Here is a 576,716-nt window from a genome sequence, read left to right as displayed (position 1 = left end):
ATGTACTAGGAATTTTTTTTTTAAATGACACGTTCTTCAGTACCTCTATTTACTTAGGTGAAAGCTAATAAAAGAATTTTTGGGTGCTACCCCCCCCCCCCCCTCCATGGATTGGGATTTCGAAGATTGAAAAATGTTCTTTTTCTGCTTGTCAAGATTTCGGGTAAGTCAGCCACCTCTTTAAATCAAAGTACTGAAGTACTGAAAGCCGCGGGCTCTTTTGGTGTGTCTTTATGCATATTGTGTAGTAAAGACTGAAAATCTCTCTCTCTCTCTCTCTCATGCTTTTAATGTCGGCAAAGCATCAGAGAGCGACCAAATTTTGTAAGCGGCTATAAACAAAAAATATGTGTGTCTAGTAGAAGTAAAAAAGTTCAACAGTTGCTGCCTTGAATTTTGTAACAAGCATTATATATTCAATCCCCGTTTCTTCATCGCGCAGCAAAGTAGTTCATGGAAATTCATGCGCATTGTATGTGTCCAAAATGCATAGTAATGTTTTAAAAACACGTTATTAATAAGAAAACTATAAAAGATAGACAATTCATTAGAAATAAAAAAAAAAGAAACAAAATGCCAACACTTTTGACAAAACGTGGCTCTTTGTGTAACTATTTGGTATAGCGGAAGCTTTACCTTGACGCTGTTTGGTTTTTTGTTTATTTGTGCTATTTATAGTAACATTGGCGATTTGCCTGCCTATAGCCAGGACTCTGCTTTCAGCAGAGCCCGGCTAAAAATGATGGTACATACGTGCCTGTAGTCAAACCGTCTTCGTGCAGTTGGAAATGTTTCTTTTTCAAGTTCTCAAAGTGCTATCAAGCAATTTTAACCAAAAGAACTTTTAAAAAAACTCAAAATTGGTTTTACATGTTTTTAAATAAATCAATAAGCGGATTTTCGCCATTTCATATACGCACATTGGCATGTTCTTGAATGAAATATTGTTGGTGAAACTGAGTTGCTTTATGCAATCCAACAACTTGTATATATACTCTGGATAACAAAATAGTGTGTTTACGGTACCCATCCAAGTGGTCATTTCTTCCAGATCCTCATCTTTTTAGCTCACCTGAGTCAAAGGCTCAAGTGAGCTTTTCTGATCATATTTTGTCCGTTGTCTGTCGTTGTCGGCGTTGTCGTCGTCGTTGTAAACTTTTCACATTTTCATTTTCTTCTCCAGAACCACTGGGCAGATTTCAACCAAATTTGGCACAAAGCACCACTAGGTGAAGGGGATTCAAGTTTGTTCAAATGAAGGGCCACGCCCTTTCTAAAGGGGAGATAATTGAGAATTATTTTTAAAAATGTGGTATTTTTCAAAAATCTTCTTCTCAAAAACTACTCTGCCTGAAAAGCTTAAACTTTAAGTGGAAGCATCCTCAGGTAGTGTAGATTCAAGTTTGTTCAAATCATAGTTCCTGGGGGTAGGGAGGGGCCACAAGAGGGGGATCAAGTTTTACATAGGAATATATAGAGAAAATCTTTAAAAATCTTCTTCTCAAAAACTATTTGGCCAGAAAAGCCCAATTTTAAGTGCAAGCATCCCCAGGTAGTGTAGATTCAAGTTTGTTCAAATCATAGTTCCTGGGGGTAGGGAGGGGCCACAGTACGGGGATCAAGTTTTACATAGGAATATATATAGAAAATCTTTAAAAATCTTCTTCTCAAAAACTATTAGGTCAGGAAAGCCCAAATTAAAATGGAAGCTTTCTCAGGTAGTGTAGATTCAAGTTTGTTCAAATCATGGTCCCCGGGGGTAGGGTGGGGCCACAATAGGGGGATCATGTTTTACATAGGAATATATAGAGAAAATCTTTAAAACTCTTCTTCTCAAAAACTATTAGGCCAGAAAAGCTCAAATTAAAATGGATGCATCCTCAGGTAGTGTATATTCATGTCTGTTCAAATCATGGTCCCTGGGGGTAGGGTGGGGCCACAATAGGGGTATCAAGTTTTACATAGGAATATAAAGAGAAAATCTTTAAAACTCTTCTTCTCAAAAACTATTAGGCCAGTAAAGCTCAAATTTGAGTGGAAGCATCCTCAGATAGTGTACATTTATGTCTGATCAAATCATGGTCCCAGGGGGTAGGGTGGGGCCACAATTTGGGGATAAATTTTTATACAGATATATATCTTATACAGGAGAAAATCTTTAAAAATCTTCTTCTCAAAAACTATTTGGCCAGAAAAGCTCAAATTGGCGTGTAACCATCCTCAGATAATGTAGATTCAAGTTTGTTCAAATCATGGTCCCTGGGGGTAGGGCGGGGCTACAATGGGGGATACATTTTTATATATAGAGAAAATCTTTTAAAATCTTCTCAAAACTATTAGGCCAGGAAAGCCCAAATTTGAGTGGAAGCACACTTAGATCGTATAGATTCAAGTTTGTTTAAATAATAGTCCAAATGTAGGGTGAGGCCACAATGGGGGATGAATTTTTACACAGGAATATGTAAGGTAAAATCTTTAAAAATCTTCTTTTTAAAGACTATTTGGCCAGAAAAGCTTAAACTTGTGTTGAGGCATCCTTGGGTAGTGTAAATTCAAGTTTGCAAAACCACAGTCCCTAGTGGTAGGGCGGGGCCGTGATGGCGGTTTGAATTTGTACATAGGAATATATAGAGACAATCTTTAAAAATATTCTGGGAAAGTTTTCAGTCCTTAACTTAGTACTTAGTGTGAAAGCACAAGTTATGCAGATTTAAGTTTGATGAAACCATGATTCCATTGAGAAAAGTGGGGCCACGAAATGGGGGGGGGGGTATATAGGAATAGAGAAAAATCTTCTTACAGGTACAACAACAAAAGGGGCTTGGTATTTACCAAAAAAAGAAAAAGAGGTGGATAAAAATTGGCAGATTTTCAATTTTTTTAGCAAGATCTACTGTACTTAGTTGTCAAGATATTTTGATACTGTAATGCTAATTTGATCAGAATTAAGGCAATTGTTGCTCAGGTGAGCGATGTGGCCCCTGGCCCTCTTGTTTAGGAATGCTTTTGTCATCACCGTGAATCTGGATGCCGAAGGATGTGTCCTAAAGGGCATTTTATAACTGAATATTTTACGAGACAAACCTTTACGGGCGAGGCAAACATATACATACGGTAATACTTGAACAGTCCACATGATGATAATAAACAGTGTGTTGATATTATGTCAAACTATGCATATCGAATTTTATAAAATATAGGGATTCAAAATATCGTACATTATAATGACCCCTCCGATATTTTCAGGTTAATTTTTTTTATCACCAATATCGTCTTCACAGAGCGGAAAAACCACAGAGGCCAAGCCCGTTTTAACATTAATTTCAATGTAACCATAAATAAAGAAAGGGGTCGGTGAATTGGTAAAAGATAAAACTACTGCGGACTTCCTGGAACATTATCCATGAATGTGTACTTACAAGACTTACTGTTTTAGATCTCGGCGTCCTAAAGAAACACAGTCGCCTATCCACACCGATTACAATATTTGATGTTCGAACGGGTGCAGGCATACCGAAAATGTCCCCAGAATGCGCAAACCATGCCCCAACGTGATTACCATGATTACAGTCAAGAAAGCGTCACAGTAACCAGTATGTTCCACAAGAATCAAACCCATTTGATTTCTAGTGTCAAGACGTTATTGAAAGCGCCAAAGGCAACGTTTGGCATTTACACATTGACACTTGGAGGGTTCTGTATTTTCTTTTGACTGTTCTTTTCAAGAAGATGGGGGAATAAGATGGCGCAAATGCCCATTCGGTTTAGTAGTGAAATACAATTTTAAATTTATTTTCCCCCAATTAAATCTATTCAAATATTTTATAATACAACTTTGCAAAAGCAAAATTTCTAACTATAGTCAGTTTTTAATATATTTAACAAAAAATAAGGAAAAAAAATATTGTCGGAAATTTTGGTGGTATCGAACCCGTAACATAAAAACCCTAGATATATACGGTTAGCTTATGCCAGGTACTCTAACATCTGAGCCATTTCAGACACAACAAAGGCGGCTTTTTAAATAGTATGTGTGACTAAGGTCACGAATTACCGGACTTGTATTATTTTTTCAATACGTTCAGTTGTTATATTTTTAAAGTATAGTGGGTCATCTCTCCACGTTTTTGTTGATTGAAATCGGTTTGTTTTCCATTAGACCTTAATTAGACTATGAGAAAAATATGGAGCACAGACCCACTCTATAAAAGAAAATGCCTTAAAGTTCTAAAAAATGACAGTATTTGCAGGTTTTGATACGTATACGCCTGTTTGAGTCAACATATTCCAAGTATTGAACATACCTACAGGTTACAAACCAATGATTCGTTAAATATATATTGTTTTAAATGATTTAAAAAAAACTCATCAGATTTGTTGATACTTTAATTTTTTAGTAGCCTGTCCGACCGCGTATGGGCATTTTACACGCCTTATCCACCCATCTTCTTTCTAATTTTACAGTAAGCTTTAATAAAGTCAAACTAAAAATGGCACATGCTAAAGTACTAGTTGTTGTTCTTTCTACATAAATACTCATTGACCTAATTTATTCCTCAGAAATGATTCAAATCCATTACAGAGGTCGGTAAGCGATACACTTGAACTTGTAGCAATCTTGTAGTGGTTCATCAACCAATCAACTGTCATTCTTAGCAATACGAATGGTTCATCAACCAATCAACTATACCAGTCTTATCAATAGAAATGGTTCATCAACCAATCAACTACCAGTCTTATCAATAGAAATGGTTCAACAACCAATCAACTACCAGTCTTATCAATAGAAATGGTTCATCAACCAATCAACTATTAGTCTTACCAATAGAAATGGTTCATTAACCAATCAATTATCAGTCAGTTAATCATAACTTCACTTCAGTAAGTGTAGTTTTAGTAAATTCTCTCACAGCAAAGTATCAGTTCACTGGGGTTAGCAAAACCAATCGAAAAAGAGTGACTGGGGTTTTGGATACCCTGTCCCGAGTTATTGCTTCCACCAATTTTCGCTTGATATTTCGATAATTATAAATACCTTTGTGCTCAAACTATGTTCATCCATTTATATGAAAAAATGTCCACATTATCTGTGTTTCAGACTGGTCCTTGATATACATGTATATTGAATGCCATAATTCGAATACACGTGCTATATTGTTTCGCGACCGATTAAACAAGCGAACGTAGGACACTATTAACTTTAGAAAAACGCATTAACTACTTAGTCTAATGTTTGCATGCATTGAAAATATGACAAGAATAATAAGATAATATTAATAACTGCAGTCGTGTCAATGTCTTTGCACAAAAAGTAATCATACAAAAGGCGAATTCATTGATTTGTAGTGGATCTACCGGCAGTCCATACACGTAACAGCGGGAGCATGTTTGAATAGCGTTACTGGAGCATATAGACGAAATGTACATTTTCACAGACAGAGTGTGAACTGTAAGGATACGTGTTCGAAAAACAAAAAACACAGAAAAATAAATTTCCAGGGCATTAAAACCAAACTGTCACAATGTACATGCATGTGTCACATCTTTAAAAATCCATGGTTTGGCTAATTCTTATTACGTAGTTACCTTATGTCGCGTGACGTCACTGCCATCAATGAATGCATTGTACAAATATGAAAAAGCCCATCTTTGCAATGCTTTGTTAACTAGCATATATTTTATATCAATACATAGGTACTTGAAGCACGGCTTTCACGGATCGATAGCAACAGATGGTAGTGCTTCGCCGTAAGAAGCTGATCGTACGCTATTCAGGTAAGGTTTTTTTTTTCAAACTTACGTTTTTTATGTTTTTATGAGAATATATACGAAACTACATCTGATATTTCCATATCTAAGGCTAGGCAATTCAGTTTCATCGTGTACTACTACCTTAACACTGTCAGAGCGGTTGCTCGCCTATAACAGCGATTGGACTACATGTTTTCATTGTTTGAACAAAACCGATTTGAACGAATTGGATAATCCAATGCTAATCCATGGTTCGAGAAAACCGATCGCTATTTAATGCCGCTCCTCGTAACTGTTTCTGCACAAGGTAAGGTATTTGGAGTGAATATTGGCACTGTATTAAGATGCAATTATAATCTTGATCTGTTTATGTTTGTGCATATATGTATTTCAAAGTCGAAAGTACATGACAATTTTACCGGTCTCTAGACGAAAAGCTAATGTATATTTTCACCATAATATAATCATTTTAATAGTTGAAGTGCAATAAACATTCTCGAGGTACATTTGTAAAATTTTCATTGGATTAATGGATTTTGAAAAGAATTAAAGCCTGTCCTCTTAATATTATTCTCAAATACAAATTCCAAATTAAACATTAATTGGAAGAGGAAACAAAAAAATGAAGAAATAAGGACGTGAAATAATTTTTAGTGCAGATATACTTATTATGCATATTTGAACGAGATACAGTACAGCCTTTACATGACAATTGCGCATAAGCTCAGGAATGTTCACTAAATATACTCCTGTGTCTATATTTCAAAATCGGGTATTTATCTCGTAATTTTTTCTGTCTTGCAATGTTGTTGATTTAATTCAGTAAATATCCTTTGTTTTAACGTCATAAGACATAAATATCTCAATCTGTCGTTGTTAATAAAAATAAAAACAAAAAATTATCTGGTGACCAACTTAGGTCGAGCCCCCCCCCCCCCCCCCCCCCTCGTCCGAAATTAATAAGTTGGAGTACGAAATCAGTTGACTTCAATGTAATACCGGTACTAGTATTTCATTTATGAAAGTTAGAATCTCAATGTAAGTAGGTATTTCAGTAAGTTTCTCTCAAAAATGTTTATCATGTTAAAAAAATGTTACATATGATAAGAAGAGTTATCGCTAAAACATAAAATCCAAAATAATTCTCTCCAAGTCAGACGCACGCAGTTTAGATTTTGTACGATATTAATATATGAGACCAATATCCAAAGCATTCTTTGATGTTTGTTGTTTATATAATCTAATTTGATTTTTTTTTAATTAACAAGACAATTCTGAGTATGAGATATTTGCGATATATGTAAAATAAAATCGTCTTTACGTTACGATGAAAGTAATACCAATGCATTGCATGATCTGATCTTATTTTATATAAACAGCACAATGCAATCATCCGGTTTTATTTCTCCCGCCATGCAGAATTTTTTTACCTGCAAAGTTTTGTTCAATGCAATTTGGTTTATATATATAATACTACTCGGCCACTGCAAGTACATATTGCTTTAGAAACAGTTATGGTAACTTCAAGGACCACGATGTAGGTCAAAACAGCATTGAATAATTCATAATGTAAGGGTTCTAAAAATAAATGAAATTACATGTACCGCAGTAGTCTTGATTGTTAGATCTCTCTCTCCAATTTTTTGTTGTTGCTGCACATGTATTCTCCTCGCGAGTTCGGCAATATCTCCCGTGGGTTCTAAGTTCTGAACAGGCTACAGCAATAATTCGGGGAAGCTAATTAAATTTTCTTGGCGTGTAAACAATCAATTTACAGAATTAAAATAATGTCGAGAGCTCATGGGGATATCTGAACGAAACATAACATGTTGAACACGCACACCTAGGAAAAAAATGCACATAAAATTCTAATAAATTCTCCATTGCTTTGTTTTCTAAGGATCACTGCTGTGTGGTAGCCTCATGATGCAGGAATCACATTCATTCAGTTAATAATTGACGATGGGAGACCTGCTTCAAGATGATGTACTATAATCACCTTTCGGTGCATCAGCAAGATTAACCGTCAAAAAAAAAAATTGGAGGGAAAAGGAACAGTTAAATGTTTTGACAATGAAGGTACCACATTCTCTTTCCGTATGGCAAAGGATTTAATTTCTCCGTGGATCAATAACAGGTACTTTAACAGAAGAGATTTTTTTTCTCCGTCACTGTTTCTAGATAAATCAATCGCCAATTGTTAAAATGCATCGCCCCATAATCAGAAATCGGCATATTTATTTGCAGAAAATAATGTAGCATGGCGGCAATGTTAGCAAAGGACTTTGCGGCGATATTTTTCATCGTTCTTTTTGGAGGATTATTCATTTTTATTTGTATCATTTCCGCAATTAAAGCAGTCAGGTAGGACAATTTTCTATAGAATCGTATCTTAATTGAGGTCTTCTATGTCTCATTCTTTTCTTTATAAAAGCAAAACCTAACGATTCTAGATATGTGTTTCAGAGATCGGAGAAAGATCAAGAAATTCATAAAGGCCAAAGAGGAAGCATTGCGGGCCGTCAGACTAAAACGACAAGCCTATATTAACATGGGCCAGATCGACGAATCGCCAAAACACGTCGTTTCCGACAAAAATAAAGAAAACGTGTCCTTCCAATATAAAGAAACCGAATCGCAAAAAAGTAACAACGAAAAGAGTCCTTGTGGTCCTACTTCTATAAATAACAGCAGGTCACCGCCAAAGTACGAAAAGACATCAACAAATCTTAACAATGAGGGAAATTCACCACAAAATTCCGTATATTCAATCGACACATCGTTACGTCATATTGCTTCCATGGAAAGTCTTACAGATGGCGTCATGAAGTCCTTTGAGGACCGCCACGGACCTACAATACAAAAAAACAATAAGAGTTCGGTGTCGGACAATTTACAACGATCCCCTCCGCGGAGTGTGTCTAGTTCCTCTCCAGGAAGTGCAAACATGACGCTACCGGAAGATTACGTCAACGCGACAAAAACGTTACGTCGTTACTCATATCAAGTGGCGTGCAGAGAACCGAATATTGAAAAGGCCGCGCCGCAATTTGCAAAGTCAGACGTCATTATAAAAACCTACAGGAACAACAATGTTGCTTTTGAAAACGTTGCGTATAATTGTGATAGGAATCCGTGATTCTAATTATTGTTACTTTTTCTACAAAAATGCACACCTTAATTAATTGAAATGTAGTTTCATCACAAATAGACCTGAGGCCAATTAACAACAACACCAAGGTCTTTTTTCACAATATATTTATATGCACCTATTGTTATGAATTCATTTTCACATAATGTAACAGGCAGTATCCAAGACTGTTAAGTCTGGTTGGAAGGACAGAACAATGAAATATTCACACTGTTAGCTCTATAACAAGCACCTGTCTACAGCTTCCTTTGCCATGAATGTCTAAGTGCTCCGTCTCATTTATAACCTTGCCATAACAAAATTGTTTTATACACATTATGGTATATATAACAAACAACTTTTTCTATTATAAATTACACATAAAACTCCACTATGTCAGTATTTAGTCTTTGGAGAAGGCAAAGCCTGCCAGTTTGGGGTTGACCTTCCTTGTGGGAATTTCTTCCTCTTCTCGTTTTCTCTTCTTATTATCTCCTTCTTTTGATTTCTGAATCCAGATCTGAAACACAAGAGAGGCGTAAACCACCCGTTAAATGCCGTCTTTACCAGCAGTAGAAACAGTAAGCAATATCCCTTGTAACAAGACACAGAGTTAATGATCTGTTGATGTCATTGCCTATGACACAATTATCAGAATCTAGCATAGATTTGTGTTGCAGGTTTGTGTAAATAGGCTTTGAATTGAAGTTTCTCCTCCATTCTTTGCCGTTTCTCAGTTTTCAATAAAAAATATTATAATTTGATTGTCCATCTGCTTTTTGACAGAGAAAAACTAAACTGGATTAACAACAGGTATTTTAGCTTCTCTTTTATGTTAATGGATCAGAGTGAAATGGCTGAATGGGAAGACTGGATCAAAAACACAGTCTATCACAGAGATAAATGAAAGAGAAAAACAACAATGGAATCAAACAGTGTGAATTTAACAAGTTATTTTATAATATAATTTATTTACATAGCACTTCTGATATAATACACTAATTTGTATATCACTATTATAGTCAATGCCAATGCCTGCATTTAATGATAATCCCAATGATTATTTAGAATCACACAAAATAAGGAAGGTTCAAAATGATCAACCTCCCCAATCCCCACCACCACAAAAGAGGAGAGAAATTGATGTTACCCCCCCCCCCCCTTTCCTTAAAAAAAAAACCCTGAGGGCCCATGTGCCACATGAGCAAAAGTATCTATGTATCTCGAGTTGTTCTTTGAAAGGTGCAATAATTACAATTAACAAAAGGGGTGTACTTTGACGATTTGGAGTTAGATAACTTGTGTTATAATTATACTCGGACGTAAAATTCATTGCAGAACAAGTGGCTATGAGAAATAACCCTGCACACACCATTATCTACAAACTATACAGGGAGGTGAGAATGAGTACAAAATTCTATATAAATAACTGTAATCTCCATCTCTCGGTGGATTCTGTGAAACACTGAATAAACATTCTTCACACCTCATTTATATAATGTGCATACAGCAATTTATGTATTGACAATATTGATGGCTAGCTTGCATCTTTCAATGATTGAGTTAGACAAATAATGTGTAACACACTGTCGTGTCATGAAATATGGGTTCATTGACCAAGTTTGTACTTGACATATACATATCTCCTTTCAATTTAGCGCTTATACTAGATAAATGATAAAAAAAAACCCAAGCTAACAAAATTGACTGTTTTTCAAGATACAAATAGCAAAACTAGTGATTGCTTCTCATTAACATTCAACTTAAGGTGGTATGGGACATCTGTCGATATTAATGTGGATTAAAGTACATCATAATTAAAATACTTTCACCGGTTTGGAATTTTCAAATTTTACAATATTTAACCAAAAACTAGTTTTTAATATTTGGAAAAGTAAAAATTGTAAAACCCCCAGCGGGATTCGAAATAATGACCTACAGATTTGTAGTCAACCCTCTAATCCACTGCGCTACGCTATTAGGTGCCAATATTGGAAAAGAAACTACTTACACGTATATGATTACACTTCATTTTCATGTTTATTTCGATAAACAATATGTCACAACATGGAAGTGTCCAACACCACCTTAATTTGTTGTATATCACTGAGCATAATTTTCTGAATCAGTAGAATTAAGTCATTGCCACATCTATTAGTGTGAAGTTATGGACAACTCAAAATAGACGCTTCAAAGAGCAAGGGCTCTCTGCCAATTGATTTTATTTTTCTGTATCATAATATCATTGAATAAACCATAGCTTTATAACCGACTGCTGGTGGCTCTTAATCTCTATCATTAAAACAGCATTAGAGCTCTCATTATTGCAACTGATGGAATGATAGCTCTTAAGTATGTCCGACTGAATATCAACCATTATTTGGTGATTACTTCTTTCAGGATAAATTCCGCCCATACCAATATCACTAGACATTAATTACATTACAGAACTCTACTTAATGGCTAAACAATTCAATTGACAAGGGAATGACATTAATAGAGAATTGCCAGATGAGATAATGTATTTGCTGGTAATCTAATCACCATCAATATTGTTGATCCACTGCTCATCAGGTACTTTAAAACACCCAACCCATGGTAATCAAACAATATCTTTTGATAAGCAAATGAACTCCATTCTACCTAAATTTTGAATGCCAGTAAATGCAAATTACACTTCATAAACAGCGATTCATTTTGACAAGCAGTCTTTGTAAAATATGCACAGATTTTGCTCACGATACATGATTTCATTATATGTGCATCCAAAGGATGCAATAAATTTAGAAATGCACATACACATTTATTTGTTTTCATTTTTTAGCTAAGAAATTTTGATTTCAGAATGTCATTCCTTTCTAAACCTATTAACTAGATGCTCAAAGTGAAATCTCATTGATCAACACATAGTGCATTAACCAATGAGATTTGGTGATACCGGTATACTGTTGATAGGGAAATATTTGCCCCTGTTATATTTTAGCCCCTTAAAGCTCGTTGTCAACAGTGAAATTAAGACTGGGCAAATTCCAATGTCTCAAATTATCTCTCATAATCCACATCTGTGTTTGGGTGAAATCAAGATGGGGCGAAACTATTTGCAAGTATAGAGGGGTAAAATGTATATGGGCAAAAAAAACCCCTCTGTATACAGTATGACAATGCGGAAAAAATTTGTTGTTGATCAGGATGCCACCGAAAAAATTATAATATTACTCTCAAACCAGGTTATATTGACAAAGTTTATGCGAAAGGAGACAAATGGCAGTGAATCTGACATTAATAATAACAAGGATGTTCATGCAGAAAGGGTTACTGATCCAGAACCTGAAATAAATGAGTCGCGATAAAGAAATAAAGAAAGCTTGGAAAATTCACAAGTTCTAGAAAATATCTCGCAATGTATTCCAGGCTAAGATTGGAGAATGAAAGCGTTGGGGATGAATTGTTCTTTGTGAAATATTTTTGGACATGACACTTTTTCCCTTTCGTAAAAAACAAATACAAACTCTACCACCTACACCTTCAATGGCAAAACCCTTGATCTCTAAAACTACAACATTTTTTCTCTGGTTGATCTTTACTTCAATGCATTAAACATCTGTCCTAAAATTTCCTTGACAAAACATCAGGAGTACGTTTCTTATCATTAGACATATACAGGTAACTCTCGATAGCTCGAAGTCCATGGGACCGAGGAAAAACTTCGAGGTTTCAAGAGTTCGAGTTTTCAAGAGTTCGGAATTTTCCAGGTTGACCGACGGGTTTTAAAATTAGTCTTACCGGATGTTATGATTCAGCCATTTATTTAGTGCTAACCTTACGCACGTGCTTAAGCAACGTTTTCTTTTCAGTAAAATATACAGAAATGGATGTTTTTCTTTAAAACTGAATAAAACAACTATTAAATAAATTCATAATGATTATCTATTTTATGCATCATATTAAGACCAGATTGCTCAGTACTACTGTACTGCAAGACGATCGACATGTCATAAATGTGATAACTGAGTACCACCCATTGTTCCCACTGTACAGGTCCTGCACCAGCTGTAAGAACTTGTTCAGCAATAATCATTATAATGACAATGATGCTGCTAAACATAATTTTTACAGTTTTATAATTTTTAAATTTGACCATGGCTCAATATCATCGTTTCGTCTCAATTAATGGGCAATCATCAAACAATTATCACCTTGCAGGACAAGTGTCGCCTAAATAAACAACCCGCGACACGGGTCCAGCGTCTAACGCCTGGAGCAATTTAAATGACCAGGTAGGTGTTAATTAGGTATAGCGCTTGGAGATACAAGGCGACTTCGATGTATCGAGAGTAAAAAACTATATATTATGAATAACGGGACTTCAGTTTGACTTCGAGGGATCAAGGGTTTCGAGAGATCAAGAGTTCGAGAAATCAAGAGTAAATTAGCTAAGTTATATAGGGAAAAAAATCGGGACCCTAGACTCACTTCGAGCGATCAAGAACTTCGAGGGATCGAAGTTCGAGCCAACGAGAGTTACCTGTACATATTAAACAGTTTGTTTTTCATTTTTGTATCAAAGAGCAAAACACTTAAATTAAGCAAAAGCCCTTCAAAATCCAATCCATGAGTCAGAAAGAGATCTTAGAAGTTAAGAGTTGACACAGGTTAATAACCTGACATAAAACTCACAACATCCAACACTGCATCTTTTCTCTCAATATCCTACAGTATCACACAAATTCTTCTCAATATTCATCAATAAACCTTATTAGACACCGACCTGTCGTTCTTCCTTTGGAATTTTTCGGAATCGTTCCGCAGCGGTTTGTACCAAACTTTCTTCGTCTGCTTCTGGCAATTCCTCCATTAGCTGAGACTTTGTCTCTTCAAACCACAGGTCAAAAGCACTTTTAGATCTGTAAAATACCTAATCTTAAAGACATATGACACAAAAGTAAAGCATTATTACCTACTGGTAAATGGAATTCTCATCAAAATAGTTTACCTCTCTTTATATCAAATTTGTTATGATTTAAAGTGGAGAAAATTGTTGCATATTTTTTTGATTTCAAAATTAACGTAAATTGTAATTACTTTTTCTGTCTAATACAGATTTTCAATCCTAGTTTTCTTTTTAAGTTTAAATAATATTTATTTCTGTTCAATCCAAACTATTTACTTTTTCTGTGATTCTTCCTGTTTGTCTTCCTCATTTGTTGACTTTACAGAAGTTATCTTTCCTTGGCTCTGAGGAGTCTGAAATAGAAAAATTATACATGAACATGATCATGAACATGATCATGAAAACAAAAAACCCATTACCAAATAATCAAAATTATATATGATAAAAGATATTTGTTTATTTTTGTTTATTCTAGGTAAAATAAAGAGTAATTAATTGGAAAACACTTTCTATGTTAATTTGAAAGCTTCCTCATACATGTAAGAGGTAAGGGGGTTTATCAGAGGATACTCACTCTCTTTACAGCCTTGACAGGTCTCGTATTTTTCAGCATGACCTGTCCTGGACTCGTCTGTTTCTTTTTTGACATGCCGTCAAACACCTGAGTTCCTTTTGTTGGTTCTGGTTTCTGGGGTGTTAAAACCTGGAAACAATGTTGAAAACAATAATAAAACCCTATAAAATACACTGCATATTCTCCTTGTTTTTGCTGAACTTAATATTAAAGAAACTGAATGAAAAGAAGACTTGTGACTGAGGTTGTGGACAAACCTTGAATGGATTAGACCTCCCTGAAGACCCATAAGATTGGGATAACACCTCATTTTTGCTCTTGGCTTTCAAATTCAACAAAGGCCCTACAAAGAAATGCAAGCATTTTATTTATTGAAAAACTTGAAAACTCAACATTAATCATGTTTATCCACATATACTTTATAGCAGGTTGCCTTGGTAGAAGGGGTAAAATATGTGGAAGTGAATAAATATTGGCAAAAATATCTATAAACCACACGTTTGGGGTTTACATAAGGATAACATTTTCATTTCTCAGAATTTTTTAAATGTTGACAGATCATACTCCAGACATATCTTTTATATACTGTAGACCCTTATCAAGCGCAAAGAATTAACATCCATGGAAAATCATGTCAAGTTAATATAAGATTGAATTAAAGTTTGGTATTCATGATTCTACATTCTTTCAATTTGATACAAAACCACAGAATTGCAGAAATACATACATGTACTTCCGTAAGATAGGGATTCTACAGTATACATTGAATATAAATTCTAAAACTGTAGATCTGAATGCGAACATTACCACCAGCACTGTTTGTTTCTGCATTTTCCTGGTCAACCTCCACATCTTCTTCTTCCATCTCTTCATTTTCCTGAACATGATTTTGGTGATTGTGAACTCTGTACAATCAAGATAATATACACTTATAAATACATGTAATACACCAGAACACATTACATGTATATATGGGAACAAAATAAGCCTGTGTTGTGCAAGTGAAGCAATCATTTTAGCACCACATGTAAACATTATATTTGGTGCACTGATCAAAATTCCAGATATCAGTTTAAAACATTAACTTTAGACATAAAACACTAAAACAGCTATGACAAAGAGAACTCCAGCATTCGATAAGTTCAACTTCTCTACTAAAGATTTGAAACAAGGCAAAAAGAGAACCATGTGTACATTACATACAAGGCTATTGGTATTGAATAATCTGACGAGTTTCTACATTTCTATAAAATTCATACTTAAGATCAAGAATTTACTGTTGTTTTTTTATGACAGAATATAAAATGACTAAGCTGATTCGGACAGGATAAAAATCCCTGAATAGAAGATATTTGGATTAAAAATGAAACAATATTAAAAGTTCCCTTAATCTTCCCAACCTTGCAGTGCTTTTAAATAAAGCAACCCCTATTCAAATTAAATAATCCTCCGACATAGAAAATATATGTTTTATGAAAATCCATATTGAATTTAACTTCCAAAGCAAACTGATGATCTTGACCTTTGAACCCTATGAACCACTTCTTCCTCTTCCTCCTCCACCTCCTCTGCTTGTTCAGCGGACTTCCTCTGAACCACCTCACTGATCCTCTCGGCCAGCTGCATGTATTTCAGGCGACAGGCATATTTAATGGCTAGCTGCAGAGTGTGTGGCTCTGACATCATCTCACAAACCTCTAAAGCCCGAAACTCTCTATCTGATCTAGCAGATAACTGAAATAGAAATAATATTTATAAATGATAGAACTACCAAAAGGTGCCAAAAAGCAGGGAAATAAGTTATTCATTCTTTGCAGTTAAACCAGCGATAAATGTATGGTTCAATGATAAGTAATAGTAATCCTGTTAAAATGGAAGCTTACAGCAAATAGTTTCATCAGGGCTTCTTGTGAGGGCTTAGCAAGTTCGCTAGCTATTGAAGTGTCATATTCATAACCAATGGTATTCCAGAACTGTAAATGGCTGCTTAGCAACTGTGTTCTGTGAAATACTTCCTACAAAGAAAAATATGATTTTTTTCTTTTCAAAAAGAGTGTAATCTTGAGCACAAAATATATTCCAGATTTTTCCTCCTTCAAAATAAAATCCAACAAAAGTACATAAATTGCAATTAAATAGAAAATTGAACAAGGGCACCGCTAAGCGGAGCATCCCTTGCGACATGAAAAATTGTGTGGGGGATGCATTATTTAGGAATATTCATCTATGAATATGTAAATGAGGAGACCAAATTCTACTAACCCTCCATTACTACAAAAAGGTTTTTTTTTTTACCTATACTAGATCTAAATCCAAAAAATATCAAGTTGTTGATTTGAACTGATTACTCTCACTTTGGTTTCACAGAAGTGAAGCGGAAGTAGTTATTGTCAAGTCTTACATAAAATTTCTGTTTCAAATTGTGTTATTTTAACGATATATTAAAAAGTATTCAACTAATTGACTCGAAAATTAACAGGGTTTGTCCTTTTACCATGCCAAATAAGTGTACGAAGTTTGATAAATATTCCTGCAAGAGTTTTCTTTTAAACTTGTTTCCACGCTGAAGACACATATACATACACGCACAGCAGCGATGCTATATCCCTTTCGCAACAAGTTGCACGAGGGAATAATTAAGATAGGATCATGAAGAAGTCCATACCTCATACTGACTCTTTTCAGTGTTCATTTGACAAAGGGGAACCTGGAAGGGAAGGATTCCCACAGCTGGTCGGGGGAGGACCGGAGGAAAGCGGGCCCCCTTACAAGGTATACACCTACAATACACAGTGTTAGTCAACTTGCCCTCATCTACTAATTCTACTTAAGTACAAGAAGTAAAACAAAGAGCAAAATGTTCGAGTGATGTTCTGTACAAAGGAACAAAAGTTATGCAGTATTGTTATGTTCCATAAATTGCAATTTTTTTTTATATTTGCTTGAAAATTGAAGGAACGTTTTTGAAAAAGCCGTGGGAGTCATAAAATTACCTCCAAAACTTAAAAATAAGGCAACAGGTTGCATGCTAAATTCTTAAAGTGTAATTCTTCATTCAAGTCCTTACCGAAGTTGTTGGGGATTTTCGTGTACACTAACAATCCAGTAATTATCGGATTTTCCTTTTGTCTGTAAATAGAACAGAAAGCATGTATTTGTATATGGACATAGATATAACTGCACTGTACAATAAATATATCTTCATTTTTTTCAGCATTCGTATGAAACTTACATGTGATTTGGTATTTGCTACTTGCACCCAGCTCATCCCAAATCTTCTATTACACATTCTCACTATTCCAGATGAATCCATGTAAAAAGGTGTGCCTTCAGCAGAAAATCTATAAAAAGACAATAAAATCATGCTAATTTACACTGAAGACAGCAACTGAACCTCCATGTGTTTACCTTGAGTTACACTTACCCCATCCAAGCAAGTGAGCTCTTGTGGGACAGGGGGAGTGGCTGGTGGTTTATCTGGGTGGCTCCCTCTACTGTCATCAGATGTACTCCAAGACACTGGTCTCCCGGCAAACCTTGACAAAGATTACAACATGAGCACTACACAGCTAGATTCCATACCCATTGACTTATACGTACATATTTTTTTACAGCAGTCTGTCACAATATGAAAATCATATTGTTCAGTCAAACTATTCTTTGTCAAAATTAAGAACTTGGGAGACAAAGCACTTGACCACTAACTGTAAGATCCTTATTAAGAATACAGCAAGGAATTACATATAATAACAATTGTTTTTGGTAAATCCTGGTTTTTCTCCAAAATTGCATCTTAGTCTCTTTTTCAATTAATGTACACAAGCTAAAAATTTTATCCTTAAAAATAATACAGTTCTTGCTGATTTGACTGAGAAATTTAAGTAGAAAGTGCCAAGGATCCTAAAGAAGAAATTGCACAAGACAATCTACAAGTCATTACAACACTGAAATGTTTACCCATTCCTCTGTGGTAGGCAATGAGCAGCTGGTTTGTGTGAGCTGAGAGGCACACCACAGGACCTGGTATGGAGAAAATATCCCTCTGGATGCCTCCCAGAGAAAAGATTCTGATTAGTCTCCCTGAGGTGGCTACTGCAATCCAGTCCTCGCCGATTGCCAGAGCCTTTCATTATGGAGTACAAGAGAAGAAATCAAAATCAGTGATAACTACACAAAACTGATTCAAGTAATAGCTTAAACAAGAGGCCCATGGGGCCACATCGCTCACCTGAGCAACAATGGGCGTTCAAAAGATATTGTGCCATATGGTCCCTCGGTAGAAAAACAAAAAATAAATATTGTAAAGTATTCGAATTTTACACTTTTTTGTATACATGTAATCTTTGACATTGTACCTTCATGAAATACTATTTTTTACCAGAATAAGAAATTTCTACGCAAGATATAAAACTAAACATTTGGTAGAGGTATACTGTTAAGTTGTTAACTTCCAAATCCCTATATTTTCGTTCTGCCCCCCCCCCCCCCTCCCCACTTTGTAAAGCGATCAAAATATATGAGAGCATATAGGTACATTTTTTTCATCAACTACTCAGTACTTACTAGTTATTGTATTAAAAAAAAATAATAGTTATTGTTTTTTATTTTAAAAACCCTACATGTATAGATGTGAAGAAGAAAATTGTACCTCAATGTGCTCAATTCATCAAATTAAAAACATTCAAAAATTTTATTTGTCTTCTCCATTATAATTAAATGACTGTTACTTACTTCGCGTACAAACCAGGATAATTTTCCGCTGTGATATTCTTAGGAATAGCGATAATTACTTTATCCCCGCAACATAAATGTGTCAGAGATATGGAAACTGTTTTAAAGATGTCGTTTTTATTTACTCGTGTCTGAAAAACTATCAAAATTGATTTAGATTTCACATTATTTATTGTATAAAGAGAGGGCCCCAGAGAGTAGATATATACAGAATACTAGTATCATTCTTTTATTTTGTTTGTACAAGTATTTAACATACTCTAATTCATAGAGATTTTCTAATGTTCAACCAAAATTTCAGCGTCAATTGTAGAATTATAAGCAAGATACAGAGCTCACAGTTCGCCTAGGTTTGATTCATATTTTGTTCACATGAGTTTATTACATTCAGCTTATGATTTTTAACTTGGTATTTCCTATTCAGCATTTAAAATGGAAAAAAAGAATGGCCTAAGATTTTATATTCTCTTATTCACTCAAGACCAGTTCACTGGTATTTGAGGTTCAAAATCAGTTTATACAAATGTACAAAAACACAGTGAAGGATCACATGTACAGTAAGAGTAATAATGACGAAAAAATGTTAAGTTTACAATACAATAAGATGTTAAAGTTGGTTTCTGAACGAACAGACTTTGAAAATTTTCTTAATAAATATTGACAATTTTTTTACATTTTTAATCTTTAGTTTTTAAGATCTGTGTACAAACATAGAATTGTGAGCAAATCTCTGTATCTTGCTTATAATTTGAAGCTTAACACTCAAATATGGTTAGTAAATAGAAATTGAAAACAATTAAACACAAGAAACATTCACTATAACAAATAAAGAACACAATTTATTTTTTCGAAATGAATCATATATATACATGTATATACCTACATATTTCCGTCAGCAATGCCAAACTTTATTTAAACTGAATAAACTCGAGAAAATGCCGAGCATCGCAACAAAAGCTATTGCATTAATCTACCATTACGCAAAAGATAATGCCGATCGAATTACCGATAGAATGAATTGTATTTCATTATTTTTTGATACATCAGATTTTGCTTAACTTGCGCAGGTAAACAGTTAACTGTTTGTTTTACCAAAGTCTCTGTTTGATTTGATACGTAAAAATCATGAAATAATACAGACGATAGTTCCCAGGTTACAAGCAGAAATAATGAAAACGAAACGAAAATCGGAACAAGCTAACACGAACGTCATGTGTGAAACCTGTCAACGCATTGAAATATTTAGCCTCAATTTACTTCACAAAATCGGCAACAATATATTTTGCATGTTTCAAAAATTTCCCTTCATACGCGAACTGTTGCACAACAAGCGAATTCATCATAGTCAGATCGACCCTCTTTCGTATAATGTCATGGCTGTTTTAAACAAAGAACCTCGTTTTAGAAGTATGGAATACGAGTCTAGGTAAAATGGGTTTGCAACCCCGGGCCGTGGCAAAATAAAAGCCAAGGCAGATCGACAATCGTCAATTCCAAATACGCATTATTTTGCAGCAATATTTACAGCGAATACAAATATACTAGTCCATCAAATATCCTGAAATTGTAATGAGATTGGCAGATTAATAACTGCCAATCTTTGTTTTGCCCAGACCAAGTCTTGCCTACCCATTTTACCGGATGCCGGATTACCGGAAGCCGAACCGGAAGCTAATAAACTGATTAAAACACGCATTTCCTTTATTATTATTTTCGTAATAACTCAGATTTGAAACAGAATTAGCACTTAATTTTTGCAATTTATATTTTCCTTCCCATAAGGATAATTTATGCTAAACTACGTTGAATTGGAATCAGAAGTTCTTGAGAAGAAGATTTTTAAAAATGCACCCCCCTTTTTCTACAGTTTCAAGGTTTTCTCCGCTTTGAATACAGATCGGACTTTTATTTTTGCAATTTATATTCGCCCTCACATAAGGATGCTTTGTGCCAAATTTGGTTGAATTTGGATAAGCGGATTTAGAGAAGAAGTTCAAAATGTAAAAAGTTTACAGACGGACAGACAGACAGACGGACAGACAGATGGACAGACGGACGACGGAGAAAATGTGATCAGAATAGCTCACTTGAGCTTTCAGCTCAGGTGAGCTAAAAATCATTATTAAGTTCACATTTGAGACATTTTTAAATGAACTTAAATGTACAACCTGATATGTTTTTACTTCTTATAGTAAAATTAAACAGAGAGTACCATTACCATGTTAGAGAGCTTTATCAATGACATAAAAAGGTTTGACCAAGCCAACTCTCTGACAAACAGGTTTTTGTTATTTACTGATGTTCTGTTTTAAAGAATTTTACATATTTAGTACATATTTGGATATACATTCCAAATATTAATCTACTAAGCAAGTCATAATACTACATGAACAGCTTCTTTGCTTACCTCTATTGCTTCTCCATCATCCATGGGAATGGTCCACTCCTTAGAATTATCCCAAGATCCAAAATGCATGCAGGTCAACTTACTAAAACATTACATTACAGATCTGTATATATGCATCCATACCAATTTATGGTCTGAACAAAGGGCTATAGATATGGTATAAAGTAATATTTCTCTAGACAACAAACTCATTCAATCTGAATTCATCAAATGTAGTATACAATATACCCTGCTTCCACATAATGAATAAGAATTTTTTTTTTTTTAATCTAAGTAATGATAATACCCGAAAGGTTTTCAAAATGACGACTTTTCTTTTTATACATGTACATAATTTTATGTACTATAATTGATGGCTTCAAAGAATATGTTCTCATAAGTACAGACATGATATTAAATGTATAATAATAGTACAGACACTAACTGACGCCTTGAAAAGAATCTGCTTTCCATAGTACAGATAATGAACATGTACTGTCAAACCTCGTTATATTGAACTAGATGGGACTGGTTAAAAATTTCGAGATATCCTAGTATTCGAGATATCAAGGGTAAAATACTTAAAGTTTAAAGTGTTTTGGACCTAAAAATCACTTCGACAGATCCATTGTATTCAAGATATCGGTGTTCGAGATACCGAAGTTCAACTGTACTATAATTGATGACTTAGGAGTACAGACACTGAGCAGACCTTGGGTCAGAGTCCTCCCCCGGGCTGGCTAGGACCACAGCTTCTGTCGAGACGTCCCCCATAGTGTAACCCGCTGAGTTTGTTAAGTGCATGGCATGGTGTATAGCGGTGTTGTGGAACTCGATATCTATTGACTCCTCTTCCTCTGTGTTAAACTGCTTTATAATTCCAACAGCATTCCACATCTACGGGAAGGAAAAATATCATCAATGAGACAATTCTATGATAATTAAAATGTAAGATTTGTGAAATTAATAAAATAAAAAGGAAAAAAATTGTAAATACAAATATCGCGCTACCTAAATTTTACCAAGTATATTCTTAAACTTTAAAAAAAAACTTACCAATTAGTAAAATAACCACCACATAGTTTAACACTTTTACAGAGGTACATGTAGACAAAAATTTTCCAAAGTCTACCAAGGTAAAACATTTTGAATTGGAAGCAATGAAAGTATTTATCTCCATAGTTTATTAATATATACATTGTAAGATATTACAAATTTTCAACCACCGAATCATTACAATGTACAGGTACAACATAAACCATTTGCTTATAAACTCTAGAGTATCTTAAAACACTGACCATGAATCTGCTAGAGAGGTGTTTGGGGGTGGATCCTGGCTGGAAGGCCCCTTGAGGGGGTGTTGGTACAAACCCCGGTCTCTCAATGATTCTGGTCTGTACTGGGATGACCGGAGGAGCCTCACCATCCTCTGATGCCAAGTCATCTACAACAAAACCAGTCTTACATGCAGCAGTTTAGTGTAAGAGTGTGTGTTTTAGAATAATAGACTGATACCATACAACAAATGCTTATGGAGCAGGGATGTGGTTTGCAGAGGAGAAAAGGGAAGACATCACATCAGCTTTAAGTCTGCACTAATCTCAAGAATTACCATTTTAACTTTAAAATCCACTAAAATCCTCATTTCCACATCCCAAAAAAATCACATCCAAATGGGAATAACACTCATGAAAAAATCAAAGCGAATTTCTGAATGATTTACCATCAAGGGGCTTTAAGACACTGGCTGGTGTTGAGTCATTGCTGTCTTCATCAAAAATCTGCTCTTTACTCGGCTCATCAGAGGCTTGAACTAATTCTGCATCATCATCGTCATCCTCAAAAATCCCCAGAGTCTCTTTTACTCTTTGTTCCTTTGCAGGCTATAGAAAAATGAAAGTCTATCAATTTCTTGAGAGATGCTGTGTTTAACATAGAGAGTAATAACTAGTCAGTCAGGTTTTAACCCTTATTGAAGCTGTTCAAGTAGTACCTGGTTTCCTCCTATAAGATTTATTTCACTCAAAAGTCCAAGCTGTCCCTAAAAGAAAACAAAAAAACCTTGAAAATATATAAGATGCTTGAGTTGTCTCCCATTCATTATGTACAAACCTAAAATCAAGGGATTAAAAACTTATCTTACCTCTCTATCACAAAATGCTATTTCTGTCTGGTTGCTAGGATTCCAAGATAGTGACATGATGGACAATCCACTCTCATGTTTAAACCTAAAGTAAAATAACAAGTTTCAGTGGATGTTTTCAATGATGGTTAATATATACATTTGTACATAGGACCTAGAAGTAGCATTAGAGATTAAATTTGAACAAAAATCGTCTACAACCCAGTCAATCAAGCATGCATCACCTGAAAATGTTTCTTTGATGGGTTTTTATAAACATTAATAAATACATACAAAAATAATACATTTCAACCACCAGCCCAACTTGCTTTAAATTTCTCCTCATTTTCCTTCTGTTATCTGCTGTACATAAGCTTGTCAAGCAGTTGTATCATACCTATCCACACAGGTTTTGGTTTTGAGGTCAAAGATGAGAATATGGCCGTCATAACATCCTGCCGCCAGGTGTGTTCCGTCAGTTGAGAGATCCAGGACAGAGTACACCTACATATACAGTCACCATAATTACAGATATTTTATCAAAGGTTAAGAGGCATTCAGCAAAACTTTCAAAGTGATATACATGTACATATAAGGTGATTGGCAATGGGAGGAATTTCATTTTCTTTCAAAGATTATTCGGTCAAGAGGTCAGGTAGAATAACAGATGAGTGAGAAAAAACTGAATGTTTTAGTCACATACTCCAGAAAACTGACTGTCTTGTATTGATCCAGTTGTTGACCAGGAATTTCTGTCGTAGATCTGGATCTCATTCTCCAAAGGAACATACAGGAACTAAAATTTAACAAAACAATATTTGCAATTCAATGTATGTGCCATTATACACACACTTAAAAAACAACCATCAGAGTGAGAAATAAAGTTAAACACAGATGTGAATCTATTTTGTCTTATTAGTATTATTTTTACCTGCCCATTCTTTTCCCAACATAGCCTACACAATCCTTTGGTCAAACTGTTTAAAAGATCAAAAACACATTGCATTACAATTTCAATATAACATGCATATAGCATATTAGCACACATGTTCAGAGAACTCAAATATTGGTGTTACTGAATTCAAATTTTACCTAATGTCACCCACTTTGGGAAGGATTTGGAACTTTTTCACTTTCTCCTTATTCTCAACTCTCCATATCACCACACTTCCATCACAACTAGAGGATGCCTTGAAAATTAATATACAGAAGGGGAAAATAAGATTTTATGTTATCAAATATGAGCATATAAAATGCTGGGTTACCTGTTTAGAAATAAATTATCTGCATGTGCACATAAATTGTACAAAACCTTAACTCTGAAAGCTTAAAAGAAATTATTCACAGGTTTTAATCAAAATGGTTAAGCCCAGACATTTTTTGGCATTCAACACAGTACACTAACCAGAAATTCTTCTTTAGGGTCTAAGGCTACACTTAATACAGGGGCCTCATGTCCTTCAAACTTCTTGGTGTCCCCAGAGGAAATGTCAACAAGTTTTATTGTGAAGTCACTGGAACAAACAATATCTACATTATGTATATTAAATTGCAAAATGCACTCCTTTTAACAAGACAATCTCCAATAAAAGAAGGGTTTTTGCAGTCCAAAAATTCTGATTAGACAGTAATACAACTTAACATTACTTTCAATTAGTGTGATATGGTTATATGGAAGATGTTAATCTGGTGAACTTGTTTCATTACAACATAACTCAAAATGATATCACTCCAAAGGATATATCATATTTAAAATTTAAAAGCATTTCTGTGTTGTACTATATTTATTTTTATTGCATTTTTCAATAGACCAAGTGAATGAATAAAGCAGGTGTCCACACCTAGATCCAGCTACTAATGTCGTTCCCATCTGGTTGATGCAGATATGGTTGGCAGGGGCAGTAAATCTTGCCAGAATCCCATCAGGAGAGCCCCCTGGGAAAGTATATGCCTGCACAGTGTTTGCATCAGTAGCGATGTAAAATCTGTCATTCTGTGAAAAAAAATACGATGGAAGTCTTTGACATCAATTCATCATCTCTGTAATCAAGTCATTTTATGGAACGCCCCCTTTAGCTTATCAGGTTTTAATACATCATTATACATGGCTAAAAAATGTGATGTCAATGGGGATTTTGTATTGCAACAGACCCGAATGATAATGATAAGAAATTGTGCGAGGTATTCTGAGTGGCTTCGTAATGGAGAAAAGATGTCAACATTCCCAATTAAAAATTACCTTAAGAAATCTACTTATCTAGCGCCAGCGCTCAAACCAGTGTGTTGAGTCTGACATCACATACTCCCATTAAATTATTTCTCCAATCAAAGATCATCATTCAAAGTTTTCCTCTGGCATGGATGACCCTAACATGCTCAATCACTTGGAGATGTTTTAACTTAAGTAAAAAATAATTTTTTGAAATTTGTTTAATACCTTGTATGCAACACAGAATGCCTTATCACCAGTTCCATGGGATATAGCATCATCATCCTCCGCCCCTTCCCATATTCTGACATCTCCATCTGAGCCACAGGTCAAGATATATCTGATAAGCAACAAAAAAAAATAAAATACATTTACGACTAATTTTGTACTAACAGAATAATATCAAATGAACAGATGAATGAAAATTTTAGCATGCACATTCCATTTCAACAAACAGCCTAAATCAGGATTCCGTAATTGGTGCATTATACCACGACTGACCAAACTACTTACTTTCCTTTATCGTCATAGCACAAACTTGTTAATCCTTCGCTGTGAGCGTATCGCAACGGCGAACAGGACGGCATTATCAAGTTTACCTCCTTGTTTGATAAGCGCGCCAAAAATGTCTTTCTGTATGGCGATCCCGATCATATTTCTTAAAAAATAAGATATTTGTGTAATTCAATATTGGTGTTATGTAAGTTATGTCTTAGTAAGGGTATGTTCAGTTTGAAAAGTAATACAACATAGATTGACTTTTTTAGGAGTGAAAACATGATTGTTAAAAATACTCATGGGTTGATTTTTTGCTGGCAACGAATAGACCATACACCTACATTATTAGAATATGACATCACACCCTCCACTCCTCTTCACTTCCTGCGACAATGCCTATGCCTTGATCAGAGCGAATATGTCTAATGGTATGTTTTTTATGTTTTGGTCTATATTTTGCCTGTTTTTTATTATTTTTTTCCACTTATCAAAGATAAATTGAACTGTGTAAGACCGAGAACTGCATCATTTGCACTATTTATCACTGTTCTGACAGCATGTTTCTTTGTTTATATTTTACCTAATTGATGATATTTCAGTTATTTGGTCAACTTTCTCTTCAGAATAAAACTTATGCAGACTATGTTAATGATTATCGATCCCTTCATATGCGTAACAAATTTAATATTGCATAGCCACTCTTTAAAATTTACTACTTGACACTTAAATAATTTGGTATATACACAGTTTAACAGGTTGGGACCAATCTCCCAAATGGGATATAATAGCCCGTTTGGAATATAATAACCCAAATGGGATATAAATTTAAAGTGCCAAAATTTTTTTTTATTTTTAAATTTTTGACATAAATCCGCATTAAATGGGAATCAAATGCAACAACTTTTGGCTATTAATAAGAAGTTTTTCTATATGTCTATAGTTTGTAAGATTGATCCCCAAGAAGTTTTTGATATACTGAGGGATCAATATCCATAATAGTACAGCTACAGAAAAAGTTGTTTACCAAAAGTTGTTGTATTTCATCTATTCTAATGCGTAGTTATATCAAAATTTTTTATTTTTTGCACTTTAAATTTATATCCCATTTGGGCTATTATAGCCCAAACGGGCTATTATATCCCATTTGGGAGATTGGTCCCAACCTGTTTAATGCTGGTTCAACCTGTTTATAATGCTTTGACTAAAAAAATTTCAAACTCGATATTTATTTTACATATTCATTTTGTGCGAATTCCTTGATACCATAACATTTTGTCAATTAACAGTTGATTGGTGGAAATAATCATTTGTTCAATGACAGCTCACAAACAACTCATTGACAATAAATTTAACTTGAAGTCACAGATCGTTAAGAATTAAGAGACGTTGTATTTGGCCATACACATTTAAACCAAGTAAACCTTAGAAATGATAGTTTCAATCTATTTTTACACAATGTCTGAGCTACATAGCAGCATCCTTTCATGAAATGTCTGTAGTATATCAAGTCTTCTTAGCTCAGATGTTAGAGTGCTGGCATGGTATTCCAGAGGCCCTGTGTTCAAGTTCTGGTTGAGTCTTGACTTTTTCCCCACCTATTACATTTGGCACCATATGTTCAAAACCCACATGCTCTGTTATTTCCAAGGAAATGCAACACATGCCTTGTAGCATTTCCTTAACTTGCATTTTTCTACATAAAAATTTGAGAATTTTACCAAGTGTAGGAGTATGTCACCTGGTCTCTTCCTTACTGTATAGGGGTACTTGATTCCCCAATCCTGCCATTTTCTACTAAATCATGAGAACATAAAGCGCTGAACTTTTGTATTGATTACATTTAGTATACAGCTTTAAAGAAAAAAAAATGCAAGATTTTAGAATCAATGAGAGGAGTTTGCCTGGATATTAATTTCCTGCATTTTATTAGGAATCAACAGTATCAGGTCTTAGTTACCCAGTGGTTAGGTGCTGGCACAGATTGCAAGAGGCCTTGGGTTTGAATCCTGGCTAGCTGAGACTTGAATTTTCACCACCTGTTACGTTTGCAAATTCAATGTTTTTCAGATACAGGCAAATCTATAAATATTTAATAGTTATAATTTTTTTTTAATAACCTAAACCATGTGAATGTTAGGCGGAGATTCAGTAAACAATTTTTAATTTTAACGGAAACAGGTAGTAGTTTTATTTTTGTCAACACAGCAAAGAGCAATTCATCAAATGAGCACAGAAAATAGACCTCTGAATGAAGTATCAATGTTCATTCAAAAGCATTGAAAGTTTTTAAGGTTTTGAAATAAAAAAAAAATGTCTTGGAATAGCATTCCTTCAAGTTATCTCCCTTTTGGACCTCCTTGTCAACTTCGATATATGGAGTTCATGGTTTAAGAAGTAAACGTGACTTTTTGGGTGCAGTTGCTAGATAATATCTATTTCATTATTTTGATGGCAAAATGAGAGGCAGCTGTTGATTTTAATTGATTCATTTATATTTCAGATGAGGGCTTTGCTGGAAATAGTGCAGAAAAATTACTGCCAAGCAATGCTTCCTCCAGTGAGAATACAAGGAGGAGAGTCCCGATCAATCTCGGAGGACATCGGCTTCATAGGTCCTCTGTACGGCCTTTCTTCTGTTGTGGAAGTCAGCTCTCCTTAAACAGCATTAGCGATTTCATTCAGACATCAGATCAGTCAGACTGTGACGATGGGTCAGATCTTATGGCAAATTTATCTTTATCCAAAAAAACACAAAACAGACGCAAAAAACCCAATGAAGGACGCAAGAAATTTTGGACTTTGAAGCTCAGAGGAAAGTTGCATGTACCAAAAAGGTCAAATTACAATACAAATGAGAATGATTCTACGGGGAGCATTGTGTGCACATCATTCAGAAAGTCATCAGATGAAAGTGAAAGTGGCATTGAACAGACTAGTGCAGGTGCTTCTGCACAACCACAGGAAGTGTTTGTAACTCTACGCCCCATTAATTTTGATGAACTTTACCCAACAGAAGACATTGATCAGAGAAGAATTCAACAGCGAGCTCGAGAAATGGAGGAGGGCATTGATGTACAAAATGCTTGTATTCTGATACCTCAATCAGCCGATTCATCCTCAGATGAGGAATATGACTGCCCCCAGCCTTTAACCCAGAGAAATAGTTTCTCTTCCTTTGCGGAAACCTGGCAATATGGTTCCTTCTCAATGTTGCCTACACATTCCAGCATTCTCTCCCCCTCAGTCCGCCCACATTCCCAAGTCGACTACATCCATTGTCTAGTGCCAGACATTGTAAGCATAACCAACTGTAGCTATTACTGGGGAGTCATGGATCGCTACCAGGCCGAGAAGCTCCTAGATAAAAAGCCAGAGGGAACCTTTTTGTTGAGAGACAGTGCACAAGAGGAGTACCTGTTTTCAGTCAGCTTCCGGCGATATGGGCGATCTTTGCACGCAAGAATTGAGCAGTGGAACCACAAATTCAGCTTTGATTCCCATGACCCAGGTGTTTTTGCATCAGAAACAGTTTGTGGTCTAATAGAACATTATAAAGATGCCAGCGTTTGCATGTTTTTTGAGCCATTGCTTACCACTCCCTTGCATCGTACAGATCCCTTTAGTCTTCAGCACATGTGCAGATCAATTATTTGTGATCGTATAACATACGACGACATTAACGTGCTGCCCCTTCCACGGCAGTTGAGAGATTACATGAGATATTATCATTACAGGCAAAAGATACGCACACGCAGATATGACATGGCTTAAAGCGTTAAACTGTGTGAATGATTCTAGAGGCATTAGACTTTGACTCAAAGTGGACTTGGATCATAATATTCAGACTGGTGCATTATTTGTTGGATCATGTTCATATTTGAAAAATGGACACCAACAGTAAAAGTAGAATATATTTTGTCTAATGACATATTTATTACTATCTCCCTTGTTTTTAAGGGCTTTATATAGTGTATACTGGTATTGTACTTGTTGGTACTGTTGCTGTTTCACAGCAAATTTTTCAAAAAATTTTATAAGGATTTTTTACCTTATGGATGAAGGGTAATACTGTACTTTCTGTTTTAAATTTCCTCAAATCATGACATATTTACATGGAAATCAGGAATTTACTCTGTGTATTGTAATTGGTTCCTGTTACCCCATGTGAACTAATGTTATATATATATTTATTTTTAAAACCATACCGTTTTGGGATTTTAAAGCGAACTTTTTCTAAAAGTGAAAAATCTGGCTCTTAATGGCCCAAAAAACTTAAATTTACTCACTTTTCATCACGTTCTCATATTTACCAATGCCACAAACCACAGACAAATTTGCAATCTTTCCCTATTGGGGTATGGATGCACCAGAAGAAAATATCTTATAGTTTAATCAAAGCATGTCCATTGTGAGTAAAGCATAGTTGGAGATTGATGTTATAATTAAATTTTAGTTTAATGTCAATAACCATTCTGCGGTCTAAGCATACTGCATGTAGAATTCAAAGAATGTTTCAACAACCCCAACAATATCCAGCTCTCACCAACATTTGGAGTTTACAAGGTTACAGATAGAGGAGAGCAATGTGGTCTCTGGGTCATGCATTGAGACAATGTTCTTATACATGAGGAATGTGTAAAAGTAAGAATGTGATAAAAAGTGAGCTGATTTTGGTTTTTTGTCCCCAGGGCACAGTTGTAACTTGTATTTTTTGACCTGTTGCATTTTTGTTAACATTTTAAGACTGAAATCATAATCGACATTGATGTACAACCAAAAAGGGTCTGTTTAATATTGCAAACTTTGTTGTCTATTGATATTTTGCGTGGGAATAAGTCAATTATATGGCCAAGTACCTGTACTACCAAGTGCTGTAACATATAACAATTCAATAGTTTGTGTAAATATTAACTATTGTAGCCATGTAACTGTTTTAAGGAAGTACTTGTACATATAATCTTTTGCACATTTCCTTGTTCTTAAAAACGTATTTGCTGAGGTATTGAAAATAGACTTTACCCACAGCAAAGAAATTCTCAAGATGTACTGAATATATTGTAGTAATTTCACAATTTAGTCTTTTAATTCTGACCAAAATTTTAAAGAAAGTCATGACAAGTATCAAATTTAAATTCAGAACAACATTGTGCACAAGCTCCAGTGGATTCTTCTCAGAAATATAAGAAATCACTGCATGTACTGAATTGGACGTTCTAAATACCACTACAGCAAATCACCCAGTGTAAAAAAACATTCATGAAATATGATTTTGACACACTACCTGTCCATTATTTTTTCTCCAATTACTGAGGTCCAGCTCTTGATATAGTTTGATGAAGTTTAAGTCGATAGATAATTACATATGTAACATATAAATGACTTAAATCAAACAAATGTTGTTACATCATGTTTCACCTAACTTTGTCAATTTGCCCTGCAATCACGCAACACATTTGTCCCAATTGTTGGATGTTTCATTTACATTTGGTCTTTGGACATTTGAACAAAACATTCCTCCTCCTCCTCCAGCAATTAAATGTATTTTGATTTTGTGTAAATAAGAAAACAGTATGTTAGCAACAGCTTAGAATGAGCAAGGATTGTGTTGAAAAGTTAGTAGTGATTTGATTTGACTCATTGTGTAACATTCAAGTAAATGCTAGCCGAGTCCTCCCCTAGTAAAACCTGCATTGATAGTGCAATAACACACCGTTTACCGAGCTGTTTGATGCTTTATTGGTTGTATTTGTGCCATTATGAATAAACTAGCTTCAGTCATTTATTATTGTTTTTGTTTTGTTTTGCTATTTTGTGTTGGACTAACCAGAGAAAACATTCTGTGCATGTATTTAAAAAAAAAAAAAATACATGTATTATCGAAATCTTTGTTTATTTTAACAAAACAGTTGAACTTCGAACACTGATATCTCGAATACAATGGATATGTCGAAGTGAGTTGTAAGTCTCAACCACTTATACTTTTAGTAATTTACCCTTGATATCTCGAAGTTTTTAACTAGTCCCATCTAGTTCGAGATAACGAGGTCTGACTGTACTTGGATATACCAGTTCAGTATAAAGGAAAACACTCAGCCCTTTTGCCCTCGTTGTTGGCAGGCAAATTTAAGACTGGGTGAATTCCCATGCCTCATATTATCACTCTTAAAACACAACAGCGTCTGGGCGAATTCAACACAGGGCGAAACTGTTTGCAAGTGTTGAAGGGCGAAAATGTATTTTGACTTGGTGGGTTTTTCATAGATGGGAGCTCCTTGAATTTAAACAGAAAAATCATCATTTATTTCCTTCTTCTGATTTTTGTAAATTACAGTTACCAAGTATCAAAAATTAAAGACTGATGTGAAATATACTGACAATTTTATTAACTGACATCCAGTTCTACACAAAACAAGATATGCCATATTGATAATACCAGTACATGTTGAAGTAACCTTCATGACGTATGACCTGACAATCAATCATGAATATCTATTTCTCTTGGCTATTCTGACCATGAAGTTTATTCTAAAGTTGGTAAGCTGATGGTTCTCATGGAATTGGTCAAACAACATGGCCTAGGAGCAAATATACTTAAGAGGGCTTAATGTTATACAAGTTTTACTATCCGATTGACATTTGCATAGTAAAAATACTTAATGCTAATCTTAACGGACAAATAGTTCCATATCAAACAAGGTTTTTCCAACATTCATATTGTAGTTTTGTAATCTAACATACACTCTCTAATGTATACAGGAGTGAAAGGGAATCTTTTCACTGATAACCATCACACATGTAACTGGACTTCATTTTCTTCTGGTAAAATTGAAAAGTTAACCTTAATCTTGTATTATCTTTGCAGACTCAGAAACCTTAATTTATCAAAGTCCTTGGGTTATGTAAAGTTTCTGCACTGTGGAATCCAATTTCAACTTTTTTCTGCACCTCTCTTCAGTTTTGCTCGCTTATTTGATTTTCCCTTGTCCTTTGATATGTATTTCCTACAGAACAAATAATCAAACAATTGATATTTCAGAAAAAAAATAATATATCGGCTACACAAATACATACCAGTAAACACTGCATGTTAGGATATACCCCTGATACTAATCTCAAAGTTTCACAATAATTTTACCATATTCTATTAAGAGAGTAATTGAAATGGTATTTAATACTAACAGAAACATAAAAACAAACCTTTTCTTGTTGAGTTTATCAATGTCATACTGAGAGACGGTTGAGATTCGATCTCGCTTTGGAACTCTCTTAGCAGCTCTCCTTATTTTTCTTGAAAATAAAACAAAATGAAAATAAAAACAAAACAGAAAAAAGTTATGTAAACACATTGTTACTTTGAGTAAATATAAGACAAAAATGTTTATAGAAGATAATTTAAGACAGCTATCATTTTTCAATGATTTATTATTATATCTTCTTTATGGGAGTGTCACTTTATTTTTTAATTTAGACCTTTTTATCAATGGATTGACTAATTTGGCTCTAGAGAAGGAGTCAAACATAAAAAAGTTTACAGACAAATGGATGAAAAAAAATGGGTATTACTGTAAATTCCTAATTAAACATGAGGAATTATTATCCGCGTAAAATCGCGAGAAGCCCGTCTCACAAATTTTATAACTCACTTTTAATTTTCAGACATATGTAAACCACATGAAAATATGATAAAATTTCAGCATTCGCGATTTTATGTTCTCGCGCTTTGATGGAAAACCGTTAAATCGACGAATTAAGAACTCGCGTAAAATAAGGAATCTACAGTATCAGGAAAGTTCACTAGAGCATATAACTTGTTTGAGCGTTTCATATCTAGCATGTTATGAGGTATGAGAAATTTTGTGGATGGATGCCTTACAATGGTTGTTATAAGGAAGAACCTTGAACTTATGGCTAAAAACCTTTGGTTTAGGTGAGCTAAGTATACCGTGTGTGCTATTTAGGAATAATATGTTTGGATGTACTTTATGCTATCTTACTTGTTTGGACGTTTCATATCTAACATGTAATTAGGGACGGGACATCCCGCATTCACCATCACTCGAGCAATGCTGAAATAGAGAATAAAAGTAATCATTAAAAAAATTTGATTGTGTTAGTGCGGATAGCTAAATGTTCTTAATAAATTACCTATTTGAGTGAAAAATGAAGGAATAACAAGTTTCCTGTACAAATGCAAGTCCATCTTAGTTAATGACTAAGAACAGATGCACTTCAGGGATTTTATAGTCTACCACCATGGAGTGTACATATGTCTATATGAACAATGCTGGCACACTGTTATAAGTGCATATATACCCCACCACATCATATACTAAAAACCAACTTTTATTAGCAACTATTTTATTTCGCGATATACCGACACTAGAAATACAAGAGGCCCAGGGGCCACATCGCTCACCTGAGCAACAATTGCCTTAATTCTGATCAAATTAGCATTACAGTATCAAAATATCTTGACAACTGAGTACAGTAGATCTTGCTAAAAAATAATTGAAAATCTGCCAATTTTTATCCACCTCTTATTTTTTGGTAAATACCAAGCCCCTTTTGTTGTTGTACCTCTAAGATTTTTCTCTATTCCTATATACCCCCCCCCCTCCATTTCGTGGCCCCACTATTCTCTAGGGAATCATGGTTTCATCAAACTTAAATCTACCTTTAATCTCATAACCTGTGCTTTCATACTGAGTTTTGGACCAAAAACTTTCCCAGAATATTTTTAAAGATTTTCTCTATATATTCCTATGTAAAAATTCAAACCGCCATCACGGTCCCGCCCTACCACTAGGGACTGTGATTTTGCAAACTTGAATTTACACTACCCGAGGATGCCTCTACACAAGTTTAAGCTTTTCTGGCCAAATAGTCTTTAAAAAGAAGATTTTGAAAGATTTTCTCTATATATTCCTAAGTAAAATTTCATCCCCCATTGTGGCCATTGTGGCCTCACCCTACCCTTAGACTATTATTTAAACAAACTTGAAAGTATATGATCTGGGGATGCCTCCACTCAAATTTGGGCTTTCCTGGCCGAATACTTTTGAGGAGAAGACTTTTAAAGATTTTCTCTATGTATAAAAATGTATCCCCCATTGTGGCCCCGCCCTACCCCCAGGGACCATGATTTGAACAAACTTGAATCTACATTATCTGAGGATGGTTACACGCCAATTTGAGATTTCTTGGCCAAATAGTTATTAAAAGAAATTTTTTAAAAGATTTTCTTTATATACTCTTATGTAAAACTTGATCCCCCAATTGTGGCCCCACCCTACCCCCGGGGACTATGATTTGAAGAAATGTGAATCTACACTACCTGAGGATGCTTTCATTTTAATTTGAGCTTATCTGGCCTAATAGATTTTTTAGAATAAGATTTTTAAAGATTTTCTCTATATATTCCTATGTAAAACTTGATCCCCCAATTGTGGCCCCACCCTACCCCCGGGGATCATGATTTGAACAGACTTAAATCTACACTACCTGAGGATGCTTCCATTTTAATTTGAGCTTATCTGGCCAAAAAGATTTTGAGAAGAGGATTTTTAAAGATTTTCTCTATATATTCCTATTTAAAACACGATCCCCCTATTAAGGCCCCACCCTACCCCCGGGGACCATGATTTAAACAATCTTGAATCTACACTACCTGAGGATGCTTCCACTCAAAGTTGAGCTTTCCTGGCCTAATAGTTTTTGAGGAGAAGATTTTTAAAGATTTTCTCTATATATTCCTATGTAAAACTTGATCCCCCAATTGTGGCCCCATCCTACCCCCAGGGACCATGATTTGAACAAACTTAAATCTTCACTTCCTGAGCATGCTTCCAATTTAATTTGAGCTTTTCTGGCCTAATAGTTTTTGAGAAGATGATTCTTAAAGATTTTCTCTATATATTCCTATGTAAAACTTGATCCCCCAATTGTGGCCCCACCCTACCCCCGGGGACCATGATTTGAACAATTTTACACTTCCTGAGGATGCTTCCATTTAAATTTGAGCTATTCTGGCCAAATAGTTTTTGAGAAGAAGATTTTTAAAGATTTTCTCCATATATTCCTATGTACAACTTGATCACCCAATTGTGGCCCCCCCTTCCCCCCGGAACCATGATTTGAACAAATTTGAATCTACACTACCTTAGGATGCTCCCATTTTAATTTGAGGTTTTTTGGCCAAATAGTTTTAGAGAAGAAGATTTTTAAAGATTTTCTCTATATATTCCTATGTAAAACTTGATCCCCCTCTTGTGGCCCCTCCCTACTCCCAGGGACCATGATTTGAACAAATGTGAATCTACACTACCTGAGGATGCCTCCACACAAGTTTAAGCTTTTCCGGCTGAATAGTTTTTGAGAAGAAGATTTTTGAAAAATACCAACAAATTTTTAATAATTCTCAATTATCTCCCCTTTTAAAAGGGCGTGGCACTTCATTTGAACAAACTTGAATCCCCTTCACCTAGTGGTGCTTTGTGCCAAATTTGGTTGAAATCTGTCCAGTGGTTCTTGAGAAGAAGATGAAAATGTGAAAAGTTAACAACAACGACGACGACAACGACAGACAACGGACAAATTGTGATCAGAAAAGCTCACTTGAGCCTTTGGCTCAGGTGAGCTAAAAATGGTTCGTGACAATTAATTTTTTGGAATCAGTCCTTTTATTCATCATGTCTGTTCTTATTATAGCCATATGACAATGAATGGTTTGTAGTGAGAAATATTATTGACGAGGAGGCTCTCACAAACTTTGCGATCATTTCTCGCACGCAAATAAAAATTTGTTTACAGTATTTGATTAACAAAGATGAATCAATACACCACCTCCTGAGGTACATGGAGTCATTCTCCGTGAAGAATGTGATGGCTCTCCCCGACCGCCCAGCTCTTCCAGTACGACCTGAAGCCAGGAAAAACAAAACCAGAGGGTTAATGATAAAATAATGGTAGGTATGCAGGTGAATGCTTTCACAATACAGTTCATCACAACTGCACTGTCTGGTTCGGAAAAGTAAACACTAGATAGATACTAAGTACCATTAAATTTTAAAACATATATTATTTCAAATCTTTTAAATCAGATGTTGAAGATTAATTTAAAACAGGACAGATAAAAGGGTCATAAAAGGTATTTATAAGTACCTATTTATTTGTTGTAGGCCCACCAAAAAAAACAATATACTATTCATTCTTTTCCCTTTATTTATTCCAATATATATCATTTGTGACATCCGTAACTTTGAATTCTATTCAGGATGTGTACTCTAAGTCTTTCCGTAAAAATTTATTGTTTAACACTATACTGTGTATCACGTCAAAGAAGTCACAGGATTTTCTACAACAAATTTTAATAACAGTTACCTATTCTGTGAATGTAACTGATGGCACTGTTGGGGAAATCATAATTAATGACCAGATTAACTCCAATGAAGTCCATTCCTCTTCCCATCAACTCCGTACAGATTAATATCCAAGTCTTCCCTGAGCGGAAATTTTTGACAGCATTATCTCTCTACAATTAAATTAAATTTATTCTTCTCTGAAAAATCATTAGTGTGATAATGTTTGTATAAAAATTCTTACTGTCATGTCTCTTTTGATTCCTAATAAGACCAATATACATGTACCATAAAAGTCCCTGAAATTTTGCAGATGCGAGGGGATTAATTTACCTGCTCTTGTGTCTGATCACTGTGAATAACATCCACATTCATTCCGTCGTAAATCAGCTCATGGAAAAGTTCTCTCGCTCTTTCCTTGGACTGAACAAATATTAGGACAGGAGGCTGAACTCCCTGCAAAAAAAATTCACCTGATTGAATTGAAGCCAATAATCAACTTTTGTCAACATTTGTTTACTTCTATCTGTTTAGTATCAATCTGCATACATGTATTTGCAAACACTTTTTACTATTTTAAATGTGAACTATGTTGAAGGAACTAGTTACTCAACAATTTGGTTTACCTTTGCTATGATGTCACGAACTGCCAGTAATTTTCCTGATTCTGTTCCCACAAACTTTAGTTCCTGCTCTATTGTTGTTGTAGCAGAATTCCTAAAAACAGGCACAATAATACATGAGCTGTTTGGTACACTTCATTGTGTATAATGTAAGCTACCGGTATATACATGTATGGAAACATCAAGAAAAAATTTAAATTTTCTTATGGTGTCTAATTTGTCTAATTGTTTTATAGTCTCTTTGTCAGTTGGATTAACATTGAACAAGGAATTTAAAAAAAACAGCAACATTGGTTTTACAAACCCAATAAATGGGTACCGGCACATGTATATATGGTAGAGCAAAGAAAAAAAATTAGTTCATCAGCAGAGTAGGCTGTGAACAAGAGCACCTACTTGGCTCCTATGTACACTTGTAACACATTATCCAAGTTCAGTTTACACCATTCTTCTACTTCCACGGCGAAGGTCGCACTAAACATGGCTCGTTTGACATTATTGCTGTTACAGGCTTGATAAACCTTGGCCAACTGTAACACAAGTATAGAGTTGTTTATAAATGATCAACTGTAACATATGTATCATGTCATGACAATTTTTAAAAACTAATAAAACTTTGCAGTAAATTCTTTATGCATAAAATCTTAATGGCAAAATGTACCTGATCTCTGAAGCCAGTTTTCCCGTCTTCGAACAATTTATCTGATTCATCAATTACCAGCCATTCCACCCTGAAATAACAGTGATAATACATGCCCTTATTGTAAAATACATACAATGCGTAAAAAGGCTTAAAAAAAGTTGTTTTTGTCTACAATTTATAAGTCTTCTATCAATCTAAATGTAATACTTTCTAGTAAATATTAGAAGATAAGTAAAATAATGAGTTATTCAGGAACACTCAATAAGTGTAACATGGTGGGTACTTACTGACTGAGGTTGATAAGGGGAGGATCCTCTTGTAACATATACACCAGTCTATTGGGGGTAGAAACCAACACATCTGTAAGTAGGACACTTCATTTGTATATGTGCCATACAACAATAAAAGGGCCACTATGTTTACATTAAAAGCAAAAATGGTACATGCATTACCATTTTGTCAGACAGCTACATACATGTAAATGTCACTGAATGATTCACAAGAAAAAATTAGACACATGCATGATAGTTTAGCCTATGAATACCTACCATATTTTTTCTCCAGTCTTTTTTCTGTTGTTGACTTACTAATGTAATGAGCTTTAAGTCCTACACCTTCTGATAATCTTAAAAACTCTCTGTATATCTGTTAATCATATAAAAAATTCCAGAAATATGTCATAAGCATTTTCGAAAAATTCATAAACCTGATAAAACTCCCAAAATTTAATGCATGTTATTTGAAATTAAAAATAAACCATTGATGTAGTTAAATGTATTTAGATTTAAGTCGTTGGGTATATTTCTCTTTTACAATTCTAGCTGTGTTATGATTATCTATGTATAGAATGAAGGGATAGGATAAACTAGGTAAGTGTCGACCTGTTTGGCTAACTCGCGGGTCGGAGCCAGTATCAGAGCTCGGTAGCCTTTCTTTTTGTGCTCCTTCAAGTGATGCATGATGGGAAGGAGAAAAGCTGCCGTTTTTCCTGATCCTGTGGGTGCACAAGCCAATATTTCTCTCCTCTGAGAATTAGAAAAAATTGTAGAAATCAATTCACAATAAAGAAAAATTAAAATTTATTTCTTGATGTTACAAATAAAGTGTACACTGTATGTAACCATAGTTCATGAAACTTCTGTTCATTATTCAGCAAACTGATGTCCTGCTACTGGTTTATATTTTGCTTATCATATATTTACAAAACAATAAAGATAAAAAGCCCATGAAAAGAAAACAATAAGGTAAGGATCATTATTGACCTGAAAATTTCTTGCCCTTTTTTAAATGTTGCCATATTAGATTACAGTTACTGCAGCAGTAACAAACAGTTGATTAACACCAGTGATGTAACAGACTACCTGGTAATACATGCACTACAGATATGATTACTTAAATATACTTACATCCATCATTGCTGGAATAGCTTGTATTTGGATGGGAGTTGGTTGAGTGTATCCAATGGAAGCAATGTTTTTGATGATCTGAGGATTAAGTCCATAAGTAGCGGCTAACTGTTCAAAGCTCGTACAAGGATTTGGCGGATCTTGCCCAAAACAATGAATTCTGTTTTTATTTCTTATGTGGTTTATCTGGAAACAAAACAAAACTAAAAATAAAAACTTACTTCACATACATGTGTAACATTTTTTCTCATATTTGCAAAAAAAAAAAAATCCCATAATTTTAATCTTTCCTCTCTCTTAAAAGATGTCAAATATGGCATGACTGTCAAATATGCTATGACTTATACATCATATACCTTTTCTTGTTTCATCTGAGCAAAGCTCTGTTTAGATTTCTTTGTGCGTTGTTTTTCTCCTTTTTTCTTAAGCCCCTGTAAAACAGTCAGGTCTCCCTCTTCTGTATGCTTTTCATGATTTACGTCTGGTGCTTCTTGCACTTCATTGTCTGATAAAAAAACCAATGTTTGGAATATGCAAATTTGTAAATTTCAATTACTGTATAAATTCATCAGATGACCAATGTCACAAATTTTTGAGTTTGCATGTGTTTCTTATGTGGGGAACGTCACTTTACTCTAAATAAACACCGAAGAAAGCGATTTACTCTACCAGATTCTTGCTGTTCGTGACCAGCATCTAATCTTGCTTTCTTTGTAGCAGACTTCGACACAGAAGCAGCTGGTAGTAGCTGAAATGCCAGAACATTGATTATTTATTTGGTCAACAGAGAAATTTTTAAGGTGTACTCACTGCTCGGGAATAAATTCACAGAGCAAAAATTATTATTGTGTGCTTTTCTTACATTTAGGACATTTGCATCACTCTTAAATCGTTTAAAATCAAATTTTGTTCCCACTCCCAATTTTCGAAACAAATCAAATCCATCCATGCTGCCGGAAGTTTACAAGTAAGAAAATACTGAACCCGATGGAAATTAATTCCTCGCTATAATCTTGATTTGTGGTGAAGATTATAACATAAGTTTATTTCCACAAAAATCAATATTTTTACATTATTTATCTGAGTTAGTAAAATTAACGCTGATTCACGGGATATTATTTATAAAACATTACATACATTCGTTTCGTTATAACAAGATAGCAAATATTCTGAATTTCACTTTCACTTTCAATTTCATCCAACATGACAGAGGTACACGTGTTGCATCAATCTGATGGTTCTGAAGACAGTGCGTCGGCCACAAGTGGCTCTGAACAAGGTAGGAATAACATGAAAGAAGTCTCATTTTTAAATACACCTCAATGCTCAGAAAAAGTTATCTGACATGAACGTACAGTAATTATTACTGTGAACGTGTTGACCATTTGACATTTTATCACTGTTTACAAATAGGACTAACATGTAATACTAATTTTTACTACATAAGCATTCAGTGTTATGTAGAGAATAGAAGGAAATTTTGTTAAGAGCTATCTGATTATTCATTCGTTGGTAGGTTTGGTCTTTTGAGCATTGCTGTTTCTTTGTCTAATTCACTTTATAACATGAATGTAATCTATTTTCCATCAGAGATGAAATAAATACTTTAGTTTGTACAAGTACCATAGTGTTACACGTGTTCTTGATATAATCAAGCCTTTGTCAATTATTGTTACAGTAATTGTGTTACTTAGTGGCAATAAATGTATTTGTAATATTTTACACACACATAAAAAAAAGATAAATAAATAATTAAAAACATATTTTCCTGTTTCAATAAGTCAAAGACTCAAATAAAGTCTCATTTAGTTGTTAATTGTTTTATTATTTCAACAAAAATTATGGTTGTCTTTCATGACTTGCAGAATTCAGTGATGATGAGATCTCAAGTGTAAAAACAAAATCAGAAGTTGATCATGAAGAGGAGGCGGATGATGACAATGATGTTGATGACAGTGATGATAATGACGATGATGATGATGATGACGATGATGATGATGATGATGATGAAGGAAACATACTTTCTCAGCTTGATGAAAGACTTAGTGACTCTGAAACCCATACAGATTCAAAAGCTGGACTTGCTGATGCCATGGCTAAAATTCTTAAAAAGCAAATTCCAGCACACCAACAGATAATTCTAGCCAAAGGAACTACTGATAAAGAGTTAGCAAAGAAAAGACAAAATATAGATGAAGACTCTAGAGAAACCCAAGTATCTCAACAAAAGGTGAAAATTTTCATTGAAAATTATATTTCAGAACATTTATCTTCTTTTTTAAGGTGGTATGGGATACCTCCATGTTGTGACGTATTGTTTATCGAAATAAACAATAAAATTAAGTGTAATTATAGAAGTAGGTTCTTTTCCAATACTCTCACTTAACAGTGAGAACTTAACTTAACTTAGCGCAGTGGGTTAGAGGGTATGCTATGAATCTGTTAGTCATGAGTTCAAATCCCACTGGGGTTTTACAATTTTTACTTTTCCAAATATCTTTAAAAGCTACTTTTGGTTAAATATTTAAAAAAATTTAAATTCTAAAATAGTGAAAGTGTTTTAATTATAATGTACTTTAATCCACATTAATATTGACAGATGTTCCATACAACCTTAAGTTGCAGAGATTAAATATGTTACAGTGATTCTTTTTTTTTATATCAGAAAAGACTATGGGAAGAAATGGGTCGCACTAAACCAAACCCACTAGAAAAGGAGAGGGAAAGGAAACTACAGAGAATAGCACAAAGGTTTGATTGTTGTGATGTTGTAATGACATATTTATTTACTGTAAGGCCATCCTTAAAAGATTGTTTGAAATTGGCACCTGGAGGTTTCTAGACCCAAGAGGGAGGGGGGAATTTTTTGTATTGCATTCTTTTTATTTTTTGCTAATAAAATGTTCCAGTGGGTGTTTTGCAATGAGGAGGGAGGCAATTCCAAACAAACAATAATTTTGTTTTATTATTTTGGCCTAATGTGGTATACTATCATTTTATCTCTGTATTCCTTGGTTGTTTTTCTAAATATGTTTATGGATTTCCTATTTTGTTAGGAATAAATGACCAAATTTCCAAATAAAAGTAAAAAATGATGGTTAAAATATTCATCGGAAAATGTGTTTCTCTGTATGATTGCAAACCCAATATTTAAGGGGCACTTAAATTACCAGTACAGTAATAAAATTGATTAAAACAGAATATCTGAAAACTAATGGTAAACTAGGTAGTGTTTTTTTTGTGTAATACATGTACCGGGTACTCATTACCAACGCAGGTTTGGATATTGTACATTTCAAATTTTGATTTATAATATTTATATAGGGGAGTTGTACAACTCTTTAATGCAGTCCGTAAACAACAGAAAGTGTTGGATGAAAAGATTAAAGAAGTAGGATCCTCAGAACTGAAAAGAGAGAAAGTGGAAAAATCAATGACAAAGGACAAATTCCTGGATATACTGAAGAGTGCCGACAGCAAACCAGAGAAGGTGAAATATACAGATGTCTGTTGTGTTTATTATGATTATATAGAGGCTACTGATGAATATTTACTGAAGATATCTTTTAATTTGCTAAAGAATTACATTTTAGATTCTAAATTTTGTATCTGAAAAAGAGTTATGTCCCTTGAATCTCATTTTGCTCTCGAATAATAATCAAACTGATTTTAATATATGATTTTAATATATGCATCAAATCCAGTTTCACTTCATCTAATAAGTACAATAAGTGACCAATATTTATCATCATAAGAATACTTTAAGTAAGGGTATAGGTATTAATCTATAGATAATATATGTACATGTATTTACACAACTTATTCCTCAGCTGTTTGTAATTATTCAGTATCTAGCAGATACACATGTGCATTTGATAATTCCCCCATTGTCATGAATTTAATGGCATATCTCATTATTTGCTAAAAAATAATTGCAGATTGAAATCAAGAAAGAAGAGAAGTGGAGCGCCCTGAGAGAGGACTTTATGATGGGGGCCAAGATGAAAGACTGGGATAAAGAGAGTGATGAAGATGAGGCTGAAGACACATGACAGCAGGGTGTATCCACTCACAGGAAATAGCCTATTCACAGTCATCAGGACGAACATTCAATAATGTCATCATAAAGCGATTGCCATGCAGCTACAACTCATTACACTGAGTTTAATTTTCATGCAATCTTTTTCACATACTGGATTTTTTTTTTATGCCAGTTGATAAACATAGCTGGTTGATTAAAAAGAAGTTTGTAAATGAATTTCTTTCTTCTAGCTTTGTTCCTTTTTTGTGACAAACATGTAGATTATTTTTCTGGATCACCCTGTCTTTGAATCCTAGAACCACTGCTAGGAATAAATAAAATATACCATAACAAAGTGAGCAGAAATTTCAAAATCTCTCATCAGTACAAAATCAAAAAGAGAAATAAAGAAAACATCTAAGTTAGATTAATAATTTATTGTGGTTAACAGGTTTACATCTGGTATTTTAACTAGTGTATAATTGGATGCATAAAATTGATTCTCATGTTTATGCAATATGTTCAACAAATACTAGTGGTTGTAATTACTGTCTATAGCATAACATTTTGTACAATAAATCTTATTGACAATATTGAATGTGTCTGGACAATTTTCAGTTGTTGTACAGTTGTTTGATTACTAGTGACTAGGATAACTGTTCTCAACAGCAGTAACAAATTTCTGTTATTTCGTGAAATAACAGGATAAAACATATTATTCATAAAACTCAAAAAAGTCTTCATCGTCTTTGCCTGGGTCCTCCTCTTTCTTCTGGAGAATGTCTATTTCTGTATCTGTGTCAAGGTCGGACTGGAACTGAAGACCTGTAATGGAATATCATAATTATAGATTCTTTACTATATTTGAACACTAGATTGTGAAGAAGTGTTCCCAGTTATCAAGACTGTTTGTTAATACAGTACATGACATTTTTTGTTTTGACCATGAAAATTTACCTGGTCGTTTTGAGCCACTCTGGGAAAGGCCTGCAGATCTTGGTGTAGTCATGCCCGACTTGGTGGGTTTAGTACTGTAAACATATATCATTACTTTAAACTTTTTCATTTTTAATACATGTAAATTGTTATGCCAAGTAAATAATTTTGTATTGAAGTCTAATAACATGTCAGGGTTGCAAATGTATCATCACATGTACAACCAAATCATGAGGTTATTTAAACAAAGGACTTTGTTTTGCCTTGAACTGGAATGTCTCGACGTCATTGGATGAATAGCGTCACATGATTGCCTTATAAATTTCTTTACACGGCGAGCGTCAAAATTTATACCGCAATATGGCGGACGTAACGTTATTTAAGCTGATTTTTTACACAAATGTTCAACCATACCTTTGATTTTTAAGCCCCAAAATATTTAGAGTGACCCCCCCTTTGCCCGTGACGTAATATTATGATCCTACAATATGGCATCCAAGTTTGCACAGACGACTGACGAAAAGGTAAAAAATTAGAGAATTAAGCTATGAATTTTGATATTATGTATTATCTTCTGTTTGTTTACATATCAAACTTTAGGTCCTCGACAAAACAAAACACTTATTAGGTTTGTTACTGACTGTGTTAAGAAATTTGTGGGATCGGTAAAGTCCATAGACAGCTCGGTTCGCCTCGCCTTCTATGGACTTTACCAACCCCACAAAGGACTATATATGATAAGGGCCTAAAATGGCCCCCTAAAATGAACATCATCATTTTACTGTAAATCTTTGTTTTCTTTGTACAGATATATATGTGATGTTTATACATTATGTTCATTTTGATTCAAGTGCCCACAATTTAGAAATATGGTATCATGAAGACAGTCTTTCCCCGCCATTTTTGCATTTTTAGCATAAAACAGCTTGTTTTCAAGCAGTTTTTCTTTCAAAAAACATAGAGCGCACGCTTGAACAAACAACATATTTTAATCAGAGATGTAACTAGCCAAGACTAATAACTGACAAAAAAATTATCCTTGTTCAAGCATGCGCTCTATATTTCCCATTCGTTTAAAGGTAAGAAAAATGTCAATTTTTGACTGATTTTGATTGAATTATAGAAATAGCGTCACTTCTAACGTCATATACTGCAAGTGAGTGTAAATAAATAAAATAAATAGGTGAAAAATATATTTTATATCAACTCCTCTAAAAAATAACATAACATTTTAATATTCCCGAAACACTTTAAAAATGGCGAATTGTGGGGGCAAAATTCAACTCATATCATATATAGTTCTTTCTGTATACACAGTCAGTAACAAACCTAATAAGTAATAATATATGGTTTGAGCCTAAAATGGCCCCTAAAATGAACATCGTCATTTTACTATTGTTGTTTTTTGCTCTCTTTGTACATATATACATATATTTCGCATTTTTAGCATAAAACAGCTTATTTTGAAGCAGTTTCTCTTTAAGAAAACATTGAACGATTGCTTGAACAACTAAAATATTTTCCCCAAAGATGTATCTATCGAATACTTATAAGTAACAAAAAGTTTGCTCTTGTTCAAAATGTCGCTCTATATTTCCCACTCAAAAAAAAAAGATTAGAAAAACATCATTTTTTCACCGATTTTGATTGAATTATAAAGAGTCACTTCTGACGTCATATACTGCAAATGAGTGAAAAAAAAATCAAATAAATAGGCCAAAAAATATATTTTATATCAACTATTCTTAAAATTAACACAACAATTTAATGTACCTAAAACACTTTAAAAATTGCGAATTATGGGGGCCAAATTTGACCAATATCATATATAGTTCTTTGTTGAAATAAATATGATTTAAAAATCAAAATCAATCTGCAGGTAAATGGTATTACATGTACCTGGTTACACCTGTAGGAACATAGAGAGGAGTGGCCACAGTGGAGCTCTCATCAGACAAAACATCCTGTTCCATCATTTTACCTGTACCAGTGGGAATAGTTGTTGCAATTCTAAAAAAACAAAAAATTTAGACATAATATTTAGGCAATATATCTTGCACTGTGGTTATAACAAACAAACACATTTTTTTTTTTACATTTTTATTAATAAAGAATGACAACATTAACCAGAGACATAAATAAATGTCTCTGCATAAACTAATTGATCATACATGCATTAGAAAATCCACGAAATTACATTCTCGTGAATCTGTAAAAACTAAAATTGGCCCCAAGAAATTTAATGATTCCACAGTTGATGATGTTGTTTTGTTGATATTAGGTTAATGATAAAAGTTGTAGAAATGCAGTGCTATGTAATATACACAGAGCTTACTGGTCTCTTGGGGATAGTGCAGACGCAAACTGTTTCTCAACATCGTCATCTGTATCTTCTTCCTCGTCTGCCATTGGTCGCTGTTGGATGGGGAGAGAACCAGACAACATGTTCTTGTAGGCGTCAGTAGCTGTTTCAAAATAAAAAGCAGTCAAGTATTAAAGTGTGAATATAAATTCACATATCTCTAAGTTCTTGTAATACATTATATATCTGAAGGTGTGGAATATTTTATTTGCAAATCATTTGAGTAAAAAAATTCTGTTATCATACATGTACCATAATTATATTACATGTTTTGCAACCATTTCCAACAATAAATAAAATTCAGAGCATTGAAGCACTAAATTGTACTAAAATAGTGGGCAATATGCTTGAAAATATTGTATGGAATCTACATTTTGTGTTGGACAATCTATCTTGATTTTACCTACAACTTTTTACATTAAAAACACAACAAAACATCAGATATGAAATATTTGAATTACAACTTTAATTAAATGAAAATCAATAGTTAAATAGAACTGCTAAAAGTGTGTCGATGTTCATGAACATGAAACTGTGAAAAAATGTGAAAATGTCAATTTTGATGAAATTACTTGTGACTGGTTTCAAATCTGGAAATCTTCCCTTTGTACTTGTAGAAAACCATTTACTTAAGACTGATATTTATCTCAACTTAAAATGGTATTAAATATGAATATATGTTGATATTTTTGCAAAGCACTGATATGTCTGAATGCATTAGTTGTTAGTTTACTTAATATGCAATGACAAGAGAAGTAACTCTTGTTTATGTTTTACTTATCTCCCCCTAAGGGAGCTCTTCATCCTGTAAAGTTACTTTTAGTGAAGGAGTTGAATAAAGCACATGGTCTAACAATGGTAGCAGAGCGTGGTTGAAAGAAAATTGGTGATTCCTAGTGTTAGAAACAGTGTAAGCGAGGTGTGACAATTAATTACTTGTTATTCAGAGTTTGATAAATGTGAAAAACAGTGGTGTTAGTGGACTGAGAAAATGTCAACAAAAATCAACCCCCCTTTGTACAATCCTAAAATCAAAAGTTATGAACTCTTCAAGCAAGAACTTTTAGCATGGAAAGAGGTCACTGAGCTAGATAAAAAGAAACAAGGTGTTGCTATAGCATTGTCTCTTCCTGAAAATGATGAGTCCCAGATAAGAGAAAAAGTGTTTGATCAGCTGAATTTGGAGGATCTCAAAAAAGAGACAGGTTTGAAAACATTGATAGAATTTTTGGACAAACATTTGGCCAAAGATGATTTAGCAGATAGCTTAGAGAAATTTGAAGACTTTGAAGATTTTAAAAGATCTGATGGACAATCTGTCAATGAATACATTTCCATTTTTGATGCTAAATACAGAAAAATTGAGAAGAAAAATATGAAATTACCTCCAGAGATTTTAGCATTCAAATTACTCAAAAGATCACAAATTAGCAAAGAAGAAAGAATGATTGTTTTGACAGGAATGAATTTTGAAAATAAAGAAACTCTGTATGAGGAAGCTAAGAAATCCCTTAAAAAATTCAAAGGTGAAACTTGTGAAGGACATTCTTCTTCTACACCAATGTCCATTAAACTTGAGCCAGCATTCCTTGCAGAGAACGAAGAAGCGCTGATGGCAGCTGGATATGCTAGAATGAGGAACAACAAATTTTATCGAGGAGGGGGAAGAAGTGAGCAGATGCGGGGCAGAGGATTTCAAAGTGGCCAAAGTCGAGGCTTTTATCGAGGTCAGCATGGGGGACAATCACGTGCAGGCAGTTCAGCAGTTAAAAAGAGTATGAATCCATCAGGACCAGATGGAAATGTGTTGACATGCAAGTCTTGCGGGTCATATAGACATCTGATGGCAGCATGTCCTCATAGTTGGGAAAATATGGCAAAAGTAAATGCATGTTCAACTGAAGAAGAAGAATTCGTACTGTTTACAGGTTACCAACCAAAGGAAATAAGACACCTGGGGATGGAAGCTAGAAATTGTGCAGTCCTAGACAGTGCCTGCAGTAGTACTGTGTGTGGTAGTGCATGGATCAACACATACATCGATTCACTCAATGATTTGGACAAAAATAGAGTTAAGAAAACTGAAGGCAGAAAAATGTTTAAGTTTGGAGGGGGGACTCGTCTGAAATCTGAAGGAGAATTTGCAATTCCAGCTCGTATAGCAGGGAAAGATGTGACCATAATAACTGATGTTGTTGATTCAGACATTCCGTTGCTGTTGTCAAGAACGGCTATGAAAACTGCTGGTGTGAAGTTGAACTTAGAGGATGACACAGCGGAGATTTTAGGGAAAACAATGAACCTTAATGTGACCTCTTCTGGACACTATTGTATTCCCATAGATAAAGCAGAAATGATACCTGTTGAGGAAGTTTGCTCAGTCAGGATTGATGATGTAGACCCAAAAAAGAGATACTCAACTCTGTTAAAACTGCACCGACAGTTTGCGCACCCACCAAAGAAACGACTAGTATCCCTCTTACAGGATGCAGGTGCTTGGCGAGACAACTTTGACGAGGATCTTGAAAAAATAGAAGAGAGATGTGATGTGTGCAAGACCTATGCAAGAACCCCTTCACGGCCTGTTGTGTCATTTCCAATGGCGACTTACTTTAATGAGAAGGTGGCCATGGATCTGAAGTACTGGAGAGGAAAGTGGATCTTACATTTGATTGACATGTGGTCCAGATACACAATTTCCATTTTTATCCAGAGGAAAAAGACAACTGATGTCATTGATAAAATCATGTCTCACTGGATAGGGATATTTGGTGTTATGGGTGCAATTATGACAGATAATGGAGGAGAATTTAACTCTGACGAAATGCGAGAAGTGGCATCAATTTTGAACGTCAAAGTGTGCACATCCGCAGGTGAAAGCCCATTTCAGAACGGCTTGTGTGAACGAGTGCACTCCGTAACGGATATGATGCTAACAAAATTGGAACAGGACTACAAAGATGTAAATGAGCAGAGCTTGTTGTGCTGGGCTAACATGGCAAGGAATGTATTACAGATGTGGAACGGCTTTAGTAGCCACCAGCTTGTGTTTGGATGGAACCCCAATCTACCCAACATTATGACAGACAAGTTACCAGCTTTAGAAGGCCGTACAGTGAGTGAGACTTTTGCTAAACATCTGAATTTACTGCACAGCACCAGACGAGCATACATAGAGGCAGAAGCTGATGAGAGAATCAGACGGGCATTACTGAACAAAGTGAGGGCAGCTGAACAATGTTATGAGAATGGAGATTTGGTGTACTACAAGCGTGAGGGTAGAGACAGATGGCTTGGACCTGGTAGAGTTGTGTTTCAGGATGGAAAAGTTGTTTTTGTTCGCCATGGGGGAGTTTTTGTTCGAGTGTCCCCTAACAGATTACAAAAAGCAACTGCAGGCTGTACTCAAGTAGAAGAGAAGATATCAGACACTGAAACTACAGGCACAAATAAAGAAAGAACACCACACCAAGGAAAAGCAAGTGAAAAGCAACTTAAAAAGTGTACAGTTTCTGAATACCTGTCAGAGAACAAAGAGGAACAGAAGTTACCTTTACCTCCTCAACGCAGTTTTGCACTAAAAACAAATGACAACATTCAGTATAAGATGGGATCGGAGGATGAAAATTGGATAAAGGCAACAATTCTTGGCAGAGCAGGCAAAGCTTCTGGTAATAACAGAAATTGGTATAATGTAAAAGATGTTGAGAGTGAAGAACAAAAGAGCATAGACCTAAGTAGGCTCCCTTGGGAAAGAATCAGCGATGAATGTGTTAATTCTACAACATGTGAAAATACAAGCTGTGACAATATATCCCTAGCTAAACAAAATGAACTAGAGAAGCTCAAAAACTTTGACACATACACTGAAGTTCTGGATGAAGGACAAAATAGACTATCTACAAGATGGGTTATCACTTCAAAAGAAGAACAAGTAAGAGCAAGACTTGTAGCACGTGGATTTGAGGAGGAATTTGATATTCCAAGAGACAGTCCGACAGTTGGAAAAGGGGGTCTTAAGATATTTTTGACAATAACAGCAAGTAAATTCTGGGATGTCAAAACCACAGACATTAAGTCAGCTTTTTTACAAGGAAAAAAACTTGATAGAGATGTTTATCTTCAACCTCCAAAGGAAAGTATCACTCCTGTAGGAATGATATGGAAGTTAAAACACTGTCTTTATGGACTGAAAGATGGTGCTAGACAGTTTTACTTAAGTGTTAAAGAAGAACTTGATAAACTCGGCTTTGAACAGTGTAGCGTAGACCCGGCTCTCTTCTGCTATAGAAAGGATGGAAGGCTTCATGGAATCATCTGCTCTCATGTTGATGATTTTCTCCATGCTGGGGACGAAATCTTTGAGGGGCAGATTTGCAGGTTTCGAGAGAGGTTTTCAGCAGGAAAAATTGCTGAATGCCAATTTCCATATATTGGATTCTACGTTAAGCAAACTCAAGAAGGGATAGAACTGGATCACACTAGTTACATGGAGAAGTTACAAAGTATAGAGATTGATCCCCTGAGAGCATATCAGAAGGAAAGTCAGCTAAGCACTGAAGAACAGACTGCATACAGACAGATCATAGGGCAGATCAATTGGGCAGTGCAGGGGTCAAGACCAGACCTTGCATTTGAAATGATTGACATGAGCACTAAGCTGAGAAGTGGAACCATGGCAGACTTAATTAGAGCAACGAAAACCATAAATAGGCTTAAAGACTTCAAAAGTATTCTGAGATTTCCAGCTTTAGATCTCACTTCAGTGAAGATAATGACATTTACCGATGCATCTCTAGGAAACCTGAATGATGGAGTGGGAAGTACTCAAGGAGTCATTATCTGGATTATGGATAGACAAGGGAAATGCTGTCCCCTTTTCTGGCAGGCTAAAAAGATAAGAAGAGTTGTCCGCTCCACGCTAGCAGCAGAGGCGCTTAGTCTACAAGAAGGACTGGAGGCAAGTTTTTACTATCGACACATGTTAGAGGAAATTTTAGGAGTCCCCAGCAAATCCATTGAAATTTATGCATTTATAGACAATAAGAGTGTGATAGAATCTGTGCATTCGACAAAACTGGTGGAGGACAGGAGACTTCGTATTGATATCGCTGCATTGACTGAAGCAGTTACTCAAGGAGATGTGAGGAAAATTCAGTGGTGTTCTGGACAAAAACAGCTCGCAAATTGCCTAACAAAAGCAGGAGCAAATGGTTTATGTGTTTTGAAGATTCTTCAGACAGGACGGATGTTGCCAGACTTTGTGTTTTAAATGGACAGAATTACTGTTATTCTTAAACCAGACACATTCTAATTAATTCTGAACTTTTGTCATTTTTAGTTTTGTTTACCTGTACATTATGCTCAAAAAAGAAAAAAAGTATAATTAATGTTAGTTTACTTAATATGCAATGACAAGAGAAGTAACTCTTGTTTATGTTTTACTTATCTCCCCCTAAGGGAGCTCTTCATCCTGTAAAGTTACTTTTAGTGAAGGAGTTGAATAAAGCACATGGTCTAACATTAGTTTTGCATTACTCAGAGCCACAACACACTTCAATTCATCTGAAACTGTACAGCTTTTTACATGTATCTCCACACACAATGATAATGATTTCTATGATGGATGCCGTCTCTGACGTGTACAAGAAATCTCCCACATCATGTGTTCTACTCACCTCTCTTCCCTTTAAATGGTACTGTATAATCATACATAAAACACATTCTGTTACACGAACCAATACCTTAACTCCAAATCTCTGAATTAAGTGGTAAGTACCAATTACTATAGATTTACTCCACTACCCCTCTTAAATTGTTACAAAAATCTCTTAAAACAAACACATATAATTAAACTACAAATCTCTGAACTAAGTGTTTAGTACTTATTACTATAAATTTACTCCACTATCCCCTCTAAAATTGTTACAAAAATCTCTTAAAACGAACAAATGTGTTTGATTATTTTTTTCTATTCCATAACCATATTTGTTTTTATAAACATTAACGACTGTTGATGGAACATTTCCTGGTAGTGAATGCCACAGATGACAAACATTCAACGTACCATTGAGGGGAATCTTTGAGCTTGTTACACTCTGGGTGATGACACTAGTATCATCATCACTGTTGTAGGTTTGAGACCTGTCAATCAAACTCCCTGGGAACTTCAGCGGAGGAACTGCCGAGAGAACAGACGTATATAGCAGCTGAGAAATAAGACATTAAGAAAATGTCAAAATGATTTTCCAGTTTCATCATACATGTTAATTTCAAATTTAATACAGAAAAAATATCTGCTAGCCTGGCTGATATTACTTGTAACACACACATACATGTAGCTAAGTACAGTGATACATGTACTAGTATATATACAAATATATTCACACTTCCTTATATACAAATATATTCACTCTTTCTGTATGCACATTTAAAGCCAATCTATCAAAAATAGCCATTTTAGTTGATGTACAAAATGAGACAAAGAAAGATTGATCTTGAATAGACTTGATGCTTAATTATTTTGGGGGTGAAAATCCTGTTAAATCAAAAAAGTAACTTTTGTGTGCAAAAAAAATGGTTGTGAAGGTAAAATGCAAAATTAACAAGTGAACTTGAAAAACCTCTGTATTTCACTGAATTCATATTTTAAAAAGTGAAGAATTATCCACCATACTGCAAATCATTCACCGGTATGTGTGCATTCATCTTTTCCATTTTTAACAATTTGAACACTCCCAGTCAACACTGACTTAATATCCCAAACATCATGTAATGCTGTCATTATAATGAAGTAATGCTGATGATGTGACATTATTAAGACACACACACTGTATATACCTGTTACTTTACCATCAGGCCCTACATGTATCTCAGCTGAAAATCACAGTCATTTATTATTCATTTAGCACAAAGAAATTTCATTTCATTTATGATTAACCTATGATTTCAAAATGATGGAAATTTAAATTCCTTCCATCAAGTGCAAGATGTGTGTAAAATAATGTTCTGTCTAACAAACTGAACACAGTACAATTAATTTTAATGTACTCTCATTTGGAATTTAAAATTTCTGCATATAAAGACTCAATCAAAAAACAAATATTAACTTCCTTCTTACCCCCTGAGATATTTCTGCTGGTTAAACTGTCCATCCCTTCCCTCGGGGTCCCTGCATCAATCTGGCTCTTTAAAAGCTTCATCAGCAGCTCAAACGCCTTTAAAAAAATGACAAAAAACAATTTATCAATCAAAAACACTTAACAGTCTCTAATAAAAGGATTCACTGTTTAAAAATATTCTATTAATTAAACAGTCTCCAAGAAAAAGAATCACCTTTTCATCAAATATGTTCTATGTATACAATTTAATACAATTCAATACATGTGTACTAATATATATCATATAGTGTTTCTTTTTTTAAAACAAAAGTTGTGCAAGGGTAATACATGTACTGACTAATGTGAAAATAAATGGAACAACCAGAAGAGATATTTGTAAAACACTTATGCCCCCCTCCCTTGGAAACATCTGCAAAGAACATGAACAGAAACTGCAAATAATTATTAAAATTTTCTAAGTCCAAGGGGCATAACTACATTTATGTCAAAATATGCTTGATTATACCCAAAAAATGCTTGATTGTACCCAAAATCAAACTTGATCTAGATATTATTATGATATACCTGTATACCACATTTCATTTCAATATGTACATCCACTGCGAAGAAAATGAACAGAAACTGCAAATAATTGGAATTTTTCTTGGAATGTCCAAGGGGCATAACTCTGTCTAAAATTGCTCAATCGTACCCAAAATCGAACTTGACCTAGATATTATCTTGATAAACCCGTATACCAAATTTCATTTCAATATGTGCATCCACTGCGAAGAAAATGAACGGAAACTGTTGGTGGACCAACAGACAGCAGCAAAGCAATATGCCCTCCCTTCTTCAAAGGGGGGCATAAAGATATCTAAAATCATCTTAACATAAACATGCAATAAAACAAACTTAAGAGCATTAGAGTTTTTGGATAGTACAACATAGAAATCAAATTTTTGTTATCAATACCTTGTCTTGATATGGTGATTTGTCTGAAACCATGCAAGGCACAAACACAGCAGCCACTTCATTTGGGGTCATGACCTTACATGTGACCAACTGTACTAGGTGTTCAAACAAGCTGTCCCAGAGAGGTTGAGCATCATCTCGTAGCATCACCCTGTAATTAAATGCCACTGGAATTACATGCAAGCCACTTTCAGTTATATCAAATGAACATAACTATTGATGTACATGTACCACAAAAAAAGTTATAAAAGTATTTGTTATAGGTTTTTTCCTACACGTAATGAATTATTGACTACCTGTACTTGTTTCAATTTTGGTACCTGATTTGAGTTTGACTAATGGTGTCAATATTCCCTGTCAGAATGGAGTCAGGCAGCAGACATGGAGTCCTCAGGCTTCTTATAACCAGGGTCACCTGCTCCAATATCACCATGGAAACCAACTCACTGTCCAATCCAGACAGGTTAGCTCCACTGTTAGCTCTCCTGGTGTGAAAAAAGAAAAAATCCATCAAACTCTATTTAAATGTTACCATATAGATTTTTGATGTGATGCCTTCATTGGTTTATCTATGTATGCTCTCTCTCTCTCTCTTTAATAGCTTTCTACATGATGCAATTTTTTATAAGCTCAAATTTTTTATTTTAATGAGATATGTGCTCTTGCTGGATTTTTCATTTTTGTCAAAGAACATTTCTACATTGTGCTTTGATTATAACTTAGTTTATTGTATTTTTATATTGTTTACTTACTGTATTATGGTTTGCCTGTCTGTAGGGGAAGCTGGGTGAGATCTGTAATATCCTTCTAAGGAAAGTGCATGCTGGAAGTCTGACTGGACAAACTTTAACAATTTGATCAATCCATGCACTGTTAACTCTGGAGAGGGAGAACGCCTAGAGAAGTAATTGTTTATTGATAATGTTTACCTCTTTACATGACACTGGAAACTCCCAATTTTATGGGCTTCCTACAGATAAATTTGCACAAACTACTAATACAGCAGGTATTATCTATCCTGTAACACTCCAGTGTAGTATGATACAACATGATCTTTTTTAACATTTGAAAAATCATATTACTATCATCCTAATAAGCTACCTTTCTCCTTTAGGTAGAACTGAAGCTTTAATTGGTGGTGCTGGCTCCTCATCAGGTGAACTTTGGTCTGATATGTTGTCTGGTTCCACCTGCTGGGCGGGTGGTGGGTGGTGCAAATCATGCAGGGGAATATTGTCCTCTGACCCAAAATCGCTTTCATCATCTTGTCCTGGATCCATGCCACCAGATGAATAAGAAATCCCTATACAATAACGGTACAAACCTCACTAAATCCACACAATAAAATGTCACGCTTTTTTAAAGAATGCATAGTTGTTAAGAAGGATTTTTCATATGTTTCATGTGTTGTTATTTTATACTTTTTCATTTAATTAGTAATTAAGACGCCGAACTGTACCTCCAGGGGACTCAGTGTCTCTAGGCTCCAGTGGTCTCCCTTGAATGCCCTTCACAGTCACACTCTGTATGGGCTGTGACATCATTTCCTCCATCTCTTCCACGCTAACATCAGCGACTGGTACCTGGTGAGTTGAGTTTTGAGATGACCGGAACATTTGTGGGGAGGGTTCTGGTTGTTGTGTAGACTGTGGGGGAGGTGGAACACCAGACCCTGAAGGGGCGGTACGAGATAGTGTCGGGGATTGAGATTTCCTGCTGCCTTGCTGTTCTCTCTGCCTGTCAACAGCCTCTTGTCTTCTTTCCATTGATTCAATGCGTTTGGCTTCTGTTTTTTCTGCCCTGTTCACATCTTTGAGGTTCGCGTAATCAGATGCTTCCTAAAACACAAACACATTCTCCCCAAAGATTCTTTTATAACCAAGGAGAACATTGACATCAAAGCAGAATTTTCTGTACTTGTCTCATAACATATTTCTCTTTCCTTTTTATATTGTATGGTGCAAACTATTTACCTTTCTTCCTGGCCCAGCCTTTGAGGGTGACATAGATGGTGCAGTCCTCTCCATGTAGTATGACCGATGCGACACTGCAGGTTCTTCCTCCATTTCTGGTTCCTCATAAACCTCTCTTGAGAACTACACAATTAAATCATGATAATAAACAATATTAGCTGAAGATAATAAAATTAATGAAAATGCCTAAATGTCAAATACATGTTTTAATTTTTTTTTCAATAATTCATGCAAATAACCTATATTCTCATGGTATGTTTATACAGAACAAACCTGCTGATGGGGAACATTGTGAGGGATTAACCCCTCTCCTAGTTTTCCTGTAACTCGCTCTTTCCACTGGGGGTAATTCCTCTCTATGTAGTCCTCATACTGTTTCTGGAACAACAGTATGACACTGATTAAATGCAACTTACAAAGTACAGAGGAAACTTTCAAACTAAAAATTTCAAACTAAGACTCTTGGCTACCGGTAATCAAGTTTTGTATACTGTAATTTCCTAATTAAACGCGAGGAATTAATATCAATGAAAAATCACGAGAAGCCCGTCTCGCGAAATTTAAAGTCTTGCTTTTAATTTCCGGAATTATGTAAAGTACCTGAGACTCTAATAAAATTTCCGCATTCGCAATTTTATGTTCTCGCGATTTAATGGAAAATTATGGAATCGCGGAATTAAGTACTTGCGTAACATAAGGAATCTACAGTATATGTATATCTTAGACTCTTTACAAAACCTATTATTTTAAAGTTTTTAAATGTAAAGACATATATGCATTGGAAAAATATGAGCACAAGTATTGTATACAAGTGCAAAATATATGATTATATCATTTCGTTGTCTACAACAGGGTTATTCAAACTAACCTTGAGTAATCGAAGTCTTTCTGTTTTATTTGACACTGCAGTTAGGTGGGAGTCAATACGGGAGAAATCCCGCAAGATATTTTGATTTCTTTGCTGACTTCTTCTCTCATCCTCACATATTCTCTTCCAGTAAGCCTGAAGCTTAGTTGCTCTCAATTTTGCTCTGCAAATGTTGATAAAAATTAATTCTAATAATGTTTACTAAGTAAAATTTCCAAATTATTCATACCAAATAAAAATAAAATATTTTGATGATTGTGATTTTAAAAAAATATAAGAATATATGAATAATTTGAGAAACAGTGAACGAAGAAATGCTCCTTTAAAAGTGAAAAAAAAATTACATACCAATTAATTTCTATGATTTTTATTTAAGAAGATAAGAGTATTATTAAAATCTATATCTTTATAATGCACTTTTTTTAAAAATCTATAGATTTTGAAAAGGATTGCTAAAATAATAAGTACATAAACCCTCAATATTCACTCATAGTTTCTGATAAATCAAAATGCACTCTTTGGAATAAAGCAAAAGAGCATGAGCACAGATATAATCCATGACACCATTGTACTCATTTCCATTCCCAATAGCAGAACACTGGAAACTAGAAACTTTCACCTGTCAGGTACTGATAAATGAGAATAAAGTGTCTATATTTTATGGTATGTAATGTGCAAGGAAAATATGAGATTGAGAAGAGAAACCTCTATGGAATGAAAATGTAATAAATGCATGAACTTGTTTGAGTGCAAATACAATTTTAGTCAAAGTTCCCAAGTGAATTACAAAGTATAATTCTCGGTGTCTTGTGCCATTAGCACACACAAAAATTACTTCGCTGATATCTGGTTTGGTTTGGTACAAGATGTCCCCTGCATTTTAATAATTCTTCGACTGTGATAGCAAGTAGAAAGTTATCAATCTACCTGTTTAAGCAAATAATATCTTATAAAACCAAATTGTACATATTATGAAAATAATATAGTGACTACAGTCTGACATATGTTTAAAAATTTATATTGATAGTTCTATGCTGCATGCATGCAGTTTAATATAATGTTAAAACTAAATAAAAAAATAATGAGTATCAAATATTTTCATCAACTTCATACAATAATTTCCCATTAGCTAGGGGACAGAATTACAGAACTTATTACTTACAGTCTGTCGTCTTTCTTGCAGAAAAATTGAAGTTGACGATCCAATTGCTCTCTTTTTCTTTCTCTGTAATAATTTTTTTCATAATCACTTTTCTAAAATTGAATCACACTGGACATTTTATGGGACCCAAAAAAAATACTCTTATTTGTAGAAATTTTTTTTATTGATGCTTTCACAAGCCAGATATAAATTACAACACGAATATCAGCATTTACAATATAATGAATTGAATCTAACAAAAAATTAATTTAGAAAATTGTCTGCATGAAATAAAAAATCGTGTGTGAACAAGCACGACATTGGCGGTCAATCAAATACATTCTCGAATTTAAGAAGCAAGAAGGAAAATGAGTGAACTCATATTCATTCGAAAACCTAAATCATTGAATTTTATCAAGATGCAAATAAGCTCTTACTGTTCGTGAATGATATCCTGCAATTCTTTTTGTCTCTCGTAGTAATCAACATTCGAGGAGGCCATTGCCAAACAAATGACCACCGTTCCCGCCTTCTCCAAACAAAAGATTGACAATAGTAAAATAAGTAAGTTGTTCCCAGATTTTTCGTTTTTATCTAAAGATAGCTTGAATACAATATTTAAATGCTATCAATTTTGTGTGTAAACAAAATATTTTTTAATAGAAATAATAAGTATATTTTCTAGTGCATTTAACTTTTGACAGAAGATTTTTCTAAAAAATGGATTCAATATCAATTAAGGGTGCTATAGCTGTTAGAGGTGTACTATCAATGATCAAGTTGAAAATATATTATGTAATTTTGATAATTCTTGTTTCTGTGAATAGAAAAATTGATAAAGGTATATTGGACAACTTTCCACAATATGAGACATATTGTCTATCACAACCCACCCAGCTATCGATCCCACTTCTTTTTTGGTAATATTTATGTAAATTATATACCCCGTCATGCATCATGACAAAAAAAACTTGAAGATGAACCATGCAGACACTGTAAGTGGTCATTCTGGGGTGATTATAATACTCCAGTTAAACAGTATCCTAAATACTGTTAAGATATGAAAATCCAAATCTCTCTTTCCATGCATCATGACCATTTGATGTATACACAGGACATATTATTGTAATTATCAAAACATATCTATTAATAAATTTGTGCACTCTATCATAAAAAGTAATCAGGTGACTGTCATGGCCCATGGGACTCTGTCTTTATAACTCATTATCTAATTTATCTCCCTGTAAAACAATGCATTAAGACCTGTTATATTATCTATGCTGCAAACACTAGATGTATGGATGCTTTGTGGTTGAAATTCAAATGCAAAGGGTCAAAATGTATAGCAGAAACAAAGAAGTTTTATCTTTTGTCTTTGACTAAAATGGTCTCTCTCTCTCTCATTTGTATGTTGAAAACACTTTACTAGTCTAGCTGCTTTATGCAAAGTTTGGTTGAAATAAGCCACCAGAGAGAGAGAGAGAGAGAGAGAGAGAGAGAGAGAGAGGAGAGAGAGAGAGAGAGAGAGAGAGCGCTAAGCAGAAGAGTTCCTTGACTCCTCCAAATCTGCAATAGTATCAAATAATGACTGATGTGATGACTTTAAAGTTGATCAATAAAAGGGATGGTCATGCTAATGATCACAAAAAAAAATTGGCAATGCTACACACACTGGAAATGACAGGGTATGCATTTTTGATAAAGGGGCATAACTTTCATAAAATTATCATATCAAAACTTCTTGTAATTATGCACACCTGACACTTTTGTCTTTAACAACGGATTCTGGATTCAGATGGGCCAAAATTTCCAGAAAAATAATAAAATCAGAATTTCCTGGTATTATTATATGTAAGTCTACACATTATGTCTTAAGTACCTACAAATATAGATTAACGAAATTCCATCCAGTGGTTAAAGAGTACCGATACAGGTAGCTGTGCTTAGAAAAAAAAGAACTGACTAACTACCCGTAAAAGATGGGTCAAAAACATTATACCCCAGCCCATACTACCCATAGTCCTCTGCGTCTCCGCACACAGCGTTTGGTTTTAGTACAAACGAACTCTGGCAGAAGTTTGTACCACGACTTTGCAACTTGTTGGGTGAGGTAAATTGTAACCAATGAATAGAAAACAAATTACTCCATAATTATCAAAAACATTGCAATTTTTTCAAAATATTTATTATGTACATTTTCATTCATAAAATAAATAAATATATGCATACCATGTACACTAGAATATATTAAATAAAAAAAGCAGTACATCAGAATACAAATAAATAATGATATATATATTTATGTGCAAGATTTAATCAATCTATGATAATTTAACTTACAAGAGGGTATATCATAATTTACAAGCATACATGTAGTACAGTATACAGTCAAATTAATATATAGATTTTACATTAATTAATCATCTAACATATGAAAATACATGTACAATTGAAGATCTTAAAATCAAAGTCATAAAAAAGTTTTGAAAAAGCATGCAATACCTGATGATACACATTTTGTAGAATTGTAGAAAATTTTGTTCAGAATCAAAATAACTGAATGTCATATCAAATATCCTTGTCATTACAAGAAATCTTCAGGACATATCCATATTGAAATTATGATATTGAATCCTGATCATTACTGCTGAGATTCTCGTCAGAAACAAGGCCCCTTACATCCTCTCTCTGTTGGTCATAAGTGGGAGTCAGTGAAGCCGCTCTGCGACTTGGAGATACTGTAGCCAGGTCCCTGGGACATCATATCATCAAACTGAGAGGAGGAGAAATGTAATGGACAATTTGATAATTTAATTGTCTATTGACGTAGTAATTCACACCGGTATAATGTACATAGGGTTATTTTCACCAAGTGTTATTTTCAATGAATCCCACTTGTAAAAGATATAACTTCATTTCAAATTAACTCTGTTGGTTATAAAATTACTTTTTTAATAATAATACCCCGTTTCAAATTCCCCAGTGTCACGAAGAGCGAAATGGATGTAAATAAAATGCGAGAGAAGATTCCCCTGTTTAAAGGCATGTACATACCAGCTCACTGTCTAGAGTTCTTTTCCAGAAGAAATCATCATCATTAACAAAGTCATCGCCATCATCAAAGTTAGGGCTGGCCGAGGATGATGTAAACTCAAAATCGTAGGAATGGGCGGGATTATCATGTCCCCGTCTACCATACAACTGACGAGACATCTCCTGCAAAGGGCACATTGCCATATCAGAACTTTCATAATATTCTATGAATTGATGCACAAAATTTATTCTCTCTCTTAGCTTTTGAGTGAAAAAAACCATGAACCAAGATATTAAAATAATAAAAATCAGAGAAAGACTACAATAGTGCAGTTTCTTTACATGTTTGGTTAGGAGTATATACTAACAGTTCCAAATACACTGCCACTTGAGGTGTCCTCATCAGAGTAGCCCTCCCTGGTCCTCTGTCGCCTCTTTCCGAGGGGTGACCGCTCCCGGATGTAAGGCCTGGAGGCCTGTATACATCTCAGACATAGGACCACCGTGAGGAACAGTAGGACCAGACCTATCACAATCACCAGCACCATGAACCACACCTCCTGATAAAACTCCTCCGAGGTCCCCGGGGTCCCACTGACACTGGACAGGGCACCTGTTCAAGACAAAATGTCCACTTGTTTATTTTACTTGGTACTATACAATATAGTTTGTTTATCATGGCAGTTAGATGTATTATTTATGAAGTATTACTAAAACATGAGAGGAGAAATGATGTATCAGATCAGTATCATATTATACAATTTCATGTGATATAATTCTATATTACAGAAACTAATATCATATAATTTTATTATACAATATCGTATGATACAATATTATAGAATATACAATATTGTATCATAGGATACAATATTATATTTTGCAATATCTTATGTAATAGTATCATGTGATAAAATAATAAATTAATAATACAATACAATATTATATCATAATATACAATGCTATACATAACAATATCATGATACAATATCATAACATAAAATATCAAAAAAATTGATACAATATCATATCATATCTTATTACTTTTTATAATATTACATATGATATTATATTGTATCATATTAAACAATAGTGTTTCATACTATACAATACTATATCATAGGAATCACGTTATATCATTTATCAACAAACACATCTATCTTTCGAGCAGGTTTGAGTGAGGTAGGAAATTTCTTTAGCATCCTTGATAATGGAGATCAGGCTCTGCATCTGAAGCAACCTCTGCGTTTCATTTATAATATAGTTAAATCAACTATGCAAGCTATTATCTATAAAACATGTGACCTGTTCCAAAAAAACTAAACCTCATCCAGCATCCGAAACCTATGGCTCAGATTCAGCATTCAAGCCTGTCAGGTGCATCAGTATACATAAGACGCATCTCCATGCAATTTGGTGAAGTTCAGACCAGTAATAACTAAGATATCATCATCAGAGGGCACTAGCAATTAAAACCTTAACCTGCTCCAGCATCCGCAACCTATGGCTCAGATTCAACATCCATGCCTGTCAGGTGTATCATAAGACACACCATCCATTCAAGTTTGGTGAAGTTAGGACCTGTAATAACTAAGATATACTTTTTAGCATCCTTGATAATGGAGATCAAGCTCTGCATCTGAAGCTTCCTCTGTGATTCATTCATATTACAGTTTAATCAACTATGCAAGTTTGAAATAGTACTATTATCTATTAAACATGTGACCTGTTCCAAAAAACTTAACCTCCTCCAGCATTCGAAACCTATGGCTCAGATTCAGCATTCAAGCCTGTCTGGTGCATCAGTATCATAAGACGCACCATCCATGGAAGTCTGGTGAAGTTAGGATAAGTAGTAACTAAGATATAATCATCAGAGGGCACCTGTTTCAAAAACTTTAACCAGCTCTAAAAACCTTAACCTCCTTCAGCATCTGTAACCTATAGCTCAGATTCAGCACCCAAGCCTGCCTGGTGCATCAGTATCATAAGACACACCATCCATGCAAGTTTGGTGAAGTACGGACCAGCAGTAACTTAGATATTGCTATCAAAAGGCACCTGCAACAAAAACTTTAACCTGCTCCAAAAACCTTAACCTCCTCCAGCATCCGAAACCTATAGCTCAGATTCAGCACTCAAGCCTGTCTGGTGCATCAGTATCATAAGACACACCATCCATGCAAGTTTGGTGAAGTACGGACCTGCAGTAACTTAGATATTGCTATCAAAGGGCACCTGCAACAAAAACTTTAACCTGGTCCAACAAACTTAGCCTCCTCCAGCATCTGAAATTTAGGACTCAGATTCAGCATCCAAGTACTTCAAGTCCATAAGTAGGTCCAGATGCATCATCCATGCAAGTTTGGTGAAGATAGGACAAGTATAATGCTTAGATACAGGACCTGCAACAAAAACTTTAACCAGGTCCGGACGCCGACGCCGACACCGACACCGACGCCGACGCCGAGGGTATAGCATAAGCTCCCCCTGACTTCATCTCGGTGAGCTAATAAAGATATCATGATTAATTCAAGAATAACCAGTTTAATATTGAACTTGCCTGATGAGTCTATCTCTATGGCAGGGGTTTCTGCTTGTCCCACCTCTGTTACTGCTGTCACAGTGAAGGAGACCTCTGTAAAAACTCATGGCCATTAATCCTTCATCACTTTTTGTGCATACATGTAAAAAGATACCAAAAATGATAAATTAACTACTATATCATTGAAATCTGGATGGATTACATGTAGTCACTGTCTTACTCTTTTTTGAAGTTTCTTCATCTAGCAAGCTGTTGAATGCAACTCCTCGGAAAGCCACACGGCCATTCACAACCAGAATGAATTCACGCAGTTTGCCATTCAGCTCAAAACTATTTGTCCAGTCAATGGAAATCTGGGATCCATTTCTAAAGTTTTGTGGATATCTAATGTACACTGGATCTGTGGATAGATGATGTACAGGATTCAAATATCTTATATTTCTATGATTACCGGTATTAAAAGTGATTTTGACAAATATTGATTTTGAATATCTATAACAATTCAATGCTTGTACAAGTAAATAGAAATCTTGGTTGATATATGCCTCTGAACATTAAGAAGATTTGTGAGTGCTCACTTGTTTGCAGTGTTTCTGCTCTGGTCCAAGCAGCGTTTTCCACACTTCCGGCACTGTTATAGGAGACCACCTGGAAATCGTAGGCGGCGTAGGGCTGAAGACCGCTCACAATCCTGTCCAATACCAGCCCCTCATACACACGCACCACATCACCCACAACACAGGTCTGTAGAAACGGCTGCCAGGTTAAAGGGCAACCCCCTCTCTGGTTCAGAACAAACCTGAAGTGTATGGATTTCAAAGTATTGTAAAATAAATAACTTTAAAATCGTATCAATACAGTATTAAATATATTGGTCGTTCCCTTTGACATTTTGTTTGCTATAAATACAATTTCAGACAATTTTTAACATAAAACATATTTTGACTTTTACAATGTATTGAACTGTACTGTATTTAAAGATTTCAAACTTTTTTAACCAAATAATTGCATTCTTTCTTTTTTTTTTACAACTACATGTAAACTATTTGTTTATTTCGTTAATCTGAGTTATCATGTTTAAAATTTTCAAGAATTCATTAAAAAATACCAGTAGTGAGATAATACAAAAAAAGCCTTAATGCTAAAGCATTACTTGATGATCTGTCCATTTGGTTCCCTGGGATAGTTCCAGGTCAGCTGGAGTGTGGAACTGTTGGCAAAGCTGACCTGCACCGGGCCCTGCCCCACAGGTCTAGCAGCCTCTGTTTGGACCAGGATCGTGGGGCTGTCTGTGCACCCTCCTTGTGTACAGACCCGACCCCTCAGGGAGTACAAGGTAAAGGGGAGGAGGGGTGAGGTCTGACCCACAGTCTGGGTCAGGGTGTTTCCACTACTTCTCTGTAAGCATTAGATTTAACATTAGGTTAACAACTGTTAATGTCTATGCATTAAACAACTTCAAACATTTGGGTTTTTTTAAAATCATAATATGAATATATGAGTTACTTATGAAATATCTTAAAAATTACACAAATTGAATTCTATAGAACCACTAAATGCATTTATGTAATATTGACTGGTTTTTTTTTTTTAGAAGAGTTGAATCATTCCTACCACAGTTTCATTGACCAGGACACTGTATGTGATGATAACTCCATTGGGCACAGCAGGGGGACTTAACTCCACTGTGATCATCTGGTGGGTTTTACTCTGTAATTATCCGTATTAAAAAATAACAATAAGAAAGATCTGCAAAAATTATCTGCATAAATCATCAATTATATAAATCAAATATTTTGTCAAACTAACCAGAACAACGGGTGCGCTGAATCCAGTGGGCGGAGCCTCCTTTGTGCTGACACTCATCCATTCACTTTCGGTCCCTCCCACACTGTTGATTGACATTACCATGTACTGATAACTGGTGAAGGGTACTGTATTATAGTCACTGGTCCTCGTCTTTGTGCCATTATAAACTGACATTCTGTCAGTGTATGACATACCTACAGGTCAAGAGACGAGAGTTTTTTTAATGAACAACATTTCCTTTCAAGAAATTATCAAAGATTAATATCAAAATAATGAGGAAAAGGAATAAAGAGAAATTAAGCCCTATCTATAGTTGACATATAAAAGACTTTAAATACCGGTACAATGTATTAAGGTTTAACCAACATATGTCGAACACCAATTTTATAGATTTCATTGTTGAGTGGATCCATGAAATCAAATGTTTATCAAAGTAAAATAAAAAGGCAAAAGTTTGTACTTGTAGAGCATTTGGCCATGAATTCATGCTCTGCAAAACTGTGCATTTAACCAAATTAATACACAAAAATTGATGCCCTTATAATGAGAAATGAAACCACAATAGAAATTACCTATAGTCTCTATCACAGCTTTCCTTCTGTATACTTTGTACTGTGTGATGACCCCATTTGGTTTCAGTGGAGGATCCCATGTGACCAGAACCCCAGCGTGTCCACCCTTGTCATCTGCCAGGGCCAGCAGTGAGGGGGAGGGTTGTTCCTCTGGGGTGGCCTCCAGGGTCCTAGCACTGACCCCCTCACTAAGCTCACAACCCCTGCTGGTACAGGCCTGCACCCGGAAAGAGTACTCTGTCCAGTAGGAGAGACCTGGCACAGTGTAACTAAGCAAAGATGACCCTCCTTTGTAAATTATTTGTTCATCTAAAAGAAGAGTGTAGTTCTGAATTTGTCCATTTGGTTTTGCTGGTGGGGCCCATGTTGCTTGTATTGAAGTGGAAGACAAAGGTTTTAGGACAGGTGGACTTAAACCAGCTGGTGAGGAGGAGTAGGTTGTAGCAATGGCTGGTGGGCTTTCAACACTCCCTTTCCTATTTCTGGCTATAATGACATATGAATAACTTGTTCCTGGGCTTAGGCCATAATCTGTAAATGTGGTCACCAGCTGCCCTGATATTGAAAGACTCTGTGTGTAAACTAAGGCTCCATCTCGTCTGACATCATAGGATGTGATGATGCCATGTGGATTCAGTGGAGCTCTCCACATCACCTCTATTGACTGGGAGCTTAGAACATTCAACGTGGGTTTCTGTAAGTCAGCAGGAATATCATCCAATGGTCGACTTTCCACCTCCCCACTCCGAGTACACCCACCACGAGTACAGGCAATCAGTGAGAATGAATATAACTTGTATGGCTTGAGACCAATCTGAGTGTGCTCAGTGCTTAGTCCTGAGTAGACCTCAGTCCCATCCATCAAGAGCTGGTACCTAGTGACCTGACCCCTATCTTGACTGAGTGGCACCCAAGAAACTTTAATGGCAATGGAACTAACAGCTTCTAGAATTGGTGGCTCCACAACAACAGGTGGAGATTCTACTGTCCTTATGATGGTGGAGGAGCTTGTTGTACATCCACCTGCAGTACAAACTGTCAAGGTGTACGCATAAAACGTATAGGGCAGCAAGTTTCTGTCTATATACTCAAACTTGTCATTGGTGTCAAAACTGAGGGGAACACTGTTGTTTCTCTGTAACTGGTAGCTCTGGATCACTCCATTAGCCTGAGATGGTGGACTCCAAGTTATCTTTAAACTGTCAATCACATTGGCGATGTAATCTACCACAGGGGCAGCCACTCCCTCGGGAGGAGCTTGTTCTGTAAAGACAGTTTGCCAAGGACTCTGGACTGAGCTGATGACATTTGTAGCCCTAACACTGTACTGATACTCTGTGTATGGACGAAGACCTGTGTCTGTGTAACTAAATGTAGATCCTAGAGTGTCATTTGTAGAATACACAACCACAGGATCTGAAAGTTCTCTTTTCACCAGTCTTGTCTGCTCCCTCCTCAGAACTTCATACATTAGGATGGCTCCATTTGGTTGAAGAGGTCTTGCCCAAGAAATCACTGCTAATGTAGCATTCACTTCTGTTGGTATGGGTGTTGGTTGATTTGTTGGTGGAGCCTCGGCAGTCTGGAAGTTCTGAAACCCAGCTTTTGTACAACCTGCACTTGTGCAAGCTTCAAGCTGAACTGTGTACATTGTAAATGGTTGAAGTCTCCTCATCTCAAATTCACGACTGATTCCCTGGTAGAGAGCTACTGAGGAACCAAGTTCATACAACCTGTACAAAGAAATAATCCCGTTTGGTTGGGCTGGTGGATCCCAGCGTAAAATCAAGGCGGTTCCTGATGATATTTTCTCAGCTTTAATTACAGGCATACCAACAGGAGAGGACTGGTCCGTCTGTACTATGACTGTGTCTGAAGAAGTGTTGCCAATGCTGTTGATCACTTGTAAATAGACTTCGTAATTTGAGTAGGGTTTCAGTCCACTGAGAAGTGTTGTGAAGATGCTTGGAGAAACAGACAAAAATTCCTCAGTATGATTTCCTGGACTCATTTTGATCTCTTTGTATACAATTCTGTACTCCTTGATAACTCCATTAGGACTTAAAGGAGGATCCCAGTTCATTATAAAACCAAAGGCACTTGTGGCACTGATGTTTGGTCGTTTAACACCTGCAGGTAGTGCTTCCAGGGTTCGAACCAGGGCCCATCCACTAGACACATCCCCTTCTTTGTTTCCAGCCACCACCCTGTACTGATACTGAGTGAAGGGCTTCAGGTCATTCCCTGCATGTCGGATATGGACAACATCACTTTCCACTCTGTTTATCAAGAATTCTATAGAAGAACCTTCCTCTCTGTAATAAATCAGATATTGAAGTAGAATACCATTAGGAAACAGAGGTGGTCCCCAGTCAATATCCACAATTTTGGGACCTTTTGCGGTCAAAATGGGTGGCAACATATCAGAAGGTGGAGCTTCCTTGGTCATCACTTCAGTACCCATTCCAATACCACAGGCATTAGGTTCACCCGCCAAGCAAGCGATCAGTCGAACGTCATATGTAAAATGAGGCTTCAGTCCTGACACTATGGTAGAAAAGTTCATTCCCACCCTCTTTTCTATCTCTGTTGGTTTTCCAGCATTTAGTATGACCCCATACTGGTCAATGGTTCCTGTTGAGGTGACAATGGGGTCCCACTCCATGTATATCTGGGAACTACTCTGTACCGTGACATTCTTCAGGACTGGGATATTATCGGGTATGTGGGTCGGCATGGATACCGATTTGACGGCACTGCTGGTGTTATCGGCACTGGTACCAACAATCACATAGTAAGTGTATTTGCTGCCAGGTACTAGCTCAGAGTCAGTTGTGGTCAATTCTTTACCAAAGTAGACATTCTTGGCTCCTCTTGAAGAAATTCTCATCAATGAATAGAACTTAAGGAGACCATTCATTTGTTCTGGAGGATTCCAGAAGATCAGAGCTGTGGTTGGTGTAAGAGCCACTATTCTGGGAGTAAATATACCTGTTGAGTATTAAAGAGAATTTTTTTTTCAGAAAGACCATTCACACTGACTATATGCTGAATGTGCAAATAAAACAAGATATCTGTGAGCCAATGCTCACTAGTGATACCCCCGCTCTGATGTGAATATGCAAAATAAGCAAAGTCGACATTTAACAGAAAGCTGGCATCCGATTGGTACAGAAATATATCCCACAGTATGGCATGCCTAAACAAATAGTGTGTTAAAATTTCAAGCATCTGCAATAAATAGCTGCTGAGAATTCTTTGAGGAAAATTTGTTTGAAAATTTAGGCTAAAATAAACAAAGTACTCATTTAACAGGAAGTTGATGTCTGATTAGTACAAAAATATATCCCACGATATGGCATGCCTTAACAAACACTGTGTAAAAATTTCAAGCATCTGTGATTTATTGCTGCTGAGAAATCTTTGACGGAAATTTGTTTGAAAATTTTGGCTAAAAATAAACATTGTTTGAAAATTTTGGCTAAAAATAAACAAAGTCATTAAACAGGAAGTTGACGTCCGATTGATACAAAAATATATCCCACAAAATGGCATGCCAAAACAAATAGTGTGTTAAAATTTCAAGCATCTGCGATAAATAGTTGCTGAGAAATCTTTGATGGAAATTTGTTTGAAAATTTTGGCTAAAAATAAACAAAGTACCGGTACTCATTTTACAGGAAGTTGACATCCAATTGGTACAAAAATACATCCCACGATATAGCCTGCCTATACAAATACTGTGTAAATATTTCAAGCATCTGCGATAAACAGTTGCTGAGAAATCTTTGACGGAAATTTGTTTGAAATTTTTTGCTAAAAATAAACAAAGTCATTATTTACCAGGAAGTTGACGTCTGATTGGTACAAAAATATATCCCACGATATGGCAGGCCTATACAAATACTGTGTAAAATTTTCAAGCATCTGCGATAAACAGTTGCTGAGAATTCTTTGACAAAAATTTGTTTGAAAATTTTTGCTAAAAATAAACAAAGTCGTCATTTAACAGGAAGTTGACGTCTGATTGGTACAAAAATACATTTGTATATCCCACGATATGGCATGCCTATACAAATATTGTGTAAACATTTCATGCATCTGCAATAAATAGTTGCTGAGAAATCTTTGACGAAAGTTTTTTTTTTAAATTTTGGTTAAAAAAATAAGCAAATTCATCATTTAACAGGAAGTTGACGTCCGATTGGTACAAAAATATATCCCATGATATGGCATGCCTTAACAAACACTATGTAAAAATTTCAAGCATCTGCGATAAATAGTTGCTGAGACAAATGCGACAGAAATTTTTGTTACGAACAGACAGACGGACGGACGGACAGACAGACACACAAGGGTAAAACAGTATACCCCCTCTCCTTCGGAGCGGGGGTATAATTATTTCATAGAAGCAGAGATCCAATGACTATAATGAATTTTTTTTCTTTAAAATAAGGTATTAAAATCAAGGAAACATCAATGCCCAGATTTAAACAAATAACTGTTAAAATTGTTATAATGCAGAAGTCTTCTCCGTTACGTCGCAGGCAACTAATTTTTATTTCCACACTCATCATAAGAATAAACAAGCAAATATAGTTTCTATATATTCTTCTCACCTTCGGGGGCAGCATCCTTAGTTTGAAACTGCACTACCTCGCTCCTAGAACAGCCAACTTGAGTACACACTTCAACATATACACTGTAGTTGGAGTATGGGTTTAATCCTGAAATTGAAACTCCAGTTTGTCAAATTTGAAATCATCCTAAATTCAAACTCTTTAACATTACTAAATCAATGTTTACAATGAGATTGTGATCAACTACATTTTAGATACAATAAGCATTCAAGTCTACAATACTGTAGATTCCTTATTTTACACCAGTACTTAATTCCGCGATTGAACTGTTTTGCATCAAATCACAAGAATATAAGATCGCAATTGCAGAAAGAATTTTTTTCACAGTTATATTTAGTTTACATGTTTGAAAAATAAAAGTAAGATTTTAAAACTTGCGAGACATGCTTCTCGTAGATACATGGATATAAATTCCTCGCATTTAATCAGGAATCTTCAGTATGCTGAACACTGCTGTTTCTACCTCTGACTGTTAGTGACAGTCCCTTGGTTTTATTCTTCTTTCCATCAGACATATGGAGGACATAATGGGTGATGATGCCATTAGGTTTGGTGGGAGGCATCCATGACACCTCTACACTTGTCGCCCTCACCAGAAGGATGAGTGGAGGGTCTAACTTCCCAGGAACACCCTCAGCTGTTGCCACAGTAACCTACGGAGTATCCATGAAGATCAATTCATACAAACATTTTTGGTTTCATGTTTTCGAATGGGGATGAAATTTTGAAACCAGGATGAATCTATTAAGAAAATTTTGGATATCTTGTATGTAATGTTCTGCTATCCAATATACCAGTATTTACGGTATGCTTAGCATAAACATTGAAAAAATAGACCAGTTCAAAGTAAATGTGGTACTGCATGATCTTTTGCAAGACGAGTTGACATAGTTTGGTAAAACATGACAAAACAGCAATTTTTAAATTATCATTAAATCATATTCAAACTTAAACTTCAACAAGCTATATTAATTTGCTGTAGAAAAGAGCTGTGTCATATTTAAGGTGGAAGAGTAAATAGTTAATGAATGAGGTCAGACTCACTCCTTGGCTCTGTGTGCAGCCAGCACTGTTACAGGCCCTCAGTGTGTAGACATAGGACTGGTAGGGGAGCACTGTCCTGTCATCTGTGTACTCATACTCCAACCCTCTGTACAGCTCCAGGCCATTCCGATGGAGGATGAACTCAGTTATCTCCCCTGTCCAAAAGCAATGCCAACAACTATTTTAAACACAAATTATCTCTGTGTACTGTGGACAAATTCAAATTTGTGGGGCCAATTTCATGTAACTTTCAATTCTTTAAGGTTCATCTGGATATAAACAAAATCTAGCTATTAAAATTGATCAGCCAATTCTTAAAGGTTCATCTGGATATAAACAAAATCTAGCTTTTAAAATTGATCAGCCACCAAGATTTCTTATATTTCTAGTCTATGAACATGTGGTAGAGAGACTGTTTAGCTCTCAGTTATAAATGTAGATGAAAACAACAAACCATTGGGTCTCTGGGGAATGCTCCAGGTGAGATAGATGATGTAGACCTGGGAGGGGTCTATGGTGGGTATGGGAGGGTTAACTCCCATGGGTACAGCTGTCAGGGTCCTGATGTTGACATACTTACTGCGGGATTCACCAGCACTGTTCACTACCTCTATACTGTACTCATACAGTGAATAGGGCTCAAGGTTCACATCTGTGCAGTATGGAGTCAAAGGGATGGAAGTAAATTAAAAAGAGGATTAGTACATGCACTAGTAAAATTTAAACTTGTTACTCTAGATATTGACAGTCTAATAATGATATATAGTTACTTTGTTACAAACAAAAATGATTTTACAGTAATTGCCAACATACAGTTAAACCTGGTTACAGAAAAACATGCTTGTAATGAATTTATGTTAACCGTGAACTCAGTTTGATTTTCTCATATCTTTTTACTAGATGTAATAAATATACAATGATTAAAGATTGGAATGCTTATCCTTGGCCACTCCAATCCCATCTTTTACTTTAATATGTACCCCCTATAGTGATTACGATAAAATTAAAATATGACCATTTACAATCAGGTTACCCTAGCAACTAACCTATGAAGGTGTCATTGAGTCCACTAAATACAACATCTTCACTTAGAACACAGTCACCAGATGGCACTGTTGTAGGTTCTGTGGTCACATAACTACCTCTCCAGGAACCACAAATCAGAGAATTTCTATCAAAGTCACACCGATCACAAAATGAACTGTTAGACTCCGAGATCCTGCAAGTCTTCCCAACACCACAACCTGAAATAAATGCATCCACACTTGCTATGTACATTCTCACAAAGCAATTGAAGAAACTTACATGAGCAGGTCTCTTTCTAAGATATTACACCCTGTTCCCAAATGAAAATACAGTAAAACACGGTTATAGCGAACATGCTTATAATAAATTGACGCTTACAGCGGAGTGATTTTCATTCCCTGAGACTTTAATACATGTTGTAAACTTGACAGATATAACAAATTAATTAGGCTTATATTGAAGAAAAATCGCCAGTCCTTGGCATTTTGTTCTAAGTGTGTTTTACTATACATACCATGTATATATTTTCACAATTTGACTGACAATTAAATTTGATCTTTATGAAACAGAGGACTGCGAACGATAGCATTGTCTAGCCGCCTAACTAAAAGTCATTTTTTGAAAGTTGTCTAATCAAAGTTATTCTTTTATTATAATGTTACCATTTATATATATTTTCATTAAATATAAATGATTTGGTCAAACAAAGAAAGATAACTTTGTATTTTGGGTTAAAATTGCTCATTTCATAATAGAAAATAACGGAAAACGGAAATGTTTTTTAAAACATCTTTCACCCCGTGAAACAAAAATTCCTTTTGAGGGAATTTTATTATTGTTATTTAGCATATTTTTACCAAAGCTATGGGAGGGTTTGTTGTTTCACGGGGGGGGAACATATGTCTACAGACCGAAATACATTCCAAAAAGAGAATTTTGCTTTGTAAATTTTAGAAAAATAATTAACAGATATGAATCCAAATGAAATTTTACTTTAATATATATCGTAAATATGTTATTATTAAGTTTTTATGCACATATTGGCCGCTAAAAAATATTTTCCTCACCTATAGAGACCAATTTCAATGAAATTTTTTTAAGACCCCGCGTTAGCAAAACTTTTGTTTAAAGATAATTAATTTGATTACAAATTTTATTTTGATATAAATTGATTAGGATTTGATTATACTTTTATGTAGAAAACTTAGTTTTTGAATATCTGACAGAAATTCCGAAATATTTGGATGTAATATGTAGGCGGGAAACGGGCGTTAGCATTCGCAGTTCTTTAATTTATTTATTGTACAGACTTTAGTGTTCTGTTTGCGTTTAAATGTGGCTTTTCTCAATCTAATTGGTATCTTTCTGCATTGAACTTCCCAATCACAAGTCAAGTTCACAAAATTGTCAGAAAAAGGCCTTAAATTACACTTCTTCTTTTTTTTTCTACAAATAAAGATACTGAGAAATATGTAGCATCTATACGCATACTATTGAAACAAGTGGTTAAAAATGTCAAACCTACCATCTTCCATGCTTGAATGATCAGCACATACATGAGTGTAGGGGTTGAATCCTTGATAGTTGCAACAGCCCAGTCCTTTAGAGATCTTGTTCAATCCACAGCATTCTTCGTTAGCTGAAGTCTTCTCTTGAACACTGTTGTACACAAAAACCTGTAAAGAATTACAAAGACTAAAACATAATAATATGTCAAGTTTCTAGGTTTTATAAACCATTAATTAGTTTTGTACTTGAGGTACAGAGCATTTAAATTAAAAATACTTTTCAGTTTTACACCTATTACTGAAAAAAAATCTGTATTAACGTGACTAGTTCAGGGATCAGACAAATCTGCCTACCTTATAGTAAAATATTAAGCAACTCAGATGCTTGCAAAGTTTTCAAACAGCACCAAAGTCCTGATATTGAGCTATGTTGCTGAATACCAGAATCCTTCCTTAAATCATTTGGGAATTACACTGTGTGTGCAATTTTGTTGCCGTTATATGGAAAGTCAAAATACATAGTGCAAATACTTCCAATTGTACATCATTCCTTACCTGTTGGTGTCCAGTGTCACTAGTACAACACAAACTTCTGTCTTCCATCACATAGTTCTGTCCACAGCACATCATCCCTGGCTGAACCTCATAGGCACTTCCTGTCACATGATCACCACAACAGATCACATGACCCTCATAGACTTGTCCCCCACAACAAGTTTGATTCAAAGAAGCTTGTAGTTCACCTTAAAATAAAATTGCAGTATGTTATAACCATCCGTCACTCAACAATGGTTAACAACTTGATGTCGGCAGCAACTAAAACAAATATGCCACCTAATGCAAGAGCACATTATTTGCAACATAGATGTTTCAAAATCCAAGAGTTCTGTCAGTTTTGGAAGATTAACATTCTGTTTTGAGGAGATATATTAGTGTTGTGGAAATAAAATAACTTAGAACGCATTAATGTAGTTTGTTTCTTTTTATTTCCAATTATTCATGGAAATTCCATACATATATATTATACCAGTTTATAATTCTAATGATCATATTAACGTTATTTAATATCATAGCTTGCTCTTTCTAACAATAATTAAAGGTCTGATACTAATCTAATAAAAATGTCACCAATATTTCCATTCTACCAATAACAGGAATAGTTATACCGTAGATTTCTTATTTTACGCGAGTATTTAATTCCACGATCATCTGAACCATTTTGCATCAAATTGTGAGAATATATAATCGCGAATGCAGAATATTTATCATAGTTACATTTAGTTTATATCTCTTATAAAAAAAGCAAGTTTTTAAAATCTGCGAGATGTGCTTCTCGTGATTTTACACAGATATTAATTCCTTGCCTTAAATTAGGAAGCTACAATATGTTATATTACACACCATCACAGCACATTTGGGTGCTATTATTGAGGTATGGAACGTCCCCACAGCAGGAATCACCCAGTCCCACACTGACCCGATCCTCTCTCTCATCCTCACAGCAAGTGTGGCGCGGCAGCACCTTGATATACCTGTAGAAATCAACCATTTCACATATTACCAGTAATGTTAATTAGGGATTTCTAAATAAATTACCATCATAAATGCAAATATAAATGCAATAAAGAAAATTTCAATGAGTTACAAAACAGTTCTGTAGCTTACTGGCAACTACATTATGTATTAGTAGTCATGTATGATTTGACATGTACATTAATTTTTGGTACCTTTTTCCACAACAGGTGTTGTTACTGACAGGTGAGTAGAACTGTCCCCCACAGCACACAGCATCAGGGGAAGGTTTGTACACATAGAACCTTCCACAACACTCAAAATCAGGCCGACTGCTGTGTATTACTCCATCACAGCATACCTTAGAACATAAATAATGGGTTTTTTGGACATTTTATTACAAAATTCAAAGGTACATGTACTAGAATAGGAGGAATAACCAAAAATAGACACAAACCCAAGACTCTTCAATCAGTTTTAAAACCAGTTTCACTACCAACTGAGCTAAAGGTTTAACCCATAAGCTAGTGCTAGTAAAAGCGTGGTAGTTTTGAGCTATCACACTATGATATGGTTTGCTTAACATTCTTACCTTTGGGCCACTGTAACAGACAGACCCACAGATTTTCTGGTGTACACTACACTCCAGGTATGAACACTTCGTGAGTTCTGGGTACACTGTACTGGGGGGACTGAAATTATTACATTATTACACAAATTATTACATCATAACACAAATTAGTCCATTGTGTAATTAATTTCTGTAAAATACAATTAATTCATATCATAATAATTATGCAAAGCCAATTTGCAATTGACTTCATTTACACAGAAAATCAGTAGGACTATCCAGGTGGAGCTGATATCAATTTGGAGCCAGAACATGCAGAAACAAGAGGCCAATAGGCTTTAACAGTCACCTGAGTAGCATATAACCCATACACAAACTTGTCAAGGAGTCTCATATATGCATTTAATTAGGTTACATTCTGGAGTAGAAAAATTATGAATTTGTAATGACGACCACCTCCCTGCCTGAAATCTTTCAAAAAGAACTATGAGACCTATAATTTTGGCAAAAAAACTTAAAGATCTGGTCTACAAAATCATGAATTCAGTTTTCCTTTCAGGTGTGAGGGAGAAAAGAAGATAATTTTTAAACATTATATGCATTAACACCTATACATCCATTTTGGCCCTGCCCTAGAGTCAAAACCCATACTCTAGGGGACATGAAATTTAAAATTTTAGTAGAGGACTTCCTGGTAAACATAATTATGAAGTCAGTTTTTCATTAAGATGTGTGGGAATAGAAGATTTTTAAACATTATATGCATTAACACTACTGTAAATTCCTAATCAAACGCGAGGAATTAATATCTGCGTAAAATCACGAGAAGCCCGTCTCGCGAATTTTAAAATCTCGCTTTTAATTTTCAAACATGTGTAAACTACATGAAACTATGATTAAAATTTCAACATTCGCAATTTTATGTTCTTGCGATTTAATGGAAAACCGTTGAATCATGGAATTAAATACTTGCGTAAAATAAGGAATCTACAGTATATTGCCATATTGCCCCCCCCCCCATATGCTGAACCCCCGACCCAGGGGCCATGAATTTCACAATTAAGGTAGAGGAGTTAGTGGACATCTTAACCATTTTTACTGTATGGCCATATTGGCCCCCGCCCTAGATCCTGAACCCCTGACCCAGGGGCCATGAATTTCTCAATTTAGGTAGGGAGCTTCATGGACATTATAACCAGGCATTTAGTTTTTAACAAACAAGATATCTGTGAGCCAATGCTCACTAGTGATACCCCCGCTCTGATGTGAATATGCAAAATAAGCAAAGTCGACATCTAACAGAAAGCTGGCATCCGATTGGTACAGAAATATATCCCACAATATGGCATGCCTATACAAATACTGTGTAAAAATTTCAAGCATCTGCGATAAACAATTGCTGAGAAATCTTTGACGAAAATTTGTTTGAAAATTTTGGCAAAAAATAAACAAAGTCATCATTTAACAGGAAGTTGACATCCGATTGATACAAAAATATATCCCACAATATGGCATGCCCAAACAAATAGTGTGTTAAACTTTCAAGCATCTGCGATAAATAGTTGCTGAGAATTCTTTGACGAAAATTTGTTTGAAAATTTTGGCTAAAAATAAACAAAGTCGTCATTTATCAGGAAGTTGACACCCGATTGGTACAGAAATATATCCCACGATATGGCATGCCTATACAAATATTGTGTAAAAATTTCAAGCATCTGCGATAAATAGTTGCTGAGAAATCTTTGACGAAAATTTGTTAGAAAATTTTGGTTAAAAAATAAGCAAAGTCGTCATTTAACAGGAAGTTGACGTCCGATTGATACAAAAATATATCCCACAATATGGCATGCCTAAGCAAATAGTGTGTTAAAATTTCAAGCATCTGCGATAAATAGTTGCTGAGAATTCTTTGACGAAAATTTGTTTGAAAATGTTGGCAAAAAATAAACAAAGTCGTCATTTAACAGGAAGTTGACGTCTGATTGGTACAAAAATACATCCCACGATATAGCATGCCTATACAAATACTGTGTAAAAATTTCAAGCATGTGCAACAAACAGTTGCTGAGAATTCTTTGACGGAAATTTGTTGAAAAATTTTTGCTAAAAATAAACAAATTTGTCATTTCACAGGAAGTTGACGTCTGATTGGTACAAAAATATATCCCACGATATGGCATGCCTATACAAATACTGTGTAAAAATTTCAAGCATCTGCAATAAACCGTTGCTGCGAAATCTTTGACAAAAATTTGTTTGAAAATTTTGGTTAAAAAATAAGCAAAGTCGTCATTTAACAGGAAGTTGACGTCCGATTGGTACAAAAATATATCCTACGATATGGCATGCCTTAACAAACACTGTGTTAAAATTTCAAGCATCTGCGATAAATAGTTGTTGAGATAAATGCGACAAAAAGTTTTGTTACGGACGGACAGATGGACGGACAGACAGACAGACACACAAGGGTAAAACAGTATACCCCCTCTCCTTCGGAGCGGGGGTATAATAAATATGGGAGTAAAGAAGAAGATTTTCTAAGATTTCATACATTTTTACTATGTGGCCATTTTGGCCCCACCCTAGAGCCTGAACCCCTGACCCAGGGGCCATGAATTTCATAATTTTGGTAGAGGGCTTCATGGACATCATAATCATGCATATAGTTTCTAACAAATATATATGGGAGTAGAGAAACAGTTTTTTTAAGATTAAATACATTTTTACTATATGGCCATATTGGTCCCACCCTAGAGCCTGAACCCCTGACACAGGGGTCATGAATTTCACAATTTTGGTAGAGGGCTTTATGGACATCATAACCATGCAACCAGTTTTTCCATCACATGTACGGTAGTAGAAAAGAAGATTTTTGAAAATTTGGGTTTTTTTTGCATATTTGGCCCCACCTGTGGCGCCCTGGGGATGGTAGAGCCATGAATTTCACAATTTAGATTTCTCTTACCATAGAGATGCCTCACACTAAAAATGGTAACAATTAGCCTTGTAGTTTTTAAGAAGAAGTCAAAAATGTAAAATTGTTAACGCGAGTTTACTCAGGTGACCTAAAAACTCTTATAATCAAAGGACAAAACAGTCTACATGAAGTGAATATGACAAGATTTGAACCAGCAACCATTTAATCACTGACTGATGACCATTGCCTCAGCTACAGTGAGACACTACTTGTACTTGTTAATTTAGTTACCTCATTGATAAAAAGAAGATGGTACAAATAATTATAGGAGATTGTTTGATACCAGTATTTGAAGTAAGAATTTAGTCTTTCAATGTTAATGAAAAAATGCAGACATAACTAATATAACTCTCAGATGCATTATACAGTAAAACACGCTTATAATGAAGTGCTCAGATGGGTGATTTTACTTCATTATAAGCGTCATTCGTTACATCCATCAAGTTTTCAACATATTAAATAGTCATGGGGAATGAAAATCACTTCGTTGTAAGCGTCAATTCATTATAAGCATGTTTGCTATAACCATGTTTTACTGTAAAGTTTCAAACAGATATTTTTTTACAACCGAAGCCTTACATTGACGAACAGGGAACTATGGTCTTCCTGAAAAGGTCATATCTTAGGATGATTCCATTAGGTTTTGTGGGCTCTATCCATGAGATGTTGACCACTGTTGGGGACAGAGGAACCACCTGAGGTGGTGCCACACCCTGTGGAGGGGATTCCCTGGTGGTGACCCGGATCTCTGGACTTGTGGTGCAGTCATAAGCTGTACAGACCTCCATCTGGAAACAAATGAGTTTCACAGCACTATCCGAATTTTAGAGGAACTTTTTGTTTGAAACATTATAGAAAATTGTTACTGTTGAACTTCAAAATCTTGAATACAGATATCTCAAATACAGTGGATACGTCGAAGTGATTGGTACGTCCCAACAACTTATTTTTCAAGTATTTCACCCTTGATATCTGGAATATCAGGATATCGCAAAGTTTTTAAACAGTCCCATCTAGTTCAAGATAACAAAGTTTGACTGTATACAGAATCCCTCTTAGATTTCTTTATGGACATTTGCTCCAGTATACACTAAATATCATCTTTATAACTCCATGATATTAATCAACTCTATCATCTAAAAAAAAATTCAAGGTGCTTTCAGCATTCAAGACTCTACATTATACATTCATACATGTCTACATTAAGGGGGAGAACATTTTTTAGTTTTTTTACCTGTACTCTGTATATTGTATAAGGAAGAAGCCCAGTCAGTATGTAGGAGCCAGCTTCATCTAGATTGGTACTGAATCTTCTGTCATTGAGGAAGATATAGTACCCTGTGATGTCGCCATTCGGGGTCTCTGGGGCAGACCACGAGACCTTTAAGATTGTGTCACTGATTACATACACCCTAGGTGAGGGCATTCCAATAGGAGCTAAAAATGGATTGTAAAAGTCTCCATTTCAATGCAAATGAGCTTCTGTCAAAAATGTGTTTAAATTTCTAAATCATAATAAATAGTCAACCAACTTTTATTTGTGACAACTTTACTTCCCTTTTAACCAGTGATTAACTTGTTAAAAAGTTCTGCAACTTTTTACGGTATGTGACCAAAGTGTCTTTATTGATATTTTATGCAATTTTAAAAAACACCAAGGGTGTACTCATTTCTAACCTCCAAAAAGTTCAGGGTACTGTATACAGGAAAATATTCGCCCCTGTTTTTATTTTTGCCCCTTTCGCCCTTGTTATCAGTGTGCCAATTTAAGACTGGGCGAATTCCAATGTCTCAAATCATCTCTCTTTTAACACAATTCGGTGGATTCAAGATGAAGCAAAACTGTGTGAAAGCGTAGAAAGGCGAGAATAACACAGGGCGAAAATAACCCTGTATACAGTATCTCCAGCGTCTACTTGTTATTTAAAAAGTACATGATAGAAATCTACTAGAGATTTCCGAACTGCAAATGAGTAAATTAAGATTACTCGTGCAGTTTCCGTTCGACCAAACGAATATACCCCAAATGTCTGGTTCGTGGTGAGAAATGATTGCAACAAAGAAGCTCTCAGAATTCTTAGTTTTCTTAAAATATATAAAAGTTGACTTGCAGTACCATAAAATAGTAATACAATCAATTTTCTTTCATATTACTGTAGATTCCTATTTAAACGCGAGGTTTTAATATCCGTGTGAAATCCCAGAGGAGCATCTAGCAAATTTTGAAATCTTACTTTTATTATTTTGACACATAAAAACTACATGAAACAATGATAAAAATTTGTCATTTGTGATTTTATGTTCTCATGATTTTGATGTAAAAAGGCTGAATTGTGGAATTAAGTACTTGTGTAAAATAAGGAATCTACAGTATAAATCAAATATATGTAACACTGACCTCCGTCCAGAGTCTGAGCAGACATTGGGTTACTGGTGATGAACTGTCCCCCATGGATTGTGATGGTCAGGTACACCGTGTATAGGGTGCTGGGGCGGAGATTCTTGACCAGGACACTGGTCGTCCAGGGGTCATATGTCTCTGTCACATTGTGACTGTCACTGAAAGCTTCAAGGGTGAACTCAGTCACATAGCCCTGGAGTTCTACCACATCTATACAGAAAGCAGAAAAAAATCTTACTTATACAATCTAGTCATACAGTCCTTTGCAAAAAATCAAGGACACATATTTAATATTACCTGGTAATCAAAAAATGCAAGATTTTTAACCATAAAAGAATGTTCAACAGTTCTAAGTTAATATATGTATCTCTTTAAGCACCTTTAGAAAATTCTCAGAGATTTTGATACATACCTGGTGTTTCCCATGAAACCTGCAGAGTGACATGGTCAATAGGTACAACATTGATGACCGCCGCCTGGCGAGGGAATCCCCCGTAGGTCGTGGCTTCCACCGAGTCTGAACTAGTCAGCTGACCTACACTGTTGTACACTGTTATTTTGTAAAGATAAGTGGTGAACAATGACAGACCCCTGTCCTCAAAATAATGGGAGGTCCCTGAGTAAATGCTCAGCCATGAAGGGTTTATAACTGTGTCTGCAATAGAATAAGTTATGGTATATTTTTTCATGATACTACATTGTATAAGTAATATTGAATAAATTACCGGTATATTCACTGTTTTAAGATAAATGGAGATAATAAACAAGACATATACTCATATATTATGTACAATAAACATACGAGTCTCTCTAGTTTGATGAGTAAATATAGTGTAATAAAAAACTGAATACCTTCTAGAGGTTGTCTAAGCATCTTTCTCATAAGCTCAAACTGAATGTTTTGGCCGTTAGCTCTCCTCGGGTTATCCCAAGTGACGGTGATTAGGTTTTGAGATATGGGGGTGGGGATGGGAGGGTCCATACCCTCAGGGACAGTTGCCCAAGTCTGGACAGGAACATGAGCACTTTCTGTACACCCTCCATCTACAAGAAAAAAATTAACTAACTCATGCTTTGACACTATAACTTAAGGCCAGAACTCAATCTTATAATGCCTAAATGAAATAATTCTGCATCTCTGTCATGCAAAGGTAATAATTAATCACGTACGGCAAATTAGTTTATCACAAGTTAAGTAATCACAAATAAGAAAGTAAAAGCTTCCAAAATTTCACTTCATTGCTGTCATTTTCAACTTTAAGATATAGACACAGGAATCTGAGTCCTCTTTGAATTGTTGTAGACCTTACCTGAGCACACAGTGAGAGACACCGAGTAGTTGGTATAGGGCAGCAATGTGTTCACGGTCACATTGAAGAGACTGACATCACGGATCTCTATCTGCTCCTGATTCAGGCGAATTACGTAATACTCCAGGACTCCATTGGCCCTCACGGGTTTAGTCCAGGTCACAGTTAAAGAGGTTGGGCTGTTGATAGTTACAACAGGGGTCATCACTCCTGTAGGCTCTAAAGCACAGAAAATACAATTAATTGCAGAGCTGCAAAAAGTTACATCAAAAACATGGACTGTTACAGTCAGACCAGTTCAATTACTGGCACTATAGAGCCCAACTGGCAAACCACCTGTCTATTGATTCAGGGGACCTGGGTTCAAATCAATGACTGGTGTGTTATTGTTTCTCCCATTCTGTTACAAGACAATCAATATGTTACAATGATGATTCAACATGAAGAAAATTGGGAGAAACAGAGAAAAGTATGATGCACGAGTCTTACTTGAGGATTTGGTGATGACGGTGCTCCAATGTGAACCTAAACTTCCTGCTCCATTTACAACTATAACTCTGTAGTCGTACACAGTAAAGGGGGACAACTCCGACATATCATCCACATACTGCTGCTTGGCCTCAGGAAGAACCTTTGTAACCATGGTGATGTTTGATGTGCCATTGATACGGCGCTCTATCTGGTAGTAAGCAATCAAACCGTTCGATTTCTCAGGCATGGACCAGTCTACTAGTATGGAGGTTGGGGTCAGGGATTGAAGTGCTGGGGCGGACATATTTTCAGGAACTTTGAAAATAAACCAAATCACAAAATTATTAATTTAAAAAATTGGAGCATTTAGTTTTGATCTGGTGGCTTGCTTATTTTTTTCTGAAATAAAATTTGAAATATAATACATCTAGTGTACAACCAATAATTCAAAAACCCTTATAAACATCAAGAATTTCACAAGATATTGCAGACATTTCAATATCTTAATTTTCTTTTTTTCAAATTCTTATAGGACACCCAAAATCATTTAATATACAAAATGTGTTCTACTGTACAGTAGTTTTACAACTATCTGATTGACTTTACCGTCTTCTAGTGTCCTGATGGTGGATGAACTGGCACTCTTTCGACATCCTCCTAACGTACAGGCCTCCACGTGAAACATGTAGGAGGAAAACGGGCTGAGGGAGTCCATCCTTCTGTTGGTTGTCTGGCCATTCAACTGAGACAGTATAAAACAACAAATAAAAAAAAATTATTTGCAAATTTTGTTTGTTAAACTAATTTTTCTGGTACATGTACATGTATACAATATATTTATTATTGTTATATTCAGTATTATATTCTCACTATTAACTGATCTATATAGACAAATAGTCAATACAGTAATTGTAATATTAGCTCGTCCGAAAAATGTTGACCGGTCAATATTTTTTTATTATTGACCAGCTAGGAATAATATCTAGAGAATATTCCCTCTTTTTCAATTAATCACTTCTGATTTGTTGATTCGTAAACGGTGATGTAAATAACTCTTGCGACTCCAAAGCAACGTGACGTCATAATAGACAGCCAGTCAAGGCAAGTAACAAAGGACGCGCAATGCGATGGTTTGCTTTCAGAACGGATATAAGGATTTGCGAATTACTGTGAAGTAAAATAAGGTACATTGTAGAACATCTGTATGTTAATTCTTTCGGTCGGCGGAATACCACCAGTGACCGTTTGATGCTGAGGATATTTGGAAATGAACTTTGCACAAAATTGAATTTGTGAATTCTTTGTTGAGCTGAAAAAATTACGACGATCTGTTTTCAACTACTTTCTTAAATTTTGGTTTGTTTCTTTATATAACAAGACAAATGTTGACCGTGTTTCAGGCAACATTGATTATATTAGCCCCCTTGGGATGAAAATATTGCCCTACACTTCTCGTCGTGCAATATTTCGTCCCTCGGGGGCTAATATAATCAATGTTGCCCTCAACCCCAGTCAATATTTGTATAATATAAATGTAATTTTTCTCAAACATTGTAAAACAGAGAGGTTGTTTAAGTATGACGACTATATTAAAAAGGTAATACTTAAAGTTTTAAAGTTTTGAAATAAATATTATAAATATGCATTACTTGACTTGTTATAATTAGGGTACATTTATTATACTTACCACAGCAGTGAGGAGGTTATTTTGATACACCCTGTACTCCATCACTACGCCATTAGGTACTAGTGGAGGCACCCACACTATATCCACATAGCGGGCTCCAATAGATGGAATCAATGGTGGGTCTATACCCCTTGGCTCTATTAGGATAGAAGTTTGCACATCAATATATGATGTTTGATATGTAGCATTTGGCTCAAGATTTAAAACATTAAGAAAACATTTTTGTTAATGGTTTAAATTTCTATGTGTTAGTTCTCATCAAATGTTGCATTTTTTGAATATTCAAGGTTTTCAAACTGTTAACTGATTTTGTTACCTCCATATCAAATTTTAACAATTGTATTGAAAAGCTTGAAAGTAATGAATATTTAAAAGCTTATTTACATATATAATTGGAAGTAAATATATGATTTCACCCGTTCTGTTTCAGCAGCTCTTGCATTCCTTGCATGTTAATTACTTCTCAGACTTAACCTCACAAAGTTTACGGTAAGTGGATTTCTTCCATGTCCTTTCACACTTAGGTTTTATTTACATGTATAATCAGCTGTTTTTTGTTGACTATATACTTACTGTCCTGCCTTGTAGTCTGTTTGCTCCAGCTTGACTTGGTTTCTCCATGCGTGTTTTTGGCAACAATTCTAAATTCATACTGCGAATAGGGCACTAAATTCTGTTTTGTGTGAATGAAAGTAGTTGTTGGTCCAAAAATGCTGAAAATACAATTCTGTAAATGTTATTTAAAAAAAAAAAGGCAAAAACTTTTTGAAAAGTTAATTTTTTTAAAGTGAACTTATTTAATGAAGTCATGAGAACCTGTGGATTTTTTTTTTTGCTATTTCATTTCGAAGTGAAGATACAATCATACGATATGATGAAACAAAACCTTACTCATAAATGGTGGTTCCATTCAGTAGGAGGTCTCTGAATTGGACAGTGTACTGAGGCTCTTCGACAGAGTTGGATCGTCCTACCGGCTTCCACATCACTTTCATGGAGGTGGGGGTCTCTGATACAAGATCAGGGGCAATAACTCCATCAGGAGCTGAAAAAGCAAAAATAGGAAGGGTCAATCATTTTTAATTATCAGATATCCATGCTGCCATGTTCATTTTTTTCCCCCCAAAATTAACTTGCTTCATAGTTTTGTAAACCAAATACTTCATTAAAAATCAATACTAGTTCTTGTGTAACAAATAATAAAGTATGGGCTGGTCTTAAAGCTGAACACCGCTCGTTTATAGGCATCGTCACACAGGTACCTGGTATATAAACCCTCTGATTTCATTACACCAGATTGCACACCTGAAACTCGTGGATGACTTGTAGTATTCCTTTTGTTGTCTTTGGATTATATGCATTTAATTTTAATTCTATGTGCATATTTTGTTTGTAAATAATGCATTGACCAATTTCATTGATAATAGTATTCTTCTGGCTTAAAAAAAGTGTGTAAAATTTGATAATTTTATCGCGACCGAGTAACATGACGAGGCAAGATGTATGTCCACACAGGTGAGACCTCTACAGTGAAATACTTGGAACTATTTAGAGGTCTGCGCTTCACATGCAAATGGGGGTTGTAGGGACAGCAGTGATGAAACAGAAATATGGCAATCAGTGCCTATTTACGAGCAGTGTTCAGCTTTAATTTGGCTGTAAACTTTTATAAATAAATCACGTAGACTGACATATTATGAACTTAAAGAAAAAGGGAATTAAATAAAACAAGACTGAGTAGATTAAAGAACATACTCCCTGGAGGCATGTCCATAGTGAGGATGTTACTGAGAATAAAGCCAGCAGTGTTTGAGGCATTGACCTGAATCACAAACTGTGACCGAGGAACCAGGGGGAATACCTCAATCCACTCTGAGGCATTGCGTCCATTGAACAAGGTCCTCCTCCCCTGGACCAAGGTGTAGTTGTCAGAATCTTCAAAGGAATAAAACGTTCAGTAAAACAATGCCATAAGGAGATATCTTACATGTTCTTGTATTGGGTGTGGAACTGGTCAAATCAAAAAGACCAATCACACTCATTGTTCACTTAATTACATCCATACACATTGTTAACATAATTATAAATATTTTGCTTAGATTTGATGTAAACTTTTAATTCGCTTTGGTAGTATATGTAGATATATCGTGAATGAATCCTTCATTATTTTTTCATGCTTTCTTATGTTCCAAACTCCGTACCTCTATCGGCATAGAATTCTCCTTCTGCATCGATATCATAAAATATGACCCCATTGGCTTCCTCAGGTGCATTCCAGTAAACTTTGACTGTCCTGGCATCGACAACCTCTGCATTCATCACAATATACCCAGTGGGTGGGGCTTCCATTGTCCGGCCCTTCACCATCCCACTGGAGCCACACCCCCTCACAGTACAGGCCGACACCCTGAGAGTTTGTAGGCTGTAAGGGGCCAGTTTCTCTATGGTATAGGATCTAGTCAATCCACTGTATATCTTCACTTCATTGTGGTACAGATGATATGATATTATATGTCCTTAACAAAAATGTATACAAGATTATGATTGACGGGTTTCATCTGAACTTACAAATCTAAATGGAATAGAATTTTGTAGATGGAATGGTAAATATTCTAGTCTGTTATCAGTTTTTACACTTCTTTACAGTACATTTATTTTAATATCTAAGAAAGCCATTACTAAATACTCTAGACTCTTCTTTTTTTTTTTTTTACCAAAATATGATGAGAATGTTTCATGCATCTTACCATTAGGCAATCCAGGTACATCCCAGGTGATAATGAGGGAGTGGGGGGAGGGGGAGGAGATCTGGGGGTCAGGGACCATCTCTGGGGCACTCTCCTCAGTGGTAATATTGGTTGGTTTACTCAATGTACACCCTCCTAGTGTACATGCCTACAAACACACGACAGCCTATCAGCATAATCCTTACATGTACAAGGCACATCAATTAACGTTACTGCAGAGCATATCAATACAGTAAAAAACAGTTATAGCAAACATGCTTATAATGAATTGACGCTTACAGTGAAGTGATTTTCATTCCCTGTGACTTTATTACATGTACATGTTGTAAACTTGATGGATATAACGAATTACGTTTATAACGAATGAAAATTTCCAGTCTCTTGAGACATTGTTATAAGCGTGTTTTACTGTTTAATCATTATGGTATTTATAAAAAAGAACATTGCTGATTTTACCAAGAACACTTGCGTGTACTGTAAATTTTTAAATAAATGCTAGGTAGTAATTACCTCGTAAAATCACAGGAAGCATGCTTTGCAGATTTTCAAATAATCTGTTTGGCACTTGTGTTTTGATGCAAAACATCAAATTGCAAAATTTATTACTCATCTGAAGAAGTAACCTACAGTATAAAACACCCCACTTACCCCCACCCTGATGAAATACTGGGTCCCTGCTTCGAGGTCCGGTATGACATAATCGGTGAAGAAGTCCGAGTTGTTATAAACCAGCTCCCCAATGCTGGAGACGTTTACAGAGACATACAGCAAGTACCGCTGTAAAACACCGTTCAACTGGGCGGGCTCTGACCAGCGGGCCTCACTGCGAGTGTTTCCTATACAGATATCACTCATAAGATTACGCTTTTAAATTATAGTTGTCACAAATAATTCAAATACAGTAAAACAGTTCTAGCAAACACACCTATCATGAATTCATGTTTACAGAAAAGTTTCAATTCCACTAGATCTGAATTATCCTAATCTTATCTGATACACAAATTATAATCAATCAAAATTGTTTGTCCCTGGCACTTTGTTCAGTAAAACGGTTATAGCGAACATGCTTAAAATGAATTAACGCTTACAGCGAAGTGATTTTCATTTCCCATGAATATATAACCTGTTGTAAATTTGACAAATATAACGAATTACGATTATAACAAAGCAAAATCACCCATCCCTGGTGCTTCGTTATAATTGTGTTTTACTGTAAAAGCATTCTACTTCCTTATTAAATCTTAAATTCAAGTTTTCTGAAAATTTTGTATCGCTCATAGTTCAAACAGAGAGAAAGAAGTTGAATGTCATACCAAGGACAACAAGTGTGGGGGCTTCCATAAATGTGGGGGGGAGCTGGGCCGTGCTGAGGGTGGTTGGTGGTCCATCGGTACAGCCCACACGGGTACAGGCCCGCACTATTATCTGGTACCCTGTGTATACCTGATAAATAGGAAGAATACATATGAATGTATACTGGTCATTGCTCAACGTTTTTAGCTCATCGAGACTGAGGCTGACAATGTTTTTTGAGGGGTGTCAAGTTCAACTGCTACCCTCCCAAACAGCTAGGCACTATTTATTTTATTTTACTGAATGTCTTAATTTTAAAGAAAAATTTACTGCTTTGACATAGGAATTACATGAATTTGGTAATTCATGAACAGAAAAGATTATACACTGCATCTAAACCAATCGGATTTCAATATTTAACATGAAAGTATAATAAAATGTTATATTATATTGTAAAATTTTTATATGATATGATATCGTATTAAACTTTTTGAACATCATGATATGATACATTATATAAATAGTGCCTGTTTGGGAGGGTAACAGTTGAAATTGACACCCTGTGAAAACCATTGTCAACCGACGCGAAGCGGAGGTTGACAATGGTTTTCGAGGGGTGTCAATTTCAACTGTTATCCTCCCAAACAGGCACTATTTATTTTGTTATACTGAATGTCTTTTTTAAAATTTTTAAGAAAATTTTACTGCTTTTATATAGGAATAACGTGAATTCTACAGCGAACCGTACGCGCATAATTTTCGCGCATGTAACATTTTTTAATGTTACCCGTTGCCAAGTGCGTTGCTAACGCTGAGGGTAATAGTAAATATTATTAGCTGCGTCTTAACCAATCAGATTTCAGTATTTAACATGAAAGTATAACAAATCATATTGTATCATTACATATTACAGTATTATATTGTATCATATGATATATTATACAATGCAATATTGTATAGTGTCATAAGATGCAATATTGTATAGTGTCATAGGATGCAATATTAATCCTATTTTATCTTAGTGTATTGATAAAATTTGTATCTTACTGTAACAATACTGTTTTTGGTATATGATATACAATATTGTGTCAAACCACACTACAATATCCATAAATATCCAAGATCATTCACTATGATTTTCATATGATATGATAAAGGTGGTCTCATAAAGGTGATGCCTCATAAAGGTAATTCCTCGTCTCGGTGAGCTTTGTAATCTATGAATACCTATGTTTTACTACTGAGACAGAGAGAAACTCTTAAAAAACTGATTGTTGGTAAAGCTTTACTTGAAGTCCTGTGATGTTGAAGGAATAGCCACCTCCAGTGTACACTTTCACTCCGTCTTTATACAGGAAGTAACCCGTCACAATGCCATTAGGCATGCCTGGAGCCTTCCACTTCACTAACAAGTGAGAGGTGCCTGCTTCTGCTGTTGGAGGAAACACATTGCCTGGTGCTAGAAAAAAAAAGTTGCAGAGCTTCAGGAAAGTTTTAAAATTTAACATAAAACTTTTTTCTTAATATCTTAGAAAATCTAGAGAATCTAGTATTTTGATAGAAGAAAAATACAATATTTATTTGAATGAATATGCCAGGGTGTAATTATTATTGTATACCTTCTTCAAAAGTAGTGACAGCCACTCCCTCGGAACTCTCACTGCACCCTCCCCCGGTACAGATGGCCACTTTCACAGTGTAGTTGGTATAGGGGATTGCTGTGGTTATTTTACCTGAAAGTAGATTTCAAGTAAGTTTTTTAGCGTAACAGATTTATTAAATTATCACAGAATTGCAAATAAATTACAATGATGGCAATTCTGAAAAAAGAAACAGTAGTCTCACCATTGTAGATGGAGGTATCTGTTAAGACGGTTTCTATGGGAGGCAACTCCAGCCTGTCCATGTTGTAAGCCCTCAGTATGTAACGAGAGAGAAGGCCGGCGGAGGACTTGGGTGGATACCAAGAGGCGGAGATCTCAAACCCACTCAGGACTGTTACACTGTATGGGGGCCTCACTCCTATTGGGGCTATCAAAATATGAACATATTTACATTTAAATTTTATTCACTTTTAGAGTGAATGGTTCAGTCACACCAACAGTATGAGAACACCAGATAAAAAGCCTTTGCATCAGTTATATAGTACTGATACTATAGTACAGTTACTGTAATAGATTTTTTATTGACATGTTTGAGTACCTCCTTCTTTAGTTTTGCCATATACCCAAGGGCTGAGTCCTGTTCCTGCATCATTACTGGCCAGCACTCTATACAAGTAGTCTGAAATCAAATCAAAAACTCTGACTGTCTGCAGAAACTAAGGATATGATTCTTTCCAGCATCAAAAACCATAGGAAAACATGTTTGAACAATAATCTTTCTCACCGGAGTAAGGCTGTAAATCCGTGTCCTCAAACTCTCTCTCAGTGCCATTATAAACATTTCCCACAATATCGTGTTTACAGTTGTCATCTGGCAGATTAAAGGGGGTACATCCATCCATGTTAACATTCTCCAACTTCCCAAGATGCTCAATCACGTTCAGTCGGAAATTGCGGTAGTAAGGGTATTGATGCATAGTGATGTCTATTTTTGAAATACATCCTCCAAAACCTGAGACACGAAAATAAAAATAAGTTTACTATTAGCTGAAGAAATGAGTACTGTAGACTTTACAAGTACTTAATTCTGTGATACCGCTGTTGCGAATGTGGAACTCTATATTATTAGCTCACCTGAACCGAAGGTTCAAGTGAGCTTTTCTGATCACCCGTTGTCCGTCGTCCGTCTGTCTGTCCGTCTGTCTGTCTGTCTGTCTGTCTGTCCGTCCGTCTGTCTGTAAACTTTTCACATTTTCAACTTCTTCTCAAAAACCACTGGGCCAAATTTAACCCAATTTGGTACAAAGCATCCTTATGGAAAGGGGATTATAAATTGTTAAAATAAAGGGCACAGCCCTTTTCAAAAGGGAGATAATTGCGAAACAGTAAGTATAGGGTGCATGTCTTTAAAAATCTTCTTCTCAAGAACCACTGCACCAGAAATGCCAATATTTACACAAAAGCTTGTATATATAGTGAAGATTCTAAATTGTAAAAATTGTGACCCTCAGACCAAAACTGGGGCCCCAGGCGGGGTTCAAAGTTTAACATAGAAATACATAGGAAAATGTTTAAAAAATCTTCTTCTCAAGAACCACTGCACCAGAAATGCCAATATTTACACAAAAGCTTGTATATATAGTGAAGATTCTAAATTGTTAAAATCGTGACCCTCGGACCAAAACTGGGGCCCCAGGCGGGGTTCAAAGTTTAACATAGAACTACATATGGAAAATGTTTAAAAAATCTTCTCCTCAAGAACCACTGCACCAGAAATGCCAATATTTACACAAAAACTTGTATATATAGTGAAGATTCTAAATTGTAAAAATCGTGACCCTCGGACCAAAACTGGGGCCCCAGGCGGGGTTCAAAGTTTAACATAGAAATACATAGGAAAATGTTTAAAAAATCTTCTTCTCAAGAACCACTGCACCAGAAATGCCAATATTTACACAAAAGCTTGTATATATTGTGAAGATTCTAAATTGTAAAAATCGTGACCCTTGGACCAAAACTGGGGCCCCAGGCGGGGTTCAAAGTTTAACATAGAAATACATAGGAAAATGTTTAAAAAATCTTCTTCTCAAGAACCACTGCACCAGAAATGCCAATATTTACACAAAAGCTTGAATGTATAATGAAGATTCTAAATTGTAAAAATCGTGACCCTCAGACCAAAACTGGGGCCCCAGGCGGGGTTCAAAATTTAACATAGAACTACATATGAAAAATGTTTAAAAATTTTCTTCTCAAGAACCACTTCACCAAAAATGCCAATACATACACAAAAGGTTGTATATATAGTGAAGATTGTAAAAATCGTGACCCCCGAACAAAAATTGGGGCCCCAGTAGGGGTTTAGATTTTAACATATATAGGAAAATGTTTTAAAATCTTCTTCTCAAGAACTATAGTGCAACTGTTTTGGATATTACTATGCATACATGTACATCCTTAAATAATGTAGATTCAAAAAATTGTAACTCCCGGACAATTGATGGGCACCAAGAGGGGTTCAAAATTTAAACATTTTAAAAAACATAAAGGAAAAGTTTCAAAATTTTCTTCTCAAGAACTACAATGTTTTAGTTTGTGGAATTTCTATGCATGCATCCTTCGCTTATGTAGATTCCTAATTGGTAAAATTGTGACCCCAGACCAATACTGGGGCCCCAAGATGGGGTCAAAGTTTATTATAGAAATATAAAGGTAACATGTTAAAAAATCTTCTTCTCGAGAACTACAATGCTTCAATTTGTGAGATTACTATCATGCATACAACCTTGGATAATGAAGGTTCGACAGTTTTAAAATAGTGACCCTTGGACTAATACTAGGGACCCAAGATGGGTTTAAAGTTAAATGTAGAAGTACCGGTATATATGGAAAATGTTTAAAAATCTTCTTTTCGAGAACTACAATGCATCAATTTGTCAGATAACTACGTAAGCACCCTCAAATAGTGTAGATTCGAAATTAAAAAAGCCGTGACCTCAATCTAATACTGGGGCCCCAAGAGGTGTTCAAAGTTTAAATTAGCATAGAAATATAGAGGGAAAATGTTGAAAAATCTTTTTCTAGGGAACTATAATGCTTCAGCTTGTGAGATAACTATGCAAGCATCCTTAAATAATGTAGATTCCAAATAATTAAAACTTTAGCACTAGACTAATACTGTGGCCCCAAGAGGGGTTCAAAGTTTAACATAGAAAAATATATTGAAAATGTTTTTAAAAAGTTTTTCTCGAGAACTATAATGCTACAGTTTGTGAGATTACTTTGCAAGGATCCTCAAATTGTGTAGATCTAATGTAGTGATCTTTCTTGATGTTCTGTATAGTCTGAGAGTTATTCCTCTTGAAGTGGAACTCCTTTCTTCTTTTTCAGGTTGTGTACGTGCAGTCCCACCGCAGTGCTACACATTTTAATTCCTATGTTACTATTTATGTTGTTAAAGCCAACCATAAACCTCGGACCATAACTGGGTCCCCAGAAAGGGGTTCAATGTTTAAAATAGAAAAAGCATATGCTACGAAATGTAATGTTACAAGGAACTGCTGTTCAGGTGAGCGATGTGGCCCATGGGCCTCTTGTATTAATCTCTAATAGCTCTCAACTCTCTTAAAATAAAAGCGAGATTTTAAAATCCATAAGGGGTGCTTCTTGAGATTTTACGCCGATATTAATTCCTCATGTTTAATTAGAAATCTACAGTAATGGCTAACCTTGTTACATTATTGTGTATAGTCCCAAATGCAACATTAGGAGACATGGTTTTGCCATTATGAGAGCGATATAAAAAAAATGATCTACTTTGGCAGTCAATATATAATAATATATAATTTCTGTATCAGTTAAACTAATAAATATCAGGCTGGGTTTTAAAAACTAATCTTGTCTTCATACAAACCATCTACAGGGAGATTGAGGTTGTGCCTTGTTATAAACTTTCTGGCATCTGACATTTCAGGAACTCCTCCCATATACTGTTCTCCAGATGTAGACACCCTCAAAAAATGTGAGGAATTCCCAGAAGTCTCTGTACCATGACCCACAACCTCAATGGAAGCCATTTGACCTTCCTTTTTTAGAACGACCCTGTACCAGTTCCCGTCACAAAGCAGAAGGTCAGGTCGCTGGAAGGTCACACTGCCTGTGGCAATTCCATTGGAGAATTCAAAATACAAGCTGTTGTGAATAAGTCCTACGTAGTAGTAGATTCCCTCTCCTCCGAAACCAAAGAAAAGCATTCCAGAGGCAAGGTCTGTTCTAAAGTTGAATTCTAGTTTTGTTTTATCATTCAGTTCCCATACTGAACTTGATATAGAAAGGTAACCTAAAATAAAGAGATGCCAGCCATTTGAAATGTATTTTTTATAGTGATTATTTGTTTAATGAGCATGCTTTGACCCAAGCTGATACTGAAAAGTCATGAAAGTGTATAAAATATTACTTTTTATAAACCAACCCCCTCATGATATCAAAAACAATGAATTTCCCCAAAACCTATATCGGTCTACCAGTTTAAATTTGTTTAAAAATAGGTCAGAGCAACTTAATAATGTAGATATTGTTAACATAAAATGGTGTTATACAAAATTCTTGACAATCTGCAATGAATTTTAATCAGAGGCAATAAATGTCTTACCTTGTCCCATAAAATGAATGCCAGACTCTAGATTGGTAGGACACCCCTCCCAGTTCAGAAAGGTCAGCTCATTGGCCTGAGCCTTGTCCCAGTCCAGTGTCTTCCACACCTCCTTAGGATACATTTGCTGCAGTATCTGGATGTCCTTGATACAACCTTGAAATGACTGTCTGGTCACTGTCATGCGGGGGTCAGTACTTGCATTTTCACGGCGAATGACGTAGTCGTGAGGGAGACCCCCGACATAGACCCCTGTACTGGGTCCAATAACTGTCCCTTGATGACCACCCCCCGTCGTACAGTGGCTAGTTTTTGTCCCTAAAATATCATAAAATTTTGTTTCATCTTTTTACATCTTTTGTGGCATAAGATTCTTAAAATTTGTAAGTTATGGGACAAATTCTTCTATTCATAGCAGTTTTATAGTTTGCAAATTTATTTTTATGAAAATTTCATAATTTGTATATTTCAAAGGTAGATACCAGTATCAATATTTTTAGGAAAATTCGATATTTATGAATTCTAATTAATGAACTGCTACCAAAATGATCATTGATATATCATCACAATGATTTAGTGAATTAAATTCAATCACATCAAACTTCGCATGCAGGTACATCTATTTGGTTCATGCAAACATGCACATACATGCATCAGATCCTATATGTTTTATGATATTCATTGATATTCACTTTTTGATTTCTTATCACACTGCCATATTTGCGTTTATAATTTTTCATTAACAGCTGACATGGCACACGTAGACTGCACAATAATTCTAAAGTTTGCAAGTAAGGATTATGTTGCATACATGTAAACTATAATGAAATATAGCAAGTGCAAGGGAATAGAAAGGATTATTCATTTTCTGGTAAGGTACAAGTCATCAGGACATTAAGCAATGAAAGTACTTCAAACAAACTTACCAGTACAGCTCCAACAAAGCATTCATTTTAAAGTTTGTATGGAATTTAGATTTGAAAGGTATTGCAGGAGAAAGAACAATGTGTATAAAAGCAGGAAGTTGAGCATTGCATTGCATTGCCTCTTCTCTCTCATTATCTTTCTTTCTCTCTATTACAAAACCCATGTATCCTCCATTCATCTCTCTCTCTCTCTTTCTCTCTCTCACATTCATTTCTTTCTCTCTCTTAAGCAGGGTAAAAACAACATCTTGGGTTTTTATCAAATTCAATATGCAGTGTACAATATACAATGTAGGAAATTAAGTAATAGGTAGATCAAATTCTTTGACAGTGGTATCTTGTATAAACTTGCATGTGGAATACGTGCATGTTAAGATGACCAGAGCTAACATACCATAAATGGAAATTAAGACATCCAAGAAATAAGAAAGAAAGAATCTCAATGAAGATCAAACCTTTCCAGAGAGAATCAATAGAGATGTAGGCTGTTCGTTCGTCACGCGTGGCAACCAACTCATGCCAGCGGTGGTCGCTGTACAGAAGACCCTCATCATTCGTGGGCGTTACCGTGGAAACACAATCTGTCACAAACAGTGCACCAATCAAAAACCACGTGAGCATTCTGGTCTAATTTAGAGAGATCTAGGTGGCAAATGTGGAAACTGGGAATGTCTTCCATATTTTACCATTTCATAGTTGATAAAACTGGTTAAGTCAACTATTGAAAAAGATGGAAGAACTATTTTCAAAGACTGAAAGAATCTAAATATATCCGAGAAAAAAATACTTTTCTTCACAGATCATGATTTCTTTTTCTCCTTTAATGAAAAAGGGTCTCTGTTAATGTTTCATGTTGACCATCAATTATATAATGACTCTTGATATTCATGTGATCACTGTTTTGACAAAAAAATGTCCCAGTTTTCACATGGAGTCCTTGCATACCAGTACATGCATTAGAGAGATACATACAATTTTTGTTTTTAATTGTTTACATGCTAAGAATGAATGGAATCAAAATAGGACCCAATTTCTCTTTTTTTTCTAAACATATCAACCCAACCTTTTAATGAGACTCCATTTATTCTTGCTAGACTAAAATCACACAATCAAACACTGCATCGAAAACTACATGCTGCCACAGCGTGCTTCACACTTCACCCTTGACCTGACCTTTGAACTGGTCTACCTCAATTCTTGCCAACTCATTATCTCGTAACACAATCAGACTATGCCACTGATCATCAGTATAAGAGCGGTCATTATCAGCAAATGAATCAACCTCCACAATGCTGGGACAATCTGTCACAACAGGAAGTTTGAGCTGAAACTCTCGTCATTCTACAGAACCTACTTCATGTACGGTACATTTATAAATAATCATATTTGTCATTATACATGATAATATTCCATAATTAACCAAATGACAATCTTTGTCTCGTTATTTTTAAAGTTTAGTTTCAAAAATGTAATTTTAGTTCCGTTTTTTTTACTGTGATGCTTATTTGTTATAGGTATTTTCTGCGAATTGAATTTTTCATGTTGAATCCAGAATAAGTACATTAATTTTCTTTTGTTGATAATATTCAGCATATGTTTTAAATACATTTTATGTACAGTATATTTATTACTATATTTTTACTAACAAACAATCTAAAATATAATGACTAGTACAGGAAAAATAATTCAGTTACTAACTGCATTATGTGGGTACAAAATCAGATAAAAGTTCTGTCACCCTTTTAGATACATGTATAACACTATAAAGTTATATAGTAACTACATTATAATGTAACACCCACCCTGAGGATCAAATAGAAACCATGGTCTGCCCGACTTGAACTGTAGAACCAGAAACTCCTCTTGTCGCCCAGCTGATGCAGCAAACAACAGCAGACCATTTCTCTGCCCTGTCTTAAACTTCAACCGAATCCCTGTCAAAAAAGAATTTTCACATTCATATACATGTATATGGTTCACAATACAAACCCTGTTGCGGACAAATTAAAAAGTTACATGTATTTTAGGATTAAATTGATTTGACCTTGAAAATGACCTTCATTGTTATATTGATCATACAATTTTGACCTTGACATTTACAACCAACAAACATTAGTGAAATGAAAACCTCAAGATTTTGACAAAAATGACAAAAAGAAAACTCTGCAATATATTCAAGTCCAAGAATAAAACTATTGTGACGTGTGACCCAATTGATACTTACCAGTATAGGCTACATTGGGGGGAATGATATCCGGTGGGAAAAGGTAGTACCCTCCCCCTGGGAATCTGGTGCCCTGCACCACCAAGGGTGGGTAATTGAGGGAGGGGACCGTCTTCTCCACTGAGTACAGGGGAGCTGGTCCATTGAGGCTGGCTGGCTCCTCCCAGGTCAAACGAATCATGCTGGAGTTCGCACTGAAGAACTTGGGCTTATACAAGCCAGCTGGGACTGAAATATATAGAAACTTAAATTCAAAAAGAATTTGCATTGCAGAATGTATTTTCATTTCAGAATTGCCCTCAACCCTTACACCCATATAAACAAACATTGAAAGAAAAGATTCTATTGCTTGATGTAAGTGTTGGTTTTTTTTTTAAGGATTGATTCATAAAAAAGGGATATATAAATGTGAAAAGACCATCTTCCTGAGTTGTTCCGTATGTCTGTGAAGAGTTGACACACCCCTCGGAGTTACAAACTCCCAGTTTGAATGTGTAGTTTTGGTACGGTTCTAGATCGCCTATCATGTGTGTACGCGATGCTCCACCAGAGACACTGACCAACTGGAAAAAAATAACATTTTAAATAATTGAACAAATAAATATAGTACCAAATAATGTATTTAGTTGTACAAGCTGTTTAAGTAAGATCTTTCTAATTCATTATTTTATCATGTTTCTTCAATATATCCAGGTATATTTTTCATGCCCTACAAGTTTGCAAAAATGTAGTTAATCTAGATCTTTTTTTTATTTAAGTAAGTTATTTTTGCAATTAATATAGTTTTATCTGTGGGCATGCAATCAATGAAATAATTTCTGAAGGTTTTTATTTCTGTGATATAATAATGATCATGAAAACTGTGAAAAATAAATCATGAAAATTATTAAAGTTAAAAGGTGCAACTATTATGCTTCCTTAAAATTCATACTTTCCACAGGTATGGAGGGGCATATGGGTTTGTGTTAAGGTCATTCTTGGCGTAGAAATAGACCCTGTAAGTGGTGATGATCCCCCGCGCCTGGTCATCAGTAGGAGGGCTCCACTGTAGCTCCAGCTGGGAGTGACTGACAGGATAGACTACAGGGCTGGGGGTGGAGAGGGGCGGGGCTTCTCCCGTTCTCTCTGACACCCAGGGGCTGGCCGTCTTTCCGATGTCATTCTCCGCCAGAACCTTTAGAAAATTCAAAATAGTTTTGATTTGTTTTTTATTATATCTAGCGGATGTTTTTGTTGACCATTTAACCAAACTCACAAAAATATGGGCTTGATAACTATATAGATATGTGTCATAAATAATATGCATTGTGTAGGCAGAAATGCTGCACAGCAATAATTAAATTATGTATTTAGCATTATAGCAGGCAGCTAAGAAAGTCAAGGAAGACACGACTTCTTGCAGCTGCTCCCTGGAGACACTACAAACGTTGCTGAACTGAATTTTATACCATATTTCATGGGTTTTTTTTGTGTGTCACAAAATCTGCGAAAATAGGAAAAATGTGTAGCATTTTTAATTTGCGTCAGTTATTTTTTGCCCTAGAAAAAGTTTCTTGTAGAAAATAATAATGAGTATAATGTCTGCATATTCAATAATTTGCAATTTAAAAGAGATTGCTAAAAAAGCGAAAATTGGATAATTGCACAAATTACCGGCTACACAGTATTACCTATTGCAAAAACTGTAAAATAAAGTTGGAACAGAAAGATAATAATTATACATCAATTATTCAACAAACTTCTAGACAGAATTTAGCCTTCTTTATCATTGGGCAATAGCTGATGCAAGCTCATAAAAAAATTGCAAAATGCTAGAATGATTCAATACAAAATTTTAACTGTAAACCAACTTTTATTTGTGACAACCTTATTTCACGATATAGCAGATTTAGAGAAAAACTGACCTGTGGCAAGAAATTTTTGCAACTAAGACCTTTTAGGTAATTAACAACATATTCAACATAGAACATTAAAAGACAAGTTCTTGTCAAGAGATATTTGCAATAATGGGGATTAAACAAAACATGCAATACTTTCTTGCTATTGAAAAAAGATTAAGGTTCTAAAAGTATGATTAAATGAGAAAAGTCACATTCTTTTGATAAAAAATGAGTGTTTAAATATCCCCATGTCTCTGTACCTGAAACTCATACACTGTGTAAGGTTCCAGACCCTGCACTAGAAATTCTGTATCTGGTGGGGGTAAGGCAGTTTCCTGTGGGGACAAAGTGGGGCGAGGATTATACTGCCCGCTTGGGTGGAAGATTCTCATCTGTGTTGGATTTCTAGTTCCATCTTTCTTTAGTGCACCTCTTATCCACAGCTCATAGAGTATAATAATTCCTTGTGAGAAAAGTAATCAAAAATATATAAAATTAATATGAATCAGCTAATTAAAAGTTCTTTATAGTAATTTACTAATATTAAATTCGGCTTGCAAAGACTTCTTTGTGAACTTGTGATAATAAATTGTGACCATTACCATTGCTCTGAGCAGGTGGTTTCCATGTGACATTTAATTTTGAGGAAGACACAGTGGTAACTGTGGGTGGTGCCATTCCTGTGGGGAGAGCAGACTTAGTGCTGAAGATGAGGGGCCAGCTGTCCAGGCACCCTCCTTCACTACAAGTCACCACATACACCGTGTAGTTCGTGAATGGAACGAGGTCTGTGATTTTTGTCTTATTATCAATCCCCGTCCAGTGTTGTTGCCGCACCGTGGGTTGACTAGGTTTCAGAGTCACCAGACTGAAGTTCGCAAGAGGTCCATTTAATTTTGCAGGAAAGATCCAGGCAAACCTGGCTGATGTCGACTGGATATCGCTAACAGTCACATAGACAATTCCCGTTGGTGGTCCTGGTAAGGTCATGAAGGTCACAGGAGAACTATGGGTAGATCCAAAGTCATTGTTGGCCTCCACAATGTAGGTGTATCTTGTGTATGGTGACAGCCCTGAGTCTTGATATGTCATGTCTATCAAAGACAGAAAGTTGAACATTGTTAATAGCAGATAGGGGGTTACTAACAAAAATCAGATTTTCGCTACTGTCTCAAGCATATTATATCATAGATGCAGACATGACCTGATCAAACATAGGCAAAGTATGCAGACCAAAATATCAAATATTCAAAGCTCATAGAAAATTCATTATTTAGAGGTAATGATACTGGTCATGCGTACATTTATGCCAGCTAAATGATAAGTTCTGAAGTTTTACTCACTTGAAGAGTTGTCAGTGAAAATGAGGGTTCCGTTTCTGAACAGTCTGTATTCTTTGATGACACCATTAGGGTAGTCTGGTTCCTTCCACTTCAGCCACAATTCAGTGGAGCTGTTCTGGCGGTGCTCGGGTGGTGGCTGTTGATCTGGTTCTAACATTCCAACACAAGAATATGAACAAAAAGCTAAGTAGACTAAGTCTTTATAGTCAACATATATAGATCAGCTGGATGTCAGAAAAGTTTGTGAAATGGTAGGTTTTGTTTTTCTTTCTAGACCGTATATACAGTACTTTTATGAGAAACTTTGTTAATACATAACAATCATTAACCTAAATTACTTAAAAATCAACATTTGGACTTGTTGTGACTGACCTTTACTGCATCCATAGGGGTTTTTGCTGCTGAGATAGCTGGCTCCCAGGATACACAGATCACACCTCCGACCTTCGACAAATAGTTTACAAAAACAGCTTCCTGTGAGGGGGTCACAGGTCAGGTTCATGCTCCCGGCCATCTCACAATCACAGGCAGTACACCTATCAAAAAATTCACAGTGCTAGATGCCAGTTCTATACATTTAATACATGTATCCTTAAAATTTGAATTATGACAGATATTCATTAGGGCAAAGAGCAAATGCTCAATTGAAGGTGGAATAACACATCATCAAAAAATGGCTAGCTGACCTCTGATCGAAATGACATTTCTTTTTATTTAAAGGATTTTATCTACGGCAATATGTAACTTACTCAATAGTCTAGTGGGTAAAGTGTCAGGCTTGTGATCTGTACATTCCAAGTTTGAATATTGCAGGGGCTTTTGTTGTTTCTTACCGATTTGAATTTTTTAGATATTCAATTTTTATCCCCAAACTGCAAATTTTCACTTATTTGACATGTATACAGTTTATTTATCATTACATCTTTCATAATCAAATAATTAACTGTTAATTTGCGTGACTTTTTTGAGGTGCATCTTTTTTTAATTTGAGTGACTTTTTCCAGGTGTGTTATTCCACCTTAAATCAATTTTAATTTGCTTTTGGCTTAATTTTCTATTTAAAATTGAGTAGTATCTACTGAGAAAAAAAAATGATTAAAATTTGAAGCAATTGTTTGGGTGACATAACCAAAAACATTCATGAAAATTTAGACACAATTCTTGGAGCACATACCCTTTATCTTGCTTATTGAAATTGAAGAATCCCTCCTGGCACTCGTCACAGTTTAGACCGGTGATCCCTGAGTTGCCCTTCTTGCACTGACACTGGCCGGTCAGCGTATCACACAGCGACAATGTCTCGGGCAGGGAGCCATAGAAGTTACATCCACAACTCTGACAACCCCCACCCGGCTCCAGTCGAGTGAAATATCCTGGTAAATAGAAACAGTGGAACTAACACCCTCTTGGGCAATCTTTAATTTAAAAACAAGAGATGTCTGTGAAACTTTTGAAACATTTATGCCCCCCCCCCCCTTTGAGGACTTGTGAAGAACATGAACAGGAACTGCAAATAATTGCAATTTTTCGAAGTCCAAGGGCATAACTCTGTCAAAACTTAATCAATCATACCTAAAATCGAACTCGACCTAGATGTTTTTTATGATAAATCTGCAATTCAAATTTCATTTCAGTAAGTGCAACCTCTACGAAGGAAATGAATGGAAACTGCAAATAATTGGAATTTTTTAAAGTCCAAGGGCATTATCTGTCAAAACGTGCTTGATCATATCCAAAATCGAACTTGTCTTAGATATTCATAAAATAAATCTGCATACCAAATTTCATTCTAGTAGGTGCAATTTCTCTAAAGAAAATTAACAGAAACTGCAAAGTTTGCAGAAACTGCAAATAATTGGAATTTTTCGCAGTCTAAGGGGCATAAGTCAGAACTTGCTTAATTGTACCCAAATTAAAACTTGACCTAGTCTTATGGATTATTCTTATTCTTATAATCTATATACTACATTTCATTTCAGTAGGTGTAACCTTTGTGGCGAAAATGAACAGAAACTGATGATGGACTAATGAAACCTACCGACCGACTGACAGACAGCAGCAAAGCAATATGCCCTCTCCTCCTCTTAAGAGGGCATAATTATTCTTGTATTGAAGATGAATCAAAATGACCTCGGTTCAGGTTCATAAACCGCATTTATGTATATATTTCACTGAGGTTATGTGCAACCATGATAACACCCAACAATTAGAGTTTCTGGTGATTCTTTTCAACAAAGCCGTAAACCAGACAAAAATTAAGATACATGTATTATTATGTGACCTTCACCTTCTTCTTCAATAATCTTGATTCCATGGGTCATGATACATTCTCAAGTTATTACCAACCTAGAATATTTTACTGATACATGTAATGTTTTTCATCAAAATGTCAGATTTACAGATTGTGCATGAGAGAGACCAAATATACCTTCCATCTAACTTTGTTTGCAAAGGGTATGATGTGAACATGTGAACATCTGAATATCAATATCAGTTCATTTGTATGGGCTACCATATAGGCACTTTTAAAGTCTTAAGTTTTGTGCAGTGCTTCTTAAAATTAACATCAGCAAGAAGATTTAGTTGGAAACTCTTTTTTGAAATTATTTCAAAATATCAGTCCTAAATCTTAACTTAACCCGACACATAAGTCACTGAAAGATTTTACTTTAAAGCAATCCAAGTGTACTCAAAATAGTACAAGTCCTTGTGTATGAAATTATAGCTGCAATAATGTAGCCCTCTCCCATTTGGGGGGGGAAACTCTGGGGGTAGGAGAGAGGTTGCCCTTTCCAGTAAACATCAGATATAAAAAATCGGAGAGGGCTATATACCGGTATGTTATTGCAGCTGATGAAATAAAAGAACTACTTCTTGATTTAAATTCTTCATTTTTTTTTACTTACCGGTATAAATTCACTGATAAGATTTATGAAAATCACCTAACTTCTAGCATACAAACAAGTTAAATGACCAGCAGGTCTTAGACGCCATACTGCCAGGCATTACAAAAATCAAAATCTTAGTGCAGTTGTACCTTGTGCACAGTTGTCACATCGTCGCCCCACTCTGTTGGCCAGACAGGAGCAGTCTCCAGTATTCTGGTCACATGATAAATCATCTGGATGACTGACATTACCTCCCTTGGTTCCTGAGGGATCACAGTTACAAGGCTCGCAGCCGTCGGTGTTGTTTATACTCAGTCCAAACGTATTCCCACTGCACTGGTTACAACTGGTCCCTACCACATTCTTCTTACACAAGCACTTTCCAGTCTTTCTGTCACACACTGCTGAACTATTGACTGTCCCTGCCAATTCACATATACATGACTGACATCCCAATGAGGCAGACATTCCGAACCCAAAACTGCCTTCCTTGCATTCATCACAGGCCAGCCCTTGTACGTTTTCCTTACACACACACTGTCCTGTTGTCTTGTCGCACACTGTCCCTTGAATTGTCCCCAGAGAGCTGCAGTTGCACTTTACACAGCCTTGGTCAAAGTTCTGGAAGCTATCAATACACTCATCACACCGGCGACCTGTGACCCGGTCCTTGCATTGACACTGACCGGACACAGGGTCACAAAACTGGGAGGTCGACCCCTGGGGGTTACACTCACAAGGAGAACACCCTAGGGGGTTGTCTGATGTTAGGTTGAAGTAACCATGCATACAGTCTGCACATTTGGCTCCTTTAAATTACAAACGATTTAATTCACAAATGTATTATATATTCATACATGAATCAAAGAAAGACTTTAACATATCGTAAGTCGTTTTAATTCCACAGTGTTAAAATTTCACAATTATCAAAAAGTACCAATCGCGATGGTTTTAATTTCACGCTTCAAAAAAACCAGTTGGTCAAAGTATAAGCATTAACACGTTTTAAAAAAACTTATAATATTTACGATGGGTTTAATTTAGAGGAAAAACGATAAATCGCGAACATAGTGAAATTAAAACCATCATGATTATTTGCCAATCAGTATTATGTATGCAAGAATTCATAAATTTTCTAACTAAAAACACAATTTTAATTCACATACTATCTTTGTCTTCATGTCAATCATTCAGATATTTACTTTAAATTAAATAATTTTAAATTTGATGTCACTGTTGTCATACCTCTAGTGTTCTGTTTGCAGTTACAGGTGCCTGTTTTGGAATCACACGACACATCTCCATTGACTGTGCCCTCAGTGACACAGGAACAGTTCTCACATCCATTGGGGTTGGATCCCAGAAGATTGTAAAAGCCGGACCGGCAAATGTTACACTGTCGCCCACCTGTGTTGGCCTTGCACTGACATTGACCTCCATCCTTATCAAGTTAAAATTTTCACAATGACTTCAACATATTTAATTCTGCTTTCTGTAAATCTTCATGTAATTTTTTCCCAATAAACTGCTCTCACAAACAAGTTAAGAAGTACTTTATGATTGAAACGACACCAAATTCACTAACCTTGACACAATCAAGGTCATCACCTTTGACCCCAGCCTCACTACATTGGCATGGGACACAGACATCAGGTTCATATTTACTCTTTCCTATTGGTCTGAAATACAAGGGAATGCAGGTCTCACAGAACTGACCAGCAGTAAAGTCCTGGCAGTTCTCACACACTCCCCCACCCCCAAGGTCATGGTCATCGGGAAATAGGTCAAGGCTGGCATTGTAGACACAGCTGCTGGAGTGGTTGTGACATTCACATGGCTTACAGTTATAGGAGTTGACCAGGTCACCGTCAAGGTAAGGCTTATTGTTGTACAGGGGCTGGCACTCTTCACACTACAGAATAAAAGGCAGGTGAGCAGTTGTGGCAGATAATGATGCCATTTTGCATGTGTGACCCACAAAATGCATACGAATTGGCAGGTATGAAAAAGCTACGATTATAGACAATATATCTTTCAGCTACTTTATTAGTAATTAAGTGTAAATGAATGAATCAAGAAGTCAAAGCAGTTGAGATTCAAAAACTGAGAACATGAATTTTGATCATTTGGATCAGACCTTCTTTCCTTGGGTGAAACTCTCTGGGAGACAGTTACATGTATAGGGCCTGGTGTGACTGTCACATGTGTAGGCGTGGCCATGACAGTTACACCTACAAAACAGAAAAAGTTGAAAATGATTAATTCTCCACATAGTGAATCTCACTAAAGAAGTGTCCGAATTACAACATCTGATACAAACACCAACCTTCCGTTGACAATGAACTCGTAGACTCCAAAGTACTCATGTCTGAGGCTGGTCACCAGTTGGTGGTCCTGCATTCTGATGCGAACTTTCGAGGCTCTCACAAACTCCTTCAGCTTTGGTGTTCCATAAAAGTCTTCCATCCCAGGCCTCAATACTGGTTCAGCAGCCAGCAGACTGAATGTGATATTTCCCTTTGAGTAATGGGTATTATCAGCATCTCTAAAATTGAAAGTTAAACTGCAAATTTATATAAGAAAACAACAGGTATTCTTCAAAGTGATTATAAAAAATAAAAACTCACAAAAGATAACTCATTGACATTCAGATGTCAACAGATTGATAGGTTCAAAAGAAGTCAAAAAAATTGTTTATGCTACAAGTCAAAGAACAAAGCTCCATCCATAATTTTTCCCATGCAATGCAACTTTATATATACTTTCCCCCTTTCAGAACAGGGCTAGGCTCATTTACAAAAAATACACTAAGATATACATGTATCTGGATGATAGAAAATTATTCAACTGGCCTTTTGAACCGCAGACAGTTGACAGAGTCCGGTTGGGGGAGTGGGCCATTGTCCGTCTGTCCATAGTAACTCTGACAGTCTGTAGCGTACATCTGCCATGCCTCCCAGCTCCCGTCAATCTCACGAGAAATCAGGACAGCCCGGGGAAGAGGACTGTAGAATTGAAGATTCAGGAAAAACACCTGAAAATATAGGGATGGACTAAAGAAATACGTCATGTGGGTAAAAGAAAATATTTTTCTATCATAATTTTCATAATACATAATGTATTCAAAACATATATTTTTAATTTCACTTTATCATGAAATAGCTAATGCAAAATTTATCTGTTAACTGCGATATACAAGCTAGTATGCAATTAACAGTTAGCAATTAGTGTTGATATTCTTGACAAATTATTGATCTTAATTAGTAATTATCTGGTAATTGATCAATTCAATAGATTCAGTTTTGATTAACCTTTTTTAGGAGCTGAGTGATAAATAATTATAGTTAATAACATGTTACTGACACTTTAACTGTATACATACAGTACAGTTAAAAATGTCAGTCAATATATGAGTTGGCTCCCCTTAGCTCCACCAGTACCGGTATGTATGCCCTGGAGGACCCCATTTAAGAATCACCTGAAAATCATCCTGCAGATCAATCGTGAGTTCGATGTTATTCTGAAATTGAGAGATCCAGTACGTGTTGCTGTCCCCGTCATTGACAAACTCGAGATTGTGAGCCTCTGAGTTGAGTCTGAGTACTGCGTCATTGTCAGCGTCGTCGACCCCATTAGCAATACAGTAGTGCTCCAGCTGAGGTTTGATGCGGGGGTGGGAGGCTTGACAACGACACTCAGTCTGAACTCTGACCCCCGGCAAGGTACCACTGTACAGTTCTTGAATCTCCCTGATAATGTTCAAAGAGTTATAATAGGTATACTATGCTATTTAAATAACATGGTTTGATGTGGAATTTAATACCCGGTATTTCAATTTTGTAGACTGTTTCTAAACAATAGGTTTGTTGACAAATGTAAGTAAACAATATCAGAAAGCGGCCTATAACATACCCTAATAAAATAAAGCTGTTAAAACATGTTTTATAGAAATCTCTTCGATTGGAATTTTAGAAAAAAAAAATAAGCCTCCATAGAAACTTTTAGGAAAACTTTTATTAAAGAAAGAAAAGAAAAAGAACTTGAAGTCGAGGGTTATAAATTACCTATTAGTCAATGTCTCAGCAAAAAACTTGAAATCTTGAAGTCGTCCAAGAAACTGGTTTGCTCCTGAAATTATCATAATTTCATATCATGTTTAATGTGTTTTCAGATGGATAATGCACAATGTACTGGTAATTACTTCGTTTATTCCATACAAAAAAATTTAGTTTATACTTATGAAAAAAAAAAGATTCAGACATGTTTATCAATGTGTAATATTACAGTTTTTGTTATCAATGTAAATGTTTAACCTGTGATACTTTGTCCAATTCTACTTTGACCTTGAGCACTGTCCTTGACCTGGCTGCCAAGGACAAAGGTCTCTACAGGTAAAAAGCCAGGCCGAACTCCATTAATGTAAAAACTCAAACTGGTCTTATACACCTGGAAAAATGTTTTAAAAACCATTTTTATCTATCAAAAAGTATATGAAATTTTGAAATAGTGTTAAAAAGTCTAGTGGTGCCCTAGTTATGCAATATTCATGATAACATGTTTATTTAAAAATCCTATTACTTGTGAATCTAACACTAGCCATCTTAAAACAGTTTCCAAGATTAAAAGATTTAAAGATTATTTCACCTGAATATCAATCTATCAAAATAAAACATTTAAATGTCATATGATAAAAAATGCAAAGTGAAAAATGGCAAGCATATAAAATCTAAAATTATTAAGAGTTTGCTGTGAAAACTGTACTCTGATCAGTATTCTTCTCAATTTAATGTTGAGTCTTGATAATGCCACTATATTTGTTTGAACAAACTCCCAACAGAACGATAACACCCATTATCTTTCGAGAATGAAATGGCATAACAAACACAACAATGCAAGAGAGGGAGAATGGAGATAGGTAAATAGCTGTAGTCTCCAACGAATGTTTTAAAAGCAACTAGAAGTATTTTCAAATTAGTTACAAAAAAATAATGTTATTCAGAAGAGATTGATCGCATTTCAATGATAAATGGAGTACCCACACATTATAAAAAGTTTTATCTATATAAACAATTGAAAAATTGATTGAATACTTGTATAGCCAAGTGGGTCCATGATTTCTGAGGTATTTTTTCGCTACAGGTAACTGAGGCAACAGGTGTTTGACCCCTGTAGACCAGGGTCAGCTGGGAATTAGCCAGGATAATTTCCAGAACCAGCTCTTCATTGTCTGCGACTTTCTGGAAGATTGTCCTAAAGGAAAACATATACAGCCATCAATATTTTGTTCCTATCTTAGGTTTGTCACTCTTTCAGCTACAAACAATCTCTTCTTTTGAATGGTGTATCTCTTTTTGCATGCAATCTGTAGTGGATGCAATTAGTTTGGTAACAATTTAAAATCTTCAGTTTCTGCATCATCAACTTTTAAATTCCATAGCTTTATTTCATCATTAAAATCAAACTGGGAAATACAGTTTCCTTGAAATGGTGGGTAAAAAAAATCAACAAAAGATCAACATAAATCTATAAGAATTTGTGAAAATAATTTTGAGTGAATTAATTATCTTTTATACTTTTACATTTACGGAGAAAGTCATTTTCCAACAAACAGTGACACAATCATAGATGATTGCATGGCACTATATAAAGTAGAGCTATCAAGTCTTTTAAATGGTAATTACAGCTGTGTGAACGTTAGAAGTTTTACACTGGTCAATATTTCAGATTTTCTGTTGAAAAAATAACAACAAAACAGCTAGAATCAATAAATGAGCTTAGGAGACTGATTCAGACACATTACAAACTGTTTAATATGTCAATATAAGATCCAGTTACCCGCCACTTTATACCCCTTAGACAGCTGTGTATATAATTCATTACAGGATACAACTGGACATCGTCATCCATACAAGTAAGTGAATTTTTCTATGGTAATTAACGGTATCATAATAGAGTATTGATCCAATTCAGTAATTTCTTTCTTTAAGGTTTTCATCTATTATTCATAGAACGGACATGCAATCAATATATTTCTGATGGTGAAGTTTTCAACAAGGTAAAGAATATGTTCTTAGAAACAAACTCAATGAATCACTGAGACTCTTCATCTAATTGTACATCTTTCATAGGCCTACTATGCTGACTGTTATATATAATTAAAATCTACACCACATCCTGAATAACAATGTGTCTCTAATTAATCACACACCAACCTACTGCTGGGTACAATAGGGTATAGGGGAAGTGGGCTGTGTGGTAAGTGAAGCAGTCCCACTTTTCTTTTTTTTCTGTTTTTTTTTTTTTTTTGGGGGGGGGGGGGCAAATCTTAGAGGTTTAATATCATACACATAGCCTTCATTTATATACACATTTTTGTGTAATAAATGGTGGACGTAGAGCAATGCCTGTCCACCTCTCTATAGATCATACCCCCACCCCCACCCTCACAACATTTTTCTTAGCTGAGGATATCAAGCGACTAACGTTATTACAAACAGCTGATTAATGTTTTAGGAAACTTGTAACAGTTATCATTTTTAGGTCTGCTACCAAACTTTGACGATTTAATAAAACGATAATACATACGATGCTCTACTTGATTGAACGAACTCTCATTTTGTCTTCTTTAGACATTTGCATTGTATATAGATTCAAAGCCAGTGCGTAAATCAGACAGGTAAAACTCCTTTCTCCTAACCACGTGATCTTTCAAGGCCGGAAACCAGGGACGTATATAGTAACTATACTTAGTATATTCGTCCCTGCGGAAACGAGGGGAACTTAAAAAAATAATGTTAGTAAAAACGACATGCCGTTGAACAAGTAGGTTATGTTTTTTTAATGCTAGAAGGTTTGATATATTGTAGTTAACCTGTAGACAGAATTTCGGACATGTAGCATCGTTTTTTGAAAGGGGGAGTCACTCTTCCAAAATAATTTTTTTTTTGGGGGGGGGGTGTTGTGTTAGCGTACTCTACATGTATTACCTGTACCCTCTACCGGGTATTACTTTTCTTCTTTATATGTACACATGGACGACTACCTTTACAATTTTGTTTAGAATATGTTCGCAATAATTTGGCTGCTAACCTTCCACGAATTGTAATCATTTGATCTAAAATTACTAAAAACATTTATATATATTACTTAACTTTAATAACGTATAATAAACACAGATAATTAATATAGTTATGAACATAAACTGTTGCGTTTACTTCGCTCCCAACGAACTGGGGAGCAGAGTGGACAGCAAATCCATGGCTAGCGAAGATGTACTAGCATTAGATTGATGATTGGTCGCAATGTGAATTGCCCTCTATGCATGTACCAACTTTTCTATACTTTGCGTTTGGACGATTATGCTTAATTATGAATTTAAAATAAACTAACAACCAACACATTTTATATTCACGCTGAAAAAGAATGTAATGTAAATCATAAATCCTACGATAACAAACCTATATGGATTATGGTTGCCAGTATCTTACGCCCCGAACAAACCCTTCGAAAACCCAGCCAACCGCGAAAATTAGCCCCGCGAATTTAATCAGATCTAAATTCGGTGATCAATGCAAAACTGTCACAGTATCTAGTACTCTTAAAACGGTATATCAATTTGACCAGATCACTTTTTTTTCTATTAGATCAAAAAGCATTCAATTGATTGAGGATGTAGGTCAAGTGGTAGAGACTATTTTTTTAGAACATGCTTTTGCCTGTGTACACATGACCTTTTATTATCTTACCCATTGTTGGACTCCTCTTGCCACACCCAAAAGCTTACAGTGAAACCTCCATCTGCCCCAACGCGCAACAAACTGGAGGGCGTCACATAACAAAGCTGACCAGTCTGTACAAAGAACGTGGAGAACTCCCCCAGGCGGCTGTTAGGGTGGACATTCACAGCATCTGTCACCACACAAGTCCCTAGTCCTGGGCTAGTGGCTATCAACAGATCCAGTTGGTCAGGGAGGGAAGTCCTGTTTGGACAAATCTGAACACAAAACAACTGCGTGCACTGCTGGACCGAGATGGGATAAATGCTGCTTTCACAGTAGGCGTTCCTGGTGGGGACCCCACAGGCGCTGTCCGAGGGGTTACTGACCACGGGACGGTTCTCCGCTAGGTTGTGGACTTCCGGGAAGGGACGCGTCACTTGAGCGGTTGTCGGTGACGTTTTCAGCAAGATCACCATGATGGACAACAATATAGCACCGGGGGATGTAAACTGTCGGTATACATGAGAAGTTTTAGCACGAAAATTGTGAGAAAATTTGGATGAAGAACGAAAGCCTGAAAATGAATTAAACTCTTCTTCATCGTAAAACAGTCGTTTCTGTTTCCATATTTGGCACTTTGGGGAAGGTTTTGTTCGAACTGAAATTCCAGAACTCAAAACTCTTGCTTCCATTATTGTCTTTTTGCACCGGAATCAAGTTTAACTTGAGTAAATCAACAAGAGAATGTTCCAATCAAACAATATGTACAAGACGGTCGAAGAACAACGGAGAAGCTGCTGTACATCGTGAAAAACAACTGGAGTCAGATCAACCTTATGCATAATTTAGAAGATTCCCCAATTAAGCCTCGTATAAGAAAGGTTCATACACCTATCTTTAATTAAATTATACCATAGCAATAAAATCCGGGAGCCATGGGCAATATAACACCATGGTCGGAAAAACCATGCATCGGGTGGATTGTGTCGGTAGAGTTTTCAATACAGCGGCCATGCCGTTAGACGGAGGGCGTGGAAAGGTCTAGGGTTTAGTGATATACAATAAATAAATTAAAAAAAAAAACCAAAAAACCAGGCAATTGTCATTCAATTCAAACCTACTTCTAACCTTATGGCATACCCTACTGTATTGCCCGTATTTTGAAGCGAAATCGTTGTTGCAAAAGTTTATTGGTTGCCCCCCAAAATTCAAAGAATAAATGACGATAAAGTAGTTTGTGACATCAAAACACGTTTTATGTTAAATTGGAGAATTAACAATTTATACACTGCACCTTTTTAATAGAATCTATTCCATACGAGAAGTAAATCTTACATGGAGTAACATTGAAACCTAGGTTTTATTGTATTTGCTGTGAGTTTTTTTTTTATTTCGATCAAATAAAATAAAATTTCCACCTCTTTTCACCGAAATGTAAATGTGTTCATTTTACACATAAGGCCGGTGCCTTTAAATATCTCGTGCAACATACAAATATTTTGAATTTTTAAAGATTCAGAAATATCTCATTCTATGTGTTGGTATGCAAAACAGACGACCCACGTTCATCGAAAAAAGTTGAATAGATACGAGTCAGAAGACATTTTCTGACGTCTTGGTTTCCATTGCGTCTATAATTGTCAAGTACCACAACACTACCCACCCCCACCCCCACCTTACACACCCAGCATACAGTTTACAGCTTATCCCGATCATCGTCAGAAATCTTAAAGTTGTACTGAACAGTGCATGGTCTTGCAGTCGTTAATTCCTTGTGAATAGTATATGAGTATCGCTTTGTATATCAATGAAATGTTTAATAAACAGTATGAAATGATCGTCGTTTAAATACCCCACCAATACTTAAATCCACCTTCATTTAAACGACAGTTTCGGTCTAGTTATTCACTTATTTATATATATCTAAGGCGAGTGTCAAAAACAGTCCAGTCTATTTCTGGCGTGCCGTGTGGGTCTGAAAATAATTTCATAAATACTGGGTTCTTTACTTTTAGGAAACCCTGTTATACGTGAAGGCCTATACTTAAAACTCGTTGGATTTCACCATGGAGACCAAAACCTTGCTAATTCTAATTACGGTGGTGGTCGTTTATGTGCTGATTGGTGGGGCCGTTTTATACGGTATCGAGCACACGAATGAGTTACAAACCCAGACAACTGCATCTGCCACATACTTCAACTTCACTGGAGGTAAGAATTTATTCCGAAGTATTTTTCTTCATTTTAGCGCCCAAATAACGGAGGGCCAAAATTATGAAATTTGTATGAAAAAGGATGTATAATTGTATACTTAATGATCAAGTTACATAATAACAAGGGACCAACATTTTGATGTGTTCTTCGTAATTATTTTAGCCATCGGTGGCTGCATGACAACATTTTGATTAATCTCCAATGTAACTGTAATACAGTTAGCTGTCAGTAGCTGTGACTATATTTTGACGTGTCTCCCCTGTAATTTTTCTAGTTATAAGTATCTTAAAACGCGTCTTCCCTGAATTACTCTAGCTGTCAGTATCTTATCACGTGTCTTCCCTGTTATTGTACTAGTTGTCAGTAGCTTCTTACGTGTCTTCAATGTAATAACTTTATAGTAGCTGTCGGTATCTTAACACGTGCCTTCCATGTTATAGCTGTCAGTATCTTAACACGTGTCTTCCCTGTAATTACTCTAGCTGTAAGCATCCTATCACGTGTCTTCCATGTAATTGTACTAGTTGTCAGTAGCTTATCATGTGTCTTATATGTAATTATTCTAGCTGTCGGTATCTTAACATGCGCCTTCCATGTAATAGCTCTCAGTATCTTCACACGTGTCTTTCCTGTAATTACTCTAGTTGTAAGTATCCTATCACGTGTCTTCCATGTAATTGTACTAGTTGTCAGTAGCTTATCACATGTCCTCCATGTAATTACTCTAGCTGACGGTATCTTAACACGCGCCTTCCATGTAATAGCTGTCAGTATCTTATCAGGGGTCTTCCCTGTAATTACCCTTGCTGTCAGTATCTGAACACGTGTCTTCCCTGTAATTACTCTAGTTGAAAGTATCTTAACACGTGTCTTCCATGTTATAGCTGTCAGTATCTTTACATGTGTCCTCCCTGTAATTGTTCTAACTGTAACCTATCCCGCGTGTTTTCCCTGTAATTACTCTAGCCGTCAGTATCTTAACACGTGTCTTCCCTGTAATTACCCTAACTGTCGGTCGCTTATCACGTGTCTTCCCTCTAATTTTCTAGCCGTCAGTAGCTGTGTGACCACGGACCAGGTGCGCCAGTTCGTGACGGCCGTTATCCAGGCGTACGATGACGGGGTGCTGGTCACGGACTCCCAGACATCAGCCTCGCAGTGGGACTACGCTAGCTCCACCTTCTTTGCGATGACTGCAGTCACTACCATAGGTCAGTATTACTAAAAAAAAGATGAAGAATGTGTATCGAACACCTTTGTCACATCAAATGACATATAAAGTTTATGTACGTTCATTTAAATTATTCGGAAAAATATTAGACTGTGTCAAAATTATTTTTAATGCAGCTCCTTTCCAGGAACTGCATCGTCTAAAGTGAGTACTCACTGAGTTACTAGCATATTGCTCTCAACACGTATATATACAGTTTTCACATATTGCTCCAAGTCAATAAATGGAGTCGTGCCATGTATATTTCTGTTCTGTCTCAGATCTGGAGTAAACCCATTTTCTTTAGAAATAGTCTGCACGAAATGTATCATTCTTTCTCAGAATTATCTGGAGTAAACTGTCTCTTTCAGGTTACGGTAATCAGGCTCCAGCCACTAGTGGCGGCAAAGCCTTCATCGTCATCTATGCTTTGCTGGGAATACCCATCATGGGTCTTGTGTTAGCGGGACTAGGTGAAAAACTGGACGGCTTGTTAAAGCCACTGAAAGACAAAGTCTTCATCAAGACAAACGAGAAAATAGATCAACTGGTCAAATCTTTGATATTGGTAGCTTTGATCCTTCTCGTTATGTCTTTGATCCCAGCCGGGATTTTTGCCGCCATTGAGGGCTGGTCGTACGGGGACGCCGTGTACTACACGATAATTACCATGACAACCATCGGGTTCGGAGACTTCGTTATTGGTAAGTTAGATCTTAATATTTTTCTTTGTGTGTTTACGTGTGTGGGTGTCCTTTTCATAAGTATAATGCTGGTGGTATAAAAAAATTGGCATGGATCAATAACTCGTACACGTACTTAATAAGAGTTTTATGATGATGAAATTCGAGTTGGTATTTATATAACCTTTAACGTCTTAAACAAATCAATGATATTTCTATGTACTCAAGAACTTTTTTCATTGTTTAGAAATTAAATTATGCGTAAAAGTTAAACATCGCAAACACTTTCAGCATATTCTTTTTTGTATGTATTTAGATTTGATGTTCTGGTTTTAAGGACGTTGTTCTATTCAAAATGGAAAAAGTATTACAGAGATGCGAATATTAAGAAAAATGACAATGCCGATACATTTGAAATTACCTTTGGTATTAAACAAAGTATTTAAAGATTAATAAAATAGTAGTTGTCCAGTTGTATTCGCCGATCTTCTTAACATAATGCTGCGTGATCGAAGAATTAAAAGACATAATTTGTACACTGAACGTCACAAAATACATACACCCCCATTTTTTGATAATTGTCAAATAATTATGATGCTCTTCAGATCCCTGGTATAATTATTTATCAAAGTGACACGACCAACTAGATAAGGCACCAAATTATAATAACAAATCCTATTCCCAAAGTCTTTTTTTTATTAATATTTGACGATTTCAAATACATTCTTGAAAAATTTAGCAGGAAAAATATTTGGATAGTTAGATGACATAGGTTTTTGTGTGGAGGTTTCTTTTGCTGATGTTGAGAATGTACAAAATAGTACTGTTGGATTAACTTTCCCAGTGCAAACATCTGCGCGTAAAAAGTAGATATAACTAAGAAAAGTGAAACATACACAAGAATATATCGAAGCGAACTGAAAGGTGATATATATTCAACTCACGGGTGACGTTTTTTTCCCCAGGTACATCTGACAACGACTACCGCGCCCTGTACAAGCTGCTGAGCAGTGTGTGGATCTTGCTAGGTCTGGCCAGTGTAGCCATGCTCCTGTCCAACATTACCGACCTGTACAAACGGATCGCACCCGAGTCAAAGACTGACGACGAAAAGAAAGACGAAAAAGAGAAAAACGAAAATAAGGTTTACAAGACATATAACTTCTGACTTACTATAGTTGTAAAAAGTCGGCAATTCCTTTGATTTTTTTGTACTGTTAATAGTATTACTAAATAAGTAAATCTATTTTTTTCTTATTTAATAGGAATCTTCAGAAAAAGAAAAACCCGCAGAAACGAAAGACCCAATAAAGGCCTAGCGTAAAAGACCATTAATAATCATTATTCCCAAAGGCAACGTAGATGCACTATGCAGATGCTGATAGGGTATAGTCACCAATTGTTTGAAAGTACTCAACTCAGTTCTCAATGGAAGTCCTTACTACCATAACAGACAAATGGATAACTAAGTTTAACGAACGACCTCGGGGCTCAAATCCTTAATGGACAAGATGAGGTGCATATGTTGATAAACCCTCAGATTTGAGGCTGAAACATAAGGACAGTTGGTGACTACGGAACATGATCTATGAACTACCCGTAAATTATCCCTCTGTGTGATTGAAGTGAAGTGAATCCTTAAACTCTTTCTTGTGACCATCAAGACATTGTAATTTGTGCCTTTATTTTATGTAATACAATTGACATCGTTTTGTACCGTTTTCGATGAATTTAATAAGTTGGTTATTGTGATACCGTTTTCTGGGATAAATGCGTCACGGTTTAAATTTTGAATTTACCGGGTAGCAGTAAGTACAAAATTTACAATAAATTGTATTTACTGCCACCCAGTAAATTCGCAACAAATTTTGTATTTACTGCCAACCGGTAAATTCAAAATTTACAACATGACAAAAGCACACAGATGCCAAATTATTAACCTTGTTAGTTGCAGTCACCATTTCAACTGGGAAACGATTCATAGTTTTGTTTAGACACTTCTTTGAAAGGGTTGTGACCCTTAGCATTGCGCTAGTTGTTTTAGGAATATGACTGAATATGTATTATATACATAATAGATAAAATAAATTAAAAAAATATTTTTGCTACCACTCTTTGTTAGTTTTTTAATGCTAGAAATATGCATGCGGAAAAGCAAGGGGAAAAAAAAGTATACTCAAAGCCAGACTAACAATGGTATTTAGTATTATTATACTTTCATGTTAAATACTGAAATCTGATTGGTTTAGACGCAGTTGGTAATCCGTTCTATTACCCTCGGCGTTAGCAACACACTTGGCAACGGGTAACGCAACAAATTGTTACATGCGCGTAAATTATGCGCGTACGGTTCGCCGTAGAATTCACTTTATTTTTGTATAAAAGCAATAAATTTTTCTTTAAAATTAAGACATTCAGTATTATATAAATAGTGCCTATTTGGGAGGGTAACAGTTGAAATTGACACCCCGAGAAAACCATTGTCAACCGACGCGAAGCGGAGGTTGACAATGGTTTTCTCGGGGTGTCAATTTCAACTGTTATACTCCCAAACAGGCACTATTTATTTTGTTATACTGAATGTCTTGATTTTTAAGAAAATTTCACTTTTATATATAGGAATAACGTGAATTCTACAGCGAACCGTACGCGCATAATTTTCGCGCATGTAACATTTTTTAATGTTACCCGTTGCTTAGTGCGTTGCTAACGCTGAGGGTAATAGAAAGAAATATGAACTGCGTCTAAACCAATCAGATTTCAGTATTTAACATGAAAGTATAACAAAATAAAATAAATAGTGCCTGTTTGCTTCGCGTCGGTTGACAATGGTTTTCTGGGGTTGTTACCCTCCAAAACAGGCACTATTTATATAATGTTAAGAGCGTTTATCTTTTTTCCTGCTGTGTGTCAGTGTGGCAAGTCTAGTCAAACATTATTCGGTAGTCATATTTAAATCTGTGAAAAGTTAAATTAAATAGCGTAATTTAACCTTTCACATATTTCTTATAGACAATTTAATTCTACATTTTAATATAGTTCTTTATAAAAAATGTTTTTTCATCATGTTGTTTATAGCAAACAACTAAAAAAAAAGATTTTTTTTTTCTATTTATCTACATCTCACGGTAACATACCGTATATCCGGGTTTTTTCTCGCGAAAATGGGAAAACTGTGAAAGATTTTTAATTTGCTTCAGTCATTTTTTGCGATTGAAAATTTTGTTATAGAAAATAATACAAGATATCATTTCTGCGTATTCAATAACATGCGATACAAAAGTGATCGCGAAAAAAGCGAAAATTAAACCATCGCGAAAATTACCGGATATACGGCATATGTTACATGTCTATGGTCATCATAGATAAATTTATGTTGTAATTATTGCAACAGAAAATAAAATACAGATAAGGTTACAGTAACTCTCAACGGAAAAATAATTCAAACGTAAGTGGTCTTCGTAAATTCAGACTTTTTCATCATACAACTGAGTCAAATTAAAAAAATAAACGAATATTGGTCAAACACTTAATATATTTTAGATCGTTTTATTTTTATTATAAAATCTTAAATTTGATCAATGAACGCACCAGTGCATCATAGTCAATTCATAAAACAAAATGACCATACCTGTGTATAGACAAAATTATAAAATATATAACAAATACAAGGCACTGAAATATATTACAATTTACAAAGTATGAAAAAATTGCATAGTTTATGCTGATTCAAGGCTTGCAGTGTTATTGTATGATTCCGTTACAGAACTTTACAGATTGCACATTCATGATCTTATGTATTCATCTGTTCCTTATGTACAGCGCACTTCTGAATAGCACTTACTAATCACATTGAGACATTTGCATGTTCATAAGGCAATTACTGTAGGACAATGAATAAAAACATTACATGATAATCACTAGTTTATGATTATTTCGTGTCTAGAAAGTAACTCCACTTATAACTAAGAGCCAAGCAAATAGGATTTAATAAAAAAAAAAAGAGAGTTAACATAAGAAAGATAACTCAATAGTGTCAATGAATTATATCACAGCTATTAACCTGTTAGTGGTCTAACATAGGTACTGAAATTAAAAGCAAAACACAAATCTTGCACAGGAATTGCATGTTTATGAATGTGAATATTATTTTTGTAAGTAGAAATGGCGCAGTGTTATGTAATAGTCACAACCATTTGACAAAAAAGAGGACATATCAAATTTGATTTAAAAAAAAAACTGTATAAGGTATAAAACATTCAGTTATTGACAGTATAAATATGCTTAAAATTAGGCAAAGAACATTGTATTGTACATTATCACACATCATCAGATTTGGGTTGGAATTTTTCAATGAGCTGTCTGACCCAGCCCTTCATGATGACAAGGTTATCAATGTCCGTACTGAGACTGTCCAGTCTCCCCAGAGACAGGGAGTGTTTCATCCCACTGGTCCTTTGACTGGACAGCTGGTCACTGAAGGGTGGTGCAGATCGCTCACGCTGGTAGTACCGGTCCGATGAAATATCCTCGAGACTAGCGTTCACATTGGATCTTGGAAGACTGAGACGCAGAGGTGCTTTACTACTGTCCTCACTCAGAAACCGCGATCTGAATGTCCGACCGGTGTGGAGAGATGAGGTACTGCCCTGCGAAGAATGGTCACTGGAGAGCACAAAAGAGTTCCTCTGAGAGCCGGCCCTGTCCTGACTGATTGAACGGTTCCTGAAGGGTGGTCTGGTAACTGGTGATTTTGTGCTGGATGTTCTTGCAGATGTCCTGTTGTCTTCAGTTTTGCTGTCAGCCTTTTCAGAACTTTGCGGTAGTGAGAACCAGCTGCCTGTTGATTTCCTATTTGAGTCATTTTCCAAGATGGGACTCTCTGTCATACTGCGAGAGGGGGTAGAGCTACGGCGAAAATCTCGCGCTGGGCTGATGGAGATGCTACGTCCAGGAGTCGAACTTCGTCGGAGATCTCTCTCGATACTATTTGGTCTAGAACAGCTTTGGCTCCTCATTGCCTGCTTTTCCAGGCTCTCCATTTTTTGCCTTATGATTAGTCCAGGTTCTCGATGTCGAACAGTCACTTTTTCTGCTGATTTTGATCTTTGTTGCTCTTCCAATTCCTTTACATACTGCTTGACTGGCTGTCTTTTTTTTCGGCCCTCTCTTTCAAAATCAATGTCAACTGAACTTCTGAAAGGAGGTTCTTTTTCATATTTTACTTCAGGTGACAGTTCTGTAGAGTCAATATCACAGAAAACGGCTGAATCACGAAACACTTCACTATCATTGAAAGCCATGGAGAGTCTTTTCTCATAAAAACTATCTGCTCGAGATATGGTAGGTCCTTTTGACTTGCTAGTTTCTTCCTCCTCACTCTGAATGGAATATGCTGAATCACACTGCTTTAAATTCACTGGTTCATCTTGTACGGTCTCTGCCCTTACAGAAACTGACACATTGTTAAAACTCTGAGATTCTGAACTCAAGGGATGGTTTGGCAATTCAGCATAAAGTGGTTCCTGATTGGCCATTCTAGATCCAATACTTTCACTACCTAGCTCTCCAGCATGCAAAACAGACTGAAGATCTGGAGGAGATTCTCTTCTGGAAGCATTAAACCAGGAATTTAATGACCATATACTAGACTTGTTTGCTTCACTATGAGCATCAGGAGCAGTGTTGTCATAGGAACCAGACCTACGGTTAACATTCTCTTTCACATTTGGTTTGGGCTGCCAGGAATCAATGATGCTCTCTGAGCTTTGATTGTCCGTTAAACTTTCAGAGCTTTCGTAAGATGATCCAGATATTGTGGATGCATAAGAAAACCGAACTGATAGATCGTTACGACTGTCTTCCATGTTCGGCACAGGAAACCTCTGCTGCGAGCACAGTGTGATGTTGGAATCAGATTTCTTCATGTAATCTTCCATCTCGGCGACAAGTTTCTCGTGGTCATTCATATTCATATTACAAGACTGAGGCCGTGCTCCATGAATCTTTGCCGTCTGAGCACAGGGTGTGGAATAGGAACGAGAAAGTTTAGAATGGGGCGGCTGTTCCACCTTTCTCACTATCACAGGAAGTGAAGACAGGAAAGATGCATCTTCCTCTAAAGGTGTATCGTGGGATACATCTCCTGACTGATCAAAGTAACTAGGTGTTCGTAAGTAACTACCTGGCCACATGTTACTACATGAACTAACAGTTTCTGGACCTGAAGTTGTATAAGCACCATAAATATATGATAAAGGATAAGGCTTTTCTTGTGAACCTAGAGCTGTGGGAAAAGAATGATTTGTCTCTCTAGAGGGGATAGTAGAGGAGTAACTTCTTTGAAATTTTTGAGATCCTTGAGAATTTGATTGCAGCTGACTGTAACTGTGTGAATAGTTCTCTTTATTTGCTGACCTGAAAGAGGGCGTGGTCGCACTTTCATTTAACACAGGATTTGGAACTCTTAGAGAATCATCGAATGATTTCGACCGGGCATGTGATTGGGATGCAAGATTTTCACTTTCTGGGTCAAGAGACCCCTCGTGATGAGAAACACCTCCCTTTGGAATTCCTGATAGAGGCAGAGAGTTTCTATTGGCATAAACTATCCAGTCAAAATTCCTTGATTCTTCATCTGCCTCAAAATCCACAGAGCGGGACCTTTGGTGTGATTTCTTCCTTAATGGAGAGCGCTTGAGTTTGTATTGTCCAACAGAAGAAGAACTTGAATTAAGGGGGTCCTCAGTCGCTGCTTTAGTGTTCACAACCCATGGATCCTCATTTTCCTTTTCACTTGAAATCTGTGGTTTTGGCTGAGACTGCAACATGCTGCTGACAGAGAGGGGTTTAGTTAGTGATATTGTCCTGGGGTAAAGCTTAGGCGATCTCTCCGGGGAATTTTCTGCTGCTTTTTTCAAAAACGAATCATGAAATGCAGTCACAGTTTTACTTTCCTGTCTTAAGCTTTGAGAATTTTCAAGGTTTTCTTTGGGTCTGGAGAAGTACTGCCTGACACCAATGACCTTTTTGGAGGGACTGCCAAAGTTGAAACTGTTGCTACTCAGTCTGCGAGTTAAATGGCTGTCGCTGCCCTGCACACTTGAACCGTTAATGGAGGGTGACTGAGGTTTAGCTAAGGCTGGCATGCTGCAGTATCTTTGGTCCACATTTGATTCACCAGAAGCAAACACTTCATCTTCAGTTGAAGAAGGGGGCAATTCCTCTTTGCATTGAACCAGTGAGGTTCCCGGTAAAGAGGAAGCGGAATGGCTAGCAACTTCGTTTTTGAGGACTGGATATAGTCGAGTGGCAAGGCGGAAACTTTGAGTCCTTTTGGAGGGTGATGTTTCTGTTGTCTTGTTAGAGTTGGTATCAGCCATTATGTCATCACTGGAGCCCACTGAAGTGAGCGGTTGTTTCCTGACAGCATTGCGAAAACTTGTGCTACGACTCACAGGGGAAGAAAATTCTCGTTTCAATTGCGTCTTTTTAACAGTATTAGCATTTTCCTCCTTGCTTTTTCTTCCAGTCTGAAAATATAAACATTAAATTTGATATAATTTCTAAATAAATCTGAGATATTCTTTAAATACATGTATACTGATATTTGAAAAATACATGTATTTCACTTCACTGTCAGGTACTTGTGTTAACATTTACATTGTAAAACTATGAGCTGATTGTTTGTTGAGAAAATATCCCCATATTTTAATTTCAACAGCCGTAGCATTGGTTTCAATCTTCAATAATTGACACCACGCTGAACTCTTCTATAATAAACCTGAACCTAGTAATGTGAACTTGTATATCCATCTGTACATTAAGAAGGCTGGGTGGTCAACTTTACCATCAGATCTGCCTTAACTTTTAAATACATGTATAATAATTTTAACCATAAACTATTATTTAGTAAATAAAGAATCATAACATTTTAGCTTTAAAATTTGAACTTTTTTTATTATCTTTTATACATGGCTCCTCGGCTAACTGAGGTAAATATAAATGACCACGATGATTCAGTTTTCTAAAACATGAAATTAAACTCCTCAGTCCGTACTATGAATATTTTAAAAGCAGAAATCAAACTGACCAAATTTACAGTACAGTAAAAGGAAGCGCCACAGACGGGCGATTTTGCTTCGTTTTAAGCGTAAATCGTTCTATCCTCAAATTTACAACATGCAATATAGTAACGGGGAATGAAAATCACTTCGCTGTAAGGGTCAATTTATTTTAAGCGTGTTCGCTATACTGTTTTTAACGGTTTAACTGTATTCTTTCTGAAAAACTGCTATAATAGTACATGTACTATACCTTGGTGGTCTCACTAGTTTCTGTCCCCTGCTGTTTACCCAGGGCTGGTGACGACCCAGGGAATTTCCTTCTCTCCGTGGGAGACTATGAATTTATAAATGAAATAAAATTACCAAAAAAATACGTAATGTACACTGTATCTCAAAACACAATTTCAGGACAGTTACAGCAAACAAACAGCCAAACAAGCTTACTTACAGTGAAGTCCCTAGATCTTTCAAATGTTATTAATTATAAACTGATCAAATATGACAAATTATGAAAATAGAGAATGAAATTTGCTGTTCCCTGGTACTTCATTAAAACTGTTAAATATTATTAGCTGTATATCCTTCACTACTCACGGTTCTAGGGCTTTCTGATTCATTGCGTTTATGGTTCCTTCTGGCTCGCTGTGGTTTTAAGATGTCTGACAGAATATTTCCCCCGGACTTCCTCCTCAGTTTTTGTCTCCTTTCCAGGTACTCTGGGGCATTCTGGTGGTGAAATTTCTTTGGTGTCCCAGAATCTACATTTTCTGCAAAAATAAAACAACAATACACATGTATATATACCGGTAGATGAATTACATTTTTGTGTATTCCAGTCAGACAATCAACAATTAAATTTAAGTCACATTATCCAGGCTTCATTTCACTTCTTTTGTACATGTACCGCATGTAGAATGTTTTATAGCCTTTCATTTTTTCAGCACATCTCTGAATTTTATCATGGAAGGCACACATACAAAAACATCTTTTTTTGAAATTTAAAAAGTTTTTAAAAATCCTTTATAGACAACCCTAAAATCATTTCCGACTCCTCATAATTAAGGAATTAGGAATCATTCTTTGAGTATTATGAGGTGATAATTTCAGTTGGGGCAAGCCCGAAGGGCTTTATGATAGATTTGACCACGCCCCAACCGAAATGACATGTATCACCTTATAATACTCAAAGAATGATTCCTTACTACTCATATTTATATTATTTCCAATTTGTACACTTAAAACATAAAAACAACACTATTGAAATCCACTATATTTTATGTAGTACATGCTAATTTACTACGCGGAGAAGCCAATAAGGTTTTTCGGTTACGCTATAAGACACGCCCATTTCGTGTCACTCACGATTCATGTAGTTATTGGGTTTTAGGGTTCAAAATTGATTTGTAATGTTGTCGCAGACAAAGACAGTTAAAAATGTAAATATAAAGTCTTACATACCCTCTTGTTTACTTTTGCCGAGCTGCATTACAAGACCTTTGACTTTTTCTGGAATTTTCTCCTTGTAACTCTCTAAGATCAAGCGTTTGATTTCTTGACACCATTTACGCTTTTGATCCAAATTTCTTGCCTGAGATATAAAATAGATATTAAGTTAGTACTTTGAAAAACCCATCATAATTATTATCCTTTTAAATTCTCTTTCATATTCAATACAGGTTGTCAACCTACAACTGTTGTAAAAGTGACTCGATCATTATAAGTAAATTTTGAAGATAACATACATTTATGTAATTAGTATGAACACAGAATAGCCACATCTCAGATGTAGCATTTCGCAGCATCACTGGCTAAATACTTTCTAAAGTTATATTTATTATGAACTCTGTTATAATGAATTTATGGATATATAGCAAATCGATTTTGAGTCCTGCAGAGGTGAGAAATTAACCATACCAATTTAACAAATTTTAATAAACATGTAAATCTTTCATTTTCCAATACAACTATTAAAGATCCAAAAGAAAGCAATTTGTTTAATGCCTCAATAATCAAAGATAACATAGTAAAAGAAAACAGATGATGTATATTGAATAAGAAGTGCATGTAATGTACTTGTAAATAAGAGGGTGTTCCCAAGACAGGATTGACCCCCACATCTTTAGAATGATTTTTTCTGCTTCAGACATTCTAACATTTAAATTCTTGGTTCAGACCTAACAAAAACTATTCATTGAAGCTGAATCAGCAATAGAACTGATTTAAACACATCAGAAGAAAGCAGCTAATTTCAACATCCAAATCATTTCGTTTTCATTTATTCAGTCTGCAGTTTAAATTTGATGGAAATTGGATAAAAAAAACACATTAAGCCCAAGCTGTTCACTGGCCTTTGAAATATCACAATTGATTTTGCTTTGAACAAGGAAAAAACACAGGACAAATCAATTACAGGTATACTACCTGTATATGTTTCATAAGTGCGGGCTGTGGAGTCATAACAAAGCAAATAGTATACGTAATCTACACGGAAAAACATATTTACCTGGAGAGTGTGTTGTCCTCTGGGGTTATCGAAGGGAATCACCTGGAAACTAAGAGGCTCCTTGGGGACGCTCTCAACCAACATTAGGTTAGAACACTGTTGAAAAAAAAACCATGCATGCATATTGACTAAAATACTACAGATACTTATCAAGTAATTAACAAAATATACAAAAAATCTTGTACAGCCAAAAAGCTTGATTGTCAATAAAAGATTCATTATGAAATAAACGTTTGTAGAAAATATGTAAACAATTGTTTTAAAATACCAACCAAGATGAAAATTTTGCAGCTAAGCATGGAATCTTCTTTCTTCTTTGCAATCACAACTCCTTTCTCAAACAAGAAGACCTGTCTGGATGTCTTTGCCCCATAAACATGGAAAGCTCCCTATAAAGACAATCAAAAATGAAGTCAGTAACATTATTCTCAATCCCTCCCTCTATTCACAACATGCATTCACACAGAACAAAATAAAAAAACACTCACATACCACAGAACAGAATGAAGGAACACACCACAAAACAAAAGTGGACACCATGAACCATAAAACAGAATGATGACACAAAAGAAACACACCACAGAACAGGATGAAGACATTTACACACACCACAGAACAGAATGTGGACATGCACACACACCATAGAACAAATTGAGGTCATTCAAACACCACAAAACAGATGTGGACACACACCACAGAACAGAATGAGGACTTAGACTACAGAAAGAATGAGAACATACACCACAAAACAGAATGAGGAAATACACGAAAGAGCAGAATAAAGACACTTAAAGCCATAGAAAGAATGAGGACTTACACCACAGAACAAAATGAGGAAATACACCACAGAACAGAATAAGGACATTTAGTGTCACAGAAACGAAATAGGACACACACCACAGAACAGAATAAGGACACTTAGTGTCACAGAAACAAAATAGGACACACACCACAGAACAGAATGAGGACATACACCACAGAACGGAAAAATGACACTTAGTGCCACAGAAAGAATGAGGATACACACCACAGAAAGAATGAGGACACACACCACAGAACAGAATGAGGACATACACCTCAGAACGGAAAAATGACACTTAGTGCCACAGAAAGAATGAGGATACACACCACAGAACAGAATGTGGATACAAACAACAGAACAGAATGAGGACTTAGACTACAGAAAGAATGAGGACATACACCACAGAGCAGAATGAGGACACAGAACAGAACAAGGACATACCACATAGCACAGAATAAGGACACTTAGTGCAACAGAAAGAATGAGGACACACACTACAGAGCAGAACGAGGAAATAGCACAGAACAGAATGAGGGACACACAACAGAAAGAATGAGGGACACACCACAGAACAGAATGAGGACATACACCACAGAACAGAATAAGGACACACAAACTACAACTGAATGAGGATCAATATATCAACCATACCACATAATGAGGCCACACACTTTATACCTAACATACACACACAAACACTCAATGTAATGAGGACTGACCTCTAAGACAAGTTCCCCCAGGGTGGTGAGATCCTCTCCCTCATACTCCTCCAGTGTACTCTGGATTTCTTGGACTCGGACTGCATGCTCGTGCTTGCGCTTCATTTCGTTGATGTGCTGAGCACGCCCAGTCATCTGGTCCAGGGCATGGACTACGACCTCGTACCCATCCTCCGCCTTGTCATAATTCTTCACTATGTTCTACAATGGAGCATTTAAAATATAAAATTTTATTGTACAATAAAAATATTTTTGGAATCCCTAGTTTATTCATGAATCTACAGTACAAGCTTTAATATACGAGTATTGTATGTATCAGACTATTATTTTCCAGGCAAAACAGCCAATACTAGTTCATGTGTATGTAGTGTATGCTTTTGATTATGAAAATATACATTACTACTTATATACACATATGGAAAAAGCACATCAGTGACTTCATAGTGATCTATGATAAAAAAAAAAAAAGAAGAAAAAAAAAGAACATTGACACTGGAGGATCACTTCAGGTAGGATCAAAAGGATTGAAAGAAGAAAAAAAGAAAGCCAATACAAAGACTACAAAACTGATGTCAACTCATACAAAGATATATATTTCTCTACAAGTCCTTCACCGATCAAATTGAATACAAGTCTTTCTTTGAAGTCAATTACCAAGCAAAAGAGTCAATAGTTGAAGCCCATGGTTCAAAGACTATACAAATCATTATATAAATAGTACACCTTGTCAAGGCTTGGGGTAATGTAATACTATATGTGAGGGCCATTGACTGCCCTAGCTGTTCCGAGTTTTAAATGAATGATCTCACAAAGTCACAAGACTTCATTCATAACTCAGATGTGACTGCCTTTAAATGGTCAAAAATAGAAATACTAGGTAGCACTGATTTATCTAATGCCTCTTTACAATGCTTTGAACCATAAAACTTTAAGATGACCAAAAACAAAATTTAAAGAATGATGGAACTCTATTTACTTTAAAATAGACAACATTCCCAGCAAAAAAAGGGGGTACGTGATTAAGGGAATGAAGCCTAAATTTTGTAGCCTTTTTTAATTCTAAATAATTAATTTTGTGTTAAAGTAGCAGCTATACAGGCTGCGATGGTAGTTTTACAATAAAACATTACTTGATACATGTATCACAACAGTAACAAATGAATACTTTAGACCAGCATGCAATGTATGAAGTATGATCTGGTCACAGTACACAGGTGTGAGACACTTGACACCTAGATACTAACATGCAACAGGAGGTGGTATTTGAGGATTCTCTGGACAGGTTTCAGCAGGTACGCCCCCAGAGGAAGGTTGTGATTCAGGAGTGATTGCAGGGTCTTAAAAATCTCCGACAAATCGGCATCTTTCATCACCCGGGTCAGAATCTCCACGGCACTGCAATAACAAGGAGAGTTGTAATGCAACAATAAGTTACCTTGTGTATGCACTGTAGATAAAATAGGAAGTATTTGGTTTCAGTATTTACATATCATCAAAAGCCATCAATTGGTTTATTTTCAATGCATGACTTAACCACAAAATGCAATTCAAACAAGGGTTAAATCTCACTTATGTCAAGAAAAGGAATTTTAAGCTTTCCCAAAAGGAATGCAAATTGCCCATTTAAAGAAAAAAAAACACCACTTCATAAACCTTTCCCTATGAATTCCATTTATGAAACATGAATTCCATTTTTGAAATTGTTCATATATGTACATAACAATTAGAGTACCTGGGGTAATTTGTGCAGTAGTTTGTGTACACGGAGAAGCCTTCATTGTTCCGCACAAAGCACTCGGCAATCTGTGCTGCATTGTCATCACATTCTTCTAACTCCACTAGAAATTGCCTGAATTGAAATTCACAAAAATCATCCAACCTTTAAATTAACTTTCAATTAAACTGCTATATTGCACTGTAAAAGTTGATAGATTTGAAATCTGATCAAGAGATGTATCTGTCTGAAGGCAGTAGCAACACTTCCATCTCTTTGTATGCCACATATGTTGCTGTACCAAGTAAATTCGTACCTACTAAATTCGTAGATTTGTAATAAATTCCCAAACAATCGATCTTTGTCATCTGCTGAAAGATGGAGATGTGTTGATCCTTTCAGATAATTCATGTATCCCTGAAATAATAAAGGGATTTTGAATTATATTGAGAGAGAGAGAGAGAGAGAGAGAGAAATAATAAGCTTATATAAGTTTATGATTAAACTGATTCATAATAAGTCTATTATGAACGACATTTCATAATGCTACTTATTCGGAGTGTAAATTTGCTCATTTTTCATAAAAAGGACCAAAATATGTAAGCTCTTCAGTGTGATGGGACTTAATTTACGATGTAGTTTCCGTTTTCAAGTCATTGCCCTGTAATTTAAGGATGAATTTCGCTTGAAATATTTAATAACATGATAGCTAAAGGGACATAGGAACTTTATACCTGTGAACATTTTTTTGTCAATTTTACAACCACTTGAAATTCCCGAATATTATGTTTCTTTCATGTGATAGACATTGTATGGTTACGACGTATTCCCATCAATTTATTGCATCTAAGAAATGTGACAACTTTTGTGTCCATGGTCACTCCTAATGGCTTTATAAACTAGTGTATACCTGTAAACCGGTACATTGTGTGCACTTTAAAATTACACCACTTTTTCCTTTAAATTTTACTATTTGCATTAACAGAAGACATGCATAAGGATAATGTGCTGATTGTCTCAGTCTGTCTGAGTACAGTAAAACATGGTTATAATGAGATGCCAGGGATGGGCGATTTTACTTTGTTATAAGCGTAATTCGTTATATCCGTAAAATTTACAACATATAATACAGTCATGGGGAATGAAAATCACTTTGCTGTAAGCGTCAATTCATTATAAGCGTGTTCGTTATAACTATGTTTTACTGTATATTTTTTGAAAACAAAATGATCAAGAAAATAATGGAAAATTTGATCATCTCAAAAAAAAATTGGGGGTCAGGCTGATGTGAAGTTCTTGACTGAACAATGAAATATGGATATGATATAATTGCTTACAATTACGATTCTCAGTTCACAAAAATCTCAATAACTTAAGCCATTGTTTACATAATATCTTAAGGCAGTTGTACTAACAGAACATACACATCTTGTTGTGCTTAACTTATCATAAATTAACTCAAAGCAAAATTGTTTTAATATGCATTTTCAAAAAGCCTGTCCTGTAATTAAGTTATGAAGGCATATGCATCCATTAGCTACTCCTTTATGAAAATAGTTACATGTTTTGTACCGCAGACCTTTTGACACACTGTAATTTTCTCCAATGTCTTTCGGTCTACTCATTGTAAACAATTTAAATTTGCGGTTAATTTCCATATGATGTACTTGATTGTCAAGACTGGGCCATCATTATGAGCCATCATACCTTGATTTGAAATATAATCGCACAACTAAGATGTGGGTGTGTTAGGGATTTCATAAACTCTGACAATTTAAAGTTTTTATCTGCGGAGAGTCACACCTTTAACATTAAAGAGACGATGCACCTTCACACTTAAAGAAAAACCGCACACCTGAAAACAAAGAGATCGACTTAGTTACAGCTGCTTTTCACCCTGCTAAACAATCACAGGAAACTGAATCATTTTTAAAGACCAGAGAACAATTCATTGAGCTGTAGGGGTGATCTGCTTGTGACACAATAGCTGATAAAAAGGTTGCAGATGTCAAAGCAGGAAGTTGGAAATATCATAGCACAAAGTCATAAGGAACATACATGTAAGCCTAAAGGACATAAAAAAAATAGCCCCCCATGTAAAAGTGTAATTAAAAGTTTCCAAAAACTTTGCACTTCTAAATATTTGTTTTTTAAAAAAACAACTAAAAGTACCATATATATATAGAGTTTCAAGATAAATTTCATGACTAGGTTCGATAACACACACGTAAATATAGGTATCGAGTTAAAGCCTCTTCAAGTCTCATATAACAGATTGCACTTTTCCTTTTTTAATTCGTATTTTATGAATTGACAGAGCCAACATCCCAGGTAAACTGAAAAATCTATCCACCTGTCTACATTACCACAGGTGCTGTTCCTTGTCTATCTTGCGTGTGTGACTATGAATGGGGTAAGAAATGAATTCTCAACATGGAACTGGCTAAGGTTTACCTACATTCCTGTGAAGGTGTAATCGCTCCATTCAAATTACCTTTTTTACCCTTATCTGAATGACCCGACCTTGGAAATGACAAAAACATTGGAATAAAAGCCAACTGGGCCACTAGGACATAAAAGTCATTTTTCTGCCAGAAATGCAATACACATACATTTTGATGTAATATATTCTCAAATACAAAATGTGCTTTACATGGATCCATAAGTAAAGACTATTGTCTATGATTGGCTTCGATAATTAGGAGTTTGTACCTGCTTTTCTATTAAGGTTAACATTGAAAGCACCTGGGGTATGTTTTATGGTAAATGTAGTGTATAAATGTACTGTGACAATCACACTATAGTACTACCATCCTGTCACTCTTTATAAAACATACTGATGGGATCACAATACCACATCTGTCGTCAACTTCATTGGTGCAACTTACTATTGAGCTGTTTACTTTGCGTAATTAAAAATAAACACTAGCCATTTCCGACCTCATCTTACAACATAAGTTTTCTTTTCATACAATTGATGTCAGAATTCTATACATTGTAATCCTGAGGTAAGGGATTCTGTAAATCAGAAAGGATTCAAAGGAATAAATGCTTCGTCACGTTTGATTTTTCTACTTTTTGTTATATACAATATCAATGTTTGCCAAGTGTAAAAACTGAGGGAAACAGCCAAACAGCAGATGTTTTAAACCTGAGTATAAAAACAAACTCAGAACATCACTTATTGTATAGGTGTGTTTATTATAGAAAGGTGGACGATGAAAGATGGAGACCAAGCTATATCAAATCTGAACATCTATCAGAGATAGGGTGTGACCTTCACAAATATGTTGTATTTAATAAAGTAACATCCTTTTACTATAACCAAGAACTACTAGCATCAGCACATTCCTCTATAAAGGACATTGGACATGTATATAACAACCTCTACCCCTAAAACAACAGTACATGCAATATTTCTTACATAAAAGAGATGTTACGGTGCATACAGTAAAACTTAATTATAGCAAAGTCCTAAGGACCAGTGGATAAACTCGGCTATTTATGGGAAAATAAATTATTCCAAACAACTTTGTACATTGGCATTTTTAAGTTTTAAAATTATAAATCAATTCTCTGTAAAAGGTGTAAAGTTTGTTATTTTTTCACCTCAACGGGACTGAAAATCAGTTCGCTAAATCTTTAAATGCATTATAGCCAAGTTCTTTATAGCTGTAAAAAATTGCCAGGATTTGTTAGGAATCTTGCCAGGGACTTCGTAATATTTTGCTATATTGGGGATTTCGTTACATCCATGTTCGTACTAAACAAGTTTTGTTGTATTAACAATTCAATAAAGTTTTGATATTACAGTGTAAAGCATCGGAAAAATCGGAAACCCACGGTCAGTCTTGCTTCTAAAACCTAAGAAAGTGAGACTGACCATGGGTTTCAAAGGATGAATGTGAAGATGTAACTGCTAAATGGAATTTCATGCATTGCTGTCAACAAGGGATTTATCAATGTAAAAGAAATTAAATCGGGATAAAAAAGATTCTCATAATTTGTAATAGCAAAGAATCTTTTTCAACTCATTGTTGGTTTTCTACCCTTTCACCAAGGCTCTGGGATAGAAAACTCAGATATCACTGGATCAAAATAATATACCATCAAAAATTATGAGAGATCATTTATATTATGTTGATGCAGTTTTATTCAACCAATCTAATAATAAATTATTCAATCAAAGAACTCCTTATCTACAAAGGATGAAGAGATGCCAATCCCATTAATGTGTGATCTTGATTTAATAATAATACATCTATATGTATAATAATCTCTGACAAACAAATGAACATTGTCAGGGCCATCTGAAAGTACATGTACATAGGAAGTCAAAGATGCATGCGTAAATTGTTGAGTTTACCTTCTACAATTAAGATTTTTTAGCCAAATATGAAAATTTTGTTTTGGCAGGACAAAATATCATGCTCCTGGCCTTTTATTACGTGTATCACCAGTATATAAGAAACAATAAAAAAAATATGAAAAAATATCAATATCAAGCACCTTACCAAGTGTTTTACTGAATCAATCTTCTTAAATACAGTGTATTAAGCTTCAGGAATCTTATGGTAATATCTAGATGTCACTTGAATGTTAAATTGATAACAAAGTAATGACCATAAACTCATTTACTTGACTGACCAGGTCAACTTAACGGTCAAAATATTTGTAGCTCTACAATAAGTTTTCTTTTATCAAATTCCTGAAGGATAAAGCGTTAAATAAATGGATAAAAAAGGGTATACCCAGCATACCTGAATAATCTCTTTGAGGCTGGAGACATAAGTTCTCTCTGTGTCCACAATTTCGGCGATGACCCGCTGAACCCTGGTGACGTATTTGGTCGGCGAGTCCAGCGGTTTGAGCTGAGCTGAAGACGGAGTACCAGTTTTCTGTGATGCGGATGGAAGCGGGGAACCAGAGTTCACTGAGACAAGGGATGAAGAGCCTGAAGACGAGATGCTTGGACAACTGAGTGACGATGGAAGTGTAAGGGAGTTGGGGGGTATTGAGACAGAGGACAAATTCTGGATATTCTGCACATCCGTGGCAGTTTTGGGAGTTTGAGGAGAAAAACTATCTTCAGACTTTGGTTCTTTCTCTGGGTCTACTAAAACTGTATGAGACTGGTTTGGGGATATCACAAGTTTACAAGATTCTGGTCCCTGCTCTAAGATTTTGTCTGATGACACATCACTCACAGAAATTCCTGGAATACTTTGAGCTGGCTTTTCTTTGATAATGGTCTGGTCCTGATTGTCATCATCAATATACAGAATAGGATCTACTGAGGATGGACTTGGGTCAGTAGAACAAAGGTTTGGTCTTTTAACCACATGATGTGAAATCGACGATGAAGATGACCCTGAGCCTTCACTCAAAGGTCGTTTCTTACAATCACTAAGGTCAAGGTCATTGTTCTCAGACAGTAAAACTTTACCTTGACCTTCAGCCTCCATAATGGAGTCTGAACCAGGTGTGTCACATTTATGCACTGTCACCGGAACTGCCAAGGGAAGTCCTTGACATGATGTATTTGAGTCCTGTGTTCCAATTTGGCTCTCCTCAGGGTTCCCATCTACTGAAGTGAGATTGTTTTCAGATGCTAAACTGTCAAAGATGGAGAGCAAGGAGGGGGCTAAATCCAAGGAGGAACCTGCAATAAAGAAAATTCCCGTTACACATCTGTACAGTCAGACAATTACAGGGGGGGAACCTATGACAGATGTCTTTGATTTAAGCAACTGTTATGTAGATGTTTTCAGCAGATAATTATTGTCATGTTCTTACAGAGTAAAACAAACCCTGTCCATTGAAGCCAGAAAAACCATGTAAAATATGATAATTCTTCACATAAAGAGTTGGCCCAACTGTTCTTCCTCCTGAGAACCTGCTTCCATTTACCATGAGAACTCACTCTACCTGGCATTCATGCACATTAAGACCCGATTATCATCTTTGTTTATCTTGTACCGATTTCTTATTCTTCATTTCACCAACTTCAGGCACTTGTGTGTAAAAGTCTTTTCCTAGCTATGAAATTCATGAATAAATGACTACATTAGTATAGGGAATCTAGACTTTCAAGGTCTGATTCCATTGTACTATACAGCCAATGTTGTAAATAAATTACCATTTCATTACAAGTACCATTACCTTAATTCCATGTACATTAAATTTACAGAAAATCATTCACCAAAAAAAAAATATTGCATGTTTTTGATGGTAGCTAGAAAAAAATCTGGATTTAATAGCGGTAATTTCTTATCAACATTGAGTAAATAGGAAAATCTTAGATGATTACTGAACTGAAAGACATGAACAAATTCCTGGGAGTCTGACACATTCTTGTCTATTACTTTCAGGGTGGTTCATCCAGCCCTGTCTATTAAACCCTCCCTCGGTTATTAATTGTGAACATTTGCGCTACCTCCCGATTCCAAATGTTTACTCCCTCAATCAACAAGGATGGCCCCCAAGAACAAGAATATCAATGAATTTATAAATAAATTCTCGGAGCACTCCGTTACATTTGGCAGATGACCACTATACAAACTTGGATAAGTCATTAGTCTTGTACATCCTTGAGAGGGCCTATTACAACACCACTACCCAAGAGATGTCTAGAGACGGCATCCACTCAGAAAACAAAATATTTGTATAAAGAGGTCAGGTTAATTATCTAATGCTCTGTGGTCAGAGTTCGAAGTGGGAGGGCAATTTTTTTCCCCTATGCAAAGATACCTGATGAACTTTCTCAAATACATTTTTTTCCGCAGTGGTGTTCACCAGATTAGGAAAATATACATAGACGCACACAGATCATTTATGTAAATATTTGTAAATTTAAAATAGTCTTGTGTTCTGTACTCCAGATATCCAGTTATATATATGAGTGCAATAAGGTCATTCTTTAAAGAAAAAAAAGAGGTCTTTGTTTAATCTGTCTTTGAGATTTTTGAGTTAAAGCCCAGGTTATGCATACAGCTGAAACTACTCTGGCATCGAAAAAACAAATGAAATGTGATAGACACTGACCTTCATAAGTGAGCTATAAAAACTAATAATCCCCGCCTTCTAAAAAACTGAGTAACTTTCTCTTCTTTCCTTATATACCCTGACGTTCCAAGTATTTCATATCTAATCTTCATACACAATTTCATGAATATTAAATGGGTCAGCCCAAGCGGAAATTTGACATAGGTCGCCAATCTCAGATGTCATAAAGTTACCTAGATCGGCCATTATAAATTAGTTTAACGTGTCCTGGTGTGAAAACAGTTATATGAATCCCTCCTACCTTCCCTTAGGTCAATAAATACCTGAAATTCTCTCCATCAACAAAAACAGTCAAGAAACTTTATAATAGAACGATTTAAGAAAGCAAAAAGCCAATGAATTGTTTAAAAGTAAAGTGACATTTTGGGGCCTTTCAGCAATTTGTGTCCCACAGAGCAGGGATGGGTAGGACTGCGAGGGTTTATGACAGCTATAATACGTACACTTCTGGTGGGCATGCTTGTACTCTGAAATTACTGGAAGTGGCATGCTGAAATTAACTGCATTTGCCTCCAGATAGAATGACACCGTTAAATATCATGAGTTATGTAATCATTGATTTAAACCGTGATATGAACATAATTTTTGACTTGATTTACACTTCTGCAGGTCTATTTTCATCAATTCGTAACTTGAAATCTTTTATATGATATGATTTGAGACGTAATTTACCCTTCAATTTCTATCTCAACAGAAAAAATAAAAATCATTTCTTTCAAACATGCACTACCAAGAAACCATTAACAAACAATTATATTAAACACATGCATGATCTTCCTCGATCTCTATCTTATTATTTCCAAATGCATGTTTCACTCAAAAACTAAAAGACAAACTGATAAAACCCAGAGATCGTCATTAACTCTCAGGAGAATTCAATGCTACGTGTATGTACAAAACAGATTTATACACACTCAATTTACCAAAAAATATAAAAGAGAAATTCTAGGTTACCAAAAAATTCCTCCCAGTGAAGAGAGTTCCTGACCAACTTTGACTGCCGTGCACAACTTGTCAAATTAGCAGGGGACGGAGCACAGTTCCCCTTCATCATTCTGATGACTGGCACACTAGTCTGTCTCCTCTCTGTGACCGGGGAGTTTGGGGTCTCCACTAATAACTCTCCTCGGCTTTGAACCTGAACCCTGGAGCAATATTCCATAGTCTCTTTGTTCACACATCAATCAATCTTCTCTACACTATTAATCCAGTGTCTTCTGAATCTGTCACTCATATTCCAAAAATTCTTTTTTTAAATTCCAAAATAGTAAAAAAAAAATTGAAAAAAATTTCCCGTATAAACACTCTTGACAAGCAATTGCTTCAGGCCCTGTCTGATAGTGTTTAAAATCTGATCATGTTCCTGTAATGATGGTGTATTAATCCACTCCCATTGCTGTGTTAGCTGCCTCCCTGATCTTTCTCTCTCTCTCTCTGTCTCTCCCCGTGCTCTGGTTGTGTGCTTTACATATACAATATCCAGGTAAGGCCACACTGCGTCTATTTTCACTTTACCACAGACGTGTCTGGTGATTCAACATTCAATGATTAATTTCCCACCTGATACAGAGTCTCTCACAATGGAAGACCGTTTTTTGTAGACTGTGTTAAAAGATAACACATTCAGGTCCTGCTAGAAGTGTGCCAGATTTGAAATGATAGAGCACAACAAACATGGATCGTCTCCTGCCCATGTTTTGACCCTAGGTAACCCTCGTGTTGTATGCAATACACCTCCTCTGTAAACAATGCTCAGTACTCTGACTATACAGGGGCTTGGCCTAATACCTTCCCACCTTGATCAATCTGAGTGCATGCATGTAGAATTGCAGCATAAAACCCTTCCAATGGGTCCAATTGATTTAAATGGAAGTGAATCCAAACAATTTTTTTTCAACATGGTTAAGTACTGGTACATGCATTTGTAATTGCCTTTGTGTGAAATTCATTATTAGGGATTGCAAAATTAAATGTTTAATACAGACAAAATTAAAAATGTGTGAAGGAATATCAATTGAAGTGACTATGATATTTAAAGTTGACCAAAAGAGAGAGAGAGAGAGAGAGAGAGAGAGAGAGAGAGAGAGAGAGAGAGAGAGAGAGAGAGAGAGAGTATATTGCTATATTGCAAGTAAAAAATATAGGTAATGCCGAGTGCAGTGAGATGGCCTCCAGTGATGAGCAATTTATAGCCCAGATGTGCAATAACTGTATATATAATGTAGCCAGCTCTGTGATTCCTATCGCATTGTAGGGCACAGGGGGAGGCTAAGCATTTCCTCAGACAGGGACCACAATTAGTCACAGTCTACTGGTGCCGTTTGATTTTCTCTGGGGGTTGGGGTGGATCACAGAGGAGTGGGCTCTTTGAACTCAGTCATGCCTGGATGAAGGAGTCTGTTTTCCTGCTGCAACTGCCAAAATGATTTCATTGATTCCGGAATTCACCTCCAAAAAAATTTCTCTGACATATTTCCTATCATTAATTCAACATTCGAGCTACTACTGCCATGTGGCTACCACATTAATAACCTGAGAAAAAATTTGTTCCTCCTCCCCGGATGTCAATGGGGAACTATGACTGAAGTCACTGACATAACTTATTTGTAGCCAGGTGCTCTATGGAAGCAGATCCTCAATTAGACTTTGAACTTCTCAGTCTGTGTGTATGGCATAATATTATCCTCATTTTACAGCAATGAAATGTTTATATTATTAGATCTCTGCAGGTATAACATTGGGGGAGTCCTGATAAGCTGGCATTCCCCAGCATGATTCATAAACACTGCACAAGCTGTTAAAAGATACACATCCAACAGGGAAAATTTGGCCTTGAAATACACATTTTCTTCTAATAATCTTATTTCTTGTCTTCAAAACAAATGAGTTAGCCAAGCATGACCAAATCAACCAAACAAGCCTAATAAATGAACCTGTTTACCTGCTGGTATATATCTCCATGGAGTGATTGCCTGAGAGGTGGCCATCTCATAATGAAAGTAAAAGAAATCCAAGTCTCAATACTATTGTCAACAGAACAGAAAACCTGAAAAAACAACTCCTTGTCTGATAGCCACTGCTGACCCCATGCCTTTCTTGTATTTTTTTTTTTTTACAGACTGTGGTATAATGCCCACCTCAGTCATACTGGAGAATATATCAAGGACCCCCAAGGTTTAAATTATTTCATCAGTGAATCAGAGCCATTTAGTTTATATTGACAGGTCTGGAGGCCTGGGGCCTTAATAATTTGTCTGATCACTTTAAGTACAACATTACCTGTGTCTGCTATGTAATGACACCTGGTTCGTCCCTGTCAATGCATAACACTGAGAGTCCCCTGCAACTTAATACACAGATGTTTATGTACATTCAGGAAGCTTATTACGCGCACTGTGTCTACAAGGGCAATTACTCCTGCATTGAAAACACACCTGTAAACACTAAACAGACTGGCTTTCAGAGTTGACATGTAAATACATTCTAATAAAAGTTACCTGATTGAAACAACTGAAATGAGAACTTGTTGACTTCCTAATAATCCTTTAAAGACCGTCCTGACTAACACAAAAAGTCTACTAATCTGGGACTCAAGATCGAGCAATGCACAGGTAGGCTTAGTCCCTGTCAATCACGAGCAGTGTCCATTTACGCTCCAACGACTTAATCACAATGTTATTTAAGAAAGTATTGAAGTGCAAATACGGAGCATAAATAGCACATATATACGTGAGATTTCACAGTTTAGCCGAGTCACTCAATCAGCTAGGCAGACTGAAACTCGTATGACAGTTTATGTGCTTGAATTTATCTCAAGTAAAATCAGGTAGAGATTCTCCTCTAATACAGGAAAAACATCCAAGAATGCATTTAATCTTCCATGATATTTTCTTTGCATTTATAGCTTCGGCAGCATCATGATAACAGGTAAGTAATACCTATCAGACGATTTCTGCATCAATCAATGGAGTCTGACTGTTAACACAAGGAAAATGAACACACAAAAACATGTAAATATCTGTAGTAGACTGGCCCACTTACATCTGAAGACAGCCCTTGTGGGTGACAGTTCCTCGTCGCTGTACCAGTGGCCATTGGTACATCCAGTTCCTGACAGAGTCTGAAAGTAAAAAAAAGCTGGCACGATATTCCACCTGTTGAATGCGTCTTGGAAATAAATTAAAATTGTCAAAACAAATCAAAGTCTATAAAACTCAGTAGCAAGAAGCATAACCCAAAAACGTTTGTTTCTCCTTTGATGGATTAAGATCTAGAATTATTACCTGATGTTTACAAATGAAAATTATGAATCATACTTTTGCTGCATATTTAATCACTTTATGGGTCATATATTCAAATTATGATATAGCGGTTTATCATCTACACCCAAATCAATTCTTGACACTTCCTAATTTGTAAAGAAATCCCAAAATAAATGTTTAAATGCTATTCAGACTTCTCAACCTTACCGCCGATTTGTTTGTCCATGTAAATCCTTTTCTCCGAATGGCTTGTCGCCGATCTTTCTTTGACTTATTATCCATATTTATTTACTATCACATTGCCTAACCATCAAAGTTGTATTTACATGTATTCCAGAACAACTTTTCTATACTGACTCTGTCACATTCATATGTTAATGGATAAAGAAAAACACGGTTTGTGACGTGCATCTTTGATCACAAAACTCACAAGACCTGTTTTGAAGCAATGTACACTCATCAAAAGTAAACACAGCATGTAATTTTAACCATCCAAGAGTTGATATCCTTCATTCACATGAATATTCAGGGTAAATACCGCATTAAAGTGCACAGCTTAAAAACCTCCTGTATTATAGAAATCTATGCTACGTTCATGTCATGTCGAACACTGATTTTTTTTATGTCCATGTTTTTTCTCACTCCTACGAAATGTGTTTTAAGAACGTCATCTCTCTCACATTCCAGTGGTCGTAATGACAAGAGCCTCTCGTTCATCGGACATGGTATGCTACTGACACATCACGCATATTGTTTTATAATAGAGAGTAACCAAGAAACCCATTTCCTGGTAAATATCTACCAGAAAACTGATTTCTACAAAAATCCTCAAGACACTGGAACTTGGCCTGATAAGCAGGCTCAGAATGAATAGCAGGACCTTAAGACCAAGAAGATATATTATAAGGCAAGACTGAAAATTCCTAGGGCACTCTACAACAACAATTAAAAGGGCATTAATTCCCATAAATTCCACATTTATTTAATGGATGCCTGGACACATATATCTCATTATAGGCCCCAATCTCCATACATGCAAGGTAAATAACACATCTTTGTAATACAATTCACACAACACTGGGCTAGATTTTTTATTACTCGATCATGTCCCATCAAATTCTACGACTTCCTTCTGCCCTTGATAGATGGTTATTCAATCACATACTTAACTGTACAGTCTCCTTGGGTTAGACTCCTCATTATTATTCAAGCCACAGAATATCAAATATCCCTTGTTATAATATGTGTATTGTATATGAAGGTAATTTAACACCTGGTTTACTGCTATATTTTCAAACTTTAACCTGAGATAGACACAAATAGTTGCTTTTTTCTGGTTTCTGTTAATGCAGGTGATTATTAGCTAAAACTATGCATCTGTGTCAATATCTCTATTGAAATTTGATTCAATTCTGAATCAGAATTTACAATTTACAATCTATAAAACAGCCTTTTGGGCTTTATTGGATTTGATCATCCAAAGCCGCATTTGATCACCTCATCATACTCAAAGAATGATTCCTAATTCCTAAAAGCTGTAAAGACAGTTTTGGTATAAGAACCCAATCCTCTCAGCTGAGAAAATCCTTGACATTATTGTACCGGTATTTGGCAAATTGAATATGAAAATAATTTTATTACCAACAGAAATATGTTTTACAAGAACATCATTTAATTTACTTCTTAGAATTGAAGTTATTCAGAAATACACTGATTAATAAATACATTGAAATACATCAGAAATACATTGAAGCATCTTGTTTTAGCCATCAATTCCTAGTTTTAAATTATCATTTTTTTTTTAAATAAATGCAAGCACTTAGAATTTTTAATTATGAAAATAGTAAAATCTGTCAATTTTTGCTATTTGAATATCAATGGATCAGATATTTGGTCAGAATTTGAGGGGGGGGGGGGGGTCACTGCCCTTGTCCATATATCCCTAGTTAAATATAATGCACATAGTACATTTGTATGATGCAAGTAACGCTATATAAAATAATACTGATATGAATAAAAATCAGTCTACCACACCCCTCCACCTCCCACACCAACCCCCGCCCCTTTCTAGTTTTTTTTTTTTTTTGCAGGTAAAATTTGTAGGTAAGGATGGTTGATAGTTCTGTAACAAATTGTTATTTTCAGAGGGGCCTTATCTTTATACATGTAGATTACTTAATTTCAAAACTTAAAGAATGTGTAAAATGATTACATTATTAAAAATATATAGATGAGATAGAAAGGGAATCTAAACAAAACATTTTTAAAAAATCATCCTTGCAGAAAAAAAATCTGAAAAGCGGAGGGGTGTGTAGGAACATCTACATGTATTAGTACATGTAGTAGCTGCATGCACTATCAATACATATTCTATTAATTCTAACAGTATAGATGATGAAACTCATTTTTTGATTGATCACCAAAGAAAAGAAATATTTCAGTTAATTAAAAGCAAAATTCCAAAAATTTTAGCTTTAGATAATGATCAAAAACTTTTTTGATTATTCAATATTGAAGACAAGGAAATTCTTAATAAATCTTGTGGGAAACTTTATAAATGATAACATGCTATAGTATTTCTTTTAAGTGAAATATTGTTGAAATTAACATTGTCATTTGTCTATAACTGTTATACTTAAATAAATTTTACATTCTTCATTGGCATGTCTTTCTCTTGTAATTATAATAATGTCATGCGTTTGTCTGTTAATCTGGACTCTGAATTAGAAATAAATGATCTGTATCTGTATGGCACCTTTATGTGTATGTATAATTACATTATATGACAACTAGAAGAACAAATACGTTCATCTACATGTAAGTAAGTAAATAAGTATATTAAGTAAATCATTTATTATAGTGACGTGAGCATTTCAATATTGAACATATACCATTGTATACATCAGCTGTACATATTGAAATATAACACATATATTGTCACACCCGGATCATCGGACCTATATGTCACTGTTTTAAATTTTAATACAAATATAAAGTCAAATGAAAGTTTACTTTGTCTCATCCTGAAAGCTTTAAATATGAATTGAGCACATTGTCAGGGAAAGTTACAGAGTAATGTTTTAAATAAATCCCTGTCATTAAAATTCCGTCATAAAAAAGTGCATTTTAAGAGAAAATTTTACATCATGTAACTAACGTCAACAGTTGTAAACCAACATCCAATTAAAGAAAAACTAAATATACATGCATATATACCAGCAAATTGTGTTCTGTCAACATCATTTTCGTCTTCTTCTTCCATAACCGGATATTTCTCCAGTTCACTAAAATCGGAATCGATCCTGTAATAAAATCTTCTTGATGGTTGTCGTTTGAGTTTCACATAATTATATGTGCTTAATTTGCCATTAGTATAGCTTTGTTGACTTGAATACCAATTTTTACATAATAATCTAATATGGTTTTTATGACAGACTGACTTAAATTTATGCTCCCCATAATCTGATAAGATTTAATTAATTTCTTTCCATTAAGAAGTTTGAACCAGAGATATAATTTGTGTCAGAAAAATGTGACTTGGATCAGTTCAATGATTTAACATATTCCCAACTTCTTACGTTTTATATTGCTCTTTATATTTCAGCTGGGCAAACTTATTATGATTTTGCATAATTCTTAGATACCACGTAAAATCAATTATTTGATGTAAAACTATGATTAACTGCAGCAAAAGCCTTTTCGTCTTCGTTGTAATGAACAACTTATTTTATGATTCAAACATGGGTTTTTAGTAGCCTAGATGGTTTTTTTTAATTGCAACACACAGAAATATATATATTAAAGATCACAAATTTTAATCATTTTTGTGTTCGGGAACAAATTACGAACAGCACTGTCCGACAAACGAGCCCCTGTGGCAATGACACTGAGCTTACTGATTTCATACTTTACATTAATTTGCCTATTTCTTCTATTAAAGATAATTTAAAATTCTCTGAATTTTAAAACTTTAATGTAACATATTGATAAATTACCTCTAATAGCACGGGAGTTGAGGTATTTTTGGAAAAGCCCAAACACTTCGACAATATGCAGGTGGGGTAGGCGCAAAGTATTATTTTCAGGGTATTTTATAAAAAATTTCGAATTCTACTGCTGAACATCCAAGTTTTTTCATCCAAAATCATTCCACGTGAATAGAAAATCTACATTTATAAAAGAAAACCATCTCACGTGTATGGAATGAGGTATATATTTGATCGAAAACCCGAAAACCCTATATGGCGTAGGGGCTGTGATCTTGTGGCGAAAGAGGTGGGGGTGGGGCTGTGACTCTTTTTTATTTTAGAAATTGTTGAACAAAAATCCATGTCAACCACTTAGAATATTTTCTTTATCAAAGTATATCATCTATCATAACTATTTTCAGTGTAAGAAAATATATTATAATTTCTAAAAACATTTGCAAAAATGACGATTCACTGTCACAATAACGTTACGTTATGGTCTCATTATTAACAGTATTTTGGCGTTACTATAGTTTTTACAAACACCATGCGCAACGTGCGAATGTGCTTAATACTTTCCGGATTATCTTGCGAGCAAGATTTAAGGTTAAATTAAAAATTAAATATCATTACCTTCTGAAAATAGATTGATAATAACATTGTTACAGTAGCACATTTATGCACAGTTGATGGGTAGGGGGCATATGTTGAATTATTAGGATTGTTTGTCTGTTCACTACACCATTTTCACCAGTCTTTTGAAACCTGCATCGACCGAATTAAGACAAACCTGCTTTCTCTTTATACTGTTCTGATTTAACCCAATTTTAAATAAATAAAAAACAAGTCCTTAAATGACAAGTGAACAAATTGTAACTACATGTTATGTGCTACATGCAATAATGAAGTTTTCTGTCAATTTTTTTCTTTTGCACGTCGATAAAAAAAAGGATTGTTGAATTCATCGTTAAAGGAAGTGGGCGCTTAAGATGTAGATTCGGTAGGAATCTGGGCGCACAAGGAAAGTAAAAATGTCGTCGATTAATTTTGCACATTTTTCGAATTATAACAGTTATTTGGGTTTTGTTGGGCGTGGAGTGGGTAGAAAAATGTTTGTAATGCAAAAGGTTTTATCATAATATGGGTCTAATATGGAATTCCATATACGACAGCCAACTGCCAGCTGTCAACTGCTTACTGCCAACTGCTTACTACTCACTGCCAACTGCTTACTGCCAATTGCTTTCTCTACCTCTTTATTTGGTTAAGCGCATGTGCATACATTTATTTGAAGATGGAGGGATTGGTAGATAGGTCTTTCAAAAAAGGGTCCAATCTATGCCACTTATTTTACGAGTAGGTATGGAATTCCATATACGACAGCCAACTGTCAGCTACCGACTGCTTGCTGCCTACTGCCAACTTGCTTTCTCCTGACTCCTGCCAGTTGCTTGTAGATGGTCTTGTCTCAGAAAAATTAATGTTTCTGAATATAATCCGATCTTGTAAAGAAACAGGTCGCGTGCTTTATGTGAACGTAATTTGTCTCAGTGTATCAGAAATGGGGAACTAGTAATTATAATATGAAAAAATCATCTAAGCTATGAATGATAGAGGTTCATTAAAACGTTGGTTTTTCTCACTGTTTTTGTTGTAATTTGAAATCCTGATTTGCATTGCTCTGTACGCGATATTTAGTATCCCCTTGCGCAACTTGCTGCAAAGAATCTGCGTTGGGAATGATGGAATATGACCGCCAATACCATCCATGGCTTTTAAAAAGTGTTTTGACCACATTGGTTTGAGCAGGTTAAATTAAAACTCTACAGTGTAGTGGTGTGGTGTGTGTTTAACATTTATTTTTACATAAATCATGTTACTACGTTAAACTTTAAAAAACCTAGGTTAAGTTCCATAGCCTCGTGTAACGTGCTTGGGAGCAGTAGATTTAGATGCAACATCGATTCTGAAGCAATTTCAGAAAACTCACTACATTACAAAATCATTTTCAGTTGCCTGAATATTTTCAAACATATGAAGAATGTTTAAGTCTACATCCTTTTTTATATCGCAACAACCAAACACTTCTGGTTGATACACAAAAAAGATGGACGATCCGATGGACAAAATGTGTTTTGATTTCTAATTACTACGTATATGATTATTCCATGTGTCCATCACTCTTTCAAGGTCATTCTAGATGACAGGACTGAAACAAAGTCATTCTAGATGACAGGACTGAAACAAAGTCTCAGTCTTTCTATATGGATAGCATCAGACAAATCAATATCTCCACTATCTCTTATGTCTCTCAAAAGTGTTAAACACGAGTTAATGTACGTTTCTTTAAGATATCCCCACCATCTTTCTATTCTTTTACTATTAAGGGGGGTGACTCCCTGTAAAAACACAGTTTTCCGCGAATTCAATGTTATTATCTTCACGAAGTAGTGAATGTACATCTGCCATTCAACAATTTTCTGTCCCTGCATCTGCTTATGGAATTCCATATACGACAGCCAATTGTCAGCTGTCAGCTGCCAACTGTCAGCTGCCAACTGTTTACTGCTTACTGCCTATTGCCACCTGCTTACTGCCAACTGGTCTTGTCTTAGAAATAAAGTCATAAGTGGACGACGGTTTAATTAATGTTTCTGACTACATTCCGATCTTGAAACAGGCCTGTCAGACTGCTGCTTTATGTTAACCATTTTGAACATGCATCTCTTTTTCAAGTTTGTTATCTCCGTTCGGAAAGCGTCGTTTCTTACATGATCATTGCGATAAATGTTATAGATATTCTTTACATTATGACGGCCAATCTGTGATTTCATATTGCAATGTAATTCAAACAGCCGATACCTCAGTATATCAGAAATGTGATAATTGATAATTAATAAAAACATCATATATAGTGGAATCATTTAAATTCGTAGGGGCCAATTTTCGTGGTTTGTGGGATTTTTTATCATTCGTGGGGATTTAATTCTTGGATGGGTCGTTTTCAGTTTCAATAAGAAAAGTAACTCTTTCAAAATTTGTTTTCGTCGAAAATGTAAATTCGTGGGAGGAGGGCTCCCACGAATTAAAAAACGAAAATTGAGCAACTGCAAATTCTAATAATTCCACAGATTGCTATATGATTGACAAAGGTCCATTAAAACGTTAGTTTTTCTCACTGTTTTTTTTGTAATGTGAAATTCTGATTTGCATTGCTTTGTACGCGATAATACGAATTTCGTATCCGATGATATTTTTGGCATACCGAAGTCAGGGGGAGCTTATGCTATACCCCCGGCGTCGGCCTCCGGACCTGGTTAAAGTTTTTGGTGCAGGTCCTGTATCTAAATTATCACTTGTCGTATCTTCACCACACCTGCATGAATGAATCATCTATACCTACTCATGGACTTGAAAGACCTGGATGCTGAATCTGGGCCATGAATTTCAGATGCTGGAGGAGGTTAAGGTTTTCAGAGCAGGTTCAAGTTTTAATTGGAGCAGGTGTCCTTTGATAGCCATTTCTAAGTTACTACTGGACCTAACTTCACAAAACGTGCATGGATGGAGCGTCTTATGATACTGATGCACTTGACAGGCTTGAATGCTGAATCTGAGCCATATGTTTCGGATGCGGAATAAGGATCTGGTTTTTGGAGCTGGTTAAAGTTTTGGAACAGGTGTCTTTTGATGACTACTATATACTATATCTTTGTTATTACTGGTCCTAACTTCACCAAACTTCAATGGATCCGATGTGCGTCTTGTGATACAGGTCTTCGCACTTGACAGGCTTGAATGGTGAATCTAAGCCATAGGTTTCAGATGCTGATTGAGGCAAAGATTTTTGGAGCAGGTGCCCTCTGATGATTATATCTTAGTTATTACTGGTTCTAACTTCACCAAACTTGCTCCTATAGATGATTATAGTACTGTACTGTTATGATACACTATTGTATGTTACAATATTGTAATGTATCATGTGATATGATATAGATGAAATGATATTATATTGTATCATATGTGATGTTAAACAATAATGTATAAAATGATACAATTTTGTATCATTTGATACAATATCACATTTTATAATTATATATTTCAGTATTACATTATTTCATATTATATATCATATGACCAAATATTGTACGATATCATAGGATGCAATATCGTATTTTATATTAATTAGTGTATTGCGAATCATTTTATCATACAATACTGTATAAAATTTACATATGATTATCATACAATTTTGTATCATGATATATGCTACAGTATCCAACATCCAAGATCATTATGTATGATTTTTTAAAATGAAAGTGATGCCTCATAAAAGTGATCGATGCCTCGTCTCGGTGAGCTTTATAATCTGTGGTAACCTATGTTTTATTTAATTGTCATTGAGAAAAAAACCCACAGCGACAATAGTTAACCCCTCCGTTTGCAGTAAATGAAACTAGAACTGTCCTAATGGGACTAATACCCCCGCAAAGCTAATTTCAAATGGGACAAATAATTGAATTGAATAATAAAAGGTTTGGAACACATACAAAAAAAAAATTTCTAGAATTGTAAAAAAAAAAAAATAAATTAGTTAACAAAGAAAAATTAAAATCAAAATTGTCAGAATTGATTTAAAGAAAAACCAACAAAATGACAATAACCCCTCCCTTTGCAGTGAATCGAAATAACGGTAGCCAAGCAATGCTCTTCTGTTGATAAAACTTTCAATATCTTTCTAATAAGAGTCTTGACAGATGCAATTAGTTGTTTCAAATTTTCCTCACTTTCTCCTATGGCACAATGGAACTCCATATCAGAAAATTGATCCCATAGGACTATGATTTTCTTTGATGAACTTGTTAAATTTAATAAACTCCCAAAACATTACCATAATTACCATACTATGTAAAAATATGTAAAAAAAGGAAATTTAATATTACAAATAATTTTAAAATTGCCAAAACACTACAATCATATCAGTAATTTTGAATTTCATTTAAATTAATGCCCAATAGGGTCACTTCATCAATTTACTTGACAAATAAATTTAAACAACCTCTAAAAATAGTTTAACTTCTTTATTAATAATGATATTATTTATTTCCTTATAATGATAGACCTTTTGGTTTACATGAAACAGTTTTAAAATAGCACCAAAACCATCACCCACTTTACAGATTATCAATTTCCCCTAAACACATGCTCCATCTGAACCATGGCTCAGATAATGGCTCCCGTGGGACAAATTAATTCAGCCACACTTGTCTTTGATGTTCTTATTAGCTCCTAAGAATTTATCATTGACAAACAAAAACTTTGCATTGTCAGTTGATAGAATACTTATAAAAAATAATTTTTGTTATTAATTAAGACATAAAGACAAAAAACCTCCATCTGGATATATTTATATAAATATATTTTAGAGTGTTTTCTATTAATTAATTCTGTAAAAATCTGTAAGGATTACCTCCCTTACTTTTCAACATTAGTGTACAATATATAGAATAAGGAAAATGAAAACTGTCATAAAATCATTAAATCTTGTCTGATCTTAAAAAAAATTGCAGGTGCACATCTTCAGATGGTGTTCAAAATATGTACAAATTTTCAAACTGTTCCATGAAGTAATAAATAATTCTATAGGGGGGACAAAGTTGCGTCTACAGACAGACGGACAGACGGACACAAGTTTAAACCAACTCATAACTCAGATAATGCCCCCCCCCCCCCCCCGTGAAAAATGAATTCAGCCACCCCAACATACTTGATGTTATTTTTAGCTCCTAAGAATTTAATATTGACAAAAAAAATTATCTTCTATTAGGAAAAATGTCAGTTTAATAATACATTGTGTTTAATCAAATGACTGGTTTAAGGTCGTGACAAACATTCAGGCCAAGAGCAACTTCTGTTCCGTGGTTTAATCTCTGAAGTCATTCCCTAAATGTTATACCACACACAGGTTGACAGAACCTCAAAACTGAATAGTTTTCACCCCTCTATATAAAATTCTATACTTCCACTCACTGTCCTACAAATGTAACTTGAAAATATATCACAAATGTATAATTATATAATATGTCTGCATACAATTGTATCTGGAATACAAATACATATTGGGGGCTGTATATAATGTGTCTGTATTAATACTAGCGTATTGCTTTGAGGGATTGTGTATTTATAGCTGTTTAATTCTGTACTTGCAAATAAACATCTGACCTTGCATATGCATACAACTTCGTACGAGTTATATCAGATGTACCTCCCATTGTAACTTACTATGCTTACTTAACAGTTCAATATTTATATATTTCACCCATTATTTGTTATAATAATGTTGTTTTATTGTTTTAATGCATATGCCGCCCCATCCCCTCGATTGGTGCTTGAATAAACATATATATACCCCCAAATTTGTTTTAAATGAAACTTTTAAAATAAAACTGTATAAACTGTCAAGAAACAATCTCAGCAAGTTCATACTATATAGGCTTTAGATGTCCATAGGAGCTAGGGCTTTGGGTAGTGTTGTCAAATAGCAATGTGATGTAGGCCTTTCTATTTCTTTGTTGGCCACTAGCCATGACTTTTTGAAATCAACAATTTAAGATCTGGCTGGCATTTGAGCAGAGACAACAATCTTTGTATACTTCAATTGAGCCAGCCTCATTTTTTAACTTGTCTTGATGCTATATCCTACCGAAACTCTACAGTCTTGTTAAAATGGTTCTATATATTTGTTACGAAATTTATTTCTCACATCCCAATACACATTCCCTATTGCAATAAAAGTCCACATACACCATATCAAGAAGTGAATTTCCGTTTAATACATCGTATGATGATCATTCGCTGTGTACTAAGATATTTTATTATTCATGTATTCTTTGTTTACAATTACCAATCAATGTCGAAATTATCGGCGAGAAATTATCCCGAGTTTCCTCGACGATTCATTTGGTCTTATTTATATTTCCATGCATCATTTAAACCCTTTCTTTTCAGTAATTCCTCAATCACAACTAGGTTTGTATAGCATGCGGTATGACGTCATAACGGCCGAGCCCGATGCCTTAAATAACGAGCTCAGCTGTTTGCACGGCAGTTGGTTTGATATGCCACGGCAGATCAGACGGTCAAGTCCACTTCTGGACAACAGCCATACATTAGAAATGACCGAGGAAATATCCCGTTGGGTAAATGCTGAGCTGATGGAATAATCTAATTTTATCAATCAATTCATTATATTTATATAAAGGGGGAGGATTATTATAGGAACGGGACTCCCGCACGATTAAGCGGGATTTAGAGCTATAATTTTAAAGGGATTTGGCTATTTGTAATATTTGTATTTTAATCCCATCAAGTTGGGAATTAATTTATGTTATATTTACACTCCCAGAGTCTTGGGACTATCCACATTTAATAAACTGAAATATCTATATTTTATTTGAATCCTGACTGAGTTTTCTTTGGTACCAATATACAGATTTGGGAGACCCACAAGTTGCGTTTCAGTAAAATATAATTTATAAGCGGGACAGTTTTAAAAACGCAACATATTCTTCATGTATAACAAATGAACGCAACATATTCTTCATGTATAACAAATGAAAACTTGAAATAAAAAAAACAATTTTATTATAAGAAAAAAAGTTGAACACACAATTTGCATAGGCATTGATCTGCATCACTTTGTTCATCTGACTATAAAAAGAAGAAATTATAATAAGATACATTTTTACATACCTTTCACTATAAACAGAATACCAAAGGATAAAAATTAAGAAAAAATATTAAATGCTTTTTTACATGTCAAAAAATGAAGAAAAAAAACTCCCATGATATTTTTCATGATATAAAACAACATTTCTAGACAAAAAATTACATATTGATAACGGACTATGAAATCTTGTTTGTTGTTCTTTGGCCACCATTCAAGGCTGGTCGTATCCAGCACTGTAGGGAGAAGGTGCGTAACCAACAGGATTCATCATGGTCGCTTGTTGCTGGGCAACCACTGTGGTCCCACCTGCAAAAGTAAAAATTCTTTTTATTTTATTGTGCTCTTTAAACATTACCTGGACTATTTATTGCAATAAATATGTGGATGGAGAAAAAACAAGTGAAAAGCTGTCAATGTGACAGCAAACCGGGTTTTCATGTATGTGAACTGTATCCATAATCCCTGTCAACCCATATCCACTGAAATGGTGTACCCTGTATGCAATATTTTGCCCAAAAATGACTAAGTTCAAAAGCTGGTATTTTTTTCCATAAATTATCCGAAATCAAAACCCTAGCAGTATGCACACCTCTGATATATGTACAATTGATCTGCAAAAGAACCACTTCCTACCTTGAAAACTGTAGGAGGAGTACGTTATTACTAAAACCGATTTGGTTTGACTTTACCGATCGCGTCGCGTTCAACTCTTTCAGCTACGTAAACAATACCCGCACCTTAACCACAATTTTTTTATTGGTGGATTCAGCTTACCGCTGATTGGCTGCTGGTTAACTAAGACTAAATTATGCACGGACAGAACAACAACATATCTGAGAATGAAAAATTCACATGGGTACTCGTGACTGTCGAAATTGGGCTATTTTTCGAAAGTGTATACTTGTGATAAAACAATACATACGGTACATAACATATATAGCTGTAGCTCTATGTATAAATTTTGGGTTAGAAAATATAAAGCTACAGTGCATACAATACTTACATGTACAAAAAAACTTTACGGCAATTTGCCGCATATAAAAATAACGCTATTTTTGAAAAAAATAATAATTCTTCATTTAGTTTACTACTGTTAATAATTGTATTTTACCTGCCTCAAACTTTCTCCTATTAAACAACCTTCTTCCGTACTCGGAAGGTGGATCAAGAACTGTATTTTTTATGTATGTAGACAAACCATTGTTCATGTATGGAGCTGGTGATCGGTGGTTCAGAGACAGGTAAAATAAAGAAATCTGCAGTAAATGGTTTGTGGATATTTTAGTGTATATATATATTACACCGAAAGTGATAGGGCAACAGAAGAGAAACGAATCGGACACTTGTCTAATGAAGACGCACATGTACAAACCCCCTTGCACTCTCCACTTCCGTCTCGTTCTTTCACACCATCGTTCAATTCTTTTATTGACTGTCGATTGCCGATCGAAAGGTGTAGAAATCGAGGAATTCATATCTATCACTTCGACTGGCAAGTTAGTAGGTAATACATGTGCATATTACACATTTACGGTATTTACATGAATTGAACGATTAGCACATGCAACTTCTAAATATTATATTTTTTATAACGCCGTACTCTGGACCGTAGCTTGAGTTGAGGCTATGGTTTAACGCCCGTTTACAGAGAACGAGAGAGAGAAAGTTTTGCACAGAATTTAAACATAGGGGATAGTCTATTTTGAATGAATAATATTGGGGGGAAATGAACTGTTCTGAGAAATCCTTCAGCTCTGGCATTGCATAAGCATGTACTGATAACTCCGCCTAACTCAACCAATCATAAAGTTTTCACAACGGCGGCGTGTATAATATATGCATGACGTAGCTGACAGAAATGATCGTGACGCTATAGGAAAAGTCAAACCAAATCGGTTTTGATAATATCTGTACAATGAGGGTACCCTATATGCAATATTTTGCCAAAAAATGACCAAGTTCAAAAGCTGGTATTTTTTTCATAAACTATCGGAAACCAAAATCCTCGCAATATGCACACCTCTGATATATGTACAATTGATCTGCAAAAGAACCACTTCTTATCTTGAAAACTGTAGGAGGGGTTATCCGTACAATGAGGGTACCCTATATGCAATATTTCGCCAAAAAATGAGTAAGTTCAAAAGCTGGTATTTTTTTCATAAATTATCGGAAATCAAATGAGGGTACCCTTTTGGCAGCCGCCCGCCCGCCATTTTCACCATTTTAATAACCGGATTTTTCCTTCGAAAAACCCGGTTAATAAAATCATTTCAAGAGGACTTTATTCCAGAAATGTTTTTCCGCCTTGTTCTTGGATAAAAAAAAGTTGTTTAAGGTGGCTCTATACACCCACAGTTTATTCCAATTTTCAATAGAAGACCACAAAACATATACTTATCAAATATTAAAATGATGATAGGGATACTATAGCTATTTTTAAAGAATTGTTTAATGTTTTTTCGTGTTTTTGTAAAATAGTTTTTAAAGAGACAGCTATTAACAAATTGAGAAAAAAAAATTGTCATATGATGGATATTTCCTTCGGACACATAAAAATAAAATATTACACTTCTTAACATTAAAAAATGTTATTATTGCAATTTTTTTTTGGTATTTCCCCAAAACATAACTTTTCATATTTTCTTACTTTGTTGACAAATCATCTGAAAAAGTTGCTTGATGTTATAAGAAAATGTATTTTAATAAATGTGACATAAAAAATTGAATGAAAATCATTGCAAATAAACACAAAAAATATTTTAAATTTTATTTGGTATGAAAGTTCCTCAGGTACGGGTTATCGTTCCTAAGTCCTAAGGCCCAAACACCTTGGGGACTTTTCATTTCTGAGTTGAAGAAAATTTCCTAAATATAATGTTGGAATGATAAATACATACATATTTCATTATATGGCTGTATAAGTGAATATACTAGTATTTGCTTTAATGCAGAACTAAGTCAAATAAACAAGCATTCTGAGAGTTTTGCATAAGCAATACACGTCCCCTACCGGTTTGTGGAAATTGTGAAAACAAAGCACTGTTATGCAGAACATTGAAACCGAACATTAATAAATTGGAATATAAAAAATCAATTTTCTCGAAAATATGTCAACCAGACGCTACAAAAGTGTAAACTTGATCTGTAGTTTGACATTTTGAAGCTGTTCAGCAAATTTCATATTATTCCTTAAACGCATAAAGAAACAAGAGGCCAATTGGCCTTAACGGTCACCTGAGTAGCATATATCCCATACACAAACTTGTCATGGAGTCTATGCATCTAATTAATTAATAGGTTTCATAGTGGAGTAGAAAAATCATAAATTTGTAATGACGACCACATTTCAAAAAGAACTGTGAAACTAAACTAAACTAAAAGATCTGGTCTACAAAATCATGAATTCAGTTTTCCTTTCAGGTGTGTGGGAGTAAAGAAGATAATTTTTTAACATTATATGCATTAACATCTATACATCCATTTTGGCCCTGCCCCAGAGTCAAAACCCATCTTTGAGGGGACATGAAAATTAAAATTTCAGTAGAGGACTTCCTGGTAAACATAATTATTAGTTAGTGTTTTTTTTTATACAGATGTGTGAGAATAGAGAAGAAGATTTTTAAACATTATATCCATTAACACTATATTGCCCCCCCCCCCCCCCTCCTCATGTCATGAACCCCTGACCCAGGGGCCATAAATTTCACAATTAGGTAAAGGAGATTGGGGATATCATAACCATGTATTCAGTTTTTTGCCCACATGTGTGGGAGTAGAGAAGAAGATTTTTTAAGATTTAAAACATTTTCACTATTTGGCCATATTGGCCCCACCCTAGAGCCTGAACACCTGACCCAGGGGTCATGAATTTCACAATTTAGGTAGAGGGCCTCATGGACATCCTAACCATGCATTTAGTTTTTAACAAATATATATGGGAGTACAGAAGAAGATTTTCTACGATTTAAAACATTTTTACTATTTGGTCCTATTGGCACCACCCTAGAGCCTGAACCCCTGACCCAGGGGTCATGAATTTCACAATTTTGATAGAGGGCCTCATGGACATCATAATCATGCATTTAGTTTTTAACAAATACCGGTATTTATGGGAGTAGAGAAGAAGATTATCTAAGATTTAATACATTTTTACTATATGACCATATTGGCCCCACCCTAGAGCCTGAACCCCTGACCAAGGGGTCATGAATTTCACAATTTAGGTTGAGGGATTTATGGACATTATAACATGCATTTAGTTTTTAACAAATATATATGATAGTAGAGAAGAAGATTTTCTAAGATTTAAAACATTTTTACTATTTGGCCATATTGGCTCCACCCTAGAGCCTGAACCCTTGACCTAGGGGTCATGAATTTCACAATTAAGGTAGAGGGCTTCATGGACATCATAATCATGCATCTAGTTTTCAAAAAATATATATAGAAGTAGAGAAGAAGATTTTCCAAGATTTAAAACATTTTTACTATATGGCCATATTGGCACCACCCTAGAGCCAGAACCCCTGACCCAGGGGCCATAAATTTCACAATTTTGGTAGAGGGCTTCATGGACATCATAACCATGCAACCAATTTTTTCCTCACATGCGTGGGAGTAGAGAAGAAGATTTTTGAAAATTTGGCTTTTTTTGCATATTTGGCCCCGCCCGTGGGACCCCAGGGGTGGTAGAGCCATGAATTTCACAATTTAGATTCTTCTTACCATAGAGATGCTTCACACCAAAAATGGTAACGATTGACCTGGTAGTTTTCAAGAAGAAGTTAAAATTGTAAAATTGTTAACGCACGACGCACAACGCACCACGACGGACGAAGACCAATTGCAATAGGTCACCTGAGTGACTCAGGTGACCTAAAAAAGTGTGGAAAACTTGAAGTGGGACAGACAGACGGACAGACGGACACAGAGGAAAGCTATAGTCCCCTCCGGTGAAAACCGGTAGGGGACTAATAAAGGGGGAAATTGACTAGATTAATAGGATTTACATGTATCCCAACCTGAGAGAAATTCAAAGCAACCCTCCCATCTCCTGAAGGTGTCGATATTAAATTGCATTAAAGTATATTATAACTGAAATATTTTCACCGGTTTAGAATTTTCTTTCACAGTATTCATCCAAAAAATACGTTTTAGAAAATTTTGTAAAGTTAAAAAATTTATTGTTCTCAACGGGAATCGAACTCATGACCTACAGGTTTGTAATGAATCCACTAACCCACTGCGCTACCGTGTAACATGTCAATGGTGGGAAAGAAACTCTTTAAAAAATTATACCGGTACTTGATTTTATTGTTTATTTCGATAAATAATACCACACAACGTGAAGCTGTCACATACAACATTACTTGTAAGTAATGAATTTTCCAATTATCAAATTAAATCTATTCTTTTAACAAATTTTTCAAAAGAGCGGTCCCCATATAATTCGCCTCAGTTTAAATCAGCCAGTACCGGAATTGCATGCTTCCAGATTTACTTTTTTGCGTACTGCGTCATCAAAAAGTGGTGTATAGAGCCACCTTAAGGTCCTTGCACACCCTCTACCCATTGGCATATATATGTTAAGTTTGACATCCTCTACCCATTGGCATATATATGTTAAGTTTGACACCAATTTGGCCAAAGAGAAAAGAAAACTGCTCTGGACAAATGAAATTAGACTTAGACAAACTGATCACTATAAGGTACTTGCAGAGCAGGGCTGTATTTTACTAAAGAATTTACAATTTAATTACGACCAAATTAATGAATGCTTATGAATACCAAGCTACCGTAATCAATATCTGAATTAAATGGCTGTAAAATTTAACTAAAGAAATTAAAATAAAAGTAAATAAATGTTTTAATATAAACAAAAATTGTCAAAGATCATTTCACTAGACTGAAAATATTCATGACTTTGTCGTAGTTTATTTGTAAAACGAAGCCCTAGGCCCTAAGTAACCAATTATATACAATACCATTAAAGAGTGTACACTTTAGAAGGTAACCTCTCTCCACCCCCTCCCCCCCCCACCCAATTTCAATATTACTAATCTTACTTGGCTGTCCGCCCTGGACAATGATGGTCTCCCTCCTTCTGCCACAGCAGGCTCGGCAACAGCAGATGCAGCATCCGATGCACAGAACCACTATCCCAATCGAAACAACAATAGGTACCCACCTAAATAGAATAGGCAATATCAATACATCACTATCCCAATAAATACAACAATAAGTATCCACCTACATAGAACAGGCAATATCAATACATCACTATCCCAATCAAAACAACAATAGGTACCCACCTAAATAGAATAGTCAATATCAATACATGTACCTCACTATCCCAATCAATACAACAATAGGTACCCACCTACATAGAACAGGCAATATCTATACATCATTATCATTATCCCAATCAATACAACAATAGGTACCCACCTAAATAGAACAAGCAATATTAATACATCCTTATCCCAATCAATACAACAATAGGTACCCACCTACATAGAACAGGCAATATCAATACATCATTATTACAATCAATACAACAATAGGTACCCACCTACATAGAATATGCAATATCAATACATCACTATCCAAATCAATACAACAATAGGTGCCCTCCTAAATAGAACAGGCAATATCAATACATAGCACTTTTGTCTAAAATATCCCTAGAATTTGAAATTGGTTTAACAAAGGATTGCCAGAAACAAATTTGTTATAGTAGAAAATAGTACTTATTGTAGTATTAGACTATTAGGTATGTTCATAAGACATGAATGACACTTTTTCAATATTCATAGATATAAAAATTCCTAAATGAGGCCAGTGACCTACTTTTGAGTCACCACTCACTTTCCCCTAAAATGAATCTGATTGAGTTTGATGGTCCTATAGGACTCACAATTCACAAGATATGATCAGTACACTATTAAAGTATGTATAGTTAAAAATAAAACAAGTGAAAAGCTGTCAATGTGATAGCAAACCAGGTTTTCTTTTATGTGAACTGTATCCATAATCCATGTCAACCTTGAATTGATAAACACTACCTACCGTATCCAGTGATATTGAGTACGGTACCCTATATGCAATATTTTGCCAAAAAATGACCAAGTTCAAAAGCTGGTATTTTTTCATACATTATCAGAAATCAAAATCCTAGCAATATGCACACCTCTGATATAGGTAGGTACAATTGATCTACAAAAGAACAACTTCCTATTATAAAAACTGTAGGAGTTATCCATACAACGAGGGCATCCCATATGCAATATTTTGCCAAAAAGTTCGTGAGCTGGTATTTTTTTCTTATATTATCAGAAATCAAAATCCTAGCAATATGCACACCTCTGATATATGTACAATTGATCTGCAAAAGAACAACTTCCTATCTTCAAAATTGTAGGAGGAGTTATCCGTAAAACGAGGGTATAACCATTTGGGCAGTTGTTCATCCACCTGCTTGCCATTTTTACCATTTAAATAACCGGATTTTTCCGTTTGAAAACCTGGTTAAAATGCAGCCAGTGACCTACTTCATATTTTATTGGATTTATTTAGCATAAATCCCCTAGCCAATGATGCATTAGCTGACCAAGACTGATGGTGCTTTAGCTAATAGACTAAAGGAAAGACCATAAAACTATCCATAAAAGACAACAATATAAAATAAACTTAATTCACAAGCAGGCCTGGTACTCAAAAGCTGTCTTCAATAAAAATTTACATTGTGTTTCAATCAAAGTTTACATTTACAATTGTACTGGAATAAATGTGGGCTTACACATAAACGTGGAACCAGTTAAAACAGAATGGGAGTCGGTCCTCCTCTGGAGCCTGCAGGATACTGCTAGCACAACAGTAAGTGTTTCCCAGGCTTATACAGCAGTAGTCAGAGCACCAAACGTCATCAGTGTCAGAAGTTAAGATGTTACGTATACGACAGCATTCTCCGCACTCCCCTAGTCCTGAACAAAAGACAAATGTTGTCTATAAATGTACATGCATAAACATCAATTCAATGTTTGCCCAATAATTTATTGATATAACATTTTTGAATAAGTTTTCCCCTTCTGTCACAAATGAGATAATTTTATTACTAAGCCCTGAAAATTGCTGAATCACACAGGAAATACAGTTTGAAATTTAGCTAAGTAAAAATAGACAGTTCCTCGAAAATAAAAATGTCAGGACAGTGTCTGCTATTTAGAGAAATTACTTAACTAATTGTTTAAATGAAAAATTATTTACTAATAATCTTATTGAAAGCACTGATCGACAAATATTGATTTGTAAGATATGAAGATGCATTAATAATTAAAATACACTTGTTTATGAAATAATTATGTTCTTAAACTGATTTTGATTTTTTAAAAATCTTAATTATATTTCAATTTCAATTTCTTTATTAACCAATTAAGGGCCCTCAAGGGGCAACATGAAGACTGTACATACAACATCCAATGTACAAATGTACATAAAACATTCAATAAACATATAGAAGAGGGAAAGAGCTGGATGATTGAAAGAGCTAGGACAGACATGAACATTAATTAGTGTGTGTGTGTGTGTGTGTGTGTGTGTGTGTGTGTGTGTGTGTATATATATATATATATATATACACTGTAGATTCCTTATTTTACGCGAGTACTTAATTCTGCGATTCAACGATTTACCATCAAATCGCGAGAACATAAAATCACGAATGCCGAAATTTTATCTTACTTTCATGCTGTTTACATGTGTCCCAAAATTAAAAGCAAGATTTTAAAATTCGCGAGACGGACTTCTCGCGATTTTACGCGGATATTAATTCTTCGCGTTTAATTAGGAATTTACAGTGTGTGTGTGTGTGTGTGTCTCTCTCTTTCTCTCTCTGTTTCCATACATTCAATACAGTGTCTTCTATATATTTATGTTAAACACTATACATAAATATGTCAAAATAAAAATGCACATACAAATTTGAAATAGTTTATCATACTACATAGAAATGCATATTATATTGTCTTCTTGGGCGAGTGTAATATCAGAATATTTGTCCTTCTGCCATCAGGACCAGGAGACAAAACACTCCAGGGCTTTCCTGTCACTTTGGGGCAAATATTCTGGTATGTCGCTCTCGAAGTGGTATCATATATATACATAATTTTCCCCTGCTTGACAGACGTACATCCAAATTTTTCATCTGTTTTAAAGTAGCAATTAAGGTTTATCATTATTCCAACAACTGGTTTAATATTTGGAAAAATCTACTTATTAATAATTGGTATCTTTTAAAAGTTACCTGTTTACAAAAAGATTGATTAATATTTGTTAACCTGTCTGATAATATCGATCATACTAAGAAATATGGTTGACCCTGCCAGTGTAAATAACCCCTTATCATTTCAGGCGTGCATTCTAAATTTTAATCTAATCTGGTTCTATATTGCATCAGAGGAGACATTTCTGTTTTTAAAACACTTTTAAGGTCATCTTTAAAAATTTAAGACATGTTCATTTGCCATCTCACTGTCCTGTGTTTAAATTTTCGATCTGAGGGTAAATTTTTTAATTTCATTTTCAAATTTAAGTAGCTCAAAAATAAATATACAGTGGCCTCCCGCTATAAGTTAACGAGATGCTGGAAACATAATTTCATTTCTCGTTATAACCGATACTCGTAATATCCGAGGTTGGCATTTCCGAAGCCGACACATGATCGTTAAATTTGTTCTTTACATTTCAAATAAAATATAATTTATTCAAACTTTGTTGAAAAGTTACATACTTACAGCGTATTCATGTAAATGACCATGGAATTACTACATCTACAATCTTAAACACATTTTTTTGTTATGCCTTTTATGTATTTAATGCAATTTTCCCTTTTTCTTAAACAGAAACACGCGAAAAGCTGTCAATGTAACAGCAAACCTGGTTTTCTTTTATGTGAACTGTATCCATAATCCATGTCAACCCTGAATTGATAAACACTACCTACCATATCAGGGGTTGAAATTTTTTTTTATGATGGTCAAGTCCAGGACTTAAAGAGTAAATTTTAGGCAAGTCCGAGGAAGAAATTCCCAAGTCCACATTGTCAAGATTGATAGATAAAATTATATCGACCTAAATATCACTAAAACTAATGTTATAATTTATTTTAATTTGTTGCAATGAATAAAAACTTTATGTTTGAAATTATGTTTTATTTTATTCATTTTATCATTGTATTAAAGCCATGGCCTATCGTCAGTGGCTTTCGGAATTCGCGAATTCTCTTCTTTTCATAAGTTTTGTCTGAGGAATTATTATTTTTATCACACCTCGAGTCACCCCCGGCTTCATGTTCCTCACAGGGTCTTTCATTTGTCGTTTCTTTGCGTATATTACTGCTCGTAAATCCAAAATTCAACAAACTTACTGTCGTTTGTCATAGGGGGGAAACATGAGAAAATGTGTAAAAGCAGGTCATACCGTAACGGAAAATAAAAAGACGGATTGTACTTTCAAAATGTTCGTAATGCTTATGTGTTCATTAATGCAAAAAAATAACACATTTTTAGACGGTGGCTATAAATAGCCACGGTCTATTGCTACGGTCCTGGCCGGAAGAGTATTTCTCACGGGGACCCTAGCGGATAAGGAACGATAACTCTGTTATGTATGCAGTGTTACAAAGCAATGTTTTATCTATGTGTCGATTTCAGTATGAGAATTAATTTTCATCTTATCAGATATTTTAAGCATTATAGCTGATCATTATTTTGTACATACAATTAAATAATGTATATATAAAATTGTGTTTTATTTTAAATGAGCCGTTACCCTGTCTGCTTACGCGGTATTGATAATTTATGCACCAACTGCCAGTTGTGACGTTTAACTCTGTATCAGGACTGCATAAACTATATCACTGCGATAATTGGCCAATAGATCTCACAATAATCGCTTCTTGTTTTTTCTATGATGTAAACAATTGTCAGAAACACGCTATTTAAACAGGTTTGCCATTTCATATTTCAGCAATTTTTCAACGCATGAATTTTAGTTGAGACAGAATATTTATTTTGTTGTAGCTTATTCCAAAGAATTCACAACAGATACTGACAATGAATATTACATAAATTACATTTTATTGAACTTCAACCGATCAATGGCACACTTTCTACTACAAGTGTGCATGTGTTTTCATACATACAAAAAATCTTGATACAAATGTGTTTAATTTTGGACTGACCTGTGATATACAATGTAACTTATTTTGTAACTCACTTAGTCTGTAGAAACATTATTTTTATTACAGGCACCTCAATATTCATCAGACAATATTTACTACTGATGTTGACGCTTTACTTGCTGCTGACTTTCTCTCAAACACGCTAATCGACGTCGGATTATAAAAATCACGTGCAAATCGAGTCGCCATTTACAATTTTACATGTATATAAAGAAACCACATTTTTCGATGTTTCAAAGATTTTCAGTTCAGATGTTTTGTAAGCAAATAAGGGATTGATGACATATGCTGTAAAACGTCTTATGGATTTCACGGCGTGTCAGCACGTGTATCTCTAATTTGCAGCAAACGCTAGCTTTTTGTGAGAAAAAAAGAATCGGTTCAACTCATGCGATATTCCATATACATTTATGGTACATTGTGAACGGTAATGTAAGATATATATAATAACTTTGTTAACTCAACAGTTTCTGTCGATTTTTTTTCACAATGAACTGAATAACTCAACTCGATGAGTGAAGTACAAATAGAGACTTTAATCCATATGCGCCCGTCCCTGCTAAATGTATTAGAGAATCTTTTCTTCGGTTTTGGGGGGATTTTTCACTAACAGATAACATTATTTACATATGTACATAAACATCTCCCCGTTTGTTCTCAAATGATTTTTAACTCGCGAATACAACTCTATTATGAGCTTTCTTTGACTTTTGTTTCCAAGTAATTATAGCATCATTTTGTCAACATGCGTTTACAAATAGGCGGGTTTGTTGCGACTCGCAATTGAAATACACACCGGTTAGAAAGTGTCATCACTCATCGCAATGCTACATCGGCTGTAGCGTATACATCCATGCTATATTTGCGATAAATAATGAAACATGAAGGCAGAAAAATGTGCTTCATAGATAACTGTAGTATTCTGCTGAGCTACAGAACTATAATAGCTTTCCGGAAATATTGCCGGGATTTCCGAACCCTAGATCTATTGTCTAGTACATGCAAAGAATGAAATCAAATTTATATACACAGCTGTACGGTCAGAAAAACGTGCGTTCAACTTGGATTTTGTTTGTTTGGTGTTTTTAAAAACCTTTTTTGAATAATTAATTAATCTTTGTTGTAAGTGTACTAGAAAAGTTTAAAGTAGCAAATAATTTATGCGTGTTAAAGTGTACTGAGAAGCGATAAAATATACATGTGACTTTCCCGAATTCATTCAAATGATTTGAATAAATCTATAGCTAAATACAATAAAACAAATGTACTTTAAAACGTTGATTAATGAAACTGCCGCGACCGAAAATTGTATGATATTTTTTTCAAATTTTTATTCACTTTCGTTGTGAGCAAATGGAAATAATCCACTAAAGTCGAAGATATAATATTGATTGACTCTTCTGTTTCATGATGACGTGCATACCAAAAGCAATACCAGTTTTATCAAACAGGTTCTTGTAAACCCATTCCGTTTTCTTTACACCTACATGTAAATGTATTAACTGACTATGAGGACAAAAGCAAGTGGGATGGTCCACAAGACTGCAACTTTTTCCCCGTGAAGAAATCGAGGGAAAATGCTGTCGAGAGGGACATTGAACATACTACATGTATGCCCAAATAGTTAGTAAAACCCTGATAAGTATTTTATCATACCAAAGCTTTAATTGTTCTCGTTACTTTGAGAAATCTATAATATATTTAAAGCACAATAGTCCAATCCACACTTTGTAAAAGCTGTTCCCCTTTGCGGGGTCAACCCAATGGTCAAAACGGAAAAAAAAATCAAAATTCCCCTTCTTTATACAATGAAATATTTGGGCGTACTGTGATGAAATCGCTTTGGATTTGATTTATTCATTCAATGTGTGGTGGCAACCCACATATTAAATGAGTCATTCTGGGGCAATCAAAATACATAGTATTACCGAAAACGGGTTTTTAATGTCAACTGATATAGATACAAACATATAAATACAAAATATAGATACAAACTTCATACTACAAAGGCTACTGTGATAAATCTATGGGTTTTCCCCAAAAGATGACAGCCAAGAGACACAGCATTTGTAAAGTGTGGATTGAGATCACAGCTACAATTTCCAAAGAATTATCATAGTAGGAAACTCACGACCAGCTGTGCGAGTAAGCGTTAAGTATTAGTACATGTACTGGCCGCGGTTTTCGACAACAATAATTATCATACATGTAATATGCCACTTTCAAACGACGCCACCGTCTAACAGTACTTTCAGTACTTTGATTATTAAATCCATGATGGAATTTGATTTATTTTTAATTTTACGAACTTTTTTTTTAATTTAAAAAAAGATAAGCAAGCCACAATGCCAAGTCCCTGGACTTCGGCGATTCTAAATGTCGAGTCCGGATCCGGAATTTGTTAGTCCGGGACTTTGGGCTTGAGGAATTTTGAACCCCTGCCATATTCAGTGAAATGGAGTACCCTATAGATATGCAATATTTTGCCAAAAAAATGACTAAGTTCAAAAGCTGGTATTTTTTTTGCAAATTATCACCCCCTGCGAATGTGCTTGGAATGTTTTCTTTATCGTTGCCAAGTATATAATAAATCCAGTGGTGCTTGAATGAAAGTTCATGACACTTCAACGAGATTTTTTCAGTTCCTGTGAAATTTTGAGCGGAAGTATATGTGTTCAGATAATATTCTCAATATACTTAAGTTCTGGTTGTTTTTCATATCATATCCTACTTTGATTTATGTTAAAACATGAAAATCTTTTAAGAAGTAATAATATATAAATAGTGCCTGTTTGGGAGGGTAACAGTTGAAATTGACACCCCGAGAAAACCATTGTCAACCGACGCGAAGCGGAGGTTGACAATGGTTTTCGAGGGGTGTCAATTTCAACTGTTATCCTTTCAAACAGGCACTATTTATTTTGTTATACTGAATGTCTTAATTTTTAAGAAAACTTTACTTTTATATAGGAATAACGCGAATTCTACAGCGAACCGTACGCACATAATTTTCGCGCATGTAACAATTTGTATTGTTATACTTTCATGTTAAATACTGAAATCTGATTGTTTAAGACACAGTTAATAATCCGTTCTATTACCCTCAGCGTTAGCAACAAACTTAGCAACGGGTAACATTAAAAATTGTTACATGCGCAAAAATTATGCGCCTACGGGTCGCTGTAGAATTCACGTTATTCCTATATAAAAGCAGTAAAATTTTCTTAAAAATTAAGACATTCAGTATAACAAAATAAATAGTGCCTGTTTGGGAGGATAACGGTTGAAACCCTCCCAAACAGGCACTATTTAGATAATGTTACCCGTTGCTAAGTGCGTTGCTAACGCTGAGGGCAATAGAACAAATTATGAACTGCGTCTTAACCAATCAGATTTCAGTATTTAACATGAAAGTATAACAATATGTTTTATTTCACCATCTATCAGTTATTTAAATTAAGCTGTGATATTCAGAACAGAGTTATCGTTCATGTTCAGCCATGTGTAAAGTGGTTGAAAATATAAACATTGGGTTGCTTAATAAAATCATAGCCATGTTTGATGCTTGTTGTGTGCAATGCCATGTTTTTAAAAAAAAATAATGGGTGTCTATTTCATACCTGTTAACCTTTCAAAGCTGCTATGTGGGAGAATCTCCCCCTTACCAACTTGGCTAAGGGGGAGATTTTGCGTAAACAACGTTTTTTCACGTTAAATGCAAACATATATTAAAAATACTGATAGATACCTAATTTTACCATTGTAATTAATGCATTTGCAATCATTTTAAATTTTATTATTTCTATGACTACCAGTGTGCAATTACAACTTGTGTTGCTGTACATGTTCAGAAAACTATTATTTTGTTTGCACGATACAATACAAGAAGTCAATAGTGCCACTTTTTATATTTAATAAAGTCTTCTTATTGTTCAGTATTGAACCATCACTGCATGCTGACATCTAGGGTAAACACAGAAAATTTATTTTGCCTATTCTGAATTTGCAGTGAAACCCAGTGAAGAAAATACCAGAAAATAATATTAATTAAAATTATTTTTTGCCTTATATGTAGGATAGATTTTTAATTCACAAAACAACATGTATTTCTCCAGTATCATTTAAAAATGATCTCTGTTGTAATGTCTATATAGCATCCCTGTAATTCATAGTGCCGGTACTATAAACTTTAAAAACTCTTGTGAAATGCTTTTACACTTTTTCCTCGAGCTTCACTTTATCGGTAGCTTGTATAAACACTCAGTGTTCCAAACTCACTTTGATTTTTACAGAATTAGTCACGACTCACTGCACGTGGCTTGGGTGCTTTACCTGTGCACCTGTTAAGTGACACCACTGGCTGTTATTGTTTTCTTTGGTGTTACAGAGTAAAATCAAGATGTTTTAAGCTTTCACTTACTTTTTTTTATAAGGCCTATGCATAACTAAACACGTTACTGATTAAAGTCAAAACCGGAAGTAATCGTAAAAAGTAAACTGGGCTATAACATGTCATACTATGATCACGGTAGACAGTACTTGGATGGATTTTGATATATTCAAGTTACACGGCTGCTTTTTGAGCTCAAAATCAGAGAAAAACCCGCAGTGGTTGTTGAAATTAGCATGTAAAGATTCAGAATTTGGGGGGGGGGGGGGGGGGGGGGGGGTATGGGGAAGACAAATACGATTGCGGGAGAAAATTGTCTCCCGCTCGGGAGATAGGTTGGATGCGGGAGATCTTAGATTTTTAGGCCGTTTTGCGGGAGTCTCTCGCGCAATGCGGGAGGGTTAACAGGTATGCTATTTTGCTCAAAAGCTTAGCATATCGAGCCATTTTCAAGGAACAGTCTGCATAAAAAAGTATAGTCTGTTTCACTATTGATGCAATTACTAGGTCAGGCACGGTTCGAGAATAAACCCTTAGGGGAGATCTCTACTAAGCATGTTAATTGTTGCAACACATTTATTTCCAGAACACATTTTATCCACCAATTAATGAAGATAAAGTTTAAAATCAATAAACCTCTAGATTTTATATTTGACTACAAGTACCTAGATTCTATGAAATACACTATAAACACGAGGCATGATTTTTACTGCGAAACTGAAAGGGTCAAATAAAAACATGTGGTCTAAAATTTAAATGACAATAACATTAGCAAGGGTGTATCAGAAATCAAAATCTTGGCAATATTCACACCTCTGATATATGTACAATTGATCTGCAAAAGAACAACTTCTTATCTTGAAAACTGTTGGAGGAGATATTCATACAATGAGGGTACCCTTTTGGTAGCCGCTCGCCCGCCCACCTGCCCGCCATTTCAATAACGGGGTTTTTCCGTTGGAAAACCCGGTTAAAAAAAGTCAAAGATAAGTGACATCAATATTTATACCTGTACTACTGTTTTAAAAAATGCAACCTTGGGCAAAGAGGTAGTAATTAAATCACACAAAATGCATTTCCATTGGTTAACTATCTGTACATGTACATGTCCTTGCATATTGTGATGGTGGTGTGGATAAGTATGATAACCTTAGCTTGATTGTGCTGATCTTTTTTATTTCAATTAAGAAATTGTTGTTTGGTCACAAATAAACAATTTTATATAGACCCAAACCTTAATCTCAAACTTTGATTGTAACTGCCCTGAAGAAGTACGTACCAATGACTGACGGATTGTGTTAACCCCCCCCCCCCCCCCCCCCACCTTTCCTCAAATCAAGCTTCGTAGTGATATTCTAACATAACATTTTATCTATAAAGCCTTATGATCGCACCCCTTATCCATTTCACAATCACAGTACTGCACAACATGTTAACCAGCCGTTTACAAATTATAACATTCTGCAGCTGTTCTGTGCGATTGCGCGTGGAATCATATTTGAGAAGTGGACAGGGCCGGGGGTGTTGGCTAACGTTATGCCTATCCACTAATTTCTCTACAGAGAATATATAATAAGTTATTACAGTTAAAAACAAAACAAAGACGCGCTTGTTTCAAATTCTGAATGATTAAAATTATGTAATCACAACTGATCCTCAAATAGAAAAAAAAATCAGAATTCAGCGCATGTCTGCATGTAGTGTAAAGGCAAGCTATACATCTCACAAACAAGCGAGTGCGCAAATTCATAATATTATGTAAAACGTTACTCACAGTCTGTGCAATATTTAAACATAAATTGACTTACCAAAGAATGAGACGATTGTGATAAAAAATATGAGCATTGTTGGAGAACTATCCATGTTTGGTTCCTCGTCAGTTGTTGGGTCTTTGTCTATAGGCCTAAGCTCCGCTTCGGAGACTTGCGCGAAATTCACAGCGAGGCTTATAAAAAAAAACCCGCCAGTATAACGAAACTACGTCAATTCTACGAACTGACCAAGGACATGGAATGTAACGTTAGAGACAATTTTCAGAAAGTGTTAAAATTTTCAAGATGCCATTGATGTACAAAGTATTAAGGATAAATAAGCCTAATAACCACACCTCAAGCCAATTTTAGGTTCAGAGTCCCTCGATTTTACTCTTACCAGCGATTCAGATGCCTGTAATAATGTTTTACGATGCGACCGTTGGGGCGAGCGCAGCATGTGATCAAATAATGAATAATGATAAATCAATAAAAATAAAAGTATCAACGTAACGTAAATGAATTTAAATGCAAAATAAAATATAAACATGCCTATTTTTTCTATAATTTTTCATTATTCATAATTTATAAGATTGTTTATTTATTTAAATAGAATTTATCTCAGATACAATGTTGTTGAATGATAAAGATTTTAACATAATGTTTATTGCAGTTTATTTCCTCTTTTCTTGCAGCAGACATTTTTCTTAAACTTACATATAAAAAATTGACTTATCGTAGAGCCCCCCCCCCCCCCCCCCCTGTTTAAAAAAAAATAATTTACCTATAAAAAAAAGTTTGCTGATCATATAAGAAAAACGGTTTTGGACCCCCCCCCCCCCCCGGAAGGCTGTAATAAATGTGAAAATAAAGATACCATTGAGCAGCTAAAGAGCTAAATGCATACTACGCACTCACCATTCCTCACCCGGATTAGAATTTCCCTAATTTTGAGAATTTCTTTTTCATTTTTGCTTGCGAATATTTTTTGAATGATGTTGCCGCGCCCCCTTTAAAAAACGTTCCTGGAAATTAATTACTGTAAATATATAGTGAATGAAATAAATGTGATCATTCATCCAAATGAGAGCAAGTTACAACTGTTTCCTATTTAAAAAAAAAAAGATGTCCCCATTCGTTAGCTTTGCAAGATTTTGAGAAGATTTTGGTATTTATATTTCAGCAGATTTACAATAACTACTTATAGAGTAATTTCCCCTTATTGTGACGTCAAAGTTCACGTCGGTCAAGTGTCGTCTGTCTCTTTGAAAAAAACCCTGGAAAAAAAACTAAGTGAAATATTTAAGAAATAAACAACGTTATTTAGTGAACATGGCGTTATGAATAGCAATTGCTCTGCTAGCATATTCCATGATGCGCGCTAGCGCATCATGGAAAATATGCCAGCAGAGCAGTTGCTATTCATAACGCCATGTACACTAAATAATCGTTGTTTATTACTTATACATCTGTATTTGCATTTTACCATTCGCAAATACCCTGTATTAGCCTAAACCTTGACTTTAAGCTATTGCATCAAAATTAATCATTCAGACTGTAATGTATCTTTTTAATTCACATAGATTTGTAAACAGAATCAATGATACATGTATGTTATAACAGTAATTCTTTTAAAATATTATTATAAGACAGGTTTTAATATTAAATACATCAATTTTATGGAGTTGGAGAAAATCACATCATGTATCGTATAGTGGTTTAATTAATTTACTTAAAAAGCATGATATGCTTGAAATTACACAATTTGTCTGTTTCTCAAAAGTTTTACTTTGATTCTCGCGAGAAGGAATCAAGTCCAGTGTAGTCTCGTTCAACTAGACGCTCGGCTGTCTCCGTAAATCTCCGACGAGCAGAGACTCTCTGCTCGTCGGAGATTTACGGAGACAGCCGAGCGTATGGTTGAACGAGACTAGACTAGTCTAGTGAGATCGTTCGACATTGATAAATTGCATTGTGGGTCAAAATTTACCGACGCCGAAAAATTCTGTGGAAATCCATTGTGACGTCACTCGAAGGAACGACAACTCTGTTAGTCTTATGTAATGGAATTATTTTATTTACAATGCATGATGTACATAGTCTTTTATCTTGTTCTCGTGAGAGTGTGAAATGGGAAACCATATTTACAGGGAATTACTGGGACGATTAAAACAAGGCATTACTGGTCCGATTTACTGATGCCAAAAAATCCGTTGAATGAATGTGCAACTAGTCCGAATTTTCTATTCACACACGCCTTCCGGTAGAGCTCGCTGCGCGCCGGCGAGCTTAACTCGTTATTATAAAAATAGTGCCTGTTTGGGAGGGTGACAGTTGAAATTGACACCCCGAGGAAACCATTGTCAACCGACGCGAAGCAGAGGTTGACAATGGTTTTCGAGGGGTGTCAATTTCAACAGAGACATAAATAACATTTATTTATGTCTCTGATTTCAACTGTTATCCTCCCAAACAGGCACTATTTATTTTATTATACTGAATGTCTTAATTTTAGAGAATTTTTATATTGCTTTTATGTAAGGAATAAGGAATCATTCTTTGAGTATTATGAGGTGATAATTTTGGTCGGGGCGTGATCAAATCCAATAAAGCCCGAAGGGCTTTATGATAGAATTGATCACGCCCCGACCGAAATTATCACCTCATAATATTCAAAGAATGATTTCTTATTACTTATATTTATATAATTTACATTTTCAAGTGTCTTTGCCTGTGATAACATTACGTATCGATTTTGTACTATAAAACCCATAACATCAAATTGGGGCGCCAGCGGGGTTTGCTTGTTTATATTTAATAATATTTAATCGTACAATGGCTTAAAATTATATAAATATAAGTAATAAGGAATCATTCTTTGAATATTATGAGGTGATAATTTCGGACGGGGCTTAAACAAATCTATCATAAAGCCCTTCGGGCTTTATTTGATTTGATCACGCCCCGACCGAAATACTCAAAGAATGATTCCTTAATTATTCCTTATATAATTTTAGGCCATCGTACGATTAAATATTTAAATATTAGGCAAACCCCGCTCACGCCTCAATTTGGCGTCATTTGTATTATGGGTTATATAGTACAAAATCGATACGTAGTGTTATCACAGGCAAAGACACTGGATATTGTAAATATATAGAAATTACGGGAATTCTACGGCGTATAATAAAAAACATTGTACACACAATATTACTTATTAGGTTTGTTACTGACTGTTTACAGAAATTTGTGGTGTCGGTAAAGTCCATAGAAGGCGAGGCAGAGCTTCTATGGATTTTACCGACACCACAAATTTCTGTAAACAGTCAGTTACAAATCTATAATAAGTGTTTTGTTTTGTCGAGGACCTGCAGTTTGATATGTAAACAAACAAAATATAATATACAACAATTAAATTCATAGCTTAATTCTATTATTTTTTACCTTAGCCTAATCGTCAGTCGTTTGTGCAAACATGGATGCTATTGTAGAATCATAATATTACGTCATGGGCAAAGGGGGGTCACTCTAAATATTTTGGGGCTTAAAAATTAAAGGCATGGTTGAACGTTTAGGTAAAAAATCTGCTCAAATAAAGTTACGTCCGCCATGTTGCCGTATAAATTTTGACGCTTGCCGTGTAAAGAAATATATTTACATTCTACTGTGTTTTTCCATTAAATTCCTCTAAATGCAACAAGTAGTTGCAAAGGTTAAAATGATGAGTTTTATTATGACGTCACAAACGTTGAACGCTGTAAACTGCAACGTCACAAGCGAAAATTAAAGTTCACGCTTGTGGCTGTTGCTGTGGCTCCTCCATTAATATTAACTTACCCTTAGGATAAGATAGGAATTTTAAGATATGAATCACATTTGCAGACAAGGCAAGAAGTTAAAAAATGTAAATATAAGCATTAAATCATGATTTTTTGAAGGCACTCTCATAACTGCAGCGGTGTGTGCATACAAATTTTTATAACGCGCATTACTCAATTTGTATGCACACACCGCTGCAGTTATGAGAGTGTATACTTCAAAAAATCATGAGTCAATGCTATATTATGTGACGGTCAGACCGATTCAAATACCGGCGCCAGATAGCTCAGTTGGTAGAGCACCTAACTAAAGATTCAGGGGGCCCGGGTTCGAATCCCGGTCTGGTCCGTCATTATTTTTCCCATCCCGTTACAATTATAAGGCAACCACGTGACGCGATCCAATGACGTCGCGACATTCTAGTCCGAGGCAAAACAAGAACAATTGTTCTTTAGGTAGCTCGCATGTTTACCTGCTTGTGAGAAAACCCACCTTGAAAATTTGTCCCCGTGATCCATAGGTTTCAGAGTTTTATTTCTAAAATTTAATTGAGATTCGTCTGCGCGGTAATAATGTTATCGTTTACTTTTTCAAATACATGCAGTGTCATTGATAAATTGAAGCAACACCATTTCAATGAAAATAAGTAGTAGAATGCACATCTTAGTCGAGAAACGCATTACAAAACTAACGTTATGCTCCAAAGTTTTAAACGATTCAGACGAAATTAATTATACTCAACACAATAACAGAGGAGATAATTATGAATCAATTCATAAAAAATAATCAGTATGTGTTCTCGGGCAACTTTAAAGATTTAAAAGATTTCTCAATACCTTATATTTATGGAGGGTAATCGTGTTCAAAAATCCAGACATGTAAACTTGCAAATCCGAATATGCAATCGTGTTGATGTATGAGCCCGAGTATGAATATGTGTAATTCTGATCTAAAACTCGGGCATAAACACTTAGTTCCTTCGCATGATGCACATTTTGCAACTTTCTTGTTTACATTAGCTGATTAAACCTTCAACTTCGCACACCTTCAATTCGTAGTTTCTGCATTTGTTACTCCAGGCTTGGCAATAGCACATCTGACATGATACAAATTGACAAATGTAAAGTCTACAAGTTTGTCAAATGACCTTATATGGAAACTGCCTTGCTGCGGGAATAGGCATGCCGTAATCGCCGGAATGCACGAAAAATAAATATAATAATCAGCTAAACTGTTGCAATAAGCTTTTAATGAACGACACCTTTTCTATCGAAAATACTGGTATTATTTTTAGAAAAAAAATTTGAGGTATGATTGAAACTGGACCAAACAGGTATGGCACGCCAAATTCACAAAAATGAGCTAAACATAAGTTCACAGCCGATAAACTAGGTTTATCGGCTGTTAACTTTAGTTTACGGATCCTAAACTATAGTTAACGATTCGTTAACTATAGTTTACATCTGTGAAACTATATTTCACGAATGTAAACTATAGTTTACGAATGATAATCATAGTTTATCTATCTGTAAAAAACGTAAACAATAGATTTTGCTGATGAATATAGATTCACATTTGTTTATTATAATTTACAATCGTAAACTATAGTTAAGAGTTGTTAATTATAGTTTCACAAATCGTGAAACTACATTTATCAGACAAATTCACAGAAATGAGCTAAACATAGTTTCACAGTCGATAAACTAGGTTTATCAACTGTTAACTATAGTTTACGGATCGAAAACTATAGTTAACGACGTTTTCCTATATTTCACGTCTGTAAACTATAGTTAACGCGATAATCTATGTTTCACATCTGTAAACTATAGTTAACACTGAAAACAATCATTTGCGATTGTTAAACATAGTTTATCTGATAAATATAGTTTCAGAATTGTGAAACTATGATTTATTAACAACTCTAAACTATAGTTAACGAATGCAAATTGTATTATTTAGACATTAGGGCGCCAAATTCACAAAAATGTGATAAACATAGTTTTACGTTTGTAAAGCATGGTATAAATGACAGTTAACTATAGTTTAGAACCGAAGACTATAATTAACGATTGTAAAACATAGTTTACCTGATAAATATAGTTTCACAATCGTGAAACTATATTTATCAACTTTAAACTATAGTTTACGAATGTAAAATATAGTTTACAGATGTGGATCTATATTTATCAGCAAAAGCTATTGTTAACGTGTATTACCAGACAGAAAATCATAGATTTGCATTCGCAAACTATAGTTTACAGATGTGAAATATAGATTAACGTTGGTAACTATAGTTTACGATCGTTAACAGTCGATAAACCTAGTTTATCGACTGTGAAACTACATGTATGTTTAGCTCATTTTTGTGAATTTGGCGTGCCATACTCGATTGGTGCATGCATAAACATATACATACCCCCAAATTTGTTCTAAATGAAACTTTTAAAATAAAACTGTATAAACTGTCAAAAAACAATTTCAGCAAATTAATTCATACTACATGTATATAGGCTTTAAATGTCCATAGGAGCTGGGACTTTGGATAGTGTTGTCAAATAGCAATGTGATGTAGGCCTTTCTATTTCTTTGTTGGCCACTAGCCATGACTTTTTGAAATCAACAAGATTTGGCTGGCATTTGATCAGAGACAACAATCTTTGTATACTTCAATTGAGCCAGCCTCATTTTTAACTTGTCTTGATGCAAGAAAAAGATAGTTATATCCAACCGAAAGTTATATCCAACCGAAACTCTACAGTCTTGTTAAAATGGTTCTATATACTGTAAATTCCTTATTTTACGCTAGTACTTAATTCCGCGATTCAACCGTTTTCCATCAAATGGCGAGAACAAACAAGAGGCCCATGGGCCACATCGCTCACCTGAGGAACAATAGGTATGATAAAATCAGCTCAATGGAGTCATAATACAAACTATCTGGACAATATACAATAATTCATGTAAATCCTGTATAAATAAAATCCATTTTCCCCTGGATATTCTTATGTTTATAATCATTAGTCCCTTTTCTAACAGGATGATTTTATAGTCATATCACGTGTTGAGTATTGCAGTTCTCAAAAAGATCCCTAACAATAGTTTATATATATATATATGGGATATAAACGTACAATAAACTCTCAATCTTATGTTTATAATCATTAGTCCCTTTTCTAACAGGATGATTTTATAGTCATATCATGTGTTGAGTATTGCAGTTCTCAAAAAGATCCCTAACAATAGTATATATATATGGGATATAAACGTACAGTAAACTCTCAATCTTCTCGTGAGGCCAAAGAATTGTCCTGGGGCCAAAGTCTTAACAATTATAAAGAATCATCTGGCTGATTAGTTTCTGAGAAGATTTTTAAAGATTTACCCTATAAATTCCTTTGTTAAACTTTGACCCCCCCCCCATTGTGGCCCCACCCTACCCCTGGGGATCATTATTTTCACAACTTTGAATCTACACTACCTGAGGATGCTTTCACACAAGTTCCAGCTTTCCTGGCTGATTAGTTTCTGAGAAGAAGATTTTTAAAGATGACTCTGTTTATTCCTATGTAAAACATCGACCTCCCATTGTGGCCCAAACCTACCCCCAGGGGTCATGCTTTGCACAAATTTGAATCTACACTAACTGAGGATGCCTCCACACAAGTTTTAGCTTTCCTGGCTAATTAGTTTCTGAGAAGAAGATTTTTAAAGATTTACTGTATATAATCATATGTTTAACTTCAATCCCCCATTGTGGCCCCAACCTACCCCCAGGGGTCATGATTTTCATAACTTTGAATCTTCACTACCTGAGGATGCTTCCACACAAGTTCCAGCTTTGCCTTCGAATTAGTTACTGAGAAGAAGATTTTTAAAGATTTACTGTATATATTCCTATGTTAAACTTCGATCCCCCATTGTGGCCCAACCCTACCCTCGGGGGTCATGATTTTTACAACTTTGAATTAACACTACCTGAGGATGCATCCACACAAGTGTCAGCTTTCCTGGCTGATTAGTTTCTGAGAAGAAGATTTTTAAAGATTAACTGTGTATATTCCTATGTAAAACGTCGATCTCCCATTGTGGCCCAAACCTACCCCTGGGGGTCATGATTTTCACAAATTTGAATCTTCACTACATAAGGATGCATCCACACAAGTGTCAGCTTTCCTGGCCAATTAGTTTCTGAGAAGAAGATTTTTAAAGATTTACTTTTTATATTCATATGTTAAACTTCGACCCTCCATTGTGGCCCCACCCTATCCCCAGGGGTCATGATTTTCACATCTTTGAATCTACCTACCTGAGGATGCTTCCACACAAGTTTCAGCTTTCCTGGCCGATTAGTTTCTGAGAAGAGGATTTCTAAAGATTTACTCTATATATTCATGTTAAACTTCGACCCCCCATTGTGGCCCCCATTCTCAGGTGAGCTAAAAAGGTTAAGTTTACAATTCAATAAGTTGGTTTCTGGAAGAACAGATTTTGAAAATTTTCGTTATAAATATTGACAATTTTTTTACTTTTTAAAGCGCCAAGCATAGCTCAGCCCTTTATTGTCGTTAGACTTCAACTTCCGGTGCATCGAATAACCGCCCCCTCTAAGCAAAAGTATACATCATTTAAACTGGTTAGGGAACCAGTTTCAGGGGTTTATGCACATAACTGCACGGGCTATTGTGAATCTAATTTACGGGTTATTGTGAAATTAATGTACGGGGCTTACATACATCATTGCAGGGACTGTCATGCAGTGATGAGGAAATATAGTGCTGAATATAAGCTGAAATGCTATATACATATATCTGTTATATATGAGGCGCCGTTTTAATATTTTTGAGGTATTTTGTGATATCAAAAAATAAATATTTGATATCAATAATTCGAATTTTAGATATCAAAAAATTAATTCTTGATATCAAAAAACCTATTTTGTGATATCAGAAAATCATTTTTTGATATCACAAATTCGAATTCTTGATATCAAAAAAGATTTTCTGATATCACAGTAATTTTATGTAAGTCTTATTTTCTGATATCAAAAAATAGATTTTTTGATATCAAGAATTAAAGTTCATTTCTTGATATCAAAAAATTGAATTCTTGATATCAGAAAATCATTTTTTGATATCAAAAAATCGAATTCTTGATATCACAAAATCATTTTTTGATATCAAAAAATCATTCACGTTTTTCTGATTTCAGAAAATCTATTTTTTGATATCAGAAAATAAGACTTACATAAAATTACTATCAACTTAATGAATGCTCCCTGTAATGCAACTTTTGTAATTTGTAAGAAAATGTGTTTCAAGCCTGTAGATGTCTTTTAAGAATAATAATGAATGCCTTATTTTAAACCTGGTTTCATTCTGGCAAGTTTTGCCACATATACAATGATCAACACTGCTTTCTTTGCGATTTGCTGTAACTTTGAAAAATAATGGCCTCGCATAATATAAAGAGTTATACAGGCGTACAGTTAGTGCTTTCAATACACAAGACCAGAATTATCAAGAACACTTATTAAATTTTACATTAAAATAAATAAGAGACAACAAATATTTAAATGCAAATCTGGCTCTGTAGTTCGGCAATTTAATTTTGGGTCAAGGGAGTATTCATTAAATAGGTGAAATTTGTTTGCCATTTTCTTTAAATTTCTGATATCAGAAAATATAATTCTTAATATCAAAAAATCTGTTTCAATTTCTGATATCAAAAATCATTTTCTGATATCAAAAAATCGAATTTCTGATATCAAAAAATGATTTTTTGATATCAGAAAATCGATTTTTTGATATCAGAAAATGAATCGTATTTTCTGATATCAAGAATTCGAATTTCTGATATCAAAAAATCATTTCCTGATATCAGAAATTCGAATTCTTGATATCAAAAAATCATTTTCTGATATCAGAAAATACCTCAAAAACATTAAAACGGCGCCCCATAGTTATATACATACAGAAACTGGGTTAGCGCTTTTCAATACTATCAGTACTTTGATTTAATCTTTAGCTTTTAAGATCTGTGTACAAACATAGAATTGTTAGCAAATCTCTGTATCTTGCTTATAATTCGAAGCAAACACTCAAAAATGGTTAGTAAATAGAAATTGTTAACAATTAAACACAAGAAACATGCACTACATGTATAACAAATAAAGAACACAATTTATTTTACAGTTGAGTCTACGTAACTGTTTGATTTACCGAAGTCTCTGTTTGATTTGATACGTAAAAATCACGAAATACAGACGACAGTTTCCAGGTTACAAAGCATAAATAATGAAAACGAAACGAAAATCAGAACAAGCTAACATCAACGTCATGTGTGAAAACTGTCAACGCATTGAAATATTTAGCCTCAATTTACTTCACAAAATCGGCACCAATATATTTTTCATGTTTCAAAAATTTCCCTTCATACGCGAACTGTTGCACAACAAGCAAATTCATCATAGTCAGATCGACCCTTTTTCGTATAATGTCATGGCTGCTTTAAACAAAGAACCTTGTTTTAGAAGTATGGAATACGAGTCTTGGTAAAATGGGTAAGCAAAACCGGGCCGTGGCAAAATAAAAGCCGGGGCAGATCGGCAATCGTCAATTCCAAATACGCATTATTTTGCAGCAATATTTACAGCAAATACAAATATACTGGTCCATCAAATATCCTGAAATTTTAATGAGATTGGCAGATTAATAACTGCTTATCTTTTGTTTTGCCCAGGCCAAGTCTTGTCTACCCATTTTACCGGATGCCGAATCCGAGGCTATTAAACTGATTGAAACACGCCTTTCCTTTATTATTATTTTCGTAATAACTCAGATTTGAAACAGAATTAGACCTTAATTTTTGCAATTTATATTTTCCTTCCCATAAGGATAATTTATGCTAAACACGTTGAATTGGAATCAGTAGTTCTTGAGAAGAAGATTTTTAAAAATGCACCCCCCTTTTTCTACAGTTTCAAGGTTTTCTCCGCTTTGAATACAGATCGGACTTTTATATCTGCAATTTATATTCGCCCTCCCATAAGGATGCTTTGTGCCAAATTTGGTTGAAATTGGATAAGCGGTTTTAGAGAAGAAGTTCAAAATGTAAAAAGTTTACAGACGGACAGACAGACGGTAAGACGGACAGACGGACGACGGACAAAAAGTGATCAGAATAGCTCACTTGAGCTTTCAGCTCAGGTGAGCTAAAAATCGCAAATGCCGAATTTTTATCATAGTTTCTTGAATAAACAAATATATATCCGAAAAATAAAAGCGAGATTTTAAAATTTTTGCGAGATGTGCTTTTCGCGATTTTACGCGGATATTAATTCCTCGCGTTTAATTAGGAATCTACAGTATTCTTCATGTATAACAAATGAAAACTTGAAATAAAAAAAACCCCATTTTATTATAAGAAAAAAAGTTTCAACACACTTTGTTCATCTGACTATAAAAAGAAGAAATTATAATAATATACATTTTTACATAACTTTCACTATAAACAGAATACCAAAGGATAAAAATTAAGAAAAAATATTAAATGCTTTTTTACATGTCAAAAAATGAAGAAGAAAAACTCCCATGATATTTTTCATGACATAAAACAACATTTCTAGACAAAAAATTACATATTAAAACACAGGTAATCACAGAGTACAAAGCTCACCGAGACGAGGCATCACCTTTATGAAGCATGGCCTTTATGAGACCACCTTTATCATATATGAAAATCATACTTTATGATCTTGGATATTCATGGATTCTGTTTTGAAACAAAATCATTTATCATCTGTTAAAAAATTATATGATAATCATATGTTCATAATTATGTTAATCAATATGATAATATAAAATTAAACATTGCATCCTATCATACTTATAATATATATCACATAATGCAATAAAATACTGTAATAAACAATTAAGATGATATTGTAAATATGAAATGACATTGTATTGTGTTTAACCTTATTGTATCTGATCACATAATACAACATCATTATATATAATACAATATTGTATTATATGATACAATATCATATTATATAATACATCATAACATTGAAACATATGGTATTATATTATATAATATAGTATGATATTGTATTATATGATATTGTAAAATATTTGATACATAATATGATATTGTATCATATGATACAATATAATTTGATACAACATTGTATCATATCAAATGATACAATATCATGTGATAAAAAAATATTACATAATTTTATATCATATTATACATATTGTATCATATTATACAATATCGTATGATACCACAATATATATTACAATATCATATAATACAATTTCATGTGTAAAATTGTATATTACAGAAACCGATACCATATTATACAATATCGTATGATACAATATTATAGATACAATATAATATTATATAATATTGTATCATAATATACAATACTATACAGAATAATATCATGATACAATATCATATCATAAAATATCAAAAATATTGATACAATATCATATCGTAACATATACCTTTTTACAATATAACATATGATATTATATTGTATCATATTAAACAATTATAGTGTTTCATATCATACAATACTTTATCATAGGAATCATGTTATATCATTTAACAACAACCACATCTTTCAATCAAGCAGGTTTTAGTGAGGTAGGAGATTTCTTTAGCATCCTTGATAATGGAGATCAGGCTCTGCATCTGAAGCAACCGCTGCGTTTCATTTATAATATAGTTAAATCAACTATGCAAGCTATCATCTATAAAACATGTGACCCGTTCCAAAAAACTAAACCTCCTCCAGCATCTGAAACCTATAGCTCAGATTCAGCATTCAAGCCTGTCTGGTGCATCAGTATCATAAGACACACCATCCATGGAAGTTTGATGAAGTACGGACCAGCAGTAACTTAGATATTGCTATCAAAGGGCACCTGCAACAAAAATTTTAACCTGCTCCAAAAACCTTACCCTCCTCCAGCTTCCGAAACCTATAGCTCAGATGCAGCACTCAAGCCTGTCTGGTGCATCAGTATCATAAGACACACTATCAATGCAAGTTTGGTGAAGTTAGGACCAGGAGTAACTTAGATTTTGCTATCAAAGGGCACCTGCAACAAAAAATTTTAACCTGCTCCAAAAACCTTAACCTCCTCCAGCTTCCGAAACCTATAGCTCAGATTCAGCACTCAAGCCTGTCTGGTGCATCAGTATCATAAGACACACCATCCATGCAAGTTTGGTGAAGTTAGGACCAGGATTTACTTAGATATTGCTATCAAAGGGCACCTGCAACAAAAACTTTAACCTGCTCCAAAATCCTTAACCTCCTTCAGCATCTGAAATTTAGGACCCAGATTCAGCATCCAAGTCTTTCAAGTCCATAAGTTGGTCCAGATGCATCATCCATGCAAGTTTGGTGAAGATAGGACAAGCAATAGCCTAGAAAAACTTTAACCAGGTCCGGACGCCGACGCCAACACTGGGGGTATAGCATAAGCTCCCCTTGACTTTGTCTCGGTGAGCAAAAAATGTTCATGATAACGGACTACGAAATCTTGTTTGTTGTTCTTTGACCACCATTCAAGGCTGGTTGTATCCAGCGCTGTAGGGAGAAGGTGCGTGACCAACAGGATTTATCATGGTCGCTTGTTGCTGGGCAACCACTGTGGTCCCACCTGCAAAAGCAAAATTTCTTTTTTTTTTATTGTGCTCTTTAAACATTACCTAAACTATTTATTGCAATAAATATGTGGATGGAGAAAAAATAAGATCATTTCAAGAGGACTTTATTCCAGAAATGTTTTTCTGCCATGTTCTTGGATTAAAAAAAAGTTAATTGTTTAAGGTCACTGCACACCCTCTACCCACTGGCATATACCGGTATATGTTAAGTTTGACACCAATTTGGCCAAAGAGAAAAGAAAACTGCTCTGGACAAATGAAATTAGACTTACAGACAAACTGATCACTATAAGGTACTTGCAGAGCAGGGCTGTATTTTACTAAAGAACTTACGATTTACGACCAAATTAATGAATGCTTATTAATACCAAGCTACCGTAATCAATATCTGAATTAAATGGCTGTAAAATTTAACTAAAGAAATTAAAATAAAGGTAAATAAATGATTTAATATAAACAAAAATTGTCAAAGATCATTTCACTAGACTGAAAATATTCATGACTTTGTCGTAAGTTTATTTGCAAAACGAAGCCCTAGGCCCTAGTTAACCAATTAATTGATAACGAAAATATACAATACCATTAAAGAGGGTACACTTTAGAAGGTAACCTCTCCCCCCCCCAACCAACCCGATTTCAATATTACTAATCTTACCTGGCTGTCCGCCCTGGACAATGATGGTCTCCCTCGATCTTCTGCCAAAGCAGGCTCGGCAACAGCAGATGCAGCATCCGATGCACAGTACCACTATCCCAATCGATACAACAATAGGTACCCACCTATATAGAATAAGCAATATCAATACATCACTATCCCAATCAATACAACAAATTCAGGTTTGGGGTAATGCTAAATGTAATGTGCTACTAGTAATGTGTAATGCCACAATTTTAGCATTACAAGTAATGGTAATGTATTACTTTAAAAAAATCTAGTGTAATGCTGGCATTACATGGCATATTACTTTGCTTTTCTATGCATGTTTATTTGAAAAATCGTGATGAATGGAATAACTGAAACTGTATTTGATTAAAAATTGTTTTTAAAGAAGATAAATAATTCTTGAGATAAAAATATTTTCGTTGTATGATTAAGCATGTTAAAAAAAATAAAAATCCATTCTTAGATTGTCAATATAACTGGCTATATATTAACACAATTTCATAACATTTTAAGAGTGCTGTTATTAAGAATTTCAAATCATTTGAAAAATGTACTTCAATTAGTTGTACATTCAATGAATTCTTTACAGTGAAGAACGTGTCAACAGTACACAGTGTTGTTCTAATTAACAAAACATTCTATTGTTTACATGCTAAACACCCCAATCACCACCCTTCTATTGGTTGCATGTGTTCCATAAAATGGAGAACAGACATACACCCTTAAAAGCAAAAATGAATGCACTACAAAGAATGCACTGTCCAACCATGATCTCTTGAAGCTTAAAAATTACTTCCAGTATTATAAACCATTTGAAAATATAATTTTACTCTCTCTCTCTTTCTCTGTTGTATACATGTATTAAGTACAATAGTTTGGACAGATCGATAGAAAATACAAGATTCATGTATTTTTGGGAGTTGATTTTAATCAACTCTCTTATGCAGTTACTCAGACAAAGGGAAAGTGAAACAGTGTTTCGACCTCAGCACAAATCATCGCTGCTGACAAGACTTAGTTCTTGAAAATAATTGATAAATTCGATGTAATGTATGCCAAAGCATTGTTTTTCAAGGAAACTTATTTATAAATACCTTGAAAATAGTCAGATTTTAAATGGTACGAACAATTTAAATATTTTTGTAGTCGTAAACATGTATTCCTACGCCAGAGTTCAATGTAGTCTCGTTCAACTCGACACTCTGCTGTCTCCGTAAATCTCCGACAAGCAGATAGTCTCTCTTGCTTGTCGGAGATTTACGGTGTCAGCCGAGCATTTGGTTGAACGAGACTAGAGTTCAATATTGCTTGGATCAATACAATTTTCAAGAAAAATTTCTATTATTGATACATAATTTGATTGAATTAATTTTATCTTTAAATATTATTTAACATGATTCATATGGGGGTTTCTCGACATTCTTGTCGAAAAAGTCAAAAAATTCATATTATAAAAATATGCGTAATTCAAATACAAATTAGAAACTACATGTACTTGTCATGCAAAATAACATATTATTGATTTTAAAATAAATAAACCTCGAGAAAATCAACTCCCGTCAGTTCTTCAGTACTTTGATTTCTATTATTACCTGAATACTTATATACATGTATCTTAGATTTTTACATCCGACAGAATGCAGTTAAAAGATGAAACCTGTTAAACTTTGATCATAAAGTCCATCAGCACATTAAGTCATTAAATTTGAACCTGATAGTGAACATGAACCTGTAACGTTAAATATGTTTAAACATGTTTTATTTATGAAACATTTACAAAAAAACACTTTATTTAGCTTTTGAATCACTCTTTTCAAACTTATTGACTTTTCACAAAGTAATGGTAATGGTAATGCATTACTTTTCTCATGTAATGGTAATGTAATGCATTACTTCAAGTAAATTAAGTAATGGTAATGGTAACATAATGCCCTAATTCATGAAGTAATGGTAATGTAATGCATTACTTTACAATGTAATTCGCCCCAAGCATATCAACAATAGGTACTCACCTACATAGAACAGGCAATATCAATACATCACTATCCCGATCAATACAACAATAGGTACCCACCTACATAGAATAGGCAATATCAATACATCACTATCCAAATCAATACAACAATAGGTACCCACCTAAATAGAATAGGCAATTTCAATACATTACTATCCCAATCAATACAACAATAGGTACCCACTTACATAGAACAGGCAATATCAATACATCATTATCCCAATCAATACAACAATAGGTACCCACCTACATAGAACAGGCAATATCAATACATCACTATCCCAATCAATACAACAATAGGTTCCCACCTTCATAGAACAGGCAATATCAATACAACACTATCCCAATCAAAACAACAATAGGTACCCACCTACATAGAAAAGGCAATATCAATAAAACACTATCCCAATCAATACAACAATAGGTACCCACCTACACAGAATAGGCAATATGAATACATCACTATCCAAATCAATACAACAATAGATACCCTCCTAAATAGAACAGGACAGTATGAATACATCACTATCCCAATCAATACAACAATAGATACCCTCCTAAATAGAACAGGCAATATGAATACATCACTATCCCAATCAATACAACAATAGGTACCAACCTACATAGCAATATCAATAAATCACTATCCCAATCAAAACAACAATAGGTACCCACCTAAATAGAATAGGCAATATCAATACATCACTATCCAAATCAATACAACAATAGGTACCCTCCTAAATAGAACAGGCAATATCAAGACATAGCACTTTTGTCTAAAATATCCCTAGAATTTGAAATTGGTTTAACAAAGGATTGCCAGAAACAAATTTGTTATAGTAGAAAATAGTACTTATTGTAGTATTAGACTATTAGGTATGTTCATAAGACATGAATGACACTTTTTCAGTAATCATAGCTATAAAAATTCCTAAATGAGGCCAGTGACCTACTTTTGAGTCACTACTCACTCTCCCCCAAAATGAATCTGATTGAGTTTGATGGTCCTATAGGACTCACAATTCACAAGATATGATCCGTACACTATGAAAGTATGTATAATCATAAAATTAAACAAGTGAAAAGCTGTCAATGTGATAGCAAACGAGGTTTTCTTTTATGTGAACTGTATCCATAATCAATGTCAACCCTGAATTGATAAACACTACCTACCGTATCCAGTGAAATGGAGTACCCTATATGCAATATTTTGCCCAAAAATGGCTAAGTTCGTAAGCTGGTATTTTTTTCATTCATAATCAGAAATCAAAATCCTAGCAATATGCACACCTCTGATATATGTACAATTGATCTTCAAAAGAACCTATCTTGAAAACTGTAGAAGGAGTAATCCGTACAATGAGGGTAACCTATATGCAAAAATTTGCCAAAAAATGACTGAGTTCAAAAGCTGGTATTTTTTTCATACATTTTTAAATCAGAAATCAAAATCCTAGCAATACGCACACCTCTGATATAGGTAAAATTGATCTACAAAAGAACAACTTCCTATCTTAAAAACTGTAGGAGGAGTTATCTGTACAACTAGGGCATCCCATATGCAATATTTTGCCAAAAAATGACGAAGTTCGTGAGCTGGTATTTCTTTCTTACATTTTCAGAAATCAAAATCCTAGCAATATGCACACCTCTGATATAGGTACAATTGATCTGCAAAAGAACAACTTCCTATCTTCAAAACTGTAGGAGGAGTTATCCGTACAATGAGGGTACCCTTTGGGCAGTCGCCATTGTGTTTCAATCAAAGTTTACATTTACAGTTGTACTGGAATAAATGTGGGCTTACACATAAACATGGAACCAGTCAGTACAGAATGAGAGTCGGTCCTCCTCTGGAGCCTGCAGGTATCTGCTGTCACAACAGTAGGTGTTTCCCAGGCTTATACAGCAGTAGTCAGAGCACCAAACCTCATCAGTGTCAGAGGTTAAGATGTTACGTATACGACAGCATTCTCCGCACTCCCCTAGTCCTGAACAAAAGACAAATGTTGTCTATAAACGTACATGTATTAACATCAATTCAATATGTTTGCCAAATAATTTATTGATATAACATTTTTGAATAAGTTTTCCCCTTCTGTCACAAATGAGATAATTTTATTACTAGCTAGTTCTGAAAATTGCTGAATCACACAGGAAATACAGTTCGAAATTTAGCTAAGTAAAAATAGACAGTTCCTCGAAAATAAAAATGTCAGGACAGTGTCTGCTATTTAGAGAAATTACTTAACTAATTGTTTAAATGAAAAATTATCTACTAATAATCTTATTGAAAGCACTGATCGACAAATATTGATTTTTAAGATGCATTAATAATTTTAATTTTAAAAAATACACTTGTTAATGAAACTAAAGGTATTGTGAGAAAGCTCACAATTGATACCCCCCGCTAAGATAAAAATCTTATGCATGTATTTTTCCAATTATAGAAAATATTGGATGAATCTATTTCACCATCCACTTTCTATAAATAACAACTGCTCTATTTTTTTAAAACTGTTGGTCATAAGCAATATTTGTGTGAAGTAAGAACATTCAAAGCTTCTCCATAAGAAAGATAATGACCGGACACAAATTTTGCACTTTTTTCTGCCATTGACCTTGACCTTGCCCGAATGACTTCGGGTCAAGGTCATGACACACCCTTAGGTCATAAGCAATCTTTGTGTGAAGTAAGAACTTCCAATAATTCTCCATAAGAAAGATATGGACCGGACACAAATTTTTGGATTTTTATTGCCAGTGACCTTGACCTTGCCTGAGTGACCTTGGGTCAAGGTCATGACACACCCTTAGGTCATAAGCAATCTTTGTGTGAAGTTAGAACTTCCATAATCATTCTCAATAAGAAAGATATGGACCGAACACAAATTTTGTATTTTTTTTGCCAGTGACCTTGACCTTGCCTGAATGACCTTGGGTCAAGGTCATGACACACCCTTAGGTCATAAGCAATCTTTGTGTGAAGTAAGAACTTCCAATAATTCTCCATAAGAAAGATATGGACCAGACACGAATTTTGTATTTTTTCTGCCAGTGACCTTGACCTAATGACCATGGGTCAAGGTCATGACACACCCTTAGGTCATAAGCAATCTTTGTGTGAAGTAAGAAATTCCAATGTTTCTCCATAAGAAAGATATGGACCGGACACGATTGCAGAGACAGACGGACGGACAGACGGACAAGGTGAATCCTATATACCCCCCTAAACTTCGTTTGCGGGGGGTATAATAATTATTTTCTTAAACATATTTGATTTTGATTTTTTAAAAATGTATTGTATTGTCTTCTTGGGTGAGTGTAATATCAGAATATTTGTATTCTGGTATGTCGCCCTCGAAGTCGTATCATATATACATAATATTCCCCTGCTTGACAGACGTACATCCAAATTTTCCATCTTTTTTAAAGTAGCAATTAAGGTTTATCATTATTCCAACAACTGGTTTAATATTTGGAAAAATCTACTTATTAATGATTGGTATCTTTTAAAAGTTACCTGTTTACAAAAAGATTGATTAATATTTGTTAACCTGTCTGATAATATCGATCATACTAAGAAATATGGTTGACCCTGCCAGTGTAGATAACCCCTTATCATTTCAGACATGCATTCTAAATTTTAATCTAATCTGGTTCAATATTGCATCAGAGGATCGAGACATTTCTGTTTTTAAAACACTTTTAAGGTCATCTTTAAAATTTAAGACATGTTCATTTGCCATCTCACTGACGTGTTTAAATTTTCGATCCGAGGGAAAATTTTTTATTTTATTTTCAAATTTCAGTAGCTCAGAAATAAATATACAGTGGCTTCCCTCTATAACGAGATGCTGGGAACATAATTTTTTTTCTTGTTATAACCGATACTCGTAATATCCAAGGTTGGCATTTCCGAAGCTGACACATGGTCGTTAAATTTGTTCTTTACATTTCAAATAACGTTTAGAAACAAGTGATCATGAAAAAAATACAATTTATTCAAACTTTGTTGAAAAGTTACATACTTACAGCGTATTCATGTAAATGACCATGGAATGACTACATCTACAATCTTAGCAAGTTTTTATGCAAAATAGACACTCATTATTTTTCTAAAAAAACATGGAATTGCACACCATAAAACATCAAACATTGCTATGATTTTATTAAGCAACCCAATGTTTATATTTTCAACCACTCTACACGTGGTTGAACACGAACGATAACTCTGTTCTGAATATTATCGTTTAATATAAATAACCCCTAGATGGTGAAATATGACATACATTTTAAAAGATGTTCATGTTTTATTATAAATCCAATTAGGATATGATATGAAAAACGACCAGTACTTAGGTATTTTAATAATATTATTCTAACACTTTTACTTCCGCTCGTTTCACAGGAACTGAACAAATCTGGGTGAAGTTCTCGTGAACTTTCATTCGAGCACCTCTGGATTTATTACATACTTAACAACGATAAAGGAAACATTCCGAACACATTCGCAGGGGTGTGCTATACATCTCACAAACAAGCGAGCGCGGCGCAAATTCATTATATGTAAAGCGTTACTCACACTCTGTACAATATTTAAACATAAATTTACTTACCAAAGAATGAGACGATTGTGATAAAAAATATGAGCATTGTTGGAGAACTATCCATGTCTGGTTCCTCGTCAGTTGTTGGGTCTTTGTCTATAAGCTCCGCTTCGGAGAGTTGCACGAAATTCACAGCGAGGCTTTATATAAAACGTCAGGATAACGAAACTACGCAGATTCTACGAACCGACCAGGGACATGGAATGTAGAGACAATTTTCTGAAAGTGTCAAAATTCAAGATACCATTGATGTACAAGGTATTAAAGATAAATAAGCCTAATCACCACACCTCAAGCCAATTTTAGGTTCAGAGTCCGTTCGATTTGACTATTACGTCTGTAATAAAACCAGAACAATTGTTCTTTAGGTAGCTCGCACGTTTACCTACCCAGTTAACACAACAACGTTTTCACAACGTTTTAAAAACGTTGTAGAAATGTTACGAAAACATTTTTAAAAACGTTATTACAACGTGAATCTGTGTGGGGTTTTTTACGTTATAATAACATTTTCTAAAAACATTTCTAAGAAATATTTACAAAACATTTTTAAAACCGTTATTACAGCGTAAATCTGTGGGGTTTTTGTTACGTTATAACAACATTTTCTAAAAACGCTTCTAAGAAATGTTAACAAAATGTTTGAGAGAAACATTTTCTAAACGTAGTATGTTATTATTTTGGGAACGTTTTTAAAATCATTTCATTTCCTTATGAAACTTTCTTTCTACTTTTAAAACCTAAGGTTTCTAATACAACAATTTTAAATGTTTTATATAAAAGACATGAGCCTTAAACATGCTCATACACAACAGAACAACATCATTTAAAATTTTCCAACTGAATTATCACAGAACTATCCTTCACAAAATGAACGATATAAATCCACAGTATAATCCATTGTCATTAGATATCAAGACTTCACAGCATCCCAGTAGTCACAGTTTCACAATTGTCTGAAAAGTTTTCACACATTTCGATTGTTATAGTTGCAACAGATGTGTTTCTTAGCCCTGAAACAAAAAAACAAAACAAAAATAAAGCATCTGGTCAGTGGAATTGAATCATTAAAGTGCATGGTTTTTAATGTGATGCATTTAGCAAGTTCAATCAACAATTGCATGTAGTTTATATAAAAAAAAAAATACATATATAATGCTGGGGAAAAAAATTCAAATACCTATATGCTTGATACCCCATGAAAGTCATATCTTCGGCTAACATCAACACAATGAAACAAAACGTCTCACTCTGGAATGGTACACTGTAGTCAAGCTCTAAGAGCAGCCCCTAATAAATGGTAAAATATAATTGTATTCAAAAGTTTAAAACAACATGGTATTGGAGTTGTATATCGCTAGCATATGTACACATATCGCCAATTAAATAACACAAGCAGTATATAGATATGATATGGCTTAGCACAAATCCGTTAAATGTACATGTGCACACTACCCAAATTATTATTCTGCATTGAAAGATAAAAAAAATACTTACATTTACCGAAAATATCCCCCATTCCAAATCCTTGCTCTTTGTAAAACGGCGTGGGTATTTCAAAAATTCTGACCCAGTAAGATAACAAATAGCGCGGAAACTGTATAACTGGGATCGGCTGCTTTCACCCTGGCCATGGCATCCCGCTGTGACATTATATAAATAGTGCCTGTTTGGGAGGGTAACAGTTGAAATTGACACCCCGAGAAAACCATTGTCAACCGACGCGAAGAGGAGGTTGACAATGGTTTTCGAGGGGTGTCAATTTCAACTGTTATCCTCCCAAACAGGCACTATTTATTTTGTTATACTGAATGTCTTAATTTTTAAGAAAATTTCACTTTTATATAGGAATAACGTGAATTCTACAGCGAACCGTACGCGCATAATTTTCGCGCATGTAACATTTTTTAATGTTACCCATTGCTAAGTGCGTTGCTAACGCTGAGGGTAATAGTATATAAATAGTGCCTGTTTGGGAGGGTAACAGTTGAAATTGACACCCCTCGAAAACCATTGTCAACCTCCTATATAGATTAATCTTTAAAAATCTTTTTCTCAGAAACTAATCAGCCAGGAAAGCTGAAACTTGTGTGAAAGCATTCTCAGGTAGTGTAGATTCAAAATTGTGAAAATCATGATCCCCGGGGGTAGGGTGGGGCCACAATGGGGGATCTAAGTTTTACATAGGAATATATAGAGTAAATCTTTAAAAATCTTCTTCTCAAAAACTAATCAGCCAGGAAAGCTGAATCTTGTGTGAAAGCATCCTCAGGTAGTTTAGATACATAATTGTGAAAATCATGACCCCCGGGGGTAGGGTGGGGTCACAATGTGGGGTCGAAGTTTAACATATCAATATATAGAGTAAATCTTTAAAAATATTCTTCTCAAAAAGTAATCAGCCAGGAAAGCTGACACTTGTGTGAAAGCATCATCCGGTAGTGTAGATACAAAATTGTGAAAATCATGACCCCCGGGGGTAGGGTGGGGCCACAATGTGGGGTCAAAGTTTAACATATGAATATATAGAGTAAATCTTTAAAAATATTCTTCTCAGAAACTAATTAGCTGGCACAGCTGAAACTTGTGTGAAAGCATCCTCATGTAGTGTAGATACGAAGTTGTGAAAATCATGACCCCTGGGTGTAGGGTGGGGCCACAATGGGGGATCGAAGTTTTCCATAGGAATATATAGAGTAAATCTTTAAAAATCTTCTTCTCAGAAGCTAATCAGCCAGGAAAGCTGACACTTGTGTGGAAGCATACTGAGGTCGTTTAAATTCAAAGTTGTGAAAATCATGACCCCTGGGTGTAAGGTAGGGCCACAATGGGGGGGGGGGTCAAAGTTTAACATATGAATATATAGAGTAAATCTTTAAAAATCTTCTTCTCAGAAACTAATCAGCCAGGATAGCTGAAACTTGTGTGAAAGCATCCTCAGGTAGTGTAGATACAAAGTTGAGAAAATCATGACCCCCAGGGGTAGGATGAGGCCAAAATGGGGGGTCGAAATTTTACATAGGAATATACACAGTAAATCTTTAAAAATCTTCTTCTCATGAACCATATGACCAGGAAAGCTGACACTTGTGTGGAAGCATCCTCAGTTAGTGTAGATTCAAAGTTGTGAAAATCATGACCCCCAGGGGTAGGGTGGGGCCACAATGGGGGGTCGAAGTTTTCCATAGGAATATAGAGTAAATATTTAAAAATATTCTTCTCAAAAACTAATCAGCCAGGAAAGCTGAAACTTGTGTGGAAGCATCCTCAGGTAGTGTAGATACGAAGTTGTAAAAATTATGACCCCCGGGTGTAGGGTGGGGCCACAATGGGGGATCTAAGTTTTACATAGGAATACATAGAGTAAATCTTTAAAAATCTTCTTCTCAGAAACTAATCAGCCAGGAAAGCTGACACTTGTGTGGAAGCATCCTCAGGTAGTGTAGATTCAAAGTTGTGAAAATCATGGCCCCCGGGAGTAGGGTGGGGCCTCAATAGGGGGTCGAAGTTTAACATAGGAATATATAGAGCAAATCTTTAAAAATCTTCTTCTCAGAAACTAATCAGCCGGCAAAGCTAAAACTTGTGTGAAAGCATCCTCAGGTAGTGTAGATTCAAAGTTGTGAAAATCATGGCATCCTCAGGTAGTGTAGATACAAAGTATGTATTATGTATTATTGTACATTGTCCAGATAGTTTGTATTATGACTCCATTAAGCTGATTTTATCATACCTATTGTTTCTCAGGTGAGCGATGTGGCCCATGGGCCTCTTGTTTTCTTTAAGTCTTTTCATTATTAACAAACAATAATGAAATGATCCAGCTTAGTATGTTATCATATCTAAAGTGTGCTAAGTTTGAAAAAATTTGCTGGCCTTCCCCAAAAAGCGTTAATTAGGCCAACATGGCGATTCAAAATGGCAGATACCCAGATTTTATAATTTTTTCCTAAAAAATTTAAACTAGGGAAAACGCTTAAAAAACAATAATAATTCAGTCCAGCAAAGTTATTTTTGCATATTAATAAAGGCGTGCTTAGTCTGAAAAATATGCTTGCTATGACAAAAATGGCGCTTATTAGGTCAAAATGGCGGTCAAAATAGTCGCAAGACAAATTTTATAATTCTCTTACATGTAAGTCTTAAAAATTAAGGTAACAAACGATTAGATTGGTTCAGTATAACATTTTATTATAACTAAGGTGTGCTGATTCCAACAAAATATGTTGATCACGATAAATAGTTAAAAATGGTGGACATGCAGCTAGATTTTGTCTAGTTTTGTCTCGCAGTCTCTTTAATGGAAAAAAAATAACAATACAAAATCACAAATTGGTCTAGCAAACATATTTATCATAATTAGGTTGTGCCAAGTTTGATGAAATTTGTTGGTCTTCATGAAAATGACGTTAATTTTGTCAAAATGGCAATTCAAATTGGTGTATACTAGTAGCCAAATTTCATTAATCTCTATATAGACTACTATTAATAGAAAAAACTACACCAGCTTTTCATTTGGAAAAAAATCTGTTTTCCATTATTAAGCTACAGTATATAATTATGTTATTTATACAATCTTTTTTTTTTAATGATAAGATTGTGATTTGAAATTCAGGCACGTAGCATCGTTTTTGAAAGTGGGGGGGCCAGACCCATCCAAAAAATCTTGACAAGCAAAAAAAAAAAAAAAAAAAAAAAAAAAAAAGGGAAATTTAAAGTTTCCAAAATCTTCAAAATCCTAATCCGTAGGGGGGGGGGGGGGGGACTCAATTATGCTTCCAAAAAAATTTTTCCCTTCCAAAAAAATTTTTTCCTCCATCGTGGGGGGGGGGGGGGCAGTAACTCCAATTTAACTACTCATTTCCTTATTTTCATATCAATTTTTTACTACCTTCCAAAAAAGTGGGGGGGCCAACTCCATTATAATTCATTTCTTTATATGTAAATTTTAAAAAATTTGTTACTGCAAGAAAAAGTGGGGGGGCCAGGCCCCCCCTGGCCCCCCCTGATGCTACGTGCCTGAAATTTGCAAATGCCTTTACCCCGGAAATAGGCACGTTTACATTCACACATAAAGGTTCTGCAACTACATACAGTTGCAAGCTATCAAATCTAAGAAAGCTTTAGGTATAAGGTCTTAAGGTCATTAGTTCCAGCAACAAACAACCATCACTAAAAAAAAATTATCCAATCTCGGCTGGGCATGGTAATATGGGCATGCTTATATATGCCTGTCTCCCTATCATTACCTTGGTGTGTGTTTGTTTCATAAGCAACGTAAGGCAAATCCTAAGTTGGGAGATATTCCCGGGCTTTGATTTTATGAAGAAAGCAAATTAAACCGTGTCAGTGGTCAATATGAATTATGAATTAAAAATTTTTTTTGGACCGGACTACAATTGTTTTAATGCTTTGTTTCTTGTTAAAAATAGAATAGTGATAAAATAAGGCTGTATGCCGTTTTAAATCGCCATTTTGACATAATTTCCGTCATAGCTAGCATATTTCTTCAGACTCAGCATGCCTTAGTTATATTGATAAACTTTGCTGGACCAAATTAAACTCGTTGGTCTCATGCTTTTTTCCCTTTTAAGAAACTTTAAAGAAAAAAATATGAAATCTGGCTGTCAGTCATTTTGACATAAAAGGCATCGCTTTAGTGGAAACCAGCATGATTCTTCAGACTTAGGATTTGAAAATTTATTTTAAAAAATTATAATTTTTGTTTCTCGCTTTTTCACCATTTAAGAACCTAAAGGGAAATATAAAAATATAAAATCTGTATGTCCACCGTTATGAATCGCCATGTTTTTTCCAGATAATTTACGAAATTTTCTTGAAAAGGGTATTATATTATTCCTACATGTAACTATTCACACCTAAATTATGATTGGCTACAGGCGTCAATGCGATGCAAGATATATCGTCTGCAAGCGTGGGGTTGGAGCTAACGATGTTGTAGATTCCCGTATTTGAACATTGACTTTGAATTTCTTGGAGAAGGTCATTGATGAATACAACGTAGAGAAAAGTTGAGAGTATGCCTCCAAGGCGAACTCCTTGTGAGACAGGGAACCAAACAGAGTTAGTGTAGTTCACCACGACAGAGCATGATGTACCAGTATGGCAGTCGTCAATTAGAGTCCATAACCGTCCAGAAACTCCAAGACGATGAAGCTTGTACATTAGACCGTGCCTCTAGACAGTATCAAATGCTTTTTGAGTATCGAGGAATGCAACGTATACCGGGCTTCCGCGTTCAATGTTGTGGAAAAAGGTTTCTTGTAGGTTAAAAGAAGCAGTGAGACAGCCGAGTTTGGGTTGAAATCCCTGTTGCTGGGCGTTAGGAAAGTCGGATAAGGATAGAACATAGGTTTTTATCCTGGTAAGTAAAATCTTTTCAAACAGTTTCAAAAGGCAAGGGAGTAAAGCTATCGGTCTATAGCTGTCTGGGGATTTCTTTGGCTTATTACCTCCTTTGTGTATGGGAACAATAATGTCCCTTTTCCAAGAATCTGAGATCTGGCCATTTTTAATAATAGAGTTAAATAAATGAAGCAAACAGAGTTTTAGTTCTGAGCCACCATAAATGATGTGTTCGTTTTGGATGAAATCTTTTCCTGGAGCTTTTCTACGTTTCAAAACACGAATAAGTGTGGAGATTTCGTCCATGCTGATGTCACCTCCAGGAAAAAAATTGTTAAGCATCGTTTCGGTTTTTAAGGATTTGTATAGGGTTTCAATAGATTGGTAAAACACAGGGTTGAACGAGTCGTTGTCCTTAGGATTGTAAACGTCTTTAAAATGATGTGCAAAGGCGTTAGCAATATCACTAGCCAGTAGGATCTGTAAATGTGTCATCACCGAGTTCTATTTCTGGATAAGAGCGAGAGCTTCGAGGCCGCTGGCGCTTGATCAACTTCCAGAGAGTCGAACATCGCATTCAGAAGCCTCGTTTATGTTCTTAAAGGCTTTTGTCATAAATTCGTCGTGTGCAGATTGGAGCCCATTCCGAAAATCCCTTTTAGCACGCTTGTAGTTTTTATACGATTCATGACACATGCCACGGGGCCGTCCTTCACTTATCCACATTCTGCGTTTTTGACGTTCTAGGTCATGGAGATGCTTGACTTTCGGTGTCCATTCGGGTTTCAAATATGGTCTATATTTGGAAGTTGGAATTGTTGTGGACGCAGCGTCATGTAACATATATAATTAGATCAGAACAGAAGTTGTCAATGTCATTAACACAATCAAGATGTCTATCTAATAACCAAGCAGACTCTCTGGAAACGTGCTCTTGGTATTGTTCAAGTTTACAAGATTCAGCTTTGTGCCATGCAGGTAGGCTGTTAAACGATTTATGTAAAATACGATTTTTAACATGAATATTAATATTAATTGCAACTGGGAGTTGATCTGATGTACAGCTAAATGAACCTTCCTCATACACATGGTACGAATTAACGTGCTTACAAAGAGAACTACTACAAAATATAAAATCTAGAGTAGTCTGTGTTGAGGTAAATGTATAGCCTGAACCAGATGTACTAATATCAGCACGAGGACGTCCTACATTGTTACGTGTGAGAAATCCCTTTAGCAATTTTGATTTGTACAAATTTGTATGCTGAAGGTCTTCTTCATAAGAGCTAGCATTGAAATCACCCCCAATTACTACATCACCAAGTAATGAGTAATGAGCTACAAGATCTTCCAAAAGGTTCAGTTCAGATGCATATGGCTGAATAGCACTATCAGAGGGGAGATAAACCCCAAAAATGAATAAAGATCGGTCACATGACGTTTTGAGTTCTATTCCAATGATGCGAGTAGAATCTAAATCTGTTAACAAACATATAGACAAGTCAAGCTCCTTTTTGTACATAATAGTAATGCCCCCTTTACCCAAATAGCGTGAGCACTGTATAGATGTATTGGTACCAGTAGGTTCTATACAAACATAACTAAGGTAGTCAGGGTGGACAGAGTCCAGATATGAAACATTGTCACACTTAAGTTTGTGCTCAGATATTATAGCAATATCACATTTAACATGATCAAGCATATTTGACAAACATAATGAAGAGGACATAATGCCTCTTACATTCCATGCGAGGATGCTGAGGTTATGAGACATATGTAAAACAATTGATAAGATACACGGAAAAAAAAGACACAAAAATGTCTCTTTAATCAAAATCGCGGTATTTTATTATGACTGGGCAGTTAACCATGAGTAAACCCCGCCTTCAACAAATCGGAGTTTGTCACGTACTGCCTAAAGTCCAAGCTCTTGTTAAAACGGTTGCCACTCATGGTTATTGAGTGAAAGTTATATAATGTATGGTTGGTCACACGCTCAAAATGATGCGTCCAATACATTGATTGGTTGGTAAAATACATTAAGGTCAAGATGTGAAAGGTGCCTACAGGTTTATGAAATTCAAGATATAAATTCTTTTAATGATGCTTCATAACGATATCTTTGTTTCATAGGGTGTACCAGGGCTTAAATCTTTGGTAAACGCAATGAAAAATTACGGAAGCCTGTTCGTGCCACGTAGGAAAAGTATTTTATCTGGCGGCCGCCAGATTTTTATTTGGCGGCCGCCACTTATTATCTGGCGGCCGCCACATAATTTTCTGGCGACCGCCACATAATTATTTGGCGGCCGCCAGATAAAACCTGGCTTTTTATCGTAGTTTTAAAATCTGATTTACAAATCCTTTATTGTAGCTCCTTGAAAAATTTGAAATTATATCGCTTTCGAAATTAAGTTCATTTTTCCAAGACACGCATTAAATTGTGCGTTTAATAAACGAGAGTGTATTGAAAGGACAAAGATCCCTGAAATAACAATGTCCTACAACATTTGTTAATTCTACTGTTAAAAGCGTAAACTTTGCATATTTTAGAAATTTTTAAATCAAATAAATCTGAATTAATAGCTAAAATTAACAATTTACAATTATCATATATAACAGCCAATCAGGAAAGGTTTACCCCAAAATATGACGTGATTCATTCACTTTTGTTCTCCATTTTCTAGTTTTATCGATTTGAAAGCAGATGACTCGATGATTTGGAGTATGATTTTTAATAAAATTTCAGAAACGGTTATATCGTGATTCGTGTCAATTATGCAAGAGTTTACACAAAATAGTAGTAAGTGGCGAACGAATTTATTTTTTACCTATTAATTTTATATGAATCGCTGCAAAAATCATGACAGGTCTAAAAAATCAAAATGGCTACCGCGATAAACTTTTTTTTATTGTTATAGTACTTGGAATAATCTTATTGTAAAAAAGAAATAATTCTAACGTCAGATGCCTGTGTTTGTTATCGGTATACAAATGTTAACTTTGTTCGGTAATTCAACAGTTTAAGAGTTTTCGGAGTTTTCATAAACCTTGTTATGGTGGCATATCTCTGCCCCTTGTGTGCAATTTATTTTTCTTTCAAATATGTCCGACATGCAAGATAAATATGTTGACATGCAAGATAATTATGTCAACATGCAACATAACTATGTTGACATGCAAGAAAATTGCAATCAGATTAGAATTAAACAAAATCTCAAAAAATCTCAAACATCGCCTACCTGTGACATCCAAGATGCTAGATGCTACCTTTTTATGTCAACATGAAACTTATTTATGTTAACATGCGAGATAAATATGCTGTTAGGAACTTATTTATGTCGACATGCAACTTATTTATGTTAACATGCAACTTACGTATGTTGACATGCGAGATGAATATGTTGACAACCAACTTAGTTATGTTTACATGCGAGATAAATATGTTGACATGCAACTTATAAGTCAAGATGTTGCATGTTAACATAAATAAGTTGCATGTCAACATATTTATCTTGCATCTTAACATAACTAAGTTGCATGTCGACATAAAGATGTTGCATGTCGACATAAAGATGTTGCATGTCGACATAAAGAAGTTGCATGTTTATTTAAATAAGTTGCATGTTGACATCAATAGGTAGCGTATCTAGCATCTTGGATGTCACATGTTGGCGATATTTGAGTTTTTTTATAACTCTTATTTGATTGCAGATTTCTTGCTTGTCAACATAGTTATGTTCCATGTTGACATAACTATCTTGCATGTCAACATCTTTATCTTGCATGTCGACATAATTAATAGAAAAATAACTTGCACACAAGGGACAGAGATATGCCACCTTACCTTCTATAACAGATACCGTCCGACTTACAGATTTTCCCTTTGATCACAAAATAAAAAAATATAACGATTTCAATTATATACCTAACTAGAGCAGAGCTCGTGGCAAAGCCACGAGTAGGTCTTCCGTTGTTGCTGCGAGATGAAAATTTATGTGATTTGGTGTCAAACGATTATAATGACTAATGACTCAAAATTTCACTTCTGCTTTTGTTATAAAAACGTGCTCTGATTGAAAGCCTGTATAAAGACAGGAAAAAAATGTTTTAGGAAAACTATTTGTCGAACACAGTTTGTGTAATTGTTTTGAAAACTCTTTAAGGCCCTGTCACACAAAATCACGGCATTGTAAAATTAATGGAATCGCCGTAGGATCGCAAGGAAAATTCAGAAAGGCGTTCTTACAGAGCTCCCAACTACGTTTCCACAGAGTTCTACTTGGCGATTGACTGCCCTCTCGCTGGGTATCCGCCGAGCGCTCATGACGTGCTAGGAGTTTTTACCGCGCATCCACAGCGTGCTCTGCGCGCTGACTGCGTGCACATGCGCTGTTGGAGACTTTACGGGGCTGCCATGGCGACCTTACTCCACTTCTACGGCGTGTTTATCGGAACGCAGAGCCACGGCGCGTACTTTGTGCATGTTCAAAGTACGCGCCGTCGCATGGCGTTCTAAAATGTTCTAGGCTAGGATATCCCACCGCGGCGAACGAAGATGCCGTTGAGTTGTTACGGCGCTGTAGAAGACTCGTTTACCATGGCGTATTACATTATTCAATTACGAAGCGGGATCGCTGTGAGGACGCAGCTCCAGTGTGACAGGGGTTTAAACAATGAGAAGTTTGATGGCTAGTTAAATTTTTCAGGGTAGCATGGATTGTTATATATTAAAATGTACTCATGATTCATGTAAGGAAATGTAAGTAAAAACGTGCATTAAAAAAACACGTAACTTCTGTAAATAAATCTTTCTAATTTTTTGAAGACTATGTGCACGTTTGAATTTGTTTCGTGCTGTCAAAATTTGGTAAATAGCCAAAATTGATGGCATCTATGAAAATTTATTCAGGGCTGATATTATTTGATAATACGAGTAGACTTGAACATTTAAAATAATAATCAGCTATCTAAGATCATCGGGAGAATTTATGCATAAGTGAGCGTCTAAATTTTACTCCTGATATACAGACACCGCTATGTAACGTAAAATTTAATAACATTATTTACAGAAATGAATATTACTTCTCCCTACGATGCAATAATATTCAAAATCCCTATTTTTAAGTCAGTTTTTTCTCCTTTATCGGATCAACAGTTATTCTCTCGGAGAAAGTTTACGTATGTATTTTTTTTAAAAAAAAGGGAGAAACTTCAATAAAAATAAGCGGAAAATAATAGTGTTACGGTTTTTATTTTCAGTTGATTTAATTGAATGTGACAAAGGCGCATATTCGGTCGGATTTTTGGTAACATGTACATGAAGTAATTTGATGCAAGTTCCATGTTTGTTTTTTGTGGGTTTTTTTAAATTTTGTTTTTTTTTTTGCTTTGCTCTGCTTTATCATAAAGATATATATAAAAAAAACTACGTACATGTCACAAGCAATATTTGCCTTCTCTATTTATCTTGTATTTTAATAGATTGGGTAATCATTGTCAGGGGCGGATACAGGATTTGTAGTTAGGGGGGGGGGGGCGTGGATAAAATTATTGAGCAGGGGGTCTGGGGCCGCCTTGAGGCCCCCCGTGGGTCCCGGGCAAAGCCCTGGTGGGGGCCTAGGGGGCGAAGCCCCCGGAAGCTCCTGGGTTTTCGTGTATTTTGAAGGTAAAACCAGGCTCAAAATAGTGGTATTTTTTCAGTTATGTACACTTTACACAAAAGCCTATTACATATATATAACAATTTGACACATATTGTTACTTATACCTAATACATGTATTGGATTAAAAACAAAATAACTTGGGCATTTATGAACTCCCAAAATTAACTAGGTTATCAAAGTTAAAACATTGTAATGACGTTACGGTATCTGACCCCCTATTAGCTGTTAGAAATATCTGATGCATCAAATCTTCAATATTCTTGTATTAAAATAGTCTATTTACGTAGAAAAAAATTCAAAAAATATACAGTTATTCAGAAATTTCTGCTTGCGTCGCAATATGGAAATGACAGCGCAGTCTACACTTGAAACAAAACTGCTGAGATTTCCAGTCGATTCTTGGTCGAAACCCCAAGTTCAGGGCCCTGGGGAATTTGTTGCAGCCACCATAATGAAATGACCAACACTGCTTGTTTTAAACACAGTTAATTGGTTTGTTATCAGAACCTGTCAACATGCATTAGGATTAGATGTTTATAGATGTTTATAGAGCAGCAGAATTACAGTCAGCATAGCACAGCTAATGTATCAATGAGGTGTAATATTGAATCAGGCATAATTATAAATAAAGTGAAACACAAAATGCTAACTTTTCTATGTAAAATTTATCAAATCATCTACAGTCATGCATACTTTGAAAATTTTAGGGGGGGGCGTGCGCCCTCCACGCCCCCCCCCCCCCTTAAATCCGCCAGTGATTGTTGACCTAAAATTAGTATTCCACTGGCTGTAGCTACATGTAACCTTGTAAGTAAATTAAGTTGCACGACATCCTCATACCACACAACTTCAATAAAACTTTTTTTTTAAAATCAATTTTCATATAATTAGCAATAAAGAAAATCCCCAAGAACACATGTCCATCTCACTGAAGTGTAACTTTGAGAAGCGCATATATTTTTTGGAGGCCGCACCTTTAATGTGAAATTGAAAGTCTTGTTGTTTGAAAATTGACCACTTTGAAGAAAACACCCTTCGAACTGTTGATTAAGAACATAACAATTGATGATCTGCAGCCATAAATAAGCTGGGCTATATATGTTCTGAGCTGTTTGCGCTGTTCAAAGTGACACAAGATTTTCGGTAGCACGTGGCGATTGAATTTACGCGATAAAGGAAGTTGAAATTTACAAAGACTGACCGAATAGAAAAAACGGGTGGGAAAGAGAAACACGCTCAGAAGAAAATTTTACACATAAGAAGTCACTATCAAATGATTTTCGACAGATCTGGAATTTTAAAAAAAGAGAGCACTTGGCAGCGGGGCGGTGGGAAGGCAATACAGAAATAAGTTCGTTTTCACAATGAAACTAACAACCATGTAGAAACACTACAGAAGTTATTTATATTTGACCGATAGAATCTAAACAAAACTTGTCTCAAAACTCATGTGAATATTCTTTACAATAATCACCGAATGCCTTAATTCAGGGCATTCTCTTATCGTGTCAGCACCTACCGCAAACATGGCACTTTGATCATAATTTGATTTGATTTTTTAAATTACCTTGTACGCTGTCGTATAAATCAATGCTAAATCAACTGTACGAGTAAAATAAATTTATCGGTTCATCTGAAACCAATATAATAGTTAAAAAAATAATAAAAATAGTTGCGTTCGTACAATATACCAAACATGCACGCGTGATATGGTACATGTCGAGGTCACTTGCGCGGGATCTCCTCGGCCATGTGCGAGGGATGATCATTATTTAAAGGTTGTAATATTTGTCTTGTTGTTTTTTGTTGATGATTGAAAACATTATTTGTACAGTTTTTAAAACATTTAAGACCTACAAACCAACCATTCAAATATGTCTCACGAGTATTTCCGATTTGGAGTAATATCGCTTTTATTAATTTTCAGAACGACTTTTTAATTTACTCTCCAATGTTTAATTTAACTAAATACAAAATAACCAAACTTTTATAACATAAAATTAAAACAGTGTACAGTGTATTAACGGCTATATAAACTCAAACACGTTCATATTCATGTAAGTGTGCGGGTGCGAATCTTGTGTATTAGATAACCGTTTACCGCTAGGTAGTGCAGCTGTGGATGATTTCCTCGGCCGCGGGCGAAGGATAGATTACATAAAGGTTTAACGCATACACACGCACAGCTCAGAACCTAGGAAGATTTGAAAAGTTTGCAATTTAATGACTAAAATCTATCAAATAGAAATTCTTTTTTTACTTAAAACCCACAATTGATATATATGTCTGATATTGCATTAGATTGAGAATGGCATTGCTTTTATTAAATAACTGAACGATTTCTTAATTGACACCCTATCGTTTAATCCAATTGAAGAATAAACCTTTATGTGTAATCAAAACTGAAATAATTCTTCAGTTCGCAGCTAGATTAACTCATATATGAGAGACGCAACTCTCGTGTATTAGATAACCGCTGACCGCTAGGTAGTCCAGCCGCGACCATGGTGACCGATTTTCTCGGCCGTGGGCGAGGGATAGCTTACGTAATAATACACATCTCTGATTCAAGGTGGATTTTAAATGCATGCAGTATGATAACTAAAATGTAATGTAATTTAACTTCTATAAAAAAAAAAGCATGTGTTCTAATTTTTTTCTCATGAATTAAAGCCTCCTGTATAAACCATTATACTTTCTGTGGTAACTTTTTGCCAGTTTTACGCGCAAAGACTTTCGTTAACTTGCCAAATGAAAACAGGTACATGTTAACATGTAAAGCTTTTTACACTCATACTACACAAATCACTTACAAAATAACATTGTAACGACCTTAATGAGATCCCAACAAACAACTTTTCCAGCGACAGCAATATCGAAATCCTAACCGTTTTTGAGTTATTAAGCAAAATCTTTTGAGGGCTTCTGGCCCTTAATTTAAGGGGCCAGCCCTTTTTTATTGGTGTCAAATGAAAGTCCTTAACATTATGCACAACTTTTGTTCTATATGTATTTAGGAAATATTTCAAACTAAAAAGTTACGAAGCTAAAACATGAGAAAAATTTCGCTATTTTTAAAACATAGATTTCGATTGAATAATTCGAGTGGAATAATTGGAAGAAACTAAAATCCAAAAATCAGAGGACAATATTCAAAGTATCAATAATAAAGATTTTTAACTATAAAATATTTGCTACGGACCATTTCGGAGCCTTTGTCTGGAAACTAACGCCCCTAAAATTTTAGAAAAAGGGGAATAACTCAAAACCGAAAGTTGCGATTTCAATTTTTTTTTGTGCTCTAGAAACGTAATTCAATTTACAATATACCGTGAAAATTTGAATGAAATCAGATGACAAACAAAAAAGTTATTGAGGATTTAAAAACGTCTAGAAGAAGAAAAATTATAATGAAGAAGAACCATCAGAATCAGTACAAGGTCTTCCGTTGGAAACGGAAGACCTTAAATATAGTTGTTTTGATTTTCCCAGTTAGGCCACAATTAAAAATATTTCAGTTTGTCCAAACCCGACCCATGATGACTGGGTGTGGGTAGGTAGGTAGGCAAATTCTTCTTTTTTTTCAGAATTTGCATGAAGATATTGAAACACTGAGTATATCTTTTTCACCATCATACCAAAATACACAAGGGAGGAATCAAAACTCGAAAAAATCGCTACCTCCCGATTTCGGTCGCCTCGTATTAATTCTTCTCGGACGTTAAACCCTGCACTTTAGGTATCATTAGATCGGGAAAGGACCATAGTTTTTAGGAATACCAGCAAAATTTAAACATCGGCAACAATTTTAGAAGTTGTCACGCATTTTCTTCCAGTTTACTCTCCGGTGACACTTTCTTCGATCAGATGTCGCGCTCTCATTGGTCAATTCAATATGCTCAAGATAACTCGTACGCGGACTTGTATTTTAGAGGGATTTTCAAACGATATTCAAACTTGCTTTGATGCAAGAAATACATAGTCACGTTCTACCGAATTTCCGAGGTATGGTTTAACTATTTCTATATAAATATGAAAATTAATACATATACTCACCACGTAAAAAGAACTTCTTCACTCATCGTTTGAATATCCCTCTCAAATACGAGTCAACGTACGATTTATCTTGATCAACAAAAATAACCAATGAGAGCGCATGAATAAATTTGGTGCGCAACATCTGAGTGTCACCGGAGAGTAAACTGGAAGAAAATGCGTGACAACTTCTAAAATTGTTGCCGATGTTTAAATTTTGCTGGTATTCCTAAAAACTATGGTCCTTTCCCGATCTAATGATACCTAGAGTGCAGGGTTTAACGTCCGAGAAGAATTAATACGAGGCGACCGAAATCGGGAGGTAGCGATTTTTTCGAGTTTTGATTCCTCCCTCGTGTATTTTATTGTATAGAGGTGGTAGATATAAAAGGTTGAGAAAAAAAACTTCGTGACGAGCCCCTGTGAGCGGACACGAAAAATATCCGAAAAAAAAAATTCTTCCAAAAAACGGCAAAAAAAGAATTTGAGTCGGCGGGTTTTTTTTCGGGTCGGTCGCGTTTACAATCTTTTTATTTTGGCCTTAGTTGCAGTTTTTTAAAAATTGTCTTGGGGTCTTATTTCACAATATTTACATTCTACTGTGTTTTCCCATTAAATTCCGTGATGTTTAAATGCCTCTAAATGCAACACCTATTCACTGCGTATGAATTAACGAGTAATTTACATAAGTAGTTCTCAAACAGAGATTTCTATGTTATCAGTTAAAAAATGTATTTCATGAATGTTGTCAAAACACCATGTTTTATAATTATTCAACAAAAAAGTTGACTTTATTGTTAAAAGCAACATTTCAAGAGTTATTTATCATGGATTATATTTTCATGCTCGTCGATCTCATCTCAACAGTCTATGTGAAAACCAGTTTAAACCAGTTTTACAAAACAGCTGTTCTTGCTGTTACTTATTCACTCCCTCCGTGATCTGCACTTTATATCGATTTATTTAAGTAAACAATTGATTTCTTCAGTAAGGGAATGTAAATATAAGCATTGAATGATTTATTTTTGACGTCGTCGTGTCAATAACTTCCGTCAGGTGAGCAGACAAATTATCATAACGCGCTAACGCGCGTTATTCAATTTGTCTGCTCACCTGACGGCAGTTATTGACACGACGACGTCAAAAATAAATCATTCAATGCTATATAATATACCGTACGCGTTGTGTCAATTTTCTACAATTATGAAGAACAGTCCCGGTCGGGATTTAGCAAAATTATGACAAATAATCAGGCAATTGCAAAATGTTGAACTTTAGCATACTACATATAGATTGAAATAACTAATTTAAACTCATAATTTTTGAAACATAATGGAGGAAAACGTGAACAATTACAAATTCAAACTTTCAAGACCCCGCCTTTCAGTACTCTCAGTACTTTGATTTACCCAGAGAGACTGTGGCCGATCACGGTCTTTTTATTGTACTGCCTTTCATGTGATTTGGAATAAGAGTTTAACAACACAGTCATAGATGGATCTGCTCTCGTGATAATATTGCCTGTATTAGCTGTCGTGGTCAATAAAGCTGACTTTAATCTGCGTTGGTAAATTCTTATACCAAAATTAAAACATATAGAAGGCAGTGCGTTCCTTTTCTTAAACATGTTTACATAACATTCCTCTCAAGTTAAAGTTTTTTAATGTTAAGATTTCTTGAACGGGTGTTTAGTTCAGTTTTAAAAGTTCAAAATCAACTCTTAAATACCATGTTTTACAACAAACATGTATAATACAAGGCACAGAGTAATATAAAAATCATTCTAGATTTTAACAAAGTCGTCTATACATTCAACTCAACCAGTTTTTCAAAACCCTAAGCTCTGCAATTGATATTTAATGTCAAGTTTCAGAAATAATTAATAAAACTAATAAATTAGAGTGTATCCACAACTCCCTAAAAAGCTCCCATTAACACAAGCGCGCGCATCAGGAAGCCAGGTTTTATCTGGCGGCCGCCAGAAAATTAAGTGGCGGCCGCCAAATAATTATCTGGCGGCCGCCAGATAAAATATTTTTCTTAGTGGCACCAATTGGCTTCCGTAAAAAATCATCTTTAAAACAACCATTTTCTATGAAAAATGAAGGATAAAAGTAATATATCTCGAAGTTATGTCCGTGTTTGACTCATGAAATATATCTAAAATGCCTACAATCTCTCCAAAAACGGCTTTAGACAAGCTCGTGACCCCTCTTTAAATTGTGACAAATTGAATATGGGTACCAGGATTACTTTTCCTGTGATTAAATAATTGTTTTATTTTCTACATAATTCCTCTAAGGTATCCAACTCCTCAATGTTCTTGTATTAAGAATTTCTTGAGAAGCACGGCTGCGAACGATAGCATCGTCTAGCCTCCTAACTAAAAGTCATTTTTTGAAAGTTATCTAATTAAAGTTATTTTTTTTATAATAATGTAAACATTTATGTATATTTTCATTAAATATAAATGATTTGGTCAAACAAAGAGAGATAACTTTGTATTTTGGGTTAAAATAGCTCATTTCATAATAAAAATAACGGAAAACGGAAATGTTTTTAAAACATCCCCCCCCCCCCCGTGAAACTTTTTAGGGGTTTTAGTTATTGTTATTTGGCATATTTTTACCAAAGGGTTTGTTGTTTCACGGGGGGGGGGGGGGGGGGGGGACATATGTCTACAGACCGAAATACATTCCAAAAAAAGAATTTTGCTTTGTAGATTTTCGAAAAATAATTAACAGGTATGAATTAAAATGAAATTTTACTTAAATATATATCGTAAATATGTTATTATTAAGTTTTTATGCACATATTGTCCGCTAAATAATATTTTCCTCATTCAAAGAGACCGGTTTCAATGAAATTTTTTTAAGACCCCGCGTTAGCAAAACTTTTGTTTAAGGTAAGGTTTGCGGCTTGCATTTTTTAGAGGTTGTACCAAAGTTAAAATGTAGGCGGGAAACGGGCGTTATCGTTCGCAGTTCTTTGTAGACAAAACATACTTGAAAAATAAAAACATACTTGAAAAATAAAAAGATAATGGGAGGTCAGTATTCATCCCTCTGAGTTACGGCCAATTTAATTTGACCATTTTGCAACTAAAGTGCGATTTCAGCCTGATTAGGATTTGTTGTCAGTATTTTTGTTTAAGCAAACTAGTACTTTTTCCTTGAAATATCGTTTTTTAATTATGCACAATGGTCACACTGAATAGAGGGATTGCGAAAAAAAATTGTACGAAGATGCATACATTTTTGTGTGACCTTTTTGCACTTAAAATCGACAATTTTTATAATAGTTACAATTTGATTGAATTTATGTGTGACCTTTTTGCACTTAAAATCAACAACTTTTATAAAAGTTACAATTTGATTTGAAATAAAAATATTTTGAATATCAAGAATTTTATAAGAGTTATCAAGTTTGCTTAGATATGTTTTCAGTATTATTTTGACATAATAAAACATGGGGGTCAGTAATGTCAAATTTTAGATATATGGCTTCAAAGGTAACATTTTCGCAAATTTTGGCCTCAAAAAATTCAGACATTTTCAATATATTTGCATGAATTCATGCTAAACGTCTATCATTCTCTCAAAATTTAGTTTTGTACAATTCACACAGACAGGGCCTATAGAACATGTAACAAACCTATCAAATGTTACAAATGTGAATAATGAATAAAGTATAATAAAAAGAAAAGTGTATTAAAAATTCATAAAATTGCTTGTTTCTGTCATTTTCGTCTAAAAAACCTTCCGCTCGAGAAAATAGTTTCCCCAAAAACTTGTTTGTTTCTTTATTTCAAATGAATTTTCTTCATGAATGTTGTATACATTTGTAATAATAAAATGATGATCTTTCTGTGAGGATTGAATTGATAAAATCATATTTATTTAAAATATATATAATGAACATCTGCGCAATGAAATCAAAACGCGAGGAGTGAGATACCTTAAAGCCGTAAAATACGGGAACAGATTCATCAAATCAATTGTGACGTCATATTGGTTCTAGCACCAAAAAGACATGCAGTCTGGAATCATTTACTATAGTCTGTCCCAAGATATGTATGCAGCACATTTGGACGATTTTTAATAAAAATACACATACCTGTGAAAGAAGTGCAATTGAAATAGTTGAAAAGGATAATTTCCAAGATAATTTCAATGACACATTATCATCTTTCACTCGGAAAAATTCACAGGAACGGGTTGCATACTGACTGGGTTGAAAAGCCTCTACATCCAATATCCACAGAGAACAATGATGCAACTCATTCCTTGTCCCTGCAGTCTGCAATTAGGTCCGTGTATTTCAGGCTCTTCCTCTGATGCGCCTTGTCGCAGTTTTCCTCCCATGGTACTGTCAGCTCTATAGCTACTATCGTTTATACTTGTTTGGACCACAGCACCACGTCATGTCGCAAAGTTGTTTCAACTATTTTTACAACTACCGAGCATGATTCCCACTATTTCTTTAGGAAACTTATACTATACCCTGTCCCGAGTTTTTGCTTCCAACTCTTTTCACTTCATATTTCGATAATGATAAATATCTTTGTGCTCAAACTATGTTCATCCACTTATATAAAAAATGTCCAGATTATCTGTTTTGAAACGCCCCCTCTACCGCTTCAGGTTTCAATACTAGTACACATCCCAAAAAAGAAAGTATACGGGAATTTTGCATTGCATTAAGCCCGGATAATAACGTTGAAAATAGTGCGAGGTAACAACTCTTCGATCTGACATGGTGCTCTGGTCCATACATGTAAAAACGATAGTTGCCATAGAGCTGACAGTACCATGGGAGAAAAACTATGACGAGGCACAGCAGAGGTCGTAATAGTTGACTGCAGGAAGAAGGGTTTGAAAGCTTCATTGTTCCCTGTCGAGATTAGATGTAGAGGCATCCCAACTCCGTCAGTAGGGAAGCTATTCCAGAAGCTAGGAAAAGTGTCAACAGCAGTTAGGGCTGAAGTACGACAGTTAGCAGAGGCAGCAGAGAAGCCATCCTGCTGGTTATGGCAGAGACGAGACGGGTCTAGCTAGATGCCTGGTACCAACGAGTGGTGGCTGGCCTCCAAGTGCTACTGATCCAACTGGAGGATGTCATGGTCCAAGGTCGAAACATCCAAGGAAAGTTGGCGACCATCTGAAGACAGTAGAACCAGGCAGAGAAAGTTGCAGACAAGAGGCCCTGGGGCCACATCGCTCACATGAGCAGCAATTTCATCCACAACTCGGATCAAATCAGCATTACAATATCAAATTCAAAATATTTTGACATTGGTCAATACAGTAACACATGTACCTGACGTTATAATTTTTTCTCTTTTCTCAAGCCCTTGAAACTTTTTGTTGTTTCAGTATTTTTATAGATTTTTTCATATTCCTAATCCCCTACACTCCAGATCATAATTTGAACCACCTTGAAACATCACTACCCAAGGATGCTTCCACGCAAGTTACAGATTTTTTTTTTTTTTTAGCAGATTGGCTTTTAAAGTAGTCCGAGTATCGCACTACGTCATGATACGGATTTTACAATATTGGTTCGACTTTTACAAAGCGTTTTAGATACCCGGTATTGATTTTGCTCTACATCGCTGTTGTAGGCCTAAACAATGGCAATAATAAGCAATTAGAACGGTAATATATGTATTATATGAGAGATAGAAATGATTAATGTTGAGAAACTCGATTCTGTTAGAGTAAAATGAAAAACGAAGTTTCTGATTAACCAGGATCTCAGGTATGCTTATATCTTCTTTGTTTTGATGCCCCCCCCCCCCGAAATTTTCTTTTTCTTTTGCTAAAACCGGTTTCAATTTAGAGACAGAAGCTATTTCGAATTTAAACAATCGTCAATTAATTAATGTTTGAATGATATCTAACATTAAATTGTTGACAGATCTAGGCAGAAAACTGTAGCAAAATGTGATTTTTACGGATTTTTTCGTCAGGGTCTACTTGGTTTAGAGCTTATAGCGTGAAAAGTAATCCGTCAACATATAATTTATTTTACTTAATCTTTTTTCTAAGATGTCAATCTATAGAATAAACACCATGAATTTAAGTTTGAGTCCATAAAATAGTAAAAAAATTATCAAACGCGATACTAGCATTGCATTTTCTGTATTATATTTTGATACATCAGGTCCATAAAGCGTACTTACTTACAAAAATTTGCGCAAAATTATTGATGAGATATGACTTAAATAAATATTTATACTCTATTTTGTATGTTCAGTTCTAATTTTCCCAAAATTGGTTATTATTTTTAGGAAAAACGGACGTCTGGCAAATAATTTTCGCAAGGGGGTACACCCGTCCGAGAGGTGATAACAAACAAATTAGCATGTAAACATGCATATTTTCTTTTGAATACAGTATATATTGCTAGAATGTATATTAATCATTCAAAGCTAAGCTTTTAATGATTGAGCTCATTTAGTGCCGAGTATAGGACTACCTTAAATTAAGAACAATTTTTTCTGTGTATTTCTTTTGTAAAAATTCGTCTCCATTGTGTCCCCATCGTACCCCGGGGATCGTGATTTAAACAAGCCTGGATCTACACTATATAAGGATGCTTCCACATAAGTTACAGGTTCTGAATAAAAAGATGAAAATATGAAAAGTTTACGACGACAACGACGATTGTCATGCATGAACTTCCCTGGTTCTCCGTATAGACTTCAGTTTCTTTTTATAAAAAGCAGATTTTTGAACTGTTTAAAGTGGGTAATGCATGCAGTGTAAAGCGAGGAATGGAAGCTTCTTAAACATTAACGATTCCAAAAGAAAAGATGTCCCGTACGCGTGTACCTTTTTTTAAAAAATATCTCATCATGATACTTGCATGTATACTCTGTGTTTCACCAGGAACCTCTGGTCATCACTAATGTACAGTATATATATAAATGTATATAATTAATTATATATACTACATGTCTATATCCAATAACCATAAACTTTGTTTGCTATGCTGTGGTTAAAAAAAGGAAGGGGGAAGGGCACTCGGAACTACTCGGATGTCTAGCGCACTCGACAATTTGTATGAAGCGTAGGGGAATCAGCCGAGGATTGCCGATTGGAGGGGGGGGGGCAAGATGCTGGATCCGCACCAGCTGAGACTATTCGGATAGTTTCTAGACTTTTCTAAATCAAGTTCTTATGGCGAGCCCAAACTACGTTCTGCTGTTTATTTAGGATATTTTCGTCGTGGAATCAAAGTATTTGAAACGGGAGGTAATAATTTGTTGACAATAATTTGCGTAATTTTTGTAAGCTCTAAAACCATAAAAACTGAAAGTCTTGGTATCGTTCGCATTTCCTCTATCCTTTGGGCTTCGTTTTACAACACAGACTTCTTCCTCTTTATCTTTAAATATCGATTATCATTATTTTGCTACTGACCTAATAATCGATATGAACTATTCATACAATTTCATACAGACAGTACGTTATTATAAAAAATACTGAAAATGGAAAACACTTTTTGCAGATCCCACTGATCCCATTCAGTGTTACAGGATTGAATGCTGGTCAACTCGGCACCTGGTAAATCCGGAACTTGGTGAATTTGGCACCGAGAATAGTGAATCCGGCATCTGGTATACTCAGCATCAATTGTACTTGGCACCTGGTGAATTCGGCATCTAGTTAACTCGGCACTTGTATATTATTCATCTATCTCTATGTTTCTAGACACGCATTTTTGAAAAATCTGATATATTTATTATTTTTACACACTGTTTGATTTGTACTGTTATCATGGAACTGTATGTTTGTTAAGAAAGGTGAGGTTTACAAAGTAACTTATTACTTACAACCAGATTTATTTACAGATGCAAACTAATTCATTAGTTACTGGTTTAACTGTTATCCATTAATTGTAACAGTTGTTGTCTTCTCAAAGTCACAAGAACAACTGACACAGGGAAGTGGCCCATGTGTTGACAGGGTGTCTTCATTAACCTCCTACTAATTAGTACCTCACCCCTTCTATGTGTACGGGGAATACACCGTTTAATAGCACCTGGTAGCCCCTTACATGTATACTAGGAATACACCGCTAACATCTTACTGTTTTAGCAATTAAACAAGGTACACACTGAATAACACATGATTAAGTACCTTTGATGTTGAGTATTAATTATTTAAAAAATGTTTATTATAAATGCATTGCAGATAATATAAGTAATGAATTGATGTGTTTAAAAATCAACCTTATTTCTTCCTTAATTTTATTGTTAATTATTATAATAAACATAAATACTTTTTGTAGTTAGTTGTTTTTAACTGTTTTTATTCACGCATAGTGATAAGTGAAATTTGTTATTTAATTGTCATAACAGGGACGTGTATAAGTTCCTGGTCATAAGCACATAATGATTATGTGTTCTTTAGTAATGATAAAAAATACATTATCAAGGTGCCGAATTCACCAGATTCATAATGCTGAATTCACCAGGTGCCGAGTTCACTATTTATGCAGGTGCCGAATTCACCAGATGACGAGTTGACTTGTTACCTTAGGATTGTGAGTTCCTCTGGTGTGCTATTTTCATGGTATGGCAGTCAGAAGGATACTGGAAAGAACTCTTATTCTTGCAGGATTGGTCAGCATCTTCAGAACCATGGCCTGGCGCTCCAGTGGCAAAAGTCATGTGGATCTGATAGACAACCTTGCCAGTAAGTTGCTTATTGTAAAATGCTGTACAGGGCTGCATTCAAGATCATAGCAGCTTTAATTCCCAAGGTAAAATATTTAGGTCCTATGAACATACTGAACAAATTAATGTATGCTGTCATAGTTTTCAAGATCACTCTGGCTCATATAGAGCTACGTGTGTAGGCTAAGCTGTCACAGTCTTGTATGAATAAAATGCTGGTATGAGAAGAGGGATTCTTGCAAAGTACAGGGTGTCCCAGAATATCTGATACCATTTGAAATGCTTATATATTAAATAGTGTTTGGCCAAAACTTGTGAATTGTGAATAAAAGTTAAATAGTTTGATTTTTTCTCAAAAAAAAATTTATGAGAAAAATGCATTTTTCATTGAATTATGATGTCACAAAAATGCGTCATATTTCCTTGATTGAATTGAATTTCATTCAAGATGAATCGAACATGAGAGCAGGCATCTTTCATTTTAAAACTGTATTTTTGTAAACACAGACCCCAGATTTAGTTGTATTATATATGAAATGAGAATACCATGGGGAAACAACTCAACAAGCAACAGATTATTTAAAAAGTGACAAGATTAGAGAAAATGGAATCCGTACAGTGATTGTTGTGAGGAATATTACTCAACCAATTGACGTTAATTGTCATTGATAACATAGGGCGTCATTTTGACACACCATCTTTTTTGTTCTGTTTTTAAAAACAAAGCCCAGTTTCTCTAAAACTTATGAATGTTTGTGAAATTTGTTGAGTGAAAATTTACATCATATACAGTTATGAAAATGCTCTTGATATTTTGTTGAATAAATTTAATCAAAAGTTTTTTTTAAGTCTAAATGGTAGGGACACCCTGTATAAGTTATTGCCCCTTACACTGAAAATGTTAACTTGCGTTCAGAACAGGTACTTGGCAAGAAATGACCTTAGACCTGTACTAACCTTTTATCTAAATGCTCCGTTAGGCATTAAATACTTGGAGTTTTTTGTATTGCTGTTAATAGTAGCAAATTTTTTAACAGAAACTTGATTTCAGGAGATCAAATTTGGTAAAAATTAACTCATTTAGGAATTTAAAAAACTGTTGTTTGCTAATAAAATAAAAAGATATTGTAAAAATTTACAGCATGATTTGCAATAACTACTTGTAGATATTGAATGTAGACATTGATGTTTAAGATCTCAAAATTTGACTTTTATACATTTACAATGTCATACTTGTATAGAGCATTTGCTTCACCTGGCTCAATATATGTAAACTTTATGAAAACAGTTATACATACTGGATTAAAATATTCCACTGCATCATGCCTTTATACCTCCTATATTTACTTTTAGACTTGTAAAAACCTTTTCATTTTACTATATGTAATACATGTACTTGTTCTCTAATACATGCACAACATTTTTTTTTTGGTAGAAAATGATATTCTGAAGACACAGCGTGTTATAGATGCGATGAAGAAAGTTGACCGAGCAAATTTCTGCAAGTTCAATCCGTATAACGACTCGCCACAAACCATTGGTTACTCAGTGACCATTAGTGCACCACACATGGTAAGATGAAAAAGTAATCTTATACTATGCTTTGTGTACAAAACTATTTCATCTTTAGCTTTATTATTAGAGATTGTCTCTGCGTGTGTTAACAACTCATCCTCTTCTTTGCACTAGGAAATACATATTACAACCATTTTTGCTATAAATGCTATTTTCCATCGTAAATAAAAACTATGATGATTGCAATATGAATAATTGAATTAGCACCTCTTTTTCAGCACGCCCATGCCCTGGAACTTCTATCAGATCACTTGACAGAGGGAAAAAGAGCGTTAGATGTTGGATCAGGAAGTGGTTATCTTACAGCTTGCATGGCTCTCTTGGTAATTAGCTTGCATTGCAGATTAATGCAGTGTATTGTGAAGAGCTAAATATAGTCCAATTATGGTACTAATTTCTTGCAGTAATTAACAGCTGTACAGTAAGGCCTAAGGGAGGAGCAATTTTCATTCATTATAAATGTTATTTGTCATTCTTTATAAATAAATTATACAAACTGAAGATTGATGGAATGAATTGACTTCACTGTCAGGCTCCTATTGTAAATGATATGTTATCACTTGCGTATAGGCAGCTACACGCCTAACTGTAAGCACGTTTTGCGAGTTTTCATTGTGTCTGTGTTTTACTGTATACAACTGCTAAAGTTTACACATTTTTTTTTACACATTTCAGGTGGGACCTTCTGGAAAAGCTGTTGGCATAGATCATATTCCAGAGCTGGTGTCGGAGTCAGTAGAAAATATTAAAAAAGATAGTAATTTAGCGTCACTGTTAGAATCGGGGCAGATGAAACTTGTGAGTGGTGATGGGAGACAGGGCTTCCCTGAGGACAGTCCCTATGATGCCATACATGTGGGGGCAGCAGCTGCCACTCTACCCCAGGCAGTAAGTTCACACTGATCATCAGGGTACTGTGAAATCGTTATAGGTTTTGTTAGTGGTTCAAATTTTGTGGGTAGCCCCTACCTGTGAGTTAACGTTCCCAATTATTTCCATCTTTATTTATTGTAAATAGAAAGCAAGTCCACAAAATTACATCTCAACTATTGTTTAAAAAACCCACCACTAGTCTTGCATTATGGTAGACTTCCTGCCCTGACAGTAAGCGTATGCAAGATTGGTCATAGGTTTCCAACGATGCATCCAAAAGATTGAAAGAACCTCTAAAATATTATATTGAGAATCCAAGAAAGTTTGTTTCTTTGTAATTTTAATGATTTCACAGTACATATATAAAATCAGTTCCAAATCCTTCACATTTATACGTTATTTATTAATAAATATTTTATATTTATAGAGAAGTGGTTTGGATGGTCTCATGATTAATTTGAGTTGTATAGTGGCTCAATCTAATTAAGTTTTCATTTTAGTTTTCTAAAAGGCATGTATAGCATTGTAGAGAATTTAGATATTAAAAGTTTAATAATTGCAAGAAGTTTTATACTGACAGTGACTGTTAAAGCTGAAGTGGAGAATTGACCAGGTCTTTACTGTTTTTCAGCTTCTGGATCAGCTAGCCCCAGGGGGAAGGTTGATAATTCCAGTTGGACCCCAAGGAGAAAGTCAGATGTTACAACAGTATGATAAAGGAATGGACAACACAATCACCAGGAAAAACCTAATGGGCGTCATCTATGTGCCACTCACAAGCAAGGAGAAACAGGTTCCCAGGTGGAAATGAATTTTTTGCATGAGGGAGTAACCTTTCCTTTATAGGTGCCTATTGAATATGCACTTTATTTCTCTGCACATCAATTATGTAACCAATGTCAATTATCCTTTATCTATCATTCCTGAAAAGTCATAATTGTAGAATAATTTGCACTTATGGTGATTGGGTTTTCATGGTTTGCAAATATAAATGCTGTTTCTTCATTAACTTTGGCGGGTTTTTATTTTAGGGTTAGGAATATCTGTACATATATCTGCAAAATATACAAACAATTAGCCCCCACAAGTTTGTGTACCTCTCTTTCTGTTAAAAGATTCCAATAATTGATTTGATATATTCTTAATATATTAGTACTCAAAGATATACATTTTGAAATCATTGAAGTTTTATGAATATCTTTGTAAGCAATGAGAAGATGCCAATGCTTTTGTAGCTAAAGGAGTTGATGAGCCCTCACATACTAAGTATATTACTAATAAAGCATATTCGCCCTCAATAACATCATTAAAACATATTCATTTCTTCTTTTCAGCAAAGGAAAAGTTGATTCCCATGAAGATTTATGACCTGATCTGTTTCAGAATAAAAAAAAAACCCTACCGGTATACTGAGGTATGATGCAATGTTAAATGCTTCCTTCCCACAAGTGACATGTTTTAATTTCTTATGAAAGTTGAACTATTCAATGGTCAAATTGTCAATAAAGACATGTTTTGTTTGCATTTTTTCATATGTTTTATTGAACTACCTGTATATTTGTTTAACCAAGCCATAATTTATTCATATCTATGTAAGGTAACAAATACTGGTAAACATGGTAAATATCTCAGTTACTTTGAGGTTAATACTAGTATATACTATTTTTATACTATATATTGTTCTTCTATCAACTAAAACTTTAAAAGAATTATCTTAAGCCAAAGCAAAACAACATTTTAAACCTGTATTTGTTCAACACTCGTTATCATGGACTTTTTTCAAGTTCGTTTGAATTTTGCACATACCCAGTGGCTTGTTATTTAATTCCTTGTTATAAAATCTAAACCACTGTATGTTGTACAGAGCATGCTTAGGAGTGATTTAGCTTAAATCTTGTTAATTACAATAAAAGCTATGAATATGTTAATGCGTGTTTATTGTTTATGTGTGGTAAAATGTGAAACAAAATTCTAATCAAGTTGTCAAGACTCCTATGTGATGCCAGTATACAACTTCAGGCAACTAATTAGTGTTGCACTAGGTGGTTAAATAAGCTTTGTAAATTTGTTGGATCCACAGTAAGATAATTTTTATACCATTAAAAAAAACCATGTACAAATCTTTTTTTTTAATTAAAGAATTATAAAATTTTGCTCGAAGTATTTACATAAGTAAAGGTTACAACTCAATCTGACCCAGTGCTTATTTTTGTTTTTAAAGAGCTGAATAAAAAATGAAAGTCTTTTTAGTTTTACAATTTCGTGACACATTGTGTTACCACGATGAGATTCTGTGATACACTGAAATATGGGAGCAAGGAGGTGATGATATTTTGAGTTTTTTAGATATCAATTTTATGCTTACACTGATTAAACATATCAATAGACAAGGTATTAATTGAGGACTGAATATATACGGGTCTAGCCATTCTGCTATAGAGGTTTTTCCGCCATTTCTAATTGAATTAATCTCCATTGTGTCTGTGACCAAACTTATCTATGACTGATGAAACGCTGGAATGCTTTGCTTAATTTCTATGTATAGAGTGTCTATATTTCATAAGAAGAGTGTTTTAGAAATCCAGATCTTTTAATAAGTACAAATAACAATACATGCTAACAATAGAGAAAAAAAAATGACAGAAACATTACAAAATACAGATCCTTAAATTCCACAACCAAAGACCCTGTTGTAAATTAGAGGTAACATTTTGAGGGAGTGCTAAATGATAAATACAGTTGAACTTCAAAATCTTGAACACTAATATCTCAAATACAATGGATATGTCGAAGTGATTTGTAAGTCCCAATTACCAATTACTAATTTTTTAAGTATTTTACCCTCGATATCTCGAATACTCGGATATCTCAAAGTTTTTAAACAATCCCATCTAGTTCGAGACAACGAAGTTTGACTGTATTAATGTTCATTTATTTACAAGATAAGAACAAGTAGGTAATTGGAATGTTCGTAGAATTACATGTACCGGTACTAGTACTGTCTTATTACAATTTCATTTTACAGTGCATTACAAATAAAACTCCCTCACTTCAGATGAGTGGTTTGAAAATTAAATAAAAGACATTGACTTTTATAATGATACAAATGTAATTGAATGCACTCAAAAAGTAAATAGACTGGAATGTCTCTCTGTAAAAAAAACACAACCAAGAACGAGAAGATCACTATACCAATCAACAGTATTGCAGTTAGTGTTTAACAATTTAAAATCTCAATCAGATATCTAATCTTTTTATTGCACAAAAAAGCTAATCGTTTTATCCCATGAGACTTAAATAGGTATATGTATATAAATTTCTTATAGAAATTGATATTGTTATCTCCCCTGTAAATGTTATAGCTACTCTCCTTGAAATAAAAAAAAATTCTAATAAAAAAATGAGGCAGGCTGTTTTGATTCACCACAATACAGTACACATTGTACTTACAGTGTGTAACTCTAGACAATACAGTACACATTGTACTTACAGTGTGTAACTCTAGACAATACAGTACACATTGTACTTACAGTGTGTAACTCTAGACAATACAGTACACATTGTACTTACAGTGTGTAACTCTAGATAAATAGTCTCTTAAATAAAATTTTGAAACAACAAACAATTTTAAGGAATGGAATGTAAATGTAACAGAATGTGACGAAACTTCTAAGTACATAACCTACACACTTAGAATAATAGGATTTTTATCCACTTGCGTAGATACAACCTTATGTTATCACATTTTTTTTGTCTGCACAAAATAAAAAAAATACAAAGGAAAAAATTAAGATATATATACTACGGTAGATACTTTTACAATAAATGTCAGCACAAGAACATCAAAGTAAGAAAACCAGGGCAAACTTATGGATTTCTGTTCAAATCACAGGAAGAAAAATTTAATCAATACAAGTAATGCACAGTAAAGTACAAACTTATAATACATAATATATAAGCCAAGACTCACTGCACTGGTACAAAACAATTGCATCACAATATTGCTTAAAATTTTTAGTGGATTTCTCAGATTTATAATAATATTTGTAGAAAAGTATCAAACAATTTGGCTTGTTCATTTGTCATAACAAAAATGCACATAAAATGTAGTTATACGTACAACCTGGAGTATCAGAGATTCAGAATTACATTATCAAACCTATTCTTTTGGTGGGAATAGTATTGAGCTTGTGGAATTTATGCCTTACATGCATGTGCAGAATACAAATATCATATGTGTAAAATTAATTTCTTACATGTAAGTAAAAAATGCAAATTCCACTTTATCTTTTTATTAAAAATGAAAAAAACCTGAAGTAAGTGTCCCCTATTGTCAAGGTAACAAAACCAGAGACACTTTTCAATAAGGGAAAATTTAACTGGTTTAGTGTTTACTTGTTGATCTATTTTACTGGTAAACATGATTGAACATCCATGACTAAAAGGATGGACAAGGAATGAAATTAGGCCAGATATAGTTTTATGCTTTCTAACCATATCAAATTTTATCAGTAACCCACCCCAGTTTAAAATGCAGTAAACACACCCTTACACAGCACTAGATTAGAGTGCTCAGTACACTTTCTCCTACAGATACATCCCATTTATCAGGTAATCTGCTTCATTAGAATGCAGGGCCCGTCCTTTACGGATACGCCTCTTAACGTTCCGCAACCGACAACCCACAAAAAACAAGAGTATAACAGTGATACCGAGCCCGAGGCCCAGGGCCACTATGGGGCCCTGATGGCTGTCCGTGGGGCTCTCCACCACCACATGACTCTCCACCACCTCCCCTCCCAATCCGCTGCTGTCCGGAACGTTTTGGGCGGTGGAGTTTTTGCTGGGGGTCAGTGTTTTGTCTGTCTTTGGACTAGGCTGTGCTGGCTTATTGTCTGCGGTTTGTAGATCAGGGTCTTTCTCCTTGATGCTTGTCTTCTGGTCTGGATCTTTGTCTTTATTAGCGCTACTGTCGGGTGCCAGGGTTGTTTTTGCCGGCGTTGTTGGTCTAGGTCTTGGTGAAGGTCTTTGTGTGGGCTTTGGAGTAGTATCTGTAAAACACATATATCAACAGTACAAAACTATGCTGAATTTATCAATTTGAAGAAAAAAAATCCAAGCAATTAATTTTATCAGGAGAATCATACCATATGGAACATTCTTTCCTTCCTCATCCACCATAGAGTCTTTGTAATCTAGAGTAGACAAAAACAGTTATTAGAATCTCACAACATAACATTGAAAATTTAGATTTCATATTTAAAATAAATTTTTAAAATACCATATAGATATGCAAATTTCAACATTTTTTTGCTTAATAATTTCATACGGCTAAAATAAAAATTCAAGAAGACATACATACAGCTACACACTACAACAAAATTTATTTCACTACAATGTGCAACATTGATGACACTTTAATAGTGAAAAATATAAAACTTTAAAAAACAAAATATACTCATAATTTAAAAATGCAGAGAAAAGGGAGAAAACCATAGTCTATACAAAAAAAGTACATTCATAACCTTAAAAAAAAAGATTACACTGCAATATAAGGAAGAAAAAAAAATCCACATCAACAAAACCTGTGTGTTCACACACAGTTGTCCACAACAACTTGACAACAGCTAGACAACACTGGGTACCTGTATCCTCTTGGTTGTTGGAAGAAGGGTACTTCTTGTTAGGATTATCGTCATAGTTATAATAGTCGTAATTCCAGTAGGAGTAGGGACTGTCGTAGAATGGGTAGCGAGATCCGTCGTACCTATGTAACGGCCTTCTGTGGCTCGATGTCTTGCGCTGGTCTCCCAGGGGATTCTTGTTGAGATAATTGTCATAGCCTGTGTTCTGCTGTACCTCCTTCTGCTTCTGTTTGTGAAGCTTACTTGATTTATCTGCCATTTGATTTCGATCCTTGATCCCTTGTTTCCTGTGGTAGGCACCACTTATTCTACCCTTGGACCTTCCCCTGCTTCTTCCCTGGCTTTGAATTCCACTTGCCATGCTATTCTGTTGTTTGTGATTAGTACCTGTCTGTCCATTACCCCTATTGGTACTCTCTGTCCATCCTTGCAGTTCATTTAATTTCCCTGACTGTCCACCATCTTGATTTATGGGACCTTTCCTTCCTTGAGATTCAGCACTATCTGTATTCCCCTGAACATGAGAATCTTCATTTATTCTGCCTTTTCCAGCATCCTCTGCATTTTTCTGCATATTTGTCTCACTGCCAAGGTTGGGATTGCCCATGTTAGATTCTGTATGTTGTTTCCAAGTCCTCTCAGGAGCAGCATCGCGGTGTGGCACAGGCACCTCCTGATTTCCAGTTTCTGGTTGCAAGTTCTTATCAGAATGTGGAGAACTCATGGAATCTGAAGATGTTTGTTGTTCTGATTCATTTGGTTCTAGTTTGTTATTTTTTTGATCCATTTTATCATGTGCTGAGTTTGGAGTCTTCTCCCATTCATTTTGACTGTCTGGGGCCAGATCCTGTGTTTTATCATCAATTTTCCAGCTTGGAACATCATTCCGGAAATGATTCTTTGAATTTTTGATAGAACTGCTCTTCCATCCAGTCTGGTCTGGTTGGGTCCAATCTGTTTGTTGATTTTGACTTTTCCACTTGTTAGAGCTACCTTTAGTGGAAACTGACTGCAGGGTGGAATGAACTGTTGTTGGCATACTAGTCGATTTCAATATATGATCTTGGCCTGAAGCTACTTGTTTACTCAAAACTGGTGCTCCGTCTCTTCCTTGCGGAACAGGTGCAACTTTCCTGTTAAAGTATCTCTCTCCAGAATAAGGTTTGGAACCTTTTGGATTCCCTGTTCCTAAATCAGCCTGGGAACTAGGAGCATGACTTTTACTTCCAGTGGCTGACTTGCCATAATAGTCTTGCACTGGATTTATGTATCCATTGTTTGTACCTATTAGTCTACCATTGCTATCATAGGAATTGTAAAACCTTGGATCATATGGATATTGAACTCCACCAGGCTGGAACCTTCCATAGTTTTGAGGAACATTTTGTGTTCCATACAAGGGGTTGTATCCAGATGGCCAGTAGTATGCATTTCCATTGTACATACTCGTATCTGATCCTACCGGTAACCTGTTCACATTACTAGGGAAGTATTGGGGTAGGACCTGGTCATTCACACCTTGTCTGCTGAGGATCTGCTGAACAGCTTTCAATGTTGTAGGTTTGGCTGTAGTCGTAGTCGTTGTTGTGGTTGTGGTTGTTGTCATTGCTAATTATTGTTATTAATAACATTTTATCATGACATTAGTAAAGAAATATACAGTACATCAGTAAATATATTTTGAACAAAGCTGATCAATTTCGATTAAAAAATCTCATTAATTCAAACAACAATGAATCTGTTGAGTTGATTACAGTCCCCCATCATCTCAGTATTCTAAGTATTTTACTGATTAAAATGTGTAAAAAGCTAAAAAGTGATAAAAATTTTGAAAATTTTAATGCTTCTTTTTTAATGCATTGCAGCAACCTGAAAAATTAACAAACTCTTGTGACTCTTTTTTCTGTTCTTCAACTCACCAGACAAATAGGACATTGAAATATTTCTGTAGACATATCTTTGTGTTGCATTTTGATTATACATACCTGAGGGAGGAGGGGCACATGTCTCCTCATCGGAACCATCCGCACACTGTGGCTGTCCGTCACATACATGGTCTTTAGAGATGCATTCTGGGACATTGAACCCTTGGCCTTTGTTTTCACACTCAAATGCAGAATCGGGACAGTCAACTCCTACAAGGCAACATAAATTGTTGTAATAGTTAACATACATCCTTACTCATTCCTTGGTATTGAAATTTTCAAATTATAGCAAAAATCACAAATTTCAGTATGATAGGTATTGTAGACTTACTGCATATTCCATATTTAGCATGATATCCGTAAGAACACTTGCAAATGCCATCTCTGCATTCAGCATTTCTATCGCTACATTCCTCATTCCAGTCAATGTCACATCTCCCATACAAAGGAACTGTAAAATCAGTTGAGACTAAGATGCAAAGGTGGTATTTTATTCATTATTTATCAAAGATGAAAAGTTACCGTACCTATAAAACCAGAAACTGAGTCACAGATATACTATTGTTTTAAGTTGATGAATTGACCATGTAAGATTTAATTTATTGTATGGTACCTTTTTAATTTCCCTTCTCAATAAATTTAACTGGTATATGAAATTTGTAAAAAAAATGTTTCAAATTTTTGGATATGGCTATTTCTATTCAGCAGTAAGATACCAGACTTTTTACCACCTCCCAGAAAAATTTAAGGAAATTTTTAAAAGAGATTTTTAACTGATGCAAATTATTCATTTGTCTCCAAATCTATGATGTTTATTATCTGAGTTGAAAAGAAAGATGTCCAAATTAATATAAATTCTACTTTTACACTTTATAAAAACCAATTTAATACCATTTTTTCTAGGAGCATTGGTAGTTGGCTTGGGAGTCTCTTTTGAATTGAGACCCTCCAATTCATTTTCATGTTGTTGTTGATGTCCTGTTGAAGATGAACTGGGTGCCGCGTGGTTAGGGAAAAACATTGAAGTGTAATTGGCATGTTCTGCAAACAGACATTTACTTGGTGTTCCACAGTTAAAAAGGTAACAGTTGTGCTCAGCCTACAAAATAAAAATAGAAATATACATAGCAAAGCCTTTTCTAAATACAGTTATTAGAACATGAACAGCTTAAATTTCAATTGATCAAAAATATTGGTATGCTTGTCTTTCTGTTTAAAGGACTATGTGCGGAATGGTCAAATTTCTGCCCCCGATTTCAACCAATTTTTAAATTATATCATATAAAAATCCAAATTTTCACAAATCATTGTATGGAGGATGCCTATAACTTTAATATTGATTTTAGTCATCATTGCTCATTCGCTTTTTATCTATGACGTCACCTAAATGACCTAATTCCCGCAAATTTGCAAACAAATGAAGATATTCTCATTTTTGCTCTATATTTTGCATTCGGAAGTATAGAGCGCAGGTCTGCTCAAGTGCGATTTTAACATATGTTTTTCTTCAGATAGTTATACACATTATACTAAAAAATGGTACTTGAGCAAGCCTGCGCTCGATGTTTTCCAGTCGAAAAACCAACGGAAAACACCCATATTTTGCTACAAAACATCAATTTATCAAAATAATGCAATCTTCATGACGTCATTTCTACATTATGACGTCACTGTGGTGATAACCTTTTACACCTTTATTTTCAATATGATTTTAACTATCTTTCACCTTATTTTTAAAGCTCTTTCTAAAACTTTGATTTTGGGGGCAAAAAATGCATTAAACCGCACATAGTCCTTTACAGAGATTTAGCTCAGTTTCTACAAAAAGCACTAACGTAAAACATTTCTAAAGAATAACTGACTCCTTGATCCAGTTAAAAAATATCAGCTTGAATCAAATTCATGTATTTCATTAAAAAAATGATAAATACATCCAAACTTCGTTATCTCAAACTAGATAGGACTGTTTAAAAACTTAGAGATATCTGAGCATTCGATATATTGAGTGTAAATTAGTTAAAAAAATAAATGTTTGGAACTTACAAATCACTCTGACATATATATTGCATTCGAGATATCAAAGTTCAACTGTAAGTATAATTTTTACGAAAAATCTTTTCTATTTGCAAAAAGAATTGTATAGATTTGGAGATTTCATGCAAAAATTACTAAGCCCAAAGTGCTAAAGGTAATTAGATTGCATCCAGAAAAAGATTCAATGAGAGTCTAAAGATTTTTTTTTTTAGTAAATGCATACCAGTACTTAAATTTTCACAATAATACATTCAACAAACAAGTAATCTGAGATTCCTTCATTAGTCTCTTCATATAGCAAATTAGGCATATGCCAGAGTCTGAGAAGCAATTCTGGTGTCACTCATTCATCAATCTAAATCTAAACATTTTTTTTTTTGTAATTGGCCAGCAAGAAGCTGGAATTTCTTTCTTAAAACATTGACAAGCTGATTGTCATTTTATATGATTTTGTTGTCATCACTGATACTGCTCTATGTATTTATGAAAAGCATTAAACAAATATGATGATGATGGACAAATGAAACAAAACAAAGAACAGATGAACAAATATTTAAACTTATGCAGTTCTACATGTATCAGGTCCAGTAAAATTACTATATTTAGCTACATAGCTTGACTTACCCACATAGCTTTATTTACCTACCTGAAGTAGATAAATTTAGCTACCTTTATGCAATTCTGCTTTTTATGTAAAACAGACAAAAAGTTGCAAGGAACTGTCAGCATATACTAGTACTTTGTAGGTTTAAAAAAGCAACCCAGAGCAGAAAAAAATAAAAACAATGCTGCTTTTGAGCAGTTTTAAGCAAAACATGCATTTCTATTGTTAGAGTAACTGTATGACACCATGTGTGTGATGAGGCATGGATAAGTGTGATACATTGTGCTGAATTATGACTAATCAATTATCATGTTAACAAGAAATGTTCTTTTTTGTTATTGAAGTAACTCTTTGGTAACACATAAACAGCTTTACATAGTCCCAAAATTTTTAGAAATTTGACTACTATTGTGCTGAAAGAGCAACATATCCAAGAGTAATTTTTATGATGAATTGTTTTCATATCAGTCAGAAGTTGAAATTTATTGCTGCACCTAAGTGTGACTTTTGTACAAATGCCCATTTAAGACAAAAGTATGATTAAGTAGGCAAATAAACCTACTTCAGGTAGGTAAATAAAGCTATGTAGGTAAATCAAGCTTTATAATCTAGTGATTGTACTGGAACTGTCTATAACCACCAAGTCCCTTTCGCACCTTATTTTCATACACGATTAAATTACACCCTTGTGTGTAACAGCAAGCATTAACACATTCTTCACGAGTTTTCTTGTTGAACGACTTAAGAAAAAAAGCACCATTGTTGATGGATGCTTTGGAACGGATTATCAAACTAGCGTTCGGTCTGTATTGACAAAGATTCCCCAATGTGTCTTCCATCAGGTCAGCTTGATGTTTATCAGACTGCACATTTTCCTCTGAATTGTCACCCTCAGAATGAGTGTTTATTGGGTCATATTGATCTTTTGGTTTCGACGGAGATTCATCAGGGACATCGGAGACCTTCGACTTCACTTCATTTTTGGAATCTAGACGTTTTTCCACAAACTGCCAAAACCTAGGATCTTGAAAATATTGTTCTAATCCACTCAATTTCTCTTTGGTGTTCACAAGAACTATTAAAGTCACGAAATAGAAGAGTATTTTCATTGTTTACGTTAACGCATTGACAAGTATTACCGAAACGGAAGTCCCCCTTCTCATGACACGCAAGCGCAATTTTTTGACAAACCGAAAAGAAAGTAGTCCCTCACTCAACCGACCCCCCTTCTCCGATTTGTCGGAGATGTATATGCCATTACATATCATGCTTTTTAATTAATTAGGAATTTTTAGAGGTGTAAAATCACCTTCTTAGTGTGTATTTCATATAAGTAACACCTTTCTTAAAAAGGATGCTCTAAATTAAATTGGTGTTTTTATTAAGTAAATAGTTCTACTTTCGAATATTCTTTGTAAGATGCAAATTTAAATTCATTTAATTTATATCAAATCTCATAAATGAATATATATATATATATATATATATATATATATATATATATATATATATATATATATATATATATATATATAAGAATTCATTTTATTCCGCAAACATTTCTAGAATATACATTTAACGATTAAGATTGTTTGAAAATTGCTCCAGTAGTAACTTTTATAATGATGCATTGTAGCACCCATTTTTTTTGGGGGGGGGGGGGGCATTTGCGGTCTAACGTTACAGCGTACTTTTCGCGAATAACGCAATACGGCTTCAAGCATGTCTGTAACAATTTTATTTACCCATATATGCATAAGAATATTAATTAAAGTGTATTACTTAATTAAAATAACTGCCAAGGGATGTGTTTAATGTCTAAAATGATTTTTCTAGGGTTTTTATTTTTACTGATGCATAATCAAAATATGAATACTTGAAAGTTGTTTAAGTTGAAAGCGAGATACAGTGCTTGGAATTTCATTTTTATGTGCATGTAACGAGTATGAATTTTTAAACTGTATTTGTATTTATTAAATCAACATTTATAATTTTTTAAAATCAGCGCTTCAATTTCGAGCAATGTATCATTTTTATAAACATACATATTTTTCTTTCCAAATTTAATTGCACAAGAAAAAGATGATTCCCTTTTAAACTTATCATAGTATGGAATTCCATATACGACAGCCAAATGTCAGCTGTCAACTGCTGACTGCTTACTGCTATCTGCTTGCTGCCAGCTGCTTTCAGGCTGACGAAATGTTTTTGTGCATGTGCTAAAAATGTTATCTGACGGGAATAAGCACTGATTTAGTCATTTGACGCCTTGGCTTAAAATCTGTTTACAAATATCAATGCAGAATACATATTTAACATTAAAAGTTTATTTATTAAGCATATAATAGTCAATTTAAAAAAAATAAAAAATTGTTCTAAAATGATATTTGTAAAATTGCATTTCAGAACCAAGTAGTCATCTTCTTTCTGTTCAGCCTGTCAAGGATGGAGAAATTAAATTCACCTTGATAGATTGTACAGAAAGAGGTTAATTGTACTACCAAGTATATCAGGGGGCGCATGTAAAGTGCAAAACGAAATCGAAACGAAACGAAATCGAACGAAACCAAACGAAACCAATCGAAACGAAACGAAACCAAAAATCGAAACGAAACGAAACGGAATTTAAACAAAACTAACATCAATTTTGACTACATAAGTGAAAATAAATTCATTGAAATAAATTTTTGACCCATAAAATGCAACTACCTGTATGTTTATTGTATGTTTGCCGCTGTAAACTTATCAGCGACACCACATAGCAAAGTATATACGCAAATTTGGGAGAGAGAGAAAGAAAGAGAGAGATAGAGATATGATGATGATGGTGATGATACTGAAGGGGGCATTCTAACAACAATTTTCTTTCTATCGATTTGAAATATTGTAAAAATGAAACGATTTAATACAATGTGATTTAGAGCATACTGGTTGGTTACCAGTTTCTAACATATAATAAGAATTGTTTTGATATGTATAGCATGAATTTGGACTTCGTAATTTGACAAAATTAACGTGCAATAGTCTGCTCTAAATCACATTGTATTCGATCGTTTCATTTTTACAATATTTCAAATCGATAGAAAGAAAATTGATGTTAGAATGCCCCCTTCTATATCATCATCATCATCATCATCATCATATCTCTCTCTCTCTCTCTCTCTCTCTCTCTCTCTCTCTCTCTCTCTCTCTCTCTCTCTCTCTCTCTAAATGTCTGAATATCATTTAATGAAACAAATTAGAAATATTAAAAGGTATAGGAATGTAAATCACTTATTTACATAATTATATAGTTTTTGCAAATTTCGGATAATCGGCTTTAAAAATTACAGCGGCAAACATACAGGAAACATACAGGTAGATATATTTTATGGTTCAAAAATTTATTTCAATGAATTTATTTTCACTTATGTAGTCAAAATTGATGTTAGTTTTGTTTAAATTCCGTTTCGTTTCGATTTTTGGTTTCGTTTCGTTTGGTTTCGATTGGTTTCGTTTGGTTTCGTTCGATTTTGTTTCGTTTCGTTTCGATTTCGTTTCGCGCTTTACAGGCGCCCGTATATCAGGCACGTAGCATCGTTTTGAAAGTAGGGGGAGGGGGTCAAACAATTTACTTGTTAATTTCCTCCCTTTTTATTTCCATAGTACATGCTCCCAAGAAAGGGGACAACTATATCTTAATATACTTTTTATAAGTGAATTAAAAAAAATGTAACCCCCCCCCCCCCGATGCTACGTGCCTGTATATACTAGCCAGGACTCTCTTTGTCGTGCGGCATATCTGCATTTTCAAAAGCAAAATATGAATGCCCCCCCCCCCCCTTGGAAATGAATTTAATATTTCAGATTCAGCTTTTTTAATCTCGTCTTCAAAGGCGACTTTGAATCATGACAATAGCAATATTCTGAGACCCTATATACAATTATTAATTTTTCATATACACTGGTGAATATTAGTAAAAAAAACACCCTGTAATTGATTTATATTTCCTGCTTATTTAAAATGAAATAATTAACATTAACATAAAAGGTATCAATTTTCTTCTAAGCGTATTTAGTGTCTGTTGTGAAGCATCTTGGCTAGCCAAGGGTTTTCGGTCCACTTCGCTCAGCATAAATGGGAAGCGGAGTGGACCGAAAACCATTGGCTAGCGAAGATGGTTGTGAATTTATTTCGTACTTTTGGTCTTAAGTATATGTAACAAAGAGAAATATACATGTATATATGTGATTTATATTATATATGTATGAATATATGAGCCAGTTGATGCATCTTCGCATAAACTTTAATTGTAAATTATTTTTTCTTAAGCTGTATCCAGCCACAGTGCTTCCTTATTCAGCTGTCCAAATCTTGACAGTTGACAGCTGACAGTTGGCTGTCGTATATGGATTTTACATTGGGGGTGGGGTGGGGGTTATACCTACTTTTTCTTATTTTCACTTCATTTTTGTACATACTCCCAAAAAGTCGAGGGGGGGGGGTGTGCGGCAACTCCTTTGTTAGTTAATTTTCTACATGTAGATTTAAGAATTTTTTTCGCAAAAAGTGAGCCCCCCTTACCATGCTACGTGCCTGCATATATACATGAATGCATATGCGCCGAAGTTGCGTACATGTTAACACCCTCAACCGAATATGCTTCGCCTGTAACTTGACTGCGAAAGCTACCCGGCCGTTCATCGGCAAACATATCTCAATAAAACCAATAAATACATGTTACTAAAATGAGCTTAGTATTTTTTCTTGTATGATATTTAGCTTTTACACCACTGTACATAAAATTTTGTTTCTGTGATTTTGATTTTTTTTTACATGTATTTTTTAATCACTAGTAAGTTTACGTTTCGGAAAAATTTATTCTGTAATATTGAAATTCTAAAACGTAAACAAAGAGCACCTGCAGTTTCAGAAATATAGTTCATTAAAAATATGTCGTATAATGAAATAAAGATATGTTAAAATTTTATTAATTTATTGATATATAATTTGTAATTGCTTCAAATCATACAATTCTCAAATGTAAACAAATTTTACAAAACTAACGTCGCGGATGAATATTTCTTTAGTTGATGTAAGTGTCAGATATGGCGACGTACACGGAATATAGTCAAGCAAGTTCTGTGGATTCTTACAGAAATACTCCTAATCAAAATATATCCACTGGACGACAGAACTCCGCGGAAGCACATGTTAGTTTTAATCATAAAAACAAAGAAGAAGAAAAGGACAAACGACAGAAATACTTAACGGCTAAGTATGGACAACACCAAATGATGTTGATTCGTAAGAGATTGGCAGTGGAAGACTGGCTGTATGACAAACTAAGGGAACTGTACGATTGTCAGGTACGGATCTTTTACTGTATTAGCTCTTTCACACTTTTTCTATATGATTATTCGAAAAAATTCAAAGCACAACGTGACACACACACTTGGATTGATTTTCAAAGTTGATCACTGACAATAAATTATAGAATGTTTTTTCCTGTGGAAATTATGTTTCCTCAATATTATCTGATAATATTTTTCATTACCATTCAAAGAGTGTGGCTGTATTAGTCCCTAGCTTGTAGCAAATGGAGGAAAAAGAAATTGTTCTCTTTGCTTAATTCTCTCCACTTTTGATGCTGTCATTTCATTAATTGTGCAATGTTTTATATTATTAAAAATTCTCATTCAGTATTGTGTCATGATGATAGCCCTGTGATCAGTCAAAGGTTTTGAGCCATTTCCTTTACTAATTCATATTTAATGTTCATTTTAATTGCATTGGCAATGATTTGGCAATTTAGTGGGTAGATCCATGTGAAAATTAGCATCCAAAACAGAGATAAAGTGCAGCTGATTTTTTCATGCCCTTGGAATCAAATTATTTATTTAACACAGCTCTGACCTAGTTCTTAGCTTATTTACAGATATTTATGAAAATAACTATGTTGATTATTTTTCAATTAGCAGTTGGTGAATATGTGTGTTCTGCTGATAATTTGTGTATACACTAAAACATAAACACCTGTTTTTTCCTTCATCATCTGTTCATTTTTTTTTCCCTCTGAGTTCAAAAATAGTTTTTAAGAAGTGTTTGATTATCTAAATCTGGTGATTAATTCTTGTCATAAAACCCTTTCCATAGTATGTGTAAAGACTTAAAGAGCAATATTTTCCGTTTTTATTGGATGTTTCTAAAGCCATGTGCTGAAGTGATTGATGTACTTTATGCATGGTGTTCCCCAAGCCATTTCATTTTATGACCAGAGGGAGCTCCTGCAAATTTGAATATAATGCAGCATGCCACTGATTTTTGCTTGAGGTATAAAGACCACTGACAGATGCCCAATGTGTTATTCATGACCAAGAAGCACTTGCTGACCATCCGAGGGTTTTTGCGTAGCTCCGGCTCTGCTGTGTTCATATTTATTAAGATATTCCCCACCCCATAGAATTCAAAGTAAAGGTCCATCCAAGTGCAACCAGGTATTCATGTCACAAAGAGGCAAGGGCGAAAAATATGAATGAAGATAATGGATGATAAGTAAAACAAGTATCTTCCTAGTAATGCAGTCATGTTCTGGGTACCACCCAGTAATTCTGGGCTGGCTTTAATATTCAAGAGTCAAGTGCTGCTTAGATTTCCTCCGTGAAATAGATCCCCATGTTTGTCGTTACACTCACTGCCACAGACCAATGTTGTTCTCGGTTATCAAGTTTTCCCCTAAACTGCATGCCTGTCTAATTTCTAAGACTTCATTTAGAGAGAAAAATGTAGCATTTTTTAAGAGTCTTTGTTCATTACCATTTGGCATTGGTATGCTGGTATTGCTGGGAATTGTTTTGTGGGGTTTTAATTATGCATGGACCCTGTGATAAATGTGATGTAATGTGGGAGTTGTAAAACAGGTCCAACATGGTAGGTATTGATTTGGAAGGCTACACTACAGCCTCAGATGGATTTACTTATATACATAAATATACAGATACAGTTTTGCCTTAGGAACCAAAGTAACACGCACAACACTCATTGACAATGAACTCTGCAGATTTATTCAAGTTACTAGTGACTGTGTCCTCTTAAAATAGCAGATAGGGATAATCAGTTTTATCACTATTGTATTCATTCAATCCACTTTGTTTTGTGTTCTGTCATTAGGACCATTAAAATTTCTTATGCTGAGAGATAATCCATGAGTTATAGAAAGTTACTTGAAAATTATGGGCAGATTTTTTAAAGGTTTGATAATTACAATAAAAGACTCCTTTCTGAAGTAGGATTTAAAAGCATGATCATAATACTACACAGTTTGTCCCTGTCTGAATGCCTAGTCCATTTAACAATGACTGGTTTCCTATCCTAGCTATCCAAAATGACCAAGTTAGCCTTCTCCGTGTATGTATTTGGGTAGTGCTTGATAAGGATGATCTCATACCCACCCTTCGTCAGGGTATTGACGAAATTAAAGCCACACACAATGTATTTAGTTCCTCTGTCCCAGTTCTCGACCAATCAATACTTTTTACTGTGATTTCAATTGATCAGTGGATTGCAGTTTGAAATAGGGTAGAGCTTCTTATTTACACTGCCATTTGGGTGACAGATGGGACAGTTTTGGACTAGTAGGCATACCCCTTTGTTCCCCATGCATTCAGTTTTGAATACCTTTATAATTCAGTAATCACAACAGCTTGCTGTTCAAAATGTGAATTATTTTCATCATCAGTCCATAAACCGATAGTGGAACAAAGTGAGAAAAATGAGTTGCTTGACTTGCATCAGGTGTGTTAATGTAAATAAAATGTTGCATCTCTGATTTTTTAGGTTAAAGTTTTTAGAAGACACAAAAAAGATTGGAAAAATCTGAGATCTTTGAATCTAAATTCCACAATAAAGCCTAAAGTAAACATTTTCCAGATCAGCTGGAATACACTTTTTTGTGTAGTTTTCCTGAGAGTTTTTTGAGTGCTTGACTTCGATGATTAATCCTAGTTGAAGTTGAAAAATAAAAAAAAAAGATAGAAAAATAAGAGAGAGAAATGCACGTAAGGGTAAAGCCTATATCAAAGACGTCATAACATCATATATGTGTGTTCTCAAAGAAGGAGTTACTTCAAGTCATTTGTGACTTTTCATATTTAATGATAAAAGGATTGTTGTTTTGTTTATTGCGGTGAAATGTGTAATTAAAGCAAGGCCTTAAAACATAATAATCTTCTGAGTCAGTCAAGACGACATCCAAAAGAAATGCACCAAAGAAAACGCATTTGGTTTTGCAGGATGTCATAAGGAAGTGCACGACAGTGCATGGTGTGTACAGTGGCAATTATAAATCAAAAGCAAAAAGACTGATATGTATCAAGATATATCTCTCACATACTGTTGGCTGTGCCCTTTATAATCTAAAGATCTGAAGTGTTTAAGTTGAACAGAGTAAACAGTTGGGTATCAGTTGATAAGGTCAGTCAATAGTAAGAAGGAAATAATTCTGCTAATTCTTGTGTCTATGTGTTGGGGGCTTGTCACCTGTACAGGAGAGAGAATTCCCTGGTCTGCTTGCCCTCAAGCCAACGATGATAAAATGTGTGAGTGTACCTGTCCCATGAGTGTACCTGTCCCAGCGCAGAGCATGTGTCCAAGGCTGGTCCCCAGGTGGACATTAATCTGCGGTGTTATGCTGAAGTTGTCAAACGTCTCCACTCAAACCAAACAGATCCTACCTATTAACAAACTACAGCGGAAATTGTTGTTCCCTTGTAAAAAAGAAACTTGTAAATTATTTAGCAGTTTTTTTTCTCCTTTGGATAAAACGAGATCTAGAGCGTATGTGCTTTAATGAAGAAAACCTTTATTCTATTTCATGCAGTTCTTATAAACTGTGAAAGTTTGACAGCTTTCATTAGCATTATAATGAACATTTTGTTATCAATCACATCTAAAAGTGCTTGATGTTTTGAAGCATTGCATGTCATCTTTCAAATCCTGCCTTGTAGTAGGGAAGATCCTGGCAATCTATTTTCATAAAGAAACAGGAGATTAGTGTTGTAGGTTTATCAACATCAGTTACACAAGCTGTGACCTTGGCAGGGTGGGTATACATCTATGGGAGAAAGGTCGCTGAAGACAGAGATAATAAAAAACAAACAACTCTTTCAAAAACAGTGTCTTATCAAGCTGTAATTGAATGTACATAAAACATTACACTAATACATTTGTTTATGGAAGAACCCAGGCCCCTAAACACTAGATCCCTTCAGCACAGAATGTCAATAAAAACAGAGAGAAATGGGGAGTCATGATCGAATGTTTCTGGGCATAAAATAAGAGTAATGTTTAACAGCGTCTCTCTTTTTTTGTTTGGCAATTTTATCCAGCGATAAAGTATGTGATAAGTGTCGCAATATGACATTCTCCAGATTGTGAGATACTCTTGTGCTATAACATTTTTAATGTAAATCCACATGCTTTTGTAGGATGACAGCGACGATCATGACTGCAAACTAGATCTGGAGGATGTATTAAATCTAGACACAGATGTTGAACGAAGAGAATATGCACAGGTAAACTGCTTATGAAATGCCGATATACTCATAAACATAGGGCAGACACTTACGCTGAACATACATAGCAAGTTGGCGCAAATAAACGCAGAGCCGAGAATGTAATAAAAAACCTCTTTTGTGCGTTTATTTAGCTATCATTTAACGTATTTTTGAGCAATTTAAGAATATTACATATTAAAAAATGTTGCACCCACTACCCAACATATTAATTCCTGAATTCCTCCAAAGTGCTGCTACCATCAATGTTTCAGATGTAAAGTTTATTGATGTGATTTATTTTTCCAGAGAGAGCTGGTGAATGCACAAGTATCAAGGGAGGAAGTAGAGGTAAGCCATAAAACAGCTCATATATATTTCACACTTGATTGACAAGCCTTATTTAATGGAACAATCTAACGGATTTGTCAATAGTTTTCTCATTTTCTTCTTTGCAACCCAGCGAACAAATTGTAAATTACTAGTACAAACCATCTGAACTATCTAATTTTCTGTGCAATGTTCTGCATAAAAATCTTAGAGATGTCTGGCAGATTGCTCAGTCTGGCAGTTTGTGGGAAGTCTGTCTGAGCTGATGAAACTTGCCCCTTATTCATTGCGCTTTTTTGTGGGACATCACCCTTGACTTACCATAGGCCACTAAATGCTTTGTACATAAGCACATGCACTATTTCTGAAAGAAAAAAAAACTGTTAAATTTCTAAGAAAATCAAATGATTTAAGGAGGTATTGGACACCTCCACATTGTGACGTACATGATTGTTTTCAAAATCAATAAAAAATTATCTTTAATCTGACACTGTAATGGTTTATTTTTTACTTCGCAATCTTGATGTCTATAACACTGTATCACATTAGGTTAAAGCATCAGCTACTGATCTTCAAGTTACAAGTTAAAATCTTACTGGGGTTTTTACAATTTTTACCGTTTGAATAAATTTTTTAAAGTTCATTTTATGGTAAAATATTGTACAATTTGAAAATTTTATAGAGGGTTACTGTCTTCCAGATATGATGTACTTTTACCCACATTAATATATCAAAGTGTCCCACATCCCCATACCACCTTTAATGAAAATTTGAAAAAAAAATATTTTGTCATGCTTTTGCACACTACCTAATTAAATGTTGGAGAAATTTGAAACTTGTATTTCCCCCTCTAATCAAGTGTGTACAAGTGTTAGCAATCTTAAATTCAGTCTCCTTGCATGGCAAGAAATTTTCTCAGACATGTGCAGAGAGATTTTATCTATTTTGGTAAATTTAGATTCGTTTGAAATTAATGTCTCTATATTTTTGTTTTTCAGAGGTTCATAGATGAACTGATAAAGAAATCAAAAACATTATAAGAGATGTTTTTGGTCACAGTGTGCTTGTGAAAGAATGCAAGAGACAGTGAATATCTCATCAGGGACTAAATACACTTCAGCAAACAACACAAAACAGGAGTTCATCCCAGGTCAAACTTTTGACACACACTGTACTCATTCTCTTCTACTCAGCTACAATTTTTTTGTATAGTTTTTAGAATCAACAGTATTCATTCACATAAAAAGAACCTATTCAAGTCATGTAAGAAACTGTTAAGACCAGATGCCATTTTTTTAATGAAATTTAAAATTACACCAAGAATAAATGCTGTCATTTCTATACCATTTGATTTTAATGTACAGTGCATTTCATGTTTTGTCATTTAATTAATATACATGTACATGTGTATATGTATATTATAAGAATTTTTTATAAGTGCTTAAATTAAAGATGCTTTTTGGTCCAGATGGGTGGGTATTGTTTTAGAAGCCAATATTCAGTTTTTTTGTTTATTTTTTTATTTGGTGGTTGGGGGTATTGATACTAGGTAAGCATATTTGAAAAGCAAGGCAGACTTGAACAGTTTTAGTCATATGATTATACTTATTCTCAATGCATATAACGATCTTCCCAAAGTGCTAAATATCTGTATTTTCTACCTTCTGTTTCTACATGTAAGGCTTATATTTGTGAAAATTAACAGTTGTTTGGAGGCAATTTTTACCTATTTTCCAAATTTTACCATCATTTAGCTCCATAATTAGAGTTTGGTAGTTCTCTATATACCCCAAGAACCCTATTGAGCCTGATACCAAGAAGAAAAATGAGCAGCAGAGGACACTAAATTTATGATTTTCTAATGGCACTCAAGAATGCACTTCCTTATATGGGACTAATTTTATGTTCAATATATATACCTCAGCTTCTTACGAAATCCCTCCATTTTTCCCCCCAGAGCTGCTTAAGAGGTAGATTACATGTATGTGCTCTCTCATTTGGTTCAATTTAAGTAACCAGTACTTGAATTACTTTATAAATTATCGCTAATCATTTGTATAAACTGCCCTTGGTCTGACATTTATTTAAGATAATCTCTCTTGATTCACTTTTGCCCCTGTGACCTTAAATGTTATTGAAGGTAACGTTAAACAAACAATTCAGTGATAAAACATGTGTACAGTTGTGGTGCAATTCACAACAGTGAAAATTATTACTTTGTGTCAGAAATGGAGAGTGAGGTTTAACACGTGATCCTCTCAGTTTTATATATTGTAAAGTTAGATGTTGTTTTGGACATTTAAATTCAAGTATTTACACCTAGGTTTCAGTTTATTTGTGTGTGTGTGCATTTTTGCATAGGTTTTATGTATTACCGGGTCTCGAATAATCAAAATTATGAGTTAAAAACCTTCATTGTCATATAAATTTTCTTGTTCAAAAGTAATTGTTGTCTAATAAGAAACACGATGTTTGAATTTAGTTTCTGTGTATACTAGTAATTGGCCTTGATTTTGTAGGTTGTCACCTTTGGGTTGTGATTTTACATGCTCTAAGTAGTCCCTCCACCAAGTCCTTAATTCATTCCACATTTTATCCCCCTCCCTTTCACAAACATTTTCTATCGTTTAAACTGAAATAATTCAAAGACGTACATTTACCTGCCGTTTTATGTGTGACTTTTTTGTTGATTTTTTTTCATATTTTTTTCTTTTTGGTAGAATACAGTCGCATAAATGATGTTAGTTGAAAAAGTTTGCAAGTTCATTGTAAATAAATCAAATGTACTGGCCTTTTAAGATGTAATTTCAGCAATAATTATCATTTGTTTTATGAGCTATGTGCCAATATACTCATTGTATACAAAATTGTTTCATTGTTTTGCTGTACATTGGCATTTTTATTAATTTTTTGATTTATCTTTGAGATTTAATTAATTTTCTGTAATCCACATGTATTTATATTGATCTTGTTAATACATATTCATTTTTTTTTAATGCATTTTACATATTTTGCCAATCTGACATTTAATTTCATTTTCCTTTTGAAAGCATCGTACACAAAACAATTAAAAAACATCTTTTGGGGCTATTTTCATTACCTTTTCTAAAAATCATTAACATATTCTTCAGACACACTACAATGTACACTTGACATAAACTTGACATAAACTTATTTTAAGCCATTTGTATTTCATTTTTGTTTTTTGAATTTTGAATTTTGTTAAAATATTAACAAGCACAAAAAATCATTCTATAGGAAGAGTAAAACCATGTAAACTTGAGATGTATTTTTATGTATTAGTTTATGAAAATGAATAAGCAGAGATGAAAAGGCAACTAAAAGAAAAGCATAAAAATATGAAGTAACATCTCACAAAGTGTATATATGTATATACATAATATTTATGTAAGTCATTTCAAATTTTTGTGTTGTCAAGGTAACATCATCACATGACCACTATGTCTCCTTGGCGACAGGAACATCCTGTCCTGACTAGTCACAGTTTCTTTGTATGTTTTCTATACTGCTGATACCTTTTGCATGTTTAAGATTAGGTGATTTTTATTACAGCAATAATTTGTTTAAGGTTTCTGTAGAAGATTTGATTTTACAATAAAAAACAATTTTAATTTTAGCAATTCTTTGTGTTTTAGCTACTAGATTTTGTGTGGTACGTATTACAATACCCTCAATCATGAAAGATTTCCTTCAACTTCAAACCAGTTAAAATAACTTCAATTCACATAGCTCAGTATACGAGAGGAACTGGCTTTTGCTTCTAAGTTACATATGGATTTGAGATATGAATATCTACAGTACCGACCAGACCCAACCTAACAGAAAGTAAACCTCAACTAAACCCTGGGTTTACTCAGGGTTTACCGGTACTAGAGTGGACCCAGAGTAAACCTAAAGTTGACACAGAGAGTAAACCCCAATCTGAGGCGAGTTCAACAGAGCGAGCACTCGTCAAAATTCCCTATACCCGCAACACAAACTTGGCAAGCGCTCTGTTGAACTCACCTTAGATGTACACCCTTGAAAGCAGATGCAAACTTTGTATTCGGAATATACAAGGGGCAGGAATTACAGAAATAGGATGGCAAGATAAAAGACAGGTCTACTTTACACTTTTGTGTACAGTTGACTCCAAAAGCAATTTCCAAGTAACCCAGAGTGGACCCAGAGTAAACCCAAAAGTAAACCCGGGGTTAAGTGGGGTTTACTTCGGTGTTTGGTTGGGTCTGATAAGTCAGATTGGTACTGTAGGTACTACATGTGATAATAATTTAAGAGGTATTCAAAGAGAAATTACCATTTAATACATTAAACAATAGAATGCTTTCTCTGGTTGTTCATACAGGCTGTGAGGATTGCAATCATTGCGGAAAATAGTAAAATGACCCACATCATGATCATGAACCTTAATTTCTTTTTGCAATACATGCTTCTTCATACCTGCATGAACCACCATAGAAAATATATTTGTTTCATTTAATGTAGCTCATCGTAGTGATAATAAAACTATGCACAGTAAATGATGTTGGCCATTACTTTTATCAGACATCATAAAACAATTTAAAAATGAAATCACTGTTGTATACATGTAAATTTATGCATGATAAAAAGAAGTCCAAATAACTTATACAATAAATAAACAATACACTGGGTTGTAAGATTTACAATTAACACAGTTAATCAACTTGTATGAACAGTACTTTTATAATGATGAGTAAAGGCGGCATAATAACAATACATTCCAATAAATATGGACCCTGACCGAACTGGACCCACAATCATTGCTTTCGTCCCATAGGCCTGGGGGAATTCTATCAGAGTCACATAACACTGAAATATCAGTAGTACTATCATTGGAATATACAGATGTCTTATTCTGTGTGAAAGACGGAGTTGGTTGGATTCACTGAAGGATTGTGGGTAATCCAAGATGTAGCCCAAGTGGAACAGCAAAGGAATGTTGTAGCTCACCATCTACAGAGAGAGGATTTGCATGGATTATTAAATGATTCATACCAGTTGGCTTATATACTGGTACTTTTCAACAAATACAGGCATATGTGGTTAATTAATATGATTATGAATTATGCACTTTTTAAAATATCAAATGGAACTCAATTTTCTCAACATGCAAGTCGAATAATGAAAGTTATAATGGGGATATTTACTGTAACCCTGTATCTATAGTCTCTTATATTAATACATCAACTACGGTAAGTAATTTTTTTAAGTTACACATACAAGTGCCAATATAGATTATTTATACAGTAAATACATTAACATCCAATCTATTTAGTCTTTTAAAGATAAATCTAACCAAAAACAACTAAATGCCTTTTAGAGATCTCTCTTTCACTTCTTACTTGAAATATTCCATAAACATAAGTAAGGGATCCTGGCAGTAGGGCTCCTTTAACATAAAGTCCCCACACAAACATCAAGCCTGTGTGGCCGTCTATCACCTCCGCCATAAACCAAGGGCCTTCAAAGACATTCAATAGCATCGCAAAATCAATATGGAGAGTACTGATTCTATTTTTTAAAGAACTAGTTTAAGTGTTTCATATTTACTGTACAGAAATTCATATTTCAACAAATTAGTGTAAAACTGGTTCTATATATTTTGAAGAACTACCTTTAATGTATTAACTGGTATATTAAGAGCGTACATTATTTTGTGGAAATTCATTTTATATCATGTTGGAATCTGATTTAGCATATTTCAAAATCATAAATGATTTTACATGCATATGCAGAACATTTACCGTAAGTAGGTAGTAATGTTATTGATTTAATTGTTCAGCCAAAGAAAATACACAGTCATCTGTAATATGTTTACAGTATTCTCATGTTATATGTACTTTAAGTTATATCAAAAGAGTGAATGAATAAATGTTATTCTGGGAGATAATGCTCATATACGGGTAGTTTCCTTACCTATCATGATATATGCTGTAAAGCAGGTTAAAATTAGGAAGATTTTGGTCGCCTTAGATACAAGCCACACTCTCCTGATCCATCGGTTTATAAAATTCTTTATGAACCTTCCAGGTAGTGCATCACCTAGGAAAAAAGGTGTTCAAACTAAAAAATGAACTTTTATGGCCACCATGGCATAATTTGAATACCCTGAATACTACTTTATTAGCAATCAGTAATCTGCAAGATATCAATCTCACAATATAATTTAACCATTCACAAAGCTTGAAATGCTTGAAATGATTTTTTACATTTCATTTATGGTATGCAACAGTGCACCAGTTCATTGTGCAAGTTGAATTGCCTTTTGCTTTTACATCTTTTACTTGTAGTGATAGCTAGTACATCTAAATTACTTTTACAGCTTGTGAAAAAACATCCAAGCTTTTAGATAAAAAGGTTTGTTTTGCATTTTTTAGTCTTCAAACAAGATTAATTATATGCAAATGTACACAGTGAATCTCTACCTTGTAGCTTTAAGGATCTAATGTCAGCACATTTCCTCAAGAGGCACAGCACTAGAACATACACAACAGCAAGAAAATAGAACAAGAGCTTTCCCTGTAAAATAAATACATTTGATAAACCCTATATAAACATACATGCACTGTATTGCAAGATACATAAAGATATGGCAACGAAATCTGAATTACGACTATAATAATTTGTGCAATCTGAGTCTGACATGTTATGATACAATGATACAAGGTGTTTAATTACAATACTTACAATAAAAAGCAAGTCCACCATGAGCACAATACGTGCCAGCAATGGAAATGGTTCAGTCGTTCCATCCAAGGAGAATAACTGAGATTTCTCTTTGATGGTGAACCCATTTTCCTTAAACAGATGTACTGTCATTAAACTTACATTTACCAGCATTTGTAATCATGACAATAAAAAGATTTCATCTCGAATGTTGCCATCACACATCATCATAGCCAGCAAAAGGTATACCGTATATGTAAAAACAAAGCTCGTTGTGGATGATGCACTACAGGGAATAGGCTTGTATAAAACATGTTTTTGAACTTTTGAAATAAATACCAGTATTTTAATAAAGTTCTTATCATAATGAATTACAAGTAACAAAATCTTACAGCCAATGAATAAATACCTAAAATTCTTTTCAATACACATGTATAAATATCAAGTAATCTGTAGTAATGAAATTTCTAAAAATCTACCATATGGTACCTGTATTTCAACAATCTGATTTCTACAATACATAATCTGTACCTTGATCACAGCTGTGATGTGATGTAGACCACTTTTGAATTGCTCAGGTTTCCATGGTAACACATACAAGGGCCCTTTAACATTCTGAGCCTCCCCAATCTTAACTTTATCAATGTAAAGGTCAACTGTTAAGGCATGTGAGGGTGGAAATATCAACAGCCTACAAATATCAATATTGCATCAAATAAGCAACATTTTTAAAAACCATTTCTTAAGTAACTGCTATTACAGTAAATTAAAGTTTTATATATAAAAATATATATACAAGTATAAAATCCTTTTCCTCCAATTACTTTAAATATCTCTCTCTCCTCTCTCTCTCTCTCTCTCTCTCTCTCTCTCTCTCTCTCTCTTTTATACACATGGGATAATGAAAATATGAAAAATATAAATACAAAAATGTTTGACGACTGCTATCAATTAGCCTCTTGAAACCCAGGGCACACTTCTATTTCTAAATGACTATTGGAAATTTTTGGATTCTTGGAAAAGACCAGTCTGACTCTGATTAAAATCAAATCTTAAACCAGTTCCTTTATTTTGATGGTCCATGCAACAATCAAAGAAAAGGAACTCGAGGAAGGTCTAAATTAAATCAGACTGGGAAAAGACAGATGCATAAAGCATTGCTTTACATGTACCTGATATGAGTAGAGGTTACTTTCTGTGGTGCTGGAAATCTTGCATGCTGGGGATTGGTAAAAATGATGACTGGCTCTTCATGGAAAGCTTGGTCTGAGAAGGCCATTACATTGCTATCCACTGCTACAATTCTGTACCTGATTAAAAAAATGGTTATGTATTAGCAAGAGGATTGTGGGCAACATCACTCATCTGAGCAGCATCTCAAGCAAATTCTTGAATCCCTTTCTAATTTTGTCATAAAACTCTGATCTCATTTAGGATAAAGAGAGTGTTGGGGGGGGGGGGGGGGTATTGTAGGGGATAGGATTAGGTGGTACAAACATTGACAAAATATTAATCTGCCCTATATACAAATATGCATAATAACATCACATTTTGAATAATTGTATAATGAGAGTTACAGATTTTAAAAAGATGTTATATTGGTATATGTACATGTATATGCTGAATACGACACTTCTCAAATTCTACCAAAATTGGGCCAAAATGAAATCTAATGATTCCACAGTATTCAAGTTTAAATTGCTTTATGTGATCAAGACCTCACAGTTAGGGAGAGAGCTATCAGAGACCCTGGCCCATGGCTTCACAGTAAGCTATCAGGGACCCTGGCCCATGGCTTTACAGACAACTTTTTCAGATACTACCTACATCCTGTTGTGTTTCCAGTCTCCCAGCTCCAGTTCATAGGTCCCTGTTTTGTGCCTGGTATGCAAGCCTGATAGATGGAGATGTCCGCAGAAGTATGCACTGGCATTTCTAGAAAACGATAAAGCTATAGAAGAAGAAAGGGTCGCTTTTCTTTAACTCAATAAAAAATTGGCATCTTCTTATTTTTTTGAATGTCTATGCTTCATAGTGTCCTTGAAAACTAAGCCCCATCAAAATCAATTGATGTCCACAACAATTAAGATTCAAAAAAAGTAAACTTTAAAGAAATCAGGACAAGCTACTGTAATCAAATGAGAGACATAATACCTCATTAGTTGGCGGATGTTGGATCCATCTTCAGTGATGATGAGAGAAGTTGGATAATGTCCAAACCAAAAGGTCATGTTGCTTGAACTACTTTCCAGGGACATCTTATTCAGTAAATTTATTTGTTTCTAAAAAGTAATACAAGTATATTTACAAATTAATTTTAACATTCTTGTTCAAAGAATCAAATTCCTGACTGCTCTAGTTTCTCTTTATGTGTAAATCTGTAACAACTGTTTCTATATATAGGTGTTCAAGGAGAATAGACGGTGCTTTAATAACAGTAAAACACAGTTATAGCCAATTGCTAGGAAAAATTTAATTTTGTTTTTTCATAAAAATAATTCTAATATGTACTCGGTATCCTTCCTGTTGATGATAAGTTCTTAGTTGGAATGAAGCTGACTTTACTGTAAGTGTGAGTTTGTTATACGCATATTCAATGAAACTGTGTTTACTGTACATCAAATGTGACAGGGAATAGAACAAGATTTATTTACCTCTCTGAGAATTCCAATAAAGTTAAATGGTCGCCTCGGTCCAGGGTTTGGTGTGGCATCCATGGCAATGAAACTGTACTCCCCAAACTTCAGTTTGTGTGTGTATTTATATGAGGAAGGATTTGTCTCCCCTTGTCCAGAGTATGTTCTATAAAAGATTCATATAACTGGTAACTAAGATATAAAAATGGGTGAATATAAGAAAAAAAACAACTGGTATTGAATTGATTTTTAAAATTTGAACACAGTAAAGGACACCCTGTGCATGCATTTGCATTACAAGAAAATAACAGACATATCAAAGGAAGAAGACAAACCTAAAAAGATTTTTTTTGTGATCCAAATCTGGTACATTGAATGCATCTACAAAGATAAAATGTATCAGTGTATAAAATAATTCACAACATAAGGCCAAAAAAACTAACATCAAATTTAAAGTAAAATGCAATGTTTGAAATGCCTTCCCAACTATAAATTAACCTACTTCATACCTGTTCAGACAAGCAGCTACTTTCACATATGAACAAGTTTTCAGATTAATCCATACAGTATAGTTTCAATGTTTAATAAATGTGCACAAAATTTTGTCTACAGACAGACATACAGACAGATGGACATGGTACAGTATACCTCAAACTTTCATTGGTGGGTATAATAATCAACTTTACTTGCATTTGATAGAATACTAGTAATTCTAAAATTGACCAGAAACACGGGGTGTAAAGGTTCAGAGAGGTAGAAAGAGTATAAAACAACAGAAGGGAGTAGGGAAGTTGATGCTAAATAGGATGATTTTGAAAATGTAAATCACTATCAGGATACAGAAAATATATTCACCATGATTTCCTCTTACATCCAGCCACTTCACATTATTGTTATACTTTTGACATAAGGTGATTACTTCTTCATAACGTTTCCATTCTTCAATAAATTGTGTCGAGCCTCTCTCATTTTTATATTTAGCATCAGTCAAATCTCCTTCAAAAAAAAATCAAAATTTAAATATAATTTGTCTAAAAATAATAAAATACACCATGGTAATTTAATTCTCATTATAAAAAATAAACAAATTTTATTTTTGCCCTTTCCTCCTAATTATCAAGGAGCTTAATCTTAATAATAAATAGTATCTATATGAAGAGATTTGTCTTAGGGCAATTCTTAATTAAATGAAGCAAATCTTAAAGAAATGTCTTTGGTTGAAAAATTATCAAATGAAAATAGCCAAGTATGCAGTATTGTTGTTATAATACCTGTCACAATAAAAAGTTCTGGTGCTATTTTCGGAAGACGATGTTGGCAAAATTTGGCTAAGTCTTCAGGCCTCTTTGGGTCTTGAAACTTACTAACATGGATATCTGAGAGCTATGAAAATAAAGATTGAATGAAGAGGAAAATTAATAATCAAATAAATTAAATATAGAAGAAAATAATACTAAAAAAATCTCCACTACCATTGAAAGCAAAAATGATTGCAATGGACCCCTCTCAGTAACTGTGGTACTGCTTTTATGCTGGGCAAACTTTGGGTAAATATTAGCTGGAGGATAAATTAAATAACTGATGTAACTTCATCTTTCAACAATTTACATTTGCCCTGCAAAAGAACAGTATTGCAGATAGCTGCATGTCTGAAGCTCAGTCTAAAAAAATTTGGATGGACAACCTGGGAGCTACAGTGCCTTTCATAGTAAAAAGCCGCAATTTACGGTTTACAAAAACTGCGCTAGTTTTGGATTGATTAACCTTATTTACACACAAATCCTGTGGGAAAATAATACTACCATAAAATTTTCAGGTAATTTACAATTGATTCAGTAGTAAATTACCTGAAAAATGTCTGATATTGTCTCTTTATTTGCCTCAGACTTTCTCTGAAACATGGTAACTGACAACGGAAAATGAAGTATGTTAATTCACGTCAAGATCAAGAGTCACCATTTTTACAGGTAAACAAACTGCACCTCTTCAATTTACGGGGCTGGTGATGGTGTTTAATATAATGATTTGATTTGAACATATTTTATTGTATACAAATATATAAGATACATATATACAAATGGTTTGGACACAAGTTCTGACAACTTACTAGGTCTTTACCATTAAATAGAAAAATTATACAAAACTTACAACTGTTATTGCATGATATAGAATTGTTATTACGATAAATGAAAATAAGTGATATATACGAGAATAAGAAACATGCACATAAACTATATTAAACAAATCTACCAGTTTCGTTGATGTACAATTAAACTAATGAGAATAACTGCTTGTTAATATCAATGGATAATGACTCATTGCCCCATAATAAAAGATGAGTATTAATTATAGGAAAATGATCTAGTAGCAGATTAAGAAAAAAATTATTTCTAGCGATTGTATAATTTTTGCTTTTGAAGAAAAAATGGTAAGCATCTTCAGCTGACCCACACCGACAATTACCGCTTTCTATAATATTTATTTTGTGTAAATCATAATTGAGTATGCAATTGTGTCTTAGTTAAGTATAATATCAGAGGCAAGTTAATTGGCAATATCTGCAGTGTAATGTCCAAGGATATTTTTTGGGGGGAATCAAATATTCAGAATGTGTTTTAAAATAAGGTTAATCAGTCAAAAACTAGAGCAATCTATGTGCGCTGTAAATTGTAGATTTTTATACTAAAGGAAGCACAGTAGCTCCAAGATCATCCATCCAATTTTTCAGACCCGCAGCTATACCACAGAAACTGTGAATGGATAGAGAAGCTTCACAGAAATCAGGGTTTTGATACTTTGAGTTACTATTTTAATATGGTGTAAAAATTATGGCAGAAGAAGTGTATTTGTTTCAATGCTCAATCACTTGTAATTTACGAGACGCAAAGAGCCAGATAACTGAGTTATTCATAATTGGTTTAACATGATGAAATAGGTAAGAAATTATTGCATCACATCAGTAGGCGATTTGAAATATAAGATTTGATCCATATTAATGTCCCTAAAATAAAACAGCCTTAGAACTTAAAATCTTATTAGCTTAAAATATTTGAAAAGTTTATTCTTGGCTCTCATGTCTTTCTCTTTTTGTATCACTATCATTACTGAAATCAAGTTTTTATACCTGTACAAACCACCATAAATTTACATCATCTCCATTCAAATGAACAATATTTCTGTCAGTGGGATATATTCCTCCATGGTCCGTGTTCACAACGTTCTGTATCAACCCAATCAGTATACAGAAACATGCGACAAACATTAAACTGATCGCAAATAATTTCATTGAAACACTTTTAATTCTTTTATAAGGAACTTCAGAAGAAAGTACACGAAACCGGGCGGTTTTCTGTTGCAATGGGAAGTGAACACTGTTTTAAACTTCTAAATTGAAGAGTTCTACTTTCAATCGGCCAAAGTGAAAGTCGCTTCAAACAAATGTCAAATGAAGAAAAACTGTGTGTTTGTAACGTAATTATACTTTTTTCAAAGTTTAAAGTTTGAAAAAAATAAGGTATGGCAGACCCTACATTTACAGGTAAGGAAATAGGCTAAGTTAGTCAAGTAAATGCTTATTCATGATTGTTTAAAACCTGTCAGATTATATTCACTTCATATTTCTTTAAATTACATTGATGTTATTCTTTATTCTAGTCGAAAGATGCCCAGGGCTATACTGTGGAAGAATTCTACTCGGTGGTAATAATTACAGTGAATGTGGGGTAAGTAAATTACCTTAATTACAAGCAGGGACGTATATACTAACGTCACAACATACTAACGTTAGTATATACGTCCCTGTTACAAGCTTTTCTGATATGTCCATCAGAATTATAAAAATTGTCAGTATTAAATGAACATATTTGTTAGCTGCAGGTCTTTATAGCTCCGGGTCCAAAAAAATTCAGGTGGACAGCATGGGAGCTACTGTTCCTTACGTCTTGATAAAAAGTTGCAATTTACAGCACACAAAAACTTGTGCTAGTTTAGAACTGATTAACTCTAAGTTGTGGTCATAAGATGCAATTTTTCATCTGATTTTAAATCAACTACAGATATCGTTGCTTAACTTGCTCGGACTTTTTCTTAATCACACTAACTGACCTCTGAAAATAAAGGATGTTATATTCACACACAGATTGAGATCAACTAATATCTTATGTATAAACAAACCACATCATTTCAGTTTACAGGACTGGTGATGGCACTGAATAGAATATCAGAGGCAATTTGTTCATTTAATTATATGTGTAAATCATGTTATTTTAATTGTTAGTAACCCCTAAAGCATGATCAACATTTGTTGTACAGTAGATTTTGCTAGATTGCTAGTATAGATATACTGGTCTGGCAAATAACTTTCAACTTTCATGTGTAAAGTTTTCATGCAGTTATCTTTCTTGATTTGTGGTGAATTTTCTGATACTAATTAGTTCTGTTGCTGGAAAATTAGTCATGCCTGTAGTGAATACTTGCAGTGAATGTGCAGCGTATCAACATGGAAATCAACCAATTGTGGACTTTTCTTTTTATGTCATTCAGATATAAGATTGTTTTCGAGAAGCAAAAAACTTGTACTCTTTCGACAGAATAAATTCAAACTTTAGTTTGATTATCATATTACACATTATACAGGAAAATATTCGCCACAGTTTCATCCTTGTTGTCAATGGGCGGATTTAAGACTTGCTGAAATCCTATGTCTCAAATTATCTCTCTTTATCTTTAAATGCAATTTTATCTGGGCGAAATCAAGATGGGGTGAAACCGTTAAATTTGCAAGTGAAAAGGGGTGAAAATAGAACAGGGCGAAAATAAACCTGTATACAGTAAACAAAATCTGTCCCATTGCGCAGTTGAGGATAGTTTTAATACTGTAAATTCCTAATTAAATGTGAGGAATTTATATCCGCATATAATTGCAAGCACTCCTCACAGATATTAAAATTTTGCCCTTTTTTCTTAGAGTTGGGAACTATAAGATATATGATTGTATAAATGTTCTGCGTTCGTGGTTTTATATTCTCGCAATTTGATACAAAACAGTGGGATTGTGGAATTAGGTACTCGCATAACATAAGAAATTTTCAGTAGTTGAGCGGATATGTTTTTAAAAAAAGTATGAACTATGAATTTCGATGGTTATGATAGGTCAGTCTTATTTAACATTTTGAATTCATGACCATTTTTGTAAAGTTCTGATTCAAAGAATCCAGAATTGATCACAAATATTTTTGGATGAAACCCGAAAAGGGTTTTGGATTGATATAAATCTGTATGATGCTTTAAAGCTTCTTACACTTTCAGTTTTATCTCCAGTGAAAAATGTCAAATAGTCAGAATATATTAGTGCAGATCCAGAAAAATTTCTAGGGAGTTGTGTGGGGTGCTCTGATAGATTAAGTTTGATGGTTGGGGGGAGGGGTGAATGCTTGGGAGGATGGGGTATATTTTAGCTAAATTTAAAATTTGCTAGTATGTAAATTTAAGAAATTTGAGTTTTTCAGGGGGGTTGACACCCCCCATTCCCCTTAATCCCCCTTAGATCCACATAAATATAGCATTCTGCAGTAAGTTCCATTTTCAACATTTTTTCTGTAAATTTACACTGAAGACTTTATGATTAAGGTATGTTGTATGAGTGCTGTATTTTAATTATTGTGTACAGGTATTTTATTTTTATACATGCCTAAGGTCAAGATCTAGTAAATGAAAGTTGCCTACAGGTTTATGAAATTCAAGATATGAACTCTTTCAATGATGCATCATAACATTATCTTTGTTTCATAGGGGCTTAAATTTTTGGTATACACAATGTAAAATCATGTTTTAAATACCATTTTCTATGAAATATGAAGGATAAAAGTAACAAATATCAGAGTTTTGTCCATTTTGGACTAATGAAATATTTAATATAGAATGCCTACAGTCTCTCCAAAAACGGCATTAAACAAGCTCTTGACCTCCTCTTTAAAATGATGTCAAATTGAATATAGGTATCGGGATTACTTTTCCCATATGATTTAACATAAAATGTCAAGAAAATGTTTAATTTTCTACATAATTCCTTTAGAGCCGTAAAGTACGGGAAAATGATTTTTCAAATCAATTAAAACGTCATAATGGTTCTATCACCAAAAAAACACTCTGGAATCATTTACTAGATACTGACCTTAAACAATTTAATTCATAATTATACAGACAAGGAACTGGTACATTTATCTGAGAGTTCACCTTATTAAATAGGTGTAAATCTGCAGTTTTGTTGAAAATAAATAATTTTAGAATTCTTATAAATATTTCTGGTAGGTATGGATGAAAAAATGCCATATATTACATGTATATACCAGTACTGTAGAAGCACATATATTTGTTGAGTCAAAATTTCGTTGTTTTTAAACGAAATAAGATTTCGTTGGCATTTAATTTCGTCACATCGTTATCTCTTTGTAATCATTTATACTTGGGTTAAAAATTCATCATGGATTTAATTTCGTTGATTTATGCTTCCAAAGAAAATAATGAAATTAAATCCTCAACGAATATTTCTGCTTCTACAGTATGCTTTTAAACATGTACATGAACTACAATGTAGCATTCACATATTTTATATTTGGAAGCAACAAATCACATTTGAATTTCAAAGTGATTAAGAAAAGATAAAAAGATTGAATCAATGTCCTGTCCTTCACCTGAATGTTATATACCAGTATTTTGTTTTTCATAAAAGAACCATCCTTTTGCTTGACTTTTAGGCATGTCCTAGAGGATACCAGCCAAATGAACAAAGTATATGTCTGGCTTGTGATTCGGAGCCCACGTTTTATGATTGGATGTACTTGGCCTTCATGGCTCTTTTATCCCTCATTCTTCACTGGTTTTTCATTGATTATACCAACAGAAATAAAACAGCAAAGTGAGTTCTCATTGTTTTTACATCCACGTGTCATTAACAGATGCTTTGAAGTAGAAAATTGTTTTTATGAAGGATAAATACATGCTACATAGCTTAAAAGTTCACTGTTAATGAAAATATATCAATTTCTTCAAGATTTCCATTGTGTTTTTTTTTTCAGTCTACTTTTAAGTACACATTTTAACATTAAACATGTTTTCCTTTCGTTGTGGCAGGTCCCTGATACCCCTTCATGTATCGGCCCTTCTGGAGAGTGTGGTAGCTGCCATATTGACCCTATTACTGGTCGAGCCGTATGGCTCCCTCAGAGTTCGGTCCTGCCCGGTCACAAAGCTCTCAGACTGGTACTCCATGTTGCTCAACCCCCAGCCAAATTACGCCCAGAAACTGTACTGTACACAGGAAATTGTGTACCCACTGTAAGTATTTCAACTATTTTGTCAAATTGCTACAAGTATACACACACGGGTTCACCAAGAGAGATCTTACTAAAATGAAGTAAAAAATTTTGAAACCCAGAGATTGTCTTTGCATACAAAGTAATGATGCTTTATTAAAAAGTTTTTTGTTCATGAAGTACACAATTTAAGAAGTTGTTATTCACCTTACATGAATATGTATTCTAGAAGGATGCATCGAATCAGAATGATCAGTGTTCTCATGAATTACTATCAATATCTCACCACTCAGTAACATAACACCAGCACATTCAATGTCATTAAAAAATCAACTGTCGTTTACATGGGCATCATATGTAATTTTGCTTTTTGGGGAATGGGGGGGAATAATACAGGTTACAATTGCAAAGCTATTGGAATGCCAAAATTTCATCAAGACATAGCTGCGTAATTAAAAGTAGATTTATGACAAATACATGTATACAGTTCCAATTTTTCTTACTGCTGCAATCTCTAATTCTAATATAAATACACCAAATTTCCCCCCACTGTAATTAAACCTGCCTAGAGTAGATGGCTGTGGATCACACATAAAGATAACATTACATTGTCACTGTGTGATAAACATGAACAAAGCTTTGAGTAGATTTTTGCAAAGTCACATTATTTCATTGCCTGTAATAATAAGGAATATAGAGGAAACATCCAATCATCTTTAACTCTATTGTACTCCATCGTAATCAAATGTAATAATAAAACCTTTTTACCTGTATACACTTACTTTCCTCTGCAGAATAAATACATGTTCTTCAGTGAAAAATTGGGATTCCTTCCTAAAATCATGATTCAATTAGACTTGAGACTACTATTTCCATGCAGTAAAGCATGTTCATACAGTTAAGGATGCTTCCATAAATTTTCATATATGGACATTCTTTAAACATCCCAACCTATTTTCACTATTTTTCCTTTGTTTTTATTTTTCCTTGGAAGGGAAACCAACTTGAAAACCAATGAATGCACTCTATCAAGTTTGGTTAATTTTGGCCCAAAAGTTTCTAAGTCAGAATTGAGAAAATAGTGAAAACTTCAGGTTACAAATAGCTAGAGTCTGCATGGGCATCAGTGTTTAAGATTGTTAAGTTCAACATACAGTAATACTCTAATATTTATACAATATGATATGTTTACTGTTTACCTTTACAATTATAGACCATACATTGTGGTATATAAATTTATCATTTCTAATTACAGTAAATGTTATCATTAATCTGTATGTTCCCATTGAACTTTCATTTTGTTGATGGCATTTCTAAGTTTTTGTTATTTACAAACACTATTGTATTGTATGACGTAGATCACACTCTTGTGAATGACGATTTGTTGGAATGGATCCTTCACACCTTTCCATCTGATAATGTCATAAAGCAGGCATTGTGTAATCCAAGGCAGTCCATGTCTGTCGCTGTATTGCATGACAATAGACAGATTTGCTGTAATGATGTTTTTATTTTTTTTTTTCACAGGTATACAATAGTTATGATATACTATGCCTTCTCACTTCTGCTAATGATGCTGTTCAGACCAGCAATATCCTACAAGTTTACCCAGCGTAGAGGAACGAAATCCATCTACGCAGCCCTATATTTTCATCCCATCCTGATCGTCTTGCAGGCAGTGCTAAGTGGACTCTTATGTAAGTCGTTTGGGAAGACATATACAAACTTAAGATTTAATTTGTATCATTCCTTAATTGTTTGTTCATTTAACTAGCGGTTCTCCTTGATTAGCAGAAGTTGTAACATTGCCAATCTTGGTGAAGCACTGTGCATTTTACCATGGAGCAGAGGAAATTGTGTTCAAGACATCTAGCTATATGTGAATAAAATTCCCCCATGAAGTCTTTACTTTAAAATTACCTTGTTAAGCTTAAATCCATGTACGAGAAAGTACCATGGTATCATTAGGGCCCAATCAACAGGCACATTATTATAAGTTATCATTCTGTCCATCAGTCCATCTCTGCATCTGTGCATCCATCCAAAATCACTTGTATGGTATATAGCCTATATTCTCTCCATTTAGCCGGTCTGGCTCATACTTGACCTACATAATGCCTTTATGTTAAGAATGTGCAGTAATCATTAACAAGGGTTCTATGTTTAGGGTTAAAGCCATTCCAGATGTGTAGAATTTCCTTGTCTGGAGGATATTTTCTTTTTTCCCTCACCCAATCTTGCTCATACTTTACCTAAATAGTGCTTTTAGTCAGAGTATGCAGTGACCTTGAGCAAAGTCAAAGGTCAAGGCCATATCAGACCTAGTTAGAAAAATCCATTTTCAGATCATATGTTCTCTCCCCTTTGCTTTATCTGGGTCATACTTGACATAAAGAGTGCTTGTGGGTGAGGGGTTTGCAGTGACCTTGAACCCCGTTTTAGATCAAATGTGAAAGTCAATGCAGATCTCTTTGAACCATAACTTCTCTCCCTTGTCAAAATCTTGCTAAGATTTAATCAAAAGAATAACTGTAAGTAAGGATTTGCAGTGACCATGATAGCTAGTGTCAGCTTCTGTTTCAAACTTTTTTTTAAAGTCCTTGGTTAAAAAAAAAGGTCTACCTAATGCTTTTCGTCCTAATGTCATTTATTTAAGTGGGGCCATTTAAGATGGTCACCATATCAATGATGTTGTTTGGTTTAGATTTACATTAAGACAATACTGGTAAGTATTAGAACTCCAAATTTACTGATCACAGTCTTTGCAACCCAATAAAATAAAAAATAATAAAGATCCCTAATTCTTCATTAATCTTAGAAAAGTAAAGTCAGTGATTTACATTATGACTTCATTTTCAGAATGAATCTAATCAGATGATGTCTTCTATAATTATTTATAGAGAACAAAATGTGTCACAATTTATATAAAATCACCTGGAGTAACTTTCAGGTCATGTGACCATCCACTCCTGAAGGCTTCCACGCAAGGTATGACATGAAAATTACCATAGACGATGAATAGATTATCAATTTCCAGTGGAGAATTTGACTACTAGCTAGTATCAATTTAATTTGATCCCCGAATCATATGTCTAAATAAATGTACTAAAATACAGTATTTCTTGAACTAAAGTACTATCTCATTTAAACTGAGAAGCTGTCATTTTCCTCTATCTTAAAATATCATCTAACGTTTCATTCCTGCAAGTCAGACTTATAATGTGTGAAGTGATATTTATTGCTAACAAATAGGGCATCAATTTGCTTAAATGGCAATATTTACAATCATGGATTAATGATGCTGAAACAAACAAGAAATGATAGAGTGCCCCCCTGTTGCTGATGGCGTTTTGTCATCATTACGTGCCTGATCGGTCTGGATCTGTTTGTATTGCATTGACTGACTTTTTACGGAATTGATCTATGTTCAGTTGTATTCTGGTTCCAGCAGGTATAGAGAAACATCTACTCGCACCGTAATCAGCTTTCACTCCCCAGTTGTCATTACTGCGTTAATTGCAATAGCAGGTAACTGCCTTAAACTGCTTCATTTTTGTTTGTATTACTGGATATTACGTGACAAAACAGAGTTCTTAATTTCCTGCTGCTTTTAACTTTTCCTGATTGGCATTCTCCTTTTAAAATAATTTTTTATCCCTTTCAAATTATGGTACTTTCATGCTTCCTGTTGAATTGATTAGAATCTCAAAACTGATGCTTTGTCTTTCCTTTTGTACTTTGTCCTCATGCAAACTCAAATCACTTAATGGCAGTCATCATCATGTTTTGATGTAGATATTTTGCTTTTTCATTTGGCCACAGATGGCTTAGTATCTGAAGGTCATATTTTAAAGGTCAAGATCAAAAGGCAAAAGGACTTAGGAGGAGGTTTGCGTCAACAAGATGATAACTCACATTTTCATTGTGACGTAAAACTAGCCAAAATGTTCAAATCGCTCAGCTCAGTCCTCAACTCAAATCATTGAACAAAAAGGGCATAAATAAGGTCAAAACTCAGACTTGAGGCCGACTATTGACTGGAGGAAGTGTGGTGACAGTGGGAATAGATATGTTGTCAAGATCAATGTTACATGAAACTTACTTCAGTAATTCATTTTACTCAGCTTTGTTGTTTACCATTAAAAAAGTAACACCTGACACAAGTATTTATTCAGGCACCTAGCATCGGTTTTGAAAGGGGGGGGGGGGGGCCAAACTCATCCAAAAAATCTTGAAAAGAAAAAGAAAGAAGGTATTTCCCAAAATCCTGATAATCCTAATCCATGGTGGGGGGGGGGGGGGGATATCTTCAATTTCACTATTTATTTTCTTATTTTCAATTCAAATTTTCCAGGGTCACAGAAAAGTGGGGGGGGGGGGGGCCAACTCCTTGTTAATTCAATTTTTTGTATGTAAATTTAAGAAAAATCTTTGCTGCGAGACCCCCGACCCCCCACCCTAATGCTACTTGCCTGTTATTCAATTTCTACAAAAATATATGTATGAAATATTACTTTTTATAAATAAAAAAAAAGGGGGAAGGGCAAAATTATTTAAAAATCCATAAAAAAATTTTTGCTTTATTATAGTGAACAAAATAAAATGTTACTTTTGTATGATTTCTAACAGTGAAAAAAATCAATGCAAGCTCAAAACTGTTCCTTTACCACAAAAATCTACATGTATGACTTTTTTTTAAAATAAGTTCTTTTTATCATAAAAGTTGACCCTTATTACTTATTAATTAAGTACAAAAGGTTACTTTAAATAAAAATTGTAATGTTTTCAGAAAAAAACACTGTAATTTAATGAAGACAAGACTGCTTCTGAGAATTTAGTAAATTGAATGTCTGATTCTTTGATCACAAAAGTATATAGTAAGGAATATTAATTTGCAAATTGATGAAAAGCCGATATCATGCAGTCATGATCCGTATATTCTCAGGTGACTTTCATCAGATATCAACAATTTCCCAGTATTGATCAGTAGATCTTTATGAATTATAATGTACAAAGAAATACCTTTTATATTCAGTGATATTAAGCCCTGCCACCCAAGTAACGTAAAGTGACATGTATACCCCTGGTATTCAAAAGGAAACAGATGATTGTCATCACTCTTTGCTAGTAAAAGATAGTACAAGTAAATCAAATTTTGATTTTGACAATCTACATTAAAATCATACTTGTAAATCTGTTCCTCAGTATGCTTTGCAAGATCTTGTATAGCATATCATAGTAGGAACAGATTCAATACAAGTTTGATTTATTGAATGGAGTGGGGGTGGGGGGTGGGGGGGGGGGGGGGTCTGTCACTATGAACATATGAAATTCAATGATATTTGTTTTACTTTGATGCATGGTATAAATTTAATAATTTTATAATTCAATGATTACCTAGTAAGTTTTTCAATATCCAAAGGTACATTATAATCCTCAAACTATCAGCAGCCTCTAATTTAAATGGACAAGTTTTCAGACTCTCTATATAAATGTGATTTAAAATAAATGATAAGTTCAATCTGGTATTAATGAATCATCAATCAATTTATACTTTTCAACGAATAAAGCATGTTCCAAAAAAAAAAATTTGCTGGAAATTGTGAAATGTCCAATTGTTAAGATTATATTGGAATCCAGTGTCAGCATGCAGAGACTTTTGATGTATTACATGTAATACGTTTTTTCTTCCTGCGCCTGACAAAGGATCAGGTGTCTTATGCCGTAAATGACAGGCATCTCAGAACCCTGATGTTAAATGGTACGTCATTAAAGGATGGAAATTCAGTCAAGAAAGTAATGGATTTTTTTCTTTTTCAGATTACTTCTTTTCTTACATGGTGATAGTGGTCTCTTTGATAACGAGTGTCATTCATCTCTGTGGATGTGACTTGGTAAGTTCATTAGTCAAACAAAATTGTTTGAAACTAGAGTCTGAATGACGTCAAGAGAGATGTACTTGCCCTTTGATTATGGCTTAAGCTAGAAATGATGTACAGTGCAGTGCACCTTTTTGTATTTTTTAAAGTAGTTTATCTGACCGAATTTCATGAGATTGATTCTGAGCTATTCAAAGTACTGGTTTAATAGAAAGTTTGCAGAGTCATTCATGTAAATAACCTTATATTATTTTAATATCTCTGATGTTTATTGCAAACTCTATGGATGGAAAAGGTCTCATTTAAGCAAAATAGTTTATCCACAATCTAATCAAAATAGACCTTTCATCTCACTCTTTGTAATATGGTTGTCGCTTGTGAGCAACTCTAGATTATAAACTTGTTTTCTTTAGATTGGCTTATCCATAAATATTATGATTATTTGATTTATGTGAAAACATTGCAGATAGGTTAATGCTACTACAACTCTATTGATTTACATGTTTTCCTTCAGATATCCTACTCCTCTGTGACCAAAGACATTTTTCTGAATGGACGGAACCTGACGATACTGGTGGGTCACTGGTTCCTCCATGCCTTTGGGATCATCTCACTGACTCAGCTGACTCAACTCGAGATCCACCTTCCTATCTTGGCTCTGGTCCCATTCCCAACTCTCTTCTTCATTCTGACCATCCAGTTCTCACATCCTTCTCATCTGGAGGATGTCCACTGAGTTTTGCGAGTTCAATTCTTAAGAATGAAAGGACAGTTTTCCAAGGAATAGAGCTTGAGTTTGTCAGAAGGTGAAAGTTGACTTTATACCATATTTTTCCTTAAATGTTTCGTACATACGTTCAGCTATTTTCATTTGATATGTGTGTACTGCTTCCATACTAATGAATGTAATTTGACCAAGGAAATATATCAGAATGTGGGGAAAAGTCTATAAGGTACCCAGTTTATTCTGTGTTATGACTATGATCAGTGTGTTACACCAAAAAAACCACATGTGTACTGATTTATTGCAAAGTGCAATCTTTGTCATCGTATAACAGTCAACGACTGAGGGTAACGAGCTGTCATTATGATTATGATTATGACTAGTTATACGTACTTGTATTGATTCAGACCTCTCTTCTCCTTAGTAGGTTAGATAGATGAGATGGATGTACACCTATTAACTTCATAAGTATATAAAATGTCAATATAGCAGGCTATTTATTGATTGACAAACTGGATCTAATAATCTCAGCCTAGATTGCAGCACAAGTATGGAAGAAATTATCTGGTTAATATAAACCTCTGAACAGAAATAGCTGTTCATTTTATGTCTATTTATGTTGGTTTGCAAAAAGAACGCTATATTGATCAGTTTGAAGAGAAGTATTTCTGGAGGAGAATTATGTTGTACATATTTATTAATGTTGATTGCAAATAAAATTGTGAGTTCAGCAACATAGAATCATGCAGGGTTTTTTTCTAATACTGTAGATTCCTTATTTTACGCATGTACTTAATTCCATGTTTCAACAAATTTCCATCAAATTGCGAGAATATGAAATTGCTAATGCTGATTTTTTATCATAGTTTCATGCAGTTTACATCTTTCCAAAAAATAAAAGCAAGATTTAAAATTCGCGAGATTTACTTCTCGCAATTTTATGCAGATATTATTTCCTTGCATTTAATTAGGAATATTCTCTACAGTAATGATCAGTCGGAGCGGTTTATTTGATATTGATGTATGAGGTTTAGATGAAGAGTGGTATGAACATATGTACTAATTGGATTTTCAGTAGATGCTCCTTTCATTTTCTAAGTCTTTACAGCAGAGAGAGGGACACTTTCAGTTTGTTACACTTTTAAAAAAAATATTTTCACATACATGTACAAAAAATTACCAAATTAGGTATGAAGCATTTAAGGGGGGGGGGAGGCACTTTTTCTTACAGCAAAATCTTTTTTCTTAAATTACACATAAAGAAAGTGATTTACAAATAAACATGTAGTTTGGGAGCATGTAAAAAATTGAGGTAAAAGAAAGAAATTTACAGTGAAATTGGTATAGTTAAAGGTACCCCCCCCCCCCCCAATGGATCATGATTTTCCTGATTTTTATAATTTTCTTAAAGCTCACCTGAGCTGAAATTTTTACATAGGAATATATAGAGAAAAATCTTCTTCTCAGAAACTAGTCGGGCAGAAAAGTTGCAACTTGTGTGGAAGCATCCTCAGTGAAGATTCTAGTTTGTTCAGGTCATGATCCAAGGAGGTAAGGTGGGGCCACTATTGGAGGGGGGTGTCAAGTTTTTACATAGGAATATATAGGGAAAAATCTTTAAAAAATCTTCTAAAACACAATTGTCTAGAACAGCTCTAACTTAGTTCAGAAAGAGAAGATTAAAATTTGTTGAAATAATACTCTTCAGGAGTAGGATTGGGGCCACATTGTGAGGGGGTTTCCAATTTTCCAAAGGGAAACATATAAATTATTCACAAAAAAACACAAATGTTATTATTATGAATATATATGGTTTTACTTATATGCAAGCATCTTGATTCTTTAAGATTGTTTAGACTCTGGCCCCTGATGTAGGTTTATAATTCATATATAAACATTGTTAAGTCTGATTATCTTCTCGAGACCTGCAATGTTCGATATGTGATATGACTGTAAAATCATCCTGTTAAAAAGTGGTTCAATGATAAATGCAGGCTTCAAGAATACTGTGGAATCATTAGATTTCATGGTGGCTCAATTTTCGTGGAATTCGTGGGTACCTCTCGTCTACATAAAACATCCTCTACGAATTGATGAATTAGGATAATAACGTCATATTTCTTTTTGTAGATATATAAGAATGCACGAAATTACGTCCACACGAACCTGTAAAATTTAAGCCATCCACTAAAATTGGCCCCCACGAAATTTAATGATTCCACAGTATGCAAGGGTTTTTTTTAATACAGGATCTATTATACAACATTGTTAAGGTATTCTGTATATGACTCCGTAAAGCTGATTTTATTAAGTATATTGTTGCTCAGGTGAGCGATGTGGCCCGCGGGCCTCTTGTTTTTTGCTTGTCAACATTTTTTGGATGAGTCTGCCCCTCCCTCCTTTAAAAAATGATGCTACGTGCCTGTAGCACATTTTGTTTTCCAAAATCACAGTAAAAGCCATTTGTGATCTGTAACTTCCTAGCAATTACTATTCTAGATACACACATGTATATTATTGTGGAATCATTTATACTTCGACTGGTGTATTATCAATATAGGGAATCATACCTGGTCGATGTAAATATATTTCAATACATTGAAATTTCATTTAGAATTTATCATCAAAATACCGGTGCGCCTTGGCGATGTTATGGGTGCTTTGACATTTCAATTCAATATTTTATTAAATTAAACTAATGAAGATCTTACAACTACTAAACAAAAATTGTTATAAACAGAACATCGTTTCACAAAAGTGTCGTAAATCTTGCTAATGAAATTTAAATAAATATAAGTAATACATGTAAGTAATAATTTTTTGAATATTATGAGGTGATCAAATACGATCCGGCTTTGTTTGATTTGATCATCACAACCATATTTGATCACCTCATACTAGTAATTCAAAGAATAATTCCTTATAAGTAATTACGAAAGATCGATAATACGATATCCTTAGCCGAAATTACTAAATATTTGTTTAGTTATGAGATCTTTTCTTGTAATTATGAGATTTTGTATTTTCATTGCTTAATATGAACAATTTTTATGATCGCTCATTTCATTTACCAGGCACTATCCAATACTTAGTAAGTTAACAAGAAGCATATGGCCAATTTTTTTTTCTTTTATTCATTCTTGTTTTAAGATTATCAAAATCATTGTGCATATTCTATAATTCGTTGTATAAAAAGAGACCACCTACGTACGTCGTATCATATTTTTTTAAATAATATAATGTAATATAATTAGTTTCAGGATTGGTTGAATTATTTGAAATCAAAAACACCGTTTTACTGTTAAGCTCCGGTACGGAGATCAAGGACTATGTGAGCTATCCAAGGGTATGCTATTCTTGAGGAACAAATTACTCAAAGAAAATTTCTGATATAACTGAAACTGATAGCCTACTATTATTCTTGCTCGTCTTATCAAAATCAATTAGCTTCGAATGCATTGTGTTTCATGTTTACTAAATAAAGAAGATAAAATTGAAGAAAAAAACCCACAAGTTATAAAACAAATTTATTATGTCGTGTTTATGAAAAAAACACACAACCAAATTCAACAATGCAGCGGTCAGAGGTTTTTTGTTACTTTGTTTGTCAACGAATTCAAAACCATCTATAATTGTTAAAGATAATGTTGAATTCCTTGAATTACAAAACTTTTATGCAACCTATATATACTAACTCGAAGTAAATGCGGAAATTCACGAGATGCACCAACTAGCAGCATTAAGAAAACGTGCAGTTTGTATTCAAATGTACTTTGCAAAAAGAGCCAGTGGACACCATGTTTGGGTCCTGTATACTCGAGAACTGAGGGCGACCTCGTATCCCCTCATACTTGATATGATACCTCTCAAGTAACCATAGAAACTAAAGGATCGGTTCTCGTCAAGTTTCCATTTTGAACCGGCTAAGTGGTATGTCTGTTCAATGGAAAGAAGGTTTCCCGTCGTCAAGTAAAGATAAAATCGTCATCCGACATAATTTCTGCCAAATCTACATCCTGGAATCCAATTGAGGAATCGGACAGAAACGACTCGCTGTCCATATCGGTTAACGAGGTGTCCGTATGAACCTCGTTTTTGCGTGGAGGCCATTTGACAAGGACCGGTTTTGTACCGGAAGACCCTTCGCTCCTATCCGGAAACAGCACGTATATAGTTTCTTGGTCAAGCGACTCTTCTCGATCCAAATCTCTTTTCGCGGGACTAACTTCCACGACACTTTCATCTGACTCCGTTGAGGAAGAGGAGTCGAATACGGCTTCTGCGAACAAGCCTTTCTGTGCGTAATTCTGTCGTTTGGAGCTAGTGGCAGAATTTATAAAATTGTCAATTGTTGGAGGTTTGAGTGTAGTGCCAAACTCTTCTGAATCGCTATTGGTTGGCGTGATACCTCTTCCTGATTTTTGGGATTGAGAAATAGTTTTGATTATTACTTGAACACAGTAATCAGTGTTGTTTCCAGAAAACACGATGGCCTCCTTATATCGAGATTCTAAACATTCTGTTGTGGAGGACGACCCAGTTATTTCGAGATTTGGGTGGTAATAATATCCGCTCTTTGATATGGGGGGCAAAGCAGAACGTGTAGAAGTGGGGCTGCTTGGATGATCAAACGGGGCTTTCGATAGTTGCTGTTGAATACCCTGTTGCAACAAAACCTTTTCGGTAAAATCGCCAGAAACGTGGACAGGAAGCTTGAATCTGAGCTCCCTGATATACAAAACTGGTATTTCATGTTGTTGAGCATAGTTTATGGCTTGGAGAAACAGTCCATTATTAAGACTGGAGTTGGACATAACGAAAACAAGTCCGTTAACACTCTCCACCTCCAAACCAACGTCCGTAGTACTTTTTAGTTTTAGACAATGCACAAAGGCTTCAGATGACAAATTGCAAACAAGTTGTGACCACCTTAAAGTCTCGGTGTGTTCGAATGATATTCCTACGATGCCAATATGCATTTTTTCGTGTCTAGTGCATGAAGCACATTGTACCTCGGAGGATCCATCCGATGATATTGATATTGTTGGCATATTAGGTAATTTAGGTTTTTCAGCTTGTCCGTTCCAACTCGAATGTGGCTTCTCAGAGCACGATTTGGTTCCTAACGACAAAATTTCCCAGATTTTTGCAGTAGATCGGTGATCGGCTAGCGTTGGGTATCTCTTGATTAACTCTAGTGCTTTGGTGAAGGTTCCCTCGTTTTTCAACAAATATTCAAGACTGGATTTGTATGTCATATGAGAGATGAGAGAGTGCCTTTGTTTGTCGGCAATCTCTACAGACAGACTCGGCAATTGTCGGCGAGAATGTTTATGCGATGCCATCATTCGCCAAATGGGACGTCATTCTGAAACGATTGAAACATTGAAACAATTTAAGCCACGACCAAGCACACCTCTATGTACCATATAGCTTATGATACAATTTCGCATATTCTTGTTATAATTTTCAAAATATTCTTCTATATTTCAGCTAGAATTCTCCAGGATCAAAACGAGTTACGGATCATCTTATCAATCGATGAAAATAAAACAAGTCACCTAGTTGTAAAAACCAGTGCTAGACTAATAAGCCCATATTAAAATGATTTCTCTTTACCTACCTTGCTTTTTGTTCCGCGACTGTAACAAAAAACGAATGGCTATTGTATTATACACGAAACAGCCACTGTCCATCTCTTTTATAGTGCTGCCAAATTACTTACTTACGCGTTTTGATGTCGTAGTCGGGGTTAGATTTTCCATGACAACTGGGAAAATGGAATAGGCATCGATCTGCCAGAAGATGTACACAAACATGATACTGGCTCCGTACATCGACAGCCACGTGATGACGCATGTCAACTCCAGAATCATCGTATTTGAATTATTCAAATCATTAGGATAAATTTTTACATCTTCATCCGAGAAGTGGGCAATTCTATTGTCGTAAATTGTTACTGCGAAAATTACGTATAAAATGTCGTCGTAAGTGGAAATTCAAATATTACATAATCAGCTCCAAAGTGGTCCAATGTGATCTAAAATTAATAGTAACAAACCTTTACATATCGATATTAATTCATTATTATCATATTAATCATTATCATCATTATTATTGTTATTACATTGTTATTGTTGTTATTATCGTTGTTGTTATTTTTATTGTTGTTGCTTTTAATTTTTACGCCATGAAACATTATGAATATCATTTATTACTCAATTTCTTTGTTTACCAATTAAGGCCCTCAAGAGGCAACATGAAGATTGTACATAAAACATTCAATGTACATAAAACATTCAGTAAACATATACAAGAGGGAAAGAGTTGGGTTATTAAAAGAGCAAGGTCATGTATCAACATTTCACTAGAATACATTAGTATATATCTTATAATTAGTATTTATATTACGTGGGTTGATGATATTTTGTTATCAGCCAAAATAAATCCAAAGAAGTAGAACATTTGATTTATCATAACCTTATTAATATAACCTTTATATTAATAAAAAAAAAAAAAAACTAGTACTAAAAAACATATGTTCATTACACCGCGACATTACTGATCCGGTGCTTAGTTCTAAATAGTATTGTGCAAGGATTTATTGTATCGTACCCATATGAATAAAATGGACAAAAACTTCCTGTCCTCGAATGTGTATGTAACTTGTGTCTGATTGTTGTTTTGTTGTTGTTGTTGTTGTGTTGCTGTTTTTTGTTTGTTTTTATTTATTTATTAATGCCTATTGTTTTATCTCAAGAAAGATATTAAACTTCATATGAAGTAATATATGCTCTGATGTATATTTGATTATCTATGGTCAAAAATTAATTATCTTAAGGCTTGCTGGAGCTTGCACCAAAATTTAGCAGAAAAGTAATTGCATATAATTTGATTGACGATTTAAGCAACGAGCTTGTGTTAACGTCATTCTTGAATTTTCACCTGATATCTGACCAGGTGCCGTCACGTGGTGCCTAATTAATATACCTGAATCATTTCCTCATCATCACCTTGTAGCGTCACAGTGCGTGCGGTAATTCATCATAACTAGCCCAGGAGTGGCCAAACCATACCGGCGTGAAACCAATAGAGTCCGCATTATACTGGTCAACGGTCTTATATATTGACCGGGCGATTCAACCTTAAAGGAAATAAGAACCATCCGTCCAATAAAAAGAGAAGACTTAGAAAATCATCTTCAGAAATTATCATTGCAATGGTTAGACGGGTTAAATTAGAAGTATACTTATAACACATCGATTGCAAAGCAATATCGCGGAGTTAACGTATCGCGATGTGCGCTTTATCGTACTATTTCGCGAAAAATACACGCGCGAAAAAAACCCTAAGACCCTCTTGTAAAATCTGATCATCAAATAATTTGAACATTTTTATTGTGTACATTACACAGAAGGATTGCAAACAAGTTCTTACAACTTACATGTTCCTCTCCAAATGATAATACATACAATATTATATAAATTCTGTCAATAAATTGACAATGGTTTTCTCGGGGTGTCAATTTCAACTGTTATCCTCCCAAACAGGCACTATTTATTTTTTTTATACTGAATGTCTTAATTTTATAGACGTTTTTACTGTTTTTATATAGAAATGACGTGAATTCCACGGCGAACCGTACGCGCATAATTTACGCGCATGTAACAATTCGTTGTGTTACCCGTTGCTAAGTGTGTTGCTAACACTGAGGGTAATAGAACGGATTAACAACTGCGTCTAAACCAATCAGATATCAGTATTTAACATAAAAGTACAATAAAAACAATTGTCTAAGTGATATTATACAAATATTGACTGGGGTTGAGGGCAACATTGCTTATATTAGCCCCCGAGGGACGAAAATATTGCCCGACGCGAAGCGGAGGGCAATATTTTCGTCCCAAGGGGGCTAATATAATCAATGTTGCCCGAAAACACAGTCAACATTTGTTTTGTTATATGAAGAAACAAACTAAAATTAAAGAAAGTAATTGAAAACAGATCGCCGTAATTTTCTCAGCTTAACAAAGAATTCACGAATTCAATTTTGTGCAAAGTTCATTTCCAAAATATCCCCAGCATCAAACGGTCACTGGTGATATTCCGCCGACCGTAAGAATAAACATACAGATATTCTACCTGATTTTACTTTACAGTAATTCGCAAATCCGTATATCCGTTATGATAACAAACCGTCGCATTGCGCGTCCGTTGTTTACTTGCCTTGACTATCTGTCTATTATGACGTCACCTTGTTTTGGAGTCGCGTAGAGTTATTAACGTCATCGTTTACGAATCAACAAATCAGAGGCGATTATTTGAAATAGAGGGAATGTTCTCTTAAGAAATAAGGTATCATTTTTGGATGTCTATCGGGATATAGATACGGGTTGGTCACGTGATCAAATCCAATAAAGCCCGAAGGGCTTTATGGAAGATTTGATATCATTACGATATCTAATAGGTTTGTTTCAGCACAAGTCGATTAGTTTGTGTACATTGAAAAAGTAGTGACCTATATTATTCATGCGCTACTTTGACCTCTTGACCCATAATGATGTTATGCAGAAATAACAGCGGATTGCTCAAACAGTGTTATATAAGGGAAAACATTTGCAAGTGTAAATATTAGATATTACTCCTAGCCGGTCAATATCAAAAAAATATTGACCGGTCAATATTTTTCGGACGAGCTAATATTACAGTTATTGACTATTTGTCTATATAGAGTTATATAGTGAGAATATACTACTGAATATAACAATACATGTTACTTATAGTTCAATGCTTTCAGAATTTACAAAACAGGCGTGTTTACAAGTATTTTTATTTTTTTTCCCGAAATGGAAATGGGTGAACTTTTTTTCTGTTGGATCATTTATAATAAACCTGTCTTGACCTTAATTTGTGTGCATTTCTCATTAGTTAATAAAATCCTGTTTGGTGAATTTGATGATCGAGTAGGTTTTGAATGTCATTAGTGTATAGTTTAGTTTAAATGTATTATTCAAAAGTAATATACAGTAATTATATAGCATTTAGTTTGATTTTGCATATCGATAAATGAAAATCGAATATCAAATGTACATGTACAGACCCCAGATAAAGGCGCTGTAGATAGAGATGATTTGAAGAGGTGAACAATAGAATAATGTTGAGTAAATTCCTGTTCTTTTTTTTTAAACGTTGCAATTCTTAATTAAAATATTAGTATGAATTTATTTGTAAATCAAGAGTTCGAAACCGGAATTTTTGTGTTTATACTCAATATGTTAAATTTGTTAATAAAATGAATTAATTGAAGCACATTTATACACTTAATAATAAAAAAGTTGATAAAATTGTGTTTACGTAAAAGAAAAAAGGAATAGGAGAGGATCATAATTATAGGTGGTGCATTCACTTTATAGTACACTGCATAGGTTAAAAAAATTCGGGGGACGAAGTTTGTGAGAATCGGAGCGGATCAGAAATCCTTGACTTGGGATATCATAGTCATGTATGCTCTGATGTATATTTGAATTATCTTTGGTCAAAAATTAATTGTCTTGGGGATTGCTGCAGCTTGCACCAAAATTTAGCAGACAAGAAATTGCATGTAATTTGACTGACGTTTAAAGCAACGAGCTTGTGTTAACGTCATTCTTGAATTTTCACCTGATATCTGACCAGGTGCCGTCATGTGCACGTGGTACCTAATTAATATACCTGAATCATTTCCTCATCATCACCTTGAAGCGTCACAGTGCGTGTGGTAATTCATCGTAACTAGCCCAGGAGTGGCCAAACCCTGCCGGTGTTGTATAGCAGTTTTTCCTCCATAGTAGCTTTTCCCCCCGGAAAACCTTCTATATAGTAGCCTTTCCCCCCGGGGGAAACATTTTTAAAATGTTTAAATCATAATATCTCGCGTTTCATAGAAATGTGCTTAAAAATATGAATATGCGTAACTTTAAAACGATGTGGTAAACACTAACTTCGCATATGCTTTTAATACATAATTAAAATACCCCTTACCCATGATTAAGGACCCCATCAATCAAAGTAAAACTAAATCATTTCAGTTTCTCATCATATCATTGCATCCTGTCTCCCGTTTGATATTTAGCAGAAGAAATATATATTTGTTTTTAAGATCGTCAATTCTAACGGTATTAATTTAAAATTGATAACCTTTTGGACGAAGGGAGTAATACATTTCCACTTTTTATTCCCTTCCTCTACAAAATTAAGTCAAGATTGGTCAGTTAGTTCCCTGGGAGAAGCTTATACACATTAGAAAATTAAATTTTCAAACCAGCGTATTATCACTCAAATGTGTTCTCGCGTGTTCATAACGTCGAAGTCAAAACTGTGGATAAGCATCGATTAGATGAAAAAGATTCGAGGTATTCCGAAATCCGTGTGAAAGGTGTTCAAAAAGGGGTAGAGAACAGGTGAAATAAACGATGATGACACATGCATGTTATGAAGGCGCATGCCTTAGTTCATATTTGGGGTTGAAAAACCATGTATTTTATTCTATGTATTAATAAATGCCATAATTATCCTTTTTTTTGAGAAATTAATTTCATATCTGTTATTGCAAATTATTGTCACGGGTGGTCCGCAATAAACATGGCCGGAAAGTAAAAATGGGGGAAAATCCACTATATAGTAGGTTTTCCGTGGGGGTAATCTGGCTATAAAAAGGAGGAAAACCCACTATATAGTCAGCTTTCCGTGGGGGGGGGGGGGGGAACTGCTATATAGCCATTTTTCCGGGGGGAAGAACTGCTATATAGCCATTTTTCCGGGGGGAAAGATGGCTAGGGGGAAAAGGCACTATATAACACCGGTGTGAAACCACTAGAGTCCACATTATACTGGTCAACGGTCTTATATATTGACCGGGCGATTCAACCTTAAAGGAAATAAGAACCATCCGTCCAATAAAAAGAGAAGACTTAGAAAATCATCTTCAGAAATTATCATTGCAATGGTTCTGATTTTCTATTAGACGGGTTAAATTAGAAGTATACTTATAACACATCGATTGCATAGCATTATCGCGGAGTTAACGTGTCGCGTCGTGCGCTTTATCGTACTATTTCGCGAAAAATACACGCGCGAAAAAAGCCACAGATCCTCTTGTAAAATCTGATCATGCAATGATTTGAACATTTTTATCGTGTAAATTACACAGGAGGATTGGAAACAAGTTCTTACAACTTACATGTTCCTCTCCTTATGATAATACATACAGTATACACAATTGTCACAGTGATATTACATGTTACATAAAGTTATTGACTTTATAATGGTAATATTCGTAAATATGCATTTACAAAGCATTTGCGAATATTTGGTGCAATAATTTCAGAACTTAGAAAACAGGCGTGTATTAATATACAAGTATTTTTAATTTTTCCCGAAAGGGAAAGGGGTGAACTTTTCAAGTTTTCTGTTTGATCATTAGTTAATAAAATCCTGTTTGGTGAATTTGATGATCGAGTAGGTTTTGAATGCCATTAGTGTATAGTTTGGTTTATGTATTATTCAAAAGTAATATACAGTAATTATATTGTATTTAGTTTGATTTTGCATATCGATAAATAAAAATCTAATTAAAAAAAAAGATTTAAAGTTTTAAATGAACATGTACAGACCCCGAATAAAGACACTAAATCTAGAGTTGATTTGAATAGGTAAAATATAAAATGAATTAAAATCATATATCGGCTATTAAGAAGTTGAGTATCTTTAGAATGCGACGTTGCGTTTGTGCGTCGTTTGACGTTATAAGCGTAACGTTAAGTAACACCAGTATCGTGCGCGACGTCACCCCCCCCCCCGCGCATTAATAAAATTAATCGGATAAAGGAAGAAAAAATAATTTAATAGGAAGTTATTAACACTCGCTATTTATATTTTACTAATATGACACGTACTATAACTTTCTGCTTACCGTGACATTAAATGAGTAAATTCTGTGTCTTTTTTTAAACGTTGCAATTCTTAATTAAAATACATAGTATGAATTTATTTGTAAATCTAGAGTTCGAAACCGGACTTTTTTTGTTCATTGTCAATAAGTTAAATTTGTTGATAAAGTAAAGTAATTGAAGCACATTTACATTCTTGATAATAAATTTTGCTATAAAACTGTGTTTACGTAAAACTCGAAAAAAGAAAAAAGGAGAGGATCATAATTATAGCTGATGCAATCACTTTTTTCGGAGCACGAAGTTTGTGAGAAGCGGATCAGATTAGATATCCTTGACTTGGAAATTTTCCTGTGAGCGAAAGGGATGCAAAAAAGGTGGTTTTAACGATTTTTGTAGGTTTGTAGATTGAGAACTTTCCTTTTGATTATTTTCATTACGCCCTAATGAATTAATTATAAATTTTTAAAAAACCTGTTTTTCCCTGCATATACATGTATACTAGCAATATTTCCGAGATTTCAATGAGCTAGAAGGGGGTTATCTATACGGAACGCGTGCTTCCGGTTTAGAAAATAAAATCAGGCACACACATTTTGATGACGTAAATAACGCTGATAATTTTAGAGGTAATGGCCAACTTTTCAGTAACTACAGGAAGGGATGGTAGCCGCTACTTTGGAGGTAATAACTCGGGTATCTTTTCTGTTACACAATATACGTGTTCTATGGACACTTTCGTTCGAATAATATCAGTGGGTTATTCAGTCAGCTCCACTATTTTCCACTGTGTTCCATATGCACGTGACAGTGCATCTTTTTTATCCTTTACCTAAGCAAATTTTCTTGTTGGAAAAATGTTAAGCTAACGAGGCAAATGTTTTGTTTATGTTGAACTATTACACAAGAATGATGTATCAAAATTATACGCTTGAGACGAGTAGATCAGATGAATATAACACTTTCAGTTCCCACTTTTTCACCTCCTCCAAATTTCTGTTTTTATTAGATCATGGACAATCACCGTGTTGTAAGATGCAACAAATTATAAAGTGATATGTTATTTCAGATCATGATGACAGATGGTCTGACTCAGGCAGTAGCCATGGCGGTGGGAAGCAGAGGAACCGTGGCCGAGGAAACCGACCGTACGGTGGTTACAATGGAGGGAGGGGTGGTAGATACAGCCACGGGGGATATCAGAACAGAGGTACACAGTGACCACAATAACATGTTACCTCCAGATAGTTTTTGTTATATTCTTACTTTTCTATGAGTCAATCTTGTTTTATTGAACTTTATTTGATTAATGCAATGATTAATAGTAGCTTACTTTAATTGTATTTGGTGTTATGAAATAAAAAGTTTTTATAATTTTGATATATATGGAATGAAAAATATTATACATTTGTGAATAAAAATATTTTGGTGCTGATGAGAATATTTATAAAATTGGTGTGACAAGGAAATAAAAAAAAACAAAAACCCATTAGCTTAATGTAGTGTTTCTGTTATCAATGTTGAATTCATGATTAAAATACTTACTATGAATATATCTGAAATTTAATTTTTCTCTTGTTTGCAGGTTCTGGGGGTGGTAGATACAGTAGGTCAAGAGGGAGAGGGCGAGGGGGCCCAAACCCACGGAGCAGAGTAGACCCAGATGGAGACTTCAGTATGGGCGATGAACCAGGGCCTTCAACAAAACAAAGATTGTAAGAAAGTATCCATTAATTTTTATTTGATAAGTAGAAAAAACTGCATATCCCCCAGTGGTAACTGATAACCTTTTTGGAGGGAAAAAATCAGCTATCTATTTGCCTAATATGGATGCTTCATAGATATATGAAGTAGATCTTATACTGGAAAATATATGGACTGATACAGTAAATGTATTTTAGTTGGCATTTACAATATTGGGCTGAAAATGAATTTTTAACAGGTTAGAGTAGATTTGAATTAGCCCATTCCTAAAGGTACCTATTTGTCAAAATATATGTTTGAAATTTGGGATTGTACTTGATTAAGCGGAAGCTGCATTTTGTCAAAGTTGCTAATTAGAAAACACAGCCAAATGTAATACATTAACATTATTTTCAGAGAAGAGTTACTTCAACCTTGTGTGTTGAATCAAAAATGCATGTATTTGAGTTGGTCAGCTATTCTTTTAAATTTCAGTTCTCCCTATGGTACATCTAGTAGGGGCTCTGCAGGAAGAGGAAGGAACAGGAATGGTAAAGAAGGCTTAAATTGATTAGACAAAACATATGTATAAATAAGTGCATTATGGGGCTATCATGTATGTGCTTTTATAGTTGTATTCATAAATTAGCATTTACTTAAGTAGACAAGAGTAAGATTGAACGTACATGTTTGTGTAATTACATCTAGATTTTACAGTGTTCAAGATTTTAAAGAAAATTGTAATTTTGAAATAAAAGAATGATATCAATTTTAGATGGAGGAAATAATTATTCCAAGATGCAGAGAATGGGACTTCCATTTACAGATTCTGATAGTCCTCAGTGGTATAAAGTGATCGTAAGTAGCCTTTGTTATAATTTTTAAAAAGAGGCCGCCTGTTTTTGTTCATTTGAAATATAAGGAATGTAACACTAAAACATGTGCATGTTTCCCTTTTTACAGATACCTTATGGCAAAAAAGGAGGGAAAGATTTCATTTTAAAATCCCTCACAGAGAGAGTGGACATTCCTTTCAAACCAGTGGATGTAAGCTTTAATAATAGCACATTTATCCTGCCTTTAGAATTATATACCCAGTATTCATTTTACTCATCAATTCTGTACATGTATTATGGAAAATGGCCTATTTTCTGTTCCTTAGTTCCACTTCGAACAAGAAAAGGCTGTATTTTTTGTGCAAGAGAAACAAGAAGCCAATGCAATAAGAAGTCAAGACAAGAAAATACAACTTCCCAATGGTTTTAAGGTATTGGTTTGCAGATTAGTGGCCCACACTTTACCTTTTGTGCCGGCGCTGCAAGTCATCGAGAATGTGAAAGATTAAAGTATAAAATTAGAGATTATTTTATTGTTTATATCGAACATGCCACAATATGGAGGTGTCTCATACCCCATGAATATCACTAAATTTGACTTATTATAGCATTTCATACATGTACATGTGATTATTGTAGCACCATTTATTGTCAGGAATCAACCATTAGAATGCAGAGATGTTGTTTGATTTGATGTTCTCCAGAAAATGATTCAATGTTTTTAATATTTTAGATGATTGTGCTGGTTAAACCAAGTCCACCACCTGTGACAGAATTAGATAGTGGGGCACTAGAGAAACTGAAAGTAAACATATTTCTTGTACATGTATTTTAAACCTGTCACTAATTGAAATTAACATCTAATCAGTTGTTTCATTGAAAAGAGTTTGACAGTAAATTTTCAAACGTTTAGTTTTTCTCATATAAAATTTATTCTGATGCTTAATAAAGTGTTAATAAACTTGATTTTTAGTTTAAATTCCAGATACATGGTTTCTAATTAATAATATAATGTACCTAACAATTGTTACAATGTTTAATATGGACATTGAAAATGAAGATCAGCAATTGTTTTTACTTTGCAGCTGTGCATGAGTGCGAGATATGACCCTTCAACCAAAGCACTCAACCTCAGTTGCCTGGCCAAGGACCAGTGTAAGTTGTAGAAAAGCTTCTTTACTGAAAATATATGTTTGGAGCTTAGGGTCCTGAAATTGTAATACATCAACACGTTTGTCTAACTTGACATACAGATCCCAAATTTGAATATGGCAGGGACTATTGTATACTTGTATGCTTCAAATATTTCGATAAAGGAGAAGGCTTACATAGGCATTGCCTGCTGCCTAATCCATTTATGTAAATGTATATTTGCTTAATAAGATATGTTCAAATCAAACATTTGTTGACAATTATATTTTTCCCCCCAAATTGGTATTTTTTCAGTCATTTTCAAATCATTCACATACTCATACTAGCATATCATACCTATTGAAATATAACCAAGTTGCATGTGTTTAAGAAGTTTTACCAAAAGGTGTGGAAAATTGTTTTAAAAAAAAACAGCATTACGATTTGCCAGTGAATTACATTTTGTTTTGATTTCAGCATTAGCAGCAGAAAATCTCTTTATGGCACTAAGTCGCAGAAGTGTAATGACTAATGTGGTCAAGGTCATAGAGGAGAATATTCCCGAGGTGAGAATCAGTCCTTTGATTTGTCTGGGATTTAAGAGATAGTTTAGATCATTAATCCGAATTTATAATGGGAAAAAATATTAACTGTAAATGTTTTGTTTGAATAGTTAGAAGAACTGGATATGAGCGACAATAGGTTAATATCACTGGAAGCCATGAGAGACTTGCCCCAAAAAGCCCCAAATGTCAAAAAACTAAACTTAGGAAAGAACAAAGTAAGTAATATAGGTATGAAAGTCTTCTGTGAACAGTAATATGAAAACATTGTTTACACCATTAAATGTTTACTGGTTATCAACAGACCTTTAATTTCTAATCTGGTGAAAAGGAATGAAACATTTGATTGACTTCTTCATTGCATATAATCTACATGTAATGGTTTATAGCATGTAATGTTCTTGTAATGGTTCATTGAATGTTATGTACATGTAATAATTAATTGGTTGTAATGTTCATGAAATACGATAGTTCATGTGTATTACATGTATTTACACCAGTAATCCTGACTTGTTTGTAGCTGTCACACGTTGATGAACTGCGAAAGCTCCAGGACTGGAAGCTGGATCACCTGATTCTGGATGGCAACGACCTTTGTGATAAGTTCAAAGACAATAACGCCTACGTTAGGTAATGCAATCCGGTCTGTGTACCCAAGAGTGTGTGGAGAGAGATGTTTGTGTCCTCCTAACCGTCAGCAGGCAATGTCTTCTCAAAGAACTCCATCATACTGTGCTGCTTTCAAGAAGTGACTGTGGCATTATGTGGGAGAAGAGAGATTTTAGATTGAAAGGATCTATATGATTACATTTAGCATATAACATGGCAGTGATATTCCATTAGACAAGATTTGTCATACAATGATTCAGTAGAGATTAAGTAAACAAGGGTTTGTAAAAGTTTAATTTTATTTTCATCTCTCTGCCATTTGATGAGAGAAAATATGAATGAACCACAGAATTTAGTTGAAAAAAAGGGCATTTTAATCTGAAAACATTTTCTTTCCTTAAAGCTAATTCAATCTAGACTAGTAGACATTTGGCATTAATTGAGTATGGATAAGCATTGAACACAAAATTTTTGGTTCCACAATTTAAACAAGTACCAAACAAATAGATTTGTTGTGTGGTGAGAATGTCTCTTCTTACCTGTAAGAAACAATCAGCAGAGATTAATTGACATGCCGCAGTGTCATGTTGTTGACATCTGACATGGAGTGACGCAGATTGTTCCCAATGACGGGTACGATCTCTCCGCTCTAGGAGGGACTACCTAAAACAGGGGCAACTGGCACTTCCGAAAGTGATGAGACAAAGCATGATGTGTGGTCAGAATGGTAATATTAAAATGTTGTCATTGTCAATTTTGGTAATTATTATGGGAATATAATCATGGAAAGGAAAATTGTTTCATTCTTCTCTTTCATAAAAGAAGAGATTTCTTATTCAAACCAGAAAAAAAGAGAACAGGAATTAATCACCAAAAAAGTTTTGCTGTAATGTTCAGTTCATTCAAATTTGGTAAGCCTTTTCAAACCTTCTCCATCACTTTCACTGTGTAAAGATAAGATGTCAGAATAAATCTGTCAGATAATGACCAGGCAATAGCCAAAATGAGAGACATGAATGATCAGATCATCACACATCAGGAATGTTCATTCTGTGATGAATGCTTTATCATTCCCAACAATACAAAGAGAATTTGTACTTCAATCAGCATCAAAATTTGAGGAAAAGAAAGAGACGGATTGGGTAAAAATGGGTTGGATGTGGATGGGGTAAAAATGGGTTCGATGGAATGAAAAAAGTGTAAATCATTTCTTTCATATTGTTTTCTGTTGTCAGTTTTCAATGGTACATGTAATAGATATATTGTGTATGCTTCATATTTTTTCCTTTTTTGTCACATGGCAGACACAAGCATATAGTTCCTGAAGTATTGTTAAGAATTAAATTCAGTTATTGTTTGGAAGGAAAAATACATTGTTGTATGGCAAATCTTGTCCAAATTTAACCACCATGCTGGTTGATTTCAGCTTAAACAATTCTTTAGCTTGTAAAATAATGGAACATTTACATGAATGAATGTACTTGGACATGTATTCTATATTGTGAATATGTAAGGTTTAAAATGCTAGGTTTTCTACAAATTTGATTCATTTTAGTGCCATAAGAAAGAAGTTTCCCAAAGTTTTGACACTGGTAAGTAGTTGGTTGATCATCAATAAAGATAAGAATTTCATTGACTCTGGTTTAAATGAACTAATGTTATATTTTGATTTTAACTTGCTAGAAACTGTTAACAAAAATTTTGTATGAAAAGATGGAAAAAAATATCTTTAATATCCATTTCATTTGTGTTACTGACAAGGAGTATGAAGAAGCACATTTTTCATCCATCAACATTTCATTTTGTGATAGGATGGTCACACCCTTCCACCTCCAATTACCTTTGACCTTGAAACCAGCTCAGAGCTCCCTGCAGTAAAGGTCCGTATGTCAAATCCTTGCTTTGCTTGCATATTGAAGCTCAAATACCATAAACTTATTAATAGACTTAGATCAGAAATTTTATTTCTGGTTTTTTTTTTTCATGAAATATAAATGATGAAATTTTACCTTTTGTTTGTCATCCATGCACACAGTTACTCATGTTAAAGATATTTTTAAAGCTAATTCAAATCAAAATTAAGACTTAAGCCACATTTTTAAACGAGCCAGTTACATACACGTACTGTAAATGCACGTTTCAGCAATGGTCTATTCCTTGCTTGTTTGTGTTGTTTTAATCTGCTTGTGAACACAAAGTTTTTTGTTACTTTTAGGGAAGTTTCTTCATCAATGATTCCATACAGACATCTACTGTCAACTTCCTGAAGGCGTTCTTCACACTGTACGATTCTGACAACAGACAGCCCTTGATGGAAGCTTATAATGAGGAGGTACGGCAAACCTTTTCTGTCTTTGTTATGATTATGTCAATGTAAACAGTATATGTACCGGTATAAGATTATAAAACTCTTTCTACTTTATCTTTCAGGCACTGTTTTCATTGTCAGTGGCCAAAAATCCCAATATAGAGTACTCGTAAGTCATTTAGTTTGTTTATTAAATTTTGTTTGAGATAAACCAGCTTATTTGCTTTGTCTAATACAAATATAATTCTTGATTTAGTTCTGTTTATGGTCAACTCATTGATAAAGATTTTAAATTGATATTAAAGTACTGGTATATGATAAATCATAAATGTTTATATTTAAAAAAAAGGGCAGACATGTAAATGAATTTGATGATTTTATTTTTCAGTCAACCTAAAGTTCATGATTATCTCTCAGAAAGCCGAAACTTCATCAAAATGGGCAAAAGTACTTCAGGTAAATGTTTGATCTAATACATGTAAATACAGAGAATGGTACCTTGTGACTAAGTGTATTTTTGCTTAAAAACCTCTTTTTCTTCAGCCCAAAACTGCATAGTATAGGAATGTCTGTCTTTTTTTAGAATCGATGAGAAAAAACAAGTTGCTGAAGCGAGGGAAGATAAACATTGTGGCTCAGCTGTGTGATCTGCCCTCCACAACCCACGACTACAACTCCTTTATTGTGGATGTGGACCACTCCTCAGTAAGTGGCCTATAAAAAAAGATTCGGAGCTTTACCTACAGCAGTTCTTTGTCTGCTGTGTATAAATACATATACCTGTACATATGTAGAAATCACACATTTGAATTTGACATTTTTCATTGCAGGAAATTCTAAGAAGTTTTATAGTAGAAGGAGTATTCAAAGAAAGTAAGTGAGAATGCTAATAAAAAGTTGATTTACTGTGCCTTCAATTACTGTTCAAATATGTTCATTTAAGAAATAAACAGCTATTTAAAAAGTTCACCGGGATATGATTTTGGTTGATCATGTGACCAACAAGTTCACAACCCAGTGAACTTTTTATTGCAAATCTAACATGGATGTACAAGCTACGGTCGATGTTGCATTCCTTGAGTGATGACACTTTCTAATTGGTGTGAATTTCATTTGAGATTCGCAACAAAGATTCTGATTGGTGCATTTATATAGACCCGCCCATTTATAAAATGCATGTAGAGAACACTATGCTAGCACATGGAAACAAATGTCGGAGAAAGAAAAGTTGTACTTGCAAGTTAAAAATTACATACAGAGTTATTTGAGAACAAACGAGGTGATGTTTACGTACATGTGTATAAATAATGTTAGTGAAATAAAAACAAAGAAAAGTTCTCTAAAAGCATGGATGGGTGCATCAATGTATAGATTAAAGTCACAGATTGGACTTCACTCATCAAATAACATATGTTATTCAACTTATTGTTAAGAAATTAGTCAGAAACTATTTGGTGAACAAATATATTTTACGTTACCATTCATAATGTACCATTTGTGGAAAATCACACGGGTTGAACAGACAAAAAGCTTGCTGCAAAATGTAGATCCACAGGAAAATTCGGGTTGACATGCTATGAAATCCATTAGATGTTTTACAGCATATGTCTTCACTTATTTGCTTATAAATAATCTGTACTGAAAATCTTTGATATATCATCACCAGATCTGTAAAATGAAGCGTGGTTTGTTTATATAAATATAAAACTGTTAAATTGGGACTCGATCTGCATTTGAATTTTACAATCTGAGGTTGATTAGTGTGTTTGAGAGAAAGTCAGCAGCGGGTAAAGCGTCAACATCAGTAGTAAATATTATTTGATGAATATTGAGGTACATGAAATAAAATTATTGTTTCTAAAGACTGAGTGAGTCGCAAAATAAGGTTAATCACAGATCAGTCCAAAATTGAACACATTTGTGCTGTTAATTTCAAGTTTTGTGTACATGTTTGAAAACACATGCACACTTGTGAAGTGTGTCATTGATCGGTTGAAGTTCAATAAAATGCAATATTTATGTAACATTTATTGTCAGTATCTGTTGTGAATTTTTTGGAATAAACTACAAAAAAAAAATATTGCCCCAATTTAAATTGATGAGTTAAAAATGATTGAATTTATCGATGAAGCATTGTGCTGAAAAATGTAATGGGAAACCTGTTTTAAACAGTGTATTTTTGACAATTGTTTACAACATAAAAAACAAAAAGCGATTATTGTGAGAACTCTTTGAGAATGATTGCAGTGATTTACCGGTAGTTTTTGCAGTCCTGATACAGAGTGAACGACACAGTTGACAGTTGGTTCATAAATTATCAATACACATGTACCACGGTACAGGTAAAAGTGGGCGGGTACTAAACAACCCATAAAAATGCTTATTTAAAAAAAACTGAAACTCGTGATCCCAATAGTGTCATCACTCAACGCATCAATTTATCAGTCGCAGTGTGTGCACCCATGTTGGATTTGCGATAAGATTGCTGTTTATTACTTATATTTACATTTGAAAAAGGCAATTCGTTTAAATTACTGTGTTTTTATTTTTTCAATGATTCAACCCACAAGTGAGTGCGATAACCATTGTCAAGTCTATAAATTGCAATTGCCAATTACAATGAAAATTGAACAAAATATGTAACTTCTCTGTTAACTTGTTTTGATAAAAAAAATACTCTGAACATAAAAATGAAATTGAGATAAATATACTTATCTTCATTTGTTAAATTTCAATTTTTTTTAGCTGATAGCAAGTCGGATAGACCTCCTATCAGGGCGTTTAGCCGTAGGTTTATAACGGTTCCACAAGGGGCAGGGTAAGTCTTATGACTGTCTAAGTGAATTGTAAAATGAAAATTGTCGTCGAGAGAAAGATTCTAAAAACATGTAAATTTTTAAAGAATAAATTGCTTCAAAGAAACTAATTATGTTTATTTTACTTTAAGGATGAACATCGTTAATGACATGTTGACGATAACAAATGCCTCTAGGGAGCAAATCCAGGTATATTACATGAGATTTACTGAAATTACAATCTTTTATTTCAATGAAATTGACTCTTTTTTAAAAATTCTGTTTATTTTCTGTAAATGGCAATATATGAACAAGCATTCAGTTGACTCGCAAAATTGTATGGATTACATAAACATTATCAGTGGGCTTTGAATTGTGCATAGAAGACCAGCTTTAAGCTATGTATTTCACTATATTCTGTGTTGATCAAAAATATGTTACAAGTGTTTCTTAGCATTGGGCATATCAATAGCAATGAGAATTGCATATCATTTTGGATAGATGAAGCTGTAAAAACTCATTCACAGAAATGTGCTCTCACAATAGTTCAGTGACCAGTCTTTTATTTACTCTGTTAATGATATTTCTTTGTAGAATGCCTTCAAGCACCCTGCCCCCACCCCGTCCTCAAGTCCTGTCCCAGAGTCTTCTCCCCCGGCCCCCTTCACCCAGACCCCCTCCACATATACCCCGGAACAGCAACAGATGATTCAGCAGTTTGTTGCCCAGTCAGGCATGAACCATCAGTGGTCCATCAAGTATGTTTGTGCAATATATATATAATATACATGTATACAATATCTATGTACTGGGTTTTCATCATTTTTTCAATTGAGTACCAAAGTTTTGGGATTGTTGTAGAGCAGATAAACAAAATTATTTGTTCAACCAATTATAATGAAATTTGACAATAATTTTTAGATAGTAATAATGTCCATGAATTTATGTATCTCTTAAAATCTGTGCTTTAGCAAATCTCAGAGAATTGATGCTCATGAATATTAATGAAACCAAAGAATTTTTACAAATAGCAAAACCAGACAAAGTTGTGGAAGATCCAAAGTTACATTTATTGGGGAAATCTGTTTGCCACTTCATTAAATGTAATTTCCAAACTCTGGAATCAGCACTTACTATATTCATAAAATGTTTGTAATATGAATTGCAGGTGCTTGGAGCAAAATGGGTGGAATTACGAGAAATCAGGAGAAATATTTTTGGAGCTACAGGTAAAAGTCAAACAATCTCTGTGAACATATAAGACATTACACTGTTCATTCTATAATAAAGATTTAAGTTTTTCAACTTGCATGTGTACATACACTGTATATTGACATGTATAAATACAAGAAAAACAAGTTTATTTTTATGGCGTCGAGCGAAGCTCGAAAGCCATCTAGGGATCGTACGTCCGGAAGTTACATTTTTAGGAGCCAAACAACTCAAATGAGTGCAAAGTTTTCGTATGTGTTTGAAGAAAAACAGATGACATACTTCAATTTCGAGCAGAACTGTACTTCAACAAAACAAGTTTGCAGATTCGAAATGGTTGCCGTCTTTAAAAATGTTCACATTTTATTGAAAACAATATGTCTCAGTTTCAGCGGATGAATACATAAGCACCGAGACACATGCGATAGCTGGGCTTACATACTCAATTTGGTTATGAAATGTACTAGCCTGCAAAATAGATTATTTTGTATCCATATCGAATATTGACAATGCACAAATGGAAACAAAACCTCCTAATCGAGCGATAAGTACATCTACAACCAAAAGTTATTTTAAACCAACTACTGAACTACTTTCACTTTGTAAGCAATGTGTATGGGTGCTTTCTTTTATCTACCCCTGATCTTTTCGGCCCGTGTCATTTGGACCCTTGTGAATTTTAGATGAAATTGATAACAAGAGACAGAGTGGTTATCAGCAGTATACAATATATAGAATTAAACACAATAATAATTTTAATATTTATTTCCATATAAATAGAGAAAAAAAATCTAAAAGTTTTTTAACTCCTAAGAAATTTCTATATTAAAGTTAAATTTTCAATTGAAATTCAAAACTTTTTAAGAATTAGGTGAGCAAATTTGTAATGAATTGTAATTTTATTAGTTATGTGATAAATAACATTTTCTATTTTTTTAAAAAGATGACTAATGTTATTTTTTTTTTATTTTCTATAATTTATGAAAAAAATACCAGCTTTTGAACTTGGTCATTTTTTGGTAAAATATTGCATATAGGGTACCCTCATTGTACAGATAAGTACTCTTACAGTTTTCAAAATAGGAAGTTTTTCTTTTGCAGATCAATTATACATATATCAGAGGAGTGCTTATTGCTAGGATTTTGATTTTCGATAATTTATGAAAAAAATACCAGCTTTTGAACTTAGTCATTTTTTGCAAAATATTGCATATAGGGTACCCTCATTGTACGGATAACTCCTCCTACAGTTCTCAAGATAGGAAATTTTTCTTTTGCAGATCAGTTATACATATATCAGAGGTGTGCTTATTGCTAGGATTTTGGTAACTGATTATTTATGAAAAAAATACCAGCTTTTGAATTTAGTCATTTTTTGGCAAAATATTGCATATAGCGTACCCTCATTGTACGAATAACTCCTCTTACAGTTCTCAAGATAAGAAGTTGTTCTTTTGCAGATCAATTAAACATATATCAGAGGTGTGCATATTGCTAGGATTTTAATTACTGATAATTTATGAAAAAAATACCAGCTTTTGAACTAAGACTTTTTTAGCAAAATATTGCATATGGGGTACTTTATTTCACTGGATATGGGTTGACATGGATTATGGATACAGTTCGCATATAAAAAGAAAACCCGGTTAGCTGTCACATTGACAGCTTTTCACTTGTTTAAAAAATTATTTAGGTTTTTACTCTTCAAATTAACTTTAACTCGACGCCATTGTGGCCCTTCAGGCCTTTGATTTTCTGGAAAGTTTTGTATCAAATCAATATTTGACATTCAGTGGATATAACTGTAGTGTGGTATTGTTATGACTGTTGATCTATGTTATCTCACTTTGTAGAAACAAAACAAGATTCCTCCAGAGGCTTTTACCAAATGAGAATCACCTCAACTCACATAAGGAATCACAGTTTATTATTCCAGTAACTCAGTGAAGCATGTGTATGGCCAGTTGAAGTAAACTGACAGTTGTTAATGAAAGTTACGCTCCCAAACATTATTTCTCCGATGCCAAGTGAAAAATGAAACACCAATCCAGGACATTTTACTGATTTTATACTTCATACTGAGCATCATCTGATGCAAGTGTTATAGTAAACATGATGGTCAGCTATCTCAGCTGTGTACTGTTTTATGTCCATGGAGCTCTTTATTTTATTAGGTGCTTAGACTTGGATGAGTTCCAGTTTTAATGTTTTTACAATTGATAGATGTTTATTTTGATTGTAAATCAAGGAATAAGTGTTGGGAAAAAGTCGGAAATAAAAGTGCTCATTTGTTTTACATGTACTGTCACTTTTTATTTTTAAAGCAATGTATTATTTTTTACGATCATAGAGATTTCATCCCTGTTTAATAAAACAAATATGAGAAGAAAAATTGCTGTTTTATTTTTTTTTTTGGATGTCTTGTTCTAAAATATAGAATGTACGTAGGAAAACGTATTGTTTTGTGTCCTTAAAATAATTTTGGACATCAATCAATATTTTGTCCTTATAGACTGAAATGAAAATGTTGTCAACATCAACTCATCAGTTTCAGAATAACAATATTTTAAGTACTGGGATGAAATAATTTCAAATGTCTTGTATGCTGTTATAATTTTTGAATATCAATCCAATACTGAGGTTTCATCAATATTGGATGAATACCAATTTTCATGGATTTTGTTATTACGTTGATCCACGAAATTAAGTGTTTATTGAAGTGCAATTTCTATTAACATTTTGTATTGATAGGGACAATGGCCACGAATTTACATATCCTTGAAACTGATTTTCACTTATCCACGAATATTGATAGCCTTGAATAATAATGAAACCACAGTATAGTGAGAGAAAAAAAAGGCCATGCAATATTAGAAATCATAAATACATATGTAGTACTTGTTCAAGTTTCATTGTATGTTATTTTAATAATGATAAAATAATGACAATCAAATGTTATGTAACACGATAAACATTGCACGTGAACTGCGGTCTACAAAGTCAATTGAACAAGAGATTCAATCCCTTCTGTTGTGACTGAATAATGGAATATTTCTTTCATATAAACTAAAAAAGTCCTAAACAGAAAATCCACTTCGCTTTTTCTCATGAAAATCAATTTTGGCTTGGTTTGATGATGGAATTTCTGGAAAAAAAAAGATGGGTAAAAAATTTCAATGGTCAAATAGAAAAATCAATTTAAGTTCTTCAATCACCCCTTTACAGAGTATTTTTGGGTTACAAGAATTCATAGTCATCGAAAAGTGTTAAGCAATAAACTGCAATGGATTCACTTAATGCAGTAATTTTTTTTTATCATAACGGAGTCTAATGGACCTATGGATTTTGTATTGTTCTTAAATTCTACAACACTGGTTTCCACACTACTTACGATGAAAATCCTTTGGAGCCAGACAACACGATGTAAGGAGATTTTTCTGATCTCTGTTTTTCTTGCAGCATGTTCAGGGTACCGAGGGGTGTATCAGTAGAGCTCATCTGCTTCATTAACTAAAATACAACAAGAATATTGAATATATCTCAGTTTAACATTCTAACTGGCATATGAATCTTCTGTGCATCTTATTCCTTTTTCTTCACAGCAAATTATAATCTGAATATGCATAATTCTTCAAAGTACTTGAGATTGTTTTGTTTTTCTACATGTATATTTTAAGGCAACTTAAAACTGGACATTGCTCGAATATAGGAATTGTCACACAGATATATAAACCCTTCAATTTCGTAACACCGGACTTCACACCTGAAACTCGTGGCCAACGCTTGGTATCCCTTTCATGGTCTTTGGATTTTATGCATATATTTCCTATTTTATGTGCATATTCTGTTTGTAAATAATGCATTGACCTGTTTATCTGGTGTAAGTACTCTCTTGGCTTGAAAAAAGTTGGTAAAATTTGATTATTTCATTACTACCGAGTAACACAGCAAGGCAAGAAGTACATCTACACAGGTGAGACCTTTAATACAGCAAAATTCTTTAACGGTTAACAGGTCTGTGGCTTGTATAGGGGTGTAGGGATACCAGTGATGAAAGAGAAATTTGTTGGACAGTGTCCATTTAAGAGCGGTGTCCAGCTTTTAAAGCAAAGAGCACACAAAAACCCTGGACAAAGCTGTAAAGTTTAACATCTTTTATAGACAGGTGGTTAAAATATAAAGGCAGATACCTGCTCCTCCTGTTGTTTTTTACTTCGTTTCTCTGTTTTCTTTTTGCCTGAACCCTTTCCGTGGAATCTGTGAGACAACTGCCTGAAAGCTTCCTTTCGATTCAGCATTCGACCACTGTCATCGACATATTCCAACTTAACGTCGGGTTTGTATCCATCTTTTTCCTTGAAGTCCTGAATCATCCCCCCTCCCCCACTGTAACGATCCCTCTTCCTGCTGTATTTTTCATCAAGGTCGCTGAAGATTAAATTAATATCAAACTTCAGTGTTCAAGTTATAAAAAAAATGTTAACAACTTTGGGTGAGATGAACACCAGCCATAATCAAAACATCTTGTGAATATGTGCCGTAGCAAAGCACCAGAGGTCAGGCCAAAATAAAATTATTGTTCGTTTGAATTGCTTTTGGCCTCATTGAAATACCCCCTGCTGATAAAATTTTATTAGCAAAAAATGAAGAAAAAATGGAGATTTTATTATTTACCAATCTTTAATTAGTTAAACTTCAAGTTTGAAAAAAAAAATCCCTCCCTTCCTCTTGGGTAAAAAAGCCCCTGGACGGCAATTTTTTTTTAAAGGATGGACTAAATACAGTGTACAGTAATGAGCGATATCTTCACAACAGTATATTGCGTTGATTGAGTCGCTGTTTTGCCAGTTGTTGCTCAGGAACTTACTCATATCTCTTGTCCTCTATGGAGTAATTCTGGACCTCCAGCTCCTCCTTGGCCTTACTTCTCCTGGCTCCTGCCAGCTTCTTTTCTTCATCTTCAATGTAGCCTGCAGACAGAGAGAATTCAGAACATATTAATCATCACATCACACAAATTGACAAAGATTTGCTGACTACCTGTGTTTCTAAAAATGTCAAGTGCCTGATGATAAAACAACAGGGAAATCCCCCACACACCTTTCTTTTTGGCCAACTCCAGGGCAGCTCCAACACCAGAGCTTACAACCGGCTCATCATCTAACACAGCCTGTTCCTCTCCCTGTATTACAAGTACATGTATTAAATGTAGACAATAAGCAATTATTATGTTTTTAGTGAATACATGTATTAAGTTATCAAAAATGCAACTGCTCCGCATTTCATTTATGGAGTTGTGAATTCCAGTGTAACATCAAATTTCCAGAGACCAATATCTCATATACATATAATTTTTTATTACTTACGGTGATATTAACAGGTGTCTCGTCAATTTCCACCGCGTTCCATCCAGTAACCTGTTCGTCTTCCTCTTGTTTTTTTCTATCCTCAAGCTCCTTCTCAAAATCCTGAAAACAAATTATCAAAATGCATGTAAATTGCAGGGAAATAGATGCATCAAAATCAGGAGAACACAAAATGATAGGGCAGATTTAACTATACTGGTACATGTGCAAAATTTATGTTGTGATTCCAAAATAGGTTCATTTATCATTATGCTAGTTTATAATTTGCAATTTCTGAATTGATGACTACAGAAATTTTTGTACATGTATTTTAAAAGACTAAAATAGCAGTCTTAGCCTACAAAAATATACAGTAGTTGTAAGCTGTAAACTGTAAACCTAATTATATTCATTATTTATAAGCATCAATCTGGTTTGCTATAAATGAATTTCACAACTCATTTTTCAATATAAAATATATATATCAACTACAAACAACATTAAAAAAAACTCACTTTGGGCTAGAATATTTGTGACAACAATGCTCTTGCAAAACCTCACCAAATTATTATAAACATTGGATTACAGTATACAGAATAGTTAAAGTATTAACACTTTCCCCTTCATACTTTACATCAGTACAACATAATACATGCTCATAATGTACGTGTATATAAATAGACTCACAACGAGTTCTTCCTGGTCCTCCTCTCGGTTCCCTGACTGTCCGTATGTCGGGATATCCCCCAGTGTTCTACAGAACTCAGACGTCGCATTCAGGATAATGTTCCCGTCCTGCAGGGCTTCCTCTGGTTCAGCCTTCACCTTGGAGAGCACCTGTTCTGCTACCTTAAAGGTAAAAACATTGTACCATACATGAACATTTACATCATTATACTTTACATTTAATTAATACATTGTATAACAGTTGATCTACATCTCTCCAAACAAATGAGAACTTTAACTGAAACAAGAGATGTTTGTGAAACACTTATGCCCCCCTCCTATGGAAACATCCACAAAGAAAATGAACGTAAACTTCTTTCTAAGTCCAAGGGCCATAACTCTGTCGGAAATTGCTCTATCAAACTTTACCTAGATATTATCATGATAAACCTGTATATTAAATTTCATTTCAATATGTTCATCCTCTGTGAAGAAAATGAGCAGAAACTGCTAAAAACTAGAATTTTTCTACGTCCAAGGGCTATAACTCTGTCGAAAATTGCTCGATCGTACCCAATATCGAACTTGACCTAGATATTATCATGATAAACCTGTATACCAAATTTCATTTCAATATGTTTATCCTCTGCGAAGAAAATAAGCGGAAACTGCAAAAAACTAGAATTTTTCTACGTCCAAGGGCCATAACTCTGTCCAAAATTTCTCGATCATACCCAATATCGAACCTGACCTAGATATTATCATGATAAACCTGTATACCAAATTTCATTTCAATATGTTTATCCTCTGCGAAGAAAATAAGCGGAAACTGCAAAAAACTAGAATTTTTCTACGTCCAAGGGCCATAACTCTGTCCAAAATTTCTCGATCATACCCAATATCGAACCTGACCTAGATATTATCATGATAAACCTGTATACCAAATTTCATTTCAATATGTTAATTCTCTGCGAAGAAAATGAACGGAAACTGTTGGTGGACCGACAGACCGACCGACAGACAGCAGCAAAGCAATATGCATTCCCTTCTTCGAAGGGGGGCATAAATATACAAAAGTGTGTCCTGTTTCATGTTTATCTGCTTGTCAGATACATTTACATGTGATATGAAAAAGGAACTTGCTTTGCACTAGTCTTACCTTACTCACACTTGAGCCCTCTTTCTTCTGCTTTAGTTTCCTGGCTTTAGACAGAGCAGAGTGCAGTTCTTTCTCTGCCTCATCCTCTTCTATCACAACTTTGCTTAAATCCTCATCTGGACCGATTAAGTCTTAAAACCAAACAAACAAATCACTTAAGTCAATTTCATCAATTTCATCAATTTCATCAAGATAAAGTTAAGGTGGTACGGGACATCTATCAATATTAATGTTGATTAAAGTTCATTATAATCAAAATACTATCAATGGTTTCGAATTCTTAAATTTGACAACATTTCACTCAAAAATATGTTTTAACAAGTGAAAGCTGTCAATGTGACAGCAAACCGGGTTTTCTTTTATTTGAACTGTATCCATAATCCATGTCAACCCATAATTGATAAACACTACCTACCGTATCCAGTGAAATGGAGTACCCTATATGCAGTATTTTGCCAAAAAATGACTAAGTTCAAAAGCTGGTAATTTTTTTCTATAAATTTTTTTTTCTATAGAAATCAAAATCTTAACAATATGCACACCTCTGATATAAGTACAATTGATCTGCAAAAGAACAACTTCCTATCTTTAAAATTGTAGGAGAAGTTATCCATACAATGAGGGTACCCTACATGTACATGTATATGCATTATTTTGACAAAATTGACTAAGTTCAAAACCTGGTATTTTCTTCACAAATAATCAAAAATCAAAATCCTAGAAATATGATCTGTGTACAATCAATCTGCAAAAGAACAACTTCCTATCTTGAAAACTGTAGGAGGAGTTATCCATACAATGAGGGTACCCCTTTTGGCAGCCGCCCACCCGCCCGCCATTTTCTCCATTTTAATAACCGGATTTTTCCGTTGGAAAACGCGGTAAAAAAGTTTGATTGACTATTGGAAATGCATTGTAAACATTAAAAACAGAAAAATAATATATGACCAAAATCGTGACCATGCCCCTTTCATTGGCAATTTGGCTAGTTCATTTCTATTGCTTCTTAAAGTCATGAAATTAAACTCCACCTCAATAGATAAACGCCATCCCCACATCATGCGATAAATGAATTTGTCTTTGAATGACATTTAACCGAAGAACTGTGTACATTTACCTTCCTCCTCATCGGGCTGGTCTACATCCATTGGCTGCTCTTTGACGGTGACCGCGGTGTGACCATGAGCATAGTCTATAACAATGGGAGCGGTCTGTCCGTAGGCATTATTCTCATGGCTGGCTTGATCCGGATATTCTTCCTCCTCTTTCTTTATATATCCTCTGCTTTTTTTTCTGAAAGAATAATTTTGCTTGAACAAAATAACACTAGATCTAGAATACCTGTCATTTAACTCTATTTACAAGTATTTGTTAAGAAATTTCTGCAAGTATACATGCTGCTTTTCTAGGATATTACACTGCGTATGTGTTTTTTAAGAGTTTTAATTTTACCTTGATCCATAATCTGTGTCATCAAGATCTTGATTTGGTAGGGGAAGGAGATCATCTGCCTTCAATGCCTCTTTCTTTCTGATTTTTCTCACTTTTTTCTTCACTTTCTTAAACTTGGCAGCTTCCTTTTTTTTAAATATACACATAAAAATAAAAAATTCAATTTGCTAATAAATTCTAATCAAAGCCTACCCCAAAAAATTCAGAATTTCCTAAATGAAAATCAGGATTTCTTTAGTGACTCACAGAATCTATTTCATATGTATGCAAGTAATGGCACAATATAGACAACTTAAATCTACAAGCTTGAAACATTAACTACATTTAAAATATTATGAACTGCATGTAACAATGGTGATCTACTAACTGCTAATTCCTGTGGGGTAAGGTACTCGTTGATGGGATTCAGAGACACGCCTCCCAAGGACTCGCTTTGTTCTCGTAGCTGTCGGCGAATCTCGTCCATCTGTTTCTCTGGGTCTGTGTTGAATTTCCCACCAGATCCCAGCTGAAACTTCTCTTTCTTTGCACCTGCTATTTCTTCATCATATTTCTCAAGAACATTCTTCTCTTTAAACTGAAAATACATGTACAATGTATTTAAGTATTTAAACAAAAAAATAATTGTCATTGTTATTGGTATGCAACAAACAAACCAATATTTTCAATATATATGCATAGTAAATTTATAAACATATACAAGTAATACATGTATTACCATTCCATATTCATCCACATCGCCAGCATCATAAGGATTGTAGTCTGGCTTCTTTTTCTTAAGCTCCACATTTTTCTCAGCTTTTTCATCATCCACAATGTTCACGTTAATCAGAGTGTCTTCCTCTTCCTCATCCAGCACCCCTTCAAATTAAAACAAAGATGTTGTATGTTGTAAAATACAATGTATTTGTACATGTATGGTGCCATCAACATTAGATTAAAATTTATTGTACTCAGCACTAGAAAGTGATATCTTTTCTGCATTTTCTTTAAAACGTGTTTTCTGAGATGTTGTATATCTGCTGAAGTCAGATATTTGAATCAATAGATAAATTTTATGAAGATAAATAGATAAATTGTATGAAGATATTACATATTAATAAAAGGCTTATCATAGAATGTCCAATCCAGGATTAATTCAACAGTTTATTTCATCAGTGAAAATAATTAAATTGTACTTAGTCATAAATTAATGGTACATGTAAATAATTGCAAAAGTACATACGGCATACATGAACATGTATAGGAAAATCGAACATTGACTATAAATGCAAATGCAATTGTAAATGTAAACCTTTGTCCTGAAGTGTCAAGATGATAGCCTGTCCATCTTTAAATCTGTCAACAGAGTGCTCAACCTTTAAACCCTTGAGATCTTTTGATGTGTACTCCTGTTAGAATGAAATATAAACCATGCATTGTCTAAAACAAAATGTAAATATACAAATATCTGCATAAATGTACATATATATACCAGTGCATGTTAGAAAATATAAGTAATTATATCTATCTTCTGAATGAGGCTTATAAGTTAGAGCAGAAATTTTTTAGAAAAAAAAAATTCAAACTATCTAAAGAGGAAAATTCTAAATAGGCATTTGTTAACTCACCTTCTGATTGCCTTTGAATTCTTCCTTAACAATGTCCTCAAGTCCAAAAGCCTCATCAAGTTCCATCAATTGTTTGGCCTGAAATGTTCAGATACACATAATGCATGAGTGAAGGTATACGCATACTAGAGAGTTTATATGGTAAATCATTTCATAAACTAATTTGTCATACAACTTTATCTTACCCTTTTCTCAGCCAGCTCCTTTTCTTTCTGTTTCTGTCGACTTTTTTTCACCCATGCTAATGCATCATCCTCCTCATCACTCTCTCCCAGGGTTTTTATTGTACTAGAAAACAAACCACTCTTATAAAACTAGCATAACCAAATTACCAAGCTTAAAACGTAACATATCTTTGGCAAAGTAATGGTGCATTGCTATTTCTTTCTGGTGCAAAGTAATTTTTAACCTACCCAAGTTTATCTTTGATTTTCCTTTTATCCTTCATTTTTTGTATTCTCTCTGAGAGTTTTTCAGTCTCTTTCTTCTTTGTTATACTTAGTGCAGGCTTATGAACATCCCCTTCCTGTGTTATTAAGTAACCATCATCTAAAATACCAGAGGAGAAATCAATGTAATTGAGCTAATAGCTTCAATATTGTAGGTTCTTCATTTCATGAAATCACAACTTGTGGTCCAACCAAGAGATGAATGCCATACAGATCTAGAATCAATATATAATCAAAACTAAAATTTGAATACATAAGACTGAGATTTTTAGTTTAATAGAACAAGGTGTCTCTTTTTCAAGTTTATATAAATAGAGTTCTAAATACTGGTAATAAGCAATTTATGATATTGTAATAAATTGAAAACTTTGGTATAAATACTTCTTAACTTGAACCAATTTTCTATCAATTGAACAAACTTATCCTCATTTATCATGAAATTAATATCATTTACAGATAAATATAACTTTACCACAAGCATAACGTCAACATACCAGTGTGCTGCTGCTTCTTCTCATTACCAACTTCAAGGGGCTTTAATCCTAACTTGGCTCGGATGCGACTATGAATAGAAATATTAAGAGTTACATGAAGATATCTGGTGAATATCATGCAAGAACATTTCTTCAAACAAAAATTTACATTCCCCAATCCCCTCCTGTTATTCATGTTATTCTTACTTGCATATATTTTCCTCTCTAACACCAAATAACCGACTGAGATTAAACTTATGCTATCAATTATTAGTCCAAATCTAATCTCACAGTAAAGTGAGAAATGTGTTTGACTGACTTTAATATGCAATACCCCTCTCAGTAATGTTACAGAGATATTCTCACTTTGTTTCTTCAATGCTGAGAGAGACATCCCCACTGGATCCTCCCGCTGTCTGTGGAGCATCTGTGTAGGACTCTGTATGTAAGATAAACAATTAGTAATTGGAAAATATGTTGACATATGCTTTTTCAAGCTATCTGTATATCATTAAAAAATCATGAATTAATAATATTGGACAACTGTAGCAAAATACAATTCAAGTCATTTGTGTATGACTTGAATGACTCAGTGCAATAAGAAAATTCTAACCATTTCGGGTCATATATAAAAAGCTTACACCCTATTGGTTGTTAAAATTAATATTGCTAAAAAAAGTTTCATCGATTTTCATAAAACATTTTTAAAATAAGTTCACTAATTCTCAAAACAAAATTCACCACAATATCTGAATATAGCTGCATATTGAATCACTGCGTTATATGCCAATTATTAATTATGCTAAGGATTTGATCATCTTGTTTCTTGGTGTACCTCTAAAGGAACTCTTGCTATCAACATCATCCAGTTCTCTGGGATAGTAATCTTCATTCTCGTGGAAGCCATCGTCTCTGCGATATCTTTCACGATCCGAATATTCTCTGTCACGGTCATGCCGATGTCTTTTTCTCTCTTTAGATCGAGAACGAGATCGATGTTTCCTTTTCTTTTTATGTTCCTTGTCTTTATCTTTCTCTTTATGTTTCTTGGAAGATCCCATTGCGTCAGATACGGTTTTAAAAGATTGTTATTGATAATCGTAATTATCGTTGTCGTCGTTTTCTGTGCGAAACATAAGCGTAAAGTGAAGGGTGTTGGTAAACTAGGTTATAATATGCCGGTTGCGGTCGTAAAAAAATCAAAGTACTGAATGTACTGACAAGCGGTTAGCAAATTGAGATCCATTAATTATACTTAATATAAAGTTCAAGATCAGCTAAACTTAATATTTTATTGTAGCCAATTTCTTCCTGGAAAACCAGTATTTATCTAAAACGATTAAAAAAAGATAGCTCGCAATTATATGGTTGCTTTGCGTCGGTCTGTACAGGTTTAAAAAATCTAAACATTTCAAATGGCGTGTACACTTGTCAACGAATGATTTCTTATTCCTTAATTAAAATCTGTCTTTCTTCAGTTTTCCTGTATACGAAGTTCAAGTTTTTGACGCCTAGAAATACCCGCATTACTGCTTTTTTCACAGTGCGGCGTAGGAATAGTATGCGAGGATCAAATACTGGGGACAAAGCCTTATCATTTTGATTCTAACCTTATGAAATTGATTGGCGGCAAATGTTAAGACCCCCGAAGCTTATATATTATCATTGTCATAATTTAAATACTTTTTACAATGAAAAGTACTGTTTTTATATTACTAATTTTATATAGTTCTTTATCTTTTATAGATCAATTTTATGGTATGTTTTTCTTTTCAGTGTAAATTTCTCAAGCATAATTCAAATGGGCTCTAAATATTTCCTCCTCAGTCATATATAATTTGAGAAAAGTCGATGTAATCTCAAACCTTATAATTATCAAACTAAAACTAACGAAGTTGAGCGTAAAATAATGATGCACTCTTTCCAGCACATTCATATAGTTCTATCCATGTCATAATATAAAATCAGAATTTTAATGAATTTAGTTCAAAAATTTAAAAAAGCAAAGTAACTTCGGCATAAACTACATATATATTAAAGAGAGGACTTTTATAATCTACCACATCATTCATTCAGAGACATTTCAAACATCATATTTATTCCTTTATTTTTTTTCATGTATTCTTATTTATTCATAAATATTAGGAAGGATGTGTGTTATTTATACAATAAAATGGTTTGTTTGTTGATTCACGCGGGTATAAAGGTAGCAACATTATAGGAGAAAAAAAACCCCCACAACCCGCGTTAGTGTTAACGTTAACATTCATTGGAGAAAAAAATACATTATCCGCTTACACGTGTTATGTATTTTTTCTGCAATGTCGCTAGCTTCATACCCGCATGAACCACCACCAAAAAAAAAGATTTATTGTTTAAATATTTACATCTTTATTTATTTATGTCTCTGGAGAAATCACTTAAATCATGGTTAATGTGCACCAGTTCATTTGATAAAAGAAATAATTGACACCATTGAAAATTTATGTATAACTGTCATATGATCTGTTGACCTTACATGTTGTGTATACATTATTTTTACTGTATTATATACTTGTATTGGGAGAGGGCGATCTAAGTTTTTGAACTTGTGTCCAAGCCCTGTTGTAATTTTTGTACAACAAATATGTTCAAATCAAAAATACTTCATATACGGACATTTTGTCTGACATAAAGATGATTATTTCGTTATTTTTTTTATTTATTTATTGTTTTTTTTTTTTTGGTAACTGAAGTTTTAGACCAATCTCAATAAACTAATTCGATTGAAGCCGTAGATTTCGGCACTGTTAGTATCTATAGCGCTGTGAATGAAAATCGTTTTGCTAGAAATAGAGGAGAAAATACGCAGTGGTTGTAAATATTAACATGATCGTCCGTCTCGGTTTTGACCGATATCTTGTTTTACCCATGGCCAAAAAAGATTATCAATATTTCAGTCATATACGTTTCGTTGCAATTCAGACACATTTAAAATGTATATTTTTAGAAAAAGTTATTTGAGACTAAATATCATCTGATTGTTTTAAAATATTTTTAATCAAAAATTTGTAATTAAATGGGAATGCATGAACAATATCGTATTTTAAAATGAAAACGAATTGTTGTATGAACAACTTATCCTAAAAATGGCGAACCAAAATGGTACTGCTAAATCTGAAAATCAGTAGATTACTTTGTGTATCGACTCTGTCTCATCATATGAAGAAATGCCTTACGGAATTTCTGAATATAATGTTTTTTAAAGCACAATTCAAGTAAAAGCAAATGTTTTAAAATGTTATACTATGGTCTGGAAGCCACTTTGCTTTATCATTGTTCATGTTGTTTGTCTTAGTTGGGACATGTCAAAAAGTGTTAAACGACAAATGTGAATGCATCACAGTTTGATTAGTATGCAAATTCACAAAATTTATATTCAGAATTTTTTATGTAAGAGCAACCCCCCCCCCCAAAAAAAAATAACAAAACAAAATAAAAAGCCCAAAACTGAACTAGGGCCTACTCAGATCCGTAATCTGATCTTTAAGGCTTAGTGTAATGAGGTATATGCTTTGGTCAGTTTGCTTAAATCCACTGATAAGTTGATGTGAAAATGCGTATTGGTGACCTCTTTGGAAAACAATAGGAAAACCAGGTCAAAAGAAATTAACAATTTAGTATTATAACTGTTGGATAGAAAGTGGGAAATCATATCAATGCAATTAGAATGTTTTAAATTAGTATTGAGATTTCAATTTAGTTAATGAAATGTCTGAATGTCTAAGTTTTACTAGTAACTTTTTGTAATGTAAACAAATGAATTCTATCTAAAATACTACCGGTAGATAATTTTTTTAATAATATATTTTTTAGGGAATGAAAAATCTCTGTAGAGGTTAGCTTTGTGCTTCTTTGTGAAATGTGACCTGGCAAATGGATTTTACTGAAGCGTATACAGACTCCTGTTCCTCTGTTGGTTTAGCAGCAAGAATCGGAGACTTGGTGTCCTTGCAGAATCTGATATGGCAAGGTAAACTCGTGTCAGTGTTAAAAAATCCATCTCTTCCTAAGAATGTAATTTCAAAGATGAATGAAGGGTAATGATATTCAATTTATGATCATGACCTCGACACTGGTATTTGGACTGCATGGTGAAAATATATCATATTGATCTATATCATTTATTGGGGTCCTGTGTTTTATTATCAACTTTATTTCTTGCCAAGCACAAGATTATGTTATGGAAGAAATGCTATTACCAGTAATATATTTATCCAAACATTGGAAAGCTATTGAATGTTGGAAAAATCAACACTTTCAGTTAAAAAAGTACTCCCTTTTACTGAGAGAGTGTTTTCTCAGCCTTATATTCAATTGAAAATCCTGACCATTTCTTTTACACTGTCAAAGCAGGTTTTTCAAAAAATTCATTTTAAGTTTTTCTTCATTTACATTCACTTGTATATGGTGCATTTTACAAAAGATAGATATGCTCATAAGAATAATGATAAGAATCTGTGCTAATTTGATGATTGTGATCTGAGTACTTGTAGGTTTTTATTATATAATTTCAGGTAAACATTATGATGTCCGTGACAACAGAGGTTGGACAGCTGTACATGAAGCTGCTTATGCAGGGAACACTGGTTGTCTAGAATTTCTCCTTAGACAAGGTCAGAGTAGAGGATGTCGGTTACAATTAAAACACATGCCAGAGATAAGATTTGATGCATGGAATTTTAAGAAATTAAGTTTTGCATCTAATGAAATGATGTATTTATTTGTTTCATTACCTCATGTTTTTGGTGGAAAATGAAATTGATCAAGATTGTCCACATTAAACTGTGGATGGTATGTCGTAAGACTTGTTACTGATAGTGCTGTAAAGTTTACTGTTAAGAAGACATCATGTTTAAATTATGTTAATTTTTTTCTACAACATAAAATTCATTGGACCTTTGATTTTGACAGAAGATTCTGATGTGAATTGGAAGACATTTGAGGGTGAGACAGCCTTGCTACTCGCAGCGAGGGCGGGGCATCTACAATGTACCAGGATGCTGCTGAAAAACGGAGCTGAGGTTAATAGTCCAACAAATGAAATGTACACACCACTGTTTGAAGGTTGGTAATTTAGAGATATTCATTCCCAACAATTTTTCAATCTATGAAATCAAATAATAATAATTGAATTATTAAATATATAATATTTCTCTTATGTTACAGCTGTAAATGCAAACAGTTTAAGCTGTGCTAAATGTTTGCTGCGGCATGGAGCTGATGTGAACAGACAGGTGTTCACTGGGTACTCTCCCCTACATTTAGCCGCAGAGAAAGGGTACAGTGGCATGGTGGAATTACTGCTGGACCAGGGGGGTTATCTAGACCTGGAGGCTGACCATAAACTTACACCCATATTTTTGGCCTCTCAGTTTGGACACATACACTGCCTTGAAACTCTGCTGAAATGTGCCAAAGACAGAGGTAAAATTGATTTATAGTTTTGTAAAACATTTCAGATAGAAATTTTAAAAAAGGGGATATAAAGTAATTAATAAATTGTTAATTCTGTAAATGAATAAAATTATGTAGTAAATAGGTAGTTTTCTCTTCAGTACTGTAAAACCTTCTTTGAATATTGCGACTGCTTTATCTAAAAAAATCCCATAGGGGTTTAAGATTTCATAGCAAAGACATGTTGATATTTACTGTAAAAGCAATGGTTTATCATGATATATATTTGCAATATAGCCAGAAATTGTGAATGAAGAATGATTATCTTACCTGAAAAAATGGGTAGCTTCACAATATATTTGAATTTTTCAAAATGTCTATAATAATTGTATATAAAGATTTTTCATGAGAAGTCTATAAGATGATTAACACCACTGACAATGTTAAGGAACTTTTTTGTAAAGGTCAGCTTGAGGCTGTCAACAAAACCACCACTGACAATGCCACACCCATTCTGATCGCGGCACAGGAGGGCCATGAGGACTGTATCAAGCTCCTTCTCACTCACAATGCCAACCCCAACATCCCAGTCACAGAGTACATGGGTGTGGCAGCACATTTTGCCATCTACAAAGAGCATGCAAAGTCAGTGTAAAGCTCAGTTCATTTCCTGTATTTTTAAATGTGCATATAGTACATGTATTGAAAATGAATTATCCAACACCACCAAATGATGAAACTAATATTTCTGTATCTTCTGTTATAGATGCCTAAAAGTCCTGCTGCCTGTGACAGATAGAGACTGCTTGTACAGAAATGTCAGTAAAAACATGCACCCGTTAGTGATGGCTATCCAGGCATCGAGCACTGAATGTCTAGAAATGTTGATGGAGGATGGAATGGATATCTGTACTAAGCTCCCACTTGGAGTGTTCGCTCACTTCAACCCTCTCTTCACAACTCTGCAGTACAGTACAAATGTGTCCATTCTTTGTCACGTGGCATTGAATTGGACACTGGTTGGTGTCAAGTACTTGCTTGATAAAGGACTTCCATGTAATGCGCAGACACCAGAGGAGTTACCTCCTTTACTGATGAGCCTTGCTTCTGACAATAGTGATCTGTTTACCTTGCTTCTAAAATACGGAGCTAACCCCAATATCTATCATTCTCTAGCCAATGGTAATGTGACAACATTAATGGCCATTGAGAGAGATGTAAAAACGTTGTTAACAGTGACTTCAGAAACAGGTGTGAAGCAGGAAATCTTTGGGAAGTATCTTTGCAAACTTATCTTATGTAAAGCTGATTTGGTGAGCTGTATCAGAGACACTGACAAGGACCAAGAGGTGTTCAAGTACAACTTGTACCAGGTGCTGAACAAGTGCAGCATGACTGTCAATCTGTGGCCTGTTCTGACTTTGCTGTTCACGTTCTGTACCAACTTGTCCATCAGTCAGGAGTTCAAGAAACATGTTTATAATGAGGAAGTCATCTCTTACTTCAATACCATTGAAGGTAAGTCAAATGGGATAGAAAAATGTTTTTAATAAAATTATGGTAAGTGAATTTTCAAAATTTATAGTTTTTTTTATAACTTTCAAAATTGAAGAAAGAATGCTCCTTGATTATTATGAAGAACCTGAAACAGTCTGTACAAGTATTAACACTTTAAAATTAAATCATTGGGATATGCAGATTCACTAGAATGAGCACAGTGCTGAATAAAATATATAAATAATCACTGTATATGAATATGATGATACCTGTATTATAAGAATATGATATAAATATATAAAGAGTCTTTACATTAGAATTTGGTCACAGCTGCCAATATTGAATGAAATCTGGTGAATATGTGAATGTTTTTGATAATTGGTCCTATCACAGATTACAGCAGGACATTATGCATGTATTTTTGTTGACATTTTATTCATTTGTTATAGATTCCACACAGAGCCTGGCCCATGCCTGTAGACGTTCCATTGTGATAGAGCTTGCGAGGAAGAGGCGATACCAGGAACGTCACATCCGTTCCCTTCCTATCCCCAGTCTCCTCCAAGAATATCTGCTTTTTCTGGACTATGGACCCAAAGCTAGTTCTCTCATCGTCGATTCACTCGGTTATGCATCAAAAAACATCAATATTTGTTCTTCCTCTAAAATAGGGACTGATTACTATGAAGAAACCTTTGAGAAATGGAATATGTGAACTACATTTTCTATGACAAGCCAGCGGAATAAAGATTGTTCCTGAAATTACATAATGAATACCGTACATAGTCCTCAAACAAAATCATTTTGGGGTCTTTTTCAGTCGTCTATTCTGACCAAACTTTTTTTCTAGAGGAATTAAGCAGTCCTAGTTTGCCAATTTAGTTCTACGCATTGAAAGGTTGATAAGATATTATAGTACATCTACCAAAAATTGGCATTCTTTTAATGAAGAGGACACAGTTATGATTTGAAAATAAACGTCATTCACTCTTTAGTACTGTGAATCTGGTGTTTATCTCTGCTGCAATCTGTCATTTTACATTTGTTGTTGGACATGTCTCTTGGTACATGTAAATTGTTGGTACATGTACAAGAGTTGCTTGTATATACACATGTATTTGTTTAACGTACATGTATCTCTGATAGTGCATGCTTAAGTCAGTCTCTATATTGACATGTAAAGTGTCCTTATTATGACATGGTGCTATTGCATGTAGAGGTACACTACTGTGATTTTGTGTTCCATGATGTGGTAATGCACAGACATATCAACACACTATTGGCATGTCTGCTTTAGTACTAGTAGTGATATTATTTTACACATATGCATTTATTTGTAGAGTGTGGTATTTCTTTGGTACACATTCCAACCAGATGATATGTTATTGAACTTTTATGCACATTTGATTTTACCTGTTTCTCGGAACATGGTATTTGATAACTCTCATGTAGCTTTATTGATGTTAATAAAGGGGCCACCTGTAATGGATAGAATCTCCATTGAAGTTTCTAATTTATGTTGAGTGGTGAACTACAATTTTTCAGATAATAACCATCAAAATCAATTAGAGCTGTAAAGATATTTGCACCATTTTTTAAATTGGATACTAAAAAGGAAATAAAAAAGAATTTAAAGTTTATTTTTTGTTTGTGTTTTGTATATTTTAAATTATGTTTTGAATATTGAAAGAAAGATGATGATAATGAATCCCATAAATTGAGTTTGCTACTTATCAAAATTGCATCACCATGACAATTGTTTTTCTCAACCAGGATTTTAAAAAGCCTATTCTCTATTTCATCAGCATTCAATCAATATAAGCCAGGACGTATATACATCCCTGGTATAAGAAGGAAAAAAATATATATACAACACATATATTTTAAAGAAATGAAAGTCAGAAAAAGGAGTAGCATGAAGCTCATTACAAATAAGACTCCGTTTGAACACTGGTGAAAATAGTAGACTTTCACTTTCCGGATATTATTTTTGTTTTCGGATCGAATTTTACTTGACGTAAATCATAAACATTATAATTGCACTGACAAAAAAATTAATTTATGATCAAACATCGAAATTGTGGTAAGAACTTAATACATATCTTTTATATAATTTATTGATTTATGATTTCGAAAGGATTGTAATCGCATACTATCATTTTGCAGGTAAAAAATATTTAATCCTCCTCCGAATTTCCTCAGCAAATTACAGATATGTCATACTTAAAAATCTTTGTTGTCTGTGTACTGTTGTATCAATGAAAGTCCATTCTTTCGTCAAAAACTGATAATATTGAAGTTTATTTGACAGTATTGACAGTACGTAAGAATGACTTGCTAAAGTACCTTGTTTGATTTAAAGACGTCGATATTGAATAGTAGTTTAAGCTTCATTTTGTTATGAACCAGACAATGCAGCGATGGACTGTTCACCTGGAGGGTGGACCCCGCCGTGTCAATCATGCTGCTGTTGCTATTGGTGACAAGATTTACAGTTTCGGAGGGTACTGTACGGGTGAAGATTATGAAACAACAAGACCCATGGATATCCACGTCCTAGATACAAGTAATTATTTTGTCCTTTATCAAAGCATAATGTGGAACATATAGATTAACTTGAAATCGATGATAAAATTACATACTAGATATGAATCTTGCTGGTATTGAAACACAAAGAGACAATGACAACCAATACCCCTTGTAATACTGAAGTATATATAATTATATACTAAAGTCTGTCCCAAGTTATTGCTTCCATCGCTTTTTGATGATTTAATAAAATTGCACATACCTGTGAAAGAAATACAGTTGAAATCGTTAAAAGGGAATATATGAAAGATATCTTCATTGAACAATTATCCCTTTCCACTCAGAAAAATTCACAGGAACGAAAACAGATTCCTTACGGAGATTTATAATGGGGAATGTTTACATCTTCTCTCCATTCGGAATACACTCGGAATACATCGCGCAATTTTTTAACGTTATCGTCCGGGCTTATTAATGGCTGTTGCAATGCAAAATCTCGGTAGACTTTCTATTTTTTTCCGGATGTGTATTGAAACCTAAGGCGGTAGAGGGGGCGTTTCAAAACAGATAATCTGGACATTTTTTATATTAGCGGATGAACGTAGTTTGAGCACAAAGGTATTTACTATTATTGAAATATCAAGCAAAAAGTGGTGGAAGCAAAAACTCGGGACAGAGTATAGTATATAATTGTATGCTGAAATAGATACATTAAGGTCAAGATTTAGTAAATGATTGCAGAGTGTCTTTTTGGTGCTAGAACCATTATGACGTCATGATTGATTTGAAGAATATTTTTTCCTTACTTTATGGCTTAAAGGAATTTTGTAGAAAATGAAACAATATCATGACATTCTATGTTAAATCATGAGAAAATAATTCCGATACCTATATTCAATTTGACATCATTTTAAAGAGGAGGTCAAGTGCTTGTTTAATTCCGTTTTTTTGGGAGACTGTAGGCATCTTAGATATATTTTATTAGTCAAAAATGGACAAAACTCCGAAATTTGTCCCTCAATTCCTTCATATTTCATTGAAAATGACAGTTTAAAACATGATTTTTCCTTGTGTTTACCATAAATTTTACCCCAGGTACACCCTATCAAACAAAGGTATTGTTATGAAGCATCATTGAAAGAATTTATATCTTAAATTTTATGAACCTGTAGGCACCTTTCATTTAATTAATTGATCTTGACCATAAAACAGAATTATTATTTGATCATTATTGTAGCAAATAAGTAGGAGGCCAATGAACTCATTTTCTTCTTATATGCCAATGGTATCAGGTTTGTTTCCCTATCTACCTGTTCACCTGAGTCAGTTTGCCCAGTGTCCGTTTGCTTTAATTATCGTTCGCTCTAATTATCGTTCGCCCTAAACCTTGTTCGCTTTATATCAAATTGCTTTACTTCAAGTAACTATTTCGTACATTGTATGATTTTATTCCTTCAAAAAGACGTCATTTGTCTAATTGTTAGATTTTAATGCCGTAAATTATAGATACTGGTAATTGTCTTGCTGTTTTTAGCTCACTTGAGCTTTTCTGATCAAAATTTGTCCATTGTCTGTGGTCGTTGTCGTTGGCATATATTGTTGTAAACTTTTCACATTTTCATCTTCTTCTCCAGAACGGTGAACCACTGGGCAGATTTCAACAAAACTTTGCACAAAGCTTCACTTGGTGAAGGGGATTCAAGTATCTTCAAATGAAGGGCCACACCCTCTGTAAAGGGGAGATAATTCAGAATCATTGAAAATTTGTTGGCATTTTTCAAAATTTAAATCTTCTTTTTTTTAAAAACTTTTAGGCCAGAAAAGCTCAAAATTGAATGGAGGCATCCTCAGTTAGTGTAGATTTAATGTTCAAATCATGGTCCCCAGAGGTAGGGTGGGGCCACAATTGGGTATGGATTTTTACATAGGAATATATAGAGAAAATATAAAAAATCTTCTTCTCAAAAATGTTTGTCCAGAAAAGCTTAACTTGTGTGGAGGCATGCTCAGGTAGTGTAGATTCAAGTTTGTTCAAACCATGGTCCCCAGGGGTAGGGCGGGGCCACAATGTGGGGGATGAATTTTTAAATAGGTATATATCGAGAAAATCTTTAAAAATCTTCTTCTTAAAAACTATTAGGCCAGAAAAGCTCAAATTTGAGTGGAGGGATCCTCAGTTGGTGTAGATTTAAGGTATCCGATGTACAATTGACCAAAAAATGATGCCTGGTAAGGTATATATTCAATGTACTCGTTTGATAGGTAAGGATATGTAGTTTCTAAAAATAGATGTTTTCCCCGCCAAATCACTAAGGGGAAGTAACCTTAGCTCTGCAAATCACGCATGGTAAAATACTACTTTTCTTTGACGAAAACATGTGTAATCATTAATAATATTTATCCAATAAAAATTTCCAACATATTTTAATAAAAATATATAAAGTTTTTAAATAAATTGATTACCTTTATCAATATCTTTTTTTATTTTTGCGAATTTTTTTTACAATGATCATGACGACTCACGCGATTTTTACCCTCCCCCCCCCCCCACGTCAGCCGTCGCATTCATTATCCAACGCATTTTCCCGTTACCTTGTAATTTTCCTGTTTTCTATTCCTTTACGATTGAGAACTTGTAATTTTAGAATTAAAAATCTAAATTGTTCAGGGTTTTTTTTCATTCAGCAAAATGTTTGCACAAAAATTTTTACTAATACAACGAAGTCGTGGATTGCGGGTCACATCAGGTGTGTAAGGCGTTACGAACAAAGCGTGCAAGAACCGTGTGAAATGTTTTATTAGAATTCATTCCAAACCTTTTACTCGTAGAAAACAATATACATGTATATTGTATTATCTTTTACTCAAAATTTTATCCTTTTTTAACAAAAAAAATTAAGTCAGTTTTAAAATGGAGACTGTCGATAAAGTCTGACTACGATGTTTCCATATCGGTACAATTGTGGAATGCACAATACATCAACATGCTTTACACAGTTATAACAAAATATGAATCAACCATAAATGACGCTGTGATGTTGTATTCGAGTATTTGATTTCATTGGATGGTGACGCGCCTCTTTTATGTTCTATGTAAATAGCAAAATGAAACGAATTGACTTTAAAGCAGTCGGAATCAGTATCTAATAGTAATATTTGAATGAAATCCAGCGATTTTGAAAAAGAGTAAAAAATGTACCGTTCATGCACATACATGTAATATGAAATGCGAGAGAAGAAAATTGTTTGGAATCCCGATGAAAAAATAAATCAATGATTAGAAATTTCATTATTTGACTCTTGTTAACTTGATTTACGGAAAATAACAAGGATATGTTTTAACACAATAATTACAATAAACGTGTACAAGCATTTTAAACACGATATCCGTATGCATGGTACTTATTAAAAATAGTTAGTAGCAAATACGCCGTTATACTAATGTTAGGTCCGAAACACTCTGTATGTATAATGAAATTAGGTATACAAAAAATTGAACAAATTGAATAGGGCCATACGATTAACAGACTACCCCAATTCAAGTTATGCACAGTCAAAATATCTGCGAAATCAATGATTAAAACGACCTACTCAGTATTTTTCGACGAAATACGTGACTTGTGCACTGCAACTTTTACTCTATAATTTAGGATTTTTTTCTTCACATTATTGCAAGAGCGCCGCGGGAAAAAAAAAAACGTCATACAACGGCAAATGACGTAAAGCTGCTACAACGTCACAATCAGCGTAAGGGGGAAAAGTTCAAATAACTCGTTTTAAAATTAAAAAATATATATATTGCTTGACTTTATGCATCAATTGTTTATTCTTTATCGTTTATTATGTCAGATCAAAAATAGTGCGACTTTTTAAAAATTTATTTCAAGCTCCGTAATATACCGAGCTCATCCCGGAAAATCCCGAGCTCTCTAGCTCAATTGTACATCGGATACCTTAAGTTTGTTCAAATCATGGTCCCCGGGGGTGGGGTGGGGCCACAATGGAGGTATCATGTTTTACATGGGAATATATAGAGACAATTTTTAAAAATATTCTTCTCAAAAACTTTTTGGCCAGCATCCTCAGATTGTGTAGATTCAAGTTTGCTTAAATCGTGTCCCCGGGGGTAGTGCGGGGCCACAATGGGGAATGAATTTTTACATAGGAATATATAGAGAAAATCTTTAAAAATATTCTTGCCAGTGGAAAGTTTTCAGTCCAAAAAGCAGTAAATTATGTGAAAGCACAAGTCATGCAGAATAAAATTTGATCAAACCATGATTTCCAGAAAAGTAGGGCCATAAAGTGTGTGTGTGTGTGTGGGGGGGGGGGGTTGTTTATATAGGAATAGAGAAATATCCTCTTACGTGTACAACAACAAAATGTGCTTGATATTTACCAAAAAAATATGTGGAGAAAAATCGGTAGATTTTTAAAAACTTTTGAGCAAGATCTACTGTACTTTGTACTTAGATGTCAAGATATTTTGATTTTGATACTTCTAATGCTAATTTGATCAGAGTTAAGGCAATTGTTGCTCAGGTGAGCGATGTGGCCCCTGGGCCTCTTGTTTAATGATAACCCGGTAATTTGCTTGATGTTTTTAAACAATTAAAGAAATTGAGACATTAATTGGCCCTGTTAGAAGGTCAGCAGTGGATTAGCACCTATTCTTGGACTATCTCTGAAGAATTTATATACCCATGCATAAGCATTTTAAATGAGATATAATACATGTACGTAGATGGAGCATGAAACTGTATCAAACTACTGTGTACCATAAATATATGTATTATAATTCACAGTAAGTCATCGTAACGTTATCAGGTCACTGACAGTCATTTGGTTGTTATTATCGTGTAAAGGTGCTCTAATAGTACTGTTTTAAATAATTTTATATCTCTTCATAATGTTAAAATGATTATAATACAAAAAATATACAAATATATTAATTCTGTATGGAAATAAGGCAAACAGACCTTTGGCGAACGGAATTTAGGACGAATGGACTTAAGGCGAACAGAGTCAAGGGCGAACGCATTTTAGGGCAAACGAACATGCTTTCCCTGCCAACTTATTGACATTTTGTTGGTCACACACTTCCAATTAGATAACACTGTATTACCTACCAAGACATAAACTTGCCATGGGTATTATATGCAATTTTATGATTTATAACTTCTTACTGCAGTATCACTTAGATGGACATTGATTCCCCCTGCCAAAGAAGAGGAATGTGTCCCCTACCAGCGCTATGGCCACACTTGTGTAGGGTACCACAACAGTGCATATATTTGGGGAGGCAGAAATGACAAAGATGGAGCTTGTAACATTTTGTATGCTTTTGACAGTGGTAAGGGAAACCTTAGATTATTTCACTGAATCCAAATGTTTGGTAAACTAATAAAAGTAAATTATGAATTATTATTACTTGTTCAAGGATTATAATTGCATTTTGTATGTTTTCTTTGACGTGTTTCAGTTTGTTCAAATACCTTTAAGCAATATTGATCGGTGGAGAAAATCTTTATATTAAGTCTTAGAGATGTTGGTCAAAAAAAGAATAAATTACCCAATTATAATAAAAGATTACGATTGATCTAATAAACAGTCAGCTATCTGAATGTCTTATCATTGTAGAAAAGCATAATTTGAGCATATATTGAATGTGGGTCACAATAGACAAGCATTAGTAGAGCATTTTGAATGTATTTCTCTTTTCAATATTTAGCTTCCCTAAAGTGGTCGACACCAAAGGTTAATGGAAAGGTCCCTAATGCCAGGGATGGGCACTCAGCCTGTGTGATAGATGGAAAAATGTACATATTTGGTGGCTATGAAGAGCAGGTAAGGGACACAATTCAACTCAGTTATATCATCTAATGATATTTTACTAATTTTGATTTTCTGCATTAGGAGCAATGCAGATCTAAAGATGTATGGTTTCATATAGGTAATTGTATATAAAATGTTATTTTTCAGATTGATCGTTTCTCCAATGAAGTCCATTGTTTGCATATGAGTACATTTATGTGGGAACCAATTAATGTGAAGGTAAAAGTGACTAGATATGATTATATGAAGTGTTTTATTAATCTTATGAAAAATATAGTTGAAATGTACATGTATAAAGATGAACATGTACATGTTAAAATCTACCAGTAAATATATTTGTATAATAAATAGACATAAAGAATGATTAGGATTTTTTCAGTACATGTATATGTATATGAGGAATGTAGCTGCAGATCTGTTTCTCTATAGGTTGGCAGACAATAGAGCTACAGTCCATGCATGCAAAACACTTGTTATGTATTGCACACAACAACATGTATTAATTTTGGACTTACTATATAAGTATTTTCATATTTTTAAAACAGTTTATGCAAATGTTAATTTAATTTTTGATTGCCGGTAAACATTTGTCTACTGAGTTTGTTTCTCTACTTACCTTAGAATTTCTTTAAACATGTTGGCTCACCAACCTTAAAAAGTGAGTTGTGTAAAATTCATGTCCATAGTTTCACATGTAAAAAACCCCCAAACTTTCCTTTACTTTGAGTTTGTGAGTTTAAGAAAGTTCCTGAGTTGGAACAGGAATGGGTTAGTAAAATATACAAGAATTCAACATGCTGTTTTAGGAATTAGATAAATAAGTCCTAGATTTATAAGCACACTTTATTTAAGCACAATGAATCGGTTGACCCTGTAGAGTTGCAGTTCTGCAGCTTATAAGAACTCCAGTGTTGCAGTATAGTTTGTAGTTGCTTTGATATTATTCCTATTACCAGTAGTTTATTTATTGCCATTCAAGAGCACAATCACTTGAATTTTATAGTACCGTAATTATATTCCTGTGTAATATTTGTTGTACATTTAATTCTGACAGGGTACGCCAGCTCGATGGAGAGACTTTCATTCGGCCACAGGGTTAGGTAATCTGATGTACGTGTTTGGAGGTCGCAGTGATTATGGGGGAGAAATCTTTACCAATCACGAGATATACTGCAATAAAATACAGGTGTTTGACACCTCAACATCCACTTGGATGGAACCTGTGACGTATGGAATCCAGCCCATTGGTAGAAGGAGCCATTCAGCATGTAAGTCTTCTAGGACTTTTATGTTTAGACCTATTCATTGCGCTGTACTGAAGCTTTTGTAAATTAAATTTCACAATAGATTCATTGATATCATTGATATTATTCAGTTGTAAAACTACATTATGTATTGGCAACTTGACTTTTTGTAAACACTTACAGATAAAACTGACAATAGAATTGTTTCAGTTTTTGCATGCATTAAATGTAAAATTTTGTATAAATTTATGTAAAAACGAATTATGAACTTAAAGCTGACATGAATTCATAAATACGCATTATTTCCCTTTTATCTCCGACTACCGCCATATTAGTTGTCGATTTCTATTGTTCTGTTCACCGCTATACACCCCCTATATAAGGCTGAGAATACTATTCATGCTTCACCGCATTCAGGAATTTCATACACTCGAACACGTTACCTTGGACGAAAATACGCATAGAAAAGCGTTTTGAAGAAAAATGATATGACAACCACTGCACTGGCAAGATATGTCCAATACGACGAAACAAGAGAGGCTGAAATCTAGGCGCAGATACTTCAAATTTTCCTCAATAATTGTAGACCATTTTCCTGTGTATGTTATAACATCGCACATGCGCAAATCACACACTGGCAGATCGAGCAATGTCAATTATCGCATGGATTTTATAAACGGGGAGTTTTTTTGGTGGAACAGATGGAAACGTTGTTACTTTCTGGGATTTACTATCATTCAGCTACTGTGTTGGATGTTGTGTCGCCGGGGTTTTCAAGAAGATGCAGACGTTATGCACTCTGTATGAACGACACACGTGTTCGATGTGCATGCGAAGCAAGTTAGCACAGTCTGTGCAAATTAATACGGATACCTTGGACATCCTTTCAAAGAATAAATATATTTTGTATTTCATTGATTGTTGTTTTCTTTATTCTTTATTACTACATTTTACTACAATGTGTAGTTCATGCATTTAGAAGTCCGTGCAACGTGAATGCCTCGATCGGAAAGCAACCAACCGTAACTTTCTCAACCGGTATATATACCCCAGTGGCAGTAGAGGAGCGATCGAAAATAATATGGAGACCAAATGCTTTTATAAATTCATGTCAGCTTTAAAATCAAGCCTTATAGAAGGTTATGCCCCTTGTTATCAAGATTCTAAGATTGACAAGAACAAGTTCTATTCCTGCAAATATAGATCAACACTTTCTTGTGAAAATTCATTCAGTAGGTCTTCCTTCATTTAAATTTCTTTTTGTATTATTTTTCAGTTGTTTATAAGGGAAATCTGTATATTTTTGGAGGTTATAATGGCCTTCATGATCTTCATTTTCGAGATATCTTCAGATTTGATCCAGGTAAGTGAAAAACTGTTGTATCAATTCACCTTGACTTTCAAAATTAATCACATATACCTACTTTCCATCTGCTATTTTCTATTATTTATTTTTTATTGAGACCTTGAAAATTAATTCGTAAACATTGTCACAAGGAATGAATTTTGTTTGTGTGCATTCTGTACCTGATATTGATATTTGCAGTGAGGATGCAGTGGTCTATGATCAAGGTTAAAGGTCAAGGACCCACAGCAAGAAGAAGACAATGTTGTTGTGTGATAGGGGACAAAGTTTATTTATTTGGGGGGACAAGGTAATCCTGCTTTTATGAAATCATTTATCAAAGTTTCCTTGTAGTTTAATGTTTATCAATATCATTGTTATAAAGCCCTCAGAGAGCAGAGCCATACCTAGATTTGAAATATTAAAGGGTCATCAGGTTTTGGGGGTTTTTAAGACAAAAAAATAAATGAAGAAAAAATTGGGATGAATATTAAACATGAGGGGCATACATGTGAAGTAATTAGGGCTATAATGTACATGTACATATTCGTGTGCTGATTAAAAATACTGGTCGACATCATAAAAAAACAGCACAACACTATAATTGCAAAAGGAATGAAACCTTTCCTACAGCATGAATGTCCTTCATCACAATAAAGTGTACAGAAGTGATGTTTTCCCCATAGGATGCTGATATTGTTTATGGGTTTTGTCTTTGCAGTCCTAACAGTGCAGAGAGCTCGGAACCCACTGAGAGTGATCTTATAGACCATTCTGATCTCCACATCCTGGACTTCTGTAAGTCAATACATGTAGTTATTGTTCAAATATAGCCCTCCCATGAGGTCTATCCATAGATTATTGACTGCAGAAATAAAGTGAATATTGGGAGGTGGATATGGTTTCTACTCCATGAAACAATATATCAAGTCATTTTTTCGTACATAGAATTTCATGACAGTACTTAATTTGATATTATTTGGTTTTATAGCCCAATTTATTGAAATATTACGGTACTTTCGACATTATATAATTTGATATTGACATAACACAAATTTTGATCATGCGTCATAACCTCATTTTTGCAGTATTGAATTTTAAATTACTGGTATTCTTAGAAATAAAGGAATGAATTTAATTTTTTGATTTAAAATTATTTAACTATTGCTAAATCAATATGTCTACCAAATTAAGTAACAACATGACGTTAAGTAAAACAGCTATGGCAAAAGTCTTCATATTTTTTGATTGGACCTCATATAAACATGGACCAAACTTCATTCAATGTTCACTGAACAATATCACCAGGAGCAATTTTTCCCATTGGTAGAATTTTCTGATTCCAATTAATTTACATCTGATTCTGTTTAAATGTTAATGGTAATATATTTGTACCCTCTTCAATCACATACATTATTGTTCAAGACTTAAATTCCTCTATATTCCAATATATGTTAGATTGGTGTTAATGTCTAATGTAGCAAACTTTGAGATTGAGAACCTGCTGTTATTAATTTGTACATGCGTGCTGAAGGGTTCACCTGAACTCGTTCAAATAATAAATTTGAAATGTGTTACTGTGCAGATGTTCCAAATTCAGATGCATTGTAATCAATAAAAACTCAGGGAACCAATTTTCATGGATGGTTGATTTTTCAAGGTTGATTGGGATAATAAATTTGTAGATGAAATATGTGAATGACAATGTACTTTAATCCACATTAATATCGACATATGTCCCACACCACCTTAAATCAAAAATATACATTTCAAGCTTCTTATAGTCAGAACATCTGCTTTTTGTTAAAGGAGATTGGAACATATGGACAGATGGCAACAAAAACAAGCGATAGCCTTGTACAGTATTTTAAACTGATACTGACAAGTATGGCCTTTGTCTGCTTAATTGTATAATATTTCATCAGAAATAGAAAATGAAAACAGGTCTGAGTGGACCACATTTGAACTTATTTTTAAACAACAAAACATTATGGAGGTTAATACAAAAATCCCCATGGATGTGCTCACTGTATACTGGGGTATATAGTATTCTTTAACAAATTTTCATTTCTTTTTTCTTAGTAGCTACCATGAACCAATAATGACCATTATTACCAACTATCAACTAGTACACATGTAATGTACCGGTACACCAATATTTAAATCTCTTGATGCAACACTTTAAAAAACAAATGCATGTACTATTGTATACAAAATTGCAAAAACAAACCAAAATTGAAATCTTTATTGAGAGAAGATCTTTGAAATGATAAGAACCAACAATGAATCTAAAATCTGGAGGAGGAAGGATGAAAGTACCGTATATACCGGTAGTTACAATTAAGTTGTACATGTATGATTTTTCAAAATAGATCTTGCTTACAGCAAACCCTGGAAGATATAAGTTGCAAGGGATTGCATTGTTATACTAGTACTTTAGATTCCTTATTTTATGTGAATACTTTAAAATTTATTCGTTTTGTATAAAATTGCAAAAATATAAAGTCTTGATTCTTAAACTTTAAATAAAATTGCATATTATTGCATCCAGTCATTTGGGGTTTTTGAAAGCACCTTATGTTTTGTGTTTTTGGAAGCTTGAAGTGTCACTATAATATGCAATGTACAAAACATCAACAAATGAATCTAACCTACAGTCTTCATCAGCAGTATTTAAGGTATCCATATGCAAAATTTAAAGAAAAATATATGGTACATTACTAAATTGATTTGTGATTTAATTAATGTACTCACTGACCTCAATGGAGGAAATCTTCACGCTGTTCAATATTTCTAATTTTTGCTGTAGCTTTAATAATCCAAGAAAATTGGCAAACTGTATTTTGATAAATCAGCAATTTTATAAGCTTTCAAGAACTTTAAAGGTTTATCACAAAACCTATCAAATGTACACTTAATTAATGCATTTTCAACAGTTTTGGGTATATTGAATCATGTGTGTACACTTTGACCGCACACGAATACCGGTAAATCAGGGCTTACCACTTGTGTAGTGAATATTTTTCTTTTTATACCCCCGCTCCGAAGGAGAGGGGGTATACTGTTTTACCCTTGTGTGTCTGTCTGTCTGTCCGTCTGTCTGTCAGTCCGTAACAAAAATTTCTGTCGCATTTATCTCAGCAACTATTTATTGCAGATGCTTGAAATTTTAACACAGCGTTTGTTAAGGCATGCCATATCGTGGGATATATTTTTGTACCAATCGGACGTCAACTTCCTGTAAAATGACGACTTTGCTTATTTTTAACCAAAATTTTCAAACAAATTTTCGTCAAAGATTTCTCAGCAACTATTTATCGCAGATGCTTGAAATTTTTACACAGTATTTGTATAGGCATGCCATATGGTGGGATATTTTTTTGTACCAATCGCATGTCAACTTCCTGTTGAATGACGACTTTGCTTATTTTTTAACCAAAATTTTCAAACAAATTTTCGTCAAAGATTTCTCAGCAACTGTTTATCGCAGATGCTTGAAATTTTTACACAGTATTTGTATAGGCATGCCATATCATGGGATATATTTTTGTACCAATAGACGTCAACTTCCTGTTAAATGACGACTTTGTTTATTTTTAGCAAAAATTTTCAAACAAATTTCCGTCAAAGAATTCTCAGCAACTGTTTATCGCAGATGCTTGAAATTTTTACACAGTATTTGTATAGGCATGATATATTGTGGGATGTATTTTTGTACCAATCAGATGTCATTTTCTGTTAAATGATGACTTTGTTTATTTTTTGCCAAAATTTTCAAACAAATTTCCGTCAAAGAATTCTCAGCAACTATTTATCGCAGATGCTTGAAATTTTAACACACTATTTGTTTAGGCATGCCATATTGTGGGATATATTTTTGTATCAATCGGAGGTCAACTTCCTGTTAAATGATGACTTTGTTTATTTTTTGCCAAAATTTTCAAACAAATTTTCGTCAAAGATTTCTCAGCAGCTATTTATCGCAGATGCTTGAAATTTTTACACAATGTTTGTTAAGGCATGCCAAATTGTGGGATATATTTTTGTACCAATCTTCCCTTTAAATGAGTACTTTGTTTATTTTAGCCAAAATTTTCAAACAAATTTTCCTCAAAGATTTCTCAGCAGCTATTTATTGCAGATGCTTGAAATTTTAACACACTATTTGTTTAGGCATGTCATATTGTGGGATATATTTCTGTACCAATCGGATGCCAGCTTTCTGTTAAATGTCGACTTTGCTTATTTTGCATATTCACATCAGAGCGGGGGTATCACTAGTGAGCATCGGCTCACAGATTTCTTGTTTGTTTTTGTTTATGCAAAGCAATGACAGTTACAATGTTAAGGTTATAAAAGATGACTTTTAATATGGTGACTGATTAATTTTGGTCTCTTCACGTTTACTCATTGTTAAGGGTCCTCCACACACCTCGAAAAAGTTATACATACAAGCCAATTCTTCTAAATTACTGAAAGATATTGATTTTTTGCATGTGTTTGACTTGAAAATGACCAAAACATTTTCAATTTTGGGGGAAAAAATCAACTTTTTAAATTTTACCGCTGTTCATGAAAAAGAAAGTCCCTGCAGTATTCGAACTTGGAACTGCGGGTTGGTAGACCAAAGCAACACCCATTGTGCCACAGAGATAATAAAATGTGACAATATGACCTTTTCACAATGAGTTCAAATCGCCATGTTGTGACATACCGGGTACTGTCATAAAAAAAGTAGAAGTCACTGGGTGACTAGGATCCTCAAGATAGCATGTACAAGCAATGCTTAGGGGTGTTATTTGATTTAAAGTAGTCAAAAGCATTAATTGACTCAAATTATGATATTTTTGCTATTTTTAAACTGTAGGGAAGTAAGATGAACTTACCAATTTAATTAAGGAACAAGGAATCATTCTTTCAGTATTTTTTTTTGTGCACGACTGTTTTGTGTCAGTTTAACTACTAATTCAAAATCCCCCGGAAGTGATCCGCAATACACAAATGGTGGTGTCATAAGAACTCCTGTCAATGTTGCTATTAAAAGATAGAAATATAATGGACAAAGATCTGTTTTCTGACATAATCTCCTTTCTATTGATACCAAACAAACAATTACAAGTGTGTGTTTTATATATTTTTCAGCCAAGTTGTAAAACGTGATTTTGAATACCCCAAATGACTTTATGATCTCACAATTTTCTGCAGATTTTATTTGCCTTGGTTTGATTAGGAATCTATACAATAGGGAACTCAGATTTTAAGATGAGAAAATAGTTTTCCTTCATTTTAAGTAAAAACCAAATTAATTGCTGGTATTAGAAAAGAAATACACACTAGCTTACTTCCAAATTAGAGTTAACTTATGAATATTATTTTCATTACACTATAAATGAAAATCCCATGTTTTGAATTTTTACTTCATGCCTGCAAAAAAGTTTTTGTTTTTTTTTTTCACCTGAATTGTTCAAAATGATCACAGCATCGTATGCTATTTAGAGAGCTACTTTCAGTGGCTTGTTTTTTTATTTTAAAAAAGAAAGTTCAGGATTACTTTCCAATTCAAAGTGTATCTGATATTTTAAAAAATCAATATTTGGAGTCATATGTGATGAATTTTTGTTCTATTTTTAATTAACTTAAACAAACGTGTTCAGGAACTCTGTGTCATTTTTAGGTCATTTGAGTCCTGTTTGTTTTTCATAAACTTTTAATTCAATTAATTCATATTTCACTTCTCTAAAGTTATTTGATAACCACATCCCAACTCAGAGAACTCAGAGTTTGAGTAAAAACTGTAATCTTTAAAAATCTTCCCGTCCTCTTCTGGGCTATTAGAAAAAAATAACAAAGTATGCATTTCTAATAAAGAGAATTACATCTACTAAAGCTATAGTTCATAACCAAGAGATCAGGGTTTTGCTGCTAGAGTAGAGTGTTATTGATGCATAGATTATTTAGAGATCTGCTTTCCCATATAACATGTTTATCTATTTGGTTTTGACTCAAGTCTTGTTTTACCAACCAATGATTGGAAGCTAATACTTTACAAAAAGATTACCTTTGACCTGAAATAAGTAATAAAACTTTGACCCAAAGTCATTTGGAAAGTTTAAGGCATATTGATTTCCAATGTGTAAGTTCACTCACAGTACCTCTAGTGGTCAATTGAGAGGACTTGGTTTTTGGTTATTGTATATTGATAAGTTTTTTTTGGACTGAGTTTAACTGTACAATGACAGATCTTATTCTTATTGGAATAAAGGAATATTTGAATTTGTTTGTGTATCAATTATTGACAGGTTTGTTTTTTTTGTTTTTCAGCCCCTTCACTGACAACACTATGTAAACTTTGTATATTAGAAAACAAAATAGATGTCAGCAGTCTGCCTAAAACAATCAGGTGAGTTCAGTCCTAATTGGATAGTGTCAGTGAAACAATGACCTCTATGTACCATGTCTCTACTGAATACAGGTAAGTGAAACAGTAGTCTTGAACCATCTATCTGGTAAAAGTATCACAGCACATTTGAGGAAATTCAGGCAAACTTTTTGTGAGTCACTGTCACATGCTGATCTAGAAGGGGGGGGGGGGGTTCTGGACCCACCTCCCAAAAATTCAAACTTAAAGTCACACATTGAAGTTACTAAAATTAGTCCTTGGTGTGTACAAACACAATCATAAACAAGATTTTTTTTTATATGAAAAATGACTGAAAAAAGTCACCATAAGGATAAGAGAATCAACAGTGTTACCATTCATCAAAATCAAATGAAAGAATCTATAAACCCCCTTCTTAAAACCAAAGTAAAACAAATTACATTTTTTTTGACAAAAAGATGGAAGGCATAGAATATAAACAGGACAAGAAGGAACTGGATATTGAAATAGATTGTAGAAGAAAGGCATTATATTTACAATTCACTTCGACCTGCAAGCATGCTAAGATAGAGTCATGTATAGTTTTGGGGTAAGGAGAAGAAAAATGATATTTACGCGCAGAACGATATTTTTAACCAAAACCATACACAAAATACTCCAACACATCCTAATGGAGAAAGTTTTCATAAGCGATTATTTTTAACCGGGTTTTCCAACGGAAAAATCCGATTATTAAAATGGTGAAAATGGCGGGTGGGCGGGCGGGCGAGTTCCAAAAGGGTACCCTCATTGTATGGATAACTCCTCCTACAGTTTTCAAGATAGGAAGTTGTTCTTTTGCAGATCAATTGTACATATATCAGAGGTGTGCATATTGCTAGGATTTTGATTGCCGATAATTTATGAAAAAAATACCAGCTTTTGAACTAAGTCATTTTTTGGCAAAATATTGCATATAGGGAACCCTCATTGTATGGATAACTCCTCCTACAGTTCTCAAGATAGGAAGTTGTTCTTTTGCAGATCAATTGTACATGTATCAGAGGTGTGCATATTGCTAGGATTTTGATTTCCAATAATTTATCGAAAAAATACCAGCTTTTGAACTTCGTCATTTTTTTGCAAAATATTGCATATAGGGTACCCTCATTGTAAGGATAACTCCTCCTACAGTTCTCAAGATAGGAAGTTGTTCTTTTGCAGATCAATTGTACATATATCAGAGGTGTGCATATTGCTAGGATTTTGATTGCCGATAATTTATGAAAAAAATACCAGCTTTTGAACTAAGTCATTTTTTGGCAAAATAATGCATATAGGGAACCCTCATTGTATGGATAACTCCTCCTACAGTTCTCAAGATAGGAAGTTGTTCTTTTGCAGATCAATTGTACATGTATCAGAGGTGTGCATATTGCTAGGATTTTGATTTCTGATAATTTATCGAAAAAATACCAGCTTTTGAACTTCGTCATTTTTTTGCAAAATGTTGCATATACATGTAGGGTACTTCATTTCACTGGATAAGGGTTGACATGGATTATGGATACATTTTACATAAAAGAAAACCCTGTTTGCTGTCACATTGACAGCTTTTCACTTGTTTGTTATTGAGTACTTCCTCTATTTTGAAAATATTGATTATCATCTCATATAACCATTAAATCTTTATAAAATTGTTCTCACCAATTGTATTGAAATCAGAATACCAGGAAAGAATTTGAATACTTTGATTTTAAAATGAATGAAGTGTAAATGGTGTCACTTTGTAAAAGCAAAGTAATGTGATGTAGCTTTTTACTTTCAATTAAAAGTCTAGTCAAAGATTTTACGAAAAAATTGTATATTTTAACAAAGGGTTAACCAACTTGTAAATTATTTACAGATATAACAGTGGTGAGGAAAATTATCAGTTGATAATTAATTCGATGAAATTAGATTTTTGCGCAGTTTTTCTCCTAGATTTCATAGAAGTTTTCAATATTTCGTGGTATTAGATTCTAAAGATAATTATGTTTTAAAACCATCTTCATTTGTGTCGTCTTGCTTAGCTAGTGTATTCACCGGGCCAAAGCGGCAGTTACAGAATAAAAGTCTCTTTTTCTTTTGAGTACTTGTGACGGTTCAATATTTACTTGCGTACAGTACATATATTTCAGTACATGTCCAAAGTAAAAAAAAATGTTCTGTATTTAATGTGAAAACTAATAATTGTCCGCGCAGCTGTCGTTGGGCACAGAAAGACGTCGGTACGATTGACTTGCAGGTGACTTACGATGCGAAAATTGTTCTTGCCGTTCGCAAGGCAAACGTGCGTCTGGAGCACGGTAATTGTAAACCGGAAGTACGGTTCCTGCGGGCATCGCACGTTGCGAGTGGCAACCCCTGTCCAAACAAAATTGTATGTGACACCTACGACTGGCACGTCAAATGCCCGTTTGTCTTAGAACCATTTTAACAAGACCTTGGACTTTCGGTTGGATGTAGCTATCTATTTCTTGCGACAAAACATGTTAAAAATGACACGATTTCAAGCTAAATATGCACCGATTGCGTAGTCTTAGCACAAAAGCCAGACAAATCTTGTTGATTTCAAAGAGCCATAACTGAGTGGCCAGCAATGAAATAGACAGGCCTACGTCACATTGCTGTTTGACACAACTACCCAAAGTCCAAGCTCTTGTTAAAATAGTTCTACGTTGTACTCTCAATACTTCAACATGATTTTTAACGCTATGATCAGCCACGGGAGCCACGACTGACAAAACCCGTAGCACAAGCACGATCACCAAACACGTACGGCCAGTTGTGAGGCTTTGGGTACATATACTGTATACAATATATCTGGTCAAGGGGCATGGTACATTTCAACATTCGAGTTTGTCTGTCATTAGGACTATTGTTATTGTAATATAATCAGTATGATGGAGAACCCAGAGTTTAGTGCATGTTATTTAGTAGCTGGTATTAACTGTTTGAAGATAGCGCATAGTCATTGAGTTCGGAAGTACATGTTTTTGAGGGTCTGTGAAAATGATATGAAGATTAGGAATAATGACATCCACAGTCAAATATTTCTCATGTGTGTGTGTATATATAATAAATTTTATTATATATACACACACACACAGCTACTCTCAACAGGAGAAACATAAAACATTTGGTTTATTTTGATGTCAAGTCGTAAATTATGAATGTTTAACGTTAAGACCGCCGGTTTTTATATTTTGGCCGATTTTTCATATCATGAAATGATGACATTAAAGTTTTTTGTCTTTCATATAATCTACTGTATAATAATTAAGAGTTTTTTCTGCGGTGTGGTATTTTTTGACTAGGTTTTATGGTGTTGTTTCAAATTCAGCAAACAAACAAACAAAAAATGTCAATGACAAAAACTGTGGCATCAGTTTAATAAATCCAAAACAAAACCTTAAAATGAATGATTTTATGTATTCAAAGAATATTTTGCTTGTTTACAGGTGGGAATTGGCGGTGATGTCAACTAACAACTCCATTACCAGGCCCCTCAACAGCAATGGCTGATCTGTCGCAGAGTGTGCATTTATATGTGATTTTATTTCCTACTGATTCTCATTGACATGGAATTTACACTTAACATTGCTAGCCATTCCAGCTACAAAGGAGCCCCCATATTGCCCGGGGGAAGGAACGTCCTCCTGCATGCTCAGGATTTCTAGCTTTGTAACATTGAATAATCTATCATCAATCTAAATTACTGGCAGCAGTGTATGATTTCTGCGATTTGCTAATGGCGATGAACAGAACTATGATTCTCCAAAGACTTGCAAGGTATTGGTATTTTGAAAATCTACATGGAAGAGACTGAAGAATTCTTCACTGGCTGAAAATGGAAGGAATTGATTTTAAAAGATATTCTTTTTTTTCTTTGGTCGATTTCTTACCAAATGGATCTTGAGTCAACAGAGGCTCACTGTGAATTTTATATAACACTGTAATCAAGTCTCTGATTATAACGTATGTCTATTTATATATTGACTGGCAGTGGTGTTGTGCATCACATTAATTTCATAGCGCTGAGTAATAAAGCATTCAATACAACACTAGCGGTTTTTATTTTATCCTTTTAAGGAAAGATACTAAAACCGAAAGACACACGACTTTTTGAGCAGCACGACATGACTGCCCGATATTTTCTCCAACGAAAACGGGAAATAAATGACAAGTGAATTATGAGCTTTAAGGAGTCGGTATAGAACTTATTATCAAGTATTTGAATATAATTCTGGTCTGCATGCTTGTCGGTATCCGTCCTGTACCGTGAGTACTTTCCACCTTTCCTGGTTTGGCCTTGTGTACACAGTGAATTGGTCATTTATAAATTAGAATAATTTTGGCTTGTATGTATTGTTTTTAGTATAAATTTCACGATGGAAGTCAATATCGTGCTTTCATTCTAAAAACACGACAGGTATATGTTTCCAAATTAAGCTGCATAGCGTTTTATGCCAAAATCTTGGTTCATTCACAGTATTATATCGCAAAATATAGTATGAATGGGTCTTGACTCCATCCTAAAAGCACTTTTATTTAAAGAATAAGTTTTCATTAATTTTTATTATTGATTTATTTAAATGGAGTCAAGGCCCATAATGGGTCAAATTTGTGGTTTTCACCAAAAACCTTGTTTTTACTTATTAAAGATATTCCCTTTTACTCTAATGTGTTAACGTAGCTCACTGTGATACGCGGGGGGTCGTAGTCCATCCTTGTACCCACAATGTTGGATAAAAATAGCGCTAGCACAGATATGACAACATGCTGTAATGTTTAGGAAGCAAACAAATAAAACAAAGAAGATAAGTACCAAGTACATGTATTAATGTGTGTTATTTATTTGTCAGATAATGCAGTTCTATATTATACATGTACATGTACTGATGCACACTTTCAAATGTAAAGAATTTTTATATGTTCGTATGCCATTTCAGAATACTTGGTACGGGGGCATTTGTCAGGCCTTGTACGCTCTTGTCCTTAATTTAAAATCATGAAAACGCGTAATGTCTTTGCGTTAACAATTTGGTCACTGGCAAACAAACTCAGACGAGCTCACTCTCCTCTTACTTTGAATTGTAAGGACATTGCTTGTCTTAGCTTTGACCTCGGAGCTTAGAAACATAACATATTTAAACTTAAAAAAAAGAAACTGCATTTAAAAATAGGCTTATTAGAACACAATCGATTTCAGTCACCTGGTATAGTGTCTATAACCGTATATACGTGATTCCTATCTTATCGTATTGCAAACTATATCTGGCGCAGTCATATACATGTACTATATAAGTTCATGTTTCAGAAATCGAGCTTTTCGATATTTTTTTTCTTCATTCCAACCCTTTTATTATTATTATTATTTTTTTTTTTTAAATTCATTTGAAGTTATAAAACATGATGTAAAACTGATATAATCTCAAATATATGTCACGCCAAATCTTTAGCTGTTTTCTAGTCCTCCCAAAGGAGCAGGTAAAAGTTAACACCCTGTCAATTAAAGCGAGCTGGGTAATGTCACCATATACGTTTTACTCTAGTTTTTCAATTATCCACTTTATATATTTTTTTCATAATGCAATATTTATGTTCGGAAATTCATTTAAGTTGAATTTGTGCTTATCTGTGCTTTTGAAATCTATTTCACGATTTTTAAAAAAAAATTAAAATACTAAACACATTAGAAATATTGAATTGCCTGTCGGAAGTTGCTCCTTAGACCGTGTTAGAAAGATAATATCAAAAATAAAACTCAATTATTTGCTTACTACCACAAAATCTTGAATCGACAAATGAACTTTTGGAAAAGTAGGATCATCTCGTTGCTTGCATAAGACATACGGCTGTTGCAACTTTCCAGACTTGATACATGTAATGAACAAATCAGAAACCATAAAAGAAGTTCTACATATATCCAATGACGAAAAAAATCTTAATATATTACAGTGCCGACTGAATATTTTTACATTACATTTTTTTCAAATGTAACTTTATTTTCAAAATTCCTATATTTATGTATCGGTAAAAATGTTTTAAATGAGAACGCAGACGTTACAAAAACTGTAACTTATTTTATGCACATGTTTGAGGTGATACATTAGAACAAAACTACATATTAAATTTCCTGAAAGTTAGCTAATTCCTATATTATGCATCGATAAAAATGTTTTAAATGAGAACGCAGACCCTTCCCTTAAAGAAGATGTCACGTTACAAAAACTGTAACCTATTTTATGCACATGTTTGAGGTAATGCCTTAAAACAACAATAATTTATTACATATTAAATTTCCGACCTGATTTGGGAAGGTAAAATAATACCGATATGCTAAAAAGCTGTTACGAGGGCTGAAGGGTTGTTGTTGCCATTTTAAGGCTACTTTTACCTCCTTTCGACGAAGAGTTCTGTATAAAGATATAGAAAATAGTTAAACGTTTAAAGCTTGGATTTCATTTTACTCAATAAAAAAATGTAGTTCATAGCCGTATATATCATATTTAAGAGTTTAAAGCAGGTCTGATGACTACCTTGTTGACCATCCTGCCACCTTAAGGTTGGTTGCTGAGTAGGGAGAACCACCTTAAGGTTGCTCAGTAGGGAGAACCACCTTAAGGTTGCTCAGTAGGGAGAACCACCTTAAGGTTGCTGAATAGGGAGAAGTGAAATAAATTGCTGATAGGGAGTTGCGTACAGCCGATTTCATTTACAGGCAAGTAGAAAGTTTTGGTTTAAATTCATTTTTTTCCATACTTTCTTTTTCTTTTTCTTGGAAACTGCCCTAACGGCATGCAAATATTAACATGCATATATGTCATATACATGTATAACCTTATTCCACCCCGAGGTATTTAGATATTTTGTTTTTATTTGATTGACTTTAATATGATCGGTTGAACCAGAGATATAGGGTAATTTATCTAGTAAACACACCTTAACGTCATTATTGTAAATTGCTTTTGAAAGGCTGTAAAAAAAAACCCAGATAAGCATGCTTTTCAAATAATCTAAGAAAATTGATGAAAGAAACATAACTTTATGTTCATATAAATTGAGAATAGAATATAAACGATATTTATTTTATAATACTTTCTATTAACTGGAGAACAGCGCAGGCTTTTCTATTCAATTGGTGTGTTTGCATGACTAACAAACTGTTATCAACTAAAATTTCATGTTTTTCCATTTTTACAAAACTAATGAACAATGCAATAATATACTTTAAATTGTTCCAAACGTACTTTTAAAGTTCAGTATTTACGTCTAAATGAATCCGGGATGACGTCATCAAGCAATATTCAATCCTGCAAACGACTATCCCATTTGAATAATTTTTTAAAAACCCAAGGTTTTTTGCTGTTATAAATGATAAATTGTTGTTGTCCAATTTCCCCACAGCGAGGTATCGAACCCATGGACTACTCCAGGCTGACGGAGCTGCCTCCACTTGCCCGAGGCTCGTAACCATGATACATTGAACACGTGTTGTTCTTTTGAACATCGTTAGTACTACGTCATATAGTGTCTTGATTCTGTGACAATGAAAGTTAAATCAAGTGTATCCAGCATTTTCAGAAAGTCAAAACTCTGTGAATGTAAATAAAGGAATTTAGATTAAAGGCTTACTCGGTCATCTTATACTGAATGCATGATATTTTCGTTAGGAATACTTGTTCTTTGATATGATTTCTCTAGAAAATTCGTTCATTTTAAAGTTTAAATATTCTGACCCTTTGAATAGCAAGGGAGTAGATTTTGACCAACATGAGGTAGTTAAAACTGGAAAAACTAGATAGACGCTGCTTTAAAAATTTGAGTTTGTTGCAGACATGATTCGAACTTGGTAAATCCATAAAGTATGAAATAAGATACATGTATCATTTAGAAAAAGATAGACACTTTCATTTTAGGTACTTGAATAAACTTTGTAAATTAATACCCGGAAAAGTCCAGGACACTGCTAATAAAAACGTTTGAATGCAGTGTAAAAAGATCAGGGAATGCGTATCTGACAAATCAATGTAAAAAGGTAACGCCGTGATTCGATTTCGTCTGTAGTAGTATGCATTCATCGCTCATATGAGATGAAAATACCTAGTGGATGTCAATATATGTACATGTATATGAATAATCACACTATGTCAAACTGGGTATAAAGGTTAGTTGCAAAATGTCATTGATATCTGCTTTGCTAGATTCCCATTTAATTAGAACCAGAACTTTGCTCTATCATCATTTTACGCCCTAAAAAACGTTTTGGCCCCTGGTAAATTAGTATCGACACGATTCAATATTTCAAATAATTCAAAATCTTCATTACAACGCCTTTGTGCTTTGATTTTGAACTTTTTTTTCGAAAACAAAATTAGCTGCACTGGGTATAAATACGTTTGTTATCACGTGATCTGTTATGTCATTTGTACAGTGGAAGCGACTTCTCTTGTTATTCATGTAAACTAGGTCAGTCCCGTAACCAAGGCGACAAGAAACGTCAGGAGAGCTCAAATTGTATTATTGTACATGGTTATCATAAACAAACGTGGAGGGGTTCGCCTTAGAAAACACGGAAATGTTTTTCCTTTGCCGGTAGTTTCACGTTATCTTTAAATTTTATATAAACAATAATCTTTGGCTGATCAGATATATGCAAGCAAGTTATACTTACATAATCTTAGAAAATCTAAATGGGGATCTCGTCTTTCAAATTCTTTGTGCACACCTTAGATTACATCTTAGAAAACTACGTATATGCACTAAAAGATGCTAGAAAGGGAGATCACATGTCACATGCCGGTATTAGTATTTGACATTGTAAGGGACTATGGGCAATAAAATAGTCATTTTACGAAGGTTTGCATAACAAAAAAAGTTGAAAGAGCGATTTATTGTTAAATAGTGTCGGCAAAAAATAAGTAAAGACTACGAGTCTCATTGATAACTTAATTACAAAACCACAGCTTATAAACATGTATAATCATGATACTGCATTTTAACTACAGCTGTCCGTCGGCAAAGTACCTTTATTTTAAGGTAAATGTTTTTTGTTGGCACTATCTAGTCTTGTGGGGTTTTTTTCAATGTCTTACTATGTGAATCTTAAAACTAATGGTGGTGAATTAATCGGTTACATTCAGATTACGTAATTATCCCTAACACCACCGAAACGCTCATTCTGCGAAAACTAATTCTAATGTACTTTCACGCCAAAAACCGCCACTTTGAAATAATCTCCCCCCCCCCCCCAAAAAAAAATTCAAACTCTAGAATCATCTTTCCGAGGAGGGAGAGTAGAACTTGTCACCTTCCAGTAACGCCCTGCATATCATATAAATACTTCATTTCTTAATTGAGATAATGGCTGTACCCTTTTGCCCAATCAGTGCCCTCTTCTTTTTCTCTCAAAAGATATAAGTAGTTTAGATGGGTGCTGAATCCAGATGGATTTTAGAATGCAATAAATTCTTCAAAATATTATACAACATGTATTCCCATCTTTTATTGAATATGTGCATGTTAACTCGATTGCTCCACTAAAATTATACAAGTATTTTTCATTGATTATATTTGCCCCCGTGGGACGAAATATCGCCCGACAATATTAATAGTCGGTCAATGTAAAAAATATTGACCAGCCAATATTTTTCGGACGAGCTAATATTAAAATTATTGACTATTCGTCTATATAGAGTTATATACTATTGACTATAATTATAAATTATATCACAACGTTAAGGATTGATGGGAGAAATTCCACTTTGGTTGAAAATAAAGAGAAAAATGGTCATATAGAAGGATTTTCTTAATGAAAAGTCTGCTTTAGAGTAGGATTTTTTTTCCTGGGAGAAAATCCTACAATGAGGGAAATCGAACAACGGGGGAAATGACGGGATGGGGAAAACGTACAATTGGAGAAATTTTACAGCGGGGAAAATCCTACAATGAGGGAAATCTTACCCTGTGGCAGCTGTACGCACAAGATTCTGAAGATTGAAATGTCTTTCCTGGTATACTTTGGAATGTCGTATATTTTATTTGATTATTAAAATCGATTTCTGGGATCTTAGCAAAGATTAACCATATCAATTGTTCAAAAATATGAAAGCAAATGTAACATTTCATTTTTATTAAAGGAAGTAAGAACATGACAGAAACAAAATATTGATACTATTTCTTTTCAGCTTTTAAGCAAAAAAAAAAAAATCTTAAAATTCAAAGTTGCTCAATTTGATCATTCGGCTGTATTTCCAGGGCAAGCCATTAATGTTAAAGGTTTTTTTTTAATTTGACGCAAGTTTCCCTTGCTATTTGCTATCAACACTTCATCAGTGTTTTTCACGCTTCCTTACGTCCCGGATCTTTTTTGACAAGACAATTGGGAAGAAGTGCTAAAAGCCAACTGCTGTATATTCACACTCCAAACAACATTATAATTGTTCAAGAGAATTACTAATTTTCACTTAGCAATTAGCATAAGCAGAAAAGTTGGTTTCACACTTTATGTAAGAAAAAAAATCTAATAAACCATTTATGTTGGCGATTTTTTTTTCAGTCACTGTATCTTAATGAGTCTAAAAATTGGTGCACGATTCCTGAAGGAACTTTGAGAAAAATTATAAAACGCGCACTTGCTACCATGTAGGCGTCTTTTTTTTTTTTATAAAAAAAATCTTACTCCGAAATGAAAATCGCCCCCTGATCGATCTAATTTTAACAGTATGACGTGACATTCCGTCAGGGATAGATTAGCGTACTTTCAGTTTACCCACTGATATCTTGTAATCTACACGTGTCTTTCACTTTTACAGGAGATTCGCACTGTGAACGTAAGTATAGAACGATCGTATTCAATATATTACTTAAATACTTTATTTCATGGGAGAGGATTGAAATAATATACTAATGTTTTTTTTCAATTTTATATTGTTAGCATTACACAGTGTTTCAAATGTATACGTTTGATGATGAATCCGTCTGTATGAAATGTACATTTGCCTAGTACTGACGAACTCATGTATTCGGGTCTTAATTGCAACAACGTCGAAGTCTGTTTGTAAGAATACCACCAAAAAGTATCTTATTTCAAAATTGACAGTCACTAAAGCTTCATCGCTGCTCGCAATGTATATATCTTTTTATTCTTCTAATGAATAGAAATTCAAAAATTCTTTAGGAGTGTACGATTCCAATTGATTTTTTCAAGCCCGTATCTTCATTCATTGTTTCATATCTACCGCAGATTATATGTGAAGTCCGTTTTTGTTTTGTAGGTATAAATACATAGTTATCTTGTTACCTTCGATAAACAAGTTTTCTTTGTGTGTAGTATATAAATTTTTCATTCAGTTTGGAAAGTAATGACTGCTTCCCACTCAATCCCTGTTTTCAATTTGTCGTCTAACGACTGTAATGTTCTTCTCTAATAATAAACATCTGATGCCAGCCTCGACTTTTGACATAAATAATTTACTCCGATATGGTTTCTATGTCACAAGCTTGCGTCATAGACGAGCCGATAGAACGCTCGCTTTAATGAAAATTTGATGAGTTTGGAAACAGAATGTCGTCACTTATTGTAGAGGCCTGTGTGTAGGGATTTTTATTATTTAATGCGCTTGTAACTGTTGCTGTTTCATTCCTCTGATCGTTCTGTTTATTCTCACTAGTCCCTTACTAATTGCCAATTTCAGTTGTAAAGAATTATACAATGTCAAGACATAAATGTTAATGTGTCTTAATCAATCTTTGATTACGTGGAGGGCCAATCAATTGGGGCTACGTCATCGCACGTCTAGTTTAAATACGCTCGAACCTACAAACAGATAATAGTCTTACTGTGTGGCTCACGGGTACGTTTACCTGAAGTTTCAGTTTACACTGCGTCAAACGTGACGTACACTGCATTTGTCAAAGGTCAGATGCGCTTTTTATATAGGTAAAGCAATATGTACAACTAGTGCATGTAACACTGATATATTGTATCCTTTGATTAAATTTTGTAGTAAGAGAGAAAATGAACGCTAATTTGATTCTTTTTCTCCCAGTCTTTGGTGAAGGGAAAGAGACGGGTGCACCATTGCTTTCAACGACGCAGGATTTGAACGTCTTTGCTATGGATAACCCTGGGTCATCTCGACAACGCCTACCCCTGGACTTCTCGCAGAGTGGATACGGCTCCAATACACCTCACGGACCGGCCTCGAGTTCCTCCACTCAATATCGGAGGGCTTCCTGTGAATTCGAACACGACATCCCGATAACTATATCAAACTTCTATCAGCGAGGGTCGGCTACCGTCTCTTACACCTCTACCCGTGCAGCACCTCCTTGGACGGAGTCGGGCGAGGGTACCACCCCCAGGGACACTTACAATCCACTGGCGGACTTTTCCCAGCGGTCGTGTTCTCAGAGGATACCCAGTCGTCCACGGCTGGAGAAGGGCGTATCAAAGAGTCTGGACCTTGGGTTAAACCCTGGCCCATCCTCCACCCTCAGCCGTCGCCAGAGCTTGGACGAAACGCTCGACCTAACAACAAGGTCACATCTGTATGACCCCTATAAGACTGACACCGATGAGAAGATGCCCATTCAGTACAGTCAGATGGGGCAAAATTTTGTCAACATTGAGAATACAAGGTTAGCACTCTATTGTAATTTAATTTCCTTAATGGTGTGAAACAAAATTGTTATAATAGCTTAAAACTTTAGGACATGCGGATTTTTTAAGTAAAAAAAAAATTTAAAAGCACCAGCAGAGGTTAATTGTATAAGATTTTGGGGAAACCCTGCAGTGATTAATATCTACACCCACCCAGGGCTAGAAGGAAACATGATGTATTATGAAAACAGGACATTGTAATTTAAGGGTTTTTCAAAGATATAAATGAAGTTTCAGTAGATTAAATAATTAAAGTTCAGTAGTTTAAATATAATTCTTGATTTTATCACAGTGTGGAATTTAATTTTTATAAAAATATACAAAGATTATAAATCGTTTAAAAAATTTTATTACAAAATGTTTTCTTATCGTGGTTGTAAGAGAGAGAGAGTGGGGGGGGGGGGGGGGGGGGAGAGAGAGTGAGAGTGGGTGCTGAATCAAATTAAAGTTATAGCATATTTACTTAATAAATTGATCGTATTTAGAATTGAGGTTATGTTTTAAATTACTATAATGTCTAAGGCCAAAATAAAAATGTTTGTTTCCAGTCACTTAACTCATATTTATCTGCCGATCATATCGTCTTTATTGGTGTTCAAATTTTGGAATTCGTGACGTATTATTAATTTTGTTGCAAATTAAACTTCGTGTTAAAGTTGACATTTGAGCAAAAAACAATTGCTAATATATAAAATTAAAATTAGATTTAGAAAAACTAATTAAAAATGGAAAATGATTATTAGCTACATTTATAAATAAAGAAAAAGCCAACATATCGACACCTTTTTATAATCATAGGGGATCTAAAACTTTCGCACGAACACTGTGCAAGATTGAGGCAAACTAGGGGAGGGGTTAAGAATAACACATAATTAAAACCATGAGGATTTTATCTGTTATGTTTACCTTATGGCCTGCTGGATTTATTGCTTAATTAATTTTCTGACACTTTACCTTGAAATGTCTCGGGAAAACTTTAACTAATTCAAAATAAATTACTCGTCAAAATATGAAATAGATAAATATACTACACTTTGCTCTGCTCTATACATATATGAACTAAAGATTCGGATTAAGCTGAAAGTGTTATTGTAAAAAAAAAAAAGAAGAAGAAGGTATAAACAACCTACAGACAGATATTCTATAAAAGGAAGGTAATGAAGTGATAATAAGGACGTATATGGTGCCACTCCCGATCGTATGTTAGAAACCAATACACATTTTACTCGCGGCACACGTGCGTTTTTGTAATGTGTGTGCATGTGGATAGGTGTGCATGGGGAGGGGGTGAAGTTTCGAACAAATACATGTAATAGTATTTAGATAAAACATCTTCTGAATAAAATATCTTTTTGAATGCTTATTAAATGGAAATTGAAATACAATGTAACAAGAAAATTATCTTTCAATTCAGTGGGGTTGGCTGTCGCGCTACCGTTCTTCCATGCAGTACACAGGATAGGTATTCCACAAGTCTGTCTGCTTGCATGTATCCGGAAACGCATCAGTCCTCTACCACTGGACCCATTCCATTCAAATTCAGACGCAATGTCCAACAACAACAGTCTAATGTAGCACAAGTCTTGGAATATGGAGATAATTGTCAATATACGTACACTAAAATGAAAACGGAACCACAGGACCAGTCCTATCCCCACGTACACGTACCCGATTACCATGTCCCCAGAAGTCACCAACAGTTATCTATTAATACTGCTGATATTCCCGGGGGGTCGGGTTTAAGTGCTGAGAGCACATACGATGCTTTGTACAGACAGGCTAGTCGTTCAGAGTTTAGCCAGGGTCAAAGTTTTGACACACGACGCAAAGCGAGGACATACCATCGACTATTGGCCACACCCAGCAGAGATGATCCCGAAGATTCGACGTCAACAATGGGGTAGGTGTATTTTTTTTTGTGTGCATGCGTATTAGTCAAGAGTTCAAGATAGAATTACCAGAACAGGAGATTTATTTTTTTTAAATTCTAACAACAAAACCAGCAATTAAAAATAATTTATTAATATGTTGAAATGCGTAATATTTTCAACATGTTTTGGAACAGGTTTGTGTTTTAGTCCCAAGGTTATTTATAAAAGGTAAGCCTAGAATTATTGATGTTCCATTGACGTCATCAAAGGTCAATAGAGAACTAAAAAAAGTGTGTCAAAAACACACAGATATCTATGACTGCTCTGGAATCATCTGTACTGTAAAACTAAAACAATGGTTCGCTGCATCAAAAATTAAACACAGAACCCGGTGGAAAATTGTTTTAAATATTCAATGATGACATTACGTTTACCACATACAATGTATAATGTTTGCCACCGTCGAATACTTGATGCTTATAACTGTTGCAGAAAAAAGATAAGCTTTAAATTAGCCGTGTCTTGCATCTCATAAATACTTTCTATAGTTTAAAAAGTTTGTGCATCGAACGGCAAATCCCCCGAAGGACTTTTTCCTTTACATTTTGCCATGACCTTAAACTGAATGCTGTTTTAAAAACCCCCAGTAAAATTGTTAAGTTAACTGAAAAAAGATAAATGAAAATATCATTTTAAAACAATCTGTTGGGTGAGTTTATTCCTTTAAGTTTAACATTTTGCATGACAAATCATTATATATATTTACATCTATTAAGTAGTATTCCGAAATTTATAGTTAATTTATAGCTCTATAAAAACAGTCATGAAGACTGAAATTGACACGCCCCGTTTATTGATTGGTCGAAATCTACAGCGGCTGAAACTGACAAGAAACGGACAGGACTGAAATTGACACGCACTGTTTATCGATTGGTCGTAACCAACAGCGACCTAAGAAAAGATGATGTTAAGATCAAAGTCTCACAAGAGATGATTTGGCTCGTTCTTATGAACATTAATAGTAATTTAGTGAATTTTACTTACTTTTCGTAATCAATTTATTAATGAGTTAAAAAGATGGTAATATAAAACTTTCTTTGATGATTCATGTGCGTTATAAGGGTAACGATCATTGTAGAAAAAATAAATAAAAATACAAAACTCGTCAACGCCGGTTGTGTATTTTTCCTGCAATGCCGCTACCTTCATATCCCGAATGAATCACCAAAGAAAGTATTTTATTGTTTAAATAAACACAGCAATAATGTACAGTGTAATCAGAGAAAGCAACGTAATTGCAGCTTCAAGGGGAATGGGTGGGCACCAAAGTAATCAACAGGCCTAACTAATATTTAAATTTATGATTATTTTTTGCTATAAAATATTTATTCAGTAAAGAATAAATCAAATTATTTTTTCTTTAAAATTTGAATATTTTCCTATATCTTTAAAAAAGGCTCTTCTTCTTAAGGAGATTAATAAAGTCTAAATAAGACAATGTCTATGCAGCCCTATTAAAGTCTTTGTAAAGGCTAGGCAAGGACCTATTCAAATCGATATAACATCATGATATCCAGAATATAATAAAAAGGATTTTATTGCCTGTCATAATGTTCAGTAATGGAGACATCCCATGTGCAAACTTTGTTGTAGTTTTGGAACACACAATTCTAATGTATGTATAATAAAACAGTTTATCATACATGTTTCCTTAGAACTTGTTTAGAATCATGAAAGACGCATGGAAAGTGAATTTTACATGTTAATAATATTTATCCATTCAAAGCGTATTATTTGTTTGAAGACTAAATTTGATTAATTGATTTATATGTAAGATGTACCTATTTGACTAAGAATGTGCTTTTTTCGAGATTTCAACATACAGTAGATGTAAAATTGTCGATACAAGGAAAAATGCAAAAATAAGATCGGCTTTTGTTGAAAACTCCCTCACAAGTTTTCATTTCTTTTCCTTTTTTTTTTGGTTGAGTATCCCATGTCCTTCAGATTAAAGATTGATTTCCTGTTCACCATCTGTCTAAATCATTTCAATTTTCGTTCACAAAACTGGATTATGCTTAATTAACAGTTACAAACATTTAAATAAATATTTTTCCATTTGATACCTAGTTCATCCGACCTATCTTGAGAGGATGTAGAGAAAAAATGTGCAGCTGAATTTTTCATTAATAATGAAATAACCTCCAAAAAGAAGACATGGATTCACTTATAATTTAAACCTATTAATTTTATCCACCTAAGCAAGATCAATATACCATGGGCTAACCCAAATGAAGAAAGACAACCCCTGCATGCTTATTACAGCAACCACTTGGCGCATCTTTTCCAGATAAGAGTAGTTTCAATATAAGTATTCAGACCTTCGTTGCTGCCGCTGAGTTTGGTCTAATGGTATTGGTACACGTACATCTACACGTACATGTATGTAATGCATTACTTCTTGTCTTGCAGCAAGATATGAGCTTGTATAACAGTATCAGAGCGTGCAGTCATAATAGTAGTAAACCGTTGGGCCTAAAAATAAACGTTGTGTGTTAAGGCCTACAAAATGCCCTGATCCTACCATTTTTAAATGTCTGGGTTTTTTTCGATTGTGAATTTTATATCATTTCTATTAAAAAATCTGTTTTTAAATATGACACAAACAAACATTCTTAGGATTCATGCAGAAAAAAATATGATAAAATTAAAAAAAATCCCTACCTACCTCATTTTTTAATCAGTGTTACCTTTAACACAATTTTTTTTATGGGCCTTGTTATATATTAACATTACATCAGTCGCTTCTTATTATTATTCTGTTATCTTAGCATACCATATTACATTTGAAAACTAACATGCTATGGCTGTTCCTATAATATGTCATTTTAGCGTACCATAGTTATGTAAGCGTATCTTTTGCAGTAATTTATTTGTCACTGATGTTATTTAAGAGCTAACACACCATCAAACATTGTATGCAATTACTTTAACCAGAATTATATGAATTTGATTTACTATAACAATGAGACATAATGGGAAAATAATGACTCGATTTTTTGACATTGAAGGATAAGAATTTAGTACAGTGTATATAAGATAAATGTACATCATAGGATTAAAATCTGCTGTGGTTTCATCAACCTGTTCCCGTATTCTAAAAATTGTTTACATTTGGCAGTCTAATATTAGTGAACATAGCATCATGCAGTTCGATATTACGCTGCTGTAGTACCGATATTCGTTAGAATTCGACTATTTCAATAAACCGACAAATCAACTAAAGAAATTTTAAGCCAATGTTTTCAGGGGGCTCAATGGTCAACAAGTCGCCTACAAGATTTTCCTTAAATTTGATTTGTTAAGGTATAAAATATTTTTAGTAACAAAAAAAGATCCAAATGTCTTAGCTTTAAAATTTAAATATTTTCCAATATCTTTATATACAGTCCTTTTTTATAATGATAGTAATACAGTCTAAAAATGACGTCGACCAACAAGCCCCCTTATGTCCGATATCTGTATACAATTCTGTATGAAAAAAAAAAACATTAGGGAGTAAATATCAGAGCCTTGCGATACTTTTTCTGTATCCAACATATTTCAACTTGATATATCACTGACTCACCATAAGTACTTTCGAATTAATTAATGTCTTTATATGCAAATTGCAAGCTTCGAAAGTGAATACGATATGATTCAAAACGGTCGTTGTCTCAAGTAGTAATGCATGGGCACTGAAACAGAAATAAAATAAAACAGAAAATCTGGAAGTATATATATAATTGTTGCACGTAAAGCATTTCCGAAGGTCCTTGAAATTTGCCAGTGTAGATACAGATAACACACAGATTACCATGTCATCCAGCGTGTCTAAGATGTCTTATTCTCACTGCATGAAGTGCAATTATAGAATCTTTGCGACAACACCATTCACTCAGTAGTAAAACATACACTATAGCTTATACACGTACTTTTGTAACTCATTTGTTAGACACACATTTTCCTGCACCGATTCACATCTCAGAATTATCATATTTCAAATTAATCATATCATATTAAAAAACTACGCTGTTATCCTTTCACAGTGAAACACTGTTGTTTTTGTTGAATTAATTAAATGTTCAGGTGAGAAAATATATTAGTTTCCAAAAGGTAGTATGAGTTGTACTTTATTTAACGTGTGTGTATGAGAGAGAGAACTTTATTCAACGTGTGTATGAGAGAGAGAGAGAGAGAGAGAGAGAGAGAGGTCATAGCAATACCGTTATCTTGACAATGTTACAAATCTTTGACCATTTTTTTTTCATTGCCAAACCTTCGTCGTAGATTTTCTCTTGTCAATTGATTGAAAAAAGGATTGACCTGCAAAGTTCTCAGAGAAGTGAAATATTCCATTATTGAAAGGTGTTTCATTTGCTGGTGTAATATAAAACCTGAAAATCAAAGATATGTCTTAAAGTGTCAGTGACGTTATCGTCAACCATATTAGTAATATATTTTTATTATCTTTCTGTGATGTCCGTTTGAGGCGAGAGTATCTGACGAAAAGGCTCAAGTTTCAGTAAATGGTTTTGTAGCGCCCGTCTTCACTCTCCCTGGAGATTGAAGAAAGATTTATTTAACCGATCAAAAGAAAAATGTGACAAATAGAAATTAATTTTGCCGATAGATTTCAGACAGCTTCTGATTAACAAGTATCTCTCTCACGAACTTTTGGATTATATATATATAGTGAATGGTAGTATGACATTATAAAAGTACGAGTCTATGTTCCCTGTAGGTAGTAAGCTTTTTTAACTTTGAGGCGGCAAATTTGTTAAAATCCAGAGGATATCATGATCGGGGATTTCAGGATTATCAGCAAAGATTTTGTATTATTGGCGCAAAAATGGTTAAAGGATCCCCGTAAAATTTTCATCTGAATTCCCCATAAACCACAGTCACGTAACACCCATTTTAATCCCTCTATAAAGCTATAGGATTGTAGGTCTTACATCAATGAATTCATCTAGTTCACACGTTCTGTCCTTACATTTAATATTCATTGAACTTGTTTGCTTAAATTTAGAAGCTTACGCGAACGGCGAAATGATCCTTATTTTTGCTGGAGAAAAAAATCATTCACCTATATATAAATACTATTAAACACTAGGTAAAACGGTCCATCCTCATACAATGTATATAAGGTAAATTATGCATTGCAAGAATAATTTGTCCAATAATGTGATCGTAAATGGACGAATTTTAAGCGGCGTATGATATTACTAGTATATCTATTACATTGTTAGAGAATAGGTGTAAAAAGGCCAACTTTTTAAAACACAACAGTACTTTCAGGTTCTTGCCTATTCAATCTGTTTAAAATTCATAATTTAGATGAAACCAATAAAATGTACAGTATATGTCTTTTTAAATCTAATAAATGTTGGTATTTAATATGCAGGTTCTGTTTAGCTGATTACTTGTACTTTATATCCGAAAGTTTTCAAAGTTTGCTTTTAAACATGCAAATCTTTATTGATTGATATCGAAGTTCATTAGCATTTACAATTACATACTTGCACACTGTTATAAAATATCAAGTCAGAAACACTCTATTAAATATGGACAAATTATTCATCAGATCAGTTTCGTGGTGCTTCTCGATACCAGAACAAAAAGCTATAGAATACACAATGCCAACAGTTTTAGTGTATTGCCGTACACTTACTTGTTTCCTGTGGGCTGTAATGTATTCAGAAGGCATCCATAACTGTCAGTCGTCCGTCAGTCTCGTACCAAGTCAACTTCTGTCAGCCGCTCTACCTTGTTCTTTGACGACACTTGTCACTTTCTGTGGTGAAATTAATGTACTGCATAGTAAACAGGAGTCTTGTTCTGATCAGCAAAAGTGTAAAATCATCTCCTCCATATACTTACACACTTCAATTGTTTCTTACACACCTGGAATGACTGGTTGTTTTTTTTTGCTATAAACGATACAACATCGTCAATCTCAGACTCGACAATTAACTTGAGGCTGGAATCAACTCTCTGTTTGTGTCACTTATAGACCCCCTTCTACACATGATAATTTAAAATACGCCTTCTGATCATTTGCAATAGTTTCTATCATTGTGAATTTTGGTCTTTGGAAACGATAGCATAAAATATCTACATGTGTATACATTTGTATTGAAGAACACAAACATTCCAACTACTTCTTATACATGGTCTGTGTTTCTGATTTCGGATGAAAATGATTTATATATCACTAAAACTAACTTAAATCTTTAGATTTACTCATGCACAATTTGAATTTCAGTGTAAATAATTGGATTCGAAAACTAATAATTCATTAGGATACATATGTTTCGAATCATCCATATATGGTCGGTATCAAAATAACTCCTTTATGGGTATAGTGCATTGAAACGCCTCTTCATGCTAGCTTTATAAAGAACAAGGCTTAAATTATTGTTTTAAAAGTCGTACGATGGAAATTCCTATATAGCATCGTTAATCTTCCTCAAGTTATTTATATGTCCACGTAAAATAAACCTGTATTGTATTCAAGTGAGTGTGACTTATTTACCATTGGGGAACCCCCATTTTTATTTCCGCCACAACCAGTGTTTACATACATTGTAAATAGAGAAGAGCTTGTAATTTTTAAGTGTCGGAATGATCCAAAGAATTATTCATAAGCGGTTTTATATATCATAATATTGCCAGAGGCAAAACGTCTTCAGAGAAATTACAAAAAAGAGAAAAAATATCAAGAGTCTGGGAGTTGCTTGGAAGGTCAAGTTGTTACTTATGATTGAGAGAGAGAGAGAGAGAGAGAGAGAGAGAGAGAGAGAGAGAGAGAGATATTTTAACAACTGGGCCGCAAGACGACGTGATGTATTACGACATAAAATGTACAGCTTAAAAAATTATATAAATAAAAATTCACGTGTGTATGTGTGTGTAAGCACTCAATCTTATCTTTAAAACCTCCAAGCTACGTTTTTTTTTTTTTGTTCTTAAAGAAGTATTTGCAACTCTAATTTTTCATTTACACTGACACAAAGTGCCCGCCAAGACACTGTTTTGTGACGGGCACCGAGTGGTACCTCGCATTCAACTTGGTTAAATCTTTACGATTTTTTTGTTGCAATGACATTGCCTTTTAAATAACAATCTCATTTGATTATTTTATTATACAGCAAATGACAAACCGATTGCTTTGAACATTTACTGCATGAATGTCTTATCTACCAGATTGTTTAAAAGGATGAGAGAGAGAGAGAGAGAGAGAGAGAGAGAGAGAGAGAGAGAGAGAGAGAGGACGCTCTGAGGTCACTAGCTTTGCTATGATACGTTACGTATATATTTGTGTTATGTCCAGATTTTGGACAATGTCCAGGGAAGCTTATCCTGTTTATCTACTTATTTTGATCAAAATATGCGTAACGTTTGCGTTGTTTGGTGCATTTACCGTATTTGTTCATTTATTATTCAATACACACGGATGGTACGACGAAGGTTTTATAATCAAACGACCGGGGACACCGGGTTAATATAGAGTTTATCCAGTTTTAAATAACCCCACAAGTTCATTGAGGGTTTTTAAATGCTCAATCAACTATTGTTCGGGGATTTCGACGTAAGCGAGAAAGGTCATGGTAATAAATGTACGTCATAAAATTCGGGGGTTTAAACTGAATGAATGGCGGTATTATAATCCCAAAAAATTTATCCACAAATAAAACAGGTATATTTTTGAACATCTGATCTACTGCAGGTTAGTTAAGTAAACTGATCAGTCCGGAGTAGTTTTATGATAATACGTCTGAAAGTAAAAGATTGAGAACAAGATCATATCATGAATATTGAGATCAAGATAATGTTTTCTATGGGTGAACGGAAACTGTCATGATAGTACTGTTGACCGAATAACACTCCATGTGAAACCTATCAAATGGGGGTCCCTAAGAGATTCACAATGCGGTGGCAGTATGGTCTGCTAGAAGTAGTATTGTGATTGTGGTTTAACACAGCCGTATTTAAATATGTAAATTAGTTGGGTTGACTTTGTTTCTTCACTTGTCTATCCTTTCAAATACAAGGAAAGTCAGATAAGACAATTGACTTGAACAAATAATTATACGCCTTATTTCAGATAAGGAATAAAAAATGCACACATAAATATAGATAATTAGATAGATAGAACGATGCTTTCACATTGAATTTGAAATATGAGAAATATTTACATAATGTAGACAACTTCCTTAAAGCATCGTTGTATGATTGAGAAAGTCTCTATTCCCATCTGGGCGAAAACATCAAATTTAAAACTGCACTTGATAACTTAATATTCATTTTGATCTCTGGTAATACCATTTAACAAAGGACGATTTCCAGCTTCGATTTATGTACCACTATGAATCGGTCTTTTGTCGTGTATTTCCCTCTGCATGAAATAGAAATTAACTAAATTCATAAATTCAGTAAATCGTTGCATAAAAATTATGATGACTGGGAATAGAAAACAACTTTTTATAACTGTCATTTATATTTCTTGAGCAGAAATCGTTTTGGTTTAAGGATAACTACATTAAGTTAGAAAAGTTTATTTTCACTAGGGCTCACCAACATTTGAACAATTTAATGTTGGTTAAAGTGCACGGACGACAATTTCTGCCATCTATGTCATTTTGATAAAATGGCAGACTAAACAAAACTTTATGGTAAACTTACACACTACCAATTACTCTACCCAATTTTTTCCCCTTAAATTATTACCCTTAACTTCTTATCAGAACATTGCAATAGTTTGCAAATTATACGGAGAGGTGAATTTTATTTCGGCGCAAATTAAAGAAGTTTTATTGGACTGCTTAACATTTTAATGTGAAGCTTAAATACAAAGTATAAAGCCCTGTTTCTACACATATGTACCTCCGCTCAATGTAGTGCCCTTTGCGTTCCCATATTCAGAATACGAGAAATCCAACATCTGTTCGTTACACCAGTTATTGGACCGTCTCTTCTGGCTTTGATTCTTATCTATCCCACAGACGGCCAATCTGGTGTGACCCTCGCGTTATATAAACTATAGCTCGAACCTTGTGTACTATCAATATTTATATAATTATGGGTTTTTTTTTAAAAGCTTTGCTTAAATAATTTGCTCAGTGTAATTTTTCATAATACTTAGATAAAATAAATAAATAAACGATTTATGAAATTTGAATTACCGTTGGATGCTGGTTTCTGTATTTCTGCATTGTATTTTCTATTAGCATTGGTGCATTAGATTCTGTTTATTGATCCCAACATCAGTTGCATTACGCGATATGGAAACGATATAGAAAGAGCAATTCAAGCGCTCACCATATATGGTAAACATTGATACCTTCTCTGAAGACGATTGCTGGGGGTCAAAAATGCCTTTAAAATATTCCTTATTCTTATTTCAACGATACGAATATTGATTTTACCACATTTCAAGATTACCATATTCTTCTTAACATAAAGGTTTAATTGTTTATATATTGAAATACATTGACATTATTAGAAACATTTTAAGTTTGCGGTAAACAGCAGCCAATGTTCGATAAAGACCTGCTATTTCAAACATCCATGAATGTATTTTTTAGAGAATACTGGTATTTCGGGTCTAAGCTCAAATTATTCGAATTAAAAAAAATATTTAAAATCAGTCGAACAGAATTCATAAGATTAAGAACTCGCATTTGCAAAAATGAAATAAGAAAATATAGGAAATTAATGATGATGTTAGAGACTCTTATCTGCAATAATAAATAAGTATAAAAACAAATTTTTAAAAAGTAAAAAAAAACAACCCACCAACAACCTGGAATGCCAACTAATATTAAAAGTTCATATCGTACAGTTATAACAATTTTGGATACATTGGTACTCTACTCATATCCATGTAAACTGTTAATTCAAGTCGCGGATTGAAGTGTAATTAATGGAAATTGTTAATATAATTTATAGGCGTGTCCAGTAGCAAGTTTGACATAATGTTTAACTAACGAGGATGCAACAGAACGATGGAGAACTGTATAAACGTCATTCCGCGTTACATTTCGCTACATATAATTTCTTCTTAAATGTACGCAAAGTTATTATAAAAAAAATTTTTACGCTCACTGGGCCCTCGAAAATATGTGTGTTGAAAAGACATTCTTTTAAGCTGACTTTTTTGAAAAGAACAGAATACTCTTTATAATTTGATACGTTTTTGATAACCACTTTGATGTCAATTCCATTTCAATCTTAGCGGTATTTCAAATCGATATTTAATATATAATAATATACCTACGTAGAATATAAAAAAAAAAGCCCCACGTGACTGAATCAACCAATAGAAACAGTGAGTGACGTATATGCGCTTTATATGCCCTGAACCTCCGTTTGTAGGTCATTTGATAGAGTGGTGCGTTTTAAAGAGCGGCTGGTCCGCTTTTACATTGGGAATAAGTGTATGCTTTTATGAGTAATTAGTCAAAATGGCTCCCAGTCCTGTCGAAGAGCTGGCTCTTTTGGACCTAGAAAGGTAGGTATTTGGTGTTGTGTTTTAGTGACTGATTCTAGGATGGATGTCCACTATACTTGCCGTGTATTTTTGTGAGTGGGTAGTCAAAACGGAAAATTCCGCCATTGAAGATAAAAAAATTCTTCGTTCTTTCAGATCGAACAAGGGCGCATCCAAACAACGCCGCGACCAAATTAACAATGAGATCGGAACCCTGCGAGATCTGTTGCCCCTCCCTGAGAGCGCCAGACAACGCCTCTCTCAGTTACAAATCATGTCCCTCAGTTGTGTTTTTATCCGGAAATGTAATATCTTACAAAAACGTAAGTTTTTGACAAATTATATATATTTTTTTGATTTGTGTGTGTGTGTTGGTGTTTATCAAAATGTCTATTCACCGGGTTAAATTTTTATCAGACGATGACGAAAGCCTCTTAACTTCTACTGACACAGTCATCTGTTTATTTTCAGTATTTAATGCCACACCCGGGACCTCATCGGATTCACCATGCGATTTTTCACAGGTAATTCAATCTTAAGCTTACATTATTACGTCTTGTATGTACGTATTAAATGGGATTCTCTACAGTTGGTATTTAACCTACCTGTTAGAATAATAGATTCCAGCATTTACGTCATAGAGCTTAAAGGTCAATTTTTTTTTTCGCTTCGTTGAGTGATATATGATATTAGCCCGAGGCGGTGAATTTTAATGGCTCATCGAAGCACTGTCTAAGACAGCAGACAGAGTACAAGCGAAAGATTTGATTAAGTACTCTGTATAATGACTTCAGTTAGCATGTTATGTGTGTAGGCTCACAATAAACATGTCCCTTTTACCTTCATCGCAACACAACGGCGAATGTCTATATTTAGTCTAGATTGACGTCAGCGGTAACAGGTCATACAGATATGAGAGGAAACGATAGACGTTTTCAAAATATTACACAGCAATAAAATTCGTTTTAAATTATGAGAAGTGAATTAGAAACAGACTACTTCAATAGTTTTTTTTTGTAACATTCCTTCGCCCACCACTGTTTAATGGCGTAACTGAATTCCCTTTAAAAAGAAGTAATACATTTTAATGCATATTTAATTTCTTTTTTAGTCTTTGACTGGGTTTTTGCTTGTTACCACACGTGAAGGAAAACTGGTGTACATTTCGGAGAATGTTACTGAATATTTGGGTCATTCAATGGTGGGTACATTACATAAACAATTAGTTCAGCGAAACCTTAATCAAAAGTATTGAGTTTTTAAAGTATATTAAAAACAATCGGATTAAATACATTGTATTGATTTTGAAGGTCGACATGAAGACTCAAGGAGACAGTCTATTTGACATCGTTGACAAACGCGACCATGGGACCGTTCGCGCCCAGCTTTTACACGGCGCCGGAGAAGTTGATCCGGATAAAGAGGTGGCCTTCTTCTGTAGAATGAACATGTCCAGAACACTCAAGCGACAAGCTGGCTTCGGCGACGTCAAGGTAAATATCTTAGTTCAGTTTATTTCTAAACACACTCTATAGCTCTCCCGAGCCGGTGTTTGGTTTCACTAATGCGCCTGGAGAGTTTTCCTGTTAGACTGATGACGTCTATTGGGGACAAAGCCGGATGTCCTCTTCACTTTATCTCCCTTAAACTGTTACCTGTTTCACAAAGATCTGGCAAACTGCCATGTAAAACATTGGAAGCAATCTAGTATAACAGTTATCGATCGAAGCGCAACTGAGTGGGTCACACACAATAAAACCCCCTCAAAGAGCCCGTTTATTGTAATTTTATAGCCCGCCACTTCAGACGTAAAGGAGATCTACTGTTAATGTGTAGAGTGCAATACGAATGCGCGTTTTGCACATATTGTATCGATTTTTATTTTTTATTAAGTTTGCTGCATTAAAAAATGTAAATCCTTATGGCAACAATTTTGATATAAAATATCTACAGTATTTATAAAGTTGCTCGAGAGAAAATAAAAGTATGACATATTTCTGGACGTCTGCCAACGTATTGCCCGAGGGAGAGGACAGATAGATGGATCCATATGATTAATGATAGTTTCCGGTTACAAATGTTCCGTGTCATAGAGTTTATGGCGAATTTCGCGGACCACTGAACACTCATTATCATACATTTCATCTTACTCTTGTGAAAAAAATTATTCTGCCCGGATTAATAACTATGACAGAGATGACGTATTCTCTTTTTATCTCCGGTAATGCCCGCAGGTAATATTAAACCACAAAGGTGAAACAGTTAAAAAACGAAAAGAAAAAAACCCCCGAAGAAGTCAAGATGACTAATACACACCACATTTACATACGCGCACCTGTTGAACACTTGAAAGCAAAGAGTAACATTTTAAGAAAATGTAGCGACACTCAAGTTGTGTAATTAAGTTGGATATGGGACGTCTGAACATCAGAAGACGTAAATCGTAACATGTGCTTCTGATTAGATTAGAAGGTTGGAGTGCCGCATTATTTGAGAAAGAACATATGTTATGAAGAAAAAGATCGTGGGAATAAATAATTTCATGTTCTCTGTTTTTTTTCTCGTAGGTGATGCATGTAAAAGGACACTTTGCAACTGTGCCAGGACAGGAACCGGGTACAGAGCAACAAGTGTTCATGGCGCTCTGTTCTCCTCTTATAACTCCCGACATTAAGGAAAGCCTTATTCAGAACAACACCATGGTTTTTAAGAGCGTGCATCAGCTCGATATGAATTTCATCGAGCTAACTGAGAACGGGGAGTATCATCTTGGGGTTAAAAATGAAGACATCTGCAGCAAATCTTGGTACTCTTATCTGCATCCCGAAGACATTTATGAAGCCCGAGAGAAACATGTGCAATGTAAGATTATTTTTTTTTAACTTCAGAAATATTTTCCGTTTCAATAATTGCATTCCTTTGTTTCATGTTGGTATGCAGTTTTGATAAAAATAACACTTCGGAATTTCTTTTGCAGTGATCAAGTCTCGACATGAGATGGGATGCATGATGACTGTTCGCATGATTACAGCATCGGGCGAAATTATTTGGGTCAACATCGTTATGCATGTTCGCCAAGCCTTATTGTCAAACAGCGATGATCCAGTAATTCTGTGCATTAACCAAGTCATTAGGTAAATGCTTACGTAGTTAAAGTAAACATGCACTATAAATAAGATTTGATGCTTCATTTTCATAGGTTTTGTGTGCATAAATTTAGAGCTTCTGTTATTTTGTTTCAGCGAGAAGGAAGCCTACCAATTCAAAGTCCAGGGCCAACTGTTCGCCCTTTACGCTGCCCGATCTCCCGACTTCTTCTTTGGTACTGCTTTTTGTGCTCCCATTACACCAGCAATGGAAAATGTCATGTCCCCATCTTCTGGTATTCTCCCTCCGCCCTTCTTCTCTCGTCAGCAGCCTTTCGATAACGCGCTCACAGCGCAAACGGCACCTTATATGCAAAACCCTGTTGCAGCAAACCAATCCACTATGTTTATGAAAAATGGGTACCAGCCAAACGTCGGACGCCAGGGTCACACCGATACACTCAAAGCCCTCAAGAGGAAGATCCAAGAAAATTATACATGTAAACCACCCGTCAAAGTTCCACGCATGGTCAATGGTCTTGCGCACAGAAACACATTCTCTCCACCACAAGACACCACCCCACTGCCACCATCATTTGAAAGTAACCTCTACAGGAACACCTTTGGTCCTCACGTTGGAGGAGGAGATCATCGCGGAATAGGACAGGGGCCCATGCAGGTCATGTACGCCCATAACCTATCCACCGTGATGATGTCGCCAAAGGAGAAAAGTTACATGCCTGATGTTTTCTCACCGAAACCAATGTACGAAGAGAAACGATTAGAGCAAGTTGTTCCTGATGTCAGTATCCCACCATGTTATCTTACGCCCGAGCCTTCACCGGTTTCATCCCCAGAACCACCAAAGAAATGTGAGCCCGTGCGCACAGTAAAAGAGACCAAACTTATAGATCCATTGCTCATCGCAAAACATCTTTGTGCTTTAAAGCAAAGACAACTAAATCCAAATGCTTCTATGAATCCAAATGGCGAGCAGCGAAAACTCTTGCCAAGCCTTGACGTTGATTACGTTGATTCGTTTTTCAACGAAATAGACAATGTTTCGCTGACGAGAGAAGAAGAAATCCTACTGCTTCAGAAGATTGCGAGGGAGAAAATAACCATCAAAGAAGAGCCCATCGAACACGAAGCCTGCAAAGAAAACCATGAACCTCTGACGAATGACTTCGATATTGAAGAATTCCTACAGTTCACAGAGAAACCAAAAGATGAGACAGTGCAGGTCAAGGTGGAATCTCGAAGCGATGATCAGCAAGTGATGAGTTTCGAGAACTCCCCATCTCCATCATCTCCCTACAGCACAATCAGCGCAGCAGACGACAAGTTCAACAGCGATGACTTCTCATCGTTTGCCCTCACACCGGAATCGGGCTTTGAAAGCGATTCATTGGATGACGTACTGGAGACTGACTGCTGGGATTTGGAGTCGGTAAAGATGGACCTGTCAATGACGTCCACGCCGCCAAATCACCCGGCTTTCAGGATGACCCCAGACGTTCATCCGGAACCTGAGTTGTATCAACTCAAACAACTCATTTCTTCTTGCACGCCAAGTGGTAAGTTATACTTGAGCATCTTACCCAGTAAATTTCCCCCGATATTTTTCGCTGTACAAACAACAAACAATGTGTTCTTCAATATTTTAATTTTTTTATATTTTTAAAAATTACAGGTATGCAGGATTTCACCGAAGACTCCCAGTAGGCCGTTGTGTAAGTTCCGACTTACGATTTTCTTTCCGTATGGCATATTGCCATTTTCCTTCTACTATTTCGTCATTTCCATGCGATCCGCAGGACCGGAGGTAGCCATAGGACTTGACCATTCCGCTGGCCGGAATTCAAACATTTTTCGTTCGAGTTTTAGATTGTGTAAATAAATATGCTTGGACAAATTTGTGCAAAGTTCCACTGGCTGGAACCGGACACTTTTATATCTTTGATACAATTGTACTTTTGCATGTGTTTTTGTACCGTACTATTAAGTGTACTTTCTCGTTTGTACAAGATTGTTGGGCTGGTCTCGCTGTCTTTTAAATGTGTAGATTTTGAAGTTATCAAACATCTATATATTTTTTCCAAACGATATTGTATTTTTAGATCGGTACTTGTACCTTCATTTTATTGTGTAGATTTTTGAAGTTATCAATTATCTATGTCATCATCACCCTCATTCTATCACCCCCTCGTTAACGCTGGTCGTTAATGAAAATTAAGATGGAGAATTTGTTTTTGATTTTGATAGAAATCTTACAAGGAATCGCTTGTCAATTTTCTTGACTGATCACTAACATTTTTCTTTAACGTCAATAAGACGGTTAAGGGCTGGTCCCTTTGTCTTTGAGGCTGGTACTCAAGTTTTTCTCATGTTTTTATTCATATTTTGCTTAAACTCGTCCAAAGATTTACCGCTGGTTCGGAAATATTATGCATTTTAATTGTATATTAATTTTTTGTCCATAAATTTTGCTGTTCTAGAAATTGTACGTTTCAGTTGAGCATATTTCTGGTTTTAATAAATATACAAGATTTAATTCATTTTGTTATTTTCTGCGTCTTATTAAAATATAATGAAGCTCATAGGTTATATGAAAATAAATGCAGTGACATTCTTAAATAATGTTTTCACAGACGTAACCTTCCCGACAAAAGTTTTTCACTTGCGGATGTATTCATCAAACCACAGAGTGTATTAGTAATAAATTTATCTTTACAAAAAGGATGTAGATTTTAAATTTTAAATGCATGTCATATTTTTCAAGGAGATACATACAGTGCGGCAGTTTATTCTCGTAAAATATAAATAGATGACAGCTGGCTGCTAAGATAAATAGGAGCCACACAACGCGGAATTTTCCGCTTAAATTTGAGGCACGCCCTAATAAGGTCCACTAAAAAAAATCCCGAATCGAACAAAATAATCTCAGAATAAATATTGAAATACATTATTTTATTACATCGCATTTATCACTATTCAAAATAATGCATCGAGAAACAAGTGTACAAAGATATTTTTAACGAAATACTGAAGAGCATTTTGGTTAATTAAGTCTTTATTTTGATAAAATTCTTATTAATATAAAGTTTATGTACACTAGACAAAGTTTATAATTCATATTTCTAATCACAAGCATATTGTTAGCGAATTACTAGTCAACAATGACAAGGAATAAGATATGGTTCTCACACTAAAACTATAACGTTGAAAGTCCTGCCTTTTTGTCTTGAGCAACATATGATTTGTCTGACCAGAAGATAGTAATGCAGCCACGGGCTTTCGACAAAATTTAAGCCTAATGGTCCAGCAAATGATATGTCGCATCGTACCCGGTCAACTACTGCATACTAATCTTAGAAGCTCGAACATCACACCTTTTTTATACTATAAGGGCAAGGCATGCGTTCACTCTGCTGGTGAAACCAGTTATAATATAGAAAAATTAAACCATCGCCATTTCTTTTGCTCAGAAATGCATGAAGTCCATTTTAATTTAAAAACTTTGAGGGGTGGACAACTACAACCTTATACAAAAATGCAGTCTTTCTGTCTCTTGTACCTAACCAACTTGCCATAGTACACAGGCTGGCGCATCAGTGAAGTATTGATCTCCATCAAGCGATAGCCATATAAGGACACCTCTGTTAAAAGAGCAATGGCGGCTTTTCCCCGAGGATGGTAGCGTGATGGCATTATTATACAATAAAGAAAGACGTCTATATATATGGAGATTTCAGGAGGTTGGGTGGTAAAAAAAAAAAACTGCCCACCTTATCCACCTAAAAACTTGAAACTTGAATTTTTCTTAACATAAACTATTATTTGAATAAGAAATTTCCAAATGTTTCAGTTTTGTAGAACTTAAGTGTTTTCCTATATCATTAAACAGGGTTGAGCTTAACTATGCTTCTTAAAAATGAACTCTAAAAGTATAAAAAATGGCCATGACCATTCATGCTTTATGTATGTATACATGTACTTATATACACAAATGTACTATGATCTCATAAAATAACATGCATTGCATGTAAATACACACAAAAATTTAAGTTAAATAAATTCGCGAAATCAAAGTACTTTTGTAAAGAATATTTTGTCACAATGTCTCTAAAAAATTAAAAACTGAGGACAAACTGTGTACGTATATTTAAGGCTTCCATCAAGCGGCTTTCTCGCAATGCTATTTTGAAGATATCTAGAAACTGGACTTGATTCGTGTAATATAAATACATATTTCCTTATGCCCGCGGTAAATAATGTTTTCACGAACGACCTGAAATACAAAACGGAATCAAAAGACCTATAGAATATGGTTTTTCCATACTAATTTTGGTTTTTACCGTCGTAAATGTATATACGCTTACCGAATGTAGGAGAAAAATGTATAAAAATGAACAAGATTATGCTTTAATGAGTAGCTCTATCGCATCTCCGCTATCCAATATCATGCTTCGGGAGTCTTGTTCTCTAATTTGCGCCGAAAATAACTGTATTATCAACAAAACACTCCCAAAGAAAAAAAATCTGACACTGTATCATACCTACATGTATATATCTGCAATATTATCCTTAATTTTGATCAAAGAAAAGGCAGAATTATATTTTGGTGTACTTGCTGACAAATTACAAAACTGCCTGAATTTAAATTTATTATCAAACACAGGTCGTTTTACAGATTAGTTTGATAACCAAATCAACAATTCTGCATAAGCTAGGTGAAGGAAATATCATCGTATACTGAAACACCATTTGATCGAATATTGTGAAGATAAATGAGCAATGAAACATCAAATTCCGTGTTTCATCAATTGCATCGCAATGCGATTGTCTCTATACATACACTTAATTTTCATCATTCTTAATCATTTTACGTTAACATTTTTGAAGCCAAATTCATTCTCGATAGACATAATCAAATGATAGCCTCTGTTTTCCATATCTTTCTTCAAAATTAGCTAGCGAAGTCATATAGTTCAGAATACAAACGAGTTAATTTCTGGCCGCGATCCTCATCAAAGACAACGGACTTTGATAGCATTATTTTCAACAACTAAAATGGCGGTGCCATTACGTGTCGAGTAGTACGACTATGAATGTCCATCAACATATTTCTACTGCGCAACAATTTGAACCAAAAACAGTGCGACAGTAGCAAATGAAGTGGGAGGGAACAAGTGCAATTTATCAGTAAACAAAACAACCGCAATGTTAAATTATACACTGTTTATAACAACAACAGGTTGAATAAATAACTAATGAACAGACTACATACAAAGTACATGGCTATTTTTCCGCCATGCTTACCTAAACGTCGTCAGTTAATGATTACTTTCCCTATGCGATTTTTTTAAAGATATGAGATGTGTCATTTGGAGTCTCACTGCAAAAAATAAAAGATAAAAATGTCAAAAAAAAACCCCCCAAAAACAAAAAAAAAACCCGTGAAAAAACAAAAAACTAAAAAAGCCAAAAAGACATAACAAAAAACCAAAGAATACTAGACTAGTATTTGGTTAAATCTTCGGTACAATCGTTCTTTGCATGGGTTTTATATACTGTGTATAAATAAAATAAACTGGGGGTTTGATCCATAGTCCAGAAAACCCATGTTACATGCATTTCGTTTTGATAGAATTAAAATTTCCATATTAAAATACTATAGAATAGAAACTCCAAAAACAGAACAGCGCGGAAATGATCATGACATATAAGTCTTGAATTGATACTGCTTTACAGATTTATCTACATTTACAGTATTATTTTAATTCCGTTCCACGAACTGAATACAACTAGGATTCCGGACTTTTCGGATAAGTCTTCTCAAGCTCGCTGAGATCATACCTTAACCTTGAGCACCCTACGTATTTCAAACAAAGACCCGTTAAAACCCAACGTACGAGAAACCCTTTCCCTGCAAGGTATAAACAAACATTAACAACATTCTGTTGATGAGACAAGATATAAAAGGGTGATACGGTTCAGTGTTACACAGAGGATTCATGCATAATCATAACAATAGGATATGAACGTGGGATCTTCCTTCCTCTAGTTACGCCATAGTTGTTTACACATTATTTTTGTAAACCACAACATTTTTATCAATTATGCTGTGTTTAAAGAGTACATAAGTGTTTTGAAAATCAGCATAAAAAATTCAGCTATCCTGATAATCTTATAATTTTTTTGGAGTCCAAAATGACCAAAAACAATAGAAAATGATATTGCGGAAACTTCGTTCATATTGTGAGATTATTTCAGAGTTCACAGAAACCGTACGCTTTAGTCGAAGATCGCTACCTACAAGTACTCTCAACCCCTTACATGGTCTCAGAACTCGTCCTATCCTTTCCCAATCACATTTGAGAAATTCTTTCACATCTGTTACCAGTTAAATAAGATGAAAACAAAGAGATTGACAAGCCTGCACTCTAAACAACTTGACACATCTACATGTTGTATATGACATTTTCATAATTTCAAAACTTGAAAAACACATGATATGTCTGTTTCTTCCTTATCCTTATGGTATGCATTAAGATATGCTTATAAATTATCAATATAATTCGATTAACCCTAACCCTAAAGTTAATTTACGAATTGAAAAGAACTGAAACTTATTTTTTATAATATAAAGAATAAAAATACAATGCAAATCTTTTCACAGTAAAAGACATGTTTTATTTATGACAGTCTTTATGATTCATGGAAAATTCAAATCCCATAATCAAGTTGTTGCAAAATACCAGAGCGCTATTAAACACTATTGATTAAACAATCCTTATATTCTTTATTCCATATGACCATATTTATACATACGAGGGCAGCTATTCCCTCATTAGTGTCGTTGCTAAACATAGATGTATCAGCCTACATATCTCCGCATAATACATTTCCTAAACATACCTACATTTAGAAAATTAGACGATAAAGTGTAGAATTACAACTAAGCTTAAGAACCGTATCCAGGAATACAATGATCAATGAAAGGTACTTACAAATATTATATACATTCTTGATCTTCTTATCATATTAAGAAATAACGTTGGCACCCCAATATAAATCGGAATCTTTGGGGTCTCTAAGTCTAATCTTGGAACACAAGATAGACATATAAGCACTGCTTGTTTTTCATCTGGTATATACTATTCTCAATATCATACTAAGTACCCTGCATTCGAACTCTACAGGTTTAAAATGGATAATTATCTTCTGTGAGCAATCCTACTTATTTGTACGTTAGCCTATAGGAGGTTGTTGAACGAAGACCAGACAAGGCCAAAAAATAAACGATGATCAAATCATAAGACTAGTACCAATAACTTCACATCATACATAAAAACCCGAAATTAAATAAAAGATTCTTCAAAGTACAAGTTTTAAATAAAAGTTCGAAATACTTTGCAGAATAAAAACTCTTGTAAAAAATGTACAAGAGACCCATGGTTCTTATCGGTTTCTTGAGTATCCGTACTGTGGCTTTTGAAATGTATGTATTCATGTTCATTAAAATTACAAGACAAATGAAACCATTTTTAATATTCCAGGATTGTTTAAAGCTGCTTGGTCCGATTTTATATCAAATTTTATGCACGCTTTTAAATGATGTATAATAATAAACATTGCGGTAGTTTTACTAGTCAATTATGCCAAATTTCAATGAAGAAAAATACGTACAAAATTTGCTAACAAAACAAATATCACTAAAAGGTACCGCGTTATTTCGCCTCATGTTAAATTTCACCCCTGATGATTAGACGGGTATGGTTGTATTACGAATTTGACATCGCTTTAAATAAAGGTCGAAATGATCAGACAAATTACAAATTAACATGTGTACGTTTTGTTCGCTAATATTTCTAAAGTCTGCCTTCTTTACAATCGATGCATAGCATGCGGGTTGAATAACTCTAATCATTTGGGGGACGAAACCAAGCGGTTTCCTTTTCTAAACATTCACGTGATGCATTTTGGTTTGTTTTTTCGTTTGCCCAAAGAGAATTTATTTTTATTTACTTTGAATATTTCTAACTTTGAAAGGAGACTGATTCTGCTGGTGTAAATAGGAGAAAGTCCATAACTTTCTAAGATAAATGATTTGTATGAAAAAAAATTTTGATACTGTAATTACAAAAAAATCGGACCAAGCAGCTTTAATCAAACACACTTTCAAAATTCTAAAAAAAGAAATTATTTTAAAAATGTAGCATAACATACAGTGACAAAATTGAACAAATCATTAGTACAAAAAAATGGTCGAAATTACATCCTATATGATCATTTAAGCCCTGCCCAACACCAGAACCCCTGATCCATGGGCCGTGATATTCATAAGTTTGGAAGATGCACTCTTCCATATCAAAGCTAATTACTTAATTCATCGGATTAATACCCAAGAGCAGAGGAGAAGATTTTCAAAAAATTACTGCTTATTTAGAGCCCCACCCTAACACAAGAACACCTACTCAGGAACCATGAATTTCACAATTTTGGAAGAGGCGCTCTTCCTCATCATAAATTTGTACTTATAGTTCAACTAAATAATATTCAGCATCAAAGAACAAGATTTTGAAAGACTGCTTGATGTCCAACAGTAAAAGAGGTGATTTTTCAAAGATTGCATTAATATTGATGGTTTTAGTCCAACCGCTCAGTGACTCAGGTGACCTTAAAAAAATTAAAATTCAAAAGCGCCTTTTCGATACTGTATTTATAAGATGTTTAAAATGTTGTTCCTCGCTCTATTCTTAATGCCAATTGGTGTACTTAGCAAGTACAGAAGATTGTTTGTCCAATGTCTACCTCTTTATGGTAGCAACAGGGCTTTTACCCTACCGTACTGGTTTAGTAAGCGTCTTTTTCAACAACCTTTTTTTTTCTCTCAACACTTCCACGTTTCTTTCATCATTGACTCAGCATTTTATACATCATGGAAATATCGCACTTCACTACACCGAGATTGCTTTTGACACAAGCATAGCTATTTCCTTTATCTAATGTGACTTCTCTAATTTATTTTTAAGTAGCAAACTGACATTCATGATCGTCTTGCAATATGTTATCACTGGCGGCGATTGGGAAAACCTAAATGTTGAGGATATAAAATTACGTAATCTCTCTCTCTCTCTCTCTCTCTCTCTCTCTCTCATGAAACTGTTTCAAGACGAAGTTGCCCACTGCACAAGTACGATTTCCTTCCTTAATCTCATGGTGTGATTTGTGACACTAAGATTAGCAAATAGTTTATCACTAAAAAGGCGCTCTTAATTGTTCGATCTGCCCACACAACTGATAAAAAGCTTTTTTCAGGGAAACGCCCGTTAGCTTCTGCAACAAATTTCCACCGCTGGAATAAATATTTCTTCATATAATCCACTGCTTTTAGATAACAGAACGCGGCGCAATATTTCTTCATTTGCGGAAGTTCGTTTGGGGTATTTCCATATTAAGTAATGCAAGCTGTACGAAGTGACCCAAACCTCAACTGCATTTCCTCAAGGTTCTTTCAAAAAGTAAATAAAAACCCAATATCAATTAATCGGAATGCGTACATTTGAAAATAGTACATGTATTGTTTCTCAGCCCAAGAAATTCCCGCTAAAATGTGCAGAGGTGGTCAAATTGGTATCTAAATAACCATATTTGGGTTGAGTACATTGTGTCATTTGTGATTCAAAGTGATTTTAGGAAAATAAGAATAAGTTCATATATAAAAAATAAATATGTACAATGCAGTAAATATGTAAATTTCATGTAGTGTTTGATAAATGACCGTGCATGTTGTATGAAAAGAAGAATTTGATGATATTACCCTGGAGATTCGGATGCGTGCTTTATCGACTATGTCTGATCACGATCAAAGTATTTGTCCCAGAGGTAGATATTTTATATTGATGGTATACTACGATTAAAACTTTGTAATTTTTGAGAAATTTCCTTCAATGTTCAGTTGTTAAATCCTGATCAAAGTCTTGTTCTAAGGCCCAATTATTACACTGAAAATAAAAGCCTAAAGCAGCAGTACTACAAACGCTTATTCATTCTTTTCGTACTTTTTTATCGCTTTGTATCTCAGGATTAGCATCGTTTCAGTTTTAAATCTTCTTCTTTTTTTTTAAAATAAATTTATTTCTTTAAATGAAACAGTCAAGTCGGACGGTTAAAGTTTCGCATACTTGTATACAAACGCACGCACACGTTGGTTATTCGATATATGATAAATTTACAATGAACTGATGCTCCTCATTTGGGAGTTCTTTATCATTTTTTATCAAATTTGTAGGAAAAGGATAATTTACATTATTTTTTTATTTTTTATTTTTGTTCCTTTTATGTGAATATTTGATTTTAATATACATGTATTTTATGATGCCAAAAATCACTTTGGCAGCAGGTATTACTAATACCGGTATGTAAGCCTTCTGCATACAATGTGAAAGAGCAAATCTTGAAAAAAAAATTCGAATCTTTTATGGTTAATAAAATGTTTTGTTTTATTCTAATAATCGTGTACCCTTGTGTAATTTGCTCAAACATTAAATCATTTTAATCATGAAATTTTGTAAAACGAGATGTACAATTTCAAGAAGTCATTTTGATTAGACACCGCATCAGAATCTTTATTTTCATGACTTAAGTGTAGAAGGGTTATATTTCTACGTATTGTGTATATTTATGACATTGGACACACCATACGGTCATGAAAAGGGAAAGAAAAATACCTTGCCATGGTACTTCGCATAAAACAATACACGTGTACCTGTTTTCTTTAATTTAGAACAAGGAATGCATGCCTTTTTATTTTTTCCAATTAAATAAGATATGCTTTTATGTTATCTGAGATTTCATGCATTACTGAAAAAAATCAGTAACAAAATTACAGAACAATGACTCGGCATGACTAACTGAAAACAATAAGTGTAAAAGCAATTTTCAAAATGTCTTTAAACATTTTGAGTATTAACGAAAGTTACACGATCGTAAACTTTAAATGAACATTTTGTAGTTAATCTAATAGATAAAAGTATTTTACTTCATATAATAGTTACACAGGGAATTGTAAATAACAACTCGACTAAGGCAAAGACTTTTTCCATGTCAAATTGACAAAAATTGCAGATACAAAATAAATTAATTTCCCCCATTCTGCGTAGGGATTAGCTGTAATTACAAATGATACACAACTTGGCATATGCTATTTCTCTTGACACGCAATGCATTTTACACAAAAAGCCCCTTAACTTTCGTAATGATGTAAAGTCACCAAAAGTCAACAGAGAGGCTTATAATGGTTCTCCAGTAAAATATGTATAATGGAAAACATGGCATAGGCTGATTGGGACAAAACATTTAATATAAATAACTTTCTACAAATATATCATTAATTCTTCATATTATAAAAAAATCATTACCTATGAAACAATAGCAGTTATTTTTTTTTTTACTTTACGTGGTATTTAACGCCGAAATTCCTTTATTCACCATTTCAACTTGAAAATCAGCTCTCTACACCCCATGTAAGACTAAAAAAAATATGTCACAAAATGACAATTTAAAAGCACTGATTAATTTCTTTATATGTTTTAATCTTGTCGACCTTCTTTTTTTATATCTTACCGTTTAATTATATTTTAATAAATCATTATTCCTTTATAAGCAAATCATCTACGTATGTGAACTTGCTATTTTAAGCCAATTTTAGGTGACTAAAAACGTTCCGATGAGGGCAACGTCAGAAACCCGAGGCAAGGCTCTCAAAGCAATACTGACTGTGGACCAACTCTTCGAATGTTTGTCGTTCTCGAGAGTACTAGTAGTTCAAATGATCCTCCAGATGGCTGGTAAGAAATTACCTGGAGGAAATGTTACCAAAAGTGATATGGGTTCTTAAAATCTGTCAACAGTTCATGTTTTTATACCACAGCCCCTGAATAAAACACCAAATAAAACAATTAATAAATATATATATATATGTATTTACATTTGTACTAGTATATAAAAACTAATCAGCAAGTAAGCCCACGGTTTGTATGCGAGACCGTTAACTAGCACGCTTCCAACGATGCCCCGAATGTCAAGGCCCCGTTTCGTAGTTACCAAATTTTACGAGAAACTCGTCTTTGTTTTGCAGCGCAAGGACAATCCTAATTCATGTCAAAAATAAAATAAATTAAAACCAGTGTTCCATTGTGATTTTTTTAATTACAAAATATGTATGAGTGGATCATAAACACTTGTGATATCGCCAAAATTTAATTAAAAAATGCTAGTATAGTCAATTCGGATCATGCTACTACCACATTACTATCATCTTGCTACATGATCGGATGTTCGTAACATCTTAATAGTAATTTTAACATTAGCACCGAAGATTGAAAAGTATATCAGCATGGCACAAAAATAATCAAATATCATATTTGACCAGGAAAAACAATAGGCGTATATTTTACGCTTATCAGCAGCATAGGTTGTTTGCATAACCGTGAAAAATATTCCTTTCACTCATAGAAACAAAATAATCACCGTTACATGTCCTTTGAAGACATACACAAGCTACTAATGTGCTTATTAACAAAATCTTAATTTTAGTTTATGGGTTACAAATCCTGTGTATACTTTAAAAGAATCTAAATTGAATCACTTATGTTCGATTGGAAGAGTATTGCTGAGTTATCACGTTGTCGGTCTCGAATACATGGTCTGAAGACCACCAGTTCCACGAGGAGTTGAAAAATGACCGTCGTGTTAGTCGTGCAAAGACCTACGATACGGCTCGGGCACGGCATCCAGCAAACCTAAAACACAAGAAGTAATGTAACAGGGTGCCTAAAAAAAAACACTTGCTAAACAACCCATAAAATTAGATTATTGTGAATGTTATACATGTTTTTAATAAAAAAAGGCATTTAGACACATTTTTTAAGTGTCACTTTCATATTATTAACTTTTTGCTCTATTTTTGCAACACTGATGATCAATTCTAATTATGGCTTTCAGACAACTGGTGAAACGGTGTAAAAGCTTATTTCTTGTTTGACGGTAATACAAGTTTCTCCACTTCACCTACTGAACTCTCCCGATACAAATCACATAGACATTGATGACAATAATTGAAACTCCAGAATACCATCTAAATTAAAACTTTTAAACTTTGCGGTCTGAGAGTCGGAGAACCTTATTAGGGTCGACTGGTTGTTTTTACGTAATACCCAATCGACTCACAAACTTTAACATTAGTTTTGCTTCGTTACAAATTTCTATGATAAAATTAAGTGAACGATCATGCATGTCAAAATGTCCTGCTTAATATGGCTAGAACACTTGTCAATTTGAGAAGATTTGTGGCATTGCTATATATGTATTTGATTATTGAGTAATATTCACGTAACATTCCCTCGCTATCAATAATGACACCAATCGTAGATGTCCTAATGAAAGTGAAAGTAATTGAAAAACATAAGTGTTACTTTCCTTTCACTCTTATGAAGCAGGACTTGTATTAATTTCCCATAATGAAACAAGACTGCAATAATGATATAAAATGAGTGATATAAATACGTTTCAAATTGTATTGATGGTTAGCAAACTGTAGACATTCGGCAGTGCAGTCTTCAAAATATATCAAATACACTTATGCTTGAAGTATGTGTTTTCTAATGTTAGACTACACTAGAATCCTTCTCATTCATCAACATCACTCAAAGGGAGGTATTGTACATGTAAGGGTGAGACTTGATATTCTTAAGAATCGACTGATATTCTTAAGAATCGACTTTAATTGGTGTTTTTCTGCTTCAGTGATTAAAGATTCGATGAGTTTATAAGTCAATACATGTGTATATGTATTTTATGTCTAGGTGCTTTGATTTCAGAATGAATGACTTTTAGAAAATAATGGAAAACGTTTTTCACAATTGTATTAGTATCTACCGAAAATAACCAAAGGCAAGTTCAACGCAGGGAAATGATAAGATTAATGAACCTTGGATTAAGTTCAAGGTTATGGGCACTGACACTGTGCATTTAGCTATATGTCACCAACAAATATTTCAGTATTGCTAGTATGTGGTGTGTATTTATGTCCTACAGCATTTCCGAGTACATGTGCCATCAACAGTATAAAATGAACGAAATCAGACTTAAAGGAAGCGGCAACGTTAATGAAGATTTCAATATTAACAGCCTTTTGCTGTGGAGAGAGAGATAGATAGAGAGAGAGAGAGAGAGAGAGAGAGAGAGAGAGAGAGGTTTTAGTTGTGAAAATATAACCAAAATAACCAGATCTTCACTTTGGTAACTAAGACTATTCATTTGCCTGAAGTTGTTTCATTTCTTCTTTCTACTGCGCACACACAAGCAGTTTAACATACATCTTGGTTAAGTGCTAGATTATGTAAATTCTCAAGAGTTATAATTGAGCACTCAAGCCTGACATACTAATTGCCTCCGACAATTCTGATGGAAATTCCTTATTTATGATATTCAAAAAACATTCCATGAAGACACCAAAATGCAATCAAACTTAAAGAAAACATTGAATCCCATATCATAATGCCATTTAGTTGTACCGTTTTACTATCTAAAGACGTCCTATTTAAGCCCAACCATTCCTGGAATGAGTCATTCGTAAAAATTCACTACTTATCATTAAATGTAACCCAGATTTATCTTTAAATATTTTGAAACATAGAATTCTTTTTTCTTATAAATCGAATTTTCTTCTCTTGATTCAGGATTAAGTTCAAAACTGCATCTTGAGGAGCAAAGCAATAATTACTTTCTATCAAATAATGTACTGGTAACTTAAAGTAGCATACATAAACCATCTGTGTCTAACACACATGTAGATGTGCTTTTGTAATTGAAAATATAATTCAGAGCGAGATTCTTCAAAGTGGGCCCCACCAAGAACTAAAGTACTCTTAGCCTACTCAATCATTGCTGTGGACATGAAAGAACAATTCTGATGTAATGTTAAGCACACCAGTCTGATTACAATCAAAACTTCGCTGGCATTGTTATATTTTGATTGTCACGAAAATCAAAATAATTATAATGGAGCCAGTGAAGGGTTAGAGTAATCAGACTGCTAGTTCATCTGTAGGACATCAGCTAACTAAATGATACACATGGTCTAATAAAGAAGACTCAGTTGTCTTATCACAAAACATTCTCTCTCTCTCTCTCTCTCTCTCTCTCTCTCTCTCTCTCTCTCTCTCTCTCTCTATGTCTCTCTCTCAATCGTATATTTTATTATAATACTGTCTAAGAGAGCTTTACTTAATCTGTCTATCATACTGACACTGATATATTTACTACAGATACAGTATATAATCAATTCTATAACACATAACTATGCTTCAACATCTCAAAAATTTAATGCCAGACACACTTTTCAATTGTTATTCTTCATATTAAGAGTTCTTGTATCAAATGACAAATTTATATTGAAGTTTCAGGTTTATTCGCGAAGTTTAGGCGTGAATTTGCAAAAATTATGCGTTTATTCACAAAAGTTAGGCGGTTTTTTTTTTCGCGCAAACTTACGCGTTTATTCGCAAAAGAAATAATTCTTTTTACCTATGAAAATGAGCTCAATGGGCTTTCGTATAGAATAGACAAAGATAAATCAACTAAAACCTGTAAACATGTACATTTCTGCATAATGAAATATTCATTCCATGATGGTTTTACCTTCAAATATTAGAATGTTAAATTATCATGCATGTATTTATATGTATGTTCAATGTTGGGATTCATTAATGTTTATAATAAATGCAACAAATATGATACATTATTTTTCACTGATATTATAAAACTAATAAAGTTCCTATACATCTAAGTCTAATACAAATAATATAAAAAATTTCATAAATGCTTCTGTTACTCGTTCTTTACTAAAAATGACAATCTCTCTGGTTTTCTTTTTATTGAGGCCTCCATTGGAAGAAAAATATAACTTACAAATGGCGACATGCATGATAATCATGTAACAGGCCTAGGGTAAAATAAATTGTTTCTGGCATTTTTCTTACAATGTTAGCGCTAACATTGGGATGGCCATAACATACAAGTACCTTCCCATAATCACACAAAAAACAACAGCTATGAGAATTGTAATTTGTTTTCTAAAGTTTCACTGCAGATTAAATATACACACTTCCAAGAGACTTGCCAAAGCTCAGCATGATCTTAACGGTAACATAACACTTTTATCATATTCAAATTTTCTAAGTCAATGAAAAAATTGGAGAAATGTATCTCCCTATTTTCAAATAAATCGTCTAGAGAATCAAGGTACATGTGTATATAGTTTGGTACCTGTATACTAAGTAATATGTAGCAATCTAAAGGCTAATCTACAAAATTTACTCTCTCAAATTTCATAGGAATATAAAATATGTATCTTTTGTAACATGCAATCAGACTTTATAATTGAACACTTGTTTTATCAAGGATATAATTTTCATAAACACCTCTTTGAGTTTCATAACATGCCGTTGATTTTCCAGATGCTATACATTTCTATATTACAGCAATGACACAATAAAATACATTTAATACGGTATTGAGATGATCAATGACTACATCTTTTGCTTAAGGGACCCAATCTTAAAAAGTTTCCAAAAGGGGATTTATCTAAACAAAAGGGGACAATATAGGATACAAATAAACAAACATGATAATAGTTTAATCAAATATACCAGTAAATTTATGCTATGCATTGTTTTCTCTCTCATTACAAACACTCAGGAATAGATATTCTCTTCAGAGAAAAGGACGGTCATAGCCTTTATCCAAGATGAACATAGTTGATCTGATAAATTTAGTTTCACAATTTGTGAAACTATGATAAACAACTCTTATGAATTATAGTTCATGAATGTAAATTGTAGTTGCAGATGTGAATCAATTTTTATTAGCAAAATCTATTGTGAACGTTTCATTACAGACAAACTTAGATTAGTATTCGTAAACTATAGTTTACAACTGTTAGATATGGTTTTATCGATAAAACTATAGGTAATAATTCATTTACTATAGTTTACAATTTGTAAACTATAGTTAACTGTCGATATAAAACCTAGTTTATCAACTGTGGAACTATGTTTAGCTCATATTTGTCAATATGGCGTGTCATAGATAACAATCATTTTCAATAATTAATCATGAAAGAGGATATGTTCATAGCCTCAAATTAATACCAACCAAGTATAAGTGAGGATTAGTTCAAAGGCTACAAATTCACAGGTACATGACAATGTCGAAAATGTTGTTAAAATCTGATCATCTCTATTTTCTTGGGGTCTAAACACATGCGCATAAAAGATAGATATCAATATATAATTTCTTAAAACGAAATAATTCTGTTAAACATCAACAATGAAAGCATCTTTAATAGAGGCCAATTTGATTACATGTACATGCAAAGCATTAACACACAACAGAATTTTTTTTGACGGAAAACGTTCAGGGTACAAAACATTTACATAAATAGTCATACATGTACATATTCATACACGTACATCAACAGTTTTATAAAGTATTTTAAGTGGAAACAAAATAAACTGTTCATGTCAAGTAACAAGTATGTTTTGTTTACACCAGTGGTAATATAAAAAGATTCCTTTCATTTTTCTGGCTAAAAATAGAATCTATCTTTATTTTAAGTTTGTAAAGGTGTTTCTTTTAAATGAAGCAACAAACAATGGGATTGAGCAGTTTTAAACACTTACCGTGTCCTCTCCTTAGAATTGTTTTTAAACAAGGGAAGAATAATCATAAGTTGACACTTTAAAAATTGAGGTCATTCAAACAAAATTCATTTCTCTGTGTTATGTCAAAAAAAGAAAGGTTTACACTTTGCATTGGTCCCAACATGACTTATGTCTATAATGCATCAAAATGCAAAACATATATTTAATATTGTTTGTTGGCATTTGGGACTTTTAATTTGCTTATTTTCTGTAGAAAAAAAGTTGATAATCAATTGAAAAGAAATTAACTCATTAACTACTCAATTTATATCTTAAAACTTGGACTGTGACAGCTTATTTATACTTTTTCAGAAACTGCTTAGCAGTTTTTAAAGCGTAAACTATCTAAATCCAATTATTATTAGTGAGTATTGAGCAGATGTACCTACTGTGTTATATAAACTCATTTCTATAGTAACCACTAAAGACTGATCCATTGAACAATAACTTTTTTTACAACATAATCCACTTAACTATTGATTTTTCATCCATTCGGCAAAATTTTTAGAATTTTCTGTTAAGTTAACAGTGACATCAAAATATTCAATTGATGGGTTTGAAAAACATAAATCAAAACAGAAAAATAGGATTATTTTTTAGGTAAGTTATATCCTATTAAATAAGCTCCATTCACCCATCCTTTTTAATTGCTAAAAGTTTACTTTAATAGTTATGAACTTCATATAACAAAGTTCAATTTGTGTTAGATGCTGGATACTCTCATCACTTCCAAATCATTCAAAATATATTAATAGACATTACCAGTAAATTGCAGTTTGAATAACTTTATATCAGAACAATTCTAACCTGTACTCTTTACTAACACCCCCCCCCCCCCAAAAAAAACCCCCAAAACTATTAAGGTTTTTTAACCATCAGTTATTGGTAGTCCAAACTTTGAAGCTGTTGTTACTTTTATACATGTATGATAAATGTCACGTTGAAGGTAAGTAACTTTAATGTACAATTCTGAGTGTAAAATGCACTTATACTAGTAAGTTTTAAGTAGACATACACAGTCACACTCTTAAAAATGCATCTTAACAAATGCATATAAAAATGTATACATAACAATACTTAGAACATAACGATGAATTTGTTTAATGTAAGTTTAACGTCATGAAAAACATAAACATGGGAATGTTGGCTCTGCTCAAAACAGTTCTGTAAACGAAGCAATCGGAAGTGTGTATACTCCCAGATGTGAACATTATGAAAACTGAGTAGTTACTTTGTTCAACGATCCCCTTCTACAACAACATGTTCATTTGCAAAACTATTCTCTTTTTTCATTTTCAATTGCCTTGTGAACACTGTCAGCAACTTGACAGTGTTGTGTAAAGCCCAAATAAATGGTTTATACATTTAACAAAAATGCTAGTAAGAAGGTAAAATGCAAGTACATGTGTTAACTTCAATGAGCTCCAATATTGTTTGATGCTTTGGCCTTACACTCTTATAATGACTTTGGACTTCAAAATCAGAATCAGGGATAGGATACACAAGATATGAAATGATCTATTTCAAAATGTAAGCGTGTTTCTATTAACAAGTAATATCAAAATTTCTGCAGTATAATGAAAATTGAATCTGCAAATTGAAGAATCACTATCCTTTTTATATATAACATATACACGTTCTAATGTGTTATCAATTGAAATTACTGTTAAATCAGTGGTATGCTAAATTATCAGTTTCAGTTGGAATTTTTTATTATTTCTTACCTCTGTCCTGAAGAACCTTTCTACTATACAATTTTCCATAGTAACGCTACAACAAAGAATATTACGGTAAGATAGACAACTCCTACTTTTGATGGATCATGTAGGGATATATATATATATATATATATATATTGGATTTATAGGGAGGAATATGCTTTTTCAGTAAATTTCTAAAAATTGACATAACATAAACAAGAATTCCGAAAGAATTGCTTTAAGAAATACATGTGCCTATCCAACACTTTCAAAATTCATAAAGGAATGTTGTTGTATGTGCTATATAATATATAGAACAGACAACAGCATTCCTTTATGAATTATATAGCACAAACAATATCACATACAACAACATTCCTTTCTAAAATTTTCGAGTGCATATTATGTTTTGAGAAAGACTCAACAACAATATAAATTTGTATTTTTTTAAAATTTCAAATCAAAGTATGAGTAATCATGCATAAATTTCCTTTACTAATGGAGGAATATCTTTGCTCCTGTGAAATTAAACTAATATTGGCTCTAGAAAACACCACTGAAAAGAATGAGTTATATTTTAAAATATCTAAACCATCATTCAAATTAGTTGATATGATGATAACATAGATGTATGTTTAAAAAGTGTATATATATATATATATATATATATATATATATATATATATATATATATATCACATTTAATGTAACCTGGCTGTTCCTTTTAAATGCATAAAAATCCAATTTGTTTTGAAAGAAAATAATTATTCGCATTTTACATTTGCATTTAACTGTACATGCATCTCATAAAACATTCCTTGCGATAATAATTGTGCCATAGGACAGAATAATAACAACTGCAATATTAAATCTTCATTTGTACAATGTACATCTCTTCATCAATGATTTCTAGGACTATCACAATCAGAACATGAGGATTGTGAACCAAACTGCCATAACTTTGATCATTAAGTAGCTTATTGAAGTCTTAAACAAAAACATCTGAATAATTTACTAGTGTACCTGTATATTGTTATAAAGATTTTATATTTTCCCCCAATATTCTTTTGTTAAACATTGGTCTTCTTTTTGGGCCAAATTGCTGTTTCAATAATTTAGAATCAAACATATATTTGTCCGACAAAATGCTTTAACAATGATATTATTACAAATTGGGGCATTGCGGTTCTTGTAAGAAATAATTTTATAGGTTTTTTCATATACCCGTATTTCCATACAATTTTTTTGTACATCTCTAGAGACCCAAGTTTTATTCAAAAATTTTTTAAATTAAACTCTCCAGAATCTCTAAAATATTTCATAAAATTGCTTTACAAGTACAAAGAATCTGTTGGATTCCCCTACCTGGCCTGTATCACACAGACAGGTGACAATGGTGTGGCCTGGCCCCATTAACTCAGCCACTTGTTTGGCAGCAGCTATATTCAGTCCTGTAGATGCACCCACGAAGAATCCCTCCTCATGGAGAAGTCTGAAGGTCTACAGTTCATAAAATCATGATTATTTTTTAAAGTTAAAGTATGATTAATTTCTAAGACATATAACTTTTATTTTATCTTCTTTTATACATTTACTTGTGGGGGAAATTTACACTAGTTATGCAGTAGGCTTGCTTTAAACCATGTAAAATACCCCTTAGAGTGGTAAATCATGCAATCGCGTATTGAATATCCATGCATTGTTTGACTTTAGAAAACCCATACTTAACCATCAGCATAAATAACCACTTTTACAGTATTTCCTGCCATTATGAATATAAACATTTTTCTGTACAACATGCAAATGCGTGTATTTAAATAAAACAAAATCTGTAAATTTTGAGGTTTATTAGTTTTATCGCTCTCAATATAGCATAACTATAAGAACTTTTTTCTTAAAAGAAAATAATGAATAAAATAATAATAATCCCAAACAAATTGAATGGTAAGAATATGGACAGTGCCATTTTTAAATACACATGTAATGTACTTTTATACCCATTCCACAGCATCCACATCTTTAATTGCCAGAGCGTCATCGATTGGTGCGTCTTTCAAGTTTTGAGTGACACGTCCTTGGCCAATGCCCTCTGTTATGGAATCCCCAGGGGTTCGCTCAAGTTTTCCATTTTTTATATAGTTATATAACACACTTCCCTGCAAAAAAGAGGGAAAAAAAGACCATGCAGTTTTTTTAAGTACCAGGTAATGAATATTTTTAGTATTTCCTTAGGAAACATCAAACCCATATTCAATTTTGTCACCAAATGTCATAAAAATACCACTTCTTTATCAGCATAGGGCATATAGAACTGCTGTTAGAATGTATAAGCCACCTCTTTATCATAGAAAAGTAAGTGAACCAGAGAAGAAATGATTTGAAAGCATTTACCTGGGGATCTGCTAGAAACACCTGGACATTTTTATTTTTATCTTTGAGGTAAGTGCCCACTCCTGCCAACGTCCCCCCAGTTCCAGTGCCAAACACAACAGCATTCACTTTACCATCTACCAATGTTAAGAACATGTTACATCAATATCAGAAAATTGTAAAACTTTTTTACAATCAAACAATGACAATAACAATCAATAAGGTTTCTCAACTGTTATTTTTTTTTTTGCAAAAGTGCTCCTGATGTAGTTATGGATGAAAACTAGCAAAAAATCCATAAGTCAAAGGATCAATAAACCGAGGAATGTACATTAAATTTCATAGTGGAAACTAAGAAAGTAAGATCCAAAATATTTGATATGATATTGAAAAAGCCTTGATGGATAATTGTAAACAGACTAGTTTCCTGCCAGATTTCAGGTCCTGTTGTTTCAATGTGGGCTCTTTTGTTGGCTGTGTTGTCAAACTGGTTTGTCCACACTGCATTCTCCAAACTCTGTGCATATCTAGCAGCCTGAAACATTACACAGTCACATACTAGTACATGTTAATTTGTTTAATTTCCAACTTTACTACTTTCTTGGAACTAAGTGAATCTGTTCTGACTGACCTGGTGATTATAGTTATCAGGATCAGTCCAAGGTTTTACAGGGCAAGGATAAACTTCAGCTCCAAGAGTCTGAAGACATTCAATTTTCTCCTGAAAAAAAAATTAATCTCCGTAGCAAGATCAAAATATACCGAAAATTAACAAAGAAAGTGCATTCATTTTTAAGGTGGCTCTATACACCCACAGTTTATTCCAATTTTCAATAGAAGACCACAAAACATATACTTATCAAATATTAAAATGATGATAGGGATACTATAGGTGTTTTTAAAGAATTTTTAAATATTTTTTCGCGTTTTTGTAAAATAATTTTTAAAAATTTAACTATTAACAAATTGAGATAATTTTTTTTGTCATATGATGGATATTTCCTTCAGACACATAAAAAAAATATAATACTTCTTATCATTCAAAAATTTTATTATTGCAATTTTTTTTAGTATTTCCCCAAAACATAATTTTTCATATTTTCTTACTCGGTTGACAAATCATCTGAAATAGCTGCTTGATGTTGTAAGAAAATGTATTTTAAAAACTGTGACATAAAAAATTTGAATAAAAATCACTGCAAAAAAACACAAAAAATATTTTAAATTTTATTTGGTATGAAAGTTCCTCAGGTAAGAGTTATCGTTCCTAAGTCCCAAGGCCCAAACATCTTGGGGACTTTTCATTTCTGAGTTAAAGAAAATTTCCTAAATATCACGATGGAATGATAAATACATACATATTTCATTATAGGCCTATATAAGTGAATTTATTCGCTTTAATGCAAAACTAAGTCAAATAAATAAAGGGGAAAATTAACTAATAGGATTTATGTATCCCAACCTGAGAGAAATTCAAAGCCATCCTCCCATCTCCTTATGATGGTTAGGAACATCTGTCAATATTAATGTGAATACAAGTATATTATAATTAAAATGCTTTCACCGGTTTAGAATTTTCTTTCGCAGTATTCAACCAAAAAATATGTTTTAGAAAATTTTGGAAACTTAGGTTAAAAATTTTATTGTCCTCAATGGGATTCGAACTCATTATCTACAGGTTTGTAGTGAACCCACTAACCCACTGAGCTATGCTGTAAGATATCGTACATCGGAAAGAAACTATTTAGAAAATTATACTTGATTTTATTGTTTTTTAAGATAAATAATATGACTCAACGTGTCGCATTACTTGTAAGTAATGATTTTTCCAATTAACAAATTAAATCTAAGACTATTCATTTAACAATTTTTTTAAAAGAGTGGTCCCCATACAATTCGCCTCAGTTTAAATCAGCCAGTACCAAAATTTCATGCTTCCAGATTTACTTTTTTGCGTACTGCGTCATCAAAAAGTGGTGTATAGATCCACCTTAAATGTTAATAACAGCATGATGTAACTTTCAAAAACAAAAGTGTTTCAGATTGCAGCATCCTACCTTGGACTGGTTATTTGGCATGAAGATGACACACCTGTAGCCCTTCGCCAGGCACATGTGTGCCAGCCCTATCCCAGTGTTTCCTGCTGTACCCTCTACTACCGTCCCTCCAGGTTTTAAGAGCCCTAAAACAATGTCAGCAAACAAGCTCCATAAACTTGTCTTCTATTGACTTTGTCCCCTATGATCTAGTCAATTCTTATCATATAACTTCACAGAGGATTTTCTGGAATATCTCACTTCGAATTGAATGGAATGTTAATTAGCAGCAATTATAAATTCTTCCTTTTGCCTTGTGCTCAAATGGCAATTCTGATAATTTTTAAACTAGATGCAACAGTAACACTAGACTTAATAATACTACACTCTAATATAGATTTCAGATATTGAATAAATGCCTGTAATTAAATACTTAATACCTGTGCCTAAGGGTTTTTCTCATAAATGTGAGCAAGACATCATACATGTATACATACATGTATCAAATAATGATTTAATAAATTCCTAAGCTTTCACATTCAGAAAGAAGATGTAACCTTTTTCTTCAGCATCTTTAATTAGGAAGTATGCAGCTCGGTCTTTCACTGATCCACCTCCATTGCAGAACTCAGCTTTGGCCAATATCTCACAACCTGCACAGCAATATTTAATAATAAATATTTAATTCCAAAGTGCAAACTTCATTGAAATCATAGCATGGAATATACAGGTAAAGTTGAAAGTTACAAGTCTTTAAAATTCTGTGTTTTTCTGGAAATATTATTTAAAAGACTTACCAGTTTCATCACTAAGTTTATTTATTCTCACAAGAGGTGTTCTGTGAAAAAAAATTTAATGGTAAGGGAAGAAAATGACACCAACAAATAAAACCAAATTTGATATTTACTGGGTATTTTATAGTATTATTTTTGTTACCTTCCAACCATCCCAAGTAATCCATTTCTGATGGAATCCTGTACAAGTAAGAAGAAAAAAAATTCATTTAAAATTCTGTATGAATAAACCATTCTTTATTAATTTCAATGTAATAAAAAACATAGGTAATCATAGATTACTAAGCTCACCGAGACGGACCATTATGAGACATCACCTTCATAAGACCACCTTTATCATTTTATATGAAAATCATACTTTATGATCTTGGATATTCATGGATTCTGTTTTGACAAAATATCGTATATCATCTGATAAATTTTTTTTATGATAATAATATGTTCATATGTTAATCAATACAATGATATAGAATTAAATATTGTATCATGTCATATTTATAATATATATCATATAAAACAATAAAATACCGTAATAAACAATAATGAGATATGATATTGTAATGTATGATATGACATTGTATTGTGTTATACCTTATTGTATTTGATCACATAATACAATATCATAAAATATAATACAATATAGTATTATATTACAATATCATATTACATAATACATCATAACATTGAAACATATTATATTGTATAATATAGTATGATATTGTATTGAATGACACTGAAACATATTTGATACATTATATGATATTATATCATATAATACAATATAATTTGATTCCAACATTGTATCTTATCAAATGATACAATATTATGTGATAAAGCAAAATATTATAAAATACATTATTATATTATACATATTGTATCATATGACACAATAATATATATTACAATACCATATAATACAATTTCATGTGATAAGATAATATATCATATAAACCAATATCATATCATACAATATCGTATGATACAATATAATATAAAATTACAATATCATATAATACAATTTCATGTGATATAATTCTATATTACTGAAACCAATATCATATTATACAATATTGTATGATACAATATTATAGAATATACAATATTGTATCATAGGATACAATATAATATTTTGCAATATCTTATGTAATTGTATCATGTGATAAAATAATAAATTAAAAATACAATATAATATTATACAATATTGTATCATAATATACAATACTATACATAACAGTATCATGATACAATATCATATCATAAAATATCCAAAAAATTGATACAATATCATATCGTATTGTATAGCTTTTTATAATATAACATATGATATCATATTGTATCATATCAAACAATATTGTTTCATATCATACAATACTATATCATAGGAATCATGTTATATCATTTATCAACAAACACATCTATCTATCGAGCTGGTTTGAGTGAGTGAGATTTATTTTTTAGCATCCTTGATAATGGAGATCAAGCTCTGCATCTGAAGCTACCTCTGCGATTCATTCATATTACAGTTAAATCAACTATGCAAGTTTGAAATAGTACTATCATCTATTAAACATGTGACCTGTTCCTAAAAACTTAACTTTATCCAGCATCCGAAACCAGACTCAGCATTCAAGCCTGTCAGGTGCATCAGTATCATAAGACACACCATCCATGGAAGTCTGGTGAAGTAAGGACAAGTAATAACTAAGATATCATCATCAGAGGGCACCTGTTTCAAAAACTTTATTTAACCAGCTCTTAAAACCTTAACCTCTTCCAGCATCCGAAACCTATTGCTCAGATTCAGCATTCAAGCTTGTCAGGTGCATCAGTATCATAAGACGCACCATCCATACAAGTTTGGTGAAGTAAGGACCAGTAGTAACTAAGATATCATCATCAGAGGGCACCTGCAACAAAAACTTTAACCAGCTCTGAAAACCTTAACCTCTTCCAGCATCCGAAACCTATTGCTCAGATTCAGCATTCAAGCTTGTCAGGTGCACCAGTATCATAAGACGCACCATCCATACAAGTTTGGTGAAGTAAGGACCAGTAGTAACTAAGATATAATCATCAGAGGGCACCTGCAACAAAAACTTTAACCAGCTCTAAAAACCTTAACCTCTTCCAGCATCCGAAACCTATTGCTCAGATTCAGCATTCAAGCTTGTCAGGTGCATCAGTATCATAAGACGCATCATCCATACAAGTTTGGTGAAGTTAGGACCAGTAGTAACTTAGATATTGCTATCAATGGGCACCCACAACAAAAACTTTAACCTGCTCCAAAAACCTTAACCTCCTCCAGCATCCGAAACCTATAGCTCAGATTCAGCACTCAAGCCTGTCTGGTGCATCAGTATCATAAGGCACACCATCCATGCAAGTTTGGTGATGTACGGACCAGCAGTAACTAAGATATTGCTATCAAAGGGCACCTGCAACAAAAACTTTAACCTGGTCCAACAACCTTAACCTCCTCCAGCATCTGAAATTTAGGACCCAGATTCAGCATCCAAGTCTTTCAAGTCCGTAAGTAGGTCCAGATGCATCACCCATGCAAGTTTGGTGAAGATAGGACAAGTAATAGCTTAGATACAGGACCTGCAACAAAAACTTTAACCAGGTCCGGACGCCGACGCCGACGCCGAGGGTATAGCATAAGCTCTCCTTGACTTCGTCTCGGTGAGCTAAAAATCAATATTTTGTATTGGCTACAGCTGCTAAAAAAAGATGAACTTGAGTAGCAGTAGAAGATAAAATAAAATTGAATTTTATTTATAATTAGATTGTTATATAAATGTGTTCCTTCATTTGAATAAACTTAGTTTAAAAATGTTATATAAATATAAATGTGTTCCTTCATTTGAATAAACTTAGTTTAAAAAAGAGCCCCCCCCCCCCCCCCCCCCCCCACAAATGATATATTATGATAATCTTATTTACAATATCATATATATTTGTATATACAATATCAAATATATTTGTATACTAGATCAACATTTTTCTTTTTACGATTTTTTATTAAAAAATTTTTTTCATGTTGAATCCAGATCTTTTGTACCATATTATGGTGAGAGCTAGAAAAATATTAAATAATACACAGGAAAACTTATGACAACAGATGAGCTGCCCTGTGCAAATAAAATTCATGCATGCAGATCGAGCTGACCCAAGATATGATACGAACACAATTTAAAGGTCAAAAGTCAATTTAACTAGAGCTAAGGGGATTCAAATTATATAATGTAACAGTCTGTGTAGTTTTTTTTTTTTTAAAGTATCACTTAGTATTTTAAATATTTTGCCAACACGACAATACTATTTCATTGATTAATAATTTAATTTTGGTAAAAAAAAATTTGATGAGCTGAAAAAAATACATGTAGTTTAAAAGAATGTTGCTTATATGTCACAACAGGACAAATGTTAAATGTATCAATCTGCTTGACAACATTTGAATTTTGCACAATTCTTTGAAGAATTAAACAGCCTTAAAAAGACTTTTTACACTGAAATGCATACAATTAAAATTATAAGAAGTAAATTCAATATCAACACAATTTATATTCATATAAACTGGGTGGCTATTCAATGAATTCCTTATATATTACTTGCAATTATACCTTCCAGTGTTATACTTTTATTTAATTTTCAATATGACCAGGCTATATGTTCATAAACAGCACTGTATATTAACTATAATGCATACATTACATATTATTAATCATATATGCACTTGTTTGTAATTGTATCAATTATGTTTGTTGTAATGCTTGCAAGGCCCTGACACAATTCTTGTGATGTTGGAAAGCAGACCAAAAGTTTGTCAATATGATGAGCTGTTTTTAAAAAACATTGTGACAAATATGACTGATTATTTATTGGTATTAATTGAGTACTCGAGTTATCTAATGTTAGAAAAAGTGATATTTCTTTGACTCAAAACACTTTCTAATGTCTCTGTCTTTTTCTTTTATTTGTCTCTGAATGTGATAGCCAACTACCAACACATACGAACACCCCTTTTGCATTAACTTCTTGTTTACATGCTATAAAAGCTTGCAAAATCACATGATAATGGATATTTCAAACTGGGGTGTTTACATACTGGACCACAATGTAAAAAAAATATTAATTGGAATTTATATCCCATACTTTCATATGTGTTTGAATTCAATTGCATAATTTGCAGAAAGTTTATAACTTATTTTGCTTGATAAAAAATTCATACATTTTTTTCCTTTTAAAAAACAAACATTTATTAATTTGGGCATATACGTACATTATAGCTTTAATTTATATAGAGTATCATGAAAAAGAAATGCGTCTCTCATATTCGTCTCTATTTCCGAGTTAGTTGACTCTCTTACAAAATGACATGTCAATATTAAACTTCCAAAAGAGAGAGGGGACACTCCATACTCTATTTGAGGTAAAGATAGGAAGAAATAATGGGTACACGCACTTACCTGAAGTTAAAAACTGGGTCATATTGATCATGTCTAAAATTCATGACATTATTTTGATATTACAGTAGTAGATTTTGTAAAACAATTACCGATGAATATTGAGCAAAGTCAGATTTCCTCCTCAGCAACCGAACTGGTGCAGTTAATATCTGCTTTCCGACCGACATTCCATAAACGTTTGCAACTTTTTCAAAATGGGTCTCTCACGACTCTCGAAATTTTAAGACGACATTTTTATCCTCGCACTCCGATCCCGATGAAAAATATTTCCAGGGCAAGGCTGTACATATTATTATGATTTTTGTATCAAAACCATACGCCACAGTAGCGCACCATGATATCACAACGGGTTAATACGGAAGCGTATCAGGGCCGCAACAGTATTTTTTATTGATTTGTTAAAACAGATTAGAAATTTGTTATAACAAATTATTAATTTGTTATAACAGATTAGAAATTTGTTATAACAGATTATCAATTTGTTATATCAAATTATTAATTTGTTATAACAGATTATTAATTTGTTATAACAAATTAGTAATTTGATATAACAGATTATCAATTTGTTATAACAATTTGTTGTAACAGATTATTATCAATTTGTTATAACAAATAAGTAGTTTGTTATAACAGATTATCAATTTGTTATAACAAATTAGTAATTTGTTATAACAAATTATCAATTTGTTATAACAAATTAGTATTTTGTTATAACAAATTAGTAATTTGATATAACAAATTAATAATTTGTTATAACAAGTTATCAATTTGTTATAACAGATTAATAGTTTGTTATAACAAATTAATAATTTGTTTTAACAAATTAATAATAGCATAGAGATATCATAGCATTTCAGAGAAATCTCATAGCATTGCATTTTTATACTATATTTTGGTATGCTATGATATTTTCAATGTTTTGTAATGAGATTCCGTATTAGACAGATTGCCGACAGAATAAGACAAATATTTTTAAAATATACGAAATTCAATATTAACATCTATCGAGAAAATAGTATTACTATACAGACAGATTAATTTTTGGTCGTGGAAAATTTTACATGTATGATAAGACACTATAAATCTGACAAAATCGCTTACATTCGAAAGCTGCATTGAAAGTACATATACATTTATAGTTAGCATAACAGTCAATTTTGCGCAAAATTTCGGAATAGGATCCAAACTTGAGAACATAAGAAAACATCGACAATGAGGCATGTGCGCCAAATATTTATGCATTTTTAATTCCATAATACGTCATTGTTTTGGTACAATATATTATGTAAATCACAAAATACATGTACCACAAGAGCGAAAAATTTCAGGCCTTCGCACCCGACCGAAAAAAAATTCCTCCAAACTTTGAGCCCTATATTTGGATTTTACTCATACATGTATCAAGATTGTGTACTACATTGATGCATCGCTCTTCTGTTTTTATCAATATATTGTATAAACGTTTTAAAGAGAAAATTTCTCTCTCTCTCTCTCGATCTTTCTCTCTATCCGTTTAAATAAGTAACCTGTTTTACAGACACTATCATACTAATCCAGTGAAAACTAGGGTAGTAGTAAGTAGGTGAAGTTCAGAACAGTTGGGGGAGGGGTTGCTCTACTTGATAAGTGCGCATTCATGAACTTTGAACCTAATCGAACAATCTACTCCAAATATGGCCAGTACTGGGTTGTACCAATCTGAAGAGACAAAGGCTTGACATATCAAACCACATGAAGCACTTTGAAGAAAGTAATATATTAAAGTATGCATGCAATATTATATTGCAGTGTCTTTCATACACTCCGGGTCAATTTTTCGCTTGATAAGGGTTCCATAAGGGCAGATAATGATAAAGTGGCCTTGTATTTTATCCTGATACCCCCCGGCCTTGTAGGAATGCTGTGATCGCCAAGGTTCTAGTAGATTTCATCAATTTAATTAATATTTTAAATAGACAACGATTAAAATGATTCGCGTGTGCATTTTTCTGGCTCTATTATCCATCTCTTTTGCTGATAATGTGAAATTCAAAGATTGTGGTAAGTGTAAATTATACACGAGCGAAATTTCATTCAAAACTATATAGCGGGAATACGTTTTATTCGAATCTGATCTTCATGAAATTCCAAATTTATAAATTAAAAAATAAGCGTATTTTTGTGCACGATTCCAGTCAGTGTACATGGATTTCCTTTCACATCGTGGTTAAAATCGTTTGATGCACTAAGTCAATATCTCAAATAGTGCGCTATGCAAAACAGGGACCAGAAAGTCATTTATTTAAAAGATTTTAATTAACAAAAAAAAAATTAATATCCACTGTATCTTTTCTGCTTTCAGGGTCTGTCGTGGGTAAAATAAACAGCGTCGACGTCAACCCGTGTCCCACAGAGCCGTGCCAGCTGAAGAAAAACACCAACGTTACTATCTCCATTGATTTTCTTCCTAGTAAGTATGCAATGCATTTTAAAGCCGTAATTTCTTTCTGTTTCTACACTTGGACGTACACCAGTTTGAAAACTTATTTGAAGTGACGTGGAGGCTACCGAAAATAAAAGCAAACTCGTATTTTGCTCTGCCTAAAGCACCAGTGGCGTCGGAAGCAAATTGATTGAAAGTGGGGGGGGGGGGGATAGACTTACGAAAAATCTTGACAAGAAAAAAAAGGTGTTTGGATATAGTAATGTGTTACTTTGCAAAAAAAAGGGGGGGGGGGCAAAGCCCCCCCCCCCCCATTTCCAATGCATATGAGCAGTTACTAATAATTTTATTGCAAGCTGTTGAGTAGTACGAAATGCCAAAAAAGTCTTCTCCCTGTTTCTGCATTTCACTATTTTACGGTTTTTCTAGGTGCTTTTTCAGTTCAAGTCAATGAATGTGTTATCCCACAATACCGGTAGTACTTAAATGTGATCATCCGGTTACTGATCTTTGCTGATTTGACTTTCAGATTCCAATTCCGCTACGTTTAAGACGGTCGTGCACGGCATTATAGGCGGAGTCCCAGTACCATTCCCCACCGCTAATGGCGATGTCAACCCTCCCGTCCCTATACAACAGAACCAGAAGATCACATACACCAACGCCATTTTTGTAGAGCCAGCTTATCCTAAGGTATTAATGCAAACACAGAGTGTTTGCCCGATTTCACAATATCAGATTTTGTTGATGTTTTTTTTTTACGAACGAAGAAAAAAATCTTCCACAAGAGTCTGTATTTTATTATTTATATTTCAAATGAATGAGAAACAGGCTAAAAATTATATCAATGAGCTGGTTTGCACACAGCCTCCTACGGTATATAATACCCACGGTTATTTCTTATTTGGTTAAAAAAAATTCTTCTTAAGTGTATATACTTTTTTCTTGAAAATCTAGAAAAAAAATGTTGTTCTTTAGAATTGTTTGCATCATGACATCTAGAGCAATGTACACATTATTATAAGAATTATAGAATCATTCTTTTTTTCAATATTTAAGATGAAAATGATTGATTTGATCTTCATAGGTCTCGAGTTTTCAATCATTCCGAGTTCTTTATTTTACAGATTTCTCTTGTGGTAAAGTGGGAGATCCAGGATTCCACAGGGAAAGATTTCGCTTGTTTTGTGGTACCCGCGATGATAGTGGGTTAAGCACCACACCTATTATCTCGATTCTTATTAAACTTAAAACTTAAACGATTTTTGTGTTGGTTTATGTTTTTCATATGAGACAATGAACTGCGGGAAACAGGAAAATTGGGAAAAAACACATATATATTTGGAGTATGAATAATCCAGATCATGATGTAATGTTATTGATTTATACTCATACTGTAAATTCAAGTGTTGTCTGATCAATTTCCTAAAAATCCTATGCTGGATAATTAAGTGAACCCAGTCAGTTTTTGAAGCCACGGGGGAAAAGGTCAAGGGTCAAACGCCTCAAGATATCAACCGGAAGACTAAAAGTGTTGCCCACTCATTATCTTAAAAAGAACATCCAAGTTTACTTTACATGCTTCAAACTTAGTACACAAGTACCGAAAAAGGGGTACATGATCCCTATACATGACAATCAAAGGTCACACTACAATGTACCGTTCACTTCAGAAAACATTGTTTGTTTAATTTAAAGGAGCCTGCTCATGATTTAAGCGGAAAACCATGTTTCTTTTGTTGTTGATGACTTGAAAGCTTCATGAGGGATATTTATTTTTTGTTCAGCGAGATAATGTCAGTTGTCGAGTTATTAGAGAGCTCACAATTCTTTGTTATGTAGTCAAGGCTCGTGTCATGTTTTTTGTTTACGTTTGTTGAAAATAATAGTAAAAAATTGTTTTATTAGTAGATTTTTCTCTCCTGGCTAGGTGTTATGAAAACAATATCGTTATATTTTCTTTTCAATATTCAGTATTTAAACAAAAAATAAAACAAAACAATAATTGGTCTGATATTTGTTTACATAACAAAGAGTGCAAGCTCTGTGTCTCGACGACTGACACTTTAATTTTGGTTCATTATTAAAAATACCACATTGAAACATTCAGATTAAAAAAAAATTAGCTTAAAACTTGACCTTGTCCCTCTAAGAACATTTTGCTTGGCAGAATCAAATTTGGTACACTAACACTCAATGCCAAGTTTCAAAATACTTCAGTATTATAAAATGGGAAAAGTTATTATCCGCTCAAAATATTCAGAAACATTTGCATCTGCGACCGTTTGGTTTAGTACCTTGTTTGAAAGTTTATCCTTTCAATATTGCAACTTGAAGAGAGGGACGAAAATAGGTTTGTTATTATTATCATCAATTATCAGTTGAATTCACCAATAAACGCAACATTCGTTTCCTCCTAAGTACAACCGCATCATCATTTGATTCAGATGAAAAGACTTACAGGAGAAGTTTCAGTTTCTTCCAAAATTCCAGATCAGAATCTTTTTTTAAAGTTACGACACGCCAAATAATGTACGTGTTGCGATTTAAAAATGAAATAAATACTACATTCCTTTTTGTTTACATTTCATGAAACATGTACGTTCGTTTTGTCTATTTAGTTCATCGTACACTGTACACATAAACGTTAAAAAGTAAACGCTTTAAAATGTCACCTCGCCCGATAAACACCTCAATATCTATAATTTATTTTGACCTCCCGTCGGCTAACGTGTACGTGTCCTGTTTTACAAATCGTTAAGTATGTTAATTCCGTAATCTGCCCTATTTCAGTTGGTCAGTACAAGATATATACCGTACAATGTAACCTATGACTCTAGAACGACATGTCCTATACAGTTGACTTCGATCAGCCCATAAGTCGTTATCGCGCAAAGTCGTATGACAAAAGAAACGATCGAACGATTCCAAAGTCAAAAACAAGGCCGGGTTTTAACAGTTGTATATATATATATAAAGACTCCATTATAAGAGACCTGGTACTTTTAGAGTTGTTTTATTATTCATCATTTACTTTTCGTCTGTAACTTAGAGAGATGGACACTGTAACGAGAGCCATTCTTTTTCTTGCTGTTGCGTGTTGCGTAACAGCTGATGTCATCAACGTCAAGGATTGTGGTATGTTGTTGCCCTCTACTTTTTCATATACCTATCATTTAATAATTTTATTATTATTATTTTTTTGCATCAATTTACTTTAAACAAAGGAAATATAATATGATACATGTTTATTACTAGTATTTATTGATAGATAATAAAAGAATGTCCAATCTCCTGGAATTTTTGTTACCTATGAAGAACTCAGTTTTGTAATCTAAAAAAAAAACTTAAATGAAAGTCTAAACTGTTTGATATTGTTTGTCGATTAAGAAGCGGTTGCATGTTTTAGACATCTTTTTTAGTTGGAAATACCTAATACATATACCTTGACACCCCCCCCCCCCGTTTTTAAGAAATACATTATATATCAATACATATGTAGAAATTCTACCAAATATCGAGAATGCATTGTTCATATTGATTATGATACTGTTTTAATTGTGATTATCTGTCGTATGCTAGGATCCGTGACTGGAAGCATAAACCAAGTGGAGATAACTCCCTGTCCATCAGAACCATGTCAATTCAAGAGAGGAGTTAATGTTACCATGAAGGTGGAATTTACCTCGAGTAAGACAGAGAGATGCAATTCTTAAGATGCTTTTGCAAAGCCTGTAATTGAAAGTCGTATTTATCATTATCATTTTTTTCTTTTTAAATAGAGATAGAATCCAAGAAATACACATCTGTCCTCCATGGTATCATAGGTGGAGTCCCCGTTCCGTTTCCGGTTTCACAGGGACTCATTTCCGGTCCAATAAATGCAAATAGTAAAATTGTCTACTTAAACGCTTTGAAGGTTGAACAATCCTATCCAAAGGTAATTGTATTATTTTTCATCAAGTCCTCATTTGATTCCATGTTGTAATAAAAAAAAACAAAATTAGCTGTCGGTTTTCTTATTATTTTTGTATGTTGGTACAGTTCGTACTAAATGTGGTTTGGCGAAAATTGTGAATTTGAATCAGCGTTATATATAATAATATTCCACTTTCACATTACATGTACTAACTTTTATACATGCTTTCACAATGTCATATATGCTTGGTTTCAGGTTTCTCTCGTTGCAAAACTAGAAATCAGAGATGACAGTGGGAAGGATATGGTGTGCTTTTTATGGCCTGCTCAAATCGTTGATTAAAGGTTCGACCTCCCACTACCAATTTAATGTGGACAGTACTAGGCGCGTTTCACATTCATTCAGTTATCATTGTACATATTTCATGATTATTTATTCAATTATTCCTTTGTGTGCGTTTATATTTTTGATGTAATAAAATATGTAATGAATTTACAAAAAAGAGTTAATTATATATATTACTGTAGCAAAGTAAAGTATCGTCACAGACTCGTCTTCTGCAAACTACACTGTGAAAACTTGATAGAAACAAATAAACAAACAAACATTATAAACATTTACAGAGATTCATGTTAAAAAGAACTTTTCATTGGTGATCACACATAGTCATCCAAATATTCAGAATGGATACATACACTCTTTTCGACATAGATAATAATTAATAAGTAGTTTTACATGTATTTTTTAACTTGATATTCCTTCTAAATATTATCATCATGGCGTTTTAGTGAGACGTAAAGTAAACGTGCGATCTTTTTGCCTGACGAACCATGTAAACAAGTCACATGTCACTAAGTTGTGATGGACAAAGAACGGCACATTCACAAACAACAGTTACTAAACAAGCAACCTAATTTGGAATCTTCTGATAAGCTATCTTATTCAAGAAGCGGATATGCCGATTTAGTGTCCAAATCAGACACATTTTCCTAAAATTTGCAACTTTATCACCAAATAAGATAAAACCGACTGATAGAAAGAGTTTGATTTTGTAGGTCACCGAACTTTAAGAATTATGGGTTCAGTTTATAGAATCATAAGTATTCAATACAATTAAAAAATATATATTTACATGTACATGCTCAATTAACCTAAATTGATCATACATATTTGTAAGCCAATCATCCAAGGTAAATCAAAGTTGGCTTCAAAATTACTTTATTTATATTTTCATTCTACGTACTTTAAATCCCTCTTGCGCAACGAAGGTCATGTGGGGACATTTCCATTCAATTTCCACGTGACTCCACCCGAATATAAACAAACCTCGGCAAGAACTCACCGTTTGTACTATTAACAGACAACACGAAACAAAGGAATACAACAGACATGTCCCTCTCGCTCGTGTGCGCTCTCGTGGTGGTTGGCGTACTTGCAACTTGCTTCTGTGAACCGATCAACTTCAAGAAATGCGGTAAGTTATATCGGCTTTCTTAATGATCATGCACCATGCTTTGTATATCCAGGCATAAGGTTTCATGCAGCATGCACTTTTGTGGGGTTTCGTATGGCAGTCTTATCGACCGAAAAAAAATACAACCTTAGTATACCTGCATAAATTTAAAATTTCACAAGAATTGCTGCCTTAGGTCAGATCAAAACCAAATGGTAGGTCCATAGTGAGATTTAACGCTAATTTTCCGAAATGCTAGTAGTTGGTAATCTCCTTAATAGTAAGAATAGATAATAACAGTCAATTTATATCATTTGTTTTAGTTAGGTCTCTATGTCAGAATTTGATTACTTTAATGAATGAAATAAATAAAATGCCCCACCCCATATCATCTGCGCATAAGTAGTCATGATGGTACATATGAAGCAAATTGCAAAATTACTTTCAATGGACAGTGCGTACTAAGATAGTCAGTCCACAATCCTTATTTTTCGTGTGGTTTTTAACATAAGACTATAAAATGTTGCAATGTATCACATGTACTGTTGATTTCAAATAATATTTAAATTGCTCAGTATTGCGCTATACAGAATATGAACCCTATGGGACAAGATTGATTCAAAATTTTGAATACATGTAATACTTTTACCATAGAGACAATACTCTTAGGTCCAAAATGCTCTTCATATTTATAGATTATAATCACAATCTCCTTACAGATGGAACTCCAGACATAAAGTCTGTTGATATCTCTCCGTGCACAGCGCAACCTTGTAAATTTCATCATGGAATGAATGTCACCGTTTCTGTAACATTTATCGCAGGTTAGTAGCGATATTACGCTATAGGCTATGGCTCATTGGAGTCACATGATTCAATTATATAACAGTTACCTCCCGTTTATAAATCAGTGGCGCGAATTTTTTCTATACATGTGTGTTGTCCTCTCCCCTTGTAAATCTTAATACAATGTCAACACACAGAAAAAATGTTTCTTTACCATTTTCACTATCTGTATATATCATAATGAACTATAGAAGAACGTGATATAAACAAACTGTTCTATTGTCATTTGTAGCGAAGAATTCTGTGGGCTTAACTGCTGAGATCTACGGAATACTCTCTGGTATACCTATCAAGTTCAGAATGCCAAACCCAAATGGCTGTCAGTCCAGTAACATCACGTGTCCTATAAAAAGTGGGGACCAGTACACATACAGTGGCCTTTTCAATGTTCTTCCCACATACCCTAACGTAAGTATTGATCAGTGTGTTTATACAATATAATGGACTCTATGAAAAGGGACACCAGTTATATAATGAATCGAAATTTCTCTCAGTTTTCCAAACACTTGAAGTTTTTACATGGTTCATCGTCCGTTTCAATCTATTAACAATGAAATTACATGTAAAGTTCCTCCCTGTTATGTGCAATAGTATAAACCAGGGAGTTTTCGGGTCACCATATTTGAAATTTCATATTTGCATTATATACACCCTCATTTGTGTGTGTGTGCATGCCTAATTTCAATACTGTATACATGGCATTTGGATGTTATTTACGTGTATGGTATGTTTTTTTTTTCAGATACGACTAACGGTGAAATGGGATTTGAAGGCGGACGACAATAGCTATCTATTTTGTTTCTTGTTTCCTATGGAAATTGACACGTAATGTTCTGTCACGGTCCTTATCATCAAACTACTGCATATGCATCTTCGCTAGCCAAGGGTTTACGATCCACTGTGCTTCTCTGTTGTAGAGGAGCAGAATGGATCGTAAACCTTTGGCTAGCGAAGATGCTGTATATGAATTCATGCCATTTTTAAAATAAAACCATTTGCATTTATCGTTGTGTTTTTCTCTCTCTCTCACTCTGAGTCATTATTTCACTTTTGCTATCAAAATGTATTTAAAGCTGTATGTTTATCTGTAAAACACTTACAGATTCGTACGTTCGTGTAAGTAGTCTTAAAATGTCAAGGCAAGAGCAACAATCCATCGTATCATTTTGTTTCCTTCAAAACAAGCAACTGGAGTGGTTTAGAGTCTTATGCAGTGAGAGTACTATATCAAGTAGTCACATGTTTTTTGTAAGCAACTGGCCACGAAAAGCCTTGTAATCACCTTGTAAACATTGACTACACAATTTGTATGTAGTGATTACAGAGAGACATAAAATGAAGGTTTTGGAACTGTACAGGCATATGCCATAACTTTGGATACGCATGCATTCGCCTTTATTTAAACATAATTCATTTTTGGTTTCAAACGTATATAACTATAACGGCGCTAAGAGAAATATCAGCTCCACAGTATTGTGTTAGCTGATTATTCATTTATAAATAATTTTGCGCGCGTGATCGCAAAGGATATTACCCGTAGGACACTATAATGATATCAATTTAACTTTATTTTCAATGTTTCTTCCTTTAATATACACATTTCACACTTTTTTGTGTTTTTTGTTCTATATAAACGGCGTCTGGCAAGGAATAAGAAATAAATATCTTATAAAAAAGCACGGATTATGAAGGCATGGCGATCGTTCCCATCAAGTTTAAGACTGCAATATGACTAATCTTCTTTAGAAGAGCTCCATAAATAGGAAAATAATGAAACTTATGTAATTTTTCGTTACTATTAATAGTTTGACTAAATAGTAAAACATATAGGATTAAATACTCTGTGGGTGTAAATATTGTCGTTTTCTGTCAATTTTGGTTTAGGATTCAAAAACCATTTTACATACATAAAACCCAATTACATGTGAACCCATCTGATAAAAAACAATAAACAGTCACTGATTTAAGAGAAACGTTTTATTTGATCAAATTTTTTGTTATCATTGTTGAATAGAAATGATTTAGTCCATATCAAACAATAACCAATGACATGTACCTTAATCATCATATACATGTACTTCACAAAATCTTTCTTTCCCGACTAACAGCTGTGCACTGAAAATGCACGAGATTCACACAACAGAATCGGCACAAAAAAGTGCCAAAATATAACCTTCTATATTTTGTAGAGAATATTTTGTAAAAATGTGAAATATGTGCACCAATTTACCCAACAAAATGTGGACATAAACATAATACAGATAAATCTAGATAGGACACGGTAGCTGTAATTACTGTGGTACAACCAAAGTCCTCATCAGTACACAAAAATGAAAATGTAATGTGCACTCGACATTAAGTTTCATCCATTTAGATGTTCTATTAAAAAATATCCAAATCAGTAGACTAGACTGGGGTTATATCTTAAACTTTTAAGAACATGAAAATTACAACATATTAGAAGTATAATATTATATTATTAATACAAGTCAGGCAATCTAGAATTAGTTTGAGAGCCCTGCAGGCATGCTCTGCAGACACTTATGTGAAGTTCAGTCATACACACATGGACAAATAGAAAAATACATGAGCATTCCTTTTCATCTTACTATAATACATGAATACATTTCTTTAATAGATTGTACAATCTGTCTAATATTCAAACGGTAGACTGCCATATTACAAGAAAATTTTAGTTAAATTCCTAATTAATCATAACATCTTTTCTAAACACATTTTCTGTTTATAAATGTAAACAAATAAAGGTATAAACATGATAATCGAAAATATTTAAGAAAAAAATATCAGCTGTGCTTCTAAAGAGATTTAGAGATTCTTTAATTCTAACACATTATTAATTATGCATAAAGTTACCAGTGATCATTCACCTAATGTTTCTTTTCTATTTTTACTTGATCTGGGCTGGCAGCATCACACAAAACATTGGTTGTTTCTTTTCATTCACCAACTCATACTTGACAATAAGTCTTATCTGAAAAAGGAAGCAAAAAAAATAGTTTAATTTCTTTAAATTAAATGCGGAGAAGAGTTCAAAAATCAGTGGTCATATCTCCACTAGTTGAAAAAAATATTTGGTAAATCAATTTACGCTTTATCAGTATTATTAAATTTTATAAAGCTTAAGATAACCTTTTTTCAATAAGTGATAAATGCACATACTTTAGGGTAAGCGCTGAGAACAGGAATGGTATTTGTGTAGTCATAGGTGGTTCCAGCAGCCACAGGACACTTGATTCCTGAGTCTTTACATCCATTTGTATTTGGGGGATTGAAGGGAATTGGGACACCTCCTATGATTCCATGGACTACAGCCGTCAATTGAGTGGCCGCTTTGTCTAAAGGAGATATCAATTTTCAAAATAATTTTTGTCTTTGACTTGCTAAAAGCAAGACATATCAGATATAAAATGGATCTGTGTACAAGTTATAAAAATCTAACAGCAATAAAGTACTACTGGTAACAGAATTAGTAAAAAAAAATTAAACTTTTGAACAAAATATAATGTAAATTGAAAACAAACTAATTATCAAAGTTAACTTTACAACAACACAGGAAGGTTTCACATTTATACAATGTGACATTCTATGATTGAGGAAGTAGGTATTAAAATGAAGTTGTTTTCAAGGTTTCTTTTTCTGTCACTTTTTGTTATTTGCTAAAAAAAAATGTTCTTCTTAGTGAAAAGTAATTAAAATTCATACAAGGAAGATATTCAAAAATATTTTAGTGACTAGTCTATTCAGACGCTCTACCAGCTAAGCTATCTGGCACTAGTAATCAAATCAGTATGACTGTCACACAATTTATTGAATTTAATTTAGTTATATCAAGTATATGCAAGATAAAAGTAAATAATAAATATACTGACCTGCAACAAAATTAACATTAAATGTAGAGTTTTTCCCCCTCACAAGAGTACACGGAGAGACAGAACATCCAGTTACTGTGGCAGATTTCACATTGTTTAGACCATCTGTGAAGAAAATCAAACAAATTATAAGAATCAAATTACACATGTAATCATCAGAAATTTATTTAATGAATGATTTAATCATATCTAGAACTGATTAATAAGACCTATTGAAATTCTCCATATTTTTGGATATTAATATCAAATGCAATTGTAATGGGATGGGAGAAATAATGACAGGCCAGACCGGGATTCAAACCCCAACCCCCTTAATCTCTAGTCAGGTGCTGTAGCAACTGATTCATCTTGTGCTGGTATTTGATCCAGACTGATATATTACTGTCACAATATTCTTCCCGATATTATTAAATTATGATCTTCGCCCTCGAAGATCATCACAGGCTCTTCCCCTGGCAGGAGTTAACCTATCGGTTCCAGGGTGGCACAGAACCAAATGTAACCTGCTAGTAACGGGGAGAAATAAAGACGGACCAGACCGGGATTCGAACCCCGGCTCCCTGAATCTCTACCAACTGGTATATCAGGCGCCGGTATTCGAACTGTTCTCAGGGCACTGGTCTGACAGTCACACGATCATCGAGTCTCAAATGTCAAACATAGCTATTACAATGATTACCTAACAGGAACGTCAAAGATATTTTCACTTTACCGATTTATTTACTTCCCATCAGAAAATTTAAGCCTCAGGACCGGTGAACATGGTAAATCAGATAATACGACTCACAACTTAATACTTACCACACGACTTAAACAATGGGCCTGATGACACCACTGAAAAAAGCACAGCCACAATCACAAGAACCAAATATTTCATGTTTTAACTTTTTTGTTGTCGTCCGACCTCGGTAGTCTCTCGCGTGAAAGTTGCGTTTCCTGAGTGAATCATGTGAATTACCACGTGACCTCGTACGATATACGAATTGTAATAGAGAGGCGGATCAAAATGTCCTTCACATTACAGCGAGGTTGTCTCCCCATTAACGAATCACCTTCTGATAAAAATTCTGTATTTTTCTGATCAAGGTCCAATACATAGCATAGGCGTCGGAACCGGGGGGGGGGGGGGGGGGGGGACTTACCCCCCCCCCCCATTTTTTTTGCTAAGTTAGACCTAACCATAAGGCGTATAGCAGAATAGGTTCAGCCCCCCCCCCCCCCCACACTTTTTTTCGCAGGAAACATAATTGTAATAAATAATAGGTAACCACCTTCAATTTGCTTCCGACGCCAGTGCATAGCAACATATCCCGTCATTCTGGGTTATAATTCATGATCTTATTGTAGTAAAGTTATTATGTGAAATTGTTAAAATTAAACTTCTTCATTGATGTCTCAACCAGAAATGAATGAGCTTGAAATACTAATTATAACGTCATGAAATGTAGTTTTTCAGTACCTTATACAAATATTGAACATATAGATATCAAATCATGACGAAAACTAGCAGACTATATATTGAGGAAATATAAAATCCAAGAGAGGTAACGTTAACTCTTTCATTTATTTAATCTGATAACACTGATAAAAAATTCGTGATATTATATATATATAATATTGTTGAAACTATAAATCAATTTATTTTTATTTTATTAGCTAATCAATACTCGCAGAATGACCCACATTGTGTATCACAGGCACGTAGCATCATTTTTGAAAGTGGTGGGTGGGGGTGAAATTCCTAATCTGTGGTGGGGGGGGGGGGGAGGGGAAGGTACACATTTCTTTGCCTTCAATTTCACTCTTCCTCTTCCATTTCTATATGCTCGCCAAAAAAGTGAGAATGAGGTAGGGGGCAACTCCACTATAATTCATTTTTTTTTAATATGTAAATTTCAGAAAAACGTTTGCGGCGAGAAAAAGTAAGGGGGGGGGGGGGTTGGGTGGGGGTATTCTCAAATTCTGATTGATAATGTAACATTATAAACTAAGGGATTCCTTGTAGACTAGTGGAATATTTGATATATTCCCCCTTAACAACACGCACGTATCCTATCTCTTAATAAGCAAATAGATACGATTTTTTTTTACTGAATGATGAGAAATATTTAGTATATTTTTGAATGGTTTGCACCACAGTCATTCTCAGAATTGAGATCGACTCCATTACACTGGTTACGTTGTTAAAAATTAAGTTTGCCAGATTGTTTTCATAATTTGGCTTTACAAAAGAATAAGATCATCTACGATACTTTTCCAGAAAATTAATCCTACATATACCTGTTGTTTGAACAAATCTTGTTCAGATTCTTTGCACGTTGGATAACAGTGACGGATGTTAACCTTATTAAAGCGGTGTTTTATTCCAGCAATAAATAAATAAAAGGTCAAATTAGTCACTAGTTTACTAACTCTATATTAATTTCAAATTATATAGAAGTTTCTTACTGAAACCACGAATAGCAAGTACATTTTTTAAAGTATTAAAATGCAAAAATATTAAATACACAGCAAATAAATGAGGCATATTTGCTTATCGATAGCCAATAAAATGTTTTGTTTTTTGAAATTGTATGTATTAATGAATTTGATTGAATATCATCATAACTCAATAGTCAAAGGACCGCAGATTCAGATTTCAAATCCAACTGCATGAGGCTTTTATTCATATTTACTGAATTAATTGTAGCAAACCATAACCCCTTTGCATTGCTTATATTTCGCCTATTTGAATTACACACTTCTTTTTCATCATGCTGTCTTTCATAATCAAATAATTTCTCCTAATTTATAAATACGAGTGTAGTAATCAAATTAAACATTATGTAGATACAAAGGCGCAGTTTAATTGAAACACACCACCATATGAAAACAGCAACGTCAGTTTCTAGTGAACCGTAATTATAACACGCCAATTGAATCGGAACACTTTTTGTATTCGTAGGTAACATTTTCTAACTGTCTTTGAAATGAAGACAACTTCTCATTTTGATTTCAAACGCAACCAAATGGTTTTAAGTCAAATATGAGTAAAGTATAACTTCCAATATAAGCTGTCACGGACTGGTTGGTTGGGATTACTCATACTATTTACGAAATTCATTCAAAAGACACAACAAATAAGCATGTTCAATGAGTTTTTTTTCTCTCCATTTATTCATCACATAACAATTCAAAGTATACATATGTAAAACAATGTAATTTTAATAAAATAAATGTATTTTTAAATAAAATGTGTGATATTTTAAAACTTCATTACCAGCCATACGAAAGGACCAGAATTGTCTGTGTCTGTTGTATACATTTATGATTATTAGTTGTTAATTACAATGTACATGGTAAACTGACTCCATTTGCATTGTATATGACTTCTCTTGGCTTCACCTTTGGGACACAAATATGCTTTGAGTGAGACATAAATACTTAAGAGAAGCATGTCCAAATGTTGAGCGAGTTTTGGGGTTCAAACAGCTTTTTATCACACAGAACAGTATATTAATCTTGTATTCGACAGTTAAAACAAGTTTACTTTTAACAAATTTAATACTGGTAATAATTTAAGACATATCAAAAGTGTTGAATTACAAAGGCTTGATCCTCATAGCACATAATTTGAAAAATTGCAATTAATTACTTATAGACTCTCCCATAGTCCAAGAAATTCAATGATTTATAGGTATGAAAATTTCAAACATGAGAAAATGGTGTTTTTTCAAATGCAGCCAAATCACCAATAAAAACATAAATTCTGCTTTCTAATAAAGTTTTATCAACCTAAATGGTGTATATTGATTGACTAAAACTTATCAAAAACTTAAACGTATTTATTCTGATCAAAAATATTTTTGCATACCTACACCAAAATGAAGTCTATCAGTGATGGTACACTTTAAGATTTAAGAAAAAAAAGTTCTTAAAGCAATTATTGTATAACCAACTCAAAATATGAAAATATTTTTATATTCAATCAATAATTTACATAAGCAATCATTTTTGTTCTTAAAGAAGTACATAAATCGTCTGATATTTTAAAATATAAAATAAAAAAGACTGAAAGTTGCACAAATTTTTCGTATCCACTATAATAAGAAATCAAAAACTGGTTCAGATTTTTCTATTTAATTTCAAAATTTGCATGAAAAATGTTTTAATTGCCACATTATTTTTATAAATTACACATATACAACACTTGTGGAGCTCGTTTAAAAAAAAAACAGAAAGAAGAAATAAACAGAGTAAGGGTTTGGAAAATACATACTAAAATGTAGTAGATCATCAACCAAACAATGAAAAATTACTGCAAAAAATACCGTCTTGCAAGTAAAACCTGATGATGGTCAAGACATTTCTGTCGTTTCGTTTCAAGTTCATTGCACCACTGAAGTTTAATATAACAGATGAGATTGAGAAACAAAACTGTAAGAGATACATCCCTGCACATATCAGTAACTCATACTACTACACTTTCACCATCAAGCTTACTCTCTTACTCCGTGTTAAAGGGATGAAAACTACACATGTAATGTTCTGCTTTTGTTTCTTGTGATGACTGGTCCGTACTCTTTGAATGGGTAAAACGAGGGGTTTATGCCATAAATACAACAAAAATGATGAAAAACAAAATTAAGACTGCAAATATCTTGATCATTAGCCATCGGTTTGATGTCACTGACTGAAAGTATTTTAAAATTTCACTGTGTGCTGCTTCCACATTCATGACCGCATCATCGGTATTTGAGTCAATTCTGAAAAATAAACGTACAAATTAGATTAAAATAAAAGAGAAAATATACATGTATTAAAAAAGATTATGTTAATATGGAGAAAAGGTACAAGTCTTCTTATCCACATTTAATATGTTGGACTGACCTGTGGACAATTTCCTCCTGTTCTTTAACCATGTGTGCCAGTTGAGTGAATATACCGCCAAGCTCTACAATGGTGCTCTCTATATTCTTCATGGTATCTGCTCTGTCCTGTATGTAATCATCCTGTACCGAACAAAATCACAGCTGTTTAACTCTTGAAAGTTAATTCATAAATCAATGTCAATTCACTTTCCTTTTTTCATTAAAATGGGTGTCATCATTCTGCTGAAAGTTGTTCAAACAACTATCGTGGCATCAACAAGACTTAACTATTAACTGACTAGAGTACCATAAGTTATCCTTCTTTTTTATATTTGAAGTTAATTCACAAATCCAGTACATCAAATGTATTTGGAGAATTTATGAATTTAGTAATCATGTGATTTTTAAAGAAATAATCATTAATGATTTTAACTTACTTGTTGGTCTACCAGTTGCATTTGTTGCTGAAACCTATTTTTATCCAAACCATCCATATTTATCACAACATCCGCCCCTCCTGTTGCACCCTGGGAATGATTCATTTCATCCTGAAACAATACTGAACCTACAAAACAAAAACAAAACTCGCTAATATTGCTCCACATTACTTGTATTCACTAATTAAAAACAAACTAGAACTGTCCTAATGGGACTAATACCCCCGCAAGGCTAATTTCAAATGGGACAAATAATTGAATTGAATAATAAAGGTTTGGAACACATACAAAAAAAAATTAATTCTAGAATTGTAAAAAAAAAAAAATTTGTTAACAAAGAAAAATTAAAATCAAAATCATATCAGTAATTTTGAATTTCATTTAAATTAATGCCCAATAGGGTCACTTCATCAATTTACTTGACTAATAAATTTAAACAACTTCAAAAAATAGTTTAACTTCTTTATTAATAATGATATCATTTATTTCTTTATAATGATAGAAACTTTTGGTTTACATGAAACAGTTTTAAAATAGCCCCAAAACCATCACCCATTTTACAGATTATCAATTTTCCCTAAATACATACTCCATCTGAACCATGGCTCAGATAATTGCTCCCTTGGGACAAATGAATTCAGCCACACTTGTCTTTAATGTTCTTATTAGCTCCTAAGAATTTATCATTGACAAACAAAAACTTTGCATTGTCTGTTGAAAGAATACTTATTATTTTTTATTAATTAAGACATAAAGACAAAAAACCTCCATCTGGATGTATTTATATAAATATATTTTAGAGTGTTTTAATACTATTAATTAATAAAATCTGTAAGGATTACCTCCCTTACTTTTCAACATCAGTGTACAATATATAGAATAAGGAAAATGAAAACTGTCATAAAATCATTAAATCTTATCTGATCTTAAAAAAAATTGCAGGTGCACATCTTCAGATGGTGTTAAACACATGTACAAATTTTTAAACTATTCCATGCAGTAATAAAAAATTCTAAAGGGGGGACAAAGTTGCGTCTACAGACAGACGGACAGACATACAGACGGACAGGGTGAAACCAATATACCCCCCTAAACTTCGTTTGCAGGGGTATAAATAGGCAAAAATGACAGCTAAAATGAAAACTCACTAAATATATGAGTATGTAAACATTTTTCACAAACATTGCAACAAATCAACTTACTGTGATTGCTGTATGTAGTATTGGATGGGGACTCAGAAAACTGATCTCTTCTAGTCTTTTGATGTTTTAAATTCTATGAACAAAAGGTACCCTTGTACTGATTAAACACTGAATGAAACTAGTTAACAGTAAGAATGAATTCATACATGTATGTGAAATATTCTATTATTAAAAAATAATAGATACATACTTCTGTCCTAACTTCAAGAACTTGCTTGAAATCATTTGACATGGTGGCAAGCTTGGACTGTGGAAGAAAGGAAAAATAGTAGTAAAGTATGTCAAATTTGTCAATATGAAAGAAAGTACTATAAAAGAAATACTTTTGCATTAATTCACATCATTACAATGTTTGAAAATTTAAAAAATTTGGTTACACCCGTAACATCACAGAGCCCAGTTATTTGGTTTTTTTTGAAGATACAGTTAACCTAACACTGCGTTATCTCTGAGTTAACACAATGTGTTAACTTATAGTTTACCACATGGTTTTATGTTTTTTAAAATGGTGCTGGAGTTAAATTATTAATACATGTTAACAATCTGTTAATTTTAATCAACACTCAGTACTTGGATTAAAACTTTCCCAGTAATTAAAAATATATGGTTGCTAGCATGTCATAACATGTATCCTAACCCCTGTATTAAATTAAACCATTTTTCAAAAAAATAAAACCAGAACCCAGGTGTATGTATGAACTGAGGCACCCACCTGAAGCGATACCACCACCGAGTTGGAGTGACTCTGTACGTGCCTGGCGTTGGGGTGGGAGCGGGCCACCTGCTGAAGCTGGGCTATCTGTTTGTTCAGACCCTGTATGTCCTGGTTAATGATGTAGGTCAGCTCCTGGATCTCCACTGGCTTATCATCAAACAACGACTTCTTCTTGGCCACTGGACAATATAATAGGGAACAGTAAAATCAAATAATCCGCATGTAAGCAGTGAGCTCTGATTGTACAAAATAATGAAATGCATTTGTTTTTAAAAGAGTCAAAATAAACTTGGTAAAAGCTGAAATTCCTAATAAATTGTGGTCCCAGCAATGAGTCAACCCAACCAGTTGTCACTGAAAATGAATTTCACTCCAGCGTTATTTTAGTTCTTCTATCTCCAATACCAGGCATTACCGGTAGTTCACCTGATGGCACACCTGGAACACACAGCTGACATGTAGTATTCCTCATGCTGTTTTAGATACTGTGTTATTACTTCATTGTTGCAAGAGTATTTTTTGTTTATTTGTAACGCATTGATCTGTAAATTTGGTTTTACTTTTCTCCTGGCTTGGATTTAGTGCATACATTTTATAGAAGTTATTGTGACTGAGTAACACGTACAGCGAAGTAAGATGTATGCTCATACAGGTGAGGCCTGCACAGGTAAAAACTTTGAACTGTTTTGAAGTCAGTTTCTGGTATACTTATGGGTTATGGGGAGAGTCGCAAGAAAAGAAAAACATCGACTTCTGCATGTTATGTTCAGCTTTTAAAATTTGATTTTGTCCACCATTGCCACAAAATATTATTGATCCCTTAATTTATACTGTTATTCACTTGTTTTGAGCTACAGTATCAATTTATATGATGGAGAACCCTGGCACCATAATTTTTATTACTTATTGTACTAAATTTGTCACATTGCTTTTAAGAATCATTGTATGATGTATTTTTAAGAGGGGAAATGGGAAATTAATTGAAACATTATTCTATTACTTACACATGGTGAGTTTTTCAAGCTTTGCAAATGTGTTTGCTAAATCACGTCCAATTTTCCTATAAAAAATACAAAGCACATATTTTAATATACCAGTATACATACACTGTACAAATGTACAGCGATATATGCACATTCATGATCCTAAAATCTGTATTCTATTCCATCACCATGTACTGTGAGGACTTCGGAATAAGAATTACTTATCATTGTAGTATTTAAGAAACGCTCATGGGGCACATAGCTCTCCTGAGCAACAATAGTCATAATAGAATCGACTTGATGGAGAAATATACAAAATATCTAGACAACGTAGTAAATACATTTTGTTTTTTAAAAAATCAATTTTTTCCACTTGATATTCTTGTGTTTATCATTGAGGCCCTTTTGTAACAGAATGATTTTATAGTCATATCAAATATTGTGCATCACAGTTCTCAAGATGATCTTAAACAATTACCGTAACTGTTTATATAAGGGATAAAAACCTACACATGTACATCAATCTTTCAAACCCTAATGAGGCCCAAGAATTGTCCAGGGGCTAAAGTCCAAACAATTCTAAAAAATCAACAATATGTCAAAATACTTGCACATATAAGTAAAACCATATACCGGTATTTAACATTTGTGTTTTTGTGAATAATTTAAAATGTTTTCCTTTGTAAAATTGGACCCCAAATGTGGCCCCACCCTGCTCCTGAAGATAAAGAATTTGATCAGCTTAACTCTAAACGATCTAAGATTGCTTTCATTAAAGTTACAGGTTTTCTAGGCAAATGCCTTTTGAGAAGAATATTGTAAAAAGATTTTTCTCTATATATTCTAATGTAAAAATTTGTCCCCACCTTACCCCTGGGGATCATGACTTGAACAAACTACAATCTACCTTAACTGAGGATGCTTCCACACAAGTTTTAGCTTTTCTTGTCAATGGCTTTTGAGAAGAAGATTTTTCAAAATTTCTCTCTATATATACCTATGTAAAAGTTGAACCCCTCCATTTTGGCCCAAACTTATCACAGGGAGATCATGACTTGAACAAACTTGAATCTACCCTACCTGAGGGTGCTTCTCCACAAGTTTCAGGTTTTTTTTTAGGGTATATGACCTCTGAGAAGAAGAGTTTTGAAAAATACATATACCAATATTTTAAATAATTTTTTATCATCTTCCCTTAAAAGAGGGTGTGGCCCTTCACTTTAATAAATTTGAATCCCCTTCACCAAATGATGCCTTGTGCCAAGTTTGGTTGAAATCGGCTAAGTCGTTCTGGAGAAGCAGTCGAAAATGTGAAAAGTATACAGACAGACAGACAGACAGATGGGTGGACATACAGAGACAGGCACTGGACAAAAAATGATCAGAAGAGCTCATTTAAGCTTTCAGCTCAGGTGGGCTTAAAAAACTATATTAGTCCCTGTTGAATAACTAACAATTTCTTCATCCTAAGACAACAGACATAATTTAATTTTACAATCAATCACCAACAAATATATCAGGTTTTAGAATGGATGACATATATGTACTTGATACATTTACTGGTTGCCTTACACAGGTCAAAACAACATGTGCCTGATCAAAATGTCATAAGATTTAAAAAAAAAAAAAGCTTTTAATATATATGACTCTAATTATGCAGATTTGTAAGATTTAAAGAAAAAACAAAAATTTGCTATTACTTTGCAATTTGTGTGAATTCACTTCTTTGTCTGAGTGCTGGGTTTCTTTTCTGTGCCAAGGCTCCATTTCCCTACAAAAAATGTACAGTTAACGATAAAGAATTCACTTTTTCCGTTGACTTAGATGGAATAGTTCCATATGTATTTAAGTAGAGTGGATAATAATCAAGTATAATTAATTACAGACAACAAATCATCTTACCTGTCTTGACTGTAATAACTTTGCGGCAGAGAAGAACTCATTGGTACGGTCTCTACAAGACATGTCTGTATCTAGCAGGACCTCCGATACAAAAGTTTGACTTGTTTGTGAAGATATTCCGTTTTGTTTAGAGTCAGATCCAGAATTGGTGCGACGTCTTCTGGCTATCATTGATCTTGTTAATGAGTCTCATCTAAAAATAGATTGTTTATTAGAGTTCAAAATCGTTTACCTGTAACCATGGTTATCATTATACATCAAGTTAAGATAATTCACTATGATTTTTTTTATAAAAATACATGAACACAACTACAGTAATTTTCTATTTTTAGCTTTTTACTTTGTCTAACTCCTTAACAATGCAAATATGTAAATTTAAAATAAATGTATATATAAAGTATACCATTTACAAAATGATTAAATCAATATGATTTCCAGACTCTTGCATTTCAGTATGAGAATATGCAACAACATTTCTTATTGTTTATGATGGGATAGTAAAACAAATTAATGGTTCATCAATAGTATCAAAACATAAAATAGGAGACTAATGTGGTCTAAGATTAATCAAATCTTGTTTTAATGTCATATTTCCTTTTTCTTTGACCTATAAATGAGGATGTATAACTCGATCACAATTAAAGACCATCATGTTCAATTCAAAATTTAATTTCATTTATTTATTATAGGATTACATTAAAAAAAGAAAAAGAATAGATATCAACATAGTGATTAATGGGAAATGTACAGTACGGCTGTATGTGCTACATACTGTTAACATGAAAAGATAGGTTAAATATAAAGACTGCATTTCATAATACATACACAATTAAGTGATAAAGGGTTCATGTATATCATAACATGTACATGTACATCTCTATTATTTGGCATCTGATACAAATATGCCTTATTGAATTTTTACCTTGGTCGTAATTTAGAAATCCGCCAATTTTAATTGTCATTTACGTACCCAAAATTACAAGACCGTCTCAACGATAACTAAAGTATATGGACTTCCACTTATTGTTTTAGACTATCGCAAGTTTCATTTATAAGTTTAGTTTTCTGTTTTGACACATCAAACACACAGTCTTCCACGAATCTCTTACGTCACATCCGCCGGGTCCACCGGAACCCATGCGCACACTTATATAACGAAATCGTACACGGTGGAAATCATTTGGTCGTGAGACTTCGAGTTGTGCGGTCGAAGGAAACCGGTGTTATTAGAATTTTTTAATTTCTGACTAAATTATACAAAATCTCACAATGCCTCCAACAATTTCAGATTCTCCTAAATCTTCGGAGACAGGTTTGTGATTTTTTGCATGATTATTGTCAAACCTTGTTTTAAAAGCTAACTATACTAAAATAAAAAAACGATCTATAGTTTGTTTGTCAACAAAAGGGTTACCCCCCTTTGATTTATATAAATGAATATGGAAAATTGTTTCCTATTAATTTACAGAATTGCTGCATTTAATTTAATTAAGTTTTAATAAAGTATACATTTTTATAACTATGTTGCATAACTATTGTGTGTAATAAAAATTGACATACTCTTTAGTGAGGGACAAAATACAGAGTACTCTGCAGGAGCGGATCATGATATTTGATGGTGGGATGGGAACAATGATACAAAAGCATCGCCTGGAGGAGGAAGATTTTAGAGGACAAGAGTTCAAAGATCACCCGAAAAGTTTAAAGGGGAACAATGATATTCTTGTTTTAACTCAACCAAATTTAATCCATGAAATTCACAAGGTGCATATTTAATTATCATTATTGTGATAGTCCCAGTATATCTAAATGACATACATGTGATATGTACCAGTGGTTCACAAAATGTTCGGTTTTCTTTACCCCATTCAAGGAAACATGTTGGGACACTAAAATTATCTTATCATATGTATAGAATGAATTGATCATAACTTGATTTAAATCAAACAATTGATTTTTAAAAACTTCAAAAATGCATGCGTATATTTGAACATTAAATGAACAGCTTTTGAATTTTCAGACTAAAGAATTATTTACTCTAGCTTTTCTTTATTAAAAGGTCTAGAAATAAAATATAGTATATGACCTTCAACTTTGATTACACAGTTACTGTTACTTATGAATTTTTCTAGGGTTAAATTGAATTGTTTTTTATTTTCATATATTCTTCGATTCCTTGTAGGACTATTTTGAGGCAGGAGCTGACTTTGTAGAAACGAACACATTTAGTGGGACCAAAATTGCACAGGCAGATTATGGAACAGAACATCTGGTATTACTATGAAATTTGAACTGAGAAGCAATTAGATAAATAATTATGCTAATCTAATAAGATCTTGAAAATCTAAATAATCCCTTTTATTTTTCAGACATACAGATTGAATTATGAAGCTGCTAAAATTGCTAAGAGGGCTGCTGAAGAGGTTACAAATAAGACTGGTTTGTAAACATTGTCTGATTGTATGAATGTTAAATATTGATTTTTGTGATTTGCAACTAGAGCAAATCTTGCCACAACTCCCAATGCAAAATATTTTAAGACAATTTTAATTTACTGTAAGATACAATTCATGTATTCATAATGTTATAAAATATCAGATAAAAAAAACCCTCTGAAATACTATTGCAAAGTACAAGTGGTTTCTCAAATTTATGCTATATATTAATTACAGTATAGTTTTTATTGCACTGTTTTGTACTTTTCTGGCATGCTTATCTGAATTTGCAGTGTGATTGGCAAGGTGAATTGATTCTATGAGAATCTATTCTATGATTGATTCTATGAACTCAAGTATAAAAGGGCAGTTTGTGTACCCTGTTAGCCTCTTTTTCACAAAAGCTCTAAACATTTAATGACAATTAATTCAAGAGAACTATATTGTTTCTTTTTTTGTTACTCATCAATTTTATCAGTTTTATTTTTCTCATTTATATACTAGTACTGTTATCATGTTTGGAGAGCTGTGTCAATCTATTGACACAACCAACATCAGTTTGATTTAAACTTTCAAAATGACCTGACTGATCATTAATATAGAAAGTTCATTTTGTAGGTATTCAGAAATATGTAGCAGGAGCAATAGGTCCAACCAATAGAACTCTGTCCATATCTCCCTCAGTTGAGAAACCAGAGTTCAGGAATGTCAGTAAGTGATCAGATCTCAAAACGATTTGTGTTTATTAGGAACGAACTTAATAACTTTTAAACCAGAAAATGAATTTAAATTGAACAAATTACCAACAGATTTGTGGAATGACATGCTAAAGTTTTCAACAATACTGTAGCTGTAGCTTGATGTAGATGAACTATAGTAGAATACATTATAGTTTATTATACTTTCATGTTAAATACTGAAATCTGATTGGTTTAGACGCAGTTGATAATCCGTTTTATTACCCTCAACGTTAGCAACACACTTGGCAACGGGTAACACAATGAATTGTTACATGTGCGTAAATTATGTGCATACGGTTCACCGTAGAATTCACTTCATTTCTATACAAAAGCAGTAAAAATTTCTCTAAAATTAAGACATTCAGTATAATGAAATAAATAGTGCCTGTTTGGGAGGATAACAGTTGAAATTGACACCCCTTAAAACCATTGTCAACCTCCGCTTCGTGTCGGTTGACAATGGTTTTCTTGGGGTGTCAATTTCAATGTTATCCTCCCAAACAGGCACTATTTATATAATGTTGTTTTATTGTTGTTATCATACTGTTAATGTGAGACAATTTTTTTTTACAGCTTTTGATGAACTTGTGGAAGCTTACACAGAACAAGCCAAGGGATTATTAGAGGGAGGTGCAGATGTCCTTCTGGTGGAGACAATATTTGACACTGCCAATTCCAAAGCAGCCCTCTTTGCTATTGAGGAGCTGTTTAGGAAGGAGAAGTTTACCTGCCCCGTGTTTGTGTCTGGTACGATTGTCGACAAGAGTGGGAGGACTCTCTCTGGACAGACCACTGAGGCTTTTCTCATCAGTGTGTCCCATGGTAATCCAATGTGGTCAGTATTTTTGTACAAAAGATATGCTTTACTGATATCAATTGATTTTTACCTGGTACATGCATATGCCTTGATATTCATTTTTTCCCTGTGTTTGTAATAAACATGTATAAGCATGTATCAGTTGAATTACTAATTTTATTTTATACCATTGTTTTCAGTATTGGACTCAATTGTGCATTGGGTGCAAATGAAATGAGACCTTTCATAGAAGCTGTCAGCAAAAACACTACAGCATACACTATATGCTATCCAAATGCAGGTACATGCCTTTTGAAAGGGAAACTTATTGTTTTGTACAACTATACATGTATAGATCTATTGCCTCTTCTCACATAGTGTGGAAGTACATATTTATTGTATCTTATGTTTATAAATTAACTAAATTATTTTTTGTTTTAAGGGTTACCAAATACTTTTGGAGATTATGACGAAACTCCAGAGAGCATGTGTGACCAACTTTCAGTAAGAAAACTTTTTTTTCAATGTTATAAAAAAATAAACCATGTAAAAATGTTATAAAAATTTTAATACATGATAAATTAAATTTAAGCTTGTAAACATGTTTTAGAAATTTTAATACTTGTAAAATTACATGTAAGCTTGTAAAAATGTTATAGAAATTTTAACACCCTTAAAATTACATGCATTGCCAAGCTTGTAAAAATGTCATAGCAATTTTACATCTTGTAAAATTACAAATAAGCCTCTCTTTGATTTTGTTATTATACTGTAAATGTACATGTTCAAATCTAAAGTTTGTTTTGATTGATGTTTTAGAATTTTGCGCGAGATGGTCTACTGAACATTGTGGGTGGATGTTGTGGTACTACTCCTGAGCATATAAAGTAAACTTTGCATAAATCACATTAATATACCTTCATATACGTGCAGATTGTGTTTTGTATGATGTGAAAGATTTATCTCCCTTTAAATCCAAATCATTGTTATTTTTTTAGAGCAATTGCAGAAGGTGTGTCTCAATTCAAACCAAGAGTCCCACCAGATGAGCTCAGAAAGGACTTCATGGTGCTCTCAGGTATACTTCTAGTGTAAATGAATCTGATACATTTGATTCAAATTTATAATTAACTCAGTTGTGATATTCATTAAAACACATTACACATGCAATAACTTCTTAATAATACAAGATGATTTGTGACTTTATGAAGGACTTGAACCTACATATCTTGGACCCTATACCAACTTTGTTAATATTGGGGAGAGATGCAATGTAGCTGGATCTCGGAAGTTTGCCAGACTCATCAAGGATGGAGATTATGAGGTCAGCAGTTGTTAAAAAAATGTCATGACTTAGATTAATTTATTGGATTAACATACATGAGTTGTATGGAGTCCTATGTACAATTGACAATACATTGATAATCATAGGCTTAATTAAATGAAAATATTTTAATCAAGAATGACAAAGTTACTTGTTTATTTATTCATATCCCAAAGTAATGATAACTGCTTTATGTTATATATGTTGATCATCAAACAGTACTTTTTAGCTCACCGAGACGAAGTCGGGGGGAGCTTATGCTATACCCTCGGCGTCGGCGTCGGCGTCGGCGTCCGGACCTGGTTAAAGTTTTTGTTGCAGGTCCTGTATCTAACTTATTACTTGTCCTATCTTCACCAAACTTGCATGAATGATGCATCTGGACCTACTAATGGACTTGAGAGACTTGGATGCTGAATCTGGGCCATGAATTTCAGATGCTGGAGGAGGTTAAGGTGTTTGGAGCAGGTTTAAGTTTTTGTTGCAGGTGCCCTTTGATAGCCATTTCTAAGTTACTACTGGTCCAAACTTCACCAAACTTGCATATATGGTGTGTCTTATGATACTGATGCACCTGACAGGCTTGAATGCTGAATCTGAGCCATAGGTTTCGGATGCTGGATGAGGTTAAGGTTTTTAGAGCTGGTTAAAGTTTTTGGAGCAGGTGCCCTCTGATGATTATATCTTACTTACTACTGGTCCTTACTTCACCAAACTTGCATGGATGGTGTGTCTTATGATACTTTTGCACCTGACAGGCTTGAATGCTGAATCTGAGCCGAAGGTTTCGGATGCTAGATGAAGTTAGGTTTTTCGAGCAGGTTAAAGTTTTTGTTGCAGGTGCCCTTTGATAGCCATTTCTAAGTTACTACTGGTCCCAACTTCACCAAACTTGCATAGATGGTGCGTCTTATGATACTGATGCACCTGACAGGCTTGAATGCTGAATCTGAGCCATAGGTTTCGGATGCTGGATGAGGTTAAGGTTTTAAGAGCTGGTTAAAGTTTTTAGAGCAGGTGCCCTCTGATGATCATATCTTAGTTATTACTGGTCCTAACTTTACCAAACTTACATGGATGGTGTGTCTTATGATACTGATGCACCTGACAGGCTTGAATGCTGAATCTGAGCCATAGGTTTCGGATGCTGGATGAGGTTTAGTTTTTTTGGAACAGGTCACATGTTTAATATATGTAGGTAATAGCACTATTTCAAACTTGCATATATGATCTAACTATAATATAAATGAATGGCAGAGGTAGCTTCAGATGCAGAGCCTGATCTCCATTATCAAGGATGCTAAAAAATATATCTTAGTTATTTCTGGTCCTAACTTCACCAAACTTGCAAGGATGGTGCGTCTTACGATACTGATGCACCTGACAGGCATGAATGCTGAATCTGAGCCATAGGTTTCGGATGCTGGATGAGGTTAAGGTTTTAAGAGCTGGTTAAAGTTTTTAGAGCAGGTGCCCTCTGATGATTATATCTTAGTTATTACTGGTCCTTACATCACCAAACTTGCAGGGATGATGCATCTCATGATACTGATGCATCTGACAGGCTTGAATGCTGAATCTGAGCCATAGGTTTCGGATGCTGGATGAGGTTAAGTTTTTTGGAACAGGTTACATGTTTTATAGATAATAGCTTGCATAATTGATTTAACTATAATATAAATGAATTGCAGAGGTAGCTTCAGATGCAGAGCCTGTTCTCCATTATCAAGGATGCTAAAAATTCTCCTACCTCACTCAAACCTGCTTGATAGATGTGTTTGTTGTTAAATGATTTAACATGATTCCTATGATATAGTATTCTATGATATGATACACTATTGTTTTATATGATACAATGTAATATCATACATTATATTGTAAAAAGTTATATGATATGATATGATATTGTATCAATTTTTTTGTACATTATTATATGATATTGTATTATGATATTGTTATGTATAGTATTGTATATTATTATACAATATTGTAGAATATGATATTGTATAATATATTATTTTATCGAATGATATTGTTTCATATTATATTGCAATATATGATATTGTATCATATGATACGATATTGTATATTATAATTATAGCATATCGTATGATACAATATTGTATAATATGATATTGGTTTATATAATATATTGTTATATAATACATGAAATTGTATTATATGATATTATAAGATATCATATAATATGATATTGTATAATATGATATTGTATCATATGATATGATATTGTATAAAATGATATTGTATTATATAATATCGTACTGTATCAGATGATATTGTATCATATGATATGAAACAATGTTTTATCAAATTATATTGTATCATATGATGCAATATTGTGTATCAAATATGATACAATATCATACAATACAAAATTATACTATATTATACAATATAATATCATATGTTACAATATTGTGATGTATTATGTGATATGATATAGTATCAAATAATGCTATATTGTATTTATATTAGATATTATGATATTGTATTATGTGATTAAATACAATAATGTATAACACGATACAATGTCATATTATATGTTACAAAATCATATTGCATCAATATTTATTACAGTATTATATTGTATTAAATGATATATATTGTAAGTATCATTGGATGCAATATCATATTTTATATTATTGTATTGATAAACATTGTATCTTATAATAATGTATGAAATGAACATAGGATTATCATACAATTTTTTTACATATGATATACGATATTGTGTCAAAACAGTATCCATGAATATCCAAGATCATTAACTATGATTTTCATATCATATGATAAAGGTGGTTTTAAAGGTGATGCCTCATAAAGTTGATGCCTCGTCTCGGTGAGCTTTGTAATCTGTGATTACCTATGTTTATAAATTGTAGGAGGCTTTAAGTATTGCTAAAACCCAAGTAGAGAATGGAGCGCAAATCCTAGACATCAATATGGATGAAGGAATGTTGGATGGTGTGGCTTGTATGACCAAGTTTGTCAATCTCATCGCTTCAGAACCAGAAATCTCTAAGGTGAATGAAAAAGGCAAATACATACAGTCAAACTTCTTATCTCGAACTAGATAGCACTGTTTTAAAACTTCAAGATATCCGAGTATTCGAGATATCAAGGGTAAAATACATAAAAAATAAGTGTTTAGGACTTACAAATCACTTCAACATATCCATTGTATTCGAGATATCAGTGTTCGAGATATCATAGTTCAACCATAGTATAAAGAACCATAAAAAGCATTGGCTTTGCTAATGAATGTTTTTTTTATTTTATTTTAATCAGGTACCCCTATGTATAGATTCCTCCAACTTTGCAGTGATTGAGGCTGGATTAAAATGTACTCAGGGAAAGTGTATTGTCAACAGTATCAGCATGAAAGAGGGAGAGGAGGACTTTGTAGAAAAAGCCAGAAAGATCAAACAATATGGGGCTGCTGTGGTTGTCATGGCATTTGATGAAGAAGGACAGGTACATAAAGATATCTTTTAAACATATAGATGTCATTTTTTTCAGTTTTTTAAGGGCATTTTAAAATTTTTTATGGCAACATTTTTAGGTACTGAATTTAAATAAAACAACAGTCTCGGTTTTATTTAGTTAGCAAAAAAATCATTTTACCATTTCTTAGTAAATTTTGCACTTTTATTCCTCATAACATAAGAAAAAAAATAATGTCGTTGATAATTTCTGAATTGTATACACTTTATGTCCATCAATAGTATTTGGATTTTGTCCATTCATTTAAGATATACAGGTACCATATATTTGTGCTTTCAGGCAACAGGCAGACAAAGAAAGTTTGAAATATGTCAGAGATCCTACAGGATTCTTGTTGACAAGGTCAAGTTCAATCCGAATGATATCATATTTGACCCCAACATCCTTACTATTGCAACAGGGATAGAGGAGCACAACTCATATGGAGTTGATTTCATCATGGCAACAAAAGACATTAAGGTAGTACATGTATTACTTTTACAGCTATATATAGTCCTCTACATGTTTATCCTTCTAATGATACTTTGTAAATATTTACTTCTGATGTGAACATTTCTGTACAGGAGAATTTGCCTGGAGCCAGAGTAAGTGGGGGTGTATCCAATTTCTCGTTTTCTTTCCGAGGCATGGAGGCAGTTCGAGAGGCCATGCACAGCGTCTTCTTATATCACGCCATAAAGGTATGGGCGGAGCATACCACTTACTGAGCATACCTACTACTAATAGCTACCGTTAAAGATAAAAAAAATTACTATGATCAGATAATGATGCATCCCATTTAAGAAGATAATAGTTACTCTGGCTTGATGATTGCGCTCATGAATACAGATGCATTTCAATTCATGTATTTTTTATTGGTATTCTTAAATTTCACATGCAGTTATCCTTTTTTATGGTGTAACATTTAGAATGGTATGGATATGGGGATTGTGAATGCAGGATGTCTGCCTGTTTATGATGATATTGAACCAAAGCTTTTGGAAATGTGTGAAAACTTACTTTGGAACAAAGACCCTGATGGAACAGAAAAACTGCTTGCTTATGCCCAGGTAATGTATATGTACATTTATTGTGATAATTCATCCATCAAAGAAGTAAAAATAAATGAAAACAAAGCCATGCACTCTACAGTTAGTGATATTTGGCTCATTAATTGAATATTGCAGCCAACTACATTCTTTGCCATTGCCATTTTTCCTTCCTGATTGACTTCCAGCCAATAGTAATTAATAACACCAATAGTATGTTTAGATATTTATTACTGAAACAACCATAAAAAAACATATACATAATAGTTGGATTGAAATGGCCGCAAATTTTGCAGGAGTCAAGGGAGACAACTAGGATACCTTAACAAAATGGGCAAGCTAGTGGCCTCGCTTATGCGAGTGCCATGAAACCCCATGCCTGACACGCATGGTGGCTAGGCATACAAGCTGCACAGCTTTTACACCCTGCCTCTGGCTTGCTACCTGGTTTAACTTTTTAACACCACCAGCTTGTAGCCTCTCCTCCTTTTTATAGAGGTAGAGGGGGTCTGAGCACTGAAATGCTGCAGACCCCAAGCAGTTTAGGAACACATTACACACATTTGCTCAATGGCATTTAACTTCCATGTTAACACACCGCCATGAGACCCCCTCATGCTTTATGCAGATGAGCAGAGACAACCAGGTTAAGCTAGTGCCCTTGACGGCCTTTAATGTTTCCCTGACTCCTCCCCCATAAAGTTGCGACAAAATAAATACCCCAGCAATTATGTGTATTTACTGATTTCTGAAGTTGTGGATTAAATTAAATGTTGGAATGAATAAAATTATCTTCGCACAAGAGTCGTAAGTGTTTCAAGCCAGGAGCTCCGCTTGAAACAGTCCACTGCAATGTAAAAACCTAAAAATAAAATAAAAGTACCTGGCACAGATTAGGTGAGCAACACAGCTAATTTGTTAGACTTGTTAAAATTGGGAGGGTGGGTGGGAAATTTTTCCTTTGTGTTGCTTTCCTGGCCAGATGGTAGACAGGAAGAGGAAGTTGCTAGCTTAGATAACTCTTACTGATGCTGACTATCTTACATTAATTAACCTGTACCTAGTTAAGTCCTCCACTGTGAGACAATGCTATTCAATCAATTAAAAGAGATTATCTCATATTCATTTCAATAATCTGTATTAATTGAATATTGCAGCCAACTACATTCTTTGCCATTGCCATTTTTCCTTCCTGATTGACTTCCAGCCAATAGTAATTAATAACACCAATAGTATGTTTAGATATTTATTACTGAAACAACCATAAAAAAACATATACATAATAGTTGGATTGAAATGGCCGCAAATTTTGCAGGAGTCAAGGGAGACAACTAGGATACCTTAACAAAATGGGCAAGCTAGTGGCCTCGCTTATGCGAGTGCCATGAAACCCCATGCCTGACACGCATGGTGGCTAGGCATACAAGCTGCACAGCTTTTACACCCTGCCTCGGGCAGGTCTATTCGCCGGAATGGCGACGGAATAGACGTAGTGACATATATAAAAAGGTCGATAACTTGTGTTAGGTATAAGCTATCACCATTCGGTTTTCAGTTTTTTAATCTGTGGATAAAGGGCTATCGAAATATGTAAAAACTTTTTTGATAAGTACATGTTTAATACATAAAACCTTGACCGGAATGAGCTATGGTCGCAAAAATCAGCTGCCGGAATGACGAAGTCGACTTCAGAAAACACCTAATATCTCAAAAAGTTTTTAATATTTTTTCATTCGGAAACGATTTTTTTAATCACAACAACCAGGCCTATAAAATGTGAAAAAATTAAATCGATATCTTTAGATTTAATATGCAAAACCTTGACCGGAATGGAAATTTTTCGTTAAAAAAGAATGCTGTAATCGTGCAGTCATCTCTAAATAATCACCTGTATCATAAAAACCATTGATTATATTTCCATTCAGTCAAGATTTTTTTCATCCTTAGTTATACACCTTTCAGATAATATATAGTTTTATATATCAAACTGGATTTAAATGCTCAAAACCTTGACCGGAATGGAAATTTTACACTCAAAATTAACAAATTTTATTAATGCGCTCAGGTAAATCTCAGGTAAAGAAGCCGTACTACAGGAAGGTGTGAACAACACCTGTAATAAAAACATATATGTACTATATGAACTCGTATACGTAGATAATCTTACATCTGCTTTTTTAAACATCATTTTAAAAAGAATCAAAGTACTGAAAGTACTGTTAGACGGTGGCGTCGTTTGAAAGTGGCATATTACATGTAATAATGAGTGATGTATGATAATTATTTTTGTAGAAAACCGCGGCCAGTATCGCATTCATGTACTAATACTTAACGCTTACTTGCACAACTAGTCGTGAGTTTCCTACATGGATAACTCTGTGGAAATCGTAGCTGTGATCTCACTCTACACTTTACAAATGCTGTGTCTCTTGGTCGTCATCTTTTGGGAAAGACCCAAAGATTTATCACAGTAGTCTTTGTCGTATAGAAGTTTGTATCTATATTTTGTATCAATATGTTTGTATACTTTATATATCAGTTGACATTAAAACCCTGTTTGAATGGTTGCCACCACATATTGAATGAATAAATCAAATCCAAAGCGATTTCATCACAGTACGCCCAAATATTTGATTGTTTGAAGAAGGGGAATTTTGGTTTTTTCCTTTTTGACCTTTGGGTTGACCCCGCAAATGGGAACAACTTTTGAAAAGTGTGGATTGGACTATTGTGCTTTAAATATATTGTGGATTTCTCAAAGTAACGAGAACAAATAAAGCTTTGGTATGATAAGATACTTATTTTTACTAACTATTTGGGCATACATATAGTATGTTAATTGTCCCTCTCGACAGCATTTTCCCTCATTTTCTTCACGGGGAAAAAGTTGCAGTCTTGTGGATCATCACATTTGCTTTTTTTCCCCTCATAGTCAGTTAATACATTGAGGTGTAAAGAAAATGGAATGGGTTTACAAGAACCTGTCTGATAAAACTGGTATTGCTTTTGGAGTGCACGTCATCATGAAACAGAAGAGTAAATCAATATTTTATCTTCGACTTTAGGGGATTATTTCCATTTGCTCACAACGAAAGTGAATGAAAATTTTAAAAAATATCATACAGCATTCGGTCGCGGCAGTTTCATTAATCAACGTTTTAAACATTTGTTCTACTGTATTTAGCTATAGATTTATTCAAACCATTTGAATGAATTCGGGAAAGTCACATGTATATTTTATCGCTTCTCAGTACACTTTAACACGCATAAATTACTTGCTACATTAAACTTTTCTAGTAAACTTACAACAAATATTGATTAATTATACAAAATAAGTTTTTAAAAACACCAAACAAACAAAATTCAAGCTGAACGCACGTTTTTCTGACCATACAGCTGTGTATATAAAGAAGATTGGGGGGGGGGGGGGGGGGGTAAGATGGCACAACTGCCCTTTTGGTTTAGTTGTAAAATACAATTTCAAATTTAGCATTTTTTCAATTAAATATATTTGATATGTTATTATACAAGTTTACAAAATGGTAATTTCTAACTATATTCAGTTTGAAATATTTCAAAAAGATAAGAAAAAAATAATAAATTTTTAAGTTTTGGTGGTATCGAACCCAAGTTCTATAAAGTTTCCTAATGGCTGGTGCTCTAACCACTGAGCCATTTCATTCACAACAAAGTGCGTTGTTTAAATGCTATGTGAGACAATGACCACGAATTTTCGGACTTGTATTATATTTCTAAAACTTTCAATTGTTGAGCTACAAAATGACATTTTTGAACTGTAGTGGGTCATCTCTCCACATTTTTGTTGAGTCCAATCGGTTTATTAAATTCCATTAAACCACATTTAGACTGTAAAAAAAAAAATATTGAGCTCAGACCCACTCTATGAAAGAAAATGAATTGAAGTTAATCTGATCTATCTAATCAGTCCTCATATGGTCATTTTACACGCCTTATTCGCCCATCTTCTTTGATTTTATTCTTTGCATGTACTAAACAATAGATCTAGGGTTCGCAAATCCCGGCAATATTTTCGGAAAGCTTTATTTCTGTAGCTCAGCAGAATTCTACAGTCATCTATGAAGCACATTTTTTTGCCTTCATGTTTCATTATTTATCACAAATATAGCATGAATGTATACGCTACGGCCGATGTAGCATTGTGTTAAGTGATGACACTTTCTAACCGGTGTGTATTTCAATTGCGAGTCGCAACAAACTGGCGCATTTATATAGGCCCGCCTATTTGTAAATGCATGTTGACAAAATGATGCTAACACTTGGAAACAAATGTCGAAGAAAGTTCATAATAGAGTTGTACTCGCGAATTAAGAATCATTTGAGAACAAACGGGGCGATGTTTACGTACATATGTAAATAATGTTATCTGTTAGTGAAAAAATGCCCCAAAACCAAAGAAAAGATGCTCTCTTACATTACCGTTCATTATGTACCATAAATGTATATGGAATATCGCATGTTTTTTCTCACAAAAAAGCTAGCGTTTGCTGCAAATTAGAGATACACGAGCTGACACGCCGTGAAATCCATAAGACGTTTTACAGCATATGTAAAAAAAAAATCTGAACTAAAAATCTTTGAAACATCGTAAAATGTAGTTTATAAACATTTAAAATGGCGACTCGATTTGCACGTGAATTTTACAATCCGACGTCGATTAGCGTGTTTGAGAGAAAGTCAGCAGCAAGTAAAGCGTCAACATCTGCAGTAAATATTGTCTGATGAATATTGAGGTGCCTGTAATAAAATTTATGTTTCTACAGACTGAGTGAGGTACAAAATAAGGTACATTGTAAATCACAGGTCAGTCGAAAATTTAACACATTTGTATCGTAAATTTAAAGTTTTTGTGTGTTTGAAAACACATGCACACTTGTAGAAGAAACTGTGCCATTGATCGGTTGAAGTTCAATAAAATGTAATTTATGTAATATTCATTGTCAGTATCTGTTGTGAATTCTTTGGAATAAGCTACAACAACAAAAAATATACTGCTCAACTAAAACTAATGCGTTGAAAATGGCTGAATTTATCGATGAAGCGTAATTGCTGAAATATGAAATGGCAAACCAGTTTAAATAGTGTGTTTTTGACAATTATTTATATCATAAAAAACAATAAGCAATTATTGTGAGATCTCTTGACCAATTATCGCAGTGATATAGTTTATATGCAGTCCTGATACAGAGTTAAACGTCAAAACTGGCAGTTTGAGCCTTATATTATTAATACCGCGTAAGCAGATAGGGTAACGGCTCATTTAAAATAAAACACAATTTCATACATTATTTAAATGTATGTACAAAATAATTAGCAGCTATAATGCTTAAAATATCTGATAAGATTAAAATGAGTTCTCATACTGAAATCGACACGTAGATAAAACACTGCATACATGTACCTAACAGAGTTATCGTTCGTTATCCGCTAGGGTCCCTGTGAGAAATACCCTTCCGGTCAGGACCGTAGCAATAGACAGTGGCTATAAATAGCCACCGTCTAAAAAATATATACGCGAAATTAAGATGAAATTGTTATTAGTTATTTACTTTTTATTTAAAAGGTTATTATATTATTTATTAAAAATAAATATCAACGATGCTTTATCACAGTAAGATAAAAAATCCGGTAGGAAAAAACCGCGACCGAATGATTGCGACAAGGAAGTTATACCAGCTCCGGATTCCGCCGCCGCCGCGTTAGAACAAGAGGATGTTGGCGACGACATTCCCGTTAAAAAAATCAAATTAGAATGTAAAGAGGCTTCCGATAAGATTATTCAAGACGAATAATGGGTTTCTGGGCTTACAGTTTCGCACAAGAAAAATATTTTAGATCCAAAAGGGTGGTTGTGTTCCGATATTGTGAATTATTCATTACATATAATCAAAAAGCAGTTTGAACATATACATGGGTTACAGTTAACAAATTTTGCACCACTATTTGACGAACAAACTAAATCATGGAAATGCGATAAAAAATTTGAACATACTCAACCACCTTCAGTTCAGATACATCATACGGGTAGAAGTCATTGGGTAACATCTTTTCAAAATAACAATAACGAAATTTGTATTTTAGATAGTCTTAGCAAGAGCAAGAACCAAACAGTAAACACTCCATCTCTTGAAATTCAACTCTCTCTTATTTATGGGCGTAATAAGACTTCTATTCCTATCAAAATTTTAGATTCTCAACAACAAGAAAATGGCTATGATTGTGGATTATTTGCAATTGCTAACCTTGTAGAATTTTGTTTTAATCCCGATAATTCATTTCAAACTAAAACCTCTTTTAAATCAGAAAGTATGAGAAACCATCTTGTAGAATGTTTAGAAAATGGTTTATTTACGCAATTTCCGCAAAATTCATCACAAACTCCTGACATTACAGTTTTAAAACATAAGATTTTAACAATTAATTGCTGTTGTTCTTGTGGATTTCCAGATTGGGTGGATGAAATGGTAGGCTGTGATTTTAAATTAGGGAAAAAGCTTTGTAATGTTTGGAAACATTCAAAATGTGCAGATGTAAATAATGATTGTACAGATTGGCTATGTATTGACCATTGTCGTGATTAAATTTGTGTTGTTCTATTGAAATTTGTTGTTTTAATAAACCCTCTGTGTTTTTATTACTTGTGTTGTTCACACCTTCTTGTAGTACGGCTTCTTTACATGAGCGATACCTGAGTGCATCTAATAAATTTTGTAAATTTTGAGTGTAAAATTTCCATTCCGGTCAAGGTTTTGAGCATTTAAATCCAGTTTGATATATAAAACTATATATTATCTGAAAGGTGTATAACTAAGGATGAAAAAAATCTTGACCGAATGGAAATATAATCAATGGTTTTTATGATACAGGTGATTATTTAGAGATGACTGCACGATTACAGCATTCTTTTTTAACGAAAATTTTCCATTCCGGTCAAGGTTTTGCATACTAAATCTAAAGATATCGATTTAATTTTTTTCACATTTTATAGGCCTGGTTGTTGTGATTAAAAAAATCGTTTCCGAATAAAAAAATATTAAAAACTTTTTGAGATATTAGGTGTTTTCTGAAGTCGACTTCGTCATTCCGGCAGCTGATTTTTGCGACCATAGCTCATTCCGGTCAAGGTTTTATGTATTAAACATGTACCTATCAAAAAAGTTTTTACACATTTCAATAGCCCTCAGTCCACAGATTAAAAAACTGAAAACCGAATGATGATAGCTTATACCTAACACAAGTTATCGACCTTTTTATACATGTCACTACGTCTATTCCGTCGCCATTCCGGCGATTAGTCCTCACCCCCTGCCTCTGGCTTGCTACCTGGTTTAACTTTTTAACACCACCAGCTTGTAGCCTCTCCTCCTTTTTATAGAGGTAGAGGGGGTCTGAGCACTGAAATGCTGCAGACCCCAAGCAGTTTAGGAACACATTACACACATTTGCTCAATGGCATTTAACTTCCATGTTAACACACCGCCATGAGACCCCCTCATGCTTTATGCAGATGAGCAGAGACAACCAGGTTAAGCTAGTGCAGAGGTTATGTCTCCCTTGACCCCGCCACTAACATCGATATGATGTTCCCCACTAAATTTGCCCCCTTTTAAAATGTGTGTTACTAAGATCCTACGTTCTAATATATAAGCAAGTGTACTGTACTATAAAAACAACTAATTATCCAAAAATCTTCCCCTTTCCCCTGAAAATGAATTCTAAGCCCCCTTGAATATTGTTTAAATAAGCCTTGTTTCCCCTTTCTGATAAATGGGTTCCATCGTATCTAAACAAACCAGTTTGGTGAACATTAATGTTTTTGTCTACAGTTAGTGATATTTGGCTCATTATATCACAACCGAGTACCAGTACCTATTTGATGTTGAATTTTAAATAAATATATTGTTTTATGACAGAGTATGGGAAAAGATGCCAAGAAAGCAGTGGTCAGTGATGAGTGGAGGAACAAGAATGTGGAGGAGAGGCTGGAGTTCTCCCTCATCAAGGTCTGTACTGTTACACAGTTTGTGTGTGGGAAATGTCAGCAAAGTTGAGCAATGTTCAAGATTTCGTAAACCAACTTTCATTTTTTGGTGACTCAAATTTGAAATTTTGTTAGGGATAATCAGGTGAGCATTAAATAAATTTTCCAACCAAGCCTTTCTCAGTAAAGAATACAGATACTGACACACATAGCAGCTGGTTTACAATGATGAGTATCATTGGCTTGTGTTCTTGTTATCCTCATGATTTCTCTCATATTTTTTTTTTTACAGTATTCAGTGTATTATTTATTTACATTGAATTTCTGGTTTTTAGGGAATAGACAAATTCGTCGTAGAGGACACGGAAGAGGCACGTCAGAACCAAGAGCTGTACCCCCGGCCCCTGAATGTCATCGAGGGTCCCCTGATGAAGGGCATGAGTGTTGTGGGGGATCTCTTTGGGGCAGGGAAAATGTTTCTGCCCCAGGTGATCAAGTCGGCGCGAGTGATGAAGAAAGCAGTGGGTCATCTCATACCTTTCATGGAAAAAGAGAAAGAAGAGAGGATGAAACGAACGGGGAATGTTGTGAGTGCTTGATTTATTGTTTTTTCAAGATGAAATTTTCGTTAGAGAAAAGACTGATAAATGGCATGTTATATGGATTATGTTTTCAAGTTTTATTCACTGTTAAAATATTGTGAATAAAAAAGTTTGCTGAAAAGTTTGCCTGGTAATTACAGCAAAAGCACAATCAAATATCAAATCAATTATAGTATTTGGGTTTCCATGTTACAAGTTTACTCTTTTACAATAATTAATATTTACATATATCTTTTAAAAAGGAATCGGGATACTCTGGAGTGATTGTTCTGGCCACTGTGAAGGGAGATGTCCATGACATTGGCAAAAACATCGTAGGAGTAGTGTTGGCATGCAACAATTTCAAGTGAGTGATAAACCATACCATACACTAGTGTACTGTTTATAGCATTTAATGTCATGATGTAACACTCACTTGTTAGATTATATTATTTAGTAGAACTGTATGATAGTGTACATGTATGTTGATGCTTTTGTGATGCCTGATGTTTGGATATTTTCAAAGAGTGATAGATTTAGGAGTGATGACACCCTGTGAAAAAATCCTTCAAACAGCAATGGAAGAAAATGCAGGTATTAAAAATATTTAAGATTTTCTTTTGTGTTTTCATTTTTGAAAAGCTCCTATGACAAAAGGGATATGCAATGTGTGTACATTGACCAAATCTTTCCTCTGTGTTGCAGACATTATTGGTTTGTCTGGACTCATCACACCTTCCCTAGATGAGATGATATATGTTGCCAAAGAGATGGAAAGAATTGGCTTCAAAGTTCCTCTGCTGATAGGTGGCGCCACAACCTCAAAGTAAGCTCAATTATGATATTAACTACATTCTCTGTGAAAACACTATTCAAGATGATTCATCTGAATTTCTGTGTTTAGTACTATTTAGATGTGATCATTGACAACCAAACTCCTGTTGGAATTAGATTTTGATTTTATATTGTAGAACTCATACTGCAGTGAAGATTGCCCCACAGTACAAATCACCAACAGTTCATGTGCTGGATGCCTCCAAAAGTGTCGTAGTGGTAAGCACAGCATAGTCAGTGAGAGAAACATGGTAACATGTATTACTTATAAAATGTACTATGTAGTGATAGCTACATCAAGAAGCCATCATTACATGTGTATATAGTACATGTATGTATACCTTGAAATAATAAATGAGTTATCAATATTGGAGATGAAATGTAGAAAGAGTTTGCTTTATTTTCTTAATTACTAGGGTTATGTTCCAAGAGAACTGTTTAAGTTGATTTTGATAACATTGTTTATAAACAGTGTTCCCAACTCTTGGATGAGGAAAACAGAGAAGATTATATGGAAGAAGTTACAGAAGATTATGCTGAAATCAGAACAGATCATTACAACTCCCTGAAAGTAAGTTTCATTGGATCTAAAAAACTCAAATGGTAAAACACTGTCACCACATGTTAGAATGGTATAGTAGTTAAGTTCTTGTAACTCTTATTATGTTGACAGATCCAGTTTCCTTTAAAATTGGTGCATTGTTTTGAAAATGAAATATTTACATTGAGGACATTTTTTCAAATTTGACATTGATTAAAGATTAGCAGAAATTACCACCATGCAAACAGTTTAAATTTTTTTTAAAACTACAACCTTTAAAATTATTTCCAAATTTGTTTCCTATATAAATATAATCTCCATGTGAATGCCTTGCTACACAAAATCTGCAAGTCTATACTTTATAAAGTCATCCTTATTTAATAAAAGAAACAGTAGATTTTTACATGTAAATCATATATTTTTTACAGTTTGATGTGGTTTTTTTCAGGACAGAAAATATTTATCAATAGAGAAAGCAAGAGAAAAGAAACTTAATATTGACTGGTCAGCCTACCCACCAGGTTTGTTGTACATGTAATAATAATCTGTAAAACTTCTAATGTACTATTGTACTAAAAAAAATTCAACAACACCCCTTCCTAAAGCCCTTCTCAAAAGTATTAAATTTCAGTTTTTAATTTCCTTGAAAGTACATGTACTTATAAACTGTTTCAACATCTGAATATCCATGAGTTAATTGATGTGTTTAATGATATAGCGCCTGAGCCATCTGTAATAGGAGTGAAAACATTCGAGAATTACGACCTATCTCGACTTGTCCCATACATTGACTGGAAGCCTTTCTTCGATGTGTGGCAGCTCAGAGGAAAATACCCAAACCGAGGCTATCCAAAAATTTTCAAGGATAAAACTGTTGGTAAGTGCAAGTAATAGTCATTATAAAAGATATCATGATTATGTTTTAATCTTGAATGCACTTTGCACAATTAAAACCATGAAAAAGCAATATTCTTCAGCAATTTTAAAATGTAATACATGTACTGTAAACATATTACATTTGGCTATGTATTTTATTTAGCGTTTTTGGCAGAAAAAGGGATCTGCTAAATCAAGTACATTGCTAAATGTGAAATATATAAGTAGATAAATAAGTACATTTAGAAATGGATTAATGTATTCCAAGCTAACTTGTTGAAAAATCATATTCTACCATATATCGTACATGATAAATATAATGAATATAAAGTTTTTCTTGAAAAAGCATGAAAGATCCCTGCTAACAAGATTAAAGCTGCTTGGTCCGATCTTATATCAAATTTTATGGACGCTTTTAAACAATGGATATGCTTAGTATATAGAGGATATCTATATTGTGTGATTTTATATTTGCTTTATCCAACGAGTTGAAATGGTGTATATATTCGCGAGGCTTGCCGAGCGAATATAACCATTTCAACGAGTTGGATAAAGCAAATATAAAGTCACACAATTATAGATGTTCTATTTATCTCATACAATTTGATTTATATTATGAAGCTTTTGAGACAGTCCCTTGTGTGACCCAAATTGTTTTTTCTCTTCAAAGATTAAAAATGATGATGCAACGTTGTGTTATGCGGCTATTGTGACCTTGCGCAATACAATTTAGTACGTCATTCCTGAGATAAATCTTACTGTTTTAATGTAAAGTTTCACTGAAATAAACCTTAAAATAATTTTTTAGCTCTAGATAATTTTTCTTAGAGCTTATTCACTTGATTAAATGGAAATTCCGATTAGAAGACTTGAATAGGGGTAATCAGTTTTGTTGACATACAGTGATACACAAAGTTGCGAATGCTCGTTAGTTTGAATTGACTCGAACGAGGAACAGTTGTTGATGCATGATGTTTAATAAAACAAACACTAGGCTAGCCTTATGATTCAAAATTGAAAATAGTGAATAAGGATGCTTACTGGTGGTGGAATAAAAGTCTCATGAAACATTATTTCGGTAAGTTCTTGTATATAAACACAACCAGAGCGCTCCGTTTTCATCGCGTCGTCAGGATGAACTCTTGATAGTTAATGTAATTTGTAGTTTTATAAACTTCACCAAGCAAATTGAAAGTTGGAAGTGGGCTAAATTTATCAAAAATCTTGACAAACAAGAAAAAAGGGTCTTGTGGTTACGGTTATGAATAACAAAAAAAGGTTGGGGGGGGGGGGCTAACTATCCCCCCCCCCCCCACCTCACAATAGCCCCCCGGTTCCGACGCCTGTGCTACGCAGTTATGTGTTTTCCTTCATATTTGTTATTTAAATCTTTGACAAAATCAATTTTATATTAATTTTTGTAGTAGATATAGTTATATTGAAAGTACTTGCAAATCTTCGAAAATAGGTCACTGAAGCGTTGAAGCGAGGGGCTGTGTCAAAAGTAGTTCTGACCGGAAGTATTTGATATAGCATCACCCGTGTGATATAGCAAAGGTTTATCACACGGGTAATATACACCACACGTATGAGATAAATGTATAATAATAGACATTGAAGTAGTTTTACCCGTCAATTATGCCAAATTTCAATGAAGAAAAATACGTACAAAATTTGCTAAAAAAACATACGACATTAAAAGGTACCGCGTTATTTTGCCTCATGTTAAATTTCACCCCTGACGACGAGACGGGTATGGCTGTATTACAACTTTGACATCGCTTTAAATAAAGGTCGAAATGACCAGACAAATTACAAATAAACATGTGTACGTTTTGTTTGCTAATATTTCTAAAGTTTGCTTTCTTTACAATCGATGCATAGCATGCGGGTTGAATAACCCCAATCATTCGGGGGACGAAATCAAACGGTTTCCTTTTCCAAACATTCCCGTGATGCATTTTGGTTTGTTTTTTCGTTTGCCCAAAGAGAAATTATTTTATTTACTTTGAATATTTCTAACTTTGAAAGGAGACTGATTCTGCTGGTGTAAATAGGAGAAAGTCCATAACTTTCTAAGATAAATGATTTGTATGAAAAAAAATTTGATACTGTAATTACAAAAAAATCGGACCAAGCAGCTTTAAGAATAAGTGCACGTTTTCTATTCATTGAAACAGGTAGATATTGTAAACCAATTATCCCAAAAGAAAAATATATTTGCTATGCTTGTAAATTATTAGTGGAAAATGAAAAACAATTTGTACTACACTGTCCTGTGTATGACAATCTTTGATTTCATTATTGTGATAATTTCAATGATAAATTGTACTGTGGTATTGATCCCATAAAAGAAATTGTTAATCCATGTGATTATAATACTACAAAATGTCTATGGATCTACTTGGAAAAATGTTTTATGCAGAGAAAACAGTTCCAGGAACTATGAAGTATTGTATAAAACTGTCTTGGATGCTGTAGCCTTTATGTTATAATTTTCTTTTGTCTGTCATTTTATTTCATTTTGACTGTATGCCAACATGGTGATGTCAATTAACCATTGAATTGAATAATACGTTTACAGTACACAATTTCTGAATGATAGGTCCAGAGGCTAAGAGAGTGTACAATGATGCCCAGAACTTGTTGAAAACGATCATCACCACCAACAAGTTACAGGCCCACGGAGTGGTGGCGTTCTTCCCCGCCAACAGTGTGGGGGACGATATCGAGGTGTACAATGAGAATGGAGAGGTTATAGAAGTGCTTCATGGACTCAGACAGCAGGTAAGAAAACCGAGGCTTTGTTCTTGTATATTTGTTATTTGGACTTGCTACTCCTAAGAGGTAAATAGGGATTGGCTGTTCTGAATTATAATTTGTTTTTTTATGTTTTGAGTCATCTCACCAATGTAAAAGTGGCATAAATTTTTTGTTGTTCTGATGTCTCGTCTCTGGTAATATTTGAAAAAAATATCTAAAAAAATTGAATTTTCTTACAAATAGAATGGTGCATGTAATACTTTGTAACAAATAGTAGATGCGTATTGTATTATTGAAATTCACCTCAATTAAATTATACATTCAGGCTGAAAAGGAAGCTCTGGATAAATCTCCATATCTATGCCTGTCTGACTTTGTCGCACCCAAAAGTTCCGGCAAGAAAGATTACATAGGAATGTTTGCTGTCACGGCAGGACATGGTGTGGACAAAATGTGCAAAGTGTAAGTATACATACTTACTTATTCTTCTGTTTGACTTACAGTGAACCATGTGATGGATTCCTACTAATATTTGCAGCCAAGGAAGTTTGAGTGAAATAAATCTTATCATCTTGAAATTTTATCCAAAAATTTAGATATGAAGAGAAGTATGATGACTATGGAATCATTATGGTCAAAGCTTTGGCTGACAGACTTGCAGAGGTATAGTGAATATTTGGAAAAGTTAACTTGTCAGATGAAATTCTGTTTTCTTTGACAAAAATTAATATGATTTTATATGTTTAGCAATAATTCTGGTTTTTCAGGCTTTTGCAGAAGAGTTGCATGAGAGAGTGCGAAAGGAGATCTGGGGATATTCAAGAGAGGAATTGTTGGAGGCCAATGATTTACACAAAATTAAATATCAGGTACTTTAAGGTTTTATAACGTAACAATTTACTTACAGCATATTTAGTATTGTTGATTTATTAAATTGTACCTTGTTCATGTTCCCTTATATCTATGATTAGTTTTTGTTAATATTTGTGTGAAAAACATGTGCTGTTATTTTGGTAGTTTCTTCTCCAATGAAAGAAAAAAATAAGGTTTTATAAATTTCTCTATTCATTGTTTGGAAAAACCTATATAAAACCTCGGATTGAAGCATGCACAAGTATATTAATGTCGTCGTGTACAAAATTATTTTCTTGTTTAAAGCTGTATGTGTATCATCTCTCTTCTGATAAAATTTAATGCTCAGATTTGGTCTTAATTATCATACAGATGTAATTTACATACATGAAGAATATTAAAAAAGACACATATATATTTACATGAGAGTAAAAGTTTGAAACATATCGATTATCAAAAACTATTTAAATAGGGAATTCGACCAGCCCCAGGATACCCTAGTCAGCCAGATCATACTGAAAAGGAAATAATGTGGCGCCTTCTAAAGGCAGACAAAGTGGGGATAACTCTGACTGAATCTTTAGCAATGTTTCCGGCTGCCTCAGTTTCTGGACTGTACTTTGCACATCCAAAGTCTGAGTATTTTGCTACCGGAAAATTACAAAAAGATCAAGTAAGTACACACTGCAATTGCATCTTTATATTTTTTAACTTTATAAGATTTCTTGTTTACATTCAATATTTTTATTTTGCAGATTGTTGATTACTCTGCAAGGAAGTCTGTAGATGTGTCTGTCACTGAAAAGTGGCTGAGTTCTGCACTAGCGTACGATTCCTGATGAAAGTCTTGCCTAAGAGTATTAAAATTGCTGGAAATTCGACTGATTCAGTTGACAGTCAAAATACCAACTTATTACAGTACATTTCATGTAAAAATCCTACTGTGTAGGAGAAGAAGATTTTGACTGTGCTTTATGATTATGATACATTAAGGGTATTATTTCGCACTGGAGATTTAACTGATATAGGGCTCTATCGACAAACAAAATACAAACTTAATACAATACCTAGCAAGTGGAAATCCTACTGTGTAGTAGGAGAATATGTTGTCTTTAATTTATAACATATCTGATATCTGTGTACATGTATATTGCATGTATCAACATTGTCCATGAAAACAAATAATTTTATTAATCATGATATTAAATATGATAAAATTAAATATAAATATTTAAGTAAATATTATGATTTTGAGTTACTTTTTAAGAGGAAAAGCTTGGTCAAATGACCTCTGGTGTAATGACGAATAAAAGGTTTCTTTTTGTTGGAACTGTTGACTATAGTATATAAATGAATATATGTTGCATACGAGAGTGTGAAAAAATTTGGGATTGCCTGTTGTCCTCGATTATGTACAAGAAGGAGATAAAACATGAGCTTTTTAGCTCATCTGCGCTGAAAGCTCAAGTGAGCTTTTCTGATCAAAATTTGTCCATTGTCTGTCGTCGTCATCGTCGTTGTCATAAATGTTTACATTTTCGACTTTTCCTCCAGAACCACGGGACCGTTTTCAGCCAAAACATTTAGGTGAAGGGGATTCAAGTTTGTTAGAATTAAGGAATACGCCTTCTTCCGAACGTTCTTGGTATCTTTCAAAAATTATCTTCTGAAAATCCAGTTAGCCAGAATAACTGAGACCTGTGTGGAAGGATCCTCAGGTAGTATAAATTTAAATTTGTTGAAGTCGTGATCCCCGTTGGTAGGGTGGGGCCACAATGGGGGTTCACATTTTTAGTTAGCAATACATAGAGACAAAGCTTTAAAAATCTTCTCGTCAAAAACCAATCGGCTAGAAAAGCTGAAACTTGCTCGGATGCATCCGCAGATATTTAAGAATTTTCAAATCATGATTTCCGGGGTTAGGGCGGGGTTATATGATCCTAAATGGATCCGAATGTAGGAGTGTCAGCTTAACAAAAAAGATCTTTCCACACCACATGTCTCCGGCGAATAATCAGAATATTATAGTCCCAGAAAATTACCAATAAAGACCTGCAGGACATAATTCATCAAGAGGACATAGATGTAGGTACAGTACCATCATTACAAAACGCCGATATAAGTGGATAGGGCACGTACAACGTAAAGACACCACGTTAGGAACTAGGACCTGAGAGGGCAAGAGAAATAGAGGAAGCCATGAATATTATGGAGAAGATAGGTTGAAAATGAAAAATTCATGTAACATCCCTGTGGATCATTAGCTAGGATGGCCTAAGAAAGACAAGAAAGGAGGAAATTTGTTGCTGTCTTACACACCAAGGATGTAAACAATGGCGATGTGGCATCTCATGTTTAAATGAATTCGTATAACAGTTATTGTTCCTATATAGTATGTACAGAGGATTACATCGTCTTTGGTACACATGTAATGGGCACTATACTAATTACATACACACTAGTAGTTAACATCTCATCAAAATTTGTATGGAAAAGGGATTAACCTTTTTGACAAAGTACTAGTACATTGGAGCAGTCATTTAAAAATATACGGAAATTAATGAACTTGAAAATCCCTTTGTGCCAAATCCTTAATATCTTTTTGGTAGAATTTCAAATTAAATATCTTTTTAATTTGTTTGTTTCAGTCAACATTAAACACTCTACAGTTAACAATAGGACAACGTTTGTAATTAAGGAGGCCAATTTGGGTTTTTTTGCGGAAAAACTACAATAGCATAACTCTTTATTTTTTAACCATATGTAATATAAACCAACTCTAGTTTATATGCGAAGGTTCATGAAAATCGACCGTCTGGTTCTTTTTAGGGACCATCTCAAAATAGAGGTACATTTACTATAGGAATATATAGGAAACTGCCATTTTCCGCACATCAAAGCAGTTTTAAAAAATACTACAATAGCTTTTTTTCTCAGATTGTTTTGTATGATAAGTAATATCATTTCCTACCTTATAAGTAAAAAACATAAAATTCTACCGTCTGGTTTTTAATGGGGGCCATCTCAAAATATTAAAATGCACCAAATTTTGCTATATATTTGGATCATTACGAATGATGATTGGTAAAATCGATTCATTCCAAAAATGAGGAAAATATCCTCGAGGATAGCATCGTTCTGTATATAAAATTTCAACAGCGTACAATTTTTACTTTTTCTTTTATGTTATTTCTTATAACGTACTCCTACAAAGCTTCATTTTATCATAACGTCATAAAAGCGCAATGGCAATGCTCCCCTTACCGCACAACGTAAAAATCGTGTTAAAAATCAAAATTTTCTTTAAAAATCTAAATATTTTTATCTGTATTTTGTTTATTGTGTTCAATTTTACAAATGATATCGAAAAAAACCATAAGAAGTATAAAACAACTGTATTATATTAGATTTCGCAAAAACATGCACAATACAAAATTAAGTCGGCCTCCTTAAATACAATGTATGCTGACAACACTGCTAAAACTAAACATGTAACCGAGACGGATACACTATCAATCACAAATATTTGACATGTACTGTTGCAAAAAATGGTGTAACAAGCCATGATATATACACGTGGCACGCCAAATTCACATAAACAAACTAAACATTATTTCATAGCCGATGAACTAGGTTTATCAACTAGGAACTATTTTCGAATCATAAACTATATTTTTGATTCGTAGAACCATATTTAACGGTTTAAAGGTATACTTTACGAATGCTATCCGTTTGTAATTTAACATTGCTGATTAACATAGAAACTATCATTTACAGTCGTTAAGCATAGTTATGAGTTCTTAAACATAGTTTCACAAATCGTTTAACCATATTTAAACATCCGATAAACTTTGTTTTACATTCGTTAATTATAGATCTCCGTCGTAAACTATAACTAACTGTCATTTATACTCATAAACTATATTCAACACACATAGAATAATCTATTGTCCTCAAATGTAGAGCTATGTAAAACTAATAATAGTTTACAGTCCGTAAACTATAGTTATCAGCCGAGGAACCTAGCTTATAGACTGAATCTATGTTTAGCTCATTTTCATGAATTTGGGTTGTCATGGACATGTATATACTAGTAACTTAATTACTTACTAGTAACCGAACATTAACAAGAGCATGTTAAGTGGTATCGGACACCTCCATATTGTGACGTAACTCCTATCCAAATCAAGTGTTATTTGATGATTTGTTCTTTCACAAGATAGTTTCTTTAAAGCGTAGCGCTATGGCACGCCAAATTCACTGAAATAAGCTAAACATGGTTTCACAGTCAGTAAACTAGGTTTAACGGTTGTAAACTGTAGTTTACGGACAGAAAACTTTAGTTAAGTAGTTAATCTATATTTCACGTCTTTTAACCATATTTACATATCATCTATGTTTTAGAAGTGTAAAACAAAAATAACACCGAAAACAACCAATTACGTTGCCAAAATAGTTCATCTTATAAATACAGTTTCACCATTTGTGAAACTATAATTAAGAGTTGTTACTGAATGTAAATTATAGTTTACAGAATGATGTGAAAATACATGTATATGTAATTATCAGCAAAATATATTTGAGAGTTTATTTACTGACAGAAAGAATTAGATCTGCATTCGTAAACTATTGTCTGCATCCGTTAAATATGGTTTTACAGCCGTTAAATATAGTTTTACAGATAGTCAACAAACATAGTTTTACAGATAAAAACTGTAGTCAACAGATAGTTAATAAAGTTTATGTTTTGTGTTTATAACAGTATTTCCGAGTAACCAAATCAAATGGGGAGGAACGGTGAGAAAGGTATTTTAGCAACATAATATATATACTAGTATCAGGACATGTTTTACACTAGATATAAAACTCTTTGTGGTTGCAAATTTTCTCCACATATCTTTTGTTTTGGTTATTTTAAATTCAGTATCGTCTTTTTATATTTAAAGGAAGATAAATTTTTCCTTAGTTTGTTTCTCGTAATAGTGATTGAAAACATATTTCCTCCGGCAAATTTTCCTTTCTCCAACTTAGTTTACTGACGTGAGTAGTATTTCAAGTTTAATTATTATACCGTTTTAAGAATTGGTCGTTTTAAACATGAGATGTCTTTTGAGATAGCGAATAAGGAAATGCTACAATACCGGTATGTTGTCGAGGAAGGACATTGTGTGGATAAAATAAGAATAAGCTTTTCATCTTAAAACTATTTAGAATTCAAGAGAGATTTTTCACATTTACTTTCTTAATTGTTTGTATATTAATGTGGAAAGCTACATCAAACTTTTAGAGTTCGTTAAATTATATTTCTGAAACAAGATTTCATTGTTCAAAGAGGGATATATGCCTTAAACTATTTCATACAATTTTTTGTATTTTTTTTTAATGAGAAAGTGGAAAATATGTTTTATTGCAAGCAAAACACTGTGGCGATGTACATTTGTTGTAAATAAAAGCATGATATTGATATCTACTAAATTATGTCCTGTAATCAATAAAACGTTTTATTTTAACATCATCTATGAAAATAAGGAAATTCTTTTGTTCATATTTTTTAAATCTATGGATAAAACCTTTCAATAACATTGTTAAAAAGGGACATTTTGTCAATTAAAAATTGCTATACAGGGTTGCGAATGAATCCAGAGCATACAGAAATCATGTGTAACATTAAAAAATAAAAACTAAGTTCAGAAAAAAATAAAAAAATAAAAATCTCAGACATATACCGACATTATTGAATAAAGCAATACTGAGTAAGTTATTAAACCCCCCCCCCCCCCCAAAAAAAAAAAAACCCCAAAAAAAAACAAAAACCAAAAAAAACCCCAAAAACCTTACGATTATTGCTCATCCTCATCTCTCGAATTTAACAAAACTTTAATATTGTGAATTTAATATCAGGGATTTTTGTGTATACCAAAACCTAAAATCATAGGAGCATGAACTAATTGTCCTCGAGAACACGAATGACAGCTTGTGTTTATTTTCACCATGAAATGTATGCAGCAATTCATGCGCCGTATTGGTCGAGTACACTGTCCCCGTCCGAGGTGGCAAGCCCAGCTGAGCAGCTGTCTTACCATTGTGCTGTGGTGTATATTACGATATAAGATGATTGTTGCTTCAAGAAACCATCTGAAAGGGCATTTAATTTGCCATTCCGTGTTTGTTGATTAATTCTTTGTTACAACCATAAATGAAGAAAACACAGGAGGCGCGATCACCTGTGTATTTCTATAAGGAAAATATAAGAATCAATGAAGATCCGCTATATAAGAAAGGTGACAGGTTAGTTATTTCCGACAAAAAAATGGAAACCAGGCGATACCTATTCTATGTCCTGGCAATAGTTGTCCTTTGTTATCTAGATTTGTCGCATTGTTTAAGTGAGTACTAATCAGTAGATCACAAAATTCAAGACCTTTTAGTGTTTGTAACGCTTTTCACATAATTTTTTGTCGATATGATGTAAACGCTATCATCACAAATTACCTTTTAAGATATCTCATGATTATAATGACAATTAAGCTTTTGATTTTTATACTGTCACTTTTGCAAAACAATGCCATTGTTTCAACGTTCGTTTTGCTCTAAATGGCATATTTGATTATATACAGGAAGTTGATATCTACCATAATGGAGGTGTGAAAATCGCTGCGCTTTTAGAAAGCATGCAACCTCTAGCATGGGTTGTATATTCCAAAATTAAAGTTTGATATGTAAACTGGGATGTTTTTCTTTAGGAATCGATATTTTCATAAGTCTCACCATGATCTAATGGAAAAGCGTAATGCTTGGAGAGATTATTAATTTTTTTTTTTCAGTCTTGTGAATTCATTATTAATGCATTTTAGCAACCTGCAAATTCGAAAATAAGAATATCAGCTGTGGCATACAAAGAGTCAATGGCACCGGTTTCCCTATTTTGTGTAACCTGAATATACCCGAAAATATCATAGACTTAAAGGTAAAAAATGTAAAAGTTAACCGAGACTCAAAACCTTGCCAAAATGGAAGATCATTTCGATTGGTTAAAAAGAAAAAGAAATGGATGTTGAGTGTGTGGAAAGGATGTAGAGGAGTTTTCCTGATTACATTTCGCAAAACTAGTAAGTTTATAATGCATGTGGAAAATAACAATCTACTTACTATTCTAACATATTTGTTACATTTATAAATCATTAATTTCATTTTACTGTAAAATAGACTGTTCAAAGAAATGTGGACGCAATGCCTTCTGGAAAGAAAATAGAAATAAAGGAGGAAAATGCCAATGCAAAACTGGTTATACAGGAAATCCTACGCAACAATGTTTAAGTACGTTATTCATTCTTCACAGCTTAATATTAAGAATAAGAGCAACAATTGTATACTTAAGGCAATGCAGAAACAAATAAAACATCCCTTCAATTGTTTCAATGACTCAAAAAATTTGATTGTAGGAAAATGCCAAAGAGACCAAAGGCAAATATCCTGTGCCAGCAGAATGAAAAACGGGAAGGCTGTTCCTTCCACCTGCAAACCGAAAATTCCGCAGGATGTAGAAAATGTACAAATTGGACTTGTCAAACAAAATCCTGGCTCAAGTTCTTGCAAGAAGAACAAGTCTTTCAAATTAATAAAGAAGCAGAGAGCGTGGCAGGTGGAAGTAAGCAAGGGATGTCGCGGAGTTTTCAAAGTCACTTATCAAGAGAAGTGTAAGTTTTGATTTGTTTCGATCTCTTAAAAGCAAATCGCTGCTTGTGCTACACTTTGTTCATATTAAGATATTAAAGTGCATCAAAGGTTTTGTGACAGAGATTGCAATCGTTGACATTGTAGTCTGCAACCTGAAATGCGGCGCCAATGCCTTTCCGAAAAGGAGAGGCCGCAAATGTCGGTGTAAGAAAGGCTATCGCGGAAACCCAAAGACAGGCTGCACAGGTTTGTCGAATCATCGTTCCATGTTCACACAAACTAGAATGTACACGTGTGTATTTATATTCATATCTTATTGCATTTCGAATGAATGTCGCATTAACTACGGGGATTGTAAACGTGGATTTTTATTTGAAGCAGGGATGGGGTTGATTATTTTTAAAAGTAATCAATTAATTACAATTACTTTGGGTTTTAAAAGTAATTTATTACAAGCTGATTACATCCAATTTTAGAAGTAATCGATTACTTTAGATTACTTTTCCTTCTTGTTATCATAATTACTTATGATTATTTTCGATTACTTTACCAGTACATGTATTTAGTGTGTTTTTTCTCTGTTTTTTTTTTTAAATCTTAGTTTATATATTTAATATTTTGGAAAGAAAAAAGCATTTTGAACAGAAGTTTCAATTCTGATATCAAGTCATCAATTTTTACAAGCTTCTTTCGTACACTTTATCATCATTTAACATTTTGACTATCTCCATGTTCCTAAAAAAAAGCTAAGGACATTAATTCATTCATCAAATAAGACACAGTTTTACCGATATAGATTAAATACAAAACACACAATTGACTGTATAGATATATGTTGAACTTAGACTATAAATTGGAATAGGTTTTTACCACAATAAATAAACTGGTTGACTAGGAACACGGGGGTATATATCATTGCTGTGTTAAGGATATGATCTTATAGAGTGTGTTCCCGTTTTGCCTACATTTGACAATTAGGTACAAAGCAATAGATGTGAATTGTGTTTTGATAACAGTAAATAAACCATATCTAAAATTGAACCTTATTCAACTAATATTTGTAATAACAATGAATTGACGTATTTTTTTTATTATTGTAATCATTAGAGTAATCAGAAATTAATCATGATTACAGGACCGTTTAAAAGAGAAATCCATTAAATTACGATTACTTGTAATCCTAAAAACGGATGATTACTGATTACTCCTGATGACTCAGCAACCTGTAATCGATTACAGCTGATTACGAATATACCCCATCACTGATTTGAACTGGTATCGGTGAATGCTTCATACAGTAATCTCATTTGTTTCCAAATTTATTTGTCCATTAAAACTAGCAAAGCCTGTGCTTGCACTTCACAAAGAGGATATCAGAATAGAAGATTTTCGAATATACCTTTTGGATTGATTGTGTCAATTTACCCGAAAGAGGGAATGATATTTTATTTTTTTCCTTTTCATGTTGTTATGAATGTATTGTATTCCTCAGAAAAATGACCACAAACAATGCAAATCAAGCCAGTGAATCAATGAAAGTGTTCATTTTGCTTCAGCTGCCTGCGTGTGTCGTGCATCCGGAGACCCACATTACAAAACGTACGACGGGTCGAAAATTCACTTCATGGGCGTTTGCAAGTACACGCTGACCAAAACGACCGAGAAGACTCCATGTGCTTTCAACATCATGGTATCAAATGAAAGGCGAAACAATAAAAAGAAAGTGTCCTATACAAAGCAAGTTGACGTCGAGATCGGTGGAAGCTACGTGGTGTTGTTCAAAGGCAGAAAAACTGAGGTAAGAACTTTCCCGCGAACGGGGATGAATACAGTTATATCGGAGCATCGCACACTTCCCGAGGTATATGTTACTCGACACAATCCATTTTCGTTTAAGGTGAATGGTACAGGGATAGATGTGAGCAAATCACGCTTCGAGAAAGGTGGTATTTTACTGACAACAGTTGGACGTCGTTTTGTTAAGCTTAAGTCAGCTTCGTGCGGAGTGACAGTTCTTTGGGATGGCAAACACTCCGTGGAGGTAACTGCTGATAGGAGCAAATACGGCGGAAAGTTGACTGGAATCTGTGGAGACTGCAACGGAAAGCGGGACGATTTCCGACTGGCCAACGGAACTAGTGTTTCTCGTTTAAAAGCCAAGGACAAATACAGAGAGATCGGGGACAGCTATCGTGTGGTTGACGCCCAGAATCCTTTATCAGCGTAAGTATGGCTAAACTCAAGTTGACAGTCATTAACCGGTGTTTGGATTGCTATTGTTCTAGATCTCTCTGCATGTATCGTGCACAGGTGCGGTCCAACACCGGCGTTTTCCAGCTGCACAAAGACGCAGACTGCAAAATATAGCAAAACTGAAGCTTGTGGTCTGATGTCGGACACTTCGGATCAAAACCCGTTCGGGAAATGCGTAGAATGGATGAAAAAGTCAGAGGAGCCGGACGGAATCAATCCGTTCTCATCATGTCTCATTGATGCCTGCAACAATGACGGACCTGCACTCAAGAAGATTGTGTGCTCAGCGCTCGAAGAATTTGAGGAGCAATGTGTAGAAAATGGATATGCGCCGCCAGAGAAGAATGATTGGAGAAATATCACCTCATGCTGTAAGTATACATTTATTTGATTATTGAAGGTGACGCGCTGTTATTGAATCATTCAGAAGGATTTCAGATCGCTATCAGTGACTGCGTCACCTCTCGTTTCCAGCGTTACCCGAGTCTCAAAAGTGCCAAGAAAACGAGGAGTACGTGGAAGATGGAAGTGGATGTCCTAACACTTGTCAGTCGCCGAAATCAGAAGATACCTGCACCGATGTCGATATCGCCGGTTGCCAATGCAAGAAAGGTTACGTCAGAGAGGGAGATAAGTGTGTGCCGTACAGCGAGTGTGGATGCATGATGCAAGGTCGCTATTATCCAGTGAGTAAACCCAAAGTCCACCGATTGTCAAGAAAATCAGGCTGTATTGCTATCTTTCTCCACAAAGACACTTGTGTTTTGACTGCATCATATTTCTGATTACAGCAAGGAACCTCCATTCTCTCCAAGAACTGCAATGTAAAAATGTCCTGCAAGTTGGTGGGCGGGACACCTGTAGCTGTCAAGGTCGGAAACAGTTGTGGCAAAGGAGAGACATGCAAATCCACCAAAGGAATAGGAAGTTGTCGGAGGAAAGGTAACCCTCTCAATCTCAATTCACGTGGTGAGACATCCTTTTGGGATCATATTCCTGAGCATCACATTTTGCATAACCTTAATTTTCAAATGGCTGTGTGTCATAATCAGCATTATGTTACCAATGTTTCACATGTTTGAACAATTCTTTAAACAAGAAATGTATGTTTTTCCAAAGAAATGTGTGAATATACATATGCTTGAATATATATTTTCAAACCACTGAATTATTTTTGAATGTAGCAAAGGTGAAAAATTAGTCTTTGTCGTCAGCGACTCATGCGATTGCAGACATTCTGTTCTTTTACGAATATGCTTCAAAACACAAAGTAAAGCATGTTCTTGATTCAAGAGTGTTTGGATATATTAAGAACCATTTTGAAATCAGTTCAATCGAATTGGAATCTGACGCCACAGCGTTCATGTAGGACTGCTTAAGATCTGTAGAGACATCATTGTGTCCAATGTTTAGTCCACTTTGATTCTTTTATAGTCGATCACAGCAAAAACTATTGAATTATGTTTCACAATAAAGCGTTATATTTTAGTTGTAGAAAAATGCCAAAGAAAGCAAAGGCAAATATCCTGTGCCAGCAGAATCAAAAACGGGAAGGCTGTTCCTTCCACCTGCAAACCGAATATTCCGCAGGATGTAGAAAATGTACAAATTGGACTTGTCAAACAAAATCCTGGCTCAAGTTCTTGCAAGAAGAACAAGTCTTTCAAATTAATAAAGAAGCAGAGAGCGTGGCAGGTGGAAGTAAGCAAGGGATGTCGCGGAGTTTTCAAAGTCACTTATCAAGAGAAGTGTAAGTTTTGATTTGTTTCGATCTCTTAAAAGCAAATCGCTGCTTGTGCTACACTTTGTTCATATTAAGATATTAAAGTGCATCAAAGGTTTTGTGACAGAGATTGCAATCGTTGACATTGTAGTCTGCAACCTGAAATGCGGTGCCAATGCCTTTCCGAAAAGGAGAGGCCGCAAATGTCGGTGTAAGAAAGGCTATCGCGGAAACCCAAAGACAGGCTGCACAGGTTTGTCGAATCATCGTTCCATGTTCACACAAACTAAAATGTACACGTGTGTATTTATATTCATATCTTATTGCATTTCGAATGAAAGTCGCATTAACTACGGGGATTGTAAACGTGGATTTTTATTTGAAGCAGGGATGGGGTTGATTATTTTTAAAAGTAATCAATTAAATTACAATTACTTTGGGTTTTAAAAGTAATTTATTACAAGCTGATTACATCCAATTTTAGAAGTAATCGATTACATTAGATTACTTTTCCTTCTTGTTATCATAATTACTTATGATTACTTTCGATTACTTTACCAGTACATGTATTTAGTGTGTTTTTTCTCTGTTTTTTTTTAATTCCTAGTTTATATATTTAATATTTTGGAAAGAAAAAAGCCTTTTGAACAGAAGTATCAATTCTGATATCAAGTCATCAATTTTTACAAGCTTCTTTAGTACACTTTATCATCATTAAACATTTTGACTATCTCCATGTTCCTAAAAAAAAGCTAAGGACATTAATTCATTCATCAAATAAGACACAGTTTTACCGATATAGATTAAATACAAAACACACAATTGACTGTATAGATATATGTTGAACTTAGACTATAAATTGGAATAGGTTTTTACCACAATAAATAAACTGGTTGACTAGGAACACGGGGGTATATATCATTGCTGTGTTAAGGATATGATCTTATAGAGTGTGTTCCCGTTTTGCCTACATTTGACAATTAGGTACAAAGCAATAGATGTGAATTGTGTTTTGATAACAGTAAATAAACCATATCTAAAATTGAACCTTATTCAACTAATATTTGTAATAACAATGAATTGACGTATTTTTTTTATTATTGTAATCATTAGAGTAATCAGAAATTAATCATGATTACAGGACCGTTTAAAAGAGAAATCCATTAAATTACGATTACTTGTAATCCTAAAAACGGATGATTACTGATTACTCCTGATTACTCAGCAACCTGTAATCGATTACAGCTGATTACGAATATACCCCATCACTGATTTGAACTGGTATCGGTGAATGCTTCATACAGTAATCTCATTTGTTTCCAAATTTATTTGTCCATTAAAACTAGCAAAGCCTGTGCTTGCACTTCACAAAGAGGATATCAGAATAGAAGATTTTCGAATATACCTTTTGGATTGATTGTGTCAATTTACCCGAAAGAGGGAATGATATTTTATTTTTTTCCTTTTCATGTTGTTATGAATGTATTGTATTCCTCAGAAAAATGACCACAAACAATGCAAATCAAGCCAGTGAATCAATGAAAGTGTTCATTTTGCTTCAGCTGCCTGCGTGTGTCGTGCATCCGGAGACCCACATTACAAAACGTACGACGGGTCGAAAATTCACTTCATGGGCGTTTGCAAGTACACGCTGACCAAAACGACCGAGAAGACTCCATGTGCTTTCAACATCATGGTATCAAATGAAAGGCGAAACAATAAAAAGAAAGTGTCCTATACAAAGCAAGTTGACGTCGAGCTCGGTGGAAGCTACGTGGTGTTGTTCAAAGGCAGAAAAACTGAGGTAAGAACTTTCCCGCGAACGGGGATGAATACAGTTATATCGGAGCATCGCACACTTCCCGAGGTATACGTTACTCGACACAATCCATTTTCGTTTAAGGTGAATGGTACAGGGATAGATGTGAGCAAATCACGCTTCGAGAAAGGTGGTATTTTACTGACAACAGTTGGACGTCGTTTTGTTAAGCTTAAGTCAGCTTCGTGCGGAGTGACAGTTCTTTGGGATGGCAAACACTCCGTGGAGGTAACTGCTGATAGGAGCAAATACGGCGGAAAGTTGACTGGAATCTGTGGAGACTGCAACGGAAAGCGGGACGATTTCCGACTGGCCAACGGAACTAGTGTTTCTCGTTTAAAAGCCAAGGACAAATACAGAGAGATCGGGGACAGCTATCGTGTGGTTGACGCCCAGAATCCTTTATCAGCGTAAGTATGGCTAAACTCAAGTTGACCGTCATTAACCAGTTGTTTGGATTGCTATTGTTCTAGATCTCTCTGCATGTATCGTGCACAGGTGCGGTCCAACACCGGCGTTTTCCAGCTGCACAAAGACGCAGACTGCAAAATATAGCAAACCTGAAGCTTGTGGTCTGATGTCGGACACTTCGGATCAAAACCCGTTCGGGAAATGCGTAGAATGGATGAAAAAGTCAGAGGAGCCGGACGGAATCAATCCGTTCTCATCATGTCTCATTGATGCCTGCAACAATGACGGACCTGCACTCAAGAAGATTGTGTGCTCAGCGCTCGAAGAATTTGAGGAGCAATGTGTAGAAAATGGATATGCGCCGCCAGAGAAGAATGATTGGAGAAATATCACCTCATGCTGTAAGTATACATTTATTTGATTATTGAAGGTGACGCGCTGTTATTGAATCATTCAGAAGGATTTCAGATCGCTATCAGTGACTGCGTCACCTCTCGTTTCCAGCGTTACCCGAGTCTCAAAAGTGCCAAGAAAACGAGGAGTACGTGGAAGATGGAAGTGGATGTCCTAACACTTGTCAGTCGCCGAAATCAGAAGATACCTGCACCGATGTCGATATCGCCGGTTGCCAATGCAAGAAAGGTTACGTCAGAGAGGGAGATAAGTGTGTGCCGTACAGCGAGTGTGGATGCATGATGCAAGGTCGCTATTATCCAGTGAGTAAACCCAAAGTCCACCGATTGTCAAGAAAATCAGGCTGTATTGCTATCTTTCTCCACAAAGACACTTGTGTTTTGACTGCATCATATTTCTGATTACAGCAAGGAACCTCCATTCTCTCCAAGAACTGCAATGTAAAAATGTCCTGCAAGTTGGTGGGCGGGACACCTGTAGCTGTCAAGGTCGGAAACAGTTGTGGCAGAGGAGAGACATGCAAATCCACCAAAGGAATAGGAAGTTGTCGGAGGAAAGGTAACCCTCTCAATCTCAATTCACGTGGTGAGACATCCTTTTGGGATCATATTCCTGAGCATCACATTTTGCATAACCTTAATTTTCAAATGGCTGTGTGTCATAATCAGCATTATGTTACCAATGTTTCACATGTTTGAACAATTCTTTAAACAAGAAATGTATGTTTTTCCAAAGAAATGTGTGAATATACATATGCTTGAATATATATTTTCAAACCACTGAATTATTTTTGAATGTAGCAAAGGTGAAAAATTAGTCTTTGTCGTCAGCGACTCATGCGATTGCAGACATTCTGTTCTTTTACGAATATGCTTCAAAACACAAAGTAAAGCATGTTCTTGATTCAAGAGTGTTTGGATATATTAAGAACCATTTTGAAATCAGTTCAATCGAATTGGAATCTGACGCCACAGCGTTCATGTAGGACTGCTTAAGATCTGTAGAGACATCATTGTGTCCAATGTTTAGTCCACTTTGATTCTTTTATAGTCGATCACAGCAAAAACTATTGAATTATGTTTCACAATAAAGCGTTATATTTTAGTTGTAGAAAAATGCCAAAGAAAGCAAAGGCAAATATCCTGTGCCAGCAGAATCAAAAACGGGAAGGCTGTTCCTTCCACCTGCAAACCGAATATTCCGCAGGATGTAGAAAATGTACAAATTGGACTTGTCAAACAAAATCCTGGCTCAAGTTCTTGCAAGAAGAACAAGTCTTTCAAATTAATAAAGAAGCAGAGAGCGTGGCAGGTGGAAGTAAGCAAGGGATGTCGCGGAGTTTTCAAAGTCACTTATCAAGAGAAGTGTAAGTTTTGATTTGTTTCGATCTCTTAAAAGCAAATCGCTGCTTGTGCTACACTTTGTTCATATTAAGATATTAAAGTGCATCAAAGGTTTTGTGACAGAGATTGCAATCGTTGACATTGTAGTCTGCAACCTGAAATGCGGTGCCAATGCCTTTCCGAAAAGGAGAGGCCGCAAATGTAGGTGTAAGAAAGGCTATCGCGGAAACCCAAAGACAGGCTGCACAGGTTTGTCGAATCATCGTTCCATGTTCACACAAACTAAAATGTACACGTGTGTATTTATATTCATATCTTATTGCATTTCGAATGAAAGTCGCATTAACTACGGGGATTGTAAACGTGGATTTTTATTTGAAGCAGGGATTGATTATTATTGATTATTATTATTATTGATTATTTTTAAAAGTAATCAATTAAATTACAATTACTTTGGGTTTTAAAAGTAATTTATTACAAGCTGATTACATCCAATTTTAGAAGTAATCAATTACATTAGATTACTTTTCCTTCTTGTTATCATAATTACTTATGATTACTTTCGATTACTTTACCAGTACATGTATTTAGTGAGTTTTTTCTCTGTTTTTTTTTAATTCCTAGTTTATATATTTAATATTTTGGAAAGAAAAAAGCATTTTGAACAGAAGTATCAATTCTGATATCAAGTCATCAATTTTTACAAGCTTCTTTAGTACACTTTATCATCATTAAACATTTTGACTATCTCCATGTTCCTAAAAAAAAAAAAAGCTAAGGACATTAATTCATTCATCAAATAAGACACAGTTTTACCGATATAGATTAAATACAAAACACACAATTGACTGTATAGATATGTGTTGAACTTAGACTATAAATTGGAATAGGTTTTTACCACAATTAATAAACTGGTTGACTAGGAACACGGTGGTATATATCATTGCTGTGTTAAGGATATGATCTTATAGAGTGTGTTCCCGTTTTGCATACATTTGACAATTAGGTACATAGCAATAGATGTGAATTGTGTTTTGATAACAGTAAATAAACCATATCTAAAATTGAACCTTATTCAACTAATATTTGTAATAACAATGAATTGACGTATTTTTTTTTTTTATTATTGTAATCATTAGAGTAATCAGAAATTAATCATGATTACAGGACCGTTTAAAAGAGAAATCCATTAAATTACGATTACTTGTAATCCTAAAAACGGATGATTACTGATTACTCCTGATTACTCAGCAACCTGTAATCGATTACAGCTGATTACGAATACCCCATCACTGATTTGAACTGGTATTGGTGAATGCTTCATACAGTAATCTCATTTGTTTCCAAATTTATTTGTCCATTAAAACTAGCAAAGCCTGTGCTTGCACTTCACAAAGAGGATATCAGAATAGAAGATTTTCGAATATACCTTTTGGATTGATTGTGTCAATTTACCCGAAAGAGGGAATGATATCTTATTTTTTCCTTTTCATGTTGTTATGAATGTATTGTATTCCTCAGAAAAATGACCACAAACAATGCAAATCAAGCCAGTGAATCAATGAAAGTGTTCATTTTGCTTCAGCTGCCTGCGTGTGTCGTGCATCCGGAGACCCACATTACAAAACGTACGACGGGTCGAAAATTCACTTCATGGGCGTTTGCAAGTACACGCTGACCAAAACGACCGAGAAGACTCCATGTGCTTTCAACATCATGGTATCAAATGAAAGGCGAAACAATAAAAAGAAAGTGTCCTATACAAAGCAAGTTGACGTCGAGATCGGTGGAAGCTACGTGGTGTTGTTCAAAGGCAGAAAAACTGAGGTAAGAACTTTCCCGCGAACGGGGATGAATACAGTTATATCGAAGCATCGCACACTTCCCGAGGTATACGTTACTCGACACAATCCATTTTCGTTTAAGGTGAATGGTACAGGGATAGATGTGAGCAAATCACGCTTCGAGAAAGGTGGTATTTTACTGACAACAGTTGGACGTCGTTTTGTTAAGCTTAAGTCAGCTTCGTGCGGAGTGACAGTTCTTTGGGATGGCAAACACTCCGTGGAGGTAACTGCTGATAGGAGCAAATACGGCGGAAAGTTGACTGGAATCTGTGGAGACTGCAACGGAAAGCGGGACGATTTCCGACTGGCCAACGGAACTAGTGTTTCTCGTTTAAAAGCCAAGGACAAATACAGAGAGATCGGGGACAGCTATCGTGTGGTTGACGCCCAGAATCCTTTATCAGCGTAAGTATGGCTAAACTCAAGTTGACCGTCATTAACCAGTTGTTTGGATTGCTATTGTTCTAGATCTCTCTGCATGTATCGTGCACAGGTGCGGTCCAACACCGGCGTTTTCCAGCTGCACAAAGACGCAGACTGCAAAATATAGCAAACCTGAAGCTTGTGGTCTGATGTCGGACACTTCGGATCAAAACCCGTTCGGGAAATGCGTAGAATGGATGAAAAAGTCAGAGGAGCCGGACGGAATCAATCCGTTCTCATCATGTCTCATTGATGCCTGCAACAATGACGGACCTGCACTCAAGAAGATTGTGTGCTCAGCGCTCGAAGAATTTGAGGAGCAATGTGTAGAAAATGGATATGCGCCGCCAGAGAAGAATGATTGGAGAAATATCACCTCATGCTGTAAGTATACATTTATTTGATTATTGAAGGTGACGCGCTGTTATTGAATCATTCAGAAGGATTTCAGATCGCTATCAGTGACTGCGTCACCTCTCGTTTCCAGCGTTACCCGAGTCTCAAAAGTGCCAAGAAAACGAGGAGTACGTGGAAGATGGAAGTGGATGTCCTAACACTTGTCAGTCGCCGAAATCAGAAGATACCTGCACCGATGTCGATATCGCCGGTTGCCAATGCAAGAAAGGTTACGTCAGAGAGGGAGATAAGTGTGTGCCGTACAGCGAGTGTGGATGCATGATGCAAGGTCGCTATTATCCAGTGAGTAAACCCAAAGTCCACCGATTGTCAAGAAAATCAGGCTGTATTGCTATCTTTCTCCACAAAGACACTTGTGTTTTGACTGCATCATATTTCTGATTACAGCAAGGAACCTCCATTCTCTCCAAGAACTGCAATGTAAAAATGTCCTGCAAGTTGGTGGGCGGGACACCTGTAGCTGTCAAGGTCGGAAACAGTTGTGGCAAAGGAGAGACATGCAAATCCACCAAAGGAATAGGAAGTTGTCGGAGGAAAGGTAACCCTCTCAATCTCAATTCACGTGGTGAGACATCCTTTTGGGATCATATTCCTGAGCATCACATTTTGCATAACCTTAATTTTCAAATGGCTGTGTGTCATAATCAGCATTATGTTACCAATGTTTCACATGTTTGAACAATTCTTTAAACAAGAAATGTATGTTTTTCCAAAGAAATGTGTGAATATACATATGCTTGAATATATATTTTCAAACCACTGAATTATTTTTGAATGTAGCAAAGGTGAAAAATTAGTCTTTGTCGTCAGCGACTCATGCGATTGCAGACATTCTGTTCTTTTACGAATATGCTTCAAAACACAAAGTAAAGCATGTTCTTGATTCAAGAGTGTTTGGATATATTAAGAACCATTTTGAAATCAGTTCAATCGAATTGGAATCTGACGCCACAGCGTTCATGTAGGACTGCTTAAGATCTGTAGAGACATCATTGTGTCCAATGTTTAGTCCACTTTGATTCTTTTATAGTCGATCACAGCAAAAACTATTGAATTATGTTTCACAATAAAGCGTTATATTTTAGTTGTAGAAAAATGCCAAAGAAAGCAAAGGCAAATATCCTGTGCCAGCAGAATCAAAAACGGGAAGGCTGTTCCTTCCACCTGCAAACCGAATATTCCGCAGGATGTAGAAAATGTACAAATTGGACTTGTCAAACAAAATCCTGGCTCAAGTTCTTGCAAGAAGAACAAGTCTTTCAAATTAATAAAGAAGCAGAGAGCGTGGCAGGTGGAAGTAAGCAAGGGATGTCGCGGAGTTTTCAAAGTCACTTATCAAGAGAAGTGTAAGTTTTGATTTGTTTCGATCTCTTAAAAGCAAATCGCTGCTTGTGCTACACTTTGTTCATATTAAGATATTAAAGTGCATCAAAGGTTTTGTGACAGAGATTGCAATCGTTGACATTGTAGTCTGCAACCTGAAATGCGGTGCCAATGCCTTTCCGAAAAGGAGAGGCCGCAAATGTAGGTGTAAGAAAGGCTATCGCGGAAACCCAAAGACAGGCTGCACAGGTTTGTCGAATCATCGTTCCATGTTCACACAAACTAAAATGTACACGTGTGTATTTATATTCATATCTTATTGCATTTCGAATGAAAGTCGCATTAACTACGGGGATTGTAAACGTGGATTTTTATTTGAAGCAGGGATGGGGTTGATTATTTTTAAAAGTAATCAATTAAATTACAATTACTTTGGGTTTTAAAAGTAATTTATTACAAGCTGATTACATCCAATTTTAGAAGTAATCAATTACATTAGATTACTTTTCCTTCTTGTTATCATAATTACTTATGATTACTTTCGATTACTTTACCAGTACATGTATTTAGTGTGTTTTTTCTCTGTTTTTTTTTAATTCCTAGTTTATATATTTAATATTTTGGAAAGAAAAAAGCATTTTGAACAGAAGTATCAATTCTGATATCAAGTCATCAATTTTTACAAGCTTCTTTAGTACACTTTATCATCATTAAACATTTTGACTATCTCCATGTTCCTAAAAAAAAAGCTAAGGACATTAATTCATTCATCAAATAAGACACAGTTTTACCGATATAGATTAAATACAAAACACACAATTGACTGTATAGATATATGTTGAACTTAGACTATAAATTGGAATAGGTTTTTACCACAATAAATAAACTGGTTGACTAGGAACACGGGGGTATATATCATTGCTGTGTTAAGGATATGATCTTATAGAGTGTGTTCCCGTTTTGCCTACATTTGACAATTAGGTACAAAGCAATAGATGTGAATTGTGTTTTGATAACAGTAAATAAACCATATCTAAAATTGAACCTTATTCAACTAATATTTGTAATAACAATGAATTGACGTATTTTTTTTATTATTGTAATCATTAGAGTAATCAGAAATTAATCATGATTACAGGACCGTTTAAAAGAGAAATCCATTAAATTACGATTACTTGTAATCCTAAAAACGGATGATTACTGATTACTCCTGATTACTCAGCAACCTGTAATCGATTACAGCTGATTACGAATACCCCATCACTGATTTGAACTGGTATTGGTGAATGCTTCATACAGTAATCTCATTTGTTTCCAAATTTATTTGTCCATTAAAACTAGCAAAGCCTGTGCTTGCACTTCACAAAGAGGATATCAGAATAGAAGATTTTCGAATATACCTTTTGGATTGATTGTGTCAATTTACCCGAAAGAGGGAATGATATCTTATTTTTTCCTTTTCATGTTGTTATGAATGTATTGTATTCCTCAGAAAAATGACCACAAACAATGCAAATCAAGCCAGTGAATCAATGAAAGTGTTCATTTTGCTTCAGCTGCCTGCGTGTGTCGTGCATCCGGAGACCCACATTACAAAACGTACGACGGGTCGAAAATTCACTTCATGGGCGTTTGCAAGTACACGCTGACCAAAACGACCGAGAAGACTCCATGTGCTTTCAACATCATGGTATCAAATGAAAGGCGAAACAATAAAAAGAAAGTGTCCTATACAAAGCAAGTTGACGTCGAGATCGGTGGAAGCTACGTGGTGTTGTTCAAAGGCAGAAAAACTGAGGTAAGAACTTTCCCGCGAACGGGGATGAATACAGTTATATCGAAGCATCGCACACTTCCCGAGGTATACGTTACTCGACACAATCCATTTTCGTTTAAGGTGAATGGTACAGGGATAGATGTGAGCAAATCACGCTTCGAGAAAGGTGGTATTTTACTGACAACAGTTGGACGTCGTTTTGTTAAGCTTAAGTCAGCTTCGTGCGGAGTGACAGTTCTTTGGGATGGCAAACACTCCGTGGAGGTAACTGCTGATAGGAGCAAATACGGCGGAAAGTTGACTGGAATCTGTGGAGACTGCAACGGAAAGCGGGACGATTTCCGACTGGCCAACGGAACTAGTGTTTCTCGTTTAAAAGCCAAGGACAAATACAGAGAGATCGGGGACAGCTATCGTGTGGTTGACGCCCAGAATCCTTTATCAGCGTAAGTATGGCTAAACTCAAGTTGACCGTCATTAACCAGTTGTTTGGATTGCTATTGTTCTAGATCTCTCTGCATGTATCGTGCACAGGTGCGGTCCAACACCGGCGTTTTCCAGCTGCACAAAGACGCAGACTGCAAAATATAGCAAACCTGAAGCTTGTGGTCTGATGTCGGACACTTCGGATCAAAACCCGTTCGGGAAATGCGTAGAATGGATGAAAAAGTCAGAGGAGCCGGACGGAATCAATCCGTTCTCATCATGTCTCATTGATGCCTGCAACAATGACGGACCTGCACTCAAGAAGATTGTGTGCTCAGCGCTCGAAGAATTTGAGGAGCAATGTGTAGAAAATGGATATGCGCCGCCAGAGAAGAATGATTGGAGAAATATCACCTCATGCTGTAAGTATACATTTATTTGATTATTGAAGGTGACGCGCTGTTATTGAATCATTCAGAAGGATTTCAGATCGCTATCAGTGACTGCGTCACCTCTCGTTTCCAGCGTTACCCGAGTCTCAAAAGTGCCAAGAAAACGAGGAGTACGTGGAAGATGGAAGTGGATGTCCTAACACTTGTCAGTCGCCGAAATCAGAAGATACCTGCACCGATGTCGATATCGCCGGTTGCCAATGCAAGAAAGGTTACGTCAGAGAGGGAGATAAGTGTGTGCCGTACAGCGAGTGTGGATGCATGATGCAAGGTCGCTATTATCCAGTGAGTAAACCCAAAGTCCACCGATTGTCAAGAAAATCAGGCTGTATTGCTATCTTTCTCCACAAAGACACTTGTGTTTTGACTGCATCATATTTCTGATTACAGCAAGGAACCTCCATTCTCTCCAAGAACTGCAATGTAAAAATGTCCTGCAAGTTGGTGGGCGGGACACCTGTAGCTGTCAAGGTCGGAAACAGTTGTGGCAAAGGAGAGACATGCAAATCCACCAAAGGAATAGGAAGTTGTCGGAGGAAAGGTAACCCTCTCAATCTCAATTCACGTGGTGAGACATCCTTTTGGGATCATATTCCTGAGCATCACATTTTGCATAACCTTAATTTTCAAATGGCTGTGTGTCATAATCAGCATTATGTTACCAATGTTTCACATGTTTGAACAATTCTTTAAACAAGAAATGTATGTTTTTCCAAAGAAATGTGTGAATATACATATGCTTGAATATATATTTTCAAACCACTGAATTATTTTTGAATGTAGCAAAGGTGAAAAATTAGTCTTTGTCGTCAGCGACTCATGCGATTGCAGACATTCTGTTCTTTTACGAATATGCTTCAAAACACAAAGTAAAGCATGTTCTTGATTCAAGAGTGTTTGGATATATTAAGAACCATTTTGAAATCAGTTCAATCGAATTGGAATCTGACGCCACAGCGTTCATGTAGGACTGCTTAAGATCTGTAGAGACATCATTGTGTCCAATGTTTAGTCCACTTTGATTCTTTTATAGTCGATCACAGCAAAAACTATTGAATTATGTTTCACAATAAAGCGTTATATTTTAGTTGTAGAAAAATGCCAAAGAAAGCAAAGGCAAATATCCTGTGCCAGCAGAATCAAAAACGGGAAGGCTGTTCCTTCCACCTGCAAACCGAATATTCCGCAGGATGTAGAAAATGTACAAATTGGACTTGTCAAACAAAATCCTGGCTCAAGTTCTTGCAAGAAGAACAAGTCTTTCAAATTAATAAAGAAGCAGAGAGCGTGGCAGGTGGAAGTAAGCAAGGGATGTCGCGGAGTTTTCAAAGTCACTTATCAAGAGAAGTGTAAGTTTTGATTTGTTTCGATCTCTTAAAAGCAAATCGCTGCTTGTGCTACACTTTGTTCATATTAAGATATTAAAGTGCATCAAAGGTTTTGTGACAGAGATTGCAATCGTTGACATTGTAGTCTGCAACCTGAAATGCGGTGCCAATGCCTTTCCGAAAAGGAGAGGCCGCAAATGTCGGTGTAAGAAAGGCTATCGCGGAAACCCAAAGACAGGCTGCACAGGTTTGTCGAATCATCGTTCCATGTTCACACAAACTAAAATGTACACGTGTGTATTTATATTCATATCTTATTGCATTTCGAATGAAAGTCGCATTAACTACGGGGATTGTAAACGTGGATTTTTATTTGAAGCAGGGATGGGGTTGATTATTTTTAAAAGTAATCAATTAAATTACAATTACTTTGGGTTTTAAAAGTAATTTATTACAAGCTGATTACATCCAATTTTAGAAGTAATCAATTACATTAGATTACTTTTCCTTCTTGTTATCATAATTACTTATGATTACTTTCGATTACTTTACCAGTACATGTATTTAGTGTGTTTTTTCTCTGTTTTTTTTTAATTCCTAGTTTATATATTTAATATTTTGGAAAGAAAAAAGCATTTTGAACAGAAGTATCAATTCTGATATCAAGTCATCAATTTTTACAAGCTTCTTTAGTACACTTTATCATCATTAAACATTTTGACTATCTCCATGTTCCTAAAAAAAAGCTAAGGACATTAATTCATTCATCAAATAAGACACAGTTTTACCGATATAGATTAAATACAAAACACACAATTGACTGTATAGATATATGTTGAACTTAGACTATAAATTGGAATAGGTTTTTACCACAATAAATAAACTGGTTGACTAGGAACACGGGGGTATATATCATTGCTGTGTTAAGGATATGATCTTATAGAGTGTGTTCCCGTTTTGCCTACATTTGACAATTAGGTACAAAGCAATAGATGTGAATTGTGTTTTGATAACAGTAAATAAACCATATCTAAAATTGAACCTTATTCAACTAATATTTGTAATAACAATGAATTGACGTATTTTTTTTATTATTGTAATCATTAGAGTAATCAGAAATTAATCATGATTACAGGACCGTTTAAAAGAGAAATCCATTAAATTACGATTACTTGTAATCCTAAAAACGGATGATTACTGATTACTCCTGATTACTCAGCAACCTGTAATCGATTACAGCTGATTACGAATATACCCCATCACTGATTTGAACTGGTATCGGTGAATGCTTCATACAGTAATCTCATTTGTTTCCAAATTTATTTGTCCATTAAAACTAGCAAAGCCTGTGCTTGCACTTCACAAAGAGGATATCAGAATAGAAGATTTTCGAATATACCTTTTGGATTGATTGTGTCAATTTACCCGAAAGAGGGAATGATATTTTATTTTTTTCCTTTTCATGTTGTTATGAATGTATTGTATTCCTCAGAAAAATGACCACAAACAATGCAAATCAAGCCAGTGAATCAATGAAAGTGTTCATTTTGCTTCAGCTGCCTGCGTGTGTCGTGCATCCGGAGACCCACATTACAAAACGTACGACGGGTCGAAAATTCACTTCATGGGCGTTTGCAAGTACACGCTGACCAAAACGACCGAGAAGACTCCATGTGCTTTCAACATCATGGTATCAAATGAAAGGCGAAACAATAAAAAGAAAGTGTCCTATACAAAGCAAGTTGACGTCGAGCTCGGTGGAAGCTACGTGGTGTTGTTCAAAGGCAGAAAAACTGAGGTAAGAACTTTCCCGCGAACGGGGATGAATACAGTTATATCGGAGCATCGCACACTTCCCGAGGTATACGTTACTCGACACAATCCATTTTCGTTTAAGGTGAATGGTACAGGGATAGATGTGAGCAAATCACGCTTCGAGAAAGGTGGTATTTTACTGACAACAGTTGGACGTCGTTTTGTTAAGCTTAAGTCAGCTTCGTGCGGAGTGACAGTTCTTTGGGATGGCAAACACTCCGTGGAGGTAACTGCTGATAGGAGCAAATACGGCGGAAAGTTGACTGGAATCTGTGGAGACTGCAACGGAAAGCGGGACGATTTCCGACTGGCCAACGGAACTAGTGTTTCTCGTTTAAAAGCCAAGGACAAATACAGAGAGATCGGGGACAGCTATCGTGTGGTTGACGCCCAGAATCCTTTATCAGCGTAAGTATGGCTAAACTCAAGTTGACCGTCATTAACCAGTTGTTTGGATTGCTATTGTTCTAGATCTCTCTGCATGTATCGTGCACAGGTGCGGTCCAACACCGGCGTTTTCCAGCTGCACAAAGACGCAGACTGCAAAATATAGCAAACCTGAAGCTTGTGGTCTGATGTCGGACACTTCGGATCAAAACCCGTACGGGAAATGCGTAGAATGGATGAAAAAGTCAGAGGAGCCGGACGGAATCAATCCGTTCTCATCATGTCTCATTGATGCCTGCAACAATGACGGACCTGCACTCAAGAAGATTGTGTGCTCAGCGCTCGAAGAATTTGAGGAGCAATGTGTAGAAAATGGATATGCGCCGCCAGAGAAGAATGATTGGAGAAATATCACCTCATGCTGTAAGTATACATTTATTTGATTATTGAAGGTGACGCGCTGTTATTGAATCATTCAGAAGGATTTCAGATCGCTATCAGTGACTGCGTCACCTCTCGTTTCCAGCGTTACCCGAGTCTCAAAAGTGCCAAGAAAACGAGGAGTACGTGGAAGATGGAAGTGGATGTCCTAACACTTGTCAGTCGCCGAAATCAGAAGATACCTGCACCGATGTCGATATCGCCGGTTGCCAATGCAAGAAAGGTTACGTCAGAGAGGGAGATAAGTGTGTGCCGTACAGCGAGTGTGGATGCATGATGCAAGGTCGCTATTATCCAGTGAGTAAACCCAAAGTCCACCGATTGTCAAGAAAATCAGGCTGTATTGCTATCTTTCTCCACAAAGACACTTGTGTTTTGACTGCATCATATTTCTGATTACAGCAAGGAACCTCCATTCTCTCCAAGAACTGCAATGTAAAAATGTCCTGCAAGTTGGTGGGCGGGACACCTGTAGCTGTCAAGGTCGAAAACAGTTGTGGCAAAGGAGAGACATGCAAATCCACCAAAGGAATAGGAAGTTGTCGGAGGAAAGGTAACCCTCTCAATCTCAATTCACGTGGTGAGACATCCTTTTGGGATCATATTCCTGAGCATCACATTTTGCATAACCTTAATTTTCAAATGGCTGTGTGTCATAATCAGCATTATGTTACCAATGTTTCACATGTTTGAACAATTCTTTAAACAAGAAATGTATGTTTTTCCAAAGAAATGTGTGAATATACATATGCTTGAATATATATTTTCAAACCACTGAATTATTTTTGAATGTAGCAAAGGTGAAAAATTAGTCTTTGTCGTCAGCGACTCATGCGATTGCAGACATTCTGTTCTTTTACGAATATGCTTCAAAACACAAAGTAAAGCATGTTCTTGATTCAAGAGTGTTTGGATATATTAAGAACCATTTTGAAATCAGTTCAATCGAATTGGAATCTGACGCCACAGCGTTCATGTAGGACTGCTTAAGATCTGTAGAGACATCATTGTGTCCAATGTTTAGTCCACTTTGATTCTTTTATAGTCGATCACAGCAAAAACTATTGAATTATGTTTCACAATAAAGCGTTATATTTTAGTTGTAGAAAAATGCCAAAGAAAGCAAAGGCAAATATCCTGTGCCAGCAGAATCAAAAACGGGAAGGCTGTTCCTTCCACCTGCAAACCGAATATTCCGCAGGATGTAGAAAATGTACAAATTGGACTTGTCAAACAAAATCCTGGCTCAAGTTCTTGCAAGAAGAACAAGTCTTTCAAATTAATAAAGAAGCAGAGAGCGTGGCAGGTGGAAGTAAGCAAGGGATGTCGCGGAGTTTTCAAAGTCACTTATCAAGAGAAGTGTAAGTTTTGATTTGTTTCGATCTCTTAAAAGCAAATCGCTGCTTGTGCTACACTTTGTTCATATTAAGATATTAAAGTGCATCAAAGGTTTTGTGACAGAGATTGCAATCGTTGACATTGTAGTCTGCAACCTGAAATGCGGTGCCAATGCCTTTCCGAAAAGGAGAGGCCGCAAATGTCGGTGTAAGAAAGGCTATCGCGGAAACCCAAAGACAGGCTGCACAGGTTTGTCGAATCATCGTTCCATGTTCACACAAACTAAAATGTACACGTGTGTATTTATATTCATATCTTATTGCATTTCGAATGAAAGTCGCATTAACTACGGGGATTGTAAACGTGGATTTTTATTTGAAGCAGGGATGGGGTTGATTATTTTTAAAAGTAATCAATTAAATTACAATTACTTTGGGTTTTAAAAGTAATTTATTACAAGCTGATTACATCCAATTTTAGAAGTAATCAATTACATTAGATTACTTTTCCTTCTTGTTATCATAATTACTTATGATTACTTTCGATTACTTTACCAGTACATGTATTTAGTGTGTTTTTTCTCTGTTTTTTTTTAATTCCTAGTTTATATATTTAATATTTTGGAAAGAAAAAAGCATTTTGAACAGAAGTATCAATTCTGATATCAAGTCATCAATTTTTACAAGCTTCTTTAGTACACTTTATCATCATTAAACATTTTGACTATCTCCATGTTCCTAAAAAAAAGCTAAGGACATTAATTCATTCATCAAATAAGACACAGTTTTACCGATATAGATTAAATACAAAACACACAATTGACTGTATAGATATATGTTGAACTTAGACTATAAATTGGAATAGGTTTTTACCACAATTAATAAACTGGTTGACTAGGAACACGGGGGTATATATCATTGCTGTGTTAAGGATATGATCTTATAGAGTGTGTTCCCGTTTTGCCTACATTTGACAATTAGGTACAAAGCAATAGATGTGAATTGTGTTTTGATAACAGTAAATAAACCATATCTAAAATTGAACCTTATTCAACTAATATTTGTAATAACAATGAATTGACGTATTTTTTTTATTATTGTAATCATTAGAGTAATCAGAAATTAATCATGATTACAGGACCGTTTAAAAGAGAAATCCATTAAATTACGATTACTTGTAATCCTAAAAACGGATGATTACTGATTACTCCTGATTACTCAGCAACCTGTAATCGATTACAGCTGATTACGAATATACCCCATCACTGATTTGAACTGGTATCGGTGAATGCTTCATACAGTAATCTCATTTGTTTCCAAATTTATTTGTCCATTAAAACTAGCAAAGCCTGTGCTTGCACTTCACAAAGAGGATATCAGAATAGAAGATTTTCGAATATACCTTTTGGATTGATTGTGTCAATTTACCCGAAAGAGGGAATGATATTTTATTTTTTTCCTTTTCATGTTGTTATGAATGTATTGTATTCCTCAGAAAAATGACCACAAACAATGCAAATCAAGCCAGTGAATCAATGAAAGTGTTCATTTTGCTTCAGCTGCCTGCGTGTGTCGTGCATCCGGAGACCCACATTACAAAACGTACGACGGGTCGAAAATTCACTTCATGGGCGTTTGCAAGTACACGCTGACCAAAACGACCGAGAAGACTCCATGTGCTTTCAACATCATGGTATCAAATGAAAGGCGAAACAATAAAAAGAAAGTGTCCTATACAAAGCAAGTTGACGTCGAGCTCGGTGGAAGCTACGTGGTGTTGTTCAAAGGCAGAAAAACTGAGGTAAGAACTTTCCCGCGAACGGGGATGAATACAGTTATATCGGAGCATCGCACACTTCCCGAGGTATACGTTACTCGACACAATCCATTTTCGTTTAAGGTGAATGGTACAGGGATAGATGTGAGCAAATCACGCTTCGAGAAAGGTGGTATTTTACTGACAACAGTTGGACGTCGTTTTGTTAAGCTTAAGTCAGCTTCGTGCGGAGTGACAGTTCTTTGGGATGGCAAACACTCCGTGGAGGTAACTGCTGATAGGAGCAAATACGGCGGAAAGTTGACTGGAATCTGTGGAGACTGCAACGGAAAGCGGGACGATTTCCGACTGGCCAACGGAACTAGTGTTTCTCGTTTAAAAGCCAAGGACAAATACAGAGAGATCGGGGACAGCTATCGTGTGGTTGACGCCCAGAATCCTTTATCAGCGTAAGTATGGCTAAACTCAAGTTGACCGTCATTAACCAGTTGTTTGGATTGCTATTGTTCTAGATCTCTCTGCATGTATCGTGCACAGGTGCGGTCCAACACCGGCGTTTTCCAGCTGCACAAAGACGCAGACTGCAAAATATAGCAAACCTGAAGCTTGTGGTCTGATGTCGGACACTTCGGATCAAAACCCGTTCGGGAAATGCGTAGAATGGATGAAAAAGTCAGAGGAGCCGGACGGAATCAATCCGTTCTCATCATGTCTCATTGATGCCTGCAACAATGACGGACCTGCACTCAAGAAGATTGTGTGCTCAGCGCTCGAAGAATTTGAGGAGCAATGTGTAGAAAATGGATATGCGCCGCCAGAGAAGAATGATTGGAGAAATATCACCTCATGCTGTAAGTATACATTTATTTGATTATTGAAGGTGACGCGCTGTTATTGAATCATTCAGAAGGATTTCAGATCGCTATCAGTGACTGCGTCACCTCTCGTTTCCAGCGTTACCCGAGTCTCAAAAGTGCCAAGAAAACGAGGAGTACGTGGAAGATGGAAGTGGATGTCCTAACACTTGTCAGTCGCCGAAATCAGAAGATACCTGCACCGATGTCGATATCGCCGGTTGCCAATGCAAGAAAGGTTACGTCAGAGAGGGAGATAAGTGTGTGCCGTACAGCGAGTGTGGATGCATGATGCAAGGTCGCTATTATCCAGTGAGTAAACCCAAAGTCCACCGATTGTCAAGAAAATCAGGCTGTATTGCTATCTTTCTCCACAAAGACACTTGTGTTTTGACTGCATCATATTTCTGATTACAGCAAGGAACCTCCATTCTCTCCAAGAACTGCAATGTAAAAATGTCCTGCAAGTTGGTGGGCGGGACACCTGTAGCTGTCAAGGTCGGAAACAGTTGTGGCAGAGGAGAGACATGCAAATCCACCAAAGGAATAGGAAGTTGTCGGAGGAAAGGTAACCCTCTCAATCTCAATTCACGTGGTGAGACATCCTTTTGGGATCATATTCCTGAGCATCACATTTTGCATAACCTTAATTTTCAAATGGCTGTGTGTCATAATCAGCATTATGTTACCAATGTTTCACATGTTTGAACAATTCTTTAAACAAGAAATGTATGTTTTTCCAAAGAAATGTGTGAATATACATATGCTTGAATATATATTTTCAAACCACTGAATTATTTTTGAATGTAGCAAAGGTGAAAAATTAGTCTTTGTCGTCAGCGACTCATGCGATTGCAGACATTCTGTTCTTTTACGAATATGCTTCAAAACACAAAGTAAAGCATGTTCTTGATTCAAGAGTGTTTGGATATATTAAGAACCATTTTGAAATCAGTTCAATCGAATTGGAATCTGACGCCACAGCGTTCATGTAGGACTGCTTAAGATCTGTAGAGACATCATTGTGTCCAATGTTTAGTCCACTTTGATTCTTTTATAGTCGATCACAGCAAAAACTATTGAATTATGTTTCACAATAAAGCGTTATATTTTAGTTGTAGAAAAATGCCAAAGAAAGCAAAGGCAAATATCCTGTGCCAGCAGAATCAAAAACGGGAAGGCTGTTCCTTCCACCTGCAAACCGAATATTCCGCAGGATGTAGAAAATGTACAAATTGGACTTGTCAAACAAAATCCTGGCTCAAGTTCTTGCAAGAAGAACAAGTCTTTCAAATTAATAAAGAAGCAGAGAGCGTGGCAGGTGGAAGTAAGCAAGGGATGTCGCGGAGTTTTCAAAGTCACTTATCAAGAGAAGTGTAAGTTTTGATTTGTTTCGATCTCTTAAAAGCAAATCGCTGCTTGTGCTACACTTTGTTCATATTAAGATATTAAAGTGCATCAAAGGTTTTGTGACAGAGATTGCAATCGTTGACATTGTAGTCTGCAACCTGAAATGCGGTGCCAATGCCTTTCCGAAAAGGAGAGGCCGCAAATGTAGGTGTAAGAAAGGCTATCGCGGAAACCCAAAGACAGGCTGCACAGGTTTGTCGAATCATCGTTCCATGTTCACACAAACTAAAATGTACACGTGTGTATTTATATTCATATCTTATTGCATTTCGAATGAAAGTCGCATTAACTACGGGGATTGTAAACGTGGATTTTTATTTGAAGCAGGGATGGGGTTGATTATTTTTAAAAGTAATCAATTAAATTACAATTACTTTGGGTTTTAAAAGTAATTTATTACAAGCTGATTACATCCAATTTTAGAAGTAATCAATTACATTAGATTACTTTTCCTTCTTGTTATCATAATTACTTATGATTACTTTCGATTACTTTACCAGTACATGTATTTAGTGTGTTTTTTCTCTGTTTTTTTTTAATTCCTAGTTTATATATTTAATATTTTGGAAAGAAAAAAGCATTTTGAACAGAAGTATCAATTCTGATATCAAGTCATCAATTTTTACAAGCTTCTTTAGTACACTTTATCATCATTAAACATTTTGACTATCTCCATGTTCCTAAAAAAAAAAAAGCTAAGGACATTAATTCATTCATCAAATAAGACACAGTTTTACCGATATAGATTAAATACAAAACACACAATTGACTGTATAGATATGTGTTGAACTTAGACTATAAATTGGAATAGGTTTTTACCACAATTAATAAACTGGTTGACTAGGAACACGGTGGTATATATCATTGCTGTGTTAAGGATATGATCTTATAGAGTGTGTTCCCGTTTTGCATACATTTGACAATTAGGTACATAGCAATAGATGTGAATTGTGTTTTGATAACAGTAAATAAACCATATCTAAAATTGAACCTTATTCAACTAATATTTGTAATAACAATGAATTGACGTATTTTTTTTTTATTATTGTAATCATTAGAGTAATCAGAAATTAATCATGATTACAGGACCGTTTAAAAGAGAAATCCATTAAATTACGATTACTTGTAATCCTAAAAACGGATGATTACTGATTACTCCTGATTACTCAGCAACCTGTAATCGATTACAGCTGATTACGAATACCCCATCACTGATTTGAACTGGTATTGGTGAATGCTTCATACAGTAATCTCATTTGTTTCCAAATTTATTTGTCCATTAAAACTAGCAAAGCCTGTGCTTGCACTTCACAAAGAGGATATCAGAATAGAAGATTTTCGAATATACCTTTTGGATTGATTGTGTCAATTTACCCGAAAGAGGGAATGATATCTTATTTTTTCCTTTTCATGTTGTTATGAATGTATTGTATTCCTCAGAAAAATGACCACAAACAATGCAAATCAAGCCAGTGAATCAATGAAAGTGTTCATTTTGCTTCAGCTGCCTGCGTGTGTCGTGCATCCGGAGACCCACATTACAAAACGTACGACGGGTCGAAAATTCACTTCATGGGCGTTTGCAAGTACACGCTGACCAAAACGACCGAGAAGACTCCATGTGCTTTCAACATCATGGTATCAAATGAAAGGCGAAACAATAAAAAGAAAGTGTCCTATACAAAGCAAGTTGACGTCGAGATCGGTGGAAGCTACGTGGTGTTGTTCAAAGGCAGAAAAACTGAGGTAAGAACTTTCCCGCGAACGGGGATGAATACAGTTATATCGAAGCATCGCACACTTCCCGAGGTATACGTTACTCGACACAATCCATTTTCGTTTAAGGTGAATGGTACAGGGATAGATGTGAGCAAATCACGCTTCGAGAAAGGTGGTATTTTACTGACAACAGTTGGACGTCGTTTTGTTAAGCTTAAGTCAGCTTCGTGCGGAGTGACAGTTCTTTGGGATGGCAAACACTCCGTGGAGGTAACTGCTGATAGGAGCAAATACGGCGGAAAGTTGACTGGAATCTGTGGAGACTGCAACGGAAAGCGGGACGATTTCCGACTGGCCAACGGAACTAGTGTTTCTCGTTTAAAAGCCAAGGACAAATACAGAGAGATCGGGGACAGCTATCGTGTGGTTGACGCCCAGAATCCTTTATCAGCGTAAGTATGGCTAAACTCAAGTTGACCGTCATTAACCAGTTGTTTGGATTGCTATTGTTCTAGATCTCTCTGCATGTATCGTGCACAGGTGCGGTCCAACACCGGCGTTTTCCAGCTGCACAAAGACGCAGACTGCAAAATATAGCAAACCTGAAGCTTGTGGTCTGATGTCGGACACTTCGGATCAAAACCCGTTCGGGAAATGCGTAGAATGGATGAAAAAGTCAGAGGAGCCGGACGGAATCAATCCGTTCTCATCATGTCTCATTGATGCCTGCAACAATGACGGACCTGCACTCAAGAAGATTGTGTGCTCAGCGCTCGAAGAATTTGAGGAGCAATGTGTAGAAAATGGATATGCGCCGCCAGAGAAGAATGATTGGAGAAATATCACCTCATGCTGTAAGTATACATTTATTTGATTATTGAAGGTGACGCGCTGTTATTGAATCATTCAGAAGGATTTCAGATCGCTATCAGTGACTGCGTCACCTCTCGTTTCCAGCGTTACCCGAGTCTCAAAAGTGCCAAGAAAACGAGGAGTACGTGGAAGATGGAAGTGGATGTCCTAACACTTGTCAGTCGCCGAAATCAGAAGATACCTGCACCGATGTCGATATCGCCGGTTGCCAATGCAAGAAAGGTTACGTCAGAGAGGGAGATAAGTGTGTGCCGTACAGCGAGTGTGGATGCATGATGCAAGGTCGCTATTATCCAGTGAGTAAACCCAAAGTCCACCGATTGTCAAGAAAATCAGGCTGTATTGCTATCTTTCTCCACAAAGACACTTGTGTTTTGACTGCATCATATTTCTGATTACAGCAAGGAACCTCCATTCTCTCCAAGAACTGCAATGTAAAAATGTCCTGCAAGTTGGTGGGCGGGACACCTGTAGCTGTCAAGGTCGGAAACAGTTGTGGCAGAGGAGAGACATGCAAATCCACCAAAGGAATAGGAAGTTGTCGGAGGAAAGGTAACCCTCTCAATCTCAATTCACGTGGTGAGACATCCTTTTGGGATCATATTCCTGAGCATCACATTTTGCATAACCTTAATTTTCAAATGGCTGTGTGTCATAATCAGCATTATGTTACCAATGTTTCACATGTTTGAACAATTCTTTAAACAAGAAATGTATGTTTTTCCAAAGAAATGTGTGAATATACATATGCTTGAATATATATTTTCAAACCACTGAATTATTTTTGAATGTAGCAAAGGTGAAAAATTAGTCTTTGTCGTCAGCGACTCATGCGATTGCAGACATTCTGTTCTTTTACGAATATGCTTCAAAACACAAAGTAAAGCATGTTCTTGATTCAAGAGTGTTTGGATATATTAAGAACCATTTTGAAATCAGTTCAATCGAATTGGAATCTGACGCCACAGCGTTCATGTAGGACTGCTTAAGATCTGTAGAGACATCATTGTGTCCAATGTTTAGTCCACTTTGATTCTTTTATAGTCGATCACAGCAAAAACTATTGAATTATGTTTCACAATAAAGCGTTATATTTTAGTTGTAGAAAAATGCCAAAGAAAGCAAAGGCAAATATCCTGTGCCAGCAGAATCAAAAACGGGAAGGCTGTTCCTTCCACCTGCAAACCGAATATTCCGCAGGATGTAGAAAATGTACAAATTGGACTTGTCAAACAAAATCCTGGCTCAAGTTCTTGCAAGAAGAACAAGTCTTTCAAATTAATAAAGAAGCAGAGAGCGTGGCAGGTGGAAGTAAGCAAGGGATGTCGCGGAGTTTTCAAAGTCACTTATCAAGAGAAGTGTAAGTTTTGATTTGTTTCGATCTCTTAAAAGCAAATCGCTGCTTGTGCTACACTTTGTTCATATTAAGATATTAAAGTGCATCAAAGGTTTTGTGACAGAGATTGCAATCGTTGACATTGTAGTCTGCAACCTGAAATGCGGTGCCAATGCCTTTCCGAAAAGGAGAGGCCGCAAATGTAGGTGTAAGAAAGGCTATCGCGGAAACCCAAAGACAGGCTGCACAGGTTTGTCGAATCATCGTTCCATGTTCACACAAACTAAAATGTACACGTGTGTATTTATATTCATATCTTATTGCATTTCGAATGAAAGTCGCATTAACTACGGGGATTGTAAACGTGGATTTTTATTTGAAGCAGGGATGGGGTTGATTATTTTTAAAAGTAATCAATTAAATTACAATTACTTTGGGTTTTAAAAGTAATTTATTACAAGCTGATTACATCCAATTTTAGAAGTAATCAATTACATTAGATTACTTTTCCTTCTTGTTATCATAATTACTTATGATTACTTTCGATTACTTTACCAGTACATGTATTTAGTGTGTTTTTTCTCTGTTTTTTTTTAATTCCTAGTTTATATATTTAATATTTTGGAAAGAAAAAAGCATTTTGAACAGAAGTATCAATTCTGATATCAAGTCATCAATTTTTACAAGCTTCTTTAGTACACTTTATCATCATTAAACATTTTGACTATCTCCATGTTCCTAAAAAAAAGCTAAGGACATTAATTCATTCATCAAATAAGACACAGTTTTACCGATATAGATTAAATACAAAACACACAATTGACTGTATAGATATATGTTGAACTTAGACTATAAATTGGAATAGGTTTTTACCACAATAGATAAACTGGTTGACTAGGAACACGGGGGTATATATCATTGCTGTGTTAAGGATATGATCTTATAGAGTGTGTTCCCGTTTTGCCTACATTTGACAATTAGGTACAAAGCAATAGATGTGAATTGTGTTTTGATAACAGTAAATAAACCATATCTAAAATTGAACCTTATTCAACTAATATTTGTAATAACAATGAATTGACGTATTTTTTTTATTATTGTAATCATTAGAGTAATCAGAAATTAATCATGATTACAGGACCGTTTAAAAGAGAAATCCATTAAATTACGATTACTTGTAATCCTAAAAACGGATGATTACTGATTACTCCTGATTACTCAGCAACCTGTAATCGATTACAGCTGATTACGAATATACCCCATCACTGATTTGAACTGGTATCGGTGAATGCTTCATACAGTAATCTCATTTGTTTCCAAATTTATTTGTCCATTAAAACTAGCAAAGCCTGTGCTTGCACTTCACAAAGAGGATATCAGAATAGAAGATTTTCGAATATACCTTTTGGATTGATTGTGTCAATTTACCCGAAAGAGGGAATGATATTTTATTTTTTTCCTTTTCATGTTGTTATGAATGTATTGTATTCCTCAGAAAAATGACCACAAACAATGCAAATCAAGCCAGTGAATCAATGAAAGTGTTCATTTTGCTTCAGCTGCCTGCGTGTGTCGTGCATCCGGAGACCCACATTACAAAACGTACGACGGGTCGAAAATTCACTTCATGGGCGTTTGCAAGTACACGCTGACCAAAACGACCGAGAAGACTCCATGTGCTTTCAACATCATGGTATCAAATGAAAGGCGAAACAATAAAAAGAAAGTGTCCTATACAAAGCAAGTTGACGTCGAGATCGGTGGAAGCTACGTGGTGTTGTTCAAAGGCAGAAAAACTGAGGTAAGAACTTTCCCGCGAACGGGGATGAATACAGTTATATCGGAGCATCGCACACTTCCCGAGGTATACGTTACTCGACACAATCCATTTTCGTTTAAGGTGAATGGTACAGGGATAGATGTGAGCAAATCACGCTTCGAGAAAGGTGGTATTTTACTGACAACAGTTGGACGTCGTTTTGTTAAGCTTAAGTCAGCTTCGTGCGGAGTGACAGTTCTTTGGGATGGCAAACACTCCGTGGAGGTAACTGCTGATAGGAGCAAATACGGCGGAAAGTTGACTGGAATCTGTGGAGACTGCAACGGAAAGCGGGACGATTTCCGACTGGCCAACGGAACTAGTGTTTCTCGTTTAAAAGCCAAGGACAAATACAGAGAGATCGGGGACAGCTATCGTGTGGTTGACGCCCAGAATCCTTTATCAGCGTAAGTATGGCTAAACTCAAGTTGACCGTCATTAACCAGTTGTTTGGATTGCTATTGTTCTAGATCTCTCTGCATGTATCGTGCACAGGTGCGGTCCAACACCGGCGTTTTCCAGCTGCACAAAGACGCAGACTGCAAAATATAGTAAAACTGAAGCTTGTGGTCTGATGTCGGACACTTCGGATCAAAACCCGTTCGGGAAATGCGTAGAATGGATGAAAAAGTCAGAGGAGCCGGACGGAATCAATCCGTTCTCATCATGTCTCATTGATGCCTGCAACAATGACGGACCTGCACTCAAGAAGATTATGTGCTCAGCGCTCGAAGAATTTGAGGAGCAATGTGTAGAAAATGGATATGCGCCGCCAGAGAAGAATGATTGGAGAAATATCACCTCATGCTGTAAGTATACATTTATTTGATTATTGAAGGTGCGCGCTGTTTTTGAATCATTCAGAAGGATTTCAGATCGCTATCAGTGACTGCGTCACCTCTCGTTTCCAGCGTTACCCGAGTCTCAAAAGTGCCAAGAAAACGAGGAGTACGTGGAAGATGGAAGTGGATGTCCTAACACTTGTCAGTCGCCGAAATCAGAAGATACCTGCACCGATGTCGATATCGCCGGTTGCCAATGCAAGAAAGGTTACGTCAGAGAGGGAGATAAGTGTGTGTCGTACAGCGAGTGTGGATGCATGATGCAAGGTCGCTATTATCCAGTGAGTAAACCCAAGGTCCACCGATTGTCAAGAAAATCAGGCTGTATTGCTATCTTTCTCCACAAAGACACTTGTGTTTTGACTGCATCATATTTCTGATTACAGCAAGGAACCTCCATTCTCTCCAAGAACTGCAATGTAAAAATGTCCTGCAAGTTGGTGGGCGGGACACCTGTAGCTGTCAAGGTCGGAAACAGTTGTGGCAGAGGAGAGACATGCAAATCCACCAAAGGAATAGGCAGTTGTCGGAGGAAAGGTAACCCTCTCAATCTCAATTCACGTGGTGAGACATCCTTTTGGGATCATATTCCTGAGCATCACATTTTGCATAACCTTAATTTTCAAATGGCTGTGTGTCATAATCAGCATTATGTTACCAATGTTTCACATGTTTGAACAATTCTTTAAACAAGAAAAGTATGTTTTTCCAAAGAAATGTGTGAATATACATATGCATGAATATATATTTTCAAACCACTGAATTATTTTTGAATGTAGCAAAGGTGAAAAATTAGTCTTTGTCGTCAGCGACTCATGCGATTGCAGACATTCTGTTCTTTTACGAATATGCTGCAAAACACAAAGTAAAGCATGTTCTTGATTCAAGAGTGTTTGGATATATTAAGAACCATTTTGAAATCAGTTCAATCGAATTGGAATCTGACGCCACAGCGTTCATGTAGGACTGCTTAAGATCTGTAGAGACATCATTGTGTCCAATGTTTAGTCCACTTTGATTCTTTTATAGTCGATCACAGCAAAAACTATTGAATTATGTTTCACAATAAAGCGTTATATTTTAGTTGTAGAAAAATGCCAAAGAAAGCAAAGGCAAATATCCTGTGCCAGCAGAATCAAAAACGGGAAGGCTGTTCCTTCCACCTGCAAACCGAATATTCCGCAGGATGTAGAAAATGTACAAATTGGACTTGTCAAACAAAATCCTGGCTCAAGTTCTTGCAAGAAGAACAAGTCTTTCAAATTAATAAAGAAGCAGAGAGCGTGGCAGGTGGAAGTAAGCAAGGGATGTCGCGGAGTTTTCAAAGTCACTTATCAAGAGAAGTGTAAGTTTTGATTTGTTTCGATCTCTTAAAAGCAAATCGCTGCTTGTGCTACACTTTGTTCATATTAAGATATTAAAGTGCATCAAAGGTTTTGTGACAGAGATTGCAATCGTTGACATTGTAGTCTGCAACCTGAAATGCGGTGCCAATGCCTTTCCGAAAAGGAGAGGCCGCAAATGTAGGTGTAAGAAAGGCTATCGCGGAAACCCAAAGACAGGCTGCACAGGTTTGTCGAATCATCGTTCCATGTTCACACACACTAAAATGTACACGTGTGTATTTATATTCATATCTTATTGCATTTCGAATGAAAGTCGCATTAACTACGGGGATTGTAAACGTGGATTTTTATTTGAAGCAGGGATGGGGTTGATTATTTTTAAAAGTAATCAATTAAATTACAATTACTTTGGGTTTTAAAAGTAATTTATTACAAGCTGATTACATCCAATTTTAGAAGTAATCAATTACATTAGATTACTTTTCCTTCTTGTTATCATAATTACTTATGATTACTTTCGATTACTTTACCAGTACATGTATTTAGTGTGTTTTTTCTCTGTTTTTTTTTAATTCCTAGTTTATATATTTAATATTTTGGAAAGAAAAAAGCATTTTGAACAGAAGTATCAATTCTGATATCAAGTCATCAATTTTTACAAGCTTCTTTAGTACACTTTATCATCATTAAACATTTTGACTATCTCCATGTTCCTAAAAAAAAAAAAGCTAAGGACATTAATTCATTCATCAAATAAGACACAGTTTTACCGATATAGATTAAATACAAAACACACAATTGACTGTATAGATATGTGTTGAACTTAGACTATAAATTGGAATAGGTTTTTACCACAATTAATAAACTGGTTGACTAGGAACACGGTGGTATATATCATTGCTGTGTTAAGGATATGATCTTATAGAGTGTGTTCCCGTTTTGCATACATTTGACAATTAGGTACATAGCAATAGATGTGAATTGTGTTTTGATAACAGTAAATAAACCATATCTAAAATTGAACCTTATTCAACTAATATTTGTAATAACAATGAATTGACGTATTTTTTTTTTATTATTGTAATCATTAGAGTAATCAGAAATTAATCATGATTACAGGACCGTTTAAAAGAGAAATCCATTAAATTACGATTACTTGTAATCCTAAAAACGGATGATTACTGATTACTCCTGATTACTCAGCAACCTGTAATCGATTACAGCTGATTACGAATACCCCATCACTGATTTGAACTGGTATTGGTGAATGCTTCATACAGTAATCTCATTTGTTTCCAAATTTATTTGTCCATTAAAACTAGCAAAGCCTGTGCTTGCACTTCACAAAGAGGATATCAGAATAGAAGATTTTCGAATATACCTTTTGGATTGATTGTGTCAATTTACCCGAAAGAGGGAATGATATCTTATTTTTTCCTTTTCATGTTGTTATGAATGTATTGTATTCCTCAGAAAAATGACCACAAACAATGCAAATCAAGCCAGTGAATCAATGAAAGTGTTCATTTTGCTTCAGCTGCCTGCGTGTGTCGTGCATCCGGAGACCCACATTACAAAACGTACGACGGGTCGAAAATTCACTTCATGGGCGTTTGCAAGTACACGCTGACCAAAACGACCGAGAAGACTCCATGTGCTTTCAACATCATGGTATCAAATGAAAGGCGAAACAATAAAAAGAAAGTGTCCTATACAAAGCAAGTTGACGTCGAGATCGGTGGAAGCTACGTGGTGTTGTTCAAAGGCAGAAAAACTGAGGTAAGAACTTTCCCGCGAACGGGGATGAATACAGTTATATCGAAGCATCGCACACTTCCCGAGGTATACGTTACTCGACACAATCCATTTTCGTTTAAGGTGAATGGTACAGGGATAGATGTGAGCAAATCACGCTTCGAGAAAGGTGGTATTTTACTGACAACAGTTGGACGTCGTTTTGTTAAGCTTAAGTCAGCTTCGTGCGGAGTGACAGTTCTTTGGGATGGCAAACACTCCGTGGAGGTAACTGCTGATAGGAGCAAATACGGCGGAAAGTTGACTGGAATCTGTGGAGACTGCAACGGAAAGCGGGACGATTTCCGACTGGCCAACGGAACTAGTGTTTCTCGTTTAAAAGCCAAGGACAAATACAGAGAGATCGGGGACAGCTATCGTGTGGTTGACGCCCAGAATCCTTTATCAGCGTAAGTATGGCTAAACTCAAGTTGACCGTCATTAACCAGTTGTTTGGATTGCTATTGTTCTAGATCTCTCTGCATGTATCGTGCACAGGTGCGGTCCAACACCGGCGTTTTCCAGCTGCACAAAGACGCAGACTGCAAAATATAGCAAACCTGAAGCTTGTGGTCTGATGTCGGACACTTCGGATCAAAACCCGTTCGGGAAATGCGTAGAATGGATGAAAAAGTCAGAGGAGCCGGACGGAATCAATCCGTTCTCATCATGTCTCATTGATGCCTGCAACAATGACGGACCTGCACTCAAGAAGATTGTGTGCTCAGCGCTCGAAGAATTTGAGGAGCAATGTGTAGAAAATGGATATGCGCCGCCAGAGAAGAATGATTGGAGAAATATCACCTCATGCTGTAAGTATACATTTATTTGATTATTGAAGGTGACGCGCTGTTATTGAATCATTCAGAAGGATTTCAGATCGCTATCAGTGACTGCGTCACCTCTCGTTTCCAGCGTTACCCGAGTCTCAAAAGTGCCAAGAAAACGAGGAGTACGTGGAAGATGGAAGTGGATGTCCTAACACTTGTCAGTCGCCGAAATCAGAAGATACCTGCACCGATGTCGATATCGCCGGTTGCCAATGCAAGAAAGGTTACGTCAGAGAGGGAGATAAGTGTGTGCCGTACAGCGAGTGTGGATGCATGATGCAAGGTCGCTATTATCCAGTGAGTAAACCCAAAGTCCACCGATTGTCAAGAAAATCAGGCTGTATTGCTATCTTTCTCCACAAAGACACTTGTGTTTTGACTGCATCATATTTCTGATTACAGCAAGGAACCTCCATTCTCTCCAAGAACTGCAATGTAAAAATGTCCTGCAAGTTGGTGGGCGGGACACCTGTAGCTGTCAAGGTCGGAAACAGTTGTGGCAGAGGAGAGACATGCAAATCCACCAAAGGAATAGGCAGTTGTCGGAGGAAAGGTAACCCTCTCAATCTCAATTCACGTGGTGAGACATCCTTTTGGGATCATATTCCTGAGCATCACATTTTGCATAACCTTAATTTTCAAATGGCTGTGTGTCATAATCAGCATTATGTTACCAATGTTTCACATGTTTGAACAATTCTTTAAACAAGAAATGTATGTTTTTCCAAAGAAATGTGTGAATATACATATGCATGAATATATATTTTCAAACCACTGAATTATTTTTGAATGTAGCAAAGGTGAAAAATTAGTCTTTGTCGTCAGCGACTCATGCGATTGCAGACATTCTGTTCTTTTACGAATATGCTGCAAAACACAAAGTAAAGCATGTTCTTGATTCAAGAGTGTTTGGATATATTAAGAACCATTTTGAAATCAGTTCAATCGAATTGGAATCTGACGCCACAGCGTTCATGTAGGACTGCTTAAGATCTGTAGAGACATCATTGTGTCCAATGTTTAGTCCACTTTGATTCTTTTATAGTCGATCACAGCAAAAACTATTGAATTATGTTTCACAATAAAGCGTTATATTTTAGTTGTAGAAAAATGCCAAAGAAAGCAAAGGCAAATATCCTGTGCCAGCAGAATCAAAAACGGGAAGGCTGTTCCTTCCACCTGCAAACCGAATATTCCGCAGGATGTAGAAAATGTACAAATTGGACTTGTCAAACAAAATCCTGGCTCAAGTTCTTGCAAGAAGAACAAGTCTTTCAAATTAATAAAGAAGCAGAGAGCGTGGCAGGTGGAAGTAAGCAAGGGATGTCGCGGAGTTTTCAAAGTCACTTATCAAGAGAAGTGTAAGTTTTGATTTGTTTCGATCTCTTAAAAGCAAATCGCTGCTTGTGCTACACTTTGTTCATATTAAGATATTAAAGTGCAACAAAGGTTTTGTGACAGAGATTGCAATCGTTGACATTGTAGTCTGCAACCTGAAATGCGGTGCCAATGCCTTTCCGAAAAGGAGAGGCCGCAAATGTAGGTGTAAGAAAGGCTATCGCGGAAACCCAAAGACAGGCTGCACAGGTTTGTCGAATCATCGTTCCATGTTCACACAAACTAAAATGTACACGTGTGTATTTATATTCATATCTTATTGCATTTCGAATGAAAGTCGCATTAACTAAGGGGGTTGTAAACGTGGATTTTTATTTGAAGCAGGGATGGGGTTGATTATTTTTAAAAGTAATCAATTAAATTACAATTACTTTGGGTTTTAAAAGTAATTTATTACAAGCTGATTACATCCAATTTTAGAAGTAATCAATTACATTAGATTACTTTTCCTTCTTGTTATCATAATTACTTATGATTACTTTCGATTACTTTACCAGTACATGTATTTAGTGAGTTTTTTCTCTGTTTTTTTTTAATTCCTAGTTTATATATTTAATATTTTGGAAAGAAAAAAGCATTTTGAACAGAAGTATCAATTCTGATATCAAGTCATCAATTTTTACAAGCTTCTTTAGTACACTTTATCATCATTAAACATTTTGACTATCTCCATGTTCCTAAAAAAAAAAAAAGCTAAGGACATTAATTCATTCATCAAATAAGACACAGTTTTACCGATATAGATTAAATACAAAACACACAATTGACTGTATAGATATGTGTTGAACTTAGACTATAAATTGGAATAGGTTTTTACCACAATTAATAAACTGGTTGACTAGGAACACGGTGGTATATATCATTGCTGTGTTAAGGATATGATCTTATAGAGTGTGTTCCCGTTTTGCATACATTTGACAATTAGGTACATAGCAATAGATGTGAATTGTGTTTTGATAACAGTAAATAAACCATATCTAAAATTGAACCTTATTCAACTAATATTTGTAATAACAATGAATTGACGTATTTTTTTTTTATTATTGTAATCATTAGAGTAATCAGAAATTAATCATGATTACAGGACCGTTTAAAAGAGAAATCCATTAAATTACGATTACTGGTAATCCTAAAAACGGATGATTACTGATTACTCCTGATTACTCAGCAACATGTAATCGATTACAGCTGATTACGAATACCCCATCACTGATTTGAACTGGTATTGGTGAATGCTTCATACAGTAATCTCATTTGTTTCCAAATTTATTTGTCCATTAAAACTAGCAAAGCCTGTGCTTGCACTTCACAAAGAGGATATCAGAATAGAAGATTTTCGAATATACCTTTTGGATTGATTGTGTCAATTTACCCGAAAGAGGGAATGATATCTTATTTTTTCCTTTTCATGTTGTTATGAATGTATTGTATTCCTCAGAAAAATGACCACAAACAATGCAAATCAAGCCAGTGAATCAATGAAAGTGTTCATTTTGCTTCAGCTGCCTGCGTGTGTCGTGCATCCGGAGACCCACATTACAAAACGTACGACGGGTCGAAAATTCACTTCATGGGCGTTTGCAAGTACACGCTGACCAAAACGACCGAGAAGACTCCATGTGCTTTCAACATCATGGTATCAAATGAAAGGCGAAACAATAAAAAGAAAGTGTCCTATACAAAGCAAGTTGACGTCGAGATCGGTGGAAGCTACGTGGTGTTGTTCAAAGGCAGAAAAACTGAGGTAAGAACTTTCCCGCGAACGGGGATGAATACAGTTATATCGAAGCATCGCACACTTCCCGAGGTATACGTTACTCGACACAATCCATTTTCGTTTAAGGTGAATGGTACAGGGATAGATGTGAGCAAATCACGCTTCGAGAAAGGTGGTATTTTACTGACAACAGTTGGACGTCGTTTTGTTAAGCTTAAGTCAGCTTCGTGCGGAGTGACAGTTCTTTGGGATGGCAAACACTCCGTGGAGGTAACTGCTGATAGGAGCAAATACGGCGGAAAGTTGACTGGAATCTGTGGAGACTGCAACGGAAAGCGGGACGATTTCCGACTGGCCAACGGAACTAGTGTTTCTCGTTTAAAAGCCAAGGACAAATACAGAGAGATCGGGGACAGCTATCGTGTGGTTGACGCCCAGAATCCTTTATCAGCGTAAGTATGGCTAAACTCAAGTTGACCGTCATTAACCAGTTGTTTGGATTGCTATTGTTCTAGATCTCTCTGCATGTATCGTGCACAGGTGCGGTCCAACACCGGCGTTTTCCAGCTGCACAAAGACGCAGACTGCAAAATATAGCAAACCTGAAGCTTGTGGTCTGATGTCGGACACTTCGGATCAAAACCCGTTCGGGAAATGCGTAGAATGGATGAAAAAGTCAGAGGAGCCGGACGGAATCAATCCGTTCTCATCATGTCTCATTGATGCCTGCAACAATGACGGACCTGCACTCAAGAAGATTGTGTGCTCAGCGCTCGAAGAATTTGAGGAGCAATGTGTAGAAAATGGATATGCGCCGCCAGAGAAGAATGATTGGAGAAATATCACCTCATGCTGTAAGTATACATTTATTTGATTATTGAAGGTGACGCGCTGTTATTGAATCATTCAGAAGGATTTCAGATCGCTATCAGTGACTGCGTCACCTCTCGTTTCCAGCGTTACCCGAGTCTCAAAAGTGCCAAGAAAACGAGGAGTACGTGGAAGATGGAAGTGGATGTCCTAACACTTGTCAGTCGCCGAAATCAGAAGATACCTGCACCGATGTCGATATCGCCGGTTGCCAATGCAAGAAAGGTTACGTCAGAGAGGGAGATAAGTGTGTGCCGTACAGCGAGTGTGGATGCATGATGCAAGGTCGCTATTATCCAGTGAGTAAACCCAAAGTCCACCGATTGTCAAGAAAATCAGGCTGTATTGCTATCTTTCTCCACAAAGACACTTGTGTTTTGACTGCATCATATTTCTGATTACAGCAAGGAACCTCCATTCTCTCCAAGAACTGCAATGTAAAAATGTCCTGCAAGTTGGTGGGCGGGACACCTGTAGCTGTCAAGGTCGGAAACAGTTGTGGCAAAGGAGAGACATGCAAATCCACCAAAGGAATAGGCAGTTGTCGGAGGAAAGGTAACCCTCTCAATCTCAATTCACGTGGTGAGACATCCTTTTGGGATCATATTCCTGAGCATCACATTTTGCATAACCTTAATTTTCAAATGGCTGTGTGTCATAATCAGCATTATGTTACCAATGTTTCACATGTTTGAACAATTCTTTAAACAAGAAATGTATGTTTTTCCAAAGAAATGTGTGAATATACATATGCTTGAATATATATTTTCAAACCACTGAATTATTTTTGAATGTAGCAAAGGTGAAAAATTAGTCTTTGTCGTCAGCGACTCATGCGATTGCAGACATTCTGTTCTTTTACGAATATGCTGCAAAACACAAAGTAAAGCATGTTCTTGATTCAAGAGTGTTTGGATATATTAAGAACCATTTTGAAATCAGTTCAATCGAATTGGAATCTGACGCCACAGCGTTCATGTAGGACTGCTTAAGATCTGTAGAGACATCATTGTGTCCAATGTTTAGTCCACTTTGATTCTTTTATAGTCGATCACAGCAAAAACTATTGAATTATGTTTCACAATAAAGCGTTATATTTTAGTTGTAGAAAAATGCCAAAGAAAGCAAAGGCAAATATCCTGTGCCAGCAGAATCAAAAACGGGAAGGCTGTTCCTTCCACCTGCAAACCGAATATTCCGCAGGATGTAGAAAATGTACAAATTGGACTTGTCAAACAAAATCCTGGCTCAAGTTCTTGCAAGAAGAACAAGTCTTTCAAATTAATAAAGAAGCAGAGAGCGTGGCAGGTGGAAGTAAGCAAGGGATGTCGCGGAGTTTTCAAAGTCACTTATCAAGAGAAGTGTAAGTTTTGATTTGTTTCGATCTCTTAAAAGCAAATCGCTGCTTGTGCTACACTTTGTTCATATTAAGATATTAAAGTGCATCAAAGGTTTTGTGACAGAGATTGCAATCGTTGACATTGTAGTCTGCAACCTGAAATGCGGTGCCAATGCCTTTCCGAAAAGGAGAGGCCGCAAATGTAGGTGTAAGAAAGGCTATCGCGGAAACCCAAAGACAGGCTGCACAGGTTTGTCGAATCATCGTTCCATGTTCACACAAACTAAAATGTACACGTGTGTATTTATATTCATATCTTATTGCATTTCGAATGAAAGTCGCATTAACTACGGGGATTGTAAACGTGGATTTTTATTTGAAGCAGGGATGGGGTTGATTATTTTTAAAAGTAATCAATTAAATTACAATTACTTTGGGTTTTAAAAGTAATTTATTACAAGCTGATTACATCCAATTTTAGAAGTAATCAATTACATTAGATTACTTTTCCTTCTTGTTATCATAATTACTTATGATTACTTTCGATTACTTTACCAGTACATGTATTTAGTGTGTTTTTTCTCTGTTTTTTTTTAATTCCTAGTTTATATATTTAATATTTTGGAAAGAAAAAAGCATTTTGAACAGAAGTATCAATTCTGATATCAAGTCATCAATTTTTACAAGCTTCTTTAGTACACTTTATCATCATTAAACATTTTGACTATCTCCATGTTCCTAAAAAAAAAAAAGCTAAGGACATTAATTCATTCATCAAATAAGACACAGTTTTACCGATATAGATTAAATACAAAACACACAATTGACTGTATAGATATGTGTTGAACTTAGACTATAAATTGGAATAGGTTTTTACCACAATTAATAAACTGGTTGACTAGGAACACGGTGGTATATATCATTGCTGTGTTAAGGATATGATCTTATAGAGTGTGTTCCCGTTTTGCATACATTTGACAATTAGGTACATAGCAATAGATGTGAATTGTGTTTTGATAACAGTAAATAAACCATATCTAAAATTGAACCTTATTCAACTAATATTTGTAATAACAATGAATTGACGTATTTTTTTTTTATTATTGTAATCATTAGAGTAATCAGAAATTAATCATGATTACAGGACCGTTTAAAAGAGAAATCCATTAAATTACGATTACTTGTAATCCTAAAAACGGATGATTACTGATTACTCCTGATTACTCAGCAACCTGTAATCGATTACAGCTGATTACGAATACCCCATCACTGATTTGAACTGGTATTGGTGAATGCTTCATACAGTAATCTCATTTGTTTCCAAATTTATTTGTCCATTAAAACTAGCAAAGCCTGTGCTTGCACTTCACAAAGAGGATATCAGAATAGAAGATTTTCGAATATACCTTTTGGATTGATTGTGTCAATTTACCCGAAAGAGGGAATGATATCTTATTTTTTCCTTTTCATGTTGTTATGAATGTATTGTATTCCTCAGAAAAATGACCACAAACAATGCAAATCAAGCCAGTGAATCAATGAAAGTGTTCATTTTGCTTCAGCTGCCTGCGTGTGTCGTGCATCCGGAGACCCACATTACAAAACGTACGACGGGTCGAAAATTCACTTCATGGGCGTTTGCAAGTACACGCTGACCAAAACGACCGAGAAGACTCCATGTGCTTTCAACATCATGGTATCAAATGAAAGGCGAAACAATAAAAAGAAAGTGTCCTATACAAAGCAAGTTGACGTCGAGATCGGTGGAAGCTACGTGGTGTTGTTCAAAGGCAGAAAAACTGAGGTAAGAACTTTCCCGCGAACGGGGATGAATACAGTTATATCGAAGCATCGCACACTTCCCGAGGTATACGTTACTCGACACAATCCATTTTCGTTTAAGGTGAATGGTACAGGGATAGATGTGAGCAAATCACGCTTCGAGAAAGGTGGTATTTTACTGACAACAGTTGGACGTCGTTTTGTTAAGCTTAAGTCAGCTTCGTGCGGAGTGACAGTTCTTTGGGATGGCAAACACTCCGTGGAGGTAACTGCTGATAGGAGCAAATACGGCGGAAAGTTGACTGGAATCTGTGGAGACTGCAACGGAAAGCGGGACGATTTCCGACTGGCCAACGGAACTAGTGTTTCTCGTTTAAAAGCCAAGGACAAATACAGAGAGATCGGGGACAGCTATCGTGTGGTTGACGCCCAGAATCCTTTATCAGCGTAAGTATGGCTAAACTCAAGTTGACCGTCATTAACCAGTTGTTTGGATTGCTATTGTTCTAGATCTCTCTGCATGTATCGTGCACAGGTGCGGTCCAACACCGGCGTTTTCCAGCTGCACAAAGACGCAGACTGCAAAATATAGCAAACCTGAAGCTTGTGGTCTGATGTCGGACACTTCGGATCAAAACCCGTTCGGGAAATGCGTAGAATGGATGAAAAAGTCAGAGGAGCCGGACGGAATCAATCCGTTCTCATCATGTCTCATTGATGCCTGCAACAATGACGGACCTGCACTCAAGAAGATTGTGTGCTCAGCGCTCGAAGAATTTGAGGAGCAATGTGTAGAAAATGGATATGCGCCGCCAGAGAAGAATGATTGGAGAAATATCACCTCATGCTGTAAGTATACATTTATTTGATTATTGAAGGTGACGCGCTGTTATTGAATCATTCAGAAGGATTTCAGATCGCTATCAGTGACTGCGTCACCTCTCGTTTCCAGCGTTACCCGAGTCTCAAAAGTGCCAAGAAAACGAGGAGTACGTGGAAGATGGAAGTGGATGTCCTAACACTTGTCAGTCGCCGAAATCAGAAGATACCTGCACCGATGTCGATATCGCCGGTTGCCAATGCAAGAAAGGTTACGTCAGAGAGGGAGATAAGTGTGTGCCGTACAGCGAGTGTGGATGCATGATGCAAGGTCGCTATTATCCAGTGAGTAAACCCAAAGTCCACCGATTGTCAAGAAAATCAGGCTGTATTGCTATCTTTCTCCACAAAGACACTTGTGTTTTGACTGCATCATATTTCTGATTACAGCAAGGAACCTCCATTCTCTCCAAGAACTGCAATGTAAAAATGTCCTGCAAGTTGGTGGGCGGGACACCTGTAGCTGTCAAGGTCGGAAACAGTTGTGGCAGAGGAGAGACATGCAAATCCACCAAAGGAATAGGCAGTTGTCGGAGGAAAGGTAACCCTCTCAATCTCAATTCACGTGGTGAGACATCCTTTTGGGATCATATTCCTGAGCATCACATTTTGCATAACCTTAATTTTCAAATGGCTGTGTGTCATAATCAGCATTATGTTACCAATGTTTCACATGTTTGAACAATTCTTTAAACAAGAAATGTATGTTTTTCCAAAGAAATGTGTGAATATACATATGCATGAATATATATTTTCAAACCACTGAATTATTTTTGAATGTAGCAAAGGTGAAAAATTAGTCTTTGTCGTCAGCGACTCATGCGATTGCAGACATTCTGTTCTTTTACGAATATGCTGCAAAACACAAAGTAAAGCATGTTCTTGATTCAAGAGTGTTTGGATATATTAAGAACCATTTTGAAATCAGTTCAATCGAATTGGAATCTGACGCCACAGCGTTCATGTAGGACTGCTTAAGATCTGTAGAGACATCATTGTGTCCAATGTTTAGTCCACTTTGATTCTTTTATAGTCGATCACAGCAAAAACTATTGAATTATGTTTCACAATAAAGCGTTATATTTTAGTTGTAGAAAAATGCCAAAGAAAGCAAAGGCAAATATCCTGTGCCAGCAGAATCAAAAACGGGAAGGCTGTTCCTTCCACCTGCAAACCGAATATTCCGCAGGATGTAGAAAATGTACAAATTGGACTTGTCAAACAAAATCCTGGCTCAAGTTCTTGCAAGAAGAACAAGTCTTTCAAATTAATAAAGAAGCAGAGAGCGTGGCAGGTGGAAGTAAGCAAGGGATGTCGCGGAGTTTTCAAAGTCACTTATCAAGAGAAGTGTAAGTTTTGATTTGTTTCGATCTCTTAAAAGCAAATCGCTGCTTGTGCTACACTTTGTTCATATTAAGATATTAAAGTGCAACAAAGGTTTTGTGACAGAGATTGCAATCGTTGACATTGTAGTCTGCAACCTGAAATGCGGTGCCAATGCCTTTCCGAAAAGGAGAGGCCGCAAATGTAGGTGTAAGAAAGGCTATCGCGGAAACCCAAAGACAGGCTGCACAGGTTTGTCGAATCATCGTTCCATGTTCACACAAACTAAAATGTACACGTGTGTATTTATATTCATATCTTATTGCATTTCGAATGAAAGTCGCATTAACTAAGGGGGTTGTAAACGTGGATTTTTATTTGAAGCAGGGATGGGGTTGATTATTTTTAAAAGTAATCAATTAAATTACAATTACTTTGGGTTTTAAAAGTAATTTATTACAAGCTGATTACATCCAATTTTAGAAGTAATCAATTACATTAGATTACTTTTCCTTCTTGTTATCATAATTACTTATGATTACTTTCGATTACTTTACCAGTACATGTATTTAGTGAGTTTTTTCTCTGTTTTTTTTTAATTCCTAGTTTATATATTTAATATTTTGGAAAGAAAAAAGCATTTTGAACAGAAGTATCAATTCTGATATCAAGTCATCAATTTTTACAAGCTTCTTTAGTACACTTTATCATCATTAAACATTTTGACTATCTCCATGTTCCTAAAAAAAAAAAAAGCTAAGGACATTAATTCATTCATCAAATAAGACACAGTTTTACCGATATAGATTAAATACAAAACACACAATTGACTGTATAGATATGTGTTGAACTTAGACTATAAATTGGAATAGGTTTTTACCACAATTAATAAACTGGTTGACTAGGAACACGGTGGTATATATCATTGCTGTGTTAAGGATATGATCTTATAGAGTGTGTTCCCGTTTTGCATACATTTGACAATTAGGTACATAGCAATAGATGTGAATTGTGTTTTGATAACAGTAAATAAACCATATCTAAAATTGAACCTTATTCAACTAATATTTGTAATAACAATGAATTGACGTATTTTTTTTTTATTATTGTAATCATTAGAGTAATCAGAAATTAATCATGATTACAGGACCGTTTAAAAGAGAAATCCATTAAATTACGATTACTGGTAATCCTAAAAACGGATGATTACTGATTACTCCTGATTACTCAGCAACATGTAATCGATTACAGCTGATTACGAATACCCCATCACTGATTTGAACTGGTATTGGTGAATGCTTCATACAGTAATCTCATTTGTTTCCAAATTTATTTGTCCATTAAAACTAGCAAAGCCTGTGCTTGCACTTCACAAAGAGGATATCAGAATAGAAGATTTTCGAATATACCTTTTGGATTGATTGTGTCAATTTACCCGAAAGAGGGAATGATATCTTATTTTTTCCTTTTCATGTTGTTATGAATGTATTGTATTCCTCAGAAAAATGACCACAAACAATGCAAATCAAGCCAGTGAATCAATGAAAGTGTTCATTTTGCTTCAGCTGCCTGCGTGTGTCGTGCATCCGGAGACCCACATTACAAAACGTACGACGGGTCGAAAATTCACTTCATGGGCGTTTGCAAGTACACGCTGACCAAAACGACCGAGAAGACTCCATGTGCTTTCAACATCATGGTATCAAATGAAAGGCGAAACAATAAAAAGAAAGTGTCCTATACAAAGCAAGTTGACGTCGAGATCGGTGGAAGCTACGTGGTGTTGTTCAAAGGCAGAAAAACTGAGGTAAGAACTTTCCCGCGAACGGGGATGAATACAGTTATATCGAAGCATCGCACACTTCCCGAGGTATACGTTACTCGACACAATCCATTTTCGTTTAAGGTGAATGGTACAGGGATAGATGTGAGCAAATCACGCTTCGAGAAAGGTGGTATTTTACTGACAACAGTTGGACGTCGTTTTGTTAAGCTTAAGTCAGCTTCGTGCGGAGTGACAGTTCTTTGGGATGGCAAACACTCCGTGGAGGTAACTGCTGATAGGAGCAAATACGGCGGAAAGTTGACTGGAATCTGTGGAGACTGCAACGGAAAGCGGGACGATTTCCGACTGGCCAACGGAACTAGTGTTTCTCGTTTAAAAGCCAAGGACAAATACAGAGAGATCGGGGACAGCTATCGTGTGGTTGACGCCCAGAATCCTTTATCAGCGTAAGTATGGCTAAACTCAAGTTGACCGTCATTAACCAGTTGTTTGGATTGCTATTGTTCTAGATCTCTCTGCATGTATCGTGCACAGGTGCGGTCCAACACCGGCGTTTTCCAGCTGCACAAAGACGCAGACTGCAAAATATAGCAAACCTGAAGCTTGTGGTCTGATGTCGGACACTTCGGATCAAAACCCGTTCGGGAAATGCGTAGAATGGATGAAAAAGTCAGAGGAGCCGGACGGAATCAATCCGTTCTCATCATGTCTCATTGATGCCTGCAACAATGACGGACCTGCACTCAAGAAGATTGTGTGCTCAGCGCTCGAAGAATTTGAGGAGCAATGTGTAGAAAATGGATATGCGCCGCCAGAGAAGAATGATTGGAGAAATATCACCTCATGCTGTAAGTATACATTTATTTGATTATTGAAGGTGACGCGCTGTTATTGAATCATTCAGAAGGATTTCAGATCGCTATCAGTGACTGCGTCACCTCTCGTTTCCAGCGTTACCCGAGTCTCAAAAGTGCCAAGAAAACGAGGAGTACGTGGAAGATGGAAGTGGATGTCCTAACACTTGTCAGTCGCCGAAATCAGAAGATACCTGCACCGATGTCGATATCGCCGGTTGCCAATGCAAGAAAGGTTACGTCAGAGAGGGAGATAAGTGTGTGCCGTACAGCGAGTGTGGATGCATGATGCAAGGTCGCTATTATCCAGTGAGTAAACCCAAAGTCCACCGATTGTCAAGAAAATCAGGCTGTATTGCTATCTTTCTCCACAAAGACACTTGTGTTTTGACTGCATCATATTTCTGATTACAGCAAGGAACCTCCATTCTCTCCAAGAACTGCAATGTAAAAATGTCCTGCAAGTTGGTGGGCGGGACACCTGTAGCTGTCAAGGTCGGAAACAGTTGTGGCAAAGGAGAGACATGCAAATCCACCAAAGGAATAGGCAGTTGTCGGAGGAAAGGTAACCCTCTCAATCTCAATTCACGTGGTGAGACATCCTTTTGGGATCATATTCCTGAGCATCACATTTTGCATAACCTTAATTTTCAAATGGCTGTGTGTCATAATCAGCATTATGTTACCAATGTTTCACATGTTTGAACAATTCTTTAAACAAGAAATGTATGTTTTTCCAAAGAAATGTGTGAATATACATATGCTTGAATATATATTTTCAAACCACTGAATTATTTTTGAATGTAGCAAAGGTGAAAAATTAGTCTTTGTCGTCAGCGACTCATGCGATTGCAGACATTCTGTTCTTTTACGAATATGCTGCAAAACACAAAGTAAAGCATGTTCTTGATTCAAGAGTGTTTGGATATATTAAGAACCATTTTGAAATCAGTTCAATCGAATTGGAATCTGACGCCACAGCGTTCATGTAGGACTGCTTAAGATCTGTAGAGACATCATTGTGTCCAATGTTTAGTCCACTTTGATTCTTTTATAGTCGATCACAGCAAAAACTATTGAATTATGTTTCACAATAAAGCGTTATATTTTAGTTGTAGAAAAATGCCAAAGAAAGCAAAGGCAAATATCCTGTGCCAGCAGAATCAAAAACGGGAAGGCTGTTCCTTCCACCTGCAAACCGAATATTCCGCAGGATGTAGAAAATGTACAAATTGGACTTGTCAAACAAAATCCTGGCTCAAGTTCTTGCAAGAAGAACAAGTCTTTCAAATTAATAAAGAAGCAGAGAGCGTGGCAGGTGGAAGTAAGCAAGGGATGTCGCGGAGTTTTCAAAGTCACTTATCAAGAGAAGTGTAAGTTTTGATTTGTTTCGATCTCTTAAAAGCAAATCGCTGCTTGTGCTACACTTTGTTCATATTAAGATATTAAAGTGCATCAAAGGTTTTGTGACAGAGATTGCAATCGTTGACATTGTAGTCTGCAACCTGAAATGCGGTGCCAATGCCTTTCCGAAAAGGAGAGGCCGCAAATGTCGGTGTAAGAAAGGCTATCGCGGAAACCCAAAGACAGGCTGCACAGGTTTGTCGAATCATCGTTCCATGTTCACACAAACTAAAATGTACACGTGTGTATTTATATTCATATCTTATTGCATTTCGAATGAAAGTCGCATTAACTACGGGGATTGTAAACGTGGATTTTTATTTGAAGCAGGGATGGGGTTGATTATTTTTAAAAGTAATCAATTAAATTACAATTACTTTGGGTTTTAAAAGTAATTTATTACAAGCTGATTACATCCAATTTTAGAAGTAATCAATTACATTAGATTACTTTTCCTTCTTGTTATCATAATTACTTATGATTACTTTCGATTACTTTACCAGTACATGTATTTAGTGTGTTTTTTCTCTGTTTTTTTTTAATTCCTAGTTTATATATTTAATATTTTGGAAAGAAAAAAGCATTTTGAACAGAAGTATCAATTCTGATATCAAGTCATCAATTTTTACAAGCTTCTTTAGTACACTTTATCATCATTAAACATTTTGACTATCTCCATGTTCCTAAAAAAAAAAAAAAGCTAAGGACATTAATTCATTCATCAAATAAGACACAGTTTTACCGATATAGATTAAATACAAAACACACAATTGACTGTATAGATATGTGTTGAACTTAGACTATAAATTGGAATAGGTTTTTACCACAATTAATAAACTGGTTGACTAGGAACACGGTGGTATATATCATTGCTGTGTTAAGGATATGATCTTATAGAGTGTGTTCCCGTTTTGCATACATTTGACAATTAGGTACATAGCAATAGATGTGAATTGTGTTTTGATAACAGTAAATAAACCATATCTAAAATTGAACCTTATTCAACTAATATTTGTAATAACAATGAATTGACGTATTTTTTTTTTTATTATTGTAATCATTAGAGTAATCAGAAATTAATCATGATTACAGGACCGTTTAAAAGAGAAATCCATTAAATTACGATTACTTGTAATCCTAAAAACGGATGATTACTGATTACTCCTGATTACTCAGCAACCTGTAATCGATTACAGCTGATTACGAATACCCCATCACTGATTTGAACTGGTATTGGTGAATGCTTCATACAGTAATCTCATTTGTTTCCAAATTTATTTGTCCATTAAAACTAGCAAAGCCTGTGCTTGCACTTCACAAAGAGGATATCAGAATAGAAGATTTTCGAATATACCTTTTGGATTGATTGTGTCAATTTACCCGAAAGAGGGAATGATATCTTATTTTTTCCTTTTCATGTTGTTATGAATGTATTGTATTCCTCAGAAAAATGACCACAAACAATGCAAATCAAGCCAGTGAATCAATGAAAGTGTTCATTTTGCTTCAGCTGCCTGCGTGTGTCGTGCATCCGGAGACCCACATTACAAAACGTACGACGGGTCGAAAATTCACTTCATGGGCGTTTGCAAGTACACGCTGACCAAAACGACCGAGAAGACTCCATGTGCTTTCAACATCATGGTATCAAATGAAAGGCGAAACAATAAAAAGAAAGTGTCCTATACAAAGCAAGTTGACGTCGAGATCAGTGGAAGCTACGTGGTGTTGTTCAAAGGCAGAAAAACTGAGGTAAGAACTTTCCCGCGAACGGGGATGAATACAGTTATATCGAAGCATCGCACACTTCCCGAGGTATACGTTACTCGACACAATCCATTTTCGTTTAAGGTGAATGGTACAGGGATAGATGTGAGCAAATCACGCTTCGAGAAAGGTGGTATTTTACTGACAACAGTTGGACGTCGTTTTGTTAAGCTTAAGTCAGCTTCGTGCGGAGTGACAGTTCTTTGGGATGGCAAACACTCCGTGGAGGTAACTGCTGATAGGAGCAAATACGGCGGAAAGTTGACTGGAATCTGTGGAGACTGCAACGGAAAGCGGGACGATTTCCGACTGGCCAACGGAACTAGTGTTTCTCGTTTAAAAGCCAAGGACAAATACAGAGAGATCGGGGACAGCTATCGTGTGGTTGACGCCCAGAATCCTTTATCAGCGTAAGTATGGCTAAACTCAAGTTGACCGTCATTAACCAGTTGTTTGGATTGCTATTGTTCTAGATCTCTCTGCATGTATCGTGCACAGGTGCGGTCCAACACCGGCGTTTTCCAGCTGCACAAAGACGCAGACTGCAAAATATAGCAAACCTGAAGCTTGTGGTCTGATGTCGGACACTTCGGATCAAAACCCGTTCGGGAAATGCGTAGAATGGATGAAAAAGTCAGAGGAGCCGGACGGAATCAATCCGTTCTCATCATGTCTCATTGATGCCTGCAACAATGACGGACCTGCACTCAAGAAGATTGTGTGCTCAGCGCTCGAAGAATTTGAGGAGCAATGTGTAGAAAATGGATATGCGCCGCCAGAGAAGAATGATTGGAGAAATATCACCTCATGCTGTAAGTATACATTTATTTGATTATTGAAGGTGACGCGCTGTTATTGAATCATTCAGAAGGATTTCAGATCGCTATCAGTGACTGCGTCACCTCTCGTTTCCAGCGTTACCCGAGTCTCAAAAGTGCCAAGAAAACGAGGAGTACGTGGAAGATGGAAGTGGATGTCCTAACACTTGTCAGTCGCCGAAATCAGAAGATACCTGCACCGATGTCGATATCGCCGGTTGCCAATGCAAGAAAGGTTACGTCAGAGAGGGAGATAAGTGTGTGCCGTACAGCGAGTGTGGATGCATGATGCAAGGTCGCTATTATCCAGTGAGTAAACCCAAAGTCCACCGATTGTCAAGAAAATCAGGCTGTATTGCTATCTTTCTCCACAAAGACACTTGTGTTTTGACTGCATCATATTTCTGATTACAGCAAGGAACCTCCATTCTCTCCAAGAACTGCAATGTAAAAATGTCCTGCAAGTTGGTGGGCGGGACACCTGTAGCTGTCAAGGTCGGAAACAGTTGTGGCAGAGGAGAGACATGCAAATCCACCAAAGGAATAGGCAGTTGTCGGAGGAAAGGTAACCCTCTCAATCTCAATTCACGTGGTGAGACATCCTTTTGGGATCATATTCCTTAGCATCACATTTTGCATAACCTTAATTTTCAAATGGCTGTGTGTCATAATCAGCATTATGTTACCAATGTTTCACATGTTTGAACAATTCTTTAAACAAGAAATGTATGTTTTTCCAAAGAAATGTGTGAATATACATATGCATGAATATATATTTTAAAACCACTGAATTATTTTTGAATGTAGCAAAGGTGAAAAATTAGTCTTTGTCGTCAGCGACTCATGCGATTGCAGACATTCTGTTCTTTTACGAATATGCTGCAAAACACAAAGTAAAGCATGTTCTTGATTCAAGAGTGTTTGGATATATTAAGAACCATTTTGAAATCAGTTCAATCGAATTGGAATCTGACGCCACAGCGTTCATGTAGGACTGCTTAAGATCTGTAGAGACATCATTGTGTCCAATGTTTAGTCCACTTTGATTCTTTTATAGTCGATCACAGCAAAAACTATTGAATTATGTTTCACAATAAAGCGTTATATTTTAGTTGTAGAAAAATGCCAAAGAAAGCAAAGGCAAATATCCTGTGCCAGCAGAATCAAAAACGGGAAGGCTGTTCCTTCCACCTGCAAACCGAATATTCCGCAGGATGTAGAAAATGTACAAATTGGACTTGTCAAACAAAATCCTGGCTCAAGTTCTTGCAAGAAGAACAAGTCTTTCAAATTAATAAAGAAGCAGAGAGCGTGGCAGGTGGAAGTAAGCAAGGGATGTCGCGGAGTTTTCAAAGTCACTTATCAAGAGAAGTGTAAGTTTTGATTTGTTTCGATCTCTTAAAAGCAAATCGCTGCTTGTGCTACACTTTGTTCATATTAAGATATTAAAGTGCATCAAAGGTTTTGTGACAGAGATTGCAATCGTTGACATTGTAGTCTGCAACCTGAAATGCGGTGCCAATGCCTTTCCGAAAAGGAGAGGCCGCAAATGTCGGTGTAAGAAAGGCTATCGCGGAAACCCAAAGACAGGCTGCACAGGTTTGTCGAATCATCGTTCCATGTTCACACAAACTAAAATGTACACGTGTGTATTTATATTCATATCTTATTGCATTTCGAATGAAAGTCACATTAACTACGGGGATTGTAAACGTGGATTTTTATTTGAAGCAGGGATGGGGTTGATTATTTTTAAAAGTAATCAATTAAATTACAATTACTTTGGGTTTTAAAAGTAATTTATTACAAGCTGATTACATCCAATTTTAGAAGTAATCGATTACATTAGATTACTTTTCCTTCTTGTTATCATAATTACTTATGATTACTTTCGATTACTTTACCAGTACATGTATTTAGTGTGTTTTTTCTCTGTTTTTTTTTAATTCCTAGTTTATATATTTAATATTTTGGAAAGAAAAAAGCATTTTGAACAGAAGTATCAATTCTGATATCAAGTCATCAATTTTTACAAGCTTCTTTAGTACACTTTATCATCATTTAACATTTTGACTATCTCCATGTTCCTAAAAAAAAAAAGCTAAGGACATTAATTCATTCATCAAATAAGACACAGTTTTACCGATATAGATTAAATACAAAACACACAATTGACTGTATAGATATGTGTTGAACTTAGACTATAAATTGGAATAGGTTTTTACCACAATTAATAAACTGGTTGACTAGGAACACGGTGGTATATATCATTGCTGTGTTAAGGATATGATCTTATAGAGTGTGTTCCCGTTTTGCATACATTTGACAATTAGGTACATAGCAATAGATGTGAATTGTGTTTTGATAACAGTAAATAAACCATATCTAAAATTGAACCTTATTCAACTAATATTTGTAATAACAATGAATTGACGTATTTTTTTTTTTATTATTGTAATCATTAGAGTAATCAGAAATTAATCATGATTACAGGACCGTTTAAAAGAGAAATCCATTAAATTACGATTACTTGTAATCCTAAAAACGGATGATTACTGATTACTCCTGATTACTCAGCAACCTGTAATCGATTACAGCTGATTACGAATACCCCATCACTGATTTGAACTGGTATTGGTGAATGCTTCATACAGTAATCTCATTTGTTTCCAAATTTATTTGTCCATTAAAACTAGCAAAGCCTGTGCTTGCACTTCACAAAGAGGATATCAGAATAGAAGATTTTCGAATATACCTTTTGGATTGATTGTGTCAATTTACCCGAAAGAGGGAATGATATCTTATTTTTTCCTTTTCATGTTGTTATGAATGTATTGTATTCCTCAGAAAAATGACCACAAACAATGCAAATCAAGCCAGTGAATCAATGAAAGTGTTCATTTTGCTTCAGCTGCCTGCGTGTGTCGTGCATCCGGAGACCCACATTACAAAACGTACGACGGGTCGAAAATTCACTTCATGGGCGTTTGCAAGTACACGCTGACCAAAACGACCGAGAAGACTCCATGTGCTTTCAACATCATGGTATCAAATGAAAGGCGAAACAATAAAAAGAAAGTGTCCTATACAAAGCAAGTTGACGTCGAGATCGGTGGAAGCTACGTGGTGTTGTTCAAAGGCAGAAAAACTGAGGTAAGAACTTTCCCGCGAACGGGGATGAATACAGTTATATCGAAGCATCGCACACTTCCCGAGGTATACGTTACTCGACACAATCCATTTTCGTTTAAGGTGAATGGTACAGGGATAGATGTGAGCAAATCACGCTTCGAGAAAGGTGGTATTTTACTGACAACAGTTGGACGTCGTTTTGTTAAGCTTAAGTCAGCTTCGTGCGGAGTGACAGTTCTTTGGGATGGCAAACACTCCGTGGAGGTAACTGCTGATAGGAGCAAATACGGCGGAAAGTTGACTGGAATCTGTGGAGACTGCAACGGAAAGCGGGACGATTTCCGACTGGCCAACGGAACTAGTGTTTCTCGTTTAAAAGCCAAGGACAAATACATAGAGATCGGGGACAGCTATCGTGTGGTTGACGCCCAGAATCCTTTATCAGCGTAAGTATGGCTAAACTCAAGTTGACCGTCATTAACCAGTTGTTTGGATTGCTATTGTTCTAGATCTCTCTGCATGTATCGTGCACAGGTGCGGTCCAACACCGGCGTTTTCCAGCTGCACAAAGACGCAGACTGCAAAATATAGCAAACCTGAAGCTTGTGGTCTGATGTCGGACACTTCGGATCAAAACCCGTTCGGGAAATGCGTAGAATGGATGAAAAAGTCAGAGGAGCCGGACGGAATCAATCCGTTCTCATCATGTCTCATTGATGCCTGCAACAATGACGGACCTGCACTCAAGAAGATTGTGTGCTCAGCGCTCGAAGAATTTGAGGAGCAATGTGTAGAAAATGGATATGGGCCGCCAGAGAAGAATGATTGGAGAAATATCACCTCATGCTGTAAGTATACATTTATTTGATTATTGAAGGTGACGCGCTGTTATTGAATCATTCAGAAGGATTTCAGATCGCTATCAGTGACTGCGTCACCTCTCGTTTCCAGCGTTACCCGAGTCTCAAAAGTGCCAAGAAAACGAGGAGTACGTGGAAGATGGAAGTGGATGTCCTAACACTTGTCAGTCGCCGAAATCAGAAGATACCTGCACCGATGTCGATATCGCCGGTTGCCAATGCAAGAAAGGTTACGTCAGAGAGGGAGATAAGTGTGTGCCGTACAGCGAGTGTGGATGCATGATGCAAGGTCGCTATTATCCAGTGAGTAAACCCAAAGTCCACCGATTGTCAAGAAAATCAGGCTGTATTGCTATCTTTCTCCACAAAGACACTTGTGTTTTGACTGCATCATATTTCTGATTACAGCAAGGAACCTCCATTCTCTCCAAGAACTGCAATGTAAAAATGTCCTGCAAGTTGGTGGGCGGGACACCTGTAGCTGTCAAGGTCGGAAACAGTTGTGGCAAAGGAGAGACATGCAAATCCACCAAAGGAATAGGCAGTTGTCGGAGGAAAGGTAAATCTTTCAAATCACATCTTAAGGCACAGATTGAAGTGCATGTGTGATAATTTACATTTTGTAATTTTATATAAAGAGACTCTTCAGTCTTTTATGTATTATTTTGACAAAGTTAAAGTCATTAGTTATAATGATATAGCAATGAAAGTTTGAACAACACCATATCATTAAATTGACTGAAAGAAAATGTTATGACTTAAGAATATAATACTGCCTCTCTTTATGGATTCGATGCATATTTTTACGTTTTAAACTGACGTGTGTAAAACACGGAGATAAAGTTTGGCTTTTTTCAAGTCATTAACGTATATTGTCTGAAGCGATAGTTTTATTGTTTTCTTTTGTTGTTGTTTATTTTCATTTTTGTTTGGTTATCTTTTTTAATATTTAAGTAACCTACGTTTTTGTTAAGCTTTTTAAAATATAAAGATATCTACAGTGTCCTAATTAATGTAAGGATGGGAAGCTGGTTTTTTTATAAGTGCCAAAAAATGAAAGAACTCTTTCTTGAAATATTTGCGAATTCCTTAATATTTACAACATTAAAATAAAAAAAAAAATCCTTATATCATTCAAAGATTGAGAAAAAACAATTATTTCATGATATACTTTACAGTTAGGGTTTTGAATAGGTGTTGTTCTAATAGTATAAAATAAATGTCGCGCAGTTTACAAACATTACTGTCCATAACTTTCCAAAAATTTAAATAGTGTATGCATGCCTTTTAGAAGAAAAATACCATGATGTATTTACAATTGAAACCAAACTTTTGATTGTAAATTTAGTTTGTAATAATGATTTTTATGTTGTTATCTATTTCAAATGAATACATTGATATGATTGACATGATGTAACAAAGAAGCTAAAAAAGTCAAATTTAAGTCGGGATCAAGATCAATAATTGCATCAAGGTATCACACCGGTAATTGTTTTCACTATATAACACTATAGAGGGGAAAAAATTCTTAAATATCATAAATTTTGTATTTTTCATGACAAAATATTCGGAGGAAATGTTATTTGTTACCTATCTCATCAGCTAACACCATAAAAAGGGCAAGCGATACTGCATTTTCTCAAAATATCTAGCTCCAAACAGGTCTACCCTCAAAACCACGTGTTTTCCATTTGTATGTAAACAGACTGCACACTCCCCAGGAAGCTGCTGCATGTGCCCTGAAAGAAGTAGTCCCTGTGAAAAAAGATCATCACCTAACAAAATAAATGAAATATCCTACTCAGTGGTACAAAAATTTTTAAAACTGAGTAAAGGAAAATGTAAAAATGCAGTCAAGGAAAAAAATAATTCTGAAGTATATATGGAACTACAATTGACTAAGTTCATTTTGATTGGTCGATTACCGGTGTGATACCTTTAACAAACAATGGAATCTGAAAGTGAAAGTAGCAAAGCCAGGTGCTCTGGAAGTCTCAGTCTGTTTATTGCAGCTGATCATAGGCCATGAACAATTTCTTAAGGTTTCACACCACTATTTATTTTAACTATACTAGTATATTTTTACCAAAATTACGCAACTTTAGACACGGGTAGCGAGTTGAAAACAACTTTCTGGGAAAATCTCTCTTTACAACTTTTAAAACAATTGTTCCTGACCAATTAAGTAGCAAAAACACACTGCAAAGGCACGAGAGTTTGTTTACATCAAAGTTACACATGTGCTTGAAAATCATGTTCGAGCCCTTTCACCCCCCCCCCCCCCCGCCGAAAGAACTGGCATCAAAAATTCAAGTGACCTCGTATTTTTACAAAGGTGGGAAAATCAGGCAATTTACACGTTGTTTTTCATCTCATAAAAGGTACAGTCCCTGTTGCTTGCGGAAAACCCCTAAAAACGAAGGGGAATTCGGAAATTATTTTGCCTCAGCAATGTTTTGATGGAACCTTCGGAAAAATAGTGTTGTGAGACCTGCAACATGGCTCTACGAGCTGACTCATTTTAGTTTGGTTATTTCATATTCGCATATAACAGATAGAAACATTCATCTTGCAACATTATATATAATCCAACTGATTCCCTCTTCCCAAAAATAGCTATAGATAACCCGATGAATACATTTTTATTTCAAAAAGTACCATGACAGTTTTGAATAACATATTTTGCTACTTTTTGACAAGTTTCTTGAATCTTATTCTTACCTAATGCTGCTGCAAATTGTTCTTTGAACTTTTAGTGGATACTATCTAATTTTTTTTTTTTTTAGAAAAAATAACACCATCATGATAAACGATTCCAACTATTAAAAGCGAACTACTCTTTGGCTCGTGATGCGCGTTATGAGTACAATTCATCGATATTTTTTTTTACTATGTTTGTAATGATTTATGCAGTTTGAAATAAGCCATCATCAGTAAAAAAGGATCTAGCTCATCTACAGGTTGAAAAGTTTAAATTACTACAATTAAACATTTCTGCATTTTACTGCATTGTTTGAAATAACGGTAGAAACAAAATGTGAACTCTATTCAAGGAGATACTAGTATTCAAAGTTTGATAAAGGAATATAGGTAAAAAAAAACCTGATCCCTTATCACTCCAAACTTAAAATGGGTCCCAGGAGAGATTCAAAAACCAGTAAAGGGATGTGTGGGTATAGAGTAAAACTATCGAATAAACAAACCTTCTGTGTTGAACAGTTCATGAATAACAGACTTTTATACTATAAATAATGGCTTCAATTACACGACAAATGTTGAAAATTAAACTTGCATCGAAACAATGATTATTACGGCAAGAGAATATCGTTGTCAAAATTCTTAATAACGAGGAACATAAGTGATAGACAACAATAATAAATAAATTCAAAACGCTGATATCTTCCATTTCTTTCGCATTTAAAAAATAATAAAGTTTAAATAAACCGAATCTAGCAAAAGGTAAAAGAGGGTAATATCTTTAAGAAAAATATAACTTAAGGAAGGAGTCTTTTCATTATCAAACATACTTCTTATAATAAGAAATGCATGAAATTTTGACACAGTCAAACGGATCATATTACTTTATGATTCTATCAGTTTAATTAAATTTGACCTTTTTGTTTTCGGATAAAGGTCAGGTCAAGGTCACTACCTTTTTCCTCAACGTAAAGAGTGATAAAAATAAGTGTAGCTCTTTATAGTTCTGTAGACATTTGTTTAAGATTTGAAGATTCAAATCTTCAATGAAATCATAGACCATGAGAATGTCTATCAGCTAATACTACTAAATTGGAATAAATATTTATACTAAAATTGATATTGCTTAGCCCGCATTTCATCTAATTTTCTTAAATTTTGAAGAAATTTTGATTTTTTTTTTATGCTTCAAATAATAAAAATATTTCTAATTTTTATGTATTATGAAGACTTTATAAAAAGATATAAATTGACAGAAAAGCTAATATATTGACCGTTTCATAAGAGAGAAAAACTGATTTTAGTGATTTTTTCACAAAAATCAATGTATAGAATGGGCGCTTTAAAAAGCTTATAAAAATGTTATTTGATAGGCAAATCATATTTTAAAAACATACTCTGAAACCCAAGTATCATATTATTAGTTCACATAAGTAAAAAAAATCCAACATTATTGTTATTGTTTTTAAAATGCTAAAACAGACTCATTATATATATATAATCTGCAGCAATTCTGAATTGCGCAAGATGTGAAATTTTCCTACGCCAATATTACGCCAAAAATATAGTCCTTGTTCCATTCTAAACATTAATTACATTTTTCTATGCCAAGTTGTATGATAGTAAAAAAGAAAGAAAAATATACTATTTTAATTTCCTTTCATCTTGATTTAATGAACAATTAATCAAATTTACGTTTGACAAGTCGAAAACCAGAAAAGACTCCTTCCTTAAGCCTTCATGTATGCTGGTCGATTGAACTTAAATAATAGGCCACTTTTTCACTTTGCCAATGCATTTTTAATAGTCATTGTACATGTAGCTGCGATATCTTAAGTTGGTTAAATTTTTGTTGGCTGGGTCTGAGAGTATACGTCTGAGAGTGTCCCAAAATAGCGTAGACAAGTGGCGTTATTCAGTTAATCGAAGACAAAGGAAGATGAAATTTGTGCCACAAAGGGTACAAGAAATTTGCATTCAAATAATGTTTTAAAATCGAATATTGTTTGAGATTAAATTAGTGAAATGAAAGCATGTTAGATCAGAAATTCGACATGCAGCGCAATGTCAAATACAAATAGTTAAAATCAACATAATGAATTGAAAATTGGGCGGAAAAGTACTTTTCGAATGAAAAAAATTTAAATAAAACATACACTGATATTTGATAATCGTTTTATTATTTACTCAGAAAATGTTTTGGCTATAACAAAACTTTTAAATATTTTATAGCGCGTTTTGTGACAAGTTGAAAAGTTAACTTGTAATAAAATGACGTTGTCAGCGTTTAAGGCGGCGCAGCATTAACAGATACAATTTTGTAAAGACCATGAAATAAATCCTAAGCAGCTTTGGAAGTAAATGAAATTAACAAAATCGATGAGAAATGCGTTTTATGAATAAGTAGTTAAACAACATTCAAAATAATTGAACAAGTATGATGACAATAAGTGAAAAAAAAGAAACCCCGAACGATACCAATGAACGTCAAAATGTTGAACGACACATTTCGGTAAGACGGACGTTAGACAACAAGTAATACAGGACAAGTTTGGGGCCGACAGATCGTTTGTACTTAAAACATATTTTTAAAAAAAATATATATTGAATGTACATGCTGGTTACATGTTTAAATAATATTATTTTTTCTAAGACATTTTCGGAAATAAAATGTAAATGTTATCGTAAACGATGTGGAGGGTTTAGAAACAACGTAAAACTGGACATTTTCGACGTCGCACATTGCGCCGCCTGACAGAACTTGTTGTTTCTAATTATTCATTTTCTCGAGACATAAATAAAGTACAGATTTGAACTTTTCGGCATTGTTTGCCAAAGGGTCATTGAAGAAAATATAGAAGTCTAATGAAATTGCAGTGAACAGATTATAAATTATGTGTCTTGCATACATTATTTTGGGACAACCCTCGTATATCCCTTAAATCATGGCTTGAGGTTAAGATACTTCTTAGCGGAAAGATGGATCTTTAAATATAGTAAAGCAGAAAACAATGTGTAAGAATATTTTATTTCAGCGTGCTCAAGATAGAGTGAAAAGGATTACTTTTTAAAAGAACATTCAAATTGAATTAGATTACGCTTTAAGATACCGTTAACATGGATTATAGAAACGAATGCGTGAAAAAAATTAAACCCAGTAAAACTGTTTTGCTTTTTGGAAAGAGTTGTCAAGTTGAATGTATGGTGTTAATTTCTAACTTATAACTCTAGAATTTATAGGAAGGTATTTTTATTTAAAAGTATTGCTGAGTATCGGGGGTAAATTCTGTATTGTGATAGTTTAAAATGTATTGCGATATGTATTGCAATATTTTGGTCAAAATTATTTGTCCGATTTTAATGTTTACCATGCTTCAGTAAGATATTTTTAATAGACAACTAAAATTTGAGTATCATCCGTTTAGTTATAAGCGAGTTACAGAGCTTACAATTCTTAGCTATGTAAACAAATTCTTTTGTTTACATTTTGAATGTTGAAGTGAAAATTCCAGCTTTAGATCTGAAATGACTGTGTTAAACGTTGGAAACTGTTTGTTTATGCTTTAAGCGAAAAAGAAAATTGACAAATCAGCTTGAAAAAGATTATTTACTGGTATATTGAACCTACGTAAACAAAAACAGGACACAAACCTTGTTTACATGACAAAGAATTGTGAGCCTTGGATCGGGCTCAAAACTCTACGTCTGACTCTTAAATTTCAAATGATCATTAGGAATAAATTTCTAAATCATTGTAAATAATAAAAACAGTAAACTTGAATTTGGCCAACATCGTGACCATGCCCCTTTAATGGAAATTTGAATCTTTTTTAATGTTAATCGACTAATAGATTTATATACAAAATTCATTAGTACTATACTACTATGTAAGATAAAAGAATAAAATATTGTTGGTGTAAATATATAAACTGTTTAAAAAAAAAGGTGATTATCATCAAGCAAAACTAGACCTAAGTAGTCAATCAATTCTTTGTTTAAAATATGAGCATATAAAGATGTTTGGCTTTAAGGAAGCTCTTTGAGCAGTCACAATATCAAAACTTCCGTCTTTTGTTCTTCACTACTTGGAACGATTACAAATGCATCAGCCATTTTTAATTCAAATCATAATTTTTGAATCCCGAGCCCGGAACGAAATTCCAAGCACGATCAATAAACCTGGTATACATGGTGTTGAAAAAATGCATATGTATCGCAATACGATAGTTTTTGTCCATGTACCGCAATACATCAGAATATCGCTATTATTGCGCAGCCGTATTTAAAAAAATGTTCTTTAGTTGAATGTATTAATTTTTGTTAAATTATTATGGACATCATCCATCATTTCTAATATTCTTTTGTACAAGGTTTTTTGTTAAATGTTCAATACCATTAAAATGATATATATATAGCTTATTTTCTAACTGTACTAATGATTTCTTGTTTTAATACCAACCAAAATTATACCAAAGGAGCTGATCAAATTTAAATTACGGTTGCAGGCTTCTTTTCTAATCAGTTGTGATTTGAACAGATGTTTTTTGCTCATCAATTTCTGGCTATCTGTCTCTGAAAAGTAACCTTTCATCGGCCATTAACTATATATTTCCAAGGATATTAACACTTGTTATCAATTATATAATTAGCATGCATGTACAGCTGCCCTTAAATATTTCTGTCAGGTGACGATCGTGTTGTTATACACCTGTGATAATTTCTGCATGTACAAAAGTTTATCTTATCGATGTGTTATCGATATAACACGTTTTTTCCAACAACTTCAGATCAACTTATGTTTATGTTATACTTTATGAAGGATCATTTTGAAGTATGTTGATGATGACATTTTGATATTGGTTGTATATATTTTGAATTATGATAGGTTTAAGCAGCGTGGTTCCTACATCAAGTGTCATGACAACGCCATCTCCAGGACGTATGCTATTCATTTTTCATCATTTATAACATTACTTTATTGCAATCTTGGTAACATATTTTGCTATAAGTAAAATTTTTAAAAATGTTGAAAAATAGTATATCAGATCAGCACTTCATATGACTGCTTAAGTAAACACAAGATCGAATAAGTTTTGAAAATTTTGCTTTATAAGTTATTTCAGTAAAAAATTTGTTTCATTTTTTTATTAAATCTTATGTCATATTTTCCATTTTCATTTGTTCCATCTTCAGAGAAATGTGGAGATAAATTTTGTGCGACCAATGCAGAATGTATTGATAACAGGATATGCACATGCCTAAATGGATTTTTCGGAATAGGGGATATACAATGCACAAGTAGGTATTCAAAGCCATAGAAACACTGTTCAGATAACTGAAACTTCTCTGATAAAACCAGCCTTTTGTTTATTGGTTTAATTTCATTGACAATTTTTAAATAGTTTACAATTAGTGACATACATACTCAGAATGGAGTTTTTTCCCCTATCCCTCTTTTTTTCATTTATTTAGAAACTCTGGTCTACTGATTATGATCAAGTATGAGAAAAGCATATGGTCCACAATAATAAATATTTTATTTTCTCTTTTTTTATAGAAATATGTTCCTGTGGTAGAAGCAGTCCAAACATATTCAAAACATTTGACGGAAAAATAATCAACTTTTCTGGAAAATGTCGATATCTGTTATCTTCATTCTCAGACACGTCTCCTAGAGGAACATGCTCGTATTCTGTAGATGTCATGAACAAAGGAACAGGAGATACTTATATCATTGTAAATGTTTTAGACATGGACATTAGATTCCTTAAAAACAAGATTGTCAAGGTACTTATCGATTATTAACATTCTAAATCAACTGTCATTAATCAATATACTTTACACATTTAAACTTATTACAGTCGAACATCGATATCTCGAATACAGTCGAAGTGATTTTGTCCCAATCACTTATTTTTTTAGTATTTTACCCTCAATATCTCAATTACTCTGATATCTCGAAGTTTTTAAAAGTCCCATCGAGTATGAGATAACGAAATTTGACTGTATAAGAAAATTGGGATTTAATAAGTTTGTTTTCGAAAAAAAATAGTATTTAAAAATACTTTTCATTATACAGATCAATGGGCAACCTCGCACTCTTCCAGCAGGGGGTTCTAAGTTTATCATCTACAATGCAGGGTTTGAAATTCGTCTTTATGTTCCAAGTTGTGGTATATTAATCGGCTGGGATGGAACATCTAATGTTGTGATATCCGTTCCAACATTCTTCAGTAGCGGTCTTGATGGCATATGTGGAAACTGCAATGGTGACAGACGAGATGATCCTACAAATGTTGATGTGTATTCAAAATACGCAACAATGAAGGGCTCAAATACAAGGTAGTTCCTTAGTTAACCTTAATTAAAAACCGGTGTTAATTTCATTTTTAATAATTGAAGAAAATAATAGAAATGGAAGTATTGATATCGTTAAAAAATAGATTTTAAATTGTCTCCATAAAATCATTAACCTTTAACATTTACGCCTAATTAGTATTTAATTTAAGTTTATCTAGTTGATTCATTGAGACATTTGATTTAAAACAGATGCAAAAATACATTCACTACGACCAAGTGTAACAGACGATCGCAGCTCCTGATGAGAATGAAAGTTTGCAAATTTTATGATGGGACAATCAAATCTCGATGCAATCTGACATCGAAAGAAAATGCAGCGTTCAAAGAAGCTTGTATAAATAGTGGTTGCAACTTCATGGGATTAAATCAGAATGAAGGAATAAAAGCCGGCTGCAATACCTTAGATTTATTTTCTAGCATGTGTAGAGCTAAAGGTCACAATGTTAATTGGAGGATTTTCCCGCTAAATGATTGCAGGAGTAATACTTTTAACTTTTCTTACAAAGATATACATCGAAATATCAATTTTCGCATAGAATTAGTGATTTAATAATACTTTTTTAATCATTTTTACGAATAAAACCGAAATTCAAATATCTAATTTATGAAATGCAGACCACCTTCTGATTGTTACAATTTTTCTGATGCAATGTCCATTTTTAACAGGACCTACGTGTAATTCCCACTTAAATATGGAAACTAACTTTGGTAAAGGAATTCCTGGTTGCCCGCACACTTGTGGTTTCACCTTTAAAGGTAATTGCACCCTACCGTTTGCCGAGGGCTGCAAATGTAAGGCAGGATATCTCTGGGATGGAAACAAATGCGTGAAGCCGAGTAATTGTGGTTGTACGACTCCAGAAGGAGATTATATAAGTGTAAGTTGACAAGCTTTGAATGATTGACACTGTAGTAAATTATAAACTATTAATATTATTCTTAAAAATTTCATGCTCAAACAAAAGTGAATATATATATATATATATATATATATATATATATATATATATATATATATATATATATATATATATATATATATATTAACCATTAATAGTATTGTAATATACTGGCAGTTCTCAAAAAGTCAATTCATGTTAAAGTCAAAATAATGATGCAATTGTTTTTAAGTTCTTAACAATTGTTTTTTAGATTGGAAAAACACTGACAACTAATGATTGCTCCATGGTGTACAAGTGTGAGAAAGTGAATGGAAAAGCAACGTTACAATCCGAGCAAGGTCCTTGTGTCAATACTAATTGCATTTTTAGGAATGATCAACCTAAGTGTACAGATTGCAAGCAGGGTTATAAGAAAACGTCAACTGGATGTATACCAAGTATGTTGATAGCCGTGTTTTATCGTTACAGAGAGTAAACAACTAGCTGAAACACTTCACTTCCTAGAAATTGTTACTAAATCATTCACATAGATATTATTAGGAATTATCGTAATGTCAACAATTAGTGTTATTTGAAAAATATTAGACAGAAATTGAGTTGAGTTATCACTAGAGAAGTAAGAAGTTTTAAAAACATTTTTTCTCTACTCTTATTATAAAGCTCAGCCTCATTCCATGTAGATACAATGATGTTTACATGTGTATGCTTATATTGTTCAAATATATGTGTATATGTACACGTATCTATGTTTTATGTGCTTTCACATTGACGAAGATGAAAACAAATTAATAATAAAGGGTTTTCTTAAAGATACTAAACAGAAAAACTTTGTTTTTAAAAAACACCTTATTCATATACATCACTCACATTTGGATTAGCAATCTTTTTTTTTCTTGTATAAACCTTCACTGAAATAGTCAAATTCACAGAAAACATATGATTTTAAATACATTGTACATTTCAAAGTCAATATGGTCAAAAGGTTATAATTACATCTACCGAGTATATATGATTCCCTCTTTTTCATATGGAAACTTATACACGTAGTTGATTCATAGCTCTATAGGAACAGTCGGACTGAAATCTCCACCAATCTTTACCGATCGGCCAAACCTAAAGCGGTCTAAGAAAGAAAAATCACTGACTGCTCGAAATAATCATCATGATTACTTTAGACTCAAATTTACATAGGGGACGATTTGGCTGTCTACGTTAGCTAACTTACTGATAAACATTAAGTGTAATTTAATGATTTTTTCTTATTTTTACGATCAATTTATTAATCTTTTAAAAGAAAGATGTAAATATAATCAATTAAATGTTTTCTTTAAGTGATTCATGCGGGTTATGAAGAAGGCCATCATTGCAGAAAAAATTCATAACCAGCCAACGAGGGTTATGTATTTTTTCTGCAATGTCGCCAGATTCATATTCCAAATGAATTAAGCTAGAAAAGCATTTCATTGTTTATATAAGATATGAAAATAGAAGAAAGTATTTATGATTTTGCTATATTCTATGAAACTACTTCTTTTTCAATTAGTAGCTACCCCGCTTCCAAGTTCACCTGCAACCCAGACGCAATTATTTGCTTCACCAGAAGGTATGCTATTTCATGAATGTTTACGTTATAAATCCAAAATGTACACTAATAAATACAGATATTTACAGATGTTTGTAACTTTATTTAAATCCATACTTTTTAGCAGTGACCACAAAAGGACCCGTGAAAATCACCACTCCCGAGAGACCAATGACCTTTACCATGGAAGGTAAAATTATCTGATTTTTAGCTCACCTGAGCTGAAAGCTCAAGTGAGCTATTCTGATCACATTTTGTTCGTCGTCCTTCTGTCCGTCCGTCTGTCCGTCTTTCTGTCCGTCTGCCCGCCTGTAAACTTTTCACATTTTGAACTTCTCTAAAACCACTTAACCAAATTCAACCAAATTTGGCTCAAAGCATTCTTATGGAAAGATAAATATATATTGCAGAAATGAAAGAAAAATTTTCATTGAAAACGGAGGAGACCTCAAAACTGTAAAAAAAAAAAAAAAAAAAAAAAAAAAAAAAAAAAAAAGGGGGGGTGCATTTTAAAAAATCTTCTTCTCAAGAACTACTGAGGCAAATTCAACGTAATTTAGCATGAATAATTCTTATGGGAAGGAAAAGATAAATTGCAAAAAATTATGGGTTAATTCTGTTTCAAATCTGAGTTATTACGAAAATAATAAGAAAGAAAAGGCGTGTTTCAAGCAATTTAGAGCATCCATGAGTCTTGGTAAAATGGGTAGACATGAACGGGCCAGGGCAAAACAAAAGATTGACAGTTATTAATCTGCCAATCTCATTAAAATTTCAAGATATAGTATATTTGTATTTGGTGTAAATATTGCTGCAAAATAATGCGTAATTGGAATTGACGATTGCCGATCTGCCCCGGCATTTATTTTGCCCCGGCCCGGGTATGCTTACCCATTTTACCAAGACTCGTATTCCATAATTCTAAAACGAGGTTCTTTGTTTAAAGCAGCCATGACACTATATGATAAACGGGTCGATCTGACAATGATGAATTTGTTTGTTGTGCAACAGTTCGTGTACGGTGGGAATCTTTGAAACATGCAAAATACATTGGTGCCGATTTTGTGAAGTAAATTGAGGCTAAATATTTCAATGCGTTGACAGTTCTCACATATGACGGTGGTATTAGCTTGTTGTGATTTTCGTTTCGTTTTCATTTATGCTTTGCGTTAACCTGGGAACTGTCGCTTGTATTTCCTGATTTTTACGTATCAAATCAAACAGAGACTTCGGTAAATCAAACAGTTTACTGTCTACCTGCGCAAACTAAGCAACAACTGATGTATTAAGAAAGAACTAAAATGCAATTCAATCAGGCTATCGGTAATTCGATATCATATCTTTTGCGTAATGGTAGAATAATGCAATATGTTTTGTTGAGATGTTCGACATTTTCTCGAGTTTATTCAGTTTAAATAGAGTTTAATATCGCTGATGGAAATATATAGGTATATACATGTATATGATTCATTTTGAAAAATAAATTGTGTTCTTTATTTGTTATAGTGCATGTTTCTTGTGTTTAATTGTTTACAATTTCTATTTACTTACCATATTTGAGTGTTAAGCTTCGAATTATAAGCAAGATACAGAGATTTGCTCACAATTCTATGTTTGTACACAGATCTGAGGCCATTCATTTTTTTCCATTTTAAATGCCGAAAAGGAAATACCAGGTTAAAAATCTTAAGCTGAATGTAATAAACTCATGTAAACAAAATATGACTCAAACCTAGCAAAATTTTGAGCTCATCTTGCTTATAATTCTACGATTGACGCTGAAATTTTGGTTGATCATTAGAAATTCTATATGAATTAGAGTATGTTAAATACTTGTACACAAAAAAATTAAAGAATGATATGCTGTATATAACTACTCTCTGGGGCCCCCTCTTTATACATGTACAATGAATAATGTGAAATGTGAGTAAGTAAAAACGACATCGTTAAAACAGTTTCCATAGTTCTGACACATTTCTGTTGCGGGGATAAAAGAATTATCGCTATTCCTAAGAAAATATTACAGCAGAAAATTATCCTGGTTTGTAGCCATTTGTTATTTTTGAATAAAAATGAAAATAATGGGTGAGCCATAGTAAATAAGAGTGATGTGCCTGTCAATACGGTAACATTGATTTTTATAGCTCTTTAACATGTCACATGACAACATTTTTCATTCCAGTGTATTCATCAATCAAGTGTGAGTAAAGTTATAAAAGTCACGAGTTTACGCGAGGTAAACAACAGTCATTTAATTATAATGGAGAAGACAAATAAAATTGTTGAATATTTTTAATTTGAGAAATTGAGCGCATTGAGGTGCAATTTTTTTCTTCACATATATACATGTAGGATTTTTTTGATAAAATACAATAACTATTATATTTAAAAAAAGATACAATAACTAGTAAGTAGTTGAGGAAGAAAATGTACCTACATGCTCTCATATATTTTGATCGCTTTATTAAGTGGGGGAGGGGAGCAGAACGAAAATACAGGGAATTAGCAGTTATATAACAGTGTAACCCCAAACAAATATTTAGTTCTATATCTTGCGTGGGATTTTCTTATTCTGTGTAAAAACAGTATTTCATGAAGGTACAATGTCAAAGATTACTTGTATGCAAAAATAAGTGTAAAATTCGAATACTTTACAATATTTATTTCATTGTTATTCTACCGAGGGCCATATGGCACAATATCTTTTGAACGCCCATTGTTGCTCAGGTGAGCGATGTGGCCCCATGGGCCTCTTGTTTCAATTCACGAAGCTATTTTAGGCTTGTCTTTGTTACAAATATTTTTGTCTAAACGATAGATTGTTATTCCTCATGTTGATCTTCAAACAAAACATCGCATAAAGTTATCGCAAAATTAATCTCGCCAATAGTGATGAAACCACATATATATGCGTTTTTAGTAGAGAGAATTCCAAAAAGTTCTCATAAATATTATCTTCTTACTTATTTGATGAATCAAAAAAATATGAAATGTTTCAACAATTTTTGTCTTACTTTGAACTCTATGGTTTTTATTCTAGTTACCACGTTACCCAGTACACCAGTAACTCATACAACATCAACGGAAGGTAACCAATAGTAACCGAAAGTAAATATTTGAAAGGAAGCACCAATACGTACAGGGTTTTAATTAATTTCTTCCTGTGAAAATGCATATTCTTACTTTCCATTACATTTTCTAGTCTTTCTATGTGAAATGCCCAGTTCAATATGCAATGGACCGCATCATGTGGTTTATAATTTCCGTTTTGAGTATTTGAATGATATCAAACCTTTAAAAGCTATGCAGATAACATAACCGTAACATAACTCTACTATCACATTATGAATTGTTTGATCACCAAAACAATTCTTCAGATTGTTTTTCAATTCTTCCGTGATATCACATTTTAATTAACAAATGTTACTTCTATTTGATTGATCCAAAACATTGTTTTTTTTTTAAAGTCATGTTTCTTTTGAAACCATTAGGTCTGTTGTTTCAAAGATATAATACAATATAAAATTGATATTTTTATGAGAAAAATTACCTGAATGATGAATATAGTTATGCATTAACTTCTACACATTCATGTACAAATGTAAACATGTATATAAAGCTTATGTAAAGTAAATTTAAGAATGTCATGTCGTCTTTAAGTCGATATAGAACCTATACCCGAATGATAAGCACTACCTTTAATGTGTATTAACGTGTTTTTGAAAGTAACAACAAAACAGTACGAGAGAACCACACCACGTGAAAGGCTCGAAACATCGACAATAGAGGGTAAAATTTCGTTTCTGTGTCTCATTGTACATTTACAACTTTCGTACAGAAAAAATTATAAAAATATATACGCATGTTCTTATTCAACATTTGTATCAATGGTGAATATAACATTTGAGCCTGATACTGATCTTTATTTTACTCTTAAATCATAAAATCATCAAGCAGAAAAAAGAAAATGATAAGAATCCATCTTCAATTACCAATATGTGGTTTGTGAAAGATTGGATTTATAAAAAATTTATGTAGTAACTAAGAATTTAAAAAGAAAGACTAAAGAGAATAGTTTTGTCTCAAAATACTGAAAAATAACATATTACAACATTTTTTTTTACTAATTAGATATTTACACAGGGTGTCAAAACTAATATTGCTTTAGTCTATGACATTATTTTTATTTTAGTAGCTAGTCCTCTTCCTAGTTTACCGGAAATCCAGACCCAAGGATATGCTCCACCACAAGGTACGTGTATGTAGTTTCGTGAATCATACTGCAACATATAGGCAAAACAATACTGAAATCCTTTGAATTTTCATTTTATAAAATTCAAACTATTTCTTGGACAGTGACAACAAAAGGACCCGAACAAGTCACAACTCCTGAAAGAATGATGACTTTTACCATGAAAGGTAAAACGAAACATGATTTTAGTAATTCAATTAGCTTAAGTAAAATTGCGTTTGTTTTTTAAAACTGTTGAAATTGAAACTTTCTTTGCAAAATCCTTTAACAATAAGCTAAATACATGAAAGCTGTAGATTCCTTCCAGTGTGCGAGTACTTGATTCCGCGAATCAACCGTTTTGTATCAAATAACGAGTATAAAAAATCGCGAATCGAACGCCGAATTCTAATCATACATGTAGTTTCATTTGGTTTATATCTGTCCCAAAAATTAGAACGAGATGTTATCACCCTAAAGGTGTACATGTGCATCGACAGAATGTAGCGCAAATTAAATTTATTTAGAAAAACTATTGCTAAAAAAACAATGTGCAAACAATTTTAATATATATTATTATATAAAAAAAAGTTATTGAATTGATTATAAATGAATGAATAAAAATTTATTTAGGGAGTTCTTCAAAGTTTTTAATTTATGCTTTAGTTACAACGTTGCCCATTGCATCGGAAACCAAAACATCAACGGAAGGTAATCAATGAACTATGGTTAGAAAATACATGTATATGAAGTGAAAAACTAGTGAAATGTATTGATAAAGTTATCACCTTTCTAGGAAAATGTACAAGTACGTGTTTTTTCTTATGAATAGCATGGGAATGTAATGTTTTAGCTTACTTACTGTTGAGGTATTCATTTCATACGAACACATCAAGTTTGTCTATGCAGAAAGGTTAATTCAATTTTGAAGAGGGATATTTAACTCAGTATGAAGAATTCTGTATAAGAATATAGGAAAATGCTTAGATTTTAAAGTTAAAGTATTTGGAGTTTTCTTTACTAAATGTTTCTACTAAATATTTATTGAAATTAATGGCTAAAATCATCATATGTCAAAGTTGAAGGCAAATCTGATGGTTAAGAACTGCGAGCGCTAACGCCCGTTTCCCGCCTACATTTTACATCCAAATATTTCGGAATCTCTGTCAGATATTCAAAAACAAATTTATCTACTAAAAATAATGATCAAAACTTAACAAATCCTAATTAATTTGTATCAAAATCAAATTTGTAGTCAAAAGTTGTGCTTACGGGGGGACTAAAAAAATTCATTGAAATCGGTCTCTGTAGGTGAGGAAAATATTAAATAGCGGCCGATATTTGCATAAAAACTTTATAATCATATGTTTACGTTAGATAATATAGTAAAATTTTATGTTAATTTATATCTGTTAATTATTTTTCGAAATTTTACAAATCAAATTTTTTTTGGGGGGGGGGGGAATTCTTTCGGTCTGTAGACATATGCCCCCCCCCCCACCCCCATGAAACAACAAATCCTTTGGTGTAGATATGCTAAATAACAATATATAAAACCGCTCAAAAGGAATTTTTGTTTCACGAGGGGAAAGACGTTTTAAAAAACATTTCCGTGTTCCGTTTTTTTTCTATTATGAAATAAGCTATTTAACCCTTTGTTTGACCAAATCATTCATATTAAATGAAAATATGCATAAACGTTTACATTATTATGAGAAAATTACTTTAATTAGACAATTTTCAAAAAATGACTTTTAGTTAGGCGGCTAGACAATACTATCGTTCCCAGTCCTCTGTTGTACACCTAATGGACACTACCAAATGGTTAATATTGTTATACTATTCATTCATTAAATGAAACCAAGTCTTTGGAGGAAAAACTTTTCAGCTAACGAGACCGATATATTCTAATATTCTTTTTTTAATTTTTGACATTCTAGCAATACATTTCGTGTGTGAAAATATTTTATGATATCATATTATATATTACTATCAATATAAATAAAAATATTAAAAAAATATTTTTTTTCTTCTCATTATTACGGAAAACTCGGTATATAAACTCGGTTTATAAAGATAAAGCTCAGAAATGTTACTTTAAAGAACTGTTAAAGAAAACTTGGAATAGCTTGCAATTTGTGCAATCTCCTATGTAGTTACTCTGGCAAACCGAAAATGAAACAATGTTTGGACCTATGCACAAATCATCACCGCTGACAAGACTTAGTTCTCGAAAATAATTGATAAATTCGCTGTAATGAATTCTAAAGCACTGTATTTCAAGGAAACTTATTTATAAATACCATGAAAATAGTCAGATTTTGAATGGTAGGAACAATTTAGATATTTTTTGTAGTGGTATGTATTCCTACGCTAGAGATTACTATAGTCTCGTTCAACCAGACGATCGGTGGTTTCCGTAAATTTTCGACAAGCAGAGAATCTCTCTTGCTTGTCGGAGATTAACGGAGACAGCCGAGCGTCTAGTTGAACGAAACTAGAGTCCAATATTGCTTGGATCCATACAATTTTTCAGAAATATTTCGATTATTGATACGTACCTTGATGGAATTAATAGTATCTTTGAATATTACACGGCATGATTCATATGGGTTTTATCGAAATTCTTTTCGGAAAAGTCCGAGTATTCATATTATAAAAAATGTGCGTAATTCAAATACATATAAACATGTATAAGAAACCACTTGCCAGGCAAAATAACGTATTGTTGATTCTAAAATAAAAAATAATCGATAAAATCAACTCCAGTCAGTACTTCAGTACTTTGATTTTTATTGACAGCAACAACAACACTGTACGATAAAACCACAACCCATGAAAGAGATGAGACATCAACAATCGAAGGTAAATCTTTCTGAGTCTGTTTATAAATAAATTGTTTTTTTTACAAAATTAGAGTAAGATTGCCTTCGTTTTAAGATGTAAATTAAATGTATTGCTATTTTTCAAAGTAGAAAATATTTTACAGCTTACATATTAAAGCAAAATTTTTTAAAACAACATCAAGTATTAAAAGGTAATCATTATAATAAAAATGCTAATGTTGACGTTTGCTTAATCTGATTAAAATAAAATACAATTAATAAATATGAATTAATGAAGTAAAAATTAACACAAGAATACACACACACACACACACACACACACACACACACACACACAAACTCTTGATCATTCATCATTACAACACAACAACGAAGATTAATTACCCACCCTTTATAAAGCCATAAACAAACACTCGTAATCATGGTGATTAACATCAGTGTCGAGTAGGTGTACCCTGTTTTCACACCTTCCTTCAATTTTTGGGGTGTCTCTGTCCTTCTGGCTATATGTCCGTTTTGTGAAGGTACATTTCACATGTTTATTTAAGATCGGCCGGTGTCCGGTTTTCAGTGTGGGGGGGGGGGGGGGGAGGGCGGTTTTCTAAGGATTTATATAAAGAGGGAGCTAGCCGGGACTTTTTAAATGGGTCGATATTGAGGGGGTGCTTGTTTTAAGGGGTGCCGGTATTGAGAAGTTTCGCTGTATTTCTAACCAAAAGAATTAGTACATTACGCTGTCCTGTAAATAAAAAAAATATGAAACGTTTTGTATCATTTTAAGATTTTTTAATAGAAAACAATGCCTCTTAATAACGGACTGTATTAAAACCTGTTTGCTAAAAAATTCTGATATTTAAAAAAATTGTGACAAATGTTTAAGATATGTCAATATTTCATCAATGAATTAAACTAAGATACTATTTTGCCTGTTGTTGCAATAAAGTGAAATGAAAAATTGTTTCAGGCAAATGCATCGATAGCAAATGCCCAACATTTGCTAGTTGTTTAGAAAATGTATGTACTTGCAATCCAGGCTTTGTCAACATTTCTGGTGAATGTAAAGGTGAGAATTTTTTTTATAAAAGTATTAAAAAGGTAATTGCGTACTTATTGAATGATTATTAAGGCTTTATCTTACTGTTTAAGTTTGATACTGATGCGATCTCAGCTACAAATAGGAAAATGGAAAAATTTATTATTTATTTATTTATTTATTTATTTATTTATTTATTTATTTTTGTTGATCAATTTTTATTGTACTTTTGAATATTTTTTTTTCACTTGGCCAATATTTTAGAAAAATGTAAAGACTGTCCCTTGAATTCTCACTGCGTTGAAAATAAATGCACATGTAAGACAGGCTTTGTGAACGTTTCCGGGACCTGCATAGGTACGATATTCATTTAATCAGTTACCAAATCTTTATAAGTTATACACAAGTGGAAAATAGCTTGATAATTTTTTTTATGTTTCCGATACGTCCAAGAAAAACTATTCATTTCTTGATCAGTGATATTTCTTTGTTAAATGATTTGTTTTCCTGTAAAAAAAAAAAACCGCAAATGAACACGTACTATTTATTTCTTAAATTCCATGAGATATGATTTTTTCAGTGAAATGTCTTGATAGAAATTGTCAGACAAATGCTAGATGTGTCAGCAATAAATGTGCTTGTAAATTTGGATTTGTGGACTTATCTGGATTTTGTGAAGGTAGGAAAAATCGTGATGCAAATCGTGTACAAAATCGTTAATATCTATAATCGCATATCATACATTTTGATCATTTAGAAATACGAAAACAATAAGTTTTTTTCTTGCCAAAATTTTAGAAAATTAATTGAAATATGAAATTTGAACATTTTGAGACACAAGAGGTGTTAATAAAGACTTCTATTGCAAACAGTATTTTAATTAAAAATTATTACATATGATATTTTTAAATTTTGTTAACTGCTCGTCAGTTTCAAAATAAGTCGTGTTTCTGTTATTTTCTACATTGACTTGCTAATCGTAAAAGAGTATAACCATAAGATTTAACCTGTTTTAGTAAAATGTAACGACGGCAACTGTTCATCGAATGCACATTGTGTCAACAACAAATGTACGTGTATGTCTGGATTTGTGAACGTTTCTGGAGTATGCGAAGGTAGGACTTAATCTCATACATATTCGTTTTAGTCCTGAATCATTCACGTAAATATAATTTCCACCGTTTTGATACGTATATTTATTCAAATAAATACCGTAATGTCAGTATTCTTTGGGGTTTTTTTCAGTTAAATGTGAGGATAGAAAATGCCAATCAAATGCTCTTTGTAAGGGAAATAAATGTGTTTGTGCAAATGGATACATAGAAAACAAAGGCATTTGTGAAGGTAAAATGTTAAATGTTAACAATAGTTAGTAATTCCTTAAATGCCGTTAGTTTTTCTATTGTGTTTGGACGTTTGTGATTAATTCTATTTAAAATAATCAAGATGAACATGTATCATGATCATATATTAAATTTTCGATAAATATACACGTACATTCATGTTGTGAAAGGCGTCGTTGTCCATTTTTGTGGTGTGAAATGCTTCGCTCATAGAGTAAGTGTTAGTAAAAACTGAATGGTCAATCTTATACCTATGTAGTATTTGAATAAACCAGATGAGGCATAGTGTTTTGTGCAGCCTGATCAGTTTGTTCTCATATTCAAAAATAAGGTTGTTCCTTTTTGGAAGCTTATACTTGAACATAAAAGTTTTCAAATGAGTGATATAATATTTTATAATTTTTACTTTTTTTCTCTTAGTTAAATGTACAGATAGCGAATGTCCTTTACATTCTGCTTGTGTTGATAACAAATGCAAATGCATGGAAGGATTTGTAGACGTAAATGGCATTTGTGAAGGTAAACTTTTCTTTTTAAATGTGCTTTTTTAAATTGCTAAATTATAACATAAATAGATTGAATAAGGACATTAAAAAAATATGTCTTTCCAGTGAAATGTGTGGACAGTGAATGCCAAGCCAACGCCGTATGTCGTCATAACAAATGTACCTGTAAAATTGGCTTTGTTGAAATAGATGGCAGTTGTGAAAGTGAGATATATATATATTTTGAATTTATTAGTCAGGTCTTTGTTTAACCAAGAAAAACAGATCAGAGATAACTTATAACTTTGGCGTAAATTTTATTTTAAAAATGGATAAAGCTTTCATAATTTTTATTACATTTTTATTTCAGAAAAATGTCACTCCTTCAACTGCCCACGATTTGCATCGTGTGTCAATAATAAATGCGCATGTAATAGAGGATACGTCATGATTGGTGAAAGATGTGAAGGTATGGACACCTTAAAGATTGTAAAGCAATATTCTTTATTTTGGTTTACTTGTATTCTGAACGTTGATTTTTTTTACTTATCTCAAGTTTTATCGATAAAGTCTTAAAAATGACTGGTAACAACATATTCATATGTATTTCAAAAACAAACTTACGTAAGATTTGAACAAATTGAAGAGATATTTATAGGGGTTTTATCATATTGTATTGCCTTCCCTTTGAATTTATTTGGAATTATCATTTTTTTTTTAATTTATTTCAGTGAAATGTGACGTATCCAAATGCGCGCGAAATGCGATATGTCGAAATAACAAATGTCAGTGTAAGAGTGGCTACATCGGAAACGGCGTCACGAAGTGTCAGGGTACTAAATATCTTTTTACAAATTAAACTTTATACAATGAAAATCTTGCTATTTGTAATCGTCATTATTGTTGTTTTAAACATTAATCTCAGCCTTTCGTATATTAAGAATGTTGCAATAAACCATTTGAGGAAGATTGCTACTCTTGTCTTATTTAATGTATTGTTTTTCAATTGTCAGAGAGTTGTGGCGGAAAGGTGTGCGGAAAGAATGCAAGATGCACGAATTACGGTAGAAGAAAGAAATGTAAATGTATAAGTGGATTCTACGGAGATGGCATTACCTGTACCGGTAATAAAATTATAATAATACAATATTCATAATCGCCGATTATTATCGCTAAATATGAAATCATCATAAGCCTTGACCTCGTTAATCTTAGATAAATACATAGAAATAATTTTATTGCAGATACATGTGGTGGAAAGAAATGTCATATGTATGCCAGATGTAAAAACAATAAATGTGTTTGCAGTATGGGAACATACGGATCAGGAGAAACTTGTAAATGTATGTAATGATTTTGAATGACATTCCGAAAATAATTCTTCACCTATTATACAATTATATTAAATTTTTAACATTTCTATGACACAAGTTACCATGTATTCTCATTAATACTAGTATCCAAAATAATAAAATAATAATAATAAAATATAATAAATAACTTTTAAAAAAATACAAATATCCAGCCGTGAACTTTATCATATGAAGTTTAAGTTTTTAATTAGAAAATATTATTTCGTTAACAAATTCTGTAAAATACAACTTCAGTACTCTGTGGGTGGAAACGGCTTCGATGTGGTGACAATGCCAGTTGTTACCGTGGAAAGTGCAAGTGTGACGGCGGGTTTGAAGGAGACGGCATCGTTTGTAAAAGTACGTCAATGCATGTATGTCAGAATGATGGACTCGGTATCCAAGACGAATGCCGTTCAATTTAACTATGATCACGATAGCAAAAACAATACACACTTGCAAGAATATACTTTAAACATTATCTCGCAGAACACACTTGGTTTTTTGTTTTCAGAACTCTGTACCTGTTCTATCACAAGTCACAATTGGTACAACTTGTATGACGGTAACTTTTTAAGATTTGCCGGAACTTGTAAATATACCTTGTCACGACACATCAACCCGAAGTCAGATTGTCAGTACAACGCGGAAATCAAGTACAAGAAGACAGACTCGCCTAAAAGAGGCTCAGCGTTAGAGTTCATGGAAATAACAGCTTTTGGCAAAAAGATACACTTGGGTAGAAATTTGGAAGTAATGGTATGGGGTAGTTCATTAAAAAATATTTTTATGTAGAACGAAAAATAAAACTACCCAGAATATATTTGCACGTCAGTATACATTAACGAAATACTATCAGGATTATCAGTCTTCTGATTTTACTTCAATTTTATTTTCCTTAACGTGTACTTACATGCAAGTGTCTTGTTTAAAAAAATGAATTTATGAATATCATGATATTTAACTATTTACTAATAACACGATACTGAATGATACCGACTTCCAAACAATAACAGTCTGTCCAAACTACGTTTACAGGTTGATGACCTACAGATCTACCTCCCCTATACATCCACCTCCATCATAATCCACTACAGCGGTCTTGGCGTGATGGTGCTCTTCAACCAATGTAGCATTAGGTTGTTCTGGAATGGGAGAGGGTTGGTTACTCTCTCCGTTCCTCTGGACTTTGGAAGCTCCTTGACTGGTATATGTGGTAATTGCAACGCTAAGAGAGATGACCTGAAAACCAGCGAAGGTAAAGATGTATCCAACTACGGAAAGAAGGCTGGGGCGTTTGTAGGAAAGAGCCATCTTGTTGTTGAATCTAACAATAACCAAACGTAAGTTATACATTTTCTTATCATTTAATACATGCGCCTATACATATACTTCCTTTCATATTGAAAAAAGTTAGATAACTTCCATTATGTTTTGGGGGAAACTATTAAAGGATTTTGCAAATGATTTCGTTGCAGATGTGAATCTCTGGAATCTCCGAGTTCATGCTGGAACCTACAGAACTCGTACTCCTTTAGAAAATGTGGTTTATTGAATAAAAAGTACAGATATTCACCTTTCAAGACATGTATGGAGGCGTTCCCTGAACTTGCAGACAGAGCGTATGAAGCTTGTAGAAAGGATTATTGTTCTACGCCCATAGACTCTGAGGCAACTCTCTGCAGGCATCTGGAGGGTTTCGCCGATTTATGCGCAAAGAGGGGTAAAATATTGTATTGGAGATACCGTGTACCATCGTGCAAAAAGAGTAAGTCTTTTGTATGTCAAGCAATATATTCATATATCTTTGTAATTTTCTATTCGCTCATAAACTGATTAAACTTCTGATTTCAAACAATAAGAGATATACAATTGTTCAAAATGTTATATGAAACAGATCCATGTAACAAAAAAAGGAAATCTTTGTCTGAAAAAGGTTTATTTTTTTCCTCGCAATTAGAAAAGTTAATATGGTATATGTTTATGGTCAATTTTTACTTTTTTTACAACATCACGTAAAGGGGGTTTCTTTGTAAATTGTATATTCAAATCTTAAAGTTATTTTTTATTGGGGGGGGGGGGGCTTTCCTTGCTATTAGAGGTTATTTTCTAGAAACATCACATTTAATTAACTCAGTTGAACAAATGTTATTCTTTTGTACAAAAGGTATTCCACTGTAAACTACAGATACCGAGACCATTCATGTATTTCAATTATGGTCCATTAATACTGTAAATAATAAAAAGTTTATCGCTATATTTTGTTCTTGTTTTGAAGGTCTTAAATGCGGAAAGAATAAGTTTTATTGGTGGTCAGCACCCGCCTGTCCCAACATGTGCACGGATCCAAATGCAGAAAAAACATGCGGCCTTCCAAAGACAGAAAGCTGTCGCTGCAAGCATGGATTCGTTCTGAGTGGAGATAAATGTGTTAAGCAAAACGATTGTGGTTGTTCTCGAGGACCAAATTATTATCCGGTATTCTTTAATATGAGCTAATAAATGTATTATATAGTATAGCAATAATTTGGCGAATATTGCATAAAACATGTATGATTAAAATCCATAAAATCCATGTCAGTTTAAACATTAATCAACCAAGATGTCCTTTTCTTTCAGCTTGAGTCATCATACGCTAAACCTGATTGTTCTGGAACTGAAACATGTCGAAAGTTGCCGAAACAGAAACAGCCCAAGATGGTAAAGGGTAAAAAGCAGAGATGTCACGCAGAAGCCAGCTGTGATGTCACACACGGTGTGCCCGAATGCACATGTAATATAGGATTTACTGGCGACGGTGTGAAGAACTGTAAACGTAGGTTATAAGCATTTTCTATTGGCGAAAATTGGTACATCCTATTTCTATTGTAAGCAAATTTTAAAATACATGTGTACTGCTTTTCTGTGCACATATTTACTTTTTGTAAGATAAAAACGGAAACGTGTTTAGATGATCTCTTCTTCATATGCGTTCTTAATTATACTGAAAAATAAAATTACAAAAATGTTTTGTTAAATTTATGTTTCAGAGTAGTAATTGTGTATCCTGTTTATTCTTTACAGCGGCTACATCATGCAGTATAACAGAGAACGTCAAAAACTGTAGTGCTACCATTGAGTTGGCCGGCGAATGTTTCTACAAATCCAAGCACACCAAGGCCTGTCGTTACACCGCTCTCAGCGTCACAGACGGAAAAAAGCATCGCGCTTACGTCAAATTTAAGGGGCAGGGTAAAAGTAGTTCGCTATCGGAAGGACGGACGTCTCTGGGCTGTGCAGATTTTACATTTACGGGAGATCGAGTAGTTATAGAAGAAATAATATGTGATTGTCCTGGACATTGATAAAAAAAACTTTTATTGAAATACACAACAATTTTTGCACAACTGTTTAACTATTGTTTAAAATTCCCAATTTTTAAATAAATTAGAGAAATTTGTGCATTAATAAACTACACATTAACAGATAAGTGTCTTCAGTGTTCAAAGATAACGTGTTTCCTTATTCCTCTGGTTTTCTGAAGCAGCATGTGAATAAGGAAAGCATTCTTGCTTTGAAAGATCTTCTTTTTTGCTACAATGAATCAAACGAATATAAATACATCTACTCTTTAAATTGAATAGGCCATCATTCGTAAATTGAATTTTTTTAAAAATAAGAATTGTTTTGTGTTTAAATCGCATAACTTAAAAGACAGAATACATTTCTTAAAAAATTTATATAAAAAATAGAATAGCCAAATATGGTCATTAAATAATTGTACCTCTTTATCCCGATTTTCCAGATCATCAGGCATTGTTGGGCCAACTTTGTTCTAGATTTAAAAAAAAAAAATCAAATAAATCTGATAATTGATAATCTGATGACTAAACAAGATATGTGTGTTTAAGTAACTAAAAGCTAAAGTAACGAGTCAGAACTCGTAAAATATATGCATGAAAATTTGCGCATAATATTTGTAGGCTTCAATTGTTTACACTTCTTTTACAATTCATGAATGAAATTTTTATATCAGTCCAAATTATATTCAGACTTTCGAGAGTTCCGATGAAAATCATCTGATTCCATGCATATTTTCCGTAGAAGGTACAATTCTGAACAAAGAAAACTTGTCTCGGCAGCTTCTAGTTACGAAGCAACGTTTTTTTTCCTTCAATATCAAAATTGAAAAGCATCCTATAAGATAATTTTATAAAATGAAATACTTTGAAATCCATATAGCCACAATCTGATTACCAGCCCTGGATAGACGAAGCCTTAGTGACTGTGTGAGTAGTTTAAAAAAATGGACGAAAGGAATTTAATCTATGTGTATAAACTTACTTTGAAAGGTTTTGAACTCTTCTCTTCTTTAACTTTTTCGATGGCGCCTTTGATTATGCTGTCAACATACTTCTATAAAAATAAGGGAAAAAGGAATTTATTTATGGAACAAAAAAAGTTAATTTTATATTTCCTATAAGTGTTACACATGTGGTAGAGTGTTATTTTTAATTTGTTTTTATTTAAATGATTAAATATCAAATGCAACCAATAATTTCTACAATTCGCGTTTTGAATATCCGCGATGACTTTCCGTAATTAATAAAAGCATACAATAGTTTTGGTTTTTATTTTCCTTATTCATATAAGTCCTGAGGCTAGTTATTGAAATCCTTGATTTTCATTGGTTGAGGGAGATTCCCGCCAAGTTCTTGGTACTGGTCAGTCAGAACTAGAAATATTTTCAGCCAGTTGTGAGGTCAATCTTGGTTCCTGGGTTATTTGACTTTATATATATTTACATTAATTAATTACGACAGATTCCAGGACATTGACTGTAAGTTGACTTCTTTTTCATACTAATTCTTTATTTTCCATTAATTAATCTGTTTTTTACCTTTAATGTAATTTAAATGCAATATACTGAGTTTCACTTAGTAGTGATCAAATTAAACTTTGTTTGAATCAAAGTACATGTATATGAAGTTTGTATATCGGTTTTATATGTTTATTAATAGGGCTATTGGCCATTCAGTATTTTCACCCATTAATCGGGCCATACACCTAATTGGAACCCTGATCCATAATCAGGTATACATGTATAGAAATATGTATTATATTTATTATGCATAAGAGCTGTATAACTCTTATGATTCTTTTGCATAATTTACTCAGTATATATTGTCAACTTTTAAAGAAATTAATTCATGTATAATTATATGAAAATGTCATTGTATTAATATAATATGTTTATTGTTATAATGAATGCTTATACGCTATTGTTGACCTTTTACAGGGTTCATAATGAAATTATAATAAATCCATCGAACCTGAGACGTGGAGTTTTCATTTATACATATATAAAGAAAACGCTACTACAGAAATGGCGCCCACGTTGGGACATATATGTGAGGAGGGGGCATATGTGGTATATTGACTGTCAGGTGCCGGTGTGTTTGTTTTGGTCAGTTCGTCATTGAAAGTCTGTCGATAAGGTGCATAGATAGATGGAGTGTGTTTGATTGATACAAAATCTGCTTGACAAGGGTATTTTGTTATAGAAAATCCCCTTTGATCTTAAAACAGTAGTAGCTGTACGTAAGTGATCTTTCGTGATCTAGATCAAGCGCGGATCGCGTTTTATCAGCGGCTTGAAATTGATTGCGATATTTAGTGATTATAGCAGTTGTGTTACAGCCATATGTATTTAGTTTAGAGATCTAGATTATATACTTAGTTGTGGGATATCTCTAGTTTAGTATAGTGCTATAAATAGATTTGAACTTTCAGCCCAGGAGTGTTGTGCGGAAATTCGTCACGCTTGATTACACCCGTGTTACTAACCAGAGTTATCTTTTTCTTAGTTCAATATACATTTAAGAGTTATCTTTCTTGAAATATCAGTTTTCAGTTTACCTGGTGTATTGTGATTCCAAATTGAATTTAATTCTTTGTGAACAATTTTTTTTTATTTTTCAGCTGCAACTTTATTTGAAATGCATTGATAATTTGTAATCAAACAATTTTTTTTTTCAGAGCTTAATTTAGAAGAAGAATTTATTTCAGTATATGATTATTCATTTTTTTTTATAGCCCTCATCTATTACAGCTGATCTGTGACATTTCAACAACAAATGAAACAAATCCAGATAACTAATTGCTATTAATTTTCTTGTCTTGAATTAGCAAGTTAATTAAGGAATTTATTATACTTTAGTTAATTAGCTAAGATTAGAATCATAGGCACAATACTTAGTATTACTTACTGGCTAGTGATATTAATTAGATATGACTGAATCAGCTGATCAAAGTGTACATTTGAAAAAGGGTGATCAAGAGAGTGAACTCTCTCAACAACAAATTCAGCGTATGATTGATTACATATCAGAACATACTGATTACAAAATAATTACAGATGATGAATTTCAGTTACTTAATAGACCAATGGCACATAGCACACCCACTGCATGGGGTGGAGCTCGGCCTAAGACTACAAACACTGTCAAATTTGAAGAACCACCAACACACACATCCCAATCAGATACATGTTCGGGCTTTGTATTCGACTCATCTACTGTCCGTCCCCGTTTCTCTATCTTTTCTGGAGAAGAAAAATGTGAGACATCATTTGATGTGTGGAAGAATGATGTACAGTGTGCTCTTAAAGATGGTGCTTGTTCAGCAAACATTGTTATGCAAGCAATCAGGTCTTCATTAAAAGGAAAAGCTAGGAGTCTTTTGTTGACTTTACCAACAGATGCAACTCCTGAGCAGATAGTGACTAAATTGGATGGTGTATATGGTAACATTTACCCAACTGAGAAGCTGATTCAACAGTTTTATGCTTCAAAACAGGAGGATGGAGAAAGTGTTGTTGATTATGGCATGAGATTAGAGAGCATACTACAGAGATGCATTGAGAGAAAAGCAATCAGTAATGATGCTAAGAATGAGATGCTTAGGACTAAACTATGGTCTGGACTAAGGGATAGCAATCTCCGTAATGCCAGTCGTTACAAGTACGACATCATCAATGACTTTGAGACATTGAGAAGAGAGTTACGCACTATTGAACTGGACTTAGAGCTGTCATCAGTCTCTTCTTCTACATCAACCGACAAGAAGAAATCACAAGTATCCAAGATTGGAAAAGGAGATGATGATTCATCTTTGGAAATGATTCTGCAGAAATTAGAAGCTATGGATAAGAGACTTGGAGATGTAGAGAAGGAAGTTAAACGAACAAACCCAAAAGACCAAATACCTACAAGGTGTGACCAGAACAATACTAGGAACTACAATGGTACTGGAGACCGTGGACAAGCTGGTAGAGGTTATCACCATTATGGTAGAGGTCAAGGTCAATACAGAGGAGGATATAGAGGAGGATACAGAGGCGGTGACACTTATGGCCAGTCCTATCCCAACAGAGGAGGATATGGTGGATACAGAGACAATCGCCGCAGGGATTTAAACCAATAGAAGCCACTAATGAGGGACAAATTGGGGGCTTCAGAATAAAAAATTGTCCCATTGAAACAAGTAATGATTTAAAATGTACAAGATCCATTTCAAAACACAATGTGACTCTTGTTGGGTCATCTAATGAATTAGAAGTACATGTACAAGGTGTGTTGACAAGGGCACTCATTGATACTGGCTCATCAGTGTCGACTTTAAGTCGTAGTTTTTATGATACATATCTTCACGATATTCCACTGCAGCCAGTTGAGTGCTTATTAACACTTGAATGTGCTGATGGTACTGAGTTGCCATATCATGGGGTCATATCATGTGAGTTACAAGTAGATGGCATTGCTGATTCACCGCAAACAATCCAATGTCTGTTTCTCATAGTAAATGATACCAAATACCATGAGTCGGTACCAGTTCTAATTGGCACAAACATTCTTTCAGTACTTTTATCTGAAACAAAAGATAAGTATGGTGTTCAATTTTTACAAAAAGTCAAAGTACATACACCTTGGTTTATTGCATTTCGCTGCATGACGCTGCGCGAGAGGGGATTGTCTCGGCGTGCATATGTATTGGCTCGTGTGAGATCAGCTGAGGAACGACCTGTCACTATAGCGCCCAACAGTAGTGTGACCATCCAAGGCTACTTGTTTGATAAGCTCCCTTACAGGTATTATCCTGTCTGTGGGATGCTGTCACCTACTGCAAGGTCTCGTATTCCAACTGATCTTGATATAGAGCCCAGCGTGATAACGTATGACACAGCTGAGAATGCCCCAATCCCAGTGCATGTTAGCAACATCACCACAAATACTGTGACAATAAATCCTCGTGCTTTACTTTGTGAGGTACAGCAAGTTAGCATTCAGAACTTTCAGAGAAAGGAACAGTTATCAGAGGCATCTGATGTATTCAGTCAAGTTAATTTACCTCGAGATGAGCTTTCTGAGGATCAACTGCAGAAAGTTCAAGGATTACTCAGCAAGTTTGACTCATTGTTCTCCAAAGGAGACACAGATATCGGATATTGCCCATATGTTGAGCACAAGATTGAGCTCAATGATGAGTCTCCGTTTAAACAACGTTTCCGACGCATTCCACCATCTATGCTAGATGAAGTACGAGAACATCTAGAACAGCAACTATCAGCTGGAATCATTAGAAGGTCTCACTCACCTTTCTCGTCCAACGTTGTACTAGTCCGGAAGAAGGATGGACAGTTAAGGATCTGTATAGACTATCGCCACCTTAACAGCAGAACAAAGAAGGACAACTATGCTCTTCCTCGTATCGATGAGATACTTGACTCACTTGCTGGGAATACTTATTTTTCAGTCCTGGATATGAAGTCAGGGTACTATCAGATCCCTATTGCAGAGGAGCACAAGGAGCGGACTGCCTTTACGGTGGGCCCCCTTGGATTCTTTGAGCATAACCGGATGGCAATGGGATTGGTTAATGCTCCTGCAACATACCAGCGCCTTATGGAGGAATGCTTAGGTGACCTTCACCATCACATTTGCTTCATATACCTGGATGATGCTATTGTGTTCTCTGGAGATAATTTTGATGAGCACTTGGATAGACTGAAGCTAGTGTTTCAACGCCTTATGGATAGTGGCATCAAGTTGTCACCGAAGAAGTGCGCATTATTTAGGAGAAGAGTGAAGTATGTAGGACACGTTGTGTCTGCCAGAAACATGATTTACCTCCAATACAAGAGTCGACAATCTTCAGGAAAAATTTCAAGAGATTTAAGATCATTGACAACAAACTGTACAGAGAGAGAATGACAGAGTTTGAAACTCATCAACAGCTTGTAATACCGCCAGAGCTAGTTTCTGAGGTACTAGGAATGTCGCACGACAATCTTGGTCATCCAGGCAGAGACAAGACAACAGCTTTTATTAGAGAGAGATTCTTTTGGCCTGGGATGACTGGTGACATTGAGCAATGGATTAAAGGCTGTAAAAGATGTCTGCTAAGGAAATCACCAACCAACATCAGAGCTCCATTAGTGAACATTCAGACTTCACAACCATTAGAATTAGTTTGTTTGGATTATCTTTCATTAGAATCTTCAAAAGGAGGATATCAGCACATTTTAGTAATAACTGATCACTTCACCAAATATGCCGTTGCTATACCAACCAAGAATCAAACCGCTAAAACGACTGCTGAAGCCTTTTATAACAATTTTGTCATTCACTACGGACTTCCAAAACGTCTTCATTCTGACCAAGGTGCCAATTTTGAATCGAAACTCATTAAGGAACTTTGTGAACTTACAGGCATTGAGCGATCAAGAACTACCCCATACCATCCAATGGGTAATGGTCTCACGGAAAGGTTCAACCGAACATTACTTCAGATGTTAGGGACATTAACCGTTGAACAGAAGCAGAACTGGAAGAAGTATGTTGGTCCTATGGTGCATGCCTACAACTCTTTAAGGCAAGAGACCACTGGTCAAACTCCATACTTACTGATGTATGGGAGACAGCCCTTGTTACCCGTTGACATAGCTTTTGGCTTGAGTGATGGTACAAAGAAGCAGCCAATGAGTAGCTATGTTGCAGACTTAAAGATCAGACTAGAGAAGGCACACGAGATAGCCATGAAAGCAACAAAGCTAGCACAAGAGAGACAAAAGAGATTTTATGACCAGAAAATAAGAGGAAACAACATCAAAGTTGGAGACCGGGTACTAGTTAAGATTGTAGCATTTGATGGGAAACATAAGCTTTCCAACAGATGGGAAGAAGACCCTTATGTTGTACTATCACAACCAAACCCGGAAATCCCTGTATTTGTTGTGAAGAAAGAGAATGGTGAAGGGAGACAGCGCACCCTTCACAGGAACCTTCTCCTTCCAATAGAAACCAACTTTGATGATCAGGATAAATCAGACAATAGACCTATACCAGCTCCCAGAAGGAAGAGAAAAGTCCGTGATGTCAACAGACAGCCTGTTGAAATAGAAAGGACTGATGATACAGATGACGATGCAGATGATGATTCAGATGATGAATCAGAGATTTTCTTTGTTACCACAAAGAAAGTGAAATCAGTGCCTAGGCATACAGCGCAAACATCAGATATCCCTCTTGATCGGAGTGGTGACGACTATGAAGACAAGAGAAGTCAGAGTATGGAAGCCGAGGAGGACGCTTCTCATTCCGTCATGGAGGAAAATGCTTCCACATCTGAAAATAGTGTAAACACATCTACTGATGATGTTACAGAAGGAGCTGATCATGATGAGGTAAGTAAATCTTCAGTGGAAGATACAAATACCAATATCACAGATAATGATATTTCAGGTACCAAGACCAGACCACCATTACCTCTCCCTCGCAGATCCCATAGAACAACAAAGCCTCCCCAGTGGATGCGAGATGGAGAGTTTGCTATAAATATGGTGTGCAGGGCCATGTTAAATGCTGTTTTAGACAAAGAGTAAAGGTGTATCATAATATTTTTTATTCCGTTTGATATTTCAGTTTCTATTACATATTTGCTCCATGTGTAATGACGAGGACGTCATTTTGTGAGGAGGGGGCATATGTGGTAGAGTGTTATTTTTAATTTGTTTTTATTTAAATGATTAAATATCAAATGCAACCAATAATTTCTACAATTCGCGTTTTGAATATCCGCGATGACTTTCCGTAATTAATAAAAGCATACAATAGTTTTGGTTTTTATTTTCCTTATTCATATAAGTCCTGAGGCTAGTTATTGAAATCCTTGATTTTCATTGGTTGAGGGAGATTCCCGCCAAGTTCTTGGTACTGGTCAGTCAGAACTAGAAATATTTTCAGCCAGTTGTGAGGTCAATCTTGGTTCCTGGGTTATTTGACTTTATATATATTTACATTAATTAATTACGACAGATTCCAGGACATTGACTGTAAGTTGACTTCTTTTTCATACTAATTCTTTATTTTCCATTAATTAATCTGTTTTTTACCTTTAATGTAATTTAAATGCAATATACTGAGTTTCACTTAGTAGTGATCAAATTAAACTTTGTTTGAATCAAAGTACATGTATATGAAGTTTGTATATCGGTTTTATATGTTTATTAATAGGGCTATTGGCCATTCAGTATTTTCACCCATTAATCGGGCCATACACCTAATTGGAACCCTGATCCATAATCAGGTATACATGTATAGAAATATGTATTATATTTATTATGCATAAGAGCTGTATAACTCTTATGATTCTTTTGCATAATTTACTCAGTATATATTGTCAACTTTTAAAGAAATTAATTCATGTATAATTATATGAAAATGTCATTGTATTAATATAATATGTTTATTGTTATAATGAATGCTTATACGCTATTGTTGACCTTTTACAGGGTTCATAATGAAATTATAATAAATCCATCGAACCTGAGACGTGGAGTTTTCATTTATACATATATAAAGAAAACGCTACTACACACATTGTTATTGTCTCATTTTTACCTGGACTTCCTTTAGATCTGGCTCCACTTGGGATGAACTATTGTTGGTGTTCATCAGCTGAGTTTGATACTGTTTGTTTACGGGCGACATCCAACCTAAAACCTGGTGAAAATTGAAATTTTAACATGTTGTAATTATACTTTGTTTGGCAAAATAATCTAAATGTATATCGTTTTTTCAGTTCTTCTCATTAAATAACTTAAACTGCCATTGCATTTATCAAAATTTTGATGAAAACGACAAAAAAAATTATATGATTTACCTCGATGCATTGAATAGTTTTCATAGTTTCAGTTATTATCCAACGATTTGGTTGCGTTGTGTGTGCAGGGTAATTCTCCATCAAAAATAGCAGTTACTATCAGAACCGTACTCTTTTTATCCTGACAATAAAGAAAAGCATTCAACTGTAATTCACATTCTGTATAAAAGAAAGAAGATATTGATCTTATTATACAGTGTTTGGTAAAAAATAAACGTCCTACCTCCGATGTTTTCGAAGTGGAATGAAATAATGGTCATTGTGACGTCATCTATTATTGGCTTTTATGAATGGCTCATTGTGACGTCACGACCGAGTCCGAAAAATCTATCGTCTCACCTCGCCCCTTCCGTCGCTTACCCCAAAAAAGTAAATACTTATATTTATGAAAATTACCCAGTGTGGTCCGATACTTTTTTGTGATTTATAAGCCTCTACGGTTCCTAAATGAAAATTGTAAAGTCAATGAAAGTAAATTACGAGAATAACTTTCTCGCAACAAACACGTCCATATTTTTATTAAAATACACTGTACATGATTATTATATATATCACAGAAAACCAGAATTTGAAGAAGAAGGAGTTGGAGTTGGTCCCCTTCTTTTTTGGGGAGCATATAAAGAATTGTCGTGAAATAAACAAGCTTTTACCTGAATGTATTATCTATGCGCCCCCCCCCCCCCCCCCCCAATTAGGATTTGCCCCCCCCCCCCCCCCTTTTTTTTTTAAAGAAAATGTTATGTTTCTGTAAAAATTTGGTTTGCTTTGAACATTATTGAAGGATTGTACTTTATTTTGTACTAGGTAAATTTCAAAATGACATAACTTTTTGTGTATTTTAAAAACTATCCATACTATCCGGATTGTGCCAGTGTAGTAGTCTTACTTTTAGATTACATAGATTGTGTCGTTTAAACGCTTAAGAAAATAACGTACACATTTCCATGATAAAAACATACAAGGGAAGCAGGGTATATTTTCATCCAGCGTTTCCTCAGTAAATTGTCACAGAAGTCATGTCTTCCAAGAAACTAATCAACTCAGTGGACAGCTGCGTAGACGAGGCGCTGGAGGGTTTGGTGATTGTGAACCCGGGTCTCCGAGTGCTACAAGGACATCGGGTGGTGGTCCGCCATGACATAGAGGATGTGATCAAAGAAGGAAAAGTGACTCTGCTGTGTGGGGGAGGGTCTGGACATGAGCCTGCACATGCAGGTTGTAAACAGAAAGTAGTTCTACGTTACATAACATCAGATTATACACTTTATGATATTTTGAAATAGAAAATAAACATTCTGTATTCTACAGGGAGTGATGACATTCATACAAATACAAATATAAATATTTTATTGGCACAAACACAATTACAATAATTGGCAAAGGCCCAATGAATATATAAGAACATCATTGTATGTTTACAATAGTTGCATGTACAGTATATATATTTTTACTGATCTATATAGATCAGTTTAACATTTCCTTAGTCTAATTGACATCTGTGTTCAAAGCAGTCATTAATGAATTTAACAGTAATATTTAAAATAGTATGTATTTCACTATTTAAACATACATGTAAAATGTATCTTTCTTTGTCCAAGTTATTGGCAATATTTATTTTACTTATCTTATAAAAATTACTAAAATAGCTGGTCCTTAGATGAGAATAGGCTTTACATTGAAAAAGAAAATGAGTTTCATCTTCAATTGCACCAGTTTTACAAGCATTACAATATCTTTCATTCCTAATTGTGGCATTATTATATCTACCACTTTCTATTGCAAGTTTATGTGCACTTAATCTTATTCTACTAATAGAGGATCTCTCAGATCTTTTCCTGAGTATATCAACATAAGGACTTCTTTTTCTCATATATAATTTTTGAAAAAATGAAAGTTTTTCTGAACTAAAAATTTTTGATGATTGCTCTTGGATACATTGGTCAATGATTCTTTGCTTTATGTTTGGTAAAAAGTGTTGGATTGTGCTTTTATAATTACTAATGTTTGAGAATCCCAAATTGTCTAGGATGCCATAAATTTTTTCTTAGTCCAGGAATTGGAATTGATCGTTCCCTGATATAATTTAAATGCCAAAGAATTAGATGTGATCAAGTGATTCCAATATTTAATGCTTGAGAATGAGATTTTAGACCAAAGTGGTAACCTGTTTAATTCTGCCAAACAACCAGCATTAGATGCTTTGCAATGTAATCCAAGTATATCTTTAAGAAATTTTACATGAAATTTTTCGATAACTGAAATATCTTTCAATGAGAGATCCACTCCCCATATTTCACAACAATAAAGAAGTACAGGAAGTACAATAGATAACTGTTAAATCCATTTAAAGTCGTACCCTGGTACTTGGAATTTTCACGTTTGATGACCATTTAATTTAATTTACAATGTAACATTATAATATCTTGTTCACATGTAATTTTACAGGTTACATTGGATCAGGAATGTTGTCAGCAGCTGTAGCTGGTGCAGTGTTTACATCCCCTCCCCCAAGTAGTATACTGGCTGCTCTGAGGACCATCAGTAAACCAGGGGCAGGTTTGTTATCCAAGTTTACATGAAGCATTGTTACATGTTATACATGTACCAAGTGGGTGCTCAACTTTGATTTCAACCATTATAGAAATAGCATTCTTACAATAAAACTTAACCGGTACAATGATTCCATTTGTATTAAACAGCTGGTTCGCTGATCATTGTTAAAAACTACACTGGGGACAGACTTAACTTTGGCCTGGCAGCAGAAAGGGCGAAAGCTGATGGACTCAAGGTTAACATGGTTGTCGTAGGAGAAGATTGTGCTCTGACATCATCAGATAAAACAGCTGGAAGAAGAGGCTTGTGTGGCACTGTTCTTATTCACAAGGTACATAGGCTTGGTTTTAATTTTTGATACAGACATGATTCTATATAGAGGCAGACAAAAATGAGAGAGCAAAGACCTGAAATGGTACACTTTTTCCTATTGTTTCAAATCCAAATTTTAATATACTTTTCTCAATAGATTTGTGGTGCTTTGGCAGAAGAAGGGAAGAGTTTGGAGGAGATTCATCAAGTTGCCAGCAATGCTGCCAAAAATATGGGTAGGTCAAATGCTTTACCTGTACATTGTTTACAAAATGAGTGATTATATGACTGATTAATTCCCAGCCCTCTGACTGGCAGATATCCAACAATCTAGAAAAAGAAAACGTTATATTCACCTGCAAAAGACCTCAGGGTCAATGTAACATTTGATTTTTCCTACATTGGACTAAGAATTTGTTGGGAATTTCCAAACTGCTATGATTAAACAGATTATCATTATCCATGTTGTCCAATGAAACATTTCGTTTCTCAGTTTGTTCAGTTATGGCCTCAAACTAAAATCTTTGCTTTATAACACAGAATTTGGTATGTCTGTATCAATTCCTCACTAAATCATTTAATAAAACAATTATTACTGGGTTTTTTATCAATAGGATGATTTTATTGATTTACACATAGCTATCCTTGGCATGGTGAATATTGTACTTTTGAGATTAATAATCATTGTATTGACCTCAAAAACAGCAATAATTGTATAGTATATGTATGCTGAATTTAAAATGTTTCTTGAATGATGTATTTTTGTTGGAAGAGATAAATGTAAGAATAAATACATCCTTTTGCAATATCAGTGCATCCATGATTGCATGAGAAAGCAGTTTGAACAATATTGACCCTATTTGTGTTCATACATTACACATGTACTAGAATATGCCAAGTACGATACATTTGTTTGTCTAGCTTGTTGTAACAAAAAGAAGATGATTTTATGTAGACTTCAAGTAAATAAATATTTTGATTTCTTTTATTTAGGAACAATTGGTGTCAGTTTAACTCCCTGCAGCTTACCTGGGGCAGGACCATCATTTGAACTGAAAAGTGATGAAATGGAGCTGGGTCTTGGTAAGTAACTTTTGGTTTATACAGTGTATATACTTGGGTACAATGAAATATACAAGTATATTTTAAAAGATTTAATTAAAAATTATGAAAGTATACTCTTCTAATTACATGTAAATGATTGTTTCATTTATTGACCATTCATGATTGACACTTTTACAGGTATACATGGAGAGGCAGGTGTCAAAAGGACAAAGGTAAACCTATTCAAAGAAATTCTAGTAAATGAAGTGAATTAATTTTTGTACCTATGCATAGACCAAAGTAATTTAATTTTGACAAAAATGTTTAAGCTCACACAGTGATATAGTATAGAAAAAACTCCTTTCAATTCACCATTTTGACAATCATACATGACGTTCTTTTTCTATACCATTGGGTACTAGTTATGAACAAGTATTGGTATATCCCTTTATGTACCTGGACATGTACAGATCACGTTCATGTTTATTGAACTAGCTATTTTCATACACAGTCATTGCACTCTGTAGACTTTCAAATACCCTTTTTATTTAATGCTTTCCTAATTTTTTTGGATTTTTTTTTTATAGATGATAAGATAAATATAGTACATGTATATATGTTATCCTAAAAACCAATGTAGTTAAATTGTTTTAATTTTGCACTAAAAGCAGTAATTTTTAATATTCTTATGCCGACATTATTTTTTTCCACATCCCTGGATTTAAAATATTTGATATTCAAATGTGGGTAACAAATTAATTAGTTGATTTGTTTACTGAATTCCCTGTTGGTTTGCAAGTTACATACAATGTACCAATAACAAATTAATATTGAATTAATTAATTAAATTAATATTAAAGCTCTTGTCAGCCAAAGAAGTGGTGAAGATGATGTTGGATCACATGACCAATCCACAAACATCCACACACCTTGACCTCAAAAAGGGTAAAGATGATATTTTTAAGTCTCGCTCAATTTCAAATCATGATGAATAACAAATTTAAGTACACCAATTTGATGCATCTTACATGTTGATTTAAAGGTGACAGAGTGGTGTGCATGATTAACAACCTTGGTGGAACTTCTGTTTTGGAAATGAGCATCATCGCTAAAGAGGCAATCCAACAGTTAGGTAAGGAACAATGTGATGAAAAGAGTGAAACCTTTCAATACTTTTAAATATACAATGTATATACAACATTTTATTAGTTTAAGTAAGTTCGTTTGTAAAGTTAAGAAATTCATCATTTAATGTTATATAGTATAGACTGGTATATTTTAAAGAGAGTCGAGGAGTGGTAGTGGAGAGAGCCTACAGTGGATCCTTTATGACATCACTAGAGATGGCTGGTGTCTCTATAACTCTTCTACATCTCGATGAAACAATCAAACGATGCTTAGGTAATATCAAGGTGTAATTGTAATTAAATTCTTATATTCTCACTAACAGTCAGATAATGTTACAGCACTAATACAGAAGAAACAAAAATTTGATACATGTCATAAAGTACAGTGTTTTGGATCACTATAAAGACATTTATCTACCGGTATGAGAATAACATATTGCTTTGCAGTTTAAAGTATCATTTACAAATAATTTCATTTTATACATGAATGCAATGTTTAGATTTACCCTGACAGATGCTGGCACCACTGCTCCAGGCTGGTCAGTGCCCCTGTTACCTGTAGGAATATCAACTCGGGAAACTCCAGGAGTTATGCCCTACAGCCAAGAGGATGTGGTGGCCAAATCTACCGATGCCGTCCAAGTACCAAAGGGTAAGTACCCAGACTCTATTGACTAATTAGTGTTTGACAGTAAAAAGTTTTCAGAAAGAAAAGAGTTGTGAGCACATATACATGTACAAGACAGTAGGGCTTTTATTTAATGAATGCATGGCCACTGGAGGTGATTTATCCCATTTCAGTAATCAGAACTCATTGCTTCAAATTTCGTAATTAACACAATTAACACTTGAAAATAATTCTAAAACAGCCGCTTTAAATGGGTAAATGCACCTCCTCACTTCCAAAGTTGCCTTGTAGATAGTCAAATGGATCTTTACATTAATTTTTTAGTGTCTTTTTATATCTAATTTGATTGAAATTTGATTTTACTTCCAGAGACTGCAGACATGTTGTATGAGATGATAAAGCTGTCCATGGAGAGACTGATGGCAGCAGAGACTGAGCTCAACACCCTGGACAAGGAGAGTGGGGACGGGGACTGTGGGTCTACCTTGGCCCGGGGGGCCAAAGGTCAGAAACGTCAATCAAAAAAATTGTAGTACAAAAATTAACTATGGAAATATATACCTGGATCGTTATTGAAATAAAAGAATGAATTACCGGGTAAGTTGAAGATATACAATGCAATTTTACCCTGCGTCTGTTGGTTTGCAATTATTTTTATAAAAAAAATTTCTATCGATGGATCAATTTAGGTTTGAGCTATGTTTATAATGTAAGAATCCAGAATCAAATTAGAAACGTTGTTACATATAGTTTAAAACCTGTATTCATCTACAGAATGGATTTACATGTAATTAGATATGCCAAAAAATTTCATATAATGAGCAAAACCTTACTGAAATGTTTGAAAATTCATCATGGTTTAATGAGCTATATGTACATATAGTGCATTTTGCTATACACAGCAATTTTACAAAGTCTGGGTTCAAAAGACAACCCTAGTCTGCCTGTAGGAGTCCCGGCCAATCTGGCTCTGTCCCTGGCGAGGATCGTAGAGGATTCCATGGGAGGATCATCAGGAGCAGTATGTTGCATCATAGCCCAATGGAAAGCATTTTATTGTTTATTTAAACAATAAAATGCTTTCTTTGTTAATGCATGTGGGATATGAAGGTGGCGACATTGCAGAAAAAGTACATAACGCTGCCTTCCAAACCCCCTGTTTACAAATATTTTGTTCCTACCTGTGCCTTTGTTAAGTGCACTTGTTCTTATCATAAGAAATAGAGGGAATCATACTTCATGAATGTAAATATATTGTATATTACTCTTTTGATATGAATGCCCTTTACCAAATACAAACGTTACCGGTAGTTGTGCAAAGTTTTGTTTGGCTAATAGTCCACTCTCTGCAAAATAAAAAAAAAAAGAAAATTTTTTGAGTAAGTAGGCGATATTTTTAAAAAGTGATTTGTGGAAATTTGTTTGCAGAACAAAGCTTTATGAAAAACATAGATGTGATTATTAATTCTTTTTTATGCAGCTCTACAGTTTGTTTCTTACATCTGCATCCCAATGTCTGCAGTCCTCTGTGACTCCTAACGACTGGGTGAGGGCTTTATTGAATGGAAACAGCACAGTCATGAGGTAAATAAAAATTAATGAATTGAAACAAATGTATACAAGATATATTTGTCTGGAAAAAATGCTATTCAGTATTTTCACATTTTAATCTGTAGATGGTCATAACATTGTAATAAGAAATTAATTTTATTTCTATACCATTTGAAGTAGTTTTTAAATCTTTTTGTAACTGCAAAGCCATTTATAAAAAAGCTGTTAATTGCCCCATATTTTTTCTTCACTTCTTTAAATTTAAAGATAGGTCAAAATATTTTTTAAAAATGACATTTAATTGTAATATCAAGCATATAAATACCATATGTTTTGCTGGCATATCATATTTTGTTGAAGGCATGTTATTGTATACAATATGAATGAATTTGTTTTGCAATTCAAACATGTTTAAACCAGATTTACAAATTATCAATCAGTGCAACAAATCTTTTAATTTTTTCATTTTGTACATTATATAGAAAGTGCCTGTTTGGGAGGGTAACAGTTGAAAATAACACCCCGAGAGCGGAGGTTGACAATGGTTTTCAAGGGGTGTCAATTTCAACTGTTATCCTTCCAAATAGGCACTATTTATTTTATTCTACTAAATGTCTTAATTTTAGAGAAATTTTTACTGCTTTTGTATAGAAATGACGTGAATTCTATGGCGAACTATGCGCATGTAACAATTTGTTGTGTTACCCGTTGCCAAGTGTGTTGCTAACGCTGAGGGTATTAGAACGGATTATCAACTGCGTCTAAACCAATCAGATTTCAGTATTTAACATGAAAGTATAATAAAATATAATATTATTTTGTTTAATAGATATGGAAGAGCTGAGCCAGGTGACAGGACAATGGTAATTATTTATTCACTGAAGGATAAATGATTAACATCAAATCTGAAAAATTACCAATAAGATTACTAGGTTTTAAACTTTATAATACAATGTCCTTTTGGTACATAATTTGGAGATTTCAGGGTTACCTCTCTTGCTATTCCAGATTGATTCCCTCGTGGCAGCAGGTACAACACTGTCTGAGAAAATATCATCCTGTACACCTGTGCAAGCTTTAGAAGCATCAGTAAAGGTAAATTAAACAAAATACCAAAAACAAAAAAAAAGTGTTTTTAAAATTAAATTAAATAAAGACCACAACTAGTGTATGGTGATTAAATAATAATAGCTACAGAATGATAGAGTATAGTTGTGTGTATCTGTTAATATTTATGTAATTTACTGTAATAGTAATCAGATATTACGGAGTAAGATGCACTCTTCCTTTTACGCCTTTTAGGCAGCAGAATCAGCTGCTCAGGCCACTGCCAGCATGAAGGCCAAGGCTGGTCGCGCCAGTTATGTGAGTGCGGATAGGTTAAAGAGCCCGGACCCAGGGGCAGTGTCCGTCACCTATTGGATGAGGGCCGTATTAGAGGTCCTTCAAAAGCAAGGATAGAGGTCCTCCAAAGGCTGGGGTAGAAGTCCCTGGATCCCATGCAGGGGTTCCTCAAAGGTGCTAAAATTTTTAATATACCCCCAAAAATATTTGAGGACTTGACTTATTGCATACCCCGGTATATCATTTTTATGTTATTTCATTAAGAAAAATAAAATGGATATGATTAAAATGGAGATATGATTTGAGGTTGATTTTAAGGTACTTAATTATATTTTTAGAATTACATTGTACAGGGTATTACAAGTGTCAAAAGGACTACATGCAGCTATGGCTTAAATCCCCATGTCAGATGTATTAAAAGCAGGGCTTTATAGATCATGTATTAGCATTTCCTTGTATCATCTTATTTTCATAATGAGTTCTTCAAATCAAGATCTTCAACCATGTGATTACTATATTGTATCCAAATTATGTCTCATTTTTTGACACATGTTTTTATGTTATTGTTTTTTAACTGTAGTAAATGGCACAGACTGCATGATGTTCTTTGTTTGTCACATAGATATTAGGGCATTGTGATTTTCTTTAATTATCTTTGATTTACATGTATTGATTTACATGTTGGTTATATGTACGTTATATATGTATACTTATCAAATGATTTTTGTTATGCATTGCCAGGCAAATATACAAAATATTTCTATTAACATGTATATAAAAGGTGCCTATTTTGATGAAAACTGTGATATGTCTACATGATTTTTTTAATGATAATTAAAAAATTTAATTATGAAGAAAATCATTTAAACCTACAAATAAGGGCATTTGGGTTTAACATTGATTTTTTGTAGATCATCAATGTACAATTTCTTTGAGTTTTGCTATGCATTGCAAGACATATATATTTATACAACGTAATTCTTGTAATTTGCCAGTATGTACTAGTAAAATTACCTACCTGAATGAAAACTGTGATACAAGTAAACTTTGTGTATGTTGATTAAATTGACTTTGATTTACAAGATGATACAATATAACGTTACATTATAGATTAACTTTGATTTTTGTTATGCTTGGCAGATACTAAGTACATGTATTTCTTTAGTTTGATTCTACATATGTGTCATATATTTGTGGGGCATGTGTTGATTTAATATAAATAAAAGAAATTAAAATTAGTTTGAATAATAGTTTGTTCATCAAATAAAAAGCTGTTGGGGTTAATTCCTATTCTGAGACAAAATAAAACCAGTTAAGTACTGCTGCATAAAGTTTGAGTGTCCGAGGGTTTGTGGTTTTGATCTTATAATTAAAAACCAAGAACTAGGAATATTTTCAGTGAAATGTTGACCCTGTTTTACAGTGATATTTTTTTGTAGAATACGAAGAAATTGTTACCTTACATTTTTTTTACACAAGAATACCAAAAATTAATAATCTATTAATAGTTACCTGGTTTGAATTTCACAAGGGTAATTGTGACATCACATTTTTTGCTATTGGTGCGAGATTCACTGATTGTTATATATTTTTTAGCTCACCTGAGCTGAAAGCTCAAGTGAGCTATTCTGATCACATTTTGTCTGTCGTCCGTCTGTCCGTCTGTCCGTCTGTCCGTCCGTCCGTCCGTAAACTTTTCACATTTTCAACATCTTCTCAAGAACTACTGGGCCAATTTCAACCAAACTTGGCACAAATCATCCTTAGGCAAAGATGATTCAAAGTTGTGAAAATTAAGGGCCACACCCGTTTTCAAGGGGAGATAATTAGAAATTAATGAAAAATTTCGAGAAATTTTCAAAAATCTTCTTCTCAAGAACCAGAAAACCAGGAAAGCTGAAACTTGTGTGGAAGCATCCTCAGGTAGTGTAGATTCAAAGTTGTGAAAATCATGACCCCCGGGGGTAGGGTGGGGCCACAATGGGGGGTCGAAGTTTTACATAGGAATATATAGAGTAAATCTTTAAAAATCTTCTTCTCAGAAACTAAACAGCCAGGAAAGCTGAAACTTGTGTGGAAGCATCCTCAGGTAGTGTAGATTCAAAGTTGTGAAAATCATGACCCCGGGTGTAGGGTGGGGCCACAATGGGGGGTCGAAATTTTACATAGGAATATATAGAATAAATCTTTAAAAATCTTTTTCTCAGAAACTAAACAGCCAGGAAAGCTGAAACTTGTGTGGAAGCATCCTCAGGTAGTGTAGATTCAAAGTTGTGAAAATCATAACCCCTGGGGTTAGGTTGGGGCCACAATGGGGGGTCGAAGTTTTACATAGGAATATATAGAGTAAATCTTTAAAAATCTTCTTCTCAGAAACTAAACAGCCAGGAAAGCTGAAACTTGTGTGGAAGCATCCTCAGGTAGTGTAGATTCAAAGTTGTGAAAATCATGACCCCCGGGGGTAGGGTGGGGCCACAATGGGGGGTCGAAGTTTTACATAGGAATATATAGAATAAATCTTTAAAAATCTTCTTCTCAGAAACTAATCGGCCAGGAAAGCTGAAACTTGTGTGGAAGCATCCTCAGGTAGTGTAGATTCAAAGTTGTGAAAATCATAACCCCTGGGGTTAGGTTGGGGCCACAATGGGGGGTCGAAGTTTTACATAGGAATATATAGAGTAAATCTTTAAAAATCTTCTTCTCAGAAACTAAACAGCCAGGAAAGCTGAAACTTGTGTGGAAGCATCCTCAAGTAGTGTAGATTCAAAGTTGTGAAAATCATGACCCCCGGGGGTAGGGTGAGGCCACATGGGGGGGGGGGGGTGTTAAAGTTTTACATAGGAATAAAGAGTAAATCTTTAAAAATCTTCTTCTCAGAAACTAATCAGCAAGATGATTCTTTATAATTGTTAAGACTTTGGCTCCAGGACAATTCTTCGGCCTCACAAGAAGGTTCAGAGTTTGATGTAGCTAAATATCCCATATATAAACAATTGTAAAGGATCTTTTTGAGAACTGCAATACTCAACATGTGATATGACTATAAAATTGAAGCAGGCAGCTATTTTTTCATTAGAATCTTTTTGTATTACTGTTTTGGGTTATTGCCCTTGATTTATTGATTCTTGATTATTTTAATTAATGCATCCACTGTTAACCAATTAATGTGATGATTATTTTTATACAATAATAAATATTCAATGTATATAAGTTTGTTCTGCATAAGTAGTTTTGGGTTAGGCTGGATTAGTTTGTTTATTTTTGATTTCCAATTTTTAGATACTATAAATTATTTTAGGCTGGCACATATATAGGGACAGTGTCTATTGCATTGCAATGAGTGACTGTTTGGGGTTAAACAGGTACGGAGAGATTGAGGGTGTTGACATCCCTGCTCTTTCTAATCTTCGTGTTTTTCTAACCAACGATACAGAATGTGCGGTCATTTCTGCCATTTATCGCATTAATACAAGTGTGCGGTCATACCTGCTTGTATTGGTGGTGGTTGCGGCGGAGCACTAGTGTATAGTCATCCCTGCTGGTGTTCTGGCCTTTCTAGCGCAAGTGTGCGGCACTCCCTGCGTTAGGTTGAGCTGTTGACGCAAGTGTGAGGTCATCCCTGCTTGTGTTATCTCTGCTTGCATTAACGTTGGTACATGTTGAGTTGCGTAGGTGTGCGGTCATCCCTGCCTGCATAACGTTGAGTCCCTATGTATGTGCAGGAGCGGTGATTAAAGTCTGCTCTTGTAAATATTTTCAGCAATCAGGGCTATCCGAGTTCCAAGGGGGATAAATGGATTTTATTTATACAGGATCTACATGTATTAATGTACATTGTCCAGATTGTATTATGACTCCATTAAGCTGACTTTATCATACCTATTGTTCCTCAGGTGAGCGATGTGGCCCATGGGCCTCTTGTTTAGACTTTCTTAGCATTAAGACACTCTATTTTCACTTTTTTAAAAGTCATCAGGGAAACAGACTGCAATTTTTGATATCCAGTGTGTCTATATTGCTTTTTCTCAGAAAATACACTGCCATTTAACCGATAATACAAGTTAACATTCTGTAGATATTACAACTTTCAGGTCGTCCATTCGATTTTTTTTTTATAGACCGGGAGCTATTGACCTACAGTTACTTCCAGAAAAGAAGGACAGCATGTTATTGTAAACTCCAAGGTTCCTGTTTGCGGTAGTTAGCTATTTTTTAAAACTTTTAACCACCTGGTCCTACATGCATGTATATGTATATGGTTTGGAGTCACCTTGCGCAAGGACACCGTGTCTGTTAAAAAAGCAACATTTGTTTCACGTGAATTCCATCACACGGTTATGCATGGTTTTCGCAACAATTATTTAGTTTTGAACGGTCGGGGTTTTGAAGGCTACCTTAATTATATGTTAGCACTTTGTGTTAATGTATTCTCCGTAAAATCGGGATGCCGAAGTTTACTTGTTTTTCTTCTAATTATGCAAATGTCGGCCTTTTTTCGAAATGCGAACTCATTTCTTTGTTCTCTTTGATTAGTATGTCCTAATTGGGAAGAAGAAAAAGTGAATAAAGTCTTGAAGAACATGCGTCGTTAGTGCGGTATTAGCCAAGCACGTGTTTTCAATGCATGTTGTGAAAATTTTGGCGAACTTCGTCAGAATTTTCTTAGAGCATTATACATGTGTGTACCATTTCCGACGACTTTTAATGGTGCAAATAAGTGCATGAAAATTAAAAATAAAAAGAATGGAAAATAATATAATAGTGAATTATTTTTTGAAAAGTTGGTTTGCTTTGGTCCAGAATTATCTGCAGTATCATAGGTACATGTAGATATTTGAAAACTGTTATCAAAATTTGTCTTCTCCTTATGGATTTATAAGAGATCGGATGAAGATTAATTTTTTTTAGGATGGATACGATACTGAAAAAATTATAAAAAAAAATCAACTTATATGATAATTCTTTCAAAACTTCGATTTAAACAAGGTATATTAACATACCATCCTTGAAATATAACCTTTAAAAAGGTTCAATACTTGGAATATATTGATTTGAAATGATGTATGCGTAACAAAATCCAATTTGAAGTTCAAAACTCATGGGATTTCATTTCTCTATTATATATATAAGATTGGCTGGACCCGCTCCTGCCCATATACAGTAGATATAGTGCATCATATTGGGCGTTAAATTGGGAAATAATAGAGTTTGTAAAGTCGTGTTTAAGTCACATACACTATATCATTTAAATAAACTTTGTATGATTGAAATGATTCAGTTGTCAAAGCACCAGGCTTCTGATCATCTTCCCAAGTCAAGAGTTTCTGATCCGCTCCGCTCTTCAGTAACTCTTGGGAAAACTTGGGAAGATGACTTTTGATAAGCTTATAGGAATGACCTTTTTAGGTTGAGGGTTAAATGCATAGCCACCAAAACTGGAGGCAACTCAATATTCCTAGTTTTTCTTCGTGTTGGCTAAAATATTCAAACTGACCATTCTAAGAAATTATGCTTTTGCAAAATTGTATTAAAGTATTTAAAAATATATCTAGATTTAAATTAAAATGTAAAAAAAAATGTATTTTACGATTAAATCAATAGGCATCTGCGCCATCTTAATTATTTATCCATCTTCCTTAACTACGACACACTGTGCCATGCCATTTCAATCATTATACCGTGAAAGGGATGGTTGAGATATTAAAAAAGGACATTCTTGTTATCAAAAAGAGATTTTTTGGCAACATTGGTAATTTAATTATAGTTAGATCTAAAGCTATTGTTCATTAAAATCAGGGATAACAATCGGTAACAGAATTGCTTATGCAGATAAGTAACCGCATACCATTCCGACCAATTAACCGGTTAATGGTATATAAGAAATCATATGCATGTACTTTCCACAAGACCCCAATTAAAATAACAAGAGTTGACACCACGGTTGTTTGTTGATATGCATGTACAAGTAAACTTCTGTATTATGCTTTTATAGATCCTTAACAGCAATATTCACTGTTACTTAAGATATCAAAGCCTCTAAACGTCTAGTACATTTAATGCATTTATTGGCCATCGTATCTTCCCAAACATTCTGGATAAAGCAGTCATGACCACTAAAAAGCTCATAAACTCGGTGGACCGGTGCGTGGACGACGCTCTCTTTGGATTGGTCAGTATCAACACCGGCCTCCGTATCTTGCAAGGTCAGAAGATCGTGGTCAGGGAGGATATTGATGAGGTGATAAAGGCGGGAAAGGTGACGCTGCTGTGTGGCGGGGGGTCGGGCCACGAGCCAGCTCAGGCAGGTAACGTTATGGAAGACCAATAGCTATGAATCTAATCTTATTCGGGCAAGGTATATATATGATAGTACATGCAAAGGTTGATCTATTTGTATAAAGGACTAAATAGTTTAGAACGTGTTACATATTAAGGCTTGCAAAGGTAGATGCTAGAATTACGTATGTGATTCTTTTATGGATTGATTAAAACTTTGATAATAGTACTCAATCCATGGCATGTTTTACATCATTACAATCTTACTTTGATGTTGTTCAAGGATTGTGATGTCTTAGTGTAGGTACTAGCAAATGGTTCTGAAATTGAAATAACCCCTTCACATTTTATTTGCGTTAGCCAGTGGTCTGAATCGTTTGTTCTTATCCGATAACAAGCATAACGCGTTACGTTAGAATAAAATAAAAACGTGAGAATAAGAATCGGACCCATGATGGGACTCCTGGCTAGCAAAGATGTGTCACATAAATGTACAGACTATATGTAGTTCCCGAAAATACATTGTATTTCTCTTATTCTTAATATACAACTGTAGGTTCCATAAAGTGTAAACTCTTTAAGTAAAGTAGATACCATATCATTATTCATACATAAAAAAGTTATTTTTATCGACTTTACACGTGTTTTTCTAAGGCTATGTAGGCCCGGGCATGCTTTCAATAGCAGTTGCTGGGGCTGTGTTTGCCTCTCCTCCCCCAAGCAACATTCTGATGGCCTTGAGACACGTCACCAAAACTGACTCGGGTGAGTTATTCATTAAAAAACAATTTTGCCTTCCAATTAGATACGAAATTCATTCTTATTCAAAGAAAGATATCTACTTGTCAGGAAATCCGTGATAATAATTTAATTATCATTATTTAGCTGGATGTGTAGTCATCATTACAAACTACACCGGGGATCGCTTGAACTTTGGATTAGCAATAGAACGCGCAAGACAGGAAGGCCTTAAGGTGGACTCCATAACCATTGGTGAAGATTGTGCTCTGACGTCATCCGACAGATCAGCGGGAAGAAGAGGACTTGCTGGGACCGTCCTCCTTAACAAGGTCAAGGACATGATTCTATGATTAATTGTAGAACGTTTGACTTTAAAAAATTACGTTGTTTTGAACATTAAACACTGTGCCGGATAATTATGCCAGTGCCAAGGTGGCATTTTTGCACCCGCTTAAGCTGCATATATAGAAAAATTCAAATATGCCATATGATAGACCATTGCTTAAAGAGTTAACAACCACCTTTGTTATCAGTGTATCTCACCTGTCAGGTAAGATATTTACCTTTCAAAAATAAATTCCTATAGGAAAATAATTTTTCCCATAGGAAAATCATTATTCCTATAGGTAAATTGAAATTTCCTATCGGAATATAAGAACTTCCTACAGGAATTTCAATTCCGATAGGATTTGATAAAATCCGATAGGAAAACTTAATATCCTATAGGAAAACTACATGTCTGAATCAAATTCCTACAGGAATTACCATTCTCCTATAGGAAATATAATTCCTACAGGACTTTTTAAAAATCCTATAGGATTGTCAATATTTCCTGTAGGAGAATCAATTCTCCTATGGGAATTATCATTTTCCGATGGGATATTAATTTTTAAAGGTAAATATCTCACCTGTCAGGTGAAACACACTTAAAACAAAAGTGGTTATATACTGTCTAGACAATGGTCTATCATTTGGTATACATGGATTTTTCCTAAACTGCATCTTAAGCGGGTGCAAAAATGCCACCTTGGCACTGGCATAATTATCCGGCACAGTGTTATTTATTCTCTTTTCCAGATATGTGGTGCGCTCGCAGAGGAAGGGAACAGTTTAGAAGAAATCGTGGAGTTTGGAAAACGGGTTACAGAAAAAATGGGTGCATTACTATCGCTTTGTCACATTTGAAAACGAATTCAATCTGAATCATTTTTCATAAAAGAGTTGCTAGTTGTATTAAATGCGCGTATTTGATTACTAGCATTAAATTGCAATGTTTTGATGTTGACTTTTAGGAACATTGGGGGTTAGCTTAACTCCGTGCAGTGTACCTGGGTCTGGACCCACGTTCAGTCTTGGGGAAGATGAAATGGAACTTGGTTTAGGTAAATTCGTTTTTTGTTTGTTTGTTTTTTTGTTTTTTGTTTTTTGAGGGGGGGGGGGTTGTATTGCATACATATATCATCCCGTAACACGTTGTTCTGTACGGCGGCGTGGAAGGGCCTGATGAAAAAATAAAAAATTCTTATTTGTTCGGACAAATAAGTTATTTGTTCGGACGAATTACGATTTGTTCGGACGAATAAGTTATTTGTTCGGACGAATTACGATTTGTTCGGACGAATTACGATTTGTTCGGACGAATAAGTTATTTGTTCGGACGAATAAGTTATTTGTTCGGACAAATTAGATATTTGTTCGGACAAATAAGTTATTTGTTCGGACGAATTAGGATTTGTTCGGACGAACTACGATTTGTTCGGACGAATTACGATTTGTTCGGACGAATTAGATATTTGTTCGGACAAATTAGGATTTGTTCGGACGAATTACGATTTGTTCGGACAAATAAGTTATTTGTTCGGACAAATAAGTTATTTGTTCGGACGAATTACGATTTGTTCGGACGAATTAGATATTTGTTCGGACGAATTAGGATTTGTTCGGACGAATAAGGATTTGTTCGGACAAATAAGTTATTTGTTCCGATGAATTAGGATTTGTTCGGACGAATTAGGATTTGTTCGGACAAATAAGTTATTTGTTCGGACGAATTACGATTTGTTCGGACGAATTAGATATTTGTTCGGACGAATTAGGATTTGTTCGGACGAATTAGGATTTGTTCGGACAAATAAGTTATTTGTTCTGACGATTTAGGATTTGTTCGGACGAATTAGGATTTGTTCGGACGAATTAGATATTTGTTCGGACGAATTAGGATTTGTTCGGACGAATTAGGATTTGTTCGGACAAATAAGTTATTTGTTCGGACGATTTAGGATTTGTTCGGACGAATTAGGATTTGTTCGGACGAATTAGGATTTTTCGGACGAATAAGTTATTAATAGTGGTACATGTATGAGAGAGAACGAGAGAGAGAGAGAGAGATGTCATAATCATGGATACATAAATGTGAAAAGTCTAATCAGTTTACATGATCATGCGCGGATCCAGAAAAATTTACCGGGGTAGTGGTGGTGGTGGTGGGGGGGGGGTCTAATAGATAGTTTTGTTTGCGGGGTTGGGGTGCAAGGCCCCCCGACCACCCCGGCTCTAGATCCGCGTATAGATGTATGCCAACTGTAGGCAGCGCAGGTTTTTTCTTTGCTTACTATAAGTTTTATTTCGCGCAATGCCAGAAGAAATGATTCCACTAGTCATAATTATATGATTCCGCAGGTGGATTTCGATTGTCGATGTTTGTATTGAAAATGTAGTCATTCTCCTGTTTACTTGGGACAGTGGACATACGAAATTATCTTTCGCATAAACTTTATACATATACATGTATACGATCAAAGTTAACTGATAACATACATCTAACAGTGCTCTAAAGCATCAACAGCAGAAAGGGGCACAATAATTCAGGCTAAAGTAGGGCGCAAAGAGGAAGATCAAAGGAAAGCAAGAGCAACGGAACTTAGAAAGCAGGGGGCCGCCTGGATGAAGTGGGACTTGTCAGAGCAGGAGTTAACCTGGAAAGAACTGTGGAGGAAGGACCAGTTTAGAATAAGTAAAAACTAGTTTGTTTTATAAGTCACTTAAGTAATTGTGCGATTATTACAATTCCACGAAGCATATCAGTTAACTTTGATCGTATACATGAATATGTATAAAGTTAAGGCGAAAGTTAAGGCGAAAGAATTTTTTATTTTTTCATCTGGCCCTTCCACGCCGCCGTAGTTCTGCAGCATATACGATTGTATTTCTGATAAACAAAAATACGTTCTTTGAACTTAGGTTTACATGGCGAAGCTGGTGTGGGAAGAACAAAGGTAAAACATTTACAAAGTATTTATTTTGAATTATGAATTTAATATCAACTACTGGTAACCGATTTTGATATTTAACTTCAGAGTTTACTCAGGACTTTCAACTGTTTCCTCATTTTATTCATTGTCCTCCATTTGGTGCCATACCGGTATACATGTTGTCTTACAGATAAGACCAGCGAATGAGGTGGTGAAGATGATGCTAGACCACATGACAAATACTGGCAACGGGACTCACATTAAGATTGAAAAGGGTACAATATTAGTGGTCATACAGATTGGCATAATGACAGTTTTGATTCAAACATTAAGATCTGCACTAACTAGTAAATGCAGAAACCGTACTGACACGAACCATCGTTTTAGTCATCAGTTGCTCCAAGCTTGCATTTTGTTTATATAGTTTATATACATTAAATTGCTGCTTTTCCAGGAGACAAAGTTGCTTGTTTGGTGAATAACTTGGGAGGGTTGTCCCTGCTGGAGATGAACATTGTAGCTGGGGAGGTTATCTCACAATTAGGTATATCTATCAACTGTATGTTTGATCATGTAATACTGAATGTTCTGTTTTCGTCCATTGAGTTCGATCATGTATCGGTTGATTCCATACAGAGCAGAGGGGTGTAGCTGTGGAGAGGGCCTATTGTGGTTCCTTTATGACGTCACTGGAAATGGCTGGTCTCTCAGTAACAATTCTCCCTCTTGATGACACCATCAAACGGTGTCTAGGTATGTCATACGCTTTTAAAATTGCATTTTTTGAATTTCGATACGTGTATTGATGCTAGTCATCTGGATTAATTGCTGTTGTTAGATGCCAAGGTGACCGTTCCTGCTTGGTCCGGCCCGGTACTGTGTCGAGGGAAATCTGACAGAGAAACCCCGGTATACATTCCCGTAAAGGAAAAAGACAACATTCATAAATCTGGCGATTTCACAAGAACATCTCCAGGTAAACGGAAACAGTGTTCTTTTTTCAACTTTTGTATTCCTTTTGAATTTTAAATAAATTACTAAAATTGTCTAAATATACATAAATGCACATCTTTTAACGTAATATCATATTATGATCGACTTTTTACCCACCTGTTCTTTGTTGAAACATAAATACGGGTAGATAAATGTTGGTTACACTACTTCATAGAGACTGCAGACATGTTGTATGAGATGATAAAGCTGTCCATGGAGAGACTGATAGCAGCAGAGACTGAACTCAACACCCTGGACAAGGAGAGTGGGGACGGGGACTGTGGGTCAACCCTGGCCAGGGGGGCCAAAGGTCAGAGACGTCAATCAATTAATGAAACCTAGGGGTTAAAGAACAGGAAAAAAGTGAATCAGTTAAATAAACCACAGGGCCAAAGGTGCTTCACACTGTTTTTTCTTTAAAACAGTTAAACTTTCCAGCTGATTTTAATAAATTGTACCATATCATGTATCCAAAGATTATGAATAAGCTTATTATACTATGTAAATCTTAAATTCTGAATTTGAAAAAATCTGTAATTTAAGAAATACTGAAGGAACTTGGGAAAAAGGATAAACCAAATATACCCGTACACACCCCAGCAGATCTAGTTTTATCTATAGCTAAGATAGTGGAGCAATCAATGGGAGGATCCTCGGGAGCGGTAAGATATTTGTTAATAATTGTTTTTAAAACATGTTTCCTTGTTTGTTGTTCATTTGTTATTGAAATATTCTTAAAATATAATGATGATATTGTTAAATTATGCCTTGTCTTAGATTTGTTTTGATGAGAGAAGGACTTTTATTGTTCCAAGGAGAACCAATACATTGTTGTCATATATGGTTCTTGGAGCTATAAAAGTAGCAATCATTTCAGAATAAAGTACATTTCTCGATATTCTGGGTTACATTTTTCTGCAATGGTTGCTACATGTGTACGTAAACCTTCATTACCGTATGAACACCAAAATAGTTTTTCATTAATTATAAGAAAGCGATGTCTAGGTGACACTTAAAGCTTATACATGTACGCACAGGAATCTGTTGCTGTTGTTGTTGTTGTTGTTGCTAGTTGTTGGTTTTCGTAGCAGATGTTAGTTTTTTTTAATAAGTTCTGAATCTTCTTGCACAGCTGTATAGTCTGTTCTTAACTTCCGCCTCACGTGCCTTGCAAAATGACGTTACAAAGTCGGGATGGGAGAGAGCACTAAATGAGGGAACGTCCACCGTAATAAGGTACACATACCATGCATACAGTCATGTTCGAACCTCTTTTACACAAAAACTATCTAGTCTCATTAGTGTAGACTTTTTTATGCCAGCACTGAGATGTTTTTATAATATTTTTTAATGTTAGATATGGCGGAGCTCAGCCTGGAGACAGAACCATGGTATGTGTTTGTTGAATTTTCAGGTAACTCGCATTCGGCGCGTATTTATTTGTACAAGCCCTGAAATATTTTCAAATAAAATTGCTATCTGAATCAAAACAGAATTTGATATCATATAAGATAAGGATAATGGCCAGTATCTGTACAAGTTTATTCAACACGTACAACTGATACAAGTGTTATTCGTTATATCAAGTCTGTCTGGATTTTTTTCTTTACTAACTTTGAATATTTCTATCATGCATTCGGTGAAACGAAGCTTTTACGCTTTACGAGCATTGAAAAGTTATCTGTAAACAAGGATTTATAATGATTAAATGTGAGAAATTTATCTGATATATTTGGTTGCTATAGATATATGACTTTTTGTTACCTCAGGTAGATGCGCTGTTTGCCGCGTCTTCGGCAATTAGTAGTACCCGGGATTCCTCTTGTCCCTTCACTATCATTGAGTCGGCAGTTCAGGTTGGTCTTTTTCGATATATCATTAGATAGCAAATATCAGGGCTCGAAAAAATGATTTATTTCTTTTTTCTTATATTGTCCATGAATTATTCTGTGATCTCGGGGGGCGGGGAGGGGGGGGGGGGCAGTTAATTTATTGGTTTCGAAGCACATGCATCAAATATTTCTCGATGTTTAATTGATTTGTGACTCCATTAGTCTGCAGACTCCGCGGCTAAGGCCACAGCTTCCATGAAAGCCCATGCCGGCAGAGCCAGTTATGTTAGCGCAGAAAGGTTAAAGAACCCCGACCCTGGGGCCGTGGCAGTGACAATATGGTTAAAAGCAATACTCGAGGTTCTCCAAAAAGCGCAAAGTGGTCACTGTTGAATATAAATTCGAAGATACTATGAATCCAGGAAATTCTACCTTCTATACTTCTAGTACTCAAGACCTTATACATTAAAAAAAATGTATTAATTAAGCGCGAATATACCTTTATCTTATTAATATTTTGGAGTGAATTAAATATGAAATTGATACTGATTTTACAAGAAGAGAAATCTTTAACGCTATTGATTTAACAAAATCATAGCAGAATTATCAGTGCTGTGTGTTTTATTTTGTCTTTAGTTTATCATTATTTTTTTCTTTAAATTATTTTAGTGTTGAAATCATACATATATTTGGGATTAATTGTACATTGTTATTTCATTTGATTTGAAGATGTTTTATTATGTAAATAAATTACATACATGGATGAGACAGCAGCCATTGCATATGTTAGCCTTCTCCATAAAGACATTGATATTTGAACTCCGTATGAGTATGTGTATGTGTCAATTAATAAATGAATAAATAAATTTAATTCATTCTTTAATATGTTTTAATTTTTACATATTATCATGTACAAATACATTAATACAATGCACGTGGCATAGGAAACTACTATAAATAGAACCTGACACGCGGACAGTGCCATTTAATATCAAATTGGTAATTCTAACGACGAATCAGAATCAACAAAATAGGCTATCCTCAATTTCTGGACATCTCTGAACTACCATCTCCAGCATCCGAGAAAAATGAACTGTCAAAAGAGTTATTGCTAGACTCGTCGAACCTCTTGGGGTCTTTTTCTATACATTCCAACAGTTTTGCGCTATGCTGTTGAGCTTTGGCACGTAGAGCCGCGATGCTTTCCGAACGAATTTCCTCCTTGACCCGGTTATTGGTGTCACTTCCGTCAACGCTTCCTTCCTCTTCACGCATTTTCTTGGACGCCTCTATTGATTTTTTATGCATTCCTGAAAGGAAGAAAAAATCTTTTGAATTTCATTCACTGTTTTTATCCTCTTCTTTTTCGTTTTCTCTCTCATTTGTTTGTTGCTGTCTATATATAAATACTGTTTCATGCGTACCTAGAAGCCAAGGCGCTGACGATTTGTCTATGCCTTTGTCAGCACTTTTTACGATGCAGTCCGGAAGCGGAAGTGCATGTCGCACCATGGCCCCATACAGTCCGTATTCCGCCATGATGCTGCTCTTGCCCCACGTCTTCTCTGTCTTCCTCCATTTGGCTCGACGATTTTGAAACCACACCTGTAAATGAAATGTTACGTGTGATGCATACTAATTAGATTGAACAAAAGCACACCGTTAATTTGAATTTAATTTAAAAAAGAGCTTTTTCATCACTTTTAGATTCTTCATCAGATATGAATGTCAGTTTGGAAAAAGCACCCTCGGCAACAAAGATATTTATTATTAAATGAACGATTAATTAAAACGAAATTCGGTTCGATTTAGGAGATGCATGTATACGACACCTCCATACTCTGATTTAATTTGGTTCAAAATAAACAACAAAACTAATCATAACTTTATATATTTTTCCTTTCACGATTTTTATGTTTAACAGCGAAGTGCAACATATGTAAGCGCCCGAGTTCGATATCTGATGTAGATTGATCTTTTACCTTAATGAATTTAAAAATACTTTTTATGATTAACTACTATTCAATTTAAAATTTTGAATATACCATATAAAGTCTTAATTTGAAAAAAACCTCAGATAATTTGGAAATTATGAAATGGGGAAAACAACTTTAACTGCTTTGGGTTTTTAAATATTACTTTGATAAGCAAAGCTTTTAAATGAATATTTAACTCTCGGCATGAACGTGATTTTTTCATTTTTTTTTTTTTATATTTTAAAACATCGACTGATTCTGGATCAAGAAGGAATTTGCTATCACGGGATCTTCCTGTCGGTGCTTTGTATATCCAGCATTGAACGTTCAGTCGAGCGTTGGACTTTGTAGTACAAGGCCTGTAAAGTTACCAAGTTTTCTCAGAAAATAGCGATAATTAAAAAGGTATTATTTTAACCTCATCTTTTTGAGACATTTCCTCAATCTCCATGTCTACATTTAGACCTACGGAGAAAATTTCTTTTGAAGTAAGAATTTTTCAGTCGAATCTGTAAGATGTTTTTGAAATCGCAGATAAAAACAGTATCTAGTTCCTGCGTCAACAAAAACATATGTATGCTTTCTTAATTAATTTGAATATCAATTTGTAGAAGCATGTTCCGTTTTCCGTTATCGACATCTTGGATAAACTTAAGACGGAACTTTTCGGTACATCGCTTGCCAAATCGCGGGGAACTCTCGCCATGATACAGCGACTTACGGAAGACTTCGAGAGCTAAAAAATATTTACATGCGAGATAGAAATCTTGCGTGAATGTGTCCAGCCCCGCGTCTGTTTAGATACGGAGGCCAATTAGAAATCATGTACCGTCTCCCGCGGGAACAGCAAATTCCTTACGCTGATAATTGGTTTTCTATTGCAATATATCAAAGTTTCTTTGCGGTTAGCTCCAAGACAGTTTACTACTTTTATAAAAATCAACAAAATGTTCATATAAAATTCGGGTTGACTGGGTTCTTTCTTATTTACATAAGATCTTTTAATTCTATTTACTGAGTACAATCTCTCTCTCTCTCTCTCTCTCTCTCTCTCTCTCTCTCTCTCTCTCTCTCTCTCTCTCTCTCTCTCTCTCTCTCTCCCATTCAACGAGTACCGCCTATAGTCTTGTTTTATTCCACTCACCTGGATTCTGTCTTCTGGTAGATCAATCTTCAGAGCTAGGACTTCTCTGGCATACAAATCAGGATAATGTGCTTCTTTAAACGTTTTCTCCAATTCTTCTACTTGGTAGCTCGTAAAAATTGTTCTATAAATTGAGAATAAAATAATTTACATATCGTGAATGATTTGAATGAGGGAAATGTTTCATGTATATACTATCTATACTAGAGTCAAATATATCAAAACTATGAAGAATAACAGTACAATGTCCTGAATTGGACAACCTCTGTTCCTAATACTGGAGAACAGATTTGATGTAGATCCTTTTTTATCATTCTAACGAGATGGAAGCCCCCTTCCAATTCTTTTTATTTAATTGGAAGGAACTTGCATCATTAAATATATAATAACGATCCAATTTGTAAACATGGACTCTGTAACCGCACAGAGTACGCGTAGTGAGTGATTGGGCCAACTAATTGGAAATTAAAAAGACTAATAGTTTGCTTTCTTTTCTTATTGGGGATGTTTATCTCTTAATAGGAAAGGAAATCGATGGTAGACGCCGCGCGGGCTTTTATCATGGTACTTCGTGTAATGAGATGGAGTAATTGTTAATCGGAAGGAGGAATTTGGCCACGTGCAATGACGTTGTCTGAGTTGACATAACAAATAGTCCTTAGGTGCCGTGTGACGTTTTCACCAAATCGAACGCGCCCCTACCTATCTTGGGGATTCTTGTTAACGAACTAATTGACAAGGACTTGTTTTCTGTTGACACTTATTAGTTAGTAGATTAATGTAATCAAATTAAATAGAAAATACAAGACCGACCCCGGATAGAGATTCCATTCAACTCGACAAGGAATTGGAATGAAAACTGATTGGTTTAATAAGAGTTTTTTTGTTTCATTATAACCATTAAGGTTGCAAGTCAGCATTTTGTATAAGAATCAAATGGGCATTGATTCTATCGTTCAAAATGTATTTTACGAGACAATGTTATGCAATGAATGGTCTAATCAATCTAAAATATCTATCATCAAATTTTGAGAAATTTTTTTTTTGATACGAATATAAATCTTTCTATATTAATTGCAAAATACCAGTTAAATTCACTTTCTTATACAAATGTACAATGTAATTGTCCTTTTCTAAATGATGCATATTTCTATATCGATTTATAGATGATGAATTCGGGTTAAAATTGGATAGTGATATCCAAACTAATGAGTGTCCTTATCGAACACACTGGAGTTGACATCTTCGTATAAGAAAAGATTTAAAGTTAAAGAATTATAAAACTGTTTTGTTTACTATTTCCGTGGATCTTAAACATTAAAATAGTCACCCATTCATATAAAATAAATCCATACACACTCACAACAGAACTTTTCATACAACTATTCAAATTATTTCAGAAGTGAAATAGATCATAAAATTTGATTTCATTCTAATCCTGGTTTGTGGTCATGGGGCTCGGATGAAGGGGGCGGGTGGTGAGTGGTGACGACCTACCTGTGTCTCCGGCGTTTTTTCTGCTTCTTGCAGATCGCTGTGTTGTCTGTTATCTTGTCCTGGTGAGCACACTCTGGGCGGAGATGAGCTGAAAATGGATCACATTATTACATTTATTTATATTTAATACTTTTCGTCAATGACCATTATTATATTTAATTGTACAACCGCAGAAAATTAAATAAATATAAGTAACAATGAATCATTCTTTGAATACATGTATTATGAAGTGATCACAGGCACGTAGCATCGGAAGGGGGGGGGGCAGGCCCCCCACTTTTTTGCGGAGCAAAGAATTTTCTTAAATTTACATACAAAAAATTGAATTAGCATGGAGTTGCCACCCCCACCCACTTTTCTTTGACCATGTAAAAATTTAATTGAAAAGAAGGAAATAAACGGTTAAATTGAAGTTAAAAGTTTAACCCCCCCCCCCCCCCCCCCAAAGGATTAGGATTTTCAGGATTTTGGAAAGTGACCTTTTTCGTTTCGGTTTTTTTTTTTTTTTTTTTGGCTTGTCAAGATTTTTTTGATGAGTCTGCCCCCCCCCCCCCCCCCACTTTCTAAAACGATGCTTCGTGCCTGGATCAAACACGGTCGGGCTTGATCAAATTTATCATAATGCCCTTCGGGCTTATCAGATTTAATCATCCCCGACCGAATTAGATCAACTCATAATACTCAAAGAAAGATTTCTTTTAAAAGTACATGTACATGACCAAATTAAAACTAAAAGCATCTTGTGCAATTGTTGACATTTTATGTTGAAATGGGAAATTCTAATTCTTTAATTTTTCCTTATTCATTTGAATGTTTATATATTATTCATCAAATTCTTTAAATCTTTTATGATTAACTCCCGTACGGCATGAAACCCTAAGCATATACATAATGCAATGGTATCAAGCAGACAAATATACAAATCAAGCATTTTACATAAGTGAAAGAATATAGCATGTGGTAGGGATGTTAATGAATGGCCCCTTGAAATATACATGCATGTGCCTCTTAACTTTATATAAAGGTTTACTTAGCAAAGTGCACAGTTTATTTATATCATGATTCAAAATTCTGTTCAAACGCCCTTGATAACAATTAAGTTAATGAAGGTTAGTAAAACAAATAATTATGAAAGAAATCGTGACTATATGAAGTTATAACAATTGCAGATGAGAGATTTTTTCTCTTGCTCTAAAGAGACGTGTTAATAAGTGCGAATAAATGAGATGGATGGATGGTAAATTAAGAGTTTGTTAGCTCCTCTAGAAAATAGAATAAAAATTCACAAAATGATATACACGATACTTTAAAAAGGTTTATCACTGATTATATTGAACCGTTCACATCACCTTATATTAATTACGTGTAGCTGATTCAATTTTACCTCAAGTGTGCATGCTTTTGTGCAGATTATTTTTAAATGTAATATTCTACATAACTTAAGTTTATATTATTTTACTTATACCAAAACTTAACATTACAATTACGTTAATTCGTAAAAGAAAACTGATACCAAAGCAAAGATATGTATTGTGCATAACGCTTAAACTGCTCAACTATATAATTAAAAGTGTCACATTTCTGTCAACGTTACAAGCAGAAAAAATATAAAGTCCGAAACAATTGTTCTCCATGCCACTAATTCATTACACTCTGCCTATTTTGGGGGCATGGGGTATGAAGAACTTTGATATATGCAATGGAACAAACCAGATGGGGATTTTTTTTTCTCTTTTTTTTTTTTTTTAGAATTTCATATTTTAGTGACCTTTCTTAAAAACTTCTTATATACGTGAGAGAGAGAAAAATCCAGTAGACAGAAGTACTGAGGTTTGAGGGAAAATGTAAAAGAAAATTGGCGTATTTCCTAAATACACATAGAATACAAAAGTAAAGATTGTTAGCAACTGATGAAATTTCCATGGAAATTGTGATGGTAAAGGTCAATTTTAATTTTAAAACCATTAAATTTCATGCGAGAAAGTTCACACAATCTTAATGTACATATAATTAGAAACAATCTCTTTGGTTTTCTTGAATTTGTTTTCTTGACTGTGTGTACAATTTAATAGAAAACATAATCATGAACTAAGAAAAATCTAACTTCTTTTTCTGAAAGTTGTTCTAAACTCTGTACAACTTGGGCCAATATTTTTTTTTACTTCGTAACATACGTTCATAAGTAAGAAAAAAAAATTAAGGTCATGTTCAAACATTAAAAAGAAAATTAATTAATTTTCCGAAAAATACAAATAGAAACTTCTATTTTGGTTCTCACATGATCAGATCAGCTTGAAACCGAATCAAGATTTTTTAAAAAGGATACCCCCAAACCCAACCCCACCCCACCCCTCTCACCCACACACATGTAGTCTGCACTTTTGATTGCTAATTTGATTGAGATAAGCAGCTCCTTCAGTTATTATTTGTAAATTAATCGTATGAAAAAGAAATTTTGTTAAAAAGAGAAACAGGATGTTTAAACAAGAAACCTGCACTCAGACTAAAGCCTCCCTCGTGTACATGCCCGGCTGTTTATTTGGAGTGTCTTTAAGACGATCCTAGGAACCATACACTTTCTCCTGTTAGCTTTTTCTTCCGAACAAGTTGTTATTAGAAATGTCACTTTTCACCTTTTATGTGAAAAGTTTTATCAAATCCACCACTCATGGACTACACTGTATGTCCATTATTGTGTCACCACGCCTGTCTACCCCATTTCCCGCTAGTTTCCCGGCGCAGTAAGTGGCGCAGAACACGAGATCTGGCGCCCAGTGGTCAGTGCAAGGCTAGGAGCCCCTCCAGTCATCCGCTAAAAATTCTCCAACTCCTCTGTAAAGCGACTTTCTACCTGTTTGTTTTCTTAATTGTCATTCTCTAAAAGACACTTATTTCCTAGCTTTACCCGCCATTTGAGTCATTGAGTGTATTGAATTAGAGTGAAGACAAGCGGTTTTCAAGTGGATAAGGCAAAACGATGAGTGCTCTTTATTTGACAGAAAGTTGCTCTTCAAATAGTCAATTCGTGGTCACGTCGTTAGCAGCGCTGTAATGTTAATGCTTTGACAAAATGAACATAATTTGATTTGAAGAGCTAGTTATGTTTTGAATGTTTGATAATGAACAACGTTCATTAAGTGTCTAGTATTTGTTGAGAAAGAAAATGAGAAATACTAAGATACCCCATTTCCTGGGTGAGTCTCGTTCTAAGTGGTGGGGAATACACCCACACCCAAGAGCAAACGGGCATTTTCTAATAATATTAATATAGATCAGTACCAAATCGGTTGAAATATTTTGGTTTATAAAAAAAACCGCCAACTGCCGAGGAGAAAATTAGAACAGATCCCCGGCACAACATTGTTTGACTCTCTGCTAACACCTTTTTATCGGTGTGCTAATTACCAATGACGAATTGACCAGAACAGCAGTTGTCGAACTTGGTAGGTGGAACCACTCTCACCTTAACCGATGCCCCCGCTGTGCGGATCAAAATCGCTAACAAAACACTTTATATGGTCAATTGAGCCTATTTGGAATTGAAAAGAAACAGTTTAACAATAGACAACTAATGTCAATATATGTCCGGCTAATTGGCTTTCCAAACGATGCGGCCACTTGGGCCGACAAAAGACTAAGCTGATCGGGATTACTATAAAGTATCAGACTTGATCAGTAAAGCTGAGTCTTATCTTGTTTTCTCAACGTTCACAAATATACAAGTCCTGGTGAGAACAATGATTGATAATTTATCTAGAAACAATATGAAATTCTCTATCCCCATATCTGTCGCGTGCGATATATGTACGTTATATTCCGCCGGAAAATTAGCTCGAGAAGTTTGCAAAGCATTGATTGAGCAAGGGTGCTTATGATAAACACGGGAGAATGTAACAGTCCAAAAATCCCTCTTCAACTTTAATCAGATTTGTGAGACAATACAAATAGTACGGACAAAGCTTGTTGTAAATTAGCAGAATGTTGACATGCATTTTTGGGACGACTCACCCGTCCTATTGCTATGCAGACGGATGGGGGGACCTTATCGGCCGCGGTGTTGGGTCAAATGAGTATGAGGGGTGAGATATTTGGTTTAATCCCCCCGAACTCAATTTCCAGGAGACACTCCATGTGTGCGGAGGTGATTCATCCATAGGATGAGGTGTGCTATATGCTTAATGCAATCGTTAAACTATTTCAAAAAAGTGTTCAGACTCGTTTCTTGAAACTACTTGGTATGTTATCAACAGCATGCAAATATCGTTATCAAAATATTAAAAAGCATTCTACACTCAAAAATTTGGTTTTAGAAATGTTGGTCCTTTATACAAACTTTAATACTTTGCTGTCTTTGGAAGATATATTTGTTGGGTGATATCAAGCAAACAAAAATAATCTCATAAATTGCATAAACTACATCATATAGTATGAAAAAGTTTTGAATAGTTTTATTATCTTTGTATCATCATTATCTACATTTGTAAGTCATACTTTTACAAAAAAAGTTAATAATGTGGTAATTCCTTTTTTTGAAAATTAATTCTATGCGTACATGATAAACACGTTAACTTATAGTTAAATGCATTCATGGGAATATACATTGTATTTGCGAAAACGGAAATTGAAATCCGTGTTAAAAAAAATTTATTTTAATTTTATTTTGGTATTATCAATTTATTTCATTTCAAATTTAAACATAAAAGACAATTATCTTAACAATCAACATTTGATTATTAATAACTAGATACTTTCTACGATGCCCATGATAATAGTTTTAATGATTTCCTTTATATAATTTCAAAAATAATTGTTTTGTGTAAAGAAGATAAATATAGCTAGAATATTGTATTTTTAATTGATATCATCATAACGTATGTGCACTGTTCAGTATTGATGAATTCAATTTTTAAACAGTCTTCTAAAAAACCCAATTATATTTTCTCCGATTTTAGTTAAAATCGTCGTTTTCATACGATCAAAAGGCAAAGCAATTAGCAAAATTATATTTTAAAATGTGTTCCAATTTAATTCCTGGGAAATATTTGAATTCAGGTGTCTAAAAATTTCTACTATTACAAAGTAAACAGTTTAATAGAACTCTGTGACCCTGAAAATTAAGAAAACTTATTTACTTAAGGCACACGAAAACTGTGTACCAGTGGTTGTATTATCGCAGCTAATGAAAGTAGTCTGTGAAACTCCGGGGATCCTGAGAATACAGCGACTTACAAATTTATTAGATTATTTTTGACATCCCAATATTTGTTTCCCAAGTTTTGATTCGGTGTGTTTTTCAAGAAATGTCGTCTAGATTAACATGGTGCTCAGACATGTACCTTCGCTTCTCAGCTGATAACATCGGAGGTCTTATTTTTGTTTATATTTATGAGCAAATGCGAAATGTTCATCTGTAACACAGAAATGCAAATAAAACAAATTGAATTTAACTTAATTAGTTACAGAAAATCAAAAGAAAAACGGAAATTATAATTTCCTTCATTTTTATAATAATTACTGGGAAACAAAATTTTGATATACATCTTACATGCATTGGTATATCGTTCTTTTCTATGTCAAACATGGGATTATATATATATATATAAAACAATTGAATTGAGTAACATGTAAATAATTTTAGGAAGAACAATTATAATCAAAACCATCAATTTTGTATCAATGTAATATTTTAAAATCATAGCTTTATTGGTTTATGTCAAGGTTGTGTTTTAACGACTGCTGTGTTAGGATGGTTTGCTGCCGGTGTGAATACTGTTGACAATTTGTCAGAGTTACATATAGATCTACAATATGACAATTATTTTGTACTTTTCCACAATTCAATAAAATGGTTTTATTTTTTTTATCTGAAAGCAGAAATTTGGAACCATATTTTAACTTTTTTTTTAAAATGATCAATTATCAATTATTGTCTAATTTGTTGCATAAAACAGTAAAATCGTTCAAAAAAAGGTATCTACCTTGTACAATGTAAGATATGAATATTCACATTTCATTTAAAGTATTTTGGCATACCTGAGATCTACTGAAAGTTGACATGCAAATTGATTCCATATGCTCAAAAATGTGAAAAGGACATTTCATATGGTTTTGGGGATGCATATATAGTATTACAATGTAAATCATTATTTAACACTTACTTTCCTCTGGCGAAGCTTTGAGTCCGTATGCCGGAGTTTCCTGGCACCTGTTGACATTATTGGTGATGGGTTGAGGGACACAGTTAGGTGCTGTCTGATTGAGAGAGTCAAATCTCCATGGACAAAAAGAGTTATTCTGGGACTGTGGAATTTCCCGGTAATAGTTCGGATGCTGGGGCTCTGCACCGTATGCCGGGTTCATTCCCCCACCGTTAACACCCGCAGGGTACATAGAATTAGAGGGGCATATCCCCAAATTGTCCAAGATGTCGGGGCTCGGATTCTGTCGGCAAGGAGTTGTGTTAAGTCCAAGAATTTCATGTATTGCAAACGACGATCTTTGTGCTGAGTTCGGAAGAACGTTCATTTGCGAGTAGTTGCCGGTGTTCATATTTCCATAATGGTGCTGGAACCCCATCATTGCCTGGGAATTATTGCCCAGAAGGGGATTCATTGTCATTACAAAAATCTGAGGTCCTCCTTGCAGTCTTCAAAGGAAAGTCTATGAATGCAGGCGGTGCAAATAATTTGTTTAACAAGGTGTACACGAAACGATGTTCATCTGTGCCTTCAAACGGCCAGTTTTACACCCAATGAGTGCCTTAAACTGCACTAACTAATTGGAGAATCCCGCTACGAGTTATCACAACTTCTTATTGAAATTTTTTAAGAAGACACTACCAATTCATAAAAATCTCGGTAATTTAATAATCAGTCGGAAAGTCTTCAACTTTTTATACATATGTTATCAGTTCAAAGATGTTTGCAAATGCGCGAGATTTCACGGGATTTTGATTGACTGCTAAAGACGTGTAATTGGCGATTGTTTTGTAGTATGTCCCTCCCACCTGTTTGAATTTCAAATCCCTAACCAAATAGAGACGGCCAAGTGTTTGTCAATCATATAAACTTTTGACGGCTTTATAACGATTTACCGGGTCAAATGAAAGAAATAAACACGTATTCTCACTTCTAAGAACATCCCGCTGCGCTGATTTTTACGGTTTGTTCAATGGTGTTGGATACAGACCAGTTGGCATTTTAAAAATACGTTTTACCTACGGAATTTATCCGAGTCAAAAATGATTTTGAAAAATTATATGGATAATTGAATTATTTAAAAAAATATATATGTTTTAAGCTTTTGTTTTTATGTGAAGGAGTGAATTCAAGAGCCGGTTATGATGCAATGCAATTGGCACTCGTTGCGAACCTGTAGATTCTGTTTTGACGAGGGGAATGAAATGTGGTAATTGTCCCTTCTGTCCGATTCCTGGAGAGGGAAGAGGTCCAATTATCAGCAGACGACAATGAAGGGACATGGCTTCCCGCCAAGCGGCGCGGAAACGGGTATCGACTAACGTCTTGACAACTGAAAAAATGTCTGTGACGTGTTGCCAGTCATCAGAATTTGCCACCAAAAGTCCATGTGACTAAGGTGATAAGTTCGCGCTCCTTTTCTCTAAATATGACACTTCAAACATTTAAGCCATCAAACTATGTGGTCAATTTTCTAACTTCTGGCACTTTAAAATATTTTTGTCTTTGCTTGAAATCTCTCCAAGTGTGTGGTTGTTCTTCGTCTAATATATGTGGCTTTTTTTATTATTAAATTTCATTTTTATCATTTCAGCTTTTGATAACAATTTATAAAGTTTATCGAATACATTTTTCGACACGATGAAATATTCGGAACACGAAAGGTGTATAATGCATGTATAATCATACATTCTCATTCGAAATGTTCTTGCTGTTATTATATTAGACGCATTTTTTCTGATTTTCTACCAACAGTCCACGAAAAAGCAATATCAATTGAAATATATATGAAGATCTATTATAAATTGCTTTTAGGTAAATGTTATTTTTTTATTTAGAATAATGCAAACTTTCACATCTACGTTTATCCATTGTTCCATTGGCGATTTTCGTATAGATTGTCGCACCTCTTTCAAAACGTTTTACAACGTACCCAGTAAACGTTTTGTTGTATAGTATTTTTTGATTACTGAATTTTATTTTATCAAATCAACTTTTGATATTGGTTTTATATAAATTTATCAAAAATTAAAGTCGAATTCTTCTTTTTATTAGATAAACTGAATTTAGTTTTTATAATATAACCGTATATCTAACTTTAGAAATATTTTGCTTCTAATATTGTAGAGACAAGAATATTTTTTTTTGTCATTTTCTATCAATTGTACCTAAGACGCAATCGTTAGAACATATATGAAGATGTTTGAATATTGCTTCTAGATATTTTTTTTTTTTAATTTACAATCAAGATCTTAAATCAAGATTTGCTTATCATCTCTTTTTTTTGGTGACGTTTGTATAGACTACAACGGACATGTATCTAACATTCTGTTGTCAAGTATTTTATGAAAATTAGTTGTAATTTTAAAAAATAATTTTGACTCAGTTCTTAGAAAAATTGATGTGACAAGTTTATTCATAAATTGTATATAAAAGTATCAAAGTTTAAAGTCAGTTGATCATTTGATCGGGCTTCCAATGCTACATATATACCGGTATATCTCCATTTAAGAATTAGGTACAAGAGAAGAAGGAAATGCTGTTTGATTGGTTAGCTATCTGATTGAGTCTGTTCCTTTTCTTTCCGTTAATAGGATTCACAGGACAAACCGCTATTCCTTTGGAGTTGTGCCTACTTCTAGCAGATGATCCCCCAGTCAAACAAACAGCTCTGTATCTGTTGTTTTGAAACATTAAAAACTATTAATACTCTTCTAAGTAAACGATAGTACTATGTACGCGCTTATCAAGCTAATACCTTACATGTATCTTTACTTATTGTATCGTAGTATTATCTAGCATGGCGGTTTCAACACATCAAGTCCTTTTGTCTGAAAAGCTTATGAAATAAATCTAACCCGAATTTATTTATTCATTTTTTGGAGTTGCGGGTATATCTATACTTATGAAATAATAAAATTAGCCAATAACCTAGACCTAGAAATACTGCACATGTGAGATGACGTTCGTAAACTATAATTGCATTTATCTTAACAGCAACAGTAACTATTGTTAATTAAAACACACTTTTATTTCTGTGATTTTATCTAAAAATCGAATCCTCTGTGCAATCGGTCGCTGTAAAGGTGGAGTTCATGCATGCCCTCATTAGATTAATGAGGGCACAACGTAAAGTAAGTTCATTAAAGAATCAAGACAATGCTGACTGTTATATATTGAAAGCACAATAATAGGTATCTATTTCAAAATTCAGAGCAAGGCCCATGACTCAAAAACTTTAAAAAACAAATATTTCAAAATCATTGAAACAACGGAAGTAATGTCATCATCAAAGAGAATGAATTGCAAAAGGGTCTCATTTCTAATTTGATTAGGAGAGGTGCAGTTTTCCCAACTTATTTTTCTAATATGATAATAACTTAGATGTACTGTAAGAAGACAACAAATTCAATGACTGTAATAGCGCAGGTAAATATGAGAAAATTTCAGATATATACAAGATGTGGTAATGATACTTGACGGGTCTGAGAGATTGAAGTAACAATATATTATAGTTATGTAATATGAATATATATGTTATTGCTGAATATGTCGTTAGAAAATTGATTCAAAGTATACATGTCAATAAGGAGGTAATGATTGTTTTAAAATCAATGGGACCAAATTTTCTTCAATTCAATTCCAGAAGAAGCTTAAAATGAGTAGTCGATAATTATCATAGAGGGATTTCATCGGACACATACATGTACGTACATGTACTTTTGATCAGACAATATATACACAAATAAATAAATATTATTGGAGAAAAAGAAATGAAGCAACCGTTCCTCGACGGCTTTTGCTAAAGATAATTTAGTTGTTATCTTTTAGAGTCTTAAAAGTAACACGGTAGGCGCTGGCACGATAAAGAACCCGGGTCATTCCTGAATACGGAGTTTCAGATTCAATTGGAAATGGTCAGTTCCTTCGAGCTGTGACTTTTTTTCAGAAAATAAATTTTTTTTTATTCTGAACTTCAATTGTATGGTTGCCGCGATGCTTGCAGTTGGTTATTTTATCTTTTGGGTTTTTTTTACTATATATTTTTACAATTTTTATTTGAAGATTAATTTAGCTAAGGGAAAATATGTGACATCTCAAACAGGTTTGTATTCGGACATTTGCGGATATATAATCTAAATGTCCAATAAATGGTGAACTTTTCCTACTATTATAAATGTGTAAAGTTTGAATTCCCGCGCGCGTGTGCTGGTATCCTAACTGATGTGGTGCTCTAATTTTATAAATAAAATGACACTAAAGTGTTTCTTACACAAACTCTTTTTAGGAGGTCTTTCGTTTTGTTTTTGTCTTGATTTGTTTTTTTTTTTTGTTTGCTTTGGTTTTTGTTTTGTAATGTTTGTTTTTTGTCAACAATTCAATTTATTATAATACATGTAGTGTGTTTTCTCTTGAAAAAAAGATAAGAGGATAAAAGAATAAGAATTTGAATGAAAACTACAAAATATACAACATAGTATTGTATTGAATTATTATTTGAAAAAAAATCTGCAAGTTTTAATTTGAATGGAATTTGTTGCTACATGAAACGACAAGAGTTATTTATTTTTTTAAAGTTCAGTTTATATGCAAAGAATTAATTTATTTAAAAAACCCAAATAAATGTAAGTTTTTAAAAAATACGAATACATGTACTATATTTATAGAGGAACCTCAGTTATACAGAAATTTCCTTATGAATCAGGACGGTATTACGATGACCTTAAAAACCAGACTGGGTATTTGATCCTAATTATCTATAAACGGATTAACGCGAAAGAGATAAGAAGTGATTCATTTTGTTTTGATATCCGATCGCTATTCACGTTACAAGGCTCTTAAAATGCAAAGTAAACAAAAACACATGTGGAGCTATGCGCTCTGGTACTGTATGAATGTTCGTGCGTACGCATTCGCGACTGTCTGGAATAGTATGTTTATAGAACACAGGGCGTTTTAATGTCCCATGTTCAATGATTAAATCGATGTTTGGGTTTACACGTGTATTTTTATCCCCGTCTAACAAATATCTGGGTTTTATTTAAAGCCTTCAATTAACTACAGAGATAAATCTTCCTGCAAAATGTTGCATTACTCTGCATGAACATTGATTTATTAAATGAAACAAATAATATGCATATACAGCTATACATAGCTACATACTAGTATTAAAGATCATTATTCCAATAAAATTAATTTGATGTTCCGCTTTGAAAGGCAGACTTATTGATGGTCTATTTATAAATATGACATGTTGTAAAGCCCTCCCATTGACTTATCAAATAACCAAGCACCTCGGTCCAAGACAGACACATGTACAGTTCTTTGATAGGCCTATTGATTTCTTGAATAGGAAAATGGGCGGGGACAGCACCAATGGCTGCCGAGCTCAGTAACTCACGTACGTAATAGTTGTTCTTTATAGCCAGGGACGACGAAAGGAAACGGTGACAGAAAGAAGCAGCTCTAAGAAGATATAGATATTATAAATGATGAAATCAGAATACTGAGAGCAGGCTATATGTGGCTAATAATAGATAATAATTAAATTCATTGACTTAGAAAAAAAAAACCAATTTAACTATACATTGTAATTCAACGTGTTTTATTTTGATACGAACAACAACAACAAAAATATCATCACCACCACAGTCTACAAACCCGGCCCACCTTTACTCTCTATACGACATTTATATCCGTACATTTGTTGTGGTTATACACTAGCAGCCTCTAAAAAAAAACTAAAAAAAGACTACTATATTTGTTCCTTATTTTATCCTGATGCCTGTTTTTGCTTGTTTATGTTTGTACGTATATTTTTATTTTAACCAATAATACACAGAGCAAACGAAAAAACAACCATCTTATCACTGTCCATGATCTCGTTGTTTAATAGTGAAAACATCGCTTCGAATTCATTTTAATCTCAAATTTTTAATTTCCAAATTGAAACTGGTCCGGGTTTGAGCATTTTTTTTTCTTAATTGACAGTTTGCTGATGCATTTTAATGGTCAACCATTGCAAATTTTGAATCGGTCAAAGTGTTATTTTCTATAGTTTCATCCACATAGTCTAATAAGACTTATCATCGTCTGTTTTGCTTTTTTTGTACATGAACTACCAAAGGATTTTGATGTTCATAGAATAACTTTGCAAGTATTTAAGGGTGTCATATGAAGCAGTTAACATTTATAACATGCATATACTTTATTAGACATCAGTTGCATTTTGGCGAGTTTATTTATTTTTGCAGCACATTGATTTTAACATTCTGCACAAAGTACAATTTTCTACCTATAATTGCTGCTCTTGAAGTACATACATAATAAGGCGATCGCGATAGAATATACTGCTTGATTACAGGTCATTCGTTGAAGAGTTGTGGCCTTAAAATCTAAGTGTATTACCAACCTGCCTTTTTTCACGTATCTTTGTATTTAGCCTCTAAAGTGACGTTACTAGAAATCCAAGTAAAATAAATAAAACATTTTCGTCATGAAGATTTTTGTATATAAATGTCAAATTTGATGCCTGAATTTGAAGTGAATTGATTTTACTTAAAATGAGATCAATAGCCAATCGTTAACTATTTTTCTGTGTCTTTTCTTTTTCTCATTTCTCTTCTTAATTTATCTGTGAACATTTTTACTGAGGATCTTGCGCACGCTCTTCTCACTATAGGCCTTTAATGTGTTTGTGCTCTTCGCGAGAACACGTTGATTTTCTCGACCAGCAAAGTTAAAGATGACACATTTACATCCAATACGCACCCTTTTTAATGTAAAAATGCAACATATTAAATTGAAATTCGGCTAAATTACAACTTACCTCCTCCCCACAGTTTTTTTTTTCAACATTTCCCCATTCAGAATCAATTCAACGTGAATTATCTTTCAACAAAAGAGCAACATACAATTGATGAATTAACGACGCCATGTATTTTCCTTTAATGAAAGATTTCTATACGCTCTATAAGTTCGAATTCTTTTCCTTTGAATACGTTTGGAATGAACCACTTCATTATGTTCAAAAGAGTTAACTGGTAAACTTTCGTAAACGTCTCTCTTTCTTTCTCCTTTGTATTTGTGTCTGTCTGTCTCTCTCTCTCTCTGTCTTTCTGTCTGTCTCTCACTCATACTTTTCAAAGCAGTTTTTAAGAGTATGGTCATCTTTGATATGCTGTTTTATAGTACAACTAATTAACGACAATATCTTTTTAGCCTTAGACTTGTAACTTTAACACCTTTACTTAGAACGAACTACATGTAATACTAACAGGTATTTGTGTACGCATCTATGTTATGTATATTATTTCATCCTGCAAACTTGATTATATCACCCGATCCACAATCAATTATTTATTTAATACCTCTATATTTTTCTTTGCATTTATTGTTGCTGTGACAACCAATATCGTCACATTGGGATAAAAGTCAACGTAATGAAAACTTTAATGACATAGAGTACTGCATTTTTGTTTAATCATCTTACATATATTTTGTTAAAAAATATGATTACATAATACTTGTAAAAACGTGCAAAACATTCACAAATGACCCTATTTATTTTGCGATCTAACAATGACACTTTATTGGAAAATAGAATTAATCAATCAGTATCTGCTTTGTTTTATTTACTTGCAATAAACTCAATAAGAATGATTATAATGTAGTGTATGAATGATGTTCATGCAATTTCAACAACAACTTTCCAAAAAATAATCATTCACTCAAATAATATTAAGGTTACAATATTTCTTCATGCGTTTTATAAATCATCAAGAATATAATGACTATTTCATAAAAATATTACACAATGACACAGATATTTAAACCACTTCAATTTCTTCATTTCCAAGTGTTTTGTCTGATTCTGGATCCTCGAACCTGCTATTATATGAACTTGAATTTCCGTCCTCACTTTCCGTGTCAGACTTGTCACAAAGTTCTGATCCAAATTTTGCGTTATGTTCCTGTGCTCGAGCTCGCAAGGTTGCAATGCTTTCAGACCTTCTTTCATCTCTATTGCGCATGTCCGGAGATGACGTATCTGATCTGGTTTCATCAACACTCTTAAATTTTTCTGCCGCTTCGATGGATTTTTTATGCATGCCTAGATTATAAATATAGCAGGTTTCAATCTATTCACAATAAAAAACATTGTTAGGTACAATTTGATTGTCGTATGCATGAAAAATATTCGTTGAAAATCTTGCCTTAAGGTGGTTTGACAAACCAATAATTTGATAGATTAACTAAAGTATATTTTTGAAATGTGAATTTGCATTTAAAAGACCGATATAAGCTTTCAATTATTTCATAGGAATCATTTTGTATTTATTAAGAAAAACTTAAAAAGTTATTCCTGCAAAGGATATGGTATCAATCAAATATTATATTGGTGTGTCGAGCAACCTTAAATGAGTTTAATTTAAAAAAAAACCGCAAAAAGCCACACATACTCAAAAGCCAAGGTGCACATGAATTTGTGACGCCATCTTTAGCACTTTTAAGTATAGTATCCGGAAGCGGAAGTGAGTGTCGTACCATGGCCCCGTACAATCCATACTCCGCCATAATGCTGCTGCGGCCCCATGTCTTCTCGGTCTTTCGCCACTTTGCTCGGCGATTTTGAAACCAAACCTTTAATGAAAAAAATCAAACTCAGTGTGTTAATTCGGATTAATTAATAAATGATGCTATATTAAAATTTAAACTATAGCTTTCACAAGTCGCAGTTAATTTCTACGTTAAAATGCAATACGCATTTTAGTTCACCAGAGTCAATTTGTTGATTTTAAAAGTATGTAATTAGAACCATTTTAACAAGGCCTTGGACTTTCAGAAGACGGAACAATCTGTTTTTTGTGTCAAAACAGGTTAAAAATGACGCTGGTTTCAAGCGAAATATACACCGATTGCGTAGTCTCAGCTCAAAAGCCAGACAAATCTTGTTGATTTCAAAGAGCCATTATAGCTGTGGCTAGCAATGAAATTGACATTGCTGTTTGACACATTTACCCAAAGTCCAAGCTCTTGTTAAAATGGTTCTAATGGAAATGAACAGCAACTTGGGCCTCTTTGGAGGCATTCATTTCATACTCGTGAACTTATGAAATTCTCAAATCCTACCTCAATATTAACGTAGATAAATTGAAAACCTTTTAAATTTGACTTATACACCAGACCAAACGGATTAGAAGATACTCAATCACATTCTTGGTCCTGATTCCCCTTTTATTATCATTATTTTGCTTATTTGCTAGCATTTGAATATCCTATTGCCGCTGTATTTATTCTTTACATGGTTTCATATACATGTAAACGGGTTATACGTAAGGGTGATTCATTCATCTATCAATCTGTTCATCAAAGGAAGGATAACTCGATTTCAATACATATCGAAAACGGTTAAAGAGTTTGTCTGTTATAAACCCTTGGTTATTGTGTTCAGAATTGAGTTACAACAAGGATCGCAAGAAGAAACAAAATTTTGTTTCATCTTAATCCCATTATTAGTGTTACCTCTCTTAATATTCAATATGCCTGTGTTTTGTGCTTAAAAGCCATTAATCATATACGACAGAAAACGAGTTGACAACCTAATTATTATCTTAATTGCATTAGCTGGTGTCTTCCGTACAAAATGTCTTTTAAATTTTCCGTTCTAAATTACAAACTTATTAATTGATATCCTGGCACATGCATCGCACAAGACGCTTTTGGTTTTGCGGGAAAGCTCGTGCCGACGGACTCCGGTTTCCTCAGTAGGGGGTTCCCAATTTCTAAAACCAAACCATTAATTCGCATTTCACAAATAAACTTCATACCGCACAGCTACATACCGATTCTTAATAAGGAGTAATTAGAGTTTAAAAGAAACGATGTTTTAAACCAATTATACGACGGAAGAAAGGATTTTTCCGATTTAGAGGCACAAGAACCTGCAGAATCTTTTTTAAAACAGATTTAAACACACGGCACTGCTATATTTACAACGTATTTTTAATATTAAAAAAATTCTAACATCATTTTGTCATTTTTAAATATTAATTTTATATGGCGCTCGTCGATCCATCATTGTTTCGTTACTGCTATAAGACGTATGTCCTTCGCAATAAAGCAATTGAATTAAAGTTACAAAGCTATTTGAAATTTCTTTTTTTACATAAAACCTAATTTTATTTTGAGTGAGTAGATACAACGGATACAAATCTTATTTGAGTTACACAACTAAAAGGTTTGTCACCGAGACCTTAAAAAGGAAACATTTTATTGGGTATGTATATTGCATGTCTTGCACCTCTTCAAATTTGAATTTACAGGATGATCCGTTTCACAACTTAATGAGCTCTGGAAACTCGCATTCATGAATTTACCGGGAATTATTCATTTTATCCTCTACAGAATTGAAATCTTGCGGTGATGGATCCGTATGTTTTACGAGACCCGCAATTAAAGACCTTTTTATTAACAGTAGCAATTTGTGTTTCTGGTTTATTTACACGAATGAATTCATAGCTAATATCCTTTTAAATGTGTAATTCCGTTAGATGGGAACTGGCTTGCGATTCATTTCTTTTTTTCTGGATCATTCTCGGACCACATAGTGAAGTTCAGCAATTAGATTTTCTATTCCGGTAGTTTGGACCGTGAAAGAATAATGTGCAGAATCTGCAAGTGCGAAATTCGATGACATTAGAATCGTTCTCCAAATAAAGCCATTATGATCTGAAGATTATTCTAGTGATCTATACGTTGCTCCGTTGTCTCTGGACTTAACACCAAACCATAGAAATCGTGTTACTTGAAGAGATGCGGATGCCCGGTTTCCCGCCAATAAAACCAGGAGCAGACGATCCCGCGCTCTACAGTTCTAAGCAATTAGCTTTTAATTGAAAATGGTCACGACAGATAAAATTGCATTAAATATAACAAATCTATTAATTGAAATCACATAACTGCGGCAGCAATCACTTGAGAATACTGCTAATCTATTATGATACAAAATGGATCGATGTTCTCGGGAGATTTGATTGTTGAGAGGTGGACGCCAGGACATGCGTACATAGTGACATGAGTGTGAGTAAATCTTCTTGGTGTAACGACTATGTCTGAGAGAGAGAGAGAGAGAGAGAGAGAGAGATTTCTGTTTCATCTTGACCATTAAATTTTTAAAACATCCTGAAACAGTATTTACGTTTCCTGTTTCTGGGGGAAGTACCACGGATTATTCTATGTTTTACGTTCTATTGGTACAACGTTTCTTAAATACTTAATAAAACTTGTCCCCAAAATAAAAAAAAAATCTTGAAATACATGTAGTTTACCTGTATCCTATCCTCTGGTAAGCTTGTTTTCAGTGCCAGCACCTCACGTGCATACACGTCCGGGTAGTGGGCGTCCTTGAAAGCTTTCTCTAGTTCCTCTAGTTGGTAACTTGTAAATATTGTTCTGTGTGAAAAAAACAAAAGTTGCGTACCTTTAATAAGGTGTCCCCTGAAGTCAAGATATAGAATGATCCAAAATATGCCTGAAATAATTTTAACCAATCAATCAATATCAGCTACTCTTAAAATGAGTAAACGCAGAAAAATAGTGTCATTGCATATGATAAGGGTGTGATTTTTAGGGATGGTTGGGGTGCTATATTTGAGGTTTGGAGATAACTCCTTCCTTTGTATTTTATTAATTTTTCTTTTTGCCTTGGAAATACCACGATATGTCTCGGGAGATCCGCTATGAACATTTTGCATATTGATTGTCGTTAGAATGACAAATTAGCTGTTATTTGTCTGGCCCGGTCCCTGCACCATGGTTGAACTAATGTTGCGTTTTGAATGCTGTCCTGGATATCGTGTTATATTTTCCATCTGATTGTATCGTCACCGGCTTACAGGACTAATCTCCGCGTTAGATCTATTCTCCTTGCAATTTATTAATTGCCTGATGACATTAAAATTTATGCCTAATAGGCTAATACTCTTCTGTAAAATTGTACAGCGATGCGGAAAATGCTAATAAAATCGTCGATATTAATTATACTGTCTTCCAAGAAAAAACGAGAGTGAGCGCGGGGTTTTTCTGTGATCTGGCTGGCTTTCCTCACGCAATTCTCCATCCTTTATCGAATTCAGAAAAATGATCAAGAACATAAAAGAGTAGTTTCCCGAAGATAATTCAAGTTGGTTCTCTTACAATAAAAAATTGAAGTCTTTTAATGAAGGTTTTCGTTTTGTGGAATTCTCTCTGGGATTCTTTCTATGTTTTGTACAAAATGGCAGGGACAATATGGCATTACCTGTGACGTCGCTTCTTCTTCTTCTTTTTGCCGACAGTTTGTTGTTCTGTGGTCTCGTAGCCGACCTTTTCACTGCTCGACTGTTCGTGTACTGCAAATAAAGATTCTGAATAAGTTACATGTATTCTACCCAAACCATATAAATATTTATTAATAATAAACTTATATCTATAACTGCTAGATACAGGTACCCATGTAATTTTTTCATACCATTTTATTACTTAGCAGATTATGACATCAGTGGAATGAACCTAATTTCCTTTACAGATATTTACATTCTTCAAAATTTTGTGCTGCAATATTTTTATTTCAAAATAATCTGAAAAGGACGTTACCCTGGCGTCTGTTTATTGCATGACTTTCACGTGAAATTCATTTCAAGTAATTTTAACATGGTTTCCATACGAAGACTTTTTTTTCTCAAGTTAAGTGCATTTTGTGATAAAGCATGTAAACTTCATGTGAAGTGAAATTTATAACAAAATTTTCTGTCAATTTCAGATTCCTCTTTTTACGGGATACTCACATGAGACGTAATTCGCTGTCTAGTTTTGAAACCTCCATTGTATATGCGTAATAAATATTTAGGTAAACTGTTGTCTAGAATTTGGATCACTTCATATATAATGCATCTTTTGTGTTTGAACATGTAGTGAGATTTATCGAATATCATTGCGTTATTGGCATTACATTTGAAGCAAAAAAAAATTTTTTGAAAGAGAAGCTAACATTCGCTAATTATTTAATAGTAGAATATTAAAATTTTCATAGGTTAAGTACTCCTATGTGGTTCTGTTTTGCAAAGTCAATGAACGCTCTGTCCATCAAAAATTATTTTTGATTTTAATTTAATTTAATCTTAATTTTAATCATGCTTTCACAACATCACTGTAAAACACTTGAAACCTAGTCCCTAATAATTACTCATTATGATTTTCAACTGTAAATTTAGAAAGAATACAAACGTATTACAATCACATTACAGATGTAACATTTATATCCATTTATGGTTTCGTAATTCGATTTTAATCCAGTTGTGTGTAAATATCCGTCTTTGAAAGAAACTGGCAAGATTTATTTCAAAGATACTCTCTAAAATGTAAAGGGAATAAAGATTATCTGACGAACAAAATAAAAATTAAGCTATTCTGAATATCTCAATAATAATTTAACGATACAGAATACGTAGTATACGAATTTATGACTATTTATTTCATGATTGGATCATAAATTCATAAAAATGTCTTGGTAATACTGTACATGTTCTATATGTCCTGTTTTATGACAATCGTAAATCATTTGTATCAGGGTGCACGTGAGAACTTAGTAAATTGTTAGAACTTGTGTTCAAACGCACTGTATATTATATATACATGTACAATAAAATATGTTCAAACCAATTTACATGCACATGCATGAAAATGGAGTTTATTTTCACCAGAAGCAAAGAATAAAAAAAAGATTCTTAATAAGAAATGATTACAATATTGCAAATTCGAATTAAGTTGGTAGGTTTCTACCTATATCTGCAAATATACGGGTTAAAAACTCTTTTTGTGAATATGATTGAAAAAAATGTCAAAACAGAAAATAGACCTATATTGTATTTCCTTTTTCGTGTCAAAAAAGTGTGGTTTTTTCAGATTGTACCAAGACATGTTTTTATGTCAGCATGCATTTTCCTTGTCTCTTTTATTTTCGAGTCATTCATTTTTTATTACAATATATACAAAGGGTGACTTATAAAATGTATTCTCTGACTTCAAATTCAATGACAACGACCTTCCATGTAAATCCATTCATACAGGGAATAATCCCGGAACATGATTTCATCGTGATTACCCGCTAATAACGATGATCAGCCTCGACATATTGGCTAGGTGAGATACACAGAGGAACTCCAGGTAAATATTCTATTTAATCAGCTACCCCCAACACACGTAGATATTCGATACTTTGAAAGAATACGACATAAAGGAAGAGAGGAAGACCCCACTTGGGACCCGCCGGGAGCAACCCTCGAAGGCCGAACAATATTACATCGGCATTTATCCATATTAGCAAATTAAACTTGGAATGAGATTGTCAATAGAAGGAAATTACAGGTGAGTGGATAACGAACTCAATCGTGTTGTGTGAGAGGAAACAGTCAGAGCAGGTTTCTGTTACTGACATGGGTAGAAGTTTCTCTAAGCGCAGTAATAAATACATGATTGAAACAATGGAAAACTCTTTATTTTCGTTAGTTGATGTCCAGTCACAGATTAGATGTTGGGCAGTGATTTGTTTACTTTGCGTACCTCAACATATACTTACAGATTTCTTGCTCTGGTTGTTTATTTGTTAATGCATTAAGTCGGGAATATTGGCAGGAAGCATCCGAACGATTAGCAGGAAGGTGGTCTCCTTTATTTACAAGACATCGAATTAGCAACTGTCAGATTCTTACTTGTACCAATTAACCATTAAACTATTTTTCTTGTTCTGTAATTTATGTATTTTGGGTAAATGTCAAACTTGAGAGACCAGTACAATCATCATTTAATATGTATATTAAAATATATTCCTTATTTATTATTGTGTCATCAAAATGCATGTTTTTATACCTTTAAGACGCATCCGTGAAATTGTATTGGCATTTAGTTTGTTTCAAAACAGTAATTTTTTCTATTCTGCTTCAAAGTCAGAAATATATAGATATGTTAAGCATCTCTAATTCCAAGGTTTTTCTTTTATTCCAAGGTTTTTTCTCAGAAAAAGAACGTCTGAATTTTTTACTTGATTTGGCATTCTTTATTCTATTAGTAAGATATGTCATACATATTGCAGAATCATTATTTGCTATTTAAATTTTACATTTTATAAGAAATACCATCTGTATATTTACAACTTGGATGAATAAAAATAAATATGTGTTTTGTTTAAAAAATGTATGAATTTTGCGAACTATTTTCATAAGTTTATCAATAAAGGTTTGCGCATTTAACGAACACTTCAAAGAAAAAAAATTAAATAAATGTGATAAGCATGAGCTTCAGTATCCATGTGACAATTTATAAAGGTAAAAGAAAGAAATCTAGGTAAAACAGGCACAGAAGCCTATCGGTATCAATAAATAACTTGCGTTTTACGTGTATCTTTATCAATAATTTTCAAAATGTTTCTTTAAATATACAGCCGTAAAGAAATGAAAAATAGATGCCTTATCTATATTTGTTATCCATTGTTTCACTTGGTTTTAACAATGCGCTATTTCACATTAAATGGTATTACGAAGAAATGGTTCGATATATGATTTATTCATTACACAATGAAATTTCGGATTACGATGATAGATAAGCCAATATATCTTGAATAATTCATCTTTAAAAAAGCAAACAAGTAAAATATCATATCTCTTTAGAAGCAAAGGCTAAAAAAAGAGTTAGGAATATTAGATAAAAAAATCTACCTCACCTTGCTTGATATCCGTTTTTGTGGCAGGGGACGTGAGATTGAGTACAGAATGAGCTGTGCTAGTGAGTGCACTCAAAAACGAAGACCGCCATGACGAGTAGGGGGGAAGTGGGGGACTGTCTTTTAATCCCGACCCCCGGGACGCCTCTAGAGAGGACGACAGGTAAGGACCAATCATGGCCTCTGACACTCTCAACCTCTCACTCTCCTCATTGCTGCCTAATCCCAACAACTCCTGAATGCCAAAAGGAGACCTCTGGGGTAACATTCTGTCCCGGCTCCCCGGTCCCAAGGAATTTGGCGGGAAAGTGTGAGCTGACAGTCCTAATGGTGCCGACATTCCCAAAGCAGCGACATAAGTCGGATTATGGGCAAAGTTCATCATTTTTCCCTCAGTTGTAATAATAAGTAAATTCACAATTTAAGTTGAATGGCAAATGAATATTTTTCAAGTAGATTTTTTAGGGCAATTTTTACGACTTAGCTGGTTAGACTTCTCAATACGGACATTGCAATGATCTGTTGATTAACACGTCAGATTGCAATGTTTTGAAATCTTTATACTACGAGGATTTGATTATATTAATTTTTGTTACTAGCGAACAACGCATCCGCCCATTGTATTGGCAAACGGATAGAAATCTCTGCCAATCAACTATTGGTATTCATTCGTTAGAGTAGCTGAGAAATCGACTGGCTGAAGCTAGCTCTTCGCCGCCCTACTCGGCCTACTGGTCGCGACTTTTGATAGAATTATTCTATTGCAATTGTATTCAGTGCTTTTCTATTGTTTTTCTTGAAAAACTTCATATTTTAGATACACTTTGCATTTATTCAACATTAATATGAAGCATCTGTGTCAAATTAAACAGTCAGATAGATTATCGATATTAATAGAAGAGTAAATAATTAGCGTTAATTAATGAAGAATATCTTTGTAGACATAATGTGGTGCTAGAATATAACGTCCTTTTCAAGTCTATTTAATTATTACGCAGATAGAGAAATTCTTATTTAATTATCTTATTGTAAAAAAAAAAAACTTGTGGAAATGACACGCTTCATAATAATAAGTTGTTACTGTAACAAACACGCGCTTATGAAAGTTTAAAACAAAAAATACAACAAATTAATAAGGCAACATTAGAAACGAATGCATTGTAGATTCCTGGATTTTACATTTCTGTAATGACATTTTCTTTGCGTCTAGTTTGAGAGCAAAGTCATTAATAGCAAGAAAAGCTTAGGATTGGGGGACAACGATTGGTAATCTGTTCATTAAAGTCATATCAAAGTACTTTTAATTGACTCAATTTGGCTCTGAACTGCTTCTTTCATCTTTGTCTTTCCTAGGAAACACACGTCGCCTTCGTGAACGCTCCAGAAATACGTCCTAATTGACGTTTTCTGGAGCTTATATGGAGGAGACAATACCGTATTTTGGAAATTAACCAAAACTTGACTTGCTTTCTGGTTCATTTTTTCTACAATGCCGCTAATTCTACAGTATGGAGAAAACATTTGTTTAAGAATGAAAAGGGGCACGTAAGCATTAAAATTAGTTGGTTATGAAAAAAAGCCGATTACACGACCCAATGCCTTACCCGGAATAATGACATCGAGTTCCGTTTGATGTATTTAAGGGACAGGTGACTTGTGCGGCTTGAATTACACCCGCTGAGTCGTGCAACGGCGCGTGCATCTACCCTCCGCCCCTCCCAATTGTTGGGGCACCACCCCGCGGGTGAATATGCCGCTACCTCTTCTGCCATTTACGCTGGTTGATTTGAACCGATAATTTGGCACTAATTATTCAAGTATCACTACTCTAACTAAGGAAATGTCCTAGTAGAAAAACCGCGGGTCTTACGCTCGCCCATGTAATTAGTAGCTCTACATCCATGTGTTTACTTTGTTGGATATTATTAATCAGAGTTTCAAATTGACGTGTAATATGACTTTGGCATAACGAACCGTTATTTTTGTTTCGCTTCTTTTGCTTTTAATATATGATAAATTTGGACTTACCTGTACTTTAATTTCAATATGAAAAAAAAACGTTGGCTTATTTTAATTTTATTTTAATTCATGTAACAAGCCGGGTCACCGTAGTAAAATGCAACTGGCTCTATGTAAAACAGTTCAAACATAGACGATAAACTCCATTTCATTAAGCAAAGCACACAAAAAATGGCGGAGAACGAAGGATATTTGCATATATAGATAAAGTAAGATGGATTGGTTTTAGTTGATATGTTCATACTAGATAAACATTAGTATATTCATTATATCCAATATACATAACATATCTTAAACGATGAATAAACGAGTATGCTACATACAGAGTGTATGAGGTAATAGAGAAATGCATTGAAAATACTTTTTTGAGAAGCAATCTATAATGATAAAACGGGGAAAACGCCTTTGAGACGATAACAAGTATGCTTTTAATTTTCAGATTTCATAAAAATGGTTTTATGGTAAAAAAAAAAAATTAAGCTCATCAAAGACCTTCCCTCTCAGCGTAATGAAAGGAAGTCGTTTCACCTCCTCAAGCAAATGAATTAATCTCTTAGAACAATGGAGGTGAACGATAACTGCATTGGGAATTTACCGGTTTATTCTATTTATTTATTTATTTTTCAATAACCCCATAAACTCCATAAATACGAAATATAGCTAGTTTGGCTAGTATAACTATATAAGCGGTTAACATCTGCTTGACAAACCAGCTGTAGTTGACATAGTTAGCTATCAATATTAACCGAACAGATATCTTTGCTTTAATTTGAATAATTAATTACAAATTAATCCAACCATTCAAAATCTTTAGTTTTCTATAATCTAATATGACGGTTTCGATAAGCATAATAAATAATAGAACTTGACGCGACAGAACGAAAATCAATGTTTAAATGAATGAAAATGAAACCTATCTACGGGTACAACGTATTGAAAGAGTGCGTTATTACTATTACACAAAAAGTCTATACTAGATCAGACGATACTTATTATATATAAAGACAACAAAAGAATAAAGTATAAGATACACACGCGCATACACAAAATAATAAATAAAAAGAGCAATATAACTGCACGTGCATGATATCTCTTTTAAAATTTTAAATAACACTTACGCCATATGAATATTGTACATTTACTTAACAAAAAATAGTAGGCATAAAACGCTGAAAAAATAAAAAAGATACTCTACAAATTGTTATCCGGACTCTTGCCATATTTTACATGCATAACTATCAATTGCACGTAAACTAAATTAGCAAAATATTCTGATTTATCAGAAATAGCTACATGTATCAGAAATAAAAACTTTTAAGGGGCTCATCATTAACGTTCCGTAGCTTCAAACATATATACCTGACTATAAAGAACTTTCTGCTTTTACATTCATTGGTACGGTCAATTAGGTATACATTGTATGAATCAAACGTTAACTCACTATAGTATTGAATTGTTCGCAAAAAAAATGCCTTGTTTCTCTTTGAATAACACACATCTATTATACGTTCCTTTTTTCAAAAAGAGTCATACTAAAGCAGCACATGTCAAGGGGAAAACCGTGCGTACCTCACAATGGCAGAAATCAAATTACTTTGTTTGATTTTAGTTAAATAAAGAACTTTTAATAAGATCTTGAAACATTTGGATTGTTTGTGTCAAACAAAAATGTGACGTATGTCTGTTCCTTCCAACATTTATCCGACTCTAAGTTGTGTCTGAAAAAATCTGTATTAGTTTGAGCAATAACATGACATCAATCTTAACTTCCTTATTTGAACACTAGATTGTTAGAGTTACTAGTTTATCATATTCAAAGTCAAGGTCTTGTTTTAATCATCTTAGTTTATTTAAAAATACTATTTCATGTTGTTGGTTTTGTAAAATACAATATCAAAATATTGTTGTTAGTGTTGTTTATTTTGTTGTTTTGATATCAATGTTGTTCTTCTGGGTGTTGTTACGATTGTTGTAACTGTTGCTAAAGAAGACGCGCTGTATTTTATTTTGAGAAAATGATATGCATTCATTGCTTAAATAGATTTCTTATATTTCATTGTTAGCATCACATGTAGATCTCATTGATTTTTTTTTTTTACAGATATTTTAAAATTAAAAGCATAATGCCTTCGATAATTCATTATGCCTGACATGCTCAACACCTTAAAGTATATTCGGTACTATGATTTTCTGTAGTTCAAAGAACACGTATCAATGATCAATCAAACTAACTTTAAAAGGATGACAAAATGTTTTTGAACACAAAAGGACATGCATGTATTATACAAAAATGATAACGACATGTGTAAATCTAATTCATCGGGGTCATCAAATAAGAGTGAATATTTAATGCTAATGTTCATATATCAGCAACATTATCTCTAGATTCGATATTACACAGATACAATCTAAATTAACACAATCATAAAAATCATTGATTAAAGCATTCATTTCTCTGAGGGAACAGTATTTTTTTTACAGTTTCTGCACTACTTCTTGCCGTGTGTAGGCCAGCTTGCTTTTGAGTACATGAATATTACACCGAGGGGGGTAGAGAAGGAGGGAAGTCTAACAAATCGTGTCACACATTCATCAATTACAGAATTAAATACATCTGTAACTAAATTATTACAAATATGTACATTAGTTCAGCAAACAAAGTGAACTATTCATTAACTTTAGTCGCTGATTTTCGTTGATTAACTTTGCACGCGGACACTTGATTAACTTAATTTCTGTCGAAATTTCTCCAGGAAACCCTACATTTTGCCTTAAAGATAACTCGAATCTCTGAAGATTAAGAAGCAATCACCCACTACACTCAATAAAACAGTGT

At 34.5% G+C, this 576,716-nt stretch overlaps 33 protein-coding genes, 1 non-coding gene and 1 pseudogene across 52 annotated transcripts; 20 read left to right on the top strand and 15 right to left on the bottom strand.

The window, feature by feature from the left end:
- The first annotated feature begins 5,627 nt into the window (after positions 1–5,627).
- Positions 5,628–9,269, top strand: LOC128175405 (uncharacterized). Of its 4 annotated transcripts, none has more exons than XM_052841012.1 (5): positions 5,628–5,775; positions 5,865–6,058; positions 7,652–7,830; positions 7,999–8,115; positions 8,218–9,269. In XM_052841012.1, the coding sequence occupies exons 4-5, from the start codon at positions 8,012–8,014 to the stop codon at positions 8,888–8,890; spliced, it is 777 nt and encodes a 258-aa protein (XP_052696972.1). In that variant the 5' UTR covers positions 5,628–5,775; positions 5,865–6,058; positions 7,652–7,830; positions 7,999–8,011; the 3' UTR covers positions 8,891–9,269. The 4 variants fall into 4 exon arrangements, with proteins under 4 accessions (XP_052696972.1, XP_052696968.1, XP_052696971.1 ...); XM_052841008.1 differs by having other exon boundaries at positions 5,629–5,775; positions 7,652–7,888; XM_052841011.1 differs by lacking the exon at positions 5,865–6,058 and having other exon boundaries at positions 5,700–5,775; positions 7,652–7,888.
- On the bottom strand, positions 8,993–26,422 carry LOC128175404 (WD repeat and HMG-box DNA-binding protein 1-like). The gene is made up of 27 exons (XM_052841007.1): positions 26,308–26,422; positions 26,023–26,134; positions 25,427–25,578; positions 24,991–25,099; positions 24,678–24,775; positions 24,517–24,562; positions 24,289–24,381; positions 23,983–24,089; positions 23,607–23,691; positions 23,457–23,504; positions 23,187–23,346; positions 22,762–22,907; positions 22,176–22,360; positions 21,485–21,566; positions 18,304–18,469; positions 17,771–17,882; positions 17,579–17,687; positions 17,414–17,475; positions 17,012–17,126; positions 16,230–16,361; positions 15,869–16,080; positions 15,154–15,251; positions 14,604–14,689; positions 14,347–14,475; positions 14,049–14,125; positions 13,650–13,785; positions 8,993–9,401 (listed from the first exon to the last, which is right to left on the bottom strand). Exons 1-27 carry the CDS (start codon positions 26,379–26,381, stop codon positions 9,285–9,287), a joined length of 3,048 nt encoding a protein of 1,015 aa, XP_052696967.1. The 5' UTR covers positions 26,382–26,422; the 3' UTR covers positions 8,993–9,284.
- Positions 26,423–26,610: 188 nt separating this feature from the next.
- LOC128175399 (suppressor of cytokine signaling 5-like) lies at positions 26,611–32,074 on the top strand. The gene is made up of 2 exons (XM_052841002.1): positions 26,611–26,720; positions 28,793–32,074. Exons 1-2 carry the CDS (start codon positions 26,645–26,647, stop codon positions 30,061–30,063), a joined length of 1,347 nt encoding a protein of 448 aa, XP_052696962.1. The 5' UTR covers positions 26,611–26,644; the 3' UTR covers positions 30,064–32,074.
- A 579-nt stretch (positions 32,075–32,653) lies between these two features.
- Positions 32,654–41,302, bottom strand: LOC128175398 (probable ATP-dependent RNA helicase DDX52). The gene is made up of 16 exons (XM_052841000.1): positions 41,184–41,302; positions 40,991–41,069; positions 40,678–40,826; positions 40,322–40,507; positions 39,797–39,940; positions 39,464–39,560; positions 39,203–39,275; positions 38,934–39,003; positions 38,669–38,802; positions 38,276–38,366; positions 37,983–38,105; positions 37,672–37,822; positions 37,135–37,210; positions 34,287–34,358; positions 33,490–33,579; positions 32,654–33,293 (listed from the first exon to the last, which is right to left on the bottom strand). The coding sequence occupies exons 1-16, from the start codon at positions 41,268–41,270 to the stop codon at positions 33,221–33,223; spliced, it is 1,695 nt and encodes a 564-aa protein (XP_052696960.1). The 5' UTR covers positions 41,271–41,302; the 3' UTR covers positions 32,654–33,220.
- Positions 41,303–41,441: 139 nt separating this feature from the next.
- Positions 41,442–44,940, top strand: LOC128175401 (RRP15-like protein). Its single transcript, XM_052841004.1, has 5 exons — positions 41,442–41,600; positions 42,187–42,551; positions 42,987–43,072; positions 43,646–43,811; positions 44,260–44,940. Exons 1-5 carry the CDS (start codon positions 41,525–41,527, stop codon positions 44,371–44,373), a joined length of 807 nt encoding a protein of 268 aa, XP_052696964.1. The 5' UTR covers positions 41,442–41,524; the 3' UTR covers positions 44,374–44,940.
- Positions 44,765–115,063, bottom strand: LOC128175396 (usherin-like). 2 transcript variants are annotated; one of them, XM_052840990.1, is made up of 82 exons: positions 114,105–115,063; positions 111,450–111,609; positions 110,673–110,805; positions 110,424–110,487; positions 109,838–110,108; positions 109,212–109,393; positions 108,686–108,904; positions 108,497–108,590; positions 107,945–108,271; positions 107,605–107,800; positions 106,509–107,168; positions 104,646–104,844; positions 103,844–104,007; positions 103,472–103,621; positions 102,731–103,222; positions 102,389–102,591; positions 101,180–101,422; positions 100,667–100,811; positions 100,249–100,476; positions 99,827–99,958; positions 99,198–99,326; positions 98,480–98,605; positions 97,099–97,416; positions 96,361–96,786; positions 93,232–93,459; positions 93,046–93,126; positions 92,689–92,874; positions 92,463–92,576; positions 92,133–92,302; positions 90,864–90,993; positions 90,199–90,386; positions 89,551–89,698; positions 89,005–89,319; positions 88,559–88,738; positions 87,695–87,848; positions 87,377–87,516; positions 86,804–86,940; positions 85,723–85,858; positions 85,135–85,431; positions 84,646–84,864; positions 84,188–84,379; positions 83,748–83,990; positions 83,333–83,545; positions 82,169–82,371; positions 81,514–81,722; positions 77,979–78,078; positions 77,602–77,747; positions 77,276–77,406; positions 76,430–76,617; positions 75,892–76,042; positions 74,387–74,584; positions 73,795–73,992; positions 73,341–73,495; positions 72,760–72,949; positions 72,276–72,383; positions 67,657–70,647; positions 67,085–67,278; positions 66,890–66,985; positions 66,429–66,673; positions 65,854–66,074; positions 65,496–65,675; positions 65,294–65,368; positions 63,099–63,343; positions 62,752–62,913; positions 60,135–60,226; positions 59,719–59,781; positions 59,392–59,451; positions 58,557–58,719; positions 57,962–58,066; positions 57,689–57,811; positions 57,175–57,553; positions 56,817–57,018; positions 56,468–56,611; positions 56,036–56,200; positions 55,716–55,866; positions 54,761–54,857; positions 54,481–54,516; positions 53,708–53,821; positions 47,614–47,743; positions 47,178–47,288; positions 45,300–45,373; positions 44,765–45,167 (listed from the first exon to the last, which is right to left on the bottom strand). In XM_052840990.1, the coding sequence occupies exons 1-82, from the start codon at positions 114,767–114,769 to the stop codon at positions 45,058–45,060; spliced, it is 18,102 nt and encodes a 6,033-aa protein (XP_052696950.1). In that variant the 5' UTR covers positions 114,770–115,063; the 3' UTR covers positions 44,765–45,057. The 2 variants fall into 2 exon arrangements, with proteins under 2 accessions (XP_052696950.1, XP_052696949.1); XM_052840989.1 differs by lacking the exons at positions 44,765–45,167; positions 45,300–45,373; positions 47,178–47,288; ... (15 more) ...; positions 99,198–99,326; positions 114,105–115,063 and adding an exon at positions 61,913–62,470 and having other exon boundaries at positions 111,450–111,623.
- Positions 112,055–120,292, top strand: LOC128175400 (potassium channel subfamily K member 2-like). The gene is made up of 6 exons (XM_052841003.1): positions 112,055–112,270; positions 116,093–116,288; positions 117,341–117,502; positions 117,873–118,205; positions 119,150–119,328; positions 119,450–120,292. Exons 2-6 carry the CDS (start codon positions 116,144–116,146, stop codon positions 119,501–119,503), a joined length of 873 nt encoding a protein of 290 aa, XP_052696963.1. The 5' UTR covers positions 112,055–112,270; positions 116,093–116,143; the 3' UTR covers positions 119,504–120,292.
- Positions 120,293–121,717: 1,425 nt separating this feature from the next.
- Positions 121,718–146,573, bottom strand: LOC128175397 (uncharacterized). Of its 8 annotated transcripts, none has more exons than XM_052840994.1 (13): positions 146,532–146,573; positions 143,095–143,173; positions 136,749–137,650; positions 132,305–132,405; positions 132,007–132,123; positions 131,519–131,669; positions 130,275–130,475; positions 129,026–129,142; positions 128,754–128,849; positions 127,709–127,838; positions 126,845–127,017; positions 126,501–126,584; positions 121,718–125,716 (listed from the first exon to the last, which is right to left on the bottom strand). In XM_052840994.1, exons 1-13 carry the CDS (start codon positions 146,556–146,558, stop codon positions 122,504–122,506), a joined length of 5,391 nt encoding a protein of 1,796 aa, XP_052696954.1. In that variant the 5' UTR covers positions 146,559–146,573; the 3' UTR covers positions 121,718–122,503. The 8 variants fall into 8 exon arrangements, with proteins under 8 accessions (XP_052696954.1, XP_052696953.1, XP_052696958.1 ...); XM_052840993.1 differs by lacking the exon at positions 146,532–146,573 and adding an exon at positions 143,523–144,596; XM_052840998.1 differs by lacking the exons at positions 143,095–143,173; positions 146,532–146,573 and adding exons at positions 142,333–142,399; positions 142,551–143,070.
- Positions 146,574–155,180: 8,607 nt separating this feature from the next.
- Positions 155,181–172,870, bottom strand: LOC128175402 (uncharacterized). Its single transcript, XM_052841005.1, has 5 exons — positions 172,752–172,870; positions 172,453–172,589; positions 162,814–162,997; positions 161,081–161,202; positions 155,181–155,318 (listed from the first exon to the last, which is right to left on the bottom strand). Exons 1-5 carry the CDS (start codon positions 172,853–172,855, stop codon positions 155,224–155,226), a joined length of 642 nt encoding a protein of 213 aa, XP_052696965.1. The 5' UTR covers positions 172,856–172,870; the 3' UTR covers positions 155,181–155,223.
- Positions 172,871–176,489: 3,619 nt separating this feature from the next.
- Trnaf-aaa (transfer RNA phenylalanine (anticodon AAA)) lies at positions 176,490–176,564 on the top strand. The gene has a single exon. It is a non-coding gene; the product is annotated as a tRNA-Phe (tRNA).
- Positions 176,565–184,540: 7,976 nt separating this feature from the next.
- Positions 184,541–193,487, bottom strand: LOC128175403 (uncharacterized). The gene is made up of 4 exons (XM_052841006.1): positions 193,205–193,487; positions 190,393–190,576; positions 186,563–186,687; positions 184,541–185,900 (listed from the first exon to the last, which is right to left on the bottom strand). The coding sequence occupies exons 1-4, from the start codon at positions 193,257–193,259 to the stop codon at positions 185,806–185,808; spliced, it is 459 nt and encodes a 152-aa protein (XP_052696966.1). The 5' UTR covers positions 193,260–193,487; the 3' UTR covers positions 184,541–185,805.
- A 22,891-nt stretch (positions 193,488–216,378) lies between these two features.
- Positions 216,379–222,324, top strand: LOC128177471 (protein-L-isoaspartate(D-aspartate) O-methyltransferase-like). 6 transcript variants are annotated; one of them, XM_052844182.1, is made up of 8 exons: positions 216,379–216,521; positions 216,778–216,833; positions 217,890–217,967; positions 219,384–219,520; positions 219,742–219,846; positions 220,199–220,411; positions 221,028–221,197; positions 221,731–222,324. In XM_052844182.1, exons 2-8 carry the CDS (start codon positions 216,812–216,814, stop codon positions 221,762–221,764), a joined length of 759 nt encoding a protein of 252 aa, XP_052700142.1. In that variant the 5' UTR covers positions 216,379–216,521; positions 216,778–216,811; the 3' UTR covers positions 221,765–222,324. The 6 variants fall into 6 exon arrangements, with proteins under 6 accessions (XP_052700142.1, XP_052700145.1, XP_052700144.1 ...); XM_052844184.1 differs by having other exon boundaries at positions 216,413–216,521; positions 216,778–216,886; XM_052844181.1 differs by having other exon boundaries at positions 216,413–216,521; positions 216,778–216,886; positions 217,812–217,967.
- Positions 222,325–222,967: 643 nt separating this feature from the next.
- On the bottom strand, positions 222,968–231,784 carry LOC128177468 (uncharacterized). Its single transcript, XM_052844177.1, has 7 exons — positions 231,261–231,784; positions 228,858–229,065; positions 228,298–228,417; positions 228,027–228,176; positions 226,042–227,649; positions 225,544–225,591; positions 222,968–225,447 (listed from the first exon to the last, which is right to left on the bottom strand). The coding sequence occupies exons 1-7, from the start codon at positions 231,711–231,713 to the stop codon at positions 224,984–224,986; spliced, it is 3,051 nt and encodes a 1,016-aa protein (XP_052700137.1). The 5' UTR covers positions 231,714–231,784; the 3' UTR covers positions 222,968–224,983.
- Positions 231,785–235,674: 3,890 nt separating this feature from the next.
- LOC128177473 (uncharacterized) lies at positions 235,675–244,102 on the top strand. The gene is made up of 4 exons (XM_052844186.1): positions 235,675–235,953; positions 240,070–240,156; positions 240,445–240,486; positions 241,464–244,102. The coding sequence occupies exons 1-4, from the start codon at positions 235,693–235,695 to the stop codon at positions 241,503–241,505; spliced, it is 432 nt and encodes a 143-aa protein (XP_052700146.1). The 5' UTR covers positions 235,675–235,692; the 3' UTR covers positions 241,506–244,102.
- LOC128177469 (transmembrane protein 62-like) lies at positions 243,676–253,163 on the bottom strand. Its single transcript, XM_052844178.1, has 14 exons — positions 252,934–253,163; positions 251,081–251,192; positions 250,665–250,805; positions 250,145–250,190; positions 249,828–249,975; positions 249,328–249,455; positions 249,001–249,108; positions 248,346–248,483; positions 247,705–247,864; positions 247,195–247,305; positions 246,933–247,026; positions 246,424–246,549; positions 245,850–245,968; positions 243,676–245,460 (listed from the first exon to the last, which is right to left on the bottom strand). The coding sequence occupies exons 1-14, from the start codon at positions 253,093–253,095 to the stop codon at positions 245,167–245,169; spliced, it is 1,887 nt and encodes a 628-aa protein (XP_052700138.1). The 5' UTR covers positions 253,096–253,163; the 3' UTR covers positions 243,676–245,166.
- Positions 253,164–253,199: 36 nt separating this feature from the next.
- On the top strand, positions 253,200–264,466 carry LOC128177470 (JNK1/MAPK8-associated membrane protein-like). Its single transcript, XM_052844179.1, has 7 exons — positions 253,200–253,347; positions 253,464–253,531; positions 256,565–256,725; positions 256,941–257,144; positions 258,650–258,819; positions 262,943–263,016; positions 263,516–264,466. The coding sequence occupies exons 1-7, from the start codon at positions 253,326–253,328 to the stop codon at positions 263,735–263,737; spliced, it is 921 nt and encodes a 306-aa protein (XP_052700139.1). The 5' UTR covers positions 253,200–253,325; the 3' UTR covers positions 263,738–264,466.
- Positions 264,467–267,234: 2,768 nt separating this feature from the next.
- Positions 267,235–269,709, bottom strand: LOC128176074 (uncharacterized). Of its 2 annotated transcripts, none has more exons than XM_052842131.1 (2): positions 269,455–269,709; positions 267,235–269,093 (listed from the first exon to the last, which is right to left on the bottom strand). In XM_052842131.1, the coding sequence occupies exon 2, from the start codon at positions 269,071–269,073 to the stop codon at positions 267,691–267,693; it is 1,383 nt and encodes a 460-aa protein (XP_052698091.1). In that variant the 5' UTR covers positions 269,074–269,093; positions 269,455–269,709; the 3' UTR covers positions 267,235–267,690. The 2 variants fall into 2 exon arrangements, with proteins under 2 accessions (XP_052698091.1, XP_052698090.1); XM_052842130.1 differs by having other exon boundaries at positions 269,349–269,707.
- A 6,531-nt stretch (positions 269,710–276,240) lies between these two features.
- On the top strand, positions 276,241–288,917 carry LOC128176073 (nuclear RNA export factor 1-like). Its single transcript, XM_052842129.1, has 24 exons — positions 276,241–276,336; positions 276,722–276,862; positions 277,238–277,367; positions 277,831–277,886; positions 278,111–278,193; positions 278,299–278,382; positions 278,498–278,602; positions 278,905–278,976; positions 279,257–279,326; positions 279,780–279,868; positions 279,976–280,083; positions 280,386–280,495; positions 282,030–282,066; positions 282,286–282,354; positions 282,690–282,806; positions 282,905–282,951; positions 283,171–283,238; positions 283,366–283,487; positions 283,613–283,655; positions 285,528–285,600; positions 285,730–285,787; positions 286,172–286,335; positions 286,746–286,806; positions 288,643–288,917. The coding sequence occupies exons 1-24, from the start codon at positions 276,285–276,287 to the stop codon at positions 288,679–288,681; spliced, it is 1,998 nt and encodes a 665-aa protein (XP_052698089.1). The 5' UTR covers positions 276,241–276,284; the 3' UTR covers positions 288,682–288,917.
- A 766-nt stretch (positions 288,918–289,683) lies between these two features.
- Positions 289,684–299,092, bottom strand: LOC128176072 (U4/U6.U5 tri-snRNP-associated protein 1-like). Its single transcript, XM_052842127.1, has 19 exons — positions 298,779–299,092; positions 298,310–298,382; positions 297,965–298,032; positions 297,435–297,570; positions 297,207–297,309; positions 297,022–297,099; positions 296,706–296,802; positions 296,130–296,272; positions 295,779–295,988; positions 295,412–295,536; positions 295,077–295,252; positions 293,960–294,090; positions 292,822–292,983; positions 292,156–292,257; positions 291,890–291,971; positions 291,657–291,759; positions 290,980–291,217; positions 290,181–290,299; positions 289,684–289,934 (listed from the first exon to the last, which is right to left on the bottom strand). The coding sequence occupies exons 1-19, from the start codon at positions 299,002–299,004 to the stop codon at positions 289,904–289,906; spliced, it is 2,403 nt and encodes an 800-aa protein (XP_052698087.1). The 5' UTR covers positions 299,005–299,092; the 3' UTR covers positions 289,684–289,903.
- Positions 299,093–301,103: 2,011 nt separating this feature from the next.
- LOC128176422 (ankyrin repeat and SOCS box protein 2-like) lies at positions 301,104–322,233 on the top strand. The gene is made up of 17 exons (XM_052842725.1): positions 301,104–301,580; positions 301,799–301,955; positions 302,500–302,598; positions 302,897–303,049; positions 303,152–303,409; positions 303,844–304,024; positions 304,146–304,897; positions 305,326–305,489; positions 307,286–307,442; positions 312,597–312,758; positions 313,137–313,252; positions 313,388–313,459; positions 314,295–314,508; positions 315,761–315,847; positions 316,031–316,139; positions 316,551–316,627; positions 322,151–322,233. The coding sequence occupies exons 2-17, from the start codon at positions 301,859–301,861 to the stop codon at positions 322,231–322,233; spliced, it is 2,781 nt and encodes a 926-aa protein (XP_052698685.1). The 5' UTR covers positions 301,104–301,580; positions 301,799–301,858.
- Positions 322,234–332,954: 10,721 nt separating this feature from the next.
- On the top strand, positions 332,955–337,547 carry LOC128178307 (uncharacterized). 2 transcript variants are annotated; one of them, XM_052845414.1, is made up of 3 exons: positions 332,955–333,064; positions 334,283–334,874; positions 336,311–337,547. In XM_052845414.1, the coding sequence occupies exons 2-3, from the start codon at positions 334,351–334,353 to the stop codon at positions 336,798–336,800; spliced, it is 1,014 nt and encodes a 337-aa protein (XP_052701374.1). In that variant the 5' UTR covers positions 332,955–333,064; positions 334,283–334,350; the 3' UTR covers positions 336,801–337,547. The 2 variants fall into 2 exon arrangements, with proteins under 2 accessions (XP_052701374.1, XP_052701375.1); XM_052845415.1 differs by lacking the exon at positions 332,955–333,064 and adding an exon at positions 334,052–334,173.
- Positions 337,548–347,166: 9,619 nt separating this feature from the next.
- On the top strand, positions 347,167–352,941 carry LOC128176670 (neuronal PAS domain-containing protein 4-like). The gene is made up of 9 exons (XM_052843162.1): positions 347,167–347,322; positions 347,458–347,624; positions 347,773–347,825; positions 348,413–348,502; positions 348,612–348,794; positions 349,869–350,163; positions 350,279–350,435; positions 350,544–351,964; positions 352,081–352,941. The coding sequence occupies exons 1-9, from the start codon at positions 347,276–347,278 to the stop codon at positions 352,110–352,112; spliced, it is 2,445 nt and encodes an 814-aa protein (XP_052699122.1). The 5' UTR covers positions 347,167–347,275; the 3' UTR covers positions 352,113–352,941.
- Positions 352,942–362,357: 9,416 nt separating this feature from the next.
- On the bottom strand, positions 362,358–379,793 carry LOC128177113 (uncharacterized). The gene is made up of 12 exons (XM_052843672.1): positions 379,620–379,793; positions 375,201–375,238; positions 375,062–375,102; positions 374,822–374,917; positions 374,286–374,410; positions 372,860–372,949; positions 372,649–372,763; positions 372,250–372,365; positions 371,856–372,014; positions 371,224–371,358; positions 369,883–369,928; positions 362,358–363,196 (listed from the first exon to the last, which is right to left on the bottom strand). The coding sequence occupies exons 1-12, from the start codon at positions 379,695–379,697 to the stop codon at positions 363,147–363,149; spliced, it is 1,089 nt and encodes a 362-aa protein (XP_052699632.1). The 5' UTR covers positions 379,698–379,793; the 3' UTR covers positions 362,358–363,146.
- A 1,544-nt stretch (positions 379,794–381,337) lies between these two features.
- On the top strand, positions 381,338–383,214 carry LOC128179094 (NPC intracellular cholesterol transporter 2-like). Its single transcript, XM_052846591.1, has 4 exons — positions 381,338–381,570; positions 381,872–381,979; positions 382,482–382,645; positions 383,080–383,214. Exons 1-4 carry the CDS (start codon positions 381,498–381,500, stop codon positions 383,164–383,166), a joined length of 432 nt encoding a protein of 143 aa, XP_052702551.1. The 5' UTR covers positions 381,338–381,497; the 3' UTR covers positions 383,167–383,214.
- A 1,708-nt stretch (positions 383,215–384,922) lies between these two features.
- Positions 384,923–386,375, top strand: LOC128179093 (NPC intracellular cholesterol transporter 2-like). Its single transcript, XM_052846590.1, has 4 exons — positions 384,923–385,090; positions 385,535–385,642; positions 385,735–385,892; positions 386,127–386,375. The coding sequence occupies exons 1-4, from the start codon at positions 385,009–385,011 to the stop codon at positions 386,211–386,213; spliced, it is 435 nt and encodes a 144-aa protein (XP_052702550.1). The 5' UTR covers positions 384,923–385,008; the 3' UTR covers positions 386,214–386,375.
- Positions 386,376–387,161: 786 nt separating this feature from the next.
- On the top strand, positions 387,162–389,173 carry LOC128179092 (NPC intracellular cholesterol transporter 2-like). The gene is made up of 4 exons (XM_052846589.1): positions 387,162–387,345; positions 388,044–388,148; positions 388,403–388,578; positions 388,913–389,173. Exons 1-4 carry the CDS (start codon positions 387,261–387,263, stop codon positions 388,997–388,999), a joined length of 453 nt encoding a protein of 150 aa, XP_052702549.1. The 5' UTR covers positions 387,162–387,260; the 3' UTR covers positions 389,000–389,173.
- Positions 389,174–390,131: 958 nt separating this feature from the next.
- LOC128175463 (syntaxin-5-like) lies at positions 390,132–403,272 on the bottom strand (annotated as a pseudogene).
- A 29-nt stretch (positions 403,273–403,301) lies between these two features.
- LOC128175462 (methionine synthase-like) lies at positions 403,302–427,704 on the top strand. Its single transcript, XM_052841093.1, has 31 exons — positions 403,302–403,461; positions 403,717–403,913; positions 404,332–404,421; positions 404,519–404,588; positions 405,203–405,295; positions 405,898–406,159; positions 406,321–406,421; positions 406,563–406,624; positions 406,940–407,007; positions 407,119–407,198; positions 407,332–407,444; positions 410,348–410,488; positions 410,754–410,939; positions 411,249–411,428; positions 411,533–411,649; positions 411,878–412,018; positions 419,950–420,039; positions 420,353–420,604; positions 420,862–420,965; positions 421,125–421,192; positions 421,304–421,424; positions 421,570–421,651; positions 421,905–422,003; positions 422,422–422,494; positions 422,692–422,850; positions 425,455–425,636; positions 425,938–426,074; positions 426,209–426,275; positions 426,380–426,481; positions 426,937–427,137; positions 427,220–427,704. The coding sequence occupies exons 1-31, from the start codon at positions 403,419–403,421 to the stop codon at positions 427,301–427,303; spliced, it is 3,765 nt and encodes a 1,254-aa protein (XP_052697053.1). The 5' UTR covers positions 403,302–403,418; the 3' UTR covers positions 427,304–427,704.
- A 6,246-nt stretch (positions 427,705–433,950) lies between these two features.
- Positions 433,951–489,215, top strand: LOC128175697 (IgGFc-binding protein-like). Its single transcript, XM_052841518.1, has 89 exons — positions 433,951–434,161; positions 434,286–434,387; positions 435,698–435,939; positions 436,039–436,364; positions 436,452–436,765; positions 436,869–437,080; positions 437,186–437,336; positions 438,269–438,370; positions 439,680–439,921; positions 440,021–440,346; positions 440,435–440,748; positions 440,852–441,063; positions 441,169–441,319; positions 442,252–442,353; positions 443,690–443,931; positions 444,031–444,356; positions 444,445–444,758; positions 444,862–445,073; positions 445,179–445,329; positions 445,877–446,137; positions 446,262–446,363; positions 447,671–447,912; positions 448,012–448,337; positions 448,426–448,739; positions 448,843–449,054; positions 449,160–449,310; positions 450,243–450,344; positions 451,654–451,895; positions 451,995–452,320; positions 452,409–452,722; positions 452,826–453,037; positions 453,143–453,293; positions 454,226–454,327; positions 455,637–455,878; positions 455,978–456,303; positions 456,392–456,705; positions 456,809–457,020; positions 457,126–457,276; positions 457,824–458,084; positions 458,209–458,310; positions 459,623–459,864; positions 459,964–460,289; positions 460,378–460,691; positions 460,795–461,006; positions 461,112–461,262; positions 462,195–462,296; positions 463,606–463,847; positions 463,947–464,272; positions 464,361–464,674; positions 464,777–464,988; positions 465,094–465,244; positions 466,177–466,278; positions 467,591–467,832; positions 467,932–468,257; positions 468,346–468,659; positions 468,763–468,974; positions 469,080–469,230; positions 469,778–470,038; positions 470,163–470,264; positions 471,578–471,819; positions 471,919–472,244; positions 472,333–472,646; positions 472,750–472,961; positions 473,067–473,217; positions 474,150–474,251; positions 475,564–475,805; positions 475,905–476,230; positions 476,319–476,632; positions 476,736–476,947; positions 477,053–477,203; positions 478,136–478,237; positions 479,551–479,792; positions 479,892–480,217; positions 480,306–480,619; positions 480,723–480,934; positions 481,040–481,190; positions 481,738–481,998; positions 482,123–482,224; positions 483,540–483,781; positions 483,881–484,206; positions 484,295–484,608; positions 484,712–484,923; positions 485,029–485,179; positions 486,112–486,213; positions 487,526–487,767; positions 487,867–488,192; positions 488,281–488,594; positions 488,698–488,909; positions 489,015–489,215. The coding sequence occupies exons 1-89, from the start codon at positions 433,951–433,953 to the stop codon at positions 489,213–489,215; spliced, it is 20,163 nt and encodes a 6,720-aa protein (XP_052697478.1).
- A 6,987-nt stretch (positions 489,216–496,202) lies between these two features.
- LOC128176790 (zonadhesin-like) lies at positions 496,203–514,785 on the top strand. The gene is made up of 33 exons (XM_052843328.1): positions 496,203–496,242; positions 496,497–496,601; positions 496,861–497,090; positions 497,383–497,645; positions 497,853–498,142; positions 498,330–498,541; positions 498,816–499,002; positions 500,109–500,168; positions 500,272–500,337; positions 503,188–503,235; positions 503,874–503,936; positions 504,340–504,399; positions 504,504–504,566; positions 505,045–505,089; positions 507,181–507,243; positions 508,189–508,287; positions 508,522–508,614; positions 508,838–508,936; positions 509,274–509,372; positions 509,503–509,601; positions 510,021–510,119; positions 510,212–510,310; positions 510,456–510,554; positions 510,817–510,918; positions 511,099–511,209; positions 511,330–511,428; positions 511,693–511,797; positions 511,952–512,196; positions 512,476–512,780; positions 512,916–513,205; positions 513,716–513,915; positions 514,057–514,252; positions 514,501–514,785. The coding sequence occupies exons 1-33, from the start codon at positions 496,221–496,223 to the stop codon at positions 514,779–514,781; spliced, it is 4,497 nt and encodes a 1,498-aa protein (XP_052699288.1). The 5' UTR covers positions 496,203–496,220; the 3' UTR covers positions 514,782–514,785.
- An 84-nt stretch (positions 514,786–514,869) lies between these two features.
- Positions 514,870–524,215, bottom strand: LOC128176791 (uncharacterized). Its single transcript, XM_052843330.1, has 6 exons — positions 523,862–524,215; positions 523,639–523,759; positions 523,377–523,478; positions 515,761–515,832; positions 515,201–515,251; positions 514,870–515,010 (listed from the first exon to the last, which is right to left on the bottom strand). Exons 2-6 carry the CDS (start codon positions 523,717–523,719, stop codon positions 514,939–514,941), a joined length of 378 nt encoding a protein of 125 aa, XP_052699290.1. The 5' UTR covers positions 523,720–523,759; positions 523,862–524,215; the 3' UTR covers positions 514,870–514,938.
- A 352-nt stretch (positions 524,216–524,567) lies between these two features.
- Positions 524,568–533,436, top strand: LOC128176691 (triokinase/FMN cyclase-like). The gene is made up of 16 exons (XM_052843190.1): positions 524,568–524,853; positions 526,084–526,194; positions 526,338–526,522; positions 526,661–526,739; positions 527,497–527,586; positions 527,746–527,780; positions 528,408–528,492; positions 528,590–528,679; positions 528,832–528,948; positions 529,189–529,326; positions 529,672–529,806; positions 530,205–530,323; positions 530,783–530,886; positions 531,683–531,716; positions 531,862–531,948; positions 532,156–533,436. Exons 1-16 carry the CDS (start codon positions 524,655–524,657, stop codon positions 532,312–532,314), a joined length of 1,767 nt encoding a protein of 588 aa, XP_052699150.1. The 5' UTR covers positions 524,568–524,654; the 3' UTR covers positions 532,315–533,436.
- A 4,828-nt stretch (positions 533,437–538,264) lies between these two features.
- LOC128176693 (triokinase/FMN cyclase-like) lies at positions 538,265–546,166 on the top strand. The gene is made up of 16 exons (XM_052843192.1): positions 538,265–538,502; positions 539,128–539,238; positions 539,359–539,543; positions 540,292–540,370; positions 540,507–540,596; positions 542,455–542,489; positions 542,656–542,740; positions 542,920–543,009; positions 543,102–543,218; positions 543,304–543,441; positions 543,634–543,768; positions 544,002–544,120; positions 544,591–544,694; positions 544,816–544,849; positions 545,228–545,314; positions 545,513–546,166. The coding sequence occupies exons 1-16, from the start codon at positions 538,304–538,306 to the stop codon at positions 545,681–545,683; spliced, it is 1,779 nt and encodes a 592-aa protein (XP_052699152.1). The 5' UTR covers positions 538,265–538,303; the 3' UTR covers positions 545,684–546,166.
- LOC128176692 (visual system homeobox 2-like) lies at positions 546,157–556,839 on the bottom strand. The gene is made up of 5 exons (XM_052843191.1): positions 556,066–556,839; positions 549,908–549,995; positions 548,411–548,534; positions 546,715–546,895; positions 546,157–546,600 (listed from the first exon to the last, which is right to left on the bottom strand). The coding sequence occupies exons 1-5, from the start codon at positions 556,523–556,525 to the stop codon at positions 546,332–546,334; spliced, it is 1,122 nt and encodes a 373-aa protein (XP_052699151.1). The 5' UTR covers positions 556,526–556,839; the 3' UTR covers positions 546,157–546,331.
- Positions 556,840–563,575: 6,736 nt separating this feature from the next.
- Positions 563,576–572,437, bottom strand: LOC128177462 (visual system homeobox 2-like). The gene is made up of 5 exons (XM_052844171.1): positions 571,862–572,437; positions 568,406–568,496; positions 567,435–567,558; positions 564,567–564,747; positions 563,576–564,217 (listed from the first exon to the last, which is right to left on the bottom strand). Exons 1-5 carry the CDS (start codon positions 572,244–572,246, stop codon positions 563,934–563,936), a joined length of 1,065 nt encoding a protein of 354 aa, XP_052700131.1. The 5' UTR covers positions 572,247–572,437; the 3' UTR covers positions 563,576–563,933.
- Positions 572,438–576,716: the final 4,279 nt, after the last annotated feature.

The sequence above is a fragment of the Crassostrea angulata genome, chromosome 3, assembly GCF_025612915.1.
Source record: "Crassostrea angulata isolate pt1a10 chromosome 3, ASM2561291v2, whole genome shotgun sequence".
Lineage (NCBI taxonomy): Eukaryota > Metazoa > Mollusca > Bivalvia > Ostreida > Ostreidae > Magallana > Magallana angulata.
This window is presented reverse-complemented; position numbering and strand designations above follow the sequence as displayed.

What these genes read in the sequence shown, in the direction of transcription:
- LOC128175405 (XM_052841012.1), top strand. Translation starts at nt 8,012, where the DNA reads ATGGCGGCAATGTTAGCAAAGGACTTTGCGGCGATATTTTTCATCGTT. An exon ending in TCCGCAATTAAAGCAGTCAG is followed by an intron (nt 8,116 to 8,217) that starts GTAGGACAATTT and finishes TATGTGTTTCAG; the next exon opens with AGATCGGAGAAAGATCAAGA.
- LOC128175404 (XM_052841007.1), bottom strand. Translation starts at nt 26,381, where the DNA reads ATGCCGTCCTGTTCGCCGTTGCGATACGCTCACAGCGAAGGATTAACA. An exon ending in ATCTTATAGGAGGAAACCAG is followed by an intron (nt 23,347 to 23,456) that starts GTACTACTTGAA and finishes ATTTTTCTATAG; the next exon opens with CCTGCAAAGGAACAAAGAGT. An exon ending in CCCTGATGAAACTATTTGCT is followed by an intron (nt 16,081 to 16,229) that starts GTAAGCTTCCAT and finishes TTTCTATTTCAG; the next exon opens with TTATCTGCTAGATCAGATAG.
- LOC128175399 (XM_052841002.1), top strand. Translation starts at nt 26,645, where the DNA reads ATGACATCACACCCTCCACTCCTCTTCACTTCCTGCGACAATGCCTAT. An exon ending in CAGAGCGAATATGTCTAATG is followed by an intron (nt 26,721 to 28,792) that starts GTATGTTTTTTA and finishes TTTATATTTCAG; the next exon opens with ATGAGGGCTTTGCTGGAAAT.
- LOC128175398 (XM_052841000.1), bottom strand. Translation starts at nt 41,270, where the DNA reads ATGGATGGATTTGATTTGTTTCGAAAATTGGGAGTGGGAACAAAATTT. An exon ending in CCCCTTATCAACCTCAGTCA is followed by an intron (nt 39,004 to 39,202) that starts GTAAGTACCCAC and finishes CTGTTATTTCAG; the next exon opens with GGTGGAATGGCTGGTAATTG. An exon ending in CAGTTACATTCACAGAATAG is followed by an intron (nt 37,211 to 37,671) that starts GTAACTGTTATT and finishes TCCTGGCTTCAG; the next exon opens with GTCGTACTGGAAGAGCTGGG.
- LOC128175401 (XM_052841004.1), top strand. Translation starts at nt 41,525, where the DNA reads ATGACAGAGGTACACGTGTTGCATCAATCTGATGGTTCTGAAGACAGT. An exon ending in CCCAAGTATCTCAACAAAAG is followed by an intron (nt 42,552 to 42,986) that starts GTGAAAATTTTC and finishes TTTTTATATCAG; the next exon opens with AAAAGACTATGGGAAGAAAT. An exon ending in CCGACAGCAAACCAGAGAAG is followed by an intron (nt 43,812 to 44,259) that starts GTGAAATATACA and finishes AAATAATTGCAG; the next exon opens with ATTGAAATCAAGAAAGAAGA.
- LOC128175396 (XM_052840990.1), bottom strand. Translation starts at nt 114,769, where the DNA reads ATGGAAGCAAGAGTTTTGAGTTCTGGAATTTCAGTTCGAACAAAACCT. An exon ending in ACAATGTTCCCCATCAGCAG is followed by an intron (nt 57,812 to 57,961) that starts GTTTGTTCTGTA and finishes TTAATTGTGTAG; the next exon opens with TTCTCAAGAGAGGTTTATGA. An exon ending in GAGTGGCTCAAAACGACCAG is followed by an intron (nt 45,168 to 45,299) that starts GTAAATTTTCAT and finishes ATTCCATTACAG; the next exon opens with GTCTTCAGTTCCAGTCCGAC.
- LOC128175400 (XM_052841003.1), top strand. Translation starts at nt 116,144, where the DNA reads ATGGAGACCAAAACCTTGCTAATTCTAATTACGGTGGTGGTCGTTTAT. An exon ending in ATACTTCAACTTCACTGGAG is followed by an intron (nt 116,289 to 117,340) that starts GTAAGAATTTAT and finishes CTAATTTTCTAG; the next exon opens with CCGTCAGTAGCTGTGTGACC. An exon ending in AAGAGAAAAACGAAAATAAG is followed by an intron (nt 119,329 to 119,449) that starts GTTTACAAGACA and finishes CTTATTTAATAG; the next exon opens with GAATCTTCAGAAAAAGAAAA.
- LOC128175397 (XM_052840992.1), bottom strand. Translation starts at nt 140,215, where the DNA reads ATGGAATATTGCTCCAGGGTTCAGGTTCAAAGCCGAGGAGAGTTATTA. An exon ending in TCACTGGGAGGAATTTTTTG is followed by an intron (nt 137,651 to 140,007) that starts GTAACCTAGAAT and finishes TCTTTATTGCAG; the next exon opens with GTTCCTCCTTGGATTTAGCC. An exon ending in GCTGCAAAATTTTCATCTTG is followed by an intron (nt 128,850 to 129,025) that starts GTTGGTATTTTA and finishes TTTTTTCAACAG; the next exon opens with TGTTCTAACCTAATGTTGGT.
- LOC128175402 (XM_052841005.1), bottom strand. Translation starts at nt 172,855, where the DNA reads ATGCTGCGCTCGCCCCAACGGTCGCATCGTAAAACATTATTACAGGCA. An exon ending in CACAATCGTCTCATTCTTTG is followed by an intron (nt 162,998 to 172,452) that starts GTAAGTCAATTT and finishes TCTTTTGTTCAG; the next exon opens with GACTAGGGGAGTGCGGAGAA. An exon ending in AACTGGTTCCACGTTTATGT is followed by an intron (nt 161,203 to 162,813) that starts GTAAGCCCACAT and finishes TATTCTATTTAG; the next exon opens with GTGGGTACCTATTGTTGTTT.
- LOC128175403 (XM_052841006.1), bottom strand. Translation starts at nt 193,259, where the DNA reads ATGGATAGTTCTCCAACAATGCTCATATTTTTTATCACAATCGTCTCA. An exon ending in GACTGGTTCCATGTTTATGT is followed by an intron (nt 186,688 to 190,392) that starts GTAAGCCCACAT and finishes TATTCTATATAG; the next exon opens with GTGGGTACCTATTGTTGTAT. An exon ending in TGTCCAGGGCGGACAGCCAG is followed by an intron (nt 185,901 to 186,562) that starts GTAAGATTAGTA and finishes TTGCTTTTGCAG; the next exon opens with GTGGGACCACAGTGGTTGCC.
- LOC128177471 (XM_052844181.1), top strand. Translation starts at nt 217,847, where the DNA reads ATGGCAGTCAGAAGGATACTGGAAAGAACTCTTATTCTTGCAGGATTG. An exon ending in CCATTAGTGCACCACACATG is followed by an intron (nt 219,521 to 219,741) that starts GTAAGATGAAAA and finishes CCTCTTTTTCAG; the next exon opens with CACGCCCATGCCCTGGAACT. An exon ending in CTGCCACTCTACCCCAGGCA is followed by an intron (nt 220,412 to 221,027) that starts GTAAGTTCACAC and finishes ACTGTTTTTCAG; the next exon opens with CTTCTGGATCAGCTAGCCCC.
- LOC128177468 (XM_052844177.1), bottom strand. Translation starts at nt 231,713, where the DNA reads ATGAAAATACTCTTCTATTTCGTGACTTTAATAGTTCTTGTGAACACC. An exon ending in TAATCGTGTATGAAAATAAG is followed by an intron (nt 229,066 to 231,260) that starts GTGCGAAAGGGA and finishes TTTATTTTGTAG; the next exon opens with GCTGAGCACAACTGTTACCT. An exon ending in ATGTGCCCCTCCTCCCTCAG is followed by an intron (nt 227,650 to 228,026) that starts GTATGTATAATC and finishes AACAATAATTAG; the next exon opens with CAATGACAACAACCACAACC.
- LOC128177473 (XM_052844186.1), top strand. Translation starts at nt 235,693, where the DNA reads ATGGCGACGTACACGGAATATAGTCAAGCAAGTTCTGTGGATTCTTAC. An exon ending in GGGAACTGTACGATTGTCAG is followed by an intron (nt 235,954 to 240,069) that starts GTACGGATCTTT and finishes ATGCTTTTGTAG; the next exon opens with GATGACAGCGACGATCATGA. An exon ending in TATCAAGGGAGGAAGTAGAG is followed by an intron (nt 240,487 to 241,463) that starts GTAAGCCATAAA and finishes TTTGTTTTTCAG; the next exon opens with AGGTTCATAGATGAACTGAT.
- LOC128177469 (XM_052844178.1), bottom strand. Translation starts at nt 253,095, where the DNA reads ATGAAATTATTTGCGATCAGTTTAATGTTTGTCGCATGTTTCTGTATA. An exon ending in ATTTATGGTGGTTTGTACAG is followed by an intron (nt 251,193 to 252,933) that starts GTATAAAAACTT and finishes TTATTTTCATAG; the next exon opens with CTCTCAGATATCCATGTTAG. An exon ending in GTAACCTCTACTCATATCAG is followed by an intron (nt 247,865 to 248,345) that starts GTACATGTAAAG and finishes TGATATTTGTAG; the next exon opens with GCTGTTGATATTTCCACCCT.
- LOC128177470 (XM_052844179.1), top strand. Translation starts at nt 253,326, where the DNA reads ATGGCAGACCCTACATTTACAG. An exon ending in ATAATTACAGTGAATGTGGG is followed by an intron (nt 253,532 to 256,564) that starts GTAAGTAAATTA and finishes CTTGACTTTTAG; the next exon opens with GCATGTCCTAGAGGATACCA. An exon ending in ATCTCTGTGGATGTGACTTG is followed by an intron (nt 263,017 to 263,515) that starts GTAAGTTCATTA and finishes GTTTTCCTTCAG; the next exon opens with ATATCCTACTCCTCTGTGAC.
- LOC128176074 (XM_052842131.1), bottom strand. Translation starts at nt 269,073, where the DNA reads ATGATGGCATCGCATAAACATTCTCGCCGACAATTGCCGAGTCTGTCT.
- LOC128176073 (XM_052842129.1), top strand. Translation starts at nt 276,285, where the DNA reads ATGGCCAACTTTTCAGTAACTACAGGAAGGGATGGTAGCCGCTACTTT. An exon ending in CGGGGGATATCAGAACAGAG is followed by an intron (nt 276,863 to 277,237) that starts GTACACAGTGAC and finishes TCTTGTTTGCAG; the next exon opens with GTTCTGGGGGTGGTAGATAC. An exon ending in AAATATTTTTGGAGCTACAG is followed by an intron (nt 286,807 to 288,642) that starts GTAAAAGTCAAA and finishes CTCACTTTGTAG; the next exon opens with AAACAAAACAAGATTCCTCC.
- LOC128176072 (XM_052842127.1), bottom strand. Translation starts at nt 299,004, where the DNA reads ATGGGATCTTCCAAGAAACATAAAGAGAAAGATAAAGACAAGGAACAT. An exon ending in CTCAGCATTGAAGAAACAAA is followed by an intron (nt 298,033 to 298,309) that starts GTGAGAATATCT and finishes TTCTATTCATAG; the next exon opens with TCGCATCCGAGCCAAGTTAG. An exon ending in CTTGACACTTCAGGACAAAG is followed by an intron (nt 296,273 to 296,705) that starts GTTTACATTTAC and finishes TTTAATTTGAAG; the next exon opens with GGGTGCTGGATGAGGAAGAG.
- LOC128176422 (XM_052842725.1), top strand. Translation starts at nt 301,859, where the DNA reads ATGGATTTTACTGAAGCGTATACAGACTCCTGTTCCTCTGTTGGTTTA. An exon ending in TAGAAGGAGCCATTCAGCAT is followed by an intron (nt 314,509 to 315,760) that starts GTAAGTCTTCTA and finishes ATTATTTTTCAG; the next exon opens with TTGTTTATAAGGGAAATCTG. An exon ending in TATTTATTTGGGGGGACAAG is followed by an intron (nt 316,140 to 316,550) that starts GTAATCCTGCTT and finishes TTGTCTTTGCAG; the next exon opens with TCCTAACAGTGCAGAGAGCT.
- LOC128178307 (XM_052845414.1), top strand. Translation starts at nt 334,351, where the DNA reads ATGGATAACCCTGGGTCATCTCGACAACGCCTACCCCTGGACTTCTCG. An exon ending in GTCAACATTGAGAATACAAG is followed by an intron (nt 334,875 to 336,310) that starts GTTAGCACTCTA and finishes CTTTCAATTCAG; the next exon opens with TGGGGTTGGCTGTCGCGCTA.
- LOC128176670 (XM_052843162.1), top strand. Translation starts at nt 347,276, where the DNA reads ATGGCTCCCAGTCCTGTCGAAGAGCTGGCTCTTTTGGACCTAGAAAG. An exon ending in AATATTTGGGTCATTCAATG is followed by an intron (nt 348,503 to 348,611) that starts GTGGGTACATTA and finishes TTGATTTTGAAG; the next exon opens with GTCGACATGAAGACTCAAGG. An exon ending in CCGAGAGAAACATGTGCAAT is followed by an intron (nt 350,164 to 350,278) that starts GTAAGATTATTT and finishes TTTCTTTTGCAG; the next exon opens with TGATCAAGTCTCGACATGAG.
- LOC128177113 (XM_052843672.1), bottom strand. Translation starts at nt 379,697, where the DNA reads ATGTCGGTCGGAAAGCAGATATTAACTGCACCAGTTCGGTTGCTGAGG. An exon ending in TGTTTCTAGCAGATCCCCAG is followed by an intron (nt 372,015 to 372,249) that starts GTAAATGCTTTC and finishes TCTTTTTTGCAG; the next exon opens with GGAAGTGTGTTATATAACTA. An exon ending in GTCTGTGTGATACAGGCCAG is followed by an intron (nt 369,929 to 371,223) that starts GTAGGGGAATCC and finishes TCTTTGTTGTAG; the next exon opens with CGTTACTATGGAAAATTGTA.
- LOC128179094 (XM_052846591.1), top strand. Translation starts at nt 381,498, where the DNA reads ATGATTCGCGTGTGCATTTTTCTGGCTCTATTATCCATCTCTTTTGCT. An exon ending in TGTGAAATTCAAAGATTGTG is followed by an intron (nt 381,571 to 381,871) that starts GTAAGTGTAAAT and finishes TTCTGCTTTCAG; the next exon opens with GGTCTGTCGTGGGTAAAATA. An exon ending in CTCCATTGATTTTCTTCCTA is followed by an intron (nt 381,980 to 382,481) that starts GTAAGTATGCAA and finishes TTTGACTTTCAG; the next exon opens with ATTCCAATTCCGCTACGTTT.
- LOC128179093 (XM_052846590.1), top strand. Translation starts at nt 385,009, where the DNA reads ATGGACACTGTAACGAGAGCCATTCTTTTTCTTGCTGTTGCGTGTTGC. An exon ending in GAAGGTGGAATTTACCTCGA is followed by an intron (nt 385,643 to 385,734) that starts GTAAGACAGAGA and finishes CTTTTTAAATAG; the next exon opens with AGATAGAATCCAAGAAATAC. An exon ending in TTGAACAATCCTATCCAAAG is followed by an intron (nt 385,893 to 386,126) that starts GTAATTGTATTA and finishes GCTTGGTTTCAG; the next exon opens with GTTTCTCTCGTTGCAAAACT.
- LOC128179092 (XM_052846589.1), top strand. Translation starts at nt 387,261, where the DNA reads ATGTCCCTCTCGCTCGTGTGCGCTCTCGTGGTGGTTGGCGTACTTGCA. An exon ending in GATCAACTTCAAGAAATGCG is followed by an intron (nt 387,346 to 388,043) that starts GTAAGTTATATC and finishes ATCTCCTTACAG; the next exon opens with ATGGAACTCCAGACATAAAG. An exon ending in TTCTTCCCACATACCCTAAC is followed by an intron (nt 388,579 to 388,912) that starts GTAAGTATTGAT and finishes TTTTTTTTTCAG; the next exon opens with ATACGACTAACGGTGAAATG.
- LOC128175462 (XM_052841093.1), top strand. Translation starts at nt 403,419, where the DNA reads ATGCCTCCAACAATTTCAGATTCTCCTAAATCTTCGGAGACAG. An exon ending in TCAAGGATGGAGATTATGAG is followed by an intron (nt 407,445 to 410,347) that starts GTCAGCAGTTGT and finishes TATAAATTGTAG; the next exon opens with GAGGCTTTAAGTATTGCTAA. An exon ending in TTGGCATGCAACAATTTCAA is followed by an intron (nt 420,966 to 421,124) that starts GTGAGTGATAAA and finishes ATATTTTCAAAG; the next exon opens with AGTGATAGATTTAGGAGTGA.
- LOC128175697 (XM_052841518.1), top strand. Translation starts at nt 433,951, where the DNA reads ATGAAAAACGGGAAGGCTGTTCCTTCCACCTGCAAACCGAAAATTCCG. An exon ending in TCAAAGGCAGAAAAACTGAG is followed by an intron (nt 455,879 to 455,977) that starts GTAAGAACTTTC and finishes TTTTCGTTTAAG; the next exon opens with GTGAATGGTACAGGGATAGA. An exon ending in GAGAAATATCACCTCATGCT is followed by an intron (nt 468,660 to 468,762) that starts GTAAGTATACAT and finishes TCTCGTTTCCAG; the next exon opens with CGTTACCCGAGTCTCAAAAG.
- LOC128176790 (XM_052843328.1), top strand. Translation starts at nt 496,221, where the DNA reads ATGACAACGCCATCTCCAGGAC. An exon ending in CCCGCTAAATGATTGCAGGA is followed by an intron (nt 498,143 to 498,329) that starts GTAATACTTTTA and finishes CATTTTTAACAG; the next exon opens with GACCTACGTGTAATTCCCAC. An exon ending in AGATGGCATTACCTGTACCG is followed by an intron (nt 511,210 to 511,329) that starts GTAATAAAATTA and finishes ATTTTATTGCAG; the next exon opens with ATACATGTGGTGGAAAGAAA.
- LOC128176791 (XM_052843330.1), bottom strand. Translation starts at nt 523,719, where the DNA reads ATGGAGAATTACCCTGCACACACAACGCAACCAAATCGTTGGATAATA. An exon ending in AGAGTTCAAAACCTTTCAAA is followed by an intron (nt 515,252 to 515,760) that starts GTAAGTTTATAC and finishes TTTTAAATCTAG; the next exon opens with AACAAAGTTGGCCCAACAAT. An exon ending in TGGAAAATCGGGATAAAGAG is followed by an intron (nt 515,011 to 515,200) that starts GTACAATTATTT and finishes GATTCATTGTAG; the next exon opens with CAAAAAAGAAGATCTTTCAA.
- LOC128176691 (XM_052843190.1), top strand. Translation starts at nt 524,655, where the DNA reads ATGTCTTCCAAGAAACTAATCAACTCAGTGGACAGCTGCGTAGACGAG. An exon ending in CAGGTGTCAAAAGGACAAAG is followed by an intron (nt 527,781 to 528,407) that starts GTAAACCTATTC and finishes TTAATATTAAAG; the next exon opens with CTCTTGTCAGCCAAAGAAGT. An exon ending in AACAATCAAACGATGCTTAG is followed by an intron (nt 528,949 to 529,188) that starts GTAATATCAAGG and finishes TTACCCTGACAG; the next exon opens with ATGCTGGCACCACTGCTCCA.
- LOC128176693 (XM_052843192.1), top strand. Translation starts at nt 538,304, where the DNA reads ATGACCACTAAAAAGCTCATAAACTCGGTGGACCGGTGCGTGGACGAC. An exon ending in CCACGAGCCAGCTCAGGCAG is followed by an intron (nt 538,503 to 539,127) that starts GTAACGTTATGG and finishes TGTTTTTCTAAG; the next exon opens with GCTATGTAGGCCCGGGCATG. An exon ending in TCACATTAAGATTGAAAAGG is followed by an intron (nt 542,741 to 542,919) that starts GTACAATATTAG and finishes CTGCTTTTCCAG; the next exon opens with GAGACAAAGTTGCTTGTTTG.
- LOC128176692 (XM_052843191.1), bottom strand. Translation starts at nt 556,525, where the DNA reads ATGACAATGAATCCCCTTCTGGGCAATAATTCCCAGGCAATGATGGGG. An exon ending in CAAAGCTTCGCCAGAGGAAA is followed by an intron (nt 549,996 to 556,065) that starts GTAAGTGTTAAA and finishes ATCCATTTTCAG; the next exon opens with CTCATCTCCGCCCAGAGTGT. An exon ending in TACCAGAAGACAGAATCCAG is followed by an intron (nt 546,896 to 548,410) that starts GTGAGTGGAATA and finishes TTTCATTTACAG; the next exon opens with GTGTGGTTTCAAAATCGTCG.
- LOC128177462 (XM_052844171.1), bottom strand. Translation starts at nt 572,246, where the DNA reads ATGATGAACTTTGCCCATAATCCGACTTATGTCGCTGCTTTGGGAATG. An exon ending in AAGAAGAAGCGACGTCACAG is followed by an intron (nt 567,559 to 568,405) that starts GTAATGCCATAT and finishes TTTTTCACACAG; the next exon opens with AACAATATTTACAAGTTACC. An exon ending in ATGTGCACCTTGGCTTTTGA is followed by an intron (nt 564,218 to 564,566) that starts GTATGTGTGGCT and finishes TTTATAATCTAG; the next exon opens with GCATGCATAAAAAATCCATC.